We start from the raw sequence: 568,415 nt of genomic DNA on the forward strand, positions 1-568,415 counted from the left end.
CAGCAACAATTAGGCCCCCAGGATTGAAAGTAAAGGAGCATACTCCATGATATTTGAGGTACAAGGATCCTAAAGGAATACACTGTCGACTGAAGAAAAATTCACAACCTAAAGGACGTAAGTTAAGTTTTATTTGGGGACCTTACTGAGGACTATAGCCTGGGAGGCAGCCTCTCAGATAACTCCAAGGAACTGCTCCAAAGAGGTTAGGGAGGAACCAGGATATATAGGAGTTTTTGCTTGGAGAAAGAAACAAAAACAAAAACCGAAGACAACTCATAGAGTTGAACATCAAAGGATTACTGCTAATCACAAAAATAGACATCTCAAGTGAATGATTTCAGAGCTTGTCTGTGTATGGGAGGATGCAAGAGTCTGGGGTCCTTGAAGTCATTCCTTAGATATGCATCTTAACTCTCTAGGGCCAGTGTCCTGTTTTTCTCCACGGTGAATCCTCCTCAGTGCGCTCAGTTAGGGGCAGCAACAGTGGATGATGGCTTGACGGCGGGCAACATTCTTTGTTTACCGAAGCGGCAGCCGACATTCTTTTGTCCGCACTTGCTTTGGAGAGGGTGTTGTAAAGAGGCCAGAGCTGGACGCCTCCTCAGTTTAGTCATGGTTCTCACCCTGCGTGAATCTGCAGCCTGTTCGTTAGATGAAACTCACCCTGTCTCTTTGCACCTTTGGGTCTCAATAAAATAAAAAGGACAAAGAGCATGGTGATTTTAGCTTAATCCCACAAAGGCAAGGGAACCTGCCTTTCTCATTCACCACTGTCTCTAGGGCCTGGAACACTGCCTGCTGCGTACGTGATAAACATTTGAAAAAAATCAGTGAGGCTGGCTGTAGTTTGTTAACAAGATGAAAGATGGGGCAGGGTTTTCTCCCTTAGACAACCAGGCAGGAAAGAGCCAAAGGGTGACACTCCTTATGGAGTAACTTGGTCAGTCCAAAGAAATCGGGGTAAGTGTGAAAGTCCAAAGGAAGGAACAGGGATGAAAACTGGAGAGAGTCAGTGGTCAGGAGGTGGGCAGAACTAAACTTAAATGGGATCAAGGGGAGGAAATGAGGTAAGGATAGTCCTGGTATCCATCAACTGCCTGGTACATGAGTAGGTTAGGTTGGCTTAAAGTTACGTTAACTAATATTCGACAAGTATTAAGTCCCTACTATGTGCCAGGTACTAGTCTAAGAGGCACTTGTGATTTTGCAGTAAACAAACAAAAATCTCTGCAATCATGGAGCAGATAGCAACTGGCTCTGGAGGGAACATTAATAATAGCTACTTAATGATTTGATAATAGCAATTAATGATTGCTTACCATGTGTCAGGCATTGTCCCCTACTAGCTCACTTAGCCCTCGTAAATGGCTGATGAAGTAATTTCTATGCTTATTCTAAGTCTTACTTTTCCAAGGGTCATCCTTCTTTAGACCAGCACCTTGTGGGACACAGCCTTAGGAGTAAGTAAGGTCAGAACTTATGGCCTGGAATGCTGCATTTCAACTCGGTTACTAACACGGAGGCAAGCAAGCCACTTCACCTCATATTGCTGGTTATGAAAGACCAGATAACATGGTTGCATTTAATGGAATAATATGAGGCTTTGGTGGTATGTTTATATGAATAATAAGGAAATGTTTTAAAACAATGAGCATCAAATGTTTTTATCCCATGGCATGTTGTCAGAAGAACATTAATAATGAACTCTTCTATAAATTCTCTCAACAGTGATTTTATTAAAAAAAGAATACTGCCCAATTGATAGGAGTTAGGTTAAAAATTCCAGCCAGACAGTGATTACTTGATAAAAAAAAAATCCTGACAAGTTAAACATATGCACATTATGCTCTCGTGTAAAAATTTTCATTATGAAAAACTAGATAGAGATACCAGCCCAAAGTGCCTGTAGGACAATAGTACTCCTGGATATCAAATAAGTTTTTCAGAAATTTTCAGCTTTGTCAGGGAGTTCTCATTGTTTATCTCATACCTTCTACACATGGAGTTTGCTTATGTTAAACTAACTTCATTTATTTATTTAACTGACAAATGATTATGAAGCATCTACACTGTCCTCAGTGTAACAAGACAGACAAGGCAATTACCATCCAGTGGGAAGAAAGATCCTGGACAAGTAAAGCTCGGGTGTTGAGAGTTGTTACAAGAGGGAAACCCAGGATACTATTGTGGACTTTTGCTGGGTCTGGAGAGACAGGGATTGGCTTCACATGAGTCTTGTGGCTGTTCAGTGTCCACCAGGCAGAGAGGAAGAGACTGGCTGGGAGAAATGAAGGCATTGATAGGGTGTAATGGACTCCATATGGGGTCAAGGCTGGGTCCCGGGCTTCTGGCCGTGCAAACACCTTTTTATGGCGGCTTTTTCAGTTGCTTCTTTGTTTCCCTCATAAGACTGTGAGAACGTCTTGAGGGCAGGAACCAAATCTCGCTTGTTTATTTATCTCTGGCATCCATCACAACATCTGAAGTTCGTTATCTGCAAAGAAACTTCAGAGCGTGAGTGAGGCATATAGCCTGCATGTCCTAATCATACCAGAACATGAAACTCCTTTGACTCACAGATGTCCCACCCCCACCTTGCTTCCTAGCAGGGGATCTAGCCTTTTGCCATGTGTACTTCTCCACGTATTTCTGGGAATGCACCTGGTGAATGCTTTTGTGTGTGAGACAAGAAAGTATAGCGTTTAAGGGCCCAGCCTCAGTAGCCAAGACACTTAGGTTCAATTCCTGGCACTGCCACTTACTAGCTATCTGATCATTAGGCAAGTTATTTAACTTCTCCATGCCTCATTTTCTCCATCTGTAAGATGGGATGGTAATAGTACATCAGGGGGTGATTAGGAGGCTTGAGTGTGTTCATAAAGATAAAGTGTTTAGTGTGGAGGGCGTCTGTGGAACGCACTGATAGTATAATTCTCTTTTGCAAATCTGCCGGGCTGTGCTCGGACCATTCAGCAGACCCTAGACTGCCCTTCCCTTTGAAGGTCTCCGTCTTCCATCCAGATCCTCTTCCTTCACATTGCTGCTGCTGTCTCTTCCACCCAGTATCACCCGTAATTCCCCACAGCCCAGAAGAACTGAGCAATACCATTAGTATAGATAAAAAAGAGAGAGGGCACAGACGGAGTGTTCCCTCTCCAGCGGAGGCCCATAAGCATCTTAGTGTTGATTCCTGAGCTGGCTCAGGACTTAGTCCTGGCCTTTTCCATGTGACCAGAGACAGTCCTGCACAACGACCCACTCCAGGCTTCCCCACACCTCAGAATTTGCTCCCAGAAAATAGAACTATATTTTCCCCTCCCCCTAGTCTAAGGTTCACCACCAGAGCTCCTGCCCCTGGATCAATCCTCTCTAGGATGGCTGAGAGTTGGAGCATCCCTTCCCTTCAGGGCAAGCCCCACCCCACCCACAGGGATGTGAGACAGCCCTGAGGCCCCAAAAGACAATCCCATCAGGGTTTGATTTAAAGAGTCTCAAGAAGTGTGGCCATAATTGCATATGCCCCCCCCCCCCCCCCACTCCCGCCACACCTTGCTGTTCAGCTCCCATTCAGCCAGTTCTTCCAAATCAAGATTCCAGAAGTCTTAGGGTCTGGTCTCACCCAGGGTTGCCTTGACCTGGGAGAGCCTGGGGTTCTGAGAAGCCCACATGCCTAGGATTCAGAGTTCCCTGCTCTATCAAGGACTATTTTAGTTATATTATAGTTTAGGAAGAATTTGAGCATCCCTCTGGAGACTTAACTCTATTTTTAACATTGTTTCTATGGGAAAAGTGTTCCAAGTGACAATTTAAAACAGAATTCTTAGAATACAGCCTTTTCGTTGCTAGAGACTGCAAGTAATTGTTTTTTCACATGTAGCGATGATGTTGAAGCATTCTTTTAAAAAATGCATCTAGTGTAAACAAGTAGAACAAGGAGAATCAGGTGTTGCTTCTTGCGTTTTTTGGGAAGTTTTAAAAATTGAGTTTTTTTTTAAAAAAACAAAACTATTTTAATTTCAGAAAGTAACATTTATTGAGTATTTATTGTTTCCCGGACACTGAGTTAAAGGCTGTTTGTGTATAATTTCATTTAATTCTCACAACAACACTCTAAGGTGGTATAATAAAGAATCTGACCCCATTTTTGGTGCTTAGCTGCTGACAGCGGTCAAGCCCCGCCAGGCCCCTTGCCCTTCTCCCCCACATCTTGGCAAGTTTATTTAAAAAAAAAACCCTCAAGTGCTCCCTACTTTGGTGGTATTGGGAAATTTGAACCATTTAAACCACAGCTGCAAGGGGGAGCCTTCACTCCAGCCCCACCCCCTCATTACAGAACCTCAAATCCAGTGTCCTTTCCTTGTTTCCCTAAACCCTTATTGGACCTGCTTGGGGACCCACCTTACTCTCCCCAGAAAGCCTCCTTATGTGAGTTATAAACCTTTTCAGACCCTCTTGGCATCTGTGTGGCATAAATTTGGGGTAAGGGGTCCATTTCATTTCTGCAAGGCGACCACAACAGGTGACTACAGCATTCTCTATTTTACAGATGAGGGAAATGAGGCTCAGGGACACTGTTTGCCAAAGGTCATAGAGCCAGTTAATAGTATCATCTTTTTTTTTTTTTTTTTTTTTTTTTTTTTTTTTTTTTTTGCGGTATGCGGGCCTCTCACTGTTGTGGCCTCTCCCGTTGCGGAGCACAGGCTCCGGACGCACAGGCCCAGCGGCCATGGCTCACGGGCTTAGTTGCTCCGCGGCATGTGGGATCTTCCCGGACCAGGGCACGAACCCGTGTCCCCTGCATCGGCAGGCGGACTCCCAACCACTGCGCCACCAGGGAAGCCCCTAATAGTATCATCTTAACTACTCTACTCTTTCCCTACTTCAGGGCAGATGACCTTGGCCTAAAAATTAGTGAATACATTTGCAAATTAGTGAATACATTTGCATTGAGGGATTATACCTCTTGCTAATATTTAACATGTGTGGAACATCTACCTTCTTCCAAGCCCTTTTTTTGCATTAACTCATGGTATCCTCTTAACAACTCTTTGAGTTACATGCCATTATTATTCCTATTTTTATAGATGAGGAAACTGAGAAACAGCAAACTTAAATAATTTATGGAGGGTCAACCAACTAAGAAACAGCAGTGCTTGGATATGAACGCAGACAGTCTGGCTCAGAACCCCCAGACTTTGAGTCACAGGGCTGCAAGGCTTCATACATGGTGTACAAATAAAGAAGCTGCTGTTAACCCAGTTTACAAGGATTGTATTCTTGCCACTGCTTAAGTGGACAACACCTGTTTAAAGAAAACCTTATATTAATGACAAATTCATTGATTTCATTAGTGCTCTTATATTATCCATACATATGTCACTCAATATTGTATACTTCTAAAGGGAAAAACCAATAATGTGTTGTCTTTGACATTCTTCTCTCTTCCCCCAACAACTAGGAGATTGCTTTTGAGACAACAGGGACTCAACAAGTGCCCTTTGAATAGCTTAAAGTCCATGGGTGTTGCAGAACGAATCCCTGCGATTTTACCTTCACCGTAGATACCGCACAACACATCACTGCAAATAGGCCACGGCTCTTCTGCAATTGCCATGGAAACTCTCTAGAATTCTTGTTCTCTCTCTTGTGCCATCTGTCTGACTAAAGGTATAACAAGGAAAATAATGATCTGTAATTTCTTATAGGAAAACTCCCCAAATTCACCAGGAAAGATTTTTTTTTTTTTTTATAAAAAAACATCTGGGGCTTCCCTGGTGGCGCAGTGGTTGAGAGTCCGCCTGCCGATTCAGGGGACGCGGGTTCGTGCCCCGGTCTGGGAGGATCCCACGTGCTGTGGAGCGGCTGGGCCCGTGAGCCGTGGCCGCTGAGCCTGCTGGTCCGGAGCCTGTGCTCCGCGATGGGAGGGGCCGCGACAGTGAGAGGCCCGCCTAGCACCAAAAAAAAAACAAAAAAAACAAAAAAAACATCTGCTTTCCCTCTAGGCTTTCCAGAAACTTCTCTGCAGCCTAGTAGCCGGTTCACCATACATGGCTACTGGCTCTAGAAAGCCAGTTATTTGGAAGATTAGGATTAGACAAAAAAGTCTGAATCAAAGAAAAATCAGCATGAATTACGGCACTAATAGTTGGAACAATTGTTAAAGCTAGTCTCTTATCCAGTCTGGGTACCAGAGGCAAATCTTGCTGCTTTTAAATCTTGGCCCTGACCTTGTCTCCCTCAAAACCCTTGGGCAAATAAGATTTATAATTTGCCCATGAGCAAAGCTAGCTAAATAATGGCTTCCATGCAGAGCTGTTAGAAGATAAAGGAGGCTATGAAGGATTATGAGGAATAAAAATTTACAAAATTAAGTGTCAAATATAGTCATTCCTCTGAGGAAGTAGATCAAAGCTAGACAGTGAAGTGTTTGAGTTGGAAGGCACTTAGTTCAGTGGTTTTCAACCTGTGTTCCAAGGAACCCCTGGATTGTCTCTGATTTCCCTTTGGAGCTGCCAGAGTTAAGAAGTGAGTGTAGTCACCCCTCGACTCACCTACCAAGCTTCCCCAAAGCAACTCTACATTTACTTGATTTTCATTGAGGATTCTCATAAAATTGATCTTAACAAATAATTAGTTTGAGAAAGCCCTGATATAATCCAGCTCCCTCATTTTATAGATGAGGACGTAGAACTATAGCTAGGACTAGAGCAGTTCCCATGATTCCCCAATCCGCTCTTCTCTCCATGGTCTTTGGCTGGAAATATAACACTAGTGCACAGCTGCCACTCAGAGACAGTTCTGAACCATTCTTCCCCACCTCCGTCCTGAACTTCATTCCCTTGTCTACTAACTTCTTGTTTCTCTAATTTTATTTTCATCTAGCCAATGCAGTTGGCTGCCTGGCATAGCTTTTCCCAACAATAACCTATTTGCTCTTCAGGTAGATAACTAAGTCAATGTTTATTTCCTAAAAATTCTCAGTGCACTCTGTCTTGGGAAAAATCAACCCTGCAAAGGAGTATCAGCAAGGTGCTGGGTCTTGATATCTTTAAGAAATGGTACTACAAGTGACCCACTTCAAAGAAAACACTATATTTATTCACGGAGTGGGAAAATCATAAACTTCTTTGACATAAGTAAAATAACTAAAATTATGGCTTTTCATCAGGTGTCCCAGGTGAAAAAAAATAATAATAAAAAAGGAGAAAAGTCTATGTTTTCTTTGTTACATGGAACTGTCTCCAGATCACAGCATTGGTACTACAAGACAGGACCATGGAGATCACTTCTCCTTCTGGAGGATCCATGCTTTCCAATATTGATCATTATTATCATCTTTAATTCTGCTACCATTTTTTTGAGCACTTCCTATGGACCAGGCAACTGTGCTAAACCCTTCACATGTATTGTCATTTAATCTCCATAACTACTCTGGGTGTTACTATTCTCCCCATTCTTCAGATATGGAAACTGAGGCTCAGAATATTTGCATTGAGGCTAGAACCTTGCACTACTACAGAGAGCATCATCCACTTTTTTTCTGTGTAAGTGGCACCTCCTGGGGAACAATGCAGCAGCCCTGGTTAAAACGACTCCCAGCTTCACAGAGCTAGTAAATGGCAGATTTGGGAATCACACCAGGACTGTTGGGATCCAAAGTCCATCTTCTAACCACTTACGCAAGCTTTTTTTTTTTTTAACTTCAGAAATCCTTCTGTGTGCTCAGACTCTGTGAGTCTTGTTTTGGATAATTATTATTATTGGTAATGTATTGATAATAATGAATCAAGAAGGAAGTGAGTTGGCTCTTATACACTGAGCATGACTCAAACCCACAACAAGTGCCCAAGGAGACTTTATTCCTACTGGTTTTCTTTTTCCCAGATAGCAAATAGTTTTAGTTTCATGGTATAATTTTTAATGTTTTAATTTTTATTTTGAAAGAATTTCAGACTTAAGGGAAAAGTTGCATTAAGGATAAAGAATTCATGAATACTTGTTACCCAGATTCACCAATTAACCCTTTGCTACATTTGCTTTATCAGTTTCTCTCTCTATATATATATATATGTATAAATATGGTATCACATATGTATCATATAATGTATATGTATATATACATGTACATACACACATATACTTTTTAGTTCTTAAAGTGTGGTCCCTGGAAACAAGCATCACCTGGTTAGTTGGTAGAAATGCAACTTCCTGGGCCCAACCTCGGAATTACTAAATCAGAAGTTCTGGGGGTGGCACCCAGCTCTCCAGGGGATACTGAAGTTACCCGGATTTGAGAACCACTGTCCTATGGAAGAACACTTGGGGGGGAAATTGTTCTAAGCACTTGCTATTTTTCTCATAAAAGGAGAGAAGTTGGGAAGTGTATGTTAGTTTTTCTAGGGTTGACTGTGACATAAAAGAATCATTGTTGAATTTTTCTCCAGTCTGCTGAATTGATTCACATAAAGGGACTCCATAGGCTAAGGTAAGTTCTAGGGCTTAGTGATCTAATTAAGGTTCAAATATGACTTTCCAAATTACTGCCTGGAATGAATTCACTTCTGTGTACTTAATCTCTCTAAAATTGTTCTAACTTTATTACTCACACTCATACCAAAAAAATCTTAACAGAAAAACAATCTTAACAAAGAAGCTTAATGACTATATACATTAGTGTTCACCGAAGTGTTTTATTATAATTTTCAGAGGATGAGAGTTCAAATTGAATCTACCCTTTCTAGAAAGCAGTTTAATAAGATTGTCAAACATTGAGGTAATCAATGAAATCATCAGCTACATAAAATTTCATTCATCCTTACAATTACAAAGTCACATTTCTGCCTTTAAACAAATGACTTAGGGTTTTACAACCTGCAAAGTGAAGATTCCCAGCTTGAAAGCGTGTGTGTGTGTGTGTGTGTGTGTGTGTGTGTGTGTGTGTGTGTGTATTTGAAAATGGAGCCTGAGTCTTACAATAGGGTGACATTGTTACCAATAATTATTTCTGTAGCCTGGTTCAGTTACCAGCAATCATAAAATAGGCTGATCATGATTGTGTATATAGAATAAGGAATAAATTTCTAAAGAAGGAACACTGGAAAACATTTATTTTGGCTATTAAAGTCTGGGTACATCTCTGTGGCGTAGTCCTTTCAGGGAGGTTCCTTCATAATTAATATGACAGTTAGGTCAAATTATAATAAATAGCTTAAATTTCAAAGCCTAGATTGTGATACATTTATTTCAGAGAGAAGGCGGTAAAGAAGAGCAGGAGGGGGAGGAGAGGGAGGAGAAATCATCATCATCATCACCACCATCAGGGACTGTTTCTTAGAGTGTTCTAAAATGAAATCCTTCCTGTATTTAGGATTTTTGTGTCAAGAGGGAAAGTAGGTTTAACATTCGTTCCCTGGGGTTTATAAGCTCTAGGACTTTGATAGTATTTGTGTATGTTTATTCTAAAACTTCAGAGAGCCTCATCTCACAACATCTCAGATAAGGAAGACGGGAGAACAGATGAACAAAGGACACGACCTAATGTATTTTGGGATTTTTTTACTCCTTTCCTACAGGCAAATCAATCTTTTGGAAACTGACCATTTTCAGTAATATCCCTGTAATCTTGATGGTATATCTCCCAACAATCCTAGCCATCATTTATATTTAAAAGTCTTCCAACATCCTGCTCATACCACCCCTGGCACCATTTGGTTCTCTCTCCTTAGGATTCACTTTGACAACGGGCAACTCTTTTCCTCTGTCCTAACTTCAAACCCAAGATGCAACATGTGAAGTCCTGCCCCATATCAGATCACATTTCTGCTAAGTGATCCATGAAAAATTAACAATACAGGTTTTATGGCAGTGTAATCCTAAGAGCTCTGAATTTGGGATCCAGACACCTAAATTTGAGTCTGGGTCTGGCTGCTCATTAGTTTGTAACCTTGGACTCATGCTAAAGCTCATTGTCCTCGTCTGTAAAATGAGGTAGTTGGAGTAGGCGAACTAGAAAATACCCTTGACCGTTCAACTTCTGATACCTTTTCTCCCCCAGTTTTATTGAGATATAATTGACATATAGCACTGTATAAGTTTAAGGTAAACAACATGACTTATCTATATTGTGAAAAAATTACCATAAGTTTAGTTAACATCCATCATTTCACACAGATACCAAAAAAAAAAGGAAAAAAAAGTTTTTTTTCCTTGTGGTGAGAATTATTGGGATCTATCCTCTCAACAACTTTCCAATATACCATACAGCAGTGTTAACTATAGTCATCATGTTGTACAGTACATCCCTAGTACTTATTTATCTTACAACTGGAAGTTTGAAACTTTTAATCACCTTCATTCATTTCCTTCATCCCCTATCATCTGCCTCTGATAACTACAAATCTGATCTCCTTTTCGATGAGTTTGGTTTCCTCCTCCTTCTTCTTCTTCTTCCTCTTCCCCTTCTTCCTCCTCCACCCCCTCCTCCTCTTCCTTCTCTCCACATGTGAGATCATTCAGTGTTTGTCTTTCTCTGTCTGACTTATTCCACTTAACATAATACCCGTCCATGTTGTCACAAATGGCAGGATTTCCTTCTTTTCATGGCTGAGTAATATTCTAGTGTGTGTGTATATGTATGTGTGTTTGCATATATATGTGTATGTATATATATATATATATATATACACGTGCATACATTTATATACATATATATATATATATATATCACGAGTTCTTTATTCATCCATTGATGGACACTGAAGTTGTTTCCATGTCTTCAGTATTATAGATATCATGCTTCTATGAGCATGGGGGTGCAGATATCTCTTTGATATAGTGTTTTTGTTTCCTTTGTATATATTCCCAGAAGTGTAATTGCTGGATCATATGGTAATGCTATTTTTAATTTTTGAGGCATTTCCATACTGTTTTCCATAGTGGCTTTAGCAATTTACAATCCCACCAACACTGCACAGGGGTCCCCTTTTCTCTACATCCTTGTCAACACTTATCTTTTTGATAACAACTATTCTAATAGATGTGAGGTGATATCTTATTATGGTTTTGATTTGTATTTCCCTGATGATTAGTGATGTAGAGCACCTTTTCATTTGTGTATCACTTTTGGAAAAATGTTTATTCAGGTTGTTTGCCCATTTAAAAAATTGTGTTATTTGGTTTTTTCTATTGAGTTATATGAGTTCCTTATACACTTTGGATATTAACCCCTTGTCAGATATATAGTTTGCAAATATTTTTCCCATTCCATAGGCTGCCTTTCCATTTTGTTGATCATTCCTTTTGCTGTGCAGAAGCTTTTCAGTCTGATGTAGTCCCACTTGTTTATTTTTGAAGTTGTTGCTTGTACTACATGTGTCATATCAAAAAAAATCATTGCCTAGACCCATATTAAGGCGATTTTTCCCTATGTTTTCTTCTAGGAGTTTAATGGTTTCCAGGCTTACCTTTAAATCTCGAATCCATTTCACGTTATTTTTTTCAAGTGTTTGTAAGATAGGGGTCTAATTTCATTCTTTTGCATGTGAATATCCAATTTTCCCAGCACCATTTATTGAAGAGACTGCCTTTTCCCCACTGAGTAATGTTGGCAAGTGTTAGTTGACCATATATGCATAGATTTATTTCTGGACTCTTAATTCTGTTCCATTGGCCTATGTGTCTGTTTTCATGCCAGCACCATGCCATTTTGATTACTGTGGCTTTATAACATAGGTTGAAATCAGGAAGTGTGATGCCTCCCACTCTGTTGTTCTTTTTCAGGATTATTTTGGCTCTTCAGGGTTTTGGGGGTTCCATATAAAACCGGGGATTGTTTTTCTTCTTTTTTAAAAAAAAGCCACTGAAATCTTGATAGAAATTGCTTTGAATCTATAGATGGCTTTGAGTAGTATGGACAATTTAACTATTCATTCTTGCAATCCATGAGCACAGGATACCTTTCCATTTATTTGTGCCTTCTTTGATTCATTGATGTCATACAGTTTTCAGTGGAGAGAGCTTTTACCTCCTTGGTTAAATTTATTCCTAAGTATTTTATTGTTTTCAATGCTATTGTAAATGGGATCATTTTCTTTATTTCCTTTTCATATAATTCATTATTAGTGTATAGAAATGCTGTTGAATTTTTGTATGTCAATTTTATATCCTCCAAATTTACTGAATTTGTTCATCCTAACAGGTTTTTTTGCTGGTTTCTTTAGGATTATTTAGGATTTTGCTGGATTTTTAAGGATTATTTCTTTATAATCATGTCATCTGCAAATAGAGAATTTGACCTCTTTCTTTTTAATTCTGATACTTTTTATGTCTTATTCTTGCCTGATTGTTCTAGCTAGGACTTCCAGTACTATGCTGAATAGGAGTGGTGAGCATGGGCACTCTTGCCTTGCTCTTGATCTTAGAGGAAAAGCTTTCCACGTTTCACCTTTGAGTATGATGTTGGCTATGAGCTTGTCATATATGTTGTTTATTATGTTGAGGCATGTTTCTTCTATACCAAAATTTTTATGAGTTTTTATCATGAATGGATGTTGAATTTTGTCAAATGTTTTTTCTGCATCTATTGAGATGATTATATAATTTTTTTCTTTCATTCTATTAATGTGATGGTTCACATTGATTTGCATACTTTGAAACATTCTTACCTCCCAGGGATAAATCCCACTAGATCATGGTGAATAATTATTTCAATGTGCTGCTATATTTGGTTTGCTTGTATTTTGTTGAGGATTTTTGCAATCATATTCATCAGGAATATTGGTCTATAGTTTTCTTTTCTTGTGGTGTCCTTTATATGGCTTTGGAATCAGGGGTGAATTGGGGAGTATTCCTTCCTCTTCAATTTTTTTGAAGAACAAGCAAAGGATTGGCATTAATTCTTTTTTAAATGTTTGGTTAAATTCACCAGTGAAACCATCGGTCCTGAGCTTTTCTTTGTTGAGGGATTTTTTTTAAAACATCTTTATTGGAGCATAATTGCTTTACAATGGTGTGTTAGTTTCCGCTTTATAACAAAGTTAATCAGATATACATATACACATTTTCCCATATCTCTTCTGTTGGGAGATTTTTGATTACCTATTTCAGTCTCCTTACACGTAATTGGTCTGTTCAGATTTTCTATTCTTCCAGTCTTGGAACGTTATATGTTTCTATGATATCTTTTTCACATTATGTCCCAAGAGCTGCAAATATAAGTTTAAAAAAGCATAATAAATAGGAATTTAAAAGGCAATGAACATTTTAAAAGCACAATGTACTAGAAACTGTGTTGAGTATATTTCTATGAACCAATTAATGTCATCTTTACAACTGTACAAGATGTTTGCTTTTATCTCCATTTTATAGATAGAAAATTTAATTTCATAGAAGGCAAATAATTTCCAAAGATTACATGGTTTAAAAGTGCCTGGTTTAAAACCTGTCATTTGAACTACTTGGGTTTTAGAGCAAAGAGGTTTGAATCTGTATTTACATTTCTTTTAACAGAATAGAACTTCTACAAGTAACCATGTGTGTTTGTTTTTGAATATGTATTTCTGTGTACATATATTACTTAAGGACAATTTAAAAAGTAGGGTCAGACATCACAACCATTTTATTTTTAAAATTTTTTATTTATTTTGAATGAGGTAAAGATTTATAGTATTATAGTAGTTTTAGGTACACAGCATAGTGATTCAAAGTTTTTATAGATTATACTCCATTTAAAGTTAGTATAAAATATTGACTCTATTCCCTGGGCTGTGCAATATATCCTTGTAGCTTATTTATTTTATTTTTTAAATTTATTTTTAATTGAAATATAGTTGATTTACATGTTGTGTTAGTTTCAGGTGTATAGCAAAGTGATTCAGTTTTATATATTTATATATATATATCATTTTTCAGATTCTTTTCCCATATGGGTTATTATAAAATATTGAGTATAGTTCCCTGTGCTATACAGTAGGTCCTTGTTTATCTATTTTAGATATAGTACTGTGTATATGTTAATCCCAAATTCCTAATTTATGCTTCACCTCCCTTCTCCTTTGGTAACCATAAGTTTGTTTTCTGTGTCTCTGAGTCTGTTTCTGTTTTGTAAATAAGTTCATTTATATCCTATTTTTTAGATTCCACATGTAAGTGATATCATATAATATTTGTCTTTCTCTGTCTGACTTACTTACTTCACTCAGTATGGTAATCTCTAGGTTCATCCATGTTGCTGCAAATGACACGATTTCATTCTTTTTCATGGCCGAGTAATATTCCATTGTATATATATACACCACATCTTCTTTATCCATTCCTCTCTTGATGGACATTTAGGTTGCTTCCATATCTTGGCTATTGTAAATAGTGCTGCAATGAACACTGGGGTGCATGTATCTTTTTGAAACATGGTTTTCTCCAGATATATGCCTAGGAGTGGGATTGCAGGTTCACATGGTAGCTCTATATTTAGTTTTTTAAGGAACTTCCATTCTGTTCTACATAGTGGCTATACCAATTTACATTCCCACCAGCAGTGTAGGAAGGTTCCCTTTTCTCCACACCCTCTCCAGCATTTATTATTTGTAGACATTTTGATGATTGCTTTTCTGACTGGTGTGAGGTGATACCTCATTGTAGTTTTGATTTGCACTTCTCTAATAATTAGCAATGTTGAGGATATTTTCATGTGCCTTTTGGCCATCTGTGTGTCTTCTTTGGAGAAATGTTTATTAAGATCTTCTGCCCATTTTTTGACTGGATTGCTTGTTTTATTTTTATTTTTTTAATTGAGCTGCATGAGTTATTTTATTTTGTTGTATATTTTGGAGATTAACCCCTTGTCGGTTGCATCATTTACAAATATTTTCTCTCATTCTGTAGGTTGTTTGTTTTTTTGTTTTGTTTGTAGTTTCCTTTGCTGTGCAAAAGCATTTAAGTTTAATTAGGTCCCATTTGTTTATTTTTGTTTTTATTGTATTTTCATTACTCTAAGAGGTGGATCCAAAAAGATATTGCTGCAATTTATGTCAAGGAGTGTCCTGCCTATGTTTTCCTCTAGGAGTTTTATAGTATGCGGTCTTACATTTATGTCTTTAATCCATTTTGAGCTTATTTTTTGTGTATGGTGTTGGGAGTGTTCTAATTTCATTCTTTTACAGGTGGCTGTCCAGTTTTCCCAGAACCACTTATTGAAGAGACTGTCTATTCTCCATTGTATATTCTTGCCTTCTTTGTCAAAGATTAATTGACCATAGGTGTGTGGGTTTATTTCTGGGCTTTCTATTGATCTATATTTCTGTTTTTGTGCCAGTACCATACTGTTTTGATTATAAAATATTGACTATATTCCCTGTGCCGTATAATATATCCTTGTAGCTTATTTATTTTATAGATAGTAGTTTATACCTCTTAATCCCCTACCCCTATCTTGCCCCTCCCCCCTTTCCTCTCCCTACTGGTAACCACTAGTTTGTTCACTATATTGGTGAATCTGTTTCTGTTTTGTTATATTCATTCATTTGTTTTATTTTTTAGATTACACATATAAGTAATAAGATACAGTCTTTGTTTTTCTCTGTCTGACTTATTTCACTAAGTGTAGTACCCTCCAGGTCCATCCTTGTTGTTGCAAATGGCAAAATTTTATTCTTTTTCATGGCTGACTATATTCCAGTGTGTGTGTGTGTGTGTGTGTGTGTGTATTTATATAATATATATATATAATATATATATCACATATTCTTTATCCATTCATCTGTTGATGGACACTTAGGTTGTATCCATATCTTGGCTATTGTATTGATAAATAATGCTGCTGTGAACACTGGGGTGCATTTATCTTTTTGAATTAATGTTTTTGTTTTCTTCAGATATACACCCAGGAATTGCTAGATCATATGGTAGTTCTATTTTTAGTTTTCTGAGGAACCTCCATACTGTTTTCTATAGTGGATACACCAATTTATATTCCCACCAACAATGTACTAGAGTTCCCTTTTCTCCACAACCTTGCCAGCAGCTGTTATTTGTGGTCTTTTTGATGATAGTTGTGAGGTGATATCTCATTGTGGTTTTGATTTGCGTTTCTCTGATGATTAGTGATGTTGAGCATCTTTGCATGTCCCTGTCGGCCACCTGAATGTTTTCTTTGGAAAAATGTCTATTCAGGTCTTCTGCCTATTTTTAATTTTGGGTTTTTTGGATATTGAGTTGTATGAGCTGTTTATATGATTTGAACATTAATCCCCTGCTGGTCATATAATTTGCTAATATTTTCTCCCACTCAGTAGGTTGTCTTTTCATTTTATCAATGGTTTCCTTTGCTGTGCAAAAGCTTTTAGCTTTAAGTAGGTTCTATTTGTTTATTTTTGTTTTTGTTTTACTTTACCTTAGGGACAGATTAAAAAAAATATTGCTATGATTTATGTCAAAGAGTATTCTGCCTATGTTCTCTTCTAAGAGTTTTATGTTTTCCAGTCTTACATTTATGTCTTTAATCCATTTTGAGTTTATTTTTGTATATAATATGAGAAAATGTTCTAATTTCATTTTTTACATGTACCAGTTATTGAAGAGACTGTCTTTTCCCTACTTTATATTCTCTCCTCCTTTGTCACAGATGAGTTGACTCGAAGTGTGTGGGTTTATTTCTGGGCTCTCTATTCTGTTCCATTGATCTATGTATCTGTTTTTGTGCCAGTACCATACTGTTTTGATTACTGTAGCTTTGTAGTATTGTCTGATGTCCACGAGCATGATACCTTCAGCCTTGTCTTCTTTTGCAAGATTGCTTTGGCTATTTGGGATCATTTTTGTTTCCATACAAAGTTTGGAATTATTTGTTCTAGTTTTGTGAAAAATGCCATTGGTATTTTGATAGGGATTGCATTGAATCTGTAGATTGCCTTGAGTAATATGGTCATTTAAGCAATGTTAATTCTTCCAATCTATAAAAACAGTATATCTTTCCATCTGTTTATGTCATTTTCAATTGCTCTCATCAGTGTCTTATAGTTTTCTGAGTACAGGTCTTTTACCTTCTTAGTTAGATTTATTCCTAGATATTTTATTCTTTTTGAGGTGATGGTAAATGGGATTGTTTTTTAAATTTCTCTTCTGATTGTTTGTTGTTAATGTACAGAAGTGCAACAGATTTCAGTATATTAATTTTGTATCCTGCAACTTTACCAAATTCACTGAGCTCTAGTAGTTTTTTTGGTGGTATCTTTTTTTTTTTTTTTTTTTTTTTTTTTTTTTTTTTTTTTTTTCTGTATGCGGGCCTCTCACTGTTGTGGCCTCTCCTGCTGCGGAGCACAGGCTCCGGACGCTCAGGCCCAGCGGCCATGGCTCACGGGCTCAGTCGCTCCGCAGCATGTGGGATCCTCCCGGACCAGGGCACGAACCCGTGTCCCCTGCATCGGCAGGCGGACTCTCAACCACTGCGCCACCAGGGAAGCCCTTTGGTGGTATCTTTAGGATTTTCTATGAATAGTATCATGTCATCTGTAAACAGTGACAGTTTTACTTCTTCCTTTCCAATTTGGTTTCCTTCTGTTTCTTTTCCTTTTCTGATTATTATGGCATTATAACCATCATAGAGAATGAGAAACTTGACACAGTAGAAATACATAACTCACTTAAGAATTAATTTTCTGGTAGTAGAACTGGAAAGGAAGGGATTTTTCATGGGGTTCTTCTGTAGTTTTAGAACTCAGAGATTCCACAGTGGACATTATGAAAACTATGTAACCATAAGCAGTCTTCCAGGGATGATGACAAATTGTACCCTCTGAATTAAGGTTTTTAAAATTCAAGAAACTATTTAATAAGTTGCAAATGTTTGTTTGGTGTCATATGAGAGATACCCCTTGAGGGATGTACAGATGGCATCACCTGCCTGAGAACCCTAACAGCCATGCATAAGCCCTGGGCTGCATGGTGTGGATAATTTACTCAAATGGAAAGGCTGACTTGTTCCTTTAAGAAAACAGACCATTCATTTTAAGAAAGTGAAAATCTTTTTATTTTCCTAAGATGGGCAAAAAAAGTTTTGTAAATTCCATTCCACAGAAGGTGTCACACACACAAAAAATAGTGTCAAAGGAAATACTTCTCATGGAAGAATACTGGCCAGTAAAATGTACCTGCCCATTTTCCCCTGACATATGACTCCATGGAAGTCTCTTTTCAGTACCCTCGTTTGGTGCAGTGAGTTTAGTCTGGACAGGGCTCCAAACAGGTAAGTTACTGCAGGCTTCCACTAGCAGCATTTACTGGCAAGGGGAAATATTCCCCGAGGTCAGGGGCAGGGACATTGCCTACATGCAGATAATGAGAAGGCACAGGATGGACTCAAACATTTGTGGCTTTCTCACCCCCTTCAGTATTTCTCAATATGTAGAAAATCTCTTTCTAGAAACTACTAACACCTTTTATCTCAAACTGTCAACACTAAGAGTGGTACCAATCCATTTTTTCTACCACAGGTATTGACTCATTTTCTTGGGACCAGAGATTCCATCACACATTTTTCAATATGCTGCCCCTGCTCCCACACCACCCTTCCCAGCTGCAGAGCAAGGCATACCATGGGTGTCAATGAATGGTTAATGGGTTTAGTTCATTCCCAGTTCCATTTTTTTGATACTTACAGGTTGGGCCATAAAAGTCTCACAATTCCCTTGGCGATTGCACATTACTACTGGTAGTGAAAGCTCAGAAGTAATCATAATTACTCAGCCATAAAAAAGAATGAAATAATGCCATTTGCAGGAACATGGATGGACCTAGAGATTATCATACTAAGTGAAGTAAGTCAGACAAAGACAAATATTATATGATATCACTTATATGTGGAATCTAAAATATGACACAAATGAATCTATATACAAAACAGAAATAGACTTACAGACATAGAAGACAAACTTATGGTTACCAAAGGGGAGAGGGAAAGGGGAGTGATACATTAGGAGTACAGGACTAACAGATACAAACTACTATACATAAAATAGATAAGCAACAAGGATTTACTGTATAGCACAGGGTACTATATTCAATATCTTGTAATAACCTATAGTGGAAAATAGCCCAAATATATACCTCTATATATATTCAGTTACATATATAACAAAGTGATTCCATTATATATATATATATTTATAAACTATAGTTATAAACTATATATATATATAACTGAATCACTTTGCTGTACATTTGAAACTAACATAATACTATAAATCAACTATACTTCAATTTTTTAAAAAAGAAGTAATCATAGTGGGGATTAGCTGTACATTTCTGAACTGCAAAAGCCAGTGCAAGTTTGTGGTCAGGGCTTTTATTTCTGCTTCCTTGAAAAGTTGTTACAAGGGTCAGATCAGTTCTTGTCTGAATCCTTTAAATCAATGTGTACGTGTCCTCAGTGAAAAGGGTACATGAAGCAGACAGACCTTCTGGGTCCAAATATGGTGGAAAAGAAAGGGCCTGGGTTCCCTTCTACAGCATCAGGCACTGTCGCCCCTCACCCTTCCAGACTCACTATCCTGTACCTTCAACTGCTAGAAACATAGTTGAGAATCAGAATGTACTATTTTTTTTGTTCCCTTGTTTGTTTCTAAGACTCTGAAACACACAATATTTATGTAACAGTCTGTATACCAGGATCTTACTTTGGATATGATTTCTATGGCAATTTCTGCCCACTCTTCTAGACTGGACATCCCAGTGAGATATGCACAGATCCCTCAGATTCACTGCACATTCCTACTACAGTGCCACCCATGTTGGGGGTCCTTTAATGCAGATATAAGAAAGGAAAGTATCTTTATTTGAACATAACCACTTCACTATAGGCAAACACAATTTCTATTAAATAACTTGACACATTTCAACTAAAAAAAAAACCTCATGAATGGAGGTCTGGTTTTAATCTTTACTCCTTCTTCTGGAATAGTGGATAAGGCTGTTGTTCTCTGTCCATGAGTCGCTAGGACAGAGCCACCATCTTATTTATGAGGTTTTCACATGTCTGTATATGATCTTCATCATTATGCAAGGTATTTATGACCACAAAAAGCATCTCCTAGACCGTTTGTTGCTGCTTCTCACAGGGATATTTACATTGGTCTCTTCTTTCTCTGTCCTCATGTTATACTCATGATCACCTTCTTCTGCTGCCCTGGGGATGGACTTCCAGGGTCTTGTTTATTCTTAGGTCATCCACTTAGTGACAGGCCTGGGGTCATGTCAGACCCCATCCTGTCCATTTTAATTCCAGGTGTAAGACTCCACTGGTCACATCTTTCTCGAGGGCACTCTTGTTGTGCACTGGTGACTCCAGTTCTTTAGAAGGTCTGACTCTGGCAACTGACTCAATCCTGCACTCTCAGTCTTGGGCAGGTCTCTTCCCTAACCGCAGTGTCCTGGATAAGGAAAAATTAGCTCTCTGGATGAGCAATGTTTCTTTACCAAAATGTAATCCATAGAATACTAGGTAATGGGGATCTAAATACATGTAGCATAAAGCAAAAAAATGATACCCTGTGTGTCCATTTGGAGGGATTTGGGGGCCTTTACTCATTCATTGATTGACTCATTTACCACGTTCTTAGTGAAAGTTCTAGAGGACACCACTGATATCCTTCCCAGGTCCCCAGCTTTTCTGTGCCACACAGCTAGCTGCTGACAGCTTTTCCTTTCTTCTAACTTTTGACTGACTGCTGAAGTCACCTTGTCCACTTAGAGAGTCTTGGAGTTGATGACCCACCATGCCCTCGTGGCCTCTGCTGCTTAATGACTGACCTTACTGTGGAGGAAGCATTTGACATACCACCTTCCTTGCCTCCCAAAGGGACAAACTCTGAGGTGCAGTTGATGCTCAAGAGCTCCCCTGGGACCCGGAGACCGGGACTTTCTCCTGGCATCACACCATTGCTTGACTTCGTCCTCTTTTCTCTCTTGCCTCCACGATCTCTTAGCAACTTCTCCCAGGAACACGTCCTTAATAAATCACATGCGCTCATATGTTTTTTAATTTTAAAAATATTTTAAAATTTATTTTTAACTTTTTATTTTATATTGGAGTATAGTTGATTAACAATGCTGTGATAGTTTCAGGTGTACAACGAAGTGATTCCATTATACATACACATGTATCTATTCTTTTTCCAATTCTTTTCCCATTTAGGTTGTTACATAATATTGAGCAGAGTTCCCTGTGCTATAGAGTAGGTCCTTGTTGGTTATCCATTTAAAATATATCAATGTGTACATGTCAATCCCCAACTCCCTAACCATCCCTTTCTCCCACCCTTCCCACCTGGTAACCATAAGTTCAGTTCTCTAAGTCTGTGAGTTTGTTTCTGTTTTGCAAATAAGTTCATTTGTATCATTTTTTAAAGATTTCCCATATAAGTAATATCATATGATATTTTTCTTTCTCTGTCTGACTTACTTCACTCAGTATGACAATCTCTAGGTCCATCCATGTTGCTGCCAATGGCATTATTTCATTCTTTTTAATGGCTGAGTAACATTCTGTTGTATATATGTACCACATCTTCTTTATCCATTCCTCTGTCCATGGACATTTAAGTTGCTTCCATGTCTTGGCTATTGTAAACAGTGCTGCAATGAACATGGGGGTGCATGCATTCTTTTGGACCATGTTTTTTCTGGATATATGCCCAGGAGTGGGAGTGCTGGATCATATGGTAGTTCTGTTTTTAGTTTTTTAAAGAACCTCCATACTGTTCTCCATAGTGGCTGTACCAACTTACATTCCCAGCAGCAGTGTAGGAGGGTCCCCTTCTCTCCACACCCTCTCCAGCATTTATTATTTATGGATTTTTTGATGATAGCCATTTTGACTGTTGTGAGGTGATATTTCATTATAGTTCTGATTTGCATTTCTCTAATAATTAGCAATGTTGAACATCTTTTCATGTGCCTCTTGGCCATCTGTATGTCTTCTTTGGAGAAATGTCTATTTAGGTCTTCTGCCCATTTTTTTATTGGGTTATTTGTTTTGATGATATTAAGCTGCATGAGCTGTTTGTAAATTTTGGAGACTAGTCCCTTGTCGATCACATCATTTGCAAATATTTTCTCCCAATCTGTGAGTTGTCTTTTCATTATGTTTATGGTTTCCTTTGCTGTGCAAAAGCTTTTGAATTTAATTAGGTCCCATTTGTTTATTTTTGTTTTTATTTCCATTACTCTGGGAGACGGATCAAAAAATATCTTGCTGTGATTTATGTCAGAGAGTGTTCTGCCTATGTTTTCCTCTAAGAGTTTTACAGTGTCCCATCTCACATTTAGATCTTTAATCCATTTTGAGCTTATTTTTGTGTATGGTGTTAAAGAATGTTCTAATTTCATTTTTTTTTTACATGTAGCTGTCCAGCTTTCCCAGCATCATTTGTTGAAGAGACTGTCTATTCTCCCTTGTATAGTCTTGCCTCCTTTGTCTTAGATCAATTGACCATAGGTGTGTGGGTTTATTTCTGGTCTTTCTATCCTGTTCCATTGATCTATTTTTCTATTTTTGTGTCGGTACCATACTGTTTTGATGACTAGAGCTGTGTAGTATAGTCTGAAGTCAGGGAGCCTGATTGCTCCAGCTCCATTTTTCTTTCTCCAGATTGCTTTGGCTTGCACTCATATTTTTGGTTCAGGGTCTGCTTCTGAGAAAACACCATCTACGATAAGCACCTTCTACATGCCAGACAATGTGATTATGTTCTAGTGTAAGAGACCGTAGTGAGAAATTTAAAAATGAAATAAATGGGTTTTAAAATGTCATTAAGCATCGTGGATCTCTAATGAAATACATGGTCTATGAGTCAGGATCATGAAAGAAAAAAAGATGGTATACTCAACTTAGCTATGGGTGAAGGATCCATACTCAGAAAACTTTAAGACACAGGTGAAAGAAATTGAAGACGACACAAACAGATGGAAAGATATACCATGTTCTTGGATTGGAAGAATGAATATTGTTAAAACGACCATACTATCCAAGGAAATCTACAGATTCAATGCAGTCCCTCTCAAAATACCAATGACGTTTTTCACAGAAGAAGAACAAATAATTTAAAAATTTGTATGGAGACACAAAAGACCCTGAATAGCCAAAACAATCTTGAGAAAGAAGAACAGAGCTGGAAGAATCATGCTCCCTGACCTCAGACTATACTACAAAGCTACAGACACCACATCTCCACTTCTTACCTTGTTATTTGTACTCTCAATCATAGACCCACCTTGCCTCTCCTCACTGTGATCTTTGCTCCCGTCTTGACTCTGGTTCAGATTCTCCTCCATTTATGCTCCCCTGAGTAATATCTTCTTGCCCTCCTCTTATCACTTCCTGCAGGATCCTTTTCTGTGAGACAGCAGCCTCCGGCAGCACCCTGCCCTCCTAACCACTAGAGGGCAGTGCTTCCAGCCTAGAGAGCAGACCCCAGCTCTCCTCCTCACCCCTACCCCCCACAGGGAGACAAAATCAAAAGAGGGCTGCCTCAAGAGCTCTCAGCTCGCATGATCAGCTGCCCATCCTAAGAAAAGTCTTTTAACACTTCCTTTTTAAAATTTGTGCTCTTTCCTACTCCATGGGTATGGATTCCATAGGCACTAAAAGGCATACGTGTATTCAGATAGGAGATTATGTGTTTTGCAAAGAGGGGAAGAGTTCAGACGTTCCCACTAGAGTCTATTTAACCTATTGCATAAAACAGAATTCTAATCAGCTCTGTTACCTCGTTTCTGACTCCATAGTGGATTCAAAAGAAGGGTGGAGTCAGCAGTGGTGTTAGAAATGGGCAGTGAGGTAGTGAGGGAATAGGTGAAAATGGAAATAGAAACAAGAACTCAGAATGCAGTGCAGGCAGTTCACATGCAGAACACGAGCTTTGGAGTAGAAAAAAGTAGGAGAACTGTACTCAGACTTCAGCCACTTCTTAGCACTTTATTGCTCTTATTTATGGGCACAGAGTCATTTTTTGCAAGGAAAAATATGAGCCTCCTAGAAAATGGTTAATGTCAGTCATTGTCCTTTGTTTAAAAAGTCAGTGAAGAATGTAATGCACCTTTTAAAAAAATGTTCATCTTCTGGTTAAATAGTAATAATTAACATTTGCTAAGTATAATGAGCTAGGCACTGTGCTAATATATTTATTACATTCTTTAATTGTCATAACTCTGCAAGGTAGGAACTATCATCATCCTCATTTTATAGGTAAGGAAGGTGAGGTTTTGAAAAGTTAAGTCAGGTGCCTGCCTGCCTCCCAGTTAGCAGAACCAGTGCTGGAATTAGGTATGACAGCCCATGCCTTTAATCACTATCTTCTATCTGCAAAACCTGACAAACGTTATAGTGGTTCAGAGGCTACACCATCAGCTCTTTGGAGCATTCCCTTCATCCATAAACCATGTCTGATAAATGGGGCAAAATCGTACTATTGAAACTGGGTAATTCCAAGAGGATGCTCAAACTAATGGAATAAACAGAACAATAACAAAAGGTATTGGATAAAAAAGACATACAATTCAATCATCCTAAAGGAATGAGAATCGATTTGATTCAGCTTTTAATAAATCTCTGAGGCGGAAAAACATATACAAGCTCTGGCGGAGGTGACTCAGTATTTACCATTCCGTCAGGTCAAGTCTGTCTTTGTCAGTCCACCGGTTTCTCTGTAGCCTTGGTCTGGGCCATCTCAGAAATGTGGATGTCCTCTCCTGCCCTCCACAAGAGGGCTCTGAGTTTCCCAGCACGGGACCCACCTCATGCCAAGAGATGCGCTGAAACGGGATAAAACCACTAGGGGGAAGCAGTGAGGTCCTTATGCTTCTTCCCTGAGATTTCAAATTTGTACTCTTTGTTTTTGATGTCATCATTTTAAAGATGCTCTCATCTGAGAGACATATTTCATCGTGCGTGGATGGTGCCACAGAAAACCGGGCTCTGCAAATCACGGGGGCACACTTCAGCTCAGCGTTTCCATCTCATCAGGGCGAGTCTGATGTCAGCAGCTAACTTTGCAGGAGGCCCCAGGTAAACAGCTTACCTAGTAGAAAAGGCATTTTCTTCTGCTCAGTATACTCATAACATTTTGCAGGACATATTAAATCCATTAAACTTTTCCCCGTTTCAAGAATGCGTCATCAATCACAAACAACTGCAAAATATCTGATTCTTGTCATTTCTTTTTTGAGGGAGTTGGAGTGAATACAGAAATACGAAAACAATAGGAGGGGTCAAGTCCGGATAGAAGTAGCCCACGCACTCTTCAAATGAGTCGTTTGGGTTCTGAAGGAACTGTGCCACCTAACAGCACCACCTGAAGACTCTTCTGGAAGACTACAGAATGCTACATCAGGTGTGCACTGAATAGAGCTCTGAAGTGATTAACTTAATGACGATGATTACTCTGGGTTTGAGTTTTCAAGTGCCCTTTTCTGTACACGTGGCTAAGAACACATCGCTTGAATGGATACAGTTAAGATTTTAACACAAATAGAAGTGGGAGATTGGAGACGGTTCAGGATGTTCTTCAACACGGACTAATAAATGGCCATTTAAAATGATGCCAAGGAGTATACATATTGATACGGAAAGATAGTCACGAGATAGTGAGTTTTCTAAAGTAAGTTCTAAAGCAGTATGAGCCCATTTATGTAATATAGATTTATATCCACGCATTCAAAAAAGTCTGAAAGGCATATTTATTATCTCTGGATGGTAGAATTATAAGTGATATTTCTTTTTTCCCCTTCCTTTTGCTTAACTGTGGCTTCACAATTTTCTACCCAAACCATGTTTCGCATGTACGATTTTAAGTTCACCAGAATATGCACTTTGTGTCATTTGATCTGCAAGGGTTTGTTTAGGTAGAGCCTTTTGATCTTTTTACACAGGATGTTCTCAGAATCACACAATTCTCATCCCTCTGTGCTTACCCTGGATCCACAAGGTTGAATTAAGAATGAGCCAGGAACAATTGCTGCTCTTATGTGATGCCGTATTTGCCATCTTGCTTTCAGAGGGCAATGCCACGTCTCCCAACTGTCCCCGCTCAAGGCTCTGGTCCCCAACACCACCCCAACCATCTGACGTGTCCTGTCTTATTCTAGTTCCCAAGCTCTGTGATTACATAGACCTTTTCCTCTTCCTTGATCATCCCCTGCACTTGCAGGGCCCCAGGTCTTTGGTCAATTTCCCTACCACCTGGTAAACCTTTTCCTCTGGCCTCACCTGTCAAAATCTTCTCCATCCTTCAAGGCCCATCTCAAGTGTCTCTTCACTTGGAGCCTTTCCTGAATTCCCACAGGCTGTGAGCGATCCAGTGTTGCGAGGGTGGGAGTGGGTGTATGATGAAGCCAGACGGTGCTCCTGTGGTCTCTGCTTTTCATGGGTGCTTCTCAGGGACAGTAACCACATCCGCGAACAACCAGCAACCTTCACCCCCAAACCACCGGTACCACGGGCGTTTATAAAGTGAAGTGACACATCTTAACCAAAAATACATGCAACAAACAAGAATTGGACTCTTACTAAAATGTTCCATTGTAATTCACAGGTTGTTTAAGAGAATTTCAAGAGCATATCTGAACACACCTTTCCCTCTGGAGTCACAGCAAAGGTTTCGCAGAAATGATTTTGGTGGCCGCTGCTAGTATAAGACGGCGGGAATAGATGGTCTGGGTACACACAGGGCCGTGAGGAACAAGTCCACCCTACACGCCCCGGGAGAGTCGGTACAGCAGTCCCACCCTGGCCTCTGCTGTCCTGGCCGATGGTCATGGGCTCCGCGGGACAGTTGGAAGGCAGCTCCTGCTCGGTCCCTGCACCCTCCCCACCTGAGAATTCCAGGAGGCCCTGAACGCCCTCCCACCCTGTTTCCTGGTTCTGTCCTGGTCCCCCAGTGATATCGCCATTTTCCCCACTTTCCAAGCTCCTGCCAGCCCACCTCTCCCGGGCCTGCCCTCAGCCAGGTAGTGGGGGTGTCTCACTGGATGTAAGTGGCCACTAAGGACGATCCCAGCCCTCCCGGGTTGGAGGCAGGCAGGTCCTGACCCAGCTGAGCTCAGCTACTCCTGGGTCCTCAAACACCCCACGTGCTTCCCTCCTGTTTCCCACAGGGCATATGCCTTGGCCCCTGCCTGGAACGTTCTATCTTAATTCCATTCCAACTCCCATCCAACCTCCAAGGCCAGCTGAGGTCTCTCTCCCCTAGGGCTCTTCTTGACCGTCCCCACCCCCAGAGCATCTGTCCCCTCGTCCTCACAGCACTGGCCTTGCTGTCATTCATTTAGTCCTGGGCACATGCAGGCTTTGCAGTCAGGCTGCCGGCTCCCAGGCTGGGCCCGACCACTTGCTGGCTGTGTGACTGTGGGCAAGTTACTTACCTGGGGCTTCCTCAGTTTCCTTCCCTGTAAAATGGGAATAATCGTAATACCTACCTCATAGCGTTGTTGTAAGAATTAAATGAACTAAGCCAGCAATTCCTGCTACATAGTAAGAACTTTATAAGTGTTCATTTTCCTCTCGAGAGCACATCTTTCTCAATTTAGTACATTCTTATTTAACTTTCTATAATTTACCTCATGTCTTCCTAGCAAGGTTACAGCTCCTTTTAGTGCTACGACTGAGCCGTTTATCTACAGGGCTTTTTTGTAGTCTTCACAGCACCTACCCCATAACCTATACACAGTAGGTGCTTAATAATTACTTACTGCTCAACTTACAAAATGGCAATAGGAGTGTCTTGTCATCTGCAAAATAGACCAAACCAAACTGCCAGTCATAGGTCAGTGTACCTGACTCTGCAAAACAAACCACCCTGAAACATGGTCACCTAAAGACCCTGATGACTCCTTATTTCTCATGATTCTGTGGATTGACTGAGGAGTTCTGTTGGTTGACAACATTCAGCCAGAGGGTCAATGGGGCCGGAAAGTCTGAGATGGCCTGACTCACATCTAGCCGTTGGTCCTGGCTGTTGGCCAGGTTTCATGATTCTTCTTGAGTTAACTTCACATCCTCCAATAGGCTAGACTGGGCTCTCCAGCCTGGTGCGGGGGGGCGGATCTTGGGAATCTAGGGTGTTACAGTGAAAGACTCATTACCCTGGAGGTCTAGGCTCTGGAACTTGCCGTGTTACTTGCACCATATTCTACTGATCACAGCGGGTCCCAAGGCCAGCCGGGAGCCAAGGAGTGGAGAAATAGGCGCCACCATTTGATGGGAGGAGTGGCAGAGTCATATTGCAAAAGGAGTGTAGACAGAGGGAGGCCTGATCCACTGGGGGCCGTTACTGGAAACATTTTCCACACATCCTTGGTAAGAGGTTTGGTCAGCTTGTGAGATGACAACCTCAGTAACCTTTCTGTCCCATGCTTTGGGGTTTAACAAAGGGTTTCACAAGCATTTGCTGTTTTGACCTTCACAACAACGCCAGTTCCTCTGAGGCAGGGAGAAGAGGTATTAATCCTCTTTACAGTGCAGAATAGAAAGCTGAAGTTAGACACGTGCCCTGACTCACATGGCGATTATTAACAGAATTGTACTAGTGTGACAGTTTCCTTTTTTATGAGTTATGAAATATTTGTCTTACGGAAAGTGTGGAGAGTAATACAAACACCCACGCATGTGACACCACCTTGCTTAAAGGCTAGAGTGTGAGCAGCTCATTGGGAGCCCCCATGACCGGGTCTCCATTGCATGCCCTCCATTCCCACATCAGCATTCTCTCTATGGTGATGGCAGCCATCTTGAATATGGTGGTTATCATTTCCATGAATAGTTTTTACATTTTTATTCATAAATAATACCTACCATATTGCATCATCTCTAAGGCACACATCTTTTTTTTTTCTTTTCCATTAGAGTTTATTTCAAGATACTGCATTTATCTCCCTGTGCTATACAGTAGGTCCTTGTTATTTATCTATTTTATATATATAGTAGTGTGTATCTGCTAATCCCAAACTCCTAATTTGTCCCTCCCCCCCCCATTTCTTCTTTGGTGACCATAAGTTTGTTTTCTATGTCTGTGAGTCTGTTTCTGTTTTGTAAATAAGTTCATTTGTGTCATTTTAAAAGATTCCCCATATAAGTGATATCAAAATGTTGGTTTCATTACAAAGCTGGATTGGAAGATGTGGCATGGCTGTGAAGTCGAGTGGGTTTGCTAATACTCTCCTATTTTGAACTTACCCTCCAAAATGTAAAGCACACATCTTTTTTCACATTTGAATAGCTCAGCAATCAGGATGCTCTTATACCTGACGACACCTTACAATAGCTGCCAGCCAGGTGGCAGTCGTGCCATACTGCCTGCATATCCTCCAACATCAAAAGTAGCAGGACTAAACCTGCAGAAAATTGTGGAGACAATGGTGGGGCACTCTTTTTTCCCTTCAGGAACCAAGTGGTTGTGAGGAGATCGTGGGTATGGAGGTAAATCAGAAATGTCTAGCAATATTCTAGAAGGAGGACTCTAAAGAAGCGTAGCTATACCTAACTGTAAAAATAACTTAAGAACCCAGTGACAACAACCATGAGTTCTCTTATGGATTACTTTCAGGAATGCCTTTTCATCAACCCTCTAGTTTGATGGAGGATTTATTATGTGGGAAACACAGACATCAGTGACTTTAAGTCGAAAGAATTTAGAAGAGTCAGAATTTACATGTGGAAAAGTTGATTTATTTCACTTCTATTTTACTTTTTTATGCACACACAAGAATAATATATGGTAAAAAAAAAAGTGTCTAATCAAGTATAAAGTATCAAATAATAAGTGACAAGAAAGCATTTTGTCAGTTTAATTCTCAGCATTTTTTGTGTCTTAAGGGTGCATAAAGAAATGATAGACCTTACAAACTTTAAGTACAGGATGTCAAGTTGTACCTGTATTTCTGCAAACCATGGCTGTTTGTTCAACATTATGCTTTTGAGATTTTTTTTCAGTTTGATAAATCCAGCCCCAGTTCATTCATCTTAACTACTGCATAAAAATTCATTGTATAAACATAGCATGTTTTATGTATTGCATTTTATCCATTCTCCTCTTAATGGGCATTTAAATTGCTTCCAATTTTTTATTTCAAAGAATACAGTTATGAGCATCTTACTCATAACTTCTTGTGAACAGAATTTCTGGATCACAGGGCACACATATCTCTGACTTTACTAGACATTCCCAAACTGTTCTCCAAAGTGTTTGTCTGATTTACACACCCACTAGCAGTGGTACGAGAGGCCCCAGCACAAGAGCCCCTTGATGGGATTCCCAATCTCCTTTCTCATTCCCTCCAACTCACTCCCCTTACATAGTCCAAGTGATCACGAAAACACACAGCAGGTCAAATCACAGCTCAGCTTTACCCCTTCCCTGGCTTCTCACTGAGCTTCCCTGGCCCTAACTGAGCTCTGCAGCCTCTTTCTTCCCTTGCTAACCCTCTGTCACAGCAGACCCACCCCGGACATTACAATCCAGCAACTTCAGAATCCCGGTAGTTCCTAGCATGACACACCGCCCTTCTCTCTCCTCAACCTCTGCATCTTCCATTTCCTCTCTCAGGAAGGCTCTTCCCAGCTAAACTACCCTGCCGCACCTGACACCCAGGTTCTGCCAACTCATCCTTCATGAGTTACAACAAACTTATCCCTCTCTTTCCCCTCAGAGCCTCCTTTGACCTCCCCTACACACACACACCACTGCCACTGGCGTAAGAGCCTCTCCGTGTCCTCCACAGCGTATCTCAGACACGCCCCATCGACACCTCCTCACACGGGACCGAAATGGCCTCTTTGCTTGTATGGATCTCGCATTAGACTTTAAGCTCCCAAAGTGGGGGCGGAGGGGAACAGCGTCGGGGTTGCTCACTGCCGTCTTCTCACCCAGTAGCTAGTCCCCATGGTCTTCAATACGTTCTGTATTTGTGGGGTGAACAAGAGCCTGAGTCAAGTCAGCACTGGAACCTAGTCATTCGGGTCCCGGTTCCTTGAATTTCCTACGACGGGTTCCCACGCCACCCAAGACAGCTCTTCTTCCTCAACCTACAAATGATCAGCAGGGGGCCAGGTGGGCTACAGAAGCCACCATGAGGGGGAAATGCCAGGGAAGAAATGGGGAATTTGGGTGTCAAACTACGGAAATTCCTTTCGGCTCATTGCAACTGAAAGCCTTGAAGTGGGCCCTTGGGTGTTTGTTTTTAATTTATTTTATTTTATTTTTTGCGGTACGCGGGCCTCTCACTGCTGTGGCCTCTCCCGTTGCGGAGCACAGGCTCCGGACGCGCAGGCTCAGCGACCATGGCTCACGGGCCCAGCCGCTCCGCGGCATGTGGGATCCTCCCGGACCGGGGCACGAACCCGTGTCCCCTGCATCGGCAGGCGGACTCTCAACCACTGCGCCGCCGGGGAAGCCCCTTTAATTAATTTTTATCGAAGTATAGTTGCTTTACAACGTTGTGTTAGTTTCTGCTGTTCAGAAAAGTGAAACAGTTTTATGTATACATATATCCTCTCTTTTTTAGATCTCCTTCCCATTTAGGTCACCACAGATCATTGAGTAGAGTTCCCTGTGTAGGTTCTCATTAGTTATCTATTTTATGCACAGTAGTGTATATATGTCAATCCCAATCTTCCAGTTCGTCCCATCCCCTCTTCCCCCCTTGGCAATAAGTTTATTCTCTACATCTGTGACTCTATTTCTGCTTTTTGTTTGTTTAAAGTATGTTTTTTTTTAAAAAATTATTTTTGGCTGCGTTGGGTCTTCGTTGCGGTGTGCAGGCTTCTCATTGCGGTGGCTTCTCTTGTTGCGGATCATGGGCTCTAGGCGTGCGGGCTTCAGTAGTTGTGGCTTAGCGGGCTCTAGAGTGCAGGCTCAGTAGTTGTGGTGCACTGGCTTAGTTGCTCCGCGGCATGTGGGATCTTCCTGGACCCGTGTCCCCTGCACTGGCAGGCGGATTCTTAACCACTGCACCACCGGGGAAGTCCCTCAATTTCTGCTTTGCAAATAAGTTCATATATACAATTTTTTTCTAGATTCCACGTATAAGTGATATTATATGATATTTGTTTTTCTCTTTCTGACTTACTTCCCTCTGTGTGACAGTGTCTCGCTCCATCCACGTCATACAGAGTGGCTGGCCCTTGGGTGTTTAAAGGATGACTCTATATGGTGTAATGAGGGAGCCAAGGAAGGAGCCAGCTGGGCCGGTCCTGTTCGCAGCCACCTACGGTGTACAGCTTGGGTAACAGAAGGCACATCTGGAGGTGTTCGAGAAGAAACTAGCCATACTCTAAATAGGATGGAAAGAAAATGGAAAAGGTTGGGTTAATATTAAGAGATTAAAAATAGTCTGAGATTATTTTGAAAGAATGTGTGTAGATATTTGATTTGTTTTTTAAGACAAGGAATGAATTTGGCAGATCCTGACAGCCTTCTCCGACAGCTCAAGAAAAAGGCAAAACCATTTTTGCCTTTGAAATGTCTATACTGACTCGGGGTTTTGGGCAGAATAACGAAATCCTGTATTTAGGAACCTCACAACTTCCTTCTCTGTCAAAGAGCGTAGGCTGACATCTCCTAAATCAGGAGTTCTTAAACGCTAGGATGCCTTCAAGTAACCAAAAGGGCTTGTGAAAACACTCGTTGCTGGACCCCACCCTCAGAGTTTCTGGTACACTAGGTCTGGGTGAGGCAGGAAATTTGCATTTCCAAAAAGTTCTTAGAACCGAAGAAAGGAATGAAGTGCTAACACATGCTACAACCTGGATGAACCTCAAGAACGTTATGCTGAGTGAAAGAAGCCAGACACAAAACGTCATGTAGTGTATGACTCCATTTCTATGAAATGTCCAGAATAGGCAAATCTGTAGAAACAGAAAGTGATGAGCGGTTGCCAGGGGCTGGGGGAGGGGAAGTCAGGAGTGACTGCTTAATGGGGACAGGCTTTCCTTTTGGAATGATGAAAATGTTTTGGAACTAGGTAGAGGGGGATAGTCGCACAACACTGAGAACGTACTACATGAGGATGAACTGTACACTTTAAAATGGTTAATTTGATGTTATGTAAATTTGACCTCAATTGAACAAGAGATTCCTAAGTAGTGCTGATACTGCTGGTCCAGGGACCACACTTTGAGAGCCACTGGCCTGAGTTACAGCACAGAGATGGGAAGAGACTGAAGGGAGGTCGACTTCCAAAGTGAATGGAAGCTTCTCTGTAATCCACCAAGCTGTTCTATGACTGAGAATTCTGAAAGTCTGAAACAGGTTGTTACATTGAACCTTAGCTCTCAATTTGGGCTGAGACCCAACAGCTGGCAGCAACTTCCACGTTTCAGATCTAAGCCCTGGACTACCTAAACACAGGTGTTTGAGGTGGCTCAGAACCAGTTTTGCCCTTCTCAGCTGATCATTCACCTCTAGCAGCTTATTCTTTATAAGCTTTATTGGTTTTACAGGATGAGGGGAAGCTGCCAAATAGAGAGAGAATTTCTTTGGATGTGGTCATTGGTGTTCCATGAGTCTGACCACATGCGCTGGTGAAAGCATGAGAATTCTTCCCTTTCACCTCATCAACCCTGTCTCCAAACACTATTTGCTAACCTAGGACCATTCATCTTTGTAAAGAACTTGAGAAGGTGGGGGGACGATTTAATCCCCACTATAATATGTAAAGAGAGGGTTGAACCTGAAGCCAGAAGAACTAGGCACTTTTGAGCACCTTGACCAATTGTTTCCTTTCTCTGCTTGTTCCTCAACTGGAAAATGGAATAAGAATAGCCCCTTCATAGGGCTCTTGCAAGAACCAAACCAGATAACTTGTAATTATCACAGTTATTTCCCACAGTTACAATGTTGCTCTACTCTCGTCTTCATGGATCCAATCCCTGTGTCTCACATCCTCCAAGTGACACCTCTCCCCACGTGGAGGGGCAGTTCTTGATCTTTGTTTCTATGGAGACACATGAAAGATGGCATTCATGGGTGTCACAACATAATATGCATTTGTGTATTATTTCAGAAAAATCACTGCTGATTCAGAAGACAAGAAATACAAATGGGAAGTGTGGATAGGTAGGTTGGTGACTCAGGGGACATGATAGGGCATACAGAGCATGTAAATGCTGAACAGAGAGAGGAAAGAATGGAGGGACCAAGAGGCACTTAAAATTCGTGAGGTAGTCAGTATTCATAAGGCCTTAAATTGACCCCAATGATGATGGCCATTCTGGTCCCAAGAAACACAGTTGAAGACCATAGCTGCTCATCAGGCTAAACTACAGCTTTGGCCAAGTGTGCCTGCTCCTGGGATCCTTCATAGGAGCAAATGTGTGTTGTTGACACTAGACCTTTCATCCGCCAATCTCCCTTGTTCAGACATCCGCTCTGGTCTGTGTACTCATGTTACGGGGAGGGGTAGGATCAATGGTTGCCAAGAGCTAGTGGTTGGGATGGGAGGATTGACAACAAAGGGGCGTAGGAGAATTTGGAAGAGAGGGTAGAATTGTTCTATATCATGACTGTGGTGATAGTTTCATGAGTGTATACACACTGGCCAAAATTTACAAAACCGTACACTAAAAAGCATGAATTTTATTGCATGTAAATTATAGCTTAATGAAAAAATAAAAATAAATATGGTTTATTTAGCACCCCCCCCCCCAATTACACTTCATTTGTTCTGGGGTAGAACCAAGAGATTGCGTTACAAAAACTCCCCAGGTGGGGAATATCTGCTTCTGTCTAAGCTGTAGTAACAGGGAGAGGATTTTCCTTCCTATTCCTACCTGAGACAACTAAAAAAAACAGGCAAAATATGTGATACAGTCATTTCCAAGTAAGTAGATGCCAGGCAACACCAACGACAGTGAGCCTTGCAATTTGGAGGTGATAAATATGTTTATTATCTTGATTTTGGTGATGGTTTCATGGTTGTATATGTATGTTAAAACTTACCAAATTGCTCGCTATATGTACAGTATATTGTACTTCAGCTATATCTCCATAAAGACTTTGGTTTTATTTAAAGGTCCCCAGGTGATCCCAAGTGTATAGCCAGAGTTGAGCACCATCAGCCCAAATATATGACCTTACTTGGCCCTGGGATCTACCCTCATATGATTCTAATAATTTGAATTTAATGTAATGTTGAAGAATATAAAGTATTAATGTTTATTTGAAGACAAACTTTGCATAATTGGAACTCATTTTGGAAAATAAGTCTGCACTTGCAGGAATAATATTTATTGATAAGGATTCTTTTGATAGCTCACTGTAAAGAAAGATAAAATAGACCTTCCATGGAGAATTTTTAACTGTTAGTACAAAACTTGTCAATAGGGGCTCCTAGGCAATTTGGAATATGTATTAAAAGTCTCAAAATTGTTCATAACATTTAACCAAGAATTTAAACTAAGGAAGTAAGAAATGAATGCAAGGGTACCACTGCAACAATGCTGGATTTGTTTTTGAAGAGCAAAGGAACTTTTCCCAGAAGCTCCCTACAGATTTCCTTCCTGTCTCTTTGGCCAAAATAATGTCACATGTTTATTCCCAAGCCAGTCACTGGCAAGACAAGTAGAATTATCCAGAACGACCTAGACCAATTAAGTTGCATTACTTCAGGCTGGAGAAGGTCCCAGCCTTCCCTCGGGCACATGGCTATCCTCTATTTGGACAAAATCAGGGTTTACTGGCAAAGGAGAAAGCAGAGAAGTGGCTGTTAGGTAATGTGGTGAATGTGATATGATTCCATTTTTAGAAATAAAAGTGAACATAGATAGGCAACATGTCCAGTTGGTGGGATTACAGTGAATATTTATTTTTCTTATTTCTGCTTTGCTTTCTTTCTTTCCTAAATTTTCTGTAATGCACATATCATATTTGACCAAAAAAATTACCCAAGAAATGTTATTTTAAAATAAAACATGTTTAGCCGTCACCAGAGCTTTTTAAAAAGTAAGTTATAAGAGTAATTATGTAAGATCCAAGCCAGGGCATTCAATGGAGATTGGAATCTGTCTGATGTAGCCTCCAAGGCAGGGCCTCTGCATCTACATGAATCACGAGGACCCAGAGGCCCCACAGAGATTTCAGCAGCTCTGCTTTGAGGGGCTACCCCTGTTGCCTGGAAGACTGTGCCAGTTAGTTCTTTTCCCAACCCAGAGGGTTGAGCAGCCAATTCTAAGCCAGTCCTTAGAACATGGGGGCCGAGAAGGTAACGTAGATGAGACTAGGAAACAGAGTTACACAGAGACCCTTGCCCCTCCCCACCCCCTATAAGCAGGAAGACAGAGATGGAGGAATGGAAATGAAAGGCATGAAGAAGAAGATAATAAAGAGCAGCAAGGCCACTCTGTGCCCCCAGACCACATGTCTGATAACTTGTGCTTGACCCTTAAGCACATTGACGTTGTGGCCAAGTCAGAGTGGAATTCTGGTGTGTCCCAAGTGTCACCTATGGCCACTTCTCAGTCCATACCTGGGATTCAAAGGGATGAAGGAGACCCAGAATGGCCAAAGTTGACCAAAACTGAGGGAAGACATTCAACAGCCGAGACATTTCACGGCAATCTACATTGTCACTAAACCTCTGAGATGCTCTCAAACCCAGCCAAACCTGACCCCTGCATCCGGCCCAATCTCCACCTCCAGCCCGGTCTTGGGAGCACAGGGCAGGCAGTGCCATCAGGGAGACAGAGAGGCAGCCCAAGGGGAAAAGACACCGGCTTTAGGGTAACACAGACCTCAGTTCATATCTGCCTCCACCAACTCCTGGTTGTGCAAATTTGGGCGAGCTGCTTTCCCTCCTTCTGCCTCAGTTTCTTTACCTGTAAAATGGGGATAAATCCGTTTAAGGCACTCAGTGAGCTGGTGTATGCAGGGTGTGACAAGCCTCACCTCCACATAATCCAGTGGAGAAGCTGGGAGAGGAGCAGTTGCCTGTGAATGCACCTCTGACACTTGCCCAGGAAATCCTTCTCTCCGTCACCTTGGACTTGGAGCACAGAAATTAACCAAGTGCCCTGAGGCCAGGAGTCTGGGGCTGTCATTTTCACTTCTCTGAATCAAAGTTTTTAAAAATAAATTCATTTATTTAATTTATTTATTTTTGGCTGCGTTGGGTCTTCGTTGCTGCGTGCGGGCTTTCTCTAATTGTGGCGAGCGGGGGCTGCTCTTCGTTGCGATGCGTGGGCTTCTCATTGTGGTGGCTTCTCTTGTTGCGGAGCACGGGCTCTAGGCGCACGGACTTCAGTTGTTGTGGTGCGTGGGCTTCAGTAGTTGTGGCCTGTGGGCTCTAGAGCGCAGGCTCAGTAGTTGTGGCGCACGGGCTTAGTTGCTCCGCGGCATGTGGGATCTTTCCAGACTAGGGTTCGAACCTGTGTCCCCTGCACTGGTAGGCGGATTCTTAACCGCTGCACCATCAAGGAAGCCCTGAGTTTTGATGGAGGCAGATGACAGGTGCTTACTCTTGCCAAAAATAAACAAATAAATACATGGTTTTGGGGAAATGATACCCGGCTCACTTCACCTGTTCACAGCCGGACCACCCGGTGCTGGGACAGCGAGCTCTGACTCTGGAGAAGAACAAATCGTGCCTGAGAGACCAAGGGAGATCGCCAGGACCTCGCTCTCTGTGAAGGATGGTGTGGGCGGTAGAAAGGAGGAGCAGAAAGGGAAGAAAAAAAAGCAGCAGGAGGTGGACACTGGGGAGAATGCTCTGTCTGGGAGTAGCCGTGACTTTGATTTATCTTTCCTCTGGAAATGCTGAGCTCTTTGCTGGTTTAGCACAGTGAGGGAACTGGCTCATGGGAACTTGAGGAGAGGTGGAGAAGGAATTCTATCCAATGAAAATTTCTGAACTATCCGCTTCATTAGTTCTACACAGGGCATCTTATGACTGCAAGGAGCACACAGCGATCTCTCCAGGGGGAAGATTATTCTTGGTGGCTTATCTGGACACCAAATTCTGGTTCAAGAACTATTGAAACTGTCCTGAGGTGGGGCGGGGGGGAATGGGGAATGTGAAAATGAGAACACTCAAGGTCATGTTTATTTTTTTATCCACATTGCATAGACTGAAAATGGATCTCTTACAAAGCTTGCCAGGCTATTGAAAATGATACATGACAAAACATGGCCAGTATGTCAGAGCTTTTGTACTCCTTTCTTTCTTTTTTTTAACCTAGAGTGTTTTGGTGTGTTTTAGTATTTTATCTATGAAAAAGAACTGTGCTTGTGAAAATAAAGAGTTGTCTTTTTACAAGTGTTACAAGATATTTTACAAGTTTGCATTTTGGTAATAGCGCATTTGAGATTTCAGAGATCATAGATAATAAATTCAAACCTCCCACCTACAGATGGGGAAGCAGACTCAGAGGTGCAAGGACTTACCTGAGTCCTTGCTGGTGTGGTTGACTCAGGACTGGAACTCAGGGCTTCACGTAAATATTAAGAATATTTATTAGTATTTACACAGTAACTAATCCTTAAAATAGGGACACATATTGCTCTGAAATAAGAGTCAAACTGCACTACCCAATTTGTAACTGGAAACATAAACCGTAGAATCAACATAGAGATGTTACTGGTTCAAAGGATTCCCTCGTGTCAAGTTGAAAGCAAGACTAAAAACTGCTGATGTGCAGAATCAAAGGTTAAGGTTACGGTTGACTTTTCCAGGAACCGGGAAAAGGGCACCCCAGAGGCCAAAACCGTCTAATCAGGCAGCCTTGCTAGCAGCTGTTGCCGTAAGTGGTCTCCATCCCTGAATGCATCTCCTCAGAAGTAACCACGCCCAAATCTGCTGTGTGGCTCCTCTGGCACGTGCCTCTATGTTTTTAAATAATCTACTCATAGTGATTTCTTGATTTACCTACTTTATGCATCATCTATTGATTTCCTAATTTGCAAGATGAAGATTTAGTACGTCCGCAATTTCTCCTCCCGTCCCACCTATATTTGGCAGTTATTATAAAATTTCTGATTAGATCAATAATCAGCAAAAAATGAGTACTGCCATGTAAATATTCAACCACGTAAATATTCAAGTAATAATTATGATATCCTTTTTCAACATTTTCTTCTTCTTAGAGGTAACAATTGCCTTATATTTTTAGATGCCCTCAGTTATCCAGGTACTGTCATTAATTCTTCCCAATAAAATGTACTCTCCCTCTAGTACTATTTTCCACATACATCAAGTTTCCCACCAGTTTAATATTGTTCCTGTTTAGGGCTCCCCTGCAGACCCATCCTCCTGCTCCAAGCTGGCCAATGCTCTTGAGGCTCTGCCCAGACATCAAGCTGGGGATGCCCTTCAACGGATTCTCTCTCTCTTGGGTTGGATTCCTCTGTCTCCTAATCCTGTGTATTCTTCTTAGATGAATATCTTACTCATTACGGTGGAATACTTTCTGAGGAAGGGTGTATAGGCTATAAAATATTTTGTGAAAATGGCTGTATTTGACCCTCATCCTTACTTGATAGTTTGGCTGGGTAAAGACTTCCCTTTCATAGTTTTGAAGGCGTTGCTCCTTTGACATCTCTAGCTTCCAGTGTTGCATTTGGGAAGTCTGATGCCACTCTGACTTCTAATTTTTTTATATGATCATTTTCTAGGGTATTCTCTTTGTCCCTTTGCACAGGAAGCATGTACTGAGCATCTACCACATTTTAGACATTGTATTAGAGGCTTTCCATGTGCTTATCTTGTTTAGTCCTTACCAAAAACAAAAATAAAATCCTGAAATAGAAACTTCTCTTTTTAAATAAGGGAACTGAGACACAGCGAGGGTAAGTAATTTACCCAACATATGAGAGACCATCACTGTAGGTTTTGCTTATGCTGTAGTGACGACCCCAAAATCTCACCAAAGTTTCTCATGGATATCACAAGTTGTCAGTGGGCTCTGCTTATCACAGTCACTCAGGGACCCTGGTTCTGGAGGTTCTAATTCAACATGTGCTTCTATGATTAGTGCAGCAGAAGGAATGTGGCAAATCTCATCACAGTTGTCACAGTTTCCGCCTGGAAGTAGCATGTTCATTGGTCAAAGCCCACCACATGTTGCACGTCACTTGTGAAGGCCATGGTCCTATTTCCATGAGTAAATGCCTTCTTGGCATTTTTCTAGAAATGTGTGTGTTTTTCCAAATCCCAAGTCCCAATACAATTCATTCAAGAAACTGGGAAAACAGGAAAAAATTGTGATTCTCCTAAAAGAATTAAACCATAAAGAAGAAACATAGAGATGTTACTGGTTCAAGGGATTCACTCATGTCAAGTTGAAAGCAAGACCAAGAAGCACTGATGTGCAGAATCAAAGGTTAAGGTTGACTTTTCCAGGAACAGGGACAGAAACACCCTAAAAGCCAAGACCATCTAATCAGGCAGTCTTGCTAGCAGCTGTTGCCATGTTTTAAGTGTGTGTTCATGGCCATGTCTGCTGGGTGAGGCATTCTTTCAAATAAATAGCACTAAATTTGTATGCTTCACATATACCTCATCCAAATCCCTTGAGTGATGCTCTAAGAAATAAGCTTTGGAAACATTCAACACACGCTCCCATTTAGTGCTATTAACTTTGCTAGTAGATCTTAAAGTTATGTTATTTGAACACAACCCAGTAATGTTCACTGGTGTTTTCCAGTGTTTGAATATTCCCTCTAGGCTACAGTTCTTTGTAAATACTTTAGCTGAAAGAAATGCAAAGAGCTGAGGATGGGAAAATTGTTGTGGAACACTCTGACAGGAAATCAGAAACTGAACAAAAATCTGAATTAGCAAAAGCCATATCAATTTCAACAGCAAAATCAAAACCAGGGCAAGAAGAAAAGAAAAATATTTTTAATTTTCATCATTAGAAAAGGAAATGAACTTATATGAAGCAGTAGGTACTCTAACACTTGACTTGAAATTGCTTTTGGATGCACTGCTAACAACTGAACGAATGTCAAGGCACAAAAGAAAATTCGTTATAGGCAATTAATGTTTTTTGTGTTTTAAATTTTCATTTTAATAACAATACCTTATAGAAATATTTGTGTTACATTCCATTTTTATAATAATTTTCTTGAGTGTTTATCTTGTGTCTCTCCCCTTCTTTTAATATTTTTATTATCAAATGTCTCTATAAGGGAGAGATTATTTGTACATGTTATTGAAACATATAATCTTGTCACAAGAAATTGATTCATAACTATATAAACCATGAGTTTATTATTATATCAGTTTTACAGAAAACCTCTGGCAGTATAACCCTATCACAGAAAAATGATTCAATGTTCATTATTATGGTTACCCATTATTATTTAAATATAGGTAAATAAAATGTCATGAAAAATACAGAATAATTTATGATTTCAGAATTCCTGGGAATTCTGATCTCTTATTCCCAAATCCCAAAGACTGATGCCTTTTGGGAATTTGGAAACACTAAGCAATGCAAGATAGAATTACCAAGTGCCTGAAATGACTGTGGCCAGAAATATTTGGTGAATACTTCGTACTTAAGGACCACCCAAATGAAAGAGCCAGAATCCAAATCTTTTTTATTCTAAAACTCATATTCTGTCCTCTACCTGAAACTTCCTCTATTGTCACTAACTATGTTTTAGTGTTCATTCATCCATCCATTATCCAGCAAGCATTTACTGAGCCCCATGTGTGGGAACCATATTGGTATAGCACAGAGAAGTTCAACAGTATTTGTTGACTGCCTGACTACACGGCACAAAAAGTACTTAAGCATGAACCAGTAGTCCTGAAGGAATGAGACACAGGACAATCCACTTTTGATTGGGGATAGAAGATATGATCTAGGAAACAGTGGGGCAGCTTGGGTCTAGAGTATGGTAGACGTCTGCTGGAGTTACACCTAGTATTGTAAGTGTACTCATGGCAGGAAAAGAGGAAAGAAGGAAGGTCCTGAAATGGAGATGGTAGGCTTTTAGGAGAAAGATGAGAGGTCTCCAAGATGCAGAGCTCACTGAGTAGGAACATGGACTTTGACCTCTGGTAGCCTTGCATTCAAATCACAATTTTGTGATCTTAGACAAGTTACTGAAGGGCTCTGAGGCTCAGTTTTCTCGTTTGCAAAATAGGAATAATAATACTTACCTTTAAAGCTTATTCTGTGAGTTACATATATTTATATTTACTTATAATGCATATCAAACTCTTAGCATAGTATCTGGAACATAGTAAATACTCAATAAGAGGTAGCTATTAATCATATTTTTTTTTGTCATTTTGCCTGATCCTAAATACTGGAAATTAAGAAATTTCCAGTATTTATGAATAATGTGCCATGAAGAGTTTTAGACTTTTCTTTAATGAATCAAGAGTTCTTTCCTAAGGGAACCCTCTTGCACTGTTGTTGGGAATGTAAATTGATATAGCCACTATGGAGAACAGTATGGAGGTTCCTTAAAAAACTAAAAATCGAACTACCATATGACCCAGCAATCCCACTACTGGGCATATACCCTGAGAAAACCATAATTCAAAAAGAGTCATGTACCACAATGTTCATTGCAGCTCTATTTACAATAGCCAGGACATGGAAGCAACTTAGGTGTCCATCAACAGATGAATGGATAAAGAAGATGTAGCACATATATACAATGGGATATTACTCAGCCATAACAAGGAACGAAACTGAGTTATTTGTAGTGAGGTGGATGGACCTAGAGTCTGTCTTACAGAGTGAAGTAAGTCAGAAAGAGGAAAAACAAATACCGTATGCTAACACATATATATGGAATCTAAAAATAATGGTCATGAAGAACCTAGGGGCAGGACAGGAATAAAGACACAGACCTACTTGAGAATGGACTTGAGGACACGGGGAGGGGGAAGGGTAAGCTGGGACGAAGTGAGAGAGTGGCATGGACATATATACACTACCAAACATAAAATAGATAGCTAGTGGGAAGCAGCCACATAGCACAGGGAGATCAGCTCGGTGCTTTGTGACCACCTAGAGGGGTGGGATAGGGAGGGTGGGAGGGAGACGCAAGAGGGAGGGGATACGGGGATATATGTATATGTATAGCTGATTCACTTTGTTATAAACTAACACACCATTGTAAAGCAATTATACTCCAATAAAGATGTTTAAAAATAAATAAATAAATATTTTTTTTAAAAAAGAGCTCTTTCCTAAGGAGAGACTATTTAAAATGTAGTCTAACTTTTGGAGGAAGAAAATAGCCCAAGCTTTCATATTTCCTTTTCTATTCAGTGATGGGAAAGGTTTTTCTTAGCATGTTTGTCCTGAAACCATGGATACGGCACAAAAATAAAAGAACGTGGCTGCCCTGGGATTTGGGATGCATGTGTTAGTCAGAAAGCCTAAATAAATATATCTAATATGTTTCCAATATCTTTTCTTTCAAGATAAATGTGGAACCAATCCCTCCTCAAGCCTGTTGTGGTGTCACGGTGCGCCCTCTGGTGGCCCATTTTTCAATGGCTTCATCTACCCTGATGCGCAAACTTAAGGAACCCTCTCCTGGTGAGTGCTTCTCTCTTCCAACATGGAGGAGGATCCACAGGTGGGGCACAGGTTTCTAAAGTCAGAGTCTTGTAAATGGCCAGGTCAGAGCTGCTTCCATGATTTTCCGAGGAGAAATTGCTTTATGTGTGCACATTGAGGAGATGCATATGTTTTCTCAAGAACACATTTCATATACAGTATGTTACCTTGTTCCTGTCTTGGTCTGTCTGGCCAGAAGTGAGGCCAGTAAGTAAGAGGTGGTTCCATGATGAAACATATCACTGGTGAAGTGGGCTAACTCTAGGCTGTGGGCCTTGTATGCCATGTTAGGGAGTTGAGACTTATCACTTTAGCCAAATGATCCCTAAGGGAATGGGGAGCTACCAAAGGGTTTATTGTGGTGGTCGGGACATGATCAGATTTATACTGCAGAAAGGTCACTCTGAATGAAGTGAGAGGAATGGATTGTAGTTCACAAAATCTTGGAGGCAGGGGGACAGTCAGGAGGCCGTTGCAGAAGAGCAGGTGAGAGATGCTGGTAGCCTGGACCGGGTGGTGCCATAGGGCTGGAAATAAGAGGATGAATTTTTGGGGATGTTTGGAAGGTATCCTCACACAGGATGGTTGGTAATTAGATGTGGAGAGTCAGGAAGAGTTGGGACTAGAGAACGCTGCCCAGATTTTTGGCTTGTGCAACTGGGTAGATAGTGGTGATGTTCACTAAAATTAGAACTCTGAGGGAGGCACAGGTTTGAGGGCGTGTTCTCCTCAAAGGAGTTCAGTTTAGGATGTGTTCATTTAGAGGAACCCGTGGAATCTCCAAGTGGAGATGCCAGGTCATTGCTCGTCTGCCTCTCAGTCTCAGGCTCTTGCTGCTGCACCATGGCTGCCTCATCCTCCAGGCATAGCTCAAACTTTGGAATGGTGGGGAGAAGGTGCTGTCAGGGACCTTTAGTCATTTTGGCCCAAATGGTTTGCCTGGGGCATCCCTCTTCTTGTTAGAGGAGAAATAATGGGGAAAGGCTGCAGGGAAGAAACCTCAATATTACAATATTCCCTTTTCCAAAAGTATCTATGCACCATAGTAATATTGTAATTGATTCAGGCAAGGGTTGTCAATGGATGCTAAAGGCGGTGTCCTTGTAAACAAGCTATCTACACAGTCTAAAAATATCTCTCTATAGATTATTTATTACAACAAAGGGAAAAATTACCTTTAGAGTGAAGAAATCTGGGTGACAATTCCAATGTCTACTCATTGATTATTTACTGATTATGAAAACGGCAAGTATCCCATAAAGTGGAGAAATCATCTGGGTACCACTTTAACCACATGATCAAAGTCAATGTCACCAATAATGGGACAAATTGACAACAGGTGCCTCTTACTGCAATGTGCTGAGAAGGACACAGCATGTACATAATTTGAATCTTGTCCAAAGGAAACATTAAACAAACCCCAATCAAAAAACCTACTAGAGGGGCTTCCCTGGTGGCGCAGTGGTTGCGAGTCCGCCGCCTGCCGATGCAGGGGACGCGGGTTTGTGCCCTGGTCCGGGAAGATCCCACATGCTGCAGAGCGGCTGGGCCCGTGAGCCATGGCCGCTGAGCCTGCGCATCCGGAGCCTGTGCTCCGCAACGGGAGAGGCCACAGCAGTGAGAGGCCCGCGAAATGAAAAAAAAAAAAAAAAAAACCTGCCAGAAAACCACTGGCCTGTACTCTTCAAGAATATCAGTATTGTAAAAGACAAAGGCTCAGGCACCATTCTGAAACAAAAGAGACTAAAGAAACATGACACCTAAGTGTAAATATGCAATCCTAGATTGGGAGAACATGTTATAAGGGACAATATTAGAAATATGGCAAAATCTGAATATGATTGTGTTCAGTAATAGTATTACATCATTGTTAAGTGTCCTAAATTGGATTATACTGTGCCCTCATTCTTAGGAGACACTTACCCATATGTTTAGGTGGAAAGAATCACAATGTCTATAACTTACCTCAAATATTGATATTTCCTGCCTTAGTCCATATGGGTTGCTATCAAAAAATACAACAGACTGGGTGACTTATAAACAACAGAGTCATATTTCTCACAGTTCTAGAGCCTAGAAGTCCAAGGTCATTGTGCACATTTGAGTGAGGGCCCTCTTCTAGGTTGTTGACTTCTCCTTGTAATCCTCAAATTGGGGGAAGGGTCAAGGGAGCTCTGTGGGGTCTCTTTTATCTATATTTTTTTTGTGTGAATACTTAAAAAAATTTTTGTTTATATTGGAGTATAGTTGGTTAACAATATTGTGTTAGTTTCAGTTGTACAGCAAAGTGATTCAGTTATACATATACATGTATCTATTCTTTTTCAAGTTCTTTTCCCATTTAGGTTATTACAGAATATTGAGCAGAGTCCCCTGTGCTCTACAGTAGGTCCTTGTTGGTTACCTATTTTAAATATAGCAGTGTATATATGTCAATCTCAATCTCTTGATCTATCCCTCTCCCTCACACTTCCCCCTGGTAACCATAAATTCATTCTCTAAGTCTGTGACTCTGTTTCTGTTTTGTAAATAAGTTCGTTTATATCAGTTTTTTTAGATGCCACATATAATCGGTATCATATGCTATTTGTCTTTGTCTGACTTACTTCACTTAGTATGATAATCTCCAGGTCCATCCACGTTGCTGCAAATGGCACTATTTCATTCTTTTTTATGACTGAGTAGTATTCATTATATATGTATATACCACATCTTCTTTATCCATTCATCTGTTGTTGGACACTTAGGTTGCTTCCATGTCTTGGCTATTGTAAATAGTGCTATGAACATTGGGGTGCATGCATCTTTTCAAATTTGAGCTTTCTTCTTTGCCAATATATGCCCAGGAGTGGGATTGCTGGATCATACAGCAACTCTTTTTTTTAGTTTTTTAAGGAACCTCCACACTGTTCTCCATAGTGGTTGTACCAATTTACATTCCCACCAACAGTGCAAGAGGGTTCCCTTTTCTCCACACCCTCTCCAGCATTTATTTGTAGACTTTTTGATGATGACCATTATGACTGGTATGAGGTGATATCTCATTGCAGCTCTGATTTGCATTTCTCTAATAATTAACAATGTTGAGCATCTTTTCATGTGGCTCTTGGCCATCTGTATGTCTTCTTTGGAGAAATGTCTGTTTAGGTCTTCTTATAAGGGCACTACTCCTAATCATGAGGGCTCTGCCTTCATGACCTAATCACCTCCCAAAGGTCCCACCCAAATACCATCACATTGGGGGTTAGAATTTCAGCATATTTTGGGTTGACCAAAAAGTTCATTTGGATTTTGGGTAACATCTTATAGAAAACCTCATGAGCTCTTTGGCCAACCTAATATGAATTGGGGGAGAGGGAGGCATAAACACTCAGCCTACTAGCAGTTGCTGACAATAATATCAATATGTATATTTATATACAGAGAGATAAAGCAAATATGATAAAATGTTAACAATTGGTGAATGTAGGTAAGAGTGTATAGATGTTCAATGTCCTCTTTTTGCAGTGTTTCTGGGGGGTATTTTTTTTTCAAGGTAAAAAGAAGAGAAATACATCTATCCGACCCATATACAAATAGAGGGGATTCGGAACACTGAACATTCTAACCAGGGTCTCTTTTTTAAGGTCAACTATAATATTATCTTTCAAAGCCACTAAATTCCATCTTGATGAAATATCAAAATAGCAAACAGGTGAAGGAGCAATTTCCTGTCCTGCCAGGCTCTTAAGAATGTACAGTATTTGCTGTCGATTTAGAACCTGCAGTGTTTAGAGAGGAATTTGTTTTCTTTTAAATCAAGGTACCTAAGCTGAAAGTGCCCAAGGTCCAAAGAGCAGCTGGAACAATCATTGCTGCCCGCAGGCCTTCCTGTCCACCAGCCACATGTCAGTGGGCGGCCTCCGGAACCAGCCAGGCTGTGTATGCACCGGCTGTTCCTGCTGGGGGTGGAAGTAGGGGGCCGGGGCCACTTGGATGCTCCTGTTCACAGAGCTCCTCCTGAATCTTTCTCACTGCCTGCTGAGCATGTGCAGGAAGTCAGGGACTCAGAGCGCTGAAATGGATCTTGGAAGGCGCTCAGTCCAACTCTCCCCACCTTTCCATCTGTGGCTTTAACCTCCTCTACAATGTCTCCACCAAGTGGTCATCCATGCACTGCTTAAACAGAGCCTGTGGCCAAAACTCCTAGACAGCCCCTCCATTTTCAAACGTCTTGAATCATTGGAACATTTTTCCTCTTACAAACATGTATCAGAGCAAAATATCTACTATTTTTCAAGGCACCTAGTAAAACACTTTTAAGGAAACAAATGTCAGAAAAGGTTAACTAAAATTGTGGAGCACTTCAAATACTTACAGTCAATAGTTAAAGTCATATTTGACTGTTTCCAGTCCTTTAGCAAGGCATCTCTGTGTCACATCATTCAGAAATAATAGAAATTTACATTGGAAGGCCCTTCTTAATCACCTGCTGAGGTACGCCAATTTTATGGCTATATTTTTAAGAATAAAACAAAACTAGAGCAAATTTATTTGTAAACATAGAGAATGCATGTGTATGTGTGCAGATAGTGTGTTTGCGTGTGCTCAGATAGAGATGCAGGAGGATAAAGATCTAGGATACTCCTGGGGAGGGGGATTAGGTAGGGTAAGTGGGAACAGGAGGGAAGAGGAAGGCTTTTTTACTTCTTACCCTATATGTTTTGTTATTGTTTGAATTTTTTTCCTCAAAGAGCACATGCTATTTTTATCATTAAAGCATTTCTCTCAAAATTTAAACAACAACAACAACAAAAGTCACTTAAACTGAGCCAAATCTGATTGCCTGGAGTTTCCATTCTGTACCACACTCTGGGCAACTCAAAATAAGCCTATTCGTTGTTGCACATGGCGGCGAGTCAGCCATCTGATGCCACCTCTGGGGACCCCCATGTTTTCCTTATCCAAGCTATATGTCCCCATTTTCTTCAGCTGTCCTTCAGTTGACAGGGTTTCAAGTCTCCTTGACATCCTGTCACCCTCCACTGAACTAGAGCATGTCAAGTGAGCTCAGAAAAAATCTATTTGGATGTTCAGGTGGCAGTTGGTCATCTGTTGAAAATTAGCAAGTCCATGTGTTCGTCCACTAACTTGGCCTAACTTTGTGGGTTCTCAAGTGCTCTATTAAGTGATTGTATCAGTGATGGACAAAGCAGGTCTGCAGGGCCCCCATGCAGTTTTTATCTCACAGCGCTTATAAAACTTGGCTGATTTATCAATGCCAACCCAGGACAAGAACAGAAAGGGTGTCACATGATATCCTAGTTGGGCTTATCCAGAATAAAACCTTTGTCATAGCTTGAAGATGCTAATTCTGGATGGAAGGTTAAATTAGGAGAATGGGATTAACAGATACACACACACACACACACAAGATGCTAGTTCCAGTTTCATTTATCATTAGAGTGACAATACCTTCTGTGTGCCAAGTTGAGTCTTGGTTTAATGCCAATTTGTCCTTGCATAATTATTAATAATGCCATCTTTACTCTTAAAAGTCTTGCAATTTGGATGATTAGCTATATACATGGTCACCCCACTTATCACATACCAATAATAATATCTCCGTCACATAGAGACATTTTCTTAACACTGGAAAAGGAACTTATCCCTGGCTTCAGCTAAATCCAAAACATTTCTGAACATTTCAGATGTATAGATGCTGAAATTCAGGGGATGAGGCTGCTGCTAACATGATTTTTCCTCTCTGGAGTTACATAACCATTTGAAATGGGAGCCCCCAAACTTCATATTGGGAAGCCAAGAACCAGATTCCTTGAGACAACTGATTTCAACGAAGTCTAAGGTTAACAGAGTGGCCATGGTACATTTTTTCTTTCCCCTCTTCCTTAGCAATGTGCATTCCCTTGAAACTCCATCCCACCTCTCCCACCCAGGAAAATATATTCCCCCAGGAATCAAGAGAATCAGTCAATAGGTGCAAATTACGTCAGCACATATCAAAGATGAAAGCACAAAGCACGTAGTCCAGAGTATTGAGTCTGCCACTCACTTGGTCAGGTTTCTTAACCACTCCGTGCCTCAGTTTTCCCATCTGTAAAATGGGGTTGATAGTGGTCCCTACCTCATACAGTTAACAGAAGGCTTAAGTGAGTTATTATTTTTAAACAGTGCCTGGCACGTAACATGTACTACATGGGTATTTGGTAAACAAAAAATAAATGGGGTAACTTGACCTTGATTCCATGATTCCAAGACTGGAATGGTCAGAGGAAAGAATAGAAACAAGAGGTGTGTGAGTGGATCTGCTTGACAAATTTGAGAATTAAACTTGGGCTCTGTTAGGAAACATCACTGGAGAATAGAGTTCTATCAGCTGAAGCATCTCACCCGATGCAAACACAGAGGAAATTGTCCTTTCATAGGTTGGTGCTCTGGACACGTGCCTGCCTGCCATTTCCTCATTGTCAATAAAGTCTAAAATAGACCAACCTCATTAGTGCCAGGAGGACAGGAACAAATTAAATGATAGCTACACTGAATCTTGTTCAAAGGTACAATGACAGAGGAGGAAACAACTGCCATTCCTTTGTTTACATGAAGCCTCAATGAGTTTTTTTTTTGGGGGGGCACAAAATTGAAGCTCTATAATTTCTCCCATAATGTACCATCATTGTTTGTACACAAGGCAGATTGGATGTTCAAGGAACTAGCGTTCTCACTATGCTGAACATATCAACAAAATACAAGTTATCCTTGAACCAGGTCTTTCCTAATTCTGAGTTCTTCCCCTGTTGTCTTCAGCTTACCCTCACTTCAGCTGGTATCTCCCCACCAGGCATTGCCAAGAACTTCCTCTTCAAATCTGTCTCTCCCATGCTCAGAAGTTAATTACCCCCTTTCATATGATAACTTCCTTTCATGTATTTGCTAATGTCACAAGTTTACCTGCAGTCACATGGCTGTCCTGGGAAGTTTTGAGGAGATTGAGTCGATTTCATTAATTCAACTCTCAGAGTTGAAGTATAGATCTTGTTTCCCTCTTTTAGGTTCTGGGGAGACATCTCACTTGGCCTCCCATGCTGCTTTTGGTTGATTATAGATTTTGCTTGTTTTTAAAAAGAGTATGTCTGTCTCTGTGTGTGTGTGTGTGTGTGTGTGTGTGTGTGTGTGTGTGTGTGTGTGTGTACTATATATATAGAACTTTAGTGAAAGAAAAATAAAAATAAGAAAAGAATTACTTTTTCCCTGAATTTAGAACCAGACTCTAATTCCTGTTCCAGACTGTCATGACCACAGGAAATGAGGAATATCCTCCCATAAAATGTTTTCCCTCATGATTTCTTTCAGATGCTTCAAAACAGAAGTTTTAGGTCTTTGCCCCAAATCTGGTTTAGGTTGTGTATTTTTTCTGTGCCTGAGGGCGGCATGGTTTAGGAGGAGCAAATAACATTGGAAATCTCTTCTAACTAGGGTTACCAGATTTAGCAAATGATAATTGAATTTCAGATAAAAATGAATACATATTTAAGATAAATCTGTCCCATTCAAATTGACAGTATCTGTAATATATGGGACATACTTATACTAGCAAGTTATTTCTTGTGTATCTGAAACTCAAATTTAATTGAATGTCCTGAGGGTTTTGTTTGTTTTGGGGTTTTAAAAAATTTTTATTTATTTTATTTATTTTATTTTTGGCTGTGTTGGGTCTTTGTTGCTGCACATGGGCTTTTCTCTAGTTGTGGTGAGCGGAGGCTACTCTTTGTTTCAGTGCACGGACTACTCATTGCGGTGGCTTCACTTGTTGCAGAGCATGGGCTCTAGGCGTGTGGGCTACAGTAGTTGTGGCGTGTGGACTCAGTAGTTGTGGCTTGCAGGCTCCAAAGCTCAGGCTCAGCAGTTGTGGTGCATGGGCTTAGTTGCTCATGGCATGTGGGATCCTCCTAGACCAGGGCTTGAACCTGTGTCCCCTGCATTGGCAGGCAGATTCTTAACCACTGTGCCACCAGGGAAGCCCATTGTGTTTGTTTGTTTGTTTGTTTTGTTTTGTTCTTTGGCTACCCTAATTCCAACCCACAAAGTCAAAACCACTTGTAAGTGGCCCCTATAAGCATATACTAAGAGAGAATTCTTCCCCTCTCTCTCCCTCTCTTTCTCATTAATGTCTGGGTACTGTAGAGGGTGAGGAGGGATATTTTCTGCAGGGACTGATTTCTGATATGTAAAGCCTGAGTCTGAAGCCTTCCCCAGGGATGGAGTAGCACCTGTTAGATCTCTATGATTTTCCAGCTGACTATCATATTCACATCTGGTGATGGGGACCAAAGAGGGGTATGCTGAAGAAAACCTTTCTCTCTCATGTGCTTTTAGAACAGGTTTGAGTTTTTAGAGCTAAAATATAGTATACTGGGACAAAGAGAAAGTGTTCAAACAACATATAAAATAATGTAGCTGGTAAATTAGAATTATGTATGCATCCATTTTTCATTAGTGGAAATGACTTTGGAAACTATCTCTCCTTCTGTCATTTTATAGATGAGAAGACAGAGACCCAAAGCAGTTTCCTTTTGGAATGAGATGGAAGGGGTGTGTGTCTGTGTGTGTACACATGTGTGTAGGAGGAGGGGAGGAAGAGGGGGAGGAGGGGAGGAAGTGGGGGAGGAGGAGGAAGAGGAGACCTGAGGCAAAAATACCTGAAGTCCAAGTACCTTCCTACTATACCTGTCCTGCCACTGCCACAAGTTTGTGTTTCTATAACTTTTTTATAATGTAAAAAATTCCCTAACTAATACATGTTCCTTAGAGAAATTTAAGAAATACATGCAAACAAAAAGAAAAATCTCTTCCGTAAATCCAACAGGTGGGTATTACTCCTCTCACCATTTTGATGCATGATGAGAGCACGTTGGTATGGGTACCAGCATTCAGTCTTCCTTCTTCAGAAAGCCACACCCATATTTTTCTCTGAGGATAGCCACTCAATCAATGGAGCATCATTTCTAGTCCAACTGCCAATCCAGATGTCATGTCCTCCACTGCCAAATCAGGTGACCAAGGTGAGATTTCAGTCTCCAGCCAAGTCATCCTCAGGGATTGAAAATGGTAAAATTCCTTCATCCTGAGAGGAGAACCTTGAGGGGATCACCCGTTAGTTGCCATCACCCAGACACCTGAGCATTCCTGGGTCCTGGGCCTTCTGAGAACAAAGTCTTCAGCTTTTCCTTCAATTCTATTATGGTAAACTGATTGCACTGATGGTCCCAGCTAGTGGCCTCCATATCCATGTCCTTTGCAAGAGTTAGAGCCCTATGAGGAGGTGGAGTCTAGTTCCTCACCTCTTGGGTCTGGAATGCCTTGTGACTTGCTTTGGCCAACAGAATGCAGGGGAGGGGAGAGTGTACCAGCTCAGAGCCTAGGCTTCAAGATGCCCCGTGTGTTTCCACTCTCTTTCCTGGAACATTGACTCCACCATAAGAACTGACCTTGTGGGAGATTGGGATTGACATGTATACACTGATGTGTATATAATGGATGACTAATAAGAACCTGCTGTATAAAAAAAATAAATTAAATTAAATTCAAAAAAAACCCTTACAATGTTGCTTGATATGACATCTGAAGACTTTAATTCAAATGAATACTTATAAAAAAGAAATAAAATATATTTCCAGCAAAATAAAAAAAGAAAATTGAAAAACTGACCTCATCTTGGCCAGTCTGCTGGAGGATGAGAAACCATCTGGAGGAGAGCCCAGGGGCCTCATCCAATTCACAGAAGCAGAACCACCTAATGGACACCACACAGCTGCCTTCAGATAGATGGAAGACCAGCCTACATTCCTGATCTAAATAAACTGATTTTTCAAGCCACTAAGTTTAGGGTGGTTTGTTATGCAGCAATAGCTAACTGATACTTCTGTAAACTCCCACATCCTTCCAATAACTTCCTGTCCTGGAGAGCCAGAGTGAATTTCTATGGCTGCAAACCAAGAACTCTAATTGACACTTTCAATTCTTCTACCAGAATATGATCATATGATATATCCTCTTTTGTAATCTACCTCATTTCACTTAGCAATTAATTTTGAGCATCTCTCCCTAACAATAAACTGGGCACAGTAAAGAAGGAAAAACTGCCAAATAACACTTCAGAGCCTCTGCCCAAATCAGTTTCCATCATGACATAATGGCCTTTAGTCAAAAAGCCATTCTTAGATAGGCCTAGAATGATCCGTTCTGTTCAGCAGGAAGTGCCTTTAACCTGTTTGTCAGCGAGATTATTGAACAGCAGGATGATTTTTCACAGCTTGATGACCAAGAGAAGGACAGAGCCATGCCTCACAGGTGCTTGAGAACATTAACATTTCCAGTCATTGTTTACCTCTTTGGAAAAGGAAAACATTCAGAATGTTCTTTTCAAATGTGTAAGACATTTGGATGGAGAAGACAGAAAAAGAGATAGGTATTCCCTATAATGATCTTATTTTTGGACCTAAAACTGAGTGATGGAAGTTCTGCAGTCTTTTTCTTCCTGATCATCCTATTTCTTTTATCCTTTTTTTTCCCCACTAAATGGTAGCTTTAATTTGAGATACTATTTGTTTGGCAGAATGGGACAAGGGAAGGTGCAATGCAAAGTTTTAACTCTCCTCCTGAAGACGTGGCACACACACTTGGCCTTCATGCAGGGTGGGCTGAGAGAGAATCCTGAAGAGCCTGAGTTCTTGGAAGCAGCTCTCCACCAATGCCAGACATGGAGGAAGCCCATCAATACCCCAGTCTCCCACCTCTCAGTTGGCATGGCTGTGAGGTACTATCTAAACTGTCTCCCAGAGAGACCAGCTTGGTGCTTTGTGACTACCTAGAGGGGTGGGATAGGGAGGGTGGGAGGGAGATGCAAGAGGGACGGGATATGGGGATATATGTATACGTATAGCTGATTCACTTTGTTATACAGCAGAAACTAATGCACCATTGTAAAGCAATTATACTCCAATAAAGATGTTAAAAAAAAATAGATGAATGGCTAAAGCAAATGTGGTATATGTATATGTATGGAATATTACTCAGCCATAAAATAGAATGAAATTTTGCCATTTGCAACAATGTGGATGGACCTAGAGGGTATTCTGCTAAGTGAAATAAGAGAAAGACAAATACTGTATGTTACCACTTGTATGCTGAATCTAAAAAATAAAACAAACAAATGACTATTTAAAATATACATATAAAAGAATAATAAATTGTCTCCCAGAGTTCTCTGTGAGTTGAACTCCAGCTGTCCACAGCAGAGACTGGCAGAGGATGGAAACCCATTGGTTTGCATGGCTTCCCCATCTCACTCCCACCCTCGCCTACTCATGTTTCCTGGGATCACCTTCAAATAAACGACTTACACACCAATCCCTATCTTAGAACCTGATTCTGGAGGGACCTGAACAAAGATAGAGTTGTAACAAAGAAACTCAAAATCTCAGTGGTGAACTCAGCGAAGTTTTAATTTTCACTCCATCACAGCCAGTGCGGGTCATTGCGGACATCAGGGACCTGGGCTCCCTTCATCCTGTGGCTCTGCATCCTCTATGGTACCTTTCTTCTCTGCAGTCAGCTGCAGATGGAGAGAGAGAACCTGCAGCACTGGGAGAAGGATTTTTATTGGCAAGGCCTAGAAGAGGCGAGGGGCCCTTCTGCCCACTTTCTATTGGCAAAACAGTCACGTGGTCCCTCCTCCGTTCTGAGGAAGCTGGGAACTGCAGTTTTGCTGCGCATCTGTTACAGAAGGAAATTGCTGTTTCTGCCACTGCAGCTTACCTAGATTTTGTAACACACTGTCCAGACCAAAGAAACCATGTCTGGGAACCAGATTCAGCTTGTCCACCACCAGTTTGGAATTTCTTCCCCACACATCATTCCCTACAATTGAGAAAAAATGCTAGCAAGTCACCCAACAAGTTCTTAACTTACACAGAAACAAGTGCGACACATTTTACCCAATCGTGTAATAAACTAAGTGTATGAAAATTGAATCTATTCTTCCTTGACTGTAATTTTATAATTTCAGGGAGAAAATTATAATTTCATTTCTGATAGTTCTTACATGGACAGTGTCTCCCAACGGGGTCGCTTTCTTTACTTCCTGTGTTCTCTGTGAAGTGATTATCTATCCGTAAACAAAAGATTTAAAGGTAGTCCTACGCCCACCTCATCTCTGAGCATCCTCTCCTTGGCTCTCTACACGCCAGCCACGCCACCTTGGGGTCTTTGCAAATGCTGTTCCCTCTTCTAGGAATATGTACCCTCTCTTGTCTAGTCTCCTTTTCTCACCCTTTACCTAACTGCTCCTATTTATGATTCAAGTCTCAGTATAAATATTGTTTCCTCGGAGAAGCTTTCACTGACCGCTCCAAATCAAGTCAATTTCTTCTGCCCAAATTTATCCTCTCATTCCATCTATCACAATTCAGGACCATATTTGTATATTTTATATATGTCTCCTCTAGAGACTGCTCACTTCAGCATCATACACACAGCGCACAGTGTCGGGCGCACTGCTAGTGTTCAAAATAGATTTGTCCGATAGATTATACCGAGAAAAATCCACTGCTTTAAAGAATCTTCTGGGGATATCTTTTATAATTAAAATAACATTTCCCAATCTGTTTTGGAAGTTTAGTTAAACTTTATTGGGATTTAAGAACGAGGAGCATTTGTACATTGAATGCTACCTGAAGCAATGAAATAAAATAAAAATTCTTTCTTTATCCCAGAAGTCCTTGAACTTAGTCTCTTCTAAAACTAGCCTAGATAAAACTCCATGTGATCATTTATGGCAACAGGGGTGGAAACATGAAAGCTCTTTGAAAAAGTGGAAGAGGTATTACAATGTAAAGGGTTATTTCTTAAGAGCATAATTGGCCGAAATAATCTACCAAGTTGCCCGGGCAGGGGAGCGGGGTAGAGTAGGAGTTAACTTCCCCAATTCTTCCCTTTACTTTACCCTGCGCATTTCCAATGCATCTGCCATCATTCCCAATTGTACTCCCAGCTGGAGCCCCTTCCCCCTCCCCAAGTCCTTTGGCACCAGCAGGCAGAGTGGTCTTTCCTGTTTGTAACCTCACCTTGTAGGAATTGCTCTTGGTCTTAGAATGAAATCCAGATTCCTACAGGGTTCTGCATGACCTGCTTCTGGGCTACTTCTCCATCTCGTCTGGTGTTCCTCTCCCCTTCTGTCAATCTACTATAGGACTGTGAATCTTTTTGTTTCTCAGACTCGCAAGATATGCCCCCTTCTGGCTTCAGAGCCCTCTGCTTGGGATGCCATTCCCCATCTCTTTGCCTTAGCTGGTGAACTCTCAGCTGTCTCAAACATGATTTCTGCAAAGCGGCCCTTCCTGACTCCTCCTCTAATGTAGATCCCCCTCTTCACTGCCAAGTGCTATCCCATCACACTTCATTCTCCCCGCAGAACCTATCCCTGTGTGTGAGCATCTACTTTGTTATTATTTGCATCTCCTCACTAGGTGATGAGGATAAGGATCATGTCTGTTTCTATTTGCTACCATATCCTCAGCATTCAGGACAATGCCTAGCAAATAGTAGATGCTTAGTTAGGTGTTTGTTGAATGAATGAATGAATGTTTAGCTAGCATATTATAATAGAAGCTTTATATCCACAGATGTTATATATCAACATTGTTAATGAATGTGTCACTATTACTATTATTATATCTGACATACACAATATCTTTATGCATGTTGATTCTTTGTGAATGTTCAGCCCAATCAGAGGTCACTTATATATTCCAATATTTCAACAGACATTTCTTGAGCACCCACCAGATGCCAAGCTCTGTGTTACTCTAAGTACTAAGCTCTCACTCCTAGCTGCACATTAGAATCATACTGATGTAAATCATTTCACAATGTATACATGTATCAAAACATCACGTTGTACACCTTAAATATGTATAATTTTGTTTGTCAAAAATAAAGGTAGTCCGATAAACCACTGACGTAAAAAAATTAATTAATTAAATAAATTTAAAAAAATTTTAGAGTAACTATGGATACGGTCAGGGAAAATGACTCCTGCTAAAGGTTATGTTTTGTATAGAAAAAAAAAACAAGAAAAGGATCAAACTGATGTATACTGGGTCCCACCCAGACTAAGTAAACTACATTCTCTAAGGGTAGAACTTGGGCATCTGAATGTTTTATAAACTTTGTAGTGTGTACAGTGAGAGCTGAGAATCCCTTGCTCTGTGCTGCCCAATAGAGTAGCCATTAGGTACATGTGACCATTTAAATTTAAATTAATTAAAATTAAAGTTTCAGTGCCTTTAAAGTGTTCACTAACCACATGTGCAACGTGGCTACAGTATCAGTGCAGACGTAAGGCACTTCCATCACCAGGAAGTTCTAGTGGACAGTGCTGCTTGAGTTATTCAAAGAAGAATAAGACAGTTTCTGCTGTGGAAATGCTCACAGTCTAGGGGAAATTCTTCCTGAAGTCTCAACTTCTAGGAAATTTGAACCTACAGTATTGCTGTTAGATAATTTGTAGGCCAATGAAATGTCCACAGGAAAGGTAAAAACCAACCCAAGGTTTAAGAGGTAAACAGTGTCCTCATAGCTAACATAGAAATGATGTCAGAGGCTGGCTTGTGATATGCAGTGTCTGGAACAGAGAGGAGCTCAATAAACACCTATGAATGAATGAATGAATGAATGAATGAACGAGTGAGCAAATGAATGCAGAGCCGTAATGTATATGGACCAAAATGTGGTATGCTCAATTCCCTTTCCCGCCTTCAGAGTCAAAGCTGAAGAGACAGAATGGCCTGTATGGAAATAAGGTCAGAGTGTTACATAAAAGGATTGAGGAGATTCTTAACAAGACTGTTTTCTTCTTCATGCCTGAGCTACATTTTGTCTTCAATTGTTCTAATATGGCCCTGGGGGGTCTAAGATCAGGAGTGAGCTGATCTGAGATTAGGAGTGAGCTAGTCAGACCATTTGATTCCAGGGCCAGCACTTGCCAGCTGTGACGCTGGGCGAGTCACTTAGTCAGGTCTCAGCCCTGATTCCTCATGTGTAGAAGAGGAGTACTGGTACCTCCCTCATAAGGTGGTGATAGCCAGGGATGAGTATTGCAACATGTGGACACTTTGAAAAAGGAAGAAAAAGAAAAGGACAGTTTACCTTGAGTCCACTGTGAACTCGTTATATATTTAGGTCCCTTAAACTGTCTGGGATGCCCCGATTTCTTCTAAAAAAGCAAATGAAGGGGTGGTAGATACAGGACTTCTATTGTGTTTTACCGCTGACATTCTCCAGTTCCTGGTAAATGATAAGAGAGGTGAAGGTTCCGCTTCTGCCAGAGATTTTGTCACTCTAAGCTACCAAATGCAGAACAAAGCTTTAGTTTGGCTTTGACATGATTTTTGGCTCTGGGTTTTTGTTTTGGAGGGATTTGTTGCCAACTGGTGGGATTTGAACGTGTTTTCCCTGTAGGAGGCAGAGTCGGAAGTCTGGCCTGCTAAGACTCTTTTGGAAGCTGAAACTAATTAAAATGTTTATTTTAGCCCCTGTAGCTAAGACACGGCAGGGGAGAAAGTCCAGCATTCATTTTTATGCAGATGTAATTATACCCACCAAGCTACATGTGGCCTGTTCAGCATCTGCCCCAGGGCCACCCCACCTGTTCAAATACCTGCCCAGGACACGAGTATTTGGTAGAACAGTACTTAATGCCGAACCTAAGGCAACAGGGTTCCCCACCCACACCCAAGGACAGTAAAGCCTTGTTCCACCTTTCGTTACCTACAGACTCACCTCTGAGTGAAGTACAGTCTGCCTTCCTGTCGGCAGATGTGGAAACCAGGGATACGGAGGGCCAACCATACAGTGTCATTTTATCGAAGGGACTTGAGTATCCTGGATTTTGGTATCTGGGAGTTTGTGGTGCTTCCTCGAACAAATGCCCCACGGATACGGAGGAACGACTGTACTTTCCTAGTTTCCTCCTCAATGACATCGACAAAGTTACGCACAAGAGAAAAAGAGAAAGGGAAAGAGAAGAACTCAAAATAAAGTAATTGAGTGATAGTTTTTGGTGTGTGGTATCACAGAGATTGAGAAAGATACAGGAATAGGTGCGAGCCCTCCGTACTTCCTGAGTACTTACAAGATCCTTGAAGAAGTGTAAAGGTACAAGACAAAGCTAATGGAGACATTCATGCTTCTGAATGGAGAAAATGAATGAGGCCACCTCTGGATACCCACTTTGTCTGAGCACGGGGTGGCTGCTTCACTTACCTCACCAGGTTACTCCCCGATACTCCCCACTGTAGGTGCTGTTATGAATAGTCTGCAAATGAGGAAACTGGAGCTCCAAGAAGTTCAGTGACTTGGGAAGTATAACTAGAGGGCTAAGAACATAGGCTTGGTGGCCCCATGGATGTGGGAAGGAGTCCCAGCTTTGCTAATGACCAGCAGTGTGAATTGGGGCAAGCTATTCATCTCACTAAACCTCTGTTTTGTCATTTGTAAAATGGAGGTGCTAATAGTGAACTACCTTTCTTATGAAGAGTCAGTGAATTAGCACGTGCAAAATGCCTGGCATATCACCTGTCACAGGAAACATGTCCTCAAAGCAAGGTTTACCATCGTCCTCCTCCGAGACCACACACAGCTGCGGGGCGTGGCAGAGCCAGGATACCAACTTGGGTTGTTTTATTCCACTCATAAACCTTCCATATGTTCACTTTTCAAAAACTAAGTTCAGAGAAGATAGGAGGAAGTAGAAGGGGATAAACAGGGAGAACACCACAAGAACCGGAAAGAGACAGACCCGTCCTCTTGTCTCTGGAACACACCCTGCATGTAGGTCCTTTGACTCCCATCCCAGGCCCTAGAGAAAATCGGTTTGGTGGGCTATGAAGTATTTGTTTTCATCAAGAGCAGAGACAGTAAGGCCTCTAGAATTCCCAGCCTTGATGGTGAAGAGAAATTACAAGGTACGTATTATATTGTCACAGGCCAACTCCCTGTTTTCTTCCCCCCAAGACTTTTCTCACTCTCACACCCTTTCCCCCGTCTCTCCTTCTCCATCTCCTGACATTGGCCTCATTCTTCAAGGGCCAGTTCACATCCCACTACTTCCCCATGATCTGGTCTCCCCTTTCCCTAGATGCCAAAACATGTATTTTCAGTTTAACATTTAAATTGATTTCTCTGTTTCAGAAGGACTAATCTCCCTTAAATAGATTTATGTACTTCCTTTGTCTATGCCATAGGGTTTGCTACTAAGTTGAAAACCTAAGAGGCTGTAGTGACGTGCTTTGTATGAATTCTTGTTGAGAACCAGACTGATTATGGCATTTGTGAAATGCTAGTGAGGTAACGAGGACCGAACGGAGAACTTGGCACAGAATTTTAAGACTTGGGTCTCCACCTGCAAGACACTTTCATCCCTAAAGAGAACAAAGCTCACAGTATTTTGTAACTGGGAGACGCTGTAGCAGAGAGGTTAGCAACATGGGTTCTACAGTTACTTAATTTCCCTGGCTTTTCTTAACAGTAAAATGAAAATAATAGTAGTACCTACTTCATGGGATCTTTGTTGGGTTTAAACAAGATAACGCAAGTCAGCCTCAGTGCAGAGCCTGGCATCTCCTAAGAGCTCACAGTTAGCTATAGGTAGGTTCAAAATGAGAAAAACAATTGTTCAAATGCCAGGGTAGAACAACATACATACTCAGGGGGCTCACCTGGACATATTCCAGATACAGCCCAAGCTCTGTGAAATTATTGTGAAGGCATTTAGTGCTAAGCTCACAGTAGGAACAGACACTGTGCCTATGCCAGTTTCTATGCAGTGTGCCAGGGGAGAGGGAAAAAGAGCTGAAGAATGGAAAGGAGCTTGCTTCTGGGCTTGGGAAGACCCAGGTGGAAGTCAAGGCCACTTCTTGTACTCCCTGACCTGAATCACAGGGACGAGTCAATTGAAGACACATGAAGCGACAGAGCTCCAGGTAGTGAACGTGGAGTTTTGTTGCTGTGTACTCCATTATGAGGGGGGAGTGGAGGGCTGAGGACACTGGGCTGCAGTGGAACTGGGAGATTTTTTTTTTTTTTCAACAGAGGCCCCTTTTCAACACAGGCAATATTTCTTTTCTCTGAAACTGCTTTGAGGAGAACAAGCAGGCGGATTCGATATCACTAGGCTGGAATCATCCAGCCTCAGACGCATCTCTTGGAACAGCAGTCTGATCCCAGGGGCAGTTGTGTTTGACACTGGCACAGTGGAGGGGGGAAATCAGCTGTTTGGGAGATGACTTTGGTCCACATTAATGCGCTCTCCCGAGGAGGTTGCGGGGAGGAGTTCTTGGACTAGGTAGTGGCTTGGTTTCTGGTGGTTGCTGGTCCTGCTGGAAGCACCTACAGCACTAAAATGAAGCTCCCCCAGCCGCTGCACCTAGCATGAGGGTGCCACACATAGCTGAAAGTGGGTTCTGGTTCAAAGGCTCCTGTTCCACATTTAACTGTGTTTTGGATGAGCTTGGTTGGGGGGGTGGGGTGGACACCTGCCAAGGGGGGTCTCCGGTTGATCCTATTAATATGCATCCCCGCAGCTGGGCAAGTCACAGTGCTAAGGTGCACTTGGTTGAGCTATGGTTTTGAATGTGATCATCCTCCTCGCCTGAACGGAGATAAAAGAGAACCGCCTGCGATGACAGGTTCAGCCGGAGCGTGTGTTGAAAGGCACAGAGGAAACATTGCAGGCTCAGCAAGGATGAGCTCAGACTCTCTTAGGAAGGTGATAAGGTAGACTTCCTAACAACAGTATCAACTACAGAGACAGCACTTGCCCGCGCTTAGTCTGTGCGCTGCACTCAAGACCACACCTGCGTTAATTATCTCAGACTCCTCACCATCATCACTCCTCTGTGATCTTCCTTTCCTGTTGAGGTGCCCGAGGCACTGAGAGGTCAGGCACCCGCCTGGAGTCACACAACCAGAAGGGGCAGAGGCAGTGCTTGAATGCAGATTAGCCTGATTCCAAAGTCTCTTTTCTTCCTACCAAGCTGCCCCTGTTAGTCACTGATAACAGGTGGCGCTGACAGCAACGCATATCGAGCACCTGCTGGGTGTGAGGGGAGACAGAAACTGTGCCTACAAAACAGTTCTGAAAAGACAGTGAACTTTTCGTGTGTTACTAATTGGATGAGAATAAGAGCCATCTCCCAAAGAAAATAGTGACCCTTTTGAGAGGGAGGACTATGTCTGCTTCCTACCCAGAGTGCTTTGCTCAAAAGCCTATGCCTAGTAGGCACTGGGCAAACATCTCCTGATGCTGAAAGGAGAACAAACCAAGTCTTGGGCCTGAGGGTCCTTAATTATGGTCCCAGCTCTACCCCAAACTAGCTTAGTGCCGTGGGCAAGTTACCTCACCTCTTTGGGACTCAATTTCCTGGTTAACAGAATAGAAATAAAAAAGTGAAATTTTAATGTATGTCCTGGCTGACATCACAAGTTCCAGTGGAGATCAAACGAAGTAATTACATAAACATGCTGGAAAACACTAAGAAATGTTGTCATTGGGCTTTATTCCTTGGATTATTAGGGAGGGGATATCACTGAGGCTTGAGTGTTGGGGGATGGCCTCACAGATGCAGAGGATAAAGGGAGCTATGGAGTCTTCGGCATTCTAGAAGCCTTAAACTGGTCAGTTCTCCTTTTATGGTGGCTCATAATCATGTTTGAAAGTCAGGATGTGAAGGATGGGATCCAAAATTCTGTCCAGCTTTGGGATCAAGGGTCCCCTTGTTCAGTGCAAGTGGTCCTGCCACCCTTCCTCCCTGTGAGCTTTGCTGGCTTCCTCTTCCACACCCAAGGGGTGACATTTCCTGGGGCTAACCATCAAGACCCAGGGCCTGGACTGGAGTTGTTCTTATTATGACAGATTTCTTCACCACTCTAAACTGCTTCCTCAGCAGGAAAGAAGAAAAAAAAAAAAAGGAAAGAAAGATGATAATAGAACCAACCTAACAAAACTATTGTAAATGTTTAGATAAGGTAATCACTATAAGATGCTGAGCCCAGTAGCTGGGAAATAAATACAGGCTATTATTAATATTATTAATATACTTATAATTCTAAGTACTATGTAGTTCTGACCTTCGACCAGACTCATCCCCTGATATACTTGTTTTTAGCTAAAGTTCAGTATTCTAGAAAGAGATTTTAAAGAGTTGGGAAAGGTTAGTGAAATCAAGGAACCAAAGGTCGCTAAAACTTTATAAGGCAAGAAGCCGGAAGCATCGCTTTCCCAGGATCCAGATTTCTCCCCAATAATCCAAACTGAAAAACATAAATTAGGACAGAGATAACGTGCCTTGCAGGGTTATTTATAAATGACATCAAAAGAATTTTATATTCCGTAGCCCCTCAGTTGAGAGTTGTGGAGAGAGCAAATTTTTGTGTGCAGTAATCACTATCATTTGCCTTGAATTGCCTTAAATTTCCAGGCTCGCCATAATTCCAAAGCCAACCCCCCCTCGAATCTTCCAACAAAAGCACACTGACTAGATTACAAGTCTTCTAAAGTTTCTTGATTCAACCTCGAAAGACCAGGAATTCCTTCCAACAAAGAAGGTGAAGGGAAAGAAGAACTTCAACAAAAATGTCTATTTGTGTTATCTCATTAAATATCTTCAAGGTTTATAGGTTTGGGGAGCGATTTCCTCTTTGGGTGAAGTGGCAGGAGGAAAGAAAGAGGCTCAAAAGCATTGCTTGGATTTCCAGATGTAATGGTTGAAAATCCCTACCCCAGAGGCTTCCTTTCTCTCTAGACAAACAGTGCTGGAGTTTCCCAGGAGAGCCCAGCGTCTTGACCCAGGCAGGCAGATGTCAATTATTGATCTTCCATTTTGCTGGCGGAGTCACCAGAGCTTAAAGGTGAGGTAGTGAATTCATGCGCACATCCTGGTAACCCTGCAGCCACAGGTCAAATTTCACCACAGTTAATTAAAAATGATCGAAGACCCGTCCCTTGGGAAAAAAAAACCCTCAAATTCTGGCCAACCATTTTGTCTCAAGGAAGCTGCTCAGTCAGACCCAATGTAAAGTAGTTCTGGTTATGTCTTGGTTGTGTATGGCGTTGCCTTGAAATAAGCAAACAGCTCTGGAAAAGATCTCATGACAGAAGAAAGTGAAGTGCTCTGTGGGGAAGTAGAAAGAGGTAGCCTTTCAATCCCGGCAACTATTTGCCCTCAGGCTGCTCAGTAAAAGCCTGGAAATCCCAGGGCAGTGACTTGGCAGTCCCATCTGCTATATATTTGCCTGAGCATTTTTATGGTCATATCGACACTTGTCCTTCTGTTTGTGTAGTTTAACTTTAAACAAACTTGTTCCCTTTTTGGTGGCATTTTAAATTTCATTTCTTTTGATTCTTGACCCTCTCCTATTTCACGATCACTTCCATGCCCTTTGTGACACTTCAAGAAGAGAAAGCCTTTAACAAAGGGATGATGCCGTGATCGCCTTTAAGCCATAAACACAGGTGTTAATCTATTTTTTTTTTTTTTTTTTTTTTTTTTTTGCAGTATGCGGGCCTCTCACTGCCGTGGCCTCTCCGGCTTCGGACGCCCAGGCTCAGCGGCCATGGCTCACGGGCCCAGCCGCTCCGCGGCACGTGGGATCTTCCCGGACCGGGGCACGAACCCGTGTCCCCTGCATCGGCAGGCGGACTCTCAACCACTGCGCCACCAGGGAAGCCCCAGGTGTTAATCTTAAATGAGAAGACGGTCTGCTTCCCTGCCCAGACAGGTTATATCTAAACTGACTTGTCAATCAGCATCTTTTCTGGTGAGGCCTGTAGCCCAACATGGCAGTGAGAAGCCGGCAGCAGGCAGAGGACGTTTTGAATCCTGTAGTTACCACTGAATAGTGCATGATGTCAGGTCAGTTACTTAACCCCTCTGCCTTCAGCTTCCGGATCTCTTAAACTGAGAGTACAATAGCATCCTCCTCACAGAGACGTTATGAGGATTACATGATTTTATAAAGCTTCAGTAAACCCTAACTCCAACTACAGTATTTTATTGAGGTCTCACTGAACTAGATGCCTGACAGAAAGAAGATAAAGTGGAGATGCTTAACATTTTATGACAACTTTAATGTGAAATTCACTTTCCCTAAGGATTATAATGCTTGTGTGACTTCAGTTTTCCCAAGATGATAGGGACAAGATATCATTCATCCTGAACGGCCGTTTCCTACTTTCTGGCCCCAAATCTGTATCTATCCTCCGATTTTAATTATACCTTCTCTTCAGCCTCATTAGCGTCACCACATGACATGTGCTTTTCATCCAGTACTCTCCTACCTTCCCAGAAACCTTAGGTGTATCAATTATCCCTTCTTGCCTCTCAACTAGGTCCTTCCCATCAGTATCTAAGCCCATAAGTATTAGAAAATAACCTCCCTGGTCCATGTCCCCACTCTTGTTACTATTCCTTTTCTCTCTTTTCCTTCAGGGCCAGCCTTTTAACAAATGGTGTACTCATTGCTGCCATTTTTTCATAACTGATTCACTCCTTAGCCCATTATAATCTGGTTTCTAGCCCAAACATTCCTCCAAGAGTCCTCATTAATATCCCTACTCTCCATGTTGTTAAATCCAAAAGACTGTGTCAGTCTTCATCTCATCGACCCTTCATCAGTGTTGGACATGGTCCCTCCGCCTTGACCTTCCTTGGCTCTGGGACATCACATCTTGGATTTCCTTTCATCTCTTTGGCGGCTTCTTTTTTGTCTACATTTCTGGCTCATTCTCCTCCACCTCCTTTCATTAAATGTTGAATTTCCTCAAGGCTCAGTCCTAGACCCTCTTCTCACTTTATGTACTATGTCCAGGAAACAATTATCAATTATGATTTCAGTTATCATCTACAAGTCAGTGGGTACCAACTTATATCTCCAGCACAGACTGTTTCTCTGTGTTCCAGACCCAGAGGTCCAACTACATATTACACCTCCATTTGGAAACATTCCTTTTCAACATGTCCAAGACCAAGTTCATGATATTTCCCAGCAAATCTGCTCCTCTTCTTTGTTCCCTGTTTCAGTGAATGGCACCATTATCCAGCCAGTGTGTAGCATCCTTGCTGCCTTCCTTTCCCTCATTACCATATCTAAGTTATCACCAAGATCTGTCTCTTTCCCCTACAAAATGTCTTTCAAAACAATCCTGATTCTAGTATTTCCATAGCCATCACCCGAATCTATTGCTGCCATCGTGTTCTCTCTGTTTTATTGTACTTCTTCCCCCATTTACTCTGCTTTCCCAGGCCCATTCCTTTCACACTATAGACAATCAACCATATGACGTCTTTCCATAAAACTTTACAATTGATGACATTGGCACTTCCTATTGGACTTCCTTTTGATCACAGGAAAATAACTAAAATCCTTAATACGGTGTGGCAAAGACTGCCTTTCCATAATATCCATTTTCCCTTCTTCCTTACAAAAATATTATTAGGATGGTAATGTGTGTGTGTGTGTGTCTCTCTCTCTTTCTCACACACACACACACTTCCTAGCCTCCTTTACAGAGAGAGATAACCTGTAAGATGCAAGCAAAAGTTGTTAAGTAGAGTGGCCAGCGAAGCCCTCTAAACTTTTCCTTTTAGTTCTTCTTCATGCCTGGGTTGTGGATGTGATAACTGGAAACCCAGCAGCCATCTTGAGACCTTGAAGGTGGAAACTAGTACTAGAGGTGGTAAGGCAGAAAGACGAAAGAAGCCCGGGCCCTGATGACTTTGTGAAACCACTATACAAGACTTGACTGTCTACTTCTGGGTTTCTTTCCTGTGAGGAGAAAAAAATCCTTATTTGTTTAAATTCACTGTCATTGAGTTTCTGGCTTTAAGAGTTGAAGTCAATTTCTAATTGATTCATACAGGATTTATAAGGCCCTCCATGGTCTGGTGTCTCTCAATAGCTTCTTTTTGCCCCACCTCTCGCCCTGACATTCTTCAATTCATACTGACCTGAATTCAGTTGTTCAACTACACCATGTGTGCTTTCCTTCACAGGGTCTTTGTATGCTCTTCTTTTTGTCTGTAGGATTTTCCTTCCTGACCCTTCATCCTCCAGCCTGACCTAATTTACCTCTACTCATCCTTCAGATCTCAGCACAGCTTTCTTAGGGAAGCCCTCCCTGAATGTCCCTTTTACTCTTCTCATCCCCTCCCTCCACCAATCTAGACCCAGTCCCTTTGCTACGTGCTGTCATGGAACTATATGCTTTTGCTTCACATACTTTTCTTAAGTTCAGTAATTAGACATTCATTTATGTAATTTTTTGATAAATACCTGTCCCCTCTATTAGATTTAAACTTTATGAAAGCAAGGGCCTTGACTATTTTTGTTCAAAATTTTATTTCCAGCACCTGGCACAGTTCTTGTGTATGTGTGTATGTGTGTGTGTGTGTGTGTAAATATGTATATATTTATTAGGCACAATATATATAGACACAGACATACCTCGTTTTATTGCACCTTGATTATTGTGCTTTGCTTTATTGCACTTTGCATACACTGCGTTTTTTACAAATTGAAGGTTTGTGTCAACCCTGCATCGAGCAAGTCATTTTTGGGTCATTTTTCCAACAGCATTTGCTTATTTTGTGTCTCTGTGTCACACTTTGGTAATTGTAGTAATATTTCAAACTTTTTCAGTATTACTGTGTTTGTTATGGTGATCTGTGCTAGGTGATCTTTGATGTTACTACTATAACTCACTGAGGGCTCAGATGAGGGTTAGCATTTTTTAGCAATAGAGTATTTTTTTTATTAAGGTATATACATTGTTTTTTTTTTTAGACTTAATGCTATTGCACACTTAATAGAGTACAGTATAGTGTAAACATAACTTTTATATGCACTGGGATACCAAAAAATCATGTGACTCACTTCATTGCAGTGGTCTGGAACCAATCCCACACTATCTCCAATTTATGCCTGTATTTCATGCCTAATAGCTAAGAGTCGAGTGAATGAAGGAAGGAAGACCTCCAGTCTCTTTTTCATAATCGATCTCAGTTCCCCCTCATTCTCTCTTGCCTCAATCACTCTTTTGCCAAAACTCTCAACCACCTTGCAGTAACGTTTTCATAGTAGAGGTATCCTCTACTTTTTGAAAGTTTACTTTACACCACTTCACTTTTACACAAGACTTACATTAGTACTTGTTTTCACTGACCAAAAGAAATCCGAAAAATTTTGCTTTTACAAAAAAAAGGCAAAAAGTGAGAATATCGTTCAGTGCTTGTTATGCACACCCTGAGCAGCAAGAGTGGCACCACCAGGCTCCTCCCCCGGGAACTACTGTACACTCAGCATCTCAGCATCAAGCCTCCTTAGCTTTGAATTGTGTCTGTGAGCATCTGTGCTTTATCTTGGTTTATTTTGTGCATCCATTAGCAAGATGTGTCCTAGGATGATTGCTTCTTCATTTTACGTCATTTTGGCTCACAAAAGGTTTCATAGGAATGCTCTACTTTTGGATAGCAGGGGAAAACTGTATTTTATGGCTTCAAAACACCTTCATACAAATTATCTCATTTTCAGTCACTCCAACAATTCTATAAGGTACTGAAAGAGTGGCAAATCCTTTTTCAAACAAGGCATTCATAATAAAATCAATTTTTCTAATCCCTTTCAACGGTCACCCGAGTTTGTGACCTCATTTCCTCTCATTTAAATTTTGAGCTCAGTAGTAAATTGCAATTTTGAGAATTTTTCAACAGGTCTGTGGCCATCCAAAATATATATATTCAAACTAAGAAAGGGAAGGGAAGAAACTCTTAACATCACACATTTCAGATAATGCTTTCTGTAGCTAATTTGATTCTCCTGACCGTAAGATCCCAGGTGATACTGATGCTGCTGGTTCAGGCATGCTTTGAGAATCACTGTTTTAGTGGCTCCTCAAGGAAAGAGGATATGTTTCTTTAAAGGAACCCAGCAGTGGATAAATTTGCTGTTCTGCATGTTTAATAGCAGCCTGCAGAACATGTCAACTAGGGTATCATTTGTAGCTCACCCAGGACAAAAGCAGTAGAGTTGTGATGCTACTGAGACCCACTGAGCCATTGTGTATCACCCTGCGGGCAATGAGGAAGAGGCACCATGGAACCTCAGTGGGAAAGCCCTGGGTGCTCGGCGGCTTGCCCAGAGTCCTGAAACTACCCCCCTCCTACGAGTGTGGGTCTTAGGAGGCCACAGCAGCAGCCGTGTGTGCTAGCGGGTAGCCTTCATTCCAGTCTCCATTTCTGCATCCCCACCAGCCCAGGCCAACAGGTACTGGTCTTCAAAATACAAATAGCAAGAAGAAGTAGGATGGCATCTCTGACTCCACTTTAACTCTACTGATGGCTTATAAAGTGGAATTATTTCCTATGTGATCCTAGCCATCTACCCGAGTCTGATAATCTTGGCAATCTTAATAGCTGAGCATTTTACGGTTTTCTCCCACCAAGATACTTATGTTGTTTCACGTTTTCCTCTGAAAATGGTCTGGGGAATTCGGTTTGTTCCTACAGTGTGGTTGTGTCTACTTTCATAACTGGTGTTGAAGACCTGTTTGGGGTATAAGGCCCAGGACCAAAATAGAGACTAGTAAGATTTAACTATTCCTTTAATCCATTCAACAAACCTTTATGAAGTTCCAGACTGTGGGAGGCACTGGCAGAGACACACAAATAAAGAAAAATGTCTTCATTGCTCTTAAGGATCCTCTCTGAAGCCTCAGTTTCCTCACCTGAAAAATGAAGGTAACAGTAATAACCCCATCTTACACAGTTGTTGTAGGAATTAAGTGTGATAATATCAAGACATATTAAGTTTTTAGTAGCATGCCCAGTGAATCACTGGTTGTTATTAAATTAGGTAGAAAGATAACACCACCAGTGTTTCAACTGATAGGCAAAAATATATTATGACTTTATCACGGTTTGAGTAAACCAGTACTTAAAAGTGTAAAATTTTATTACAACTCCCATCACTAGCATTACTATCCTAATATTCACTTAGGTTATTACCCACGGCCTTTGTTTAAGGGGAATTGCATAATGCCTATAAACCAGTTTAAGTTGTGTCTTTACAGCCTAACTCTCTGGTGCATGTACAATGACTACTACTGTCAAATAATAATAACTCCTAACACTTTCTGAGAACTTACCATGTACCATGCACTGTTCCTAAATGCTTTGCAAGTATGATCTCATTTAACCCTCAAGAGCACACTAGAACACAGATACTATTTTTCATCACCCTTTTACATATGAGGAAACTGATACCCGGCGAGTTTAAGTAACACAGGAAACTTCCCATGGTTCTTACTATAAACATGTATAATACTTTTCAGATATGCTCATGCGTGTGTGTCAGAAGGAAAATGAACAAGTATGTAAGTGTCCAGCTCTTCCAGTGCTGAGGATTCTGGTTCTACCTGCTCCATTTCTTCTCCTCTCCTGCCTGAGGAAGGTCCAGCTTGCCAGAGGTCCATTATGTTGAACCTTTGTGCTGCAAAATGGGTAAAACAGATGGAGGGGGAGAAGAATAGGAGAAACATGAATTAGGGTTGTAGGAGGAGTTTGAGGAGTGTTGAGAAAAGAAGTGTGGGAGTTGCCACAGTGTGTGTCAAACATGGATGAGGGAGAAGAGGAATTTTGAGAGACGCTTACTCTATTGTGTTCTCAAAAGACAAGTAAATAATGAGTTATTTTTGACTAATTTTTTTTTGGATGCCAGATTGGGTTTCTTTGATTGAGAGGCTTTGAAACTAGAAGATGTGGATGAACAACTTTTAAACATCAAGGGTGTATATTTAAAACATTATAACTTTATCAAAACTGTCCTGATTTTCTGTGTTTGTTTGCAATATAGTACCATTGGTGACAACAGGTTTTGAAAAACTTTGTCCTGGGATGGTGTTTCTTACATTTCTCGTCGGTCAGAACGCTTAGAAATTACAGTGCCCTTTGCAGAATGCCATGAAATATTGCTATGTCTAATTCCCTCATAGAATAACTTTAAAAAATTATCAGTCAGGCTGAAAATAGATAAATGGAATTTGAGAGCTGGACAGGTATCCTAAAGAGATGAAAACACTCAGAATCGTAGAAAAGTTTACTTCCAGAAATGAAAACTTTATTACATAAACTCTGTGTAGATCTCTGCATCTTCACAGAGAACAGTATATATATATGATAACCTAACAAGTCAAGTTTATGAGTTTTTCTGTTATAACTTTCCTACTAATTCATCCATTTTTGAATAGTAGCCAGCAAGTAATTCTGGGTACACAAACATTAGGAAAGCATTGTGGGGAAATTTTTTAAACTGAGCAAATTGATATTTGTTAGCTAAGAGTTTTCTGCAAGTTGGGGATCTGTTATTTGATATTTGTGGTAGAACATTTTAGTTTAGATCACTGAAAACTAGTGTTCCATAGGAACAAAATATGAGAACCACTGTAACAGAAACAAAGGAAGTTACAAAGGGATCAGTATGGGAGCTGTGCCTGTTGAAATAGGGTACCGATGTGCCATTAATCATATAAATGTTTTGAGAGTGGACATCGGATTGTGAAATTCAGCTAAGAACCAACGTTTTTGCTCTCAAGAGTCCCTTTAATTGACGCTATCAACTGTCATTCAGAAAATGTAATCCACATGGTATACTAATATTTTTCAGACTTGATGTTTTGACTAGCTTGTGGATGTAGAGACTCAGACTTGTATAGATTTAAATGAGGTTTTTGGGAAAAGAATTAGACAATGGGCTTCTGTATCTGGCATTATGACAAACTACATAGCCAGAAAACCCAAGGAAATGATCAGTGACCAAAAATGAAGAGGACATTGACAACTACGGTGATAAGCAAATAGACTGATGCTAGGGAAGCTTGGGAAAGAAGGGTCTCAGTTACTTAGTATCTTGTGTTTTAATGGCTTTGGACCCGTGCAAGGTGGGGAGTTGAAAGTGAAATTCCTGCATAAAGCCAAGACCCCTAAAGGGCTATAACTTTGCCCACTGGCACAGGGCAACAACCAAGAAACTTCTAAGTTTCAATCTAGGTGTTGGTGGGGGAAAAATATCTCCCCTAAGAATTTGTAATCATAGGAATGTCCTCACATGGGTTAGCTATGGGTTTGGATTTCACATTTACATGATTCACATGACTCAGGAAGCCTCAAGCTAAGAAATAAAAATCAAAGTGGTTTTTGGTGGGTCATACCCTGTAGTGACTGGCAGATGCACGTGCAAAGCCTCTCTAGAGGGACACAGAGCAGCATGAGACTCCTAGAGTTTCAGATAATAGAATTTCAGAGACTATAAAATAAGTTTTTAAAGTGATTAAGGATTTAAAAAAAGAATTTAAAATATATGAAAAGAACAATTATGAAAAATGAACAAACTGAGTTGAAAATTGACAAAAAAGAATTTCAAGAAATGTCAATGTAGTCAATGAAATTAGAAACTCAAGGGAGCAATAATACAAGTAAAATGCAGCTGAGAAAAACATAAACAAACTGGAACACAGATCAGAAGAAATGTCTTAGATGGTAGCACAGAGAAATAAAAATATTAAAAATATTAAAGTGAGGATAAAAATAATGTTTATAGAATGAGAAGGTATAACATACATCTAATGGGAATTTCAGAAGGACAGAATAGAGGGTAGGGAGAAGCAATGTTCAAGGCAGGACACTTAGACATATCATAGTATAACTGGAGAATACCAAAGGCAAAAATAAAGAAATTGGAGAGACTATTGACTGAAAATGTCAGGAAATAATGATGAAATTCCATTACAATAAGCACACCAAACATCCATTTTTTAAAATGCAAAATACCAGTTTGTACTAAAATAAACCAGGCCCCCTTGGGGACATGGCTGATTCCAGATCTGTCCAGGAAATACCCCAAATGAACCTAGAGTATCTTGTCATAGCCAACAGTAAGGAAATATCAAAGACTATGAAAGCCATGTTTAAATGGCTTGAGAACCAGCCTGAATAAGCTCCCTTTGGCCAGAATGGGACAATTGAGCAAGAAAAAGGAAAATAACTGAAATGAGTTAAAGTAAATCAGATGTGTTTAAAATCCATGACTTCATACTAATACTGGGGGGAAGAAAAACCCCTCAGTGATCACCTGGGAGGATGCCAAGGTATAATAATAGACACATAGATCAACCACAGTATTTTGAAAACTGGTAAACAAAGAGAAAAAATTAGTCATTTGTCCTAATTTTCCTGTATATCTCAAACTCAGGATAACCAAAAGTATTTACAAAGGAATTTATAAAAGAGTTTAGCTAATAACTGAAAAAAGTAATTATAGAATTAGACTTTCATTTTACACACCTTAAGGAAATAATGGGTCGAGACAAGCCTCACCCCAAACTGCTAATATTACAAAAAACTAGCAGACATTATGTACCTCCTCATGTGAACATGCAACACCAACTATGGAGGAGTCTTGCAAAACACAAAATGAAATAAAAACATGAATCTGGTCAAGCCTCTAGATTAGCTATCAATTTACAGGAAATAGAAGGGAGTGGGGGAGTGTTCATACCTTGGGGATGCAACCATCAAAATCCAGATTGTGGGAAATTCTACAGAGCAAACTAAACAGGTTCTTCAATAAAATGTCTCAAGAATAAAAAAAAAAGGAGGAGGAACCTATAGACTAGAAGAAATTTAGGAGACCTACAAACAAATTACAATGATTGGATCTTATCTGGCTCCTGATTCAAAGTGTTGAAAACATATGTAATACAATCAGAAAAATGTGAACGTGAACAGAATATTTAATGACATCAAGGTGTTATTATTAACTTTAGGTATGTTAATTTATTTTGGTTATGTTAAAATGTACACACACACACATACACAAAATTCTTAAAGTATTCTGCCTAAGCACAATTTGTTGTCTTGTTAGTTAAAAAATCAAAAATATCTAGGAAATCCAGGAGAAGGCAGTGAGAGTCGATGTGCAACTATTCATTAGGTAGAACAACATATGACCAGTGAAAGTAGTTATTCTTATGTGCAGGAGCAGCAGTGAGGAGCTGGTTTATACACTGTTGGGAACACGACAAATTGGGAAAATCTCTATAACAGAGCTCTTAAACTTATTCAAAATGCCCATCAAGTGAGTTTTAATAAACTAGTGCTTTTTAAAAGTGGAAGCGCATGGTAAGGAAGTGAACCATTTGGCATTTAACATCCTTTCAACCATGATGAGGAAAGCCATGGAGGCATGATATTAAACCTCAGAGCTAAGTGAATCTTTTTCCGGGGGAAAAAGATAATACAAATCATGTTCTCACAGTTTGAATGAGATGTCTAGGTCTATTTTATTTCCAACATTGTTTAAAATGCTAACTTTAGGAAACTAGAAATGATTTAAAATATTACATTAGAGATATCATAATGGGAAAATATCATTTAAAAACTATTCAGGTAAAACTAACACAACACTGTAAATCAACCATATTCCAATAAAATTTAAAAAACAGAACCAAACAAAACTATTCAGGTAAGCACATGCAAATTGCAGGAATTATGGGACTTACAGGGGAGAATTCAGAGTTAGAAAAATATTGAGATTCCCCCATTAAATTATTTTGGGTTGATATGTTAACAGACAGATGTTAAGGTTGTTTTATTGATTTTTCTTTAAATGTTCATCTCTGGCAAAGAGTTTTTTTTCTTTTTGGGATTCAGGGTCTTTTTATAGTCATCAAAAAAAAAACCAAACAAGACACCACATCCTCATGATGTGTTATTGTTCAGAAATACATTTTTTAAAATTTTTAATAAAACTGATTTGAAATTATTCATGAGTCCGAGAATAAATTATAATGGAAATTAGAATTATTTCAAATTAAATGAGAGTCAGTGAAATTAAAAACTCAAGGTAGCAGTAGTAGAAGTAAATGCAGCTGAATGGAACATGAAATAATCCAAAGCAAGAAGGGACCACACAAAACAGAAAGAGAACAGATTAATGAAACTGGAAACAGAAATATTGTTGGCGTTTGAGAGGGCCAAATAGACAACTTTGCTATGTTCTTTCACATGGTGGACCCACTGAGAGATCAAAAGTCAAAGATATGAAGATTAAATTATCACTTTATTGATGATAAACTACTAAGAGGGTGTGACTTAGAGCAAGCATCAAATGGGTCTACTAATACTCCCCAACCACCATCCATTTGTAGAACTTGGAACCACACACTAGTGAGAACCAGATGCACTCACCCAGCATTGTTACCTTGCGCTGGTCTGGAGGGTCAAAAGAGAGCCAATTCCCGAGTGCTTAGGAAGTTTGATGATTTACACTCACCCAATCAAGAAATGGCTGTCACCCAACTACAGATACTCAAGTTCACCTTTATGCAGAGGGATAAAGAATGGAAAAAAAAAGTCAGATTACTTAAGGAAATCTGTTCACATATAAATCATAGGAGTGGGGAATTAGTATTTCCTCCTGTTAAACACATGCAGAGGATCAACCAAATCAAATATTTTAAGTTTTATCAAGTAGACACATTTTGGGAAAAATTGAAAAAAAATATAAAAAGGAGAGAGCACAAATAAACACATGGAGGTGAAACAGGGAATATAAATGAAGATAAGGCAGACATTAAAATAATAAAACAATAATGTGAACTTTATACAGATAAATTTGAAAATTTAGACAAAATGGATAATTTCCCAGGAAAATATAATGTTGCATAACTGAGTCAGAAAAAAAATGGGAAACCAAACGGGCTTATAACCATTACAGAAATTGAATCTATAATTGTATAAAAAATCTACCCCACCTCACCGGCTCCCCCCCCCCCAAAAAAAAGGAAAAGAAAGAGAAGGTGGAAAGAAGAAAAAGGAGAAGGCAAAGAACCATCACCAGGTTAAAATTATTTTAGTGCTAAGTTCCACCAAGTATTGGGACATGTAAGTCTAGTCTTATACAAGTTCCAGACAATTTGGACCACCCAAATATTTCCCAAGGGTGACTTAAATTTCCTCTCTGAGAAGGAACAATTCTGTTTTCCTTTAAGTTTTTGAATTTCTTTAGTTTTTTACTTTCTTTTCATAAACGATTCAAAGGGAGGCGAATAGGCTGTAAAAATATTGTTCTTTCATTTAATGGAATAATGTGAAATGAGAGATTAGAGATATTTATATATATATTATATATATGTGTGTGTGTGTATATATATATATATATATATATGGTATATGTATTAATTTTTAAAAGGTTGCAGAGGGGACCACTACACATCTATTAGAATGGCCAAAAATCAGAACAATGACCATACCTAATTCTGAGGAGGATGTGGAGCCACAGAAATTTTCATTCATTGCTGGTGGGAATGTAAACACAGCCACTTTGGAAGACAGTTTAACAGTTTCTTACAAAAGTAAACGTACTCTTACCATACAATCTAGCAATTGCACTCCTTGGTATTTACCCAAAGAAGCTGAAAACTTATTTCCACACAAAAACCTACATATAGATGTCTATAGCAGCTTTATTCATAATTACCAAAACTTGGATGCAACCAAGGTGTCCTTCAGTGGGTGAATGGATAAACTGTGGTACAATGAAATATTAATGAAATATTAATTAGATAATTTCATTAGACAATGAAATATTAATTAGTACTAAAAAGAAATGAGCTATCAAACCATGAAAACACTTGGAGGAAACTTAAATACTTATTACTAAATGAAAGAAGCCAATCTGAAAAGGCTGCATACTGTATGATTCCAACTATACTACATTCCAGAGAAGGCAACACTAAGGAGACGGTAAAAAGATTAGGGGTTGCTAAGGGCTGCGGGGAAGAGATGACTAGGTAGAGTACAGAGGATTTTTAGGGCAGTGAAAATACTCTGTTTGATACCATAATGATGGACACATGTCATTATACATTTGTCCAAACCCATAGAATGTACAACACCAAGAATGAACTATAGGGCTTCCCTGGTGGCGCAGTGGTTGAGGGTCCGCCTGCCGATGCAGGGGACACGGGTTCGTTCCCTGGTCCGGGAGGATCCCACATGCCGCGGAGCAGCTGGGCCCGTGAGCCATGGCCGCTGAGCCTGCGCATCCGGAGCCTGTGCTCCGCAACGGGAGAGGCCACAACAGTAAGAGGCCCGCGTACCACAAAAAAAAAAAATAATAATAACAAAAGAATGAACCATAATGTAAACTGTGGACTTTAGGTAATTATGGTCGTCAATGTAGCTTCATCAATTATAACAAAAGTACCACGCTGGTGGGGGATGTTGATACCAGAGGAGGCTGTGTATGTGTGAGGGCAGGGGATATATGGGAAATCTTTGTACCTTTTGCTCAATTTTGCCGTAAACCTAAAAGTGTTCTGCAAAAAAAAAAAAAAAAAAAAAAAAAGACTAGTACGTTTTTTTAAAAGAGGAGACAATGCATGCATAATTAAGGTCAATTCATTTGATTACCTGTTCATGGGAGGAAAATTTTGTGTTCCTCCTTCAACCAAGAAAAGCCAAGGCGTTCCAAGTTCACTGCCATACGTGATCACGTTTTTTTTTAAGAGGTGAAGATGATCCTTTACAGGTGTTATTTCTGAATTGCCAGCCTGCCCCCAGATTTCTTTCCAACCCCTACTGTTTTCCAGAGTTTTGCTGCTTGGGAAGCCCTAAAGATTCCTAAAACATTGTCCATGGGCATCCCTACCCAGATTCATTCTATTTGCTGTTGGCCTGCTTGTGGTATAGCTGTGAACTTTCATCAGCATCCTCTTTCTTTTAATTCCCCAAAGTTATGAATTATGAGATAAAACGTGGGTTGCAAGAAGTCACTGATTAAGGATAATGGTCATGATCTACTCTTGGCCACCTGATTACTTCCTTCCAGATGGCCTGTGAGCCATCACCTCTGTGAGGGTGCCCAGTTACCAAGGTTGGCCGTTCTGAGCACCATCAGAGATGGTGACCCTGAAGACTTCATGGCTGTTCAATGGGATTTTGTCCCCTGCTTTCTGTCTAGAACTCATCTTTGCAAAGCGTTCCATTTCTTTGATTTAAGGCCTCCTCCCCCATTATATGTCATCATTCCTGGGAGGAGTAACACCGTAAGCCATACAATTGAAGTGGATGGTAGATTAGGATAAGCTTAAGATGGCATTTTGCAAGGGGTGGGGGGTGGGAGCTGCATCTTATGTTGGACCAGTCACCCCTCCTTCCCCACAAGGTCTTCAGAGGAGGTAAATACAAACAGTAGGCAGAGCAAGAAAAAGTGATGCTTTCGATTAACTTCCTCAGTGAGGAGGTGCTGATCTGGTTATCAGGGTAGACTTCATCTGATACCCACCCAATGCATCTAACATTGAACCTCAGAACCTATCATCCCAATGAAAAGCCACACACCTTGAGTGCCAGAGGGAAGGGAATTCAGGAATGCTTAGAGCTGGCTCCCGACTTCCGGCTCCATTCTTCTCCCCAACCCTCCCAGGTCTGCCTGCTTGCTGCAAAAGAAGACAGACCATCTAAAGAGAGAAAAAGAGAAGGCTGATGCTAGCCCAAGCAACCCCATGTAATCTGACCATTACAAATGGAAGAATATTAGTAAAGAGAGACACACGCCATTCCATGTGCTATCCTAGAAGCCTTCCAGAGTCCCCTAGAATTTCACCAAGTCATTGTTGGGGACACTGATCAAAGCAGATTAGCACATCCTCTCCTTGGAGTAGGATAAAAGGCGGGGAGAGAAGAAGGGAATGAAGAAGACTTTCTAAAGGTCAGAATTTACCTCCTACAGCATTTACACATAAATATGAATTAATTAATCACAGGAAGTTGACAAAATAAACATACATTAGGAAAGGCTGAGAGGAAGGAGCCTATCCAGGGAGAGATGGGGAAAGTGTGGAGGTTCTGCTGTGCTAACACGTTCAAAGTCCCAAAGCTGGTGGTAGCAGAGGTAAGATTTCTAGCGAGTTTCTTTAGATTTCAAAGATCACGCTCTTCCTACCATCTTGCGTACCAAAAAAAAAAAAAAAAAAAAAAAGGGTGTCTAAAGAAGGCTTGACTGCATCTCAGCTACCTAAGATAGTATCACACCAAGAACTACTGGAAAATAAATTCCCGTGACTGGATCTGACTTAATTCTTTCATGGTATCCATTCTTGAGAAACACCAGAAGAGAATGAGTGCCTCATTTTATTTGATTAAAATAAACTTGTTAAAATAAACATGTCAGAAAAAGATTTGAGAGAGCTGTTTTCTAATCCTTCATGCATATTTTCTCTTCTTAAAGAACAGGAGTAAAAGAGATGGAATGCATCATCATACTTTGCAGTTCAGCACCGCATATTCCAAATGCCTGTTAACGATACAAGTTATTCTGTGATACCAGTTGACACCTCAAGGAGATCTCAAGTGGCTACACTAAGTTCTCAAGAAGCTGCCTGTTCTAGGTTTTTTGAATCTCTAAACAAGGCATGCCACCCATCCTATTAAAAAAAAAAAAGTTTCACTCCCTAGTATGTCATGCGATACCAGCAATGTGTATGGGAGACGGTAAAATGGCACCCTGTGTCATTTATTTTCAAGAGAATGAAGGATTGACGTGGACATTTATTGTGGGAAGGAGTCACTGTGCTGCCATACTGTCAACTGAGAAACATACTTCCCAGAATCCCCTCCCTTATAATGATTCTGAGAGTTGGCCCAAAGTGACAGTATCCAAGATCTGGAAGTGAAAGCAAAGAGACTGCCATTACTCTTTGAAGGTAGTTGTCAGTTAGAGGTAATGAGAGACTGCTTGAAAAGGCCATTGTTAGAGACTCAATCTTCTTTTGAGACAAGTTAGTACCATGCTATTCTGACAGGCACTCGGATTCCAAAACGCCACTTCAAAGATGGCATAGACTTAGAAATCAACTGGTTTAAGAGTCAGAAGCTTGTCCTAAGACAACTAATAGTAATAGCACACATTTATTGTTTGCGATCTATTATCCTGCTCTGTGATTCACAGTACATATCTCATTCAGTCTTCACAACAACCCTAAGAGGTAGACACTGTAATTATCCTCATTTTACAGATGAGTAAACTGCGGCACTGAGATATTAAGTAACTTGCTCATGGTTGTACATAGCTTATACGAGGAATATTACCAGGACCAGGATATTAAGCTTCACTGAAACTCTAAATTTCTAGTTGTGTATTGGTGGTCCAGTCACTTCAACTCAAGGAGTCTCATTTTTCTCATCTGTCAAAGGAGAAACTCATACTGCGTGGCCTCTGAGGCCCTTTCTGGGACAGTTGGTCTATTATTCTACTTCCCTCGTATTACAGAGTGACATTCTCCCCAGCAAGAATTTGATGCCACCTATTTAAAATTCCTTCATCAAAAATCACCTCTTAGGATAGATTGGGAGTTTTGGATCGACACGGTACACACCGCTATATTTAAAATAGATAACCAACAGGGACCTACTGTAAAATAAACAAATAAATAAATTTGTTGAAAAAAATAAATTAGTTTTTAAAAAAATCACCTTTTCGCTACCCTCTAAGAAACTCATCCCAGGTGGCTTAATCTTGCCTTCATCTTTTCATCCAGTAACAAAATGCAGTGGAAGTCAACGAGAAAGTGATTTTATATACAAGTTTTTGTTTGTTTATTTGTTTTTACACAGATCTTCCCAGCAAGTTACCCCGAGTGAATGTCTGAATTTTCTTATAACTTGGCATGCTTTCTCTCTTCTGCATTCTAGTATGTAACAAAATTCATAAAGTAACACCATTTCCTGTTACTAAGTACCTGTTGTCCAACTTGTTTTTAGAAGCCAAAAGACTCTGGTATTCCTGGTTTTCATTTTGCTGCAAAGAAGGCGTTCTGAAGCTAAGCTGAGAACAAGGAGAAGAAGATCAGCTGGGATTCCATGCTGCCCTTGGAAATACTCACAAGGCCTACAACTTGAGAAATATTTGGAGTCTTTCAAGTTCAGCAGGTTTCACAACCCATCCCTTAACTGGGCTCAAGGATAACAACGGCTCTAGTGAATTCTTTTCCACACACATTAGTAAAGACCGTCAGAAGCTGTTTGCTTTCATCTGGCAGGCTCGGCAATAAACCTTCACTGTCCTACCGCAGGGCTCTATGCACTTTCTGGTCCTCCGTCAACATCTAGTCTGCTTGGATTTCATTGCCTCTGTATTCCACAGGATATGACGCTGGTCCACGGCATTGATGATATCACACTGTTTTTACGTTGGGAGTAGGAAGTAGCCATTACCCCAGACAGCGTGATATGACACATCCATGCCAGAGATGCCAGAGTGTGGGAAACAAATCTGACAAAAATTCAGGTGTCTGCGATGTTTCTCCCATAGCCAGGATTTATGTGTCTTGGAATCAGGGGGTGCAATGAGAGTGGCTTCTTTCTCTTTTATCCCTGGTGATCCATTAGTAAAGTTTTTGCTTTTTGTTCCCACAATTTTGGGCTCTTAGTTTAGAGATCTCAAATCCCAGTGGACAAATCTTGCCATTGGCAGACACAATAGTGGGTTTTTAGCTGATATCTGACGTGCTCTTCTGATCATTTTAGGCAATTTGTGCCAAAGAACAAACTAACCAAAAAAAAAGATCTCAATACTTACTGGCCGGGGTGACTGATCCTGACCATCAAGGAAAAGTGGGGTCAGGGAAGAGTATGTCTGGAACATCAGAGATCCTCTTAGGCTGCCTCTTAGCCATCCTGTGTCCTATGATAAAAGTTAATGAAGGACTTCCCTGGTGGTGCAGTGGTTAAGAATCCGCCTGCCAATACAGGGGACACGGGTTCAAGCCCTGGTCCAGGAAGATCCCACATGCCGCGGAGCAGCTAAGCCTGTGCACCACAACTACTGAGCCTGCGCTCTAGAACCTGAGAGCCACAACTACCGAAGCTCATTCACCTAGAGCCTGTGCTCCACAACAAGAGAAGCCACCGCAACGAGAAGCCCGTGCACCGCAATGAAGAGTAGCCCCCACTCGCCGCCACTAGAGAAAGCCCACGCACAGGAATGAAGACCCAACGCAGCTAAAAAAAAAAAAAAAAAAAAAAAAAAAAGTTAATGGAAAACTACAACATCCAATATAAACTGGATTGGTAATGGCTGAGACCCTGCTGGAATGAAGGTTTGGTTTACTCCATCATGCAAGATTATGATCAGCTGTACTGCTTGCTGAGGGGAAAAAAAATATGAAATATAGTAGTGAAAGAGAAAAGTAATAAATACCAGCTATGACCACATGACCAGTTGTAGAAATGAGGACTGTAGTGTTTATGACTCTTCCTTGCTTTGATGTGAACATGTTTGTAAGGTATATTAACCAATACATTTTTATTTTCCCAATTCTCCAACTATCTAACATAGGATGTGTTAATAGCAGTTAACTTTATATCTCAGCGTTTAAGTTAAAGGTTATCAGAGTGTAACTCAGCTAGAAGAGTACTGAGCATCATTCAATAATGGACAAATGTTACACATGAGCTTCCGAGTAGACTTTTTTGGGAAAAGGGTTTGCGTTTTTCTGCTATATGAGGAATACCTGCATCATGTTCAATGGAAGCATGATTTCACTATTGTCTTTATTTGAAAGTTAAATGTAGTTTGTTTGGTTTTTTTAAGCATTTATATACATGCCAGGGTGACGGAGTGTGGACTGTGGTGCTTTTGCTGTGTCACCTTGGTTAAACCTGAAGCTACATTTTCCAAAGTTATATTTCATGTGTGGTTCCAAGTTATAGTTGGCCAAAGAGGAATTCTGTGAAATTTAGGAGGCAGAAGTGAGACAGCAGCCATTATTGTCTAATGCTCATTTTGTTGTCCAATGTAGTAACAGATGGATGCAGAGGTGTCCAACAGTTTCCAGCTGGAACTTACTCTCTTCTGTTGCATGTCCAACTCTTCTTCCCAACTCTTGTCCCTGCTGACACACCCCAGATGTTTGGCTGAGGATGCCCAGACATGGCAGCAGCTTCCCGTATATCTCCCTGGGAGCGCCCCCTTTCCAGCCCCTTCAGCAGCTCGACATGCTTGGCTTCTCAAAATAACCAGTTGGTGATGTCTTCTCTGATGCTCCAACTTTCTGCAGCTTGTCCCAGAATGTAGGGTCTATTTTTCCATAATAAATCCTTTATCTCATAACACTTATAATCACTGGAACTCTGATGGATACAGACAAAATCAAAAACATCATGTGCGACTTCTCAAAGTAACTCTAAAGGGAATAGGCATTCCATTCTTTATCCATTCCTTCTCTCTGCTGCCTGGAATGCAGAAGTGATGGCTGGGGCTCTAGTAGCAGTTCTTGGACCATGAGGGAGCAGTCACATTCCATGGATGGAGGAATAGCAAAAGAAGAAGCCTAAGTTGATGATTGGTACACCACAACCTGCTTACTTCTGGCTTTTGTTTACATGGAGAAAAGTACATTTCTGTTTGGGCAATTCTAATGTCAGGTTTTATATCAGTCACAACCACTCTAATTTCAAATTTTCTATCACTCATAGCCCAAACTAATCTTAACTGAAATAGTACCTGAAGATCTAATTTGTTCTTTTTTATTTGTTACATGTTATGTCATCATATTAAGATATCTTATTATATTTAACCATTTCTCTCTGTAGATGGGCACTAAGGTTTTCTCCAATTTTTTGATGTTATAAATGGTGATGCAGCAAATAAATATCTTTGGGAATACACCTTTGCCCTTCCTTATTTACCAGTCTCTCCCTCCGTCCATCTGTAAAGCCCCTCACGGAATTTTACTGTTCCCCATCTTTGTACCGCTAAGTGCCTGGAACACTATAGCACTCTAAGCATGTTTGAGCATGAATGGATAAATGAATGAATGCCACATGGCTCTAGCCACAGTGCTGCAAGCCCTTCCCAACTGCTGGTCCTACTGACCAAGTTCTTCCCTAAAAAGCCACATCCTACAACCACCCTGAGCCCAGGAAATACCTACACAGCCCCAAGATGCAAGCTAATTTTTGTCTTAATATCAAGTCCACGCTTTTTATGCCTTCATGCATCTATCCATCCATTAATCCACCTGTCCATACATTCATTTCTTCAACGAACAGTTATTGAGCCTCCCTATAATATACCAGGCATCAGTGTCTGATACTAGGGATGCAATAATGGAAAAGAATGAAAAAAATAATGGAAAAGTCCTTGCACTCAGAGAAGTCTCAGCCTAGTGGGGAAGCCAATGGGGGACAATTATAAGGCAGAGGGACAAACACTCTGATGGGATAAGGTCCATGTGTTGTGGGTAGAGAGGAGGCCTTTCAACACAGACAAGGCAAGGGGGAGAGAGAACACAGAATTCTTCAAGGACAGCTCCTCTGAGTGGTGGAGGAAAGTAGAGGATATCCCTAGGGAAAGAGAACAAAGTCCATTCATGGAGAGTGTGTCCTGCAATTGCCTTTACCTGGACTTAACCTTCTTGAATCTTCTCCTTGATCCCTGGTGACTCAGAGACACCCCGTGAGATGTTAGACTCATAACATCACTTCCTTCTCGGTTCTTTAATCGTATTATGTTCTTTTTTTCTTAAACATCTTTATTAGAGTATAATTGCTTTACAATGGTGTGTTAGTTTCTGCTTTATAACATAGTGAATCAACTATACATTTACATATATCCCGATATCTCCTCCCTCTTGCGCCTCCCTCCCACCCTCCCTATCCCACCCCTCTAGGTGGTCACAAAGCACCGAGCTGATCTCCCTGTGCTATGCAGCTGCTTCCTACTAGCTATCTATTTTACATTTGGTAGTATATATAAGTCCATGCCACTCTCTCACTTCGTTCCAGCTTACCCTTCCCCCTCCCCATGTCCTCAAGTCCATTCTCTATGTCTGTGTCTTTATTCCTGTCCTGCCCCTAGGTTCTTCATAACCTCTTTTTTTTTTTTTTAGATTCCTTATATATGTGTTAGCATACGGTATTTGTTTTTCTCTTTCTGACTTACTTCACTCTGTATGACAGTCTCTAGGTCCATCCACATCACTACAAATAACTCAATTTTGTTTCTTTTTATGGCTGAATAATATTCCATTTTATATATGTGCCACATCTTCTTTATCCATTCATCTGTTGATAGACACTTAGGTAGCTTCCATGTCTTGGCTATTGTAAATAGAGTTGCAATGAACATTGTGGTATGTGACTCTTTTTGAATTATGGTTTTCTCAGGTATATGCCCAGTAGTGGGATTGCTGGGTCATATGGTAGTTCTATTTTTAGTTTTTTAAGGCACCTCTGTACTGTTCTCCACAGTGGCTGTATCAATTTACATTCCACCAGTAGTGCAAGATGGTTCCTTTTTCTCCATACCCTCTCCAGCATTTATTTTTTATAGATTTTTTGATGATGGCCATTCTGACTGGTGTGAGGTGATATCTCATTGTAGTTTTGATTTGCATTTCTCTAATGATTAGTGATGTTGAGCATCCTTTCATGTGTTTGTTGGCAATCTGTATATCTTCTTTGGAGAAATGTCTATTTAGGTCTTCTGTCCATATTTTGGATTGGGTTGCTTTTTTTTGATATTGAGCTGCATGAAGCTGCTTGTATATTTTGGAGATTAATCCTTTGACAGTTGCTTCATTTGCAAATATTTTCTCCCCTTCTGAGGGTTGTCTTTTTGTCTTGTTTATGGTTTCCTTTGCTGTGCAAAAGCTTTTAAGTTTCATTAGGTCCCATTTGTTTATTTTTGTTTTTATTTCCATGTCTCTAGGAGGTGGGTCAAAAAGCATCTTGCTGTGATTTATGTCATAGAGTGTTCTGCCTATGTTTTCCTCTAAGAGTTTGATAGTGTCTGGCCTTACATTTAGGTCTTTAACCCATTTTGAGTTTATTTTTGTGTATGGTGTTAGGGAGTGTTCTAATTTCATACTTTTACAGGTAGCTGTCCAGTTTTCCCAGCACCACTTATTGAAGAGGCTGTCTTTTCTCCACTGTATATTTTTGCTTCCTTTATCAAAGATAAGATGACCATATGTGCGTGGGTTTATCTCTGGGCTTTCTATCCTGTTCCATTGATCTGTATTTCTGTTTTTGTGCCAGTACCATACTATCTTGATTACCGTAGCCTTGTAGTATATTCTGAAGTCAGGGAGCCTGATTCGTATTATCTTCTTTATCCCCTCTCACTGCCCCATCTTTCTCCCCAAGCTTGGACTTCAGTTTGTTTCCTTACTTCAAGCCTCTTTTAGTTTCCTAGGACTGTTTGTGGTACAAAGTACCACAATCTGGATGGCTTCAACAACAGAAACGTATTGTCTCCTAGTTCTGGAGGCTAGAAATCCAAGATCAAGGTGTCAGCACGATTGGTTCTTTTTGAGGGCTTTGAGGGAGAATCTATTCTCGGACTTTCTTTTTTTTTTTTTTTTTTTTTTTTTTTTTTTTTTTGCGGTACGCGGGCCTCTCACTGTTGTGGCCTCTCCCATTGCAGAGCACAGGCTCTGGACGCGCAGGCTCAGCGGCCATGGCTCACGGGCCCAGCCGCTCCGCGGCATGTGGGATCCTCCCGGACCGGGGCACGAACCTGTGTCCCCTGCATCGGCAGGCGGACTCGCAACCACTGCGCCACCAGGGAAGCCCAATTCTCGGACTTTCTTTGGCTTGTAGATGGCATTCTCCCTGTGTCTTCACATTGTCATCCTTCTGTGAGTCACTGTGTCTGAATTTCCCCTCTTTATAAGGACACTAGTCATATTGGATTCAGGCCCACCCTAATGACCTCATCTTAAATTAACCTGATCATCTGCAAAGACTCTGTTACCCGAAAACTGGGTTCGCTTCTTGGTGGGTGTCAAGCCAAAAGATAAACCAGGCTAAAGATCAGGAGAATGAAGGATTTATTACTTGCAGCAAGTAAGGAGAACACCGGAGATCCTTCCCAAAGCAGCGTCTCCTTGAACACCAAAATTGGGGAAGTTTTTAGCTAAGAGTACATGCATATTGATGAAGGGGCTAGGTGGTGTTTGCAGAGTCGTGAAGGGGCTTGAGTGGAGGTAAATTCAACCTAGAGTTGGGGCAAAGGTTGAGAGAGTCCACACTTTAGTTGATTGAATTCACGATGATCAGAAAATGTCAACTTCATCATTCCTTAGGTTCCAACCAGTCTGGGGTCTTAGCATGTTACCATCCTCCAGCTGGTTGGGGCCTTAGTTCCTGTAGAACAACTCAAAGGTGTGTATCAGGTTGTTATGTATATCCCTTGAGGAGGAACTAGGACTCTGTTTTATTGCTGAACTATTGTTTCTTGAGTGCTTTTCCTCTGTTCCTGCATTCCTTTGTTCTCTTAAGATCATTAATTTCTGAGACCTGTTCAAGGGCAAGCATTGTGGCCAGGCTTAGATCACAAAATGGGCTTAGGCAAAAAATGGCTTCCCTTATGTCAAGAAAGCTATACCTGGTTTTCTTTCTCCAGGGACCCCTACCCTATCTGCTTACAACTCTACTTCCAAATAAGGTCACATTCAGAGGTACGAGGGTTTAGGACTTCAACATCTTTTGGAGAGGGACACAATTCAACCCTAAACAGAACCTAAGATCTCAGCTCCCTTCCAATTGTTCCTGCTCTGCTCTCACCTCCTCCAATGTGACAATTAGGAAAGCCACCACCGAAAAGTCCTGATGCTTATGCTTGGGATTTTTAAAAAATTACATTTCATCAGTAAGGCCCCCATGTGTTGCTGGTTTATTTCTTAATAAAATTGACCACCTCCTCTGTGGGCTTTAATTATAAAGCAGAGGAAATGAATAACAGAGAATCCAATCTGAGATGGCAGTGAGGCCATTTCCATTTAACTTTTTTGCAGTTCCCCACTGTGTACATCATTCTCATAAGCCATGGAATTAAGCAAATGAGCCCACTGGGTCAGACCTTGCAGCTCACTACTGTCAGAGTGGATGTCTGGAATAAATAGTGATAGCTGGGTTACGTGCACAGATGGGGCTGCACTAAGCTGAGCGGGCTGGGTGCAGTCTCAGCATGCATGTCTACTACAGGCTGCTCGGGAGAGGGCTCGCTTGAATATCTGCTCCAAAAATTGTGCCTGAGAGGACAAGAAAGCTGTCCACTGCTTAAACAGGACAATAGGCTCTTGCAACTAGAAGAGATGTTAGCAAACCTCTTCCAAAGGCTCTTAACCCATGTGCATGGATGAGCTTCCCAGGATCCGTAGCAGTGTTAATGCCCCACCCATATCCCCCCTTGGCCCGCCCAGAACTTACCTTCAGCTTCAGTGAACAATTCCCATACATCCGGAAGCCTTCTCAAACACCTGAGGGCTTTCCTTTACCTGAGGGCTTTTTTGGCTGCAGGAACGTGCTTGCCCCAGGGCAGAGCAGTCTGGAATAGCTGGAAAGTTAACGCCACAATTCTAAGGTATGTTCTGCACATTGTCTCAGAGGACCTCCAGCAAAATGGAGCCTCTGTTATCCACAGTGGAACCTACTAGGTTTCTTCCCTTCTCTGCTTTACTTCCTCAGTGTATTCCTCTGAATCGCCTACCAAATAAACTACTTACATCTAAGTCCTTATCTCAGGGTTTGTTTCTGAGGGAACCCAAATTAAATCAAGGTTTATAAACCCTCTGAAACTACGTGCAAAAGTCTGCGTGCCTGTGCAGTTTTCTGGGAAAAGATACATAGCTTTCATCAGATCCTCAAAAGTTTTCACCCAAAGCCCCAATAAAGGTAAGAACCACTGCTCATCATTTCATGGATGACAACAGTTGTTTCTTTCAAGTCTAATCTAAACACTTTCAGCCTGGGAAACCAAAATGAAAAGAGTCAACATTTCAACTTGTTGACAGATCAGCACAATGGGAACGAGGATGGCAAAGAGAACAGCACCCATGTGTGAGAGTTCGGCACCGGAAAGATCTTTACATACAGTCCTCAGATGCTGTTTCCAAGGCCCGTGATTGTTTAAGCCTAATCTGATGTGTGTATGTGTTCTATGTTATTTTCAAATAGAAGGACCGGTCACAAAAAGACAAAAACTGTATGATTCCACTTATGTGAAGTACCTAGAGTAGTCATATTCATGAAGACAGAAAGTAGAATGGTGGTTCCCAGGGGCTGGGGAGAGGCGGGGAATGGGGAGTCATTGTTTAGTGGGTACAGAGTCTCAGATCTGCAAGATGGAAAGAATTCTGGACATTGGTTACATAACAGGGTGAGTGTACTTAACACTATTGAACTATACACTTAAAAATGGTTAAGCTGGTAAATTTTATGTTAAATGTGTTTATCACAGTTGTAAAGGAAAATGTGTAAAAGCCACTGATCTCAATAAACAACAACAACAAAGTAGAAAGAAATGTGACCCCCGTATTGGCACTATCTCTTTTCAGGGATGAGTGCGGCACTATCTCTTTTCAGGGATGAGTGCTCACAGTGTACAGTAATGACTTCAGAGGCAGATTCCTGGGATCCTCAATGCTCAGTAAGAATATTTTAATGTATTTTTTCTCCATCATGATAATCAAAAATCAATTTAAGTATATTCTGCATGATATGGCATTTGAGTATGTGGAATTGCTAAACAGTCTCCTCGCATTAGTGAATTTGACTTCTGTTGACTTGGAGTGTGTGGCCACGTTTAGATGGGTTCAATGTCCTAATGTCAGACTGTCAGTAACAGGGCTGTGTCTGCCACTGTCCTCATTTCAAAGTCCTGTACAGTGATAATTTTCCATTGGACAGTCTTTTTTTCTAGAATAAGATTTTAGTGTCTCTGTTATTTAATAAATTGAGACTTGAATTCGCCACCATGACAACGACAGGGATTTGCAGTAATGTACCACTGGAATCGCTGCAGGAGATGTAAACTGTAAGTGAGATGCTGGAGCCAAGTAGACACCAAAGGACATGTGACTCCTCAACATCAACGAAGGCTTCACAGGAGTTTAAACAACCTAGCTTGAAGTCAAAGAGACTATGATGTAAAGAAAACTTGGCTTAAGATCAAGTTGTTAAAATGTTCTATTTCTAATATTTACAGGATTCTGTCAACATTCTAATAGTTAACTCTATAAATCCAGACATTTGTTTTTGATATCTGCTAGGAAAAAAACTTCAGATGTTATTTTCCTACACTAATGCTACCAAAAATTAGATTAAAGAACACATTTGGTCCAGATTTTGGTAATTCAGGAGAATGAACAAATTTTAAGTGAATATGATAACTTTTCAGAGTTTATAAAACAATGCAACATTAAAATTGCCTTTTAATTTTGGGTTTTTTAAAGTTATAATAAAATATTCGCTATATTCTTTGTGCTGCATGATACATCCTTCTAGCTTATTTATTTTATACATAGTAGTTTGTACCCCTTAATCCCTACTCTTTTTAAATTTTTTTAACATCTTTATTGGATTATAATGGCTTTACAATGGTGTGTTAGTTTCTGCTTTATAACGAAGTGAATCAGCCATACATATACATATATCCCCATATCTCTTCGCTCTTGTTTCTCCCTCCCTCCCACCCTCCCTATCCCACCCCTCTAGGTGGTTCACAAAGCACCAAGCTGATCTCTCTGTGTTATGCAGCTGTTTCCCACTAGCTAGCTATTTTACATTTGGTAGTGTATATATGTCAATGCTACTCTCTCAGTTCATCCCAGCTTCCCCTGCCCCCCTCCCCGTGTCCTCAAGTCCATTCTCTATGTCTACATCTTTATTCCTGTCCTGCCCCTAGGTTCATCAGAGTCATTTTTTTAGATTCCATATATATGTGTTAGCATATGGTATTTGTTTTTCTCTTTCTGACTTACTGCACTGTATATGACAGTCTCTAGGTCCATCCACCTCACTAAAAATAACTCAATTTCGTTTCTTCTTTTGGCTGAGTAATATTCCATTGTATATATGTGCCACATCTTCTTTATCGATTTGTCTGTCAATGGACACTTAGGTTGCTGCCATGTTCTGGCTATGGCAAATAGAGCTGCAATGAACATTTTGGTACATGACTCTTTTTGAATTATGGTTTTCTCAGGGTATATGCCTAGTAGTGGGATTGTGGGGTCGTATGATAGTTCTATTTGTAGTCTTTTAAGGAACCTCCATACTGTTGTCCACAGTGGCTGTATCAATTTACATTCCCACCAGCAGTGCAAGAGGATTCTCTTTTCTCCACACCCTCTCCAGCATTTATTGTTTCTAGATTTTTTTGATGATGGCCAATCTGACCGGTGTGAGATGATATCTCATTGTAGTTTTGATTTGCATTTCTCTAATGATTAATGATGCTGAGCATTCTTTCATGTGTTTGTTGGCACTCTGTATATCTTCTTTGGAGAAATGTCTATTTAGGTCTTCTGCCCATTTTTGGATTGGGTTGTTTGTTTTTTTGTTATTGAGCTGCATGAGTTGCTTATAAATTTTGGAGATTAATCCTTTGTCGGTTGCTTCATTTGCAACTATTTTCTCCCATTCTGAGGGTTGTCTTTTGGTCTTGTTTATGGTATCCTTTGCTGTGCAAAAGCTTTTAAGTTTCATTAGATCCCATTTGTTTATTTTTGTTTTTATTTCCATTCCTCTAGGAGGTGGGTCAAAAAGGATCTTGCTGTGATTTATGTCATAGAATGTTCTGCCTATGTTTTCCTCTAAGAGTTTTATAGTATCTGGCCTTAAATTTAGGTCTTTAATCCATTTTGAGTTTATTTTTGTGTATGGTGTTAGGGAGTGTTCTAATTTCATTCTTTTACATGTAGCTGTCCAGTTTTCCCAGCACCACTTATTGAAGAGACTCTTTTCTCCGTTGTATATTCTTGCCTCCTTTGTCAAAGATAAGGTGACCATATGTGCGTGGGTTTATCTCTGGGTTTTCTGTCTTGTTCCATTGATCTATATTTCTGTTTTTGTGCCAGTACCATACTGCCTTGATTACTGTAGCTTTGTAGTATAGTCTGAAGTCAGGGAGCCTGATTCGTCCAGCTCCATTTTCCTTTCTCAAGACTGCTTTGGCTATTCGGGGTCTTTTGTGTTTCCATAAAATTGTAAAATTTTTTGTCCTAGTTCTGTGAAGAATGCCATTGGTAGTTTGATAGGGATTGCATTGAATCTGTAGATTGCTCTGGGTAATATAGTCATTTTCACAACGTTGATTCTTCCAATCCAAGAACATGGTATATCTCTCCATCTGTTTGCATCATCTTTTATTGTTTCATCAGTGTCTTATAGTTTTCTGCATACAGGTCTTTTGTCTCCTTAGGTAGGTTTATTCCTAGGTATTTTATTCTTTTTGTTGCAATGGTAAATGGGAGTGTTTCCTTAATTTCTCTTTCAGATTTTTCATTATTAGTGTGTAGGCATGCACATTTCTGTGCATTAATTTTGTATCCTGCTACTTTACCAAATTCATTGATTAGCTCTAGTAGTTTTCTGGTAGCATCTTTAGGATTCTCTATGTATAGTATCATGTCATCTGCAAACAGGGACAGTTTGACTTCTTCTTTTCCGATTTGTATTCCTTTTCTTTCTTTTTCTTCTCTGATTGCCGTGGATAAGATTACCCTGAATTAGCAAACAAAACCTTATTCTTATTAATACAATTTTGTGCAAAGTACTCTACAAATAGATTTATTGGTCACATTGATATTTATAGAAATAAAAAAAAAACAGAGCAGGATAAATGTAGATCTGGACTTGTTTTTTGTCTTTTTTTTTCTTTTCATATACCAGTTTATTATAAAGGATACAGAAGAACAGCCATATGAAGAGGTACACAGGGCAAGGTCCATAAGGGTCTGGAGCACAAGATCTTCTGTCCCCGTGGAACTGGGATGGACCCACCCTCCTGGCATGTATGTGCATTTAACAATCCAGAAGCTCTCTGAATCCCAAACTTTTGTGTTTTTACAGAGCCCTAATAACATAGGCATGATTGATTAAATCATTGGCCATTAGCAATTGATTCATCCCCTAGCCCAGAGGTCAGTGAGTGGAGCTGAAGGTTGTTTGTCTTTTTAGTATTAAACCTTACACCAACAATTCAGTTTTAGCCAAACAATAATTTCTCAACATTAGTTTAATATTATAAATATGAAATCAATTGCTTTTCTTGTTTTAGTTTGCATTTAATTTATACATTTTTTCCTTTTTGTCTAGTGTGTAAGAGTTATAGCATAATGAGACTATACCTAGCTTTACTTGCACTTAAATAGTGTTATACTAGAAGTTCTAAGTGAACCCCAGGGAGTCTATGAGACTTTGTTTTTTCAGAAGGGCTTTGTACATCACTCAAGCTAGAGAAATACTGTCTTAGAGATTCAGAGGAAGGTGCTATCAATGTAGCCTGGGTTGTCAGTGTTGGGAGATAATTCTCCATGGAACTCTCATGTTTCTAAACATCTTGTGAGCAGAGGTGCTCACTAACTTTGTTCTGGACTGTATCTTCAAGGATGTTTGCATCATGAACAACATGGCAGATAGAGACAATGTCTCTATGAAGCAAAGTGCAGATTTGGTTATAGCATTGGAAGATAGAGATAGCAAAAGGGGACCATGCTTACTGTCCATTATAAAAGGTTCCAGTTCCTTAAGCTCTGTGTTCCTCTCCTGTAATGCAGCCTACTGTGTATGCAGGTGTCACCTGATTCACTTTACAGTACCCTCTGGGCATCAGGATTTGGGAAACTGGCACAAAACATGCTAGTACTCTGGCTATTACTATTGCTGTTGGTAAAGAAAACAAAACAAACAAACAAACAACTATCCTATGCCTTTGTCATGAAACCCAGGAGTTTCACGGCTTCTGCCACATGCATGAAACTGTAACTGGTTAAATTGTCAACTTGCAAGTAGGGTGGAATTTCAGACCCTTCATAGTTTTAGACAATCAGGTTGGTCCTATGGAGGAAGTGGAGTTTGAGATATGACCTGAAGAATGGGTACAAATTGGCTGGGAAGATAAGAAGCTGGCATTCCACCTGGGTGAATGTCACAAGATTCGTGATGGGAATTGGCTGTGGTCTCTAGTGGGGTGGTGAGTAGATTAGCCTGATGAGAATAGAGGATTGGGACTAAGAAATAACAGAAATTAGATTAGAAAATGAATTTGGGGCTATTTGTCATGTGTTTAAAAGTTAGGTTAAAACAAATTCTGTATGTAATAGAAAATCTTTGAAAGTTTCTAGTCTCATTCCTTCACGTCATTGATTTATCTGTTTATTTACTTAAGTTTCTAAGCAGGGAGATGACATATTGAATCTCAGAGTATGATGTCATAAAAGAGTAAGGTGTGGTGTGATAAAAGAAGATCACCAGGTTTCTCATTCTGACTCTACCATTTACCAGTTCTGTGACCTTATGCAAGTTACTTCTCTGAATGTAGTGTTTCCATCTATAAAAGAAGGAATAATAGTCACCTTAGCTTAAGAAGGTGTTGCAAATCTCATAGATAATGTCTTTAAAATGCTTAATGTAGTGCCCAGTACATAGTGGGGTCAATAAATGGGGAAGATTTTTAACTAGCTAAGTGCAGAATGTAGAAGAAGTGAGGGCACCGCTTTCCTCTGTTTTGAAGTTATTACAGTTACATAAGGATAAGATCATTAGGACATGGGCTAATATAGTGATGGTGGTAACAGGAAGGACCCTGAATAAATGAAAAACTACTCGAACTTGGAGATAGATTAGAAATGAGAGCTAACATTTATTGAGTGCCTACTATGTGCCAACTGCTATTCTCAGCACTTCAGCATAATAACAGTTCTCCTAAATATGCTTTAAGGAGGGACTGTTATTGTTGCTATCTCACAGTTGAGTAAGCTGAAGTTCACTGAGATGGAATAACCAGTCTGAAATCAAATAACCAAGAAAAAGCCAACCGAGACTCAAACCCAGGCAGCACAGTACCAAGCCCGTGTGCTAAAGTACCATGCTGCACTCTCCCTGGCCATCAGAAGAAGTAAGGGAACAGTCAGTGAGGACTTGCTGGTCTGACCATCCCAACATCCTTGCCATGTGTGGTTCTGATGCTTCCTCTGTTTCTTCACATTGTGTGTTTTGCTTTTTAGTATGACTTGTAATTTTTTTTTTTTTCATAGATGGACATGGTGTACCAGGTAAAAGGAACCTCTGTAAATATGTGGTGGTGAGGTCTGGGGGAGGGGAAATGTGCTGTAGTCCTATGATTAGGTCTCAGTCTTTGGCCTGTGCCCCTGGACTGTGAACTTCACAAGTGTTTCTCAGTTTTTCCCTCCCACCTTAGATGGAACAGGCTGGCGAGAATGGGATGGAGTTGGGCATTTCCCTTCTCCCAGTTAGCTAGGCTCCAATAATACGCCAGCAGGTTAGGTTCTGGTTAACTAGTTTCTCCTGAGGGCAGGCCTTGTTAGGAAGAGCAGAGTGCTCTGGTATGTTTCAAAATGGTTCCTTTGTTCCCTACCTTGCTGGAAGCCCAACAGGAATTTTTTAAAATTTATTTACTGTGGGAACCTGGCTGAGCCTCTGGAGGTAAATCTCACAATATTGTGAGAGCCCCAGCCAGGTCCCCCTGGAGTTTTTAACTCTCGGAGTTGTCCCTACTGAGTCCACCACAATTTGTCAATTACAGTTCAGGTTTTCCCCCCCAGCAGTGGGGCACCAGTGTCTGTGGCAGTTTCTGTTCTGTGAGTCTCAGCTCTCTCTATGCACCTGTCTTTCCAGTCTTGAAGGCAGTGGTTTGCCCTGTGTCCTCCCTCTCTTACAGATCCAAGAAGAGTTGTTGATTTTTCAGTCTGTTCAACTTTTTACCTGTTGTTGGGAGGACTTCCAGTTCCTGTGGGATCGGGAACTGGAAGTCTTCCTTGCCGGGCTGGGAACTGAGGAGGGTGGGGGGAAGAGAAGCTTGCACTGAGAAAATGATGCTGTGTGTCCTGACATGTTGAATCTGTGGTTGGGGAACATTGGAATGGAGGTGGCCTGGAGGTGCTTGTGTGAGAGGCTATGTACCGAAGGCACAGGTGTGAGAGTCACCTACTACACAGGAAATGGTTGAGCTCTTTCATCAAAATCGCCCTCTTTGACTGTCAAAGGTGTGTGACCTTGGGCAGAGACAGCCTAGCATAGCTGACCAGGAATTGGAGAAGAGCTAGGACATCTGGCACCTCTTGGACTAGGCTTGCAGGAGGTGATGTTACACCTGAGCATACTGTCTTCTCAGAAGGACACTCAGGCCCCTCCTGCCACCAGTGACTCTTATTTCCCAAAAGCAAGAATGTAAGACCATGGTCTTTTCCTTTTAACCCCTTAGCCCGCCTTCATTGCACTGTCTGCCATGGTTGACTCTTCTTCCTTTTTCTCAATGATAGACATCATGGTATAATGGTACAAGCTCCAGAGTTGAAATTAGATGGGTCTGGGTTGAAATCCCAATTCTCTAACTCAATAGCTCAGCCACTTTGTGTAAGTTAATTGTAAGTCATTTAATTTTGGATGTGTGGATTTTTTTAAGCTGTAAAATGGAAATAATAATACCTTTCTCACAAGGTTTTGGTGAAATAACTATGAAAGCCTTTAGTAAATGTTGGTTGCCTGTCCCCAGTGATTCCCTCATCTTTCCACCCACCCCCAGCTGGTTGTAAGCCCTGATCACAAATTCTTTGACACTCCATTGAAAGGTGGGGAATCTGTGTCCCCTCTCCTTGAATCCAGGCAGGCTCATGGCTGCTTCAACCAACAGAGTAGGGTGGCATGTCATTATATGACTTCTGTGACTAGGTCAAAAAAGATGCTGCAGCTTTTGCCTTATTCGCTGGTACACCTGCTCTTGGTGCCCTGAGCTGCCATGTAAGAAGTCTGACTACACTGAAGCTACCAGGCTGGAAAGGCCATGTGTAGACATGGTGGACAACCACAGCAGAGCCCAGCCTTATAATTACTCCCACCAAGGCACCAGACAAGCAGTAAAGCTGAATTGGACCTTTCAGAGTAGCCCAAATGCCAGCTAAATACCACCCAGTGATCTCCACTGACGCCACATGGAACCGAAGGATCAGCCAGCCAAGCCCTGTCCACAAAATTATGAGATACAATAAATGGTTGTTTTAAGCCATTAAGTTTGGAGTAGCTTGTAACCCAGCAATAGTTAACTAGAACAACCCCTTTAACCCCATACACTCCAATCTCCCAGCCTCCTTACCTGAAATTGCCAGTCCTGAGTATATTCTGATTTTAGTCTCATTCTTCTAATACTTCTCATGTGAAATGTGATTTTGGGGAAATTCATTCTATCTCCCTATACCTCCTTCCATCCTTCTTTCCTTCAATAAGAGTTTCCTGAGTGTTTTCCCCATGTCAGATGCTAGATTGGGCATAATTGCTTTCCTCTAGGTCAGGGATCAACAACCTTGTTGAAACTACCAGAGAGTACATAATTTAAGCTTTGCAACTCTGCTGTTGAATCACAAAAGCAGTCATAGATGTAAACGTATAAGTACGGCTGTATTCCAATAACACTTTACTCACAAAAATAGGTGGTAGGTTTGATTTGGTCCGCAAGACTATAGTTTGCTGACAGTCTTCCCATTGAAAGGTGGGGTACATTGCATCGGCAGGGGCTACAGCAAAAGCATCTGGAAGAGGAAATTTAAGACATGTTTTGTGTTCTTATCATTTAGCAAATGCTGCTACCACCTTTGACACCGGTATTAAAAGTCTACAAACCCATCCTATAGAAATGGTACTTAACAACTGGCTGGGAACATGTTACCTGTGCAGATGTGCTTCTGGGCAATGTGTGGTACACGCCAGCACTAGTGGCTCAAGAAAGATTCTCCCTCCACCCCAACTCAGATAGGACTTCGGATGCAAGCTGAGTCTTGGCTGACAGAAGGATGGTTGTTCAGATGCAGAGATCATGGCACAAAAGCAGGTAGCCCCAAAGTACCAACAAGGATTTTAAAGAGGCTGATTGAGCTGGAGATGAGAATAGGCCTAGAAGAGGTGTACGAGATAAGGCAGAATGCTAGAGGATCTCATTCTGTGAAATTGAGAGAATGCCTCTTTGGCTCACTCATTTTTTCTGCGAGGAGTTGTAAGGACAAATCAGATAAGGTAAAACAGCTGTGAGCTCCGCGGATGCCTGCCACGTGTGACTGAGGCTATCATCTTTCCTGTTCAGAAAAATGCCTCCTTAAAGGAGATGTCTTTGGAACATGGTGTAAACCCTCCCCCTCCCTGCAACAGAGCTCGCATTCATGGGAGGGAACCAGAATAGCATGTCATGTTCTAACAGCTCTTCCAGCAGTGAGACTAAATACACGTAAACTATTCCAAATTTGTATCGACTGTGAACATGAACAATGACACAGTGTCATTCCGCTATGAGGTTCATCTGGACAAATTATATGCAAAGAAGGAATATGCACGCTCCATCACTTTTCCTGACTTTTCCAGCTTCAACCTTTGTGACCAAAAATAAATAAATAAAAAACTCTGGCTTCACTTTTATTATCCTTTATTTGGTAGCTCTGTCACAAAGATAGTGAATCCAGATTAAGATGGAAATCGGACATTTACAGGAGATACAATGCAGGTTTTTCTGGCTATCTCAGCTTTGTATCTTTAAATCAGCTCAGTTTATCTTAGTTAAAGGAGTTTATTGGAGGGTTACACAGGGAAGTAAATAGGGTGGGATATCTTTGCAGAGCTATAAAGCAAGGCAGTGTTAAGAAGAACTAACAAAGTGTGGGGTACAGCACTAGCTCTAATCCTCCATGCAAAGGTCTGAGAACCTAAGAGCAAATGAGCCTTGCTCCTGATGCAGCTTCTCTTTCTGCCTGCTGCCTATCCTGACTCTTCTCTGTGCCTCTTTTGTCTGATAGCTTTGTCATTGTTTTTCTGTCTGATTTCTTAGTGTCTTTTGACTTATACCTCCACTGTCAAGTGCTTACTCACTCTTTCTAAGCCTCTCATTAAAACTCCATTAGCGACAGGGTGTGATTAGGGTAGTCAGTTCCATTAAGAGTAGAACACACTCAGGGGGAAGAACAAGGCAGGACCACTGAACAGCCTGTGATAGCTTGGGATCAGTTACTCACCCTTGGTTCCAGCAGCTGGGGCAGGGGGTGGGGGTCGGGTGGGAGTCGCTTTCCTCATAGGCACCTCTCCTGACCCAAGTCAGTACACCTTAGCCCCAGTGTCCAGCCATGAGCACAAAGAGGCAATGCTCCATCAACTACCTATAGTGCTTCCACTCTTGTCCTGTGTCCACCAGTTTCCTAATTCTGAATTCTCAATCATGATTCCACACCTGGCCACTCATGTTTGTATGTGCCTCTCTGGCTTCTGACTCTTCAATACCCTTCAAGGGCTTTGGCTCAGCCTACTTTGGCCAACTCTCTCCATTGCACATTGCCTCTGAAATAAATCCTGACCCAGCAAGCCCACTGGCAGTGAAGGGTACAGGTTGAGCTGCTGTAACAAAAGACCCCAAAAGTATAGAGGCTCCAGTAAATATGAACTTATAGCTCTCAAGTAATAGTCCAGAATTATGTGGTCTACCATTCCCTGTTGTCATTAGCACTTAGCTTAGCTCTCTGGATCCAAGGTGGCTACTCCACTAATGCCTTTTTACCAGCCAGCCGAAAAGGGGGAAGGAGAAAAAGGGAAGGGCACATCCTTGACATTTCTCACATTACTTGTGCTCACACCCCACTGACAAAATCCTAGTCACGTGGCCCTCCTTGGCTTATAATAAGACTGGGAAATATTGTCTCTAGATGGGGAAGTCACACCCAGCTAAAACTTGGCAAGGGGATGTGTGATTGGATCATTGAAAGGAATGGGCGAGAATGAGTTCCGTAGAACAACTAGTGGGGTCAGCCATAGGGAACAACTTCTGGCCCAAGCCCAGGGGCAGTTCTGGATCTTATGAGGCCTGAAGCTTATGCAACTCTTGGGCTCCTCTTTAAGATAAAGAATGCAAACTGATAACCACAAAATAATGAACTCAGGACATTGGAACTGGCCCAAGCTAGTGAGGGGCTGGAAAGCCCAAGTTTCATCATCTTCATGGTAAACCTGCCTCTGCTCAGGTCCATTAATCAATGTCCCAATCAAGTTCTCCCAACCCCTGAAAAGGGTAGTTTAAACCATTCCTACAGGATGAATTTTGTAGACTTTCCATGCCAGTGCCAAAGGTGGTGGCAGCATTTTGCTAAATGATAAGAAAACAAAACATGTCTTAAATCTGCTCTTCCTGATGCTTTCACTGTAACCCCTGCCTGTGCAATGTAATTTGCTGGTGGGCTGCCCCAGGAAGGGTTGAAAAATGTTCTGCTGCTAATGGTGTAATGGGTTACAGTGATAAAACGTGCTGCTGTGATTTCTCCTTCGGTACAGTCTACTTCCCAGCCCCTGATTGGTGGAGAGACCTCCTTGTTTATGGGCATTTATTCTGTGCAGACAGGATACCATAAGAAACCTGTTTGGCAGCTGATCTTGGAAACTCTTACTGTGTCTTCATTTTCATATCAGTAAGCACACTGTAGGAGATGAAGAACAGACTGAGGACGATGGCATTATCCCACACGCAGTCAATCAAGACCAGGCTAATTAGATTTTCCAGGTGCTTGGATACTATGGGACTGCATACTACATAAATACATAGATAAACATTCCCAGCCATGAGAACCAAAGAATTACCGCAGAAGGCTGCAAAATAAGTCTTTAGAAAAGGCTTCGATGCTCTTGCTTGCATGCTCTCCCTCTCTTTTTTAGAAAACATAATGAAACTTCAACACAATTGAAATGCTATGACTTGTGTACTATTAATGTTTCATAGGGCACAGCAGTGTTCCTCAAAAAGTGAATATCTGAAAATATACATCCTGGAGGTTAGATGAAATCAAATATATAAATACTTCACAGGTTAGGGAAATATTCAAGAACAGTTTGCTGTGAGGGATAATGATTTCTTCCTTATCTGTGTTCAAACCATCCCTCAGCTACATTTAATCTCCCTGACTTTATATCAGAGATTTTTTAAAAATCATGTTCTTCATTCATTAAAGCTATAGCCTTAATTAAAGCTTGCTTCTGGCTGTTCAGAAGCCATGGGTTTACTGATGAGCAGATCGCTCATGTACAGCAAACCCGCTCTTCAATAGCCTTAGCATATCTTCCCCCACCCCCAAAACACCAGTATCTGTGTACCTAAGAGCATTGTGACTTTGTGACTTCTGTGAATATGGACATCTGGGCATTTGCCTGGTCATTTCACTAGCATTTCCTCTTATGCCTTGCATGGATATTCTTCAGGGGTTCATCCTTAGTCCTTCCCCTCTCCTTTATCTATTTATTTGTCTATCTATCTATCTATTTATTTATACTGAAATATAGTTGATTTGCAATATTGGTTTCAAGTGTACAACATAGAGGTTCAATATTTTATAGATCATACTCCATTTAAAGTTATTATAGAATAATAGCTATATTTCCCCATGCTGTACAATCTATCCTTGTTACTTATTTATTTTATGCATAGTAGTTTGTATCTCTTAATCTCCTACCCATATCTTGCCCCTGCCCCCTTCCCTCTCCCCACTGGTAACCACTAGTTTGTTCTCTCTATGCACACCCTTCTTTAATTCAACATTCATATGTTGATGGTGTCTCATGCTTTATCTCCAGCTCAAAACTCTTCTTCCTCCCTGAATTTGGGATATCTCCACTTGGATGTAACACTAGGACTGTAAAATTTCCAAACCTGAACTCGTTTTGCCCCCAGCCAATCTGGCCCTCTTCTCGTGTTCCATATCTCCATGAATGGCTGCCATCCCACCAGTGTGGGAGCCATACTTGACTTCACTTTCCATGTTCAGTCACCAGCCCATGCTGATTCTATGTCACTAATTTATTTCACGTCTGCCTACTGCTCATTCTTAACTGCAGAGATGTTCAGCCAGAATCTCATTCTCTCTTACCTAGATTACCGGACAACCTTTTTTCACCCTGCTTCCCACTGCTGGGGTGATTTTTCTAAATACACATATCAGTTATGTTACTGCCTTGTTTAAAACCCTTCACAACACCTCGCAACTTTCAGGATAAAGCCAAAGGTCCTTAGCATGACATACGAAGCCCTTCTTCTTCTGTCTCTTGCTTACCTATTTGGCAAAATCAAGTTACATCAGAGCTCAGAAAAGTCAGTGCTTTCTTTGTTCTCTGGAATTTTAGTGCCCTGCCCTTCTTTACTTGAAGATCTCGCCACCATTCAAGAAGCTTCCCCTCACCCCACTGCACTGGGTTTGGTGCCTCTTCTCTGTGCTCTCACAGCCCACTGTGTCTCCCTGTCCATGGCTCCTGTCACACTGCATGGATACTGCCTGTTATTTTTTGAGTTCCCCACATTTAGACTAAGCCCCTGAAAGTACTTGTTCTTATCATAAATAGGCACTGTGCCTTGTTTTTCTTTGTGTTGCCTTCATCTTAGCATGGTACTGACATATAATAGACACTCAAGAAATGTCTATTAAATGAGTGAATTTGGTAGCAAAGAATCAAGTATTAGATGGATAATTGGAAATTTCTAGGAATTATTCAGATAAAATTCCTTGCGCAGATTCTACTCTACTGTTTAAGCTATTGCTTTCCATACTCTCAGATCCAAGTTTCTTTCCACTTAAACCATAGCTAAGTGTTTGATGAACACCTGCTATGTGTCAGGAACTGTACAGTCACCAAGGATGTCTGGCACATAAAGTAGTGTGTAACATTGTCCCTCCCTCAAGAATCTCGCAGTCCAGGTTAGAGACGTGGCTACTAACAAATAACGATATTGCAACAAGACACTTGCTACTGATTAATACAGGTGATAAGGGAAGTCAAAGGAATGAACACTTTATTTTTCAGAAAAGGAAATAAGGATGGGGTGATATATGAATCTTGAAGGCTGGAGTGGTGTTTACCAGGACGATAAGGGGTTGGGAGTGGGCCTGGGGAGGACATTACAGAGGGAAAGATCAGCCCCTAGATTATGTGTATGACTGAATTCCAGGGATAGGTCTCAGAGAGTTCAGCTGGACAAAAATTGTGAAGGGCAATGCAGGTCATGCCAAGAAGTTTAGACTTCACCTTCCAGGAGGTGAGGAACCACTGAATGGGTGAAGCAAGTTTAATCCAATTTGCATTATTGAGGGATCCTTTGGGTGGCTAAGTGAAAGGTCTTAGAAGGAGAAAGAAGAGGCAGCAGGAACAGCTAGGAGACAATTGCAGGATTCCAGGCTAGACTACAGAGGCCACATATCCTGTGGTTACTCACACAAATTCCTGCATTCAAGTTCCAATTCTGTTGTTTACTAGCTTTGGTAAGTTACTCAACTTCTCTGTGCCTCATTCTCTTCAACTGAAAATGGAAACAAACAACCCAATCCAAAAATGGGCAGAAGACCTAAATAGACATTTCTCCAAAGAAGATATACAGATTGCCAACAAACACATGAAAGAATGCTCAGCATCATTAATCATTAGAGAAATGCAAATCAAAACTACAATGAGATATCATCTCACACCGGTCAGATTGGCCATCATCAAAAACTCTAGAAACAATAAATGCTGGAGAGGGTGTGGAGAAAAGGGAACCCTCTTGCACTGCTGGTGGGAATGTAAATTGATACAGCCACTATGGAGAACAGTATGGAGGTTCCTTTAAAAACTACAAATAGAACTACCATATGACCCTGCAATCCCACTACTGGGCATATACCCTGAGAAAACCATAATTCAAAAAGAGTCATATACCATGTCCTGGCTATCTATTTACGATAGCCAGGACATGGAAGCAACCTAAGTGTCCATCAACAGATGAATGGATAAAGAAGATGTGGCACATATATACAATGGAATATTACTCAGCCATAAAAAGAAATGAAATTGAGTTATTTGTAATGAAGTGGATAGACCTGGAGTCTGTCATACAGAGTGAAGTAAGTCAGAAGGAGAAAAACAAATACATATATATGGAATATAAGAAAAAAAAATGTCATGAAGAGATTAGTGCTAGGACGGGAATAAAACACAGACCTACTAAAGCATGGACTTGAGGGTATGGGGAGTGGGAAGGGTAAGCTGTGACGATGTGAGAGAGTGGCAGGGACATATACACACTACCAAATGTAAATTAGATAGCTAGTGGGAAGCTGCCGCACAGCACAGGGAGATCAGCTTGGTGCTTTGTGACCACCTAGAGGGGTGGGATAGGGAGGGTGGGAGGGAGGGTGATGCAAGAGGGAAGAGGTATGGGAACATATGTATATGTATAACTGATTCACTTTGTTGTAAAGGAGAAACTAACACACTGTTGTAAAACAGTTATACTCAAATAAAGATGTTCAAATAAATAAATAAATAAAATAATAAAAAAAGAATAACAACTGATGAGCTAGCTGTGCAGGATTAAATGGAAATGTATACAACTGTTTAGAACAGTGCTCATCTAAAAATATAAAAGTATTTACTTTTTTATTCCATGAGAGCCTGAACCCAAGATGAGAACATACAATACTGGAGGTAAGCCAAGAAATATCTAGCAAGTAAAATTGAAAGTATTTGGAGTATGATAAGATATGGGGGTAAAGAAGATGGATAAGTGGAGGGTGATCCCCAGGTTTCTGGCTTGAGCAGATGGTGAATGATGATATCTTTCACAGGAGGAGGAGCAGGAATTTCTTTGAAGGTAAGTGATTGTTAGTGAGTTTGATGTTTTTTATCTTTTTAATTTTTATTGGACTATAGTTGATTTAAAATGTTGTGTTAGTTTCTGCTGTACAGCAAAGCAAATCAGTTATACATATACATATATCCACTCTTTTTTAGATTCTTTTCCCATATAGGTCATTACAGAGTACTGAGAAGAGTTCCCTGTGCTATACAATAGGTCCTTATTAGTTACCTATTTTATATATAGTAGTGTGTTTATGTCAATCCCAATCTCCCAATTTATCCCTCTCTCCTTCTCCCCCCTGGTAACCATAAGTTTGTTTTCTACATCTATGACTCTCTTTCTGTTTTATAAATAAGTTCATTTGTACCATTTTTTCTTACGTTCCACATATAAGTGGTATCATATGATATTTGCCTTTGTCTGACCTACTTCACTCCATATGACAATGTCTAGGTCCATCCATGTTGCTGCAAATGACATTATTTCATTCTTTTTTATGGCTGAGTAATATTCCATTGTATATATGTACCACATCTTCTTTATCCATTCCTCTGTCAATGGACATTTAGGTTGCTTCCATGTCCTGGCTATTGTAAATAGTGTTGCAATGAACATTGGGGTGCATGTATCTTTTTGAGTTATAGTTTTCTCCAGGTATATGCCCAGTAGTGGGATTGCTGGGTCATATGGTAATTCTATTTTTAGTTTTTTAAGGAACCACCATACTGTTCTCCATAGTGGCTGTATCAATCTACATTCCCACCAACAGTGCAAGAGGGTTCCCTTTTCTCCACACCCTCTCCCGCACTTGTTGTTTGTAGATGTTCTGATGATGCCCATTCTAACCGGTGTGAGGTGATACCTCATTGTAGTTTTGATTTGCATTTCTCTAATAATTAGTGATGTTAAGCATCTTTTCATGTGCTTTTTGGCGACAATGGCAAATCTGAATTGCTTGAAGCAAATTCAGGGCAATTTATTCAGTAGGCTGGTGGGAATATAGATCTGGGGCTTAAGGGGAGATTCTCAGGCTGAAGATGGAGAATTGGGTCTTATTAGCATCCAAGTGGGGATTGAAGCCATGAAAGTGCGCGTGGCCAGATGGCTTAAGGAGAAAGTACAGAGGAAGAAGGGAGTTGAGGGCAGAGCTCTAGAAGACACTGACACCAAAGCAGTAGTGGGAAAAAAAAGGTCCCAGAGAAAGAGGCAAAGCAAGACAAAAATAGAGGAATATGAAGAGAATCACAGCAGAACAAACTGAAGAAATGACAAGGTCACCTGTTGCTTAGCAATGGCACAAAACAGTACGTGCCTGAAAATATACTGTACCAGACCAGTGGCTCCAAATTCTAAATTTTATGAGAATTTTTAGGAAATTCTGTTTTGTTGAGTCCAGCCTCAATTCGTTGAAGCTGCAGGTTTGTACTAATTTGCATGGATAGTTTGTATCCCAGAATCAAAGCAAAACTGTGATATTGTAGCTGAAATACTTTAATTTTCCATTTCAGGAAGCAGGCTGTAGGTAATTCAGTTTTCTAACAAACACTCACTGTTTGTTAAATCAAGAGTTAAAACACTTAACAAGGATTAACTCTTTGACAAGTGATGAGGAAAGAGCCACGTGACACTGTGGTCCACCTTTTTGGCAGTTTCGGAATTCAGAACAAATTCTCCAGTGTGGGTCGTTTGAAACAACACCTGATATATACATATCAGTAAGTGACACTTGCTCACAAGGAAATCAGTAAGCATTATCCCATAGAATTCTCATAATTAGAAGTTATCCTGCTGAGGGTCTACTAGAAGGCAGAAACAAAATTCCTCTGTATAGAAATGCATCTACCTAGAATTTTAAGACTTCAAGAAATTCCAATTCAATATTAGAATGTGCAGTATGATTGCGTGTGTGTAATTTGACTTTCATTTACTCGTCACATATGTCTTGAACTTCTACTTTTGTCAGGCACTATATGGAGGGCAGGGCACACAATGGCATCCAAGGCAGATACCCCCATGCCTTCACGGAGCTCACAGTAATGCAAGGACATCAGCTCAAAAGGTAACAGAAAAATAAACAAAAGTTGTTTTAATTTGTAATAAATATTGTGATGGAAAGAAGGGACTGAGCAGAAGGGTTACAGAAAGAGCTTGCTGTAGTTACTATGGCTGAACTAGAGGCTCACGTAGGAGGTGACATCCAAACTGAGCTTAGAGATAAGAAGGAGTAACCCTGGGGAGAAAATATTTGCAAATGACGTGACTGACAGGGCTTAATTTACAAAATATACAAACAGTTCACACAACTCTATATCAAAAGAAACATAACCTAATCAAAAAATGGGCAGAAGACCTAAACAGACATTTCTCCAGAGACGACATACAGATGGCCAACAGGCACTTGAAAAGATTCTTCACATGGCTAATTATTAGAGAAGTGCAAATCAAAACTACAGTGAGTTTTGATCATCTCACTCCGGTCAGATGGCCATCACCAAAAAATCTACAAACAATAAATTCTAGAGAGTGTGTGGAGAAAAGGGAACACTCTTGCTCTGTTGGTGGAAGTGTAAACTGATACAGCCACCATGGAGAACAGTATGGACGTTTATTTACAAACTAATCATAGAACTACCATAAATGATCCAGCAATCCCACTCCTGGGCATATATCGAGAAAAGATGAAAACTCTAATTCAAAAAGATACATGCACCCCAATGTCCACAGCAGCACTATTTACAATAGTCAAGACATGGAAGCAACCTAAGTGTCCACTGACACAGAATGGATAAATATATGGGGGGTGTACATATATATATATATATATATATATATATATATATATATACATACATACATACATACATACATACATACACACAATGGAATATTACTCAGCTATAAAAAAGGAACGAAGTGGTGCCATTTGCAGAGACATGGATTGACCTAGAGACTGTCATACAGAGTGAAGTAAGTCAGAAAGAGAAAAACAAATATATAATATCGCTTATATGTGGAATCTAGAAAAATGGTACAGATGAACTTTTTTGCAAAACAGAAATAGAGACACAGATGTAGAGAACAAACGTATGGATACCGAGGGGGGAGGGGGAGTGGGATAAACTGGGAGATTGGGATTGAAATATATACACAATTGACACTATGTATAAAATAGATAACCAATGAGAACCTACTGTATAGCACAGGGAACTCTACTCAATGCTGTGTGGTGACCTAAATGGGAAAGAAATCCAAAAAAGAGGGGATATATGTATATGTATAACTGATTCACTTTGCTGTACAGCAGAAACTAACACAACATTGTAAAGCAACTCTACTCCAATTTTAAAAAAAAAGAATGAAATAATGCCATTTGCAGCAACATGGATGGGCCTGGAGATTATCATACTGAATGAAGTAAGCCAGACAGAGAAAGACAAATATCATGTGATATCACCTATATGTGGAATCTAGAATATGATATAAATTAACTTATTTACAAAACAGAAACAGCCTCATAGACATAGAAAACAAATATATAGTTACCAAAGGGGAAAGGAGGTGGGGGAGGGATAAATTAGGAGTATGGGATTAACAGATACACACTACCATATATAAAATAAACAACAAGGATTTACTGTAGAGCACAGGGAACTATATTCAGTATCTTGTAATAACTTATAATGGAAAAGTATTGAAAAAAATATATAGTGGGTTGGCCAAAATTTTCATTTGGGTTTTTCTGTACGATCTTATATATGTATAATCGAATCACTGTGCTGTACACCTGAAACTAACACAATATTGTAAATTAACTATACTTGATTTTTTTAAAAAAGATTCTGAAGACAGCAATTTAAAAAAAAAAGGAACAACTCTGGAAAGCGTTGGAGGAGAGCATTCCAGGAAGTGTAACCTCACCTGCAAACCCTACTTGGGAATTCAAGGAAGAGACTGGTGTAGCTGGAGCTTAGCAAACAGGATTGGTAGGTGAGAGCTTCAAGAAGCGTCATGGTATCCTTTTCAAGTAAGTGGCCTGAGGTTACCTCAAAAAATGGTTTGCTATTCAATTGACCCAGAAAACCCCACAAAATCATGCAAGTCAAATCTTTGTGTTCACTTTAAGAATATTTGTGAAACTGTATCTGAAAAGCATGGAGCATCTGAAGGATGTCACTTTACAGAAGAAATGTGTGCCATTCCATTGTTACAATGGTGGAGTTGGTAGGTGTGCCCAGGCCAAATAGTAGGGCTGGATGCAGGGTCAGTGGCCCAAAAAGAGTTCTGAATTTTTATGGACATGCTCAAAAATGCAGAGAGTAATGCTGAAGTTAACGGCTTAGACATAGGACTCTCTGGTCACTGAGCACATACATGTTCACGTACAGGTGAACAAAGCCCCCAAGATGTGGCACAGGACTTACAGAACTCATGGTCAAATCAATCCATGCATGAGCTCTCCCTGCCACATTGAGATGATCCTTACTGAAAAAGAATAGATTGTTCCTAAGGCGGAACAGGAGGTTGCACAGGAGAAAACGATATCCCAGAAGAAACTGAAGAAACAAAAACTGATGGCCCAGAAATAAATGCTGTAAAAAAATAAATGCAAATAAAAGTTAAAAAAAAAGCATCATGGTAAAGATCTAAATGTTTCCCTACATTCATTGGGAAGGGTTTACATGGGAAGGGATGTGGCTAAGAGATTTAAATTCTTAATGTTTAAGAAGTTTCAACCAAGATGCTATCAGAAAACTACTAGAGCTAATCAATGAATTTGGTAAAGTAGCAGGATACAAAATTAATGTACAGAAATCTCTTGCATTCCTATACACTAATGATGAAAAAATCTGAAAGTGAAATTAAGAAAACACTCCCATTTACCATTGCAACAAAAACAATAAAATATCTAGGAATAAACCTACCTAAGGAGACAAAAGACCTGTATGCAGAAAATTATAAGACACTGAGGAAAGAAATTAAAGATGATACAAATAGATGGAGAGATATAACATGTTTTTGGATTGGAAGAATCAACGTGGTGAAAATGACTGTACTATCCAAAGCAATCTACAGAGTCAATGCAATCCCTATCAAACTACCACTGGCATTTTTCACAGAACTAGAACAAAAAATTTTTCAATTTGTATGGAAACACAAAAGACCCCGAATAGCCAAAACAATCTTGAGAAAGAAAAACGGAGCTGGAGGAATCAGACTCCCTGACTTCAGACTATATACTACAAAGCTACAGTAATCAAGACACTATAGTTCTGCCACAAAAACAGAAATATAGGTGAATGGAACAGGATAGAAAGCCCAGAGGTAAACCCACGCACATATGGTCACCTTATCTTTGATAAAGGAGGCAAGAATATACAATGGAGAAAAGACAGCCTCTTCAATAAGTGGTACTGGGAAAACTGGACAGCTACCTGTAAAAGTATGAAATTAGAACACTCCCTAACACTGTATACAAAAATAAACTCAAAATGGATTAAAGACCTAAATGTAAGGCCAGACACTATAAAACTCTTAGGGGAAAACATAGGCAGAACACTCTATGACATAAATCACAGTAAGATCCTTTTTGACCCACCTCCTAGAGAAATGGAAATAAAAACAAAAATAAACAAATGGGACCTAATGAAACTGAAAAGCTTTTGCACAGCAAAGGAAACCATAAACAAGACCAAAAGACAACCCTCAGAATGGAAGAAAATATTTGCAAATGAAGCAGCTGACAAAGGATTAATCTCCAAAATATACAAGTAGATCATTCAGCTCAATAGTAAAAAACAAACAACCCAATCCAGAAATGGGCAGAAGACCTAAATAGACATTTCTCCAAAGAAGATATACAGATTGCCAAAACACACATGAAAGGATTCTCCACATCACTAATCATTAGAGAAATGCAAATCAAACCTACAGTGAGGTATCACCTCACACCAGTCAGAATGGCCATCATCAAAAAACTACAAAAAATAAATGCTGGAGAGGGTGTGGAGAAAAGGGAACCCTCTTGCACTGCTGGTGGGAATGTAAATTCATACAGCCGCTATAGAGACAGTATGGAGGTTCCCTAAAAAACTAAAAATAGAACTACCATATGACCCAGCAATCCCACTACTGGGCATATACCCTGAGAAAACCATAATTCAAAAAGAGTCATGTACCACAGTGTTCACTGCAGCACTCTTTACGATAGCCAGGACATGGCAGCAACCTAAGTGTCCATCGACAGATGAATGGTTAAGGAAGATGTGGCACATATATACAATGGAATATTACTCAGCCATAAAAAGAAATGAAATTGAGTTACTTGTAGTGAGGTGGATGGACCTAGGGTCTGTCATACAGAGTGAAATAAGTCAGAAAGAGAGAAACAAATACTGTATGCTAACACATATATACGGAATCTAAAAAAAAATGGTCATGAAGAACCTAGGGACAAGTTGGGAATAAAGACACAGACCTACTAGAGCATGGACTTGAGGATACAGGCAGGGGGAAGGGTAAGCTGGGACGAAGTGAGAGAGTGGCATGGACATATATACACTACCAAATGTAAAATAGGTAGCTAGTGGGAAGCAGCCGCATTGCACAGGGAGATCAGCTTGGTGCTTTGTGACCACCTAGAGGGGTGGGATAGGGAGGGAGGGAGGGAGGGAGATGCAAGAGGGAAGAGATATGGGGATATATGTATATGTATAACTGATTCACTTTGTTATAAAGCAGAAACTAACACACCAGTTGTAAAGCAATTAGACTCCAATAAAGATGTTTAAAAAAAAAAGGAGTTTCACCCATGACCTGTCTGAAATGTTACCCCTGTCCGTATCCCTCAATGCATAGTAGGCTGTAATAGCATGGCTGCCATTATAAGGGGCAAGATTCTTTCTTGGCATTTCCCCCATTGGCAACAGGTGGTTATGAATCTAAATAGCAGCTAAGGGCACTAAGCACTGCTTTGGATCCCTGGAACACTTCTTACATTACACTAGGGAGATATTTACTCCTGCTCTTGACAGGTTTGGGTGGCAGATTCTATCCGTCTGAAGGAGAGCTTCCCTGACCTCACTTGTGAACTGATGTTTAAGTCAGTAAGGCTTAGCCTCTATTAACCCACGTAGGAAAGACTCACATTCAAAAGTAGCATCGAAGAACTTGAGTGGTGCTAGCAGTCCTATAAACAAGATTTAGAGAAAGTAAATGGATCTTAAAAGAATGTAGGGATCTCTACCACTTAGTGACAAATATTTTTTGCTGTTCTCAGCATACAGCTTAGCAGTTTGTAGGTAGTAGATGGCTGGCTGGCTGAACGAGTGAGCAGCATGGCATGAATTGAGAGGCAGCCTGGCATAACAGAAGGCAGCCACACTCTGGAGGGAGCCAGACTTTGTCACGCTGGGTTTCTGGGACCCTCTGCTTTTGTATGTGTATTGAGGGAATGATGATGCTTTGCTGGGAGTTTGGATGAACCTTGGAGATAGTAGTGATAATTTGGTTGCTGTTTTTATTCTCATCATCTCATTGTCCTTACTTGGTGCCTTTGGCTCTTCTCCACCTCCTAAGTCACCCCAGTTGGGGTTTCCTCCTGCCCCCTCTTATTGTCTCGGGTCATCTCCTGGGCTGGCTTGGTTCAGTCATCTCTTGCCAACCCCTGCTCACTTTCCACCGCAGCTCACAAATCCACCCTCATCCTCAGACCCTCCAATTTCTCTGACAATACCTTCCAGTCTGCAACCCTCTTTCCTTCTTTCTCCACCTTCTCATCTTTCAAGACTGGGTGACACTTGGAAGGCAGTAAGTTGAGGCCCAACATTTGAGTTTTGAATGAAAACAAGCAAACCCATTGTGGCCTCATTCCTCATCCTATATGCCAAAGGTGTTACTGGAGGCCTCTAGTTACGTAAGATATTTTTGTGGTTAGTGACTCTCTGCATAGAGTCATATTAGGTTTGGTTATTTTTCAGATTCTTCTTCATAACACTGTGTTTCAGAGCCCAGAATTAGTGGTGGGGAAATATTGCTTCTGGGAAATAGGAGGGATCCCTGGCTCATGCTGGGGAAATAAGATTCTGTGAGTCACACCCTTTATTAATCTGAGACACATCAATAGTAAATAGATTTGCTGCACCTCACCTGCTCACAATAAACAAGTGGGCGTGACACTTTAAGAGCATGAGACATGCACTGAACAGTTTATAAAAAAATGAAGCGCTTAGTCATATAAGAAACCTCTAGGATCGGATTTTTAAGGTTGCCAGTGAAGCTAAAGAGAGACAATTCAGGAAAGATGTCCACTAGACACAGTGTAAGCCTAGCCCTCCTTCCTCTATCTCAGCACCCTGAGCTCCACAAAAGTGATTTTTCTCAGGCTGTCTCTTCATGGAGAAAGATTTGTAACTCATCCAGTAAACAAATTCCTTTTATCTTTAAAGTAAGAATGGGAACCATGTCGATTAATAGAGAAATAAGTAACTGTAAGTGTACTCAGTGCTTAACAGGGACCTCGAGCCTCTCCCCACTGGTCCTCCAGAACATTGGTGACCAGACATTTACCTACAGGAGGAGGATTTTAAACCTCTTCTTGGAGGTGGAAGGGTAGGGGTACAGAGATCTGGTCAACCTAGGAGGAATGACTCTAGGATACTAGCACCAAAGTTCCCCCAGAAAGCCTACTTAGATCACTTTAGAGGGATGCTCGGTGTTAATAAGCTCTACCCATGCCCTAAGAGATACCAATCAGCATTTTAACTCCCCCCCTCCACCAGAAGACAACCAAGATTGCCAGACAGCTTAGGAAAGCCTCCAGTAATCACAATGAACAAATAAAAATGGAACTAGGAAGAAACAGGCTATTCAGGGAGAAAAAATCTTCATCGCCATAAACTAAAATAAATACCTGGAGAGAGATAGAAGATATTGCATCCATGAAGTTAGAATAGGATGCAATAGTGAAGGACAATTTAGAAAACAAATAGAACTTTTGGAAAAAGAGCTTTTGAGAGCCGAAATAATCATGCAAAAGAGAGGTTAGAAGATAAAGCTGAGGAAATCTCCCAGATAGTAGAGCAAAATGACAAAGAGGAGAAAAGAAAAGAAAATAGAAGAGTGGTCGAGAAAGTTCACGCTTACATGATGAGACTCTGTGAATGGGAAGATAGAAAAAACGGGAGATAAAATCAGTGATAAAATAACTCAATGAAAATTTCCAGAACTGAAGAAGAGGAATTGCCAGATTCAAAGGATATACAGCATAACGAATGAGAATAGACCCACACCAATGCACATCGTTATAAGTTTCCAAAAACACTGGAGACAAATATCAGATCTTAAAAGCATTGCTCCCCTACAGAGGAGCAATTAGAATAGGTGCAGACTTCTTAACAGCAAGACTGGAACCAAGAAGGTATGGAGCCATTCCTCCAAAATTCTGAAGAAAAATGATTCTGCCCTAGAATTCCATATCCAGCTAAACTCTTTGTGCAGGAGGGTAGAAGGATTTTTCTGGAATGTATTATACCAAGAAAGAAATCTCCCATACGCACCACCCAAAAAGAGGGAGTACACCTAGAAAAGGTGAGATACCAAAAAGCAGGAGATGCAACACAGCAAATGTTGAAAGCATTCCCCAGGGAAGTGGCAAAGGGAGAGCTCAGAGTGACAGCTCTGCAGCAGATGCAAAAGGCTACCTGTCCAGATGGAACAACGTGGCATGATAAGAGAGCTGTCACCGTCATGATGCTTGCTGCCACTGTCCTCACTTAAAAAGCAAAGTGTCTAGGTGAAACTGGCTGGGTCTGACTCCCCTCCATGCCCTCCTCCCTGGATCAGCAGGGACACCTATCACACCCTCACAAATGTGTCTGCTTTGCCCTATTGTTTTTTTTTCTAATTGTGGTAAAATATACATAACATTAAATTTACCATCTTAACTAGAAAAAAATGTAACTATTTTTAAGTGTACAGCTCAATAGTACTTAGTCCATTCTTATTGTTGTGCAACCAATCTCCAGAACCCTCTTCATCTTGCAAAACTGAAACTCTATACCCATTAAACAACTCCCCAGCCCCTGGAACCATCCTTCCCCTTTCTATAACTATGAATATGGTTACTCTAGGTACCTCTATTAGTAGAATTATACAATATTTTTCATTAAAATGCTGGCTTATTTCACTTAGCATAATGTCCTTAGGGTTCATCCATGTTATACCATGTATCAGAATTTCCTTCTCTTTTAAGGCTGAATAATATTCCACTCTACGTACATTCCACATTTTGTTTTTTCATTCATCCGTTGATGGATATTTAGGTTGCTTCCATATTTTGGCTATTGTGAACAATGCTGCTGTGAGCATGGGTGTACAAGTATCTCTCTGAGACCCTGCTTTCAATTCTTTGGAATATATACCCAGAAGTGGAATTGCTAGATTATATGGTACTTCTATTTTGTTCAGCTTTTTTGAGATATAATTGACATATAGCATTGTATAAGTTTAAGGTGTACATGGGTTGATTTGATACATTTATATTTTGCAAAATGATTGCCAACATAGCCTTAGTTAATACTCTATCACATCATATATTTACCATTTCTTTTTTGTGGTGAGAACATTTAAGAACCTCTACTCTCTTAGTCACTTTGAGGTATATAATATAGTATTATGAGCTACAATCACCACACTGTACTTTAGATTCCCAAGAACTTGCTCATCTTAAAACTGGAAGTTTGTCCCCTTTGACCAACGTCTCCCCTTTTCCCCCACCCCCCAGCCCCTGGTAACCATCATTCTAGTCTCCATTTCTATGAGTTCAGCTTTTTTATATTCCACATGTAAGTGATCTTATATGCTATTTTTCTTTCTCTGTCTGACATCTCATTTAGCATAATGCCCTCAAGGTCCATCTTTGTTGTCACAAAAGGCAGTATGTGCTTCTTTCTCATGGCTGAATAGCATTTCACTGTGTGTGTATACACTATTGATAAATCTTCGTTATCCATTCATCAGTTGATGGACACTTAGTTCTTTCCATACCTTGGCTGTTGTGAATAATGCTGCAACGAACATAGGAGTGCAGATATCTCTTCAAGATAGTGATTTCTTATCCTTTGGCTATATGCTGAGAACTGGAGTTGCTGGATCAAATAGTAGTCCTATTTTTAATTATTTGCGGATCCTCCATACTGTTTTCCACAGAATTGGCTGCACCAATTCACATTCCCACCAAGAGTGTACAAGGGTTCCAACTTCTCCAGATCCTTATCAACACTTGCTATTTTGCTATTTTCTGTTCTTGTATTTTATAGTAGCCATCCTAATGAGTGTGAAGTGGTATCTCATCGTAGTTTACCTTGTTTTTGAGAGCTGAGGGAATCCATGATGAATTCAGAAGACACAGGTTAGAGTACAAACCCCCTTGACCACATTTCTGGTAGACATCTAGTATCTGGGTGATTCTACAATATCGCCAAATGCCGCCACTATCGTGATCTGTATTGAATTCATACAAAACGTCAATTTGTCAAATGGGATGATGAGAATCCTAGGTTTTACTCAGCACCAAACTTTACTAATGATTAAAAAGATACAGGCAAGCAACAGGCACAAAACAGAACATTCTTTTCCTGGAGGGTCCTAAAACCACCAGTGTCCGAAAGTGTCCCTTTCACCTACATTAGCACATATTTTGGTGTCAGAGCTACATATGAGTTTTGAGCCATATATGCAACTGCTCTCAAAGGAAGCTATATCTGTTTGGGGGCCCCCCTCAGTGTTATACTTCATTTATATTTTATTTATTTATACAGGGAGGAAGTAATTACACAGTTAGGAAATGCCCTGCCCCTCCCATTCTCCAGCCAGCCATGCTCTTAATCCATAAATTCCACATTTATTTACAGTGATCCATCTAAACAGGGCAGGTAATTCATGTTGAAAACACTTTATAAGTAGACTCTTTCCAAATCTTTCTCCTCCTTAATACCATCGATGGAATTAAAGCAATGGTCTGACAGAGGCATCCCCTAGTGGGGAAGGAGTGAGTTACAGGCCGGTGTTAATCCTTTTTCTCCCCCTTCTTTCCCCGGGACTCAGATGTGATGTTGCCCAGTGACTTCCCTAGAAAAGGCTCCCATAAGCTCCCAGGGAACCTGAAGGCCTATTCTGGCTCTGGGGATCTTCAGCTTATTTTTCCTGGGAGTCTTCATCTAATAGAGGTAAGATCATCCTGTCCTTACACAGCTAGGTGTGTGCTTGCTACTCAGTATTTAAAACTAAAACATATTTTGTTTAGATACATACAGTAGTCACCACCTATCCATGGTTTCACTTTCTGCATTTTCAGTTACCCCTGGTCAACCACAGTCTGAAAACATTAAATGAAAAATTCCAGAAATAAACAATCCATAAGTTTTAAATTACACACCATCCTGAGTAGATGAGGAAATCTTGGGCCATCCCGCTAGGTGCAGCTCAGGTCGTGAACCATGCCTTTGTCCATCATATCCCACCAGTTGGTCATTCAGCAGCCTTCTCGTTCTTCAGATGACTGTTGATGGTATCGCAAGGCTTGTTTTCAAGTCACCCTTATTTTAGTTAATAATGGGTACAAAGCACAAGAGTAGTGATGCTGACAATTGGAATCCACGAAAGAGAAACAGTAAAGTGCTTCCTTTATGTGAAAAAGTGGAAGTTCCCGATTTAATGAGGAAAGAAAATTTTATGCTGAGGTGGCTAAGAACTATGGTAGGAACAAATCTTCTATTGGTGAAATTGTGAAGAAGGAAAAAGGTGCTGTTGCACCTCAGACTGCAAAATTATGGCCATGGTATTTGATAAGTGCTTAGTTAAGATAGAAAAGGCATTAAAGTCGTACAAGTAAGTGTTTTGACAGAGAGAAACCACATTCACATAACTTTTATTACAGTATATTGTTACAATTGTTCTATTTTATCATTACTTATTGTTAATCTCCTATGGCACTTAATTTACTAAACTTTATCATGCATTTGAATGTATAGGAAAAAAAATAGTATATATAGTGTTTTGTACTATCCGTGGTTTTAGGCATCCCCTGGGGGTTTTGGAATGTACTGCCTGCAGATAAGGGAGACTGTTATATGTGTAAGTAGGAAATCTGTAAAGAACAGCAACGGGGCTTCCCTGGTGGCGCAGTGGTTGAGAATCCGCTTGCAGATGCAGGGGACACGGGTTCGTGCCCCGGTCCGGGAAGATCCCACATGCCGCGGAGCGGCTGGGCCTGTGCGTCCGGAGCCTGTGCTCCTCAACGGGAGAGGCCACAACAGTGAGAGGCCCGCGCACCACCAAAAAAAAAAAAAGAACAGCAAGGGACTGGTTAACCCCAAAGTAAGCTAAATATGTACTTCAAGGAGGGGATGTGGCTAGGGAAGGATGCATAGGAGGCTTCTCAAGTGCTGGAAATGATCTACTTCGTAACCAGGATATACATACATGGATCTTTATTGTTTTTCAAACTGTAAAATTTTATACTTTTCTGGATGTATGACACATTTTACAATACAAATCATTGAATAAGTTATAATATTCTGGAGATTTCTCAGTGGTTAGAAGACATACCAGTGAATTCGTACAAAAGCAAGCCCATCATTTTGACCTCCATGTTCTTTGGCACATTCCCCAAAGTCAGCATAGGATAGGGAGGTAGTAAAGGGGAAAAAAAACCCTAACCTAGGAAAAGGCAGGTCACTGGGATCCCGACGTTCTGCCCTAACACCATAGCTGTGCTTCACTGGACAAGTTACTTACTCTCTCTGATCATCAGTTAGCTCATCTATAAAATGGGATATTCACACCTGTCCTGCCCATCTCTCAGGATTGTGATGAGAATCAAATGAAATAAAATATGAGTGTGCTTTAGTCTCAGAGCTTTGTTCTCTTTCACTGAGCATTCACTGAGCAGTTAGAATGCACTGGGCACTGTGGCAGACATTGGGGAAATAATGGGGAATAAAACTCAGCTGCTGTTTTCATGGAACGTGGAGGTTGGTGGGACAGAGAAGCAAGTAAATATAGGCTCTCCAGGTGCTCGAATGGGGAAAAGCAGAGAGCACATTGGGAGCACAGAGAAGGGATCTCTACCTAGTCATCACAATTTGAAAATAAGATAGTACCGTATATTATATATACATGATATATATGTGTGTATATTATTTTTAAGGGAATTTTTCTACTTTGGGGCTTAAATAGAAGGCTATAGAAGTTCTATCTTACAAAATATGAATAAAGGATCGTTCTTACCTCTCTCTTGCCTCCTACCTCTACTCCTCCTACACACCTACCTCAATTACAGTACTTTGCCCACTGTAGTGCATTCGTTCATGTGTTTGTCTCTTTCACTAGATCACGGCCTCCTGAGGGCTAGGCTCTGTCTCACTCACCTTTGTGTCAGAGATGCTTGGCCCAGGCATTGCTATTTTTTAAGGACTGAGAATCAAGTCTCCTTTATCATGGCCTCTCCCTACCTGCAGCCCCTCTTTGCCTCTTTAGGCTCTTTTGTACCACCATCCCCTGCTTAATGAAACTCCAGACACTCTGGCCCCCTTCCTGTGCCTCAGTCATACCAAACTCATTCTCACCCCAGGATCTTTGCACTTGCTGTTGTCTCTTCCTGGAGGGCTCTTGCCTCAATTCGTTCTTCTCACTCAGGTCTTGGCTTAAATGATGCCCCTCGGGAGAGGTCTTCCGCAACCACTGTATCTAATACCACCTTTTTCTCTGTCTTCTCACCTGTCCCCTCTGTCCTATTACCTTGACTTATTTTCTCCAAAGCATTTCACTACCTGAAATTAGCTTATTTATTTACTTGTTTATTTATTGTCTCTCTCCTCCATTAGAGCAGGGCTCTTCATTTTGTGTGTGTGTTTTTGTGCTATATCTCCAGTAGCTAAACTATTACCTGGCCTATAGTAGGTACTCAATAAAATTTTTGAATAAGTGATTTAATGGATGTGTAGGTACTGTATAAGTATTTATATAATTGAGATGAATAACTGCTTCTTGAAGTATTTAGCAATGAACAAAGTTGACTCAAGATTAGTGTGCTAATATAGTACCTGATACATAGGAGGCACTCAATGAGTATTTGGCCAATGAATAAATATACAGAATATATAAAGGACTCTTGCAAATCAATTTAAAAAACCCACAAACCAATATATAAGTTGGCAAAGGAAAAATTTTAGAAGTAATGGGCTTAGCAATGTTGCAGGATTCAAGGTCAATATACAAAAATCAATTATATTTCTATATACTAGCAACAGGAAAGCAACCTTTTAAATTTTTTTATTTTAATTTTTTCATAGTTGATTTACAATGTGTTAATTTCTGATGTACAGCAAAGTGACTCAGTTATACACATATATACATTCTTTCTTATATTCTTTTCCATTATGGTTTATCTCAGGATATTGAATATAGTTCCCAGTGCTATACAGTAGGACCTTGTTGTTTATCCATTCTATATGTCATAGTTGGAAAGCAACCTTTTTAAAAGTACCACTGACAAACTGCACCCCAAGAAAGAATACTTAGGTATAAATCTAACAAAATATGTGTAGGTTCCGTATGGTGAAAACTGGAAAACACTGATAAAAGAAACAGTGAACTAAATATATCAAAAGATACATAGCCCTGGGATAAACCATAATGGAAAAGAATATATATATATATATATATATATATATATATATATATACATTAGAAATCAACTATACTTCAATAAAAAAATAAATTAAAAAAAGACACATAGCATGTTCATTGTTACAATCTCAGTTCTCCCCCAAATTCATCTACAGATTCGACATAATCCTAATCAAAATCTCAGCAGAGTTTTTTGTAGATATCAACAAGCTGAATCTAAAACGGATATGAGAAGGCAAAGGAATTAGATTAGTCAAAACAACTTTGAAAAAGAGGAACCAACTTGAAGAGTCATGCCACCTGATTTCAAGAATTACTATAAATCTCCAGTAATCAAGACAGTGTGGTATTGGCAAAACGATAGACAAAATAGATCACTGAAACAGAACAGAGAGCCCATAAATTGACCCACACATGTATGGTCAATTGATTTTTGACAAAGATACAAAATAGTGTTTTCAACAAATAGTGCTAGAACAACTGGACATCCATAAGCAAAAAAATGAAATTCAACTCATATCCTGTATTATGTATAACAATTAACTAAAAATGCATCATAGACCTAACTGTAAAACCTAAAACTATAAAACTTGTAAAAGATAAAATAAGGGGAAAAATCCTTGTAACCTTGGGTTAAGCAAGAATTTCTTAGACATGTCACCAGCAACATGATCCATAAAAGAGCAAACTGATGAACTTTGCTTCATCAAAATTAAAAACTTCTGCTCTGCAAAAGATACTTCAGAGAGTGAGAAGGCAAGCCACAGACTGGGAGAAAATATTTGCAAATCATATATCCAACAAAGGACTTGTATCTATGATATAAAGAGTTTACAAAACTCAATAATAAGAGAACAAACCTCAGTTTTTCAAATGGGCAAAAGATTTGAACAAACACCCTACCAAAGAGGCTATACGGACAGAAAATAATCACATGATAAGATGCTTTTCACTATTATACATTAGGGAAATAGAAATTAAAACTGCAATGAAATAGTTTTACATTCACCAGATTATAAATATAAGTTTTACAACTCCAAGTGGTGTGGAAGATGTGGAAAAACTGGAAATCTCATGGCCTATTGATAGGAGTATAAATTTCAACTGACTGACTCTGGTCCATCCAAATTATCTAGGATGATCTCCTTTACTTAAAGTCAACTGATTATGGAGTTTAATCACACCTACAAAATACCTTCACAGAACACCCAGATCAGCGTTTCATTGAATGACTGGGCACTGTAGTCAAGTTGACACATAAAACTGACCATCTCATGTATCAATAAAGGTAAATCTTGTAAATATAATGCTGAACAACAAGGTGCAAAATGATATGAGGTATGGTAAACTTTATATGAAAGCTTAAAATAATCATAACAATTTAACAAAATTGATGTATACATGGATATATAAAATTATGTGGAACAATGATAAACAGCCACTTTATGATACTGTTTGACCCTGGGGAGGAAGGAAAGGAATGGAATTGAGGGTGGGTATACTGTATCTGTAATTTTTTTTTTTTTTTAAGGCAAGAGACTCCAAAGCAAGGGAGGCATGTAAGAATCTTAATAAGCTTCACCCTGGTATTGCAATTTTTAAACTGTATTATTAACACTATGTGTGTTTGTAATCCTTCACAATCATTATTTTTTAAAAAAATCATAAGGATTGCCCTCCTTTGGACAAGCTTGAAAAAGCACATTTGCCCTGTGCAGTCAACTTCAAATCAGCACCACACTGGATAGGATCAGAGAGTAAAAGCTTCTTTTTTTCCCCTAAATGTCAAACACCCTCTTTGGGGGCTACTTCAGTTTTTTTGCATGGATCAGTATTTCAGGGACTGAGCCTCACATCCTGGGAGCCGAGCATGGAAAATCACAGTGTTCAGCTTGCTCCAGCCTGTGCCCAGCGGAGAGCATGGAGCGGGGTGTGAGTCATTCTTACTGGAGCCCTGACCTTGGCTAACCTCCACAGTGTCAAGCTCTGTAGCCAACAGAACTCCTGACTTAAGGAGCTAGAGATAAAGAGGCAGGTGGCTAGTCACATGGCACGTGGCTGCTGATGGAATGAGACTTGTCAGACCTCCCAGGGGGCTCTCACCAGGGCCCGCACGTGTGTTCACACACTAAGGGACACAGCGCTGAGCATTCTTCCTGAAGAATGTCAGAAGATTTCTGATTTAAGAGGTGGTTAAGCACAGATCCAGAGATTGCAACGTCCAGTATGCCTGCAGAAATCGATCAACTGACGTTTCATACAGCAAGGCAACATAACTGCTTTTGCAAAAATTAACTCTTTTTTATGATCCAGAGAAGTACATGATCTTTGTAAAAAACTGGAATATCTGAAAAGCTAGAGAGAAGAAAACAAAAATCCCCCTATGCAGAGTTATTGGTGGTTATATACTATTCTTTGTTTTTCTTTGTCATATATTTATTTTCTATAGTTAATTCATTTTTTCAGCAATGATTATTGAGTACCTACTATGTGCCAGGTTTTATTCTAGGTGCTAGAGATATATAAATAAACAAAACCAAAAAAATCAAGGTCTCTACCGTTATGGAGCTAACAATGAGGAAGGTAAACCAACCATGGAAAAGTAAATACATAAATAAGCAAGAGAAATTTAGACTATATGTGGTATAATGGAAAAAATAATACCTAAAAATACTGGATTTAACAATGTGCTATTCTAAGCCCTTCACCCCATATGTGTTAATACATTGAGTAAAACCAGTGTGCATGTGTGTGTTTTAGATGGAAGATCGTTACCGTAAACCTTTCTGTACAATGGTCAGGAAAGTCCTCTTGCAGGAAATGACACGGGAGTCAAGGTTTACGTAAAGGGAAGACGACAACCAAGGAAGATCCAGGTTAAGGGCTTTCCTGGCAGAAGAAACAGCAAGTTTAAGTTCCCTGAGTACACAATAGTTTAGCATGTTCGTGAAACAGAAAGAAAAAGACAAGTGTGTCTGAAACTTTGGGGAGCAAGGGACAGAGTGGTCTGCAATGACACCAAAGATGTATATTTTGTGATCACACCATGTAGGGCCTTGAGGGCCACAGTAAAGAATTTAACTTTTATTCTAAGACATTAAAAAGACTTCAGGCTTCCCTGGTGGCGCAGTGGTTGAGAATCCGCCTGCCGATGCAGGGGACACGGGTTCGTGCCCCGGTCCGGGAAGATCCCACATGCCGCGGAGCGGCTGGGCCCGTGAGCCATGGCCGCTGAGCCTGCACGTCCGGATCCTGTGCTCCGCAGCGGGAGAGGCCGCAGCACTGAGAGGCCCGTGTACTACAAAAAAAAAGACTTCAGAATATTTTAAACAGCAGAGGGACAAAATCTGATTTCCACTGGTTTAAAGATCGCACTACACAGTGTTTGGCAAATGAATTTTAAGGAGGCAAAAGTGGAAGCAAGAAGACTTAGTTAAAAGTTTCCTGAGGTCACCCACGCAAGAGGTGATCGTGCATTGGGCCAAGGTAATGGCAGAATAGATGTACAAAAGTGGAGAGAGTTAGGATTTTGTTGAAGTGATACTGTTTTTGTAGTTTTATGTATGCCCTAATTATTTTGCTTAATTTTATAAAATAAAAAGGATTTAGAAAAGTTTTCTAAAACAGAATTTTTAAATATATCAGCCATACTTCAGGAGACCCAAGTTGGAGAACAAGCTGGGAAGCCTAAGAATGATAGATCCTGAGAAGATGAAAGGGTCACCCCAGACTGTCATTTTGGGGGCTCCAAGGAACTCTTAAGAAGAGAAGAACCAGGCAAGTTTTTCCAGCTGTTTCATTCTCTCTCCTTCCCAACCCCTATTTTCACACTCTCATTTCAGTATGAGTAAAGATCTGAACTTTTGTTACAGTTGCCACTCAAGGAAAAATTGAGACCCCTAACTGACACAGTGCTTGAGCCTGACTTACCAACATCTTACAGACAGAATTTGAAGCTTGGGGGCCCTCTTTGCTGAAACTCTGCCCATGCTTAGGTCCATGCAAAGTTCAAGTCAGTTGCAACTGGGGTTTTACCAAAGGCTGTAGAGCTCACATTATGGATTGCTACACAAAGTCACTCTCTAGTACTTCTTCCTCTCCTGAGAGCCTGCCCTTTACTATAAAGAGTGACAATACCAGATATTTTTCCTAGCCTCCCTTGCAGCAAGATTACCAATCTCAGAGTCTTGTCTTGGTTCTTAGATTTATTTCCTAATGATCACAGTATGGCTGCCTGTTTGCTAACAAGAGTTTCCTACAGTCTGGATTTTGAATCTTTATGATGTCATTTAATATGGTCTTCTGATCTCTATATTTCCTATAAAATGATAGTTGTAAACCTCAACACATATATAATCCTTACAATAACTCAAGGAGGCAGGGCTATTAATGTCCCCATTTTACAGAGGAATAATCAGCTAAGGCATAGAAAGTTTCCGTACTAGAGGTCACGTGGTCAGGGTTTGAGTCTAAGCAGATGCTTCTAACCTCTATGCCGCGCACAAGGAAATATATCAGAAAGACATTTATGCAACTCCCTTTGTTTGAACGTTCTCCAGCAGCAGATCATTGGTTGGCTTGTAAGCCTAGAAATCAATTAAGTCAATTAGCAGCAGTTAGTGAGCATCTCCAGAGTGTGCTGATCTAAGCTGTGGGATGCAGAGTGACGAGATGATGTTGAAGATTATGATAGCTGCCCTACTGAGAGCTTCCTGTGTACCAGACCCTGGGCTAGGTGCTATGAATACAGCAGTGATCATCACAGTCAAAATGAATTTCGCTATGTATCTCAGTCTTGTGAAAGATGAACCACAGTGTGTTAAGTGCTATAATGGGAATTGTTGAGAGCTGTGTGGTCCATCCAGTGGTCACTAGCCACATGGGGCTATTTCAATTTAAATTAATTACAATTAAATAACACTTAAAATTCAATCTGTCAGTCTTTGTAGCCACTTTTAAAATGCTCAATAACCATGTGTGGCTAGCGGCTACCTATTGGGTAGCACAGATTACAGAATGGAATCATTGCACTAAGTTCTATTGCACAGCGCTGGTTTAGAGAGTTGGGAAAGCACAGGGGAGAGACACTGCCCCATCAAGACTTGGAGGTGAGGAGGGGTGTGAGGAGGCGTATGAGGAAAGGGATCCCAAAGAAAATAATATTTAAGCTGAGACTTGAAGACTGAGAAGTTTTAATCCTTACTGTACTCCTGTAAGATGTCTTATATCCCTATTTAATGAACGAGGAAATGGACTTTGAAAAGTTACAAAATTTGCCCAAAGTCTCAAGAAAAATGTGAGCGGGAACATTTGATCCCAGATCCATCTGTCTACTCAAAACACTAATGATTGAAATGCTAATACTCTAACTAAAGGAACCCTGGGCAAAAGAGACCTCATTTAGAAGAAATGGGTGACAGCTTCACAAAATTTTTTTTAATTAATTTATTTATTTTTGGCTGCACTGGGTCTTTGCTGCTGCCTGTGGCCTTTCTCTAGTTGCAGCGAGCAGGGGCTACTCTTTGTTGCGGTGTGCAGGCTTCTCATTGCGGTGGCTTCTCTTGTTGCGGAGGACGGGCTTCAGTAGTTGTGGCACGCGGGCTCTAGAATGCAGGCTCAGTAGTTGTGGCTTGTGGGCTTAGTTGCTCCGCGGCGTGTGGGATCTTCCCGGACCAGGGATCGAACCCGTCTCCCCTGCACTGGCAGGCGGATTCTTAACCACTGCGCCGCCAGGGAAGTCCCAGCTTCACAAATATTCATTGAACACTTTGTGCCGTATTTCAAAGCATTTGGTAAGCACTGATGTAGTTTGGGGAGTTTACAAAAACTGGGGCCTCTCACCACAGAGAGTTTGCCATCTCGCTGTGAAATGGGTACAGAAAAGTGAGTGTACTACTTACTCTAAGTGCTATGGGAATCACAAGTGGTGGTGATGGCTTCCTGTGAAGACTCCTTCGAAAGAGGAAGAGTTAAGGGGGTCTTGAAAGACCCATGGGATGTGATATGATATTGCTTATATGTGGAATCTTTTAAAAAGGGTACAAATGAACTTATGTATAAAACAGAAGTAGAGTCATGGATGTAGGAAACAAACTTATGGTTACCAGGGGATAAGGGGAGCAAGGGATAAACTAGGAGATTGGGATTGACATTATATTGACAATATATATATAATATATATTATATAATATATATAATATATATTTTATATGTCAATATTATATATTGACTATATATATAGAGAGACTATTATATATAAAATAGATAACTAATAAGAACCTGCTGTATAGCACAGGGACCTCTGTTCAATTCTCTGTAATGGCCTGTATGGGACAAGAATCGGAAAAAAAAAAAAAAGAAAAAAAAGACCCATGGGATGTGAATAGCAGGAACATTCCAGGATGGAGGAAAGGCTTGTAGGAAGGCTTAGGGTGGGAGTATACAAGGCCAATGCCAAGACCACAGGTAATAATACCTCCATCAAGTTGGAGATTTATTTATTTATTTTGTGTGTGTGTGGTACGCAGGCCTCTCACTGTTGTGGCCTCTCCCGTTGTGGAGCACAGGCTCCGGACGCGCAGGCTCAGTGGCCATGGCTCACGGGCCACGCCGCTCTGCGGCATTTGGGATCTTCCCAGACCGGGGCATGAACCCGTGTCCCCTGCATAGGCAGGCGGATTCTCAACCACTGCGCCACCAGGGAAGCCTTGGAGATTTATTAAGACGAGATGACTCAGTCCTTTCTGCAGGGATGGAATTTCAATATAAATTCTTCCTGAACAACATTTATGGGTATTTTTATAAACAGATCAATTCAGAGGCAGGTCAAAGACATTGCTGATTTCCCCCTGATCTTAGAGAGCATCACTGATATCACAGCAGAGTCTGTCTCTTTCCAACAGGAAAGTCTTCAAGAACATAAACACGAGAGGTTTTGGGGGTGATGCATTTTTGATTTCAGAAGCATCATGGTGCTGCCCCTGTCTCCCACACCCCTCTTCAAACCCTCACATGGACCCCAGTTCCAGAGAGGGAAGGACATTTAATCATAGAGTGCAAAATTATTTTGGGGAATTTTAAATGAATGTACTGTTATGCACTTCACTTTATGGGAAAAATAATCCAGTTAACAAAAAAATCAGAATTGACTTGTGAACAGTGAAGATATGATACATCAATGTTGTACAAACGTTATTTATACTAGTGTTCACTCTTCACAAACTGTCTATTGTGTTCCATTTTTTTGTCTTAAATTAATTCATGTACATCTTTTTGCACATCAATATAGCCCAAATAATATTTCCTTCTAGTGATAGTCTGTAACATAATGTCTTTAGTTGTTGACTGTTGAGTTTATTTCTTGTCACTATTAATATCAATGCAATGAATAGTTTTGAACAATCATTATTTTTTAAGTTATGTAATTTTTTAGAATATATTCCCCAAAGTAGGATGTCTGGGACATAGGTATTAATAAGTGTATGCTTCTTGTTAGTTGCTCTCTAGAAAGACTATGCCAGTGTTCATTTGGTGTACCTGTTCCCCCAAAACCCCATCAACACTGGGTTTTGTATTATTCCTTTGCTTTCAGTAATTTAAGGTATTTGGAGCCATGGAAAATCTCAGCCGTGTTAGCTTAGTGAGTTAGCCTTTCTGCCTCAACTGCTTCATTTGAGAATGTAAATAAGAGTAATTTCCTGGGTTGGGGATTGCATGAGATAGTTCAGGAGAAGCAGCTGACACACAGGGCCTGATACACAGTATGTAGGCAGCCAGTGTCTACTCCATGTCCCTTAACAGGTATTCAGAGGTACCTTAGAGCTCTCACTTTGCATTTTCCCTTTATTGCTGCTGAGGTTACGCATTTTTTTTCAGGTAATTATCATTGGAATACCTATAGAATATGTAAGAACTACTGTCCCTTCCCACTCTTCTCCATCTCCTCTGTCCCACAGGATGCCCCAATCTTGAACTAGACTCTGTCATCCTCTCTTTGCCACCTGGTCCAAGATAATCACCACAGCATCCAGACTTGAGGTCCAGTACTAACAGGATATAGCTGAGCATCCTCCTTACAGACCCAAAGTTTCAGACTCACAGACTCTCTGAGTTTAAAGGAAGCCACAATGGTTATTATCCAACTTTCATTTGGATGCTTGACAGCTTCCCATCAGCATAAGTGGTCTCTTCTTAAAATTGATTAAATAATGCCTATTGGGTAAATACTATGATGAATTTAAGGTGAGGCTAATATTTGGTCTCTCTATTCTTGGCCTTCAAGCATCACAGCGTTCTTATACACTATGGTCAATTCTCAAATAAATTTTTTATCACTTAGCCAAATTTTGAGAAACATTTTAAGTTCTGAATGTCATAATTAAACAGGGTAGGAAGCAGTCTTCTGTTGATAAAACTCAGTATTTTATTTAATTGAATTTCTCCCATGTAGTTTATATAGTTATGGAACATCTAAGGTCTACCTCCTTCTAGTTAATAGATGGTGTCTAAGATTGATAAATCAAGAAATAGAGACTTGAGTATATTATTAAAATTATAAAAGTGGAAACTATTACAAAAATAAGAAACACAAAAATTGGGAGGCAGAAAGGAGACAATATGAGAGTTAGTAAAACCATGTTAATTTTCTCCTCTTTCAGAGCAGAAAGTCAGATACTTTTTAATTTGATAGCTCAATTAACAAAAGCATAACTATATTATTTAATGTTAAAATGAGAGTCACATGGGGCTTCCCTGGTGGCGCAGTGGTTGAGAGTCCGCCTGCCGATGCAGGGGACACGGGTTTGTGTCCCGGTCCGGGAGGATCCCACATGCCGCGGAGCGGCTGGTCCCGTGAGCCATGGCTGCTGAGCCTGCGCGTCCGGAGCCTGTGCTCCGCAACGGGAGAGGCCACGACAGTGAGAGGCCCGCATACAGAAAAAAAAAAAAAAAAAATGAGAGCCACATGAAGAACAAAAAACCAGAAACTTAAAAATGGTCTTCTCTAGAACTAGAGGTTGGATGGTGAGTAGGAAGGAAAATCTTACTCTTAATTTTAGATTCTTATATGGTTTTAATTTTTTTACATATGTATGTTATTTTTCTCCTTTTAAAAAAACTGCTTTATTGAGATTAATTTACATACCGTTCCATTCACCCACTTAAAGTGTACAATTCAATGTTTTTCAGTATATTCACAGTTTGTACATTCATCACTGCTATCAACTTCAGAGCATTTTCATCATCCCCCCCCAAAATCCAGTACCTATTAGCAGTCACTACCATTTCCCCAGGAAGCTCCCTTCTCCCCAGCCCTAGGAAACCACTAATCTATTTTCTGTCTTTATAGATTTGCCCATTTTGAACATTTCATATAAATAGAATTAAACAACCTGTAGATTTTTGTATCTGGCTTTCTTTGAATTAGCATAATGTTTCAAAGTTCATCCATGTAGTAACACGTATCAGTACTCCATACCTTTTTATTGCTGAATAATATTCCTTTATATGGATATACCACATTTTGTTTTATGGTTTTGGGGTTTTTTTGAATTTTATTTATTTTTTTATACAGCATGTTCTTTTTAGTTATCCATTTTATACATATTAGTGTATACATGTCAATCCCAATCTCCCAATTCATCCCACCATCACCCCCCCTTCCACTTTCCCCACCTTGGTGTCCATACATTTATTCTCTACATCTGTGTATCATTTTCTGCCCTGCAGACCAGTTCATCTGTACCATTTTTCTAGGTTCCACATATATGCATTAATATACGATATTTGTTTTTCTCTTTCTGACTTACTTCACTCTGTATGACAGTCTCTGGATTCATCCATGTCTCTACAAATGACCCAATTTCATTCCTTTTTATGGCTGAGTATTATTCCATTGTATAATATTCCTTTATATGGATATACCACATTTTGTTTATCCATTCATCAGTTAATGGAGATTTGGATTGTTTTTACTTTTTGGCTGTTGTAAATAATGCTACTATGAACATTTGTATACACATTTTCCCGTGGATGCAAGTTTTCGTTTCTCTTGGGCATATTACTCTAGAAGTGAAATTGCTGAATCATATGCTAACTCTATGTTTAACATTTTGAGGAACTGACAGACTGTTTTCCAAAGCAATTGCAGCTTTTTTATATACCCACCAGCAGTGTATGAGAGTTCGCTTCTCCACATCTTCACCAGCACTTGTTATGATGTCTTTCCGATCTAGCCATCCTAGTGGGTGTGAAGTGGCATTTTGTTGTGGTTTTGATTTACATTTTCCTAATAGCTAATAATGTTGAGTATCTTTTCATGTACTTATTGGCAATTTGTATACCGTCTTTGGAGAAATGTCTGTTCAGCTCCTTTGCCCTGTGCACATGTTATTTTCACCTTTAAAAAATAGTATAAAATATATTAAAGCAAAGTAAGCAAATACCAAATATTAGAGGTGATGGTCTCTGTGTGAAGAAAATTAAGTTATTTCTTTTTTGCTTTTCTAATTTTTTCTAAAATTTTAAAACATGCATAATTTTTATTCATCATCAAACATTAACATTTCCCTCATTTCTTTATCTTTCTCTGATTTGAAAAAGTAGTGCAAGGAGTTTTTTTTAAAAGGAGACATAATATTAACCTAAAGGCAATAATAGCTAATATTTTAGCAGATTTCCCTCCAAGATATTTTACTAGACTTTGTACTTTTTGAGGTTGTAACATATGTGAAATTTCAAATTATGCCTTTTATTCTTATCATAATACAGTAAATAAGCCCCTGCATATCAAACAAAGCTCTTTAGCCATTTCTTCTGAAAGTTTCTAGAGGACATGCCACTAAATGTTTTGGTGTGCAGAATGGTCATGAGAGAGGGCTTCTGTCTTATATTTGTTGCTTTAGAATTAAGGGAAAAAAATCAGGTCACACACCTAATACATATTGTCCCCAAGCTGTGGAAAACACAAACCCAGTAGAACTTGTTGAGGACATAGCCTGGTCTTTTGCTGTAGTGTGATGCTCTCTCCCCACTTCACACAGGAAAAGATAGAAAGGAGTCTCATGCAGTAGGAAGAAGCTGGGCAACTCTCCAACTTCTTCTAACTTATATCTTCATGGTGTGGCTTTGCCTTCTGGCTTGAAGTATCTGTAAATCCCCATGGTACCACCAACTCCTGTATTTTTCCTTACAGAGTATTTGTGCTAAAAAGAACAAGTATACTTCTCTTGCTTGTCCCATCCTTTTTCTCTTTCCCTCATTATAACTCTTTCTTCTGAAATCACTCATGCCATCAGGACAGGCTGACTGCAGATAGAGCTATGACTTATGTTTCTTTTCATCTTTTTTTTCCTCCCAAAGGCTCCAGAGTTTGCAGTTGCAGCCACTTCAAAAGCTGATTGCACAGATTCCATTTTCTCCCATGACGATGGAATCAATAGCCCTCTCCTTGTGGCAAGAGTTCCAGAAAGACACTTTTTAGTACACTTGCTTCAAGTGTTCAACTTTCTGTACCAATATAGGCTGTTGACTCTTTATGCTCCCATGTATGTCCACAAACACTTCCAAGGTAGCAATGCCATCCCAAACTACACACATAGAACAGGCTGCTTCTTATCTAAAAATGCAGGGAAAACACCAGGATACAAGCATAGGAGAATAAATCTGACTACCAAAGACTCCCTCCAGTCCTCCAATCACAGCTGTGCAAGAATAAACTTAAGATGAATGATTCATCTTTAATTCAGCACATTGGGGAGAAAATATAGCTCTAACACCCATGCTCTCCTCTTCTTCCTGAGCACAGCACTTAGACATATCTTTCCAGGCTTCATACTGGTAGGTGGGGCCCTGGACCAAGTTCTGCCCAGTGGAATGTGGGTGGATGTGATATTCACCACTTACATACCTGGCATCTTAAATCCTTTGCTCACTCTCCCAGTTCAGCAGGAATTTGGGAGGCCACTTGTTAAAGATAATGGCGCCACAAGATGGAAGGACGCAGGGTCCCTGAATGGCTGCAGGAAGCTAACCCCACCACCAAACCATGTTGAACAGTGTCATGAACAAGCAATGAACCTTTATTATATTAGTTCGCATTAATTGGGGATGGGGGGTTGTATCTTTCATCATTTGCATACCCTGATTGACACATTTGCTTCTTCTATCTCCTACCCCAGCAAAATATTCTAGGTTTCTGTGATAGCTTGTAGGCTATATCTTTTTAAAGTGGTCAGAATAAGGTCTCCATTTTGCTAGCAAAGCATTCAAATTCAAATTTTACCAAGAGGAGAAGCTTGCTAGTAAGGTTCTGCCTAAATGGTTCCAAGTCCAAGAAAGCTCCTAAATTTTTTGAGAAATAAAAGCAAAAATCAACACTGTCTTCCTGGTTCATTCACATGGTAAGGTGTCACAGAAGACTTGAGAAATCTTAGTGGGGGCTTCACTGGTTGACTGAAGTTAGCATTCGCTTCTCTTCACCAAGTATCTGTTGTGTCATCAGCATAATTCACACCATCTCCCTTCAGACAGCAAGGCTGAGAAACTCCACATCTTGGCCCTGGAAGCTGCCCCTCCACAAAGGGTGGGAGCTAATCTTGCTCATTGTAAGCACCTGAACCCTTTCTGAAATGGCTGCAGGAAAGCTTCAGTTAAACCAAGGACATCTTGGGTGGGCAGCCATTGCCTCTACTTAGGAAGCTCAAGTGTCTTTGTTGAATTCATTACCTTTTCTTCTGTTTCAGCCTTCCTTGTAGATTCCATTATTTCTTGGTATTGTTTCTAGACTTATCACTCTTTTTTTTTTTTTTTTTTTTTTTTTGCGGTATGCGGGCCTCTCACTGTTGTGGCCTTTCCCGTTGCGGAGCACAGGCTCCGGACGCGCAGGCCCAGCGGCCATGGCTCACGGGCTTAGTTGCTCTGCGGCATGTGGGATCCTCCCGGACCAGGGCACGAACCCGTGTCTCCTGCATCGGCAGGCGGACTCTCAACCACTGCGCCACCAGGGAAGCTCTTATCACTCTTTTATTGTGACCCATTTAATGTCAAATGTGCTCACTATTGATGAGAAACTGTTTTAGTATTTCAATGAGGTAGAACACAAACTGAGCGTTTCACATTTTAGGGCAAATGAGGCTTTGGCATGAAAAACCTATGCGAAGTCATGAAGAGTCCAGGGCCTATTCTGCTGACCACCTCCTGATCCAGGGATAAGATGGCAGCCCTAGGTTTTGTTCCTGGTTCTATGGCTGGGTTTCGTGACCTTAGATAGATTATTTTGACACACTGTTACTCAGGGTATAACAATTGCAATAGATTTTGCAAAGTTTTGAGGATCCCTGCTGATTCATTTCTGCCTCCTTTCTCTACTTTAAGCTTTTAAATCAGCCCCTCCAGCCAAAAAGGGGTTTCTCTTTCTCTTATGAAGACCTTGACTTTCAGCTTCTTTAAAACCCAAGTTCAGACTTGATATACAAAATGTGTGTATAAATTTTACATGCCTTTAGGATGCTTTCTTTTTTATTTTATTTTATTTTATTTATTTATTTTTTAACATCTTTATTGGAGTATAATTGCTTTACAATGGTGTCTTAGTTTCTGCTTAACAACAAAGTGAATCAGTTATACATATACATATGTTCCCATATCTCTTCCCTCTTGCGTCTCCCTCCCTCCCACCCTCCCTATCCCACCCCTCTAGGTGGTCACAAACCACCGAGCTGATCTCCCTGTGCCATGCGGCTGCTTCCCACTAGCTATCCACCCTATGTTTGGTAGTGTATATATGTCCATGCCACTCTCTCACTTCATCACAGCTTACCCTTCCCCTTCCCCATATCCTCAAGTCCATGCTCTAGTAGGGCTGTGTTTTATTCCCGTCCTACCCCTAGGCTCTTCATGACATTTTTTTTTTCTTAGATTCCATATATATGTGTTAGCATACGGTATTTGTTTTTCTCCTTCTGACTTACTTCACTCTGTATGACAGACTCCAGGTCCATCCACCTCACTACAAATAACTCAGTTTCGAAGTGATCACTGAAAAATCAAAGAGGAAATCAAAAAATACTTAGAAACAAATGACAATGGAGACAGGATGACCCAAAACCTATGGGATGCAGCAAAAGCAGCTCTAAAAGGGAAGTTTATAGCAATACAATGCTACCTTAAGAAACAGGAAACATCTTGAATAAACAACTTAACCTTGCACCTAAAGCAATTAGAGAAAGAAGAACAAAAAACCCCCAAATTTAGCAGAAGGAAAGAAATCATAAAGATCAGATCAGAAATAAATGAAAAAGAAATGAAGGAAACAATAGCAAAGATCAATAAAACTAAAAGCTGGTTCTTTGAGAAGATAAATAAAATTGATAAAGCATTAGCCAGACTCATCAAGAAAAAAAGGTAGAAGACTCAAATCAATAGAATTACAAATGAAAAAGGAGATGTAACAACTGACACTGCAGAAATACAAAAGATTATTAGAGATTACTACAAGCAACTCTATGCCAATAAAATGGACAACCTGGAAGAAATGGACAAATTCTTAGAAATGCACAAGCTGCTGAGACTGAACCAGGAAGAAATAGAAAATATGAACAGACCAATCACAAGCACTGAAATTGAAACTGTGATTAAAAATCTTCCAACAAATAAAAGCCCAGGACCAGATGGCTTCACAGGCGAATTCTATCAAACATTTAGAGAAGAGCTAACACCTATCCTTCTCAAACTCTTCCAAAAGATAGCAGAGGGAGGAACACTCCCAAACTCATTCTATGAGGCCACCATCACCCTGATACCAAAACCAGACAAAGACGTCACAAAGAAAGAAAACTACAAGCCAATATCACTGATGAACATAGATGCAAAAATCCTCAACAAAATACTAGCAAACAGAATCCAACAGCACATTAAAAGGATCATACACCATGATCAAGTGAGGTTTATTCCAGGAATGCAAGGATTCTTCAATATACACAAATCAATCAACGTGATACACCATATCAACAAACTGAAGGAGAAAAACCATATGATCATCTCAACAGATGCAGAGAAAGCTTTTGACAAAATTCAACACCCATTTATGATAAAAACCCTGCAGAAAGGAGGCATAGAGGGAACTTTCCTCAACATAATAAAGGCCATACATGACAAACCCACAGCCAGCATTGTTCTCAATGGTGAAAAACTGAAACCATTTCCACTAAGATCAGGAACAAGACAAGGTTGCCCATTCTCACCACTCTTATTCAACCTAGTTTTGGAAGTTCTAGCCACAGCAATCAGGGAAAAAAAAGAAATAAAAGGAATCCAAATAGGAAAAGAAGTAAAGCTGTCACTGTTTGCAGATGACATGATACTATACATAGAGAATCCTAAGGATGCTACCAGAAAACTACTAGAGCTAATCAATGAATTTGGTAAAGTAGCAGGATACAAAATTAATGCACAGGAATCTCTGGCATTCTTATACACTAATGATGAAAAATCTGAGAGTGAAATTAAGAAAACACTCCCATTTACCATTGCAACAAAAAGAATAAAATATCTAGGAATAAACCTACCTAAGGAGACAAAAGACCTGTATGCAGAAAACTATAAGACACTGGTGAAAGAAATTAAAGATGATACAAATAGGTGGAGAAATATACCATGTTCTTGGATTGGAAGAATCAACATTGTGAAAATGACTCTATTACCCAAAGCAATCTACAGATTCAATGCAATCGCTATCAAATTGCCACTGGCATTTTTTACAGAACTAGAACAAAAAATTTCACAATTTGTATGGAAACACAAAAGACCCCGAATAGCCAAAGCAATCTTGAGAATGAAAAATGGAGCTGGAGGAATCAGGCTCCCTGACTTCAGACTATAGTACAAGGCTACAGTAATCAAGATAGTATGGTACTGGCACAAAAACAGAAATATAGATCAATGGAACAGGATAGAAAGACCAGAGATAAACCCACACACATATGGTCACCTTATCTTTGATAAAGGAGGGAAGGATATACAGTGGAGAAAAGACAGCCTCTTCAATAAGTGGTGCTGGGAAAACTGGACAGCTACCTGTAAAAGTATGAAATTAGAACACTCCCTAACACCACACACAAAAATAAACTCAAAATGGGTTAAAGACCTAAATGTAAGGCCAGACACTATCAAACTCTTAGAGGAAAACATAGGCAGAACACTCTATGACATAAATCACAGCAAGATCCTTTTTGACCCATCTCCTAGAGAAATGGAAATAAAAACAAAAATACAAATGGGATCTAATGAAACTTAAAAGCTTTTGTACAGCAAAGGATACCATAAACAAGACCAAAAGACAACCCTCAGAATGGGAGAAAATAGTTGCAAATGAAGCAACTGACAAAGGATTAATATCCAAAATTTATAAGCAACTCATGCAGCTCAATAACAAAAAAACAAACAACCCAGTCCAAAAATGGGCAGAACTAAATAGACATTTCTCCAGAGAAGATATACAGATTGCCAACAAACACATGAAAGAATGCTCAACATCATTAATCATTAGAGAAATGCAAATCAAAACTACAATGAGATATCATCTCACACCGGTCAGATTGGCCATCATCAAAAACTCTAGAAACAATAAATGCTGGAGAGGGTGTGGAGAAAAGGGAACCCTCTTGCACTGCTGGTGGGAATGTAAATTGATACAGCCACTATGGAGAACAGTATGGAGGTTCCTTAAAAAACTACAAATAGAACTACCATATGACCCTGCAATCCCACTACTAGGCATATACCCTGAGAAAACCATAATTCAAAAAGAGTCATGTACCAAAATGTTTATTGCAGCTCTATTTATGATAGCCAGGACATGGAAGCAACCTAAGTGTCCATCAACAGATGAATGGATAAAGAAGATGTGGCACATATATACAATGGAATATTACTCAGCCATAAAAAGGAATGAAACTGAGTTATTTGTAGTGAGGTGGATGGACCTGGAGTCTGTCATACAGAGTGAAGTAAGTCAGAAGGAGAAAAACAAATACCGTATGCTAACACATATATATGGAATCTAAGGGGAAAAAATGCCATGAAGAGATTAGTGCTAGGACGGGAATAAAACACAGACCTACTAGAGCATGGACTTGAGGATATGGGGAGGGGGAAGGGTAAGCTGTGACGATGTGAGAGAGTGGCAGGGACATATACACAGTACCAAATGTAAATTAGATAGCTAGTGGGAAGCTGCCGCACAGCACAGGGAGTTCACCTCTGTGCTTTGTGACCACCTAGAGGGGTGGGATAGGGAGGGTGGGAGGGAGGGAGACGCAAGAGGGAAGAGATATGGGAACATATGTATAACTGATTCACTTTGTTGTAAGGAAGAAACTAACACACTATTGTAAAACAGTTATACTCAAAGAAAGATGTTAAAAAAAAAAAAAAGAAAAAAGGGGCAAGACTCAAATCAATAGAATTAGAAATGAAAAAGGAAAAGTAACAACGGACACTGTAGAAATACAAAAGATTATGAGAGATTACTACAAGCAACTCTATGCCAATAAAATGGACAACCTGGAGGAAAAGGATGCTTTCTTAAATGCCGCTTGGTTCTCTGTGCCATCCTACCAATTCTCTATTTTTTCTTCTTTCTTCCCTTCATTCTGATATTCTCTTTCTTGTTCAGTCTTCAAATCAAACACTTAAGTTTACGTTGTATTTGTAACTTCTGAGCAAGGTGAACATTCACCTAGAAAAGGTGTGCATGTGAGTCTGTTTTTAACAAGAAAAAACCATTGAAGAGAAAAGGAGTAACTGAACTCAACAGAAAACAGGTTGCACAGGCCAACAGAAATTAGAAGTTGTAATGGCATATGCATTTTTTAAATGTAAAAACAACATAACATCGAAACTTTTTTAATCTTAGAATTCCCCTACCCTAGCACAAGCACCTTAATTTTTTTTTTTTTTTTTTTTTTTTTTTTTTTTTTTGCGGTACGCGGGCCTCTCACTGCTGTGGCCTCTCTCGTTGCGGAGCACAGGCTCCAGACGCGCAGGCTCAGCGGCCATGGCTCACGGGCCCAGCCGCTCCGCGGCATGTGGGATCTTCCCGGACCGGGGCACGAACCCATGTCCCCTGCATCGACAGGCAGACTCGCAACCACTGCGCCACCAGGGAAGCCCCACCTTAATTTTTAATTGTTTTCTTTCAGGAGCTGTTCATGCGCATGTTTTTCCACATAATTGTAATCTCAATGCATATAATTTTGTATTTTGGTATAAATTTGTTACAGAAATCTTTCTTAGCTCTTTTTCATATTTCTTAGATGAGTTACCAGGTATTTGGGGAAACATTTTTAGGGTCAGACCTGAATGCCTGCTAACACTGGGCCTCCAGTTTTCATACTGTTTCTGGCTAACGGATATGAAACATCAGCTGGTCTTGAGAGCTAGGATGATACCAACCTCTGGGTAAAGAGTAATGAGTTAAATAGATAGGGCTTGTAGCTGGTAGAGTTGCATGTTTTCTAATTAAAAACAAACAAACAAACAGAAACCTTAGGGAAAAGTACTGAGGTGCTGGGAATTGCTTGAGAAGGGTTGAGACACATGTGTACCCCTTCTAAAGGGTTCTGAGTCCTTAATATTCAGCCCCCTCCAAGCCTTGCCACTGTATGTATTTCAGAAGCATCTAAGGATCATAGACTGTCAGGCTTGTGACCTTTCAGAGCATCTCATGATACAGACATGAATCTGAATCCAAGAAATATGAAGCCAAGAGAGAATGCAGACTTCACTGTTGCAGGGACAGTCCTAAGCAGACCTAGGACTCCTAGTTCAGTGCTATAGGGTTAAGGAAGAAAGGATGCAGCAGGAAAAGAAAGCATAGCTAGAGGAAGGGAAGATGGTACAGGGAGAAAGAAGAGATGGAAGGGAATTGAAGGTGAGGTCCTCAAGTCTTTGCTAATTTTAAGAGCAAACCTGAAATTAGAGAGCATAAGGTCCCCCGGGTAAACACACCCTCTGAAATGAGCATCTCAAGTTATATAGGGGAGTCAGCTAAGCATTTAACTTTTCTTATCTGCTTACAAATCAAATTTCTAGAAAGTGAAGACAAGGCAATGCTATGAAAGATGATCCTTGAGGAGTCAGGATGGATGCATCCTCTACTTTACTGTTTGATGTCCATGGAGGCAGTGCATGCCTTTCATGGGGCATCTTGAGAAATTTTTCTTGAAAAATAATTAACAGATGAACTGCTAAAAGTACCCAGGGTTGACCAATGTGCCCCAAATTCCCTCTGGCAACTCCTTTTTAGATATTTATTGGACTTCAGTTTGCCTTTGAGACATCACCAAAGAAAAGTTAAATAGGCGTTAGCAATATAGAGAAACTCAACCTCCTTCATTTCATAGAAAGGTCCAGAAAGGATTTGTAACTAATCCAAAGTTCCAGAGCTTAAAAGAACAAACCACTCCAAAACTTAGGAGGTGAGGTAGTCTCCCCAAAATGGCTGTGATAAGGCACTTTAATTCCTGTACATACATGCTGCCCCTCAAATCAAAAGTTAGAGTCTATTTCCTCTCCTCTTGAATTTGGTTGGTCCTGTGACTGCTTTGACCAATAGAATGAAGTGGAAGTAATGTTCTAGAACCTCCCAGCTTAGTTCTTAAGAGGACTGGCAGTTTCCAGTTCCTCCCTCTGAGAAGCTAGCTGCCATGCAAGAAGTCTGACAAGGCTTAAAGGACCACATGGCATGAGGAAGTCCAAGCTAACCACGTGGAAAGAGAAAGGTCGGAGAGAGGCAGATGGAGGTAACTGTGTGAGTGAAGCCTTCTCAGACCTTCCCCTTTGGTCCGGTTGCCAGCGGCCACCTAAATGCAACCAACTGAGTGACCCTAGCCAATGCCCAGCCGAGCCCAGTTGACTCACAGACTCATGAGAAATGGGAAATAGGAAATAGGTGGTTGTTTTTGGCTACGAGTTTTGGGGTGGTGTGTTATGCAGCAATAGATAATTAATTGAAGCCGTGACTGAAAACAGCAACCGTGTAGTATTTCTCACGAAACTGTGAGCTGGGTGGGAGGTTTGGCTGATACAGACCAAGCCTGGCAGATCTCATTTGAACTTGTTTGTACCTCTGCAGTCAGCTGAGGGCTGGCTGGTCAAGAATGACCTCAGCTGCAATGACTCAGCTCTGCTCCACAGGGTCTTTCATCCTCCAGGGGGCTTGTTCTCCTGGTGATGGCAGAATTCTAAGAACAGAAACAGAAATGCACACAATTTTAAAAAAATAGACTTTATTCTTTAGAGCACTTTTTGGTTCACAGCAAAATTGAGGGGAAGGTACAGATATTTCTCATACACCTCCTGGCCCAGCACATGCATAGCCTTCCCATTATGAACATGCCCCACCTGAGGGCACATTTGCTACACCTGATGAACCTACACTGACACCATCATTATCACCACAGACCACGGTTTACATCAGGGTTCACTCTTGATGTACATTTTAAGGTTTCGGACAAATGTATAATGACATGTCTTCATCATTATAGTATCGTACAGAGTAGTTTCACTGCCCTAAAAATACTATGTGCTCTCCCTATTCATCCCTCCGTCCCCCCAACTCTTAACAGCCACTGATCTTTGTACTGTCTCCATAGTTTTGCCTTTTCCAGAATATCATATAGTTGGAATCATACCATATTCAGACTTTTCAGATTGGCTTCTTTCACTTAGTAATATGCATTTAAGTTTCTTCCATGTGTTTTCATGGCTTGATAGCTCTTTTTTGTTTGTTTGCTTTTTTGTTTTTAGCACTGAATAGTATTCCGTTTTACCACAACTTAACCATTCACCTACTGAAGGACACCTTGGTTGCTTCCAAGTTTTGGCAATTATGAATAAAGATGCTATAAACATCCACATGCAGGTTTTTGTAGGGACATAAATTTTCAGCTACTTAGGGTATATACTAAGGAGGATGATTGCCAAATCACCTGGTAAGAGTATATTTTGTTTCGTGAGAAACTGAAAAACTTGTTCAAATTGGCCATTCCATTTTGCATTCCCTTCAGCAATGAATGAGAGTTCCTGTTACTCCACATCCTCGCCAGCATTTGGTGTTGTCAGTGTTCTGGATTTTGGAAAATTTAATAGATGTGTAGTGGTATTTCTTTGTTGCACAAACATTTTTCAAACCTTCAGTTACATCAAGTCTGCTATTGTTCCACTGACCCAAGTAAATCATGTGGGTGAGCACGGAGTGGGAGGAGACTACAAAGTTAGAAGGAAAGGACCTGGATAAAGGAAGGTCATTAATTGGAGCCATTAATGCTATCAAATCTACCATAAGAAATCTATGCATGTTTCTCATAGGGGAGTATTACATAGCATTATTAAGATTTTGGACTAAGATCTGAAATCAATTGGAGAAATTATACTCGAAATCAAGTAAAACAATTAGATAAGCATTACCTGATTTTTAAATATTTCCAGATTTTATGGCCAAGCCACTATTGCTAATGGTAATGATACTGTTTTATTTCCAATAGAAGGTGACTTTCCCAAATTCCTGTTGATAGATTTCGAGATAGAATCAAGGAGAAATATCAGGTCTCATGGTATGTGGTCCCTTGTTCCATTAATTAATTTACAGTAATGATGATCTTAAGGCTCTTGGCAGATTTCCTTAGAATCCTGTTTAATAAGAGTTAGCTCTCTAGCCAGGGGGGAGTCTGCTTTGTGACTTCTTTCTGGAAACTGAAGCCTGTTGGCATCTGTGCTTTACAGAAGGGAATCAAACTGGCTCTTAATGAAAAAGGGCGAGTGTGTATACACGTGTATGCATCCATTTGTATGTAGCATGTCTGACCACCCCTGATCCACTGTGTTTTAAGTTTGGTTTCACCTGTTTTCACCTCCTCTGCATTCCCAGGAAATATTGAGAACTGACTTTGCATTTTCACTTATCACTACCTCTCTGGGAAGCAGGTTTGTTTTCTACTCCTTGGATTTCAGAGCAAACGTCTGAGAAGCAGGGAAGAGACTGGGATTACCATCCGCAGATCCCAGGCAGTCTGCTACTTACGGCAGTGTGCTGCTGCCCTCTGCACAGTGATTCACACCAGGCAGATGAAGTGTTCTTTGATCTGTTTCTCTTTCCTCCACCTGTCTCTCATTAGACCCCCAATTGAACTTTGTTAGTCCAGTGTTTCTGGGAGTCATGGAACCTATGTTCTCACGCTTTGGTCACTTAATGTCTTTGGGTCTCAGTTTTTACTTCTGTAAAGTGAGCATGCTGGACTAGACTTGTGTTCTTGCTCTGAGCTTTGAAGAACCTCGGATGCTAAGATAAACCAGACACGAGTCACAGGGTCCTAAATAGGCGATGCCAAAAAACCCCCCAAAACAAAGAAAAAAAGTGATGCCCTAAAACTCCCAGTGATGGCTAGACACATCTGGAAGAAGTATGCTGGAAAAACAGTCTAACAGATATGTGTTACCAAGGAATTATTGCACTCCATTCTGAGCTGATGTGGGAGGTGGAGGTAAAAAAAGGATTTCAAAACTGTAAAAGAGGGTTTTCATTTGCTGAGAACCAACGGAGTATCCTTTCAAACAAATTCATTTTGGCTTGCCAAGCCGGTGGTATTTGAGGATAAGGACCATGAAATGTTGGCTTTGCTCGGACAGGATGTACCCCACATTTCTCATGAGAGTGTTCGTTTGTTTTTTAAATAAGGGTAAGGTGAGAGTTAGGGGTGAGGGTGAGAAATACCACTTGCTTTGATTCAGCTGGGAGAGATCCGCTCCCTTTTCGGTTCCAATTTAGGAATTTAGCTATAGCTTCCATGATAGCATTCCCCCCCCACACCCCCCGCAAGAGAGTCCTTTAGACCTGGCCCGTGCCCTCTCCGCAGCTAGGCTGGCGTCAGGTGAGATTACCAGGGCCCCACGCCCACTCAGTGCTATCAGTAAGATTTAGCCCGAACCCCCATCACCGCCTGCCTATCCGTGCTTAACGTCCCTCCAACCTTCTCTCTCCCAAGACCCCTCGCCTACCCACTTCTACCTGTTTGGTAGGTCTTACTTCCTGGGAACACCTGCTGTCCTCAGACTAGCCTGTCCCTTCCTGGTGAAGGGGACACCTGTGCTTAAGTGCGGGTTCGACACAAGCAGAGTTCCAGAGGGCAGGCGACCAGGTGTTGCTGAAGAAGCGGGGAGCCCTATCCTAACAGCCCTGTTTTCCGGGGCTACAAGACTTTGAGCACCGCCAGGAAGCCCTTGGCTAGCCCTGGAGCCCCGGAGGAACCGGCCAGATCGAGGGGCCCGCCCCAGCCCCGCTCTCCGTCTTAGGCACGCGGCGTAGGGACGGAGCGCCTTGTCCCCAAGCATCGACTCGGACGCCCAGTCCGACTGCAGCGGAGGCTCCCGCCGCCTCTGCTGCAAACCCTTCTGCCTTCCATGCAGGGCGTGCGGGGATGGAGCGAGGGGGTGGAGAGAAAAGGGGAAGAGCCTGGGCGGCCGACGGGCGGGGCCTGCAGCCTCCCGGAGCCGCGGCCGCCGCCGCCGCCGCCGCCGCGCAGCCCGCTGTGTCTCCGCGCTTCGCTCTCTGCACCGGGATCCGCGCCCGAGCCCGGGGGCGCCCTGCTCCCCGACCCCAGGCCCCCGGCCCCCAGCCCCCGACCCCGAACGCGCCGCGGCCAGAGCGCGCCCGGCTGTGGAGCCGCTCGCAGCGGCGGGGGCTTTGGCGGCCGCTCGCAGCTCAGTCTGGCCGGAGGACCGGCGGGGAAGGAAGGGGAAAGCGGGGACACACACCCGCTGCGGCGCGCACGCATTGCACACTCGCAGCCGCGCGCCCCCGCCGAGGCGCGTCGGGGGCGAGTTTGGCCCCGCGGCTCGGGCCCCGGCACCTGCCCGCTCCTCGAGCTGCGCCCGGGCCCCGCCCCGCCAACCCTCCGCCCCTCCCGCCCCTCGCCTGCACTGCTCTCCTTTCGCCCGGGGGAAGCGACAACGTCCCGATAACTTGCAGACTGTGGCGCAACTGGTCTCGACACCGGAGGCGCCCGAATGCTGTCCGGGTGAGGTAAGTTTCCTGCGCGTCCCCGGCCTCTCCTCCCGCGACCCTCTTTCTGGGCTCGAGCTTGGGGGCTCTGAGTCTCGGATGAATCCTGGAGGTCTCTCGACGCTCTCACTTTGTCCGCCTTGTGCTGGAGGTAGGGAGTAGGGGGTGCGTGTGGCCACCGAAGCGGGACCTTCATTCCCCCGGGCCACGGCTGCGCGCTCCCCGCGGGCACCCACCCGCTCACCACCCGGATCCCCGGAGCCGCAGTGACACTCGGGGATCACTCTGGGTTCACTTAAGCAGGAGCCCCCTTCCCTTTAATGAGAGCCAGCTGAGTTTGGCTGCAGAAAGATTGATCTCCCACCACCCTTCCCCGGTATTAAACAGCGGAAAACTTGTTAGGCGCCCCTGGGATCTCAAGAGGGGCTTGCGAGTCAGTGTTTGGTCATTTTTGGCGCCGGAGCCGGCTTGAACAGGTGCGGTATGGTTCCAGCCTAAATGCAGCAACCGACTTCTGCATTTCTCCTGCTTTTCTCCCCTAGCCCCGTCAACGTGACGCTTCAGCAGCTGGGGAGGGGGGTGGGAGTGTGGGGCACCGGAGAGGGAGAATGCCAGGGTTTGATTTGCCACACCGGTGCCAGGAGTCACCAAAACAGCAGACAACAAATGTCTGCTTATCGTTCATCTATGCAGATGAGCCTGTTGTCAGTTCTTACCAACCCCCACCCGCGGCTCACTTGTCTCTGGTGCCCAGCGTGGTTGGATAGAAACCTGTTCCAGAGAAGTTGTTTGGATAGGCTGATGAATTCTTTCTTCTGATCAACTGAAATCAGGGTTTTCAGCAAGGAAATGCTAGTTACTCTGATGCCTTGTTAAAGGCAGCGTATTGCAGACCCAAAATACCGGCCCCCGCCCTTACTATTTTTCTATGACATTCTCAGCCTGCCAGAGCCCCTAGCTCTAAGGTGAATGACCCTCGAGGGACCGGTTGGGCCTAAGAATGTGCTATTCTCCTGCAAAGAAGCAGCAGTCTCCCCATCAATACTACTGAGCGTGGGTTTGCATAACCCTTGTTGCCCCTCCCGTGAAAAGCATCCACCCGGACTTCTGTCTCATTTTATGTAAAGGCTGAAGTGTTCTGCAGTTGTTAGGAGTGGAGAAAAGCCAAAGGGTTGGATTCATTACCCCTCTAACGTGATGAAGTAGAATAGTGTTCATGGAAGCTTTTGTCAAGAGCGTTTCCAGTCGAAAGGAGGCCCTAGAAAAAAACCTTTCTTAGTCAAGTCCACGCCAGTGGGAAGTTGAGTAAGCAGCAAACATGATCTCTGAGCTTAGGGAAATGGTGCGTTCTTTGGAGGCTTAGGAAGACTGATGAGAAAGCTGGTAAGTCTACTGAATGCATGATGATGTCTTAGTTGAGGAGGAAAACTTAAAAAAATAAATAATAAAACCGTGTTACATTTTTGTCCAAATTAACACTAGAGGGATTTGGTAATACCTTACGTTTGCATCAATGCCTTGCTATTTGTAATTGATTTTTAGTACTCTCTGAAAAGCATTTAATTCTGTCCATTTCTGAGGGAGGCAGGGCAAAGATTATTAACCACATATTCACAGGAGGAATGTGAGGCTCACAAGTTCAATGACTTACCAAGGTAACAAGTGGCTGGAATTAGAGTTGAAGCTGGGTTTCACCACCATTTCAGGTGGTGATATCACCACCACCACCACTATCATCACCCAGTGTTAGTTCTGTACTTGTATAAGGTTTTTACAATGGCCAGACTTCTGCATTTACTGTGGTCTGTACTGTCTTACTGTGAATTACTGTTCACATTTCAACAGATGGGGAAACTGAGGTTTAGACAAGTGATTAGAGTTTTCTATAGTATGTCTAAGCTAGTAGCTTACAGGACTAGAGCTCAGCTCCTGATGTCTAGTCCTTTGCTTTGTGGATTATGCCATCGTACCACTTGTGATAGCAATGAGGACACATCATGGGATACAATACATGCAATACACCAGAGACTGTTAAGCATGCCTGCTGGTGACCTGGGTTCTAGTTCTGGCACTATATTTGGCTGTATAACCTGGACCAAATTCTACCACCTTTGAGCCTCACGTCTCCCACATATAAAACAAGAGGTTTGTATTATTTTTCTCTTTCTAGTTTTATTCTATAATGCTTATCAATATATTTGTAATCCAGTGGTATCATTTTTCTCTAGGGGAAAGAGAAATTTTTCACCCTGTATTAACTAAGGGATTTAGCGAATAACCTATTCCAGGTGTATTCTAGTTTACTCCCCCGTTCCTCTTCATCGCATACCACTTAATGAAGGGAAAGAAAATTCCAAGTGCACTTTAGCTTAGCATCTGTATTGTTTAGTATTATTTTTTGATTTGGAAATATTCTCAGGGGCTGAACTACTCTAAAATAAATGTCAAGATTCACCTGAATATTCCAGACAGTCAACTCATACCTTTGTTTATTTATTTATTTATTTATTTGGCTTTGGGGTTTGCATACAATAAGTAGTTAATGACGAGTTGCTGAGTGAAGGAGGGAATGAAATCACTCATAAGGAAAACACATGCTGTAAAACATAGAAAGCATCTTATCATGTAAATTCCCAGCATCTGCTGACCCACAAGGTAATTTACCTACAAGAGGTATGCCTCCTGAAGCTGGCAGGTGCAGGTACCCATTGTGTCTCTCCTTCCTGAATACATCATATAAAGAAGAGTTTTTATTTCTCTGTGTAGACAGTAGACTCACATCATCTATGTCATGCTCTTTTGCTTGCTCCCCCTGCTCCTTTAGTTGTTAGTAATGTGTAACTGGCTGAAATATACATTCCTAGAAATTGACTTGTGCCATTTTCTGAAAGAGTATGTCTTGAGATGAAACCAACCACTCTTTTATTTGGGTAGATTTCAGCAGGTGCTAATACTGGCTTGTGGTTTCAGAGGGGGAACCTAATTAACAAAACCAACCTAGTTTCTGTTCCCTTTAAGAATCCTCTTCTCTTTCCACCCCTCCATCCTATATGCACAAAAGTAGTGTTTTTACCTTTAGAAGTATGCTGACAAATAATTAAATGTTATTAACAGATTCAGCCATTGGGGATTGACATAGATTTCTTTCTGATAAAGAATTCAAATATTAACTAGTTCAGAAACTCGCACCTTTTATGAGTAAGACAGCTGAGGCTTGGAGAGGTGAATTGACTTGCTCATGGTCTAACAGATGTTTAGCAGGAGGACCAGGGCTAACGTGGAATTCTTAAGAAGGTTCTTACTCAAGGTTTTGCTAGGGGTTCTATGGTGAAAGTGCATTTTTGACTTCTAGAAATCATAGAGGTTAACAGAAAATTTCTGTTTACTAGTAATTAATAAATTGTCACATTTTAACATTGTTTAGTATTTTTTATTATTATTATTTTTGTCTTTTTTGCGGTACGCGGGCCTCTCACTGCTGTGGCCTCTCCCTTCGCAGAGCACAGGCTCCGGACGCACAGGCCCAGCGGCCATGGCTCACGGGCCCAGCCGCTCCGCGGCATGCGGGATCCCCCCTGACCGGGACATGAACCCGCATCCCCTGCACCGGCAGGCAGACTCGCAACCACTGCGCCACCAGGGAAGTCCTAGTATTTATATTTTTATATCTTCTTGTCCAAGCAGATAATTAGGGAGACGATGTCCATTTTCATCCATTCACTGTGATTCTCTTGGCTTATATATGTATGTCCCTGGACTCAGAATTAATACTTTGCTCCAACCAGTGCTTGGGCAGAGAGAACTATTTGAATAGAAATACAAATGTATGGTGGTTTTCCAGGCTTCTCTTCCTGGTTAATAAAGCCAGAAGCCAAAGGTGGCCTTGTCATACCTTGGTAAAGTCATAAATATGTATACATTTCATTTGCATTTTCATTTTACTTGTACTTCTGTTAAATGGTGAGTCAAAACATTTAATATGCTGGAAAATAATTTTTTTTCCTGTGGCTGGAGCCTTCATTAGTTACTCTGTAAAACATCAAGCCTGAAATGTATTTGTTGCAGAAACATTTTCTCTTTATATCAAGTACATTAACTGGGGTTGGAAGGAGTCCTTTTATTTTTTTTTTTTAGAAGCTGCCCAGTTAGAACTGTACATTATGTAGCTCAGCTGTTCATTTGTGGACTTATCTCTTCTAAATGCCAGGGAAATCGGGGAGGGAGGAAACCTAGCCTTTTGTTTTATTTTTCTTTTTTTAAACAAATGTTAAACTTAATCTCTTGATGACATTTTTGAAGTACTGTGTAGTCAAAATTGGCTGCCATTGATGAAGCATTTTATTCAGTCAGGTTTCTTTCAGTATAAAAGATTAGGGCAGGGAAACCAGGCTTGATTTTGTGTATTCCATTCTCAGTTGCATCTACTAACTTCATCAGAGGTGTATAAGGAGATGATATAGAAAAACACAGGAATCCTACCCAAATTAGGTTACTCTTGGGAAGATTTGAAACATAATTGGGATGTTGTTACATGTCTAGTCAACTGGCAGTTCCTTGGTATTATCATTTTAAGTTAAAACAAACCCCCGTTTAAAAGGACAACTCCATGAAGTGTGTATTCTTCTTGTAGAAAGTCTTCTGTGTTGTTTATGGGATGAATTAAAAATAGGTGTGCAGTATGTCTGTGGGAGTTGACATAATGGGTGAGCAAGTTCTTGAGACCTGTTTCTCTAAGAGTTTTAGAAAGTCAGTGATAAAATTGAGTATTGTTTTGAACTATACAGCATTGTGTGTGCAGTATTGCTCCCACTAAAAATGAGCTTGTGTGTCTTTCAGTAGAGGTTCTTCAGGCAAGGGTTGGGCTTGCAAGCACTGGAGGCCTAGAAAGTATAATTACCTGGAGTTGGAACTAAAATCCCGGGACTAAAGACACAGGACTGTAGAATATTCCTCTATTTTGTAGGAGAAAGGTGATATCTAAGACTTTGCCATCCAGTAATGCTGAGCAAGGGGTTTAGGAGGAAGTTATAGTTAGGCATAAAAATGTGTTTCTTTGCTTCATAGACTGGCACAAGAAATGCAATAGATTCTACTTATTGGGTAGTGGATTTTCTTTTTTTTGCTTAAGTATAGTTGATTTACAATGTTGTGTTAATTTCTGCTATACAGCAAAGTTATACAAATATATTCTTTTAAAAATTCTTTTCCATTATGGTTTATTAGAGGATAGTCAGTATAGTTCCCTGTGCTGTACAGTAGGACCTTACTGTTTATCCAGGATTTTGTCCACCATAATCATCTCTTGATTTGGTCATGACATTTGTTGATGAAGTAAGGAAACAAAACAGTAGCAATAAGAAGAAGCAAGACCATGACCAGCTTGAGGAAGCGGTAAGTGCATGATAGGTGTTTAGTTAATATTTGTCAGTGGGAGAGGTTAGGCATCATGTTTTATCTTTGTATTCTTGGAACTCAGCACTTTGCATGGGAAATGGTGGGGATTTAATAAATGTGTACTGAACAGTTTATGAATTTACATGGTATACTCTTCAAAACCTTGGAATGTTTTATAATTATTCTGATTTTATTATTTTCGAGACCATTTTAGAAATGTCAGGCAGGCTGATAAACATTAGTTTCAGTAGTTTATAGTGGTCCTTCTTTTTACATCATAAATGGTATTTATTCCCCAGACCTCCAACTTTTTTTAACCAATATGCCTAGGAATGATTTTTTTTCTCTTCCTTAACAGAAATAATAATCTAAGTGTGAAATGTATTATTCTTTTTACTTTTTGTAAGTATCAGATAAACATTTTTAAAGCTCCCAGCGTGGCTTAAGAGTGAATTTGGCTCAGGGTACACAGATAAGAATGGACTTTAAGCTTCTCTAAGTTAATCATTTTAAATGTCACCTCCCCTAGGGGATTTCTCTGATCATCTAACCTAAAGGGGACCTTCTTCATATGTTTTCTTCACCTATCACAGTGGATACTTATACATTTATGTATTTTTCTTGTTTATTTTTTATCACCTCTACTCAAATTCACACTCAATTTATAAGCTCCTTGAGGGCAGAGGTCATGGTTTGTTAACACTGTTTTTCAAGAAAGTGCTTGACATATAGTAGGTGCCCAGTAAACATGTAAATGAATGAATGACTATGTCCCATCCATCCTGTCAAGATGAATTGAGCCACCATTGAGGTCACTCAAGCCAAGCAGGTTGTGCTGTGAAGACAGTTCTTAAAGGCTGGCTATGGCAGGTCCATAGCCATAGCTGTCTTCTGGAGGACAGCTAGGTCCTCCAGAAGAAGGAAACAGTGCTTGTTTAGGTGAATAGGTTCTGGCATGAGTATGAAGTAGTATCTCTATTTAAAGAGTTCTCACATTTTATTTACTCAAAAATGAATAGCAGAAAACAGGTAAGTAGAAATTATGAAGCATAAGACAAAATGTTCCAAAACTATTAAAATAAGGTTTGAAAGTACCTAAATCCCAAACATATGTAATTCCTAATTAAGACACCTTAGTGATAGTATACAAGGCAACATCCTATGACACTCCAGGTAAAAACTTCCCAAGCTCAGCTGGTTTTTCTTTAAATGTTAGAAACATCGATAGCCCGGTCTCAGGGAAGAAGCCAGGACAGTGGTTCTCAGGTGTGGCCCCTCGACCATCAGCATCACCTGAGAACTTGTTAGAAATGCAAATTCTCATACTGTTCCCCAGGCCAGCTGAATCAGAAACTCTGGGGATGGGGTTTAGCAATCTGGCAACAGGTGATTCTGATGCACACTCAATATTGGCAGGAAATATTAAATCCATTGCTCAAAATCTATGCCTCCTGAAGTGCTTGGTATTCCCAAGTGAATTTCAGGATGTATGGAGAAGGTGCCATCTGCCTGCTCCACTAGAAATACCAGAGGAGAAATAAAGCCAGTCTTGGCTTTTCTCACATCCTTGTGGATCACAAGAAAACAATTTCATACAACTGGATTGGGTATCTAGGACTTTAGATAGTATAAAAAAGCTCTGGGTAGTCATTGGCCCTGCCAAGTGATGGTTACTCCCCAGGCTGAGAGATGTGGCTGAAGAGGGGTAAGACACGCTCCATGCATAGCTTATGTTTGGGTGTTGCTTCAGTAGGACCCCAGGTGGAGGAATGATTTCGGGAGCTAGTGGTTGTCTAGGAAACAGTGGCTTACTGACATTTCTGAATATTTCAAGTCAGTTCAACATACTAGATACTGATGGACCCCTTGGCCAGGACAGTACCAGGTGCCATGGGGTATACAAAAAAGTACAAACATGGCTGTGGCTCCACTGTGCTGAGAACTTGCTCTGTTCCAGGCACTTCTCAAATGCTGTTTCTTTCATAACCACCATGCTCCTGACAGTGGGCTGCAGCATCCTTGCTGATAGAGGAGGAAATGGAAACCTAATCAGGCAGGTACACGCTCATAGACCCAGAGCCAGTAAGGCAAGTTTCCATCTCTGGCTTTTCTGATTTTAAAGCCCACATTCTTTTCTCTGCTTCATGCAGAGAAATGTGCCTCGAAATGTAGTTTTGGTACAAGAGTTTTAAAAAGGAGGACACAAGTAAATCTAAAATGTGTATTTCTAACCTAGGCCTCTCTGTGAGCTCTAGATTACATAATTGTCATTGCACCTGGCTATCTCAGAGGCACCTCAAGTTTTTCATGTCCGAGACCAGAATCCTGATTTTTTTCTCTTCATACGTCATCCTCTTGCAAGGTTGCTTAGCCCTGTAATGGTCAAAACTAGCCACTACCTCGCACAAGGCAGAAACTTGGGATCCATCCTTGTCCCCGTCCTTTTCATCCACCACATCTAACCCATCACCCATTTCTATAGATTTTGCTTGCTTAAAAGCTCCCCCATCCGTCTGCTTCTCATTGTTTCTGCTGATTCTGTCCTAGTCCAGCTTCTCATCTCTCTGCTGGATTCTAGCCATTGCCCCCCTGGGCTCCTGAGTCCACCCTGGCTCTCCTCTAATCCATCATCCATACTGCAGCCAGAGCAATTGAAATGGCTGGAGAGGACCCTAGACTTGGCTGGCTGGATCCTTACCTCTCACACCCAGCCAGGCCCTCCAGGAAGCAGACACATTTTGGTCCCTGAACTCTTGCACAGGTCTGAGGACTTGCTCTTCCAAACAGCATCCTACTCTGATGCTTTTGCTCCCTGGAATGTGGTCAGGCCACGGTCATAACTATAGTCAGCTGCTCTTAAAGCCACAGGATGAAGACTCCAGTGTGATGCTAGGGACCTGCCCAACCCACGCCGAATACCAAGATTTTAGAATGGTCTGGAATCCCGAGGTGCACTCTTATTCTAACAGGAACCAGAGACTGCTATTTTAGATAAGAGAAAAACAGTTGTTGAGTAAGAAGTTAGTTGGAGGCCAAAAGCATTATCTTTGATGTTCTAGGTATTTTTAGGATGAATACGAAGCAGGATTGTAGGATCCTACAGAAAGTAGTTAAAAGAAATTAGCCTAAGCTAAGCGTGCATTTAATCTTTGCATGTGGCTTTTTCAGTTACTCGGTGTCCCTTGACTGTAAATAATTGAGAAGTACCAAACTGTCTTAGTCAGTTTGGGCTGCTGAAACAAAGTATCATAGACTGGGTGGCTTGCAAACAACAGAAATTTATTTCTCACAGTTCTGGAGGCTGGAAATCTGAGATCAGGGTGCCAACATGGTCAGGTTCTGGTGAGAACCCTCTTCCAGGTTGCAGACTGCTGACTTCTCTTTGTGTCGTCATACAGTGGAAAGAGGGCAAGAGAGCTCTCTGGGGTCCCTTTTATAAGGACACTAATCCCATTCATAAGGACCCCACCTTTATAGCTCTATTACCTCCCAAAGGCCCCATCTTCTAATACCATCACACTGAGGGGGTTAGGATTTCAAAATATGAATTTGAAACACATTCAGTCCATTACACAACCCTTTATGGCCAACTCAGTGCCCTTTAGGAAGCACATTCTATGTTGAAACCCAGTACAGACATAAAAATATAAATAATAAATATATTCAAAATAAAGCTTTCATGGAGGGATACTTAGCTATACTGCGTGAAATGTGCTCTAGTATTTTCTGATAAGTTCCATCCCACCTCCACACTCTACCAAACACTGATCATGATCCACCAAATTGACTTTACTCCCCACTGATGGGCTGAGACCTGCAATTTGGAAAACACATCTATCCTATTGTCCCTTCCAGTGCTGCCTGTGCAGAAGCTCAGACCAGAGGTGTGCATTCATTGAGGAGCTGAGTGTGACTCCTCATCCAGTGCTCTTTCCATCCCTGTGGGTTCAGGGAGGGTTGTGAGTTAACAACTCCATAAGGCTCCCTCTGCAAGTTTTTTTTTTTTTAACTTTTTTTTTTTTTTTTTGTTCTATGCGGGCCTCTCACTGTTGTGGCCTCTCCCGTTGCGGAGCACAGGCTCCGGACGCGCAGGCTCAGCAGCCATGGCTCACGGGCCCAGCCGCTCTGCGGCATGTGGGATCTTCCCGGACCGGGGCACGAACCCGTGTCCCCTGCATCGGCAGGCGGATTCTCAACCACTGCGCCACCAGGGAAGCCCCTTTTTTAACATCTTTATTGGAGTATAATTGCTTTACAATGGTGTGTTAGTTTTTGCTTTATAACAAAGTGAATCAGCTATACATATACACATATCCCCATATCCCCTCCCTCTTGCGTCTCTAATTTCTATCAAAAAGCATAGTGAAATTGGGAGAGTAGGCATCTGATAGAGCTTGGCGTTGGGGGAAAGTAACTCATAAAGCCACCTTGTCAGTTACATAAGATAAATAATCTACAATGATGAACTATGACCTTTAAACTGGGGCAGGGCTACATTTTTTCATATACTGTTCACCCTAAACTTCCTAATAATTTATTTTAGCAAGAATCTAAATAGTACCTTAAGAAAAAAAAGACCTGACTTAAAAAATATGTCAAGAACAGTTTGACAGTGTGGTTTTTTTCTGCCTGAAGTTCATTGAGACATCAAGCCTGCCAATTTTAACTGGCTGTTCAAGCACAAAATGAAAGGAGCTTAAAACAGGGAACTCTTAGGTACTCAGAACTTTGGGGCAGGCTGTTTTACTTCTAGAATAAATCTCCTGATTGCTGAGGGTTTGCTTATATAAGAATTAAAATTTATTATAGCCAATTTTTGTATAGAAAATTTCCCCAAAGTTGTTACAACCTTCCCTGATTCTTTAAAAGATTATACAGCATAGAGTGTGTCTCTAATGTTGTAATAAAGTGATAGCTCTCAGATTCATTCACGGATACAAGGCTCTTTGCACCTGTACCAAAAGGCCCCACTTTGCTGTTTTTGAAAATCTTACCTGCCTTTTCTTGATTTTTTGTTTTGTTTTTTGATGCTATTTCTATGGCTTTCAGCAGTGATAACCCTTCACTCACTCCTTTGCTACTGAGAATCTGTTGTGATCTTGGGAGCCAGATAACACGCATATTGTCTGAACTGTGTTTCCCAAATAGACTCATCTTATGCATTGACTTGAAATTTATTTTAAGAAAGAAAAAAGCGGTTTTCGAGGGAGGGTCTCAAGGAAGCAACCTTTAGTTCTTTCTCATTCACTTAGTTCATTGGCCAATAAAGAGCATGTTTCTCTTATGTCTTGTTTTTGGGCTGTTCAGGTAAATAAAGTGCTACCTTTTTAGGCTGAGATATTCATGGTTTCTTTTTTATTTTTATTTTTTTGTGGTATGCGGGCCTCTCACTGTTGTGGCCTCTCCCGCTGCGGAGCACAGGCTCCGGACGCGCAGGCTCAGTGGCCATGGCTCACGGGCCCAGCCGCCCCGCGGCACGTAGGATCCTCCCGGACCGGGGCACGAACCCGCGCCCCCTGAATCGGCAGGCGGACTCTCAACCACTGCGCCACCAGGGAAGCCCCATGGTTTCTTTTTTATTTGTATAAAATATTTGTGTTTACTACATTATGGTCTAAAGCACACTTTCACAGACTTTTTTCATTTAATTTAAACAGTGGTAATTGATGGGTGTTTTGGTGAGAGTTTCATTTTTAATATTTTATGCCCTTGGAGGTTATAAATTACCAAAGGTTATTTCATGTCCCACTGGAGAAATTGCATAGAAACTTCTATTGTATAGGACTTCTGATGTCCATCTTCTATTGGAAAACTAACTTTAATACCTACAATAAAGCAAATAAGGTGCATATGAAAATTTTAACTTGTTTTTAAGAAGTGATGTGAGCCAGAGTGTTCTTAGACTTATGAATTCATCATATGGAAACAAACAGTAGCGTCATTGCTTTGGCAAGCTCTATTTAAATGACGCCCTTTACTGTTTTTCCTAAGACATGTAGTTTAAGTCAGAGTGGTGAAGGTTTATGGAAAATGAGAAATCGGTCTCTCATGCTAAGGATTAAGAGAGAAACATGCCTTTGCTTATATTTGTTTATAAAAGATCGAATGGAAATGCAGCTTTTAAGATTTGTATGGAGTTGGGCTTCACTATTTAGTTTTGCAGTTTCTCAGAAAATTCCTCTCCTACGTGGCAATTTATAATGTAAACATGATGCATCATTTCATTTTGTGCAAACTATATGTAAGGAACAGTCACTTTCCACATATGTCAGAAGACTCCTGGCAGCATTTTAGAGCCTAAAGTATCCTCCACAAGCCCTAGCAGCTTTAGAGACAGTCGCCAGCACTCCCTGACAATCCATTTTTATTGTTTTCTTCATTGTCTGCCTCTTGTACTGGAAGGTGAACTTCCACAAGGGGTGGGACTGTGTTCCGTTGGCTCTTGTATGCCTAGCACCTAGAAAAGTGTCCAGCGCACCTGGCTCTCAATTAACGTTTATTGAATGAATGAATGATTTTCTTAAGCCACAACTGTCTTTTCTTCAGCTTCCTAGGTCCCTCTTCCTTTGTAAAATGTTAACACTCTAGCTTCTAGCCTTCCCGCTGCTTCATGTTCCTTTCCCAATAAGCGGCCTTGTTCGTGGCCAAATTTTAGTCTTTTTTCCATCTCTTGCTTTATGGTCTGTTACATTTAGAACCATTTAATAATTCATGCCTCACTCTCTCTTAGCTGCTTATCTGCTCTTGTGAGCCCAACTCTTGCCTCTGTCAAAAGTCCCTATATTATGAAATCTGAGCTTGTGCCTTTCAAAAACCTGAATCTGCCTCCTTCCCCAAATTCTAGATTTTCATCAAAGATACCCTCCTTTTTTTTCTTTTTTTTAACCTACTTTTGAAATTTCAGCAATCTTTATCTTGCTCGTCTTTGTTTCTGTGCAGCTACCAAGTCCTGAGGAGTTTTTTAAAAAGTTCTCTTCCATTTTCACGTGTACTTCCTATATTAAATGCTTCTTACCTGGACTATGGTAGCAGCTTCCCAAACGGCCCCTGTACCTCCCTCTCTCTCCCCCTTTAGTCAGTTATAATACTTGCTACCAGAGATTATAATTTCATCACCTCCATGCCCCCAAATCCTTAGATGCTTTGTTATGCCCCAAATCTAAGTGCCTTGGTTTGGTCCATAAGACCATCCACAGTTTGGCCCTAGTTCTCTAACGTCGTCATTGTCATCCTTGTAGTAGTGACAGCAACTACCATTTCTTAAACTCTTACTCTGTACCAAGCCCAACACATAGGAAGAAATGAAGTCATAAAGGTTTGTTGTGTGTTTGGGTGTGGAGGTGAGGAGAGAGGCCTGGGATGGAGACACCGTTATGATCTCTTGCCAGTGATTAAAGCCATGGGATTAGACGAGGCTTCTGGAAGGGTTTGTAGACCAAGAAGAGAACATGTCTGAGAACCAACATCATTCCCTCATCTTCCTTTGCAATTTCGTTTCTTTACACCTTGGCTCATTACATTTTTCTCTTACTGAATCTTCTTCCGTTTTCTTCTCCGTTGAGGGAAATGGCATCAGGCTTTCATGACACCACATACATCCCACTTCTCTGATCCCCACACGTGCCCAAGAGTGATTTCTCGGACACGCATTCCCTTTGGCATTCTTGCTCTTACCACTCTCTTGGAACTTTCCCTCAAGGCTGACTTTTCATTTGTTCTCCACTTAGCTCTCCACGCAGGCTCGAAACCTGACAGCAGGGACCACATCTTCTCCCGCTTCATGTTTCCCACCCAGCCTGACAGCTCCAGTGTCTCTTTCACGCTAGCTGCTCCTACACCTTTCTGTTTATTTTCATTCTTCTATAGAGAAATAAGGAAAAAGGTGAACAACTCCAAGTTCTCTAAGGATTTAGAGCAGTTGAGGTCCCTTGAACTAAATTGAAAGTGCCTGCTTACAATAAGTTTGTGGCTAGAAGTTTCTGTTTCTCACTAAGCAGACAAAAAAGAAACTTAATTAGCAAAAAAGTCCATAAAACCAGTGCAGAAGTCTTGTCATTTATCATTCTCACTGTTTGAAACTTCAGAGGAAGAGAATATATCTTTTGGCAGCTCCCCTACAACTACCATTGCTTATTGCAAGCAGAGTTTACCTCCAGGTTTCACTGGGTTGTACTTCCTGTGTTTTAAAATAACATTTCACATACATTTGCACAGGCTGAATCTGGGTACAGTGAGAGATCTGTCCCTTAGAAGCAGGGATTCTGGCTTATCCTGTCCCTCTCCTGATACTTTGGTGACCTATGATCAAGTGGCTTGACCTTTCTTGTACCTTTTTGTTCTCATCTGTGGAATGAGAATCTGTACACTGGCTCCTGGCCTAGTTCAAAGGTATGTTGTGAGGCCAAATGGAATGATGGCCTTAGAGGTTCTTAGAAAAAAGCATCATGCACATTACATTAGAGAATTTATTTCATAAGAATTACGAAAGGAGGTCAGGCTCCAGACAACCACCTTTATAGCCCATGGATAAGGAAATCTGAAGCAAAGGTGGTAGCATCTACTGTGATGGCGTTCCCATAAAAGTAGTCTCCTCCCCATCCCCAGAGGCCAAGGGTGAAAGTGGGACTCTTTGCTAAAGTCTGTCTGATCAGAGTTGCAGAATTTAAACACACCCTCAGCATGGATGAGAAGAGCAACATACTCTGATCTTTAAAAAGGGATGGATCTTGGATGTGGAGGTTTGTTGAAGACAGCAAAACTTATGTTTACTTGTTAAAGAAAAAGAATGCTGGTCGATTAATCTATGACAAAGGATGTAAGAATATACAATGGAGAAAAGACTTCAGTATGTGGTACTTGGAAAACTGGACAGCTACATGTTAAAGAATGAGATTAGAACATTTCCTCACACCATATACAAAAATAAACGGATTACCTAAATGTAAGACCTGAAACCATAAAAATCCTAGAAAAGAAAGTAGGCAGAACACTCTTTTGACATAAATTGTAGCAATATTTTTTTTGGATCGGTCTCATAAGGCAAAAGAAATAAAAGCCAAAATAAACAAATGGGACCTAATTAAACTTAAAAGTTTTTGCACAGCAAAGGACACCACCAACAACACGAAAAGACAATCTACTGAATGGGAGAAGATGTTTGCAGATGAAATGTATGAGAAGGGGTTATATCCAAAATATATCAAAAAAACCCAAACAACCTGATTAAAAATGGACAGAAGACCTGAATAGACATTTTTCCAAAGAAGACATACAGATGGCCAACGGGCACATGAAAAGATGCTCAGCATATCTAATCATCAGTGAAATGCAAATCAAAACTGTATGAAATATCGCTTCACATCTGTCAGACTAGCTGTTATCAAAAAGTAAATAGCAAATGTTGGTGAGGATGTGGAGAAAAGAGCACCCTCATACACTGTTGTTGGGAATGTAAATTGGGGCAGCCACTATGGAAAACAGTATGGAGGTTCCTCAAAAAGCTTAAAATTGAACTACCATATGGTCCAGCAATTCCACTCCTTGGCATACTTCTGGAAAAAACCAAAATTTTATTTTGAAAAGATACATGCACCTCAATGTTCATTGAGCAGCATTATTTACAATAGCCAAGACATGGAAGCAGCCCAAGTGTCCATCAACAGATGAATGGATAAAGAAGTGTGTGTGTGTGTGTGTGTGTGTGTGTGTGTGTGTGTGTGTGTGTGTGTATGGTGGAATATCGTTTAACCATAAAAAGAATGAACTTTTGCCATTAGCAACAAAGTGGATAAACCTAGAGAGTATTCTGCTTAATGAAGTCAGTCAGACAGAGAAAAACAAATACTATGTTATCTCTTATATGTAGAATCTAAAAAATAAAACAATTGTATATAATGAAATAGACTCACAGATATAGAAAACAAGCTGGTAATTACAAGCGGGGAGAGGGAGAGAGGGGCAAGATAGAGACATGGGATTAAGATATACATACTACTCTGTATTATATAGATGAGCAACAGGGATGTACTGTACAGCTCAGGGAAATATAGCCATTATCTTGTGATAACTTTAAATGGAGTATAATCTATAAAAATATTGAATTACTGCTGCACACCTGAAACCAATATAATGTAAATTAACCATATTTCAATTTTTTTAAAAAAGGAATGCTGGTGGGCAGCAAATAATTAATATGATAGAGTCTAAACTAGGACATGATGCTTAATGTATTAAACAAGTTCATTGCTTATTCAGTTTAGATTGAATGGTATGTGGTGGTCATTATCACCCCTAATGCTGTGCCTCACGTACAAAGATGGTCAGTGTTTCAATTAGTGCCTATTTAGATGGAGTAGGAGAAGCTCCTAGAGGTCATTCAGGAAGCATTTTTAATACCTGTGGAATCCTTAAGGCTGCTTGAGGTTAACTGGACATTCCTCAAATGCTAATAAAAACTTCAATTAATAATATAAATATTTATAGTTCAATGACCTGTATCACATGGCAGAGAGGTTTGACTGGAGTCACTGATATAGGTAATACCTGATCAAAAGTGAGGGGAACTCAAAGAGTTTAACATCATTGGCGTAGGGGTAACAACATTGGATCTGTAGTCATGACATGGGATCTGCAGTAAAAGACCGAAATCTTAATTCCTTCCTTAGCCTGGCTGTGAGCATACTGACATAATCATAATTATACAGGTGCTTTTTCTCAGTTTTCTGCCCTTAGAGTCGACTGTGGACTAAGTATGGTGGACTTGGTTATGTTGGTAGGCTAGATTGCAAATTGTAGCAACCTCAACAGAGTAAAAGTATAGCTGACAGAAGGTGGAATGTGGAAACAGAGGAAAGAGTTAAGTGCTAATATTCTCACCTCCTAAAATGGGGAGTAACATATAGTTGTTAAAAGTTGGTCGGGGGGACTTCTCTGGTCGTCCAGTGGTTAAGATTCTGGGCTCCCAGTTAAGGGGGCTTGGGTTCAATCCCTGGTCGGGGAACTAGATCCCACATGCATGCCACAGCTAAGAAGTCCTCATGCCACAACAGCCTAAATAAATAAATATTTCCCACACACCACAATGAAGAGTAGCCCCTGCTCACCGCAACTAGAGAAAGCCTGCGTGCAGCAACGAAGACCCAGCACAGCCAAGAATAAATAAAATTAAAAAAATAAAAGTTGGTGGAATTCTGGAGTTGTGCCATCTTGCATTCCCATTGGTGGCATATGAGAGTTCCAGTTGCTCCACATCTTCATCAACACTTGGTATGGTTAGTCTTTTTTATTTTAGATATTCAGATAGGTGTATAGGGGTAGCTCATTGTGGCTTTAAATTGTACTTCTCTAATGGCTAATGGTGTTGAGCATTTTCTCATGTGTTTATTTGCCATCCTTATATTTGGTGAGGTGTTAAACTCATGTATTCATTCTGGTAACTTCTTTTTTGTAGTATGCATAGAATTTTTTACAGAGACAATCATATTGTCTGTGAATAAAGACAGTTTTACTTTAAAAGAAGTTGGTGGAAACACACATGAAGACCTGAATACTTAAAATTGCAAAGGTAATGAACAGAGGAATTAAAACAATGATATATATTAAACTTTGGATGGAAACCAGGGCAGTATGAGGAAAGTCCCTGATATGAGTCAAGAACGAGATTTAAGCATGTTATCAAGAGTTATGGAGATAACCGAGACCAAAATAGAAAATTTTAAGAATGGTTGTCTTGGGAGAATGGAACTAATGGCGGGAGTAGGAAAATCAAGAAATGGTGACTCTCGTGAGGTCCTTTATGTTATTTGATATATTACCTCGTACATGCATTTCTTTGATAAAAATAAATCATTGGTATATTGGTCATTATATCATAAAGATAAAAAGCAACATGAAATAAAACAGGTAGAGGGTGAGAGCTGAATATTATAAAATAAGAAATGCTGGGGAAATAGTCTATGTTTAGAAAGCTGTATAAAGGAAGGAGGGGCCCTAAAATGGCAGTCATTGCTGATATGTACCTAACACTTATTTGGGCACTTACTACATTCTAGGTATTTTTAAAACAGTAGACATTCATTAACTTGTTTAATATTCACAGCAACCTGTGAGGTCGGTACTATTGTCATCATTTTATAAGTGAGGAAGCCATGGAGCAGAGCTATAAGTATGTTTTTCGAGGCCACACAGCCAGGTTTCAAAGCCAGGTGGTCCAGCTCCAGAACCATCTCTTTTAGCTATGATACTATGTGATGTCTCATGGTAGGATGAGGGGTGTAACACCCCACAGTACATACAGTGGATGCTCACTGATTCTAAGATGACTTGTTCTTTGAAGCTGTCTCCTAAAGAGGTACTTGACTTAAGTTCACTAATAATTTAACAGATATTTGAGTGTCTATTGACATGGTTTTAGGTACTAGGATTATTCCATTCTAGTGGGGGAGGCCAATGATGAAGATGTAGAATTTACATTTACAAAATTCATGTGTAGAATTTAATATAAGATGCTGTAGAGAAAAATAAAGCAGGATAAGGAGTAGACTGATGGTAGTGGTAGTGGAGGAATGTTATTTTAGAAAGCAAGGTCAAGGAAGACCTCTCTGAGGGGACTATACTTGAACATTGTCTTAGCTCAGCCTGCTTTAGCAAATACACCACAGGCTGGGTAGCTTAAATAGCAAACATTTGTGAAGGTCCCAACAGATGTGTCTGGTGAGTGCCTGCTTCCAGGTTTGCAAATGGCCTTCTTCTCATGGTATCCTCATACGGGGGAGAGCAGAGAGGGGGGTGGCAAGCTCTCTCATGTCTCTTCTGATAAGGGCACTAATCACATTTATGAGGACTCCACCCTCTTGACCCAATTACCTTGCAAAGGCCCTACATCCTAATAGAATATTGGGAGTTAGAATTCCAGCATGGGAATTTTGAGGGGGGATTCAAACATTCAGTCCAACACAAACATAAATCTAAATGAAGTAGAGAAGTGAACTATTCAATATCTGTTAATTATACTGGGAAAAGCATTCCAGGTTGAAGGAATAGTAAGTGCAAAGCTCTGAAGCAGAAGCTCCTTTGGCCTGTTTGAGGAACTGTACAAATGGCCAGAGCTGAGGTAGTGGAGGGGAGTACTTGGTGCCCAGGCAAGTAGAGCCTCTTAAACCTGATAGTGACTTTTATTTTTAGTGCCCAACTGAGGCACTTTCCTTGCAGTCGTAGTTGCAAGGTCCTCCTTTACTCACCCTTCAGTCATTAACAAGTAAATAGATATGACCGTCATAGTCATCACTCTTAAGGCTGTCAATCTTAAGCCTATGGATCCTTTTCTTTTTAAAATTTTTTATTTATTTATTTTTTGGCTGTGTTGGGTCTTGCTGTGTGCGGGCTTTCTCTAGTTGCGATGAGCGGGGGCTGCTCTTCGTTGCAGTGTGCGGGCTTCTCATTGCAGAGCACGGGCTCTAGGCGTGCAGGCTTCAGTAGTTGTGGCAATTGGGCTCAGTAGTTGTGGCTTGCAGGCTCTAGAGCTCAGGCTCAGTAGTTATGGCTCACGGACTTAGTTGCTCTACAGTATGTGGGATCTTCCCGGGCAAGGGCTCAAACCCGTGTCCCTTGCATTGGTAGGCAGACTCTTAACCACTGTGCCACCAGGGAAGCCCCCTATGGATCCTTTTTTTTTTTGTGATATGCGGGCCTCTCACTGTTGTGGCCTCTCCCGTTGCGGAGCACAGGCTCCGGACGCGCAGGCTCAGCGGCCATGGCTCACGGGCCCAGCTGCTCCGCGGCATGTGGGATCTTCCCAGACCAGGGCACGAACCCGCGTCCCCTGCATCGGCAGGCGGACTCTCAACCACTGTGCCACCAGGGAAGCCCCTGCATTCCTTTTTGTTATGTGGGTGAGAGGAGGCTGGGAAGGGAGTTCATTCTGTTCCTCTTCCTCTTCCAGGGGCTCCTGTCAACTAGTCCCAAGGTAGAATTCTTCCTGAAGCTCCTGAAACCTTTGTGACACTGGAGTAAATAGGGAGGTGGAGGAGATAAGCAGCATTTTATTTGTACTTCTCTGACGGGACTTACCGCCTTTCAGTATGTATTTTCAGTTATTTGCAGGCGTGTCTTGTCTTCCCTGCTGAATTGACAGTTCCCTGAAGGCAGAAAGAACTCTTGTTTATTTATTTATGTTTAATAAAACTTGTCCAAAGCAATTCCCTTTATCCCAAAGTCTTGCTGGCAGAATGAATTACATGGATCACTTTTGCCTCATAGGGCTGTTCAAGGAGTATCCGAAACTCTGTATTCATTTGGGTTTTGGCATATTTGGGATTCAAAGGAAATTCATTCCCTCACCATTTCTAACTTAATCCTCTGCTAGCATTTTCCCTTTCGTCTACTTAGGAATCAGCTACGGCATGTTTTAGTCTTCATTCAGATTTTTTTTTGAAACTCAGAACTATAGCTACATACTGTTTGCAAAGGGACATCATTAGAGGAGGCAGTGGTCCCAAATCCGATAGCTAAACCAGACATGTGGGTCTGGTAAACAGAAGCTGGTGGGGCCCAAAAGATGAGTAATTAACACGTCTAAGAGACGGAGGAAGGACAGTGTTTTTCCCTGGGCAAGGCTTTCTGCGAGTGCTCAGAGTTCAGTAGCCGCTGGCATGAGAGTGATGGCAGGAACTGGGCAGAGCAGAGAGGTCTGCCTGTCCCTTAGGCAAAGCCTGGTAATTCTTGATTGGGTGGACGATTGATTGCTGGCTCAGTGTACAGGCATCCTTTAAAAGCTCATCGTCTGGTGGCGCTGCTAGTGATGATGTTGATGATGATGATGATGATGATGAAGAAATTGGAGCCTTATACCAATTTTGATGCTTTGCACCTGCTGAGAAGTCCGGCACCGTCTTCCTCTCATAGAAAGGACAGTGGTTTAATTTAGCCATGGGCTACAAGGTGACTGTAAATACTCGTGTACTTGTGTAATTGAATTGGTGGTAACTTATTTTTAGAACTCTGCTAAGAAGCTGATCATCCAACCACAAAATTGCCAGGGGGAAATGAGAAGCAAATGGCTGAAGAGGGCCTCACTGTGTTGTCCGTGCCCATATGGGATGGTGCTGGGTTTTGGTTGCTCCTCTAGCAGGGTGCCTTGCCTCTGCCCCGTTTCCTCGAAGTGTATGAGCCAGCCTGGCACTACAGTCCAAACTGTCCAGACTTGCATATTTTGTTTTCCTCTGTTGGTTCATTCTGTGTCCATCAGCCCTCGGACTGGTTCATGTGTGAAGAATGATGGCTAACCACAGTGCTTCCTAAAGAATTGGTTTTTGATACAGCTTTATTGAGGTAGACTTTATATGCCAGAATTTCACCTATTTTAAGTATGTATTCGGAAGACTTTTAGTAAATTTATACAGTGGTGCAACCATCCAGTTTTAGAACATTTCTGTCACCCCAAAAGTTATCTGGTACCCCTTTTGCATCCAGTTCACCCTTTCCCATTCAGCCCCAGGCAGCCCCTGAAAATGATTTGTTTTTCAGTAAAAATGCAAATAAGGATTTTGGTAATACACAAAGTCAGCATATATACAGTGGAATTACTAAAATAAATCCATGGAGAGACATTTGCGCAAATAATTGCACATATAACACACTATTTCCTAAAGACTTTTTTTAAAGTACTGTCTCCCATGAGTCCTATTGTCTATGCTATAAACAAACTCTGTGATTTTTAGTTTTTTTTGGGGGGAGGGACAATTGAATAAAAATTTTCTCAGTCCATTTGAGGTCCACAGACCAAGGGTTTTTTTTTTTTTTTAATTCTTATTGGAGTATAGTTGATTTACAATGTTGTATAGTTTCAGGTGTACAGCAGAGTGAACCAGTTATACATATATCCACTTTTCTTTAAAGATTCTTTTCCCATATAGTCCATTTACAGAGTATTGAGTAGAATTCCCTGTGCTATACAGCAGGTTCTTATCAGTTATTTATATTTTTAAATTAATTTATTTTATTTTTGGCTGCATTTGGTCTTCGTTGCTGCGTGCAGGCTTTCTCTAGTTGCGGCAAGCGGAGGCTACTCTTCCTTGTGGTGCTCGGGCTTCTCATTGCGGTGGCTTCTCTTGTTGCGGAGCACGGGCTCTAGGCGTGCGGGCTTCAGTAGTTGTGGCACGGGGGCTCTAGAGCGGGCTCTAGAGCGCAAGCTCAGTTGTTGTGGCACAGGGACTTAGTTGCTCTGCGGCATGTGGGATCTTCCCGGACCAGGGCTTGAACCCATGTCCCCTGCATTGGCAGGCAGATTCTTAAACACTGCGCCACCATGGAAGCCCTAGTTATCTATTTTATATACGGTAATGGGTATATGTCAGTCCCAACCTCCTGATTTACCCTCCCTCTCCTTATCCCCAGGTAACCATAAGTTTGTTTTCTAAATCTGTGACTCTACTTCTGTTTTGTAAATAAGTTCATTTGTATCCTTTTGAAAAAAATTCCACATATAAATGATATCATATATTTGTCTTTCTGTGTCCAACTTACTTCACTAAGTATGACAATTTCTAGGTCCATCCATGTTGCTGCAGATGGCATTATTTTATTCTTTTTTATGGCTGAGTAATATTCCAGTGTATATATGTACCACATCTTCTTTATCCATTCGTCTATTGATGGACATTTAGGTTGCTTCCATCTCCTGGCTATTGTAAATAGTGCTGCAGTGAACATTGTGGTGCATGTGTCTTTTTGAATTATTGTTTTCTCTGGGTATGTGCCCAGTAGTGGGATTGCTGGGTTGTATGGTAGTTCTATTTTTAGTGTTTTAAGGCACCTCCATACTGTTCTCCATAGTGGCTGTGTCAATTTACATTCCCACCAGTAGTGCAAGAGGGCTCCCTTTTCTCCACACCCTCTCCAACATTTATTGTTTGTAGATTTTCTGATGATGGCCATCCTGACTGGTGTGAGGTGGTACCTCATTGTAGTTTTGATTTGTATTTCTCTAATAACTAGTGATGCTGAGCATCTTTTCATGTGCTTTTTGGCCATCAGACCAAGATTTTAAATTTTCCGTCTGAGATCACCACTTACTAAAATACCTAGACTTTGTAAAAGATCAGTTAACTAGTAAGTGTGTATTAGGAGGCAGTGGAATGTACTGAGGTGATTAAGAGCTTGAATTTGGGTTCAAATTCAGGCTGTGCAACTTCCATGTAGCCCTAGTAAAGTCACTCAGCTCCTTTATTCCTCAGCATCTGCAGCTCTAAAATGGAGGTAATTATGTGCCTACCTCATTGTTGGCAGATTAAACACTCAGTGGCAAGCTTTCAAATATTTGCTGTTGTTTACTGGGCAATTTGAATGATCAGTGCACAAAGTGTATACAGAAAAGTAGATAGAGTTCTCCCCAGTGAGGAGCTTGCAGTGTAGGGGAAGATCACTCCTGTGTGGGAAGCACCCAAGATTAATGAAGCTGGAAGAAACAAAAGAATAGGGAAATGGCCTAGATGGGAGGGAAGGACAACAAGAACAAAGGCTCAAAGCTGCACCCAGCATGTCTCTACTGCTTGGTTAAGGACTTTTAGCCAGTGAGGACTGGTGTTAGCAGGCAGGTGGTCCAGAATGTGCCAAGTGGACCGGATAGGGCAGGTCCTACTCCTTCCCGCATACTTCTTTTCTTTAACATGGGGGTTGATGTTTGCCCCCAGGGCTTCCTACCCAAGTGGTCCTGAGGCTCACAGGAGTGGGATTGTCTCTCCTATCCATGGAAGAGAAGAGGAGAAACAGAATTGATAAAGAGGGAGGAACACGCTTATCTATAAACCTGTAGTCTGATGGAGGAACCATTCTGCAGAGCCTTTGGTGAAGTTAAAAGAAAAAAAAGCCAAAACATCAGTTTGATTGTTGTGGGGACATTCTGCTAACCAGACAGATGGAGACTAAAGCTGAGGATACGCTGTTGACACAAACTGCAAAACTGGAAGAGGCAGTAGGAGATGGCTATCTCAGCTTCTGCCAGCTGGATAATTGGGCTAAAAAAAAATCCGAATACCTTGTGACCTTTTTTGGGTCATGTCTCAGAATAAAACAAAGGAAGTTGTTATATTAGACTTAACATTAACCACTAAGGCAGAATCACTTTATGAGGTGGAAGATGGAGGAGCCTTTGAAGACAGTGATTATGATCTCTTGAAATTATTTTTTAGCACATTTTTAGATTTAGAGAACTCGCCAGAAGATAGTATACAGGATTCTTGTATACTTCACACAGAGTTTTCCCTGTTATTGTCTTTCATGAGTATGGTACATTTGTCCCAATTCATGAACCAATACTGATACATAATTATTAACTAAAGTCCATACTTTATTCAGATTTACTGTTTTTCCCTGCTGTTTTTTTGTTCATCTTGTCTGGGACAGCACATTACATCTAGTTGTCATGTCTGTCTAGGCTCCTATTGGTTGTCACAGTTTCTCAGATTTTTCTTGTTTTTGATGATTTTGACAATTTTGAGAATTACTGTTTGGAAGGAAGTCACTATTTGCAGCCCACACTTAAAGAGTGGGGAGTTATATTTCTCTTCTTTTAAGGAGGTGTCCCTATAAAAATTATGAAGATATTTTCTGCGTGAGAGATTTGTCTGTTCTCCATTTGTTCATTTATTCAATCATTTATTTATGTCACTGTGGGCTCATATTTGTTATACTTCGAGTTACAATCCCATACTACTTTCTTTTCTCTTTTTTCTTTATTTTTTATTTATAGAGCAGGTTCTTATTAGTTATCTATTTTATACATATTAGTGTATATATGTCAATAATTGTTCCAGCTTTGACTCCTTTTTCATTTCCTCTTGCAAGTCAACTCCTGTATCCCTTGATGTACCCCCTTACTTTCTGAACACTATAAGATGTTCCTGGCTCACTTGGTATATTTCCTCTCTTAGATCTCTGGGAATTTGTAACCATAGAGAAAAAACCCTTGTTGGAAGACGTATTACCAGGGCTTTAGGAGAGCAGATTTTAAAACATTCAGTGGAAATACATTGGATCTCATGGCTTTTAAGGGATATGTGACCCAAAGGAGATGAGGGTTTCTGAAAAATGAAATTCTGATCACACAAATATGATAAAACTTCATGAGAGAGACAGGGAGACAGCAGCTAAAGGCACTAATATGGCTTCATAGGACACTTTGTGATGAATTTGATTTTTAAAAGACATGCATAGAAGACCTGGGATTGAACCGAGAGTTTCTAAAAATAGCATCATCAGAATTGACTTAGCAGCTGGTTTGTTAAAACAATGTTGTGACTACACTAAATGAAGTTATTTAGTGTGAGTTCCCCTTTAAACCAGCTCTATTAAAATGGGAGCTCTTTTCATTTCTCAAAGTCATCTGTAATCTTTATTCATTCCCTCAATAAATATGTAATGAACACCTACCACGTGAGCTTGTTTAGGCTCTGAGGATGCATCGATGAACAAAACTGAGGAAGTCTGTGCTCTTGTGGAGTTTACATTATAAGTCAGGGAGATGGGTAGCTAATAGGTATTTTTTAGTATGAGAGGTGGTAATAGATGCTGTAGAGAAAGGTAAAGCAGGAATAAGGGACTGAGGAGTTCTGGGGTGGGGCGATGGGATTGTTATTTAGTGTAAGGTGGCCAAGAAAAGCCCCTTCATAAGGTGGTGGCATTTAAGTAGAGAGTGGAAGGAAGCAAGGTAATGAATCATTGAAATTCAAATGACATACTACAGATGCTACATACTCAGACACACATGCACGCGCACTTACACGGAAGAGGTTCAACCTAGCCAGTGAAGAAGTGGACACAACAACAAAATGTCATAACAGACCCTGGACACACACCTTTTAAGAGATAAAAAGCAATGCTACCGAGGTTGTAGGGAAACAGACACACTTAGGTACTTATCAACGATGTAACTATGTGTTTGGAGAGCAAATATATAAGATGTTCATGCCTTTTGTTCCAGGAAACCTATACCTAGCCATTGAGTCCTTGGGGCAGCAGGAGCAGTGAGTGCAAAGAATATGAAGGAGTGAGCTTCATATGTTTCAGGAATAGCAAGTCGGCCCGTAAGGCTGGAGTGGTGTCAACAAGACAGAGTCGTAAGCTTGAAAGCAAGAGAGATGGGGTGAGCGTGGGCAATCCCACTCCTGGAGAGGGGGTGTCTTGCACACTTCTGGGGATGCCAGTCACATAAAGTACATGTGAGTAGCTCTCCCCAGAACTCCGCACTGCTGTGTACGTGGGCTTTGTAGGTCCTTCTCGGGGTTTGGGCATTTTCTTTGAGGAGACAGGAGCCAGTGGAGGGTTATGAGTGGAGGAATGAGGGAACCTGATTTCATATTTAAAAAGGACCGCTCTGACTGCTCTGGGTGCCAGGGGCTCAAGGGCAGAAGCAGGGAGGCCAGTTTAGAGGTCTTTTAATCTATTAGCAGATTTTAATCTTAATCTATGAATCTTGATCTATTTGTATATTTTATTTTACTTTATTTTTAAAAATTAATTAATTATTTATTTTTGGCTGTGTTGGATCTTCATTGCTGTGCGCGGGCTTTCTCTAGATGCAGTGAGCGGAGACTGCTCTTCGTTGCGGTGCATGGGCTTCTCATTGTGGTGGCCTCTCTTGTTGTGCAGCACGGGCTCTAGGCATGCAGCCTTCAGTAGTTGTGGCGCCCAGGCTTAGTTACTCTGCGACATGTGGGATCTTCCCGGACCAGGGCTCGAACCTGTGTCCCCTGCATTGGCAGGCGGATTCTTAACCACTGCGCTACCAGGGAAGCCCTGTATATTTTACATAGTAGATTATTTTACAGAATTATTTTACATAATTGTGTACATACAATTTTTCCATCTTCATATGTTAATATTTTTCATCCATTGCTATACAGTTCTCAGATTTATAATTTCTAGTGGCTGCTTATGAGTTGGTGTGTTAGTTCTCTATCATTGCCGTAAAAAAAATCACCTCAAATTTTGTGGCTTGAAAGGACACAAATGTATTATCTTAAAGTTCTGGAGGTCAGAGTTCCTGAAATTGAGGTGTCGGCAGCGCTGTGTTCCTTCTGGAGAATCTAGGGGAGAATATCTTGCCTTTTCCAGCTTCTAGAGGCACCTGTACACTTTGACTCATGGCCCCTTCCTCTATCTTTTATTTTTTTATTTTTAATTAAAAAAAAATTTTTGGCCGCGCCCTGTGGCATGCAGTATCTTAGTCCCCCGACTAGGGATCAAACCTGTGCGCCCTGCAGTGGACCCCCAGGGAATTCCCCCTTCCTCTATCTCTAAAGCCAGTAGCATAGCATCTCCACATCTCTATTCTCCCTCCCCACTTCAGTCTCTCTGTCTCTCACCTCTGCTTCTGTCATCACATCTCCTTTTCCGACTTTGACCCTCCTACCTCCCTCTAAAGTGGATACGTGATTACATTGGGCTCACCTGTATAATTCAGGATAATCTCCCCCTCTAGAAATTCTTAATTTATTCACATCTGGAGAGTTCCTTTTACTATGTAAGGTAGCATATTCGGAGGTTCTGGGATTGGGGGTAGCTGTCTTTGTTGTGGGGCAGGGGCATTATTTGGCCTACCACAGCTGGTATTTTGTGGTTCATAGCCATTGCTGTTGGACACTTAGACTGTATCCAGTTTGGGCTATTATGAGATTCCTAAAGACATATTTTTGTATACCTGTATCTTCTTTTCTTTTTGCAATGTGTCCCTTAAGATAAATGTACAAGTGTAGGGTTCCTGGAGCAAAGGGTATGAGCATCTTGTATTTGCTCTCCAAATACAATTACATTTCTGGTAAATATAAGTATGTCCATTCCCCTACAACCTCATCAGCATTACTTTGATCACTTAAAAGGTATGTTCCTATGGTTTGTTATAAAATGACATTTCATTGTTGTGTTCATTTAATTTCTTGACTGGCTAGGTTGAACATTTTTGGTGCACGCATGTGTATGTCCAAGTGTGTGGTGTGTCATTTGTATTTTGAGAATAGTATCTTAGTTTGCTTTGCTTTTTAGTTGTATATGGAGCTAGAAGAATAGAGGCAGAGGTGGACTCTTGCTTAAGTAAGTGTGTAAGGCTGGTATCAGTAGATGACATATACAGACCTATTTTGCTTTCACTTCTCCATCGAAGAGAATGATCTTCAAAATGGAAAAGAATTAAGAGGGATTTAGAAGACAGTGAAAGATCATCTAGGTAATTTGAATGAGTTCACATCTCTAGGGCCCACTAGATTGTGTCTCAGGGTGTTGAAAGAGTTAGCAGATAGCATCTCTGCGTCACTGCCAGTGATTGTTGAGTAAATCTTGGAGAGTGGGAGAGGTTCCAGAAGACCAGAGACATGCAAATGTTCTGTATAGCTTTTGAAAGAGTCAAATTCCTAAAGCTGTTAATGTGGAAAAGCTCCCTTGCAAAAATTCTGAATTATTATCGTACAAATGATTTATGAGCTTGTAGAAGACACTGCATTGATCCCTAGGAACCAGTATAATTTTACTAATGTATAGTGACTGATTTATCACATTTTTTTAAGATAAGGGTTTTAGATTGGTAGAGTAAGAAAATGTCATAGACATTGAAGCATCTGATAAAAATCTCCCACAGGTCACCTTATGCACTTAATAGAAAAAAGTTGGATGATGGAATAATTACATTCACAGCTGATTCTGCTCATATGCCATAGCCTAATTAATGACTGAGTGTGTCGGCCTGGAAAGAAGTTTCTAGTGTCAGAACTTCAAATTTTTCTTTGGCCCCAACTTAAGAAAGCTCCTTAGGATTTGGATAGAAATCTAAAAAGTCATATATTTTATGTGATTGATGATGCAGAGTTCAATGGGTTAGCTAAACCTATAGAATAAGGATTCACACTATGCAATACATACCCACCAACGATGAAAATACACCAAAACCAACTAGATAAGTTTAATAGAAATGATGAGAATTTTTAAAAACGGAGGTTTTTAGAATTGAAATTGCAGTTCATTTTCCTCCTTCTTTGGCTTTCTTGAATTTCCCTCAATCAAAAATGAAAGCAGTAGTACTTGTATGGTGAAAATTATTATTTTAATTCATGTATGATGGGAGAATGGTGGGTCCACCTATTTACGGTTGATATGAGAGCAAGGTATAATATAGAAATTGCTGGAATGAGAGGAAAAGATCTGGGTGCTAACCCTGGCAGTGCCATGAACTAGTTGGCATCTTGGGCAAGCAGTTGACATCACCTTTCTGGGTCTGAATTTTCTTATCTGAAAGTTGGGGATGGCAAAGGGTGGGGTGAAGCTAACTGCTTTGCTCCGTTCCCGCTCTCAGTTTCCATCAGGCTGTTACAAGTTCATCCTCATGTTCCTTGGTAAGTTTGGCCAAATTTCTAGACTAAATGGAACCTTCCAGACTTTTCTGGATTAAACAGACCCTTTCAGGCCCTCTCTGAAAGGGGCTCCATTTTCTTTTAATCTGCAGGTTCCTTCAGGTCTTCCTCCTTCAAGGTTCTGTTAGCCCATCCTTTTATCAGCCCTTTAATCCAAGGGTAATGAAGCACTGTACTTGGGCCCCCTTTGATCTTAGGAAGACCAACATCTTTTTTTGTTTAGGGCTCAGGCCCACCCTTTGGGATTTCTGGATGAGCTTGGAGCCTCTCCACCACCCCAAAAAGTTCTGCATGGCTTTACCCAAGGTCACTTGCCTTCAGCATCTCCATCCTCCATCAGTCTACCCTGGACCATCCTGGCGACCACTGGCTCCTGGTCCTTGACTCTTCTCCTAGCTATCTTCCCAGCACCATTATTTTGATTTAGTTGTAGCCATAATGAATGTTTATTTTGAATTTTTAAACTTCATATTGGTTCTCATTTGTATCTTCATTCATTTCTAAAGGCGTTGAGAATATTTCATGTGCCTTAATTTATTCTTGTCTAATTTTTCCCTACCATTAGTCACCAAGTAAGATCTAGTGTTTTTACTTTTGCTTTTATAGAGTACAATGTATTATGCACCTTCATACAACCTAGCCTTTTGCTCCTTTTGTCTTACTGACTTAGAGTAAATTCTCAGTTGATTCTTTTTATTTTATTTTTTTAATTGAAGTATAGTTGATTTACGATGTGTTACTTTTGCTGTACAGCAAAGTGATTCAGATATATATATACATTTAAAAATATTCTTTTCCATGGTGGTTTATCACAGGATACTGAATATAGTTCCCTGTGCTATACAGTAGGACCTTGTTGTTTATCCATTCTGTGTGTACATCTGCTGACCCCAACCTACCACTCCACCCCTCCCCCAGCCCCTTCCCTCTTGGCAACCACAAGTCTGTTCTCTATATCCATGAGTCTGTTTCCTAGATTGGTTCATTTAAATTCTGAATTCTCAGAGATGAGAGCCTGATTGAGAGGTACATTGGTAGAATCCTTATTCCATTTTAAGTGTTTTTGACTGACGAAATAAAGAAGAGAGATCACTTCAGCACATTACATTCTTTCCTTAAAACTTACAGATACTTAAGAATTTGGCATTTATAGTTAAACATATAAAATTCAGTCTCCTTCTAGGGCTTCCCTCAATACTGAAATAAGTTTGGTAGGAGGAATGTTTTGCAACCTGAAATATCTCAGGTTGCACTACTTTTCAGCCTGCTCTTACCTAAATTTCTCCTTGGAGTCTTATACCATAAATTCTTCCAGCGTCAGCAATTTCACATTTTCGCAGCCCGTTTTAGGTCCTTCCTGCTCTGCTATGCCTATGCATGCTCTAAGCTTTGCCTTATTTCGCATGACGTGCGCAGCTAACTTCAGATTCTAAGTTAATTACTGCTTAACCCAGGCAACTGATGTATTGTCCAGACTCCTGCACGCTCTCTGCCCACCATAAGTATATCTTGGGTTGCCTATTATGTTTCTGGTTAGCACACTGGGCAGGAAACAAGCTAGCTGCTGTGCCTGTGACCAGGGCTAGAGTCTTTGCTTACTTGAAAAGCAGTTCTTTGACTTGCCACCTGTGGCCTGTCCTCTGCTACTGTGTCCTGGGAGGCCACCCCCCTACCGCTTGCCGAAAAAGCTTTCCCAGCCCCACCAGCTCAAGATAAGCAGAGCAAAATAGGAAGACACTTTTGTGTGGCCCATGGCTGCTCTGTACTTGTGTTTGCATCAGATGTCTGAATTTTCTCCCTTAAGAAATGAAAGAGCTTGAAACTGATCTTTTTGTCAGATTTAGATGATGCTTTGTTCCTAACAAGGCTTCATGTTTATAAATAGGAAGTACTTAAAGCCTTTAGGATGTGAGAGCTTCTAAAGAAGGTTTTCAGTCTGTCTGATTTTTCTACGTGTTTTGGGGCTGGATAAATGTTAAGTAGTTCTAATACAGCATGATATGGTGGAATGGAAGTTAAGTGACTGTTGTGTGTGATGTTAGCAACAGTGGAAGATGGAAAATAAGCCATTTCTTCCCCCATCGTCACAGATTTGCCTAGCCTACGGACAGAGGTGCCTTCTGATGTATGTTCATCTTGAAAGTCTCTGAAGGTGGGTTTCTATGCAATGCAAGAGTAAAAATGTAACTGGGACTCTGGTTCTGTAGCTCTGATGAAGTCACCAGAGCTCCTTTAGCAACTGAGTTGTTTGCATGTCATAAAACTATGGTATGACTCTAGGCACATATTTATTTAGTGAGAAGTATAGGTGTGTACAGTAAGACTTGCTCCTTCCTTATGGAGTATTTCCTTCTGAAGTTCGTTAGTCCCTGACTCCAGGACACTGTGATGTCATGGGAGTGGCACAGGCCATACATATCACAAGATCTGAGTTCAAGCCACAGTTTGGCTAGTTCTCCATTAGTTGGAAGACCTCAGGCTCATAAGTCACCTGAGGGGCCAGAGGTGTTTTGCCTACAAAATTAAGAGGGGTTGGAGGAAGTGTTGGATTAGGTCATTTCTAAGAATCCTTTTTGCTTTAAAATCTCTTATTTGAGTTTCTAAATTCTATTTTACCCCTTTTAATATAGTTACTTATTCATTTAACCAAACTTGGGAAATACAGAAAATTATAAATCAACACACACACACACACACACACACACACACACACACACACACACACAAACACACCCTGTATTTCCATAACACAGACAAAATAATTGTTCATGTTTTGGAGTCTTTTTCCTTCTAGTCTTTTTTCTAAACAGATATGTAAGGATGTTTAAAACATAGCCTGTACATGTATTTCAAAATTGAAATCATACTGTATCTACATTTTCATGAAATGACTTCTGTTTCATTTAACATTGTATCATAAGTATTGTCCCATGTCATCCAAATAGTGCTCAGAGTTTTATGCAAAACCAGATTCCCTTGGTCATTTCTGCAGTTTCTTTTGACTTTTCCATATTAGAGACAACATTATAGGAACTGGCCAAGCTGCATACACTTAGCTCGTGAAGTGTAAGTCCAAACGGCCAGCCTCTGCCATTCCAAAGACAAGCAGGGTGGAATACCCCAGAACACTCTGTGCCTTTTTGCTGCCCAGTGCGTGAAGTCAGAGTGGGCATGGCCAGGGGTCAGACTGAGGCCGACAGATAACCCCTAAAAAATTGCGTATGCATGGTGACCCATCAGGGTCTCAAATGACCTCCACAGATAGCTTTAATCTGTGCACAACCAGGTGAAACAGGGCTGACACTGGGAAAAGTGAGAAAGGAGGTGTAGTTGGTAACCAAGGCCTTTCTTCCTGTGCCCTGCTCCACACCCACACCTCGTCCCCTTTGACACCCCTCCTCCCCTCCCCCAATTCTCTCTGTCTCCTCTGTGGGCCTGCTGCTTTTGTTCACGCTGCAGATAAAGTTCCTATCTCATGTTAACTGGAAGTTTTTTTGTGGCAGTTGTTGAATGTGGGGAGGGGCAGGGTTGGTTATAAGAAATAAATTGTCTCCCTACTTTCTACATCAATGAATTTCCAAGTGGAAAGATAATCTTAGCTAAGGTTAGAAGATCATGTAAAGATGAACTGGTCAACATTTAAAAATCATTTTCTACTATTTTTTGTTTGCTTGCGTGTAGTATTTCAACTACATTATAGGTCATTTTGGTTTTGAGTGACTTACCTGAAACTTAAACCCCAGGGAGCCTACATTAGGAAATACTCCATTTAGTGGGAAGTTTTATTACATCACTAGATGAGCTTTGAGGCACCTTTTAGTTCTGAAATTCTATGATTTATAGCATTGTTCCTATGGGAAAATGCATTCCAAGTTCCAAACAGCTGAGTCTTGGATATCAGCTCCTTTAAGAGTTGTGGACTACTTATGTATAATGTCATCTTTAGATGCAGGTAGGTGTATGTAATTCTCTTTATGTGTAGATAATGGTAATAAAACTGCTGTTTGAGCCCATATTATGTGTCAGATGCTATAATCAGAGCCTCCATACATTCCCTCGTTCTCTGCACAGTGGTTCTTTGAGGTAGGCATTATGATCTCCATTTTACAGATGAGGAAGCTGAGGCCCAGCAGAGCCAAGACATGACTGGCTGCAGACCTGTCCAACTCCAAATCTTGTGACCTTTCTTCTTTGGTGCCTGATGCCTCCCAACCATCTGCTAGTGAACCTTGCCTCTTTCTGCTTTGCCCCCAAAGGTCCTTCCACAAGAGAGGTGAAAGTCAATTCTTTTCAGTGTATCTATTTTAAAACAGTTTTATTCCCTTTGAGAGACCTGAAACATGGATTCCCTTAGACGGAGTCACATACCATGATGGATCTTTGCTGTTGCTTAGTGGGGGTGAATGGCCAGTTGACCTGGTCTCAGGGGCCTGTTGAAAGAGTAGCCTTAGAAAAATCTTTTATACAAAGTAACACTAAAGTATCCAGTTATAAGATTCAAATACACTAAAATTTTTGGTAGAGAGTAGAATGACGTAGTCAAAAATGATGGACAGCAGGTTTCTCCCTTTTTTAAAACATTCAATTACAGTATGCACATAAATCTAGCTTGAAATGTAAGCCAAGATATTCATTTGTTTGTTCATTCACTTATCAGCCATAGGACTTTATTGAACCCTCTTAGGTACCAGATTCCATGCTAGGCCCCAAAGGACGCAAAACAGATGAGACACAGTCTCTGCCTTCATGGAGCTCAAAACTTAGCAAGCGGCAGGCCCAGAAATACCTTTTAAAATTATCTTGATTTTAAATGAACTCTCATCAAAGTAGAGCATATATATCTTGTATAGCATGTATTTGATACCTACCAATATTTCCAATAACATAAAGACTAGGCCAGTATGTGTTGACTTGCTAAAACCAACTCACATATAATGATGCTGAAACTGTTGGTTTTGCACATTTGGTTCACCAAGTGTCAGTTTATTGACGATGAGTTCTGTTTCATGTTCTACTGCTCTGCATTCTAAGATATGCTTCTCATGACCCATAAGACAAAGTGAAACCGAATGGAGGGAGTTAGAGAGGCCGCCATTTTGGGATTGGTACCCTTGGATTTACCGCTGGGTGTGAGTTGAAGTTCTGGGCTGCTCAGCTGGGTCTCAGTGGAAGGAATCCTATTAGAGTGATGTCTAAGGAGAAGACTGGTGAGGCTCCAAGTTGGGAACTCAGTCAGAGACTATTTCACACAGATCAGAGCTGAGCATGGTGGTGGCTCCTGGTGGCAGGGATCCCTTCCTGGACCGTATGTGTATTTCTGGAAGAGCAGGAGGGTGTTGGGGACAAGAACTCTGCTGTGGGCAACAGGTTAGTAGCTTCAGCTGCTGCAGACTCTGCATGGCCCTCCCAAGGCTGGACGGTGTTACACGGGGAACCCCAAACCTGCAGGGATCTTCATATTCAAGTTGGGACACAGTGGACCTCATTTCTGGAAAGTACACTTTCCATGAGATGAGCTGCCACAAATTGTTCCGTGTATAATGGGCCTCCAAGTAGATTTTGTGGGAGAGAATGGGGAAGGGGGGAGGGAGAGAACCAACTTTATCTAGTTGTCAAAAACCAGCTTTATCTAGTTTCCCACTCTCCCATTAAAATTTATTCAGTGGAAAGCATTTCCCCTGTTTCTGGATGAAAACATATCCCATTTCTGTTCTGATTCGTCTTACATAATAAAAAGTCCCAGTTTAATGTGCCAAATACTGGAAATGTCTTGTGTCATCTCATAGTCAGAGCTCCCAACTTCCAACTTCATTCCTACTTACACCTGCTCCCCTTCCTCCAGGGAGGGCCTGTTGCAGGGAGAAGGGGCTGGGGTTGGATGCTTTCCCTCAGTAGGATGCTTACTCAGTAGCTATTGCTTTTGGCTTGGGCCAGGGGTGGAGAGGACAGGAAGGGGCACAGGAAAAGTTTGATTGGCAGGCAGAATCACAGGTGAGCCGCCTTTGTGTTGTAAGTGTCTAGAATCGGTTCTTTCTCTGGTTCTTCAGAGATATCCCCTTACCTTGTCTCTGGGGACCTCTTACCTCCAGTTTCTTTGGTGTGACTGCTGCACTCTGTCCTTTCATAGACTCTGGAAAGCCCCCTGGTCCATGTGGACTCCTGTCTACTGGGTTCCATTGTTGTGCAAGAGGTGGCCCTTGTTGGGCAGAGCCTGAGATAGCCCCATACATGTGCTCAGGGTGTGGTCCATGTCTGGTCTTTGGGAAAGACTCACACATCTTTGCTCCTGCAAACTTGGGGGGTGCAAGCCGATCCCAGTGCAACTGTTATTTCCTCTGGCTTGTCCATCAGCATCCAGCCAGCCTACTTCTAGTCCTTTAAATTTCTTAAGTAGAAGTCATCAACAACGTTACCGTGTCTCCCACTTTGCAGCAGTCTCCTGCTCTCCTGCTAATGGCTAGTGCTACTGAGGCCCCTCACTAGGCTAGCAGAGGAGGGCTGGTACTTCTGCCTCTTCCGAAATCTTTCACCCTATGACCAGAGCTGCAGCCAGCTTGCTTCAATCATTCCCTCCTTTTAGCTACCAATAGGCTGGCCCATTTGCACCCTCACTGTGGGTGAGGAGCTGAAGATCAGTGAAAATAGTTTGGGACCATCGTCCTTTGAAGAATTGCATCCAGGCCTGGCACTTCACTTTGGAATCTGATATCTAGTCTTAGTGGTTGCCATGTCCATTTTGACATCCTGTAATACTCTTCTGGGAGGCGGTGTTTACCATACCCCCGATTTTGCCCTAGTTTCTTCCTCTCTCTTTTTTTTCTCAGTACTTTTATTGAAGAGAAGTAACAGTACATGGACAAGTAGGTTATAGCATACAACATTCTTCAGGCACATAGTTCAGTGTTCTTCCCAGCTTGTGCCTTAACACTCTAGTTTATCAAAGTGTTTGTAATAGATTCTCAGTGCAGAGGAGATCAGCTCTGCCTGGTTTTCTCTCTCTTTCTCCCTCCCCGCCTCCCCATTCTCTCTCTCTTCTTTTCCCTCCCCCTCCCCTTTCTTGGTAGTTGTTTGGCACAACGAAAGGATTTTCTAAGACATTTATTTAAAGTTTTTTAAAATTTATTTATATTTGGCTGCGTTGGGTCTTTGTTGCTGCACACGGGCTTTCTCTAATTGCAGCAAGCGGGGGCTACTCTTCGTTGCGGTGCGCGGGCTTCTCATTGTGGTGGCTTCTCTTGTTGTGGAGCACGGGCTCTAGGAGCATGGGCTTCAGTAGCTGTGGCTCACGGGCTTAGTTGCTCTATAGCATGTGGGATCTTCCCTGACCAGGGCTTGAACCTGTGTCCCTTGCATTGGCAGGAGGATTCTTAACCACTGCACCACCAGGGAAGCCTAAGACATTTATTTATGTGGATTGCTCTTTAATTCAAAATAGGGCTCTCTTGGTGAGCTGAGGGAAAATAGGATATTTCAGTGAATGTATGCTAAATAAGTCAATAAACTTGAGAAAAGTTCTCTTCTTCTCCTGACTTTCCTCCTCCAGGGTCTGGGCTCACACTATATCTCCCCTCTGGGTGTCCCTTCACTGCTCTCTGTCCCTTCTTTGCCTTGTTGGCTCCTTCTGAGCCTTCAGGATTCTGAAATATTGCTGCCCCAGAAAAGACTTCCTCCCCCACCTCCCACCCAAGTAGATCTCCCCCTAATTTTCTGCCACTGCATTCTCTTTATTTCCTTCACAACACATATTTAGTATCTTTCTCTCCCATCAGATTGGAAGCCCCACAAAGGAAAAGTTCATACCTGTTTTATTCAGTAATATGTACCTAACAGGTGCTCACTAAATATTTGTTGAATAAATGAGGTCAACTAAAGCCATCATTTCCCAAATGCATCTCTTCTTTCATGTGAACTATTAACATCTGGGGGCTTGGTTGTGTGGGATGCACCTGTGGGGTTTAGGAAGTGCTGATGGCTTAACTTTTGGTGTACTTTTCATTATTGTCCCCTTCCCCCACTTTTTTTCCTCACTCTTTTTTTTTTTAATTTAATTTAATTTTTATTTATTTATTTTTGGCTGTGTTGGGTCTTTGTTGCTGTGCGCGGGCTTTCTCCAGTTGCCGCGAGCGGGGCTACTCTTTGTTGTGGCGCACGGGCTTCTCATTGCACTGACTTCTCTTGTTGCAGAGCACGGGCTCTAGGCATGAGGACTTCAGTAGTTGTGGCATGTGTGCTCAGGAGTTGTGGCTTGCGGGCTCTAGAGCACAGGCTCAGTAGTTGTGGCACACGGGCTTAGTTGCTCCGTGGCATGTGGGATCTTCCTGGACCAGGGATCGAACCCATGTCCCCTGCGTCGGCAGGCCAACTCTCAACCACCGTGCCACCAGGGAAGTCCCTTTTCTCACTGTTTTCTAACAGGAACTTTGTTTGAGGCTGGCAGGGCCAATGCCCCATTTTACAGATAACCACACCAAGGAGGAGGAGTTAGGGGTGCGATCATGGAAGGGGTTTCTGGCCAGTGTGGCCCAGAGATCAGCACTGCGAGCTCGCTCCTGGGCTTTTCCCTGTCGTCACAGCTGTTCTCTGGCCTTGCAGCAAGGCTGTGTGTGGCCTGGCTTACCACTTCCAAATCATACAAAGGTGGCAGCAGCCAAGCCACCGCCATTTGGAATGGAAAGACTAGTTCCCCGCCCAGAGTCTGTCGTGCATGGTGCAAAGCAAGAGAGTCTGTAAGAGTCACCCCTAGGAAAGTGGTGCATTTGCAGGTGGCATGTCCGCTCCCTGTCCTCAGCCCCCATAGTTGGAGGCTCCTGGGCCTGCTTCCTGAGGGAACAGTAGCAGCTGGTTTCTGAAGGAAGGTGTTGGGCTTGAACTAGGGCAGGCTGGGCAATTGCCTTAGCTTTCATTCTTTCCCAGATGCTCAACAGACCGCCCTGACCCAGCCACAGTCAGAGAACTTTACATTCTTGAATGTTTTACTCAGCACAGGGCCCCTGGGGCAGTCCAGACTCCCTGAGGCGACAGCCTTGAGGTGCTCACTTAGGAGGAGGGAAGCTTATCTCATAAGTGCACATTCTTCTAGTCTGTCCTATCTGGTTATTATCACATCGAAACTGTAGCTGTTGACATTTGCTTAATTACTGTCTGTTGATTGTGCAGTAATAGACCATCAATTTCTTTGGTTAGTTATTACTGCCTTGTCATTTTAAAGTGCTTACTGCAACATGGCAGTATTTTACTTGCTGCTGTCTTTTTGATGATTATCATTATGTATACTAACAATAAATGCCTTACATTTGAGAGGTGCTTCAGAGTTAGTAGAGCATTTTCATTTTGTTATCTCGTTTGGTTTTTTTATAGGAAAATCCAAGTGGGCAACTTATTTTAGGAGAGTGGGAGGTAAGGTTTTTATCCTAGGTATTACTTTACTATAAATTTGGCATAATTAGTTTTTACAGCAAGTATTTCTTACATTAGTGGTAAAAATTAAAAAGTGAATTTAAAATTTTTATGACCTCCAGTTCTTTAACACTTCTTGTCAAACTTCAAAAAGTAGAATAGTAGAGGACAGATTCTGTCCAGGGTCATATAAAATAAGTCATAGTTTTCTTGCCTAGGTGCCACTACTCTAGGAATTGAACCAGAATATGGTTTAACTCTATATCTGTCATACAGAAATGGGTTGTCTACCCCAGAGTTTGCTTAGCATAGAGGTCTCCATTTATCTGTCTTTGTTCATGTTGAGGTGAAATTCACATGACACAAAATTAACCATGTTAAAGTGAAAAACGGAGGCAACCACCACCTCTATCTAATTCTGAAACATTTTCATCACTTTAAAATAAAACCTCATACCACTAAGCAGTTACTTCCCATTCTCCATTCCCTGTAGCCCTAGGCAACCAGTAATCTGCTGTTTCTATGGCTTTAACTATTCTGGATGTTTCATATAAATGGAATCACACAATATGTGTCCTTTTGTGTCTGGCTTCTTTCATTTAGCATGTTTTTAAGGTTCATCCATGTTGTAGCATCTATGCATACTTCATTCCTTTGAATGGCTGCATAGTCAGTATTTTTAATATCAAAAAATTTGTGGGGTTACAAAAACTCCAATATCTATCCACACGTCGACCCACCATATCCTTCCCTCCATTGGCAATAACTCCCTCTCACCATAAGCTTGGGATTTTAGTCCATTGTAATGTACATATCCTGAAGGAACATGTGCAGTTAAAGCTGTAATTTTTAGCATATTATGTAAGACTCAGGAAGAAGGCTGTAGGCTGATCTGTGCAAGGCTTACAGGTAACTCTTTGTACAGTAAGATACCTCCAAGGGGGATAAGAAATGATCACTAAATTATGTAAAGAAAATAATTAATGCAAATATTCTCAAGACCCTCACATCATGGAAGTTTGTGCTTTCATGATTTTTACTGGTTATTCTCGGAGCACATGTCGATTTTTAGTCTCCTTGTATTAGTGTCCACTGGTGGTTGGGACCTGGCTAGTTTAAAATCTTTTCTTCAGCTTTCCTAAGTGTTGTGACATAAAGATAAGAGACTGAGCTTCAGAGATGGACAGAGCAATCCCACCTCCACTGCTTGTTAGCCATTTGTCCTTGGGCACGTGACTTAAAACTCCACCATGGGTAAAATGGGAGTATGCTATCTACTTGTAGTAGGCTGAAAACTGGCCCTCCAAAGATATCCATGTCCTAATCCTTGCAACCTATTAATATTAACTTTATCTGAAAAAGAAGAGGCTTTGCAGATGTGATTAAATTAAGGATCTTGAGATGAGGAAATTATCCTGGATTATCTAGGTGGGCCCTAAATGTCATCACAGTAGTCTAATAGGAGAGAGTCAGGGAGATTACACATAGAGGCACAGAGAGAAGATGGTGATGTGAGGATGGAAGCAGAGACTGAAATGATGGGACCATCAACCAAGGAGTGCCTGTGCTGGCAGCAGCCAGCAACTGGGAGAGGCAAGGGACAGAGTCTCCCCTAGCACCTCCAGAGGGAGTATGGCCCAGCCAACACCTTGATTTTAGCACAGGAATACTGGCTTTGGACGGCTGGGCTCCAGAACTGCGAAGGAATAAATTTCTGTCGTTTTAAGCCACCAAGTTTGTTGTCATCTGCTACAACCTTCTCAGGAAACAAATATCCTTCTTTTATATAATAACTTATAACTGCCTATTACTGGCATGTTATACTTAATTTTCCTCCTTTAGTCCTTGTATAAATGGTGGTGGTTCTCAGACTTTGAGAACAGTGGCCAAGAGTTTTAGCTCTAGAGCAAGGTTTCTCAGCCTTAGCACTGTTGATCATTCTTTGTTGTGGAGCTGTCCTCTACATTATAGGAAGTTTTGCAGCATTTCTACCCACTAGGTGCCAGCAGCACCTTCGCTCCAGTTGTGACAACAGAAAACATCTCCAGACATTGCCAAATAGCACCTGGAGAACAGAACCACTCCCTGTTGAGAACCACTCCCTGTTGAGAACCACTAACCTGGAGTGTGACCGCTGGGTTTGATCTCAGCTCCATCACTAAGTAGCTGTGTGGTCCCAAGCAGCTTAGGCAACCCCACTGAGCCTCAGTTTCATTATCTATAAAATAGTAATAGTACCTACATCACAGAGTGGTTGTGAGGTTATTCAGATGATGTGATATATGTGAAGGCCTCAAAACAATACCTGGGGGCTTCCCTGGTGGCGCAGTGATCAAGAGTCCGCCTGCCGATGCAGGGGACACGGGTTCGTGCCCCGGTCCGGGAAGATCCCACATGCCGCGGAGCGGCTGGGCCCGTGAGCCGTGGCCACTGAGCCTGCGCGTCCGGAGCCTGTGCTCCGCAACGGGAGACGCCACAACAGTGAGAGGCCCACGTAGCACAAATAAACAAACAAACAAAACACAATGCCTGGTACCTAGTAAAATGTTTAATAAGTGAAAACAATTATTAACTCATGCTCTGCCATACTAGATTATCATACGATTTTCTCTAGTCTCCTTTGCAGAAATAATGAGCATTTTAAAACATTTCCAAATATGTAGTGACTTCTGTTATAAAGATCAGTGTTTGAAGTTAAACATCCTTCTTTCGTTGCCCTGGCTTCCCACCCCACTACTCCTCAGCCCTGTGCCTGAGAGTTGAGGAATCATGGCTTGATTTGCATGCTCCGATCACCTGTCAGTCCTACTAACTTACTGAACTCTTCATATAATTCCCTGGGTAAGCTGTAGCAACAAGAAAACCCCCTTCCATCTGTCAGTGATATTTCTATTATTCCATAATTACAGCTTTCTCCTCAGTGACGTAGCTGTTGAATTCATGTATGGATGTGTCAGTGTCTCCACTCAAGTGTGCGAAACATTTAGCAGTTTTTGGTGAAATGTTACAAAGTGTTTTGAATAGATACCATCATCTACTTTTGTGAGGAAGAGGAAAGCACTCCAACTGTGGTTTAGGCCATTGTGTTTCTTAGCACGGGGGACACAGCAGTGAACAAAACAAAGATTCCGCCATTCTCAATGAGCTTGCATTCTAGCACAGAGGAGAAATATGCACAGTCCATAAGTCCACGGTGTAGTGTGTTAGATGGTGATGAGACCTGTGGGAAAACAGTCTAGCATAAGTGGGATTGGGAGTGCTGGAGGTGGCACCAGGGAAGAGATGCGGTCTTGAGCAGGGCAGGAGCATTTTTGAATATTTTCATAAGGATAAGTGAAAATGTCTTTGACGTGGATTGAAACCAATGTTTGCTAATGTATTTCTGCTGATAACGAGCAGTTGGAATAGCCGAGGAGCTGAACCTCTGTTCCTTCTCCACAGTACTGCCTGGGAGTGTCTTTCACAGTTAAGCCATGTGGCTTTGGTTTATCCCAGCCACCGTGGGAATTCTTGATAGAAATGGTTCCGGGATAATTACTGGCAGTGCAGTCTCAGGGAAGGACTATGCCTAGAAGATCAAAGCACTTTTTTTTTTTTTCTCTTACGTCAAATAGATCATCTTTTTCATTCTGGCTCTCCGCATATGAAGTGGATGATTTGGGGACAAGTCACTTAATCTCTCCAAGCTCCAGTCTCCTTATAACCTTTGTCAGGCCTAAATGAAATAATGTATTGAAAGCACTTTGACCTGTGTCAGGAGCATGATAAACCCTCAGAAGATGCTGGTACAGGCATACCTCGTTTCATTGCACTTCATTTTATTATACTTCCAAGATACTGCATTTTTTTACAGATGGAATGTTTGTGGCAACCCTGTATCAAGCGAGTCTGTGGGTCATTTTTCCAACAGCATTTGCTTATTTTGTTTCTCATGTCACATTTTGGTAATTCTTGCAATATTTCAAACCTCCACTAGCAAAAAGATTGTAACTCACTAAGGCTCAGATGATGGTTAGCATTTTTTAGCAATAAAATATTTTAAAATTGAAATGTACATTTTTTAAGACATAATGCTACTGCACACCTAATGGACTACAGTATAGTGTAAACATAACTCTTATATGCGCTGGGAAACCAAAAAGTTCGTGTGACTTTATTGCAATATTCATTTTATTGTGATGTTCTGGAACTGAACCTGCACTATCTCTGAGGTCTGCCTATAGTTGTAATTTTACAATTGGCACAATAAATATTTCTAAGGGAATATGTGAACATGGTCATTGTAAAGTGTACCTGTACTTGTTGGTTTCAGATGCATGCAGACATTTCTGTAATAAACTCTGCCTGCAAAAGGGGGGTCCTAGGTAGAGAGCCCGTGAACTGGCCTCTTGTGAGCTTGAGCCCCGGACACACTGTAAGGACTCTGTGCAGACTCTCACAAAGGGAGATTGAAATGAGAGCGTAGACACAGTGAATAATTCAGATAATAAATGTCTGGCTGTTGAAAAACGTGATTAATTAGTTCTCATGGATGGTTCTATTAATTGGCTTTTCTAAGTAATTGCGTGGCTCTTCTCTTTACTCATAGAGACCTAGATGGACATTTGTTAAATGGTTCTGGAGTAGAATAAGTTGGCCAGTTACGCTGAATGACTTCAAAAATTCCTCCAGGAATCAAAGGCTTCGCTGGGAAAAGGTCAGGATCAGGAGTGGGGTGCATCTGGGATGTATTGCCGCGTTGTAGGAGAAGTTTTGGAACTGGTGGAGGTGGTGGCTACACAGCATTGTGACTGTACCATGTGCCACTGAGTTGTTCACTTTAACATGGTTACTTCTGTGTTATGTGAATCTCACTTCAGGAAGTTTTTTAAAAATAAATTTCTGACACTGCCAAATTCCCCACCTCCTTGTCTAGTCTTTTAAGAGTTATTAAAGGATATGGTAGTCTGACATTTTTATATATATATATAAATATATATGTAAATTTACATATGTATAATATATGGAATAACTTCTTTAACTTTACAAATGTATTAGAAGTTTAATGTTTCAGTATATGCCAACACTTTGTGCTTGTTTGCTAATTTATACAATTCAGTCCTTCCCAGCTCTAAAATTTTTTGCTGCTATATTGGTTACATAGATAGAGGCCAAAGCGATATCCGCACAGTATCTGTCAGGGTATCTTGCCCATAGTAGGTGCCCAATAACTGTTCATTGAATTGAATGTATTTTGTTTTCTGTGTTGCTCATAGGTTATAATTTCATACTTTAATGGAAGTGGACTTAAACTGTACAGTATTAGAGATCTTCAAGTTCAGTTTGCTCTAAAATGAGTAACCTAGGCCCAGAGAAGGTTAGGTTACTCCTAGAGCTAGGGGAAGGCCAGGAAGTTGTGGTTCCCTGCCTTACCCAGTTTTATTGAGGTATCATTGACATACAGCAGTGTATAAATTGAAGATGTATAGCATAATGTTTTGACTTACATATATTGTAAAATGATTACCACAGTAAGTTTAGTTAACATTCATTATCCCATATAGATACAAAAAAAAAAAGAAAGAAAATGGTTTTTTCCTTATGACAAGAGCTCTTAAGATCTACTTTCTCAACAGCTTTCAAATATAACACACAACAGTGTTAACTACACTCATTATGCTATAGATTACATATCTCCAGTACTTATTTATCTTATAACTGGAAGTGTGTACCTTTTGACTACCTTCACACAATTCCCCCTTACCCCACGCCCTACCTCTGGTAAACACAAATCTCAACTTTTTTTCTTTGAGTTTGTTTTTTTCTTTTTCTTTTAGATTCCACATGTATGAGAGATCTATAGTACTTGTCTTTCTCTGACTTTTCACTTGGCATAAAGCCTTCAAGTTTCATTCATGTTGTCACAAGTGGCACGATTGCCTCCATTTTTATGGTTGAATAATATTCTGTTGTATGTATGTGTGATATAGATCACAAGTTCTTTAGCCATTCATCTGTCAGTGGACACTTAGGTTGATTTCATGTTTTGGCTACTGTGCATAATACTGTTGTGAATGTGGGGGTGCAGCTATCTCTTGTTTTTTCTAATTTAATTTTTATTTTATATTGGAGTAGTATTGATTTACAATACTGTGTTACTTTCAGGTGTACAGCAAAGTGATTCAGTTATACATATATCCATTCTTTTTCAGATTCTTTTCCCATATAGGTTATTACAGAATATTTAGTAGAGTTCCTTGTGCTATACAGTAGGTCCTTGTTGGTTACAGTAGTGTGTATATGTTAATCCCAAACTCCTAATTTAAGTTTTTTTGAAGTCTATGAGTCTGTTTCTGTTTTGTAAATAAGTTCATTTGTATCATTTGTTTAGGTTCCACATATAAGTGATATCATATGATATCTGACAGTTCACTGAATATGATCATCTCTAGGTCCAACCATGTTGCTGCACTTGGCATTCATTCTTTTTTTTAATGGCTGAGTAATATTCCATTGTATATATGTAGCACATCTTCTTTATTCATTCCTCTGTCGATGGACATTTAGGTTCCTTCCATGTCTTGGCTGTTGTAAATAGTGCTGCAGTGGATACTGGCATGCATGTATCTTTTCGAATTACGGTTTTCTTCAGATATATGCACAAGAGTGGGACTGCTAGTCAACATAGTGTTTTAATTTCCTTCAGGTATATTCCCAGATGTGGAATTGCTGGATCATATGGTAATTCTATTTTTAATTTTTTGAGGACCCTCCATAATGTTTTCCATGGTGCTTGCAGCAATTTACAATCCCATCAACAGTGCACGAGGACTTTCTTTTCTCCCAGGCTGTTGTTTTTTTAACTTAGCATTTGTGAAAACATGTGTAGGTAATTCATTCATCCATAGCCATTGGAATATGATTTGGTGTCCATTTTTTTCTTTGCCTTTTCTCTTTTTCCTCCCTCCCTCTTTCCCTCCTCTCCTCCCTCCCTCCCTCCCTTCCCCTCCCTCTTCCTGCCCCTCCTTTTTTAAAAGATTCATATGACCTGATGCTGTAGAAAACTTACGTTTCTAGGAACATAAGACCTGAGTTTCATAACTCCTTTTGCCACTAGTTAACCGTGTGTTAAAGTTTTAGCCAGTTCTTCCTCTCCGGGTTTCTCTTACCTCACCTGTCAAAAGGCGAGAGTAGTGCTTTCCCTGCCTTAAGGGTCAGGGACCAGACTAGATACTAGATGTGCTTTTGAGGCTTCTTTTGATTTTACATCCCAATTCAGTGATTAGTTGGTGGGTTTGCTTTGAGCTGACTTAAAGATGAGGGGCTATTGCAGGTTCTGTTTATAACTGTCTTTCATACTGTTCTTAACTATTTTTCATACTGTTTTCATGATAGTACTTGAGAAAGGATATAGGAGGAATGGATATTGCTGTGGAAGAGGTGAAAAGGGGTCATATCTGGAGTGCAGACAAGGATTCTATTGTATGTTAAGATCAACGTAATAGAGTGTGGTTGGGTGAGATTAGAAAATTTGAAGGGGGTTTGTAAGCAGCAGGATCATTAGCCCCTGGGACATAAAAATGAGGCTGGCAAACTGTGTCCAAAACAAACAAGGTAGTTCTTTTGTTTTGTTTTTTAGTGAAAATAAAGGAGGAAATGGACATTTTTTTAAAAAGGGAAATAATCCAGGAAGAGCAGGCAGGAGGAAAAAATATGGAGAAAGAAATGGGCAGTTAAGATTCAGTAAAAATAAAGTCCAGTACCTGAGCTTACTGGCTAATATAATGCCACATGAATCTTGAAATCTGCAAGTTCTATTTCATCTCTTCACAAGTCTTCCCCCAGCAAAATCTGCTGTAAATCTACTTTGCATAAAAGTTAAATATTTATTTGTATAAAAGGAATACATTGCTCATGTAGAAAATTTAGAAAATACAGGTGATAAAAGAAGATAAAACCTCTAGTAACCTCACAATTTAGAATAACCAATTTAAATAATTTTGGTATGTATCCTTCAATCTTTTCTACGTCCATTCATTGCACGTCTTCTAAAAACATAATCGTAGGGGATATGCTGCTTTAGAATCTGCTTTTTAAAAAGTTAAGATGGCTTGAATATATTTTCTGTCTCTAAATAGTCTTCAATAATATTTTTAATCGCATTTTTAGTGGACATAGCATAATGTATACAAATTACTAGTGTCAGAAATGTATTTTAATCATTAAATATTATAAATATGCTTTAAACATCTGCAGTCATTTCCATGGGATAAATTCCTGGAAATGCAATTACTGGATCGGTGTAGTTGCAGAATGTTAGGTTTTTAAATGTGCATTGCCGAATTTCTCTCTTGGAAAATGATACCTATATAGATTCAGACCAGCAGTGAGAGTGGCCAATTCCTGCTTGCTTGAAAGCACTGGATGTGATCACTTTTTTAAAGCCTTTGACACGTTAATGTTGAAAACAGTGTGTCACGTTTTAATTTGCACATATTTGCTTTCAGATATGTTTGAATTTCTTTGTATGATTTCTTTTGTAAATTGTCTTATGTCACTTGCCTATTTTTGAAAGCAAGATTTTTTATCAATTCACACAAACTCTCTTTGGTTAAGGTTATTAACTCCCTTTCTGCCACATGTTGCAGATATTTTGCTTAATTTACCTGCCTTTCAGTTTTGTGTTTGGTGGTTTTATTTTTCTCAAAGATTAACATTTTTATGCTATCAAATCTAATATTTTTCCCTGTGATTTTGGCCTGTTTTAGGCTGAGACATTTCTTTTCCACCCCATTATTATATAAATATTACCTTATTTTTCTTCCAGTACTTTTGTGGTTTCATTTTTCACATTTAATTTTATTGCATCCAAAATTTATTTTTATGTGAGGCAGGAGATGGGGATCCAACTCAATCTTTTCCAAATGAATAACTGGTTGATGAACCTGATTTAATAATCCATCCTTTTTGCATTAATTTGAAATGTCATTTTAATTGTATGCTGAATTTCAGACTGTATTTAGGCCTTCTTTTCTGGTAAGAACAAAACAGGTTTCAACTCCTACAGCTTATAACACATTTTGATATCTGATAGTGTGAGCTCTATCTAGTTAACTCATCCCTTTTCCTCCAAATTTTTGTGAATATTCTTGGCTATTTATTCTTCTAAAGGAACTCTGGAGTAATTTTGTCAAGTTCTCAAGACAATTTCTAAAGAAATATTATTGATAATTGTAACTGCATTACATTTCTGAATTTATTTGGAGAGAAATTCTAATCTTTACAATTAAGCTTTCACATTCAGCAGGATAGTCCCTCATTTCATTAATTCAAATCTTCTTTTGTGCCGCACAATAAAGTTACATGGCTTTCTTTATGTTGGCTCTGTATACCTCTCTTTAAATATATTTCTATTTGTTTACTGTCCTTTTCTTCCTTTATATATGTGACTTTTACCCTGTTATATTTTCCTACTGGTTATTTTGGGAAATTAGGGAAGCTGTGGATTTTGTATGTTGACTCCGAATTGTTTTCAAGCATTTCTACTGGGTCTTATCAGTGAATTATCATGTCATTTCCAAATAATGTTAATTACATTTTCCAGTTTCCATTATCTATAATTGTTTACCACTTTGGCTAACACTTGTACAAAAAATAAATATTAAAATAACAGAACTGATAGGAGGCATCCTTGTCTGACTTTAAGGGGAGTGTCACTAGTCTTTCACCATCATACATGATTTGTGGGTCTATTCTAACAGTACTTTGGCAATGCCAGTCTCTTTCCTCTCCAAATAAGATATTTTTAATAATACGCTATTTGTGTATGGCCTTCTTGATGTATAGCAGTTAAACTCTGTGAAAATGGTAGCTACATTTGCCTGGAGCTCTGTGACTAAAAGGTGACATATCAATCAAATAAATACCTTTTGTATTAGATTCCAAGTGATTTGTACCTCTCTGCCCTGCTGAACTTTTAAAAATCCATAAGAAATAATTTGAAATATATCATACTCAAGTTAGAAAAGTGCATCAAAATTCATGTAATGTAAAGTCTTAATTTTTCATGCAGTATTATCAAGACCTTAGACGTACAGTGTAATTGAATGGTCGAAATTTCCACTCATACTTCAGAGAAGAAATGTTTTAGGTTTATTGTATCTTACTTTGGAGACTACTTTCCTAAAGGATCCACTTTTTAGTAGTGATCCTGTTTTTTGGATTAGCAGGGTGGCACTTTGAAAGTACACTTATAAATATACTTCTGCTTAATGATGTTACAAGCAGTTTATAAAATGTATTAGGTGCTAATATCAAAGGAGCACACTAACTCAAGGTATTTTCAAGTACCTTAGGGATATGGACCCTTTGTTAACACTCCCCTGTACCAAAAATAAAAATAAAATAAAAAGGAAAATTGGCTTGTAGGAGTAATACAAGTTTCCCCCCCCCCAAATATGGAAAATATTGAAAAGTATAAGCAATATAATCCTTCCAGTAGAGATAACCACTGTTGGCATTTGCAGTTGTTTTTTCCTGTGTTCATGTAATCACAGTCACACTGCATATATGGATTGTATATTGTCCTTTTATCTAAATATTTTAATCATGTGTTTTTTGCCTAGCGGTGGAGTTTTTAAGTATGAAAGCTGGACTGTTTGGGCTGTGAGAATGGAGAAGGTGATCTGAGCAGGCTTACAGATGGCCAGAGTCCTGAGGGTGAATCCCAGGATGAGCTCAGCAAGGTCCACCACGGTCCTCAAACAATCACTGACCCACGTGTCCTCAGAGTGCCTGGAAAACAAAGCTGAGATTATCCTGCGTGACCCCTGGGAGGCTTAGGGTCAAACCAAAATACTCCTTTTCTCTGAGCAACTGGGTGTCCTCTGGAAGCTGGCCTTCTCTGAGCTGCAGTGTAGACTGCCGTGACTTCTTTGGTCAGTCGTCTGGCACACAGGGATATTTCCAGGGTAGACTCACTCCTGTTGTGCATAAAGAATCCTGTGAAGAAGGAAGTCAGATAAATTGGTTTACTCCTAAGGCCAAATTCCAGGGATTTCTGTAGGGTCTTTGGCCATGTGATATTTTTACATAAGCATTTTTTAAGACCCCTGTCTGAGAGATCAGCATTTCTCTCTCTGTGGTGTAATACTAGTTCCAAAAAACTTATAGCTAATCCATTACTAAGACTGAAAATAGGGAGAGCTTGGATTGGCAATTTATTGCAAAGTATTTGTGAATTGCTTGTATTCTCATTTTGTCAGCTTGACACATTTGTAGAAAAAATAGATTTCTAAAAATGTATAATGACTGCTATGAAGTCTGTGTGCTCATTCTTAGTTTACAATTTTGTTTTACAAGATTATCTGTAAATTAAGAGCCAACTAACAAACAAGGGATTTTTTAAAAAAATATAAATTTATTTATTTATTTTTGGCTGTGTTGGTTCTTCGTTGCTGCATGCGGGCTTTCTCTGGTTGCAGTAAGCGGAGGCTACTCTTTGTTGCAGTGTGTGGGCTTCTCATTGCGGTGGCTTCTCTTGTTGCGGAGCATGGGCTCTGGGTGTGTGAGCTTCAGTAGTTGTGGCACATGGGCTCAGTAGTGTGGCTCGCGGGTTCTAGAGCGCAGGCTCAGTAGTTGTGGCGCACGGGCTTAGTTGCTTCGCGGAATGTGGGATCCTTCCGGACCAGGGCTTGAACCCATGTCCCCTGCATTGGCAGGCGGACCCCCAACTACTGCGCCACCAGGGAAGCCCAAGGGATGTTTTAAGAAGGTAATTTTTGTTCGAATCGTTCTTGTATTCCAATTGATTAAAAATAAAATTAGAAAAAACTTTTATCTGTGACCTTGTTACAAAGTTTGAGGATTCTGGTCACATAGATGTGTATTCTTCTGTCATGTGTTCCCTCTATAATTTCTTCCTTGCATCAAACAAATACCTGGTATTTTTGCTGTTTCCATTTTGTACAGTATCAGATTAAAATACATGTGTATCTCAATCTATTCCTTTAGAACGTCACTGTTAGAAATACGAGAGCCACATGTGTAATTTTAAATTTTATAGTAGCCACATTTAACCTAATATATCAAAAATACTATCATTTCAACATTTAATCATATGAAAAATTAAAGATACATTTTATATTTTTTCTTCGTACTGGATCTTCTAAATCTAGTGTGTATTTTACACTTACAGCGCATTCAGACACTGGATTTTCATCAGAAATACTTGATCTATATTTAGATTTCAGAAGCTTTACAGTTGAAAAAGTAGACTCACATTCCCAGGTTGTTCCAAACATACCTAAAAGTTTCCCAGTAACATCAGGTTTTTTTAAAAATTAAAATAAAATAAAATTTAAAATTTACCTCTTATGTAACTAAGCAAGTAAAAGCTCAAGTGCCATTTTAGTTGTATGCCCAGCATTTAATTTTAGTTACTAGTAGCATAGGGCAGTGAAAGAGAATTGGAGAGAGAGGGAGAACGAGAGAGAACGTGTATGGCTTTGTGATTAACTAGCTGTGTAACCTGGAGAATAGTACTACCTGCAGCCTTCTGGCCTGGATGTCATCATTTATAAATTAATTATAGGGAATGGACCAGACGTTCTTCTCTGAGGTCCCTCTAGCACTCATAAAATGTTATGAATCTTTTATGCACAAAGCATCAAAACGCCACACCAACTTGAATATATGTCAGACCATTTCTGTAAAATAGATGGGTGTGAAGTGTTCTGTTTCATGATAAGGCTTAAGTTGAGGGCAGAGATGGGAAGGGCCACATCAGATCTGGTCATCTGCAGGAGCTCTTGGCTCTCCTTTGGGGGAATAAATGGTCACCTGCTATAGAAATTATAGAAATCATGTATCTCTTCTCTCATGTGAAATTCCCTGTATTCCTTTCCTGTTGCTACTGTTACAAATTCCTACAGATTTAGTGGCTTAAAACAACACAGATTTATTATTTTAGTTCTGAAGGTCAGAAGCCCAAAATTGGTCTCAATGGACTAAAGTTAAGGTGTCAGCAAGACTGCGTTCTTTCTGGAGGCTCCAGGGAAGAATCTGTTATCTTGGCGTCTTTCAGATTGTCGAGGCCAGCAGCAGTCCTTGGCTCATGACCTCCTTCTACCATCAAAGCCAACAATCCCCGGTTCAGTCTCTCTCTTCCCTTTAAAGGCCCCTTATTTTAAGATCAGACGATTAGCAACCTGAATTCCACCTGCAACTTGAATCCCCCATGCCACAGTCACAACATAGTTACAGGTTTGGAGGATCAGGACTTGGACTTCTTTGGGGGAGCATTTTTCTGCCTGCCACATTGTCAAGTCTCTGAGGTTTCATAGTTTATACGAATACTTTCAGAGCAAGTCGTGTTTGTCTCTCTGTTCCCTCTTTCCCACTCCGAGTTAGGCACAGTCAGCCAATAGAAGGCAGGAGTCAACTGTGGGAATTAGGGCTAAATAGTGACCTTGAATGACTAAAGAATTTCTCTTCAGCGAAGCCCGCCTCAATCTCCAGCTGTTTCTTAATGCTAATTGTGTGTAGAAGGTTCTTTGACCAAGGACCATGTTCCCACCCATGGAAAGCCAGAAACTGTGTCCTTCTAAAGAAAATAAGAATGTATTGCCTAAGCTTTTTTTTTTTTAACCTCTAATCAAAGATATCATAAATGTTTGCCAGAGTTCGGTGTGTAATTTTTTCTCTCTGCTGAGCAGGTGGTTGGAAGTTGTGGAATGTTGGTTTTCTGAATTTAGAATCATGCTGTCCTTGTGAACGTGCTCATTAAATAGAAAAATTGGACTATCTTAATTTGTATTTCAGTCCACTCTTTTGGGTAGGTTTTTATATCTGGCTCTCACTACGATTATTTGCGTCTCTGGTGAAAATGCCACATTTATTTGCAGGTTAATTATGCCATTATCAAAGGCTTAGAGGGAAATCTAAATTCACTGTTAGCATTTAGAGAAAATGTACAAGAAACTGATGTAGAAGAGACAAGGCAGGGGTTTTCTGAGTGTGCAGACTAGCACTTATCTTTCGGTTGACAGTGTTGTTCAGGCTTTACCCTATGAAGTGTTGGTTTGGAGGGTAACGAACTGGTTGGGAGACCTCAATGGTTAAGCAACATTTCATATTTATTGTGAGCTCTGTCTCAGCCATTCAGTCACTTAGCCATGTGCCAAATTCTTTGGAAGGCAATGGTGATCCTGTCCTTTAGAGCTGCCATATTGTACAACCCCAGGAGTCACCATTTACATCACTCTGTAGTCTATGAATGGCACCCCCTGGATTTGTGCGGTGAAAGACTATGAGGCCTTATTCAGGGACCCTGATATTGCCCATGAGAGAGCCTGTAGCCCAGTGGGGGACAGATTTGCATACAGACTCTTACAATCCCCATGTTAGGTGTGAGTGGATACATATTGGTAATAGGAGTGCAGAAGAGGGAGCATCTAACTTATTTTAGGGAAGTCAGGGTACCTAGACAGGTTTCTCAGAGGAGGCCCTGCCTAAACTGAGTCTTGAAGAATCAATGCACTGCTGGTGGGAATGTAAATTGATACAGCCACTATGGAGAACAGTATGGAGGTTCCTTAAAAAACTACAAATAGAACTACCATACGACCCAGCAATTCCACTACTGGGAATATACCCTGAGAAAACCATAATTCAAAAAGAGTCATGTACCAAAATGTTCATTGCAGCTTTATTTACAATAGCCAGGACATGGAAGCTACCTAAGTGTCCATCAACAGATGAATGGATAAAGAAGATGTGGCACATATATACAATGGAATATTACTCAGCCATAAAAAGAAACGAAATTGAGTTTTTTGTAGTGAGGTGGATGGACCTGGAGTCTGTCATGCAGAGTGAAGTAAGTCAGAAGGAGAAAAACATACCGTATGCTAACACATATATATGGAATCTAAGAAAAAAAAATGTCATGAAGAGATTAGGAGTAGGATGGGAATAAAACACAGCCCTACTAGAGCATGGACTTGAGGATATGGGGAGGGGGAAGGGTAAGTTGTGACAAAGTGAGAGAGTGGCATGGACGTATATACACTACCAAACGTAGGGTGGATAGCTAGTGGGAAGCAGCCGCATGGCACATGGAGATCAGCTAGGTGCTTTGTGACCACCTAGAGGGGTGGGATAGGGAGGGTGGGAGGAAGGGAGATGCAAGAGGGAAGAGATATGGGGACATATGTATATGTATAACTGATTCACTTTGTTGTAAAGCAGAAACTAACACACATTGTAAAACAATTATACTCCAATAAAGATGTTTAAAAAAAATCAATAGGAAATGGTCAGATAAGAAAAAGTGGAATGGTTTTTTGGGCAAAGCCGGTTGTGTGCAAAAGCATATGGCATTTGCAAGGTCTGCAAATATTTCAGTATGACTGAAGTGTGAGATTCATGTGGGAACGTGATGAAGCAAAGCATTTACCCCTCTGTGCCTTAGTTCCCCATTTAGTAAAACAAAGAAAACAACACTGGCTACCTTGTGGGTTTTTATTAGTTAGATCTCATAAGTAAAATGCTTAGCACAGGGCCTTAGATATAAAAGAAAAACACTTAACAAATGTCAGCTGTTGATGTTGATCACAATCATATTATATGAGGTTGAAAAAGTAGGAAAGGTCTGCATAGCCCATGGTGAGGAGTTTCAACATCAGAAATTGTTGGGGAAATTGTTGATTTAAAAAAAAAATATGATTTGAGCTTCGTGGATTTATCAACTCTGTCCTTATTTTGCAAGGCTGATTAGACCCTGGTGATTCGATTCTTACTACTCAAAATCATCACAGAGACTGAAGAAGAAAAATGACACTTTTATGAATTTATACTCAAAATGGAAACCTCTCAGCGTGCTGTGACAGTTATGGCAATGAGGTGGTGTATTTTCTTCCCATGAACTGGTAAACTTTCTTGAGCTCCTGTGTTAACATCAAATGGTCTCATAAGTAAGGATGAGGAGTTGGAGCAAATGCAGATGAATGCTTTGAAGGGCTGGTTTCAACAGATGATGCCGACCCAGTGGATCAGCCTTGCTCTCTTAACTCCATGTCTGCCAGACAAATGAGAATTCTCAGAACATTTGGTTCAGGGTACCATCTCTCTGGGAATACCAGAGACACTGATTTTCTCTTCTCTCTCCTTTTATAGATATCCCATTTTTTGGACACATTTCTCCCCTGATTTTTTTTTTTTTTAATCATCACCTTTGTTTCAGCATGCTTTCAGGAGATGTCACGATTTTTTGGTTTACCTTGACTCTCTTTAAACTTGGTTGCTTTTTGATGATACTAATCTCAACAATACACAGTCTCCATAGTGGTTATTTTTTCATTGCATTCAGGAGCTAAGTGGTGGGTTATTTCTGGGAATATTTACTCGGTTAAGTCCATCCATTGTGGGTGAATTCACACTACTATTAATTCCATAAAATGGCCTTTCCATTTCTTAGTGTCATCTTATTTTCCTAACCTGTTGCTTTCATCATCTCTTATACTAGATTTTAGAATCTGTTATATTTGGGGGCCTATAGCTCAGTGAATGAGTTGGGAGGATAAGATTTGTTTCCCAAAGTTGCCATATTTGTCTAGTAATTCATTTATCAAAGTACTATTGAAGGACCGTAGAATTTTAGTATCTTTCTACTGAATGCTTTAGGAATATAAACTTTTCTTTTCTTTTTTTTTTTTTTTTTTTAAACTGGATTTTCATTTAATGCTAGGGTGTTGCTTTATACATTATATCAAACGTTGCAAGGTCAGACAGATTAGGCAATACTTTATCAAAACAAAAAATAATAATGAGGGCTTCCCTGGTGGTGTAGTGGTTGAGAATCCGCCTGCCAATGCAGGGGACACGGGTTCAAGCCCTGGTCTGGGAAGATCCCACATGCTGTGGAGCAACTGGGCCCATGAGCCACAACTACTGAGCCTGCGCATCTGGAGCCTGTGCTCCTCAACAAGAGAGTCTGCGACAGTGAGAGGCCCGCGCACTGCAGTGAAGAGTGGCCCCTGCTCGCCACAGCTAGAGAAAGCCCTTGCACAGAAACGAAGACCCAACACAGCCAAAAATAAATAAATAAATAAAATTTTAAAAAAATAATAATAATGGTAAAAAGACAGAATATTTATTCTAGTTATACTTGATAAAGTAAACCTTTTCTTGTCCTCACCTTTATTATGTGATCTCTTGATATAAACATAAACATCAGTGTTTCCCCCAAAAATTGATTTTATGTTTCAAATTATAATTACCTTGATTTAATGATAGTTATTTAAAAACACTGAAGCATTTCACACGTTTGAAGTGCACATTTTAAAACAAAACTAGAGTTTAAGAAAAAGTGGAGAAGGCCCATCTAAATTTGCTGCCTTTTGGAATATGTATTCTGAATCTTGTTTTTAAGCATTTAAACAAAAATGCTTTGATGGAATGCTACAATCACTGCTCATTATCTTGAATTCACTTGCAGGTCATTTGTTCTTAACTGTTTAAAAAAAAAAAAAAGTGAATGTTCACTATGTTATTGCTCCAAAGGAAATCAGTCACAATTGTTCATAATGGGTGCTTATTTAAAAATGAAAGCCCTGAAAAAAATGAAAGCTCTGAGAAAGATTGCACTCCTTATTTTTAATGCTTCAGACATTACAGATGTTGACAATGTGGTGAAACTAGCCTTTCTCTAGTATTTTAGCGGTCTGTTCCATGGAGCAGTTAGAGATGAGACTGTATTATAATGAAATATCTATTAAAATGCTTATGCTTTACTGGAAAGTTGGGTGTGTACCCATGCTACACTGAATTCTGTGCTCCAACAAAACATTTTATAATGTTCTGGTACCTATTCATGTTAATGCAACATGGAGAAAATGGTTGCTCTCCCTTACTTGGAATAAACTTAGAGCAAAATTCCAACAAGAGCACCCAGAGCTATTTCTAAAAATGCAAGGCATGTTTTTCTTTTTTTTTTTTTAATTCTCCAACATAGGACTGAAGATTTTAAGAAATAAATATGATTTATTATGGCTATTCTGTTTATAGATAGATACTAGATCATATAAAGTGATTTGGTAACTTGTTGTGAAGAGCCAAAAAGTACATGAAAATAATATCCAATTTATTAATAATTTTTAAAATGCAAAAAACAGGGACTACCCTGGCGGTCCAGTGGTTAAGACTGCGCTTCCAATGCAGGGGGCGCGGCTTCGATCCCTGGTTGGGGAACTAAGATCCCACATGTCGCAGGGCGTGGCCAAAAAGTTTTAAAAAAAAAAGCGAAAAACAGCAAACCCAAGTGCCACTTTTTGTTATCTAAGCATAAGTTTAAGAACAAAAATACCGCGGTTGAGGTTGAGGTTGAGGTGGACGTGGAGAGCAAGCACTCAGACTCTGTTGGAAATGCTGATTGATGCAGACTTTCTCAAGGGTCTTGTGTTCATCAGAAGCCTTGAAGTAAAAATCCTTTGATCTAGCAGTTCCACCTCTGGGAATTTAGCCTAAGGAAATAATTGAACAATGGAGCCAAAACTAAAGACACTGATATTCATTGTAGCATTGTTTATAGTAGCAGAAGTTGGAAACTTCTCACATTTACATCAGTAGATAATCAAATTATGGTTCTTTTATTCATTGAATATCTTATAGCTGTACAGAATGATGCTGTGCAGGAAAAGATGGCATAATATGGAAAGTAAGTTACAAATTAGTATGTATAATATGGTCTCATTTATGGTTTAAAAAAAAGTATACACTAAGGCTTGGAGGCTATATCCCTAATAAAATGTGAACAGAAGTATCACTGGAGAATGGATTGCAGGAAATATTTACTTTGCTGATTTTTTTAAATATAAGAAATATAGACTTTTTATAAGCAAAAAATTGTTTTTAAATATATCTATCTTTGACTAGCACTTCTACTTTTAATAATCTGTCCTACCAGTATAACTTGATGAGCATGCGAAGATGTAAGTTAACGTTCAATGCAGCATTGTTAAAAATAGTTTTTAAAAAATAACCCATCTACCTGTCCCCTATTGTCAGGAATTTAAATAGGAAAGTCATGGTATAATCATGCTTCACAGCCGTTGAAATTGAAGATGTAAATATGTATTTATTGATACGGAAAATATGGTCACACCATATAACAAGGAAGAGACTGGTTAATAAACGCTGTGTGTAGGTAGGAAGGTAGGTCTGTAGGCAGCTAAAAGTCTGAAATGTTCCACATGACAGTGTCAACAGTAATTATTTTTGAGTAATGGGGTTATGGGTAATTTTTAACTTTTTCTTCATATGTGTTATTTTTAAAGTTTTGTATGTGTTTTTATTTTTAAAATTTTGTACGGTGAACAAGTATGTCTTTTGTTCTCTTATTACCAGAGAAAGTAAAAGTCAACAAAATTAAAGACCAAAAAGAAGAAATAACCAAAAAATATTGTAAGGTACTATGTGAAATTCCATGGAGATAGATGAAGTAGGTGGTATTTCTAGGAAATTTTACTGTTTCAAAGTGGCTCCCAGGAGAGAGAGCTTAAATCAATAACCATGGAAGAAATGAAAAAGTTATCAGAAGTTGCTTTCTAAATTCAAAGTGCAAGGTCCAGTTGGCCTCAGTAAATTCTTTCAACATTCAAGGATATTGATGATATTAAGTAGGGTGACCATATAATTTATTAAAGGGAGTTTTACTTGGGACAAGTGATGTAAACTGGAGCTTTCCCATGTAAACCTGGATGAATGTTCACATTACTATTACAGCTTTTTCTAAGCAAAGAGCAAAAGGCAAACTTCCAAGTTTTTTTTTATTCCAAAATGATCTTTTTATCAGAACTTCACAAAGATAGTGTGTGTGAACATGTACATGTATATGCTCACACACACCAAAGATCAATCTGGCTTATGAAGATCGATGCAAAACCCTTCAATAAAATACCATCAAATAGAATTTAGCAGTACATTAAATAAATACATGGTCAAGTGGGGTACTTCACAGGAATGTGAGCTTGGTTCAGTATTGGAGAAGCTGGGCTCCGTATTAGATCAAAAAAGAAAAAATCTATATTGTCATCTTAACAGGTGCCAAAAATGCTTTGCAAAAATTCAACATCCAGTGATATATTGATTGTGGCAATGGTTATGTGACTATATACATTCGTCACAACTCATTGAACCGTATTCTTTATAAAGGTGAATTTTATTGCATGTAAATTATATGTCAATAAACTTCATAAGAATAAATAAAATCAGTCTTTGGTAATAGAAAAAATATCCAACACACATTCTTGATTATAAAGAAAAAATTTAAACTTAGTAAAATTAGAATAAGTAATAAGGATTTGTTACTTTTGTTGCTTTATTTTAAATACCGCATAGTCTCATGACAAAACAGCATCATATTTTGTGAAACACAAGAAGCATTCCCATTTAAGTCAAATGCATGATAAGAATGCTCATTTTCATTGAAATTATAAACCTGACTCAGAAAGTACCAGCCAGGAGACAAGAGAAAGTAGTGATAGATATAAACATTGAAGTGGAACTTATTATTTGTAGATATTTGAAGTATGTACCTAGAAAGAAGAGGATCAACTGGAAAATTATTAAAAATAGTAAGAGAAGTCAGTAAGACACAGGGCTGGTTATAACCGGTGCTGGTAGGGATAGAAGTGGGAAGAAAAGGAAAAACTGGATGCATCCATCATCCATTACAAGAGGTTTCAAAGGTATCACCCACCATCATTCTCATGTTCCTGACATGCATCAGGCCCCAGGTCAAGCACTGCAGGGTATCCCTTTACTTCTAAGACATGGCTGCTGTCCTCTTAGCCTGTGGCCAGAGACTAGGTTGAGTATAAAGAAAAATGACAAAGGATATTGTGGAAGGAGGGGTCATCAGGCAGCAGAGCAGGAATGACAGTCCTGGGGAAAGAGGGCTGAGACTAGAGTGGCATGGACATATATACACTACCAAACATAAAATAGCTAGTGGGAAGCAGCCGCATAGCACAGGGAGATCAGCTCGGTGCTTTGTGACCACCTAGAGAGGTGGGATAGGGAGGGCGGGAGGGAGGGAGATGCAAGAGGGAGGGGATACGGGGATATATGTATATGTATAACTGATTCCCTTTTTATAAAGCAGAAACTAACACACCACTGTAAAGCAATTACACTCCAATAAAGATGTTAAAAAAAAATGAGAGAAAAGAATGGATTATCAGAGGTCATGAGCTGGTGCCTCAGAGCCTAAACCAGCGTTTATACCTTTTTGATCAGGCCCAGCCAGTGTGTTAGCTTTTTTATTTTTTTTAATTTAACATCTACAGATTGTGAGAATCCATGGTTTTGAAAATCTGAATGTTCAGCCTCTCTTGAAAAATTAGAAGCTTCAGCATTGAATGACACCCTTTTCTGCAAAGGGCAACAGTTGGCTGGAATTGCACAGTGGCTGTCTGTCTCCTTTAGATGCCCCCCAGCTCTCCAGTCTGCTGAGTGCAAATGCTCTTTCTTGCAGTGCTATCACTCCTCTGTCTGCCTGCCCTTGGAAGCTTTTCAGTTGTTGATAATAAACTGAAGCAAGATACTGGGCACACGTGTAGACAGTTGACTTAGTCACACTATTGGGAAAAGTGGTGGAAGCATTTGAAGAAATTAAATATTTGCTTCATTAAATGCACAACTTCTTTAAACCCAATAATACATCCCTAGTTCCCTCATCTTATTTTTAAAATTAAAACATTATATACATTATAAAAATTTATTTTATTTTATTTTTGGCTGCGTTGGGTCCTCGTTGCTGCGTACAGGTTTTCTTTCATTGCGGCGAGTGGGGGCCACTCTTCCTTGCGGTACACAGGCTTCTCATTGCGGTGTCTCATTGCAGTGGCTTCTCCTGTTGTGGAGCACGAGCTCTAGGCACACGGGCTTCAGTAGTTGTGGCACGCGGGCTCACTAGTTGGAGCTCACGGGCTCTAGAGCACAGGCTCAGCAGCTGTGGCGCCCAGGCCCAGTTGCTCCGCCGCATGTGGGATCTTCCTAGACCAGGGCTCGAACCCGTGTCCCCTGCGCTAGCAGATGGACTCCCAACCACTGCGCCACCAGGGAAGCCTAGGCTGTGGGTTTTTTCTAGCTTATAGTCTATATCCGGCTTCCAGAACTGCTAGGTATAGTAAAAGCACTAGCATTAATTGCATTTTCCCTTCATTTTTGCTGAAGAAAAGTGGAAGTTTTCATGTTGTCAGTGATGGAGTAGATCAAATATAAGCAGCCCTCTGAAACTGTAACTAGCTATTATTGATGAAGAAAAGAGCGATGTAATTCCCTCAGATTTGACTTCTCTAAAGCTACAGGTTATTTTTATAGACTTTAAATAAATATTTATAACCTGTTGCTTGTGCCCCCAATTCCATTTCCTCTATGCACTCCAGGACTTTCTGTCCCAATTATCTTTCCTTTCGTATCATTTAGTATTTCTCTTACCACTAGTCACTTCTCAGGAAAGAAAAAATGTTTAAGAAAATCCTGTCCTTAAGAACCCTTCCATGACCCGTCATGGTGATGTTTTATTGCTTGCTTTCCTCTGAGTCTATGCGGAAGCACCTGGCACCCGTCAGAACTTGAAAAATGTTTTCTCAGTTTGAATCAACCACATTTTTCAGAGTACAGTCTACTGGCTTCCTCCAGTTTCTTATCACCCACCTAAGGTGCAGCTCCTCCCAATTCCTGCACACTCCCACCTTCTGTTTCTATTTCCCTCCCCCACCTCTCCCTAAGATCCCCAGGTGTCTCCCAGACATCATCCTCCCTCCCTGCGAACAAAACCAAATCCACAGTCTTCATATTCTTCAGCATTTCTGCCACATTTGACAAGTGTCATTTTAAATCACGGTTTGCTGCGGGTATCTCCAATGTGATTGGCAGAGCCTCCAACTTCATTTCGGCTCTTCTCCCCTCCTTTGGTACGGCCTGCTGCAGGCAAAAAGCCTCTTTCTCGGCCTTCGGCCATCTGGCTGAGGTCCTGTTCTCTCCAGGTCAAAACAGGGATAGGAAGGAGTCCAGATAACAGAAAAACAAAAATTCTCACTTGAAGGTTTCACTTAGCTAGTGTTATTGGAAGATGGCTTCTCATGCTCCAAATTGGGCAGGTTAGAACAGACTCCCTTGGGATCCTTTTTGCAAGAATTCTTCATAGACTTTCTGTTATTCCCCTCAAGCAGCTGAAAGCAATCTCCTCATCTTCTAAAATGTTAATATTTTTATAAAGACTTGTGAGCAGTAGAGATGCTTTTCACTCCAGGAGTTTCCAACCTTCGGAGCACATCAGATTCACTTGAAGAATTTTTTTTTTTGAATAAAAATGGCAATACCAGGTCCCGGGCCTGTTGAGCGAGAATCTCTGTACTGGGGGCTCTGTTGTGTTTGTTTTAAAAATTCCGCAGATGATTCTGTTGCTCACTTAAGGCCGAGGATATGAGAACTAGCTTATTGTATGGTTAATAATGTGCTGCTTACCTCCTTCCTGGATTCTCAACTTCCCTGGGGTCTTTTTCATCTTTATAATACCCTCTACAGAGCCTTCATTGTAACAGATTTTGAGTGTTTTGTGGTTTGAAGGATTTTGAAATCTCAGAGTTCTAGCAGAGAAGCTTTGTCACCATTATTTGTTTAGTCTCCAAACTGAACTGCATGTAGATTTGGCACTCAATAAATATTGCAGGAAGAGCTGGCTAGGTGTTTGGTGCCTAGGAAAGAGAAGTGAGGCAACAGTCTGGTTAAATAAGATGTACTGGTTATGGTTCTAGGATCTGTTTTGAGAAATCTCATGTCTGGCTGTGTTCTAAGAGTTTCGTGTGTATTACCTCAATTAATGTTCACAACAATCATTTGATAGAGGGACTATTATCCTCATTTTTCGATGAGGAAACTGAGTCTCAAGGAGGGGAAGTAACTTGGCCCCCAAGCCACGCATGTGTAAGTTACACAGTCAAGATTTAGACCCAGGTTCTCTGACTTCAGAGCGCGATTTCTTAAATACTGTGTTGTAGTGCTTTCCATTCAAAGGGAGTAGAGCTTTAGAGCAATTTGGGCAGATACTAGGGTTACCCACTTCCTTCCTCCCTCCTACCCTCCTTCCTTCCTTTTCAGTCTGTCTCCCTCTCTGTAGCCTGTCTGTCTGCTCTTGTGATGAGATTATTTCAGAAAATTCATCCTGGCAGCACTTACGCAAATTGGGTAGGATTGGAGCCATCCTCACATGCCCAAGACTCATTGAAGCAATTGTAGTTGGGGGCAGACAGAATGCTTTAGTAAAAGAGGCAGAAAGAAAGGGGAGGCTCTCAGATGTTAAGCAAGTAAAATTGAAGAGATTTAGTGATGGTTTAGATGGAAGACATGAAGGGGTGGAGAGATCTAGAATCTGTGCAGTTTTGCTGTGGCTGTCTGGAGAGATTATTGTGTAATTCATTCTCAAGAGAAGAGTGGATTTGGGGTAGGGAGAAGTGAGCTTGTTCACAGACAAGTTTGAAGGACCTGTGGAAAGTAGGGTGGAATTGTTTAGTAGGTAGTTATATATTGCAGTCTAGAGATAGGTCAGCCCTACTTAGGGACATGAATCTGAGAGACGTCAGCACATTGGTCATAGTTGAAACCATGGAAGTGGATGCTGTTGTTTAGAGAAAGAGTTGAAAGTGAAAGGGGAACCCAGAGAGCAAACATGAGGAAGCAATTTCTGTGACTTAAATAAAGCGTCTTGCTTCTGTCCTGGATGCCTTTTTGACCTTGAAAAAATCACTGGCTCTCCCTGAACCTAATGCCTTGCTGATAAAGGTTAGTGTAGGTGATATCTAAAGCTCCTTTCAGAGCTGACATTCTGTGGTTCTAACACTTTGCATTAGTTTTCGGGACTGCTTTGGGGCAAGTAGGGAATTTATTAATTGCTGAATTTTGTAACCTCACTAGTATCTGTAAGCTCATGCAATTACATGGATCCCTCATCTGTCTTTCTGATAAGCAGCATGATTATCCTGTACATGTCAAGTCCACCATCATTCTTTCAAAGTAGCCTGGAGCACCATGAACATGGCAGGTTTGAGGAATCCACCTGTGTTTCATGAGCTGTGAGCCTCTGAAGCCAGACCCCTGGGCTTAAATTCCTCTACCCCTTAACTGGTTATGTCATCTCAGGCATCTGCACTAACCTCTCTGTTCCTCCTTTCCCTCATCTATAAAATGAGGATCATAATCCTAGAAATAGTGTAGAGATTAAATGAGTTCATATGCACACAGTACTTAGAAGGGTACCTGGCACATATGCCCTCAATAACTGTAAGCTACTATTGTATGATGATGATGATAATGATGACGACATTGTCTGGTAGAAGTGTCACAACCATAAGTGCTGAAGAAGTCTCCTCTTTTAGATTTTCAGTTTTCAAATGGAGAGTGAAAAAGAAAAATCTGTACCACTTCCTAATAAGTGGAACTTTCAGATGACAGAACTCCATGGGTGGTAAAAATTCATTTCCTACCAACAAATTGAGCTGCAGGTGAAAACGGCATACAGATGCTGAATTACGGTTGCATTTAGTTTATAAATTAGTAAGTATGAGATAGGAGGAAATAGAGCACCCCTCCATAATACATATTAGCTTAAAGTATAGCTGGGTGAAAGGAAAAGAACAAATTAGAAACTGCCCTCTTTCTCAGTCATAGAATTCACTTTCTTCAAGCGTTTTAGAGGTTAGGTGACTCTTGGCTATGCAGCTGTCATCCTCTAAAGCCAAAAACATTTCCCTAAAGCATGTAGTTTATGAATCTTTAGGTCTGGGGTAGCAGCTTCAAAGTTCTTCAGATCGTTTGACTTGATCTTCACAATATACCTACAAGGAGTCAGCTATCTGGCAGGAAGGGTGTGCATCTCGAGGAATGGTAACTCTTGAAACTTCTTGAATCTTTTTGTGGTCTCTTCCCCTTTCCTCTTCCAATTTTGTCTGAGAGGGGCTGGGTTCATCTTGTTTATCAGGCTCAGCCAAATGTGTGTCTGTGCAGTTCATTATATGCCAGGAAAGACAGTAGCACGACAGCAGGAATTCAAAACAGGGTTTAAAATGAATAAATGAGAATAAGCCTCTGGGATTAGTCCCAGTTGAAAAGTTCAGCGCGATCAGGGAGGGTAGCTAGCTGCTGCTGTTGGGGACAGACAAATGGCTTGCTGCAGGGAATAGGATTCACTGATGTAGCCACATTTTTAGTTCCTGATGGCCTCTTCACCCTGTGGGGTCTATCTCTTCTCAGGCAGACTCAGAGAGTGAAATTCTTAGAAATGTGGTTTTTCTTATTTCTCCTTCTTAGAAATTGTCCACCTAATTGCAGATGAACTTTTCAGTTGTTACTTCTTAGACCACAGAAACTGTGTGTCTCTAAAAATTACTAATGGTCTTATGGAAGAAGGCGGGGAGAGAATTTTATTTAACAGAATCAAACTAGAAGCAAGAAAACAGGAAGCTTTTTGGTGAGAGTAGGGGAAGAGTAGGCAGGGTCATTTTGCAATCATAGCAATAAGTATTTTCATTGAGAGAAGCCTGTTTGTATAGGGCCTTTACCATTTGCAAGGCCTGTTACAGACATAGATTGTTTGATCTTTACAACAAAGAGGTTGCGTCCCCACTTCAAAAATGAGAAAAGCAAGCCCAGAGAAGCTGACAGACTTGTTCAGGGTCACTGTGCTGGAAGTATGATTGTCTGACTCCAGGTTTGGTACCTTTTTTTTTTTTTTTTTTTTTGCTATAGTGCTACTGGCACTAATATGTTGAGCCCTTTTAGAAGTTTCCCAGACACCCAACTGGAAGGCCCAAGTATATAATCCAACTAGATTTGCAGCTTTTGCGTGTTTTAAAGTTAACTTTATACATTATCTGTAAAGACATCAGTTCTTTTTTCTTGCTTGCCAGATGGGTTAATCTTTTAAGGGAAAGATAGCAGACAAGTAGAGAGAAACATGAAAACAGTAAAGGTCAACAATCATAACCTTGGTTTATGGCCTAGGAGAAGTTTAATGCCGAAGAGAAGGCACTAAAAAATGGGTACTGCCTAAAATGTATAAAATTGGCGAGGATCAAAAAATGATACCAACTCATTATTCTACTTTATTCGAAGGACTTAAAGTAGAGAGTGGGGGCTGGATGGCTATTTTTAGTATCTTCCCTGATATTCTCCCTTGAAAAAAGTTGAACAAAATAACTATTCACATATATTTGTTTGCTTGAACTTGGGTGAGGACCTAGGCTGTTTAAGGCTCCTCTATCAGGCCTTTGAGGCCCCCTTTCTGCCTTTTTACTTCTTCCCTATAAAATTGTAGCTCCATGCAAGTGGCGTGATGGCTTTTAGCAGTTATCGAAAATGAAAGGTGAGGAGGTCAAAAGCCCCTTAGTAAACTTGTGCTTTGATCTTCTAATCCTTGCTGCTGCTTTAAAGTTTTAAGGATTAGATTAAGCAACCTCGAGGGTAGATGCTAGGAAGAGTCTCTATACTTACTGGCTCTCAGTAAGTGTACGGTAAATATTTGATAACAGTTTCTGAGATCATCTACATTTTTCTTTCATTATGATAACAAAATAAGTTCCTTGTGGCCAAAGTCGCGTCCTCAAACACAATTCTCATTCCTTCCATATGTAATAACAGCCCCCGCTGAGTTCCTCTGACGTTACTTTAACTCTGTTTCATTTCATGAATTATGCTTAGGAGGATACTGCAGAACCGACTGAACAGAATACACGGATTACAGTTGAGAAAGTCAAAGGTTATGAAATGGGCTTCATTTCCTCTTTCATGCCTTCTTAGAAATAAGTAACTTTGAGGGCTCTTTGGGAACAGGGCCAAGGAGGACGGATGGTTCTGTTGGTGATCTGTAACTGGCCTCAGACAAGTGTCCAGTGTTTGTGTGAGGCTCCTGGAGTCTGTTGGTGTTTAGGGCCCCAGTGAAAGGCAGCTTGAAGGGCGTATGTGTGTGTTTCTGTCTGCTTTCTTTGTCCTGTCAAGGCCAACTAGCTATTCTATCACTGATAATGTTGTGTGTCAGAGAGATTTGGAAGCTTAGCGTTCCAGTTGAGAGTTAGACTCGTGGTTAGCGTTGGAACAAAATATCTTCATCCCGACTAAAGTACATTCTTATTCTGTTTTGTCCTCCATTTACATTCCAAGTTCCCATTCTGTTTTTCTCTACATCGATAACATTTTGAGGACTAACTTGATATGCAATAAAGTGTATACATTTTAAGTACTTATTTAATAATTTTTTACGTATGTTGATGCCTGTGTCAACAGCACGCAGAACAGGATATGGAACATTTCCTTGTGTCCCTCCCAGTTAGTAGTCCCAAGGGTAACCACTATTTTGGCTGCTACCTCCATCGATTGCTTTTGGCTGTTCTTGAACCTCATAAAAAGATAGTCAAAGAGTATGCACTCTTATGTGTTTGATTTCTTTCATTCAACATTGTACTGTAACTCATCCATCTTGTTGAGTAAAGAATTCCATTATATAATGTGTTCACCCTTTTGACTGTTCATGGACATTTGGCTTGTTTCCAGTTTGGGGCTATTATGAATAATAATGCAAGGAACATTCTTGTACATGGCTTTCAGTAGACCTAAGTACTCATTTCTCTTGGATATATACCCCGAAGTGGAATTTCTTAATCATAGAACACGCATATATTTTCTTTTAGTAGGTAGTATGATGTACTGCCAAACATTTTCCCTAAGTTGTTGTACCAGTTAACACTCCTGAGCTCCTATGCTTTGAAAGTACACGTTTCCTCTGCAATATTTTTATTCTAGATAGGTGATATTAGTTAATGTGGGATATGGAGACATTTTCCAACTCATCTCAGATTATACATGTACACATATTTTTGTATTTCACATTCATTCAATATGGATTCAGAGGTGGATATTTGCCTTTTTATATGCTTGGGGGTTTAATAGTCAAAAATTGCTCCTAGATGTTTATAGAACTCCTATTTGCTTTAGCCCCAAACTGTAAACTGTGCAAACTTCCACTAGTGTTTGAATGGAGAAATAAATTGTGGTATTTTTAAAGGGTAGAATACTATACAGCAACATTATGTTGAATCTCAAAAATAAAATGTTGAGTTAAAAAAAATTGCTCCTAGGAATTAAAAGGAAACTACCTGCTAGTTTGAAAAAATAAAATATTAATCACAATAAAGTTTAATGAGTAGATGTTTGATTTTATGACTTACTTCTAAGTGTGGTGTTTAATTCATACCCAGAGTGAAACCAGAAGGGTGAATTGACTTAGGGAAGATCTAGAGCCTGCCTCTGGTATTATTTTTGCAACAGGCTGAATTGCATTTTATGGCTGCTCTTTTCTTTCATTTATCTTTTATTCCTTTGAGACGAAGCAGTAACTCAATATATTAAATACTGCTTAGAATCCTCAGCACTGAGCATTTTAACTCTGTCAAGTGTGTATAAGCAGATGGTTTAAAAAGAATGGAAACTTAGGACTTAAACGTCTTGGTTCACTTAATGGTTTGTTCAGGTAGCCTACCTGCATGGGCTGGAGGGCACTGTAACTAATGATATTCTCGATATGAGAAAAGGAATTGTCAAAGTAAGGAGCACTTAGAATCAGTCTAGAAAAGCCTATTAGGCTTTTCTGAACTTTCAAATACCAGAGTTCTCTTCCCTTTTGGACAGAGCTGCGTTAGTCCATTCATTCATTCATCATTCACTTGCACAATGACTCGACAACTGCTTACTGAGTGCTATGTGCCAGGCCCTGTTCTAGATACTAGGCTTATAGCAAGGAACAGAGCAAAGGCCTTGCCCTCATGGAGTTTGCCTTCTTGAGGATGAGGCAAGAAAACAATGTATACATACTGTCATGTGGTGCTCTGGAGGAAAATGAAAACAGAGTGAGGGGGATGGGAGTGTAGACTTGGTGTTGGGAACTGTTGTTGCTTTTTACAAGGAAAGGTCATTCGCGCAGAGAGCTGAAGGGATGGAACAATTTGATGTCCACTGGAAGAAGAGTAAGCTAGGTGGAGGGGGAAGCATGCCGAAGCATAGCAACGAGGCCTCTGCAGTTGGAAGAAGGCAGTGACTGGGGAGAGCTGTTGGAGGTGGGTAGGCAGAGGAATGGCAGGGACCCAGATAGAGCTCTATAGGTCATTGTAATGACCTCGGCTTTTTTCCCCCAAGTGAGTGCAAATCCACCAAAGGTTTTTGAATAGGGAAGTGACTCTTCAAGTCTTATTTTTAAGGATGACCTTGAACATAGGGTGGAGAATTGACTGTAGAGACAAGGGTAGAAACAGGGAAATGAGTGAAGATCTCTAATAGGTGTATGTTTCATTTTGTAGTTATCACCATCTCTGTGCTTTATTAGTAAAGATAGTTATTGTGTTTATCCAGACACGGATGAACAGTGTTGGCACATTTGAGGCATACTATTGATAGAAATAATTTAGTAATATGCAAATTAGCGACATGCTATGGATATTATAAAATAAGCTCTTATAGTTAATACTTTTTTCCTATTCATCTAATACTGATTTTCTTCCGGAAGCTCTTCCTCTCTCTTCTGTTTTTATTCACTACTGTTGTACCATTCTTTCAGCTGCTCATGCTTGAACTTCAGTTGTTTGTGACTCCTCTCTGTTCATCCTCCATACGGCTAGGCAGTCAGGTTCTGGGTTGTTACCTTCTGGTCTCCACATCCATCTCCTTTTTCTGCCATTCCCAACTTTAGTTTAGACCCTCTTTTCATCTCAGAGTTAGCCATCAAATTCTCCATCTTTATTTTTTTAATAGATCTTTATTGGAGTATAATTGCTTCCAATACTGTGTTAGTCGCTGTCGTACAACAAAGTGAATCAACCCCATGCACACATACATCCCCACATCCCCTCCCCCCTGAGCCTCCCTCCCACCCTCCTTATCCCACCTCTCTAGGTCACTGCAAAGCACCGAGCTCATCTCCCTGTGCTATGCTGCTGCTTCCCACTAACTAGCTATTTTATATTTGGTAGTGTGAATATATGTTGATGCTACTCTCTCACTTTGCCCCAGCTTCCTCCTTCCCAACCCCCACCCCCGTGTCCTCAAGTCCATCCTCTATGTCTACGTCTTTATTCCTGCCCTGCCACTAGGTTCATCAGTACCATTTTTTCTTTTTTTTTTTTAGATTCCATAGATATGTGTTAGCATATGGTATTTGTTTTTCTCCTTCTGACTTACTTCACTCTGTATGACAGACTCTAGGTCCATCCACCTCACTACAAATAACTCAATTTCATTTCTTTTTATGGCTGAGTAATATTCCATTGTATATATATGCCACATCTTCTTTATCCATTCAACTGTCAATGGACATTTAGGTTGGTTCCACGTCCTGGCAATTGTAAATAGTGCTGCAGTGAACATTGTGGTACATGACTCTTTTTGAATTATGGTTTTCTCAGGGTGTATGCCCAGTAGTGGAATTCCTGGGTCATATGGTAGTTCTATTTTTAGTTTTTTAAGGAACCTCCATACTGTTCTCCATAGTGGTTGTATCAATTTACATTCCCACCAACAGTGCAGGAGGGTTCCTTTTTCACCACACCCTTTCTAGCATTTATAGTCTCTAGGTTTTTTGATAATGGGCATTCTGACTGGTGTGAGGTGATACCTCATTGTAGTTTTGATTTGCATTTCTCTAATAATTAGTGATGTTGAGCATCTTTTCATGTGCCTCTTGGCCATCTGTATGTCTTCTTTGGTGAAATGTCCATTTAGGTCTTCCGCCCATTTTTTAATTGAATTGTTTGTTTTTTTGATATTGAGCTCCATGAGATGTTTGTATATTTTGGAGATTAATCCTTTGTCTGTTGTTTCATGGAGAAAGCAGCAAAAAGAATATAGGTTTTGAAGTGAGATCTTGATTCATATTGGTTCAGATCTTTGTTCTTCCATGTAGCTATAGGGCCTTTTGCATGAGCATAACAGTATCTGCTTTATAGGATTACAATGAGAATTAAGTGGAACTATAGAGTGTTTAAAGGGCCTGGCAGCATTGGGCACTTAAAACATGTTGGTTCTTTCCACCTTCCATTCTTCCACTTCCCTCTATCTAAGATCCATCCACCTGGCAGGCCCTAAAGCATAGCTCTCATTGTGTCATTCATCTTGTCAACGGCTTCCTATTGCCCCACACGTTAAATACAGGCACGTTTGTTTGGCATTCAGAGCTCCAATTCTCTGACTCCAAATTTAATTTCCAACTTTTTCCCATTACCTATTCTTCTCCATGTACTTTATGTATTAGCCAAATTTGCTATTTTATACTCATGCTTCCAATTCTGTATAAAATATCATCTATTAAAATCCTACCTGTCCTTCAAATTCTGTCTCAAATACCATTGCACTCAAAAAGGTGCAAACAATCTGGAAGTGGTTTCTCCTAGTGTGAGATGTTATTGCTTGCGGGGAAGGCACTATCGTGCCCACGCTCTGGAGCCAGAAAGGCGAGGTCCCACCGCTTCCTGTCATCCTGGGCACATCACTGAATCCCTGCATCTCAGTTTCCCCTGCAAAATACAACAGTGCTGCTTACTTCCTAGGGTTAGTGTGAGGATTATATGAGATTCTATGTATGATGCACCTTGAATAGTGTCTGGCACTTGGAAAATTTAAATCAGCTTCTATAATTATAGGTATGAATAATCAACATTATTTCATTATCAGGATCTGTATTCTATGGGGACTTCAGATTAAAAGCTGTTTGAGAGACAGTGGAAAGGGTATGGACTAGGATTCTCATACTTGATTCTAGTACTGGTTCCCACTACTAAACAAGCTATGTGATACTGACTGTGCCGGCCTCTCTGGATCTTACTTTTTTTAAAAATTATTTTTTATTTTTTTTTCTCTTCCTCACTTTTTTTTTAACATCTTTATTTGAGTATAACTGTTTTACAATAGTGTGTTAGTTTCTCCTTTACAACAAAGTGAATCAGTTATACATATACATATGTTCCCATAACTCTTCCCTCTTGTGTCACCCTCCCACCCTCCCTATCCCACCCCTCTAGGTGGTCACAAAGCACAGAGGTGAACTCCCTGTGCTATGCTGCAGCTTCCCACTAGCTATCTATTTTACATTTGGTAGTGTGTATATGTCCCTGCCACTCTCTCACATCGTCACAGCTTACCCTTCCCCCTCCCCATATCCTCAAGTCCATGCTCTAGTAGGTCTGTGTTTTATTCCCCATCCTACCACTAATCTCTTCATGACTTTTTTTTTTTTTAGATTCCATATATATGTGTTAGCATACGGTATTTGTTTTTATCCTTCTGACTTACTTCACTCTGTATGACAGATTCCAGGTCTATCCACCTCATTACAAATAACTCAGTTTCATTTCTTTTTATGGTTGAGTAATATTCCATTGTATATATGTGCCACATCTTCCTTATCCATTCATCTGTTGCTGGACACTTAGGTTGCTTTCATGTCCTGGCTATCGTAAATAGAGCTGCAATAAACATTTTGGTACATGACTCTTTTTGAATTATGGTTTTCTCAGGGTATATGCCCAGTAGTGGGTCTGGATCTTACTTTCTTCAACTGCAAAAAGGAGGCCAAACAAAAATCACTAAGCTCTCTTTCAGTTCACCTAGGCACATGGATATCTAATAGACACTTCCAACTCAAATCAACCAAAACAGAACTCTTAATTTCTACTCCTCTAAATGCACTCTTTCCCTATCTCAGTAAATGATACTGCCATCTACCCAGTTTAAGTAAAACACCTCTGAGTTGCCTTTGAATTATCTATTTCTTTCACCATCTAAATCTAATCCATCTGCACATCCTACAGGTTCTACTTCCAAAACATATCCTGAATCCATGTACTTCTCCCCCATCGCCATTGATACAACCCTAGTCCAATAATCTCTTGTCTGTACTGTTGCCATGGCTCCTAATCCATCTTTGTCTCCACTCCTGCCCTCTTTCAGCCTGTTTGCCACAGAGCCAAAGTGATATCTAAAACATAAACCAGATAATATCACTCTGCTGCTTAAAACTCCCCAGTGGCTTTTCATCATATTTAGAATAAGAGCCAAACTCTTTTACCCCCTCATACCACTCCCCAGCTTATGCTTTGGCGGCATGGCCCTTTTTTCTTTTCTTGCCAGCTCACCACACTTAACGTTTGCCTTGGGCCTTTGCACCTGCTAATCTCTATGGTTGGGATATTCATCCCCCAGATGTCCGCAGGACTTGCTTCTTGTCATTTAGATCCTAGCTCCATCTAATCGCCCCCTCCCTTCTACCAGTAGTGTTCTATCACACCACCCTATTTTATTTTTTCCTAAGGCTTACTACTATCTGAAAAATAGCCCATATATTTATCTCTTCCCCCCCAAATAGAAATTAAATGTCTCCATATTAGGGCCTAATTCCTACCACATTGCCTGGCACACAGTTGGTTATGTGCGAAAAAATCTGACTGAATACACTAAAGAATAAACAAACCGATTTTTAATGATATTCAAGTTTATGTTACTTACATGAGCCAAGTGTTTTGTTTTTATTTTTAAAGTTCGAGGACCTATTGGTTTTCCCCTCATTAAATTCCTCATCCTAAATGAACATGATTGAGCACATATGCCTGTGCTGGAAATATGATTTTAAATAAAACAATAGTAATACAGGTTGGTTTTTTCCCTCTTTGACCTAGTTCCCAGATTTTCCCATTCTCTCCAACTCCTCTCCTACAGTACCACTTTACTGCAAATTACCATCATCTCTGGCCCCGAGGATTGCCTCCTCTCTGGTCTTTTTCTGTAGGTTCTAATCTCCCAATAACGTTATTCCCCGGACTGCAGCCATGGAGCTTTTCAGTCGCCATTATACCCATGGCTGAAAAACCTTCCGAGTTTTCATTGTTCTCAGGATAAAGGTCCACCACAGCACGTCCCGCCAGTTTACTCTCCACTCCAGGCCACACTCACTCCCTCCCTTCCTGGTTCCCGCCAGCCACCCAGCTGGCAGCCCTCGCTTCCCGCTTCCCAGGCAGTTCTACACCGCATCCTTTTGGCCTGCTTCTTGGGATCTGAGGAGATGGTCCCTTCCTCAGGGAAGGCCTCTCTGGTTAGGACGAACTCCACTCCTAATCATACAGCCCCACATCGCCAAGGGACTCTCTTTCAGAGATCTAATTTTATAAATATATACTCCTGAATATGGTGGTAACCTTATTAATATGCGTTAAAGCAGGTTTGCGCTCACAGCTATCTGCGGAAGGAACGTACTGACTGGTGGCCCAACCACTCCTCCCCCCTCCCCCTAGGGCTGCGGCGCAGCTATTATGCGTTAAGCGGGCGCCGTGAAGAGAGACATTGCAGGGCGCCTGCGCCAAGGGGCTCGCATGCGCAGAGGGACGAGCCCGCTGACAGATTCGCGGTGGCGGTGGCGGCGGCAGCGGCCCTGGACTGCGGGGAATGGGAATCCTAGGTCTTTGAGCACCGCCCCCGCCTCCGTGCCCGCGACATGGCTCAGGAGAAGATGGAGCTGGACCTGGAGCTGCCTCCGGGCACGGTTGGGAGCCCGGCGGAGGGCGGCGGCAGCGGCGGTGGCGGCGGGGGCCTCAGGAGGTCTAACAGCGCCCCCCTGATCCACGGCCTCAGTGACACTTCGCCGGTGTTCCAGGCCGAGGCGCCGAGCGCCAGGCGAAACAGCACAACGTTCCCGAACCGCCACGGCCTGCTACTACCAGCCTCCCCCGTCCGCATGCACAGCAGCCGCTTGCACCAGATCAAGCAGGAGGAGGGCATGGACTTGATCAATCGAGAGACCGTCCACGAGCGCGAGGTGCAGAACGCAATGCAGATAAGCCACTCCTGGGAGGAAAGTTTCAGCCTGAGTGACAACGACGTGGAGAAATCCGCCTCCCCGAAACGCATCGATTTCATTCCGGTGTCGCCAGCACCGTCACCCACCCGGGGAATTGGGAAGCAGTGTTTTTCACCATCCTTGCAAAGTTTTGTGAGTAGCAATGGATTGCCTCCAAGTCCTATTCCCAGCCCAACGACCCGATTTACTACCCGGAGAAGCCAGAGTCCAATTAATTGCATTAGACCAAGTGTTCTTGGACCATTGAAAAGAAAATGTGAAATGGAAACTGAATATCAGCCAAAGAGATTTTTCCAGGGCATCACCAACATGCTTTCTTCTGACGTTGCACAGCTGTCAGATCCTGGTGTGTGTGTATCTTCCGATACCCTTGATGGAAACAGCAGCAGTGCCGGATCTTCTTGTAATTCACCAGCGAAAGTCAGCACTACCACCGACTCTCCTGTGTCACCTGCCCAAGCGGCCTCTCCATTTATTCCAGTAGATGAACTTTCATCTAAGTGATTCACCCACCCATCCTGAGACTCGGTTTTGTTTTTGTTTTTGCAATGGAGAGAAAAATGAAGTTGGAACAAGCACTGAACTTTGTCGATTAATTTGAGGCTATTTCCTATTTTACCCTTTTCCTTTTTTGGAATTTCCTGAAATGTTGTTATTCTAGAGAACTTTTATGTCAGATTCCTGCGGGTGCCCTTGAATTCAGTGTAGTAATATTTTCAGACGTTTTCCCAATAAGTGTGTTGAAGCATACATCTTTACGCTGCTAATATGTCTAAATACATATGTTATCCCTTGATTTTTTAAAATAACTGAGAGCTCTATTTATTTATGCGATTATTAAGTTCTGATGCAACTATAAATGTTGAATTAATCAGCATAGTAAACTGATGTTTTAAAATTCCATACTTCATGCCCACACTAATTTTTAATGTTATTTTCAGTGATTGCTAATTTCTATTTGATGAAGAACAATAACTTACCTATATACAGGTATTTTTAAAATGTTAGTTTTATCCATCCAGTGGTTGTCTGTTTTACCCAGGAATCCTTGAATATTTAATTTTCTGGGTACAGAAGTGGATGGGGGATGGTGATAAAAGAACAGAATATAAAAGTTTGCAACGAATCTTTTAAAATTAAATATATAAAAGTAAACATATTTAAAAAAACATTTTCTAATGAAATTTTAATAGTAATTCTAATAAGTTGTACAAATATAACTACTATACAGAATTTCTTTTCTTTTTTTTTTTTTTAAACCAGAAAGTGCATTCTTTTGGGCATAATCCTAAAGTGAAATGGGACAGTGCCTTGCAGTCTTAGCCCACTGTACATAGGCTGAGGCCAGGTTCTTTGTACCACTGCAAATTGAAAAGTTTTTCCATTGTAGAAGATGTGTGGGAAGCCCTGCTGAACTTCAGCAGAGCACCCAGGCAGATGAAACTCTCTCAATCATTAATATGCTTTAAAATACCCAATCGTGCCTCAGTGAAAATCCTTGCCAACAAGGAACCAGCGCAACTTTTGGCTGCTTTTATGCTCTGCCCATCTGTCACCTTCTTGGCTTTCCCTGGCTCAGGAAGGAAGCAGCTGTTTCCTTGCCAACAGGTCCTTCCTCTCCACCTCCCAAGAAACTAGGGCATCATCGGTTAGACAAAGGTACAGTGTGACTCAAACTTCTGACAGTAAGCAACAACAGGACCGTGGAATTGTTTCAGGAACTTCTGTGGTTAAAGCTACAGCTGGAGTTGACTGCCTGGGGGATGTCGTTTATTTAAGGGGCAGTGACTTGCCAGAGAAAATCAGGGGAGAGTCACCTAGGTAAATCATTATTTAACTTAGGTTTTGTTAAAGGTAGAATTGTGAAATGTTCTTTTCTTTGCCTTTTACAATTAAGACAAAGTATGAAAATATTTAATAACAAATTTTTTTATATTATACTTCCTTATATTTCCTGTATCTTCCTTAACTAGATAAGTAGGTAGATAGAAAGAATGGCAAACAAAAGGGGAAGGGGAAAAAAATAAAACACCAAGAAACCAAGACAAAATGTTCCGGCTCACTTTAAGTTATTGCCTACAGAGAATTTAACAATTACGTGGAATTTTTACAACTATGAGAATAAATGGAACTGGTCAACTTTTGGCAGTTGCCTCAAGAATTCAGTGCATTACATCGAGGGTAAGATCGTGTCCACAGGCTTAAAATTCTCTATTCTGGGTAATAGGGTTAATGTGCTCCAGTTCTGACCTTGTTCCTCAAATTCAAACGTATATGTCCAACTTCCTGCCGGGCACTTTGACCTGCTTCTGGAGGTACTTTAACCTCAGCATCTTCAAAACAAAATTTATTATCTCTTCATGTAACTTGTTCTTGGATTACCTAAATTGATGTCATCCTATCTATTTTCTTAAAACCATGGGAAGCATCTTTGACTTTCCCTTTTCTCTGTGTGTCACATCCAGCTCAATCACCAAGTCCTGTCTGCTTGTGAACTGAATCTTGTGTCTCCCCTTCTCTATCTCTGTTGCCCTGATTTAGCTTAAGTTCCGGCGTAAGTGATCTCCCAGCGTATTTTCTTACCTCCCTTTTGGCCCAGGCTTCACACTGCCTCTAAAGTGATCTTTCTAAAATATAAACTTGAGTTTGTTGTTCTCCTGCTTAAAAACTTTATATGCTTCTCCATTTTCTACAGTTTAGAGAATGCTTTCTTTAACTTGACATATGATAAGGTCCTTCATGAGCTGGCTATACTCTAACACAGGTTTAATCCTCTGCTCATCCTGTCCCAATTACACATCCTCCCTTCTTACTCTGTAAACACTAGACCAATTGATACTCTAAATATGCCATGTACTTTTATGCGTTTGTACCTTTGATTAAATTGTTCCTTTCCCTAAAATGCCATTCCTATCCTTTTTACCCAGGAAAATGCTGTTTCTTTTTATTGCATTTGAATTTAACTATGAAATAATGTATACCTTCTGCTTATAAAGATATTTAAACAATGCAGATATCTATATAGTAAAAAAAAAAAAAAAAATGAAAGTCTGCCTTTTACTATGTAAAATTCATCTTCCCTACCATAGGTAATTTCTGTTAATTCATTATATGTTATACAAGATGTTACTCTGCATGCCATGTATATGTGTATATAAATTCAGGAAGCCAACATCTCACTGACATCTCTCTTTTCTTTCCCTCATATCTATCTAATCATTCACCAAATCTTATTAATTTTATCTTCCAGAATCTATCTTCTTTCATTTGTACTGCCACCTGGATCCAGCCTACCATCATTTCCCTCTTAGGCCTCCTAATTCCCACTTGTCCCTTCACACTTATTCTGGCTGGCTACCCGTTCATCCTCCATACAGCAACTAGAGTAATCCTTGTAAAATTGCAGATCTGATCCTTCCATCTCCCAGCTTAAAGCTTTTCATTTGCTTCCTGTTGTTCTTATAGAATACCAAAATGTATTAAGTCGGCCCTAGGAGGCCCTGTGCAGTCTGGCCCTTGCCTCTCCCTCCCCTTGCTTTCTGTGCTCCACCCTCACTGGCTTGCTTTCTTCTTGTTCAGTACATCTTGTTCTCCTGTTTTATGGGTTTTACCAGATCCTTTTCCCTGAAGGTATAGAGAAACTTTAATTTCTATAAGTTTATTTTTCTATATAGGTGGTAAGTTTTAAATCAGATAAGGCTCTAAGAGTTTATACAGACAACTTAGATTATTATATTATTGCTCATGGCTTCAGTCATTACTCTATAGAATGTAAAGGCTTAGCTCATGTAAGAATTATCCTCAAAAAAAAACTTTTTAAGGTATTAGTATTGCTAATCTATAAACTTTGTGCTAGAAGCCCCAAAGCACATATCAACATTGAGTTAAAGTACAGTTTGTCATATATAACAAACCTCTGTTGTATATTTTCCTTTATTATGTTTCTCAAAAACAGTGTAAATGGAACATATAATTAATGGTCACCAAATCTGCAGCTGCTGGATGTCAGAACCTTTAAGCATACTTAAAAGATTGATTATAATCAAGAATAACCTGTATGAGATTGCCTTCCAGTGGTTCACATTTATCAGTTCAGCCAGCTACGTACCTATAGCAAGAGACCACTCTTAGATATTTGGCATATAAGGGGGAAAGGGTCAAGGCTTGTGAGGGAAACAGGACTGAGAATTGTTTTCTTACTGGCATGTTTTTAGATGAGTAGAAAAAGTCTGAACATCCAAGAGAGAAGTGGGAGATTGGGGGGAATAGTTGCCAAAACAACAGAAGAAGATGATGTAACTGATATTTCCTGAGTAGCATCAGAGAATAGAAGAAAGAGTTGGTCTTGGAAGGGTTGTCTAGAATAATTTTTTTTTTCTTTTGCAACAGGAAGGAGAGTGAAAAGGCTAAGCAAAGATAGCAGTAAATGTTGAACTGATTTGTGTTGCAGGAGTTTAGGGGTTTGGAGGAAGGTGTATATGAAACGTGAAAAGAATTTGTATCTGATTGCTTCTATTTTCCAATTTTTAAGGAGTGTAGGATGTTTGAGGGTGGGGCAGTAGATTTGGAAGCTTGAATGAAGTAAAGGTTTAACGCAGCCTCTGTGAGAATCTGTAAAGGAGGGACAAGGGTGAGTAGGAGCTTTATTAGGCCACGTTGGATGACAGGTTGCAATTGGATGTCAGGTGCAAAAGAAGTAGATTGGGTTGACCTAAGTTTGGGAATTGGTTAAGCGGGAACTAGGTAAAGTCAAGTGTGTGAAGCAAATAAGGATTCTGCTGAAAGTGGAGTTGAGTGATTGGCCAAGATCTTGGAGATGCTAAGAGAAGTCAGCAGTGGGTCATGGAATAGGCTGTTTTTTCCAAGGTCTTACGTTACAATCAACCATGACAAAGTATACAGAGAATCTGATCTCACTGCAGAACTCTCACTTTAGCAGTTTTGCCCATATTTTTCATGTCTCATTTTGTTCAGAGACTCAATCCTGAATCAGCAAGCCTTGAGTTCCACTTAGTTGATAAAAAAAAAAATTTTTTTTGAGTCAGATTGCTCACTGTAGCTAAGACAGTTCTTTATGCCTTCCCTACCTTGCCATCCAAGTAAAAAGGTTTTCTTACAAGTTGATATGACCTTTATATTAAAAAGTATATATAAAGTACTTGCTACATGTCAGGCACTGTTCTAGCTGCTAAACAAATGTATTGTTTCATTTAATCTTCATCAGTATCCTCTGAGATTAGTGCCATATTATCCTCATTTTATGTGTCCTCACTTATCATGGAGGCACAGAGAGATTAGGTAACTTGCTTAGGATTCCGAGCTGGGAGGTAGTGGTTAAAAACACAGGCTGTGGAGCTGGGTGGCTGAGGTAAGGGTCACTGTAGGTAAAGTCCCTACAGCAGTGCTGGGCAGTTAGTATCAACTATCGTTACTATCCTTGTGGTGCTGGCGTTGTCATTGTCACCTAGCGTGGACTGGCTAAGGAATCTTCTTTATTATCCATGGCTGATGAAACTCCTACTTTCACACTCAGTAACAGTGTACTCTACCCTTCTAGGCAGCCTATCCATTTTTAAGATGAGAGTTTTTGACGTTGGAGTCTTTCTTACGCTGAGCAGACATTTCCCTCTGGAACTTACACCATTTAATTCAAGTCCAGCTCTCTGGAAAATGCAGAACAAGCCTTATCTCTTTTTTAGCTGATAGCCTTCCCTTCACAAATCAGAAACACTGATCCCTCAGTAATGACCTCTTCTTACTTCTGGATTTGGGGAATCTTGAGCAATTTTTTTAGTGTACTTCCTCTGTGAAATCAGGCTGTCATTTCTCGGCAGCCAGGATTTTCACAAGATTGTGATCCCTTTAAGACTGTTTCCCTAGTAGAAAAGCAAGAGACAATCTAATAACATGAGCCATTGCCAATAGTAATAATAATAATTAGCACTAATATTTATTGAGTATTCAATAAGGGCCTAGACACTATTTTCCATGTTTGAATGTTAATGAGTTTATTTAATCCTCTTCACAACCCTGTGAGGTAAATGCGATGATTATTCCCATTTAACAGATGAGAACACCAAATGCATTTTCTCAAGTCTCTGTTACTTTCTATTATTTTTTTTCCATTTGGATTTAAGTCTTTTTTGTCTTTTCCTTATGAACAGACTTTTTTGGTTTTGTTTTTTGAGATAAAGCCTATTTTCCAGCTTGCTAGGGTTGCCACTTGTTTTGACTCAAACCATACATTTACTTAAAATGATGGCTTTAGGCATTATCATCATATTAGAGGAAGCAATCAGGAGGATTGTTTTCTTTACTAATAGGTTAAAAAAAATAAAGTTGTTTAGAAGGATATCATGGTTTACATATTTTAAAACAGATTTGCTATTCAAAATAAGAAATCCTCAAACTACAAATTTTAAATTATTGTTTTTTTTTAAATATATATATATATATGTTATATATGCTTTGTTATACTTGAGTTATACAGTATCCTTGGTTGTCCTTAGATTTTCACTCCTGGGGAAACAAAAGCAAGAACCATTTGAAACAAAAGCAAGAACCATTTGATGTGCCCCACCCCCAAACAAACTCTATAAGGTAAAAATGTTATCATTTTTAGAGGAAAAGTAACAGCAGGATTTAAAGAGTGATCCAAAATCTTTTACTACCCAATTAACAAATTTGCCTTCTTTCTCTATAAGAAGCTCTCCCCAGAGGTTAGAGATTTAAATTCAGAACACTTGAGCAATCCCTGAGAAACTATTCTTCTTCTTACCTTCATAGAAAATCACTGTTCAGCAAAAGGACCCAAAAAGGAAAACTTGCCTTTTAATGCATTTCAGAATTGGTGCTTAAACTTCAAGTTTCACAGTGTAACGTCCCTGCATTAGATATTTTGAAACAAACCATTGAAAGCCACAATTTGTTCCAAAAGGTTAGTATCATTTTTGGAAGTTCAATAAATATTTTAAAATCACCTCAAAAGTGACTTTTGATTCTACCTATAAGGGAAATGAATCTGAAAAATAATAGGTAGATAGTTAGATAGAAAGATAGAGATAACTGAATCACTGCTGTACACCTGAAACTAACACAACATTGTAAATCAACTGTACTTGAATTAAAAGATAAAAATAAGGAAGTTAACCTTAGGGAAGTTAAGTGATTTACCCAAGCTCACAGAAATAGTAAGTGGATGCAAATAAAATTTGTACATAGATCTGTCCCCCCCCACCAAAAAAAAGTGACTTTTGTTTCTATATGTAACTTGTTTGTGAAAACAGTATTATAACAGAGAGGTTAGGCAGATAACATCAAATACTCCAGTCCTGTGCCGGCACAACTAAATGTACATGCACATTTGCACATACACACACCTGACCTACTTTATGAGTTTTGTTCTGTGTGCTTGGAGCCTTATTTAGCTTTACTCCCATTTTAGATTTCCCCTCGTTTTCCTGTCCCCGGTTTTCTTAGGTGGGTTCGACTTTGTAAATTACACACACACATACTGTTGCCCAAAGTGTTTTGTGCCTTGATTTTGCATCAACTTTCCAAATTCCTAGTGTTGCCCTAAAAGAGAAATAGGTATTTGGTTCTCATACCTAGGATTTCTTTGTGCCTGATTTCTATTTCTCCTTTTTGAACTTTTGGAATAAACACTTGGGAGATGTGAAAATCACTCATTAACAAATTCTCAGGCAGTGTGACTGAAACTAGAAAGCAGAGAATGTGTAGCTTTTATTTACCTGTGAAAGTTCAGTTCTGTATCAGTGCCAGGGATAGTTCTGGTTCTTTTCCAATTGCCTACAGTGGTCTTCCAAAACAAACTGACCTCTAAGGCTTGGCTAGCAAGGCAGGTTGTGAAAGAAGACAATTGAAAAAGATCTTTTGTGCCCTCGCGAAATAAACTTGGTTGAGGTAACCATTCCTGTGATTCAGATGATCCCTCCCTCTTACTTTAAGGACAAAGAACGATTTCACTGTTACAATGCCCTGAGGGTTACTGGAACTCCAGAGTGACAAGTAGCTATTGAGTGTTGATGTCTTTTGGAAAGAATGCGAGGTGTTCAGAAAGGGATGGGAGTGAGGAGATGATGCATGGATTGGATATTCCTTTTGGCACATGAGGCCTGGGACTACCATTGTGAGCTCCCTGTTGACTAGAGAGTGACATTGATGGTGGTTTTCTTCATGAATGTTTTTTCTTTGTTCCACTTCATTTGGGATTCGGGGTTGAATCAGTATGTGTTTTAAGAATGTCTTCGCCCATCTGTCCCTTAATGGCCTCGTCTTTTAAGTCTTCTAAAAAATGGTAAATAATAATAATGATAATGATCTTTCATTATTATCAAAGGTTACTTTGAGTCAAGAATTAAAGTTCTTGGAGCTCTTTACCTTACCAATTTATACTAGGTTTCTAACTCAGTTAAAATTCTACAACTATCTATATGGTCTTTCTCAATGCCCCATTTTACCACACTACTTGGCTACCAGTATTTCTAAAATGCAAACCTGAAATTCAACTTTAATAGCTACCCCTTAACTTCAGGATGAAGTCCAATTACACAGTATTATAAGCTGCATATCTCCACATACCCCCTGAACCCCAGGACTCTAGCCACACTGAGCTGCCTGGGCTCCCCCAGCTTCAGGCTCCCATGTACTATCTGTGCTTTGACAAACTGTGTCCTCTGCTGAGAACAGCACTTTCTCCCTTCTTCCTCTGCACTCCCTACCAACCTTTTTTCCTTAACTAACTCCTTAAAAACTTAGCCCAAGGGAGCACAGCTTCTGGAAAGCCTTTCCTAATGGCCTCTGCCTCTCCAGCCCTGGGGAGTTAGATAGCTTTCTTGTGGGGTCTTGTTATACCCAGGACTTCCTTCTATAAAGGCAATTAACAGGCTGATGTGTGTTTGGATGATTTCTTGTTTCTTTAACCTATGTAAAAACAAAAGGCCCTGTCTTTTACTTCTGTTCCTAATGCCTGTGCATAGAATATTTTAGTTACTCGAATTTATACTGAGTGGATGATCAATGGATGGGTAAGTGGGTGAACAAATGGCACAGACTTTTGTTTTGTTTTTTTGCGGTATGCGGGCCTCACTGCTGCGGCCTCTCCCGCCGCGGAGCGCAGGCTCTGGACGCGCAGGCTCAGCGACCATGGCTCACCGGCCCAGCCGCTCCGCGGCATGTGGGATCTTCCCGGACCGGGGCACGAACCCTTGTCCCCTGCATCGGCAGGCAGACTCCCAACCACTGCGCCACCAGGGAAGCCCACACAGACTGTTTTTAAGAGAAAGGAATGTAGTAAGATTTTTAGTGGACCAAGTCCAGTCACATGGCTGGGCTCTTTATAGTTTGCTAAGAGACTAGAACTTCATTTGGTAAATAATTTTGATTTGAGCACCTGCCTCACATTGGCTAGTCTCTTAGGCTACGTCAGTGTACAAAACAGACTCCCACTCTTGTAGAGCACACATTCTACTTACATCCTAACAGGGTGGAGGTGGAGGGAGGGGTTGGCAATAAACATAATACATAAGTAAATTACATCATATATACAGTGAGAAATGGTAAGGAAATTAAGGTGGCTGGAGCAGAGTTATTGAAGGGAAGGATAGTTGGAGGGGCTTAGAGAGGTGGGCAGGGCTGGGAACTGCTGCCAATACAGGTGGCATAAGGTCTTGTGTGCCATTAAAGGACACTGACTTTGACTATGAGAGATGGAGAGCCAGTGCAGGGGTCTGAACGTAGAAGTGGCATGACCTATCAGGTTTTAAAGGAAACACCCTTGCCATCTTGACTATGAGGAAGCAGGGGGACCAATGAGGAGGCTTTCCAACAATCCAGGTAAGAGATAATGGTGGCTTGAACGAGGGTGGTAACGGTGGAGGCGTGGAGTAGTGATTAAATTCTAAATATATTTTGAAGGTAGAGCCAATAGATTTTGCTGACAGATTTAAGGTGGGCATAAGATGGGGTTGGGGCAGAGGGGAGAAGGAGAAAGAGAAACTGAAAGGATGGAGTTCCCATTAACTGATGTGGAAATCTATGAGTAAGGTAGGATTTTTTTGTTTTGGTTTTTTTGGTGTGTTTGTTTTGCTGCTGTTGTTTGGCTGTGGGGGGTGGGTTGAGGATGGGAGGCATTAGGAGCTCAGTTTGGATATGTTAAGTAAACGAACCTTATTAGATGTTCAGATGGAGATGTCAAGTAAGCAGTTAGATTTCTGAATCTAGAGTTCAGGAAAGAAGGCTGGGCTGGAAATACATAATTGGGAGCCATCTGCCTGTGATGATATGTAAAGTCAAGAGAATACGTGAGATCACCAAGGGTCATGTGAATGTGGGTAAAGAACAGAAGAATAAGAACTGAACTTTGGGGCACCCTGTAACATTAAGAGGTCAGGAAAAGGACACTGAGAAGGAACAACCAGGGAGGTAAGAAAACCAAGAGAGTGTGGTGTCCTAGAAACTATGCGAAGGAAACGTATCAGAGGATGGAGTGATCAAATGTTATCAATTGCAGCTGATCTGACAAGAGACAATTGATTGTTGAGCCCTGGATTTAGTAACATGTAAGTTACAGGTCACGTTGGTGAGTGTCATTTTATTGGAGTGGTGGGGTGGAAGCCTGATTAGAGGAGATTTAAGAGAAAATAGGATGAGCAGAATTGGAGACAGCTAGATGGCTGAAGAGTTTGAGTTCTTCTAGATCCTTAAGGATAAAGAGGAACTAAAGTGAAAAGGTCACCCCCCCCCCCCCCCGCCCCGCTCCTTCTTATGGGTAAATTGTTATAAAGCATTTCACAAGAAATACCACTTTACATATATATGATTATAATTTGGGAAAAACCAAGGTCAAAAGAAATTGTTTTCTTTCCTTTTTTTTTTTTCTTTTTGGCTTTTTTGTGAGGAGAAAAACCTAGAGGTAAATGCTTTTGCACCAAACATGAGGAGACTGTTCAAGCAGAAGACTTACTGATTCACTTCCTTCATGAATTCATCTGGTTCATTTTATTCCCTTATCATCTATTTCTCTTAATGGCTTTTTTTTCCACTTATAAATTGAAATTCAGTTCCACACCCATGACACAATTATTTCTGCAAGTTTGGCCCAGTTTCTTAACCCAGAGACATTTTCCTTTTCAGTGAGTACTGTGAATTTTTTTTAAAGTAGTTCATTGTCCTCTTAGGTTTTATTTAGGGACAGATTTTTTTTTTCCTTATCCCTTTTCAAAATTGTTGCTGAACGGTGGGAGAGGAGAGTACCAGTAATGATAAGAAAAAAAAGAATGCTTTCCTTACTTTAAATTGCTACGATTTCATTCTAATCATAAAATATTGTCAGGTTCCTTCTTGTGGGTTGGGCAGTCCATCCCAGTCTTTCATACAAGAGGACTCAGGGACATCCAAACCATATTTGTACTCAGGAGGGAAGAGTGCTTTCTCCTGGACTTCCTTCTCTCTCCTGATACTGCATTTCTGCCTTTCAAGACTCCGATCAAGTCGTGCTCACTTCATGGAGGCTTCTCTGCTTCTCCTGGCTCTAGGTAGTATTGGTTTCCTCTTAATCGCTATACTACTGCCTGTAGCCCTTACTTTGTCGGGGTTTTTTGGGGGGGAGGGGAGTAGAGGGGGTGTAATGTCATGTAATGGTCATAAAAGCACTGCAGCTGCAGACTTGTAGAACTGCATTCCTGACCTAGCCCTCCCACTTCCCTGCTTCGTGCAAATTAATCTTTGTGTGCCTCGGTCTTTTTACCTGTTGAATGGGAGGGGTTCCTACCTCAAAAGTCGTAAGAATTGGAGGGGAGAAGGCGTGTAAAATTATTTGGCAGAAAACTAATCATTTGAAAAAATGGAAACCTGAAGAATATATATAGTATATGAAATAATCCCCCATCTTTATGGCAGATTTCCTGAAAGAAAGAGACAATGGCTTATGTATCTTTCCTCATAGCAGTGCATCTCTCTAGAAAGAAATTGGGCTTTATCAGTGATGATAGGTGGAGCTTGGGAAACATGGAGTGTTTGCTCATAGAAACCTGTGATACCATGTCATGATGTATTTCATTGTTGCACATTAGAGAGTATTTCAGGCTTTAGGACCTCTTCCAGACTAAAACCCTTACAATGCACAGAATAGGGAGGGTGATGTTGCAACTTTGATTGTATGTGAAGTCAATAAATACGCTTTCCTTTTAGTTTTCCTAACACTCGTGAAAGTTGCTGGATTTTTGCCTCTCATTCACATTTTCACAGCCCAGAATTCAGAAATCTGCTTTAATTTTAACACAATCAATCAAATTCTGTATGATGAGGAGAGGAGTTTAGATCACATTTACTTTTAAGCAAACTTTCATAAGCCGTGTATTTTAATAATGTGAAAAAAGATTAAAAAGAAAGAACCAAATAGGCTAAAACAAGCATATTATACTTTCTAATGATAAAAGCAATGCAGATTCATTTGAAATTAAAAGAATTCTAATAAGCAAAAAGAAGTACACTTCACTGAGTTGCTGCTGTTTATCTTCCCATGTATATTCTAGGCTTTTTCTTTTCTTAAAAAATTATTTTTAAAATAAATTATTTATTTTTGGCTGCGTCAGGTCTTCATTGCTGCGCACAGGCTTTTCTCTAGTTCTGGTGAGTGGGGGCTACTCTTCATTGCGGTGCGCGGGCTTCTCATTGTGGTGGCTTTTCTTGTTGTGGAGCACGGGCTCTAGGCGTGTGGGCTTCAGTAGTTGTGGCATGTGGGCTCAGTAGTTGTGGCGCATGGGCTTAGCTACTCTGTGGCATGTGGGATCCTCCTGGACCAGGGCTTGAACCCATGTCCCCAGGTGGATTCTTAACCACTGTGCCACCAGGAAAGTCCTATTCCAGGCTTTTTCTATGCTTAAATATGCACATGTAATTTTTACACAAAAATGGCATCTATAGTCAGCTCTACAAACTACTTTTTTCCATATAATATACAGTGAATGTTTTAAGTCAACTTTTGCATCATTTTGCCTTCTGTGGCTGTACCATGTTATATAGGTAACCAACTGCTTTTGGTTCTCTAGGATGTTTCTAATTTCTTCTCAATTATAGTGTTCTGATGTACATCCCAACAGCTTTTAAAATGTAAAGACCACAGAACTTTCTTGGACTTGTCAACAGTGAAATAGCTGGCATGTTAATTTCAATTCCATTTTGTCCATTTCTAAAGCATTCTTTTCCAAGTCAGTTTTGAGTGATTTATTTGATGGTCATGTTTGGAGCTCCCGTGTGTGACTGAAAAAAAAAAAAAACAACAGAGCATAGTTCTCTGAAAATAATCTGTATTTCAATTTTTTTTCATGAATCTAAGACAGCCTTTTCTTTATTTAATCCAAACTAGAGAGTTTTGATAATGTCTCTAGGAGCATGTTGCTCTGAGGTCTTTATCTCCTATACTAGACCTATCTGTAATTCAGGATTAGCGAGGTCTCCAGGAGGTCAGTTATTACTGTTCTGTCATTTCAGTGGAAAAAAGGCTGGAGCATGTGGAGGTGAGAAGGGGTGCAGAGATTGCATGGGTGGGTGGGTGGTGATGGAGAAGGAGGCCAGGATTAGACAGATATCTGCCCTCACAGACTTAAGGTCCCCACCCGTTTTCATCTTTCACAGTTATGGCAACTTGAGATCTCACATTTTCTAGGGTAGTCAAGATAACAAATATTGCCTCCAGCTGCCCATTGAAATGTCTCAAAAATCTTGACATTAAAATTGGCATATTTCTGTTTGATCCATCTAGAAATGGTATGAAAATCCTTCATGATGTCATGTTTGTCAATATTAGGGTTATAAAATATGGTCACCAAACGTGTAGGTCTTAGGTGAAGGAATAATAGAGATGACTTACTCATTTTTGCAGTAAATGTTCAGTGAATACCTAGTATGCACCAGGCACTGTGCTAGGGACTGGGGATACAAAGAGGGGTAGGCAAGTCTTTAAGCTTCTCTTGGTGGGGTACACACATAGAAATTAAAAATGGACAGTGCTGGGCTTCCCTGGTGGCGCAGTGGTTGAGAATCCGCCTGCTGATGCAGGGGACAAGGCCCAGTCTGGGAAGATCCCACATGCCGCGGAGCGGCTGGGCCCGTGAGCCATGGCCGCTGAGCCTGCGCGTCCGGAGCCTGTGCTCCACAACGGGAGAGGCCACAGCAGTGAGAGGCCTGCGTAATGCAAAAAAAAAAAAAAGGACAGTGCTTTGCTGCAATATAGACATACTTCCAAGATTCTATAAGAATACAGAGGAAGGAAATACAAAGGTGTTTACAAAAGAAGCAAGTCTTTAGCAAGTTGATAAGTGAGGAGGTATCCTGCAAGGGGAACATGAAGACGGTCATGTAACATGTGCAAAGAACAGAGCATATTCCAGCAATTTCCAGCCAACAAGAATTGCAGTGTTCATTTAAAACAAATAATTAATTCTTAAGTTAAAAAAAATTTTTTTACTAATTTAATGTTTTCTTTATTTCTCTTTATTTCTGATTAAAAAAACAAATTATTTATTTGTTTATTCCTTTTTAGGAAGTTATGAAATCATTTGATCCTAAAATAGTAAATGAAATGAACTTGGCTTAATAAGGTGTTCTTGTAACTGCCTCCATCTCATTGATATTCTTTTTCTCCTGCCTTGGACTTAATGGCTTAGAAATTATGACTGTAGATTCATAAGGAGATCAAAAGATAGAATAGACAAAGACTATGTAGATCACATTATCTGAGAATTTTTTCATGCTCTTAGTGGTATTCCAAAATATGATCAAGATCACTGTACACATCTGTTGGTCTTAGCATTGGAAAAGCCTTGGGCTATACATTCTGAGATTTCAAATAAAGTGGATTTATAGTGGAAAGGAACCAGAGTGTTAGACTAAATAAATGCATTGTAACAGAGCCATAATGATCTTTAGATATTTTCCACATTAAATAAGGCATGTAGTATTGCTCTGTTATTGTCATGATTTTTTAAAATAAATGAATTTGCATCCATGGTAGTTTTTTTTTAATTCTCCATGGAGTACCACACATGAATAAAATAATCTGTTGGAGCCCAGATTTGAATTAAGCTTCCTCAAAGTATAATGATTCCTTCATTAATTTTAATCTTGTTTTATAAGCAAGAATTTTTTTAAGTTTAGAAAGCCCAATTAACAACATTCTGGAGAGTGATAATTGGGGTGAATTTCTAATATGGTTATACTATTGTTCACTTGGTAAATATTTCTTAAGCACCTACTCTAGGCCAGACACTGACCTTTCGTTGACAGTTTTATCTCAGTTTTCTAAAAGACATATTAATTCCCTTGCTTCATGGAGTTTATATTATAGTGAGAGGTAACAGACCAAAAAAAAAAAGAGGAGAGGGAGGGAGGGAAAGAGAGAGACAAACAATGGAATCCTTGCCAATTACAATAAAGATTAGGAAGGAAGTAAATGAGGGACTGAGAACTTGAATGATAGGGAAGCACCTGTTTTGTACAGGCTGGTCAGGGAGAAGCATTACAGACCTGGAGTAGCGTGTATAAAGCCCTTGAACTAGAAAGAGCTTGGTGTGTTTGAGGAATTGCAGTAAGGCTAGTGGGGCCGAAGCCTAGTGAGTAAGGGGGAAAAACAGCATGAGATGAGGTTGAAGAGCACGGTAATCAGCAGATCCTACCGGGTCTTACAGGCCAAAGCCAGAAGTCTGGATTTTATTCTAAATGCAATGGGAAAGCATTAAAGGGTTTTACACAAGGGACTCATCTGAACAGATTTCCTCTTCATGATCGTTCTTGCTTGCAGAGAATGGAAGCAGGGAAACCCATGGGGAAGATGTTGTATTCATCTAGGCAAGAGATGCCAGTAACAGGGACCCCAAGGGGTAGCAGTAGGATGGAGAGGGGAGGATGAAGAGGGGAAGGTGGTTGTGAGACATCAGCAGGACTTGGGGGTGGGGGGGCAGCAGGCATGATTCCTAGTTTACTGACTGGAGTAAAAAGGGGGGTGGAGTGACATTGAACGAGATGGGAGATTGGAAGGGGCAGGAGTAGGGGTGTTTGAGTTCTGTTTAGGATATATTACGTCGAATATACTTGTGAGAAGCACCAAGGAAGATGTCACTTGGACATGTAAGCCCAAAGCTAAGGAAAGTGACGCTCTAGCTAAAATTATATTTGAGATGACCACACTACCCATTAGAATGTTAGCTTGAATCGATTTTTTTAAAGTGTTGGGAGTGTGATTGATAATACTGAAACCCTCTCTCTGTAGTGCATATCCTTTGTTCATCAGTGACTCAGTTTAGGGCACACACCAGTTGTGAAAATCAACGAAGTGGTGACTCTTCTCTTATTCCAAACTCATGGCACACAAGACCTTCCCTGCAGAACCTTCCAGATTCATGCCAGTCCCCTCCCCAACATGTACCTCTGTATTTCCACCGTGACAAATAACTGGTAATTTCCAGAAGGCACCATGTTGTCCCACCTCTTTGTCTTTGCAAATGCTGCTCCTGTGTCCTGGAAATACCCATTCCAGCTTTTTCTACCTTGCTCTCCACGAGTCATTTAAGATACAACTCAGGTAGGAATCACTTCCTCAGAGGAGCCTTCCTGGAGTCCAGGTAATGTGCCCCTTCCATGTGCTCCCCTGGGCAACCTGTATCCACCCCATCTCAGTGCTGATTACACTGTTTTCTGACTACCAGCTGGTCCTCCTGTTTCTTAGGCAAAACTCTCTTAAACCCAGGCAAGAGGGGCCCTGTTCTTGAGGAGTTTAGGTGTAAGCATTCCAAGTGTCAGAATATTTTGAGCTGTCGTCTCCATACCTATATCTCCTTCTTCAACCTCCTCCCGATTCCCAGACAGGAACCTTGACCCGAGTCACTAGTGTCCGTGCCCATTCCCAGTGCTCCCAAGGCTCTCTCAGCACTTGCTGCTGCCACACAGGTAGGTGGTCCAGAGGTGTTTTAGGCTGTCACTGTGCCTCTGCCTGCCTGCCTGCTGATAAGGTGAATTGAAATCGTGTGTATGGGGGAGGGGGGCTTGCTGCCTTCCTTGAGGCAAGATACAGTCGTCCTGAGCTTCTGATGGAAACTCCCCATGTAGGGGCTATTCAAGGGGAAACGGCAAGCCTGGGCAGCAGAGAACTTGGAATTCCAGGGAGACTTAGTGGTATTAACACTAGGAAAAGGGCACATATTTTTCCATGGATTGCTAATAATCAAAACAATGCTCGATCCTTCCTGGGTTGCATTCCTGAATTTAAACATCAGAGATTTATCCTTTTCCTTGATGTTAAGAGAGTATGTTTAGTCTTGAGATACCAGCATGGTGGTGAGCTTTGAGGCAACCTGCCAGGTGTGTGGGATTTGAAATAAATCCTAAAGCTGAAGGTTGGGGATTTTCCCCCCTATTTTCAAAGCCATAGGAATTGAAATAGTTTAATAATAAGATTGAAAGTTATTCCTGTGAACTTAATACACCACTTGAAAAGAAATCTTTGCCAGAGTGGACTGAGTCTCATCCAACAGATAAGTGAAAATCCAGACGGTTTTCACTTAAAGGTAAGGTTACTTTGCAGCATAGGTTACTTATGCTTACTTAAAGGCAAGGTTACTTTCCAGTAGGGTTTGAAGATGAAGAACAGCTCTCTCCAAGAGAAGCCCAATCTCAGATGGAAGTTCACTCCTTAAAACGGCTGCTCCACAGGGTCTTCTTATTTTGTTCTGTGACTCATGCTGTGTTGAATTCTGCTGGAATGAATGACGTCGGCTTGCCCCAGGGTATCACAGCCCAGTTCAGCCCCTGTGCCATAGAAGCAGTGAGGGGATGGAGAGCAAGGCAGTGTGTGAGCATACCAGAAAGCAGATTAGAAGAGACTCCAGAGGAACACAGTGGACGTCTCTGGGCGGTGAGATTGCTGGCCAGTTTTATTTTCTTTGTGATTTTTCTGTATTTGCCCAGTATTTCTATAATAGGTATGAGTTGCATTTATAGCCATATTTTTTTATTGTTCAAAAAGAGATCCATTTGAAGAAAATGAGATGGGGGGAAGGATAATTTAGGAGTTAAGGATTAACAGATACACACTACTGTATATAAAATAGGTAAACAACAAGGACCTACTGTATAACACAGGGAACTATATTCAACTTATTGTAATAACCTATAATGGAAAAGAATCTGAAAAGTAATTCAGTGTATATATATATATATATATATATACACTGAATCAGTTTGCTGTACACCCAAAACTAACACAGCATTGTAAATCAACTATGCTTCAGTTGTGTGAAATAAACCTAAAACAGGGAAGGAAAGAAGGAAGGAAGGGAGAGAGGGAGGGAGGAAGGGAGAGAGGGAGGGAGGGAGGGAGGGAGAAAGAGAACCCTTGTAGAAGTATTTGAGATGCAAAATCACCGTCCTAGTGGTTGCTCACTCTGAAAACCAAACATTCATTTATTATCCAATGCTATAAAGAAGGAAGAAGAAAGCATTGACTTAACTGAAAATAAGTAAGGACTGAAAGTAAGACCTCCTTTCTGTACTCAAGATAGCTTATCTAAGAAGCATGGCAGACATTCTTATATGTACACTCATTACACTTTCAACTTTTAAGTCCGTGTGCCAAGCACTGTGCTAGCTTCTGTGATTTACAGAGAAATACACAGAGGTTATTGCCCTGAAAGGGCTGAGAGTGTAGTGGAAAGAAAAGAAATTGAAACTGATAATTGCAGTATAATCAGTAAGTGTCACAACAGGGGCAGGACCAGGGCACCATGGGAGCACAGAGAGGCACTGAGCCCTGACTGAGGAAGGGTGGATTCATAGAAGGAAGCGATGCCTTAGGTGCATCTTGAAGAATAAGAAACACCCAGCCGGGGAGGGGGTGGAGGAACAGTGGCATGTCAGGCTCTGGAGAGAGTGCAATGGAAGGAGGCAAGAGAGCACTATGGCTTCTGAGAACTGCAAATCATCCCATATGGCAGCAGCCGTGCCGGGGTGGGCATCAAGGAGAGATGAATTAAAGAGGCCAGGTCATGAGAGGGTCATGTGCTATGCTAAAGACTTTGAGTTCCACCCTGAAGCAGTGGGAGGCTACCACAGGATTTTGAAGAAGGAGAGTGGCATAGACAGATTTGCATTATAGAAAGATTCTTCTAGCAATAGTGTGCCCTAGCGAGGCAGACTACTTAGGAGGCCGAGGCAGCAATCTGTGCAAGAAATAAAGAAGTCTCAATTAAGATAGTAACAGGGGAAATGCCGAGAAAGAATCAAAGAACATTAAGGAGATTGACTTAAAAGAATTTGATTGATGGACTGTGGGATGAGGTTCAAAGAGGAGTCGGGGTGACCCCTTGGTTTCTGGCTTGGACAACTAGATGGGTGATGGCAGCCTTCTCTGAGCGGGGAGGAGAGTGATAAACTGTGTAGAATTTATAGTGCCCCTAAGATGCTATATAAGAGCCCTGAAAGCAACTGAAAATATAGATCTGGAGCTCAAGAAAGAGATGTAGGCTCAAGAGTTATTGGGGACTGTCCCAAGTAGGTGGCAGTTGAACCCCTGGGTAATGGAAGAGCTTATTCAGAGGGAGTGAGAAGAAGAGAATACAGAAGGCCATAAGGAACATGAATTTCAAGAGGCAGCCCAAGAAGAGGGAGCCTGCCAAAGAGACCAAGGTGTGTTCCGAGAGGCAGCGGGAAAGCCGGCTATATCAGGAAGGGAAAACCAGGTATACATGGAATCCTGGTTCAGGCTCACTCTCAAGCCTGCCATCCATGGAAGAAAGGGCAAAGAGCAAGTGACAAATGGCAGAAATGCCCACACCAACTGCGTCTGCCTCCAACAAGTCTCCCTGGACATAAACGTCTGCCAACGTTTCCTTTGTAAAACATCTGGGAATATAAGTTTTCTGTTTGTTTAACTGGGCATATTGCCTCCCCCAAACAAGCAGGCTACTCCAAGGTCAACGCTGCGAAGAAGTCCAGAAAGGTGACGAATGAAACTTCGTGGGTGAAGCACCCAGTAGCCCACTTGTGAAGTTGGGGTGGTTATGGGGGGTGGCTGGATTGCTGCTGCATCCAGAAGTGAAGGGGGAGGGGGAGGAAGTCAAGGCAGGGAGCGTACACTAGTCTTTGGAGGATTTGATCTTGAGCGTAAGGGAAGTGAGACAAGGTTGCAACAAGAAGAGGGCATCAGGGTGAAGAAGAGGTGTCAGGGAGGAAGGGTCTCAGGAAAGCTATCAACATGCTCATATTCCCAAGGTAAAGAGCCAGATGAGAGAAAGCGGTTGAAGAGCCAGGTCAAAGGATAACTGGTGGAGAGAGGGCTCCAGACTGGTGTGTGCAGGAGGGAACACAAAACATTCCTTAGCTGTGCATTAGAGAGGAGGAGAGAGCCCCAGACTAGAGAGGAGGTTGGGAATCTGTGTGTGAGAGTTCACAGGTGGGGAAGGCAGCAAATGAAGGGACCATTCATCCCTCTGTGAAGCAGGAGGCAAGGTGCAGAGATTGTCAGGCAGGGGACTTAAGGAAATAAGTGAAGTCTTAAAATAGGCGGTATTCATACAGTGGTTAGGAGCCCTTCTTTGGAACTGGACAGTCTGTATGCTCACATCCTGGTTCTGCCACTTAACTGTGTGAATTCGGATAAGCTGTTTAACCTCTCTGTGCCTTAGTTTTCTCATCTGTAAAATGAGGGTAATAACAGAAGCCTGCTACTTGGAGTCGTTGAGAGAATTAAATGGGTTGATTAATGTACTTTTAACTGTGCCTGGCACAGAAAAAGTGCTCCGTATGTATTAACTATACTAATTACTATGAGCAGGGCTGAGAGCAAATGCAGTCTGGGGTCACACAAACACCAAAATGTAAGTGTTTGATGGAGGTTCTGCGAGCACAGCCAAGGAAGCACTGTGTCCTTCTAGGATAGAAGGAATCAAGGAAGTCCTCAGAGACGAAAGACACTTGACTGATGCACAGGTCATGGAGAACAAACACTGGGCTTAGGCAAGAGGTTGTGGAAAAGCATATGCTCTCTTTTTTTTTTTTTTTTTTTTTTTTTTATAAAATCTTTATTGGAGTATAATTGCTTTAAAATGGTGTGTTAGTTTCTGCTTAACAAAGTGAATCAGTTATACATATACATATGTTCCCATATCTCTTCCCTCTTGCATTTCCTTCCCTCCCACCCTCCCTATCCCACCCCTCTGGGTGGTCACAAACCACTGAGCTGATCTCCCTGTGCTATGCGGCTGCTTCCCACTAGCTATCCACCCTACGTTTGGTAGTGTATATATGTCCCTGCCACTCTCTCACATCATCACAGCTTACCCTTCCCCCTCCCCATATCCTCAAGTCCATGCTCTAGTAGGTCTGTGTTTTATTCCCGTCCTACCCCTACCCCTAGGCTCTTCATGACTTTTTTTTTTTTAGATTCCATATATATGTGTTAGCATACGGTATTTGTTTTTAATCCTTCTGATTTACTTCACTCTGTATGACAGATTACAGGTCTATCCACCTCATTACAAATAACTCAGTTTCATTTCTTTTTATGGCTGAGTAATATTCCATTGTATATATGTGCCACATCTTCTTTATCCATTCATCTGTTGATGGACACTTAGGTTGCTTCCATGTCCTGGCTATCGTAAATAGAGCTGCAATAAACATTTTGGTACATGACCCTTTTTGAATTATGGTTTTCTCAGGGTATATGCCCAGTAGTGGGATTGCTGGGTCGTATGGTAGTTCTATTTGTAGTTTTTTAAGGCACCTCCATACTGTTCTCCATAGTGGCTGTATCAATTTACATTCCCACCAACAGTGCAAGAGGGTTCCCTTTTCTCCACACCCTCTCCAGCATTTATTGTTTCTAGATTTTTTGATGATGGCCTTTCTGCCTGGTGTGAGATGATACCTCATTGTAGTTTTGATTTGCATTTCTCTCTTGAGACTTGAGAGGGAGCAGGTGAGGCGCGGGGGAGCGGTGTGTGTATGTGTAAAGGCTCCTTCTGCCTCCAGTGAGGCAGGGTTGCACAGGCGGGGCAGAGCCCTGAGCCCCAGACTTTGCGGGGCCTTGAGTGCTGGGAGTCTGCCCTGTAGCCACGTGAAGTTTGGAAGCACAGCAGTGACAGGATCCGCTCTGGCTCACGGTGCCCCTGCTGGTGAGAGTAGCTGAGGAGGAGGAGGAGGAGGATAATAATAATGCTAAGTTTGTAGGGTGTGTACTGTATGCCCGGGGCACCGTGAATGCTTTACATATTGGTCACTCCTCACAGCTGCCCTGTGAGAGAGATACTGTCATTTTCCCCATTTCTCAGATGAGGAGACTATACAGCTGGTGAAGCCAGGCAGTCTGACTCCATCCCGTTTCCGTGACCACTTTGTTGTCACCACCTTGCCCATTAGGGCGTGACTCGGAGGAAAGGGTGGCCGGTGGAGGATGGGGTGAAGACCTCAGTTAAGCTGGTGGTAGCCTATTGATAGTGGATTTTCTGTCTTAGTCAAGGAGAGTTTGGCCATAAGGATTAGAACCTCCTGCAAAGAGCTCAGGGGAATGGTGGATGTGTTATGAAGATAGAGGGCTCTCCCAGAAGCCAGCTGCTAGCTAGGGAGTGTGACTAGATTCCAGGGCTGGGTGTTGGCAGGCAGTAGTAATATCTCTGTCTGTCTGGAAACAACAGAGCCTTGTCTGTGCATCATTCTATAGTCTGATTAAATTGCCAGGTTCTCAGTTTCACTCTCCTGTGACTTTGGCTGGCTTCTGGCTCTCCCTGACCTGAGAAGTCCAAGACCGACCCCACTTGACCACTTAGTCCCAGCGTTGTGGGAAGGTTCTCGATATGGATAACCCAGTGGATCAGGCTGGGCCTAGTGTGGCCCCTCGGTTCATCCTGAGCCTGGGATGGAGGTGGGGAGGATACCACAGGCGGGGAGACAGCTGCTCTTAGAGCTCCCATGGTGATCCACAATTAGCAAGGCTTGAGATATTAGTCACCCTGACTGGCCCCCAAATTCCCACAGGCCCTGGCAGTGCCTGGGTTCTGATCGTGTTTTCATTGTCAGCACCACTCAGGGCTCTGTCCTTTCAGTCTCGAGCTCAACCTGGTTTTCTAGGTTCTCACCACCGTGACCACTGCAGCAACTGCTGCATTCACTCTTTCGATCCAGTCTTCTCTTCCCATTTCGTCCTGTCTCCTTTTAAGCAATATTATTATTTTTAATATTATTGACCTCTCCTACTCAAAAGCCTTCAGCAGGTGTTCTCTAGTTTTTCATATCTGTGGTTGGCTCCCAAGGCCATCTAGCCCGGGACTAATCACTGTCTCCAACTTCATCCCCCACTGTTAGGTCAGGACGATCTTCCTCTCTCACCAGGAGTAGTTTTCCCAGATGCACCCACCGCTGTCATGTGACAGCTGCTCCATGCATTAGGGCTGCCTACTCCAGACCCTGTCACCTCCTCTTCTCTGAACAACTCCTTCCTTTAGTCTTGATTCTCCAGTTAAATTGTTGGTTTGTTGAAAACAGCTCTGTGTCAGGATGACTCAAACCTGAACACAGAACTTGGGATATTTAATATTCAGGGACTAATAACTGATCTATGATCTCATGGCCTTGGGTTTTTTGGGGGGGTTTTTTTTGGTTTTTAATTTTTAATTGCATTTTTTAGAACATTCCATGTAAGCCCTCTGACTGTGATAATTGAATACCTGTTAGAAGCAAAGCCAAGTAAAAAAGGTATTAGCTCCTAATCCTGTTAAAGACTTGCCCATTATTTCTGTGCTTTTGTTTTGGCTTCTCTTTTAAGCGCCTTGACAACAGGGACCATCTTAATCATTGTCATTTCCCCCCAAAGTACCTACCATAGATGTGCTGGAATCAATGTTTGGGTAAATGAACACTCTTCTGGGTCAAAGTGTGTCATAAGTGGTCATCTCACCTATCTAGACTTTTATATTCGTGCCTCGTTTGAAACTTCTTTTATTACTTGTTGACTATTAAGGTTATTAGCCTAGAACTCTAGAAAAATTTTCTCCTGCTAAGTCTTCTACTCTTCGGAGCGTTTGCCATTCCCTTGAGCAGTGCGTTTCTTTTAGGGTCCTATCTACCCCCATCTCTGCCCTTTCAGATTTCCCCTCAGACACACAGCCCACAAACACTGGCAAAAAGAAAGTGCTTTGGGGTCAACTACTATCTGTCCCTTGTTTGGGGGGCATATAGGAGATCTGTGTTGCTCTGGCTGTCTTTAAAGAAGATGAAATAAGCCCAGAAATACCCTGAACACTGCTGCAGGAGCAAAACCAAATCGATTTTGGTTATTTTGTTCGGACTACTTCTTTTGACCAGTCATGACTGCATTCATTCCCATATGGTTTGCACAATTATTATTATTAGAATAATTGAATAATTTCTGAGGCATATACTCTTGGGGGGAAAAAAGAGGAAAATAGCTTAGAAATAAAATGTGGACAGGAAGCATAATCTGGTAAATAAAAAATGAGAAAGTTTACAGTGTAGTAAGAATATAATGTTTTGAAGTCTACCCAATATCAGATGTCTAGTAAAACCGGGGAAAGAAAAAATGTAAGCATTATATAGAGGTAGAAAGTCCAGCTATGTGCAGTTCTTAGTGACTGTCCCAGATGTCTCTGGGAAGAGACAAAAAAGTGACAATGTTTGTGAAGTCTTCATAGAGGCTTTTCCTTGTGCCAAATGGAAATGTGCACAGGTGTCATGACCATGTATGAATTTGCTCTCCTGACTTTCAGCTCTTTCCCCAACCCTCTTACCCTACCCCCAAACACACACAAACACACAGTAGGTCTTTGTGTATGTAACATGAAAACCAGGACAGGAGAAGATTGTACAATAATGGTGTTTTCCTGAAAGGCTGTGAGTTGTGCTTCTCTGGAACCAACACACCCATCACAGTTGTTTCCATGGGCTGCTTTCTTCTGTCTGTTTGCAGTGAAAGCTTGCTTTGAAAAGACGTATGAATTCCTTTAGCACAACCTTTGTTGGGAAAATGAATTACGAGCGGTTCATTTTATGCTGAGCCTTTTGTCATCCCCATTTATAGCTATTCTGTTTATTCACTTGGTGAGAGCCATTCTGAGAGTTGATGAGTGTGTTTCGTGAGACACTATAAGAGCCCTGCAATTTGTTTTGATTGGTCTCCATTTGGATTCATAGTGAGCAGGTGCCATCGTTTGGAATTGGTTTTGGCAGCAGCTTGGTTATATAAATATTAGATACATGAAATGAAACCTCATTTAAATTATTTTCATCAGTAGGAATAGGGGAGCATTACACTGAATATAAGAGCACCACGGTTCTATTTTTACAGCTTCTGAGCTTACAAATGTGTAACATACCATATGTCTGAACATATGTGTGTATAAGTGGCCTCCTTTGTGCAGATACTCAACATGCAGATCTTCTGCATTTCTTTGAGAGTTTATGCAAATATTCTAAAGAAAGAAATAGGAGCCTATGATTTCTTAATATAACAGAAATTTTTTCCCATTTGAAAAATATAGGTATTTCTACTTTGGAAAATCTGTCAAGGATTGTTTTCAGTTTGGTGTATTTTTGTTGCTTATATTTAAGCCTTGGAAAATAACCTATCACATTTTTAAGCCTTTGGTTTTTCCTGTCTGTTCTGGACATTATTGTTGTTGTTTGTTGCCAAAACCACATTAAAAGAGTATCAAACCCCTTCCAAGTGCACGGGAAGGACTACAATACTTCTTAGCTCCCCAGTAAAACTATTTACAAGGCTGATATTTTCCTAAGAATGATTTTCTAGGTTTTCATGAAAACCATATACATTTTTTTTTTACAAATTTATTTTTATTTAGGCAAGGGACTGAACAGGGATTTGTGATCATAGGTGGAATGAGCAACCTGGATGTCTGTCTGTAACCCTTTAAGTAACATCCTAAGCCTGCTTCTGGATATATTCTTAAAATGCAAGATTCAAGATCTCAGAGAACATGCCGGAAAATGTGTTAAATATGCTTCATCCTGCTGGGGCTTTCCTTAAGCTGGCATGGCGCCTGGCATCTTCCTCACCCTCTACCTCTCAACCTTGTGTCCCCCGGAAACTGCGCAGTTTCAGTGTTCCTCATAAATGAAGCTTTCCATGGTCCCTACAGGCTAACTTGGGCAACTCTTTCTCCAAGAACCTAGTAAAGCACGTGGCATGTTGTATTGTACCTGTCCCCATATCTGTCTTCCTGCTGATGTGACTTCTTTGAGGACGAGAATCTGTTTCTGTCTTTATGGCTCCAGGGCCAAGCTCATAGCCTGACATGTACTGTTCAGTGATGTTGATGAATGCATGAAAAAGTGAATTAGTTTGCTGGCAGATAAAATGAACTCAGAAGAGCATAATTTAAACAGAAATGATTAACATTAACAGGCAGACATGACCAAGGCCCAAATTGTGTTTTAATTGCTTTCTCTTTTGAGAAATGATCTAGGAAGTGTTACCATAGATAGCCTGAATGGCGTGAAAACATTTGAATATGGCTAACTTGTGGAAGATCAGTTGCCATAGGGCAGGTTGTACTCATGATGATCAAATGATTAGTGAGTCTCCTCCTCATTCCAAAGAGGATCTGAGGGGAGGCTCTACCCAAGAAACTTGGCGATGGCACCAAACGAGAAGCGCCATGTAACAGAGTCAGCAGGATTCGTGGTAGAAAACAAGTGGATAGGACCCAAGGTCATAGAGAATCAGTAGCAGAGATGGACCGAAAATCAAAGCCTTCAGAGGCCCCTTGCACTCTTCTTCCCTTTAGGCCTTGTTGTGTTGCTTCATCGATGTTTAATGAAGAGGTTGTTTTTATGGGAAAATCAGTAAGGACTCATGGCTAGTGCCTCTTGCCTCTTGTACCTATAGGTTGGCCTACTTAGTTGGGTAATTTGGTAATGAGTCATTTCCCCCCTCATTTGGCCTTGCATGAGGAGCAAACTCATCTGTGGCAATTTAAAAGTACTGACTTCGGGGCTTCCCTGGTGGCGCAGTGGTTGAGAGTCCGCCTGCCGATGCAGGAGACGCGGGTTCGTGCCCTGGTCCGGGAAGATCCCACATGCCGCGGAGGGCTGGGCCCGTGAGCCATGGCCGCTGAGCCTGCGCGTCCGGAGCCTGTGCTCCGCAATGGGAGAGGCCACAACAGTGAGAGGCCCGCATACCGCAAAAAAAAAAAAAAAAAAAAATAAATAAATAAATAAATAAATAAAAGTACTGACTTCGATGGCCCTAGCTGGGAAATTAGAGGTTGAAAGGGTTGCATCTGACTAACTCGAATATGGCCCCCAGGTATAATATATCTAAAACCTTCGGTAACTGTAGAGTTTTTGTTTTTAACACCTTTATTGGAATATAATTGCTTTTACAGTGTTGTGTTAGTTTCTGCTTTATAACAAAGTGAAGCAGCTACACATATACATACATCCCCATATCTCCTCCCTCTTGTGTTTCCCTCCCACCCCTGTAGGTGGTCACAAAGCACCAAGCTGATCTCCCTGTGCTATGCGGCTGCTTCCCATTAACTATCTCTTTTACATTTGGTAGTGTATATATGTCCATGCCACTCTCTCACTTCATCCCAGTTTACCCTTCCCCCTCCCCGTGTCCTCAAGTCCATTCTTTAACTGTAGAGTTTTTAAAAGCTCCCCTACCACCTTGTAAACTCAGAAATGCCCTCCAGGTTGAGACTCACTGATGTCGAACAAGTTTTACAGGAAATAATTATGTAAATTAATATTGTCAGCTAACCTCCTGATTGCATTTACAAATTGAAAAATGCAATGCAATATTTAGTAGACAGTCTTCCATCATTTTGTCAAATAAGCAGGAGGGGAGAGTGTGGTATGGTGGAATGAGCAGTAGATTTGAAGTCAGACAGCTCTGGATTAAGTCTCAGCCCCACCACCTCTTGACTTGACCCCAGGCAAATTGTCCCAAGTCACAGCCTCACTCCTATGCTTCATGAAGAGGCTGCAGTAGACCCTGGCTACTTTGTAGTGATCTATTTAAGCTCTTTGCATATCATTAGCTCATATCTGCTTTCCCACATTCATATTTTTATCTCATTTTTGTATCTCATTCTGTAGCCCATCACTGGCCTGTTTGTCCTCAAAGCCATTCCTCACTCTTCTCCTGTTCTGTGTCAATGCCTGCCTGTAGGGCAGGCATTCCTAAAGGATACATTTCTCGGGCTCCCTGTGTCACATGGTTTTCAGTAGGCTGGCCCATGGGAGCCATAGACGGGGATTGCTGGGTAGAGGGGCTGAGGGAGAATCTAGAGTGTATCCCCCTCTCTCTGTCCTGGGTAGTATCCACAACAGTGACTGTCTTCACCATGCCTCCAAATATACCCCCTCCTTCTGTAGTTCCAGCCTCTTCCAGTTCACCCTCGCCATGATGTTCTGCAGATCCCTTCAACTTTTGAGATCTGGTAACACCCCTTCCCTTGGTGTGCCTCTAGCCCTTGGGGTGCCGATGTTAGTCTCTGCGTTTCATCACCATCTTTTGCTTAGCTTTTTAACTCACCTGTCACTTTTATAACTAATTCCATGTCTTAAATTCTCTTTCTTTAACATACCCAGAATAGGTTCTGTGTTCCCTCCTGGACCCTAACATCTCTCTTGAAATGATAAAACATATTTATTGTGCCTACTGCTTAGAGTAGCTTAGATGAACCCAAGCCCTTGATGCATACTGAAAAAACTGATTCCCCAGACCCACCATGCAGAGGCAGTGATTTAGTTGTTTTGGTGCATGGCCTGAGAACCTGAATTTTCCAGAAGCTCCCCAGTGGTTCTGATGCTCAGCATTGGTAAAGAGAACAGCAAACCAGGCTGAGATGGAGGGGTTTGGGAGTTGCTATATTTATTCACCACTAAGGGCTTCACTTCTACAAACCAGCCTCACAGCGAGAGCCTCAGCAAAATTAAAAATGACTGCATCCCATGGATGTTATAGGACAGTCAATTACAAGTGTCAGAATCACACAAGCTAAATTGAAGAATGCCAAAGGATTCGTTGCAGGATTAAATGAAATCTTCTTTGTGACAGCCTCTCACACATAGTTGTTACTCAATAAATGATAGTCTTTCCTTCCCTCAAATTGAATGAAAGCATAGAAATGTAGCAGGCTCTGAAATAGTATAAATTATTTATTCCTTATGCTAACAGAATCCAGATACCAAATACCAGAAAGGATAGATAAGCCATCATCAACAAGTCAAAAAAAATTTCATGGCTTGGCATGTATTATTGTTAGCTGAGCTGGTGTTTCAACAATCTAATCATATGACACTTTATAAATTGGCTCTGTTTAATGTCAGAAATAATTTAAGGAAATAAGTTCTAACTGGGAGTCTCGTGTCAGATTACATATTAACACATCTCCTAAGGAGACCTGAGTCTTATGATTATGCCCTTACTTGGCCATTAGAATTTCTGCATTCCAGGCTCTTGCCAGAGACTATAATTTTGAGTGCTCCCCTGTCCAGTTCTTATCAAAAGGTTGGTCACAAGAAATAATTTTCAGAGAGTGCTGCCTGAAGGATATGAAGTCCGTTCATTCCTCAGCTAGATAGCCTACATATTATTCATGGTGTAAGTCATCAGATCTCCGTGTAACAGCTTCTTGTCAGTTTCCCTTTGCTGGGCAGGATTGATCAAAAAAGACACATCTGTCCTTATGGAATTTTTGAACTATGTGTTAAAAGAGAAAACTCCCATAGGTTTCTAGACAGAGAAAACCAATAAATTACCAAGACAGAAGCATCAGACTGGCATGAACTACTCATCTGTTAGCCAGGAAGCAAGAAGACAGCAGTGACATATCAATAGGGAGATGAAAGAAAGGGCTAGGAGCCAAGAATCCAAGAGATCTAGTTATACGTGGGGACAAAGGAAAGGCACTTCTGGACATGGAATGACACAGAGCAGACCATCCATGTGCCACTTCTGAGGAACTACTTGAGAAGTTGTTCCAACTGAATGAAAATTGAATCAGAACAAAGGTGTTTGGATAGGAGGAGATGAAGAGCCAAAGAAACAATCATGAGCAATGAACCTTGTAAAACTTATGGTCAAGTCTAAATAAATGTTAATAATATGACTGTGAACTATAAATTGTTCATTAAGAAGAGCTGGGTCAACTAAGAGGAGCTATTTAGTGGTTCAAAATGGAGCAGTCATTGAGAGAGTAAAAATATTCCATATATCTCCTCTTGGGGAGGAGGAAGAGAAGAGATGTCATGGGTTGGGCTCTCTAGAAGCAGGCACTGGGATAGAGTTTTGGGTGCAAGATGTTTTTAGGGGTCAAAAAAACATATATTGAAGTCCTAACCCCCAGTACCTCTGAAACATGACTTCATTTGGAAATAGAGTTTTTGCAGATGTAATGAAGTTAAGATGAGGTCATCGGGTGGGTCCTAATCCAATAGGACCGGTGTCCGTATAAGAAGAGGAAAATGCCATGTGAAGGCAGACAGCAGAGGCAGAGACTGGAGTGATGCAGCTGCATGCAAAGGAACGCTCAGAATCAACGGCCACCACCATGCAGCTACGGAGAGGAAAGGAAGGATGCAGTCCAGAGCCTGGGGGGAGCAGGGCCCTGCTGACACCTTGAGTTTGGACTTTCAGCCTCCATAACTGTGAGAGGATGAATTTCCATCGTTTTAAGCCACACAGTTCGGAGACTGATACAACCTGTGAAAGGAGGAGGGGGGAAACACGGTCAGGCAAGCAGAGGAAGAAGTCAGACTTCCATGTAGGACCCACAAAGCCGGGGCCAACTCAGTGGGGAGCTGCCCCATCATTCAGTCACAGGCTGTGTGCAGCCCCAGCGAGGCCAGAGCCTGCGTGAGGAGGCTCCCTGCAGAGGCAGACCCTGAAAGGGCTGGCAGCCACAGGCGTCTGCTGACCTCACTCTTAGTGGTGAGCAACCTGCCCTCCTCGAGGGGAGATCTGGGTGGCACAGGTCTGTGTCTAGCACAGTAGACCAAAGTAAAAATGCCTGGGTAGTGGGATGGCATAAAGTCATTTTATTATTATAATTTTTTTTTTACTAGAAATATATAGACTCTTAATGGTTTAAAAATAGAAAGATAATTATGAGCAAAATATATGTGGAATAAAACATTTCAATTAATGGGAAAAAATAGAATTGTAAATTTTATTAACCCAGCAAGAAAGGAATGGATAAAAATAAATGCAGTTACCATAAATGTAATGAATAGTAAACAAATATGATGGAAGTAAACCAAAAAAAATCTAATCACAATAGATGTGAATTTTGTTAAGTTCCCTTTCAAATGACAAAGACTCTTAGATTGGTTAAAAAAAAAAATCCAATTTTAAGCTATTTGTCAGGAACACAGCTGAAACCAAATGACAATAACTAAAGAAGCTGAAGATTTTAAAATGGACAAGAAGGTGCCAAGCATGTGCAAATAAAAGGAAGGAAGTGAGGATATTAGCATCAACTAAGATGGAATCCAAGACCAAAATTATTAAATAAGAAAAAAAGATACTTTTGCAGATAAAGAGTACAATTCACAAGGACACTATTATACATCATATATCCTTTGTACACGGCCAGCATAGTTATGGAAATTCTAAGGCAAAAAATAAAAAGTAGCAATACAGGAAAATATGATTAGCCTATAACCATATCAGAGAATTTTACTGTATTTTTTCATAATTTGACAAAGTAGACAATGTTATAAGGTGGTAATAATATAGTGTTTTTCTACCCTATAAACAGGGCACAGGCACTTTTTCTCTTGTGTCTACGGAACATTTACAAAAAATTATTTCTATGGCCATAGGAAAAAACTTGAATTTGAGTGGGAGGGGAAATTTTACTTATCCCATATTTTGATCCCAGTGCAATAAGCAAGAATATTACAATGAATGAAAAGATTAATAATTAAAATATAAATGCTTAACATTAAGAAACTCTCTTATAGGTGATTCCTGGATCAAATTGAAAATCAAGTCCAAAATTACAAATTATTTGGAAATTAACTAAACAGAATACTTCATATCAAAATTTATGAGGAAATCATTAACATATTCAGGAATACTTTGTAGCCTAAGTAATTTTAATACTATCTTTTTGAAAGAGTGAAAATAAACTAAGTAGTGCATCTAAGAAACCCTTTCAAGCCCAAAGAAAGAAAATATTAAAAGCTAGAATTAATAGAAATGGCCACAAAAACAAATAATAGAAAAGGGAAGTCTGACTAACAAAAATACATATTTATAACATATATGCAACATATAATACATATACATTTTATGTCTATACACACACACACACACACACACACACACACACACACACCATCAGGAATAAGGAAAAAGACATTACCTGGGTCCCAAAAGAATCGAAAGAATTCAGTAACAAAATATTATGTGTTAACTTTATGACAATAAATTTTAAAATCTACAGGGAATCGATGGCTTTCTAACGGAATATAAATTATGAAAATTTGATTCAAAGAAAGGTTATAAATTCCAAGAAATGAATAACCAAAAAACTAAGTGCATATAAAGAGCCATCCAATTTTATGAAAAGTATTAATTTTTTAATACCAAAACCTGATAAAGATGGGAGAAAAATCATTCAATTTCAATTATGAAAATATCCTTTAAAAAATGGTAGCAAATCAAATCCATAGGGTTTTTCTAGAAATATATAATTTTTCATTGTGAAATTTCTCAATGTTATATTTGGCACAGTAGAATAAAGGAGAACAATTATATGATTATATCAACTGATGCTGAAAATGCATTTGATATAGTTCAGTAGACATTCCTAATAAAAAGTAAAGTAGAATATAGCAGAAAGAAGCTACTATGCTACCAAACAAACAAGAACATTATAGAGGATGGTGACTACTGCAGGATTATATTATAAATATCAAGCACTACTACTATTACTCAACTGCTACTATTCAACATTTATTTGGAAGTTCAGTGAATGTAATAGGAAAAGAAATAGAAGTAAGATGTATAAATATTACAGGTAATGTGATTGAGACTCTGCCTAAAATCTTTTAAAATTCTGTAAGAGGATTTGATTAAATGACTGGGTGAAAGATAATAGATGAAACCCAATCATTTTCTTTCTGTGAGTTAATAACCAGTTAGAAATGCAAATAGAAAAATCCCTATTTAAAAGCATGACAAACTGAAGTATCTGGGAATGAATTTAGTACGACATAAGACAAAAACAAAAAATATGATTGTAGTAAAAGATATAAAATAACATTTGAAGAAATAGAGAACTACACCATGATTTGAATAAGAAAACTTAAAATTCCAAAGATATTAATGCTTCCCAAAGTAGTATATAAATTTAATATAATTCTAGTCAGAATTCCAACTTGGCAGGGGGCTGGTGGGGTGGGCGTGTTTTCAGGTTAAGCAATGTGATTTTCAAGCCCATATAAAAATATAAGCTTGGAAGAAAAATAGTCTGGGGAACTTATAGCAGCAACATGTTACTGCATTTAAGACAACATATTAGCTTAGAAATCAACAAGTAAGTCTTTGGAACAGAGAGCCTAGAAATATATTGAGGTATATAGGAAAACGTAATATTTGCTAAAGGAGGCATGAAGGCATGTCCTTCCAGTAAGAATAAGATAGATTATAAAGTAAATAATGTTGGGGCAGTTAGCTACCCATCTGGGAGACAATGAGGTTAGATTCCATTTGAAGCAAAGATCTAATGTTAAAAATGAACTATAAAGGTATTTGAAGAAAATACAGGAGAATACATGTAGTGTAACATCAGCCTTGGGAGAACGCTCCCAAGTAAGACAGTAAATCCACAGTCCATCTAGGAAAAATTAGTAGATTTGACTATGTAAATATTTTAAATGTCTACCTGACAAGACACCATAGACAGAGCCAAAAGATGAACAATAGCTTGCAACTCATATGACAGAGTTAATGTTTAATATACCAGGAGATCTTACAGATTGATTATAAAAGAAAAAAAGATAAACAGCACAGTATAAAATTAAGCAAAAGGACATGAACTGAAATGTAAATCACCAGTAAACCTGTGAAGAGGATAGGCCCCGTTAGTGGTAAGAGACCGTGAATTAAAATGACTGAGGTGTCATTCTCTGCCCATTAGATTGGCAAACATTTTAAAGATGGCGAACATCCAGTACTGATTAGTATTCATTAAACAGGTACTCATTATGCACTGTGGGACTCATTGCTTCACCCTTTTTACAGAAAAGAATGTAACAAAGGTCCTTCAAATGCTTAATGCACTTATCAACTTTGGATCAATTTCCAGGATTCTTTCCCACAGAAATAAACGTACTAGAACATTAGAGATGTTTATGTAAGTCTGTTTATTCCTTCTCTGGCTACAGTAGCCAAACCTGGAAACAGTCTGCATGTTCGTTCGGGAGAAAGTTATTGCTTAAATGGTGGTGTATCCATTTTGTGGAATATGGTACAATTATTTTTTTAAAGATTACACCATAGGATTCCATTTGTAACATTTTTTTTTTTTTTTTTTTTTTTTGGTTGAGCAGGTCTTAGTTGCAGCAGGCCGGGCTCCTCTTAGTTGTGGCTCGTGGGCTTCTTAGTTGCAGCGCACTGACTCCTTAGCTGTGGCATGGGAACTCTTAGCTGCGGGATGCAAGCGGGATCTAGTTCCCTGATCAGGGATTGAACCCAGGCCCTCTGCATTGGGAGCGCGGAGTCTTAACCACCGCGCCACCAGGGAAGTCCTGATACAGTTTTGTTTTTGTTTTTGTTTTTTGCGGTACACGGGCCTCTCACTGCTGTGGCCTCTCCCATTGCGGAGCACAGACTCCAGACGCGCAGGCTCAGAGGCCATGGCTCATGGGCCTAGCTGCTCTGCGGCATGTGGGATCCTCCTGGAACGGGGCACGAACCCGTGTCCCCTGCATGGGCAGGTGGACTCTCAACCACTGCACCACCAGGGGAAGCCCCCTGATACAGTTATTTTTAAGTGAGAGAGATATATAATATAGATTTGAAAAATATCTTTAAAATGCTGATAGAAGTGGCTGAAATAAGTGTGTGCATGTGGGTGTGTAAACATAGGGAAGATTTTGGAAGGAGAGTCAATAAACTGTTACCATTGGTTATCTCATTGGGGAGATACTGATGGGACCTTATTCATTTTTACTTTAAACTGTATTTTTAAAATTGGTTACCATAAGCAAGTATCTCCTTTGTATAAAAACATAATTATAGGGCAGAAAGGTTTGTTGAACTGTCTTTGAAGTTGTGTTATTGAAACAACCTTCATGAAAATCACAGTTAATTTATCACAGGGATAATATTGCAAAGTTATCCACACATCACGTGGGGTCTCTTTTGTGAAGACCCACAGGAGAAATTTCCACTGCAGCCTCAAACCCCATTGTGGTTCGTTTGAGCAACTGACTTGTTTTTATCTTATGAACATTGGGCATTTATGTAACTGATTATTTCTTCCTCTGCTGTGACCACTAGGAATCTCAGAGTCAAACTGGAGACTGACCAGGGTATTCAACAACTATACAGGATTACATGGCTCACATTCTGTGCACAGCCCATACTGCTGGCACCATCTTGTTCCTCACCTTTATCTTCCCTTTATTTATACACACATTTCTTTATTTTAGTTTTAACTGATTGCATTGTGTGTATCCCTATAGCCACCTCTGATCTCTTCTGGGAGGTGAGGTAGAGATATGAATAAATAATGAATAGTGATTTCTATTTTAACAGGAACCTGGGAAGGAAAACAGTCTCAACAATGAATAGGCCACCCATCACGACCAATTACAGATGACTTGCCGTTTCATTTACAAAGGTAAGGAAGTACAGTCTATATTTTTAATGAATTCCAACAGACTCATTATAAGCCCTTACTCTTTTATATTTACGAATACTCTAAATCATGTATCTAGTTCATGTATCCAGTTCAATTTGACATTATCAAATTGAAAACAAACAACAAGCAAATAGAAACAGGAAATTTTGTGGATGTTGGCATGCCAAAAGGGGCAGAACCCAGGAGATGTGGTCTCTGCTATTAATTACTGTGTGTGTGGTTAAATATTCGACCAGCACTAGTGTTTTCCTTATTTTGAAATGTAGCAGTGCTCACTGCAGAATACTTGGAGAATATAGCAAAATATTAACATGATAACCCAAAGCATTCACAATCCCATCATCTGTAGATAATTACCAGTACTTCTGTGAATTTCTTTCCTCCTTCCTTTATGCATAGGTAGAAATATATATATGATTATAATGTTTTTTAAAGCAATGTTTTTAATGCATACTTACCTTGGCTTCCATAGTTATAAATGATGTCCCTTAATGAGTGCAGAGCATAGCAAGTCTAGAAAGAGACAGTAATTGTCACTGTGACCATTTTAATAGCTATTTGCAGTTGACCAGAGCATCCCCAAGCATCTCTTTTGCCTCTCCTACGTGGACGTCCTGGTGAATAAGTCCGCGTGACCTTTGTTAAACATCATCCTGCAGAAACAAACAAACAAAAACCTTTGAATCCAGGTGATATCTTATGGTCTGCTTTTAACATTATTATCTGTTTTGTGCTGCTTAAAGGGAATTGTTTTTTTTTTAATATATTAAGTTTACCCACTTCTTTTCTACTGTCTAGTCAGGAATGATTTACAAAGTAATAAAAAAAGACTCATCATCTGTCCTTCATTCATGCCAATTTGTCAACCCCCCATTAAGACTGTATTTTCAAGCCCTTTCAGCATTGCTCTTGAAGTTTTTCGGTTTTAAAAGCTGCAAAGGCTTAGAAGTGAAATTACTGAAGTGGCATTCTTTAGGGAAGTCTTCATTCTGTGGGCTCTATCAAACAGTTGAAGATTAGGGAAAATCCTACTCTTACTTAGTAGTAGTAGTACATACTAAATTGCACAAACATACTCTAATACAGAAATAGGGATCAAATATCAGATAACTCCTTATATATTCTTATAGTGATTATGTAATTTGAGCTTTCCAGGGGAATGATACAGGGTTGGGTTTGGTTTTTACCCTGAGCCTGATATTGTAAAACCTTTCAAATATTCCAATTCCACTAATATATTTTTCAAAACTCATATTATGAAGTAACTAGAAAAATCAATTATTCTTTAAATAAATTAAGCAGATACAGTGTGGGAAGCAGCAGTGTATGAAACATCTGTCCTTGAAAACTTCATATTCAAATACGGACAGGTTGAATAGAGACAAATGGAACTGAAAGTTTATTTAAGAGAATGCTTGGATTGGTGGGCAGTCATAGGTCTGGTGAGGTTGGCTTGCCATGGTCCATTCTTTCATTTTCTTGGGTGGTTTTTAGTCACATCCAGCTCATGGCAGTCATTTAGTTCCACTACAGAGAAATGGCTGGCAGATCCTTAGGTTTAGTGCATACTATGTTTATTAAAAGCCCAAGATTTAAAATGTGCTTCAAAGGCTTATGAGAAAGTCAGAAGTTTTCTCCTCCATGGTGTATAGAATGCTCTTCATTGCAATTTAAGATAAGACCCTTAAATATCATGGCACCCTGAGTTATGTAGTTATCCTTGTTTACCACATAGGTAACTGGTTTTAAGAAATCAGATGAATTAGAAAATGTAAAAACCTTATTATTAAAAGATGAGAGGAGCACATGTTTAAACATCTGATACCTCCCAGTGAAAAATAAAATTTTATCTAAAAGCATTGGAAGAAATCACAAAAATAGTCAATAGTTTTAAGTATGAAAAATGTAAAACTTCTCCATGTCATAATGATAAAACAAATTAAAAGACAGCAGCATGGATGATACTAATAAGGTGCTTGTGAACAGATTAATAACCTTAATACATAAAAATCAATAAGGAAACCACTAATATTACTAGCCGTAACAGGTAAAAAATCAATACCTAAGACCCCAATAGATCAGTGGTCAAAATAATAGAAAAGTTGAAAGAAGAAATACAAAGAGCCAAAAAAAGATATGCAAACAATGTTAACCTTTGCTAATAATTTTCAAGGATGCAAATTAAAATCAGGAGGTGCTTCCTTTCACCTGTCAAATTAGCAAAGATAGTTAAAATGATAATAGTCATTGCTAAGTGTGTAATGAAACCAGCTCCCACTCATTGCTGATAGTGTGAATGGGTGTATTCTTCTTGGAAAGAAATTTAGCAATATGTGGTAAGAGCTTTCGATGTTTTAGTGACCTAGTAATTCTAAGAAACTAGTCCAAGAAAACATTGAAGGTGGACAAAGATAGAAGCACACAGTCATTACTGTTGCATTATTTGTAGAAACAAAACTCCTGATCCACCTCAACTGTCCTTCAATGTTGGCATTGTTAACTAAAGTATTAATGTACAATTGTGTTCACCCAGTGGTGTCTCTTGCAACTAGAAAAAATTATTCTTACATTGAGATTTTTATAATCAAATGCAAAATGCTGATTACATAAGTGTTCAGCGAAAAATGCTGTGTTACGGTAGTATCATAATATTTTTAATTTGAAAGTGCATGGAACAAAAGGTGGAAACAAACATACCAAAATGTGAATAGTGGAGTTGCCCAAGGGCAGTAGAACTGGGTGATGTTTTTGTTCTGATTCATGTTTTTGGTACTTTCCAGATATTTTTACAGGAAGCATATATAACCAGAACAATGGGGGAAAGAAATTAATTTTTTAAGGCTTTGTAGAAAGAAACTTATACACATATGATCTGGGCTTGGACTTCCATGGCCTCTTTCTTAGAGCATACAGAGTAAAATATGCTGCGAAAATGATTTATATGTAAGGCTTTATTTTGGAAAGACTGGGGAACACAGAATTTTTTTTTTGAGTATTCTGAGAAATCTCTTCCTTTCTTGGAGACAACAGCATAACAACAAAAATGTAATTAACCAAAACAGGTAACAATATTATTAGCATATTGTATTTCAGAGTAGAATATCTAAATTCAAATAGGTACATTTTTCTCTTGTAGATGTCGTCTGCTGCTGAGAATGGAGATGCAGCACCTGGGAAACAAAACGAAGAAAAAACCTATAAAAAGGTGAGTGAGTGTGTTATCTTCTTTTTTCAGCTCAAAAAGAAGAACACTTTTATTGCTTAGAATGCTAATATTGCCATAAGCCTTTTCTTCCTCCAAAGCATTTGTATGTAAGTTACCGCCTTAGTTTCCTATTTCTTTAACAAATTACCACAAAGTTAGTGGCTTAAACTACATAAATGTATTTTCTTACAGTTCTGTAGGTCACAAGTCTGGCATGGGTCTCACTAGGTCAAGATCCAGGTGTCTACAGGGCTGCATTCTTTTCTGGAGGCTCCAGGGAAGAGTTCATTTCCTTGTCTTTTCCAGCTTCTTGAGGCTGCCTGCATTGTCTATATCATGATTTCTTTCCAACTTCAAAGCCAGCAAAGGCCAGCTGAGTCTTTATCAGGCTCTATCTGACACTTTAAAGGATGCTTGTGATTACATTGAGCCCTCCTGGATAATCCAGAATAATCCCTTTATTTTAAAGTCATCTGATTAGCAACCTTAATTTCTTCTCCACCCTTACTCCTCATTGTCACATAATGTAGCGTATTCACAGATTCCAAGGATTTGAACACGGACATCTTTGGGGGGCCATTTTTCTGCCCACCACAGTTACCGTGATATAGAACATTGACAGAAGGTCGTTACTTGAAAACCCTTTTTATTCCTAAGAAGAAGGCCCTTATGTGTGTGCAGTGTTCTTTGTTCACTATGTGAATCTTTTAATTGACTTGCTACTTGCCACCATAATTTTAAACATTTTCTACCTTTAAAGAAGATTTTTAGCCTGGAATTTCATCTCACCTCTTTCTAAGCCTCTCAGATTCCATGTCTTCAGCCCATTTCACAAAAATCTCTTTCTAGACTTCCCAGAGTATCTTGCCTGACCACTCGTTGACTTCGATAAATTCTTGGTTCCTAGCAACCAACCTAATGTTCAGAAGCATTACTGGGTAATATGTGTTCCCAAGCACTGCTGTTTCTGATTTTAAATGGACCATACATTTTAGCTTTTAAAAGACCTTGCCCTCCTCCTCTCTGGGGTGTAGAAGGTTTGTGTATTGAAGCTTTAATATACCTTAACATTTCCTTTTGCTTTTTACTCTGTCATGGATAGCTAGCAAGAAGTTTTGTCATAAAGTCACACGAGCCATGTGATCTGCCCACAGATTTAGGTCATGGAACTAACATGATGTATTTCCTGTTCCATTTTCATGTGGAATAACATGCCCTTTTTCCTAGTATATCTTTTCTTCTGACTTTTCTACTCAGCCAAACCTAGAAGTATAAACAGAGAGCTTGCCATCCAAAGTGGTGATGTGTTTGGGGAAGAGTAGGTTAAAGATTCACGAGCTCACAAGTGTCATGTTACAGCTTATAAAATTTGTTCATCTGAACAGAGGCAGCAATACATTATTATTTATTTTCAGACACAGGTGGAAAACGAAATCCTATCTCATTTACCGAAGACTCTTTGTAAATTCAATCATACATGGGACCGACACAGAGATGGTCAAACTGCCAGCCTGGCATTACTTCAGAGCAGTTTCAGGCAGTTTTCTCAGTCAGCATCGAGATGCATTGTGATTCTTGATTGTGTTCTGATTTACAGGAGCTCTTTAGTAATGCAAAAGTAATAGAAGGCATGTGACCATGCGATCTTGGAGTTTACTAACTGTGTCTTGCTCAAGAATTAGTAAAATAGGTTTTCACTTAATATTATAGGTATGATTCTATGATGAATGTCCCTAACAGGGTATCTGACTCAGCAATGTTGGGAAGGTTATAAAAACTAAAAATCATATTGTATGATAGCAAATAATTCTGAAAAATAAAGAGAAGATGCAGGAGGGTTAAGAGGACCAAAAAAATCAATGATTTTTTTTTTTTTTTAATGTGTGATGGCATAGGGACCTTTTGATGACCTCTGATTTTAAAAGGAAGGTTAGTTAGCAAGGGAGGAAGAGGAGGACCCTCTCTGTAAGAAAAGCACCAAGACACAGCATAGTGCCTAGAACTTTTAGCCCTCAGTTAATATGGTGTTATTATGCAAAGCAGGAAGAAGGGATCACTTAGAGAAAGTGTTGCTTCACCAACAGGTTAACAACTCAGCTGAACTATTCAACTGACTTCTTCTCCATCAAGCAAAAGGTCATTAAACTGGAGGTGTTAATGGTGGTGTTAGGAGTGGTGATAGTAAGTGTTACATTAGCTACTGCAAATGTGTTTGTCTCTAGGCCCAGCTGAACCATGTCCCAGATGAAAGAACTTGAAGCTAGAATAGGGAAACCACTGAGTGTGAGCTTTGAAAAATCAGGAGAATGGAAGACTTATCAAAAGGCAGGAGATGAGCAAATATCATACCTATTTTCAAAAATGAGGAAAAGGTACATTCTGGAAACCAGATGTGAGACTGTTCCTTGGCATAATTTGAGCATGGGTTAGTAAACATATAGCTATGTACATTTAGAGAAGAAACACATGTCTTTTACAAACCTGCAGAGGTTCATAAAGATAGAGTTTATGTCAAATTAACTGCATTTCCTATTATGAAAGAATCATTAAATTGGTCGCAGATACGGAGAATTCTCAAGTTTAGTGGATCTTGATTTACAGGTACCTGGAACATTCTTGTCTCTACTGACATGATGTGAGTTGACCTTGTGTAGCTTCATAATTTTTACCCATGACCTTCATGAAGACATCAAATTTATACTTTGCAAATGTGCAGATGACAGAAAACTGGGAATGATAACAGATTAGGTGGGTGTCATCAAGGCTTATCATTAACTATTTCATTTCATTAACTATGTATTAACTATTGTCCCTTGCATTTCATTAACTATTGTCCCTTTTACAAATACTTTAAAATTAACTTTCTTGCCCAGCCCTGAAGCCCTGACCATGGGGTGTGCTCCTTTTTAATGAGGAGTTTGATGACCAATTGGATTTTACCTGTGACTGAAGCCAATCCAGGTTAAGAACACTCTGATCTTGGGTGCTAGGCGTGAGAAGGATATCAAAGGAGTTTATAAGGAACTTACGGTTGAGTGGGAGAGCCAAGACATGAAAACAGTTTTAGAACACAGTAGTCTATAACAAAAGTTCCAAAGAGGAGAAATCAATATGAGTTAGAGTCACTGAGCGGGTTTAGGCTTTCTGTGTCAAGATTCATTGGGCAGCTGCCAGCAACACTCAGCATCATGAGTGCTGTGATGTCCACGTGTTTTTAGGGAACACTCAGAGTTCATGGAACACTGTTATGCTCTCTGACTTTCTGTTATTTGCATGTGATTATTTAGGCTGGCTGCTTTTTGTTCTTCCAGTTGACCATTTCTCTAATCCATGATCAGTTCCTGACAAGCCCAGGAAGAGTAGCTAAAATCAGTTGGGAAGGTTAATGTCTTCAGCTAAAGGCTGAGATAAGAATTCTGATTTTAGCTGCTTAGAACAAACATGATGCCAGTGAAAACAGGCATTAAGGGCTGCCTGGCTTCGTTACAGAGCGTAGTATTTCTGTTCTCAGTTCATTTATTGGGTGTCTTCCACAAGAATTGTAAATGCAGAGGCCTTAAGGGGCCAGGCAAGTAACAAGGGAGTAAAACAAGCAGGGGGAAGGTGGTAAACAGGAGAATACACTCCTTTTATAAAGGGGACAGGTGGCCTTAAACGCTAGCTAATAGAGCTTTGCATGAGTCCTCATCCAGGGTTGCCAGATAACTGATTTTTCAAGAAACCAAAAATGTAGATTCTGATGGAAAATCTCCTAATTGTTAAAGATTGGCAACTGATTCAAAACTGTTCAGAAATACACTCTGGAAGAAAGACTGTACATAGTGGAAGATAACAAAGACTCTGGCCCCTTGCCCCCAATGATTCTCCTTTTAGAAACTTTTCATGGTCTAGCAGAATGTTGCGGTTAGTTTTTGGACAGGAGTCCACCATGTCCCCAGGTGCTGGCCTCCTGAATAAAGCAACCTTTCCGTTCTTACCAAAAGAAAAAAAAAAAAAAAAACACTCTGGAAAAAGCAACAAACTGTATCAATCATATCTGGTCCTCACGTGGTGGCCAGTTTGCAATCTCTGCACCCTTTGGGTAGAGAAGTGAGATAGGAGAGTAAGATGCAAAAGATATGCGTGTAAGGCCTGGTCTCTGCTTCCTATATCCATACAATTTATTTAAGAGAAAACAATAGATAGGAGGCCCATGTGAAAAAAATCAAATAACAACCCAGAGTGGTATGAAGTGCCAAGACAAGTGGCATTTCACTTACTCCTCTAGCAAGTCCTCACAAGCCCAAAGTTCCTTACAGTCTTCTGGGGAAAAGTCCTTTTCTTGGACTTCTTTGTTAGCAGAACATTTTGCTGGGATAAAAAGTTCTTACATGCCTCATTGCTTTTTGTCATGGCAGAAAATGCCACTCTTTCGACTGCTGTGCATTGACTAACTGTGTCATTTGTCTCAATGACGGGGAATCCGATGGGTACAAGCACAGAATCGGGGGAACATGATTTGTTGGAGGGACAGTCGAGTCTGACTTAGACAAAGCTACGTGTCGTTGTTTGGGGAAAGCAGAGGCAATTTCAGCAGTATGGGCTGGCTCTAAGTGACAGCTAGCTTTGAGTGCTGCTTGGAGGAGTTTGGATTTCATGTTCTGAGCCAGCACTGTCCATTACAACTCTTGGCTATGATGGAAATGTTCTGTCATCTGTACTAATACAGTAGCTACAAGCTGTGTGTGGCTGTTGGGCACTTGAAATGTGACCCATGTGTCTGAGGAAGGAATTTTTAATTTTAATTTTAGTTAAATAAGCACATGTGGCTACCACCTACCATGTTGGACAGCGCAGCTCTTAGGCAGTGAGGTACCATGACACTGGTTCGGAGGTCAGTGACATGATGAAATGACAGTCTAAACCACAATGAAGGGTGACCTGAAAGTTTCCAGTCAGAGTAACTACTAGAAATTTTCTGCCATTGATGGAACTAGAGAAGTTTGAAGAAGAGATGTTTTTTAACAAGGTGATAAGGAAGGAAGGAAGCAGAAAGCAGGACATCAGTTCACTTTAAGAATGGTTTAGGGCTTCCCTGGTGGCGCAGTGGTTGAGAATCCGCCTGCCGATGCAGGGGACATGGGTTCGTGCCCCGGTCCGGGAAGATCCCACATGCCACAGAGTGGCTGGGCCCGTGAGCCATGGCCGCTGAGCCTGCGCGTCCGGAGCCTGTTCTCCGCAACGGGAGAGGCCACAACAGTGAGAGGCCCGCGTACCGCAAAAAAACAAAAATAAAAAATAAATATAAATTTTAAAAAGAGAATGGTTTAAACTCGAGTTAAAATACCAATGCCAGAGGTCTGAGTCTTTTCTCTTTTGTATGTGAGGAAATTGCCCACCCCACTTCTCTCACCCTTCCAAAACAAACATGTCAGCGTAGTTCAATGGCTTAGCCCAGGTCCCAGGAACATGATGAAACGCTCCAGCCATATGATGTCCTAATTGGTGACTGGTCCATCGGGATCGATCACTGTTTCCCAGTCGGCTGGCCGTGGATGGGCGTGGGAAATTTTTAGTGCTGCCATCTGCTTTCCTCCCCCTCTCACCTCTCCATCCCAAAGGTGTCATTCCAGGCTTGGCATCCTCCCTCCTCTACTCCTTCCATCCTGGGCCTCCTAGTGGGGGCCCCCAACAGGCCACCACTAGGAGATTCTGGTTTTGATGACTGCCACAGGCTACTTTAGGTCTGGAGGGCCCACCTTTGGCACCAACACCCTGACTTCAGCTGTGGTCTGAATCTTGTTAACCCATTTCCGCCAGGACGGGCACGCGTGATGAGAGCACTCAGAGTGACCTAGTAGGAAACTGACCACTCTGGATACAAAGAGGGTCCTTGACCCAAACTCCCCAGGTTTTTTTTTTTTCGTTTTGTTTTTTAAGACCTAGGTTATCATGTAAATCCACTGTCTCAGCCAGTGTTCCTCTCAGTGGAGGCAGGCAGGGACCAGGTGGGAGGCCAATGCCTGCCTCTTACCACATGGCAAGGGAGGAAGTCCCTTATGACTTTTTAAACATGAGTGAAGTCGTGACTCAGCAATACTTTGACCTAAGAGGAAGCATGTATTTAAATACAAGCTCTTTTATAAAACGTCTCTGACAGATACGCAGGCAGCTATCAACATTGACTGCCTCTGGGGAAAAATGGGTGGTGGGAATCTTGAGTCAAGGGAAGCTTTTCTGTATGTACATTTGATGGCTATTTAATTTTGAACCAAATGGATGTTTTGCCTATTCAAAAATTGATTAAATAACATGTTAAGATGGGAAGAAGGGGTGCGGGGAAGGGTTAGCATGTGTCCCAAGCCCTGATTGCTCTCCCTTGCCTTCAGACTCGAGAAAGCCACGACTTGCAGAAATAAGACCCTTGCTTTCCGCCTTGGTGGAGCTACACTCTGTAGCTTAACAGGGGCAGCTTTGTCTTTGCATTATGCGGCCCTTGTCATCAATAGCAACTACATTGGTCTGTAGGAAGAGTGATCCTTTGGCATTCCAAGTGTTATTCCTAATTCACCTTAATCCAAAACACTCTAACCCAGTGGGTTCTCAACCAGTGCCCAGGGAACATTTGGCAATGTCTGGATACATTTTGGTTGTCAAAACTGGGGGCGTGGTGCTATTGGCATCTAGGAAGTAGAGGCCAGCAGTGCTGCATCCTACAATGCCCAGGGCAGAACCCACAACAAAGAATTATCAGAATTTTAGCAGTGACAAGGTTTTTCAGCCAAACTCAACTACCCTTTTAAGTGGAGGGTAGATGTGAGTCCAGCTCTTTTATTTTTATTTATTTATTTATTTACTTTTGGCTGCATTGGGTCTTCGTTGCTGAATGCGGGCTTTTCTCTGGTTGCGGCGAGCGGGGGCTACTCTTTGTTGTGGTGCACGGGCTTCTCATTGTGGTGGCTTCTCTTGCTGCAGAGCATGGGCTCTAGGCACGCGGGCTTCAATAGTTATGGCGCGTGGGCTCAGTAGTTGCGGCACACGGGCTTAGTTGCCCTGCGGCATGTGGGATCTTCCCGGACCAGGGCTCGAACCCGTGTTTCCGGCATTGACAGGAGAATTCTTAACCACTGCGCCACCAGGGAAGCCCCAGCTCTTTTACATACTAGTTGTATCATCATAGGCATTTTCCTTAATTGATCTGAATCTTAATTTTTCTCATTGATGAAATGTAATTAATACCTGCTCACAGCTCTGTGAGGATCAAACAATTTAACAGATGTGAACACATCCTGGGAAAAGTGGAATGCCAAGGAGTGAAGTGACTGTTGTATTAGCAAAAGCAGAATCTCCCAGCCTCTGATTTCCAATCAGATTTTAGTTCTGTTAGAACTGAGCACGATAGCCAGTGTGACTTCCTCCCCCAGCACTGGGCTTACGGGGAGAAGTGCTGTCACTTAGCATCCTGAATCTGGCTCTGGTCTGGCCTGGGCATCAGAGAGTAGACGGAGCTGGAAGAAGACAGTCTTTCCTTCCCAGCAGCAGTGGCTTCGGAAATAAGAGAGAAGGATGTGCTTCTAATGGTGGGCTGCTTTTGTGCTTTGAAAATTAGGCAGCAAGGAGATGAGCTGCACCATTCAGAGAGGGGGAGTTTGTAAATAATCTCGTTCAGTTCGGAAGCATGTATAATCATTTACCATTGCCATCCACCCCTTTGTACAGATCTTCCCTCCAAAGCCCTCAGCTTCCATAGAAGATCACCTGTGCTTGTCTTCTTCCTTGAAAAGTCCTAAAGCAAATGATTTCAAATCTGCCTTGATGACTTTTAAGAAAGAAGTGGCAGGTAATTAAACAAAAACGATCAGCAGCTTCTAAATAGGAAGAGAAGCCAACCCACCCCTGCCCCCAGGGTGGTTCCCTGAGCTGTTCATTTCTCAGTGACCTCTTTTAGCATTCACTTTGGAGGGAGAATCTGTATGTTAAGCCACCCAGGTTTGCCACGCTTCTGCATCCTGGTTAACCATGGAAAGTCCCCCAAACACTGACTCCAGGGGATAATATGCTATACCCTAAACTTGCTGCACAGTTTCCTTTGGGGGCAATAAGAACCACTGCATTGTTGCATCTGGTGTTCATGACAGGCTGGGAAGCTGGGGTTTCCAGTGTTTCTGTAGCGTCTGAGCTGAAGCACCTGCTCGCAGGGCACAAGGGTGCTTTTGTTTTCAAGTTAAAAGGGTTAATATCCGCGGGTGATCTGCACGCCTCCCTGCACAGCTTGGCCAGCGGTTTCTGATCTGGTCAGCAGGCTCCTGTCCCAATGCTCAGGGCTTGACCATTTTTATCACTACCACCCCTCTTCTCTTGCCCGGATACTTAACAAGGATTTTTAAAGGTGGCTCTTAAGATGTTGCATAAGATCATAGATATTTAAAATTTTGGAATTCTTCATTCTGGATTCCAAAAAAGGTGACAGGTAATGTATGTTAGATTCTCAGCTTATATCTACTTAATAGACACTAATAGGACATATGCCATGTGCTTATTCAGGACTTTTGATGTTTTATGAAGTTAGAATCATTGGTTGCTGGAAGCATCTTATTTTTCAGACTCCAGTGGGTTGATTCTAGCCAGAAATCTATTAATTCAGTAAATTAAAGTATAATTATTACCAGTTGGAAGCATTTTTAAAGCTATGCTAGTAATAAGAACTAACATTTATTAAGTGCTTAGCATGTTCTAGCCACCATTCTAAGCACTTAGAATTATTAACTCATTTACTCTTATAAGTACCCTATGAAGTAGTACTATTATTCCCATTTTACAGATGAGAAAACTGAGGTACAGAGAGGTTAAGTTAACCTGCTCTGGGGCACACAACCAGTAAGTGGCAGAATAAAGCTGGGATTTTCACCCTGATTGTCTCTCTCTAGGGTCTGTCAGACCCTAACCACTACACTCTCCTCTGAACACTGTGGTGCCTATGATGTTAAAATGGAAAATTCTCAATTATCCAGTAGAATAATGGGGGCCAGTGGCACAGATAAACCCAGCCATCTTTGGAAAGGGAAAAATGAATGGAAATCAACAATTTTAGAGCATGATTTCCCTAATTTAGTGGTTCAGAAGCCAACTTGTCTCCTCCAAAGTGTCTCACCTCTGAATATAGAATCTGAACTATATCCTCAAGAATACTTTTTTCTAGAAAGTGCATAGCAATTTTGAAATGAAAAACAAATCGATCCCTTGGGCACTGAGCAGAACACTGGAAATAAAATGACGAATAAAGTCATAACTTCAAATATTATTCTTGACCACAGAACTCAAAATTGTCAGGAAGGGATGAGATCTACTTGGAGGGGGTGACATATTCTGAACTGTCAAATTAGGAGAACATGTTTTAAAAGCTAACTATTCGGTAGACTTTCACAGGGGGGTAATAACTCACTAATAATCTACTCAGTAGCTAAAAAGACCTGATAAAGGAAGCACTGGGTCAAAGGGTGACCCGAGTTAGAAGTTATTTTCCCCCTATGGGAATCAAGTTCCCCCAGATGGCACACCTGTCTTTTCCGGTGAGAGTTCAGTTCACTGCGTCTGAGACTTTTGTTATGAAAGGAAGATGAGGTGGCTTGCGCTCTGCATGAAAGCCATCACCCCTGAGACACATAGCACTCGGGATAGAAGAAAAAGAGGTTGGTGTGGTCTCTGGGGACCGTAATATTAAGGTCCTTTGTCCTCCTGGATTTATTTTGCTCAATTCCTGAGACATACATACATGTAGACACCCAGAGATATAAATTGGGTACAATTATAAGGGATTATAAGGAATTGGGTTCAATCATAGGGTCTAACTGTACTTATTTCCCAGTGGAGAGAAGATGGAATGACTGTTACTTTTATGCAAGTGCTTTCTCTTCATCCAAGATGTGCTGCCATCTGCTTTGCATTATGGATCAGGGTGCATTTGGTTATTGAGCACAGAGCTGAAATATAGGCTGTCTGGGTGACATTCTAGTTCACCTGAGCTAATTTTTCATATTGTGGCTTTGTCAATTTTAAGGGTGTGGTCAGTGCCTGGGCTATAAGACATACGTCTGATTGTACATCCGTGCGTTCACTCATTTATTTAGTTGGTGAATATTTGTTTAGCTTGGCACTGAGCTAGACCTTGGAGGTAGGACAGAGGCCAAGACAGACATAATCCCGGCCCTGCTTTCATTGTTGTGGTAGAGACAGACCTGAAAAAGTAAGCGTAAAATAAAATTATTACTACCTTTGAAAGTGTTATGAAGAAAATAAACACAGGCAGGACTGCTGCCTTTTAGACGAGGTATTCAAGGCAGCCTAATGAGGTGACACAGGTCTAGGATCACAAGCTTGAGAAGGGGCTGGCTGACAGAAGAGTGGAATTGAGAGCGTTCTTGGTAGAACAGCATCTGCTGAGCCTTGGAGGCAGGAAGGAACGGGTGGATTCAAGGACCTGAAGGAGAGCCCGGTGTGATGGAGCATCCCAAGCATGGAAGAGAGAGGCAGCCTGAGCTGAGAGCAGTGGCTTTCAACTGGGGCTGGTTTTGTCCCCCAGGGTCATTAGACAATGTTGTCACAACTGTGGGCAGGGGGTGCTCCTGGTGTCTAGCAGCTAGAGCCCAGGGATGCTGCTACACGTCCTACGATGCACAGGACAGTCCCACAAAACAAGTGTCTGGCCCCAAACGTCAGTAGTGCTAATTGGAGAAGCCCTGGGTTAGAGAAATAGGCGGTGGCCTAAGCTAAGGTTGTAGGCTAGGAAGAAGAAGAGGGGAAGGAAACAAGTTCAAGGTATATTTCAGAGTTAGGATGGACTGGGCTGGCTCATGGTTGCATGTGGGGGTGAGGTGACACGAATGACTGATGAGCCCAGCATTCTAACTTGAGCACTTGGGTGGATTTTGTGGCCATTTATCAAGACGGAAAGGAATGGTGTGGGGAAAGATTTGTGAGGGAAAATCAAGGTCTCCAATTTGACACGTCACTTTGTGGGTGTCAGTGAGCCATCGAAGGGGAGAATCCAGTAGGTAGTTGGAAGTGTGGATTTGGGACACTGGGGGGAAGTCCAGGGTTCTGCTTCAGTTTGTCAAGCTGTTGATTCACAGGAATTGGTGAGACAGATGGAAAAGAGAGACCCCCCAGACTAAGGATCACCCACATTTTGATATTACCTCCTAATACCCTCTCCAGAGTGTCAGATTCCTGAAATAAACAAAGCTGGCCAAGTCATTCCCTTATGATCTTCCACTGGCCTTCTGTTAACCTACAGAGAAAACCCATACTCCACAGCACAACATACAAATCATTTGCAGTCCTCGCCCCACTGGGTGTGTCTTAACCCATCTTCTGCCATTACCTTCAACACACACCTGACTCCAGGCACACTGAATGAGTCTATCCCTGTTCCTCTCTGCCCATGCTAATCACTGTAGAATGGCTTCATTCCAGAAACAGCTCTCTCATGGCCCTTGCCCAGGCTCCCAGGTAGTGACTGTTTGTCACTGCTTCCCAGGCCTCCTGCACTTATCTCTGTCATATCATGGATGACTTTGTTTTGTAATAATCGTTTGAAGTTATGTCCTGCCAACTGCTCTGGGAGCAGCTGGAGAGCAGGGGCCTTGCCCGATCATCTTGACATCCGTAAGGGCCCACACAGTGCCTGACACGTAGCGTTGAAGAAATGTATCACATTTTTCTTCTTAATTCTAAGATTGTTTTAGACTTTCCAGAGAGATACGTTCTTGAGCCTGCAGTTCCAGATCTGCAGTTAGAGGTGAGATATTTTGGGGGCAGGGAGGCGGGGAAGAAGTGGGTAGAATTTGGGCTTTGAATGTGCAGATCATGGGAAGAACACTTTGAAAGAACTCAGTTCACTTCTGGCTTTTTCTGTTCAGAGGTGATAGTGATTGTCCGTGTCATGGGTCACCATATGGATGTTTGAAAATTGGCTGTTCACGACATGGCATCCTCAAGTCCCCTTGTCTGTGGAGCTTCATCAATGAATTTTAAAAGGCATTCTTCTCCCATCCCTGTCATATAAAGGTTCTCTTCTTTCCGGATGTGGGCCCCACTAAAGGCTGCCCTAGATGGATGCCAGTAATTGTCAGGGGGATCAGGATTTACTTGGCAGTCTGTTTCTTTAGCACAGCAGCATAGTAAACACCCCCTTTTTTTTTTTTTTTTGTAACTTTATGTTACAAACATAAAGTTTGTAACATAAAGTTACAAAAGTTTGGAAAGAAACAGGATCCACGCTTTTTTCAGGTTTGCTATTTCAGAGGGAGGGAGAGGGAATAATAACTTAGCAGTTTTAAAAGCAGCTACATCCCTCACAAAATCGTGGAGGAGTGCAGACTTTAAAGCTGCACTCAGGACCCCAAAACAGGCAGTGAGGAGAGTGCCGGCCCTTGGGTCTTCCTGCTTGCTTTCCTCACCAGCCACGGATGAGAGGGGGTGTGGGGGGGCAGTCAGGCTGGCTCTGCCGTTTATGAACTCAGCCTCCTTCAAGACAGTGAATGTCTGGGCCCAGGAGTACCACAGCGTGGTTTGAGCATTAGATCTGAGGATGTATGAGAAGGCACTTGGAAGATGGTCGTTGGCTGTACAAATGTTAAATCTCTGCTCTTGTTGCTGGATCCCCACTCACCCACAATGGAACTTAAGCCACTTGAGAGCAAGGACCTGGCAGACCCGGGAGAACTCAACTCTTAGTGAAGCAACAGATATTAGTGACCCCTTCTCCATACTGGGACCCTGCTCAAATTTGGAATTCCAAGTAGCTTGAGACTCTGTCCTCTCTTGATGGCAGTTCCTACTATTCACAGGTTGTTTTCAAAAAGCAGTGGGATTCAGTGGCAAAAGGAAAATCTAACGTTTGTCCATTAAAGAAACCTGAAAAAAAAAAAAAGACTGTATCCAGAAAGGGGAAATGTTTTCTTTGCTTCCCATCATATTAAATAAAACTTTGAGGTCTTCTGTTGTAGCTTTACCATCACCCAGGGTCTGAAATAGTCTGAGGTAACTGTATAGTGTTTCAAGAGCCCTTTCTCCTCATCTGTCTCTGCCTTTAAGTGTTCTGGCTGCTCGTCCTGGGCCAGTGGATTTCTCCTGAGGAAATGAAAAGTCATTCTTTCCAAGGACACAGAGTGCAGTAGAATGGGGTGAGGGTGTGTCATGGAAGACAGCAGGAGGGGAGAAGTGGGGATGGGCAGGGAAGTCCAGCTTTGCGTTACATGCATTTTCGAGAAAATCATGGAAAAACTAAGCAGCACGATCAGTCCTCCCCCAAGATCATTTCCTTATTTTTAACTTAATTATTTGAAACTTGAAAACAAATCTATTCCACCATTCCCTCCCCTCCTCTGTTCTATGGAACATTTATTTTGGATATAACTGTAATATAAATTAGGGGTGTCTCAAAATTGTAAATACAAAAGAGATTTTGAAGCAGTGAAGTTGCATTTGTGAACAAAATCAAAGGATGAAGTCTTCTGAAATTTTGCTTGGTAAGATGAAATCCTGTTTTTCAAGGGAGTTTTACATATAAAAATGTCCTAAGTTTCCATTTTTTTTTTGAAATCTGGAATATGCCTACCTAAGCCACCTTGATGTTTATCACCACACTTCTTATTCATTCATTTAATTTTAAGCAGGCTTTTAAAAGCATATTGAATACTTCCATTGGCATATGTATTGCTATTTGTTTATTTATTTATTTATTTATTTATTTATTTGGATTACGGAGGCTCTGGAATGTTTCAGGCAAGTTTACCAATGAGTGGGAAGAAACTACACAGTATGATAAAGCTCCTGATTGCTCTAGCCAAGGAAAAGGTATCCTGCCAGAAGGCAAGTGGCTGCACAGAGAGGCAGCAAATGAAACATATGCAAGTGGAGCATCCCTTGGAGCTCAGAATCCTTTCCGGGACTCACGCAGTGGTTGGTGCCCAAGGCAGACTCTGGCCAAAGGTGAGGTACTAGGCCATAACCTTTTACCCTCAGGCTTCCAGCCCCATGAAGGAGGAATTTAGCAATCTACTCTTGAATAGCAAACATTACAGCCATCCACACTCTTCCTACTTATTGACCCAGACTCATCCTCAGCAAAATCACCTTGAGTAATTTTGATTTTGATTTCTAATACCCTGGATTAGAAACTCAAATGACCAGAGAGCATTCAGCACCTGATGGCCCAGGCAGGATAGCATCTTTGTTCTCAGCTTTCCAAGGCCTTAGGATACCTATTTCCTCATGTGTTCTTACTCAGTAGATAAATCTGGGCACCTACTGGTGTTAGGCAGCAGGAATACAGCAGCGAATACAAGGGACTTGGCCCTTGACCTCATGAACCAAGTTAAACTGTCTGGACATCTTAGCACTATTACTGAATTACCTTTCAAAAAGTTAACCCGGGGCTTCCCTGGTGGCAGTGGTTGAGAGTCCACCTGCTGATGCAGGGGACATGGGTTCGTGCCCCTGTCCGGGAGGATCCCACATGCCGCAGAGTGGCTGAGCCCGTGAGCCATGGCCACTGAGCCTGTGTGTGCAGAGCCTGTGCTCTGCAACGGGAGAGGCCACAACAGTGAGAGGCCTGCGTACCGCAAAAAAAAAAAAAAAAAAATGTTATCCCACTTTAGACTCCATCTAGCTGATCAGGGGAGCTCATATTTTCCCAGGTCCTCACCAACACTGAACACTATTCTTTTTAAAAATCTTTGCCAACATGATAGGTGAAAAATGCCCTAATTTTCATTTTAATTTGCATTTATTTTTATCACTAGTAAGTTTGACCATTTTTTTCAGATGATTTTTATTCGCTTGTATGTCTTCTTTTGAGGATTATCTGTTTTAAGAGCTACTTATATATGAAAGGCTTGCATTTTTGTTGCCAGTGTTTTTCTGGTTTTGATTAGGCTTTTAATTTGCTTTAACTCAACATTTATAAAGTCAGATTTCTTGATATTTCCCTTAAAGCTTTTGTCTTTACTTTCATTTCTTAATTTTGTGCTAGTAATGCCTTGTTTTAATTATAATATTCATAATGTAAGACCTCCCATGGTATTTTTAATTTTCAAAAATTTCCTGATGTTTTTATATTTATCCCTTTAATTGAACTTTTGACTTCTAAGGTCATTTCCTCTAAAAAGATTTTTATTGTGATATTTGTTAAAATTACACTTATTAATGAATTTAGGGAGAAGTAGCATCTTTATTCTTCCAAGAATGAAATGTCTGTATATTTATTGTTTTTTCTGCTCCTCAGTAAATTTTTATTCAAAGATTTTGTACCTCTTTTTGGTTAAATATACTTCTGAGTAATTTTTGTGGGATTTTTTGGTTACTGTTTTGGGATTTTTTTATTACTGTTGTGAATAGGATTCTTTTTTTTTTTCCTCATTGCATTTTCTAACTAGAAATGTAAAAGATCTTGATTCGTGTGTGCATATTTTATAAACTGCCAACTCGATCTTTTAAAACTATTCCACTAGGTCCACGATTGATTCTTGAATATTACAGGTAATAATCATATCATCTGTGAATTATAAGTTTTATCCTTGTAACCAGCATTTTGTATTTGCTTTTCTTATTTTACTAGCTTGATCTTCCAAAATAGTATCAAAGAATCTTCATGATAAAAGGACAGCCGTGTTTTGTTCATGATTTTAAAGGGCAAATGGCTCCTGCACTGTTTCTCAGAGTGCATTCTTTGACACACACACATTATTAATAGATACGTAAATGCAAATCCCTTGGTCAAATGCATTTGGGAAGTGTCACTCTAGTGCTTCCAATAGTATAATGTCACGTAGCTCAGTAATTGTTTTTCATATTAAGAAAGTTTCTTCCTGACTCTAGTTTTATTAAAAGTTTTTTGGTAAACCTTAATTGGATATTGACTTTTTTATAAAATTGATTTAAACAGACAATGAAAAGGCAGTCACTGGAAACACAGTTCTCTTTTTGAGATACTCTAAGTACTTGAAAATAATAAAACCATGTTTTTCATAAAATATTGTTTAATTTAGATTTGGTATCAGTTCAGATGGACAGGATAATTGTATTATTTCTTTATAGTTTGGGACAATTTTTCAAATTTCTTCCTATAGGCCTGCTGATCTTTCCCCCATACCAGAGTAATCTGTGTGGAAATTATCCTAAGGTTTAATGCCTTCCGCCAGCTATTCTGGGGTAGGCGAGTTGTTGAAATCATTCTCCTCAGAAATTGTGTTTTGGGGGAGAAAAGGAGGGGGAACATATTTTTTCCACCTGAAATTCTTTGTTTATTGATCTCAGTTTTACTTTTGAATGTAATTTTGTATTATATTTGGTCTTCTCTTTCTTCATTTGTAAAATTGAGGATGTGGATTACAACCAAATGCCCTTTAAGTTGCTCAGGTTTTTAATGTTGTTTTGTTTGTTGTTTGGTTTTGATTCTGTGATCATCCCCTGCAGCAACTGCTTTATTAAGTGCATGCAGGATGCTACAGAAAAGTGAAAGTGAAGAAGGTGAAAGGTGGGCAGGCGGGTACATTTTACTTCTCAACTGTTTTAAGAAAGTCTGTGCTAGTTTTCCTTTGGTGCAAAGGCAATAATATCTTGCATACTTTCCCACCCTTTCTTAAATACCCTGTGGATTAGAAACTCAAATGACTCTATGGGTTTAAAAAGATTAATCCTCTATGGGAAAAAGTGGAGATTTCCCCCTTTTTCTATAGTCCAGGGAAAATGAGTACACCAGAAAATGATCAAAAGCCTGTCATGAGACTTACAAGACAATCTTGTAAGAAAATAAAATAAACTGAAGTGTGTATAAGCTTAAAATAAGTGTATATAAAGCATGGCACTGTGACCCTACCCACTTGCTCTTCAAGCCTAGGGGAATCGTGACATAACCAGAGACTAAGATATAGAAGTGGTCTCATGGAAAGGAAAGGAGAAAGACCAGAGTGCTGTGTTCCTATTGGGTCCATCCCTGGTCATCTCTAGTCCACAGAGGTCCTGTAGAGACCATCTCCCATCCAGAAGGCCAGATGTATATTCTTCCATGTCAAACCCATCACCCATCTATTCATTCATTCAACAAATGGTCATTTAGAGCCTGTTTTCTGCCATTCACTGGTACTATAGAGGTATAAACCCATCTCCTTAATTTTAGCCCAGTGCAAATTAGCTGTGAAGAATGCCTTGGAAATCATTTTGTAAGTATTGAGTTTAAAGAAAGAGATAGTCAGCCAACAATCAGTCCCCTTGGTCTGACTTCAGTGTGTTTAAACTTACTTTGTGCTGCCAATTTTTGCCTTAAAAAAAAAAAGATATGCCATTCCAGACAGGTCTCAGTAGAACATTTTGTTTATAAATAGATCCATCCTTTTGGGGCTGGTGGATGAAAAGGTGGGGTGCCTCAGGTAGACAGGACCTAAAAGTATTGAGAGTGTTTTAAAATTAATATATGCATTCGTTTCCCTGCTGCAATAAATTTCCACAATCTTAGTGGCTTAAAACAGCACAAATTTATTATCTTACAGTTCTGTATGGTAGATATCCGGTACCATCTCACTGAGCTCAAATCAAGGTGTCCCAAAGGGCTGCATTCCTTTCTGGAAGCTTTAGAGGAGAATCCATTTCCTTGCCTTTTCCAGCTCCTAGAAGCCACTTATATTTTTTGATTTGTGGCCCCTTCCTCCATATTCAAAGCCAGCAATGGCAGCTGAGCCCTTTTTACATCTCACTCATCCTCTCTTTTGCCTCTTCTTTTTTCACTTTTGAGGATCCATGTTTACTACATTGAGCCCACCTGCGTAATTCACGACAATCTCCCCATCTCAAGTTCAACTGATTAGCATCCTTAATTGCATCTGCAACCTTGGAGGGTAAAATGTTGCCTTCTAAGGTAACATTCTCTTAGGTTTCATAGTTTCTAGGGGTTAGGACATGGACATATTTAGGGGTAGATCTTAATATAACTTAACAGCGTCTTCCTCTGTGTACCTAGAGCACTTTGCCATCCCTTTATCATGTCTGTCTGAGACTCTCAGTAGACCTTGGTGTAGGGGTCCTGAGGTGTAGACTATCTCCTGTCTGTATTTCTTTTTCCTCCTCTCTTTCCCCTCTTGCTTCTATTTAACTCCCTCCCTCCAATCAATAAGAGTAATAAACATATCTCCAGGGCCTAAATCCTTCTGTAATAAATTTACATAGATAAGAGATCATTTTACAAGGTGTGAGCATGAAACTGGGCTTCTGATATTATTCCATGTGATTAAAAAGCAAATATGGCTCATGTGTTCAAAGATTTACTGTTTCATGTTACAGTTAGTAACATGAGCCATATTGCTTTTCAATCTTTGAACACAGTTTTGAAAATCAAATGTTGATCTCACTGCTGGAGATACTACAGATGGTGTCCTTCATTTCCTGTATTATTATGCATCTCCCACAGTACCATTTGCCATGGGATTTCTTCGGTGTTTACAGAAGCAGGTCACGTTTATGAAGCATGTCTGGAAGAAGGAAATGATATATGGAAAATCTCTCCATGGGGTGTAGAGTCAAGTGATCCCTAGGTTGGAATCAAGGGCTATAAATACTCTGGTGACCTCGTATATACCATGGGACTGGTATTTTCCATCTTTCAGCACACAGTTTGGGTTAACTAGAATGGACCTTTTTAGTAGTTCTTTGAAAATGGAACACTGGCTATCCACAGAGATTTAATCTTGGGCAAAAAAAATAGGAACAAGGTCATCACCTCCGATGACAGGATTAGTCCTTTTTCTTGAAAGGAATTGGATATCTTGTGCATTTTTGCAGTTTCTGTTGAATTGAGAATACTCATCATCACTTGAGGTGGAAATAACAGGAATGATTAATTTAGAATGGCGAAGGATTGTGGGGTGGGTGGGAGTGACATTTGTCTGCATTATATTCTTAGAAACTTAAACTGTTAAGAGTTGGAAATGCCTCTGATAAAGCTGTTCATTAACATGTAAGGAAGTAAAAGCCCAAATACTTATCTCTAGCCAAGAATGTGCTGAGTCAAGAAGCAGAGCTGGAGCTTAAGTTGCAAGTTTCTGGGTCCTCAGCCTTTCTCAGCACGCTGCCCTTGTTGCCAGCGCCTTCGGTGGCCCGCACTGGGGTGAGCGCACCAAGCCATCTGCCCCAGAGACACCCTTCGTGTCGATTTCCACGTGGGCATTTCTCCTGAGCAGATGGCCAGAATACTTCCTGTGCCATTTACCCTGGAGAACTGGAGAGTCATCTGCTCTGGGCCACAGTAGCCTGTTTGTGTGCACGTGTACAAGCAGACACGGAAGGCAGGGATGGTGGGCAGGCTCGTCTGCACACACACACACACTACGCCAGCAGCATTTTGAAGGACCGGGATCATGACAAAGGTGAACAGAGTGCACTTTCCTGTCCTGCTCTGTCACTGGTTTTTTGTTGCTAAATCACTCCAGTAATTAGGTTTTGCACTTGGCTTGGTGCAACACAACATGAATTAAAACAACTGTGAAACTTCAAGACGCTGTTCTTGATAAACAACATGCAAGGCATTCTTTTGACATGGACACCATATACGCAGACAACAAATTAAGTATCCACACGGTACTTTCACCAGCAGATAGGAGGTGATTTATCTTGGTGTATATTATGAGAGTTTTGCACTTAGATGAAGTTGTGGTTTTCAACCAGGGCTAAGTTTGTCTCCCTCCCCTCAGGGAACTTTTGCCAATGTTTGGAGACATTTTTGATTGTCCCATTTGGAGGAAGTAGTGCTACTGGCATCTGGTGGGAAGAGGCCAGGGATGTTGCTAAACATCGTACGATGCACAGGACAGACCCCACGTACACAACAAAGAATTCTCCAGTCTAAAATGTCAGCGGTGCCGAGGTTGAGAAACCCTGGCCTCAGGGAATCTATGACTTCACTGATACTTGGCCTTAGAAGGCTATGTGAAGAGTTGATTAATTTAGAAACAGCTTAGCTTGTGGAATAAACATGCCAGTAAGATACATGGCTTGAGGAAGTTTCCCTAGTCCGGTTAGGTAAAGGAATCAGTTTGCCCTACAGTCCCAGAACTGCCCCTGTGCACTCTCTTTCAGGCCTCTGTTCTCAGCGACAAGAATTGCAAATCAGCTTCCCTTTTCTCTTCACGTCTGTGGATTCTGTGGTTGAGGATTTAGATGTCTTGTTTCTGTTTGTGGGTCATGATATAATTTAGACAACCAAACATAGTATTAAAGAAGATAATTAAGATTATAAAGACTAAAGAATGCCTTACCCTTATCCATTCTTTACAAAAACAGCCCAATCAGGGAACCCTATGGCAGGTGAGGAATCAGGCCTCAGTATGGTCAAGGCTTGGCAAAGTCTACAATGACAGCAGTGGTAGAAAAGGGAGAAGGGTCCAGGGAGGGAAGAAGTGGCGAGGAGGCTGCTGGAGCCCTGGCCGTATGCTGTGTTCTACTCAGGCACTGAATGTAATAAGAATGATTTGTATTTCCTTGCTCCTTTTTGAATCTTTGAAAAAAAAAAAAAAATTTCCGTATTGTTTGGGTTTTTCCCCATTACCAGGTGGTTAAATTCCAACCAAATTAAATCATGGGATAGAGACACAGGTATTTCCAACCAGACTCATTTTGCAGGGCTGATGGCAGGTGGTTCCACTCCCATGAAATTAACGTTCCTTGACGATGCAAACCCCTTCACCACCAGTGGCTGTGGTGCTTCGCATCAGGACCATCTGCACTTTTGTCTAGCAGCCCTGGTTGGTGGTGGTCGATGGAAGAGACTGGGGCTGCTTTCCTTCCCTTCAGTTCACAGTGAGACAGTGCTCCTCTTGGGAAAAGCTATTTTCTTACCCAGCCAGATTGCAGCAATTTCCCCCAAGCCACATACGATACCAGGTATGTCTATTTCACAAGCCAAGCCGTTTCTAAGCAGCCATCCGCAGAGCCGCCTAAAGCCGAGTGTCGGATACTGGTGCTGGAAGAAGGGTGCAAGGATTGTGCACAGGTCCAGGTCATATCAAAGTAGACCTGGAAGAGCAGAAGTTGGAGGTGTGGGTCAGAACACAGGTTGAGGCCATCGGAAGTCAAGACAAGGTCGGGAATCAGCCAGGCCTTTTCTACAGCAGATTGAAGGAACACGTAAGAGAACATAACACAGAAATTTCTAGACAGAAAACTGCTTCCTTATATGCCTTCCTGAGAGTTAGCTACTGCAGGGCCTAAAGAGGTGCTGTGGTAGATGGCAGACAGGTTAGCACAGCTGGGGAGAGAGTGAGTGTGGGGTCGGAGGTCTGGGCTGCAGAAACCCACCACAGTTTCTTCTAACTGTTACCAAGAAAGATGGAAGGAAGCGGCCCTCTATTGAGCAGTGATCTGTGGGTCAGGCACTTTCACTTTAATAGTAGGTCATCCACCAGCTGGGGCCATCAGTGATCCATCCTGAGCTGGGCCACTGGAAGGCTGGTTTGTTGGGATCAAGTCAAGAGGTTCTAAGAAACTTGCTAAGAACGGTCACATCAGCTGAAGGTCCAGAAAGTTAACCTGAATCTGGTGGCGAGCTCCCATAGGAAGAATCCCAAACTAGGTGTTTATCTGTTGGTAACTCTGACACCAACTTTTATGACCTTAGGTAATGTCAAAATCAATTTAATCATGCTCTGAGTTCAAGAGAAAAAGACCGAACACAGTAAGTAGCACCTTCAGCTTTACCCAGCTGGCACTTCTGGAAATTGCTCATGGGTGAAGCAAGGTTGCTTCCTCCTGCTTCTCTTGTGAGAAAGGATTACCCTGTTCTCCTTTCTCGGTATCAGTCTTACTTACTTTAAGGGTTGTAATCTAAAGTAGGCAAAATGCATTTACGTATGTTGTATTTTTTAAGGAGCAACTGTACTGGGGAAAAAAAAAAAGCAGAGAGAAAATGTTGGAATGCAATACGTTAAACCTTGCAAAACAAGTGACTTCATAGACTGAAAAATAAGTGAAATTAGAAAGTAGGCTTATAGAAGTTTAGACGGGGAAGAAATTTTGGCAATCATCTAGTCAAATGCCTTCATTTTACAGAGCAGGAAATTGAGGCCCAGTGATATCATTAACTTTCTCAGGCTCACAACCCGCCCTGTAGCAGAAGGGGTCCCAAACTCAGATTTTTCTGCCTCTTGCTGATCCCAAATGTCTGTTCGTGTTTTGTTCATTAATATGGTGGGCCTTATGAAATATGGGCAGTAGTCATTGTCTGTGAATGCTTTTTCTTCTCTTTTTCTACCTCTGGTGAAAAAGCTGGTTTGGCAGAGCTAGGAACCTCCAATCAAGTGTCTTTTCTCTTGTGTCTGGGCCTCATCCTGCACCCCCAGCATCCAGCTGTAGGTGAGAAGAGGGAGAGGGCCTGGGACAATAGATGGTGGCATGGTGCCATGGAAAGGATCTGGGAGAAGCTTCTCCAGCGACCCGGAGCTGTGGTGAATGCAGAAGCATCTTAGGCAGGCAGGACCCCACAGTAGAGCTTCTCAGGGATGCAGGGGGAGGTACTGGCCCCTGTCAGTCCATCACATTCGCCTCAGTGACCGACAGCCTGCTGGCCAGGGACTCTTCCCTTCCATCCTTATTGCAGCCCAGGTGTCCCGCTGCGTTTTGATAGTGCTTCTGCTACAGAGACCTAGGGAGCTTTTCTGGCAGAAGGGGCTGATCCTAGCTTTTGAGACCAGGAAAACCACAGTAATTTGAAAGGGCCATGATGGGAGGGATCCAGAGTCAAGGGAGAAAAAGCCATCAGACATGGATCGAAGGAGCTGCAAGCAGATGGGAAAGTCCTGGGCTCCTAAAATGGCTGGGGCTTTGTTGTTGTTCAAATGTACAGGGTTTTAAGACAGAAGATTTTGGAAATGGTTCCATGATTCTAAAAGAGAAAATGTGTAGGGAGAAAATCACATCTTGAATGCAATGTAATCCTAGATCTTGAAACATACAGGTTACATGGGCAGAGAATGCTTAATCCCTAATTGAAACTGCACAATGTTGCAGATTATCCCCTAACTTTAACCTGATTATTGAGATTCTTGAAAGATTCATTAAAAACCTCTGCTTCTGTCTCTACATTTTAATTGCATAGTCTTTTGTGCAAAATGACCTAGAATTTATCTTTCAGACAGGCAGTATTTCTGAATTTCAGTATTCATCCATAAGAGGAAGATCATAGGGTTATGGTGAGAAATCAATAATGCAGTTAACTTGACCTGGCCCATACATAATAAGCACTTAAAACAATTACAGCAGAATCTAAGGCAGTATTATAGAAGTATATGTGCGTATTTATCTCACAAAAGAAATTATTATATTAGGGCCTTTAAATCCTTAGAACCAATCTTTTTGTATTAAGGAAACACCTAAATTCCAAATTTTAAAGCCCCATCAGATAAATACTAGCATTAACATTTCAGATCTTTTTGTTAAAAATTCTCTTGGCATTGTTTTTCTGTGGTTTATCAGAAATACGGGCAGAACTACCAAGCAAGTAGTAATAACACTGTTAACAATTACTGTTACAATCATTTAAACTAACTTAATTGTGAAAGGAGGGATAGCTTCACTCCCCATTCTTTCAGAAAAGACAGCTTGATCCTAGGAATTTAAAGAGAAGCCATTTTTTTCCATCCTTTGTCAGCATCCATCATTCCTTGGTCTGACAGCTGCTGGTTCTGTTCTATAAGGAGAGTTAGGGCCTACCTATAGAAGAGGGGTCGAAGATTGACAGCACATCTCTAGCAAATGATGCTTTTCATTGTCAATCTATAGAAATCACTGTATTTTCAGTTTGTAAAATTATTTTTGTTTTGTGTGTGATTATGTCTCATTTAGCAATTATAAGCCTTTCCCTTTCTTCCCTCTAAATCTTGGATCCTTTTTTAAAAAAAAAAAAAAATTTATTTATTTATTTTTGGCTGCATTGGGTCTTCGTTGCTGTGCACAGGCTTTCTCTAGTTGCGGTGAATGGGGGCTACTCTTTGTTGCGGTGCATGGGCTTCTCGGTGGCTTCCCTTGTTGTGGAGCATGGGCTAGCAACAAGCCTGTGGAGCAGGCTTCAGTAGTTGAGGCATGCTGACTCAGTAGTTGTGGCTTGCGGGCTCTAGAGCACAGGCTCAGTAGCTGTGGCGCATGGGCTTTGTTGCTCCGCAGCATGTGGGATCTTCCCAGACCAGGACTCAAACCCGTGTCCCCTGCATTGGCAGGTGGATTCTTAACCAGTGCGCCACCAGGGAAGTCCCATAAATCTTGGATGCTTGAGCTTTGCCTTTCTATTCCATAAATATTATTTAGTCCTGTAAAAAAATATATATTACATATGTGTATATATTTTTGCATAAATGTTGTTTATTCCTATAACATTCATATGGATATGTATATATTATCGTATCATAGAGAAAAACAAATACCGTATGCTAAAGCATATATATGGAATCTAAAAAATTAAAAGTGGTACTGATGAACCTAGTGGCAGGGCAGGAATAAAGACATAGACATAGAGAATGGACTTGAGGACACGAGGTGAGAGGGGGAAGCTGGGGCAAAGTGAGAGTAATATGGACATATACACACTACTGAATGTAAAATAGATAGCTAGTGGGAAGCAGCCACAGAGCACAGGGAAATCAGCTTGGTGCTTTGTGACCACCTAGAGGGGTGGGATAGAGAGGGTGGGAGGGAGGCTCAAGAGGGAGGGGGGGTATGGGGGTATATGTATGCATATGGCTGATTCACTTTGTTGGACAACAGAAACTAACAGCATAGTGAAGCAATTATACTCCAATAAATTATAAAATATATACTTTATATATTTTATACTTTATTAATATCTTCATAAAATATATTTTAATATATTCATAAAATATATTTTAATATATATTAATATATTATACATAAAATATTTATTATATATAATATATATTAAAATATATATTCATAAAAGTCCCCTCTGGCCTACTTAATGAGTTTGTCATGAAAATTAAACTAAGAGGGGAAAATAATTAAACTGGGAGAGATTTGAAAGAAGAAGCAAAGCTATTTTATACTATGGTATATGTCTGCTTCTATACCATTTATTACTTTTCTCATTTTATCTATTTTTTATAGATCAAGAAACTTAGTTATTATAAACATTGTGACTAATACAAATCGAAGCATAAATGGAAAAAAAGAAATCCAGTGATCCCTTCTCCAGGAAGAAGTTTCATTTCTGTTTTTGTTCTCTTTATTTGAGTAAATGTATAGCAATTAAGCCCACCTGTTTTATGAAGTCAGAGACCTTACCTCCTGAAAAGTGACCAATGACCGTGCCAGCAGTATTGGAGCACTGAGAGGTGCTGGGTTATTTCTCCTCCTTAACTAAAGACATTCTTCTTTTAAAAACTGAAGAAGTCAGTGGAATGAAAAGGAAAGGTTTGCAGTCTCTTCAAGTAGGTGATAAAAGATAGAACAACAAGATCTTATATACCACTGGTAGTTCCAGAAGTATATTAAATGTCCCTGTAGGTCTTAGCCTCCCTTAAGGAGTTGTAATTATCCCCTCCCATTCCCTAGAAGAGCAACAACAGCAGTGCGTGTGTGTGTGTGTGTGTGTGTGTGTGTGTGTCTGTGTCTGTCTGTCTGTCTGTCTGTCTGTCTGTCTGTCTGTCTTCATATGCAGCAAGAGCATAAGAGGGTAGGGGTGTAGGTGGGCAGCGGTTAGTATCCTCTCAAAGTAAGCAGGGCTAATACAAGGCTGGGAAGGATGGATAAGAGAGTGGAGGTTCCTTGAGGGTTTCTTTTGGCGGAGAGGGGTTGGTTGTCTGTCCTATACCTGCCCTATGGAAATCTAGTAGACAAGCCTAGACTCTAATTCTTTTTCTAAAGATTCCAAAATGCCAATATTGTAGTGAAACCTTTCTACTTTGGCCCCATCTAGGAAGCCTTTCAGTCGAGTTCCCACATCTCCCTGTACCGAACTGGCAGGGTTCTGTGAAACCGTCTTGTGGGAACTCTAGAGGAGTGAGGCTTGGCTTGGCCCTGACCCACCTCCACACCTCTGGGCAAAGAGAGTTAACCATGAACTTGCTGGTCAATGGAGAGCACAGATAAAAAGAATAGAAGCTGGCTTGATATTGCTTGGAAATAGGCCCACACAGTCAAGAAATAAGTAGTTAGACTAACCATAGAATTTAGCTGGGTGTGTGCTAAGTTGAAATGCACAGTTGACAAAGCTGATATCTCTGTATCCCTGTGTCCAGTTATGATGTCAGATGTGATGATTATGAGCATGAACTCAGGGTTAACAGATCTGGGGTTAAGGGCCAGCTTTGTCACTTCCTCATTGCATGGCTCTGAATAAGCTTCTTTATCTTTCTGAACCAGTTTCATCTTAGGTAAATCAGGAGTAATAGTTTTACATTCCTTGTCAAATTGTGTTGACGATAAATGCACCTAAAGGAGAAAATACCTCTAACACACTTAGGACAATGACTAGATGACAGTAAACCCTCAGAAAATGCCAGCTGTATATATGTCCATGCGACTCTTTCACTTTGTCCCAGCTTACACTTCCCCCTCCCCGTATCCTCAAGTCCATTCTCTAGTAGGTCTGCAAACGTAAAATAAAAGATAGCTAGTGGGAAGCAGCCACATAGCACAGAGAGATCAGCTTGGTGCTTTGTGACCACCTAGAGGGATGGGATAGGGAGGGTGGGAGGGAGGGAGATGCAAGAGGGAAGAGATATGGGGACATAAATATATGTATAACTGATTCACTTTGCTATAAAGCAGAAACTAACACACCATTGTAAAGCAATTATACTCCAATAAAGATGTTAAAAAAATAAAAAAAATAAAGATGGCTTCACTCTCGTGGGAAAAAAGCAAAATGCCAGCTAGATAGGAGAATGGCGAAATGTTCTCAATGTGCTTCATTCATTCCCCCCTAAAAGGAATGAAGCAGAAGTATGGCAAGAAAGATACTACCATAATGTAAAACAATTCCAGCTAAAGAGACCTGATTGCTTCTCACCACAGGGAAGCTAATCCTAAAGGTCCTTTTCAACCCTATTGTGTAAGATTCTAAAGGGACAGGTAAACACACACTTTTACAGTTTCTCTGTATGTCTCTCTGCTCAGGTGTGTTTCTCAACCCTCCAAACACCCGGCAGGCTGTTGGTATATATCCCTCCAAAAGAATCCCCTGTCCCTATCAGCCGATTATGGAGTGCATCTCTCTCTCTTTTTTTTTTTTTTTTTTGCGGTACGCGGGCCTCTCACTGTTGTGGCCTCTCCCGTTGCGGAGCACAGGCTCTGGACACGCAGGCTCAACGGCCATGGTTCACGGGCCCAGCCGCTCCACGGCATGTGGGATCTTCCTGCCATGGCTCACGGGCCCAGCCGCTCCACGGCATGTGGGATCTTCCTGGACCGGGGCACGAACCCATGTCCCCTGCATCGGCAGGCGGACTCTCAACCACTGCGCCACCAGGGAAGCCCATGGAGTGCATCTCTTATTTGTTATTGGAAAAAAAAAAATGGCACATATGGGTATAAATTCTTCTAAACTACTTTTTCAAATTTCAAAAGCTATCTAGAGAAGTGCAAATTTTTATTACAGTAAAAAGGAATAAAGAAGAACTATTTGGTAGATAATGAAGGATACCTACAGATTCTGCCCTGTGAGAGCTTATAAGTTTGACAATAAAAACTCCTAAGAGCAGGCATGGAATCTTATTCATTTTAGAGTTTCCAGAATGATTATTTTGTAAATGCAGTTTAATTGGTATAAAATATTTGAGCATGTTTTTAGTGTGTAAACATAAAACAGGAAAAAATTATGAAGTTAAAGGCACATAATACAATGAACACACAAAGAGGGTCTGCTTTGCTAGTGGTCAGGAAAATGGGAACTGAAACAGCAAGATTTGCAAAAATTAACAATATTAATGGTACCAGTGCTGGTGAAGGGTTGATGACAAGTGCATTCTTCTGTTCTGTTGGTGGGTGTACAAACTGATGAAATCTCTTTTGGAGAGCATTTTGGCAGTACCGGCAAAAGTATAAATGTGCATATCCTTTAACTCAGCAGTTCTTTTTCTAGCAATCGATGCTGCAGAAATTTGCAAGAAAGAAGTGTGCAAAGTTATATGAGCAAGAACATTCATTACAGCATTTTTTGCTATTAAAAAGAAAGAATAAGAGGGCTTCCCTGGTGGCTCAGTGGTTAAGAATCCACCTGCCAATGAAGGGGTCACGGGTTTGATCCCTGGTCCGGGAAGATCCCACATGCCATGGAGCAACTGAGCCTGTGTGCCACAACTACTGAGCCTGTGCTCTGGAGGCCGCGAACCACAGCTACTGAAGCCCGCGTGCCACAACTACTGAAGCCTACGCACCTAGAACCCGTGCTCCGCAACAGGAGAAGCCACCTCAGTGAAAAGCCCGTGCACCACAACAAAGAGTAGCCCCCGCTCGATACAACTAGAGCGATGAAGACCCAACACAGCCTAAAATAAATAAATAAATAAATAAATAAATTTAAATTAAAAAAAGGGAATAAGAACCTCAATGTCTATCAATAGGAGAGTAGTTAAAACAGTTGTTTTTACATACAAACTGAAAATCTGTATAACTATTAAAAATAATGAGAATCTGTACATATAGACATGGAAGGATATTGTGTGAAAAAAAGTGCAGTTCTAGAGCATGAATAGCAGGATCCCATTTTTATATTTTTTAATGTATATACATGTGCATATATTTTCAGTGTGTAAAAAAAGATAACATGGAAGGATACACACTAAAGAAGTGACAGTAGTTAACTCTGAAGAGGAAGATTGAGAAAGGCACATTTGTGTTTTACTTTCTATAGCTGAGTTGTCTGACTTTTTCTCAGTGAGTGTGGGCTACAATTTAATTTTTTAAATTAAGCAATGCTATCTGTGTAGACATTTCTCTTTCAGTTTGAGATATTTTTGAGTCTGCATCACTTTTCAGGTAAAGAGCACTTGGTCATAAGATCATAGGTTTATAAGCAGTTGGAATATAGGTTCAGTTACATGTAAAAGCAAGAACCTGAATAACTGACGTAAGCAAAGTTGAAATTTGTCTCTCTCTCGCATAAGAGTCAGAGGTAATTTACTTCCTCTTCGAGTCATCAGGAGCCCAGGTTTCTATCTTGTTTTGCTGTCGTCCTCAATGTACAGCTTCTAAGTGAGGAGGACTGCTGCAGCTCCGGCCATCACAGCTGCAGAAGACATTCCCCTCCCTGTGAACTTTGTGACCTGGGAGTTGGACGCATTTTCTCTCAACATCTTGATGGTCAGAAATTAGACACGTGACTACACCTAGCTGCAAGAGAACCAAGCAAACTACCCAACTCGAGTTTCTCTTAGTGTCTAACAGGGGTTCTCAGCCTCGGCACTGTTGACATTTGGAGCTGGATAACTGTCTGCTGTGGGAGCCATCTTGTACATTGTAGGAGCAGCATCCCTGGCCTCTGTCCAATAGATGTCAGTAGCACTCCTCAGTTGTGACCACCAAAATGGTCTCCAGACACTGTTCCATGTCTCCTGGTGGACAAAATCAACCCTTATTGAGAACAACTACTAAACAAGAAGGGTGAATGGATATTGGGGATAACTAGCAACATCTGCCGTAAGCATTGTGTTGTTCCCCCCAAAACAGTGCTTAGCACCAATGTAATAGTTTACCTTTAAAACTGACACCCCCTTACCAGGAAATATAATACTCAAGACTGTGGGAAGTTAGGTTTCTTTGATTCTAGAAGGATGAAAATTCAATCCTTTTTTATTTTTATTTATTGAACCTACATTTGTATTTGTATCAAATAAATACTATTTTTATTTGAATATACAAACAAGTGAAACTTTCTTCCCTAGTGTGTAGGGTAGCATTAAGGATATTACACTGTGCCACATTTATGAAGAATGTCTCAGTCTACACTGTAATATTTATAAAAGACTAATATAGCAGCATTCATAATACAATTTTCTCCTAAATCAAAAATTTCATCTGTGGTTGACGGCATATCTCTTTCTTTTTATTTTTTCTTGTATGATCATTTTACAACTCTCATTTTGTTTTTTGTTCTTTTGTTTTTGTTTTTTTTTTTAACATCTTTATTGGAGTATAATTGCTTTACACTGGTGTGTTAGTTTCTGCTTTACAGCAAAGTGAATCAGTTATACATATACATATGTTCCCATATCTCTGCCCACTTGCATCTCCCTCCCTCCCACCCTCCCTATCCCACCCCTCTAGGTGGTCACAAACCACCTAGCTGATCTCCCTGTGCCATGCGGCTGCTTCCCACTAGCTATCCACCCCACTTTTGGTAGTGTATATGTGTCCATGCCACTCTCTCACTTTGTCACAACTTACCCTTCCCCCTTCACCTCCCCATATCCTCAAGTCCTTGCTCTAGTAGGTCTCTGTTTTATTCCCGTCCTACCCCATGGCTCTTCATGATATTTTTTTCCCTTAGATTCCATATATGTGTTAGCATACAGTATTCGCTTTTCTCTTTCTGACTTACTTCACTCTGTATGACAGACTCCAGGTCCATCCACCTCACTACAAATAACTCAATTTCGTTTCTTTTTATGGCTGCGTAATATTCCATTGTGTATATGTGCCACATCTTCTTTATGCATTCATCTGTTGATGGACACTTAGGTTGCTTCCATGGCCTGGCTATTGTAAATAGAGCTGCAATGAACATTTTGGTACATGACTCTTTTTGAATTATGGTTTTCTCAGGGTATATGCCCAGTAGTGGGATTGCTGGGTCGTATGGTAGTTCCATTTGTAGTTTTGTAAGGAACCTCCATACTGTTCTCCATAGTGGCTGTATCAATTTACATTCCCACCAACAGTGCAAGAGGGTTCACTTTTCTCCACACCCTCCCCAGCATTTACTGTTTGTAGATTTTTTGATGATGGCCATTCTGACTGGTGTGACATGATATCTCATTGTAGTTTTGATTTGCATTTCTCTAATGCTTAATGATGTTGAGCATTCTTTCATGTGTTTGTTGGCAATCTGTATATCTTCTTTGGAAAAATGTCTATTTAGGTCTTCTGCCCATTTTTGGATTGGGTTCTTTGTTTTTTTGATATAGAGCTGCATGAGCTGCTTGTAAATTTTGGAGATTAATTCTTTGTCATTTGCTTCATTGGCAAATATTTTCTCCCATTCTGAGGGTTGTCTTTTTGTCTTGTTTATGGTTTCCTTTGCTGTGCAAAAGCTTTTAAGTTTCATTAGGTCCCATTTGTTTATTTTTGTTTTTATTTCCATTTCTCTAGGAGGTGCGTCAAAAAGGATCTTGCTGTGATTTATGTCATAGAGTGTTCTGCCTATGTTTTCCTCTAAGAGTTTGATACTGTCTGGCTTTACACTTAGGTCTTTAATCCATTTTGAGTTGATTTTTGTGTATGGTGTTAGGGAGTGTTCTAATTTCATTCTTTTACATGTAGCTGTCCAGTTTTCCCAGCGCCACTTATTGAAGAGACTGTTGTTTCTCCATTTTATATCCTTGCCTCCTTTGTCATAGATTAGTTGACCATAGGTGTGTGAGTTTATCTCTGGGCTTTATATCCTGTTCCATTAATCTATATTTCTGTTTTTGTGCCAGTACCATACTGTCTTGATTACTGTAGCTTTGTAGTATAGTCTGAAGTCAGGGAGCCTGATTCCTCCAGCTCCGTTTTTCGTTCTCACGATTGCTTTGGCTATTTGGGATCTCTTGTTTTTCCATACAAGTTGTGAAATTTTTTGTTCTAGTTCTGTGAAAAATGCCAGTGGTAGTTTGATAGGGATTGCACTGAATCTGTAGATTGCTTTGGGTAGTAGAGTCATTTTCACAATGTTGATTCTTCCAATCCAAGAACATGGTATATCTCTCCATCTATTTGTACCACCTTTAATTTCTTTCATCAGTGTCTTATAATTTTCTGAATACAGGTCTTTTGTCTGCTTAGGTAGGTTTATTCCTAGATATTTTATTCGTTTTGTTGCAATGGTAATGGGAGTGTTTTCTTAATTTCACTTTCAGATTTTTCATCATTAGTGTATAGGAATACAAGAGATTTCTGTGCATTAATTATGTATCCTGCTTTACCAAATTCATTGATTATCTCTAGTAGTTTTCTGATAGCACCTTTAGGATTCTCTAAGTATAGTATCATGTCATCTGCAAACAGTGACAGCTTTACTTCTTCTTTTCTGATTTGGATTCCTTTTATTTCTTTTTCTTCTCTGACTGCTGTGGCTAAAACTTCCAAAACTATGTTGAATAATAGTGATGAGAGTGGGCAACCTTGTCTTCTTCCTGATCTTAGTGGAAATGGTTTCAGTTTTTCACCATTGAGGACGATGTTGACTGTGGGTTTGTCGTGTGTGGGCTTTATTATGTTGAAGTAAGTTCCCTCTATGCCTACTTTCTGCAGGGTTTTTATCATAAATGGGTGGTGAATTTTGTCTAAAGCTTTCTGTGCATCGATTGAGATGATCATATGGTTTTCATCCTTCAATTTGTTAATATGGTGTATCACATTGATTGATTTGCATATATTGATGAATCCTTGCATTCCTGGAATAAACCCGGCATATCTCTTTTAAGGGCAATTAAGTGGACATAGTTTACCACTGCTGAATACCTTAAGACTACAGTATTTTTATGTTAATGAGAAATGTTTGCTGAATATGCTTTTCCATTCCAATGAGAGTATGTGCTTCACTGCCCATCATATACATAAGGGGAAGATCATTTAAAAGAGAGCACGGAACACCTTTTCTTTGTTCTGCCTTTTCCAACACATTTAGAGAATCAAATCTTCCTTCCAACAAGTGGATACACTGGTATCTTGTTGTAAAGGCTGCTTAGTAGTAAGGGAAAATTAAATAGAAAGTGGATCCATCTTGGGCTTCCTCCAAACTGGTTGAGTGCCTAGTGTGTCAGAATGACCTTGTTATGAGGCAGTTTCACCACATAGAAGGTCTGTGCAGGTGCAGGGGAGGACATCGTTATAATGGTGCTCCAGTGTTTTTGTTTTCAAAAATGTCAGCTGCAGAAATTGTATCAGAAAAGTAGTTTCCAGCTGTGAAATTAACAATACCCCAAAAGTATGAAACCACTCATACTTGGAGAAGGGAGTAGTCATGTCTAGCTGCTGGGTGAGCAAACACTGTGTGCAGAGACTAATGGTAGAACTGGACCTGGAAGAGTCAGTGGGGAGCAAAGGAGAATGGAGACGACATTGAAGGCAGCGGGATCAGCTTGGGTGGAGACCAGGAATCACATGGCAAGTTTAAGCAGGAGAGTTTGGCGGAAGGTGTGGATTTGTGCGAAGGCAATAGGGTCTGTTGTGTGGCCTAGACAGCAAAGTGTCCACCAGAATTTGTGTTCCCTCTTCCATAGCAAAGCTGGAATTGGAAAGCAGCTGCAAAGCAAGCCCTCCTTGTGTCTTGGTGAGGCCATGCGGTTCATCCTTGCTAATGGACCGTGAGTGTTCCACTATCTTTAGCTACAGGATCTGGATGGCAAATGGATGGCAGACTCAAATTAGATCACTTGAAGAGAGTTTAAGAAAGGCACTGTTCTCAAAGATGCAGGAGTGGATAAGGAAACTACAATTGATAGTATAGTATCATGAGGCCCAACCCTACCCCGTTAGCTCTTTTAGACCTGAGAGAGAAGAGAATGGTACAGTTTCTAGGAGTTAGAATAGGAGTTATCTGGAGAGGCCCACAAGAAAGGAAAGGAGCTGTAACCCTCAGAAGGATACAGCAGTCTGAGTCAAATCCGAGGTAAGGGAAGGAGGGAAGTGGACACCCTGATGTCACTCTCCAGCCTTCTTCAGTCTTCTGTGGAGGCGTCCTATTGGCCAGATCCAACTGGAAGCCAGAAGGATAGGAAGTACTTTAATGTAGTTGTACAGGGAATGTTCCAGGACACAGAGTAGGATGGAGAATGGCTGAGTAGCAGACCTGGGGTAAATATCCTGCACGGTGACTTCTGGCAAAGGTAGTTAGAAGTGGAAAGTGGGTGTTCCTTCACCATTCCTGCTTCCTCTGTCAGCCAGCTGGATTTGGAGGACTTTGAGACCCTAGGGGATGTCAGAGCCGCAAGGATACAGGATGCCAACCAATAGAGGGAAGCAGAGCACCAACCAGGGACAACCACAGAAGACTATTCCTGATTGAGAAATCAACGTGTATAGAATTAAGACACCAGATTTCAGGGTTGTGCTTCTTACAGAAGTTAGAATTTGGAAATTTATGTATTACTGCAGTTAGGATTAGCAGGAAGTAGATTGTAGAGAAATTTTGAAGACCAAGCAAGGAATTGAGGTTCACTTCTACAGATAGTGAAAAAACAGTGAAGGTTTTTATGCTGGGAGGTGGTTTTAAAAACAACAACAACAAACCTGAGAATGATGGGTCTGGCAGTCATGTGACAGGTGGAAAGGAACACAGAAACCAATTGATGCCACTGACCACAGCCCTACATTTTAGCAGCAGGACCCGTGAATTAGTGAAGGACAGTGCAGGCTGAAAGGGTGCCAGTCCTCCACGCGGAACTTGGGAAAGGAGGTGGTCTCAGACCAGTGCAGTGATCATCCTGGTCTGTGAAAGAGCTTGGCTGGCCTATGTGAAATGTGGAGACTGGGAAAGGAATTTTGGAGAGAGTTGTTGATATCATGAGTTACCCCCATGGGGGGGGGGTGCGGGGATTGGGAGAGGGTTTGCCCATCATCTTAAGCCTAAGGAAACAGGGCTTCAGTGAGACCACTGTGAATGTGATATGACCCCTACAGTCTGGGGGATGCAGTGAACCGTAGTATTTTCTGGGAACCTGAAAGAACGAGAGAATTGTTGGTCAGCTGCTCTGATGGTGGCAAATCTAAAAGAGGGCTCTTAGGGAGGGTGGGGGATAAATGAAATGTGACCAGTTGAGGACACTAAGCTAGAGATAAAGCTGTTGTGTGGTCATCACTGAGCCTGTCCAGGTAAGGACCTGGAGGAACAACATGGACCTACCAGCCAGAAGGAGATGTGTTCTTACCCTAAAGGGGAGATGCAACCACCATGTGGAGGGGTAACTGCCGATCCTGTGAAAGCAGCATGCAAGAGAGAGAGGTGTACATATACACCTGGTGAGCCTTGAGTGCCTGGGGCATCTTACAACTGTACGCTCTCCTCAGTCAGACCTTTCCTGCTCCCTCCGGCAATCAGTCAGAAAAGAGAAAGAAGCCTCCCCAAACCTTCCCCTTCCCCTTCCCCTTCCCCTTCCCATAATAAAGTTCATTATGATTACACTTCATACGAGTATAATAGTTACATGGGTTTCTAGCATAGAGGCCTTGACTTAAAAGAAAATGAGATTTTTTAAAATGAGCAAATCCTAAACATGCCTTTGTCATCCTTCAAAATGTATTTATAAACATAGTAAAAGTGCTTTCATTGAAGGACGTTTCCATTCCTGCCTGGAACACAAAATTTAGAAAATCTGAGAAGTATAAGACTTGACAGTAAAAAATCACCCAATATCCCACAGCCCAGAGATAATCATACAGTTTGATGTATTTCCTTCCTGACTTGTTTTCCTCTGGGGATGTGTATGAAACATTTGGAGTTTTTCAAATTTTATTATATGTATTTTGTATCCTGCTTTTTAAATGTAATATTTTTAGTTATAGAACATTTAAAAAATATGGTTTAAATGAAGGCATAAGTTGACTGGAGTTTATCAAATAATTTTGTCAAATATTTTAGATCTGTACTTGGACTATGAATAAATGATATGAATGAGAAAAGAATAGAGAATTTAATGCATAGCTTTAGATATTACAAGTTGTGACATTCATACTATCAAATGAAAGAGCCACTTGTTGAGACTGTTGTCACTTCAAATTCTTCATTTGCGGGGCTTCCCTGGTGGCGCAGTGGTTGAGAGTCCGCCTGCCGATGCAGGGAATACAGGTTCGTGCCCCGGTCCGGGAAGATCCCACATGCCGCGGAGCGGCTGGGCCCGTGAGCCATGGCCGCTGAGCCTGTGCATCCGGAGCCTGTGCTCCGCAACGGGAGAGGCCACAACAGTGAGAGGCCCGCATACCGCAACAAACAAACAAACAAAAAATTCTTCATTTGGTTTTCTCAGTTTTTCTGAAGCCATGTTTTCCTGATTTTCTTCCCACTCCTGTAATCACTCCTAAATCTCCCCCAAAGGTTCTCCTTTCTGTGTCTCCACCCTAACTGTTGACTCTGCCCAAGGCCCTTCTAGAGCACTCCCCTTTCTCCCTAGGTTACTCATCCAGCCCTTTGGTTTTCAAAACCATTTATATGCTCAAAACACTCAAATTCAAAATTTCAGCCCAAACCTCTGTTCTAAGCTCCAGACTTGTATCTTGACACCTCCGTTTGGATGTCTCATTGGCATCTCAAATGGAACTCTTAATCTTCCCCCCAGAATATGTTCCTCCTTCAGTCTCCCCAACTCAGTAAAGCAACGCCAGTCCTCTCAACTGCTCAAGGAAAACACCAGGAGGTGTTTCAGTACTTTTCTCTCCCTCATTTCTAGTTCATAGCAAGTTCTGTTTATTTCCCTCCAAAATGTATTTCAGATTCAACTCTTCTGTCCATCATCTTGTTCATCACCCAACTCTAAGCCATCCACATCTCAATATGAACCATGACCATTGCCTCCTAATCACTTTTCCTCATATGTTCTCTCCAGTCTGTTCTCCACACGGCAGCCAGAGTAAACTTTTTCAAACTAGACAATAACCGTTCCCTTATTGAAACACATCAGACTCTTAACAGGTTCTATAAGGCTCAGACCTAGATTCATCCCATCTTTGCAGACTCCAATTCCAATGTTCTCCCTGATGCCCACCTTAATTTACCCACAGTGATTTGCTTTCAGGTCCCTAAACTGCTGAATCTCTATGCCTGGAAATTGATTCCCCTGACCTCCTAATGTGACTCTCAATTCCTTGAGGGCAAGGACTCTGGCCAGGTCACTTCTGTATCCCCAGTTTGTAGACGAGTGCCTAGCACGTGGTGGGCATACAGCCAGACTCTGTTGACATGACCTGCCAACTCACCTTTCATATCTCAGCCTGCATGTCATTCCTGCTAGACCTCTGCTAACTCCGCCATTCTAAACTGGATCCCCCACCCCCTGCTTTCGGCCTCAATCACATCACACTGTTGTTTGTATCACTGCCTATTATGAATGTGTATCTTTATTTTTTATTTTAATATTAGTTTTAACATCTTTATTGGAGTATAATTGCTTTACAATGGTGTGTTAGTTTCTGCTTTACAACAAAGTGAATCAGTTATACATATACATATGTTCCCATATCTCTTCCCTCTTGAGGCTCCCTCCCTCCCACACTCCCTATCCCACCCCACTAGGTGTTCACAAAGCACTGAGCTGATCTCCCTGTGCTATGAGGCTACTTCCCACTAGCTATCGGTTTTACATTTAGTAGCGTATATATGTCCACGCCACTCTCTCACTTTGTCCCAGCTTACCATTCCCCCTCCCCGTATCCTCAAGTCCATTCTCTAGTAAGTTTGCGTCTTTATTCCCGTCCTGCCCCTAGGTTCTTCATGACCTTGTTTTTTGTTGTTTTTTACATTCCATATATATGTGTTAACATATGGTATTTGTTTTTCTTTTTCTGACTTACTTCACTCTGTATGACAGACTCTAGGTCCCTCCACCTCTCACTACAGATAACTCAGTTTCGTTTCTTTTTATGGCTGCGTAATATTCCATTGTGTATATGTGCCACATCTTCTTTATCCATTCATCTGTCGATGGACACCTAGGTTGCTTCCATGTCCTGGCAATTGTAAATAGAGCTGCAGTGAACATTTTGGTACATGACTCTTTTTGAATTATGGTTTTCTCAGGGTATATGCCCAGTAGTGGGATTGCTGGGTCGTATGGTAGTTCTGTTTGTAGCTTTTTAAGGAACCTCCATACTGTTCTCCATAGTAGCTGTATCAATTTGCATTCCCACCAACAGTGCAAGAGGGTTCCCTTTTCTCCACACCCTCTCCAGCATTTATTGTTTCTAGATTTTTTGATGATGGCCATTCTGATTGGTGTGAGCTGATATGTCAATGTAGTTTTGATTTGCATTTCTCTACTGATTAATGATGTTGAGCATTCTTTCATGTGTTTGCTGGCAATCTGTATATCTTCTTTGGAGAAATGTCTATTTAGGTCTTCAGCCCATTTTTGGATTGGGTTCTTTGTTTTTTTGTTATGGAGCTTCATGAGCTGCTTGTATATTTTAGTTATTAATCCTTTGTCGGTTGCTTCATTTGCAAATATTTTCTCCCATTCTGAGGGTTGTCTTTTGCTCTTGTTTATGGTTTCCTTTGCTGTGCAAAAGCTTTTAAGTTTCATTAGGTCCCATTTGTTTATTTTTGTTTTTATTTCCATTTCTCTAGGAGGTGCGTCAAAAAGGATCTTGCTATGATTTATGTCATAGAGTGTTCTGCCTATGTTTTCCTCTAAGAGTTTGATAGTGTTTGGCCTTACATTTAGGTCTTGAATCCATGTTGAGTTGATTTTTGTGTATGGTGTTAGGGAGTGTTCTAATTTCATACTTTTACATGTAGCTGTCCAGTTTTCCCAGCACCACTTGTTGAAGAGGCTGCCTTTTCTCCACTGTATATTAATAAGCTTGAAGGGGCAAGGAACTGGATTCTCATCTACAGCCTATAGCACGCAGCCCTTCCAACACCTTGATTTTAGGACCTCTGACCTCCAGAACTGTAAGGTAATACGTTTGTCTTATTTGAAGACACAAAGTTTGTGGTCATTGGTTAACAGCAGCAGTAGAAAACCAGCACAACAAGGAGGGACTGAAGAAAAGGGTTTGGAAAGCTGCAGATGAGAGGCAGTCCCACCTCCTTTCAGAAGGCTTCAGGCTTGCCTGCTCGCAAAGCATCCCATGTCCATAGTCCTACAGCCAGTTTTGTGCAAGCTATCCCTTTCTTATTCCTTAATTCTCTCATTGGGATGAGCAAGAAATCTCTGCCCTGTTTTGCTGAGTTCAGGTTCAGAGACAGGAGGGAGAACCTAGAACTGGACTTGAGCTGTCAGATGAGAAAGAGGGGTTGGGGTCTCCCTGGCTGAACAAGGATTGTCTCCTCTTGCTCTTAAGAGGTGTTACTGAACCACTTTTTTTTAATGGCCTAGTTTAAGGTGCTTCTCAGTAAACATCTCTGACTTAGAATTAGCCTCTCTACATCTGTGGTTTTGAGAAAATGGATGTTCTGAGATAAAGAGAAAGCATTAGACGCCCTCCTTGGAAAAAAAATGCACATAGCAGAAAATTTCACACATAGTTGTTATGGGTTCATGGACCTGTAAGGTCCCCCGGCTCAAAGGATAGTGTGTGTGTGTTTAGGATCTTTTCTTACGTTGGCATGCAGGAGTCAGTGGGAGGTACGGAGGGACTAATATCATAGATGGTTTCCGTGTCAAGCTAAGGTATTTGGAGTTAATCCTGTGGCGAGGATACCACAGACCCATTAGAAGGCTTTGAGCAAGGTGGTGACAAGATTAGATCTGTGCTTTTTAAAAAATCACTCTGGTAATGTATATATTGGCTATAATCCTGTAATTAGGTTATCAGATCGATCGCCTTAGGGAGGAAAATGCTGTTGACTTGAAATGTTTTAATACTTCCTTTTAAAGCCGGTGATATCAGATTGCATATTAACTGATCTAATTTCATAGACAGTGTGCTGTAGAAAGCAGTTTCCTGTAACCAATGTAAGAGCATTAAAATCTAACTGTTGTCAGGATCATTGCTCCCCTAATAGTGGGTTTACATAGACACTTAGTCTCATCGATAGTATCATCATTATCATCTCATGGTTCAAGTATGTCTCGGCTTCAGTCAGCTCCATCTCCTGCAGAGAAAATTCAGGCAGGTGAAGCAGTGCACACTGATAGAGCACTGAACTGATACCTTCTAGACCAGAATATCACTCCTGGCTCTACCACATACTAGCCAGGGGACCTAGGTCAAGTTAATCATCCAGACCCACAGTTTCTTTATAAAGTGGGCATTAAAACCCTACCTACCCACATAACAATTGTGACAATCAAATGCAATCATTAAAAGGTAATATTGTGAAAACCATAACATATTATCCAAATGCAAGCTGACATTAATTTTCTTCTTCGTACTGCCATCATTGCTGAACAAATTTGGGTTAGTGAAGAGGAACTATGAAAGTAAGTGTGTGTGGTTGGCCTTTGTGGTGTGGTCTGGTTCTTTCTCCAAGTATCAAAGGCTTTAGAGGTGTTCCTAGTATCCACACAATATGTTGCCTCCACTTAGCCCTTGAAAAAAGCCCCGAAATAAAAATAGGCTCTGTTTGGCTGTGTTCTGAAATCTAAACCTATATATGTTTACACAGGGGGCAAAGGGGAAATGGTCACGTCTCAGCATATTTAGAGCATATGCAAAGCCACACAGAGAAAATTGGAGGGACTGAGTGTGTGTGTGTGAAGCTGCCAACTCATTACAGACTCACTGCTCTGTTGGTGGCATCCCCGAGGAAGGAGGAGAGGAGTTTTCCCTCAGAGTGTTCAGGGAAAGAACTGCTGGTTCTAGAAGAGCAGACACCGGCACTACACACAGCAGGTTCTTTGTCATCACGATTAACTAGTCTGCTAATCAGAGACTCTCCAGCTAGCATTTCAAAGTGTTTTCGTAATTTTAAAGCACATCTTGCTCAAGAGTGATTGTGTCAGAAAATACTATGGTTTCTTCCATCCTGGCCACTGCGCCTGATGTCCAATGGGAAAATGTCAGGTAATGGGGGCCTTTACTGCTGGTGGCTCCAAAAACCACATGCCACAGTGAATACAGTCAGACATTTCCATGAAATAGACAAGATGCTTTTTAATTATACCCAAATACATCAATGCTAAAGCACTTAATTTTACACAAAGATGGGGAGGAGGAAAGCTTGAGGTAACGATCCTCCCGTGGCAGCAAAATATCTCCTTTTGTTTTTACCTCCCAATGTTATTAGTAGTGACCTTAACAATGGAGTTCATACTGGTTTACCAAGTGGTTTACAAGTTTTTCTTACGCTTACCCATGGTTGGGTATGATTAGAAGCAAATAAAATATTTTATCCCTATTTTCATCAAAAGGAATGGCTCCCACAGAGCTGCTTCCTTTGCTGAGGTCAAACAGCCAGAATTAATAGAGAGCTTCCAACTCTGATTCCAGGCTCATTTTGAAAAAAAGAAAAATAAAAAAGCAACACTGAAGCAGCACGGGTTTTGCAGCCAGTCTCTACCACGTGCTAACAATGTGAGTGGGGCAAATCAGCTAACTTTGCTGAGCCTTAGATCCCCTCCGGTAAAATGGGTGTGATTGTCACTACTCTTCAGTGTCCTTGGAAGGCTTAAATGAGATCAGAGATTCTAACGTGTACTTTATAACTTGGACTCAGGAGCCATACTCCCCAGGTATGAGTCCCAGCTCCACCTCTTCACTAGCTGTGTGATCTAGTATAAGTTACTAAACCTTCCTGAGTCAGTAAGATGGAGATAATAGTACCTACCTCACACGGTCTTTGTGAAGATACAAGAGTTAATGTAACCAAAAGCACTTACTAGTGCCTGCCTTTTTGTAATCACTCTATAAGTGTGTGCTATGATTATGGTAGATTGTGATTATAATTGTTGTCTATATATTAAGTGCCTGGCACAAATTGTTGATCAAAAAAGATTAACTTTATTATGATTTCTCTTATATCTCTCTTCAAAGCACTTGAATTTTAAGGACCCTGAAAGGAAAGTAATAGTATTACAAGTCTGGTTTTTGGTTTAACTAAACAGATGTCAGTGGGGTCCTTTCCAAAAGCTTATTCCTTTGGGGATTCAAAATTTAATCTTATACCACAGGACAGAGATTTTTTTAATGCTCCTTAGAGCAAGAGCAAATGCTTGAGCCTCACCTCAGACCTTCAGAATCAGAAGTTCTGGAGATGCAACCCGTAAGTCGCTTTTCTTTTTTTCAGTGCCTAATGACTTTTTTTTAAGACTTGCTTCTTAGAGTAGTTGTAGGTTAACAGCAAAATTGAGAGGAAGGTACAGAGGTTTCCCATACACCCCCTGTACCCACACATGCACAGCGTCCCCATTATCAGCATCCCCTGCCAGAGGGGTGCACTGTTACAACCGATGAACCCACATGGACACATCATAATCACCCAAAGCCCATAGTTTACATTACGGTTCACTGTTGGTGCTGTACATTCTGTGGGTTTAGACAAATGCATAATTATGTGCATCCATCACAAAGGTATCATACAGATACCTGCCCTGAAAATCCTCTGTGCTCTACCTCCCCTCCCCCAGCCCCTGGCAACCACTGATCTTTTCACTGGCTCTGTAGTTTTGCTTTCAGTCTGTTTTAACGAGAGTCCCAGTGAATCCCCAACTTTCTAAGGTTTGAAAATACCAGATATATCCTCCTGCACCTTTGACCACCCTCTGTTCCTGGGGGTGTGGGAGGGGAGACATGGTGGGTGGTTGACAAAGAATTGGGTACTCCATGTTTGACAGACGTTCCAGTCCAAGAAGCCCTAAGTGACTGAATTAAGCAGAAATCCAGGTAGCTCTGGAAGCAGAGTTGGTGTAGGGTGTGGGGAAGGAAAAGCAGTTCGAGAGCATGTGAGTCTGTTGATAGGTCTGGAACAGAACGTTTCGGGATGTTGTGTCCTCTGGAAAATGCTGATGTCATGTCTTGTGCCGCCCTGCCCTGAGTGATGGATAGGAGAAGAGAAATCTCTTGAATAATTTATGTGAGATTAAAATGAGTAAAAATTCATTTCAGCCTTCAGAAGTCAGAGCTATTGGTACAAAAGGTCACTGATGCCAATTGGCATTGCTGAGCTCAGAGCGGGAGTATTAAAATAGCATCTTTTTGTTTTTTAAGCACTGGTTGCACTATTTGGGCTTGACTCTCAGTCTTTTGCCGTCTTCCTGCTCTGGGATCATAAGTAAAAAGGCATGTGTAAAAAAGAAAAACACCAAGACGTTTCTCTTACTTCCTGCAGGGACAGGGATAGGTAGTTGCCCTCACGCTAAGGGTGATATAATATTTGCAGTGAAGTAAGCAGAGCGATTAAATGACGACTCCATGGGAAAGTGATTGTTACCGCTTGTATAGTGGAGGTGACTGAGTGGTATGAATGATCGTGGCCATTTCAAGGGAAGTTAGCAGGTATTTATTGGGGACCTAGCCCTGTGCAAGATGTGGTTTGTTTGGGGTTTAACCTTGGTTGACAGGATTACTGAACCTTGGGAGAGGAAACCAGTCTCGGGGGTGGGGGTGGATTGGTTGTAAGATAAAATTTAGTTTGGTGCCGTATATACTGTGTTTGTGATGATAGAGTAGCTTCCAAGTAGGTTTAAAACGTCTGAGAGTCATATGCATAGAGCCAGTATTTGAAGCCATTAGGAATGGATTGATTGTCTGCATAATTAAGGAAATCTAAAGATCAAGGATCAAACTTTTAGGGACACTGCAATTATAACAAATAAAATATGAGAAGTTAGTGAAGACATGAGAGACTATCAGAAAAGGTGGAAGTGGGCCCAGGACCATGTTCTATCATAGAAATCAAGAGGATGCATTTTTTCAAGGAGATATGTTTTTTGACATTAAAAGCATGAAGAAGAAAAAAAAAAAAGCATGTGGGAAAGTGGAGATGGGTCTTGGATTTGCTAAGTGAAAATGATAACTTAAAAGGAATATTTTTTTTTTATAAAACAGATGATCTTTATTACATTCATTTAAGGCATGGTTTCTCAACCTCAGCACTAGTGATATTTGGGGCTCGATAATTCTTTGTTATGAGCTGCCCTGCCCACTGCAGGATGTTTAGCAGCATCCCTGGCCCCTACCCACTAGATGCCGGTAGTAACACTACCACCATCACCACTTATGACAACCGAAAAATGTCTCCAGACAATGTCAGATGTTCCTGGTTGAGAACCACTGATTTAAGTATTTATTTAGCTCCTGCTGTGTACATGGTACTACATTAAACACTGCAAGGCATAAAAATATGCCACACTTTCACCTGTAAGAAGAATGCATTCTGATTTTCCTAAATTACGTTATTCTGCTATTTCTCCTAGTATGTTGGTTAAAACTATGTACACATGTACACACACACACACACACACACACACACACACACGTTATTCCCCCAAGATAACATTGTCAATTTAATTATGGATTAATATTAGAAAAGTAGTAAATTGGAAATATTGGTGTTCCAATGCTATGTGTTTTATCATAGATCAGTGAAGGAAATTTTGATTATGGACCCATGGCAAAACGAGTAAGCAATTTTCAAATTAAACTTTATATATTCCATTTGCATTTCTCTAATGATTAATGATGTTGAGCATTCTTTCATGTGTTTGTTGACAATCTGTATATCTTCTTTGGAGAAATGTCTACTTAGGTCTTCTATATCACCTCACACCAGTCAGAATGGCCATCATCAAAAAAATCTACAAACAGTGCTGGAGAGGGTGTGGAGAAAAGGGAACCCTCTTGCCCTGTTGGTGGGAATGTAAATTGATACAGCCACTATGGAGAACAGTACAGAGGTGCCTTAAAAAACTAAAAATAGAAATACCATATGACCCAGCAATCCCACCACTGGGCATATACCCTGAGAAAACCATAATTCAAAAAGAGTCATGTACCACAATGTTCATTGCAGCTCTATTTACAATAGCCAGGACATGGAAGCAACCTAAGTGTCCTTTGACAGATGAATGGATAAAGAAGATGTGGCACATATATACAATGGAATATTACTCAGCCATAAAAAGAAACGAAATTGAGTTATTTGTAGTGAGGTGGATGGACCTAAAGTGTGTCATACAGAGTGAAATAAGTCAGAAAGAGAAAAACAAATACCGTATGCTAACACATATATATGGAATCTAAAAAAAAAAAAAAGGTCATGAAGAACCTAGGGGCAGGATGGGCATAAAGACACAGACCTACTAGAGCATGGACTTGAGGACACGGGGAGAGGGAAGGGTAAGCTGGGACGAAGTGAGAGAGTGGCATGTACATATACACACTACCAAACGTAAAATAGATAGCCAGTAGGAAGCAGCCTCATAGCACAGGGAGATCAGCTCAGTGCTTTGTGAACACCTAGAGGGGTGGGATAGGGAGGGTGGGAGGGAGGGAGATACAAGAGGGAAGAGATATGGGAACATATGTATATGTATAGCTGATTCATTTTGTTATAAAGCAGAAACTAACACACCATTGTAAAGCAATTATACTCCAATAAAGATGTTTTTAAAAATTTTTTATATATTCCAAAGGCTCAAATTATTTTCTGCTCTCTCATTTCTTATGAGGACAAATACTCTTCCTGATCCATATGTATGTTACAGAACTTCTGATTTTTTAAAAAATGCAATGTTGTCAATTATCCTTTGGTAGAAATTATAATTCTGTATATATTGCAAGTGTTCTACCAAGTTTCTAAGTTCTTAATAAAAGAAAGATGGAGATTTTGGACTGTAATTTGACCTTAGGAACATTTATAGGAATGATTACCACCAAAATAATTTCATGGCAAGAAGTGTCCTTGATGTTTGGAAAGTACTATCCATTAAAAGAAGCAGCCTGTCATCTTTCCAAACCTAACTTCCTCTTTGCTTAGGAACAAGAAAGGAAATCTAACCTCACTCTCCTGTTTTTGCTGCTTGTGACATTGAACAAGGCCCCAACTACTGAGGCTAACGCTGAAATCCTTGTCGTCCCTGCAGACTGCATCATCTGCCATCAAAGGTGCTATTCAGCTGGGAATAGGATACACAGTGGGTAATCTCACCTCCAAGCCAGATCGAGATGTTCTCATGCAAGACTTTTATGTGGTGGAAAGTGTGTTCCTACCCAGGTAAGAACGTTGTTACTTGTGATGATTTCCACGCTAAGGAACCTTCGTTGTGACATCCCCATACTGAAGACTTTTCTACCAGTACAAGACTTTTTTATCCATGCATGTGTACATCATGTACTGATGTTCATGTTAGACCTTTGGCTTGCCCCAAAACAATCCAAATGATTATTACTTTCGGTTGCATCAGGTGTCTTGCATTTCTATATGGCATGGTAAATAGGGTTCAGCCTTTGGGCCAGTTGTAATTAATTAGTTGTGATAATGCCTAGAAGACCCTATGGAGAAAGACTCTGAGATTCAGTGGGAAAGAGTACAGTAATCACAGAGTAATGTCTGCATAGGTTTAGAAAAAGAGGGCACCCAAGACGTAGCAGCTGGTGCCAAGGTTTTGCTAGCCCTAATTTAAAAGATGAGTTGGGGGATTCGCATTGGGGCCTCCTGAGTACACTCATGTATCTCCTCTTTTAACTTAACTTGCCCCCGGAAAACTTATGAGGATCCCGCTATTTTGTTGCCACATTTGCAAAAACACCCAAGTTACCCATACATATCACCTCTAACTTTATGATACTGGGCGGGGGGAAATCAAACTAATAAGTCTGAGATGGATGGTAGGGATGGTTGCACAACAGTACGAATGGACATAATGCCACATAACTATGCATTTTAAAATGGTTAAGATGGTAAGCTTTATATTATACATGCTTTACCAAAACAAATAAATAAATAAATAATTTAAAAGTCTAGTACTAGCTTAACACAGGAAGAGAACGACTCGTTATTAAATCGGAAATGTCGCTACGAGAGACAGGACTTTTCGAAAAAATAAAAATAAAGATATTTGATTTGGGGGTTTGGGGGCAATTATATTTTCTTGGGGGCTATGAGGATTGACTTGTCATTTATTTTAAAATAACTGTTTCTCTCCAAAATAAGTCAATTTTATTATCAATTATTATTTGGCTTGAGTGAGAATGGTTGGACTGACACTTTTCCTCTCAGTGTTCTCATTGCCTTATTTTTTAAAAAAACCTTCAGGGAAATGGTACTTACATTTATTTTTATGTCCAGGTGTCAACTGCCTAGAATTAAAACCTTTAGGTGAGGGTGTCCATGTAGTCACAACAGAGCCCATGGATAAAAGAAAGTCGGCTATGAACCCAGACAACTTCATTTTGCTTTAAATGCTCTGGGCTGGAGAGCAAAGTTGGTCTATGCAAGTTTTAAAGTTCTCTTCTCTAGGTTTCCCTAGCAGCCACAAGAACTAGTTTCCATGCAAAAAATGGACAACCCCAAGGCCTGAGATATAATCCTGTCTGCTCATGACAGTGCTCTTCTTTCTGTAGCTGGAAAATGTTCATTGTGTTTGTTTTTAACAATCTATCATTCCAAAAAAGTATGTATTAACCATTTTTTCTCTTTAAAGTCAGGAGGTGATGAGTTTATCTTAATCTTTTGGTATGTTCTGTTAGGCTCAAATTCCTGTAAATTAGGCTCAAATTCCTGTAAATGTGTTTCCAGAATATTCTTCTTCTTTTTTTTTTTTTTTTTTTTCCGCGGTACGCGGGCCTCTCACTGTTGTGGCCTCTCCCGTTGCGGAGCACAGGCTCCGGACGCGCAGGCTCAGCGGCCATGGCTCATGGGCCCAGCCGCTCCGCGGCATGTGGGATCTTCCCGGACCGGGGCACGAACCTGTGTCCCCTGCATCGGCAGGTGGACTCTCAACCACTGTGCCACCAGGGAAGCCCCCAGAATATTCTAATTCTCATGGTCTTCTAGTGCCTCTACCCAAATATTCCAACCTTATTTTTTTCTTCCACTGCAAAGAACAAGAAGAGCGGAGGCCTTTTGTAAGAGGCTGGCTGGCAGTGAGTTCAGGATGCTGGAGCAGTTACAGCTCAGGATGGGTGTACAAAGAAGGGCAGGGTGCTCCATCCTGGCTGATCTTTTCTGCTCATAGTGTCCAATCAACAGAGCCAACCATAGATGGGAACCGTGGGAAGGCATGGCCCAAGCCTCTGGTCCCCAGGCCGGCAGCATCAGCATCATCTGGAACTTGTTAGAAATGCAGATTCTTGGTCTCCCCTCAGATCAACAAAATCAGAAACTTTGGGTCTGGGACCCAGGAATCTGTTTTAACAATTGCTCCAGGTGATTCTAAGCGCATAAAAGTTTGAGAACCTCCGAGCTAGCACACTGCTTCCCATTTTAGAGTGACAGTTGTTCTAGCTGATACCAAGTTTTGTTCTCGGAGCTCATAAAACCCTAAATGATTTTTAAATTAATATCTTAAATATCAAAATTACATCTGTTTAGCAACTGAATGATACACGACACTGTATGAGATACGTACAACAAGGAGCACATAACTGAGATCTTCATAGGCACTTTTAGGCCCTTTGAGTGCCTTGGTTCCTTTTGTTCCCTGACAGCTTATCATAAGCATACTGCATCGTTATGATTAAGACAAGTATGAGATTTTTTTTTTCACCTTTTTATTCAGGAGTAAGAAACCAAAGTTGGACCTGGCTGGATTCTGTATCTTTGACCTTAACTCTATATTCCAGGATAGCAGCAGCAGCCGCTGAATGGCACACATGTCACTGGTGAGGGGAGCACCCAGCTAACTGACCCTATTTAGAGGAGGCCATTGTCACATTTAAAATATATCATTAAAAGCATATATAGCTTTTAAATGTCAATATGACATTAAACGTTTGATTCAGGCAAAAATTTCTTTCAGCAGATACTGTTTTGTTTGTTTAAAGAACATCTGTGCTCCAGATGCATTTATATGAAACAGAAGAAACTAACATGGGGTCTTGTCTCAGTTTCCTCATCTGGGCTGTTTCTTCATTGGTCTAGCAAAGGGATTGGACCCAGTATTTCTCAATGGAGGTGCTATTGGCTTTTTTTGGATGAGATAATTCTTTGTGCAAGACTGCACATTTGTCAACCCCAGGCCATGCCAGTAACTGTAGCAATCAAAATGCCTCCCAAAGTGATGGATAAATTCAGTATCTTGATCATGGTGGTGGTTTCGCTGGTATATGCATATGTGAAGATTAATAAACTTTATACTCTATTGTATGTCATTTATAACTCAGTAAATAGGCCAAATAATGCTCCTTCCCTACCTGCCCATATGCCTGTGGATGAGTAGGAAAGGTGGGCAGGACTGGCCCTTGTTGAAGGAGCTGAAACGTTCTGAAGTCTCTGGTGGCTCTAAAATTCAGTGCATTTATCTGGGTCATAGAACTAATTGATTAGGGTACCTTGAGATGTTTTCATTTACCACTGCTAGGAAGCTGCTGGTTCTGTTTCTCTTAGCAACAAAGTGCTTTGTGTTATTTTTTATTTCTTTATTTTAAAGTGGCTCAAAGTTATTTTCAGATATTATGTATTTGCACTACAGATTATTTCATTTTGTAGATGGAGAAAGCTCTGGACCTGTTTAAGATTTGAAGGATGGGGCTTCCCTGGTGGCGCAGTGGTTGAGAATCCGCCTGCCGATGCAGGGGTCATGGGTTCGTGCCCTGGTCCGGGAGGATCCCACATGCCACGGAGCGACTGAGCTCGTGAGCCATGGCCGCTGGGCCTGCGCGTCCGGAGCCTGTGCTCCGCAACGGGAGAGGCCACAGCAGTGAGAGGCCCGCATACCGTTAAAAAAAAAAAAAAAAAAAAAAAAAAAAAAAAAAAGATTTGAAGGATGATATAATACCCTTTTCAACTATCTGGTTCCATGATCTTCCAAGATCACAAAGTAGATGAGTAAGAGAACCATGATCAGATCTTAATCTTTTGACCCCAAATTCTGTGCCACGATCAGAAACTCAGGGTTGCAGATAAATGGTCCCATGTAAATGGAATTAGGAAGAAAGAGGATGTTTTATAATGTTTCTACCATGTAAACCTGAACCTGAACTGGCAACAGGAGGCAAAGTTTATGTGCCAGCTATGGACCAAGCATAGTTTTATTCATAATATTTATATAATATACATTATTCAATTATTGTTATTACTTTCATCTTAACCATAAAAAAGCCATTTTATATATGAAGTAACTAAGGCCCTGGGATGTTAAGTGGCTTAACCCAAAGTGATAAACCAATAAATGGTAAAGCCAGGATTTGAACTCTGGGGTGGCTGGCTCCACAGTTTTGTTTCTCCCCACACTACAGTGATAAAGCACAGGAACAGTATTTCTGCATTTTTTTTTTTTTTTTCTTTCCTGTAAGCAGGCCTCTCACTGTTGTGGCCTCTCCCGCTGCGGAGTGGAGCACAGGCTCCAGACGCACAGGCTCAGCAGCCATGGCTTACAGGCCCAGCTGCTCCGTGGCATGTGGGATCTTCCCGGACCGGGGCACGAACCCGTGTCCCCTGCATCGGCAGGCGGACTCTCAACCACTGTGCCACCAGGGAAGCCCTGCATTTTTTAATCAAAAAAAAAATCTAGAATTATGAAACTAAATCTACCTGTCTGGCCCCTTGACAACCAGCTTGAATCCATCCCAGTGCTCCCCTGCAGGAGACACCATCACTGCTTTCTCTGGAAATCTGGCAATAAAAGTTTATATATCTTTCCATATTCAAGAATAATTATCTAAGCAAAGAATTTGTAAAACTCTCCTGAATTTTCATCTCCTCACTTATGAAATGGAGTTTAGCTTGATGTGAGGACCATTGCAAAGCACAGACTGCCCTTAGATGGATGGACGCTCTTTGGGATTTATTTGAATCTCCAGGGAATACCCTCAAAGAGAGGAGAGAATTCCACAGAACTACTGTAAGGGTGAAACATTATTCTAAATGACAAGCAAACATATATGTCAAAGGTGCATATAAGTGTTGCCAGATATCAGTGCTAGACGTTATGGTTTTGACAGACTAGCCAACCACCTGCATTTCAAGTTTCACTGACATAAACTCATCCAAGAATCTCTCTGTACCAGGGATCAGCACACTACAGCTCAAGTGAAAAAGCTGGCCCCCTGCCTCTTTTCTTAAATAAAGTTTACTTGTAACACAGCCTCATCCAGTGGTAACAGAGCCTCGCCCATTCACTTACATATTGTCTACGGCTCCTTTTGCACTACGACAGCACAGTTGAGTCGTTGCAACAAGACTCTAAAAAGATTGCCAACCCCTGATCTATACAGACATTCCATACCAGGTTTTGTATAGATGTGGATAGAACACAAAGCTGCCAGCATATTTTTCTCTGGATTAAATGAGAGGTGTGACTGTCACTGGACAAGCCAATAACACAAGGTCCCTTCGAGTCAAAACTTTTAAAATATTTGTTCAACATTTATGTAGCAGGGATGGGGAAGAATGATTTTCTGTCAATAAAAATTATATACCTCTTCCTTTAACTCAGAAATGAAAGATTTATTGCATGCACTGAATATTACATAACATTTTAACTTATTTGAAATTGCCTTGAAAACATAATTTCCCAGTGTGGTAATAACTACTTGAGAAGTTTAACATTTAGATGATGAACAACGATATCACATGTTCCCAGTAAATGACACCCCAGAATACATTCTTTGGTTTGGGAATTCAAGCTGTCTTCAGCTACTGACTTTTAAAGACTGGCTGTCAGCTGATTCGCCTCAAAAGATGGTGCAGCCTCGTGTTTCACAAGGCAGCTCAGGGGTACCCGTCACAGACGTGCTCAGCAGAGGAGGTTGGCACCAGCAGTGGGGTATGTCTGTTATTTTCTTATGTTTGTTTTGTTTTTCCATTCAAGAGCACTGCCTAATTTGGCAAGAGAGAGGACCAATTTCTGTTTCACAGGTTAAATAGTCGTATGCGAAAACTGAGCGATCTCTACCTTGCCTGTGTTGGCAGAGGCAATTAATAATGCTTAAAGCTGCTTCTTCATACCCTGACTTACAAAGGTCTACTTTGAAGACTGGCTGCCACCACTAGTTTGTTACTGGACTGTAGTGTCACTTGTCCAATTGTAGTGCACTTAAGTGTTCTTTGTCTCAGTATCACCATCTGTACATTAGGACAAAGGACCCTTCACTTATCCTGCCTCATGGGAGGTGTGGTCATGTTTGCTGTGATGGTTAAATTTATGTGTCAACTTGACTGGCTAAGAGATGCCCAGATAGCTGATAAGACATTATTTCTGGGTGTGTCTGTGAGGATGTTTCTAGAAGAAATTAGCATTTGAATCAATAGACTGAGTAAAGAAAATCACCTCACCAATTTGGCCACCCATCATCCAATTCGTTGAGGGCCTGAATAGAACAGAGAGGTGGGAAAAGGGCTAATTCACTCCCTGCTTGAGCTGGGACATCCATCTTATCTTGCCCTGGGACGTCAGCATTCCTGGTTTTGGGGCCTTCAGGCTTAGACCAGGCCTTATACCATTGGCTTTCCTGGTTCTCGGACATTCGGGTTTGGACTGGAATTACAGCACCAGCTCTCCTGGGCCCCCAGCTTGCATATGGCAGATCGTGGGACTTTTCAGCCCCCATAATTGCATGAGCCAATCCCTCATGATAAATCTGTCACCTAGGAGTTGCTGACCCACTTATTTTGCCAGGAGGCCACAAACCCACTAACTGTCGGTTACAGCTTGAAATCAAGGAAGCTCACCATATATAAAATGCTGCCTCTAAAACCTCAAAGCTCTGGGCCTCAGCTCCAAAACTGGACCCCTTAAGGGTCCTGGAGATGCTTAATCAGTTTCGCCCCATTGCTTAGCACCAAATCTCTCCACCCAGTGCTGCCAAAAATAGCGCTTGGCTGTCAGGCTCTAAAATCACATACATGAAGCTGGGTGTTCACGGTACATACAGATGAGAACTCCAGCATGGCTTATCAAACTCAGCCTACCTGAGGCCTTCCTGGGGAAGTAATTGGGGTATTTGGGCAGGTTGTACCTGAAGCCTCTAACTGGATCCTGAAAAGGAAGACTAACCGAGGAACATTAAATTGAAGTTAAGGCAAAGCTGACTGCTTGTGACTTTTCCACTGCCCTGATGTGGATCTAATCTCCCCTCTTGTTTGTTCCTGACTAGCTTCGGGTCCGTACTTTCCCTCCCTGGACTTTGATTTCCTTATCTGCTAAATGGGAAATTCCAGATGGTGGCTAATGCTTCCTCAAGCTTCAACGTTGTATAATCCTAAACATTTATTGCCAGTAAGAAATAACATACTTTTGGACTTAAGACGAACACTAACTTTAAATTAAATTTAGTTAAATTAAAAACTGAACACTCTTCTGAAGAGTGAGTATCAGAATGCCAGAGCTGAGCCATAATCAAACTTTGCTTCTTGGTGAAATAAGGGAGAAAAGGACCAGATAGAGAAAAGTGCAGTTTTTTAGTTGAAGTTTCTTCCTCCTCTGGTGGAGTTAACAAACGCTTTCTTTAATAATTTGATAGGACAGTACTGTGTGTTGGCCTACTTGTTTACATTCTTACTCGGCGAAAGAAAGTTGGAAATCCCATGTCGGCCTCCAGATTTTTATTGTTGAAATTTTACCAGCTCTTGGGATCCAAACATGTCAAACCCCTGGTGAAAGCCTCACAGCTGAAATTTCCAAGAGCTCAATTTTATGCCAAGACAGGAAAGTGGAGATTTTTTCCCCAATCACTACATAAAGGGATTGAAGAAACATAAGTCTTAAATTGTGAAGAAGTCTGCTCTTCAGCAGAGTCTGATTTTGCTGAGGAAGTCTAGGTGCTGGACAGTCTCCTGATGGCTATACCACTCAGGCTCCGGCAAGGAAAGCCTGCAGGAGTCTTTGGTGGACCTCTTCCACTGGCCAGCAGACTAATGCTGATTGCGGTTATGTTACTGCCTTGGCTTAGCTTTTCGTGCACGTGCAGAGGAGCCTCTGTGCTGGGCATCAGTGGACCAGCACCCACACTGGTACCCAGTAGGTCTGCCAGTGCCCAACCTCAGAAAATCAGGTTAGTGTCTGCTGGCTGATTCTCACTGCACCTGCTGGAGCCAACAGCCCATTAATTTGCATTTCCTTCAGTAGAACTTCATTCATGCCGAGCTGGTATTTGTTACTCACTGGAGCAGCTTAATAAGCAGAAACAAACCCTTCTGCTGTGTGGTACCCAGTGTGCAGAGCTTTGTTTTGGGGTTATGGCTTTTACCCCTAACTTAAAAAAATTTTTTTCATGTTGTAAATGGTAATATGTGGAAGGGTTAATCCTCATGATGCTTTTAGAAGAAATACTGTGAAAAGTGTCCCTTTCATTCCTGTGCCTTTATTACCTGTCTAACTCTAGTGATCATTGTTAACTTGGGGTCTGTATATCCTTCAAGGATTTTTTGTGCAGATACATGCCAAAGACATATTTTTTTGCTTTTGTATGCAAATGGTGGCATGCCATACACAGTGTTCTGCATCAAGCTTCTTTCACTTAATCTGTCTCAGATCTCACCACGTCAGTACATAAGCCTCCTCGTTCTTTTTTAATAGCTTCATAGTATTCCAGTGTGTGGCTGAACCATAATTAAGTTGACTGGTTCCTGTCTGAGAGACATCTAAGTTGCTTCCAATCCTTTGTCCTTACAAGCAGTGCTATAATGAATAACCAGGTACAAACATGTCATTTTGTACAAACAGTAGTTTATCTGTACTGTAAATTATAGCCATGCATTTGCTGAATCAAGAGTTATGTACATCTGTCATTTTGACAGGAGTTGGGAAAATGTCCTCCAAAGGAAAAGTATCAATTTACTTTCCCACTAATAGTGTCTCAGGGCACCAGTCTCCCTTGAGCTATATCAAAATTTAAAATTTTTACCCATCTGAGAGAGAAAATGATATCTCGGTGACCGTTCATTTGCATTTATTCTATTATAAATGAGGTTGAACATCTTTTCATATGCGTAAGTCATTTATACTTCCATTTCTGTGAAGTGCCTGATTATACCGTTGGCTATTTTTTTTACATATATAACTTTTCAGTCTTTTTCTTTGATGTATTTTGGAGCTCTTTGTATTGGGAGATTAGCTCTTTGTGATACGAGTTGCAAATATTTTCTCATTTTGTCACTTTCTTTTTCCCTTTTTTTTTTTTAAGCCAGTTAGTCACTTCATTCTCCACGTGGCGTGTCCAGCCCTGGGCTGTCTCCCGTCACCACACAGCCTTAATCATCCAGACGCACTGAGGGCTCCCCACTTGCCAGGTGCTTGGCCTTTCACGTTTCCATCCACTTTGCCATGTTATTTCTAGAGGCTCAGTACCAGGCCTCAGAGAGCACAGCTTGTAAATGGCAGAGATGGAACTGGAACCCAGGTCTCCCTGGGCTACAGGGAGTTAGGAGCATCATAACTCCCATACAGGGTATCCAGTATGATTTAACAGAATGCAAAGTCTTAATGTTTGTCAAAGGAAAGCAGAATTCATCAGCTGAAATCTACTAAGAGAAAAAAAGTGGCGATGTCTCATGATCCACTATTAGGGAATGCTCCTCTCCATTCAGGCAAATGGAGAGGTTCAAGATTGTATAACCTCAGCAGTTAATTATTAATATATTGTTAAGTATGCTGTGAAGAAATTGCCACTTTCTATAATGCCTGTGTTAAGTATTATCCCTGCCCCCTTTTCATCATCTCCATTTATACAAATACAATTTATTGATGACCCCATACAGGCAACCCTGCCTCACAGGTGACCCATACCATTCTCTGTATCTTAATGTGGCCCAAAGCTAGTTAGATTCAGTGGGGTTTTTTTCTCATTTTTAGTGATGCAGTGGCTTTTAATACGAGCTGTGTCAGGGTGGATACCTAAAGAAACGAATGTTCCCTTTCTCTAACCAGAGATGTTCTCTCTGTGTCTGTGTCTGTGTCTGTGTGTGTGTGCGCACATGCGTGCATGTGTCTGCGTGTCTCATCGCCAAGGAAACCTAACACTATCCTTTTTACACCATTGCTGAATAAACCACAGTAGTCAGGGAGATGTGAATCCAAGGAAAACTATTGTAATTAATACTTGCTTCAGGGAGAGGTGAACAACTCAAGAAGCTCAGAGTAACCAAAAATGAAAATGATAATAAAAAATACTGTATCCTCTCTAATAAAATCTTGGCCCCCCCCAACTGCATGGAAATAAATCATTTAAAGAATAATTCCATGTAGGTGGAACGGGTGTTTTATTTTATTCTTGAATGTTGAAGGTGATCTGCTGTAATAGAATGAATTGCTTTGCATGAGATTGAAAGGAGAAAACAGAGTGGAACAAATTTTAAAAATTGGCAACACTCTTAACCCACTGAAAATAGCCTGCTTCGGAACCCAAGGCATTGTGATTATTTTTACTTGCTTGCAACAGTGAAGAAGGATGTCAGAAGTCATTTTGAAACTCTGCTTTTACCTCTTATGTCTACATAGCGCATGTTTTCAAGTTATATTCATATAAGTTCCAAAATCATTCCTTTTGGCAATCCATAAGAGCTGTAACTGAGTGCATGTCTCCTCATAAATCCCAAAATATGGAATGAGGAAATGTTTGAATACCATACCTGGGTGTCATACAAGCATTATGAATATTCAGCTGTACTTACTTAGGGCAACAATAGCCATTTAAGTGAGCAGGTGATATGGGGGCTCTTCCACACATGAGCTCTTCTCCCAGGCAGCCTCTGTTCCTGTGTCACTCCCCTCCTGTGTGTGCCTTGCTGCTGCCTGAGTGCAGTCCTGGCCTTTCCAGATAAGTTTTATTATAAGAGGATGGCCGCTAACAACACAAGCCAACTACTTCCTCTGGAACTCACCAAGAGGGAACAGTCATCTGTAACCATGCAGGGGAAAACGTGGCCGCACTGGATACATTGAACAGATCAAGGATGATATTTGACTATGGTGATTTTGACCTTATATGTTGACTTTTGAACCTAAGCTTCACCTATGAATCAACTTTACTGAATTAGCATTATCTTGAAAACTTATTTTTTCACTCAAAAAATACTTATCGTCCACCATGTGTTAGGTCCCGATACAAAATTCTGACTGACCTCAACAAACTTAAATTGTACTAGATTCAAAGTGCTTGTTGTGTGCTAAAAGCCTTTTTATTTGCACAGTTGATTTGTGTAACATCCATGAAAATCAGCCTTCAGTGTCCCACCTAGAATGTGGTAAAAAGAGATCCTGAATCTCTACATAAAAGTATATTATGCTACTGCATTGTTCTAATTTCTTACAATGAAGGATTAGGTGACTTTTCTGATGTCATGTGAAATATATGTAGTCAAAGAATAAAAGGAATGGTAAACATCATAAACATCAAAAATTCAGGGTAGTGGATGCCTCTGAGGAGAAGGAAGGGTATATGATCAGTAAAAAGTACAGAAGGCAATTCAACTATATGAATAATATTCTTAAGCAGCATTTTAGGTTCATGAGTATTCACTGATTTCTTTAAACCTTTTTTTTTCACTTTTATTTTTTTAACATCTTTATTGGAGTATAATTGCTTTACAATGGTGTGTTAGTTTCTGCTTTATAACAAAGTGAATCAGTTATACATATACACATGTTCCCATATCTCTTCCCTCCTGCATCTCCCTCCCTCCCACCCTCCCTATTCCACCCCTCTAGGTGGTCACAAACCACCTAGCTGATCTCCCTGTGCTACAGGGCCACTTCCCACTAGCTATCCACTTTATGCTTGGTAGTGTATATATCATAAATTTTGCACAAAAATTTTCAAAGGTGAACCCAGAAGAGGGAAAAAAAAGATAATGATATATATGGGAATGGAAATCAGGTTTTAAAATCCCTAAAATATCTAAGGTCTTTTTCCTGTAACTACGGATGTAAGAAAGAGTTCAGATTCAGGACCCATCTCTTTCCATTGTGATGGTTCTCTCTGCTGGTGAGATATTTTCTAAATTATTTTACTTATTCCTAGTTTAAAATGTTTATCCAACATTCAAAATTCATGGCCAAAAAAATGCACTTTTGACATTGCTCCAAACACTAAGCCCTGGATCTTATACCTAAAGCATTACAACAGTGGTTTCATTGGGGGAAATTGAGAGATTTTTCCCAGGAAGGAGGCAGAGGGGGATGATGAATTTTCAGACTAAAGACACACCGTGATTGGCAAGGGATGCCTGCTTGGAGTGGCCCTTGCTGCATTAGCATCTGTTTTTACCTGATGCCCATTGGCCTTTGTGACATGAACTTAGAGAGACCCAGTATCAAGGGATGTTTTCCTAGAGGGGAAATTGGCACAGGACTAATAGAGCTAGAATTTGAAGTCAAAATTGTCTTTGCTGATGTTCCTTCTCTCTCTCTCTTTCTTTTTTTTTCTTTTTAACATTTTAACTGCAGTGAAGGGAGCAATCTGACCCCAGCACATCACTACCCAGACTTCAGATTTAAGACATATGCTCCACTAGCATTCCGATATTTCAGAGAACTTTTTGGTATCAAGCCTGATGATTACTTGGTAAGAACCTATCATTTTCCTTCCTCCTCCAGAAATGTGTGATGTCAACATTTTTCTCACAGCAACAGTGACAAGTGGCTTGCGTCTCTTATTTTACAAAGCTCTGGAGCATAGTTAAAGTTTCAAGTTTCATAAGGCTTAGAAATTTAGCTTCAGGAAATGTAGTTTGACTCTGCAGCTTTTACCTGATAGCTACAAAATCTGCTATAGTAATTGATATTTAAATAAGTGGGGTATTGGTTGCTACTTCAGAGAATTATTCTAACATATATTATAATTAGTTATAAAGACTCCTGTGAATTTTGCTGATTGGATTCTGTATGAAAGCCTTCCTAAACCTGCCTTGGCCCACAGCCATTTTCACCTTGACCTACAATTTGAATATGAATTTAAAGCAGCTGGATAGTTTTGCTCTCAACAGCTCTTCATGCCGGCTCTTTCTAAAGGTGTTTTTGTTTGGTAGCAGAACATGTATTATCCTTAGGCCTGTCTCTTCTCCCTTTCTGCCTCCTTGCACCCAGTGGGTACAAACACAGCCGCCTTATTGTGAGAATGTCTGATGTGACCTCAGAGTTTTACCTTATTCCTGTTCAAGAAGCCAGGAGCTTTCTTTCTGTTTCAAGAGAAAAAATGGTTTATCTCATAATTTGATCACTGTTAACACCCTGGGGCTCTTGAAAATTGGTTTTCAAGAAGCTTTAGGAAGGATACCATCAAATAGTTATTGTTCATCCCATTCTGAACGATCTTAATAAGACTTGAGCCAGATCCTAGAAGAATCCTTTGCAGAGGAAGTACAGCAACATGTGTTACTTGTTAACAGAGAGTATTTAAACTGTATCTTATAATTTGGGTAAGGTATAAATGGTTAAATTCAGAGCTGATTCTCTTCTGGGCTGATGAAAACCCACGAATTTAGCTGAGCCCTAAGAAAATAACATGACTTCTGCCTGATGAACGAGAGAATACTGGTTCCTCAAGGCACATTAATGTCTTCACAGAGCATGAGAACTGAGTAGAAAGTCCTTGGGTACCCTGCTGCCCTTAAACGTGCACTCATACAACTCAACATCAGAAATAAATAAATAAACAACCCAATTAAAGAATGGGCAGAGGATCTGATTAGATACTTTTCCAAAAAAGACATACGGATGGCCAACAGGCACACGAAAATATGCTCAGTATCACTAATCATCAGAGAGATGTAAATCAAAACCACAATGAGCTATCACCTCACACCTGTCAGAATGGCTATGTCGCTCTCTGCCTCACCACACCCCTTTGATGGAGAGACTAGGTGCCTCTACCCAGCATTACCAGCCCTGCCCTCCCAGCCACTCAAGTACAACACAAACACACACATTTGCAGGATTGGGGGGTGGGGCGTACCTTAGAGAAGATCCTTTAGTTTCCGGCCATTCTGTAATCACTGAGGGTCACTGTCATTCACAAAACATGTTTGGAGAACCCAGTGGGGTCTTGATATTGTGTTATTGAAAACAAGATTGATACCTCATCTTCTTCCATATGTTACCAGTTAATGGATTGTCTCCTGACTTACCTTGAGCTTCTGCCAGCCAAGGAGATGCCACTAGACTTGCGTTTCATAACACAGATTCAATCAGTGTGATGAGATGGCTGTCTGCTCTGCGTAGGTCTTCCTTTAGTGTTCCTATGGCCACTGACCTGCAGGCTGGGAAGCCCGTTCTTTTACTCAGTCTTTCTCACAAGATTTCTTTCCTTGGGGAAGGCCTTTTTCTGAGCAACAACTCACACAGCTTATACAGTTTCCTAATGAGCCTTTAAGCCAGGAAAGTTACCTTCATAATGAGGTCAGAGTATTTACAAAGGAGCAGGAGACACCAAGCTGATGGCCTCTCAAAGCAAAAGTCCTCCTTCGTGTACCTGGCAAGAGGTAGTTAATTGATCACTGGGTACTTTGAATACCAACTGTAACTAATATACTTCGCTAATAATTATGGGGAGATTCAAAAAGTTATAAGTCATGACACTCAGAGAACTTAGAATCCAATTGGAATGATGATTTATGTGGGAAAACAACTAATTCTACCAGGCGGTAAATAAAAAGACGGAAGCAAAACAATAAATACTCCAGGATTTCAAAGGAGGGAGAGGTCTCTCTCTGTTGGATTGATGATTAGGGGGGCTTCTTATGGGCATGGCGTAGTTTAACTGTGACTTAAAAATTGCAAGGGATTTGAGTAGGTGGGAAAAAAGGGAAGATGTTGGGACAGGGTATAAGGGTGGGGAGTAGTGTTTTCACTGTCAGCCAGAGATGCAAGTGCATTAAGTATTTAGAAGGACTTTGAATGGTCCAGTATAGCAGGAGGAGAAGGTTTTGATCAGGAAGATTAGAAAGACAGGGCTAGATAATGCAAATAACCAGTTGTGTGTTTTGTGTGTTTTTTGTTTTTGTTTTTTTAATTATAGGAAATTGGTGAAATGTCAAGACTGACGAGATATTTGATTATGTTGAAGTTTTGGGGTTTTTTTGGTGGGATGATAGTATTGTGGTTGTGTTTTAAAAGAGGAATCCTTGTCTTTTAGAGACACATACTGAAATATCCGTGGAGAAATGATATGATGTCTGCAATTTACTTCAAAAGAATCTGAGGGAAGCAGCCAGGGCAATGGTTGAGGGTGTAAAGGAAACAAGGTTGGCCATGAGTTGATAGCTGTTGAAGCCAGAAGATAGACACGTGTGTCAATTCACACATAATGTTAATTAGTTCTCTTTAGTTTCGTGTATGTTTGAAATTTTCCATAATGAAAAGTTAGGGGGGAAAAAAAGATGGGATCGGACAGATAAGTGTGCTTTTCTTTGATTATATTTTCCACCTCCCTTATTAATTGTACACACAGTTCAATAATCGGACCCATCTCCGGACCTGCAAGAAACAGAACAAGGGCAGTGGGCCTCTAGCTAAACATGGCCACCCACAGCCCAGGACCAAGGCAGCTCACCTTACTGGTCTTGGAGCTTCTGGAAGCTCACTCTAAACTACTACATCTGAGGAGCCCACCCAGTCATCTGGAGTGTGGTAGATGAGGAAGAGGTCTTTTGCCGGACACAACATGCTTCAGAGAGTCAGGTGGAAACTCAGAGACTTTTTTTTTTTTAATAAATTTATTTTTGGCTGCGTTGGGTCTTCGCTGCTGCGCACGGGCCCTCTCCAGTTGCAGCGAGCACAGGCCACTCTTCGTTGCGGTGCGCGGGCTTCTCACTGCGGTGGCCTCTCCGCTGCAGAGCATGGGCTCCAGGTGCCTGGGCTTCAGTAGTTATGGCTTGTGGGCCCCAGAGCACAGGCTCAGTAGTAGTGGCGCAGGGGCCCAGCTGCTCTGTGGCATGTGGGATCCCCCCGGACCAGGACTCGAACCCGTGTCCCCTGCATTGGCAGGCAGATTCCCAACCACTGTGCCACCAGGGAAGCCCTCAGAGACTTTTTAACCCAACTCTTCATTGTAGATGAGGAATCTGAAGCTGGTGAAGGGAGGTGCCCAAGGTTACCCACGTTGGGGAGTGGAGGCAGAGCCCAGGCCAGAACAGTGGTCTCACCTCCTTCCCTGGTGCTCTTTGCCTCCACCAGTTGGCCTCATGCTTCCCACCCACTAAGTCTCAGACCTCTTATTAGATGTGGTCTCAAGGTGACCACTCCCTAGCCATCAAACTATGAACTGTGGTTATCCATTCTGAAGAATACAGCCAAAGAGGTAAAAGACCCCTAACAAAGCACATTTTCAAAGAGTTAAGCCCAAAAAAGCACAGAAAAATGAAAACAAACGTCCTCTGAAAAACTGTGTAAAGAAAAAAAAGATACGGTGCAGATCACAAATGCATGCTGGCATCTATCAAACTGGGGTTATCTAAACCCAGATTTGTGAAGATATACTGATCTAAATGGGAGAGGAAAGGAGAGGGTAACTTTATGTAGGGATTGGTGACTATTGGTAGATTTGATATTGGATCTCTGTGATATGTTTGTGTTTCTACTTAGTCTTATGCTGTTGCATCTGGATTTCAGCCTGAATTACTCTGATTACATTCTCAGTACCATTAAAACTCACCATGTGAGTGCTAATTACAAGTTCATGTTGAAAAGTGCATAATTTGGATATAAGACAGTGCGGTGAAGGTATGTCCACGTGCACTGCACAGTATTGCAAATGCTCCTTATTCCTTATTTGTTCCTAAATAAATGCCTCCCAGGGGAAGGCAAGGGGCCCCAGAGCATTTTTTTTGCCATTTCTGCTTGGGCAACAGGCCTTCGGTTCGTTTCCTTCTTTACCAGGTGCCTGGATATTCCCAAATCCAGGGTGATGTATATGATATTTTTCAGGCCCACCAACACCCATAAGAAAGAGAGCGGGGTGAACATTTGACACTGTCGAGGGTAAGAAATGGCAGGAAAAATGATCTCCACCTCACTGTGCAAGTTTACAACGTTAATTTGCCTTGGCAGGGCCCAGCTGGGTTGTACTTTGTATTCTTCCCAGTGGGTACATAGGGAGGCCCTGCAGGAAATAGAAGGCAGGGAAGGAACACGTTGGAACAGTTTGCGCAGATGAGAGGGCTGGGAAGGTGCATCCACCCAAGCGTGCACACAGGGACTTGTTGATCATGGCTAATTAAAATGTTCCCATAGCTCCTCTCTATTTGCTCTGAAAAGGCAACATTTCAGAGAAGATTGCTTAGCAGAGAACATGGTAACCAAGTTGCAGCGTGGAAAACCATAGAATTAGAGGTGATAATGGTAATAGTCCCAGGTGTTCAGCATCATAATGCTAGTTTATTGCAGACTGATGCTGTGCTAGGAGTGACCCCAAAATGGTTATTAAAATAGGTCAAAACAACCGATTTCTTCACTCATATTCATTTATAAATAACATAATAAAGGAGTATTTGGCAATTAAGTAGCCAATGAAATAGCCTCCAGATTGTGTTACTGCTTGTAGAAGAATTTGAGACTTTAATTGGAAGCAGATGTTCACGTCTGAATCCGGTTTTCCCTAGACAGCTCTCCCTGGATCACCCCCTAATTTCTCTATTTGCAGCCCCTAATTTCTGCATTCTTTGCTGTTTTTGTACTTTCACAACATTTACTCCTATCCATAAGAAGGTTCTGTGCCAGAAATTCAAACCCCATGGAACAAAAAATCAGAATCCTAAAGAGTTTGGGGTCTGCCTTCACTTTTTGTGAGAATGGGATCCACACCTTTATTTTCCAGGGTCTCAAATTCATGATTATATAGAAGACCCAGCTTTTTTCTTGCTTTTTTAAAAATTAATTTACCTTCTAATTGAATTATAGTTAATTCACAATGTCATGTTAGTTTCAAGTGTACAGCAAAGTGATTCAGTTATATGTGTGCGTGTGTGTGTTATACACACACACATTCTTTTTCAGATTCTTTTCCATTATAGGTATTACAAGATATTGAGTAGAGTTCCCTGTGCTATACAGTAGGTTCTTGTTGTTTATCTATTTTACATATAGTAGTATGTATATGTTAATCCCAAACCCCTAACTTATCTTGTCACCCCCGACCCATCGCTTTTCTTGCTTCACCAAGAATATCTTAGTGTACCTTTGGGTAGCCCTCTTGTCGTGGGACTTAGGCTGAAAACCTCAGTACATCCTAGGGCACTGCTGGCTCTCCAGCTGTGTGTATGATCATGTAATTAAAAATGGCAACAGCAATGACTAAGTGGTCACTTTGCCAGGGGTTTCAAAAGCATTCATTTTTAAAACTTTGAGCTGCTGTTAGGTAGATATTACCATCTTTATTTTAGAGATGAGGTTCCTAAGACTCCAGGATGCTAAGTTCCTCACTCAAGGTCACAGAACTGGCTACCGACAGAGTCAAGATTTTAGAAACATCAGTTGATTCCAAGTCCCAGGCCTTTCCTTCCACGTGGACTCTGCACACAGCACAGAAGGTGCCCTCTGCTTCTTCTTGGCTTTTATGGCATCCTGTGTGCAGTATGATGACTATTTTTGTTTTCCTCTCTTATCCTCAACTGATTCATAAGGGCTTAGGCTGCATTGCTGCTTAGCAGGAGAGCTTCAGGAAGCAAGGCTAGAGGAAAAAGAAGGAGGTAGCAGATGGAAATTGCCAGTGACGCTTAGGAAGGCAGCAAACAGTTGCTTCTTTCTTTTCCTGGTGAATTTTGTTTCCCTTGCGCACAGTGCGGCCAAAGCAGGTTAATTTAAAAGGTAACATCTAGAAACTTCCTTTTAATCATTCTTCTCCCAGTTTCTCTGTTTCTTCTCCTCCCTCCTTCCTTTTGTTCCTCACTTCCTCTCAGATTTTTCTGTGATGAGGACTTAAATATTCACAAGCCCAGATAAAACGCTTTGGAGGATGTTCAGCCCTAGTGTTTTCAGATGCCTCCATCCTCAAAGTACAGTTCCTTAAATCCCTGCTTTTGCCTCTCACCAGGACTCGTCTGATCTCACATCGTAGCTTCCTTACCTTTTTCTCTGCCCCTAATGTTTCCCTAGTCAATAATGGGGATTTATTAGCTAATAAACACTAAGCTCATTAACCCAAAATTGACTGTTCTGCTGGTTTTGGGCACTTCTTGGTGAGACAGCCCTTCAGTTGTAGGTAAATTTCAGTCATTTATTTGACAAAAATTTATTGAGTTCCTTCTGGGTACAAGGCACAGGTCCTGAACTGTATCAGAGTATAAGATAGTCGTAGTTTCTGCCCTCATAGAGTTTTACAATCTCATGGGAGCTTGGAATAACTAAATAGGCAGTTAAGGTATTTTGTGGTAACTTGTGTGATGAGAGCATTCAGTGCCAGGAAGCAGTTGATCTGGATTCACAGAACCAGGGAGAGTTTTCCAGGGCAAACACTGTCCAACAGACACTGAAGGCCAGAGTCACTGTAACAACCTCCTCACTGTGTCTTCCTTTTGTCCACCTACTGTGGGTTCTCAGCACGGCAGATGGAATGGTCCTCTGCTCCAGATGCTGCAATGGCTTTCAGCTCCCCTAGAGAAAGGGCCAAAGTCCATACCATGGCCTGTGGCTCCCTATGTGTCAGGCCCACCCAACCCTTCTGGCTTCTTCCCTTTCAGCTCTCCTCCCTACTCCCTCTTCTTCAGCCATGGCCTCCTTGCTGTGCCTTGAACTCTCCAGGTCTCAAGACCTTAGCATCTGCCCTTTCCCTCTGCCTGGAATACCCTTTCCCCAAATATCCCCAGGCCTCTCCTCAAATGCCACCTTCCCAATAATGCTTTTAGTGACCACCCAGTCCTCATCATTGCTGGTACTCCCTGCCCCCCTTTCCATGCTTCCTTTTTCTCAAAAGCACTTGGCACATTCTGACGTGTAAGTTATTTACTTGTTTGTTGACTGTTTCCTCCTACTAGAATATAAGCTTCCTGAGTGCCTGGGACAGTACAGACAGATGCTCAGTAGATACTTTTTAAATGTTGAATGAACACATGAATGATGCATTTCTGGCATACAACTAAAATCATATGTGAAATTAACCAAATCATCCTGAGGGTTTTCATGAAGAATCAGCAAGCCGAGTATATGTTAAAACTGGTATGTCAGGTATATAGGTGCATACTCATTCTACCAAAAATACTCTGTTATAATATAATGCTAGTCTAGTTTCTATTCTCAAGAAAATAAGGGGTTTTTTTTTTTTTAGAATAAGTTTTATTCAGTGGTAGTCAACCAGGTAAAGGTAGCATGGAGGTTGTTTCCGATATAGGAAAATGCAAAATCCAAGAGTGTGTGGCACACTTAAGAAAATGAGAAATAGTTCTCTGTGTTTATGGGTAGAGTTTGAGGAGGGAAGTGATGAGAGAGAAGGCTGGAGAGCAGGACTCCATCATTCGTGGACTCAAATGCTCTCTTAAGAAACTTGGGTAATCTCTTCTTTGTAAATAGTGGAACCCATTGAAAGGTGTGAAGGCGTGGAAGGCTATGCAATTTAGAAGGATCTCTGGTCTCCTGGTGGAGAATGCACAGGGGGGTCAAGAATGGATAGTTGAGAACAGGTGGAGCTTGCCATAGTAATCAAGGCATGAAACGATGAAACTGCTGAACTTCGGGTATTGGAAAAAGAGATGCCATGAAGGGGGCAGATATTATCAATAGTCTGGATATGGAAGGTGAAGAAATGTGAGGCATCAAAGAGAATGCCCAAGTTTCTGGTTTGGGGGAGCAAAATGAATGATGCTTCCATTATTTAAGATAGAGGAAAAGGGGAGAAGATGGAGGATGGGAGAGGCGGCAGATGCTCTAGAGTCATCATGTATAGTTGTACAGGGTGTGCACTGCCCAAGAACACCTGGCTAAGGTGAAGGAATGAAGACTGGAATCCATTCCTTCATCTATTCACCAACCTGTATCTGGTCCAGAGCTGCATCTGCCAGGAAAAAGAATTCCCTCTTTCTAATTACTACAAAGTCACCACAAGGGCTAACCACAGGCCTGAGATGAACTTGCTTTTGAACTTGTTACATGTGCAGTGTTTCTGGTATAACCAAATAGAAATGTCTGTTGAAAAGTTAGGCATACAGGTCTGGATCCCTAGAGAGAGATCTGAGCTGGAGATTCAGAGGTTAGAGTCATTTCCTTGTTGAAACCATAAGTGGATGACCTCCCTTGGGAGAGTAAATAGTGAGAAGAGAATAGGTGTTGGTGGCAAGTGACAAATACACAGTGTGGATCACACCTTCTGTTGTTATTCTGTGGGTACTTGTTGGAAACAAAGCACCTTGGCCAATACCACTGTTGGAGTTGTCTCATTGGACAAATATGGTGATTGTGATTCTGTCATACTGGGGACAGGGGAGGGCATGTTGTTTCCCATCGTAGAATTATTAAGGTAAATGGATCAAGTAAATGTTTAGAAATCTCAAAAGAGCCTTCTTAGCATACCTGGAGTCTCCTTTTAAAGCTCTTGGAGAGGGCTTCCTATTTTAACATGGCCAAGATATGGAACACTGTGATTTTTCTTCCTTGTATGCATCATACACATTAAATGTATTTCTACTATTTATTTGCTCTTGTAGTATTCCATATGCAGTGAACCTCTGATAGAGCTGTCTAACCCTGGAGCCAGTGGATCCTTGTTTTTTGTGACCAGTGATGATGAATTTATCATCAAAACAGTTCAGCATAAAGAAGCAGAGTTCCTTCAGAAGCTCCTGCCAGGCTATTACATGGTAAGTAACTATACATAATTAAAGCTTCTACTTAAGGTTTAATTACTTTACTCCACAGTTTTCTTTTATATGTTTTTTTCAGTGGCTCTTTGCCATGTTTCCTTCTCTTTGGTGAGCTTTATTTTGCATTTAGAGTATACTCTGACATTCGTTGAATAGATTTTTAAAAGTAAGTAGAACTGGGCTTCCCTGGTGGCGCGGTGGTTGGGGTTCCGCCTGCCAATGCGGGGGACGCGGGTTTGTGCCCTGGTCGGGGAGGATCTCACATGCCACGGAGCGGCTGGGCCCGTGAGCCATGGCCGCTGAGCCTGCGCGTCCGGAGCCTGTGCTCCGCAACGGGAGGGGCCGCAGCGGTGAGAGGCCCGCGTACCACACACAAAAAAAAGTAAGTAGAACTGAGTAGTGGAGCATAGCTGTTGACTGACTCAGTCCTGGGCTTACATCCCACTCAGCCATCAGCTAACTATGTGAATAAGGTAAGCTCTGAGCCTCAGTCTCCTCAACCTTTGAAGATTGGGAAACACCTATCTTCCATGGTTGTTGTAATAAAGAAAGGATCTAGGATTAAGATAAAGGAAGCAATGCACTGCAGAGCTCTTTGCCGCAGTACATAGTACTTATATGAGTAGTTAACATTCATTGAGGGCTAAGCTCTGTGTTAAAACACAGCTGTAAGTGCTTTGCATGCAGTAACTCATTTAATCCTCACAGCATCTTGGATACTTCAGTCATTGCCATTTTATAGATGAAGTAGTTGAGCCAAAGATAAATGGAATCACTTGCCAAGGGTTATTTAGCTAGTGGGCTGTAGAAGTGGGGCTTGAATACAAGCAGTAGGGTTCCAGAGGCTGCATCTTTAACCCCTGCACCATGTACTGGCATACATTCTGTATTAGATATTCTTAGCCATTACACTTCAGAATTTAGGATTTCACTGGTTAAATATAACGTGAAAATCGCCTTCCATGTAATGTTTTAGAGACAAAAACAATAACCTAGCCCAGGTGGATTTGCTAGACATTTACATCAGATTTTTAAGAAATAAACACTTTTCCTCAGTAGTTTTGTCATTTTCATACCTCTGGTTTCTTTGTACTTTCATAGCAGTTATTATTTTTTGTGATTGGAATGGCTACAGGAAGAAGTTTGGATTTCAGAAGCCCAAGTTCTGCCATTCATTTGCTATGAGAGGTGATAACTGTCATCTTTGTTTCAAAACAAAATTGATGAGATATGCCACTTAGTATGTAAAAATATTATTTAGTTCCAACATCAGATAAGACAACAGTAAATGCTATAAATTAGTCCCACATATAAATATAGGAATCTAAACAAAAATCTTAGTGGGCAGCATATACAGATTTTAAAAGGTTTTGATCCTGAACAAAACTGGGAAATATTTTTTAGCACAGATTGTCTACTTTATGTCAGAGAAAATAGAAAATACAGAAAAGAAAAAAAATACAACCAACTATATTTTCTCAGAAATACATATTTCTAATATTTGGTATATATATTTTCAAATGTATTCTAGTCATATACACATTTTTAAATAATTTAAAATTGCAATCAAACTGACAGCACTCTTTACTAATCTGCTAAGTGAGTAAATCTTAAACTTCTATACTTCTAAGCTTAGATAGACTAGTCTCTTATTATAAAACCACATTGTCCAATATCGTAGCTATTAGCCATATATGCCTATTAAATTTAAATTAATTAAAATTAAATAAAATGTTAAAATTTAGCTGAACAAGTAATTTTATCCCAATCATGTAAGCTAGTATAACAAACAATAGAATTCATTCCATTAATAAGAAGGAATGTGAACATTACCTGGTTGTCCATATAGATATTGAGGAGAAATTAAGGCACTTAAAGTTCAGTATCTTCTCTTAATTCTTAAAATTGGCATGGAAGTTTTTAACATGATAAGTAAATAAATGAACATATACATATTATACATTTATCAGTCTCCAAGAGTTCACACAATGTCCCATGGAGAAGAACAAAAGCTCTTTCACTGGAAATAATAGAAAAAATAAGGATGCCCTCCATCAATGGTCCTTTCTGACATATTTGCTAAAATTCTATCAATAACTTTGAGTACAAAAAAAAAAGAAAATTATAAATACTGTTCTCTGCAAATGATACAATTGAAAATGAGCAGAATTTCAAGAAAATAAACCAGTAGTTTCTAGAGGTAATGAGAAGCCAGTAGATTTTTGGGATATATGATAAATCTGAAAAATCTATCATATTCCATTATGTAGAGCATATAAAGTTGGAGGGTATAAGGGGGAAAAAAGAATCCCATTCATGATGACAATAACTTACTATTATTAGAGAAAAATAAATACATAAATCAATGAAGAACTACTGTAATTCTGATTGGGAAAGCAGATATAGTAAGTATAGCATATGAACAACAATCCAAAAAGAATTTTTGTAATAAGAACTCAACTACTTAAGTCTATAAAAACAAATGAACAAGACCAATATGAAGGAAACTACAAAATGTTATTGAAGGGCATAAACAAAGTTCTGAAATAATGAAGAAATGTGCATCATTCCTGAACTCAGAATTGTAAACATATTAATTCCCCCCATACCAACGTATAAATCCAGTCTAATTCCAATCAAAAATTCCAGTAGGGGGCTTCCCTGGTGGCGCAGTGGTTGAGAATCCGCCTGCTGATGCAAGGGACACGGGTTCATGCCCCAGTCCGGGAATATCCCACATACCACGGAGCAGCTGGGCCTGTGAGCCATGGCCGCTGAGCCTGCGCATCCGGAGCCTGTGCTCCGCAACGGGAGAGGCCACAACAGTGAGAGGCCCGTGTACCACACACACACACACACACACAAAAAAAATTCCAATAGGATTTTTTTCCCTGAGCTTGACAAAGCTGGTTCATTTGAAAGTGAAAACAAATATTCTTTTAAGAGCATTTTAAAAAACAAACAGTAGAAGGCAAGAGTTGACAAACTTTTGGACAAGGAATGACAAAACATTTTCAGGAACAAAGAAAAATGGTGGGCCTGCCATAACATACACCAAAAATATGTAAATCTATAGTAATATTAAAGATGTGGCATTAGTACAGTTCTAGACAGAAAGATTAATGGATTCAAATAAAGTGTCCAGAAATATTTGACATTTTATTGTATGATATAGGAGGGACTTAAACACAATTGAAAGAGGACAGACTGTTCAACAAATGGTTACCCATTTCGGAAAAAATTAAATCCTCTATTTCAGATCTTTCCCACACACAAAATTGCTTCCAGGCAAGGGAAACAAAAGCAGAAATAAACAAACAGGATTACATCAAACAAACACAATTTTTAAAAAAATTTAATTTTATTTTTTTTTGCGGTACGCGGGCCTCTCACTTTTGTGGCCTCTCCCGTTGCGGAGCACAGGCTCCAGACGTGCAGGCTCAGTGGCCATGGCCCACGGGCCCAGCCGCTCCGTGGCATTTGGGATCCTCCTGGACCGGGACACAAACCCGTGTCCCCTGCATTGGCAGGCGGACTCTCAACCACTGCGCCACCAGGGAAGCCCCCAAAACAGTTTCACACAATGAAAGAAACTATCAATAAAATGAAAAATGAATGAGAAAAGATATTCAGAAGTGGTATATATGATAAGGTGTTAATATCAAAAATATACAAAGAAGGGACGGTCCAGGATCGTGATGACCGGCGGCGGGGATAAGGAAGGAGTGGAGCGTTGGCTGCTTCTTCTAGATGCTAGGGAATGCAGCTGGACCTGGATCCAAAGGAGGCTCTCCATATAGACCAGGCCCGGGGGACATTGCCCAGCAGGAAGACCGAGCAGAGCGCAGAAAGCCAGCCACCCTGTGCCATTGGATTGGATAATTTAACCCATTTACATGTAAGGATCTTGGTGCTCAGGCGAGGTGTCAGGCATGAGGCTCTGAGGTGGGAGAGCTGAGTTCAGGACATTGGACCAGCAGAGACGCCCAGCCCCACGTAATCTCAATCGGCAAGACCTCTCCCAGAGATCTCTGTCTCAAAGCTAAGACCCAGCTCCACTCAACGACCAGCAATCTCCAGTGCTGGACACCCCATGCCAAACAACTAACAAGACAGGAACACAACCCCACCCATTAGCAGAGAGGCTGCCTGAAATCATAATAAGGTTACAGACTCCCCAAAACACACCACCAGATGCAGTCCTGCCCACCAGAAAGAGAAGATCCAGCCGCATCTGCCAGAACACAGGCATCAGTCCCCTCCACCAGGAAGCCTACACAATCCACTGAACCAACCTTAGCCACTGGGGGCAGACACCAAAAATAATAGGAGTTATGAACATGCAGCCTGCAAAAAGGAGACCCCAAACACAGGAAGTTAAGCAAAATGAGAAGACAGAGAAATAGCCAGCATATGAAGGAGCAAAGTAAAAACCCAGCAGACCAAACCAATGAAGAGGAAATAGGCACTCTACCTGAAAAAGATTTCAGAGTTATGATAGTAAAGATGATCCAAAATCTTGGAAATAGAATGGAGAAAATAGAAGAAATGTTTAACAAGGGCCTAGAAGAACTGAAGAGCAAACAAACAATGATGAGCAACACAATAAATGAAATTAAAAATTCTCTAAAAGGAATCAATAGCAGCATAACTGAGGCAGAAGAATGGATAAGTGACTTGGAAGATAAAACAGTGGAAATAACTACTGCAGAGCAGAGTAAAGAAAAAAGAATGAAAAGAATTGAGGATCGTCTCAGAGACCTCTGGGACAACAGTAAACACACCAACATTCCAATTATAGGGGTCCCAGAAGAAGAAGACATAAAGAAAGGGTCTGAGAAAATATTTGAAGAGATTATAGTTGAAAACTTCCTTAATATGGGAAAGGAAATAGTCAATCAGTCTCTCTCCGGAAGCACAGAGAATCCCATACAGGATAAATCCAAGGAGAAACATGCCAAGACACATATTAATCAAACTATTAAAAATTAAATACAAAGAAAAAATATTAAAAGCAGCAAGGGAAGAGCAACAAATAACATACAAGGGAATCCCCATAAGGTTAACAGCTGAAATTTCAGCAGAAATTCTGCAAGCCAGAAGGGAGTGGTAGGACATATTTAAAGTGATGAAAGGGAAAAACCTACAACAAGATTACCCAGCAAGGATCTCATTCAGATTCAACAGAAAAATTAAATCTTTACAGACAAGCAAAAGCTAAGAGAATTCAGCACCGCCAAATCAGCTTTACAACAAATGGTAAAGGAACTTCCCTAGGCAGGAAACACAAGAGAAGGAGAACACATACAATAACAAACCCAAAACAATTAAGAAAATGGTAATAGGAACATACATATCGATAATTACCTTAAATGTAAATGGATTAAATGCTCCAACCAAAAGACATAGACTGGCTGAATGGATACAAAAACAAGACCCTTTTATAGGCTGTCTACAAGAGACCTACTTCAGACCTAGGGACACATACAGACTGAAAGTGAGGGGATGGAAAAAGATATTCCATGCAAATGGAAATCAAAAGAAAGCTGGAGTAACAATTCTCATATCAGACAAAATAGACTTTAAAATAAAGACTATTACAGAAGACAAAGAAGGACACTACATAATGATCAAAGAATCAATCCAAGAAGAAGATATAACAATTGTAAATATGTACACACCCAGTGTAGGAGCACCTCAATACATAAGGCAAATGCTAACAGCCATAAAAGGGGAAATCGACAGTAACTCAGTCGTAGTAGGGGACTTTGACACCTCACTTTCACCAATGGACAGATCAACCAAAATGAAAATAAATAAGGAAGCACAAGCTTTAAATCACACATTAAACAAGATGGACTTAATTTATATCTATAGGACATTCCATTCAAAGGCAACAGAATACACTTTCTTCTCAAGTGCTCATGGAACATTCTCCAGGATAGATCATACCTTGGTTCCAAATCAAGCCTTGATACATTTAAGAAAATTGAAAGCATAGCAGGTAACTTTACTGACCACAATGCTATGAGACTAGATATCAGTTACAGGAAAAAAACTGTAAAAATTACAAACACATGGAGACTAAACAGTACACTACTCAGTAACCAAGAGATCACTGAAGAAATCAAAGAGGAAATCATAAAATACCTAGAAACAAATGACAATGAATACACGATGACCCAAAACCTATGGGATGCAGCAAAAGCAGTTATAAGAGGGAAGTTTATAGCAATACAATCCTACCTCAGGAAACAGGAATAATCTCAAACAACCTAACCTTACACCTAAAGCAATTAGAGAAAGAAGAACAACAACAACAACAAAAAAAACAAATTTAGCAGAAGGAAAGAAATCATAAAGATCAGATCAGAAATAAATGAAAAAGAAATGAAGGAAACGATAGCAAAGATCAATAAAACTAAAAGCTGGTTCTTTGAGAAGATAAACAAAATTGATAAACCACTAGCCAGACTCATCAAGAAAAAAAGGGAAAAGACTCAAATCAACAGAGTTAGAAATGAAGAAGAAGTAACAACTTACACTGCAGAAATACAAAGGATCATTAGAGATTACTACAAGCAACTATGCGCCAATAAAATGGACAAATTCTTAGAAAAGCACAACCTTCCGAGACTGAATCCGGAAGAAATAGAAAATATAAACAGACCAGTCACAAGTACTGAAATTGAAATTGTGATTTAAAATCTTCCAACAAACAAAAGCCCAGGAGCAGATGGCTTCACAGGTGAATTCTATCAAACATTTAGAGAAGAGCTAACACCTATCCTTCTCATACTCTTCCAAAATATAGCAGAGGGAGGAACACTCCCAAACTCCTTCTACGAGGCCACCATCAAAACCAGACAAAGATGGCCACCTGATACCAAAACCAGACAAAGATGTCACAAAAAAAGAAAACTACAGGCCAATATCACTGATGCACATAGATGCAAAAATCCTCAACAAAATACTAGCAAACAGAATCCAACAGCACATTAAAAGGGTCATACACCATGATGAAGTGGGATTTATCCCAGGGGTGCAAGGATTCTTCAATATATGCCAGTCAATCAACGTGATACACTATATTAACAAATTGAAGGAGAAAAACCATGATACTCTCAATAGATGCCGGAAAAGCTTTTGACAAAATTCAATACCCATTTATGATAAAAACCCTCCAGAAAGTAGGCATAGAGGGAACTTACCTCAACATAATAAAGGCCATATATGACAGACCCATAGCCAACATAGTTCTCAATGGTGAAAAACTGAAACTGTTTCCACTAATATCAGGAACATGACAAGGTTGCCCACTCTCACCACTGTTATTCAACATAGTTTTGGAAGTTTTAGCTACAGTAATCAGAGAAGAAAAAGAAATAAAAGGAATCCAAATCAGAACAGAAGTAAAACTGTTCACTGTTTGCTACAGATGACATGATACTATACATGGAGAATCCTAAAGATGCCACCAGAAAACTACTAGAGCTAATCAATGAATTTGGTAAAGAAGTAGCATACAAAATTAATGCACAAACATCTCTTGCATTCTTTTTTTTTTTTTTTTTGCTGCAAAAAGATGTATTGTTTCCATTTGGTCCATGACTTGGGAAAGGGCTCCAGTGTGATTAACAAGCTGCCTACTGGCTGCAGAGAGGAGCTTCAGGCAGAAGCCCTGACACCAAAGGGGCTCCTCAAAGGCCACTGGGCTCCGGAGGCTCCTAGTTATGCTTGAGGGTGAGCCTTTCGAAGAGATACTCGCCCAGCCCAGCCTGGGGACCAGCCAGCCTGCGGAGGTTGGTCAGGTGGTCACCCATCTTCTTGATGAGCTTCACCTCCTCATCTAGGAACTGGCTCTCCAGGAAGTCGCAGAGGTGGGGGTCTGCGCGGGCACAAGCTAGGGCATGCAGATCCAGAAGGGCCTGGTTCAGGTTCTTCTCCATGTTAATGGCGGCTTCCATAGCATCCTGAGTTTTACCCCACTCATCTTGAGATGGCTTCTGCACGTCCTGGAAGAGGGCACGGCCGCCACGTTGGTTTTGCATTTTCAAGAGACGCCTGGCACTCTCGTGCTTCTCTTCGGCCAATTCGTGGAAAAAGTGGCCCACGCCCTCCAGAGCCACATCGTCGCGGTCAAAATAGAAGCCCAGAGAGAGGTAGGTGTAATAGGCCCGCAGATGCTTGTTGACTAGGCGGTTGATGGCAGCCTCCACCTCAGTGGAATAATTCTGACGAATCTGGGAGTTCATGGTTGATCGGTAATAAGGAGTTCGGCTCAGAAAATGGTGTTGGCTGGTCCCGGTGACCGAGGATAGCTGAGTGGTTGACTCTGAAGGTTGGAGGGTGGTCAGATGCTGGAGGAAAGGGCGACCTTGGGTCTGTTCCATCCAAACACTGTTGAAATAAGACACAGATCTGGGGAACCGCTGAGCGCAATGCCACTCTTGCATTCTTATACACTAATGATGAAAATTATGAAAGAGAAATAAGGAAACACTCCCATTTACCATTGCAACAAAAAGAATAAAATACTGAGGAATAAACCTACCTAAGGAGACAAAAGACCTGTATACAGAAAACTATAAGACACTGAGGAAAGAAATTAAAGAGGATACAAACAGATGGAGAGATATACCATGTTCTTGGATTGGAAGAATTAACATTATGAAAATGACTGTACTACCAAAAGCAATACACAGATTCAATGTAATGCCTATCAAACTACCTATGGCATTTTTCACAGAACTAGAACAAGAAATTTCACAATTTGTATGGAAACACAAAAGACCCTGAAGAGCCAAAACAATCTTGAGAAAGAAAAAACAGAGCTGGAGAAATCATGCTCCTGGATTTCACACTATACTACAAAGATACAGTATGGTACTAGCACGAAAACAGAAATATCTATCAAAGGAACAAGATAGAAAGCCCAGAACTAAACCCATGCACATATGGTCACCTTATCTTTGATAAAGGGGGCAAGAATATACAGTGGAGAAAAGACCACCTCTTCAATAAGAGGTACTGGGAAAACTGGACAGCTACATGTAAAAGACTGAAATTAGAACACTCCCCAACACCATACACAAAAATAAACTCAAAATGGATTAAAGACCTAAATGTAAGGCCAGACACTATAAAACTCTTAGAAGAAAACATAGAACTCTCTATGACATAAATCACAGTAAGATCCTTTTTGACCCACGTCCTAGAGAAATGGAAATAAAAACAAAAATAAACAAATGGGACCTAATGAAACTTAAAAGCTTTTGCACAGCAAAGGAAACCTTAAACAAGACGAAAAGACAACCCTCAGAATGGGAGAAAATTTTGCAAACAAAGCAACCGACAAAGGATTAATCACTAAAATATACAAGCAGCTCATGCAGCTCAATAACAAAAAAACAAAGAACCCAATCCAAAGATGGGCAGAAGACCTAAATAGACATTTCTCCAAAGAAGGTATGCAGATTGCCAACAAACACATGAAAGGATGCTCAACATCACTAATCATTAGAGAGATGCAAATCAAAACTACAATGAAGTATCACCTCACACCGGTCAGAATGGCCATCATCAAAAGTTCTGCAAACAGTAAATGCTGGAGAGGTTGTGTAGAAAAGGGAACCCTCTTGCACTGTTGATGGGAATGTAAATTGATACAGCCACTATGGAGAACAGTATGGGCGTTCCTTAAAAAACTACAAATAGAACTACCATACGACCCAGCAATCCCACTACTGGGCATATACCCTGAGAAAACCATAATTCAAAAAGGGTCATGTACCAAAATGTTCATTGCAGCTCTATTTACAATAGCCAGGACATGGAAGCAACCTAGGTGTCCATCAACAGATGAATGGATAAAGAAGATGTGGCACATACACACAGTGGAATATTACTCAGCCGTAAAAAGAAACTAAATTGAGTTATTTGTAGTGAGGTGGGTGAACCTAGAGACTGTCATACAGAATGAAGTAAGTCAGAAAGAGAAAACAAGTACCATATGCTAACACGTATATATGGAATGTAAAAAAATAAGTTGGTTCTGATGAACCTAGGGGCAGGACAGGAATAAAGACACAGATGTAGTAAATGGGCTTGAGGATGCGGGGATGGGGAAGGGTAAGCTGGGACAAAGTGAGAGAGTGGCATGGACATAAATACACTACTAAATGTAAAATAGTTAGCTAGTGGGAATCAGCCTCATAGCACAGGGAGATCAGCTCTGTGCTTTGTGACCATCTCAGCAGGGGGGGATAGGGAGGGTGGGAGGGAGCTGCAAGAGGGAGGGGATATGGGGATATATGTATATGTATAGCTGATTCACTTTGATTATAAAGCAGAAACTAACACAACATTGTAAAGCAGTTATACTCCAATAAAGATGTTAAAAATATATATACAAAGAACTCATATAACTCAACATGAAAAATAAATAATAAACAACCCAATTAAAACATTGTAGAAAATGGTCAGAAACAGGCACATGAAACAGTGCTCTATATTGTTAATTATTAGAGAAATGCAAATCAAAACTATTACAATGAGGTATTACATCACACCAGTCAGATGGCCATCATTAAAAAGCCTATAAATAATAAATGCTGGAGAGGGTGTGCAGAAAAAGGAACCCTCCTGCATCATTGATGGGAATGTGAATTGGTGCAGCCACTACAGAGAACAGTATGGCGATTCCTTAAAAAATTAAAAATAGAACTACCATATGATTCTGCAATCCCACTCTTGGGCATATATTTGTAGAAAACTCTAATTTGAAAAGATGCACCCCATTGTTCATAGCAGCACTTTTTACAATAGCCAAAACATGGAGGCAACCTGTGTCTCTCGACAGATGAATGTATAAAGAAGATGTGGCACATACATACATAGTGGAATATTATTTAGCCATTAAAAAGTGAAAAATAATGCCATTTGCAGCAACACGGATGGACCTAGAGATTATCATAGTAAGTGAAGTAAGTCATAGAAAAAAATATCATATGGTATCACTTATATGTGGAATCTTAAAAAAGGATACAAGTGAACATTTTTACAAAACAGAAACACTCACATACATAGAAAACAAACTTACGGTTACCAAAGGGGAAAGGGGGTGGAGGGATAAATTAGGAGCTTGGGATTAACAGACACACACTATATAGAATAGATAAAGAACAAGGTCCTACTGTATAGCCCACGGAACTATACTCAATATCTTCTAAGAACCTACAATGAAAAAGAATCTGAAAAAGTACATATATATGTGTATATATATATCTATATATACACACATACACATGCATATAAAACTGAACCACTTTGCTGTACACCAGAAACTAACACAACATTGTAAATCAATTATACTTCAATAAAAAATAAAAATAAAAATCGGCAGAGGATCTGAATAGGCATTTTTCCAAAGAAGATATACAGATGGCACAGAAAAAGACAGTTAATATCACTGATCACCAGAGAGATGCAAATCAAAACCACAGTGAGCTATCACGTCACATCCATCAGGGTGGGTATTATCAAAAAGACAATAAATAATAAGCATTGGCAAGGATGTAGAGAAAAGGGAACCCTCATGCCCATTGGTGGGAATGTAAATTAGTACAGCCACTATGGAAAACAGTATGGAGATTCCTCAAAAAATTAAAACTAGAACTACTGTATGATCCAGCAATTCCACCCTTGGGGTTTATCCAAAGGAAACAAAAACACTAATCCGAAAAGATATATACACCCCTGTGTTCATTACACCATTGTTTTAGGATAGCCAAGATATGGAAGCAGCTCAAGTGCCCATCAATAAATGAATGGAAAAACAAGATGTGGTATGCATATGCAATGAAATATTACTTAACCTTACAAAAGGATGAAATCTTGCCATTTGTGACAACATGGATGGACCTAGAGGGTATTATTTTAAGTGAAATGTCATACAGAGAAAGACAAATACTGTTTGATTTCACTTATGTGTGGAATCTGAAAAACAAAACACATGACCAAACATAACAAAACAGAAACAGAGACATAGACACAGAGAACAAAGGTGTGGTTACCAGAGGGGAGAGGGTTGTGGGGGGAAAAGAAATAGGTGAGGGGGGTTAAGAGGTACAAACTTCAGTTGCAAAATAAATGAGTCATGAGTATGAAATGTACAGTGTGAGGAATATAGTCAAAAATTATGTTGTATCTTTGTATGGAGACAGATCTTAACTAGACTTGTTGTGGTGATCAATTTGAAATGTACAGAGGTAGCAAATCACTATGTTGTGTAACAGGAACTAGCATAGTGATGTAGGTCAATTATACTTCAAAAACAAACTCATAGAAAAGGAGATCAGATTTGTGGTTACCAGAGGTGGGAGGTGGGGGAAGTGGGCATTAGAGGAAGGTGGTCAAAAGGTACAAACTTCCAGTTACAAGATAAATAAGCATTAGGGATGTGATGTACACCATGGTGAATATAATGACCACTGCTGCATGTTATATAGGAAAGTTGTTAAGAGAGTAAATCCTAAGAGTTCCCATCACAAGAAAAAAATTTTTTTTCTATTTCTTTAATTTTGTATCTATATGAGATGATGGCTGTTCACTAAACTTATTGTGATACTCATTTCATGGTGTATGTAAGTCAAATCAATGCTCTATGCGAACTTTCTGGAAGAAAAAAATTCCATGTGGAGTAAAAATCCAAATGTAGTCACCAAAATTTTTAAAAATTTGTAAGACCGTAGAAGAAATTTATAAATTTCTTGGGGTATAAAAAGCTTTGCTAAATAAGAAGCCAAAAAAGCACAAGAAACAAGTACATAAATGTGACTACATGAAAAAGCAAAACATCTGTATAACCCCCCCCCAAAAAAAAAACAAACCAGGTATAAAATTAACATAAGCACATAGGATATTTCTAAAATGATAGAAAGTGGGAACAATAGTTTCCACAAAAGTTGGGAATTGGGGGAAGGATTAAAGATAGTAGACTTTTCATTATATAAATGCCTTTTAGTAAACTATTTTTTACTTTTTGCCTACTCTTAAAGTGAAACAAAAATAGGTGTGTATTCCCTTTTTTTTTTTTGCGGTACGTGGGCCTCTCGCTGTTGTGGCCTCTCCTGTTGCGGAGCACAGGCTCCGGACACGCAGGCTCAGCAGCCATGGCTCACGGGCCCAGCCGATCCACGGCATGTGGGATCTTCCCGGACCGGGGCACGAACCTGTGTCCCCTGCATCGGCAGGCGGGCTCTCAACCACTGCGCCGCCAGGGAAGCCCCCTATTCCCTATTTTTATAACAAAAAAGGCAACATAGTGGAAGCAAATGTTTACCCCGAATAGAATAGGAAAATAATAAATATCCAGAATATATCAAGAACTCCAACAATGACAAAAACGTAAAGAAAAATGAGCAAAGGATAGTAACACAAAATTATCTTTGAGGTGGCTTAAAATATGTAAAAATATTAAATTTCTCTAGTTATTAGTGGTATTCACATTTAAATTAAATTAAATTGAAAACAAGTTGTCATTTTTTACCAACCATGCTTACAAAGATTATAAAGTTGGGTAATATTCAGCACTGGTAAGAGTGGTGGGAAATATGTAATCTTACAAAGTGTGGTAAAGTGGTCTGGCCATTTTGGAAGACAGTTTCTCAGGAGCTTTTAAAATTTAAAATGTTCATCCCTTGTACCCCAGCAATTAATTTTCTCTTGAGCTCCCTTAGAGAATAATCACACATGGCACTAATCACGTTTTTGCCTGATTTTAGTTGGAGCTAATTTGGGACATTCTGTCCATTTTCAATTCAGCCACTTTTAATGCCCTGAGATCAGAATGATAAAGTTGCTGTTCCCATAAGCCGACTTAAAAACTAGGTTAGGAACAGCAACATTTTAACAATGGCCATTAATAAAAATAATCACATTCCATTTTTAATTATCATTTTAGATGAAAACATGTAATAGTGGAGGATTATTTTGTAAAAATAAAGTTTAAACATTTTTTTCCTTTTTCTTGTTTTAGAATTTAAACCAGAATCCAAGGACTCTTTTGCCCAAATTTTATGGACTGTATTGCATGCAATCAGGGGGCATTAACATCAGGATTGTGGTGATGAACAATGTCTTACCACGCTCCATGAGAATGCATTTTACATATGACTTGAAAGGCTCAACCTATAAGCGAAGAGCGTCCAGAAAAGAGAGAGAGAAATCCAACCCCACGTTTAAGGACTTAGATTTCCTGCAAGACATGCACGAAGGGTTGTATTTTGATACAGAAACATACAATGCGCTCATGAAGACGCTTCAGAGAGACTGCCGGGTAAGGAAATGTCATTGCTGTGAATGCCTTTGCAAAGTCATCTGTGGTAAGGTACCTTTGTAAGAATGTCCCAAAACTATCACATGGAATCCCATCATTACCAATACTGGTGCTAATCCATGCTTCCCTGTTGTTGAAGGAACTGGTGGATGATAAGGGAATTGTCTGGAGTCTGTTGGTTTTATTTAATAAGCTAAGTCAGCTTTCTTTGATCAAATGAAACAAGAATTTTTTTTTTCTTTTCATCCTCCCCTGTGGGAAGGGTGGTTAAAGTGGAGGGAAAAGAAGTTTAGGTTTAACACAGTGATTAGTGAGAAAAGCCATATACAAGACTTGGATGAAGTAAGATTCCAACAGGGGAGAGAAGCTTAGAGAGAATGCACTTGGTGGGATTGATAAGTGGATCCCTAGAAATCCACTGTATATGCAGAACCATGAGGTGGGCCCATTTGCTGAAATTGCTTTATGTGATCTGAATAAGAGGCGATCAGGAATGAGGCTTGACAGAGCAAAGACCATTCCATGCCACTCTCTCACTTCGTCACAGCTTACCCTTCCCCCTCCCCATATCCTCAAGTCCATGCTCTAGTAGGTCAGTGTTTTATTCCCGTCCTACCCCTAGGCTCTTCATGACATTTTTTTTTCTTAGATTCCATGTATATGTGTTAGCATACGGTATTTGTTTTTCTCCTTCTGACTTACTTCACTCTGTATGACAGACTCTAGGTCCATCCACCTCACTACAAATAACTCAATTTCATTTCTTTTTATGGCTGAGTAATATTCCATTGTATATATGTGCCACATCTTCTTTATCCATTCATCTGTTGGTAGACACTTAGGTTGCTTCCATGTCTTGGCTATTGTAAATAGAGCTGCAGTGAACATTGTGGTACATGACTCTTTTTGAATTATGGTTTTCTCACGGTATATGCCCAGTAGTGGGATTACTGGATCGTATGGTAGTTCTATCTGTAGTTTTTTAAGGCACCTCCATACTGTTCTCCATAGTGGCTGTATCAATTTACATTCCCACCAGCAGTGCAAGAGGGTTCCCTTTTCTCCACACCCTCTCCAGCATTTATTTTTTATAGATTTTTTGATGATGGCCATTCTGACTGGTGTGAGGTGATACCTCATTGTAGTTTTGATTTGCATTTCTCTAATGATTAGTGATGTTGAGCATCCTTTCATGTGTTTGTTGGCAATCTGTATATCTTCTTCAGAAAAATGTCTATTTAGGTCTTCTGCCCATTTTTGGATTGGGTTGTTTGTTTTTTTGTTATTGAGATGCGTGAATTGCTTGTAAATTTTGGAGATTAATCCTTTGTCAGTTGCTTCATTGGCAAATATTTTCTCCCATTCTGAGGGTTGTCTTTTGCTCTTGTTTATGGTATCTTTTGCTGTGCAAAAGCTTTTAAGTTTCATTAGGTCCCATTTGTTTATTTTTGTTTTTATTTCCATTTCACAAGAGGTGCGTCAAAAAGGATCTTGCTGTGATTTATGTCATAGAGTGTTCTACCTATGTTTTCCTCTTAGAGTTTGATAGTGTCTGGCCTTACATTTAGGTCTTTAACCCATTTTGAGTTTATTTTTGTATATGGTGTTAGGGAGTGTTCTAATTTCATTCTTTTACATGTAGCTGTCCACTTTTCCCAGCACCACTTATTGAAGAGGCTGTCTTTTCTCCACTGTATATTCTTGCCTCCTTTATCAAAGATAAGGTGACCATGTGTTTGTGGCTTTATCTCTGGGCTTTGTATCCTGTTCCATTGATCTATGTTTCTGTTTTTGTGCCAGTACCATACCAAACTTAGGGTGGATAGCTAGTGGGAAGCAGCCACGTGGCACAGGGAGATCAGCTCGGTGCTTTGTGACCACCTAGAGGAGTGGGATAGGGAGGGTGGGAGGGAGGGAGACGCAAGAGGGAAGAGATATGGGAACATTTATGTGTATAACTGATTCACTTTGTTGTAAAGCAGAAACTAACACACCATTGTAAAGCAAGTATATTCCAATAAAGATGTTAAAAAGAGCTTCCCTGGTGGCGCAGTGGTTGAGAATCCGCCTGCCTATGCAGGGGACACGGGTTCGTGCCCCAGTCTGGGAAGATCCCACATGCCGCGGAGCGGCTGGGCCCGTGAGCCATGGCTACTGAGCCTGTGCATCCGGAGCCTGTGCTCCACAACGGGAGAGGCCACAACAGTGAGAGGCCCGCATACCGAAAAAAAAAAAAAAAAAAAAAAAAAGATGTTAAAAAAAAAAAAAAAGTAGCCGGAGTGATTGTCAAAAGCAGGAGGAGTTCCCCCAGCCAGCAATGCATAAGAAAAAGAAAAGTAAAACCAAAGTCCAGTATAAATTTTTCTGACATGGTAAATTTATAGAAAGTAGGTAAAAGCCCTTTTGCAGAAATAGATGAAAACGCACCTCTGCTAGGTTCTGAAGGATGATGATCGTTTGATGAACAGATTCTCAGGAATGTTATTTCCTGGCCCAGATGAACTTAAGAGAACCAGGCAGGTTCTCAGCTGAGTTGGGCATGTTGGAGATGGTCTGAAGGCGTGCTGGTGCGGGGTTGGGTCCAGGCCTGACCATGGCTTTCTGGAGAAGAGAATAGAACTCATGGGGCCTGATCACTGGGAAATATGGCATGTGCCTTGGCTTCCTGGGCCTTCTGTGTGTGGACTTGGTCAGATGACGCACCTTGTTACAAGGGAGGGAGGGTCCCCTCTCTGCCAGACTCGAGCTCACCTGAAGGTGAAGAAGGCAGTCTAACCACCACGTGTAATGTATAAAATGGGGAATCCTCAATGAGAAACACAGCCCCACTGTTGCTGGGTTTTTTCTTTCTGTGTGTTGAAACATCTATGATAATGCATAAAGATGTGTCCTTGGAATTGTTTGCTTCATTGGTAGAGGATTTATTCCACAGCTCCTGTCCTTTATATGCCATTCATTGATGCTTCGAGTTTACCAAGCTAGCCTAAGATGTTTTCCTTTTTTTTTTTAAATTGAAGTATACTTAACTTACAGTGTTGTGTTAGTTTCAAATGTATGGCAAAGTGATTCAGTTATACATATATGTATGTATATATTCTTTTTCAGATTCTTTTCCATTATAGGTTATTAGAAGTTATTGAGTATAGTTCCCTGTTCTATATAGTAGGTCCTTGTTGTTTACCTGTTTTATATATAATAGTGTGCATATGTTAATCCCAAACTCCTAATTTATCCCTCCCCCACTTTCCCCTTTGGTGACCATAAGTTTATTTTCTGTCTGTCAGTCTATTTCTGTTTTGTAAATAAGTTCATTTATATCATTTTTTTAGATTCCACATATAAGTGATACCATATGGTATTTGTTTTTCTCTGTTTGACTGACTAAACTTAATAGCCTAAGATTTTTTAATGCATTATTTCTTTTAATTATCTCAACCACCATTTGACACCAGTACTATTCATACTCCCATTTTAATTGGTGAATAATTAGGTTCTTAAAAAGGTTAACAAACCTGTCCAGCATCACCTATCAAGTCAGTGGCAGAGCCCACACCTGTTTGGGGACAAAGCATGTGCTCTTAACAATTGAAATTTAAAGATTCAGTGTAAGGATTTTTTTTTAAACTATCCTTTCAGAAGTCATGGGAAGAACAGTGGGAACCAAACAAACAAAAAAATCAACTGATCTATTCAGATATCTGGGTGCATATGAGTGATTCTTGTTTTTCTTTCAAAAAGAAAAAATAAAACATATACACATTTTAGGAGAAACCTTTTCCTGTGCTTTTCAACCCTGACAGGATGTGGGTGAAAAGTGACTCTCAGTTCCCCAGAGTTTCAAACAGTTTTAGATTTGCTTTCTCTTTGTGTGTGTGTGTGTGCATTTCTTGCCTCTTGAATATGGAAAGCCTTTATTCTGCTGTTTTCTAAAGCCACAGGCTCCTACGCCAGAAAAAAAAGGAAAGGTCAAATGTAAAAAGCCATTGCACAGGATTTGTCTGTTTATTAGCATTTCCTAAGCCCAGTCCTGATAGAACAAGGTCAAACACGACTCTTTGTCAGGAATGATCCCCTGGGGATTTGCTTTTTTATTTTTTGAGGATTTGTTGTGCTAAGGCACATAAAGGTCAGTGTGGAGGTATCCTAAGCCTAACTTCCCTCTCTTTCATTGCATTTGAACTTGTCGAAGACACAGATCATGAAACTTCCTTAAATTCCGCACATCGGCCTTCAGCAAGGCTTTTCTTGGGGTGGAGTTGGAGCATGGGAATGGCATGCTGCGGGGGAACCCGAGTCCCTTCTGTGATCTGCCTTGACTATGACCAAGGCCTCTGTGATCTGGAGTCAGCAGCTCAGTACTTTTCTGGAATGGTATGTCTTAATATTTAATAGTCATGGGCCTCTTTGTAAAACTGACTAACGCTGTGAACTTGCTCCCCAGAAAAATGCCCACTCACACTACAGTTCATGAATCCCTTGCAGCCCGTCATCTCTCTACCCGCTCCCTACCCCGTGCTAACGACCCGCATCCTAGAGCCGAGCAGACTCATCTCTCTCTCTTCAGGTCATCCTCTGAAGGGCTGCAATAGGATGTGTGCTTGGCATTGCCCACAGCATCTCTTACCCTGACATTTCCCTCACTTTGCAGAACTGAGCTTTAGCACCAGATGAGGTGCTGTGGAGATCCAGGGAGGATGTAAGTTCACCCTGGGGCTGGCACCGGCCCCAAACGATCGGGAATCTCTGCTGTTAACCATCCTCTGAGTGAGGCAGTACTGCTAAGGCTCTAGAAACAAGTCAGGCAGGGGACTGGATTACTGTGTCAGCAGCCCAGCGAAAGAAAGGTGAGCTACACCCATATTAGGATGCATCCTTTTACTCATTTATCAGACATGTATCGCAGGCCTCCTGTGTGCCAACATGAGGTGAATGACCTCTATTTTTATTTTTTTGAATTTTTTTGTAGCATCGACAAATGTGATTTATTAATATGTGATAAATATATTCTCAGCAAGAAATTTCAATCAATTCTGATGTTAACTCATCATCTCAGCGGTAGCAAGATCTTTAAGACAGAAATAAGGTTAGGATGGAGAGAGGGAGGGAGAAATGAAGGAAGGTCAGGTGTCTGGATGCCTGGATATTAGATCTTCCATTGATAAGCTGTATGATATTTGACAAGTCATAACCTCTCTAAACCACAATTTTTCCTTAATATATAAGGTCAACTTATGTCCCAGAAGCATTGTGATGATTACATTAGATGGTGTAGGTGACATTATTTTATAAATGATAAAGCCAATATAATATAAATTTTTATATTTATAAATACTTATAATATTTATTATTATAAATTATAATTATTTATTATCTTATAATTATTATTTATCTTTATAAATAATATGAATTTTTGAATTTTATTTATTTTTTTTATACAGCAGGTTCTATTTTTAATCAATTGCCATTCAGAATATTAAGTGCAATGATAATATTCTAAAGCATTTTAGGGATCAGAGTAGGTAACATCATAGCTTGGTTCTGAAGAAGGAGAAGAGTTCTCCAGGTAGGCAAAGAAGTAGAAGCATATTTCTAGGAAGAGAAAATAATATAAGCTAAGCATGAAGTGGCATAACATGTTCCAAGAACTAGAGTTGTTTGGTGTTGCAACAGTTAATAATAAAGGAACATGTGAGGTAGGAGAGAAATGCAGTCAGGAACCAAATAATGTCAAAAGACCCTTTCTGCTGGTGCCAGGTCCTCTTAAGGGCTTAGAGGTGGTAAAGCCAGGAGTCCCAGATCTTTGGACCTCAGCTTTTCTGTTGTTCCCAGATAGAAACGATAAGCCTCCTCACCTCTTGTTGCTGACTTCTTGCTTCCTGCCCCCACCTCTTTCATATTTCGGCGTGACGTCTCAGACCCCAGGATTCCATTTCCCTTGCGTGACTGCTGGCCGGAAGATACCTGCCTGACTCATCAACCCAGCCTAGCCTGCATGCATTGTGCCCTGCTCCCCCCAGCCTACTTCCCTGACTCCCCATCAGAGCTGCTGCTTCTGGGCTCTGCATCCAAAACAGACTGGACTGCCTCAACCCTCAATGAGCCCTCTTGACAAATGCCATCTTGCCCTGCACCCTTTGAGCAGCCCCCGAATCCTTTTCCCCAGCTTCCCCAGCCTAGCCTCAGGCCCTTGCCTGTAAGCCTTCCGCCTGTGCTGGTCCATCCCTACCAACTCCTCCACGTGGCACTGTGGCCACTTGGAACTCTTCTAGGGAACGGCACGCACTTTATCCCTCAACCCTGCCGAGGCCACTTGCCCACAGGGTTCAGACAAAGGTCTCTTTCCAAAAGCAGGGATCCAGATCCTGAGTTCTCCCTGGCTTCCACATTGCTATTCCCTGTAGGCTATGGCTGGGGAAAATGGACATGTGAATAACTGGGTTCCCTTTCTGGAAGCATTTCCTCTTCTTTGGCCTCACCCTCTGCCTGCTGTGACAGCCATCTACACCCATGAGAGAACTGGGCCCAGGGTAAGAGTTATGTCAGCAGAAAGTACTGCCAGCACATCACAGCTCACTTGCCATCAAAAACAGGAAGTAGGATTTATTCAAACCATCCCCTATGGTCCCCGTGTGACAAGCTGAGAGACACATCCTCTGTGAAAACTGGTCTTCCCAGGTACTCCATTATCTTCCCACAGCCTGTTCCTCTGCCTGTCTTCCCTGGCCTGGAGAATATGATCAGCATGAAGCCAGTTGCCCACATCAGTACCCTGAAGCTACTCTTTCCATCCTTCTTTCTTGTTCTCTTTCCCCACACTCAGTAAATCACCATGTCCTATCCAGTCTGTCTCCTAAATAACTCTTGGATCTGCCCCCTCCTCTCCAGATGCACAGCCACGGCCCTTATTTGAGACCCTTCCTCACCTGGAGTTTTGCAGTAGCCTCTTTACTAGTTTTCGCTATCACTGCCTTTCAGCATATCCCTAATGCTGCTGCCAAAGTGATCCTCAGATCAGAACACCACCAGCTCCTGAAGATCCTCTGGTGGAGGTCCTCTACCACCTTTGGGCCAGAGCCATACTTACTTCCTAGCTTGGAACGTTCAGATCCTTCCCGATCTGTTCCTTGCCTCTTCTCTGGATGCTCCTTCAGCTTCCTTCTTCAGCCTTCTCTCTCCCCTCTCCCCAGAGCATATCTACTCTACAGCCATTCTGATCTACTGGACATGTTCTCTTAAGGTTTTGGTCTTTTAATACATGTCTCAGTCCGCTGGACCATTCTTCCCTTTTCTCCTTTACCTGTCCCCCTCCTACTCGTCTCTTCTGTGAAGACCACCATGCTGCATAACACACTATTTTATTTATTCACATGTAGATCCTTGAGCCTGAGGATCAAACCTTAAAGTCTTTGTTATCTTCATTGCCTGATGCTTAGTCAGTACTTAGTAACTGTTCATTGAAACACATATTCGAGGGACTTCTCTGGTGGCGCTGTGGTTAAGAATCCACCTGTCAATGCAGGGGACATAGGTTCAATCCCTGCTCCGGGAAGATCCCACATGCCGCAGAGCACCTAAGCCCATGCGCCACAACTACTGAGCCCTTGTGCCACAACTACTGAAGCCTGCATGCCTAGAGCCCGTGCTCCACAAGAGAAACCACTGTGATGAGAAGCCTGCGCACCACAATGAAGAGTAGCCCCCGCTTGCCACAACTAGAGAAAGCCTGCACACAGCAATGAAGACCAAACGCAGCCCAAAATAAATAAATTTTTAAAAGAAAAGAAAAAAAGAAATACATATTCGAGCAAGGGAATAAACTATCTGATGATAGAGGGAGACAGGTTTAGTCACACTTCCAAAAAAATCTATCTTTGGTGACTTTTGTACATCTAGCTGTTTTTTAAGTTCTGCGTATTTTGGAAGAAGTATCCAGTTTCACTGCAATGCCTGCCACAGATAGCATTGAGAATTTAATAAAGCAGATGATCTCCCTTGTGAATGACTTGGGTTTTTTTTTAAAAAAATGTACTGATTATCCCCATGTTAAAAGTCATTTGTGTAACAAAAGTATTTTTATCTTTCAATTATTTTCCCATAGAAACAGTATTGTAAATAGTCATTAGACTTTATTTTATTTAGTACTGATCCTTGTCTCCTTTAGGTGTATATCCAGTCTCCCTAGCTAGACTGTAAATGTCTCAAAGGCCAAAGCTCATTCCTTATACCTCTCTGCAGCTGCGTACCTGGCTTATTGTGTACACTCAGTACATATTACAAGATTATGAAATTAAAATTGACTTGAAATTTATGTATTAATTTTGGAAGAACAATTGGGAACTATTTGGCCTCTCCCGTTGCGGAGCACAGGCTCCGGACGCGCAGGCCCAGCAGCCATGGCTCACGGGCTTAGTTGCTCCGCGGCATGTGGGATCTTCCCGGACCAGGGCACGAACCCGTGACCCCTGCATCGGCAGGCGGATTCTCAACCACTGCGCCACCAGGGAAGCCCAATTTTGTGTGCATTTTAAATTTACTATAATTATTTCTTCTCTGACATAACTTATTTATGAAAAATCTAAAATGTCTCATCATTTAATTAATTTGATACATTATTATATCCTACAATATTGATAATTCTGGGGACGTGACATTGATAAAGTATATTAGTGAGAACTTGTGTTTGCAATTCAAATAGTTCTTATTCCTTCATGTGGGAGTCATATCAGACAGTCTTGATAATTAATGATCTAAATGACTTATTTTACATTTATTATTTTTTTTGTTGAGCAGCAAATTTATTAATTTTTATATGGTGTGGAACCAATTTTCCTTTTTCACACAAATGTCTGTCATCATAAATATTAATATTAATGAAATATTAATGAAACTGGTCTTAAGAATACTGAGACTTTTTGATGTGCAAACTGGGATTTCATCCTAACTATGTATGGCAAGCTCTAAGTTTGTAGATCAGATTCTTCTCAGCTATAGGCATGTTTGTATGGGTTACAATGTAGGTTATTTTCTATAATACTTAATTTATCATAATGTTAGTGCTTACCCCATAGCTATAAATTTCTTTAGCATTAATTTTTTTGCATTTAGTTTAGACAGGTTCTTTTCTTTTTTCATATATATTGGTTGCCTTCCAGTTATCTTTAAGGAGGAAAAAATGTTTCAGGCCTAATAGAAAAAAGATGTACATCTCTTACTGATGACAACACTTACATTTAAGCTATTTCCTTTATCAGTAAGGAATTGGAGTTTGTTTTTAGACTTCAGCTAAAACACGGGAAGGGGATAGGATATCATTGGCTCCACATCTCTGTTCCAGACATTGAAAGATTACTTCCCAAAAATGATATAGATAAATGCACTGTTTTGCAAATTATATCTTTAAAACACTATAATCCCATGATATATTTTATTTTCTCCATTGTTTTAAGTTATGAGTTTTGCTATCTCTTATTAGTTATTTTGATAACATTGTAATACCAACGTAAAGCAAAGATAAATTTGGTGAAAAAAAACAAGTAAATAAAACCAACTTACGGAGTCCAAGATTGTTTGAACTAGGATGAATCATAGGACTTCCCTGGTAGCACAGTTGTTAGGAATCTGCCTGCCAATGCAGGGGACACATGTTCGAGCACTGGTCGGGGAAGATCCCACATGCTGCAGAGCAACTAAGCCTGTGCCCCACAACTACTGAGCCTGTGCTCTAGAGCCCGTGAGCCACAGCTACTGAGCCCACGTGCCACAACTACTGAAGCCTGCGCACGTAGAGCCCGTGCTCCGCAACAAGGGAAGCCACCGCAATGAGAAGCCCACGCACCACAACGAAGAGAAGCCCCTGCTCGCCTCAACTAGAGAAAGCCCACGCGCAGCAACGAAGACACAACGCAGCCAAAAATAAAATATAAATTAATTAATTAAAAAAAATTTTTTAAGGGCAATGAGTTTAAAAAAAAAAAAAGAAAATCATGAAGTTTCTGAGAAACGGTGGAACAATGCCTTCTGTGCTCTGGTCTGAGAGGAAATGATCTTGGACATAGATATCTGTGTCTAGCCAAGCCAGATTTCCCTGTGAGACTGGAAATGAAGGTGTCACATATGCAAGGACTTTAAAAAACTTCCTACCTCTAAATCTTCTCTTATAAAAAAAAATTATTTTGAAATAATTGTAGATTCACATGCAGTTGGAAGAAAAAAAATACAAGAGATCTCATATATTCTTCACCTAGTTTTCCCAGCAGTAATATCTTATAGGACCTTAGTACAGTATTACAACTAGGAAATTGACATGGGTACAATGCAGGGATCTTTTTCAGATTTCACCAGTTTTACATGCACTCATTTGTATGTGTGCGTGGGTATGTATATATATCGTTTATGCACATGTGTATTTATGTAACCACCACAGTCAAATATAGCACAGTTCTTCCACAAAGATCCCTCCTGCTCCCCTTTTATATGTGGCCACAGACACCTCCCTCCCATCTCACCCCTCCCCAGTCCCTTGCAACCATCAATCTGTTTTCCGTCTCTATAATTTTGTCGTTTCAGGAATCATATGGTGTGTAACCTCTGAGATTGGCTTTTTTCACTCAGCATAATACCCTTGTGATCCATGCAAGTTATTCTGTGTATTGGTAGTTTACCCTTTTTATTGCTGAGTTATGTTTCATGGTATGGATATACCACAGTTTAAGCATTTACCCATTGAATAATGGGTAAATGGGTTTTCTGTACTTCTTGACTGTTGTAAATGAAGCTGCTATGAATATTTTCATAAGTGTTTCTGCATAAGCACAGTTTTTCATTTCTCTAGTATAAATGCCCAAGTGCAGCTTCTGTGTTGTATGGTAAGCACATGTTTAGTTTTGGAAGAAACTGATAAACTCTTTTCCAGAGTGGCTGTACCATTTTGCTTTCCCATCAGCAATGTATGAGTGATCTAGTTGCTTTTTTTTTTTTTTTTTTTTTTTTTTTGCGGTATGCAGGCCTCTCACTGTTGTGGCCTCTCCCGTTGCAGAGCACAGGCTCCGGACGCGCAGGCTCAGCGGCCATGGCTCACGGGCCCAGCTGCTTCGCGGCATGTGGGATCTTCCCAGACCGGGGCATGAACCCGCGTCCCCTGCATCGGCAGGCGGACTCTCAACCACTGCGCCACCAGGGAAGCCCGATCTAGTTGCTTTTCATCCCCACCAGTATTTTCTGTCATCACTATATATATATATATATATATATATATATATATATATATATACACACACATACACACACACACACACATATATATTTTGGGTGGGGGGGGCGCTGCATTGGGTCTTTGTTGCTGCATGCAGAATTTCTCTAGTTGTGGCAAGCCAGGGCTACTCTTCGTTGTGGTGCGCGGGCTCAGTAGTTGTGGCTTGCGAGCTCAAGAGTGCACGCTTCGTACTTGTGGCACATGGGCTTAGTTGCTCTGCGGCATGTGGGATCTTCCCAGACCAGGGATCGAACCTGTGTCCCCTGCATTGGCAGGCAGATTCTTAACCACTACACCACCAGGGAAGTTCCATATCATCACTGTACTTTTTATGTTAGCCATTCTGATAGGTGTATATTTAAGTCTGTTGTTAAAAAAATTGCCTAAGTATATACTTCACCAAAGTAAAAGATAAATCCAAAAAAGAAGTAGTTTGGGGATAAAGAGTGGTGAAAATGAAACAAAAGAGCTTACAATTAAGTCTAATGGCTGATCATGTGTCTGTGAGTCTTAATGCAATTGGTAGGGATTCCTGAGAAAGAGACACCTGAGGTACAGGACTTTAGCACTAATATTACTCATTTCTATGAGACTTTAAAAGCTCATAGCACTTGATCTAACTCTATTCTATAGCCATTGGTATTTCTATATTGTATTGTAATTACGTGGGTATGCGTTTTATGTTTGCCTACTAAAATCTCTCTAGGAGAACAGGAATTGTGTGATTTCATTTTCCTACCCTTCAAATCACTTAACAGAATGTGTTAGTCTTTTGATGAAGCCTGAGAGATAACAATAACATTTTTTTTCATGTTTATTTATTTGGCTACGTCGGGTCTTAGTTGCAGCATGAGGGATCTTTTGTTGCGGTGTGTGGGCTTCTCTCTAGTTGTGGCGCACGGGCTTGGTTGCCCCGGGGTATGTGGGATCTTAGTTCCCCGAACAGGGATCGAACCCACATCTCCTGCATTGGAAGGCGGATTCATAACCACTGGACCACCAGGGAAGTCCCAACGACAACATTTTGGAAATTATAAATCTTACCTAATCAATAAACGTAATAAGAGCAAGCTTTGTTAATAGCATACCCATGGTTTGATACGAAATAGAACCAGAGTTAATCATCATATCAGTGTTGTGAATTAGACGATAATTGTTTGAAGTACATTTGTATTGCTTACCTGGCCAGCATCTGTTAATGACCAGTAAATTAGTCAATCGCAACTGTGTTGACTGCTCAGTCCACTCAGTGATTTATTTAGGTGGTGACTGGTGTCCCCATTTAAGACTATCTGAATGACACAGCTGTTCATCAGTCCTGGAAAGGGGCTGATGTTTGTCCAGCTTTGGCACTTGCTGCTCTTCATCTCTCATGCAGGTGGGTGATGGGAAGGAGCTCCAGCCGCAGTAACAGAAGGGGCAAGATGGTCAATACCAGAGAATTTCAGGGTAGCTGCCAAAATCCAAATATTCTTCTATGTTGTTGTTCATGCCTGACTTTCTACTCAGCAAGAGATACCTCAATTTGAACCAGACAAGTAATTCTCAATATTTCGAAACAGCTATTCCAGTCTTGGGTAGAGGGAGCCTTCTATCTTCGATATAACCTGTAGATACCAAAGTAACTTAGCATTTAAAACACATCATACATGGTATATAGTCTTGAAATACATATGCACAATATAGTACCCAGTACATGATTTGGTGGATGTTAAGGACTCATTTCCAAGGCTCAGTTCATCCATAGGTTGTTTCCGTTAACATTTGCTCTGAGCCAGGCAGTGCTTGACATTTCAGATAGATTGTCTCATTAATCCTCACAACAGCCCTGCAGAGTGAGTGCCGTGATTCCATTTTGACAGATGAAGTGGGGACCCAGGAGAGGTTCATCTTCCCCAGGTCTACAGAGCTTATAGTGCTGGAGCCAGGATTTCCACCCAGGTCTCTTTGGTTCCAAAACCCAGGTTCTTTCATCTGTGCATTCTCCTTAAGGGGCTTGTAGGTGTAATGCAGGAAAGTCTGTGGAAATGAAAGTGTTAAGTAATAACTTGGATGGACGCAGAGAGGGTGGGCTGGAAGTGCCCGATGACTGGTTTTCTAGCTCTGACACAGAGCTAGGGAGAAGGTGCTGTAGGGGTTAAGAAAGGGCTCCATCAATGTAGAGAACTTGGTTTAGACAAGGCAAAGAATTAATGAAGTCTCACAACCTACTTCAAGGGAGGAGGGAGAGAGGAAAATCGTGCCAAGTGACTGAGGAACACAAAGTAAAATTAGTACAAACATTTAGTTTTGAAAGTTTAATGAAAAGCATAATCAAGCCCATTGACACTTGCCAACTGTCACCAACATGTGTGCACATGAAATCCTATTAACTTAAAAGCAAAACTTCTTTCTGAGAAATGTGATGGTTACAGTGGAGTTGATTGTTTTTCCAATCTGGTGGAGAGGGAGACTGGGGACGTGATGTGGGCTGTTGAATCCTGTGTGAGCAGCTTTTGAGAATTCTCATTAACTCCAGAAATTGAAGGATTATCGAGCCAGTAGTTGTGTTTTTAATGCTCACTTCAAGCCAAATGGAACAATATAAAAATTTCTACTGAAAAGAATGGAAATGGGGGACTGGAAATACCTTCCTCGACTCCTTTAAAACTCCTTTATCTTTTCTTCTTATAAGAAATATTACCTAAAGATTGGAGAACTCACTAAGGTGTGGTGGTGGTGATGTGTCTAGCTAACTTTCATTTTGAGTAATTTGTCACATATAAATATACAATAATTCCAGTCAAAGGAAGCTAAAGTCTTTGGGCTTTATGAAATAAAAATAGTATGTGAGGGTTTCCTGCTTTTGTGTGAATAGAACCTACCTGTCTTTGATTTTGTAGATGACCCTAGGTCTAGAGGTGAGGTCACTGTAGGCCCCAAATAGGAGGACTCACAGAGTATCTGAGGGCAGGGAGCAAAGGGAAGGAAATGTCCCCATGGCCATATCCTCCTCCCCTGCGGGAATCCTGGGAAATCAGAGCAAAGAGGTAGAGCAGGAAGGGGAAGTGGCCACGGGGGACATGACAGTAGCCACCCTGGCTTTGAAGATGTGTCTGGAAAGGCTGCGAGGTTGGCCGGGGTGGATCCGGTTGTGGATGCCAGTGTAAGTCTGTCACACGGATGACCATATGAATTAGAGCAGGGTTGTAAATACCCAAGCTCATGGGAGACAGAGCGGTGGCGGACCCCAGCAACTTACAAAGTGGAGTTGAAAGTCCATAGCTTAGGAGAAACTTCTGGAATCTAGTAAGAGACTGAGTTCCAGAGACTTAAGTATTTGAGAGTTTCCAGGGTCTGGGAAAATGTTACAAAGTTTAGAAAACGGTTCAGAAATATGCCCTGTGGAAACACTTTTAAAGGGGGAAATCTGTTTGATTTTTATAGGGCTTTATTTTATTCATTCAGCAGTGCCCATTTACTGAGTACCCACGTTATGGAGGACTAGGGCCGACATGACTGCCTTGTGAAAGGCAAGGTGCTTCTTGGGCCACACACTGGTTCTAGTTCTTTCCAAAAAACTCAGCACATCCTGGCTTCTGAGAGGCTTTGGCTCACATACACAGCTCTTCATCCCTGGCCCTATCAGTTAGCACTTTTATATGTCTCCTCTCTCCTGCAAGTGACTGTCCCTTTGATGTCACCATTGTTCTTCCTTCAAAGACATTCCTTAATTTAGTTATTTCAATCCAGCAAGGATAACTACTCTCTCCTCACTTCTGTTCCTCAAAATTCTGCACTTTTATACTGTGAGGTAGAAAATCTCCACAGGAGAATTTCTACCTTCCCTCAAAGGAGTGAAATGGCCAAGGACAATCTGTTATTAGTGAATTTATATATTAAATTTCAACTTTTTAAAATTTATTTATTTTTACTTTTATTTTTGGCTGCATTGGGTCTTCGTTGCTGTGTGCGGGCTTTCTCTAGTTGCAGCGAGCTGAGGCTTCTCTTTGTTGTGGTGCATGGGCTTCTCACAGCGGTGGCTTCTCTTGTTGTGGAGCACGGGCTCCAGGTGTGTGGGCTTCAGCAGTTGTGGCACACGGGCTTCAGTAGTTGTGGCTCGTGGGCTCTAGAGCACGGGTTCAGTAGTTATGGCGCACGGGCTTATTTGCTCCACAGCATGTGGGATCTTCCCAGACCAGGGCTTGAACCCGCGTCCCCTGCACTGGCAGGCAGATTCTTAACCACTGTGCCACCAGGGAAGCCCTAAATTTCAACTTTTTATAAACAAAAGGATACATCTGTGCACTTCTCTACATGTATACTTGAAAAAAGTATTTTAAAAGGGGTACAAAGTCCACTGGATATATTAGTTGTCCGTAGCTATTAGGGATGCAGGGAAGTTAAAACCTAATGTTTATTTAAAATATCCTCATCCAGCCTGAGAGTGAGCCTGGCTAGAGTCCGACATTGTTGACTTCCTCTCTTCATTCCTCCACATGAAGACCTCATTTGTAAACTTTGCCCGTGTTCAGTCAACTCCAGCTGTTCCAAAAACAAACCATTCTAGATGCCAACTCATTGTTTACTGTGTTTTCACAAGAACCTGGTAATCTGGCTTCAGATGATAATGGACATTTTCTGGAGATAGAGATCTGCCAGACTCTGATATTCCTCTTTATGAAAGAGCTGGACAACTTTTTCTAGATTATTAGCAATTTCAGAAAATATGTCAACAATGTGTAGGGAAAATTGAGTCTCTTAATTTTCCATGCCTACTCTTGCTCACTAAAATCCACAGTCTTGAACTTACCAATTAATAATATTTCAGTCTTTTCGGGTTTAAATGTCACATCTCAATTTTAATAGTCTTCTTATTCAAAATTGAACTCCCTCTGAGGACTGGGGTAGATTGACCCTCTTTTATCACTCCATCTTTTTAGATACACACCATTGAAAATGTAGGGTATTGACCACATCTTGACATACAGAAACTAGAACATTGCTACAGGGCCCTCCACTTACTATATTCTATTTCCATCTCAAACCATCACCCTCATGCTATGTGGGATGTGGCATTGAGCTACTCTCCTATGCTTTCTTTAATTTTGACCATGTACATATATAATTGTTTCTTAAATAAATCAAAATACCTCAAGACCCCAAAGAATTCATTTCTAGTGATGGTTCCCACAACCTGGGTTTTCTGTCACTTCTTAAAACTTACCCCATGTGTAGGTACTTGTTCTTCATAAATTGTAAGTTTTTCCATACAAATGATGACTTTCCCAGACTTAAGATTGTTCCTGCCCTGTGGAACCTTGTATGATCTCAGAGCATGGTTTGGCTTGATTTTTCTGGCTTCAAACCACCACAGGAATCTTGGTTGACAAATTGTACCTTCCCTTCCTACCAAATTAATTACATGTCATTCAACAAATAGTTTAAATTCTTGCTCTGCAAAAGGCTCTGTGCTAAGTCTGTGGGAGGGATAAAAATGAATAGGATATGGCCCTTGCCTCAAAGAAGCCTAGTGTTTAAACCTTAAGGCCAAACCACTGAGGTCTTATTTATTGTGGACAGATTACCCCATTTTTCTTTGCTCTCTTTGTTTATTAGAGGAAAGTGAAGAGGGGAGGGAAAGTGAAGAGGGGAGGGAAAGTGAAGAGGGAAGGGAAGAGGACTTTTTTCCTCTTTACCCAGAGAGGCAGTTCACCACAGCAGGTGGACTGTAGTAGACACTGAGGAAGATTCAGGAATTGCACCTCATACATTGAAGTGGATGTGGAAACTTGTGCCACGTGTGGCCTCTGAGTCTCACTGGACAGATGGACAGCCCCAGGCTCTCAGCTGTCCCACCAGTTAAGCCACAGTGAGGCAAATTACTTATGGCAAAGCAAACCAAAAGATAAAATGGGAAGTACTTGACAATTTTAATGTGTTACTTTTAAATGTGTTTACAAATAATTTATTAAGATATATTTATGTGTAAAAACAAAGTATCTATAAAGAAAAGATCCATAACCCATCTAATATAGAAGATGATGTATATATATTATTCATTCATATATCTTTTCATAGATAGATAGATAGAGGTTTTAAAATAATAAATGACTATTTGTAGTGCCTATTTCTAAGGTATACTTCTATTACTTTAAGCTTTTTAAGTGAGCAAAACAAGCCTCTGTACAAGGTAATCAAGCACAGCTCAGAATTCTAAATGACCATGTTAGACACAGTGAAAAACACATTATTGCCATCACTAGGCTAAGGATTGATTATTTATTTCAGTCTGCTTTACCAGCCAAAATTGTATGGCTCGTCACAGCTTGTTTTTTCTCTTTATTATATTAGCAAAGAACACTCTGAGCTGTGTTGAGGAAATTAAATTAAATTTTAAAAACAACATTTAGCTTTAACTGGGCTTGCACATGTGAGTAATTCTGGAGCTGTACTCCAAGGAGCCTACTTTGTGGGGAAATGGCAGACCCTTGGATTCATTTTACCGTAAACCAATGGGTCCAGGAATGTCTATTTGTATAAAATCTTCAGAATACTGTTTTGAATTCTGTTGTATCATTGAATTAACACAAATGTTTTTGCCAGTCATTTACTCTTTTTAAAAAGAATTTTTTTATTTTTGACTGCACCGGGTCTTCGTTGCGGTGCGCAGGCTACTCATTGCGGTGGCTTCTCTTGTTGCGGAACACAGGCTCTAGACGCATGGGCTTCAGTAGTTGTGGCTCGCGGGCTCTAGAGTTCAGGCTCAGTAGTTGTGGCGCATGGGCTTAGTTGCTCTGCGGCATGTAGGATCTTCCTGGGCCAGGGATCAAACCTGTGTCCCCTGCATTGGCAGGCAGATTCTTATCCACTGCGCCACCAGGGAAGCCCAATCATTTACTGTTTATTCAAGGACTAGACAAGGCCAGTTGGAAAATTACTCAGGGCCCTTGATACATCTTCCTGTCAGCTCCACATCTTGTTAATTTGGTTGTTCTTTAGATCTTTCATCAAAGAATGATCAGGTGAGATGAGTGTAGAACATAGCAACTTTTCTGCTTTAATTATTTTAGTTAAGATCCCAAATAATTTTTTATTTTTATCTGTGCCATCTCTTGCCTGTCATTAGCAGAGGTAGTGGTAAGTTAGCTCTAAACAGGTATATGAATGCATTTCATCTAAACATTTCAAAGCAGTATATTAAACTTTACGTTTTGAAAAATTCAAACATGTGCAAAAGTGGACAGAATATTATAATGAACACCCATGTACTCTGTACCCAGCTTCAACAGTTTTCAGCTTGTAGCCAATCTTGTTTCAGCCCACTTCCAACCCCCCATAGAATTTGAAGCACATTCCAAGCATCACATCATTTTGCTCAAATATATTTTAGTAAGAGTCCCTAAAAACTAAGGACTCGTTTTTTGTTTTTTTTTTTTTTTTGTGGTACGCGGGCCTCTCACTGTTGTGGCCTCTCCCATTGCGGGGCACAGGCTCCGGACGCGCAGGCTCAGCGGCCATGGCTCACGGGCCCAGCCGCTCCGCGGCATGTGGGATCTTCCTGGACCGCGGCACGAACCCGTATCCCCTGCATCGGCAGGCGGATTCTCAACCACTGCGCCACCAGGGAAGCCCTCGTTTTTTTTTTTTAAAGTAACTAGAACCTCTTTATCATACCTTTACAAAATTAACAGTTCTTACTAGTCAGTGTCCAAATTTCTAGTTGTGTCAGAAATAAAACCTTGTTTTATAGTTAGGATCAGGATTTAAATAGGATCCACCCCCCACCCCTCACCCTGGTCACTTATTTTTTCATTATGGATATTTGTTGAAGAAATTGGTTTGTTTATTCCATTGTCCAGATTTTGTTGATTACATCCCTATAATTTCTTTTAATATGTGCGTCTCTCCCCATTTTTTTTTTTCCTGTAGATTGGTTGTTGGATCTAGAGGTTTGGTCAGATTTAGGTTTGACTTTATTGTTAGTGATCTCTCGTCCCATCTGGAGGCACATAGTGTCAGAATGCCTTTCTTTCTGTGATGTTAGCGGCATTGCTGACCAATGACTAGATCCATTAATTCATTAGGGGTTGTAAAATGGCGATGTTCTTGTTTTATCACACATTAGCTAGAATGCTCAAAGTATTTCTAAACAAGAGAGTGCTGAACACATAACAGGTGCTCAGTAAAATATTTAATTAATGGATTAATTTTCATAAGAGCCCCCGTGACAAGGGAAGTCATTAGAAACCTTGCCTAAGATCTGATTAAAGAGCATCTTTTTCCTCCTAGAATCACCATCCTTCTTTCCCCACTTTGCATAAAGCATCGCTTACAGATGACTTGAATTATTTTTGCCACTCTTAATATCTTCTGGTGCTGTTCTTCAACAGTCTTTTTGACTTATCTGATGATTTTCCTTTTTCAGTCTTATGCCAACTTAACTTCATATTCCTTACAGATTGGAAAAACAGAGAAACGGAGGACAGGAATGCTAAGGAAACCCTAAGATGTGTTTCAGAACAGAGCCTCCATCTTAAACTCAGCACCAAGCACTCTTGGATAGTTAAAGGGTCTTTGAAGTCGACCCAGCCTGTGACATGCTCTTTTTGCAAAGCCTTCCTAAAAAGAAATGTGATGATCTTGCCAGCTTCCAAGCTCATACTACTTCATAGCCAACAAGCTTGCCTTTTATCTGCCATTTAGTTGCGTGCCTACTGAACAGTGAATTCAGAGTCTCTAAATAACAGCTTGATTTTTGTCCCTGACACAGTGCATATAAATACCTCTGGTGTGGGAACGTTTGAAAATACTGTAGGCTATTAGCTCTATTTTTTTCTGACAACAGACTACAGAATCACAGTAAATGCTTTCAGTGCTGAAGATTTTTCACAAGCATTGTAATTGTGAAGCGGAGAATCTAAGTTCTTATATTTGAGATATAAAATGTATTGCTATACATTTTTTGCTGCTGAATATTTTGTTTTTCACTTGCTTGCTCACAGGGAAAGCAGTATAACAAATGCACATTTCTGCTGTGATCAGAGTGTACAGCAGGGAGCACAAAGTAAAACAAGTCTTCGGTGAGCAGAGAAGCCTTATGTGCATGATAGGAAAAGTATAGATAAACTGAGGGTCAAATTTTATTCCGTAGAGGGGCACTGATAATGTGCTTGGGTTTTCAGAGAGGAGGCGTTTTCCTAATATTTTCTGCAGATCATGAGTATAGTCTTCATGGAGCTAAGAACTGAGATAAACTTTGAAAAACCAGTGTAACTTGAATAAGGACCTTCTAGAAGAAACCTCATGAGCTGTTCATCTTACCTCTTCAGGGCACATTTTGGGGTAATTAAGGGATTTCCGTTTGACTAGCCTGGGAGGTATCTCTAGACAGTTATGAAATAACAGAGATATGTTAGCTGGGGCCACGGTAGCAAGGACCTTCAGTGTCACTTGAACAATGGTGAGAGACTACAGGCTTTGAGGAGAGGTGTGATGTCACCTGGTCAAGTAAAGGTGTAAGGAATGAATCAGAAAGGGAAAAAAGGGAAGTTGAAATCAAAGCTTTAGCAAGGAGGATCATTTTGATTATAGAAGCTGCTGGATTGGGCAACTTAATGAAAGGAAAAGGAGTCTTGGAGTCTGAAATCCACATTAGAATGATTTCAGGTAAGAGAGAAAAAGTGAGAAAGAACTGCTTTGGGGGGAAAGTGTACAGAAGTTTGGAAATGTCCAGAAGGCTATGGGAAATGTATAGGACTGGAGTTTAGGAGTGAGTTTGGACTAAAGGTAACATTTTAGGAGTTGTCTGTAGAGCAATAATAGTTGGAATCTACCTCTAAAAGATTCTTAAATCTATCCACGTCTCCCTGGAGCTCCCCGGCTGCCACCTCATTCAAGTACCATCAACCCTCACCTACACTATTGATACCCTTCAGTCAAAAGTAGGTCCCCCTTTTGTGGGGTATCTCCATAGCACCCTGATTTTTCCTTCCAGGCCTTATTCCAATCTGTGGTTCAAGCTTGTATAATTTTGAGGATGGTGTCATTGTCTGTTTTACTTACTCCTGAAGCTCTGGCAGCTTCCAGGGTGCCTGGCACAGACTAGACACTCAACTTGTTTTTTCCAAACAAAAAGAGTAAATGAACATCACTACCAAAAAGGAGAAAAAGAGAAGAGTTGAAGAGAGAACTCGGGTGAATATTTTTAGGGCATAGAAGAAAAATGTGGGAAAAACAAATAGGAAGGCAAAGAACCAAGAGAAGGTGGGCCCCAGTAGCTGAAGATGAGTGCAGGTTCCAGTGGGGGGTGGTCAACAGTGATGGATTCTACAGGTGGAAGAGAACAAGGACGACAAGAAAAAGTAGTATTTATTGGATGCTTTCTGTATGCCATGACTGTCCTAAGACTTGATGTGGTTGAACTAATCTTCATACTAACTCTGTGAGGTAGGTGTCCCCGTTATTTCTGTTTTACAGATGAGGATGCCAGGCCCAGAAAGGTTACTCTGCTCAAGGACAAACCAATCGGGGAGCCATGAGTCCAACGAGGCCACCTGGCCCCAGAGCACAGAGTCTTTACTACCATGCAGCAATTCTGGCTCCTTCTAGCAGAGGGCTAAGGGCTAAGGCACAGAGATGAAAAAGGAAAAAGACTGGCCACTCTTTATGACCTTTGGCTGTGAAAAGAGGATAGCAGTGCCTGTCATTCTAAGTGAGGACATCTCCCACGTTAGGTCACCAAGTCTACAGAAATCATATGTGAATGAGAGCATACCTGATGCGTTGCCAGCCATGAGAGGCTAGAGGATATGCTTTATTTCAGAAAAAGATAGTTTTTTTAAAACTTTTTATTTTGTATTAGAGTATAGTTGATTAACAATGTTGTGTTAGTTTCAGATATACAGAAAAGTGATTTAGTTATACATATTCATGTATCTATTCTTTTTCAAATTCTTTTCCTATTTAGGTTGTTACATAATATTGAGCAGAGTTCCCTCTGCTACACAGTAGGTCCTTGTTGGTTATCCTTTTTAAATATAGCAGTGCGTACATGTCAATCCCAAACTCCCTAACTATCCCTCCCCGCTACCCTTCCACCCTGGTAACCATAAGCTTGTTCTCTAAGTCTGTGAGTCTGTTTCTGTCAGAAAAAGATAGTTTTGATCACATCTTCAGGATTTTATAGCAGCTGCTTTAACATTGACTTTTATACCACATTCCAATATTATTACTGACTTAAAAATAGTCCTTGAGAAAGAAGAGAAAAAATAATCTGGCTCTGACGATAAAAAGCATTGTGGTATTTCAGCTTGCTTTCAGTTTTACATACATCTGTGAATCTTTCCTGGAGTAAGGTCTTGCCCAAGCTAGATGGGAAAGCACCTGTATTTGCCTTGCAACTGTGTTTTGCATAGCAAATGCATAGGTATAGGATCCACCACCAGTGAGGTCAGGCCGACATTCTGGGAGAAAAACGTGCTCCTGAGTGACTGATTAGACTGGTGTCTGTTATGTTGCAGGATGTTGCACCCTCTCAGTGCTCACACGTTAAGATATGGCAGATGTATCCATTCCTTTCATTAAAGATCTGAGAGGATATGAATAACAGAACTATTTTGTTCATAATTGATGCAAATCTGCAGTGCACGTGACTAAAACCTGTTCCTGGAATTTTTCATTACACAAGTTTGGGAATTTGATTTAAAATATATGTCTATATATTTATCTTTTTCTTCCTTAACATTTTTTATGGATGGTGACTTTCCCTAACCCTAAATCCAAATATCATGCTCAACTTTCCATACAATAGGAATAAAATTTATCTTTTTTTTTTTTTTTTTAAGGTTTTCACTCAGAAAGTAGAAGCCTGGCCCCCTGAGGACAATGCAGACCCTTCAGGGTTGCTGGCAATCCAGTTTAAAAGTACAGAGGAAACTAATCTCTGTTTAAAACTTATTTGTAACTTTTTCTTAGTTCTATCTCTAAGTTTTGGTTTGTATGTTTTTTAAGTAAACCCAGAGTAATATTTGACCACTTAAAGCAATGAAATTATTTCTTGCCTTGTCTACTAGTTGAAGTTGGACCACAGCCTGACTTCGTATTCCTTATAAAATGCACATGTTCTTTTTGGATTATCTTTGGGCAAGAAGGGAGACTGTAAGTACAAATGAAACAGTTCACGTTGAATCATGCATTAAAGAAGTATTATAAGAAAAAGTATTGTATAAAGAAAGCTTATTAACAAGCAGGACTATTATATGGATGCTTTGCAGAGAAAAATGAAACAAATATGGTGTCCATGAGTGCCCTTCAGTTTTCACTACTCTAGATGCCTGTTAGGTACATTTACAATGTTGTCACAGTGATTGATTAGAATTTGCTTTTGAAACCAGTTCACTGCTTTGGTGGGGGGAACATTTACCAGTGGGCACTTGGGCTGTGCAGGGCACAAGGCTGTGACTTTCACCCATTGAACACAGGACTCTTCCCTCTGGCAGATCGTGAAGCCATTATTTTATAGCCCATTGACCAGAATTTCTGTGTCAGCCAACCTTTGCCTGCTGAACATCCAAGCTGTGCTCCTGGGTACCATCAACCCAGAACTTTTAAAGGAATCAGGACACACCAAAAGGGCACTAGTAAGCAGGCTAGAAGTACAGTGATATTTTTGTTGGCTTTTTATGATTTCTGTTTTCAGAAGTATAACCCTATCAAAAGCACTTGGGCTGAGGGAGAATGAGAAGTGTAAGATATTCTGGGTACGTATTCAATGCCTGGTTAAACAATTATCTATAGACTCTGATCTTCAAAGGCATTTCCTAGCTAGGGTACAGTGATAGATTATCTTGTTGGTTCAGAGATAGCTATTCTGCTATGCAAACTGGTCTTTCTGGGCTGTTTTGATTTCTTGAGCAACTTTGTGTGAAAAATGCCAAGGTGTTAAAAAAAAAAAAAGGAAAAAAAACCCTCTGTAGGGAGAGAATCATAAACAAACGATTAGGAAAAGAACTTTATCATAACCCCATCCTGTCTGAGTGAAGAACAGACGTCCTTCAGCGACCTACACGCAGAGGTGGGTCCAAATCCAAAGCTGAGCCCCGGGAGCTGTGCGAAAAAAGAGGAGAAAGGGAAATTTCTCCCAGCAGCCTCAGGAGCAGCGGATTAAATCTCCAAAATCAACGTGATATACCCTGCATCGGTGGAATACCTGAATAGACAATGAATCATCCCAAATTGAGGAGGTGGACTTTGAGAGAAAGATTTATTATTTTTTCCCCTTTTCCTCTTTTTGTGAGTGTCTATGTGTATGTTTCTGTGTGAGATTTTGTCTGTATACCTTTGCTTTCAACATTTGTCTTAGGGTTCTGTCCGTCCGTTGTTTGTTTTTTTACTTTTTTAAAAACTTTTTGTGATAATTATTTTTTATTTTAATAACTTTATCTTACTTTATTTTATCCTCTGTCTTTCTTTCTTTCTACTTTTTCTCCCTTTTATTCTGAGCCGTGTGGATGAAAGGCTGTTGGAGCTGCAGCCAAGAGTCAGTGCTGTGCCTCTGAGGTGGGAGAGCCAACTTCAGGACGCTGGTCCACAAGAGACCTCCCAGCTCCATGTAATATCAAACGGCAGAAATCTCCCAGAGATCACCATCTCAACACCAACACCCAGCTTCACTCAACGACCAGCAAGCTACAGTGCTGGACACCCTATGCCAAACAACTAGCAACACAGGAACACAACCCCACCCATTAGCAGAGAGGCTGCCTAAAATCATAATAAGGCCACAAACACCCCAAAACACACCACCAGACATGGACCTGCCCACCAGAAAGACAAGATCCAGCCTTATCCACCAGAACACAGGCACTAGTCCCCTCCACCAGAAAGCCTACACAACCCACTGAACCAACTTTAGCCACTGGGGACAGACACCAAAAACAACGGAAACTATGAACCTGCAGCCTGCAGAAAGGAGACCCCAAACACAGTAAGATAAGCAAAATAAGAAGACAGAAAAACAGCAGATGAAGAAGCAAGATAAAAACCCACCTGACCTAACAAATGAAGAGGAAATAGGCAGTCTACCTGAAAAAGAATTCAGAATAAGGATAGTAAAGATGATCCAAATCTTGGAAGTAGAACAGAGAAAATGCAAGAAACATTTAACAAGGACCTAGAAGAACTAAAGAGGAAACAAGCAGTGATGAAAAACACAATAAATGAAATTTAAAATACTCTAGATGGGATCAATAGCAGAATAACTGAGGCAGAAGGACAGATAAGTGACCTGGAAGATAAAATAGTGGAAATAACTACTGCAGAGCAGAAGAAAGAAAAAAGAATGAAAAGAACTGAGGACAGTCTCAGAGACCTCTGGGACAACATTAAATGCACCAACATTTGAATTATAGGGGTCCCAGGAAAAGAAGAGAAAAAGAAAGGAACTGAGAAAATATTTGAAGAGATTATAGTTGAAAACTTCCCTAATATAGGAAAGGAAATAGTCAATCAAGTCCAGGAAGCACAGAGAGTCCCATATGGGATAAACCCAAGGATAAACACGCCAAGACACATAATAATCAAACTGTCAAAAATTAAATACAAGAAAACATATTAAAAGCAGCAAGGGAAAAACAACAAATAACACACAAGGGAATCCCCATAAGGTTAACATCTGATCTTTCAGCAGAAACTCTACAAGCCAGAAGGGAGTGGCAGGACATATTTAAAGTGATGAAGGAAAAAACCTACAACCAAGATTACTCTACCCAGCAAGGATCTCATTCAGATTTGATGGAGAAATTAAAACCTTTACAGACAAGCAAAAGCTGAGAGAGTTCAGCACCACCAAACCAGCTTTACAACAAATGCTAAAGGAACTTCTCTAAGCAAGAAACATAAGAGAAGGAAAAGACCTACAAGAACAACCCGAAACAATTAAGTAAATGGTAATAGGAACACACAAATGTAAATGGATTAAATGCTCCCACCAAAAGACACAGACTGGCTGAATGGATACAAAAACAGGACCCATATATATGCTGTCTACAAGAGACCCACTTGAGACCTAGGGACACTTACAGACTGAAAGTGAGGGGATGGAAAAAGATATTCCATGCAAATGGAAATCAGAAGAAAGCTGGAGTAGCAATTCTCATATCAAACAAAATAGACTTTAAAATAAAAACTATCACAAGAGACAAAGAAGGACACTACATAATGATCAAGGGATCGATCCATGAAGAAGATATAACAATTGTAAATATTTATGCACCCAACATAGGAGCACCTCAATACATAAGGCAAATACTAACAGCCATAAAAGGGGAAATCGACAGTAACACATTCATAGTAGGGGATTTTAACACCCCACTTTCAACAATGGACAGATCATCCAAAATGAAAATAAGGAAACACAAGCTTTAAATGATACATTAAACAAGATGGACTTAATTGATATTTATAGGACATTCCATCCAAAAACAACAGAATACACATTTTTCTCAAGTGCTTATGGAACATTCTCCAGGATAGATCATATCGTGGGTCACAAATCAAGCCTTGGTAAATTTAAGAAAATTGAAATTGTATCATGTATCTTTTCCAACCACAACGCTATGAGACTAGATATCAACTACAGGAAAAGATCTGTAAAAAATACAAACACCTGGAGGCTAAACAATACACTACTTAATAACGAAGTGATCACTGAAGAAATCAAAGAGGAAATCAAAAAATACCTAGAAACAAATGACAATGGAGACACAACGACCCAAAGCCTATGGGATGCAGCAAAAGCAGTTCTAAGAGGGAAGTTTATAGCAATACAGTCCTACCTTAAGAAACAGGAAACAACTCGAATAAACAACCTAATCTTGCACTTAAAGCAATTAGAGAAAGAAGAAAAAAAAAAAACCCTGAAGTTATCAGAAGGAAAGAAATAAAGATCAGATCAGAAATAAATGAAAAAGAAATGAAGGAAACAATAGCAAAGATCAATAAAACTAAAAGCTGGTTCTTTGAGAAGGTAAACAAAATTGATAAACACCTTTAGCCAGACTCATCAAGAAAAATAGGGAGAAGACTCAAATCAATAGAATTAGAAATGAAAAAGGAGAAGTAACAACTGACACTGCAGAAATACAAAGGATCATGAGAGATTACTACAAGCAACTCTATGCCAATAAAATGGACAACCTAGAAGAAATGGACAAATTCTTAGAAAGGTACAACCTTCCAAGACTGAACCAGGAAGAAATAGAAAATATGAACAGACCAATCACAAGCACTGAAATTGAAACTGTGATGAAAAATCTTCCAACAAACAAAAGCCCAGGACCAGATGGCTTCATAGGTGAATTCTATCAAACATTTAGAGAAGAGCTAACACCTATCCTTCTGAAACTCTTCCAAAATATAGGAGAGGGAGGAACACTCCCCAGACTCATTCTACCAGGCCACCATCACCCTGATACCAAAACCAGACAAGGATGTCACAAAGAAAGAAAACTACAGGCCAATATCACTGATGAAAGTAGATGCGAAAATCTCCAACAAAATACTAGCAAACAGAATGAAACAGTGCATTAAAAGGATCATACACCATGATCAAGTGGGGTTTATTCCAGGAATGCAAATATTCTTCAATATATGCAAATCAATCAACGTGATACACCATATCAACAGACTGAAGGAGAAAAACCATATCATCTCAATATATGCAGGGAAAGCTTTTGATAAAATTCAACACCCATTTATGATAAAAACCCTGCAGAAAGTAGGCATAGAGGGAACTTTCCTCAACATAATAAAGCCCATATATGACAAACCCACAGCCAACATCGTCCTCAATGGTGAAAAACTGAAAGCATTTCCACTAAGATCAGGAACAAGACAAGGTTGCCCACTCTCACCACTCTTATGCAACATAGTTTTGCAAGTTTTAGCCACAGAAATCAGAGAAGAAAAGGAAATAAAAGGAATCCAAATTGGAAAAGAAGATGTAAAGCTGTCACTGTTTGCAGGTGACATGATACTATACATGGAGAATCCTAAAGATGCCACCAGAAAACTACTAGAGCTAATCAATGAATTTGGTAAAGTAGCCAGATACAAAATTAATGCACAGAAATCTCTTACATTCCTATACACTAATGATGAAAAATCTGAAAGTGAAATTAAGAAAACACTCCCATTTACCATTGTAACAAAAAGAACAAAATATCAAGAAATAAACACTTAAGGAGACAAAAGACCTGTATGCAGAAAATTATAAGACACTGATGAAAGAAATTAAAGGTGGTACAAATAGATGGAGAGATATACCATATTCTTGGATTGGAAGAATCAACATTGTGAAAATGGCTCTACTACCCAAAGCAATCTACAGATTCAGTGCAATCCCTATCAAACTACCACTGGCATTTTTCACAGAACTAGAACAAAAAATTTCACAACTTGTATGGAAACACAAAAGGCTCCGAATAGCCAAAGCAATCTTGAGAACGAAAATGGAGCTGGAGGAATCAGGCTCCGGGACTTCAGACTATACTACAAAGCTACAGTAATCAAGACAGTATGGAACTGGCACAAAAACAGAAATATAGATCAATGGAACAGGATAGAAAGCCCAGAGATAAACCCCCACACACGGTCACCTTATCTTTTATAAATGAGGCAGGAATATACAGTGGAGAAAGGACAGCCTCTTCAATAAGTGGTGCTGGGAAAACTGGACATCTCTATGTATAAGAATGAAATTAGAACACTCCCTAACACCATACACAAAAATAAGCTCAAAATGGATTAAAGTCCTAAATGTAAGGCCAGACACTATCAAACTCTTAGAAGAAAACATAGGCAGAACACTCTATGACATAAATCACAGCAAAATCCTTTTTGACCCACGTCCTAGAGAAATGGAAATAAAAACAAAAATAAACAAATGGGACCTAATGAAACTGAAAGCTTTTGCACAGCAAAGGATACCATAAACAAGACCAAAAGACAACCCTCAGAATGGGAGAAAATATTTGCAAATGAAGCATCTGATTAATTTCCAAAATTTAGAAGCAGCTCATGCAGCTCAATAACAAAAAAACAAAACCCAATCCAAAAATGGACAGAAGACATAAATAGACGTTTCTCCAAAGAGGATATACAGATTGCCAACAAATACATGAAAGAATGCTCAACATCATTAATCAGTAGAGAAATGCAAATCAAAACTACAATGAGATATCATCTCATACCGATCATAATGGCCATCATCAAAAAATCTAGTAACAATAAATGCTGGAGAGGGTGTGGAGAAAAGGGAACACTCTTGCACTGCTGGTGGGAATGTGAATTGGTACAGCCACTATGGAGAACAGTATGGAGGTTCCTTGAAAAACTAAAAATAGAACTACTATATGACCCAGCAATCCCACTACTGGGCATATACCGTGAGAAAACCATAATTCAAAAAGAGTCATATACCAAAATGTTTATTGCAGCTCTTTTTACAATGGCTAGGAGATGGAAGCAACCTAAGTGTCCATCAACAGATGAATGGATAAAGAAGATGTGGCACATATACAATGGAATATTACTCAGCCATAAAAAGAAACGAAATTGAGTTATTTGTAGTGAAGTGGATGGACCTAGAGTCTGCCATACAGAGTGAAGTAAGTCAGAAAGAGAAAGAGAAATACCGTATGCTAAGACATATATATGGAATCTAGGGGAAAAAAATGTCATGAAGAACCTAACGGTAAGATGGGAATAAAGACACAGACCTACTAGAGAATGGGCTTGAGGATATGGGGAGGGGGAAGGGTAAGCTGTGACAAAGTGAGAGAGTGGCTTGGACATATATACACTACCGAACGTAAAATAGAGAGCTAGTGGGGAGCAGCCGCATAGCACAGGGAGATAAGTTCGGTGCTTTGTGACCACCTAGAGGGGTGGATAGGGAGGGTGGGAGAGAGGGAGACACAAGAGGGAAGAGATATGGGAACATATGTATATGTATAACTGATTCACTTTGTTATAAAGCAGAAATTAACACACCATTGTAAAACAATTATACTCCAATAAAGATGTTAAGAAAAAAAAAAAAAAAGAACTTTATCATAGTGGAAGACACCCCATTTTCCTGAACTCCTCAACACTCTTCCTCACTTGAAGGGTCCTGAGTGTCAAAGGCTTACCCACACTTGGAAGCCATGTTGACTGCCTGTTTTGCATCTCGACCGTGTCTCCGTCGTTTTCCTGTCAGAGCATTGTTATCTCCTTTGTCTGGCTGCATCCAGCTACTTTTAATTCCTTCTCTTTCCCACTGTTTGCTGAGTGGATAATTAAACAGTGAGTCCTGTTCTTTGTTGAGACCATACATTTAAAAAAGACTCGCTGCAGGGAACTGAATGATAACTGAAAGACAAACTTTAAAAAGGAGACGACTAAACTGTAGGAAGATGAAACTTTATGAGAACAGATTTCAGACAAAAGCCCATTCCAGCTGAGTCTTCGTGCTGAGGATGGTATACAGGCTTGTAGAGACCATTGGTTGTTGGTGTCTCTTCTCTAGTACCTACGATGCTGGAGTTGACTGCCTGGGTTCAAATCCCAGCAGTGTGAGTTATGAGCTGTGTGATATTGAGCAAATTATATCTCTCTGTGTGTCTCTTTTTTTCCATCTGTAATACAGAGATAATAATAGCACCTACCTCAAAGAGTTGTGAGGATTGAATCCAAATGAGCCATTTAGCACCTGGCACATGGAAAGTGTTCAATAAATGCTATTGGTGAAACATTTATGGAATGCTGAGGAAAGATGTGCTTATTCTATATTTACATAAAAATATCATCTTGGAGCCATGGTGATAATCCTTACTGCACATGACCTAATCATAACCTCAAATGTTTTTATTTTGATTTTTCCTCTATCAGCCATCCACTGGGAGGGAAGCAAGAGCTGCATGTCTTCATATCTCTCTGATTCTGTGCAGATGAGATTTACAAGCCATTTGAGTGACGGGCCTCCTTGTTCTTTTTCTTACTCAGGTGCTGGAAAGCTTCAAGATCATGGACTATAGCCTTTTGCTGGGAATCCACATCTTGGACCATTCCCTCAAAGAGAAAGAAGAGGAAATTTCACAAAATGTGCCTGATGCTAAGCGGTCTGGGATGCAAAAGGTCCTCTACTCAACAGCAATGGAATCCATCCAGGGTCCAGGGAAGTCAGGAGATGGGATCATCACAGAGAACCCGGACACGTAAGTGCAGTGCCTGCCCGCACATTTCCTTGATCATGGCAGCCGACATCATTGGGTAATTAAATGCAAGCATGATCCCTTCATGGTGGCTCTTTAAGAATAGATTCCTACCTGGTGCTAAAGTGGATTAAGCCATCCACGGATAACTAGATGAGTGGCAGTTTTTTGAGTTATTATCATTCTTTCACCCACATGGTTTCTTTTTTCAAATGGCTCCATTTTTTTAACAATGGCTAAAAATGTTTTTATCCCTATTTACTACATATTCAAAACATTCACCACAAACAGGGTGAATATTCTTTGAATTTGAATAAATATGTATTTAAGCAAATACATGCTAGAAATTATGTCCGCAATTCAGAGCTTTTTATGTGCGTAAGAGGATTTTGTTTTCCTAGTCCTATACCCTGGCAGATGTGATCTCTTGCTTCAACAAGATGTGATAGTAACTGCAGGATTAGTTTGCATGTATAAAAAGTGCATATTGACTAACAGAAACAATTACAGTCAACCATTTCAGTAATTTTCTTTGGTTGTGTCATGTGTGTATACTTAGCTGAGCAAGGAGACTGAGAAAGAAATCATTTTCCTTGACTGTAAGTGCCTGCCTTGTAAGATTCTCCAACAATGACAAAATCACAGGCACATTTCACTTTTATGAAGGAAATTCATACATATTAAAAATTTTTTTAATCTTTCCTATAAATCCATCTAAATGTCCAATAACTGATTAAACAAATTATTCTGTGTCAGTATAGTGAAGTACTATACAGCCATTAAAAGCACATTAGCACTGAATATGAAGAAATGTTCATCATTTAGCAAGTGAAAAATTCAGGTTATGAAACAAATAATAGCTTTTGTATATTGATAAATATACATACACACAGGAAAGATGTACCAAATGTTGATAGTGTTTATCTTTGCATCCTAGGAATGGATTCTTTATATATTTTTTCTTTGTGCTGTTCTATATTTTATTTAAAAATCTCACGGTAAGTATATAAAAGTGTTGCATTTTTGATGAGCAGTTAAAACTCTTGCTCTTGGTTTTAAAATAGGAATGATTTTTTTTTTTTCGGTATGCGAGCCTCTCACTGTTGTGGCCTCTCCCATTGTGGAGCGCGGGCTCCAGACTTGCAGGCTCGGTGGCCATGGCTCACGGGCCCAGCTGCTCCGTGGCATGTGGGATCTTCCTGGACCGGGGCACGAACCCGTGTCCCCTGCATCGGCAGGCGAATTCTCAACCACTGCGCCACTAGGGAAGCCCAGGAATGATTTTTTAATTGAATTCTTCCCATACAGCTCTTCAGAATTGACAGCTATGGTGTTATTCTCCTTCAGGGGAGGTACATCATTCTGGATTCCCAGGAATACTTTAGCTGAAGAAAAAAAAGATGAAGGGAGAGAGAGTCCAGTATTCTTAGAGACTGCCCATTTTCATTTACAGTCTATATATTAGAAATGATTTTTAACTGCCTATTCATATAAATTTTTTCTCTTTTGCTCTATTCACAGAATGGGAGGCATTCCAGCTAAAAGCCATAAGGGAGAAAAGCTACTTTTATTTATGGGCATTATTGATATTCTGCAATCATATAGGTAAGAAATTTGGGGAAGTAGTCTTTTATTATTTCAAAGTAAATCAATGAAAGGTTCTGCAAATTCACCAAATGGGAGTGATTTTACATTCTTATTTTTGTTTTTCTGTCCATATATGTTTAGGTTAATGAAAAAGTTGGAACATTCCTGGAAAGCTCTTGTTTATGATGGGGTAAGTGATTTATCATGCTCCTTATTAAACTGTATATTTTTCTGATTTCTCAGAGACTTCAAAGTATGTCTAGGAAGCCGTGTCACTTGAAGAGGAAAGGAAACAAAGATCTTTATAAACTCAGAGTCTCAGGCTAGCAGATTGGTTCAAATCTAAGAACAAAGACAACATAAATGTGAATGGCTCTTCAAATAGAGGCCATCCAGCTGGTGATTAGGTAGAGGCCAGGAAAACAAAACGAGGTCTCGTTTTTATGTGCAATCTGCAGGGCCCAATTATGAGATGGTGAGAAAAGGAGGAGACTTTTCATAGACACTGGGAAGGGCTTCCCTGGTGGCGCAGTGGTTGAGAATTCGCCTGCGGATGCACGGGACACGGGTTCGTGCCCCGGTCCGGGAAGAGCCCGCATGCCATGGAGCGGCTGGGCCCGTGAGCCAGGGCCGCTGAGCCTGCGCGTCTGGAGCCTGTGCTCCGCAAAGGGAGAGGCCACAGCAGTGAGAGGCCCGCGTACCACCAAAAAAAAAAAAAAAAAAAAAACATAGACACTGGGAAGACCAGTAGGGCACTTGAACTCAAGTTGTCCCAAGACCAAGCTTCAGAGGGATTTGAACCCTACCTTGATGGTAAACAGCCCTGGACTTGAACTCTGCGTTCAAACCACTTTACTAGCCATGTGTCCCAGACACATTGTTTGCTTGTCATCTCTTAGCCTGGTTTCCCGTTTGTAGCAGAAGCCTAGTAACAGTACCTCGTACCTGCCTCGTAGGCTGATGTGAGGGTTAAATTAAATAATGCCCCCTTAGTGTTCAACATGATGCCTAACATAATAAGGACATAGGAAGGGAAAACATTTTCGTTTGTGTTGGATTTATACATGACAAAGGCTGACTGACATGAGGATGTCTTTTGGACCCAGAATTGGCATGACTGAAGAAAACCATCGGTTATCAAAGAGCAGCCTCTGTCTCTCTCTATATATATACACACGCACATGTGCGCACACGCACACACACACGAGACTTCCTATCTAGATGTTAAATTTGAACTTCCTGCTATTGACAGAACATTTATGGCCTCAGCCTCCCTCAGTTAATAACTCAAAGTGACACTTCCAGAGAATATATTGGTCAAAGATTTGCTCACACATTTTTTTAAGATGTTAGCAAATGCTTTCCTTTGAAGCAAAGATAAATTATAGATGCTATTCTTCTCCTTTTTTGGAAAAGAACACCCACTTCCCCAGTTTTGTGGAAGACTGGTAATAACCTTTCAGCAAGAAAGATCTGCAATTTGTCCACAGGCTAAGGAATGACCTTCGTCAGAATGCACTTTTAAACAACAGGTTCACAAGTTTGTTTCTGAGAATCAAACTTAGGCTTATTATTCAAATCAAAGATTCTTTTTATGAAAAGGCCAATATGGTAGGTTATTTTTTTTTCCTTCTAGCTGAGAAAAATAGCAACTACATGAATGCCTCGAACATGGAAGGGAAAGAGAGTAAACACCCTCTATCTCATTCCCCTTCTGTTTATTAACACAATTTCAATTCCCTGTTACCAAATGAGATTTGTGCTCAGAATGGCCTAGTCCTCTATTGGTCAGATGCTTCTAAGGAGCCCTTACTTTTGTCTAAATAAGATACATCTTCTTTTTTTTTTTTTGGTGTCTTTTTAAAATTACACAAATATATAATCAGCATCTCTGTGCTGATTATATATTTGTGTAATTATAAACAATAATTAAGACTTATTTTTGTCTTTTTACAAAAGTGCCTCTTCTTTAAACACTGCTTCTTCATACCAAGGAGAACCACAATCTAACTTCTCTTGGAAAGCAAGAATCTTAATCATCTTGCATCCTACATATTTTTAAATGATGGTACTTGTGAATTTGTGTCCACTTCCAACAGGAGCTGACTGAATACTGGGGAGAGTGCATGTCAAACCGGTGGGAAATTTTCCACCACATCTGCAGCATCACTGATAGTCTAGGGGACCATTTTAACTTGGCAAAGAGGGTTTCTCCTTACTGTGTCCTTCGTAACTCAATCATTACAGAATTACCTTATGCCTCATGTAACACCCAGTTTCACAGATGGAAAGACTGAGGCACTGAGATAGTGTCTTTACCCAGAACCACGCAGCTTTTTAAAATTAGAGGTAACACCAGAACCAGGTCTCTGGATTCTGGTCCAGTGTGTGTTTTTTCTTCCAAACCCATCACAGACACTTTATAGTATCTAAATGTAAATTTTTAGAAGTTTCCCTGTTGGACACCATGAACCTGAAATCAAAATGGAGCACTAAATAAGCAAATTTACTATTTTTAGGAGTGTGTATTTTGGATAGTAAATAAATGACTACTGAATAAACATATAGAATTAGCTTCTTCATCCATCTTCTTTCCTGGACTTGTCATAAAATGCCCCCTCAGTCCTAAAGACTCCTACCAAGCATGCTAGAACTAACAATTTAATTCAATTCAACTCTATCTAATTAGTAGATAATTGAACATAACAGGGGTCATCAGTCAGCCTTGTCTCCTAGGAGTCTTCCCGGTGTCTACATACCTTATTATTTGGCAGTGAAACCAGCAAACTGGTTTTTTTTGCCCTCTATCTCTTACATTAGGATTGTTTTGCTTCTTTATGTCCCCAGTTTTTGTTCCTGACTGAAAGTTATATGTCTTTATTCCAGATGACACTTGAGACACTGGCTGCCTGTATGTTAGAAAATGGAATTTAAAAGCCCCTCATGGCACACAGTGGAACAAGTATCAGCTGTTTGGGTTTATGAAGCAGAGTCTTTGCTATCTCACCCCTGCCCCTCTTAATGCTCTGTTTCACCATGAGTATCTGGAATCTTTGCTCAGATTGAGCCTTGTGCTTCCTGCCCCAACCCAGCTCCTGGGCACACAGCACGTGGGCATCACTCTTTTGTGGCTCCCAGCATCCACACCTTCTGGTTAAGGACATTGGCTAACAGAGCGCCAACTGCATAGAGCTTTCCTCTGGCTTGAAACAAACTCTCTGAGAAGTAAACCTCTGGTACCTGATTTGTCTTTTCAGGACACTGTTTCAGTTCATAGACCAAGCTTTTATGCAGACAGATTTCTAAAGTTTATGAATTCCAGAGTTTTCAAGAAAATTCAAGGTAAGATTTTTATGAATTTCTTTTTTTTTACTGTTAGCACTTAACTGGCTGATTTCACTTTGTAAGATTTTTATTCGAAGAGTTGGAACTATTTATCTCCCAAAAGTGGTAATCACTTAGTAATTATGGTTAAGTATCCTAACCAGGTATTTATTGATGCTGTAATCATTAAAGTCTAATTTTGTGCTGGAAAAAAATATAAACTGCCTAAATATCCAACCCTATAATATATTGGTGAAATATGTTATGATACAGTTAAATAATGGAATAATATGCAACAAATAAAAAATGATGTATTAAAGGTACATTTAGTCCTTATAGCTAGCTTCATTCACATATATATAGTTATTGGTCTGCATACCTAAATGCACAACAAAATTCTAATGGGATATATAAAAATGTTAACAGTAGTTATTCTCATGGTGTGTTCTCCAGAATAGACCATATGTTAGTCCTCAAAACACATTTCAATAGATTTTAAAAGATTGAACTCACGCGAAGTGTCTTTTCCGATCACAATGGAATGAATCAATAAAGAGTGAAAACTGGAAAATTCACAAATATGTGAAAATTAAACAACACACTCTCAAACTACGAATGGGTAAAAGAAGAAAACACAATGAAATTAGGAAAAACTTAGAGATGAATGGAAATGAAAATACACATTCCAAAAACTTAGAGGATGCTGCACAGTCAGTGCTCAGAGGGAAGTTTATAGCTGTAAATGCCTACATTAAAAAAGAAGAGGGCTTCCCTGGTGGCGCAGTGGTTGAGAATCCGCCTGCCGATGCAGGAGACACGGGTTCGTGCCCTGGTCCGGGAAGATCCCACATGCCGCGGAGCGACTGAGCCCGTGAGCCATGGCCGCTGGGCCTGTGCGTCCGGAGCCTGTGCTCCGCAACGGGAGAGGCCACAACAGTGAGAGGCCCGCATACCGAAAAAAAAAAAAAAAAAAAAAAAAGAAGAAAGATCTCAAATCAATACCCTAACTTTAAACCATAAGAACATAAAAAAAAAGAAGAGCAGACTAAACCCAAAGTTAACAATGGTTATTCCGAACCATGAGATTGTGTGATATTTTCTTTTTCTTTGCATCAATATTTATTAAATTTTCCACAACGGATGTGTATTACTTATGTAGAAAATTTTTTAACTATGTGAAAAGGAAAAAATAACCCTGTTGTTACTTATGTTATTTTATCATTTAGGTATTTTGTGGTCCAATTTCATAACAATTTAGCCACACACAAAAGACTGGAAGAGTAGAATGTTCATATTTTATATTTATATAAGACAGATTTTTTTTTCTTATAATATTTGTTGGAGTTTTTTGTTAATGAAAGTAAAACACTTTCTTTTTAAGGCTTTTTTCCCAGCTTTATTGAGGTATAATTGACATATAACATTATGTAAGTTTAACGTGTACAATGTGATGATTTGATGCACATATAGCAAAATGATCACAATTAGGTTACTTAACACATTCATCATCTCACATAATTACAAATTGTGTGTGTGTGTATGTGTTTGTGTGGTGAGAACATTTAAGATCTACCCTCTTAGCAACTTTCCAATGTGTAAGACAGAATTATTAACTATAGTCTCCATGCTGTATATTAGATTTCAAGAACTTACTCATCTTATAGCTGGAAGTTGGTACCCTTCGACCAATGTCTCCCCATTTCACCCACCCGTCACCCCAAGTAACAATTCTTCTACTCTCTATGTCTATGAGTTCAATTTTTTAGCACATGTAAGTGAGATCATACAGTATTTGTCTTTCTCTTTCTGGTTTATTTCACTTAGCATAATGCTGTCACGGTCCATCTATATTGTCACAAGTGATGGGATTTCCTTATTTTTTTCTATCCATTCATCTGTCACTGGACACTTAGGTTGTTTCCATGTCTTGGCTGTTGTGAATAATGCCTCAGTGAACATGGAAATGCAGATATCTCTTCAAGATAGTCACTTCATTTCCTTCAGATACATACCCAGAAGTGGGATTGCTAGTCATGTGGTAGTTCTATTTTTAATTTTTTGAGGAAACTCCATACTGTTTTCCATAGTGGCTGCACTAATTTACATTTCCACCAAGAGTGCACTAGGACTACCTTTTCTTCACATCCTCACCAACATTTGTTATTTTTTGTCTTTTTGATAATAGCCATTCTGACAGGTATGAGGTGATATCTCATCGTGGTTTTGATTTGCATTTCCCTAATGATTAGTTATGTTAAGCATCTTTTCATGTATCTGTTGGCCATCTGTATGTCTTCTTTGAAAAATGTCTATTCAGGTCCTTTGCCCAATTTTTAATCAGATTATTTGGTTTTGTTACCATTGAGCTTTATGAGTTCTGTATATATTGTGAATATTAACCCCTTATCTGATATATGGTTTGCAAAGATTTTCTCCCATTCTGTAGGCTGCCTCTTTATTTTATTGATTGTTTCTTTTGCTATGCAGATGTTTTTTAGTTTGATGTAGTCCCATTTGTTTATTTTGCTTTTGTTGCTTGTGCTTTTGGTGTAATATCCAAAAAGTCATTGCTAAGATCATTGTTGAGGAACTTTTCCCTATGTTTTCTTTCAGGAGTTTTACAGTTTCAGGTCTTATGTTTAAGTCTTTAATCCATGTTGAGTTAATTTTTGTGAGAGTAAAACCGTTTCGATGTAAAAATATTGGAAAATACAAAGAAAACCATAAAAATTATTTGATATCTCACAACCCAGAAATATCCACTATAAACATTTTTTCTTCCAGTTTTATTGAGATATAATTGCCATACAGCACTGTATAAGTTTAAGGTGTGCAGCATAATGGTTTGACTTACATACATCTTGAAATGATGAGCACAATAAGTTTAATGACAGCCATCATCTCACACAGATACAAAATTAAAGAAATAGAAAACAGTTTTTCCTTGTGATGAGAACTCTTAGGATTTACTCTCCCAACAACTTTCCTTTATAACATGCAGAAGTGTTCGTTATATTCACCATGTTGTACATCACATCCCTAGTGCTTATTTATCTTGTAGCTGGAAGTTTGTACCTTTTGACCACCTTCGTCCAATTTCCCCTCCACCGCCCACCCCCAGCCTCTGGTAGCCACAAATCTGATCTATTTTTCTATGAGTGTGTTTAGTTTTGAAGAAGAATTGATCTACAACAATGTGTTAGTTCCTGTTATGCAACAGAGTGATTTGATATTTTTATACATTTCAAACGGATCACCATGATAAGTCTACTTATGATGTGTCACCATACAAAGATATCACATAATTATTGGCTACTCCCCACACTGTACATTTCATACTCATGACTCATTTATTTTGCAACTGGAAGTGTGTACCTCTTAATCTCCCTCACCTATATCTCCCACCACCACCTGCCCAGCAACTACCTCTTCTCTGTATCTATAATTCTGTTTCTGTTTTCTTAAGTTTGTTCTTTTGTTTTGTTTTTTAGATTTCACATATAAGTGAAATCATACAGTATTTATCTTTCTTTGTCTGACTTATTTCATTTAGCATAATACCCTCTAGGTCCATCCATGAGGTCACAAATGGCAAGATTCCATTCTTTTTTATGGCTGAGTAATATTCCAGTGTGTGTGTGTGTGTGTGTGTGTGTGTGTGTGTGTGTGTGTGATCTTCTTTATCTATTCATCTATTGATGGGTGAGCACATAGGTTGCTCACATATCTTGGCTGTTGTAAATAATGCTACAGTGAACATAGGGGTGCATGTATATTTTCTAATTAATGTTTTGTTTCCTTTGGATAAGTATCCAGCAGTGGAATTGCTGGATCATATGGTAGTTCTATTTTTAGCTTTTTGAGGAATCTCCATACTGTTTTCCATAGTGGCTGATCAATTTACCTTCCCACCAACAGTGCCTACGGGTTCCCTTTGCTCAACATCTTCACCAACAGTTATTATTTGTCATCTTTCTGATAACAGCCATTTCTCTTGGCACCTCTATATCATCACTGGAAAAATGTCTATTCAGATCCTCCACTACTAATATTTTCACATACTTCCTACCATCTTTATTTCTGTGCTTTGTGTATTTATATAAAAATGGTAGCATAGTGGTGTACAATTTTATGTATATGTCCTCTATTTTTCACATATTATAATATGAATAGTTTCCCATATCACTGGATATTGTACAAAGAAACCATTTAAAATTACAATACAACATTAAAGTTATATGGGTATGCCATAATCTATTTAAGATTCTCTCATTTGGACATTTACATTATTTCTCCTTTTTCTAACTAGTATTTTTATGAACATGATTTTAGATAAATATGGCATCCAAACTTATGATTATTTCTTTAGGATAGATTCCAAGAAGAAGTACTAGGGTTTAAAAGGCAGATAACTGCACAGAATCATTATGTCACTCTAGACTTCCACAAGAGTCTGTATTCTTCTAGCCTTTATTAATTTATTCTTCTAGCCTAATATTCTTTTTAAATTATGCTACTTGGATAAGTAAAAGATGTTATCTGGTTGTTTTATTTTGTATTTCTTAAGTACTGGTGAAGTTCAACCATTATTCATGTTTATTGCCCATTTGTAGTTCCTTTGAGAATTGAGCTTTGTAATATTTGCTCGTTTACATTAGTATTTATTATTTTTCCAAATGATTTATATGAACTCTACATGTTAAAGATATCAATCTCTTTTTTTAACCTTATTTCATTCTAAGAAAAACTTTTGTTTCACATTTGACTATCTCAGTGGTATCTTAAAATTGGTCTCAAATTGAGACCACTACCAATTAAATTTTCTGTGTAAGGTCTTTTTTGCGTAAGATGGACCATAACATAGTATTTATTCAGCCTGCAATCCTGTGTGAATACCAACTTGGTTCAAATTTTGAAGGAAGCTTTTCTGCCTCTCTTTACCCTTTGCTGTGGTTGAAAATCATGAGTTTCCTTGTGGCCCCTGGTAGGTTTATGAAGGATGTAACCCATGGGATTCCAGGTTCAGTGAGGCTCCTCCATGAGATTCCCCATGTTGGGAGTTTTTGCTTTCTTAGTAGTGTATAAATTAATGGTGCAGTCAATGGCATCCTCATTTCCATGAAATATGGTGTGAGTTGTGAACCTTTCCAGTTTGTATAGTTTATCATGTTTTTAATGTAACAAGTCTTTTACTTCTCAAGTAGTCAAATCTATTTTTTTCCCATTTTGATTTCTTAGTCTACTTTTTCTAGCATCTTTATTCAGGTATAATTCACACACCAGGAAATCCACTCTTCTAAAATGTGCAATTTGGTGATTCTTAGTATATTCACAAAGCTGTACAAACATTACCACTATCTAATTTTAAAACATATTTATTACCCTGAAAAGAAACCCCATATCCATTAGCAGTTACTCTTCATTCCTTCCTCTTCCCAGCCCCTGGCAACTACTCATTTATTTTCTGTCTCTATGGATTTGTCTATTCTGAATATGTCATATAAATGGAATTATATAGTATGTGGCCTTCTGTGTTTGGCTTTTTTCGCCTAACATGATGTTTTCAAGGTTTAGCCATCTTGTAGTACTTTATTCTTTTTATTGCTGAATAATATTCCATTGTATGGATTTAACACATTTTGTTTATCCTCTCACTAACTGATGGATATTTGGGTTGTTTACATTTCTAACTGTTACGAATAACGCTGCTATGAAAATTCATGCACAAGGTTTCTGTGGACATAAGTTTTCATTTCTCTTGGTTACATACCCAGGTGTGGAAACACTAGGTCAGGTGGTAACTCTATTTAACATTTTGAGGAACTGCCAGACTCTTTTCCAAAGCAGCTACCCAATTTTGCAATCCCACCAGCAATGTATGAGGGATCCAATTTCTCCACATCCTCACCAATGTATGTTACTATGTGTCTTTTTCATTTTAGACATCTAGTGAGTATAAAGTAGTATCTCAATGTGGTTTTGACTTGTGTTTTTCTAATGACTAATGATGTTGAACATCTTTTTATGTGCTTATTGACCATTTATATCTTCCTTGGATAACTGTCTATTCAAATACTTTGCCCATTTTTAATTAGATTGTCTTTTGATTGTTGAGGTGTAAGAGTTCTGTATGTGTTCTCAACACATGTTTCTGTTATCAGGTGTATGATTTACAAATATTGATTTAATTTATAGTATATGGTGTGAGGTAGGGTCCAAATTCATTCTTTTGCATCTGGATATCCAGTTGTCCCAGCACCATTTCTTGAATGGTTTCTTCTTTCCCCCATTGAATTATCTGGGTTCCTTGTTGAAAATCAGTTGTCCACAAATATAGGACTAATTTCTGGATTCCTCCAGGTTGGTCAAGAACCTGCCTCACATCCTGAGTCCATGCCTCCCTGAAGGTCATCACAATTTACTCAGGTACCCAAACCAGACATGCAGGCATCAAGCTTTGTCAAAGCTTAACCACCCACATGCAGTCACTCACCAATACCTAGTCTCACCTGGAAATATCAAGAGTTCGTCCCCTTCTTTCACAGCATCTCTCCTAATTCAGCCATTGTGATTTTTTTTTTTTTTTTTTTTTGTGGTACGCGGGCCTCTCACTGCTGTGGCCTCTCCCACTGCGGGGCACAGGCTCCGGACGCGCAGGCCCAGCGGCCACGGCTCACGGGCCCAGCCGCTCCGCGGCATGTGGGATCTTCCCGGACCGGGGCACGAACCCGTATCCCCTGCATCGGCAGGCGGACTCCCAACCACTGCGCCACCAGGGAAGCCCCAGCCATTGTGATTTTTATGGTTTTGGTTTGGGCTTTTTTTTTTTTTTTTTACATAAAGTTGTGGCCCTCATGTTCCTCTCTTACCTCCAGTCATATCCCCTTCCAATCCAATCTCCCCCAACCCCAGCCAGAGGCATCAGTTTAAATCTCCTCTTGCTAATTTCCTATTAAAAACCCTTCCATGCTTAAAAAAAAACTTTTTTTCTTAATAAAAACTTCAGTGTATTTCCTAGTATGCAAAATCCTAACTTCTCTTCTGAGTCCCTGTGTGATGTGGCCTCTCTTTCCCTTGCCATGACTTTCCTCACACCCATTCCATGCTCTACCCTACCCTCAAGCCTCCAGCAGCTCTGAGCACCCTGCAGTTACCCCTAACATTCCAGGCTGCCTCCACATCTGTACATGTTCTTGTCCCTTTGCCTGTAATGATCTCCATCCTTCCCCTGGTCTTCCTTCACATCTCAGCTCAGATGATGCTTCCTTCACAGCAGTTACCATACTCTGCTATAGTAAGCTGTTGTTCTATCTCCCCCACTTGACTTTGAGTTCCTGAAAAGTAGGGGCTGTGTTTGGTTCTCATATATATTCCCAGAAGCTAGCACATTTCCTGTCACATTGTAGGCCCTCGATCATTATTTGATGAATAATTGAATGAATGAATGGACTTTTCATCTACTACCAGCTTTTCAAAGGGTAGCCATTTAATTAGTAAAGTTGACACTTTAAAATACAACTTCCAGATCCTTTATCAACTATGATTAAGTTAAAGCCCTTAATTCCTACAGTCATACTTTCCTTTTTTTTTTTTTCTGATTGTGAAAGTAATACATGTTTATATGTAAGAAACATGTAATACATGTTTCCCCTTAAAGTTCAGGGGAAAAAATACAGATTGAATTACAATAATGAAAATGCATTACCCAGAGAAAATCACAATTTAAACTTGGGAATATAAATTTCCAAATGTTTCACTAAGCACATAACACACACATTCACACACCCCTTCTGTTGTGATTTTATTTAAAAAAAATAGTTTATTACTCATGTTAGCTAAGTTTTACTGCAGCAATAAATTAACTCTGGATTCTCAGTGGCTTAATAAAACAAAGATTATTCCTTGTTCAGACTTTCTCAGCACAGGTTGGCAAGGGGCTCTGTTCTACTCAGCCATTCAATGACAGGCATACTTTCTTTGTATGTGAAAACTTCCCCTCCCCACCCCTACCCGCCAGAAAACAGTACTTGGTCTTCAAGTTTCTTTTCTTAAATCAATTTTTTTAGCCTTCTTAAATCTGTTATCCCACCCCAGAATTGAGTCATGCTGTCAATGTAATAATGTTTGCAAAATCTTATAATTCTTTCTGCAAATATTAGTCACGGTAATGTTGGAACCTCACTGAAATTCTCTACCCAGATAATCTGTCTAGAGTACTAAAACTTAGTTTCCTTAAAGGAATAGAATAGTACTGATACATTAATTAGTTAAAAATCAACTGTCCTAAAATTTCAGAACAATAGTTAATTTTTTCAGCCAACATTTGAGCACCTATTATGTACCTAACACTATGCTAAGCATTAATAATATAGAAAGCTTTTTTCAAAAAAAAAAATTAAATTCCCTCGGTAATTTCATGGTCCGTTTTGGGTCAGGGATTGGAACATGTAAAAGATTTATAATGTAATAAAGCAGCTGTTAATAGAGTTTTTGCATAGACTACTGTAGGTACACAAAGAGAAATAAAACCAATCTTCCCAAAGAGAGCTTCACAGAGAAAAGAATATTTAAATTAAGTCCTGAAACTATAAACCAGCATTTATTAGGAAGAGACGCAAGAAGGGCATCTCAAGTAGAAGGAGCAGCATGTGCAAAGGCCCAGGGTTAGGAATGAACATGGAGGTTCAGGGGATTGCAGATAGGTGAGCTGAAAAGCAGTCAAGGGTAGGAGCAGTTGAGTAGCAGGACGTAGAGCTGGAAATGGACACATGATACCTGTCACCATTATTTAGCCAAAGATAAATCCAAGAGTTTCTGTGGACAAAAGAAAGTAACCAGCAACCCAAACCATCCTTTGAGATTTTCCAGTCAAAACAATTCCCTGATTAGGTGCTCACCTCCTGGTGGCAGTAACTTTCCAAAGTCTCCACAGCCCAGCCAAGTCCAAACACAACAGCTCTAGGCTCTGGAGAAGAATGAGCTTGGCTCTTTGCTTGATGTTTTATATATTCTCCGAAGACCACACCCATTTCCTCCAAGTGATAGAGTTATCAAACCTTAGGAAAGGTATAGGTGCACATGATTAGATTTTTACAGAGTTGAAAACACACCCTGATGCCAATGATTGATGTCAAACTTTTTGAAACCTACTTAATCCAATCGCCACAACCCAATCTCTGGTATTAAAAAAAAAAAAAAGTCACAACTTGAGTTCACATTTGTAATCCATGAAATTGTTGTTTGGAAAATCAATGATCTCCCCAAATATGAAAACAAACAAAAAAACAAGTCCCTGAGGTATTCAATTTCTGCAAGATTCAAGTCCGTATCCACTGAATGAGGCTCAGATAATTCCTTTAAGGAAGGTTGACCATTTAAGACAGAAGTAAAGGCTTTCTTTAGGTGCCATCGGGTCCTGGCAGGGGTTTGTTTTGGGATCTTCTCTGCTCCTCATTGTATGTGATGCCGATAATGAGCGAAGAACTATTTCTTTGGGGGGCTTTTGGCCTTTGGTCCATGATAAGCCACAACAAGTACAAACAGTTCTCTGAGCATCTTCCCCTCTCATTCTCTGTTCCATGATGCTGCCAGCGTTCTTCTGATCCTAGTTGTTTCTCAGTTTAGAGAATTAGCACTGACCTAAGAACTATGCAATTCTCAAACCTTTTGGTCTCAACACCACTTTACACTCTTAAAAATGACTGAGGACCCCAAAGAACTTTTATTTATGTGGATTATAGCTGTCTGTGTTTAACCTATTAGAATTTTAAACTGAGGAAAATTTTAAATATTTATTCTTACAAGGTAACAATTTAAAAATTACATGTTAACATACGTCAATATTAACAAAAGAGTAAAAAATTCCTAACAATTATGAAAAATAATTATGTTTTCTAAAACAAATAATTGTGTGGGAAAAGTGGCATTATTTTATATTTTTTTCAAATCCCTAATTCTGGCTTAAGAGGAGACATCCAGACTCTCATGTATGCTTCTGAATTCAGTCTGTGGTGATACCACAGGTCATGTAGCATCTAGAAAACTCAGGAAAGAATGGGAGTGAGGAAGATAAATAACTTCTTAATATTGTTAAGAAAATAGTTTTAACATCACAGACCTTCGAGGAGAATTTCAGGGATTCCTAGCAGTCCCTGAACCACCTTTGAGATCCTCTGACTTAGAAATTTTGAAACACAGTTGACCCTTGAACATCACAGGGGCATTAGGAGTGCCAAAGTCCGACACAGTGGAAAATTAACACGTAACTTACAGTCGGCGCTCCACATGTGTGCTTCCTCAGCATCCGAGGATTCAACCAACCCCAGTTCATGTGGGACTATAGCATTTGGTATTGAAAAAAATCCATATATGAGTGGGCCCACACAGTTCAAACCTGTGTTGTTCAAGTCAACTGTACTAGATTGAAAGGTGAGAGTTGCGAGTTGATGAAAGCTAGCAGAATATTAAAGCCAAAGCCAGCGTATGGATAATTACTTCACACCTGTAAAGCAAGTGTGACCACTGTTTTGATGGGATGAGGAGTTTAAAAAATGACACATTTGGTCCACTTATTTGCCACTAAAATCCATTTGATCAGTTTTTAAACATTCGAAGTCTCCTCCCCTCAAAGAAAGACAAACGCTAGTTATATCTTATTCCTCCCTCACTTTAACCAGAAAATAGAATGCCAAAGAGCTAGGAAATGAACCACCAGTTAGACAACTTCAAACAAAGACACCTGGGATTTCATGGTTTCTAGCTCTGTGACCTTGAGCAGGTCACAATTTTTCTGCTCTCAGTTTCTGGACCTATAAAAGGGCCTACCTCCCTCACATGACCATCTGGATAGTTTGAGATAAGGAATGTGGATGCTGGCTTCCAAATTCTCAAGGCTTCTAAAATGTTATTGATTACGATTATGTTATTATGGTTATAAGACTGCTCATGGGACACATAAATCTTCCCTTCTCTTTAAGTGGAGAGATTGCCCTCTATTCTTCCCTCGTTTGTGTGTCCCAAAGTCCTTCTCCAATTACATTTTTGCAAGCTGCTGATGGAATGCCCCTGATGAGCAGTGTAATCTAAGCTCTGAGATTCCCAAGGCTGAACACAATCACTGTGATGCATCTGCTGTCAGGTTATCCCTATATGCAAACCTCCAAAGGAAGAGAGACACTGCTAACACCAAGTTCAGGGGAAAGCGTAAAGAGGTCTCAACCTCCCTCTCCCTCTACCCTCCAAGAAAATTCTCTAACAGTGTTAAGCAAGAAGAATGATTCCAGCATGGAGAAAATATACATGGGGATGGTCTGGCTGCAGCTGAAGCAGCTCCCACTGGCATATCAGAAGTAAAGTCCCAGCCTTCAGTGAGCATGATTGATGGTGAAGTACACTTGCCTTGGTTCAGGTTCCCAACACACTTCAGAAGTTATACAATGCTGTCTGGACAAAAATCAGGAGTGAATTATACGTCTGAAGTAACCATGACCTAGAAAAGACCCAAAGGCAGGAAATTTCAGTGGAAAGTCACTGAAAGAAAAAAGCAACCAGAAGTAACTTGGCTAAATTGGGTAACATGAGTATAAGATTAAACATTGGCATGTTTAGAAATTCCCAGTCCCAAGTTAATAAAACTGGGGTCGTGAGAATTCTCCTTACTTTACCATCTGCGCTTATTGACCCACTCAACCTCTTCCCAGCCCTAGAAAAACATTGCTTGGAGGAGGAAATATAATTCTTCAGCAGTATTTGAATTTCACCTCAAATAAGACTATATTTCAACATCTGGAGAGATATCTCAATCCAAATTTATTCTAAGCTATTCTGATTTAAGTCAGATCGTTTTGGACAAATAAAATTGCCAAAACATAATGTCATCTCCCTTTCCTCATGTATATAAAACAAAGCATCTTGCATCCTACTGAAATAATGACTAAAATCTTAATAAATCATGAGTAAAATTTTGATTTAATAAATAATATATTCATGTGGTTTTACAATAACTATAATTGTCTCTTCTTTTCCTTTTTCTAGCTTTGAAGGCCTCACCTTCTAAAAAACGGTGCAACTCCATTGCCGCCCTGAAGGCAACCTCACAGGAGATTGTGTCCTCAATTAGCCAGGAATGGAAGGATGAGAAGCGTGATTTGCTGACCGAAGGGCAAAGTTTTAGCAGCCTTGACGAAGAAGGTAAAGACATGGAACTTAAAAAAAGAAGAAAAGAAAAAAGTTCTTGTGATTTTACTTGTATAAGTAATGTAAACTCACAGTAGAAAAATGAGAAAGTACTTTTTCTAGGAAACAAAGTCTCAACTAATTTTTAAAATGATGTTTACAGTATGACACAGTTAATGTAAAATTTTTATAACACGTAAACAATACTGTATATGGTTTATGGTTAAAAAAAATTAAAACAGACTAAAATATTCAGAAACAAAGATCTATAATCCCACTACCTGAAGGTAACACATCTGAAGGTTTTGGTGTTTTTACTAGTAGACCTTGGTCTGGGCTTGTATATATATATTTTTCAAACATACACACGCATACATATATATACATACATACACAATGTAACAGTGAATTACCAATTTATTTAGGTCCTCTTTAATGAGTTTAATAAAAGTTTTATAATTTTCTCTTGGCATGTCATGTATTCCTACCTTTTGTTAGATTTATTTCTCAAATGGTTATAGAGATAAAGACATAGATACGTATTTTCGATACGTATTTTCTGTCTTTTCAGGTAATGTATATATATATAATTTTTTTAAATGATAAAAATGATTTAATGGAGCAGCTGGGGTTTCTGACAAATACCAACCTAAAAGGCCAAACAAAGAGTCATCCCCAAGAGCATCAACTTGGCAGGTTACCCTCGATTAATTTCATCAACCACCCATAAGAAATCTGTTGCAAAGGCTCCGATGGCAGATCACCATTTGGGCAGACCTTTGGAAAGAAAGCCTCCTGTTTCCTCTGGCTCAATTTCTGCCTGCGTCAGGGGAGTACAGAAGTTAAATCTGCTCTCAGTAAGAAAGGGCATGTCTGAATCTCAATGATACTTGAATGTCTGAGAGAAACTCTGTTCTATATTTCTATTTCACAAAGGACCCATAATGCATGAAGCTGACAAAGCAATGATTAAGGCTGAGCTTCCTATAGCCTCAAACAGTGTTGCTGAAATTGGGGATTTGGGGAGGCCACCAAAATCTCGCCCAAGTGTTGACCTTTGGCAGAGTTTCTCTTCAGCACCACCCTCTTCTCTTTTTCTTTGGTACTGGGGAAGGAGTCTTGGGCTTAGAATGATCTGACATATGTTTATTGAGTGCCTACTATGTGCCAGACACAGTTCTAAGATCTTGAAATTTGGCTTCAAATCCAAGATCCACCAGTCTTAGCAATGGACCTAGCTGTGGACCGTTAATATCTGAGCCTCACTTTCCTCATCCTGGGGCTAATTGTGCTACCTTCTTCATGGGGATGTTTTGATAATTCATGTGGATAATATACAGCATAGAACCTGGCACAAAGTAGGTGGTCAATAAATGTTGCATTTAATAGGATCTGTTTCCAGTACCCCTGGAAAACTCCTCCTACGTTGGCACCTTTCCAGACTATTCAAAGCTGCCCCATCCAGGTGCTCCATATTCTGAGATAATCCAACCACTATCAAACTTTTGCATTAAAGAACATTCTGGAAAACGAATACAATACAGCATTAGTATTATTTAAAGAATGGCTTAATAGGGCACCTTCCCAGAAATGTTTAGGTTTAAACTCCACTCATCCTTTTTTTTTTTAACACCTTTATTGGAGTATAATTGCTTTACAATGGTGTGTTAGTTTATAACAAAGTGAATCAGCTATACATATACATATATCACCATATCTCCTCCCTCTTGCGTATCCCTCCAACTCTCCCTATTCCACCCCTCAAGGTGGTCACAAAGTGCCAAGTTGATCTCCCTGTGCTATGCTGCTGCTTCCCACTGGCTATCTATTTTACGTTTGGTAGTGTATATATGTCCATTGCCACTCTCTCACTTTGTCCCAGCTTACCCTTCCCCCTCCCCATGTCCTCAAGTCCATTCTCTATGTCTGTGTCTTTATTCCTGTCCTGCCCCTAGGTTCTTCAGAACCTTTTTTTTTTTTTAGATTCCATACATATGTACTAGTATATGATGTTTGTTTTTCTCTTTCTGACTTACTTCACTCTGTATGACAGACTCTAGGTCCATCCACCTCACTACAAATAACTCAATTTTCTTTCTTTTTATGGGTGAGTAATATTCCATTGTATATATGTGCCACATCTTCCTTATCCATTCATCTGTTGATGGACACTTAGGTTGCTTCCATGTTCTGGCTATTCTAAATAGTGCTGCAGTAAACATTGTGGTACATGACTCTTTTTGAATTATGGTTTTCTCAGGGTACATGGCCAGTAGTGGGATTGCTGGGTTGTATGGTAGTCCTATTTTTAGTTTTAAGGTACCTCCATACTGTTCTCCATAGTGGCTGTATCAGTTTACATTCCCACCAACAGTGCAACAGGGTTCCCCTTTCTCCACATCCTCTTCAGCATTTATTGTTTGCAGACTTTTTGATGATGGCCATTCTGACCGGTGTGAGGTGATACCTAATTGTAGTTTTGATTTGCATTTCTCTAATGATTAGTGATGTTGACCATTCTTTCATGTGTTTGTTGGCAATCAGTATATCTTCTTTGGAGAAATTTCTATTTAGGTCTTCTGCCCATTTTTGGATTGGGTTGTTTGTTTTTTTGATATGGAGCTGAATGAGCTGCTTGTAACTTCTGGAGATTAATCCTTTGTCAGTTGCTTCATTGGCAAATATTTTCTCCCATTCTGAGGGTTGTCTTTTCGTCTTGTTTATGGTTTTCTTTGCTGTGCAAAAGCTTTTCAGTTTCATTAGGTCCCACTTGTTTATTTTTGTTTTTATTTCCATTTCTCTAGGAGGTGGGTAAAAAGGATGTTGCTGTGATATATGTCATAGAGTGTTCTGCCTATGTTTTCCTCTAAGAGTTATATTTAGGTCTTTAAACCATTTTGAGTTTATTTTTGTGTATGGTGTTAGGGAGTGTTCTACTTTCATTCTTTTACATGTAGCTGTCTAGTTTTCCCAGCATCACTTATTAAAGAAGCTGTCTTTTCTCCATTGTATATTCTTGCCTCCTTTATCAAAAATAGCATGACCATATGTGTGTGGGTTTATCTCTGGGATTTCTATACTGTTCCATTGATCTGTATTTCTGTTTTTGTGCCAGTACCATACTGTCTTGATTACTGTAGCTTTGTAGTACAGTCGGAAGTCCAGGAGCCTGATTACTCCAGCTCCATTTTTCTTTTTTTTTTTTAACATCTTTATTGGAGTGTAACTGTCTTACAATGGTGTGTTAGTTTCTGCTTTACAACAAAGTGAATCAGTTATACATATACATATGTTCCCATATCTCTTCCCTCTTGTGTCTCCCTCCCTCCCACCCCTCTAGGTGGTCACAAAACACCGAGCTGATCTCCCTGTGTTATGCGGCTGCTTCCCACTAGCTATCTATTTTACATTTGGTAGTGTATATATGTCTGTGACACTCTCTCATTTTGTCCCAGCTTACCCTTCCCTCTCCCCATATCCTCAAGTCCATTCTTTAGTAGGTCTGTGTTTTATTCCCATCCTACCCCTAGTCTCTTCATGACACTTTTTTTTCTTCTTAGATTCCATATATATGTGTTACATACGGTATTTGTTTTTCTCCTTCTGACTTACTTCACTCTGTATGACAGACTCCAGGTCCATCCACCTCACTACAAATAACTCAGTTTCATTTCTTTTTATGGCTGAGTAATATTCCATTGTATATATGTGCCACATCTTCTTTATCCATTCATCTGATGATGGACACTTAGGTTGCTTCCATGTCCTGGCTATCGTAAATAGAGCTGCAGTGAGCATTTTGGTACATGACTCTTTTTGAATTATGGTTTTCTCAGGGTATATGCCCAGTAGTGGGATTGTGGGGTCATATGGTAGTTCTATTTGTAGCTTTTTAAGGAACCTCCATGCTGTTCTCCATAGTGGCTGTATCAATTTACGTTCCCACCAGCAGTGCAAGAGTGTTCCCTTTTCTTCACACCCTCTCCAGCATTTATTGTTTCTAGATTTTTTGATGATGGCCATTCTGACTGGTGTGAGATGATATCTCATTGTAGTTTTGATTTGCATTTCTCTAATGATTAATGATGTTGAGCATTCTTTCATGTGTTTGTTGGCAATCTGTATATCTTCTTTGGAGAAATGTCTATTTAGGTCTTCTGCCCATTTTTGGATTCGGTTGTTTTTTTCTTATTGAGCTGCATGAGTTGCTTATAAACTTAGGAGATTAATCCTTTGTCAGTTGCTTCATTTGCAACTATTTTCTCCCATTCTGAGTGTTGTCTTTTGGTCTTGTTTATGGTATCCTTTGCTGTGCAAAAGCTTTTAAGTTTCATTAGGTCCCATTTGTTTATTTTTGTTTTTATTTCCATTTCTCTAGGAGGTGGGTCAAAAAGGATCTTGCTGTAATTTATGTCATAGAGTGTTCTGCCTATGTTTTCCTCTAAGAGTTTGATAGTGTCTGGCCTTACATTTAGGTCTTGAATCCATGTTGAGTTTATTTTTGTGTTTGGTGTTAGGGAGTGTTCTCATTTCATACTTTACATGTACCTGCCCAGTTTTCCCAGCACCACTTATTGAAGAGGCTGTCTTTTCTCCACTGTATATTCTTGCGTCCTTTATCAAAGATAAGGTGACCATATGTGTGTGCGTTTATCTCTGGGCTTTGTATCCTGTTCCATTGATCTATATTTCTGGTTTTGTGCCAGTACCATACTGTCTTAATTACTGTAGCTTTGTAGTATAGTCTGAAGTCAGGGAGCCTGATTCCTCCAGCTCCATTTTTCGTTCTCAAGATTGCTTTGGCTATTCGGGGTCTTTTGTGTTTCCATACAAATTGTGAAATTTTTTGTTCTATGAAAAATGCCATTGATAATTTGATAAGGATCACAATGAATCTGTAGATTGCTTTGTGTAGTATAGTCATTTTCACAATGTTGATTCTTCCAATCCAAGAACATGGTATAGCTCTCCATCTGTTTGTATCATCTTTAATTTCTTTCACCAGTGTCCTAGTTTTTTGCATACAGGTCTTTTGTCTCCTTAGGTAGGTTTATTCCTAGGTATTTTATTCTTTTGGTAGCTGTGGTAAATGTGAGTGTTTCCTTAATTTCTCTTCCAGATTTTTCATCATTAGTGTATAAGAATGCCAGAGATTTCTGTGCATTAATTTTGTATCCTGCTACTTTACCGAATCCATTGATTAGCTCTAGTAGTTTTCCGGTGGCATCTTTAGGAATCTCTATGTATAGTATCATGTCATCTGCGAACAGTGACAACTTTACTTCCTCTTTTCTGATTTGGATTGATTTTATTTCTTTCTCGTCTCTGATTGCTGTGGCTAAAACTTCCAAAACTATGTTGAATAGTAGTGGTGAGAGTGGACAACCTTGTCTTGTTCCTGATCTTAGTGGAAATGCTTTCAGTTTTTCACCATTGAGTTTTTCACCATTGAGAACAATGTTAGCTGTGCATTTGTCATATATGTACTTTATTATGTTCAGGTACGTTCCCTCTATGCCTACCTTCTGGAGTGTTTTTATCATAAATGGGTGTTGAATTTTGTTGAAAGCTTTCTCTGCATCTGTTGAGTTGATCATATGGTTTTTCTCCTTCAATTTGTTAATATGGTGTATCACATTGATTGATTTGCATATATTGTGGGATCCTTGCATTCCTGGGATAAACCCCACTTGATCATGGTGTATGATCCTTTTAATCTGCTGTTAGATTCTGTTTGCTAGTATTTTGTTGAGGATTTTTGCATCTATGTTCATCAGGGTTATTGACCTGTGGTTTTCTTTCTTTGTGACATCTTTGCCTGATTTTGGTATCAGGGCGATGGTGGCCTTGTAGAATGAGTTTGGGAGTGTTCCTCCCTCTGCTATATTTTGGAAGAGTTTGAGAAGGATAGGTGTTAGCTCTTCTCTAAATGTGTGATAGAATTCACCTATGAAGCCATCTGGTCCTGGGCTTTTGTTTGTTGGAAGATCTTTAATCACAGTCTCAATTTCAGTACTTGTGCTTGGTCTGTTTATATTTTCTAATTTTTTCCTGGTTCAGTGTTGGAAGGTTGTGCCTTTCTAAAACTTTGTCCATTTCTTCCAGGTTGTCCATTTTATTGGGATATAGTTGCTTATAGTAATCTCATGATCCTTTGTATTTCTGCAGTGTCAGTTGTTACTTCTCCTTTTTCATTTCTAATTCTATTGATTTGAGTCTTCTCCCTATTTTTCTTGATGAGTCTGGCTAAAAGTTTATCAATTTTGTTTATCTTCTCAAAGAACCAGCTTTTAGTTTTATTGATCTTTGCTATTGTTTCCTTCTTTTCTTTTCATTTATTTCTGATCTGATCATTATGATTTCTTTCCTTCTGCTAACTTTGGGGTTTTTTAATTCTTCTTTTTCTAATTGCTTTAGATGTAAGGTTAGATTATTTATTTGAGATGTTTCTTGTTTCCTGAGGTAGGATTGTATTGCTATAAGCTTCCCTCTTAGAACTGCTTTTGCTGCATCCCATAGGTTTTGGGTCGTCGTGTTTTCATTGTCATTTGTTTCTAGGTATATTTTGATTTCCTCTTTGATTTCTTCAGTGATCTCTTGGTTAGTTAGTATTATACTGTTTAGCCACCATGTGTTCGTATTTTATACAGATTTTTTTTTCCTGTAATTGCTATCTAGTCTTATAGTGTTGGGGTCAGAAAAGATTCTTGATATGATTTCAATTTTCTTAAATTTACCAAGGCTTGAATTGTTACCCAAGATATGATCTATCCTGGAGAATGCTCTGTGAGCACTTGAGAAGAAAGTGTATTCTGTGTAGAGAATGGGCTTGAGGACATGGGGAGGAGGAAGGGTAAGCTGGGACAAAGTGAGAGAGTGGCATGGAGTTATATATACTAACAAATGTAAAATAGATAGCTAGTGGGTATCAGCTGCATAGCACAGGGAGATCAGCTTGGTGCTTTGTGACCACAGGGGTGGGATAGGGAGGGTGGGAGGGAGACTCAAGAGGGAGGAGATGTGAGGATATATGTATATGTATAGCTGATTCACTTTGTTATAAAGCAGAAATTAACACACAATTGTAAAGCAATTATACTCCAATAAAGATGTTAAAAAAATGGGCTTCCCTGGTGGCGCAGTGGTTGAGAGTCCGCCTGCCGCTGCAGGGGACATGGGTTCGTGCCCCGGTCCGGGAAGATCCCACATGCCACTGAGCGTCTGGGCTCGTGAGCCATGGCCGCTGAGCCTGCCCGTCCGGAGCCTGTGCTCTGCTACAGGAGAGGCCACAACAATGAGAGGCCCGCGTATCGGAAAAAAAAAAAAAAAAAAAAGAGATGTTAAAAAAATAAAGTAAAAGAAAATGAAATCTGTTGTTTTTCGATGGAATGTCCTATTAATATCAATTAAGTCCATCTTGTTTAATGTGTCATTTAAAGCTTGGGTTTCCTTATTTATTTTCATTTGGGATGATCTGTCCATTGTTGTAAGTGGGGTGTTAAAAGTCCCCTACTATGATTGTGTTATTATCGATTTCTGCTTTTATGACTGTTAGCATTTGCCTTATGTATTGAGGTGCTCCTATGTTGGCTGCATAAATATTTATAATTGTTATATCTTCTTCTTGGATTGATCCCTTTATCATTATGTAGTGTCCTTCTTTGTCTCTTGTGTTAGTCTTTATTTTAAAGTCTCTTTTGTCTGATATGAGAATTGCTAGTCCAGCTTCTTTTGATTTCCATTTGCATGGAATAGCTTTTTCCATCCCCTCACTTTCAGTCTGAATGAGTCCCTAGGTCTGAAGTGGGTCTTTTGTAGACAGCATATATACAGGTCTTGTTTTTGTGTCCATTCAGCCAGTCTGTGTCTTGGTTGGAGCATTTTATTCATTTACATTTAAGGTAATTATTGGTATGTATGTTCCTATTACCATTTTCTGAATTGTTTGGGCTTCATTATTGTAGGTCTTTTCGTTCTCTTGGTTACCTGCCTAGAGAAGTTCCTTTTGTATTTGTGGTAAAGCTGGTTTGGTAGTGCTGAATTCTGTTAGCTTTTGCTTGTCTGTAAACATTTTAATTTCTCCGTCGAATCTGAATGAGATGCATGCTGGGTAGAGTAATCTGGTTGTTGGTTTTTCCCTTCATCACTTTAAGTATGTCCTTTCACTCCCTTCTGGCTTGCAGAGTTTCTCCTGAAAGATCAGCTGTTACCTTATGGGGATTCCCTTGTATGTTATTTTTCCCTTCCTGCTTTTAATATATTTTTTTTTTGTATTTAATTTTTGAAAGTTTGATTAATATGTGTTTTGGTATGTTTCTCCTTGGATTTATTCTGTATGGGACTCTCTGTGCTTCCTGGACTTGATTGACTATTCCCTTTCCCATATTAGGGAAGTTTTCAACTATAATCTCTTCAAACATTTTCTCAGTCCCTTTCTTTTTCTCTTCTTCTTCTGGGACCCCTATAATTCAATGTTGGTGTGTTTAATGTCCCAGAGGTCTCTGAGACTATCCTCAATTCTTTTCATTCTTTTTTCTGTTCTTCAGTAGTTATTTCCACTATTTTATCTTCCAGGTCACTTATCCGTTCTTCTGCCTCAGTTATTCTGCTAGTGATCCCTCCTAGATAATTTTTAATTTCATTTATTGTGTTGTTCATCATTGTTTACTTGCTCTTTAGTTCTTCTAGGCCCTTGTTATATGTTTCTTGTATTTTCTCTATTCTATTTCCAAGATTTTGGATCATCTTTACTATCATTATTTTGAATTCTTTTTCAGGTAGCCTGCCTATTTCCTCTTCATTTGTTTGGTCTGGTGGGTTTTTACCTTGCTCTTTCATCTGCTGTGTGTTTCTCTGTCTTCTCATTTTGCTTCACTTACTTCATTTGGGGTCTCCTTTTCACAGGCTGCAGGTTCATAGTTCCCATTGTTTTTGGTGTCTGTTCCCAGTGGCTAAGGTTGGTTCAGTGGGTTGTGTAGACTTCCTGGTGGAGGGGGCTAGTCCCTGTGTTCTGGTGGATGAAGCTGGATCTTATCTTTCTGGTGGGCAGGACCACGTCCAGTGGTGGTTTTGGGGGGTGTCTGTGGCCTTATTATGATTTTAGGCAGCCTCTCTGCTAATGGGTGGGTTTGTGTTCTTGTCTTGCTAGGTTGGCATAGGGTGTCCTGCACTGTAGCTTGTTGGTCAGTGAATGGAGCTGGGTCTTAACATTGAGATGGAGCTCTCTGGGTGAGCTTTCACTGCTTGATATTATGTAGAGCAGGGAGGTCTCTGGTGGACCAGTGTCCTGAACTCGGCTCTCCCACCTCAGAGGCACAGGCCTGATACCCGGACAGAGCACCAAGACCCTGTCAGCCACATGGCTCAGAAGAAAAGGGAGAAGAAAAGAAAGAAATTTTTTAAAAATAATAAAGTTATTAAAATAAAAAATTATTAAAAATTTAAAAATTAAACAGTAATAAAAAAAGAAAATAAAGAAGGAGCAACCAAAACGAAAAACAAATCCACCAATAATAACAAGCACTAAAAAGTATACTAAAACAACAAAAAAAAGACAGAACCGTAGGATAAATGGTAAAAGCAAAGCTATACAGACAAAATCACAGAAAGAAGCATACGCATACATACTCAGAAAAAGAGAAAAAGGAAAAAAATATATTTTTTTAAAAAAAAAAAGAGCAACCAAATCAATAAAAAAACTACCAGTGATAATAAACTCTAAATACTAAACTAAGATAAACATAAAACCAGAAATAAATTGGTTGCAGAAAGCAAACACCAAGTCTACAGTTGCTCCCAAAGTCCACTGCCTTGATTTTGGGATGATTCATTGTCTATTCAGATATTCCAGTGATACAGGGTACATCAAGTTGATTTTGGAGATTTAATCCACAGCTCCTGAAGCTGCTGGGGAAATTTCTCTTTCTCTTCCTTCTTCACACAGCTCCTGGGGTTCAGCTTTGGATTTGGGCCTGCCTCTGCGTGTAGGTTGCCTGAGGGCATCTGTTTTTCACTCAGACAGGACGGGGTTAAAGGAGCAGCTGCTTCGGGGGCTCTGGCTCACTCAGGCTGGGGGAGGGAGCGGTACAGATGCAGGGCGAGCCTGCGGCAGCGGATGCCAGCATGAGGCACACCGTATGTTCTCCCGGGGAAGTTGTCCCTGGATCATGGGACCCTGGCAGTGGTGGGCTGCACAGGCTCCCAGGAGGGGTGGTGTGGATAGTGACCTGTGCTCACACACAGGCTTCTTGGTGGCTCCAGCACCAGCCTTAGCGTGTCATGCTCGTCTCTGGTGTCCATGCTGATAGCTGTGGCTCATGCCTGTCTCTGGAGCTCGTTTAGATGGTGCTCTCAATCCCCTCTCCTCGCACACCCCGAAACAATGGTCTCTTGCTTCTTAGGCAGGTCCAGACTGTTTCCTGGACTCCCTCCCAGCTAGCCGTGGTGCACTAGCCCCCTTCAGGCTGTGTTCACACAGCCAACCCCAGTCCTCTCCCTGGGATCTGACCTCTGAAGCCCGAGCCTCAGCTCCCAGCCCCCGCCCGCCCTGTTGCATGAGCAGACAAGCCTCTCAGGCTCGTGAGTGCTGGTCGGCACCTGTCTTCTGTGCGGGAATCTCTCCACTTTGCCCTCCGCACCCCTGTTGCTTCGCTCTCCTCTGTGGTTCTGAAGCTTCCCCCTCCGCCACCCGCAGTCTCCGCCCGCAAAGGGGCTTCCTAATGTGTGGGAACCTTTCCTCCTTCACAGCTCCCTCCCACTGGTGCAGGTCCCGTCCCTATTCTTTTGTCTCTGTTTTTTCTTTTTTCTTTAGCCCTACCCAGGTACGTGGGGAGTTTCTTGCCTTTGGGGAAGTCTGAGGTCTTCTGCCAGCGTTCAGTAGGTGTTGTGTAGGAGTTGTTCTACATGTAGATGTATTTCTGATGTATTTGTGGGGAGGAAGGTGATCTCCATGTTTTACTCCTCCACCATCTGGAAGGTCTCTCCCCAGGTAGTATATTTTTAAGGTTTGGTTTTTCTGGCTGTTTGTTGCTACTGCATAGACCTCACATCTTTTCTTCTTTCTTTCTTACTTGCTAACTAGGACTTCTGGTACAATGATGAATAGAAGTAGTGATTGTGGGCAGCCTTGTGGGCAGCCTTGCCTCATCCTGATTTTAAAGGGAATGCTTCTAATGTTTCATTACTGAGAAAGAATTTTGCTGTATTTGATGCCCATAATCAAGTCAAGGAAGTTTCTTTTTATTCCTAGTTTCTAAAGTTTTGGTTTTGTTTTGTTTTGTTTTGTTTTGTTTTTTGCGGTATGCAGGCCTCTCACTGTTGTGGCGTCTCCCATTGCGGAGCACAGGCTCCGGACGTGCAGGCTCAGCAGCCGTGGCTCACGGGCCCAGCCGCTCCGCAGCACGTGGGATCTTCCCGGACCGGGGCATGAACCCATGTCCCCTGCATAGGCAGGCGGACTCTCAACCACTGTGCCACCAGGGAAGCCCTAAAGTTTTTATCAGGAATGAGTGTTGCATTTTATCAAATATTTTTCTCTATCGAGTTGGTCATTTGGATTTTCTCTTCTAATCCTATAAGAGGAAGTGACATTTTAGATTTTACTATCAGTATATTCTTTTGGGAATGCCAACATTTCCCAAAAATTTCTTTTACTTCCTGTAGAAGATTAGATCTCTTCTGGGATTTTCTTTTCCTCAGTCTTTAGAATAGTGTGTTCATCCTTTTCCCTTCTTCAGCACTTATCCATATCTGCCATGTTGGGTTTCTTTCTCATCTTATAAACCAACTATTATGCAGATTTAGTGATTTCAGCTAGAGTTTCTGAATTGCCCTTGCTCCTCTCTCTGAGTTGATGGCTCCAGTTTCTGACAGGCATCCACCTCTTTCCCTAAACTTCCCTGCATTGGCATCTCCCTACCACACTGCCTAATTTTCTAGGATAAACTTATTTTTAAACTGTAATAGTTAAACTTTTAAATAGTGTGCTCAATGTGACTTCTATCAGCTATACCTCAATAAAAATGTATGTATTGCTTCTGAAGTTTAAGCCATGAGTCCAGTTGTTAATCTTAAGGGGTAAGTATAATAAATACACAGCATCTAGAAAGTGGAAACGTAGGAAGCGGTGAGCAAATTATGCTTTTTTCAACTGAACTATTGGACCCATTGCTTTAGATCTAAAGATACTTCACCAGAAAAGGTCTCTTAAGGTTGAAGAAAAGGCTATTGAGCATATTCTTTGAAAATGTTAACGTACTATTTTTTAATGAGTTTATCTTGACAATTCTCTGCATCTACAAAGTTTGCTGCAAGGTTCGGCCGTTCTATAATGCTCTATACTTGGGGATTTCCCCTTTCGTAGTACACCAAGTCATTACCAAATTTCCCTCCAGTTTTTAATCATTTGTTTTCTATCATTCTCAGTATGTGTGGGTTGTATTAGTTTTCTTTTGCCATGTGACAAATTATCAGAAAGTTAGCAGCTTATTATAACCTCCATTTATTAGCTCACAGTTCTATAAGTCAGAAGACTAGCAAGGCTTACCTGGGTTCTCTGACACAGCTTTTCAGGGTCTCAGAAACTGGGATCAAGGTGTCAGCTGGCTGAGTTCTCATCTGGAGTTTCTGGAGAAGAATCCTCCTCTAATCTCATCCTGTTGTTGGCAGAATTCACTTCCTTGCAGTTGTACAGCTGAAGTCCCATGTCATTGCTGTCTAACAGCTGTGGGCCAGGCTCAGCCCCTAGAGAGCATCCTCATTCCTTGCCATGCAGCCCCCCTCCATCTTCAGATGGAGAATTTCTTGCAGGTCAGTCCGCCTTACACTTGGAATCTCTGCCATCACCATCTCTGACCTCTAGACACGAATTTAAAGGGCTCACATGACTAGGCCAGGCTCACATGAATAATCTTCCCTTTGACTAACTCAGAGTTAACTGATTAGTAGCCTTAATTACATCTGCAAGATTCCTTTTGCCACATAAGATAAAATTATCACAGGAGTAATATCTCATCGTTCTCACAGCTTCCACCCACACTCAAAGGGAGATTATACAAGGGTGCAGGTCATTGAGAGTCATCCTAGTATTCTGCCCACCACACTAGATATTTTAAAAAACTGAAAGGTATGGGCACATAAGGAAACAGTTCTCTACTTCAAAGAACTGCTCCTAAGGGTCAGCTGCCCAGTGTTTGTGTGCTGTCTGACCTGGGCCCGAGTCACTGGACAGGTAGTGTTTTTCTGTATTCTGTTACTCAGCGAGCCTCTGGTTTATGAAATCAGGCTGACTATGCCCAAGACCTGAGCCTGCATTAGTTGTTCTCAGTCTAGCTCTGTCCGCCTTATATTTAGTAGTGATTCATTGGAATCTGATGTGAGGTTATTTTTCAGATTCAGTTTTCTATGTTACTGAGAGTTTTCATATTTTTCTCTGTATTTAATGAGAAGGTGGGATCAAGTATATTGAAGATTGCTAGCCAACTGTCGTATTGAAGCCTTTCTGATTTTTGCATATTGAGCATGTTGTCACTTGTGTTTTTATATGATTATCATCTGTTATTCATCATGGCAGTCATTTATTTTGATCTGAATCGGATGCAGAGCTGCACCATCTCATACATTTTATTGTGTGTCTGGCTTCCTAGTCTAGAGTCCAGGCCTTCTGTGCTTGCTCCCTTCTCCCTCCATGCCTCGCCCCACCTCTCCATCTATATCCCTCCAAGTCCAAAATCCAAACCTCACACTCACATGATAGTGCCTATTAGGATCAATTTCCATTCGTTCACTTCCTGACAGTACATAATTTTGAGCCTATTGTGCCTATAAAGGAATACCAGAAACACCATAAGGTTATATTGTATTTATTATCATCTGTTTTAGTTTAGTTTGGGGAAGTGACTAAAAAGAATCCACAGTACAGCATGGTGACACGAGCTAATAATACTGTATTGCATATTTGAAAGTTGCTAAGAGAGGAGATCTTAAAAATGCTCATCACCAGAAAAAAATGCTGTAACTGTGGTGATAGGACATTAACTCAACTTACTGTGATGATCAGTTCACAATATATACATAAATCTCATCACTATGTTGTATACCTTTAAACTAATACCTTGTTATAGGTCAGCTATAGTTCCATAAAATTAAAAAATAAATAAAGTATCTCCACTGGTGAAAAATAAATCAGCTTGAGGCCAACCATAGAACTTTAAAGACAGGATTCATCCACAGTGTTCTGTCTCTGGGAACGTGCATGTCTCTTTTTAAAGGAGCTCTGTTCTGTGTGGCTGGACTTTAAACAAAATACTATCTCTGACAAGCTGGCCAATAATGAACGTGAATTTGTCCAAAGTTTAGGATAGGATGATTAAAAATGATGCAGAAAAAAAAAAATCCAGATTCAACTCTCAAAAAAAAAAACATCCACATAGAGTAGACTGGGTCACTGTTCAGCCTTGACTGTTCCACTTTCCTGATAAGGGAGGGCTCTTGCATAAGTATTTTCATAGGTACCTACATTTTAAAGAAAAATGAGAGTTTTCTCATTTTTAAAAAGGCAGCCTTGCTTTTAGAATATAATGTCAAGAAGAGCTGTGGATAATATTCAAAGATGTATGTGGGCTCAAACAGGGTTAAGGTATAGCTGGCTGTTAGTCTGTGAAGCATGTGTTTCTTGGCTCTTAACGAGTGTGAGTCCTTAGATCTGCACTGAGAATCACAGATATGGGCATAGCCTCGGGAGAGGAAAGCAAGTTCCCTGTCTGTTTATACATTTGCCAATCATCCTTTTAATCTCTGTCGAATTATCTCCTTAAGCTCCTTAGGAGCTTTTTATGTCATCTTTTGAGACAGTAAATCACTTTATTAGGTTTTTAAAAGAACATTCATAATGGCATTTCCATAAGCCATTTTGTAAATTAATGCAATTTCCTTTCTGTTTAACCTGTTTGCAAGAAGCTATTTTACATTTCTGCTGCAGTTCAGAAGAGCACAGTTATTTCGTAATTTAATTTGCAGCCTGGTATGTAGAATGAATGCGTTTGACTCATTTACATTATTATATACACTAAAGCAGCATTTCTTACCGAGATTCATGAGTGTTTGTTTTGCTTTTTGTCACCCAGCATTGGGATCCCGACACAGGCCAGACCTGGTGCCTAGCACTCCATCGCTGTTTGAAGCTGCTTCCTTGGCGACCACAATTTCATCTTCTTCCCTGTACGTCAATGAACATTATTCACACGACAGGACTACGCTTTATTCAAGCAGGTAATACTTAGTGCACTCAAACTACCAGTCGGCTATTACCACACTAACATCACAGCTAGCCAGTATCTCTGAATGAGAACAAGTCATCCCTAACAACCAGGATGGGACCGTCGCCTGCCCTGTAAGTAAGAGAAAGAGGGAAAATGCTGTATATTTACTGTGACAGGAGGGAAAACCCTCCTGATTTTTCTGTACAGTTAATCATTATGTCCTGTAGAAACTATGTACTTCACTCTGTGGAAGAAGATGAATCTTTCATCATTTTTATTTTAATAATTGTATGAGTGGATTTTTTAAGCAAGCACTCCTGGTTAATATTTACACAAATAGCTACAAAGTATCTGAATATTTTCTTTCCGTATGAGTGACCTTAGTAACTACTGATAGATAGAATAACAGCCCCCACAAATTGTCCACATCCTAATCCCTGGTATCTGTGACACTGTTACCTTATATAGCAAAAGGGGCTTTTTTTTTTTTAACATCTTTATTGGACTATAATTGCTTTACAATGGTGTGTTAGTTTCTGCTTTACAACAAAGTGAATCAGTTATACATATGTTCCCACATCTCTTCCCTCTTGCATCTCCCTCCCTCCCACCCTCCCTATCCCACCCCTCTAGGTGGTCACAAACCACCTAGCTGATCTCCCTGTGCCATGTGGCTGCTTCCCACTAGCTATCCACCCTACGTTTGATAGTGTATATATGTCCATGCCACTCTCTCACTTTGTCACAGCTTCCCCTTCCCCCTCCCCATATCCTCAAGTCCATGCTCTAGTAGGTCTCTGTTTTATTCCCATCCTACCCCTAGTCTCTTCATGACATTTTTTTTCTTCTTAGATTCCATATATATGTGTTACATACGGTATTTGTTTTTCTCCTGTCTTACTTCACTCTGTATGACAGACTGCAGGTCCATCCACCTCACTACAAATAACTCAGTTTCATTTCTTTTTATGGCTGAGTAATATTCCATTGTATATATGTGCCATCTTCTTTATCCATTCCTCTGATGATGGATACTTACATTGCTTCCATGTCCTGGATATTGTAAATAGAGCTGCAGTGAGCATTCTGGTACATGACTCTTTGTAGATTTTTAAGGAACCTCCGTACTGTTCTCCATAGTGGCTGTATCAATTTACATTCCCACCAACAGTGTAAGAGGGTTCCCTTTTCTCCACACACTCTCCAGCATTTACTGTTTGTAGATTTTCTGATGATGGACATTCTGACTGGTGTGAGGTGATACCTCATTGTAGTTTTGATTTGCATTTCTCTCATGATTAGTGATATTGAGCATCCTTTCATGTGTTTGTTAGCAATCTGTGTATCTTCTTTGGAGAAATGTCTATTTAGGTCCTTTGCCCATTTTTGGATTGGGTTGTTTGTTTTTTTGTTATGGAGCTGCATGAGTTGCTTGTAAATTTTGGAGATTAATCCTTTGTCAGTTGCTTCATTGGCAAATATTTTCTCCCATTCTGAGTGTTGTCTTTTGGTCTTGTTTATGGTTTCCTTTGCTGTGCAAAAGCTTTTAAGTTTCATTAGGTCCCATTTGTTTATTTTTGTTTTTATTTCCATTTCTCTAGGAGGTGGGTCAAAAAGGATCTTGCTGTGATTTATGTCATAGAGTGTTCTGCCTATGTTTTCCTCTAAGAGTTTGATAGTGTCTGGCCTTACATTTAGGTCTTTAACCCATTTTGAGTTTATTTCAGTGTATGGTGTTAGGGAGTGTTCTAATTTCATATTTCTACATGTACCTGCCCAGTTTTCCCAGCACCACTTATTGAAGAGACTGTCGCAAAATGGGCTTTACCAATATGACTGAGTTAAAGGTCTGGAGATGGGAGGAGTATCCTGATTTATGCAGATAGGCCCAATGTAATCACAGGGTCCTTGTCAGAGGAAGTCAGGAAGATTAGAGTTCGAGAAGGAGATGTGATGGCAGAAGCAGAGGTCAGAGAGAGAGAAAGATTTGAAGATGCTGCACTGTTGGCTTTGAAGGTGGAGGATGGGGCATGAGTCAGGGAATGCAGGCAGAGTCTAAATGCCAAAACAGGCAAGGAAACAGATTCTCCCTTAGAGCATCCACAAAGGAACACAGTTCTTCCAACCCCTTGAATTTTAGGACTTCTAACTCCCAGAACTATAAAATAATAAATTGGTCTTATTTTAAGACATTAAGTTTATGACAATTTGTCACAGCAGCAATAGGAAACTAATACAGGGACTCTCAAACATTTAAAGTGAATTTGAATATTGGGGAGGGGTACTGAAGTTTCTTAGGTAGAAAGTTAATTTGTTATTATTTTTTTTTAACAAAATATTCTCAAACATTGGTTCTAGTAATAAAAAGTATCTGTACAAAGAGGTCACAACATTGTAGGATTAGCTATTTTTTCTATGTTTATATATGCACTTTTGTAACTAGCTTCAATTACAGGTCAGGGTTAAATATGTATACGTTTTCAAAAATTATCTGTTAAATGTTGAACTGGTTCTTGTCATAATTCAGCTCTCAGGAATCAAGATCAAATTTGTGCAAGTGAAATGTTTTTTATACTGTAAGTCATTTCCCCCTCCACCCTAGCAACTTGGTTCACTTCCAGAAAGAGGACTCAATATGGTAGATTCATTTTTAATGTGTGCATGTTTATAAATTCTAGCTTGGTCTTTGGCAAGTTAAGTTTTGGTAGTTGGAGGTTCTAGAAGTTCTTTTTATTGCTGTTCCCTTCTCTCTTGGCTAGATACAGGTTAGGTGGTAGCAGGTGAGACAGCCCATCTAGGTCTAGAGAAGAGGAGCAAATGACAAGGTGAATCACAAATCTTGGCTGGGCTTCCATTTGGATAGCTCTGCTGTAGGACCAACAAATAAGGCTCCATTGTAAATTATTCAACTCACCTGAACTGTAAAAGTAATTTGGTTAGCTTCCTCAAATTAGAAGAATTTAAAGTGACTTATACCTAAAACGAATGTGTACCTTGAATGTTCAAATTTGTTATGTAAATTTGTCGAGCAACATTTTTTCCTATCTGTACGGTACAGCTGAAGGCTGTTGTTTTGCTCTCAAGTATGCATAGCAGCTCGAAAGATGGCTGGAAAGTTGCAGGAAATGCTTTGCAAGGTCAAAAACAATTCTCATGTGAAGCTGCGGTGGTTTCTTACCATTTGCTACTGTTCTCATTATCAGGGCAGATAGTTGGATATGTATTGAATTATTTACTAGAATTTTCAGCACAAAAATAAAAGGGTTTTGTTTGTTTGTTTTTGGTGGCAGTTGTTTTGATTAAGTATTCAGTCTCTTGGCCAGAGGTATTCAACTCTTGGGTATTCATAAGGTTCCTTCAGGATCTGAATCAGAGTTCCCTCTGACTCCCAATCCTTTCTGGCCAGCTTGGGAGCAAGCTACCTCTGCATGCTCCAGGGCTATGGTGTAACTCTTGGTACTTTTATTTACGCTGACAGTGGTTAACATGTATATTTAGATGGGAAAAGCATCAGTGTTATCTATGATATTTCTGCCCTCCCTTTCGTTCTTTTTTAAGAGAATTGTTTGAAATAAATCTTCTGTGGCATTGTATCTCCAAATTGCGATTTGCTATCTTATATTTAGCTATCCATCCGGGTTCAGTTGCAAAAACAAGAAACCACTCTATCTTAAGCAGAAAGGGATTTGATACAGGGAATTCACAAAGTCTTTAAAAAGGCTTGGGGAGTGGGCTCTGGGCTGAACATCAGAAAACTACGCCAGCTACACACCACTGAGGTGGCCCACCAGCAGCCTTTGTCACAGTCAAGTGGGTGTCCTGCCAAAGGAATGCAAGCCAGAGAAAAGCATGTTGTGAACCTAGAATTTTTTTTTTTTTGGTAGAGTGCTATACTATTTATTTATTTACTTACTAACTTATTATTAGTTATCTAGTTTATACATATTAGTGTATATATATGTGAATCCCAATCTCCCAGTTCATCCCACCACCACCACCCACCCTCTTTTCCCCCTTGCTGTCCATACATTTGTTCTCTAAATCTGTCTCTATTTCTGCCTTGCAAACCGGTTCATCTGTACCATTTTTCTAGATTCCACATATATGTGTTAATATACGATATTTGTTTTTCTCTTTCTGACTTACTTCACTCTGTATGACAGTCTCTGGGTCCATCTACGCCTCTACAAATGACCCAATTTCGTTCCTTTTTATGGCTGAGTAATATTCCATTGTATGCATGTACCACCTCTTTATCCATTCGTCTGTCGATGGGCATTTAGGTTGCTTCTATGACCTGGCTATTGTAAATAGCGCTGCAGTGAACATTGGGGTGCATGTGTCTTTTTGAATTATGGTTTTCTCTGGGTATATGCCCAGTAGTGGGATTGCTGGGTCATATGATAATTCTATTTTTAGTTTTTTAAGGAACCTCCATACTGTTCTCCATAGTGGAGAACTGTTCTCCATAGTATCGATCTACATTCCTACCAACAGTGCAAGAGGGTTCCCTTTTCTCCACACTCTCTCCAGCATTTATTGTTTGTATATTTTCTGATGATGCCCTGTTTTACCAGTGTGAGGAGATACCTCATTGTAGTTTTGATTTGCATTTCTCTAGTAGTGATGTTGAGCATCTTTTCATGTGCTTCTTGGCCATCTGTATTTCTTCTTTGGAGAAATGTCTATTTAGGTCTTCTGCCCATTTTTTAATTGGGCTGTTTGTTTTTTTAATATTGAGCTGCATGAGCTATTTATGTATTTTGGAGAGTAATTCTTTGTCCATTGATTCACTTGCAAATGTTTTCTCCCATTCTGAGGGTTGTCTTTTCGTCTTCTTTATAGTTTCCTTGGCTGTGCAAAAGCTTTTAAGTTTCATTAGGTCTCATTTTTTAATTTTTATTTTTATTTCCATTACTCTAGGAGGTGGGTAGAAAAGATCTTGCTGTAATTTTTGTCACAGAGTGTTCTTCCTATGTTTTCCTCTAAGAGTTTTATAGTGCCCGGTCTTACATTTAGATCTTTAATCCATATTGAGTTTATTTTTGTGTATGGTGTTAGGGAATGTTCTAATTTCATTCTTTTACATGTAGCTATCCAGTTTTCCCAGCACTACTTATTGAAGAGACTGTCGTTTCTCCATTTTATATCCTTGCCTCCTTTGTCATAGATTAGTTGACCATAGGTATGTAAGTTTATCTCTGGGCTTTCTATCCTGTTCCATTGATCTATATTTCTGTTTTTGTGCCAATACCATATTGTCTTGATTACTGTAGCTTTGTAGTATAGTCGGAAGTCAGGGAGTCTGATTCCTCCAGCTCCATTTTTTTCCCTCAAGATTGCTTTGGTTATTCGGGGTCTTTTTTGTCTCCATACAAATTTTAAGGTTTTTTTGTTCTAGTTCTGTAAAAAATGCCACTGGTAATTTGATAGGGATTGCATTGAATCTGTAGATTGCTTTGGGTAGTATAGTCATTTTCACAATATTGATTCTTCCAACCCCAAAACATGGTATATTTCTCCATCTGATTGTGTCATCTTTGATTTCTTTCATCCGTGTCTTATAGTTTTCTGAGTACAGGTCTTTTACCTCCGTAGGTAGCTTTATTCCTAGGTATTATATTCTTTTTGCTGCAATGGTGAATGGGATTGTTTCCTTATTTTCTCTTTCTGATCTTCTGTTGTTAGTGTATAGGAACACAGGAGAGTTCTGTGCATTAATTTTGTATCCTGCAACTTTACCTAATTCATTAATTAGCTCTAGTAGTTTTCTGTTGGCATCTTTAGGATTTTCTATGTATAGTAGCATGTCATCTGCAAACAGTGACTGTTTTACTTCTTCTTTTCCAATTTGGATTCCTTTTATTTCTTTTTCTTCTCTGATTGCCTTGGCTAGGACTTCCAAAACTATGTTGACTAATAGTGGCGAGAGTGGACAACCTTGTCTTGTTCCTGATCTTAGTGGAAATGGTTTCAGTTTTTCACCATTGAGGATGATGTTGGCTGTGGGTTTGTCATATATGGCCTTTATTATGTTGAGGAAATTTCCCTCTATGCCTCCTTTCTGCAGGGTTTTTATCATAAATGGGTGTTGAATTTTGTCAAAAGCTTTCTCTGCATCTGTTGAGATGATCATATGGTTTTTCTCCTTCAGTTTGTTGATATGGTGTATCACGTTGATTGATTTGCGTATGTTGAAGAATCCTTGCATCCCTGGGATAAATCCCACTTGATCATGGTGTATGATCCTTTTCATGTGTTGTTGGATTCTGTTTGCTAGTATTTTGTTGAGGATTTTTGCATCTATATTCATCAGTGATATTGGTCTGTAATTTTCTCTTTTTTGTAGTATCTTTATCTGGTTTTGGTGTCAGGGTGATGGTGGCCTTGTAGAATGAGGTTGGGGGTGTTCCTTCCTCTGCAATTTTTTGTAAGAGTTTGAGAAGGATGGGTGTTAGCTCTTCTCTAAATGTTTGATAGACTTCACCTGTGAAGCCATCTGATCTTGGACTTCTGTGTGTTGGAAGATTTTTTATCACAGTTTCAGTTTCATTACTTGTGATTGGTCTGTTCATATTTTCTATTTCTTCCCGCTTCAGTCTTGGAAGGTTATACCTTTCTACGAATTTGTCCATTTCTTCCAGGTTGTCCATTTTATTGGTATAGAGTTTCTTGTAGTAGTCTCTTAGGATGTTTTGTATTTCTGCATTGTCCATTGTAACTTGTCACTTTTCATTTCTAATTTTATTGATTTGTCTTCTCCCTCTTTATCTTGATGAGTCTGGCTAAAGGTTTATCAATTTTGTCTAACCAGCTTTTAGTTTTATTGATCTTTGCTATTGTTTTGTTTCTATTTCATTTATTTTTGCTCTGATCTTTATGATTTCTTTCCTTCTACTAACTTTGGGCTTTGTTTGTTCTTCTTTCTCTAGTTTCTTTAGGTGTAAGGTTAGATTGTTTATTTGAGATTTTTCTTGTTTCTTGAGGTAGGCTTGTATAGCTATAAACTTCCCTCTTAGAAGTGCTTTTGCTGCATCCTGTATGTTTTGGATCATTGTATTTTCATTGTCATTTGTCTCTAGGTATTTTTTTATTTCCCCTTTGATTTCTTCAATGATCTCTTGGTTATTTAGTAACGTATTGTTTAGCCTCCATGTGTTTGTGTAATTTACGTTTTTTTCCCTGTAATTGATTTCTAATCTCATAGTGTTGTGGTCAGAAAAGATGCTTGATATAATTTCAACTTTCTTAAATTTACTGAGGTTTGATTTGTGACCCAAGATGTGATCTATCCTAGAGAATGTTCCATGTGCATTTGAGAAGAAAGTGTAATCTGCTGTTTTTGGATGGAATGTCCTATAAATATCAATTAAATCTATCTGGTTTATTGTGTCATTTAAAGCTTGTGTTTCCATATTAATTTTCTGTTTGGATGATCTGTCCATTGGTGTAAGTGAGGTGTTAAAGTCCCCCACTATTATTGTGTTACTGTTGATTTCCTCTTTTAGAGCTGTTAGCAGTTGCCTTATGTATTGAGATGCTCCTATGTTGGGTGCATATATAGTTGTAATTGTTATATCTTCTTTTTGGATTGATCCCTTGATCATTATGTAGTGTCCTCCCTTGTCTCTTGTAACGTTCTTTATTTTAAAGTCTATTTTATCTGGTATGAGTATTGCTACTCCAGCTTTGTTTTGATTTCCATTTGCATGGACTGTCTTTTTCCGTCCCATCACTTTCAGTCTGTATGTGTCCCTAGGTCTGAAGTGGGTCTCTTGTAGACAGCATATATATGGGCCTTGTTTTTGTATCCATTCAGCAAGCCTGTGTCTTTTGGTTGGAGCGTTTGATCCATTTACATTTAAGGTAATTATTGATATGTATGTTCATATTACCATTTTCTTAATTGTTTTGGGTTTGTTTTTGTAGGTCGTTTTCTTCTCTTATGTTTCCCGATTAGAGAAGTTCCTTTAGCCTTTGTTGTAGAGCTGGTTTGGTGGTGCTGAATTCTCTTAGCTTTTGCTTGTCTGTAAGGCTTTTGATTTCTCTGTTGAATCTGAATGAGATCCTTGCAGGTAGAGTAATCTTGGTTGTAGGTTCTTCCCTTTTATCACTTTAAATATATCATTCCACTCCCTTCTGGCTTGTAGAGTTTCTGCTGAGAAATCAGCTGTTAACCTTATGGGAGTTCCCTTGTATGTTATTTGTCATTTTTCCCTTGTTGCTTTTAATAATTTTTCTTTGTCTTTAATTTTTGTCAGTTTGATTACTATGTGTCTCCGTGTATTTCTCCTTTGGTTTATCCTGCCTGGGACTGTCTTCACTTCCTGGACTTGGGTGGCTACTTCCTTTCCCTTGTTAGGGAGGTTTTCAACTATAATCTCTTCCTATATTTTCTCAGTTCCTTTCTCTCTCTCTTCTACTTCTCAGACCCCTATAATTTGACTGTTGGTGCATTTAATGTTCCAGGGGGCGCTTAGGCTGTCTTCATTTCTTTTCATTCTTTTTTCTTTACTCTGTTCTGAGGCAGTGATTTCCACCGATCTGTCTTCCAGGTCACTTATCCGTTCTTCTGCCTCAGTTATTCTGCTATTGATTCCTTCTAGTGTATTTTTCATTTCAGTTATTGTATTGTTCATCTCTGTTTGTTTGCTCTTTAATTCTTCTAGGTCTTTGTTAATCATTTCTTGCATCTTCTCGATCTTTGCCTCCGTTCTTTTTCCGAGGTTCTGGATCATCTTCACTATCATTATTCTGAATTGTTTTTCTGGAAGGTTGCCTATCTCCACTTCATTTAGCTGTTTTTCTGGTGTTTTATCTTGTTCCTTCATCTGGTATGTATTCTTCCGCCTTTTCATTTTGTCTGTCTTTCAGTGAATGTGGTTTTCATTCCACAAGCTGCAGGATTGTAGTTCTTTTTGCTTCTGCTTTCTGCCCTCTGGAGTGAGCCTAGAATGTTTTAAAAGAAACTAACATTTTAAAATCATGTCGTTTCACTAAAATGCCCAGATCCTTTTGAAAAATCACTAGCTTTGGCACCACCTGGCTCCATTGCTTCTTGGCATTTATCTGCTGGAGGGGAGAAGCATGGACCCTCCAGGTCAGCAACCTCTGCTTTGTTCACCTCTGCTCTTGCCTGCCTGCTCCTGTGGGCATTTCTGCTTTTAGCCTTGATGTATAAGAGAAGCCAAAGACATGCCTTGGATCTTAATGACTGCCTTATGGAAATCATAAGGAAAAGGTGCGAAAAAGGCACAGACATGCTAAAGAACCCTGAAGAGAAGTCATGGCATGCGAACCCGTGGGAATCCATATCCCTACTTCCCTCCCCACCATACCCACCCCTAATTATTCAACAGGGAAACCTTACCAGCAAACTGAAAAGAAGTTGTCATATTTTGTTCCTATCATTTTTTCCTTTAGAGCCCTCCTAGTCTTACTTGGTATCTCTCGAGGTAATACATAGACAATATTCTAAGTCTCATGTGGCCCACTAAGGTTTAAGACCTAATCCAGATAGCCTGGAAAGAAAACTGATGTTATAATTCACGTGTTAGGCTTTTCTCTTTCTTTATCTATGAATCATTTTTCTGTTAAGGCAGAGTGGTTTTCCCACTTCGCATTATACTAAACATATCTTCGCTTAAATACGCTGTAAATACTTCAGCTAGTGGTTGTCATTCTGTCAGTCTTTTCAGAATCCTTAAGTTTGAAAAGTGTCAGTTAGTGCCTGGATGTCTCCACACCTAAATTATATACTGCAATGGGAAGCTGCTGTCTTTAGAATTATTCCTTTTTTTAAAGGATTATTCTTTGTGACTTCAAAAACCCCAATCTCAGTTTATTCTTTATTTTTTTTTAACGTACTCCAAAAATTGACTAGGAAGCAAAGAAAAAATAGTATCATTTTTTAAAGTATATATTTGGCCTGCTAACTGGGGGTACATATTTTCAAGTTCTGCTCAACAGTCCTATGTTAGAGCATGCAATTCATAGGAATAAAAAGAAACTATTGTGGATTCTTACTTCCCAGTCAAATAGTGGGATTTATATTCTGAAGTTTTTATTCTTACATTTTTCTTTCCTAATAATAATTCTGTCCTTTAAAAGGAGGTATAAATTGAGCACTAAGAAATGCAGAGGCAAATGTGTTTTATCTCAAAGTTAAGAACAATTTAGTTTAATGTTGTGGAAATTGGTTACACACATGAATATTAATTCTTTTTAGTGATTTCCTGCAGTTTGTAGCAAAGCTGAAGCTTTGATTATGCATAAGGATAGAAAACCCTGCTGCATTCCAGTGTATTTATCCTTTCCCCATTAAAGATGCCTTTTCCAACATCACCACTCTGTCTAGTCTCATGTTTTGCTAGTGGCTGTTTCTAATAGTTGACTCATCCTGAAGACATTTGGTGTATTGTGAGAAGGGCAGATAGTTCAGAGGGAAACCACTGGTCATTTGCCCATAGAGGGACAGCTGACAAAGGCTCCCTAAATGATGGGTCCAACATTCTAGACCTCAGAGGCTGACTCAGTGGTTCCAAGCACAGTTCTGTGCTGCTTTCTTCCTGCCAGTAGAGTATGGCAAACCTAGGAGAGGGTGGAACCATTGCCTCCAGCTAAAAGTACCTCCCCACTAATTGCTTACCACTCAAATTTAAAGACATACAAGTAGAGCCATCCCAAAGAATATTAGAGACCCATTATCTTACAGATGTGTCTAAAAGATAAGGAAAGAGAAATGCAGAGACATGCATTATGTGACATATCCAAGGTCACATAGCCTAATAGGATTTAAACTGTCACACAGGTCTCTGGGGTCCAAGCCGCATGTTCTTTCCACTGTACCACCCCTTTCATCATGGTCTCCAAAGACTTCTGGTCTTATCTTTGATGTGTGTGTTATGCACATGGTCAATTGGTTGATTTTTTTTTTCCTAACGTGAATTCTGGCCCTGTGTTTGAGCCATTATTTGCTGCTTAATAACTATAGTATTTCCAGTAGGCAAAGTGCTGTGCTTCTGTTAATATCTACCTATGATGTTTATTCTAGAAGTCATTGGGCTAAGTTTGCTTACTAAAAACGTGATAGCTATGGGAACTTATCTATCATAGTACTAGTCATACTTCAAATCGCCAATAATAATCCAATAATAACTACAAAAACAGCTAATTATTGGACCTGATTAAGGGTCTGTGTTAAGTTCTTAACACGGGATCAAGTCACTTAATTCTCACAGCAACCCTATAAGGTCATTATCTTTGTTATCTCCAGTTTACAGATGGGAGTTGCTTAGCAACATTAGCTAACTTTCCTGAGGTCAAATGGCTAAAAAGTAGAGCCATGATTTCTATGCACAGCATTGACAGAGAATATAAGGCACGAGCCTCAGCCATTCAACATCTGCCCTCGTCCATATCGTCACATCTTAGACAAGATGGCTTTTAGATGATGCTTTTAATGGAAATCAGTAACATCCATACAAGGTCTCTTCTTTCTTTCCCGTTTTGCCTTTTCTTTTTCCATGTGATTTTGAGTAAAGGTTTTCATTTCAAAGATGTTAGTTAGATTCTTAGTGTTCAAACGCTAAAAATATGACATATTAAGTTAAATTCATGAGAAACCTAAAATAACTATTTCCTTACGTTTTTATTTTCCAACTCTACAGGTTGACTCCAAATTGTTACATGATCATTGAGAAGAGACTTTATTTTAATTGAAATACAGTTGATTTGTAATTCTATATTAGTTTCAGGTGTACTACATAGTGATTCAGTATTTTTATAGATCATACTCCATTCAAAGTTATTATAAAATATTAGCCAGATTGCCTGTGCTGTACAATATAACCTTGTTTCTTATTTATTTTCTACATGGTAGTTTGTATCTCTTAATCTCCTACCCCTATCTTGCCCCTCCCCCATTCCCTCTCCCCACTGGTAATCACTAGTTTGTTCTCTGTATCTGTGAATCTGTTTCTGTTTTTGTTATATTCATTCGTTTGTTTTATTTTTTAGATTTCACATGTAAGTGATAACATACAGTATTTGTCTTTCTCTGACTTATTTTGCTAGGCGTAATACCCATTACATTGTTGTAAATGGCAGAACTTCATCGACATGAGACTTTTGTTAACTATGTTTCTGCTTGATTTAGGAAATCCCATATCCTCTGTTGACATAGTAAGGTTAAAAGGAAGCTTCATTACTTACAAAATGAAGGGAGAAGAAAGTTGGGTGCAAGAACTTGCTAGTAATTCCAGTTCTCTAACCTCCAGGGAGGGCCAGCACGTGCCTGCAGTATCTGCTGTGGCCACGGCAGCTCCCTGCCATACCCAGCTGCCAGCTGGGGGCTCTGCCAGCCCCTCGGAAGGTCTCTGCAACCCTCCTGTTGATGCTGAATTTTGAATCTGACCCTTCCAGACTCTGTGCTTCTTATGCTGCTTCTTCTGAATACTCCTACCTGCAGACAGACCTCCTTGCCCCCTCCAGCCCGGCCAGGTTTTTCTCTTTCACTTTCATTATTATAAATCATCAGTTAGGGCATTAGTCCTCAAACTGCCACTTCTAGCTATCGAACATTGGGCAAGTCACTTTACCTTTGTGTGCCTCGGTTCTTCATTTATAGAACATGGATTATGATGCTACTGCCCCAGAGTGTTGTTACAAAGATTAAATGAAATAATAATTGGAAAGCACTTATCGTGCCTCTTGGCACATAGTAAGCAGCCTTAAAATACTTGTTAAAATAATCAAGTGATTCCAGACCCTAACACCTTGCAGCTTCCCCGTTAAGTCCCACTGTAAGGGGCAAGATATAGTTGTTTTTGTCAAAAAGCCCTCATGGAGTACTTTATTAGTCAGAGTTCTGTCAAGGAAACAGAAAACACATTTGGAACTTCAAAGAGAATTTAGGCCAGGGAATTGGTTACAGAGCCTGGGAGGCTGGAAGAGTGAAAGGAGGGAGTTGCAGAAACCCAGGTAAATAACTAACTTCAGGAAGCAGCTCCTAGCAGGAGTCCTACCATGTCACCAGAACCTAGACTCATGAAGGAGGGCCCCACTTGGGGACCAGATGCCCCCTTAGGAGCAGGGACAATGGAGGAGGAAGTCACCTAAAGAGCTGGGATAGTGGCAGGGACACAACCGGTTCCAAAGACATCGTCCAAAGAAGGAAGGAAAAAAAAATAAGAGAAGAGACCCTTCTCCCTTCCGCCCACCCCGCTTCCTGCCAGTGTCCTCAACTGGCAGAACCTGTCCAAGGAGCCTGAGGAATGTGCTTTGCCCAGCATTGCAAAGGAGACTTGAGACAGCATATAAATAACAGCCAGAGCACCCAGAGCAAAAACTTAGATAGAAGAAGGTCTTCCACAGAAAAGAATTACAAAGATCAAAGCTTCACAAAGATGGTGTGTGCGTGCAAGAGCAAGAATCGATCTAGACTCTTATAAAAGGAATCATAGAGCCAATTTAGTACTATGCCAAGGTAATAATGGAATGTAAGGTAGCCGTAATTTTTTTCCATACTGTGTGCAATTAGAGACTCCGATATTTACCAGCAAGTCTGTCTGACAGCCAATAACACTTTCCCCGGTACTGTGCTAGAGTAGATGCTGGTTATAAATACTCATAGAAATGTCTTAGCTAATTCCAGGCACATGGGATAGATAAAAAGGTTCTTCAGCTCAAGAATTCCACAAAGAGGTTTGTAAGCCTGGGGAATCCAGGTGATAGAGCAGCTGATATAATTTGGAGGCAAGATAGCCATCACCCATGCCCTAACAAAGCACTTTATTGCCAAGACCCCATCTCATCAACTGAATAAAACTCAGTTTAGAGCAAACACACTTTTGGCTGGTGGAGAGGTGTGGTGTCACTTCCAATTCTCCTTAGAGTGAAGAGAAGGATTTAGTCAACTTTTCTCTTGTGTCAGGAAACTAGGTCACCAAGAAAATGATGATACCTCTTTGGGGAAGAATAACACTCCTCAGAATCCTGAAGCAGAAGCCTGCTTTGTTACCCAGCCTCCCAAGAGAAGAATATCTCATTTTAGAAATTAGGACCTTTTTAGGCATGCTGGGATTACAGGCGAACCTAAGAGGCATGTCATATCTTTCTCCAGTTGTGACTGGGGCACCTGCAGAGAAAATTGGAGCCTGATAGCAGCTTCATTATATGCCTGTTAGTTTAGCTTCCCCTCCTCAAACCCAAGCCTTTTTTTTGGCAAAAAAAAAAACCCAGATTTACATCATATAGTCTACACCTGGATCCTGAGTTTGATTTTGATTCTCCGATACACCTAATATACACAAAGTAACAAACCTCATTTTTTCCAAGGCTAGCAGCAAGTTGATGCCCAGCATCCTGTGTTAAATCCTTCTGTTATCTGTGGAATTACCTCCACAGTAGCCAGCTTTATCTCCCTATAACTTAGAGGACTTGTGCTTTGGGGTAAAGATTTCACCGTGGAAGTCCACAAATGTAAACCTGCTGCTGAGGACTCATTAATTTTGGAGAAACTAACACCTCCCCGCCCCGCCACTGGCTGACTAAACACGTCTACACAACCACCTTTTGCTTGAAGCTCATGATAGTCTGGGTGACAGGAGAATTAGGTAAGTGTAATGAGGGAATTAGGAGACAATGATAAAATCTCAAATCAGAATAATATTAATCCAAAATGTAATTATTTAATAACCTGCTTTCAAGGATAAAGTAATAAAGATGAAACATATAATGATGTAAAGGAGCTCATTACTTTTCTGGCCAGCCATATTAAAAATTAGTGTTTGGAAGGTCACAGAAGACCTTAAAAACAACCAGACTTGTTTACTCAACAAAGCATTTGGCTAAAATGAAAATTCATCCTGATGGCTACTGGAGAAAATATGTGTTAGTTTCTCTGTCTTTTCTTTTGTTTGTTTCTCATCACATTGGAAGAATACTTTTGAGTATTTAAGCACTAATGTCTGGGAAAAGGTGTTGTATCCTTTATTTATATGTAAGTGCATCTGAGTTCATGTCCTAATAATTCTATCTGCTATTACTGGCTGTTTTCTTTGTCCTCACTGAGTTGTGATAGAAGAGAAGGCAGGCAAGCCAAGGCCAAGTTAATTAGCAAATTTCCCTGCCCATCCTCCTGATACTTTTCCAATCCCAGTAGCAAAACTTGCCCTAAGAGAATCATGGAGCTTTGGCAATGGAAGGGTCCTTTTGACATATGTCATCCAGCCCTTTCATTTTTTTATATCAAAATTCTGTGTACTGAATTTAACAGTCAAATAGTTGTATAAAGTTTATTAGGAAATAGAGAAGGTCCTTGTTCACCTCCCCCTACACTTTACTGTCCCCAGATGTGACCACCTTCAATTCTTTTAGCTGATTTGTTTGGCAGTTAATTCTGTATCTCTAAATAGCATGCTTATATTGCTGTTTCTCAATCTTTCAGGTTTAGACATTAGCTAATAACTTCCCACTATACAGGATGAAGATTTAGCTGTCTTTTCCCCATTCCACACCCACCACATACATGCGTCCTTTCCACCCACTCTTCTAGTCTTCCAGTATAGTTACATCATGATTGTGCTTAGATCTATATCGAGTGTTTTATTATAATCATGTGAATATTATGTTTGGGTTTCCTTTTCTGTATGACTTTTTATTTTCTCTGTAATAATCATCTTGTTCTTTTGTTTGCTTAGCTTTCTGTGTATTTGTATTTAATGGAAGCCTAAACTCTCCGCCAATTGTCTTAATTGCTTCCCAAACTATTTAGATGCATCATGTTCTGTTAATTTCATTGTCTTACAGAAGTTTCCCCCAAAGCATTCTGACTTGCTCCCATCTGGATTGGATTGCCCTCTAGGGCCTGAAGTTCATATGCTATCTTGGAGTCTCCCTTTTCCACCATCCTGGGATCCTAATCAACTCTTGTCTGTGTTGGTTCCCCTGTTTAGCATATCCTGTATCTGCCTCTTTTTTGATTTACTCCCTCATTTTGGTGGAGCACATCCTCCAGTATCTTCCTAAGGATTCATGGGAGGCAAAATATTCAAGGCCTTGCACGTCCAAACGAGTCTTTATTCTTACCCTAACACCTGATTGATAGATTAGCTGATATAAAACTCTACACTATAAATCTTTTTTGTTGTTGTTTTTCGGTTTGGGGGTTTTTTTGCGGTACGCGGGCCTCTCACTGTTGTGGCCTTTCCCTTTGTGGAGCATAGGCTCAGTGGCCATGGCTCACTGGCCCAGCCGCTCCACGGCATGTGGATCTTCCTGGACCAGGGCACGAACCCATGTCCCCTGCATCGGCAGGCAGACTCTCAACCACTGCGCCACCAGGGAAGCCCCTGTTGTTGTTTTTAACTGTGAAGGCTTTGCTCTGTTATCTTCTAGTTTCCAGTTACCACTGAGAAATGCAGTGCTGTTCTGATTCCTGATCTTCTGTATATGGCCTGTGTTTTTTTCTAGAAGCTTATTATCTCTTCAGTTTCCCCCTAGTGTCTCAGTGGTTCATGATAATAGGCTTTGCTGCAGGTCTATTTTCTACCAATCTCAGAAGGCCTTTTTGATCTGCAAATGCATGCTTTGGAGTTTGGGAAAATTTTTGTAACTGTTTTCTTATTTCCTCCCTCTACTTTCTTTCTTCTTCCTACAACTCCTTTTAAGCATATAGAATCTCCTGGATTTGTCCTCCAGTTTACTTTTCTCTCTTTATTTCCATCTGTTCGTCTTCCTATTTTACTCTCTCAAGAGAGTTCCTCCACTTTATCTCCTAATCCTTCCACTGAGGTTTTCATTTTTGTTGCCATATTTTATGAGAATTCTTTTTTGTTTACTGAAAAAAGATTCAGTAAAAAAAAAAAAATTCTTTTTTGTTTACTGGTCTCCTTTCTAGCAATCTTTACTTATTTCACAGTTGAAATTTCTTCTCTTTTCTCTCTGAAGAGATCAGGATTTTGTTTTTTGTTTTGCTCAGATTTTTATCTCTTATCTTTTGGTCTCAATTTTCATGTGGGTTGCCTTTTTCTGTTCATTTTGGTCTGCCTCTTTCATATTCAAAGTTTTCCACAAATTCCTGGAAATCCTTGCTTGTTGCTCAACCACATGTCTGAATGGGAAATTAAAAGTCTGACTGGAAGCTTAAGCATTTGAGTTGACCAAGCTTCACTAAAGGGCATCCAGTTGGACTCTTTGATGTGGAACCAGCGTTGATATCCACCAGTCTTTGCTGTGACCTGATCTGATTCCCAATAGAAGATGCTTCCAGTTTCTTGCTTGGAGGGGAAAGGCCTGGCTGTCAGCCTTCTGAGACCTTTGGCAGGGAGGAGGGCTGGGTGTCTCAGCATCTAATAGGTACATGTTCAACCTCATCACTCTCTTTTCCCTTAGCTGCCTCTGGTGTCCCTGGGTCCAGATGTCCTCTGTTCTGTGTCCTCATCAGAGGGGGAAAAAAGCCTTCCAGTGTGCTGCTGGAATGGGCCCAAGTATTTGCCTGGCTATGTGTCTTTCTGCTTTCCCCACTGGTGGCTTAGGATTCAGCTCTCTTGGGTTTGCAATCAGTTACTACCTGTCTACGTGGCTTCTAGGCTCCAGAATGTTGTGTCTGTTACCCTCTCCCCATCTTCTGCCCTTTTTTTTTTTAAATTTATGTCTTTTTTTTTAACCCTTTATTGTCACTTTAGAGGGGTTGGAGGTGACAGAACAATTAGATGTGTTGTATTCCATCTGCTTCTACTTCTTTGTCTATAAATTAAGAGAGGCCCAGAGAGTTGCCGACTGAGTATTCTGAAGTTGCAGCATAACTTAATAGCAGAAATGGCACTAGAACCTATACTTGCTGTCCTTGTTCAGGGCACCCTCTTTCAAAATAGACATCATCAATAATGGTTTCCTCTATAACGAGTATGTGCCTGGTTCAGTGTGATTGAGTTTAAAAGTCTATTTTGCCATGAGTCCTTTGTATTTTTGCTTTGACTGGTAGCTCATCATGAGGCTGTTAAGTCAGGAAGCATCCCCCACTCTGTGACTTTCTCTGTGTCTCTAGCCCTAGGAATAAAGCATGAGTCCTTGGGGTTAGCCTACCACTGAACTAAACATATCGTCTGATAATTAAGATGTGATTCAGTTCATCTGCTTTCTTAGACCTCCCTCAACCCTCAGCAAATAGACTTGCACTGGACCTGCCCCACCAGCCTATCAGACAGATCTAAATCCTAAAAATGGACATTGCCTCATCTCAGTGTCCCAGGCTGTGATCCTTACCACATCTGTTACCATAGATAATACACATTCTCACATACTTTAATTCAGTATCCACAAACATTTGGGGAGAACCTTCTAGTCACAGGACATTATATAAGATGCTAGAGAGGATGGAAAAGATGGAAAATCTTTGCTCTTAAAAAACGATCATATTTGAATAAATAGAATGGAAGGTGAGTGGTATTCAGTTCAATGAAAGATCTGTGCAAAGTGAGTTAGGAGAACAGAGTTAGTTAGGAAAGATGACTTGCCTGGAGCTGTCTGTGATGCCCGCAGCATCGGAAGGCGCTAAAGAGCAAAAACTCCATGTCCCTAATGGTAGTGTCCCTTTCTCTGGCTCAGAAAATGTTTCTTCATTATCCAAATGCAACATTTGAGGTGTATATTCTTAGTTGAACTAAGAAGGGATCCCCAAAAGGAAAATGCTGTTTTATTAAAAACTTAATTCCAGGAAGATGTATACTGATCATTTGCTTCTAGCCATATTCGTAACAATAATTAAAACATCTACCTTTTCAAGTGCAGACAGATATCTTGAGCTTATCACTGCAGACACTGTGAGAGAGCAGAGTTCCCCAGTTTGCCCTTGATTGTCATTCAGTCCCATGTGTCATTCTGTGGCTGAGGCAGATTTAAAATTCATTTCTGTGCCTTAGTGACATAAAAACAGTTATTAACAAACAAGGGGCTCCCACATAAAGTCCTCTCAGTATGTTCTCTGGAGAACTAGGGAATTGGATATTTTTGTTGAAGAACACACAGTTCTCAGACATAACCGGAGCATGGCACCTCTTTGCTAAGACAGGAAGGCAGGTCACCCAGGAGCTGGCCTGAGATTGAAATAATTACATGAATTCTAGGGGATGGTGAGCACTTCATATTTTTATAGCACTTATCTAATAATATTTATAAAGTCTTTTGCTAAATATGGAAGATTTTTGAAAATTGATGAGTTATATGGCTACCATTAATTAATGCATAATTTTTACATTTCTTGTTATGATAATAAGAACACGTATTGGATGCCTACTCTATACCATGTAGTCTGCCAGGCACTCTACAGGTGACTCTACACCTGTCAACACTGTAGGGTAAGCACTAGTGGAGTTGGTTAAAGGGACTTACTTAGAAACATACATGACAAGAATGTAGAAAAGTCAGTTATTATCAAGGCCACTGTGTACCCAAACCTAAGAATGTATTTTTAAAAATGTAATAACTTGACCCATAAAATGAATTTCTAGATACTAATGAATTTTTTTCCTCAAAAATCTATAGTTCTTCAAGTACAATGACTATATTCTCAATTGCATTGTTTGAAAGCTTTCCTATTTTAAGATCTCATGAAATGTGACCTTAGTCAATTAGGAAGTGGCCCCATAACTGACAAAAAAGAACACAAGTTAAATAACAAATAGTCCGGTCAGTGGAATCATGTGATGTGATTTAGGCTTAGATCAGTGTTTCTTATATATTTATATGTTGTTAGAGAATGTATAAGATATCTTATGAAATCTTGTCACTTTGCATTAAGAAGTAGAAGTGAGCCCAGTAATAGTTAGAAATGCTTTCAGCCCAAGTAACAGAATACTGATTGGTAAGCACAGCTTAAACTAGAACTTTCCAACCTGTATGGTGAGACCCACTGGTGAGCCACAGAAAGATGAGCAGAGATATTTATTCCCCCCCCTCAGTCTTCAGCGTGGTGAGGGAGACCTAGGACAGCCAAAGTCCCAAGGGCTATTCATCTCAGGAGCCAGCAGTCTCCTCCATGTTCCCTGTAGGATAGTACAAATATTATCCTGTCCTGTGAATGTCATGACACTAAAAAAACATTGGGCAGTACTGGCTTAAAATATAATAAAGAAGATTTGTCATTTATTTGACATAAAGGCTGGAAGTGTGCTGTCCAGGATGGGTGCAGCTGCCCAGTGACATTCTCATGGATCCAGGATCTTTCCATATTGTTGCCCCATGGTCACAAAGTAGCTGCCACAGCCTTAGACATCATGTCCTCACTCCAGGAAATGCATTCAAGAAGGAAACAGAAAGAGCAAAGCCAAAAAAAAGAGAGGGCCTTTCATATGGTAATGGTCTGTTCTTTTATCCAATGGGTAGGGGAGCTGGGGGGAGCTTTCCCAGTCATGGCCCCAAAAGACCTCCTTAATAACTCATGGTCAGAAGTAGATTTCATGACCACTTCTTGTTGCATAGGAGTCTGGAAAGAGGCCTACGTACTCTGAGACTACTGATCTCCACCCACTACCTAAACTCAAAATTTGGGGGTTCTGTTAACAAAGACAGGGAGCTATGGCAGTTGTATAGGCACCAGTGGTAGTACCAAACATAGCCTGTAAGGAAAAAGTCAGGATTTCTTTTTTATGAGACAGATTTTCTGCCTCTTGTTCGGACTGTTTCAACTAAAATACCACCCACAGAATCATTTACTCCTGAAACTAAAAGCCTCCTCTGTGAAAGTGGGTTTCAAACAGAGCATCCTACAGATAAGAGAAAAGTTTGTGCAAATATTAGTCAAAGAAATTTAAGTTTTCTCAGTTCATTTTCATTCAGAGACATCCAAGCAGCGTGTATGATTTTGTAGCTTTGAGTTGTAGAACTAGGTATGGTTTTTTACCTTTTTTTCTCCTGTTTGATAGTTTACTAAATTTTATCATGTATCACATTCACAATGAAAAGGCATTAATATTTTTAATTTTTAAATCTGATGGAATCTTTGGAATGCTGTGTGAGATGTCTCCAGAGTTGGACCACAGAGCTGGTTTTATTTCATTTCTTGAACATTAAAATTAAAAGTCATTGTAATGCATATGTCTCACACCACAAATTTTTAAAGATTAACTTTTCTTTATTTGAGCAGTATTAACTTTGGATATTTGGAGATATTTTTCCTGATTTCCTCAAAATTGACAGAGCAATTATTTTTATCGCATTGCAAAGACTATATCTGAGACTCATGGTACTGAGTGGAGAAACTAAACATAAACACTACCTTTGATTAATTGATCATTTTTAGAAGGTTGGTTCATAATATTCCCAATACTGACTTGGAAGTAAAAAAGAATAAGAAAAAGAGAAAACACCAGCCACCCAGAGTCCTTCCTTGATAACTTGATCTTAGATTTGGAAAATAGAACTAATTCTCAACCAATTTTCGGTCCATGATAAGGAATACACTTTTTCAGCTTTGTGAATTCATTTTCTGATTATAACAGTTATATAAGAACTTTATAGTGTAGGGAATTTGGAAAAGAAAGCAGTTATTCTTAATCCTACCACCATTACAATTTTTAATGCCTTTGTAAACCCCAATCAAGCTCTTTTCAGATTTGTTATATGATTATAATCATAGCATAAATGCTACTTCATATCATGCTTATTTTTATGGCACTGTTCTCCTCATGCTTTTTTTCATATTTTTTTAGGTTTTATTTTTATCAAAGATATACTTTAGGGTCAAATAGTTCTTCAGTTACTATTAATGAAAACCACCGGGCTTCCCTGGTGGCGCAGTGGTTGAGAATCCGCCTGCCGATGCAGGAGACACGGGTTCGTGCCCTGGTCCGGGAAGATCCCACATGCCGCGGAGCAACTAAGCCCGTGAGCCATGGCCGCTAGGCCTGCGCGTCCGGAGCCTGTGCTCCGCAACAGGAGAGGCCACACAGTGAGAGGCCCGCATACCGCAAAAAAAAAAAAAAACCACCAACCCATCCACTCCTCACCCCCATATCCTCCTTCCCAAAGGCAATCACTTTCACCTTTTTATCTGATTTTTTGGCTGTTTCTCTCCATCTCTCTAAACAGAATGCTTGTGTTTCTACTTCTTGTTCTCATTTTGGAAGAGGATAATATAGCTCCCTTTTATTACCCCTACCTCTACACTAACCCTTCTCTACTCCTCTATCCCCCTAGTAGAGTTGCATCATAATTTTGGTTAGATTGTTATTTACCTTATTATGTCATAATCACTATTTACAACTGTGCCTTATTATAAAATCTCATTACTTTTCCTTGTATTTTTCCCAAAAATAAATGATGTTCTGTTCTTTTTTGTTTACTTAGTTGTCTAATACTTGTTACTAATTGAATCTCAAGCTATTCACCATGCATAATTGGTTCAGATGCATCAGACATTGCATCACTGTCATCACCTGAAGCATCACTCCCTGGAACCTTCTGACCTGATTCAGTCTGCCCTCTGTGCCTGACTCACAACTGTCATCCTGAGAACTTCCTTTACCTTTGTCTCCGGTATTGGCTCCCCTACTTCACAGTTCTCAAATCTTCCTCTTTTGGGGATTGTTCCCTTGTTTTTGTGGAGCACATCCTCCAGTATCTTTCTGAGAAAAGGACTCGTGGGGAGCAAATTTTTTGAGTTCATGCATGTCTGAAAATGTTCTTTATGCTTAGCTCACTCACATAACAGTTTGGCAGGATGTAGGATTTCATTTTGGAAATAGTTTTCCTTTAGGTTTTTAAAGGCATTATTCCATTGCTTCAGGTTCCCCAGGTTTTTACTGAGAAGTTCAAAGTCATTCTGCTTCCTGATCCTTTATATGTGACCTATTGTTTTCCCTATATGAAAGTTTAAAGATCTTCACTTTGTCCTAATAAAGTATGTTGGAGTGGGTCTTATTTTTACTCATTGTAAAGTATATCCAATGGACCTTTTCACTCTGCACACTCATATCTTTCAGGTCTAGGAAATTTTTTTTTTTCTTTTACTTTTTTTGTTTTGGTTTGGTTTTTTCCTTTTTTGTTTTGTTTTGTTTTGTTTTTAGATCTAGGATATTTTCTTTTTTTTAATTGAAGTATAGTTGATTTACAACATTGAGTTTCAGGTGTACAGAGCAGCGATTCAGCCATACACACACACACACACACACACACACACACACACACACACACACACACATATACATGCACACTTTCAGATTCTTTTTCAGATACTTTTCTCAGATTCTTATATTCAATATCTTATAATAATAGGTTATAAGATATTGAATATAGTTCCCTGTGCTATACAGTAAATCCTTGAGGTATTTTATATATAGTGGTGTGAATCTATTAATCCCATATTCCTAATTTATCCCTCCTGACCCCTTTCCACTTTGGTAACCATAAGTTTGTTTTCTATGTCTGTGAGTCTGTTTCTATTTTGCAAATAAGTTCGTTTGTATTTTTTTTTATATTTCATGTATAACTGATATCATATGGTATTTGTCTTTCTCTGTCTGACTTACTTCGCTTAGTATGATAATCTCTAGGTCCAAACATGTTGCCGCAAATGGCATTATTTCTTTTTTTATGGCTAAGTAATATTCCATTGTATATATGTTCTACATCTTCTTTATCCATTCATCTGTCAATGGACACTTAGGTTACTTCCATGTCTTGACTATTGTAAATAGTGCTGCTGTGAACACTGGGGTGCACATATCTTTTGAATTAAAGTTTTCATCTTTTCCAGATAATATGCCCAGGAGTGGGATTGCTGGATCATGTGGTAACTCTAGTTTTAGTTTTTTAAGGAACCTCCATACTCTTTGCCATCGCAGCTGCACCAGTTTACATTCCCACCAACAGTGTAGGAGGATTTCGTTTCTAGGACTTTTTCTTGATGATTTCCTTGCCTCTGTTTTCTCTCTTCTCTCTGTATTTCCTCATTTGAAAATCAGAACTGCTGGACTGGCCGTCTATGTTTCTGTTGTTTTTCTCTGTCTCCCATCTCTTTGTTTCTTTGCTCTGTTTTTGTGTGTGTGAGATTTCCTCAGATTTTCATCCAGCCCTATTACTGAGTCACTTCTACTATTGTATTTTTATTCCCCAAGACCTCTGTCTTGTCTTTATTATTTTTTAAGTATCATATTCTTTTGTTTCATAGTTACAGTTACTTATCTGAGGATATGAAAGATAGTTGGGATGTGGATATTTTGGCGTTTTCTTCTCCATGCATAATTTCAGTTCCCTCCAATTAGGTTTTTTTTCTGTATTTTCCATCTCTATCTTTTAAAATAGTGACTTTTCTCAGATTTATGGTAATCTTCGGTTGTCTGTTCATACTTAAAAGGGCACCACTACGAATCTATAGAAACAGAAAGTGGATTAGTTGTCACCTAGTGCTGAGGGAATTGAGGAAAATGGAGAGTTCTGCTCAGAAGTACAATTTTCTTTTGGAGGTGATGAAAATCTTCTAATATTGGTTGTGGTGATAGTTGCACAACTCTGAATATACTAAAAACATTGGATTATATACTTTAAATGGATCAATTGTATGGTGTGTGTATAATATCACAGTAAAACCATTTCAAACAAAAAGTGGGACACTAACAAGATAATTAAAAGCTCCACGTGTGTGGCTGGGGCTTGTCATCTGTGGTTTTCACTGTACAGTGATCTGGCTGAGTTGTTTAGTTGGGGGAACCTCTGATAATCGGTATCTCTGTCTTCTTGGGTTGATGAGATTCCTCAGGAACGACTCTACCAATCTCTCCAGCCTGGAGGATAAAGGCTGGCTGCCAGCATTCTGGGACCTGAGTGAGGGAAGAAGGCTGCCTCTGAATCGAGTGAGCTAACACCCACCTAATCTCCTCATTTCCAGAATGATCTCTAGCCCTCCATGGTGCCTGATGGCCCCTGGTCCGGAGACCCTCTATTCTACCCACTGTAGAGAATCAATCTCCATTTGTGTGTGTTTGCATGTGTGCCAGGATTGAGAAAGGGCAGTTGCCCCATGGGAGGAAGTGGGAGAGATGATCTGCCTGCTTCTTATTTTTTTTTTTTTGGCTGCATTGGGTCTTTGTTGCTGCGTGCCCTTGGTTGCGGTGCACGGGCCTCTCACTGTGGCATGCTGGGTTCAGTAATTGTGGCGAGTGGGCTTAGTTGCCCCGTGGCATGTGGGATCTTCCCAGACAAGGGAACGAACCAGTGTCCCCTGCATTGGCAGGCGGATTCTTAATCACTGAGCCACCAGGGAAATCCCGATCTGCCTGCTTCTTAAACGTACTTATCTTAGTTGCCCCACCCACCACATACACACACATATACACACTTTCAGAGACCCCTGGTGCCTCTGATTCCTAAGGTTTGGGGGATTCTGTGAATCAGGTTGGTTCTAGGCTTTTTTTCCTCAATTTTATGAGTTCTTATGGAGGAAGCAAAGGTGGAAACGTGTTTACGCCATTTTTACCTGAACACAGATACACATTTTGCCTTCTCCAATTTTTCAGGAATGTAACAATATGTAGTATTGAGATTACTTTTTTATTTAAAATTCTGATTTGGAAAAAAAATAGAATAAACTTGATTCTGGATGAAATACTCTTGTTTTATGCAGAATCTAAAGATTTGATGATATTTCTCTGCTATCAAAGGAGGATATATTATTTTTCATACGTAAATAGAAAAACCAATCCTCTCTGAATTCAGAGAACCAGTTAAGTGCATTCAAAATTATTAGGCTTGGGCTTCCCTGGTGGCACAGTGGTTGAGAGTCTGCCTGCCGATGCAGGGAACACGGGTTCGTGTCCGGGAAGATCTTCCCGTCCGGGAGGATCCCAGATGCCGCAGAGCGGCTGGGCCTCCGAGCCATGACCGCTGAGCCTGCGCGTCCGGAGCCTGTGCTCCGCAACGGGAGAGGCCACAACAGTGAGAGGCCCGCGTGCCGCAAAGAAAAAAAAAAAAATTATTAGGCTCGTGTTAAACTGATTTAAGATAAATAGATGAAGTAAGCTTCTCCTCAAATCATGAAGCATCTCTTTACCTTAGCAAGTGAGCAAGGTTCTCAAATTCTGACTGCCTCATAAAGATTAGATGGATTTTATTGTTAATTTTCCATAGATAAAATTAGATGTTTAATACTTGCCTTAAATACTCTCACGTTGTTCTTTTATTTGAAGAGGATCATTCAGCCCATCTAGACTGAATCTGGAGCCCAGGGTATTAAAATGATGGAAAAGACACTGGCCCAGCTTACCATCCTCTATGATACTTGACCTTGAGGCCAGGGGCTGACTTAATTCCTTTTGCATTTCTGGTACCTAGAATTGTACTTGGTATCTAGTTAACATTTCTTAAAGCTTATCACGTGAATAAGAGAGGGAAACGTTCATAGTCAAAAGCACAACTGTGTCATATATATTGACAACTTCAAGACAATTCTAAATTGTACCTCCAACTAAACATTTCAGTATAATACAACCTTGGGCCAAGTTCTGCTTGATAATAACCATGATCTCTACTATTACCGCAGTCTCTACAACCTTACGATTCTGTTTCTCAACCTAAACTACCATCCTTTTACTTTTAAAAAGAACCTTTATCTTGCTGTATTGAAACTTATATTTGATTTAGATTATTATGCAAAACCACTTGACCTTTCCAAAGCATCACAGCCATTCAGGACTGACTACATAATTTGTGGGATCTCCTGCAAAATAAAAATGTGGGCCCCTTGTTCAAAAATTATTAATAGTTTCAGGATAGCAACTGCAGGGCATTAAGCCAAACAAGCGGTCCCTCTAAGGATGACATGCTGACCATTTCTGGAAGGAGGGTACTTCTGATGTTTCTTCCAATAAAAGTTTACTTTGGTTCAGTTGTTACAGGGCTGACACTCCCCTGCTCAGTGACCTTTCCTATGAGAGCAGTTGGGGCATTCATTATACAGTCTTTGCCTGAAGCTCTGCATTTCAGATATATGCTGGCGTTCAATCACATAGCTATTACACTTCAGACTTCAGTTCCTTAGACTGCACACTTCCCACCGTGGGGCATTCAGTAATTGGTGGTGATAATTTTCAGGTGCTTTCTTTGTGCTCTGACAGTAGCTTTCAATGGGTGAAATTCTTCCAGCCAAATTAAAGTAAAACGCAAGATCTGATCCCCAAGGGGAAGAGACCTTGAATAAAGATATATCTTCTATTTCTCAGCTCCTGGCAGTTGATAGAGCTACTTATGTTCCCCCATCACACTTGTTTGTCAGCTCAGTGTGTCTGAGCACCTGCTATTCATATCAGAAGGAAATGAAACCAATAGCATTTTTCTTTCCCAGTGGCAGTCTTGAAACTTCCTTTTCTTTTGCCAGTAAGCCATCATTCTTCTTAGAGACTGCTTTTATACTCAGGCATGTCCAAGATTTCCTTGACTTGTTTGTTTGAACCTTGAATCTGATAGACACTTAGAAATGTATGCGGTTCCATCTTCACCCATAGGGGCACTTTACATGAACCCAGTGGACTAAATGTCTCTTAAGGGTTTACCAAAGGATGATTGTGATCCCATTAAGAGAAGTAAAGGTCCTAAGGGAAGTAAAGAGCTAATATTTATTGATCACGAGTAAACATTCGATCTTTGCTATCTCAGAAGAGGGGCATGCATTAATACGCTGACTTTGGATAAATTGGCATCACAGTTCTGTGGTTGCCTTGCTGTGAAGGATGCTCCCTTGGATCCGCCACAAAATAAGCAGTACCTGACGCAGGACTAACCTGACTCCCTGCGCAGTCCAGGAAGCTGATGGGGCTGGCATGTGGAAGCAGGCTGAGAGCTCCTCTTTCCGCGGCGGAGAGTCAAGACCCATGCCTAGAAGTTACAAAGAGACAATTGTTCTATAGAAGGAAGAGTTTATAGTGTGGTTAGAGAAGAAATAGGCTACCTCTGAAAATGCTAAGCCTCTCACTGGAGCTGAATGACCAGCTGGGAGAGCTGCTGGGGAGGGGAGAGAAACATCATGTGGCTTTCTTAGCTAGAATGCCTTTTCGTTTCCTTGTAACCTTACAGTTCTGGGTTTCTCTTTTTTTTTTTTTTTTTTAAACATCTTTACTGGAGTATAATTGCTTTACGATGGTGTGTTAGTTTCTGCTTTACAACAAAGTGAATCAGTTATACATATACATATGTTCCCATATCTCTTCCCTCTTGCATCTCCCTCCCTCCCACCCTCCTTATCCCGCCCCTCTAGGTGGTCACAAACCACCTAGCTGATCTCTCTGTGCCATGCGGCTGCTTCCCACTAGCTATCCACCCTATGTTTGGTAGTGTATATATGTCCATGCCACTCTCTCACTTTGTCACAGCTTACCCTTCCCCCTCCCCATATCCTCAAGGCCATGCTCTAGTAGGTCTGTGTTTTATTCCCGTCCTACCCCTAGGCTCCTCATGACATTTTTTTTTTCTTAGATTCCATGTATATGTGTTAGCATATGGTATTTGTTTTTCTCCTTCTGAGTTACTTCATTCTGTATGACAGACTCCAGGTCCATCCACCTCACTACAAATAACTCAATTTCGTTTCTTTTTATGGCTGAGTAATAGTCCATTGTATATATGTACCACATCTTCTTTATCCATTCATCCGATGATGGACACTTAGGTTGCTTCCATGTCTTGGCTATTGTAAATAGTGCTGCAGTGAACATTGTGGTACATGACTCTTTTTGAATTATGGTTTTCTCAGGGTATATGCCCGGTAGTGGGATTGCTGGGTCGTATGGTAGTTCTATTTGTAGTTTTTTAAGGCACCTCCGTACTGTTCTCCATAGTGGCTGTATCAATTTACATTCCCACCAGCAGTGCAAGAGGGTTCCCTTTTCTCCACACCCTCTCCAGCATTTATTGTTTGTAGATTTTTTGATGATGGCCATTCTGACTGGTGTGAGATGATATCTCATTGTAGTTTTGATTTGCATTTCTCTAATGATTAATGATGTTGAGCATTCTTTCATGTGTTTGTTGGCAATCTGTATATCTTCTTTGGAGAAATGTCTACTTAGGTCTTCTGCCCATTTTTGGATTGGGTTGTTTGTTTTTTTGTTATTGAGCTGCATGAGTGGGTTTCTCTTAAGGTAACTCCCAAGAGAAGAATGCTTGATTATAACCAATACAGAGCCTCATGGGAGGAAAGTCTAACCCATCTTTGCCCTTTCTTATGAATAGAGCGAAACCAAGCCAGCAAGCTTGTGGCCTTAAATAGGCCTAAGGCTTACACTGCACACACTTGGCACAGCATGCTTCCTTTGAGGAAACTGTAATGTTATATTGCCATAATTTCCAGTCTGGAGGGGTAAGCCAGCATAGAGACTTTTGAATTAGAATGCCAATCTGCTGTTCAGCAGCTACGTGACTTAACCTCCCAGGCCTCAATCTCCTCACCTGTAATAAGAGAATAATGATATCTTCCTATAAGATTATTGTGAGGATAAGATGAGAAAATATGTATGACTATCTAGTGCCTAGAATGTAACATGTACTCAAATATCCAGTTTTTTAGTAAGATAGCCCTTCAGACATTCTTGTAGACATACTGCATGCTCAGTACTATGATGCCCCACTAGCACAATTAGAGGACACCTGAACTCTCCTGCGTCCCCAAGGATGAATGATTCCATATTCTGTCTACATTACCCCAGGACCTCCAACCAGGAATCTGGTTCCACCAGTGATAACCAGTGGATTGCTTCTAACTGGTGATAACCAGTGGACTGGTTCCAACCAGTGACTGTGAAGATGTGACTTGAAAGTACAAGGTGAAGTACAAAGGAGCAGAGAGTATCCCTGGAAAGGCTAATGTTCTAGCAGAGTTTACTTCACCGTTGCCACCTCTGATAGTCAGCCTAGTTCTGAAAGACCTAGCCTTTCAATGTGAATTAATACCATTCATGGTCTAGGAATGGTTTAAGGAAAGTAACCCAGTTCTGAACCCCTCTACAAAGTTTGTCCAGTAAATGAATGACGAAGTGAATGAGGTCAGTCTTAAACCTTTGAATTAACTGTAAAATGATGCCAGAGCTCAATATTTACTGAGGATTGGAAGATTCAACCTAGTCCCTCAGTGGTTCCATAGATAAGCCATCCAAAGAGACAGATATCTATCCTTCTGTATTAAAAAAGAAAAAGTAATTGGTGTTCAAACAGCAAAACAGTGGGGATGTGTCAGAGGGCATGGGAGGCAACTGAAAGAATTCTCAACGGGTGAAACGGGAAGAATTTGAGCAATAAAATAACATAGTATTGAATTATAAACCAAAGAATAAATAAATATACAAGTCCATACTGATATTGCTATGTGATTGACTAAATAAATAAATGGGGGAGAAGAAACAAATCTCCCATCAGAAGAATTCCAAATAATTATGTAGGTACTCTGCCCTCAAAGACTTGGAGCATAACTCCCCATCCCTTAAGTGTGAGCTCTACCTAGCAGCTTGCTTCCAAAGAACACGGTGTGGAAAGGGAGGTAGGGGTAACTTTACAGTGAAGCAACCTGATAAACACCACCTTGGCCAGGCAATCAAGGTTAACATCATCAGGGACCAGTCATGTTAATACTTTATACCCTTGATATGATGTGATGAGAATGGTACTTTACCTCTGTGATCTTCCTCCCAAAAACCTATCATCACTGTCTAACCATGAGAAAGACATCCACCAAACCCAAATCTTGGGACCTTCTGCAAAATACCTCATAAGTACTCCTCAAAACTGTCAAGATCTTCAAAAACAGGGAAAGTTTAAGAAACCTTCACAGTCTATAAGATTATAGCCCAAGGAGATATGATGACTAAACGTAATGTGATATCCTGATGGGGTCCTGGAACAGAAAAAGAGCATTAAGGAAAACTTACAAAATCTAAATATAGTATGGACTTTAGTTTTTGGTGGTTTTTTTTTTTATAAGTGGTTGGTGTTTCTTCCCTCAAAGTGACATCACCAAAACCTACACAACAATCATGCATTATAATAGCATTTCTTATAATGTGAGTGTTGGGGATCATGTTTTAAAACTACCTGTGAGGCTTTACTTGAAATGCGGTGTACTCGGTATATGTGTTGTACACACAAGGACACAGGTAATGTGTTGAATGGTATAGGTCTTTTTGCAGCCACACTGAACTGTGATTAACGTATTATGCAGATTATATTTTAACCTGCCTTGGAACCTCGACCCATGTAAGGCTGGTATGGATACCTTTGGCTTTTATAGCTCAAATTTCCCTGTTTCCAGAATTTGGGGTTGGGTCAAAAAAATTTTCCATGCGTATGTGTCCGGGGTAAGGAAAAGTTTCTTGCTTATATTTAACTGCCCATAGTTGACATACAGAGAGCCGTAATTTCTTTATGTCCCAAATATAGGAAACCAGGCTGTGTCTCCCCTGAGGGAAAGGTACATGTAGTCAGACCATGTTCCATTCACTGCAGGCTTAGGAAACTTTACTCAGAGATTGTTGCCTTGGCAACACGTGTCATCGTCATCACACTCTAAGGCACTCTTTTTACAGCAACTCCAGCCTTTTCCGCTGTCAAGGAGACGAAAGTCAAAGCAAGAAAGGCGTGTGATTTCTTTGATACTGGTTCTGTGCACGCTATTGGTTTTTATATCTTGATACCGTTCCTCAGAAACAATCAGCCCATCTCTTCCTGAGAAAATGTTAATATTTCCTGTGAACTCATATGCTGTTTGCATTGATTTTGTTTTTCATGACTGTCCCTGGATAAGTGTGTGGAAGTTGGTCCAAGTTTAGGATGAATCAAATGCAGTGTAGAAATAAACTACTTCCTCACGTATTGTAGCTGGTCTTTTTCACAGGGACCTGGATGCCACTAAATAAATTACCTCTCTCCTATGAGATTATATAGTTCCTTGATGCCCCAACTGAAGAATTTTCTGTCAGCATCCTTATTTAGGGTGACAGTAGTGGGTAAAATACACTGCTATAGGAGAATAGAACGCCACAGGGCTGTGTTCTCAAATATCATGGCACATGTAATAATTCCGGAAATAATCATCAGAATAGAGTTCTTTGCTTGCAAGCAAGAGACGCTGGCATTGCAAAAGGAATAAAAGCTGGCATTACACTGGGAAAATAGTTAGTTCACATAATGTAAAAAAAAGGCTAACCTGTCAAGTCAAGGGAAGAATATGAAATGTGACAGCTCAGGGGATTCATTCATTCATTGAGCAATATTTACTGAGCGTCTACAATGTCCCAGGCACTGTGTCCACGGTGAGGATATAGCAGGGAATCTGTCATGCTCTTGCTTCCACTGAGCTTGCTTTCTGAGGATGTCAAACCCAGAGACAGCTTCACATGTGCCTGCTGCTGCTGTTATTACTGAGCTCCTATAGTTTTCACCCATCATTCATCCAAGATTCAGATCCCTTAGAGTGTCCAATGAGCATAGGTCAGTCAAAGACCCACCCTCACGGGGTGAGGTGCTGTCATGTACATTCCCCACAGGACCACATGGAATGAGGGAAGGCTAGTTCTCCAAAGGCTGAGTGGGCTGCCCTTACCAGCAGAGGAAAGGAGTGCTGGGTGAGCAAAAAGAGAAATCCACTATAATTTAATACTACTACTGTGAAGAAAGGAATGAGAAGGCTCAGATGTGGCTTAGAATTCTGGCTAGGGCCACTTATAACTAAAGTATAACCTTGTGTATGTTTTTATAACCTTTCTAAAGGTCCCTTTTTTTATCTGTAGAAAAATAATCCCTACCTCATAGAATTGTGGGGTTTTGTTGCTATTTTTCTCAGATGCCCTCTCAAGGCCCTTTACAATCGCTACTCACTTCCTCCTTCCCAAACCTCACCACCCTCCTGACTTCTAATACTTTATGTTAGTTTTGCCTGATTTTGGACATTATATAAATAGAAACATACCATGTACTCTTTTGTATCCAGCTTCTTTGCTACATATTATGTTTGTGGGTTTCATCCATGTTGTTTGGTGTGGCTATATTTATTATTAATTTTCATTGCTGAATAGTATCCATTGTATACCAATATTTGTTTATTCTATTGATAATGGACATTTGTGTTGATTCTGGTTTAGGGCTACTATATAAAGCTCCTAAGGATATTCTCATACGTGACTTTTGGTATCATATGCATGCATTTTCAGGGGGTGTATACCTAGGATTGGAATTGCTGGGTCAATAAGTATGCTTTTCTTCAAATAGTTTTCACCGTACACTGCCCCCAGCAACGTAAAGCAGTTTAGTTGCATCACAACCTTGCCAGTGCTTGGCATTATCATAGAATCATTTTGATGTTTAAATCTGGATCACATTTAATAGCCAGTTGAGAGCTTGTTGTGATAGTTGCTTAATAAAGTTGTATTTTCACGCAGTTGTGAAATATACATAGCGTCTATAGATATCTTCCATGCTTTTCTAACAAATAATATTTCAGTACATTCGGCAGGTATGGTTTTCATCTTAGCATGGAAGTCCTTACTGGGTTGGATAATGTGTTGGACAGTCCTTACTGGGTTGGACCCTATTTTGCATGTGTTGATGGTAAAGCTTTGCTTGGTAAAGTGTCACATTCACTTCAAAATGGGTATTCTTTTTTTGCGGTACGCGGGCTTCTCACTGTTGTGGCCTCTCCAGTTGCGGAGCACAGGCTCCGGACGTGCAGGCTCAGCGGCCATGGCTCACGGGCCCAGCCACTCCGCGGCATGTGGGATCTTCCCGGACCGGGGCACGAACCCGTGTCCCCTGCATCGGCAGGTGGACTCTCAACCACTGCGCCACCAGGGAAGCCCCAAAATGGGTACTCTATCCCAGCTCCCAACTGTGTCTCATGAACGATGTTAATGGTGAAACTGCCAAGCACTGAATCTCGCTAAGCTGTTCCACTGCTCTTTTCCCTGTTCAAAACCAAGACAGCCGTCAGTCTTGCCTGGGTCATGCTGGGGTTTTAATTTGAGTGGCAGGTAGGGTAAGGGAGATCATACACTTACTAGCCTGCCAGACCTGGGTCTTCGGGCACAGTACTTAGCTTCTCAGGACCTCCTTTGCTTCAGGTATGAAACTGTGTTGATAATACCCACTTTGATAGGTTGGTAACATTGTAAATGAGATAATATATATAAAGTGCCAGGTTCAGTGCCTCAATAAGGGGCAACTATTATTATTCTTAGGGATGGTGGTTTTTGTTGTTCAATCTCAGGCACGATATGCTTACAATTGCAAAGTTTTTTAATTGGACAGTCTTGAAAAAGACCACAGACTCAGAATTTTAAAGTAAGACTTAGCCATTTGAAGAACTACACTGCCAGAGGTAGAAGAAGAATACTCAGCAGCCAAGGGGCTGAGACCACCACACCCTGTCTTCCTAACATATCAACATTATAAGATATCTTTTGCACCTGGGCGTATCCTACACCTCCCACAACAGCCCCTTCTGGGAATTGCTTTATGATCTACTAGAAAAGAGAGCCTTGTTCTCACAAGTAAACAAGCTTCAATAGGGAAAGCTGAGAATACACATTTGAAAGAAGGTCAAGTGTACATTTGGAAACTAGAGGAATCACAGTGTGTGTTCGCAAGAACAAAGAGGAATGTGACATTGAAAATCTGTAAGAGGGTCCTAACGGTTGTTCAAGGGAGTTACATGGAGGATATATTTGTTGCGTTTTAATTTTTAATTCTATCATGGGACATGAAGTGCTTTTGATTATGGAGGTTGATTTCCTCATTTTAAAAAACTGGCCAGTATTTAGCCCAACACTTTTACTTTAAAAATTAGGAAACTAGGGACTTCCCTGGTGGAGCAGTGGTTAAGAATCCGCCTGCCAATGCGGATTCAAGCCCTGGTCCAGGAAGATCCCACATGCCACGGACCAACTAAGCCCATGCACCACAACTACTGAGCCTGTACTCTAGAGCCCATGTGCCACAACTACTGAAGCCCGTGCACCTAGAGCCCGTGCTCTGCAACAAGAGAAGCCACCGCAATGAGAAGCCTGTGCACCAGAGAGAAGAATAGCCCCCGCTCGCCGCAACTAGAGAAAGCCTGCATGCAGCAACGAAGACTCAATGCAGCCAAAAATAAATAAATAAATTTTTTTTAAAAATAAATAAAAATTAGGAAACTAAGGTAAATAGAGGTGACACTACTTATTCAGCATCACTCAGCGCACAATATAGGTAGTAGCAGAATCAAGAGCAGAATCTAGGTCCTTCAACTCTGAATCTAGTGACCTTTCCATTGATCTTTTCTTAAATATTATGAAGGATGAGGCTGACTTTCTGAAATCATTGCCCGGTGAAGTCTAAATTTATTTAAAGGAGCATTTGTTTTCCCTGAAATTGTTTTTCACTGAAACTCTGTGCCATCTAGAATTATAGCCAGGGTTAATTGTAGGTTGTCAAGACCAGATACTATGTCAAGTCTTTCAGATGCTTATTCATCATGTACTTGGAACAGGACTGGCCTACGCTTTGACGATTACCGCTGGTGTTTGGTTGTTCCTGGCAATTAGTAGAAAACTGTCCTACACAAGCAGTATTGCATCAAAGGGATCATCTGAGATCATCTTTCCTGCAATGTGAAGAAAAGTGTTGGTTAAACAAAGTAGGTCATTAATACCAAGATAGATTAACTTTTGTTCATCCAAATGTTGTAGATTTTATTCCCTAAATATACATTATCTTCCCTACAAGAAGGTATACACTCTTTTCTAGCTCTCAGTTTGTAGAACTAAAAGAAGTGGGCTCTCACTCTTCAAAGTTGAAATGTTCATGCAATTGTATTTTTAATGTCTGCTGATTAAGAAATTACATATGGGGCTTCCCTGGTGGCGCAGTGGTTGAGAGTCCGCCTACGGATGCAGGGGACGCGGGTTCGTGCCCCGGTCCGGGAAGATCTCACATGCCGCGGAGCGGCTGGGCCCGTGAGCCATGGCCGCTGGGCCTGCACATCCGGAGCCTGTGCTCCGCAACGGGAGAGGCCACAACAGTGAGAGGCCCGCGTACCACCAAAAAAAAAAAAAAAAAAAAAAAAGTAAGAAAGAAATTACATATGGATGTATAGATTTGATTATTCTGGAATCTCACCAGGCTCTATTGTTCACTGACTGGTAACATTTTTTTTAACATCTTTATTGGAATATAATTGCTTTACAATGTTGTGTTAGTTTCTGCTGTATAACAAAGTGAATCAGCTATACGTATACATATATCCCCATATCCCCTCCCTCTTGCGTCTCCCTCCCACCCTCCCTATCCCATCCATCTAGGTGGTCACAAAGCATGACTGGTAACATTTTGCCAGCAGCCATAGTGATTCCAATGGAAGCAGCAACTCCAATAGATTGTGTCCAAAATGTCTCCTAAGGTTTTCCTTTAGCGTTTGTCCAGCAGTGTTCTGGAGCCCGCTCCTTCTGGCTCTTGAGAGTCAACTGTGAAATTTTGCAAGCCAATTGTTAAGCACAGCCATTATTAGAAATTAAATTACATAAACTAACAACTAAATGAGTTATATTTTTTAAAAGGTAATACTCAAAAGTCATCCCTTCCTAATTACTTCACTATATACCTACTGTTATTTGCCCTTGAGGTTGTTTATGTACACTGGATCTGTATCATGGGAATGCTAGGTAGTCTTCTATGGTGCATTCCATTCCAGCTCCTCATTCAGCGACATCACGTTGGTAAACTGAAGCAGAAGTATTTATTCCACAGCAATTGTCAAGCACTATAAGTCAGGGCTAGATTTATTGTTTTGTTAATCGTCTCTTTTTAAACCTTCGAAGTGTGTCATATCTATAGCCATTGCATTGTCAATAGCATAAAAAAAATGAGGAAGTAATTTTCCATTATTTGAAAACTGTTTTTCCACCCATCAGAAAAGTAGCTCATATCATTGACAAATGAGTAAAGTTCTGAAAAGTGTCTTTATTTTATTTTTGTCTTATTAATGTAAAGGAAAATACCAAGCAACATCATGTTAGAACTACACAGTCATCTATTGCAATCATAAGTTGGCTGTGGATGCAGAAGTTCTACCAAAATCAACAAAAGCGTTCTATGATAATCAATTGGTTATATGGAATTGACAGTAAAGACTATTGCATGTTTTATTATTTTTTGTATATTGTGTGCTACACATTCTTTGCCAGTAAAAATTATAATAAACATATATACACACAGACATTTTCCCAAAATTCTAGTTGTTAAACACTTCCCAGTACACCACTCCTTATATGCCACTGAAGTCCATAAAATGTCTATTATAATTATCTTCAGTGATAATATTAATAACAACTAAAATGTATTCAACACAAGCGACCGACTTTATAAGTTATCTCACTGAATCCTCACAAATGCTGTTATATTGCTAGAGACAAGGGGACAACGAGGATGTAAATTCAGGCACCTCCAGCTTTAGTGAAGAGGACATTCCAAGGGCAAGAAGCATGGGAGACACTTGCGTATAAATTACTCACATCAGCCTTGTGATAAACAAGGAAGGTTATCATATGGATAAAGAACAGTCTCAGAGAGATGGAGTAACTGCCAAAGTGGCAGCTAAGTAACACTGGTTAGAAGGGGAAACCACGAGGGGAGAACCAAATCTTTCAGGTGCCTCTTCCCAAATCAAATCTCTTGTCATATAACTACATCATCTAAGGAAATGCTGTGGAGACGTCTGAATAGCCATTGAGAAATTTCACATTAATAGGATGTAGACATGCATATGAAAGATAGGCATTATCCAAAATTAATAGCTTAAATCAAGCTCCACAAATGGATAATTTAGACTTCTCCAGAGTAGGTAGAATAAATGCGAAAGGGTATAATTTCAGTGACAACTTTTAAACATTAATATTTGTATTTACAGATTGCTAAGCACGTTTACACATATCAAAGAGTCAGGTATGTGAACAGTGTAAAATAATGGGTAGCCTTTTTTATGTTTTACAGAGTGTTTTACAAAGTGCCTAATCATTTATTAGATGCCTTGTGTGTTTTTTCTGGAAGGTAGGATTTCTTGAGTGTGACACCTTGTAAATGGCTATATATCTGACCCCAGTAAAGTCAATGGTATTCAGAGCTCCTGAATACCAGCCAGGTCCAGCCTACAGAGCTGGACGCCAACCCCTCCAGGCACTCTCAGCACCAGCTGCAGAGCAGAGCCAGCACTGAACCTCGAAGGCATGGGCGAGGCCCTTCAGCAGTGACCAACATCTTCCTTGTGCTTTGCCAGGCTCCCCAGGATGGGCCGTTCTGGTCCTTAGTCATTCGTAGACGCATACCACACCATGTCTGAACTGCATGTCCCACTGCCTTACTATTCTGTTAAGCCAGTATTTCTTTTTTCTTTTTAGATTTTAGTGTTTATTTATGACAACCTGATATATATTAATTTGAATGCCTATGACCATTTCTCTAAAATACTAGTTTCCCCAAAATTACATAGGAAGTAATACATACGCAATTCATCAATGTTTTATCATGCTGAAAATATTTGGAACTTATTATATTTCCTGTTCTTATTTTGCATAGGTTATTACAAACTGTTCTCCCCAAGAACTCTTATTTTTACAGTATATACTTTTAATAAAAATGGCATGATGAGTTGCTATACATAGTGAAATGGTTACTATAGTCAAGCTGATTAATATATCCATCTCCTCACATAGTTACTTTTTTTTTTTTTGAGACTAGGAATTGGTTTTATTTACTCAAAGTTAGCTTGTTTCTTCACTAGATTATGGACTCTTAAAGGTAGGGACTATGTTTTGCGTCTGTTTTAGTTTGTTTGGTTTGATTATGTTTGTTTTTAAGATCTACTGTCTCTGCAACTTCCAGACATAGTCACCATTGCTGTCCATTCCATCCCCAGGACTTATTTTATCTTGTAACTGGAAGTGTGTGTGTGTGTGTGTGTGTGTGTGTGTGTGTGTGTGTGTGTGTGTGTGTGTGTGTGTGTGTGGTGAGAGCACCTGAAATCTCCTCATGTAAATGAGATCATGCCGTATTTTTCTTCCTGTGTCTATAAGGCAGTATTTCTTAAACTACGGGTTCTAGAACCACCTGCTTCAGAAACAGCAAGTTGGTAAAAATTCAGCTTCCTGAGCCTGTGAATTCTAGTGCATGGTTGTATGAGAACCACTATTGAAGCTAAAGGCGTGTCCTGACTTTTGATTCTAAAGCACCTAGTTTTATTCCTTAACTTAAAAGAAGGGTTTTGGTGTATAAAAGGACCACCATGAGAGATAATTAAAGCTGAGCCATGATTTGGAAGCCAGAACAAGTCCCATTTCTTCTCAGAGATGCCAATACTCTATTCCCCACCCATCTCAGCCAGCCACCTCCCATCCTTGGCAAACTAGGGTTCTGTTCGATTTCTCTCTCCTTAAACTGCTTATGTTCCTAATGACTCCAGACAGGGTGTTGACCTGTCCAGCAGAGACCAGTAGTTTCTGTGACATTTCCCGATTATTCCAGTCAGAGCTTATAATTAGTTTGGCATTGGCCCCGCCACGTGTGAGAAACCTTCATGTCATTATGCACCTCTTTGAAGCTAGCAGGCCCACTAAAAATCAATTCTGCTAATGGTTTTCTGATAGCCCTGAACAGTGATAATTACAGTGTACCTCTGTGAGAGCAAAGCCGCCTTGTAATCTGTTCTGGTATTATTTTTTTCCAGCAGCTTCTGCAGACTTGATAGTAATTTGGATTTTGAGTAAATGATGCCACTATGTGCTGAGGTGGTCATTTCCACCCTGTGCATGTTTAGCGCCCTGACATGAGGAGGACCTGAGTGGAGTCCGAAAGCTAAGGCACAAACACTATGTAAAGATTCCTGGTAGGCTCAACAAATGTTTGGGAGATTTTACTGGAGTGCCTTACTTTTTAAAAACAGGAAATGTAGTGTTTAGCAAAGAAAAGGAATAGTACTTTTTTCAGGTACCCAAATTATAAATTTCCTGAAGGTTAAGTTTACTGGTGTTATGGGCTAAGGAAAGGAAGGGAAAGTTAGTGAGCCAAATCACTGGCCAAGGCAGGGTTTTCCTTTAAGCATTTATACCACCTGTACTCGTTTGCTGGGGTGGCCATAACATAGTACCACACACCGGGTGGCTTGTCTCTCTGTTCAGGAGGCCAGGAGTCTGAGATGTTGGCAGTGCTGCTTCCTTCTGAGGACTGTGGGATGAATCTGTTTCATGCTTGTCACCTGGCTTCTGGTGACTTCCTGGCAATCTTTGGCATTCCTTGGCTTACAGAGGCATCACCTGGTCTCTGCCTTTATCGTGACACGGCATTCTCCCTATGTGCATGTCTGTGTTCAAATGTCCCCTTTTCCTAACAACACCAGTCATACTGCAGTAGGGCCCACCCTACTCCAGTGTGGCCTCATCTTAACTAATTACATCTGCAATGACCCTATTCCCAAATAAGGTCACATTCTGAGGTACTGAGGGCTAAGTTGTCAACATACAACTTTTAGGGGGATACAATTTAACCTATAGCACCATCTCTCTGAATAAGGATTTCTTTTTCTGGAATCTTTTTCCCCAATCCTGCTAGGAAGCAAGTGTAAAGAGATTGCAGAGTATCTGACTACAAACCACCATCTGTGGGAGTCATGTCATTGAGGTACAGTATAGGGGGTAAGGGTGCTGTGGTTCGGAATTATTTGTTCACTTTATCTTAAACCCTGATTGGTTCCATTGGCTTACACAGCACGAGCATTTCCATTTCAGCATACTGTATTTCCTGATAGGCTGCTCTGACCTCAGACTTGGTTTTCTGGGGAAGTTGAAAGAGGGCCAACTAGGCTAAGGATCAAAGCTTTTGAAAGCTGGAAGGACCTCTCCAAGTTCAAAGCCCTGGTTTTTACAAAGGAGGAAACCGGGTCTCAGGGCAGTTAAACGGCTTACCCAAATACAGCACACACCACACTTAGTGCCAAGTTAGTACCAGAAGTCAGCTACCCTGCCTCTTGTTCTAGATTATTCTTCCACATACCATGGAGGTGGGTCCCCTGTGATTTAAAAGGTCCCAATTCCTGTTGCCTTTGTGGTGCTTTTCTCTAGCTAGAGTACTGTTTTCAGTGCATGCCACTTATCTGAGGCTATTTGCATTTTTATATTTGATAATAATGATATATATATATATATATATATAGTCATTTTCCTCTTTTTAACATTTATCATCTCACCAACTTTTTTGAAAGCTCCTTAAGTCAGTGGACTCAGCCATGTGAGAACTGTTTACCAACTTATTTTTCACTTTTAGCACAGTATCTGGATGAAGTAGGCACTCAGTATACATTTGAGTGGATGACTTATAGTTTTGTGAGTAGAAAAGCAGATACCGTTTTTGTTTTGTTTTGTTTTGTTTGCAGTACGCGGGCCTCTCACTGCTGTGGCCTCTCCCGTTGCGGAGCACGGGCTCCGGACGTGCAGGCTTAACGGCCACGGCTCACGGGCCCAGCCGCTCCGCGGCATGTGGGATCTTCCCGGACCGGGGCACGAACCCGTGTCCCCTGCATCGGCAGGCGGACTCCCAACCACTGCGCCACCAGGGAAGCCCCCAGATACTGTTTTTTGATGCAGACAGTTCATTGTTTAAATATAATTTGTGTATAGTAAAATGCACAAATTTTAAGTGTATAGTTTCATAAATTTTGACAGAAACGTGTACACTCCAGTAACCATCACCCAGCTCAAGATAAAGAATATTCCCATCACACCAGAAGTTCCCTTCTGTCCCTTCCTAGTCATGAACCCCCAAGGTCAATGAGACATTCCCCTTTGTTTTCTCCTGGAAGCTTAATAGTTTTAGCTTTCACATGTTGTCTATGATCCATCTCAAATTAATTTTTGTGTATGGGGGTATCAGAGTTCATCTTGCTGTTCTTTAATATCTATTCCTGCCTGTCTTAAGTCAGATAATCAAGACTTATTTATAGTAATAGATTTGTCATTTGGAAACAGATTTATATATGTCCTTTTTTCTTTTATATAATTAAACCATTTTTGCTGGGGATATCTTAGGAACATAGCGAAGGGTGAATTTTTTGCAGTGGTTGGACACTTGGGGGAATATGTGTGGCATTGCTCCAGAGTCAGGCCTGGGTTCAAATCCAGTGCCACCATTTATTAACTGTGGTTAGACACGTTAGCCTTAAAACTCACATGTACAAAATAAATAGGAAGAGACCCAACCTAACAGGACGATCTTTATTTTTAAAATTTTTATTGGAGTATAGTTGATTTACAGTGTCATGTTAGTTTCAGGTGTACAGCAAAGTGAATCAATTATACATACACATATATCCACTCTATTTTTTTTCAGATTCTTTTCCCATATAGACTATTACAGAGTGTTGAGTAGAGTTCCCTGTGCTGTACAGTAGGTTCTTGTTAGTTATCTATTTTATATATAGTCATGTGTATATGTCAATCCCAGTCTCCCAATTTATCCCTGCCCCAACCTTATCACCCTGGTAACCATAAGTTTGTTTTCTACATCCAAGACTCTACTTCTGTTTTGTAAATAAGTTTATTTGTATCTTTTTTTTTTTAGATTCCACATATAAGTGATATCATGTGACATTTGTCTTTCTCTGTCTGCCTTACCTCACTCAGTATTACAATCCATCCATGTTGCTGCAGATGGCATTATTTTGTTCTTTTTTATGGCTAATATTCCATTGTATATATGTACCACATCTTCTTTATCCATTCCTCTGTTGATGGACATTTAGGTTGCTTCCATGTCGTGGCTATTGTAAATAGTGATGCAATGAAAACTGGGGTGCATGTATCTTTTCAAAGTACGGTTTTCTCCAGGTATACGCTCAGGACTGGGATTGCTGGGTCATATGGTAGTAGTTCTAGTTTTCGTTTTTAAAGGAACCTCCATACTGTTCTCCATAGTGGCTGTACCAATTTACATTCCCACCAACAGTGTAGAAGGGTTCCCTTTTCTCCACACCCTCTCCAGTATTTATTGTTTGTAGATTTTTTGATGATGGCCATAGTGACCGGTGTAAGGTGATACCTCTTTGTAGTTTTGATTTGCATTTCTCTAATGATTAGTGATGTTGAGCATTTTTTTTTTTTTTTTGTGGTACGCGGCCCTCTCATTGTTGTGGCCTCTCCCGTTGCGGAGCACAGGCTCCGGATGTGCAGGGTCAGCGGCCATGGCTCACGGGCCCAGCCGCTCTGCGGCATGTGGGATCCTCCTGGACCGGGGCACGAACCCGCATCCCCTGCATCAGCAGGCGGACTCTCAACCACTGCACCACCAGGGAAGCCCCCTATTGAGCAACTTTTCATGTGCTTTTTTGGTCATCCTATCAGGGGGATCTTTGATGATTAAATGAAATAATGTCTGTAATGCAATCATCACAATATAAACATCACCGTCAATGAGGACTGCTAGCTTTATTTTTTAAAAATATCTTTATCAGAGTATAATTGCTTTACAATGGTGTGTTAGTTTCTGCTTTATCACAAGTCATACATACAGCTATACATACACATATATCCCCATATCTCTTCCCTCCCTCCCACCCTCCCTATCCCACCCCTCTAGGTGGTCACAAAGCACCAAGCTGATCTCCCTGTGCTATGCGGCTGCTTCCCACTAGCTATCTATTTTATATTTGGTAGTGTATATGTCCATGCCACTCTCTCACTTCGTCCCAAATGTGTGTGGGAGGATGTTGAAAAATAAATCTCCTAGAGATACATGGTGGAAAAGTTCCCTGAACTTGGATGGGGGTTCCTTTTTGAAAGCATTCTCCGTCCAGCCACCACCCACACACGTACACACATTTTCCTCAAACGGAGGGCCCTGACCTCCTTCCTCTGCTTGCTTCTGAAGCTGCTGGTGGCAGGAGCTCAGTTGCTGCCAGCTCTCTCAGCAGCTGTGGCTTCCGGTCCCCAGAACTAATAGACCTGGCAGCACACTGTTTGCTTCTCTCTTTGCCTGCCCGTTCAAAGTGCTACTCTTTGTGCTCTGTCTACAGCAGTCTTCGTGCCTCAGGTGTCACTTACGCAGGGAGACACGAGGGTTAAACCCAAGTGTTAGACCCATAAGGCAGCCATTGCTCAATTCTAAAGAGAGAGCCTGCCGCTCTGCTTGCCTTTATTAGAAACAGGCAGCTTCCTTGTCTAAAAACAGCCAAAGTGGGAAAGCATGGAAGTGGCTGAAAAGGAGAGAAGACAGAAAGAAAGCATCAGATCCTTCTGAAAGCCTCCTGTCTGGCAGGGTAGGTTAGGAAGATGGGCGGGAAAGCATTCTGGATGCAGTGACCGTGGCCAAGGGCTTCCCAGTTCTCTGGGTCCATACTTGGCGGGAGGGGCAGGGGGTGGTGGTGGGGGGGAGGTCTTGCAGATGTGTCTGTACACTCAACCAAGGAGCATGGCATGAAGGAGATGCTCATCCTGGCACAGGCATGAGACTTGCTGCAGGCTGACACTAGCCCAGCTGCAAATAGGCACCCCAGTGCCAGGGCTTCAGAGCTCCAGACCCTAGAGCAGCCTCCACCCGCAAGCCACCCCAGCCAGAGGTGAGCTTTTCCAAGAGGGGCATGTGGCCTTGCCTTGATCATCACATCAGAAGTGCCTGAGTCATGCTGGGGTGGGCCTGCCCACATGCAGAGTGTGTCTCTAGGACTGAACAAGTATTTGCAGCCTTTAAGCGAGACTAGGCTATACTTGTCGGTTTTCTCTGCAAGCAGAGCTTTTCCGTCCACATATGTGATCATCAGTCAATGTTCCGGCAGCTAAACTTAGACTAGCAGAAAAAGAATTCTTTCCAAAGTGTTATGATAAATCTGTCTATGCCAGTAGACCTCCTCAAACAAACACCCCCTCCCCCGACCCCCAGGAAACAAGCAGAGTCCCGGAGGTAGAAGTCATAGTGATACTCCCGGTAGCTTATACAGAAGAGCGTTACCCTCTGTCTGCCTTTCTTTCACTTGCATGTTCTGACTTGGTCCTCTTGATGGCCCTGGGACGTGGGCTGCACGGGGACTGCCATTCTCACTTTCAGAGGAGGAACCAGGACCTCAGGGTCATGACTTGCCCAGTGTTGTAACTAATAATCGGAGAAGCAGGGCTTGTATTCAGGCCTCCACGCTTAGTCCAGATGCTCCCTAGGTTTTACCCCCATGGCATTCAGTCCATTTCTAAAGGGCAGAAACCTCCAACCATGAAGCAGACTAAATCGTGGTAGGAATTTGAGCAAAAGTTTAAAAAAAAAACAAAAAAAACCCAGAGATTCCAGTTAACCTTGATGATGGGAACATTTTTCTTTGCATGGCCCAACAATCAGGATTTTGAATCCAGAGACGGAAATGCAACCCTGAAACACTGTTGGCCAGGCATTAACAACATTTACATAGTCATAATAATATAAACTCTATGTATTGATTTTCTAATTTTAGAATCAATCCATGGACAAAGCAGGAAAAATTGGTTATAGCTACAAGATAAGAATAAAGGAATATAAGTATGAATAGCCAAGACAAAGTAAAGACTTTTAAAGATCTTTTTAAAGTGTATCTAATACAAAATGAGAGAGGAAAGCAAGGACAAAGATTAAATAATATGGGAAGTTAAAGATATATGGGGGCTTCCCTGGTGGCGCAGTGGTTGAGAGTCCGCCTGCTGATGCAGGGGACACGGGTTCGTGCCCCGGTCCGGGAAGATCCCACATGCCGCGGAGCGGCTGGGCCCGTGAGCCATGGCCTCTGAGCCTGCGTGTCTGGAGCCTGTGCTCCGCAACGGGAGAGACCGCAACAGTGAGAGGCCCGCATACCGAAAAAAAAAAAAAAAAAAAAGATATATGGTTTGTGGTTGATGGACTAGAAAAAGTTATTAAGTATATGATTTATAGTTACACAATAAATAACATATAAATAGCAAATGTTGGGAGGAAGTACGAAGTAGGGGTAGGCAAACATCCTTTATATTGAATCAATAGATGCTGCCTTGGGTTGAGAATATATTTTATTCCCTGACTCATCAAGATATGAAGGGAACCACCAGAAGGGCTAAAAAGAGAAATGGTGAAAGGTGCCGCCTTTGGGGAGGTGACTGGGGTGCAGGTTGGAGCAGGAGGTTGTTTATTTCGTCATAAGTCATCTGTATTGTATGATACATTATGATATTACTTTGACAAAAAAGAAATTAAGGCAGTGAGAGGATGACTTTCAAAAGACAGAAACTGTGCTTTTAAAAGATAAAAACCATATGTTCTCTGAGCAAATGCCCTCACGAGAATTAGCTATAAAACACTCATTAGGTCTGCAAACAGAAATCAGAGTGTTCCAGGCTATAAAATTACTGATGTCTGTTTTCAGCAGTCCAACCAGGCTAATGCTCTCCAATGAACCCAAACTAATGTTGCTGGTAACAAAAAGGAGCATTTTTGTAAATGACAGAGAAGCCTGCGTGGCATCAGAGAACCATTAATGTCAGCTTCCAGAGGGAGCTAGGAGGACATAAAATTCCCCCTCCTTGTACTGCTCTTACCTGTAACAAGTTTGTGATGTGTGCAGAAGCCAGAGCACAGAGCAGCTGAAGAATATTGGCAGCTCCTCTGCTTTTACAAGGGAGGAACAGAACTAGATAGATTAACGGTTTCCTGAGAGCCTTGTTGCAAATTGGTGCAGTTATAGCCCTCAGACAGTCTGAATTGAGGGAACTGTGGCAAAACTTGATGGTGCAGAACCCAGGCAGCCAGCCAGACTTTTAAACCCATTCACGTAAAATTGCTTCTAGACATGGATCTTCCCAAGCTGCAAGGCTGAGGAATGGCAGGCCCTCTGACTGGATCGCTGGGTTTGAAGACATTCTACCCAAGAGAGATGCTCTCACTTATAAGTGACCCCTAAAACGGAATCTGAATCATGCCTGAAAACTCTCAGCCAGAGAAATTAGAAATTGATTCCAAATAGGCTTGTGCCCAGGAAATCAACAGTGAGTAAGAAAACAGGGCAATAGAATATTTACCAATGTCAGAACTGAAGAGAAATTAACGTGAAATTGATCAGTGACATAAACGTTTAAGTGAAAATCCCTTTTTAAAAAAAATTTATTTATTTTTGGCTGCATTGGGTCTTCCTTGCTGTGCGTGGGCTTTATCTAGTTGCGGTGAGCGGGGGCTACTCTTCGTTGTGGTGTGCGGGCTTCTCATTGTGGTGGCTTCTCTTGTTGTGGAGCACGGTCTCTAGGCATGCGGGCTTCAGTAGTTGTGGCACGTGGGCTCAGTAGTTGTGGCTCGCGGGCTGTAGAGCACAGGCTCAGTAGTTCTGGCACACGGGCTTAGTTGCTCCATGGCATGTGGGATCTTCCCGGACCAGAGATCGAACCCGTGTCCCCTGCATTGTCAGGTGGATTCTTAACCACTGTGCCACCAGGGAAGTCCTGAAAATCCCTTTTAGAACATATCTTACCTTTCTACTTGGGGCATCTTCAAAGAAGGAGGAATTTGCTGTCAGCTAGGGATGCATTTATTTAGGTTGGATGGTTTATTCTTACACTACCTCCCTATTCTTTTAATAATTGCTCTTTATTAATTTTTTTAAGTAGCAATGACATACACATTCAAAGTATAGTATAAAGGTTCTTAAAGCCCAGATAATACTTTATGTCCTATGTGAAGCATTTTCAGGTATAACCTTTATTAACCTCTTTGCTAAAAATAACATAACGGAATGTTAAAATGAAATATTTTTACTATCAGTTTGACCAGAGACCCAAAACAAAAGCAAGGTATCAGACTGAAGGACATGCAAAGGAAGTGGTCAAAAACCGTTAGCTGACCACCACCTCCAGTCCCTAAAAGAAGTTAGAGAAGCCAAGAAGAGTTGGCAGTTTGAGTGTGATCTTTGGAGAGAGCTGTCAGGGAGTGTGGGTGCCTTTACCAGCCCAGGGAAAGGGACTTCAGTGGGGCTTCGGAGGGCTTGCTAGTGTGTCCCATAGAGTATAGGAGACCTGGGTGTGTCCCCTAGTGTCTGACTCATGCCTGAGACCCCAAAAACTCCAATGGCAGAGCCCGGAAAGTGTGCTGCTTGGAAATGGTCTATGCCACTCACTCACTTCTCTCCCTTCTGTGCTTTATTTTTCTCCCTGGTGCTTTTGACCAACATAATATGTATTTTAAGTATTTTTCTCATTATCTGTTCTCCTCAATGCTATGTAAGTTCCATGAGGCAGAGATCTCTGTTTATTTTAATCTCTGCTGCATCCTGGCACTTAGAATACAATGTGCAACAATGGCTGTTTGTGTTGTACGTTCGTTATCACTCATCACTCCAACAACCCTGCGTGTTTGGTATTATTATTCTCATTTTACATGTGGGAAACTGGAGTTCAGAGGGGTTAAGAAACTCATCCAGTATCACACACACAGCTAAGAGGAAGAGCCAGAATTCAAAGCCAGTCATCTGATTCCAAAGTTCATGCTCTGCCTGTAATGCCTTATCCGCTAAGGTATCTGTTTCCCTAGAATGTATTCTCATTCTTTCTTGGGCAGTAGGTAGGACCTAATCTAAGAGTTTTAGGGAAGTAAAATGCCAGTTCTGTACTCTGATCTCACTCAGTACATACTGAATAATGAAGATAACAAATATTTTTTAAAAATTAATCAATTGGTTATATAGCTTTTGCTATTTTTTTAACATCTTTATTGGAGTATACCTGTTTTACAGTGGTGTGTTAGTTTCTGCTTTACAACAAAGTGAATCAGTTATACGTATACATATATCCCCATATCCCCTCCCTCTTGCGTCTCCCTCCCTCCCACCCTCCCTATCCCACCCCTCTAGGTGGACGCAAACCACCTAGCTGATCTCCCTGTGCCATGTGGCTGCTTCCCACTAGCTATTCACCCTACATTTGGTAGTGTATATATGTCCATGCCACTCTCTCACTTCATCACAGCTTACCCTTCCCCCTCCCCATATCCTCAGGTCCGTGCTCTAGTAGGTCTGTGTCTTTATTCCCATCCTTCCCCTAGGCTCTTCATGACATTTTTTTTCTTAGATTCCATATATATGTGTTAGCATATGGTATTTGTTTTTCTCCTTCTGACTTACTTCACTCTGTGTGACAGACTCCAGGTCCATCCACCTCACTACAAATAACTCAATTTCGTTTCTTTTTATGGCTGAGTAATATTCCATTGTATATAATGTCAGATTATTCTGAGTGCATTTAATGGGACTTTATAAATGCCTGATTATTTATATAGAGCTATATATTTATATGTCATTTTGTTGTAAGTATTAAAACATTGGAAGCTTAAATAGCTTTGTTGTTCTTGTGAACTATTAGATATTCATTATTTTTAATAATGAATATTAATTGCTTTTTTAAACTGTGGTAAAGTACACGTAACTTAAAATTTACCATCTTAACCATTTTTAAGTGTACAGTTCAACAGTGTTAAGTACATTCACATTGTTGTGCAACCAATCTCCAGACCCTTTTCATGTTGCAAAACTGAAACTCTGTACCCATTAAACAACTCCCCATGTCCCCCCTCCCCTCAGCCCCTGGCAACCACCCTTCTGCTTTCTTATCTCTATGAATTTGACTACTTACATGAGGAAGTAGGTGGAATGATACCACCTATAGGCTACTGTGAAAAATGCTGCTGTGAACATGGGTATATTCGTTTTAGGGTTACCATAACAAAGTACCACAGACTAAGTTGCTTGAACAACAGAAATGTATTTTCTCACAGTTCTGGAGGCTAGAGGTCTGAGATCACTGTGTCAGCAAGGTTGGTTTACTCTGAGGCCTCTCTCCTTGACTTGTAGACGGCTGTCTTCTCCTGCTATCTTCACATGGTCTTTTCTCTGTGTGTCTGTGTCCTGATCTCCTCCCCTTCTTATAAGAACACCAGTCATACTGGATTAGAGCCTCTCCAATGATCTCACTTAACCTTAATCACCTCTTTAAAGAGCCTGTGTCCAAATACAGACACATTCTGAAGTACTGGGGGTTAAGAGTTCAAGATATAAATGGAGGGTTGGGGGAGGCACACATGCCAGCCCATAACACTGGGGGAACAAATATCTGAGACCCTGTTTTCTGTTCTTTGGGATATATACCCAGAAATGAGATTGCTGGCTCACATGGTAACTCTTTTAACTTTCTGAGAAAGATAGATATGTGGCTTATTTTGGCATATTGTGGCATATTTTACCTACTTACTTTTCCTCAAACCTTTCTGGCCATCATAACTCTTCTCCAACAAAAGATCTCCGCAGCTCACATCAAGCATCAAATCCTGCATCTGTTTTTGCTGGTTTATATGATGATTTTCAAGCTCCTAGGTACATTGGTCTCAGCTCCCTCAATTTCTGCAGTGGCAAATTTCTAAAATTTCATCACAGATGACCATAGAAAAAGTGTTTAATTAGAAAACAAAGTTTATATCCTAGCTCTGTTCAACTGCAGTGTGACCTTGGACAAGTTACTGTGCCTGCCCGGGCCTTAGTCCCCTCATCAGCTAAGTAGGGATGTTGGGTTGACATATACACAGAGGAGCCCGGCAGAGGTGATAAAAATGGGTAGAACAGGCCAGGTGTGACGCCGAAGAAAGCAGTGAGGACCCTGGGGAACCAGAAAGGACATGCCGCAACCTCATCACTACTCAGAAATGTGGGCTCAGAGTTGCCTGCTCTTCTCGTTTTTCATAAGAAGCTGTGGAAAACTGGATTTGGTAGGAATTTCCTGTTTCTTAATTTAGCAATCATTCAAATTAAAAACAATCTCCTGGGCTTCCCCGGTGGCGCAGTGGTTGAGAGTCCGCCTGCCGATGCAGGGGACGCGGGTTTGTGCCCCGGTCCGGGAGCATCCCACATGCCACGGAGTGGCTGGGCCCGTGAGCCGTGGCCGCTGAGCCTGCGCGTCCGGAGCCTGTGCTCCGCAACGGGAGAGGCCACAGCAGTGAGAGGCCCACATACAGCAAAAAAAAAAAACCAAACAAACACTCCTTGGGCTCAAAACACACTTCTCCCAGCCAGACTGGGTCTGTGGGCCAGCAATTTGCATCTTCTAGGCAAAGCATCCTCCAGGATAAAGGTCCCCTTACCTCTGCTCATACTTCAGCAGCACTGGCCCTGTGACACTGCAGATGGTCCCCAGGCTTCCCCAACCTGCACTCAGCATCTCTCCACCTCAGGCCTTGAAATTCCAGAGCCCAACTCTCTCCTGTCAGGTCAACTAGAATTTTTTTCTCTATTAGGAAAAAGATGTTTTCTGAATGACCGGCAAATAAACCGGGGGTGTATTCAAAACAGATAATTCTAAAATGTATGTAACCTAAAAATATCTATTCCGTCAAATTTCTGATATTTCTAATACTATGTACTGAGAGATCAAGTTTAGAATCATGACCCTTGGTGGGAATATACATTGGTGCAGCCACTATGGAGAGCAATATGGAGGTTCTTTAAAAAGCTAAAAATAGAGTTATGTGGTACATATGATTCAGCAGTCCCTCTCCTGGGCATACATCCAGAAAAGACAAAAACTCAATTCGAAAACATGCATGCATGCAACACAGTGTTCATAGCAGCACTATTACAATAGCCAGGACATGGAAGCAACCTAAATATCCACTGAAAGATGAATGGATAAAAAAGATGTGGTGTGTGTATATATGTGTATTATGTATGTATGTATACACACAATGCAATATTACTCAGCCATAAAAAGAATGAAATAATGCTATTTGCAGCAATATGGATGGACCTAGAGATTATCATACTAAACGAAGTAAGTCAAAGACAAATATCATATGATATCACTTATATGTGGAATCTAAAATATGACACAGATGAACTTGTCTACCAAACAGAAACAGACTCATAGACATAGAGAACAGACTTGCGGTTGCCAAAGGGGGGGGGGGGAGGGATGGACTGGGAGTTTGGGGTTGGTAGATGCAAACTATTACATCTAGAATGGATAAACAACAAGGTCCTAATATATAGCACAGGGAACTATATTCAGTATCCTGTGATAAAACATAATGGAAAAGAATATAAACAAGAATGTGTATATGTGTATAACTGAGTCACTTTGCTGTACAGCAGAGATTGGTACAATATTGTAAAACAACTATTCTTCAAAATAAAAAAAAGAATCATGACCCTTAGGTACCTCATGAAACTTTTTAAAAACTTTATTAAGATATATTTCACATACTACAACATTCACCCATTTAAAGTATACGGTTGGGGCTTCCCTGGGGGCACAGTGGTTGAGAGTCTGCCTGCCAACTCAGGGGACACGGGTTCATGCCCCGGTCCGGGAGGATCCCACATGCCGCGGAGTGGCTGGGCCCGTGAGCCATGGCCGCTGAGCCTGCGCGTCCGGAGCCTGTGCTCCGCAACGGGAGAGGCCACAGCAGTGAGAGGCCCGGGTACCGCAAAAAAATAAAAAATAAAAAAGTATACGGTTTTGTGGGTTTAGTATATTCACAAAGTTGTGTAACTGTTACCAGAATCTAAATTTAGAATGTTTTCAATGCTTTAAAAAGAAACCCCACACCCAATAGTAGTCACTCCCTATTGCCCCCTCACCCCTGCCCCTGGCAACCACTAACCTCCTTCTGTCTCATAGATTTGCCTCTTCTGTACCTTTCACCTAAATGGAATCATACAACATGTGGTCCTTTATGACTAGCTTTTTTCACTTACCGTGTTTTCACGATTCACACATGTTGTTGCATACATCAGTACTTTGTTATTTTTTATTGCAAAATAATATTCCATTGTATGAATTATTTATCCAGTCATCAGTTGGTGGACATTTGGATTATTTCCACATGTTGGCTATTATGAGTAACGCTGCTGTGAACATTCATGTTCAAGTTTTTGTGTAGGCATATATTTTCATTTTCCTTACGTATATACCAAGGAGTGGAGTTGTTGGATCATATGGTTTTGAAGATACACCAAACTGTTTTCCAAAGTAGCTGCATCATTTTACGTGCCCATCAGCAACGTAAGAGGGCTGGCACTTCTCCACGTCCACTGCAACACTTTATCATCTCTTTTTTTTTTTTTTTTTTTTTTTTTTTTTTGCGGTACGCGGGCCTCTCACTGCTGCGGCCTCTCCGGTCGCAGAGCGCAAGCTCAGCGGCCACGGCTCACGGGCCCAGCCGCTCCGCGGCACGCGGGATCCTCCCGGACCGGGGCACGAACCCGCATCCCCTGCATCGGCAGGCGGACTCTCAACCACTGTGCCACCAGGGAAGCCCTATCATCTCTTTTTTATTAGAGCCGGCCTAGTGGGTATGAAGTGGTATTTCATTGTGGTTTTGATTTGCATCTCCCTAATGACTAATGATGTTGAGCATCTTCCCATGGCTTTATTGGCCATTTGTATATCTTTTTTGGAGAAATGTCTATTCAGATCCTTTGCCCATTTTTAATTGGGTTATTGCCTTTTTGTTTTTTTACTGCAAGTGTTCTTTATATAATCTGGATATAAGTTCCTATAAGCCTCATTTTTGTCCCCCCAATTTAAGGATGCTCAGGATATTCTGCTTACCAAGATAGGAATTATTCTCATAAATGTGAGAAACAGTGTAAATAACAGAAGGTTTGCTATTTTTTTTTAATATGCTTGTTTGATTTTATTAAATTTGGCCATATGCTACTGAGGAAATCTGGTATTTTTTTCTGTAATCATATTATATCTTAGCTAAAAGAATCGATAAATGTACCTGTTAATAACCCAAAGAACAGGGTACCAAAGACTCTAATTTTTTTTTCTATTTTAATTTAGTCTTAACCATGCTAGTGGCTCACTCATCGTATCCAAAAATAAAACAAATATTAGATTGAAAAGTACTTGCAAAATGGATTTACTCCTAGGGAGGTGAACTCTGGATCACAAAAGGAGGAGAAAAAGAGAAGGATTAGTTTTTGCTGTATTTTATACTACACGTGGTGCTATTAAAAAATTAAATTTAAAAAGAAAAAGAACTTCTATAATATTCTTGGTTATACCCTTAATCTTAGGATGGAAATAATTAAAAATCATAAGGAAAAACTCAGACAGAAAGAGGTAAACTTAGATTTGAATCTCATCAAATATATGTTTACAAAATAATCCAAAAGACATTAGAGATTTTTTTAATTGTATCGAATGTGAACCATACATATTGTCCGACCACTTTGTTTCTTGCTTTGATGTTTAAGTAGGTAAAGCATTCATCTCTCTCATAAGGCTTAATCAGGCAGAACTGTTCTCTACACACGGGGGGATTAGTGAGTGGCATCTTAGCAGTTAAAAGGCAAAAGCCAATTAAAGCCCATCACTGCATCCTTGCTCTTGATCCAGAAAATAACCTGAGCCATGTTCATTACCATACAGTGCCTCTCCAAACAGCATCCCTTGAAACCTGATGGTTTATTTAACCCAAGAAATCTGTGAAGGTTTACAATATAAAGGCATCAGCTCAATGGAAAAAGGCCACATTCACCCTGCTCTTTAAAACCAATCAAAACAGAATCTGTTTCCCACATTGTATAACCCATCTTGGGTTTTTGAAAAGCAAGAGGACTTTTTAATCTGTGTCCAGAACTTAAAGAGAAAAATGTATCAAGCCAAGGTGGAGTGGCTTTCATCTCTGAATTTCCATATTCTCAAATATCACCAAATGGAAGACCTATGGGAGATCCCGCCTTGTCATTCCTCTTACTACTAGTCTGGATTCTTACAATTGTGCATTATATGTTATATAAATGAACCTGATTTAATAAGATCCACAATTCTTTTGACGATTTTTTTTAATATTGAAAACCTCAGAATTTCTGTTTCATGTCTCTTCAGTTAACAGGTAAATATGTACACAAGTAGAATTATGTGTAGTCCCCAGACTAGGGGAGGACAATAGTCCTCAATAGTCGCCTGTCCAGCTGGGAAGCTCAGACAAGAAGCCCAGAGGATGACTTAGATGGAGAGTTTTCAACAGAGTGAGCTCAGAGCTCAGCTCCAAGGGGTGGCAGCCCTGGTGATGGGGAGTGAGCAAGGAGGCCAGTCTTCTGCACTCGGGCTCTCAGCCCTAGTGCCTGCTGCCAGGTTTGTCCCATGTGGCCGACAGCCAGCCCCCTAGCCCACCTCTTCTAATATCAACGTCACACTCTTCCACCATTGCTTGTAGATATTTTGTTCCTGCAAAACCATCACATGGAAATGTCCACAGGTTAAAAACATAACTAATTTGTATTTCAGTGGGGGAGAGATTGTACATTCCTTCAGTCCTTCCTTCAATCCTACAAGCCCAGGAGGTTGGGCTTTCACCAGCCCCCCGTGCTCCTTTGAGAACCGTGGATGTAACTGAACGTTTCATGCCAAAAAGAAAAAGAAAAAAACAATAGAAAGAAATCATCACTGCTAATGAGGCACAAGGTTATCTTCTGTAAGCTAGCAAAGCATCAGTACTGTTGAGAGAAGAATTTAAACAGTGAGAACTAACTGTTCAGAGTCAGAGATGACTGGTGGGTCTCTAAATTCCCAGCAGTCCACCCTCACAAGGCGTGGAGCCCACAGATCACCTCTCAGAAGTGTGAAGTGTCTCACGCACCGAAGTAGACAGAGAAAAGGCACTGTCAGTAAAGCCAAATCCTTTAAACTCAAGTGAGCATCTCTCTAGGTATAACCATATTTCCTTCAAATGCCCTAAATTTGTTCTTGCCCCAAAGCTTTCCCACCTCAGCCACCACTTTGGAGAAGTCCTTGGATTTTGTCCTGAAGGCCACATGCTCATCATTCTTCTTTATTTTTCCAGTAAAGGGTTACCTTCCAGTTCAACCTTTACCTTGGAAGAGGGGACCATCTACTTGGCTTCTGAGCCAAATGCTCTGGAAATGCAGGATGATAATGCCTCCGTGCTTGATGTCTATTTAGTAAGTAATTTCTGGTTTCTTCCCCTTCCCCTCCTGGTTTACAAATGGGCCTGGGCCATGGTTCACACAAGAACAAGTTCTGTAAGATCAGACATGCTTGGGTTTTAAAAGAAATAATTGCACCCTGTCACTTCTACAAATGGTGTGTCTTTTCACAAGCCATGTCGTCCCACAGTTCCTGTAGAACAGTGCACAGAAGAGTATCTAGCATAAAATCCTAAATCACTGTATGTGATGAGAACAAATCCCTACTGTTGAAGCCAAGTGGGGCGCCTCAGTGTCACTGCCCACAGAGTTACGTCTTCTCTGACTCAGCTGTATCCACTTGTGTGTGAATCTTCTTCGCCTTGGGCTTACTCCCTTGATAAATTGGTAGCCTAAGAGGCACAGAACCAGGTTATGAGAAGAACCTGAATTCAGTGCCAAACGATCTTGACTCACTCCCTCCCTCAGTTGCCACCAGCTGTGTGATCTGGGCAGGAACTTCTCGTTACCGAATTAAGTCCTATGGACTGTGCCCAGGCCCTAGCTTGGCTAAGGCCCTCTGCCTCAGCTGGGAAACGTTCTCCTTCCATTCGGGTTCGTGTAGCCAAATAATGAAGCTGAAGCTGAGATCAATGCATCACAAGCTTTACTCAATGGCCAAAAAATGGAGAAGCGAGAACTTAGTTCACAGATCAACTTCTCACCCACGTGGTGAAAAGGATTTTATTTTAAAGAGTAAAGACAAAGGGAGGAGGAGTGAGGCTAATGATGGGGAGGCACGTGCATTAGTCCACCTGGGAAGGGGCGGGGCTTTTCGAGGGAGTGGGGTGCCACTCTCTTTTTATCCTTTTTTGATCCTTAATTTCCGGTCATGGCCACCAGTAGGTGTATCATTTAATTCGCTAATGTAGTAAAATCAGTGTATAATGAGACTCGGGGTCTGTCGGAGGTCAGATTTGTCGCCATCTTGGTCCCTGCTGGTTCCATCTGATTTTTTCGTCTGTCTCTCCCTATAACTTCCTTTCTTATCTCCAGACCCTGTGACTTAAAGATTTATGTTAACTCCTGCTAAAGGTGGGGGTTGGCGGTTTTTGAGCGAGGACCTGGCGCAGCTCTGGCAACACTCTATGTGTCCTTATTGGCCAAAGGAGGGAACTAACACCTGCCCTCCCTGCCTCACTAGGCTGCGTGAAGCATCATGAGTGATCACGTTATGGGAACCCCCTTCAGTGCTCCTCAAGTTGTCTGTGGAGGCTTAACTGAATTAATAGGTGAGGCCTAGAAAGATACCCCGAAGGTCTGGACTGCAGAAGAGGAGACTGAGTATTTTCCTTACAAAGTACATCTCACGCTCATTCTCCACGCCCTTCCCACCTGCACAAAGTCTCGTGGAACGGGGAAGTGCTGATTCAGCGTTTTCTACTTTTGAACGCTTTGCCGAGCCTGAGCCAACACTCTCCATCACTCTCCATATGCAAGCTCGACCTTGGGCGTCAGCACCACTCGGCGTGTGTCTACAGCAGCACATCTCCACACCCCCATCCTCTGCTTCCCCGTATCCCCTAGCCTTGCACTGTATCTCCTCAAGTGTACTCTGCAGGACATCAGTCCCAAACTGCTACTCCTCAGCCCAAAGCCTTCCAGCGTCTTCCCACCTCTCCCAGAGCAACGTCCAAAGTCCTTAAGGCCCTATGCCTGTCTGGTCTCCCCCGCCTCTCTAACCTCCTGCCTTACTCTGTCCTTGCAAACGCTGCTCCGCTCACACTGGCCTCCTGGGCATTCCTCCCACAGACCAAGCACATTTCTGTCTCAGGACCTTACTGTTTCCACCTGGACACTTTTTCTCAGCTGTCCCATGCTTGCTTCCTCCCTCCCTTCAGATCTCAGCCCAAACATCTCTTTTTCAGATGAGCTTTCCTTGACCCCCTGTATAAAACAGCAACCTCCTCCCCACCAACCATTGTGAGAGGATTTTTTTTTTTTTTACACCCTAAATATCCCAGTTGTGGCACAGTCTTTTTGCACTAAACAATACTCCTCCCCACACTGCCTTCACTTTTTTAAAAAAGTAAGTTTCAGGGCTTCCCTGGTGGCGTAGTGGTTGAGAGTCCGCCCCCGTACTGCGGGGCGGCTGGGCCTGTGGGCCATGGCCGCTGGGCCTGTGCGTACGGAGCCTGCGCATCCGCTCTGCAACGGGAGAGGCCACAACAGTGAGAGGCCTGCGTACCGCAAAAAAAAAAAAAAAAAGTAAGTTACACTTCAAAATCCTTGCAGAATAGTTGGCTCCCCTCCACAACCAAGAAGATAGGGACTTAACTAGGAAAAAATATACAGTATTTAAAAATTTTTCATCTGGAAGTAGAAATCAGGAAAGCTGAAAGACCAGGTGAAATCTCACCTTCCTGAGCTGAGCGTTCATGCCACTTGCGTGGCGTGTATCTTTACAAAAACCAGATTTGCACCAGCCGGGGGGGGGCCTGTGATACTCCTGAGTGGAATGTAAAATCACAAGGTAAATGGCATTGCTGGCGCCAGTTCCTTATCTGTTATCCCTTATTGCTTTGGTAGAAAAGTTATCTTATTCATTGCTTTGATTGTTCCTCCTTGGTACTATCAGTTTTATTTCTAAGAATGTTGCTATTTATTTGGTTTTATTAGTGTCTAACTTTATTGGGTTTTTTAAAATGTCTTTATTTGAAATTGAAAAGCAAAGCACTTCAGAAAAGAATAATGCTTCCTCAGAAGCCATAGGGGAAAGCCACAGCATTTAATTGTTGCTTGTATTGAGAGCATTTGAGGACCAATTAGAAATATCATGGGCCTTTAGAACTGAAAGAGATGGTGGTGGTGGTTAGCTGGCTAGTGTGGTCAGCTGACCAGTCTTCCTAGCACAGCGTTTGTTGTGATTCAGAAGCATTGGAGGACAGGAAAGAAGAGGGAAGTCGGGCTGTAGGAGGGTAACAAGACAGTAGAACTTTTCTCACCAAGCTTGGAGAAAAACTGATCTAGTTTCATCTTATTTTATAGCTAATAACAATAAGCTGTGAAATATTTTGGAGCATTTTCTTTATTTTACTGACGTATAGTTGATTTACAATATTGTGCTAATTTCTGCTGTACAGCAAAGTGATTCAGTTACACATATATACATTCTTTTTTATATTCTTTACCATTATGGTTTATCATAGGATATTGAATATAGTTCTCTGTGCTATACAGTAGGGCCTTGTTAGTTATACATTCTCTATGTAATAGTTTGCATCTGCTAATCCCAAGCTCCCAACCCATGCCTACACCACCTCCCTTCCTCCTTGGCAACCACAAGTCTGTTTTCTATGTCTGAGTCTGTTTCTGTTTGGTAGATAAATTCATTTGTGTCATATTTTAGGTTCCACATATGAGTGATATCACATGGTATTTGTCTTTGTCTGACTTACTTTGCTTAGTATGATAATCTCTAGGTCCATCCATGTTGCTGCAAATGGCATCATTTCATTCTTTTTATGGCTAAGTGATATTCCATTGTGTATATATACTACATCTTCTTTATCCATTCCTCTGTCAATGGATGCTTAGGTTGTTTCTGTGTCTTGCTATTGTGAATAGTGTTGCTATGGACACAGAGGTGCGTGTATCTTTTTGAATTAGTTTTGTCCAGATATATGCCCAGGAGTGGGATTGCTGGATCATATGGCAACTCTATTTTTAGTTTTTTAAAGAACCTCCATACTGTTCTCCATAGTGGCTGTATCAATTTACATTCCCACCAAATTACATGCCCCCTCATTGTAGTTTTGATTTGCATGTCTCTAATAATTAGTGATGTTGAGCAGCTTTGCATGTGCCTCCTGGCCATCTGTATGTCTTCTTTGGAGAAATGTCTATTTAGGTCTTCTGCCCAATTTTTAATTGGGTTGTTTGTTTTTTTAATATTGAGCTGCACGAGCTGTTTACATATTTTGGAGATGAATCCTTTGTCCACTGATTAGTTTGCAAATATTTTCTCCCATTCTGAGGGTTGTCTTTCCGTCTTGTTAATAGTTTCCTTTGCTGTGCAAAAGCTTTTAAGTTTCATTAGGTCCCATTTGTTTATTTTTGTTTTTATTTCCATTACTGTAGGAGGTGGGTCCAAAAAGATCTAAGGCAGCATAATTCCTAATCCAGGTAGCATAGCTCAGCAATTAAGAGTGTGGCTCGGGGCCTCCCTGGTGGCGCAGTGGTTGAGAGTCCGCCTGCCGATGCAGGGGACACGGGTTCACGCCCCGGTCTGGGAAGATCCCACATGCCATGGAGCGGCTGGGCCCGTGAGCCATGGCCACTGAGCCTGCGCGTCCGGAGCCTGTGCTCCACAATGGGAGAAGCCACAACAGTGAGAGGCCTGCATACTGCAAAAAAAAAAAAAAAAAAAAAAAAAAAAAAAACTACAATGAGGTGTCACCTCACACCAGTCAGAATGGGCATCATAAGAAAATCTACAAACAATAGATGCTGGAGAGGATGTGGAGAAAAGGCAACCCTCTTGCCCTGTTGGTGGGAATGTAAATTGATACAGCCACTACGGAGAACAGTACGGAGGTTCCTTAAAAAACTAAAAATAGAATTACCATACGACCCAGCAATCCCACTACTGGGCATATACCCAGAGAAAACCATAATTCAAAAAGACACATGCACCCCAATATTCATTGCAGCACTATTTATAATAGCCAGGTCATAGAAACAACCTAAATGCCCATCTACAGACGAATGGATAAAGAAGATGTGGTACATATATACAATGGAATATTACTCAGCCATAAAAAGGAATGAAATTGGGTCACTTGTAGAGACTTAGATGGACCTAGAGACTGTCATACAGAGTGAAGTCAGTCAGAAAGAGAAAAACAAATATCGTTTATTAACGCATATTCGTGGAATCTAGAAAAATGGTACAGATGAACCAGCTTGCAAGGCACAAATAGAGACACAGGTGTAGAGGACAAACGTATGGACACCAAGGGGGGAAAGTGGCAGGGGCGTGGGGGTGTGGGATGAACTGGGAGATTGGGATTGACATATATACACTAATATGTATAAAATAGATATGTATAAGAACCTGCTCTATAAAAAATATATTTTAAAAAGAGATGTAAAAAATAGTTCATGCATCAAAAAAAAAAAGGAATTATGCTGCCTTTGCATATGTATATTAGACCCAGAGACGATAATCTGCCCAAGATCAGACATCAAGGTGATATGGCAAGAAAACAGAGAGGAAAAAGGACACAGAGACAAATTTGGGTGAATAAACATTGATTTTTTTAAAATTTCAATACAGAGTGTGAGAGGTTAAGAAGAATGGAATAAGGGAACAGTTGGGTGTTGTTGGAAGAGCACAGGATTTTGGTTTTTTATTGAAGTATAGTTCACTTACAATATATTATTTTAGCTTCAGGTAATTTGATACTTTTATAGCTTATATTCCATATATATTAGTAGTTATAAATATTGGCTATATTCTCTGTATTGTACATTACATACATCTTTGTAACTTGTTTATTTTATACCTAGTAGTGTGTGCCTCTAAATTCCCTTCACCTATCTTGCCCCTCTCGCCACCTGTCTCCTCTCTGGAACCAGCAATTTGTTCTCTGTATTTATGAGTCTGTTTTAGTTTTGTTTTATTCCTTCCTTTATTGTTTTAGATTCCACATACAAGTGAAAACATATAGTACTTGTCTTTCTCTGTCTGATTTATGTCACTAAGCATAATACCCTCCAGGTCAGTCCATGTTGTTGAAAATTGCAAAATTCTCGTTCTTTTTTATGGCTGAGTAATATTCCATTTTGTATGGTGTGTGTGTGTTTGTGTGTGTGTCACATCTTCTTTATCCATTCATCTTTTGATGGGCATTTAGGTTGCTTCCATAACTTGGCTATTGAAAATGATGCTGTAATGAACATAGGGGTGTGTATATCATTTTGAATTAGTGTTTTCATTTTTTTCTGCATATATACCCAGGAGTGGAATTGCTGAATCATATGGCAATTCTATTTTTAATTTTTTGAGGAATCTCCATACTGTTTTCCGTAGTGGCTGTACCAATTTACATTTCCACCAACAGTGTACTAGGGTTCCCTTTTCTCCACATCCTCGTAACACTCATTATTTGTTGTCTTTTTGATAATAGCCATTCTGACAGGTGTGAGGTGATATCTCATTGTGGTTTTGATTTGCATTTTAGTGATGTTGAGCATGGCCATCTGTATGTCTTCTTTGGAAAAATGTTTATTCAGGTCCTCTGCCTGTTTTTTAATCAGGTTGTTTATATATATAAAATGTTGAGTTCTTATATATATTATATATATATATAATATGAGAACTCATATATAATATGAGTTCTTTATACATTTTGGATATTGACCCATTATCAGACATATCATTTGCAAATATCTTCTCCCATTCAGTAGGTTGCCTTTTTGTAGCATAGGATTTTGAACAATAATTGTAATGGCCAATATGAGTACTTACCATATGCAGGCACTATCCCAGTGCTTTTCTTACACTAGCTCTTTCATAAAGGTATGTGTTATATTTGTCTCCATTCATCCACACAAGGAACCTGAGGCTTAACTGATCAGCTCTCAGAGCTAGTAAATGGCACAGCCAAAATTCAAATCCAGCTCCTGCCTACACCCCCATCACTGTAGTGTTAACCATGAAGCACCGTATCACTGTAGTTGTTACTGATTGATGCGTCCATCTCATTGGAATCATGCTCCTCATGAAGGTGAGAGATGGAGCCAAAGAAGAAGTGGGAGTAGTTTTTATAAAATTCCACTTTCATCTTGGTTTCCTTTCTATTTTTTCAAGTTTTAGTGCCACAGTTCTTAAACCTTTTAATCTCTGAATCCCTTTACCTTCTAAAAATTGAGGATTCCAAATAGCTTTTGTGTATGTGGGTTATATCTATCAATATTTTATATTTTTAAAATGAGAAAATTTTAAAACATTCATTTAAAATAACTATTAAAAAGTTAAATAAATTTTTATGAAAATAACTTTTCCAGGACAAAAATAAGCTTAGTGAGAAGAGTGGCATTATTTTACTTTTTTGCAGTCCTTATTGTCTGAAGAAGCTGGATTCTCATATCTGCTTCTACCTACATTGGTCTGGCATGATCTGGCACACGACTGTATTCAACTGGGCACCCATGAGAGGGAATGAGAATGAAAGGGCAAATAACATCTTAGTATTAACAGGAAAATAGTTTGACCTCAGAGACCCCCAGAAATGGTCCCCCACACCATTGTTCTAGTACTTTAACTTAGTCCCTTCAACTCTTGCAGAATCAAATAAGACAAGAATTAATTAGAAATAGGCACCAGGATACTATGCTTATCTCTGCCTCTCATTAATCACTGACCTTGAATTAATCAACCTTTTTGGTCCTCAGTTTTCTCATCTATGAAATGGATCATTAAGTCACCTCTTAAGACCCCTTCTAGGTCTGACTGGCCATGACTTATTCTAAATTACAAAGAGTTGTGGAAATAAGGTTTTTCCCAGAAGAGCTATAGCTGTTTCTTCAAATTTCACTGTTTCATCACATATTCTACCATCAACCGTCACAGTATTTAAACTTAATTTTTGTGGCAATGCATCTAGAAAGTTCTGCACCATTAACTTGTAATTCCAGGGTGTGTTTTCATGCTGGAGATTTTTATTTAGCATGCTCTTCCAATCTTAAAGGATACAGCTCATTGCCTTCCCTTCAATATTTTCATTTGCCTCCACACTGTGAAAGAGTGGATGGCAAAGAAAAGCATCAGAAGGGAAAACCAATCTTGCCTCACCTTTGTCTCTCCTTCCTCTTGACCTGATTAGAATCCTCTTAATCGTAGCCATCCTTACTGAAAGGGCAGTTGAAGGCTTCTGTGGTGACATTATATTGGGTGTTATAACCAAACATAGATTTCTCTTGTAATGTTTCTTCTCCTTCAAGAATTGGTAGTTAGGGACTTCCCTGGTGGCACAGTGGTTGAGAATCCGCCTGCCGATGCAGGGGACACGGGTTCATGCCCCGGTCTGGGAAGATCCCAAATGCCGCAGAGCGGCTGGGCCCATGAGCCATGGGCGCTGAGCCTCTGCGTCCGGAGCCTGTGCTCTGCAACGGGAGAGGCCACAGCAGTGAGGCCCGCGTACCACAAAAAAAAAAAAAAAAAAAGAATTGGTAGTTGTAACTAATCTCCTAGTGCTACTGTTTGCATACTAATGGACAATACTGTTTATATCACTTTAAAATATGATTTAAACTCAAATGATTTATGCACATCAGATAACATGAAATTTCCTTAAAGATCCACCCACATTATGTGCATTATGTGCATGTAAATTAGGCCAGCTATCCTGCTTTTTCTGATAATTTGACATGAAATTAAAAGGATAGGTTACCTTAAAAGGCTGCTAATTGTTCCAGCACCCTTATTGAAGCATTTGGTTCAGGTTCCATGTTCCTAGTTATTGCTTGGAAAAGGGCATTCACCTTCACGCTGTAGTTCCAGGCTATCTGATTCATTTATCAAATATTCAAATCATCGTGTTTTTGAAGATGATTTTATCCAATGACCAAAGAGGTGTTTCCATTGAGTTTTGAGTTGATGACACAGATTAGGGCACCTAAAAGAATACAACAGAGATAAGCAGGCTCTTGATTTTAAATGGGCAATCATGCCATCTTCATAATAGGGCTAGATTCCACTTTTTGAAGAGTCTGATATTCTAAGGCACTGACCACGACAGCTTATTATTTCAGTTCCTCAGGCGACTCCTTTACCTGATGTAGAATGCAATTTGGTGCTAATGGAAAGAGGAACAACCTACAAAGGCAATGCAGCTGAAAAATGTCATGGGTGAGCGTGTCCTTTTTTTATGACTAGCTGAGAATGGATGGGTAAGTGGGAGATAATGGAATTGCTTTTTTAAATAATATAGAAGTTTGAAAGAGCACTGCCACAAAACGACAATTTTCTCACTTCTGTTATTTAGTCTTGAGGTTAGGCCCTTTTCTTTTTATACTTTCCATATTAACAGCCTCTCGATAATATGTCCTTTCATCCAGAGATGTGTTTCTGCACGGTGGCCGAAGTACAAAAATAGCTGTGGTCAAGGAAACAGTTAAGCCATTTTTTTAGCCGTGCCAGTACTGGAGATCAGTGCTCTGATGTGCAGCTGTTGGACAGCTTTGTTATTTAATGTGTCTTGAGCGTAGTTAATAATACTCTTTCATCATGGGACGAAGGGTGGCAGAGAAGTGAAAATGATTGTGAATTAACAGCTTATCAGACTGTTAAGTATGATAAAAGCCTGAGAAAAAGAAGAAAAACACTTTAAATTAGGTCACGGGGGTCCTAGGAAATTCAGTGGAACTTTTTGGCAAGAGAAACGGCCTTTCTGTACTTGACTCTGCTGGCATTGATGTTAATGACTTGTATGTGAAGTATCGGGTCTCTTGAATCCCTCCTTGCATGAGCCAGCATTGGCTGCTGCAAAAGATGTTTATTTGAAACAGTGGCAATTCTATCGCTTCTCAGCAGAGAGCTACAGTCCCCACCAACCAAAGATGCTGCTCGAGTTTTTGGAAGATTTTAGTGAGACCAAAACAGGAAGAGAAGAAGCAAAGGCTGCCTTGGGCTTGTAAGGCATTTCACCAGAATGCCATTTTCTTTCACCATATGACCACATCATTGAGAAATGAAGAGATTTCAGAAAGAACAAAATAGGGCCCTTTTTTATCTCTAGGAAGGCTTGACCCTCTTAAGTCACTGACCAAATAATATTTCTAAGACATGTGGAAAAGCTGAAAAAATGGATCCAACTGCCTTGCACCCCATGGCACCTAGAGGGACTCCTGTCCTGAAACAAGAGCGATGCCAGCTTCAAATTAATGAGACAACCCGCTGGGCCGGATTAGGAGGTTGCTTTAGGATTTCTTTTTTTTTTTTCTTTAACAAACAGTATTGAACTACTGCTTAAGGATTAGCTTAGGGAATTGGAGTTACAAATGCATACTGGCTTTTCAGTTATATTAGGCCCACAGTTAACAATTAAATGACAGCATACAGGGCTATGGTAGATTTTTTTCTGTTTTGTCCTAGCTTTACAGTGAATCGTGGCCTCACAGGCCAGGTGATTTCCACCTTTCTCAAGGCCGGTTCTGCTCTTGCGCTTGCCTGAGTCTATGCATCCAGGCCCTCCTTGGGTGGCACCATTATTCTTCTTTCTTTACCTCCTAACACCAGCCTCTCTCTCCTCCCCCACTCCCTCCACACTCTCCCTGCTGCTTTTGTTTCTGATTTTGATTTCCATCTTCTCCATCGTCATAGGAAGCCAGTGTTTGCTAGGCTCCTGAGCCTTCAGAAAACAAAAAACAAAAAAATTCAAAAGGAACCAGATTAGGAACAAATGAGAATTTTAGGGAAAGCAAGTTTAAATCACACCTGTGGACCTTGTGAGCCGGGCTGTCCTCCTTCATGCCATTCGCTCTCCTGGGACCTGAGGAAGAATGGTAAAATTGGGTAGAAGGGAGGATACATAAGTACTGTCCACTTAGTAAAGAATAAGGCCTCCCCCGTGTGACGGATGGTATGAGGAGGACTAGGGAGTGGAGATGAGGGCCTGGCTTCCCTTTGGTTCGTCTTTGCCTGTGCTCCCAGGGCTGCCGTGACAAAGTACCCCAGGCTGGGAGGCTTAAACAACAGAAATTTGTCTCCCAGTCCGGAGGCCAGAAATCTGAGGTCAAGGTGTTGACAGGGCCCTGGTACCTCTGAAGGCTCTAGGAGAGGATCCTTCCTCACTTCTTCCAATCTCTGGTGGTCCACGTGGTCCTCGGCGTTGTTTGACTTGCAACACTCTAAACCCTGCCCCAGTTCACGCTACCTCCCTGTGACTCTGTGCCTCTGTGTGTCCTCTCTTCTTGTGAGAACACCAGTCACTGGATTTAGGGCCCACCGTAATCCAGGATGAACTCACCTTAACTAATTACATCTGCAAAGACCGTATTTCTGAATAAGATCACATTTCAAAGGTTCCAGGTGTACGTGAATTTTCAGGGGACACTATTCAACTACACCGCCTTGCCGAGGACATGTGAAAGGGCACACACGCTCTTTACCTTGCTTGGCCCCGTTTTTTCATTCACTTCTGGTCTCCCTGGCTTATAGTCACTGTGAGGTTGGGTAGATGTTTCCAAATTATTGTGGATTCCTCGCAAGAAGGTGTCAGGTAAACGAATGTATTAACTGATACAGTCACCTGTTGGGGACATATTGTGTATTAGAAATAAAATCCCTGAGGGTGGACCAGGGCAATGGTATCTTTAAAAGCTCCCCACACATACAGGGCTGAGACCCAGTCAGCCTGTTGACAGGGCCCTTCAGCTCTGAGCATCCTATAATTCTTCTGTGCTAGATGTAAGGGAAATCTGTATCACTTCCCTAAGAGCCCTCCTAACATGGCTGGCCAGTTAGCTTTGCTTTACATCAGAGGAAAAATGAACTTGATTCTAAGGCGAACCTTAATCCCATTCAAGTTTATGAACTGGGCTTGGGACTGCGTTCCTGCAGCGGACCCTACTGCCACCTAGTGGTAGGAAGGCGCCTCTGACCGACCAGGATAAGGAGCTATTGAGGTCCTTGACTTGAAAGCTATTAAGGGCGAGTGTGAGGCTCAGAGGGCCGTCTCCACTCCGTGTACTTTACGGTAGCCTCCCACTGCTGTGCACGCACATCCTTCAAACGGCAAAGGCAGCTCTCTCAACCTTGCAAGTTGAACTGAAGGCTGCAATTACAATCAGGCACAGAAATGAAGGTGCTAATCTTCCCTAGGATCCCATCGTGCCCTTCTCATCCATTAAGGCCAGTTCCACTTGAGCCTCTTTGAAAAGGCCCTATGGCAGTTTGGGGACGCAACACAGAAAATGCTTCTTTCTACTGCTTAGGCAGCAACTTTAATGAAGTATCAAAAAATATGGAGTGAAAAAAACCTTTTCTTCACTTTCAATCTTTGACAGGTTGTCCCTTACAGCCACTCCACCCCCAGGTAACTGTAGCTTTGGCGGTAGCCCCCAGTGGAGGATAGGATTAAGTACAAAAAAAATTCAAATATGGATCCTTATTTTTTAAAAAAAACTTTCTAAATCCCAGTAATGGCTACTGTATTTGTTTCCTAGGGCTGCCATTACAAAATATCACTAACTGTGTGGCATAAACAACAGAAGTGTATTGTCTCACATTTCTGGAAGCTAGAAGTCCAAGATCAAGGTGTTGGCAGGATTGATTCCTTCTGAGGGCTGTAGGGGAAGGATCTGTTTCTGGCTTCCCTTCTTGGCTTGTTGATGGCCATCTTCTCCCTGTCTTCCTTCTGTGTATCTGTCTCTGTGTCCAAATTTCCCCTTTTTATAAGCATACCAGTCATACTGAATCAGAGCCGACCCTAAGGACCTTATTTTAACTTCCTTACTTCTGTAAAGACTGTATCTCCGAATAAGATCACATTCTGAAGTACTAGGGGATAGAGCTTCAACATATGAATGCAGGGTGTCAGGGGCGGGGTGGGGGTGTGAAGAGGCACCATTCAATCCATGCCGGCTACTGTGTGTTTTTGTAAAGAAAAATGGTACCAAGAAAAGTGCTGAGAGGGGTGTCTTGATAGGGGTGCAGCTTCTGGTTCCTACACCCTAGGCTGTGGCTGGGGGCCTCTGGCATCTCACCCTTTCCTTCTACACAGGGAGAGAGAAGCCAGTGGCCTCATCCCAAGGCAATGCTTCTTTTCGAAAGAAACCAGTACCATATTCTTCTCCCTACGCTATCCAGAGTGAATTCAGTTGCAGCCCCAGGGCTGCATGATATATTAGATAACAAGGAAACCATTTGGATTTACAATTAGCAGAAGTCACTCTCATGCAGGAAAGTCCACTGTAGAAATTGTCAGCCCACATAAATCACTGATTTCCTCCAGCTTCTCTTAGGTCTTTGGAAAACAAATTAATCAGGCAGGGAACTGTATTAAAATACTGCTGCTGCACTAACAAACAGTTTTGAAATGAAAGGCCATAATCTTAAATACATCCCACAAGGCATCTGAAATCAGTGCCAGTTTTTCTTGGGTCTGTTCTCTTATCAGTAATCTATCTGCTGGTTGGTGTGGAACGCTTTGATAGGGCATTTGAAGGTTGGCAGGAGGCCTGGTACTCCATGTGCTGCCAACACCTCAGAATTCAACAAACATTCTACGAGATAGGCACGACATGGTAGTTTTCATCCAAATTGTACATACTCTTCAAGGTTGTTCCAAGTCCCACCTTCTGCCTCAAGGCTTCTTAATTAAGGCCCTGTAGCCTCTGGTTCTTGGGAAAGAATAATTTCACCACTGATTCTGAATCTAAATATTTTTTTAAGTGCAAAGGTAGGAAATTTAGACCTAAGCTTCCTTCCAGCTATAAAACCCCATAGCGGTGTGATTGGACTCCATATATATAGACTGTGTCCTGATTTCTGTAGCACTAGCGTATGTACTTGTTCACCTCCTTAAAAGAAATGGTGAGCTTTTGGACACCAGCAAGTGTTGTTCAAAGAGAAATCCCCTATTCCAGTCTATTTCCAAGTGATTGTGCCTTGTGAAGTACCCCCAATATGAGGTAGACATGAATGTGATAAAAAGTAAATATAGAGCCTTATGTTAAAAAAAAAAAATTTCCAGAGAACATGGTGGCTGCTTGGTGTTTGAAGCATCTCTGGTGAGCCCAGAGATGGAGGGGACTCCAGACCCAAGGGGATGATTGGGGGGGGGGGCGTTGTGACGCCTTTACATGTGTCTGAGGTGATGCTGTGAGTTTAGATGAAAATGCGGGGGGTGACGCAGGATGAGCTGGTGTGCTCTCATGGCAACAGACAGAACGTTGGCCAAAAGAACAACATGAACTAGAAAGGAAAACAGTGGGGCTGGGGAAAACGGGCTCAGTATAGGAAAAGGAAATAAGGGACTTGCCACCTACGATAGCCTGGAGAGAAATCAATATTTTCCTCAAGGGTATTCTGGCAAAGAATTTCAACTTGAAATCAAAATGAGACTGCCCTTGGACTCCAGACAGGAAAAGATCCTGCTTCTGTGGGACCCTGGAGCTGAACTCTGAGGCAGTTGTAGTTTAAAAAGAACATTGCCCCTGAGGGTCAGGAGCTCATGGAACAAGGATACCCCAGGGACTCTTTAGTGTGGTCATCTTAGCCAGTCTGACTGTCCTGAAGTTCTGCTTTGTTTCAGCTCTGCCCTTAAATCCCCTCACAGCACATTCCAGATCTTATGAAATTCTATTGGCTAAATATGTCTTTTAAACAGTAGGTTGAGAGTACATATGTGTGTGTATCTTTCAGGGAAAAGGTTGAAAAAAAGGGAGGGTTGGAAATGAGCCTAGAAATGAGACCTTGGAAGAGAAACTTCTCGTCTTTGATACCCTTTGCACATAGCTCTAAAAAGTCAACTTAGACCCTCCAACTTAGCCCATCGTAAAGTGATCTATACTTTGGGGGCCCCCGGGGCAATCTGGCTCCCAAAAAGTGCAGTCCACCCTCCCAAAGGGCTTTGTGGTTAGCAAACAAACTGCTTTTGCTTTGCTATGTTCCCTTATTTCTCTGTGTCTGTGTTTTAAATAATTTTATTGAAAAGGCTTTGCAGTCTTTGACCACATGTGTGCATTACTGTGTAGTTTCAATCACAGAATTAAGTACTTGAGTTTAAGTGGAAATAAAAATACGTCTCTCTCTCTCTCTCTCTCACACACACACACACACACACACATATGTGGATAAACAATGCTAAGGATTAAGGCCACAGAAATACCTAAAACCTCTACTCTTTTCATGCCAACTGTTATCACACCTTTACCTTCAGGTCTCAGAATTTAAAATACATCATGCATTCTCAAAGCATCACATGCTTAGGAAGAAACACAGGCATCTGTGTGGATGTATGATTGCGTGCAGTCAGATTGGCTAAAAAGACCACGCTAAAGAGTCCCTGGGGTATCCTTGTTCCATGAGCTCCTAACACTCAAGGGCAATGTTCTTTTAAAACACAGCAGTTATTAGGCATAGAGGGAACTTACCACAACATAATAACAGCCATATATGAAAAACCCACAGCCAGCATTGTTCTCAGTGATGAAAAACTGAAAGCATTTCCTCTAAGATCAGGAATGAGACAAGGTTGTTCATTCTCACCACTATTATTCAACATAGTTTTGGAAGTTTTAGCCACAGCAATCAGAGAAGAAAAAGAAATAAAAGGAATCCAAATCAAAAAAAAAGAAGTAAAGCTGTCTCTGTTTGCAGATGTCATGATACTATACATAGAAAACCCTAAAGATGCTACCAGAAAACTATTAGAGCTAATCAATGAATTTGGTAAAGTAGCAGGATACAAAATTAATGCACAGAAATCTCTTGCATTCCCATACACTAATGGTGAAAAATCTGAAAGAGAAATTAAGGAAACACGCCCACTTACCATTGCAACAAAAAGAAGAAAATATCGAGGAATAAACCTACCTAGGGAGACAAAAGACCTGTATGCAGAAAACTATAAGACACTGATGAAAGACATTAAAGATGATACAAACAGATGGAGAGATATATCATGTTCTTGGATTGGAAGAATCAACATTGTGAAAATGACTCTACTACGCAAAGCAATCTACAGATTCAATGCAATCCCTAACAAACTACCACTGGCATTTTTCACAGAACTAGAACAAAAAATTTCACAATTTGTATGGAAACACAAAAGACCCCGAATAGCCAAAGCAATCTTGAGAAAGAAATATGGAGCTGGAGGAATCAGGCTCCCAGACTTCAGACTCTACTACAAAGCTACAGTAATCAAGACAGTATGGTACTGGCACAAAAACAGAAATATAGATCAATGGAACAGGATAGAAAGCCCAGAGATAAACCCATGCAGTTATGGTAACCTTATTTTTGATAAAGGAGGCAAGAATATACAATGGAGAAAAGACAGCCTTTTCAATAGGTGCTGGGAAAACTGGACACCTACATGTAAAAGAATGAAATTAGACCACTCCCCAACACCATACACAAAAATAAACTCAGAATGGATTAAAGACCTAAATGTAAGGCCAGACACTATCAAACTCTTAGAGGAAAACATAGGCAGAACACTCTATGACATAAATCACAGCAAGATGCTTTTTGACCCACCTCCTAGAGACATGGAAATAAAAACAAAAATAAACAAATGGGACCTAATGAAACTTAAAAGCTTTTGCACAGCAAAAGATACCATAAACAAGAGCAAAAGACAACCCTCAGAATGGGAGAACATATTTGCCAATGAAGCAACTGACAAAGGATTAATCTCCAAAATTTACAAGCAATTCACACATCTCAATAACAAAAAAACAAACAACCTAATCCAAAACTGGGCAGAAGAACTAAATAGACATTTCTCCAAAGAAGATATACAGATTGCCAACAAACACATGAAAGAATGCTCCACATCATTAATCATTAGGGAAATGCAAATCAAAACTACAATGAGATATCATGTCACACCAGTCAGAATGGCCATCATCAAAAAATCTAGAAACAATAAATGCTGGAGAGGGTGTGGAGAAAAGGGAACCCTCTTGCACTATTGGTGGGAATGTGAATTGGTACAGCCACTATGGAGAACAGTATGGAGGTTCCTTACAAAACTACAAATATAACTACCATATGACCCAGCAATCCCACTACTGGGCATATACCCTGAGAAAACCATAATTCAAAAAGAGTCATGTACCAAAATGTTCATTGCAGCTCTATTTACAATAGCCAGGACATGGAAGCAACCTAAGTGTCCATCATCGGGTGAACGGATAAAGAAGATGTGGCACACATATACAATGGAATATTACTCAGCCATAAAAAGAAACGAAATTGAGTTATTTGTAGTGAGGTGGATGGACCTAGGGTCTGTCATACAGAGTGAAGTAAGTCGGAAAGAGAAAAACAAATTCTGTATGCTAACACATATATATGGAAGCTAAAAAAAAAAAAAAATAGTTCTGAAGAACCTAGGGGCAGGACAGAAATAAAGACACAAACATTGAAAATGGACTTGAGGATATGGGGAGGGGGAAGGGTAAGCTGGGATGAAATGAGAGAGTGGCATGGACTTATATATACTACCAAATGTAAAATACATAGCCAGTGGGAAGCAGCCACATAGCACAGGGAGATCAGCTCAGTGCTTTGTGACCACCTAGAGGGGTGGGATAGGTGGTTGGGAGGGAGACACAAGAGGGAGGAGATATAGGGATATATGTATATGTATAGCTGATTCAATTTGTTATAAAAGCAGAAACTAACACACCATTGTAAAGCAGTTATACGCCAATAAAAATGTATGTATGTATGTATAAATTAATAAATTATATATATATATATATATATATATATATATATATATATATAAACACAGCAGTTCAGTTGGTGATAGAGCTGAAATGTTCTGTCATCCCTTACCTGAGATATGGCTAGGTTCTCTCACCAAAGCACCAGTTCCCATTTCTTTTTCTAAATCCATCAGGTCAGGAGAGGGTTGAGTCTCAGCACCTCATAAGAAGTTGCTGGTGTTCACAGCACTAATACCTGAAGAACCCATCTTCTTGTTGGGGAGCTAGAGGGGATTCTACATGCACTATATTTTGAAGAATAAACTCAAGCTATGAGTTTCTTCCCAGGGTAGACAGACAGCTGACACTTTGTCTCTTCACTGATGGCTAATATAGGAGTTGTGGATTATACTTTATCTCTTCACTGATGGATAATATAGGACTTGTGGATTATACTTTGTCTCTTCACTGATGACTAATGTAGGACTTGTGGATTATAATTTGAAGAAAGGAAAAATATTGCACACTTAATACTAAATAATGGATAATAAAATTGCCTCCCGGAGCCAGCTCACTGTGGCCAAGTTTACAAGCAGAGAGACGCTGTGCTTTCAAGTTCCACAGAAGACTTAAAGACCTGTCAGGCCACCTCATTTTATTAGGGTTATAAATGGACACTTACGGGTAACCAAATATGTCATCCCAGGATTACATTACAACATGGATACAGAATTGGCAGTTCTCACCCAACTTTGACATTCTTGTACCCTGGGGGTGAGAGTGAGTGCTTAACGAAGTTTATAGAAACTTCTACAAGATCCTCAGTTTAAAAAAACTTGATTCCAACGGGACAAGAGATAAGATGGTGGAGTAGAGGACTTGAGCTCACCTTCTCTCACAAAAACACCAGTATCACAACCAACTGCTGAACAACCATCAACAAAAAAAAGAGTTGAATATACCAAAAAAGATATTCTACACCCAGAGACAAAGAAGAAGCTACAACGAGATGGTGGGAGGGGCACATTCACAATAAAATCAAATCCCATACCGGTGGGTGACCCAAAACTGGAAAATAATTATATCACAAAGGTTCTCCCACAGGAGTGAGAGTTCTGAGCCTCATGGCAGGCTTCCCAGACTGGGGTTCTGGCATTGGGAGGAGGAGCCCCCAGAGTGTTTGGCTTTGAAGGCCAGCAGGGCTTGAGTGCAGGAGCTCCACAGGACTGGGAGAAACAGACTCCACTCTTGGAAGGCACACAGAGGTTTCACATGAACTGGGAGCCAGGGCAAAGCAGTGACTCCATAAGAGCCTGGGCCAGACCTACCTGTGGGTCTTGGAGGGTCTCCTAGGGATGTGAGGGTCGGCTGTGCTCACTGCAGGGGCAGGGACAATGGTGGTGCACGCCCCAGGGAATACTCATTGGCTTGAGTTCTCCTGGAGGTCGCCATTTTGGCACTGAGACCTGGCCCCACCCAATAGCCTGCAGGCTCCAATGCTGGAATGCCTCAGAACAAAAAATAAACAGGGTGGGAACACAGCCCCATCCATCAGCAGACAGGCTGCCTAAAGTCATCCTGAGCCAACAGCCACCTGTAAACACACCCCTTGATGTGACCCTGCCCATCAGAGGGACAAGACCCAGCTCCACCCACCAGTGGGCAGGCACCAGTCCCTCCCACCAGAAGCCTGCACAAGCTCCTGGATCAAATTTACACACCAGGTTGTAGACACCAGAACCAAGAAGAATTACAGTCCTGCAGCCTGAGGAACAGAGACCACAAACACAGAAAGGTAGACAAAATGAAACCGCAGAGAAATATGTGCCAGATGAAGGAACAAGATAAAACCCCAGAAGAACAACTAAGTGAAGTAAAGATAGGCAATCTACCTGGAAAAGAATTCAGAGTAATGATAGTAAAAAACTGATTCAAGATCTCAGAAAAAGATTGGAGACACAGACTGAGAGGATACAAGAAATGTTTAATAAAGAGCTAGAAGTTTAAAGAACACAACAGATGAAAAATACGATAACTGAAATGAAAAATACACTAGAAGGAATCAATAGCAGAATAAATGAGGCAGAAGAATGAATAAGTGAGCTGGAAGATAGAATGGTGGAAATCACTGCTTCAGAACAGAACAAAGAAAAAGGAATGAAAAGAAATGAGGACAGTCTCAGAGGCCTCTGGGACAACATTAAATGCACCAACATTTCTCCTTCTGGGACTCCTGTAATGCAAGAGAGAGAAAGAGGGCCTGACTGAGAAAATATTTGAAGAGGTAACAGCCAACAACTTCCCTAACATGGGAAAGGAAACAGCCACCCAAGTCCAGGAAACACAAAGAGTCCCATATAGGATAAACCCAAGGAGGAACATGCCAAGACACATATTAATCAAACTGACAAAAAGACAATAAGAAAGTATTAAAAGCAACAAGGTAAAAGCAGCAAATAATATACAAGGAATCCCCATAAGGTTATCAGCTGGTTTTTCAGCAGAAACTCTGCAGGCCAGAAGGGAATGGCATGATATATTTAGAGTGATGAAAGGGAAAAACCTTCAACCAAGAATACTCTACCCACCAAGGCTCTTGTTCAGATTTGACAGAGAAATCAAAAGCTTTACAAGCAAAAGCTAAGAGAATTCGGCACCACCAAACCAGATTTACAACAAATGCTAAAGGAACTTCTCTAGATGGAAAAGAAAAGGCCATGACTAGAAACAAGAAAATTACAAATGAGAATGCTCGCCAGTAAAGGCAATCATATGGTAAAGGTAGGAAATCATCCACACACAAATATTATATAAAAATCCACAGTCATGAGAAGAGAAGGGTACAAGTGTAGGATATTGGAAATGCATTTGAAAATAAGAGACCAGCAACTGGAAACAGTAGTGTGTGTGTGTGTGTGTGTGTGTGTGTGTATAGACTGCGATATCAAAACCTCATGGTAACCACAAACCGAAAATCAACAATAGATACACAAAAAAGAAAAAGGAATCCAAACACAGCACTAAAGTTAGACATCAAATTACAAGAAAGGAGAACAAAAGAGGAAGGGAAGAAAAAGACCTACAAAAACAAATCCAAAACAATTAACAAGATGGCAGTAAGAACATACATATTGATAATTACCTTAAAAGTAAATGGATTAAATGCTCCAACCAAAAGACACAGACTGGCTGAATGGATACAAAAATAAGATCCATATATAGGCTGTCTACAAGAGACCCACCTCAGATCTAGGGACACATATAGACTGCAAGTGAGGGGATGGAAAAAGGTATTCCATGCACATGGAAATCAAAAGAAACCTAGAGTAGCAATACTCATATCAGACAAAAGAGACTTTAAAATAAAGACTATTACAAGAGACAAAGAAGGACACTACATAATGATCAAGGATCAATCCAAGAAGATATAACAATTGTAAATATATATGCACCCAACATAGAAGCACCTCAGTATATAAGGCAAATACTAACAGCCATAAAAGGAGAAATCAACAGTAACAATAATAGTGGGGGACTTTAACACCCCACTTTCATCAATGGACAGATCACCCAGACAGAAAATCAATGAGAAAACACAGGCCTTAAATGACACATTAGATCAAGGGACTTAACTGATATTTATAGAACACTCCATCCAAAAGCAGCAGAATACACATTCTTCTCAAGTGCACATGGAACATTCTCCAGGATAAATCATATGCTGGGCCACAAAGCAAGTATCAGTAAATTTAAGAAAACTGAAGTTGTATTAAGTATCTTTTCTGACCACAACACTATGAGATTAGAAATCAACTACAAGAAAAAAACTAAAAAACAAACACATGGAGCCTAAACAATATGCTACTAAACAACCAATGGATCACTGAGGAAATCAAAAAATACCTAGAGACAAATGAAAATGAAAGCGTGCCAATCCAAAACCTCAGGGACGCAGCAAAAGCAGTTCTAAGAGGGAAGTTTATAGCAATACAATCTTACCTCAGGAAACAAGAAAAATCACAAACAACCTATTCTTACACATAAAGCAACTAGAGAAAGAGGAACAAACAAAACCAAAAGGCAGTAGAAGGAAAGACATCATAAAGATCAGAGCAGAAATAAAAGAAATAGAGACGAAGAAAACAATAGCAAAAATCAATGAAACTAAAAGCTGCTTCCGGGCTTCCCTGGTGGCACAGTGGTTGAGAGTCTGCCTGCCAATGCAGGGGACACGGGTTTGTGCCCCGGTCCGGGAAGATCCCACGTGCCGCGGAGCGGCTGGGCCCGTGAGCCATGGCCGCTGAGCCTGCGCGTCCGGAGCCTGCGCTCCGCAACGGGAGAGGCCACAACGGTGAGAGGCCCGTGTACTGCAAAAAAAAAAAAAAAAAAAAAAAAAAAAAAAAAAAAAAAAAAAAAAGCTGCTTCCTTGAAAAGATAAACAAAGTTGATAAACCTTTAGCCAGACTCATCAAGAATAAAAGGGGCAGACTCAAATCAATAAAATTAGAAATGAAAAAAGTTACAACTGACATCACAGAAACACAAAGGATAACAGACTACTGCAAGCAACCATATGCTAATAAAATAGACAACCTAGAAGAAATGGACAAATTGTTAGAAAGGTACAATCTTCCAAGACTGAACCAGGAAGAAATAGAAAATATGAACAGACCAATCACAAGTAATGAGATTAAAACTGTGATTTTAAAACTTCCAACGAACAAAAGTCCAGAACCAGCTGGCTTCATAGGTGAATTCTATCAAACATTTAGAGAAGACTTAACACCTATCCGTCTGAAACTATTCCAAAAAATTGCAGAGGAAGGAACAGACCTAAACTCAGCCCAACATCACCCTGATACCAAAACCAGTCAAAGATACAACAACAAAAGAAAATTACAGGCCAATATCACTGATGAACATAGACGCAAAAATCCTCAACAAAATACTAGCAAACCGAATCCAACAATACATTAAAAGGATCATACACCATAATCAAGTGGGATTTATCCCAGGGATGCAAGGATTCTTCAATATATACAAATCAATCAGTGTGATACACCACATTAACAAGTTGAAGAATAAAAATCATATGATCATCTAAATAGATGCAGAAAAAGCTTTTGACAAAATTCAGTACCCGTTTCTGATTAAAAACTCTCCAGAAAGTGGGCATAAAGGGAACGTACCTCAACATAAGAAAAGCCATACATGACAAACCCACAGCTAACATCATACTCAGTGGTGAAAAGCTGAAAGCATTTGCTCTAAGATCAAGAACAAGACAAGGATGTCCACTCTTGCCCCTTTTATTCAACATAGTTTTGGAAGTGCTAGCCACAGCAATCAGAAGAAAAAGAAATAAAAGGAATACAAATTGGAAAAGAAGTAAAACTGTCACTGTTTGCAGATGACAGGATAGTATACATAGATAATCCTAAAGACGCTACCAGAAAACTACTAGAGCTCATCAGTGAATTTGGTAAAGTGGCAGGATACAAAATTAATACACAGAAATCTGTTGCATTTCTATACACTAGCAATGAAAGATCAGAAAGGGAAATTAAGGAAACAATCCCATTTACCTTAGCATCAAAAAGAATAAAATACCTAGGAATAAACCTACATAAGGAGGCAGAAGACCTGTACTCTGAAAACTGTAAGATGCTGATGAAAGAAATTGAAGATGACACAAACAGCTGGAAAGATATACCATGTTTTTGGATTGGAAAAATCAATATTGTCAAAATGACTGTAATACCAAGGCAATCTACAGATTCAGTGCAATCCCTGTCAAATTACCAATGGCATTTTTCACAGAACTAGAACAAAAAAATCTTAAAATTTGTATGGAGATACAAGAGACCTCGAATAGCCAAAGCAATCTTGAGAAAGAAAAATGGAGCTGGAGGAATCAGGCTCCCTGACTTCAGACTATACTACAAAGCTGTAGTCATCACAACAATATGGTACTGGCACAAAAACAGAAATATAGAGCAATAGAACAGGATAGAAAGTAACAGTGTGAACATGTTTTAGATTAATGAGAGGGAGCAGTCTCAACTATAAAACAATAAAAGTTACAACTCACAATAGGCTCAAATTACAAGATGTAATACTTTTAAACAGAATTCTCTTTGATATAGTTTCTTTCCTAATAATTTTCAGTCATTTCAAACTTTTTACTCAAGTTTTTTCAGCCTCCAAATGAATGTGTTGGGCCACACAATCTCTGATCCCAACTGCAACCTTCTTCACTATTTTGGAGACACTAATATTGCCAGGCACTAAATGATATGTATAGAATTTGTATATATCATGTATGTGTGTCTATTTGTACAGATACTATTTCCTCAGAAAAGTTTATCACTTATAAAGTAGGGTTTATTACTCCCATTTAACAGATAAATAAGGTGCAAAGATGGTTAAATAACTTGCATAATGTCCTGTAGCTGTAATAATTAGAGAGAATCAATAGATTTAAGCCATTGTGTCTGACTGACCATGGTACCACTTCCCCATATATATCTTGGTACAGCTGTCATGGGTTGAATTAGCTGCCTCTGACCTTAATTGGCTACCATTTTAGGTCCAATATTTGCTGGACATATTTTTTGCTCCCCAGCCACAGGGATAGTGTGTAAAAATGCACACAGCATTCATGAGTTCCAGACCATGTTCAAGTTGCTCTGATTGGCTTCAGGCCTGATATACCACAGCACATCCCCAAAGCCCTGTGCACTTGGAGGGCAGGAGTGTGTCTTAGCCAGTGCTGTTTCCTTCAGAGTCCCTAGCACTAAGCTGTGATGTGGTAAGCGCTTGATAAATCTTGGTGTAACTTACACGTTGTAGGTCCAGGGAAGCAGATGTTCATCACTGCAAAAGAATCAATTCCAGGCCTAATGCCCTCCCATTTCTACCTGCATGTTTTCTGGGCACAAGTCATTGGAAGAAAGAATGAACTTGTTTGCAATCATGAGGCGCCATTATAAATTGATGCCAAAACTTAGTCTTACATCTGCTTTCTTTTTTTCTCCCCCAGTAAGTGAAAATGGTGACCACCTAAGCAGATGGATGAGGCAGGAACACGGTTGTGGGAGAGAAATTTCTCCACTCCACAATTTCCCAAAGGAAACTTGGCTGAGCCCCACTACACACAGAGTCATAATCAACTGGACTTGGAGTTTGCGAGATGTCAGGGGAGCCTTGGCCGAGAGGCTGATCAGCAGATGTGATGTGAAAAATACCACACTCTTCTGTCATTTGCTGTTGCTTGCTGAACTGTGAAGAACTGCATGAACTCTATTTAAGCTGCTTTCTATACCACTGCCAATCACCTTTTTGGACTTGGAAGTGCTATTTTACTATTGACACTTGCATTATTTCATTTTGCATGCATCCAGTGATTATCCATAAGCAACATATGTAATCTGCTTATATTTTTTAAAAATCTATCCATGCAAAATGGTAAAGTCTGAATTATGCTCTTTTTCAAAGTTATAATCATAGCCCATGTCATTAAAAGTTTAAATTGGTTTCATATAAAGATCAGTGTAATAGGTCTGCATATACTTTATAGAAAATTAGCTTCTATAAAGATTTTTTCACTGTTTACTAGTGAAATGAGAAAAGCAAAGCTATTTATAAAAGGCCTTATGTCGTGTATATACATTGTCTTTGAAATATTTGTGATTTAGTTTATTGCTTGTAAAAGAGATTATATAATTTATTTAGTAAATACTATTGTAAACTATAGTTTTATTGAGAGAAATAAAATATTTTGTTCTCAGTTGTGGTATTATATTAATTCCAATGGTTTATGGTCTTTACATTTCTTTCTTTTGTTAATGAAAAAGAAGTAACTTAGATACCCCTCATTTTTACATATTCTGGAATCCTAAATAAAGTGACTCTCGTGATTGCTAGATGAAAATGGAGAGAAAATTCCCCGGGCCCTGAGAAAAGACTCAATAGCAGATTCTGCTCAACTTGTTCAAGAGACTTTCCCAAATGTCCTGGTGTGTTAGTCAGCTTTCACTATGTTATGTTGTGATAACAAACAATCCCCAAATCTCTAGATTGGGATCCAGAGCAACCCCTGTCTAGGACATGCCACTTTTATGGCAGAAGAAAAAAAGTGATAGTGGAACCATGGGAGCTCATAAAGCTTCTGCTTAAACATGGTTTACAGAACTTCTCACATTCCACTGGCCAAAGCAAATGACATTGACAAGTCTGTCGTCAAAGTGTTGGGAAGTGTACTTTTCACATAGGAATAGACTCAGCAGAGAGGGGCAATGAATATTTAAGCAGTTAATACATCTATAGTATCACATGAGTGTCCCAAGCAGCAGAAGGTTAAGAGCCTGCATAATCATACACTGCAGAAAAAATCATTAGAAAGCAAAAAGACATTCCTGATGAGTAAGATGCTCAGTGTAAAATACTTCAAGTTAAAGCAAGCTGATTCTCATAAGCAAACATAATATTAGCTTTTGTAAATACAGCTTGGAGCCATGGTTACTCGGTATAAGTATTAATTTCATCTGCATAGTTGGTGCTGGGAATTTATCCTGGGTTGGGCTGTCAATGGGAAATTTTACTGAAGTGGATTGTGGAGGATTCTTTGCCTCTCTCTGCCTGGTATCCATATGTGCTAGCAGATGCCTGATCTTACTATAGGGGTTTACTTAGCTGCAATCCTACTCTTCCCCCCTCCCATTTGTATCCATTTATCTAAGCAGGGGTCCTTAAGCCCAAGACCCATTGATTCTTAGGGCGGTCACAGATGGATATGAATAGGGCCATGAAATAATATACACAAGTTGGGTATGCCTTTGTGTATATGGGGGCTTTTTCCATGAACAGAAAGACAATAATTTCCATGAAAATTCACAGTGACTTTGACCCAAGAACTGTTGAGAACCACTATTTTAAGGCTTAACTCAAATGCTATTTCAATCTCATGAAGCTGTCCATGATGCCCAATCCTCTCTCCTCCCCACCACCATCACCCTTGGCCAGTCTGTGCTCAACTCACCTGTCTCAGAAAACCTCAACACTTTGTACCTTCTTTTAAAAATTGAGGTATAACTTACATATAATAGAGTGCACAACTATTAATTGTATGATGCAATGATTTTTTACATATATACACACACACCCTTGTAAACAGCACCCAGAACAAGAGATAGAATATATCCAGCTAACCTACAGGCTCTTTCATGCCCCCTCCCCATCAATACCATTGGTAGGATTGATGCCTCCCCATCAATGCCCTAAAGGTAACCATTATTATTACTTTTATCATCATGGATTAGTTTTGCCAGTTCTTGAGCTTCATATAGAGTAATAGAGTATGTCCTCTTTATCTGGATTTTTGGTGTTATTGTTGTTCAATACTGTATGAGAACCATTAATTTCATTGTATACAGTGAAAGCTCATTCTTTTTCATTGCTGAGTAGTATTCCACTGTATGATTATCCCACAATTTTCTACTCTATTGCTGATTGACATTTGGGTAGCTTCCAATTTGGGGCCATAAGCATGCGCACTGAAAGGTAAATAATGAGTCCCCAGACCTCTTCCTCCACACAGTTCCTAGATGCAAACAGCTTGACTTCTAGCACTCATACTGGGTGTGGAAGAATTTTCTCTGAAAAAAATATCACTACCAGGAAGTAGATGACCATACGCTAATTTGCCTAAGATACTCTGAGTTTATGCCAGACACTCAGGCATAATAACAGTATGTACTTTCACTCTCAAAAATATTCCATTTTTACCACAAATTATATAGTTACCTTACCAAGGGGGAAAGCTTAAAGGTAATAACACTGGAGATTTCCCCAACAACTGACTCAGCCAAGGCACCCTACAGTGAAGTTCCACTATGCCCTCCATACCCAGTGCTCACTCACATTTTAGTCCCCACTCAATGCACAGCCAACCAAATAGCACAAGACATCTAAGGAAATTCTCTAAAATGAGACTGAAATATACAAACAGAAAATTGCTGCTGGGGTAAACAAGGACTGCAAGAAGTAAACTTCAAAACAAAAATTACCATAGGGCTTCCCTGGTGGCGCAGTGGTTGAGAATCCGCCTGCCGATGCAGGGGACATGAGTTTGTGCCCCGGTCTGGGAAGATCCCACATACCACGGAGCGGCTGGGCCCGTGAGCCATGGCCGCTGAGTCTGTGCATCCGGAGCCTGCGCTCCGCAAAGGGAGAGGCCACAACAGTGAGAGGCCCGCGTAATGGAAAAAAAAAAAAATTCATACATCTTCAAAGACAATAAATTATACAGCATCCATGAAGCATGATCAGGATGCTGTGACAAAAATAAACATTGTTACAGATGGCCAAAAAGCACATCAAAAGATGCTCAACATCACTAATCATTAGAGAAATGCAAATCAAAACTACAGTGAGGTATCACCTCACACCAGTCAGAATGGCCATCGCAAAAAAATCTACAGGGCTTCCCTGGTGGTACAGTGGTTAAGAATCCTGCCAATGCAGGGGACACGGGATCAAGCCCTGGTCTGGGAAGATCCCACATGCCATGGAACAACTAAGCCCGTGCACCACAACTACTGAGCCTGCGCTCTAGAGCCTGCGAGCCCCAACTACTGAAGCCCATGTGCCTAGAGACTGTGCTCTGTAACAAGAGAAGCCACCACAATGAGAAGCCTGTGCACCGCAACGAAGAGTAGCCCATGCTCACCGCAACTAGAGGAAGCCCACGCGCAGCAATGAAGACCCAATGCAGCCAAAACTAATTAAATAAAATTTTTAAAAAATACTTAAAAAAAATTTTTTTTTAATCTACAAACAAGAAATGCTGGAGAGGGTGTGGAGAAAAGGGAGCCCTCCTACACTTTTGGTGGGAATGTAAATTGGTACAGCCACTATGGAGAACAGTATGGAGGTTCCTTTAAAAACTAAAAATAGAACTACCATATGTTCCTGCAGTCCCACTCCTCAGCATATACCCAAAGAAAACCATAATTCGAAAAGACATATGCACCCCAATGTTCACTGTAGCACTATTTACAATAGCCAGGACATGGAAGCAACCTAAATGTCCATCAACGGAGGAATGGATAAAGATGTGGGGTATATATATATATATATATATATATATATATATATATATATATATATATACACACAATAGAATATTACTTATCCATAAAAAAGAACAAAATAATGCCTTTCAGCAACATGAATGGACCTAGAGATTGTCAGACTGAGTGAAGTCAGTCAGACAGAGAAAGACAAATATCATCTGATATCGCTTATATATGGAATCTAAAAAAAATGGTACAAATGAACTTATTTACAAAACAGAAATAGAGTCACAGATGTAGCAAACAAACTTATGGTTACCAGTGGGTAAGTGGGTGGAGGGATCAATTGGGAAATTGGGATTGACACATACACACTACTATACATAAGATAGATAAATAATAAGGACCTACTTTATAGCACAGGAAACTCTATTCAATACTCTGTAATGGCTTATATGGGAAAAGAATGTAAAAGAGAGTGCCTATCCTTTACATCATGTTGGAGTTAGTATTTTTGAAAACTTTGGGGACAAAAATGTGGAGGTGACACACATCAAGTTAGAAAATGAAGAAAAGGAATGCAGATGACCAATTCTTCCTCTTCCCATTTCTAACCTTATAAGAACCCATACTAATTTTTTATGTTCTAGCTTCTTTACATACAGTATATAATTTAATAGGCAGTGGTCTTGAGCAAACATAATTTAATAACCTATATTATATATAAATAATAGAATGTATAAAGCACCCCAATTTTTAACTAAAAAAATTAAAAATTGGATATGTGTATATGTATGGCTGAGTCACTTTGCTGTACACCTGAAACTAACAAACACAACATTGTAAATCAACTATACTCCAATAAAAATTTTAATAAATAAATAAATGCAGGGAGTCTAGCCAACTTTAAGAGCCCACACTTCTAACTACTATATTATATAACCTTGTATATGTAGCAACCTACATATGTATATAACCTATATATGTTATATAACCTCATATATGAAGGTTCTATGCAGACAAAAAAAAAGCACTGTGACAAAGGGAGAGATTTATGCAGGGAAAACATAGGAAACAAAAAAAGATACTTGCAGTTTATATAAGAACTTAGAGCTTCATGTGTTAAATGAGAAGAAGAAAGTATGAAAACAGTAGGTGTTAAAATTACAAGACTACATATTGAACTGATACATCTTGGCATGTTAATAAACCCATGGAAAAAGATCTAGGATTAACTAGGATTAGTGTAGCAGTTAAGAAAAATGAGATAGCATACCCAAATGTTTGCATAAGTAGATGGAATTAAATAAAAAAATAATCAGTAAGAACAGCATCTATGCATTGAAAACACATTCAAGGACATATGTTATGATTCACCAAACAAAACAAGGCATTTCCATAATGTAAGCATCACAGAAACATTTATTTAGTCTGTTAGTAAATACTTACTAATTAGGGATATCAATACTTATAGAATTTTCTTTTAATTTGTTTTATTTAAGTTAATTTTCTTATACATGAAACAAAAATTAAATTGTAACATTCAAAATTTTTGTGCAGTGCATTTGCATTGCTAAATTTTATGGACCAAAATATTCCAGAAATCATACAAATTTAACTTTCTGTTTTCAGTTTTGTAACAAAGAAAATGATAATTTATAATATTCATTGTTTGGGGCAGACAGATAATGATTTCAATATATATTTTAGTTTTTAAGTGATTAAATAAATATATGGAAAAAGAATGAACATTCTGAAAACATAAAAGAGCTCTTGGAAATTAAAAGCATGATGGCAGAAATTAGGATCTAATTGAGAGACTGATTAGGAGATAAGGTTCAAGATACATCCCAGAAAGATTTAAAATAGGTGAAACGAAATAAGAAAACTTGAAGACCATTCCACTAGATCCAATATCCAATAATAGGACTTCCAGAAAGAGAAAATAGAGACAATGGATGTAAGAAAAGCCTCAAACAAATGTCAGGAAAATTTCCCAGAGCTAAAGGATGTGAGTTTCCAGACTGAAAGGGACTTTGAGCACGAGAACAATGGATGAAAATGAACCTTACCATGCAATTTCAGACCACCAAGGATGATGACAAGATTCTACAAGCTTTCAGAGTAAAATTAATTTTATACAAAGGCTCAAGGCTCAAAATTGTGTCAAATTTCTCAACAGCATACTAGTAGCTAGAAACCAATGGAACTATGCCTTCCAAATTCTGAGAGAAATGTATTGCTAACCTATAATTCTATACCCTGTGTATTAGTCAGTGTTCTCTAGAGAAATAGAATAGTACAGACATAGACATGGATAACAGATTTATTTTAAGAAATTGGCTCACACAACTGTGGGGAAAGACAATTCTGAAATTCACAGGGAAGGTTGTCAGGCTGCAAACTCAGGCATGGGTTAATAGAGCAATCCTGAGGCAGAATTTCTTCTTTTCGAGGACACTTCAGTTTTTGCTATAAGGCCTTCACTTGATTGGATCAGGCCCACACATATTATTGAGGGTAATCTCCTTTACTTAAAGTCAACTGATTAAAGATCTCAATTACATCTATAAAATATTTTCACAGCAATACCTATATTCGTTTTTGATTAAATAACTGGGTGCTCTACCCTAGCCAAGTTGATACATAAAATTAATCATCACACCCTGGAAAACCAATTAAAAGTGAGAGTAGAATAAAATTATCTATGAAAAAAATCATTTCCATCTTCCCTTTATCTAGAAACTACCAAAAGATGTGTTTAACCAAAATGAGATAGTAAACCAAGAAAAAGAAAGCCATGAAAGAGAAAGCCATTGGATCCAGAAATCAAGAGATCCAACGCAAGAGGAAGGTGAAAGGAATCCCCAGGATGAACATAAAGGGAAATCCCAACATGGCAACAATGGAGGAAATCTATAAATAAATCACTCCAGATTGGAGTAGGTCAGATGGCTCTAGGCACAACTTCTCCAAGAAGGTAAAGATACCCAAAAGACTTATAAAATAAGGGCAGAAAATTAACTCTAGGTATACTGGATCTGAGCCTGGAGCAGGGGGCAAAGGGGTAGGGGTGGGGAAGTTTATTAACAGAAAAAAAAAAAAACTGGTGAAATCTGAATAAAGTCTGAAATTTAGTTAATAGTATTGTACAAAAGACAACACTGAGTTTGGAAAAATAATATTAGCATCTTATGTAAGTATGACTCAAGAGAATCTGGGTAAATAGTATATAGAAACTCTGTTCTAGGGAATGCCCTGGAAGTCCAGTGGTTAGGACTCAGTGTTTTCACTGCCACGGCCTGGGTTTGATCCCTGGTTGGAGAACTAAGATCCCACAAGCCTTATGTGGTGCTGGGAAAACTGGACAGCTACGTGTAAAAAAAATGAAATTAGAACACTCCCTAACACTATATACAAAAGTAAACACAAAATGGATTAAAGACCTAAATGTAAGACCAGACAGTATAAAACTCTTAGAGGAAAACATAAGAAGAACACTCTTTGACATAAACTACAGCAAGATCCTTTTTTATCCACCTCCTAGAGAAATGGAAATAAAAGCAAAAATAAACAAATGGGATCTAATGAAACTTAAAAGCTTTTGCACAGCAAAGGAGACCATAAATAAGACGAAAAGACAACCCTCAGCATGGGAGAAAATATTGGCAAATGAATCAACGGACAAAGGATTAATCTCCAAAATATACAAACAGCTCATGCAGCTCAATATCAAAAAAACAAACAACCCAATCCAAAAATGGGCAGAAGACCTAAATAGACATTTCTCCAAAGAAGACATACAGATGGCCAAGAAGCACATGAAAAGATGCTCAACATCACTACTAGAGAAATGCAAATCAAAACTACAATGAGGTATCTCCTCACACTGGTAAAACAGGGCATCATCAGAAAATATACAAACAATAAATGCTGGAGAGAGTGTGGAGAAAAGGGAACCCTCTTGCACTGTTGGTAGGAATGTAGATCGATACTATGGAGAACAGTTCTCCACTATGGAGAACAGTATGGAGGTTCCTTAAAAAACTAAAAATAGAATTATCATATGACCCAGCAATCCCACTACTGGGCATATACCCAGAGAAAACCATAATTCAAAAAGACACATTCACCCCAATATTCATTGCAGCACTATTTATAATAGCCAGGTCATGGAAACAACCTAAATGTCCATTGACAGACGAAAGGATAAAGATGTGGAATACACATACAATGGAATATTACTCAGCCATAAAAAGGAACAAAATTAGGTCATTTGTAGAGACATGGATGGACCTAGAGACTGTCATACAGAGTGAAGCAAGTCAGAAAGAGAAAAACAAATATCGTTTATTAACACATATATGTGGAATCTAGAAAAATGGTACAGATGAACCAGTTTGCAAGGAAGAAATAGGCACACAGATGTAGAGAACAAATGTATGGAAGGGGAAGGGGGAGTAGGATGAATTGGGAGATTGGGATTGACATATATACACTAATATGTATAAAATAAATAACTAATGAGAACCTGCTGTATAGCACAGAGAACTCTATTCATTTTGCTGCACAGTAGAAACTAACACAACATTGTAAAACAACTATACCCCGATTAAGGAAAAGAAGAAGAAAAAGAAAAACTCTGTTCTGTCTTTGCATATTTTCTGTAAATCTGATATTATTTTCAAAGAAGTTTATTAAAACTGAAAAAGAAATGAGCCAAAGATTTAAACAGACACTTCAAAGAAAATATATGTTTGGCAAATAAGAACAAGATGCACAACATCATCAGTCATTAGGGAAATGAAAATTAAAACTATAATGACATGCTACTACACATATATTAAGATGGTTAAATTTTTGTAATTGACAATACCAAGTGCTGATGAGAAAGCAAAGCAATTCTAACTACCATATACTTTGCTGTTGGGAATGCAAAATGGAACAGCCACTAGGGAAAAATGTGTCAGTTGCTAATAAAGTTAAACATACCCTTATTAAATGACTCAGCAATTCAACTGGTATTTACCTTAGAAAATTGAAAACTTACATTTGCATAAACACTCGTACATGGATGCTTATAACAGCTTTATTAACAATCACCAAAAACTGCAAACAACCCAAATGTCCCACAATGGGTGAATAGATAAACACATTGTGGCTCATTCACACAATGAAATGATACACAGCAATAAAAAGAAAAGAACTATTGACACAATCAAAAATATGGATGAATCTAAAAGGCATTATGCTGAGTGAAAGAAGCTAGACACTACAGGTCACTTACTGTATGAATTCATTTATATGACATTCTAGAAAAGGCAAAATGATGGGGTTGGAGAACAGGTCAGTGATTGCCAACTAAAATAGGGGCAGCATGAGGCAATTTGGGGGGGAAAAGAACTGTTCTCTATCTTGATTATGGTTGTGGTTACACAAAATTACATATGTGTTAAAACTCATAGAATTGTTCACCAAAAGAAAAAATTGAATTTTACTGTAATTTTTTAAAAATTTTAACCAGTTAATTTTAAAACATATGTAAAATAGACTTAAAACTCTTAGATGTTTTATGTAATTCTCATGGTAACCACAAAGCAAAAACCTACAGTAGATACACAAATAATAAAGAGAAAGGAATCTAAGTATACCATTATAGAAAATCATTAAATCACAAAAGAAGAGATCAAAAGAAAGAAACAAAGGAAATTTAAAACAGCCAGAAAACAATTTTTAAATGGCAATAAGTCTGTATCTATCAACAGTTACTTTAAATGTAAATGACCTAATTTCTCCAGTCAAAAGAGGTAGTATGGTTGGATTAAAAAATGATAATAAGGCCCAACTATATGCTGCCTTTAAGAGACTCACTTCAACTCTAAGGATACACAGACTTAAGTGAAAGATGAAAAGAAAAATATCCCATGCAAATGGAAACTGAAAGAAATCTAGGGTAGCTATACTCATATCAGAAAAAAACATAGACTTTAAGATAAAGATTGTAATAAGAGACAAAGAAGGTTATCATGTGATGATAAAGGGGTCAATCCAACAAGAGGATACAATATTTGTAATTATTTATGCACCCAACATAGGACTACCTAAATATATAAAGTAAATATTAACACATTATTGACTGGGGGATTTTTGCAGAAACAAACACCTGTGGCCATAATACATCTCCAGCAAAAACGTGTTAACAGACCTAAAGGGAGAAATAGACAGCAATACAATAAAAGAAGAGCACATCAACACCTCACTTTTATCGATGGGTAGATCATAAAGACAGAAAATCTGTAAAGAAACATTGGACTTAAACTACATATAAGACCAGACAGACTTGACATTTTCAGATCATTCTATCCAAAAGCAGCAGAATACACATTTTTCTCGAGTGTACAGGGAACATTCTCCAAGATATGTCATATGTTAGGCCACAAAACAAGTCAATAATTTAAAGAAGATTGAAAAAAGTAATGCATCTTTTCTGACCACAATGGTATGAAAATAGAAATCAATGACAAGAAGAAAACTGGAAAATTCTCAAATACATGGAGATTAAACAACATGCTCCTGAACAACCAATGGGTCAAAGAAGAAATGAAGAGTAACCAAAAAAATATCTAGAGACAAATGAAAATGGAAATACAACATATCAAATCTTATGGCATGCAGCAAAAGAGGTTCTAAGAGAGAAATTCATAGTGATAAATGCCTACATTAAGAAACAAGAAAGGGCTTCCCTGGTGGTGCAGTGGTTGAGAATCTGCCTGCCAATGCAGGGGACATGGGTTCGAGCCCTGGTCTGGAAAGATCCCACATGCCACAGAGCAACTAGGCCCGTGAGCCACAACTACTGAGCCTGCGCATCTGGAGCCTGTGCTCTGCAACAAGAGAGGCCTCAATAGTGAGAGGTCCACACACCGTGATGAAGAGTGGCCCCTGCTTGCCGCAACTAGAGAAAGCCCTCGCACAGAAACGAAGACCCAACACAGCCAAAAATAATTAATTAATTAATTATTTTTAAAAAAACAAGAAACAAGAAAGAGGGACTTCCCTGGTTGCACAGTGGTTAAGAATCCGCCTGCCAATGCAGGGGACATGGGTTCAAGCCCTGGTCCAGGAAGATCCCACAGGCTGCAGAGCAACTAAGCCCATGCGCCACAACTACTGAGCCTACATGCCACAACTACTGACGCCTGTGCACCTAGAGCCAATGTTCTGCAACAAGAGAAGCCACTGCAATGAGAAGCCTGCACACTGCAAGGAAGAGTAGCCCCCACTAACTGCAACTAGAGAAAGCCCGTGTACAGCAATGAAGACCCAGCACAGCCAAAAATAAATAGAAAAATAAATTTATTTTTAAAAAAGAAACAAGAAAGACCTTAAACAACCTAACTTTACATCTTAAGGAACTAGAAAATTAGAAACTAAGCCCAAAGTTAGTAGTAGGAAGGCAATAACAAAGATCAGGAAAAAAAAACTGAATGAAATAGAGACAAGGAAGACAATAGAAAAGATCAATGAAACCAAAAGCTGGTTTTCTGAAACAATAAACAAAGTAGACAAACCTTTCGTTCAACTTTCCAAGAAAAAAGAAGAGTCAAAAAAATAGATAAAATAGGAAATGAAAGGTATTACAACTAATACCACAGAAACACAAAGGATCATAAGAGACTAGTATGAACAATTGTATGCCAACAAATTCGACAACCTAGAAGACATGGATAAATTGCTAGAAACCTACAACCTACCAAGACCAAATCATTAAGAAATAGAAAATATGAACAGACCAATTACTAAGGAGATTCAATCAGTATCCAAAAACTGCCCAACAGAAGTCCAGGCTTTCATTCGCTGGCTTCACTGGTGAATTTGACCAAACACTTAAAGAACTGATACCAATCCTTCCCAAACTTCCCAAATGTTAGCAAGGATGTGAAGAAAAGGGAACCCTTGAACACTGTTGGTGGGAATGTAAATTGGTGCAGCCACTATGGAAAACAGTATGGTGGTTCCTCAGAAAACTAAAAATAGAATTACCATATGACCCAGCAATTCCAATCCTGGTTATATATTCAGAAAAATCAAAAACACTAATTCAAAAATATACATGTACCCCAATGCTCATAGAAGTATTATTTACAATAGCTAAGACATGGAAGCAACCCAAGTGCACATCAACATATGATTAGATTAAAAAGATGTGAGACATATAGATAGATAGATATAGATATACAGATATAGATATATATCATGAAAAAGAATGAAATTTGTAGTAACATGGATGGACCCAAAGATTATGCTTAGTCAAGTAAATCATACAGAAAAAGACAAATACCATATGATATCATTTATATGTGGAATCTAAAAAATAATACAAATGAATGTATATACAAAACAGAAACAGAGTCACAGACATAGAAAACAAACTTGTGGTTACCAAAGGGGAGAAGGAAGTGGAGAGGGACAAATTACGCATACGGGATAAACAGATACAAACTACTATATATAAAATAGATAAGCAAGAGGATTTACTGTATAGCACAGGAAACTATACCCATTATCTGTAATTACCTATAATGGAATATAATCTGATAAATATTGAATCACTATGCTGTACACCTGAAACACTGTATTTTAAAGCAACTATACTTCAATTTTAAAAAATAAAAAAAAAAATCAAAGACAATGAAAGAATTCTGTAGAGAAGTTACATACAAGGGAAGTCCCATAAGATTATTGGCAAATTTCTCCACAAAAGCTTTTCAGACCAGGAGATAATGGGATGATACATTCAAAATACTGAAGAAAAAAACTGTGATCAAAATAATCTATGCCTAGTAAAACTGTCCTTCAGAAATAAAGGAGAGATACAGACTTTCTTTCCCAAAAAAACAAAAGCTGAGGGAGTTTATCCTCATTATACCTGTCTTATAAGAAATGCTAAAAGGGAGTCCTTTGAGTGGAAATAAAAGGACTTTAATTAACATCATAAAAGTTAAAAAGGCAACATAAAACTCACTGGTATGGCAAATATATAGTCAATGTTAGATTCTATAATATTGTATGGTGGTGTGTAATTCACTTACTACTCAAATTTAAAAGTTAAAAAAAATGTAAAAACCAACAAGGACCTATTGTATAGCACGGGGAACTCTGCTCAATATTATGTAGCAAACTACATGGAAAAAGAATTTGAGGGCTTCCCTGGTGGCACAGTGGTTGAGAGTCCGCCTGCTGATGCAGGGGACACGGGTTCGTGCCCCGGTCTGGGAAGATCCCACATGCTGCGGAGCAGCTGGGCCCGTGAGCCATGGCTGCTGAGCCTGCACATCCAGAGTCTGTGCTCTGCAATGGGAGAGGCCACAACAGTGAAAGACGTGCATACCACAAAAAAAAAAAAAAAAAAAAAAAGAATTTGAAAAATAGATACATGTATATGTATAACTGAATCACTTTGCTGTACACCTGAAACTATCACAAGATTATTAATCAACTATACTCCAATATAAAATAAAAAGTTTAAAAAAAAACAAATGTAAAAATAACCATAGCTACAACAGTCTGTAGTTAGTTATATAATACAAAAAAATATGTAAAATTAATTATCTAAAATGTGATGGGGAGGAGAAGTAAAATTGGAAAGTTAAGAAACTCTATTGAAGTTAAGTTTTTATCAGTTTAAAATAGGATGTTAGGGCTTCCCTGGTGGTACAGTGGTTAATAATCTGCCTGCCAATGCAGGGGACACAGGTTCGATCCCTGGTCTGGTGCATGGGCTTCTCATTGCAGTGGCTTTTCTTGTTGAGGAGCATGGGTTCTAGGTGTATGGGCTTCAGTAGTTGTGGCATGCAGGCTCAGTAGTTGTGTCTCACGGGCTCTAGAGCACAGGCTCAGTAGTTGTGGCACACAAGCTTAGATGCTCCGCGGCATGTGGGACCTTCCCCGACCAGGTCCAGATGGCTTCACTGATATATTTTACCAACATTTAAGGAACTGGTGCCAATACTTTTCAAACTCTTCCCCCAAAATCAAAGAGGTGGAAATACTCCCAAACTCATTTTATGAGGTCAGCATCACCCTGATACCAAAGCCAGGAAAGGATACTACCAGAAAAGAAAACTACAGGCCAATATCCCTGGTGAATATAGATGCAAATATTCTCAGCAAACTACTAGCAAACTGAATTCAGCAGCGTATTAAACGGATAATACACAATGATCAAGAGGGATTTACCCCTGGGATTGAAAGATGGTTCAACATACACAAAATCAGTGAGATACATCACCATAATAGAATGAAAGAAACAAATCATATGATCATCTGAATAGACACAGAAAATGCATTTTACAAAATTCTAAACCCTTTCATGATAAAAATTCTTGACAAATCAAGTATAGAAGAAATAGCCCTCAACATAATAAAGACCATATATGACAAGGCCACAGCTAACATCATACTTGATAGAGAAAGTTTAAAAGCTTGTCCTCTACAGCAGGAATAGGACAAGGGTGCCCACTCTCCCCACTCCTATTCAACATGGTACTGAAAGTCCTGTCCAGAGCAATCAGGCAAGAAATAGAAATAAAAGGCATCAGAATTCAAAAGGAAGAAGTAAAACTGTCTCTATTTGCAGATGACATGATTTTATATATAGAAAATCCTAACTATTACACCAAAAAAAAAAAAAAAAACTGTTAGATCTAACCTAGAAATTCAGTGAAGTCACAGGATACAAAACTGACGTACAAAAATTAGTAGCATTTCTATGCACTAATCACAAATTATCTTAAAAGGAAATTTTTTAATGATCCCATTTACAATAGCATCAAAAAGAATAAAATAGAGACCCATCCATCTGGTGACAGAATTCAGGTCACAGTGATTAGTTACCATAACAGGAGGAAAACCAAAGTTTGGGCAGTTCATTTCTGAAGAGACCAGAGCCCACATCTAACCCCAGATGTTGAGCATGAGGCAGGGGTGGAGACAGCCCTTCTGACCAGCTGCAAAATAATCTCTGAAAAAGCCAGGTTCAAGATGGTGGAGTACAAGGACATGCTCTCACTCATGCTTTTGAGAACACCGGAATCACAACTAACTGCTGAACAATCATCAACAGGAAGACACTGGAACTTATCAAAAAAGATACCCCACATGCAAAGACAAAGGAGAAGCTGCAATGAGATGGTAGGAGGGGGCGCTATCAAAATAAAATCAAATCCCATGGCTGCTGGGTGGGTGACTCACAAACAGGAGAACACTTATACAACAGAAGTCCACCCACTGGAGTGAAGGTTCTGAGCCACACGTCATGCTTCCCAACCTGGGGGTCTGGCAATGGGAGGAGGAATTCCTAGAGAATCAAACTTGGAAGGCGAGTGGGATTTGATTACAGGACTTCAGCAGGACTGGGGAAAACAGAGATTCTGCTCTTGGAGGGCACACACAAAGTAGTGTGCACATCGGGACCCAGGGGAAGGAGCACTGACCCCACAGGAGACTGAACCAGGCCTACCTGCTAGTGTTGGAGGGTCTCCTGCAGAAGTGGGGGGCACGTGTGGCTCACCAAGGGACAAGGACACTGGCAGCAGAAGTTCTGGGAAGTTCTCCTTGGCGTGAACCCTCCCAGAGTCCGCCATTAGCCCCACCAAAGAGCCCGGGTAGGCTCCAGTGTTGGGACACCTCAGGCCAAACAACCAACAGGGAGGGAACCCAGCCCCACCCATCAGCAGAAAAGTGGATTATAGTTTTACTGAGCTCTGCCCACAAGAGCAACAGCCAGTTCTACCCACAACCAGTCCCTCCCATCAGGAAACTTCCACAAGCCTCTTAGATAGCCTCATTCACCAGAGGGCAGACAGCAGAAACAAGAAGAACTACAATCCTGCAGCCTGTGGAACAAACACCACATTCACAGAAAGACAGACAACATGAAAAGGCAGAGGGCTATGTACCAGATGAAGGAACAAGATAAAACACCAGAAAAACAACTAAATGAAATGGAGATAGGCAATCTTCCAGAAAAAGAATTCATAATAATGATAGTGAAGATGATCCAGGACCTCAGAAAAAGAATGGAGGCAAAGATCGAGAAGATGCAAGAAATGTTTAACAAAGACCTAGAAGAATTAAAGAACAAACAAACAGAGATGAACAATACAATAGCTGAAATGAAAACTACACTAGAAGGAATCAATAGCAGAATAACTGAGGCAGAAGAACGGATAAGTGACCTGGAAGACAGAATGGTGGAATTCACTGCTGCAGAACAGAATAAAGAAAAAAGAATGAAAAGAAATGAAGACAGCCTAAGAGACCTCTGGGACAACATTAAATGCAACAATATTCGCATTATAGATGTCCCAGAAGGAGAAGAGAAAGAGAAAGGACCTGAGAAAATATTTGAAGAGATTATAGTCGAAAACTTCCCGAACATCAGAAAGGAAATAGCCACCTAAGTCCAGGAAGCTCAGAGAGTCCCATACAGGATAAACTCAAAGGGAAACATGGCGAGACACATAGTAATCAAACTGGCAAAAATTAAAGACAAAGAAAAAGTATTGAAAGCAGCAAGGGAAAAATGACAAATAACATACAAGGGAACTCCCATAAAGTTAACAGCTGATTTCTCAGCAAAAACTCTACAAGCCAGAAGGGAGTGGCATGATCTACTTAAAGTGATGAAAGGGAAGAACCTACAACCAAGATTAGTCTACCCAGTAAGGATCTCATTCAGATTTGATGCAGAAATCAAAAGCTTTACACACAAGCAAAAGCTAAGAGAATTCAGCACCACCAAACCAGCTCTACAACAAAGGCTAAAGGAACTTCTCTAAGTGGGAAACACAAGAGAAGAAAAAGACTTACAAAAACAAACCCAAAACAATTAAGCAAATGGTCATAGGAACATACATATTGATAATTACCTTAAATGAAAATGGATTAAATGCTCCAACCAAAAGACACAGGCTTGCTGAATGGATACAAAAACAAGGCCCATATATATGCTGTCTACAAAAGACCCACCTCAGACCTAGGGACACGTACGGACTAAAAGTGAGGGAATGGAAAAAGATAGTCCATGCAAATGGAAATCAAAAGAAAGCTGGACTAACAATACTCATATCAGATAAATTAGATTTTAAAATAAAGAATGTTACAAGAGACAAGGAAGGACACTACGTAATGATCAAGGGATCAATCCAAGAAGAAGATATAACAATTATAAATATATATGCACCCAACACAGGAGCAGCTCAATACATAAGGCAACTGCTAACAGCTATGAAAGACGAAATCAACAGTAACACAGTAATAGTGGGGTACTTTAACACCTAACTTACACCAAAGGACAGATCATCCAAACAGAAAATTAATAAGGATACACAAGCTTTAAATGACACCATAGACCAGATAGATTTAATTGATATTTATAGGACATTCCATCCAAAAACAGCAGATTACACTTTCTTCTCAAGTGGGCACAGAACATTCTCCAGGATAGATCACATCTTGGGTCACAAATCAAGCCTCAGTAAATTTAAGAAAATTGAACTCATATCAAGCATCTTTTCTGACCATAATGCTATGAGATTAGAAATCAATTACAAGGCTTCCCTGGTGGCGCAGTGGTTGAGAGTCCACCTGCCGATGCAGGGGACATGGGTTTGTGCCCCGGTCTAGGAGGATCCCATGTGCCACGGAGCAGCTGGGCCCGTGAGCCATGGTCACTGGGCCTGCGTGTCCGGAGCCTGTGCTCCGCAGCAGGAGAGGCCGCAGCAGTGAGAGGTCTGAGTACCTCAAAAAAAAAAAATCAATTACAGGGAAAAAAACGTAAAGAACACAAACACATGGAGGCTAAACAATATGTTACTAAATAACCAAAAGATCACTGAAGAAATCAAAGAGGAAATTTTTAAAAACCTAGAAACAAATGACAATGAAAACATGATGACCCAAAACCTATGGGATGCAGCAAAAGCAGTTTTAAGAGGGAAGTTTATAGCTATACAAGCCTACCTCAAGAAACAGGAAAAATCTCAAATAAACAATCTAATCTTATACCTAAAGGAACTAGAGAAAGAACAAACAAAACCCAAAGTTAGCAGAAAGAAAGAAATCATAAACATCAGAGCAGAAATAAATGAAATAGAAACAAATAATAGCAAAGATCAATAACACTAAAAGCTGGTTCTTTGAGAAGATAAACAAAATTGATAAGCCATTAGCCAGACTCATCAAGAAAAAGAGAGAGAGGACTCAAATCAATAAAGTTTGGAATGAAAAAGGAGAAATTACAACAGACACCACAGAAATACAAAGCATCCTAAGAGACTACTACAAGCAACTCTATGCCAATAAAATGGACAACCTGGAAGAAACAGACAAATTCTTAGAAAAGCACAACCTTCTGAGACTGAACCCAAAAGAAATAGAAAATATGAACAGACCAATCACAAGTAATGAAATTGAAACTGTTACTAAAAATCTTCCAACAGGGCTTCCCTGGTGGTGCAGTGGTTGAGAGTCCGCCTGCCAATGCAGGGGAGACGGGTTTGTGCCCCGGTCTGGGAAGATCCCACATGCCACAGAGCGGCTGGGCCCGTGAGCCATGGCCGCTAAGCCTGCATGTCCGGACCCTGTGCTCTGCAATGGGAGAGGCCACAACAGTGAGAGGCCTGCATACCACACACACACACACACACACACACAAAAAAAAAAAAAAAAAAAAAAAAAAAAAAAAAAACCAACAAACAACAACAACAAAAATTTCCAACAAACTGAAGCCCAGGATCAGATGGCTTCACAGGCGAATTCTATCAAACGTTTAGAGAAGAGCTAACACCCATCTTTCTCAAACTCTTCCAAAATACTGCAGAGGAAGGAAAACTCCCAAACTCATTCTATGAGGCCACCATCACCCTGATACCAAAACCAGACAAAGATATTACAAAAAAAGAAAATTACATACCAATATCACTGATGAATATAGATGCAAAAATCCTCAATAAAGTACTAGCAAACAGAATCCAACAACACATGAAAAGGATCATACACCATGATCAAGTGGGATTTATCCCAGAGATGCAAGGATTCTTCAATATATGCAAAATCAATGTGATACACCATATTAACAAATTGAAGAATAAAAATATATGATCATCTCAACAGATGCAGAAAAAGCTTTTGACAAAATTCAACACCCATTTATGATAAAAACTTTCCATAAAGTGGCCATAGAGGGAACCTAATTCAACATAATAAAGTCCCTATATGACAAACCCACAGCAAACATCATTCTCAATGGTGAAAAACTGAAAGCATTTTCTCTAAGATCAGGAAAAAGACAAGGATGCCCACTCTCACCACTATCATTCAACATAGTTTTAGAAGTCCTAGCCATGGCAATCAGAGAAGAAAAAGAAATAAAAGGAATACAAATTGGAAAAGAAGAAGTAAAACTGTCACTGTTTGCAGATGACATGATATTATATATACAGAATCCTAAAGATGCCACCAGAAAACTACTAGAGCTAATCAATGAATTTGGTAAAGTTGCAGGATACAAAATTAATGCACAGAAATCCCTTGCATTCCTATAAACTAATGATGAAAAATCTGAAAGAGAAATTAAGGAAACACTCCCATTTACCATTGCAAAAAGAATTAAATACCGAGGAATAAACCTACCTAGGGAGACAAAAGACCTGTATGCAGAAAACTATAAGACACTGATGAAAGAAATTAATGATACCAACAGATGGAGAGATATATCACGTTCTTGGATTGGAAGAATCAATACTGTGAAAATGATTATACTACCCAAAGCAATCTACAGATTCAATGCAATCTCTATCAAATTACCAATGGCATTTTTTACAGAAAACAAAAAATCTTAAAATTTGTTTAGAGACACAAAAGACCCCGAATAGCCAAAGCAGTCTTGAAGGAAAAAAGTGGAGCTGGAGGAATCAGACTCCCTGACTTCAGACTATACTACAAAGCTACAGTAATCAAGACAATATGGTGCTGGCACAAAAATATAGATCAATGGAACAGGATAGAAAGCCCAGAGATAAACCCATGCACCTATGGTCAACTAATCTATGACAAAGGAGGCAAGGATATACAATGGAGAAAAGACAGTCTCTTCAATAAGTGGTGCTGGGAAAACTAGACAGCTACATGTCAAAGAATGAAATTAGAACACTTCGTAACACCATACACAAAAATCAACTCAAAATGGGTTAGACACCTAAATGTATGACTGGCCACTATAAAACTCTTAGAGGAAGACATAGGAAGAACACTCTTTGACATAAATCACAGCAAGATCTTTTTTGATCCACCTCCTAGAGAAATGGAAATAAAAACAAAAATAAACAAATGGGACCTAATGAAACTGAAAAGCTTTTGCACAGCAAAGGAAACCATAAACAAGACAAAAAGACAACCCTCAGAATGGGAGAAAATATTTGCAAATGAATCATCAAAGGATTAATCTCCAAAATATATAAACAGCTCAGGCAGCTCAATATTAAAAAAACAAACAACCCAATCCAAAAATGGGAAGAAGACCTAAACAGACATTTCTCCAAAGAAGACATACAGATGACCAAGAGGCACAGGCAAAGCTGCTCAACATCACTAATTATTAGAGACATGCAAATCAAAACTACAATGAGGTATCACCTCACACCAGTTAGAATGGGCATCATCAGAAAATCTACAAACAACAAATGCTGGAAAGGGTGTGGAGAAAAGGGAACCCTCTTGCACTGTTGGTGGGAATGTAAACTGATATAGCCACTATGGAGAACAGTATGGAGGGAGGTTCCTTAAAGAACTAAAAATAGAATTACCATACGACCCAGCAATCCTACTACTGGGCATATACCCAGAGAAAACCATAACTCAAAAAGACACAAGTACCCCAATGTTCATTGCAGCATTATTTACAATAGCCAGATCATGGAAGCAACCTAAATGCCCATTGACAGACGAATGGATAAAGAAGAAGTGGTACATATATATATATATATACAATGGAATATTACTCAGCTAAAAAGGAACAAATTGGGTCATTTGTAGAGACGTGGATGCATCTAGAGACTGTCACACAGTGAAGTAAGTCAAAAAGAGAAAGACAAATATCGTATATTAACGCATATATGTGGAACGTAGAAAATGGTAGCGAACCAGTTTGCAGAGCAGAAATTGAGACACAGAAGTAGAGAAAAAACGTATGTACATCAAGGGGGGAAAGAGGTGGGGGTGGGGGTTGTGGTGTAATGAATTGCGAGGTTGGGATTGACATGTATATACTGATGTGTATTAAATGGATGACTAATAAGAAAATATAAATAAATAAAAAATAAACATTAAAAAAAAAGAACCTAAGGGCAGGACAGGAATAAAGATGCAGACGTAGAGAATGGACTTGAGGACATAGAGAGGGGGAAGGGTAAGCTGGGACGAAGTGAGAGAGTGGCATGGACTTACATATACTACCAAATGTAAAATAGATAGGTAGTGGGAAGCAGCTGCTTAGCACAGAGAGATCAGCTCAGTGCTTTGTGACCACCTAGAGGGGTCGGATGCGGGGGGAGAGGGAGATGCAAGAGGGACGAGATATGGGGATATATTTAAAAAATAAAAATTAAAAGAGAATAAAATACCCAGGAATAAATTGAACCAAGGATATAAAAGGTCTCTACTCTGAAAACTACAAGACATTGATGAAAGAAATCAAAGGTGACACAAATAAATGGAAAGGTATCCCATGTTCATGGACGGGAAGGATTAATATAGTTAAAGTGTCCATATTACCCAAATCCAAATGTAATCCCTATCAAGATTTCAATGGCATTTTTTATAAGTGGAAAACACAATCCTAAAATTTATATGGAACCACAAAACCTTGAATAGCCAAAGCAATCCTGAGAAAGAAGAATAAAGCTGAAGGCATTATGCTTCCTGATTTCAAGCTATATTATAAAGCTATGGTAATTTAAACAGTATGGTACTGGCATAAAAACAGACACATAGACCAGTGGAACAGAATTGAGAGCCCAGAAATAAACCCATGCATATATGTTCAACTTGGACAAAGGAGCCAAGAGTACTCATTGGAGAAAGACAGTCTCTTCAATAATTGGTGCTGAGAAAACTGGATATTCATGTGTAAAAGAATGAAACTAGATCCCTGTCTTACACCACTCAATAAAAGCAACTCAAAATGGATCAAAGACTTAAGTATAATACCATAAAACTCCAAGAAGAAAAAATAGGGAAGAGGCTCATCGACATTGGTCTTGGCAATCATTTTCTTGATATGACACCAAAAGGACAAATAATAAAAGCAAAAAATCAACAAATGGGACTATATCAAACTTAAAAGCTTCTGCACAGCAAAAGAGATACACAAAACGAAAAGATAGTCTACAGAATGGGAAAAAATATTTGCTAATCATATATCAAATAAGGGGTTATTATCCAAAATCTATCAACAATTTATAAAACTCAATAACAAAAAACAATCTACTTTTAAAATGGGCAGAGGAACTAAATTTCTTCCAAAGAAGACATCCAAATGCCCAACATGATTCTCAACATAACTAATTTTCAGGGAAATACAAATCCAAACCACTATGAGGTATCACCTCAACTGTTAGAATGGCTATTATCAAGAAGACAAGAGATAAGGAGTGTTAGTAAGGATGTGGAGAAAAGGGAACACTTTACACTGTTGTAGGAATGTAAATTGGTGCAGCCACTATGGGAAGACAGTATGGAGGTTCCTTTAAAAACTTTTTAAAAAATACCATATGATTCAATGATCCCACTTCTGGGCATATATCCCAGGAAATGAATACAGGATATCAAGGAGATATATGAACTCCCATGTTTACTGCCACATTATTCACAATAGCCAAGGTAAGGAAACAACCTAAGTGTCCATCGATGGATGAACAGATTAAGAAGATGTGGTACATATATAAAATGGAATATTGTTCAGCCACGAGAAAGAAAGAAATCCTGCTATTAGTGACAATATGAATTTGCCTTGAGGACATTATGCTAACTGAAATAAGTCAGAGAAAGATAAACACTGTATGATATCAGTAGCATGCGGAATCTAAAAAAGTCATACTTGTAAAAACAGAGCATAGAATGATGGCTACCAGAGGCTGGGGGTTGGGGGGATTGGGGAACAGCAGAGATGTTGTTTAGGTGTATGAACTTGCAACTAGTAGATAAATAAATCCTGGAGATCTAATGTGCAATATAGTGATTAAACATAAAGATATTGTATTGTAGATAAACTTGATAAGAGACTAGATCTTAAGTATACCCACCACAAAAAAAAGATAATTATGTGACATGATAAAGGTATTAGCTAATGTTACTTATATATTGAGATATGATTATCATTGTATCAAGTCAACATGTTGTATACCTGAAATTTACATAATCTCAATTATACCTCAATTAAAACAGTAAAAATTAAAAGCTTCTGTACAACAAAGGAAACCATTAATAAAATGCAAAGGCAACCCACAGAATGGGAGAACATATTTATAAATCATGTATCTGTTAAGAGATTAATATCCATAATACATAAGGAACTCATACAACTGAATAACCAAAAAAATCTGATTTTAAAAATGGACAGAGGAACTGAATAGATATCTTCCAAAGATATACAAAAGGCCACCAGGTACATGAAAAGTTGCTCAACATCATTAATCATCAGGAAAATGAAAATCAAAACTACAATGAGATACCACCTCATATGTGTTAGAATAGCTATTCTAAAAGTACAAGTGATAACAAATGCTGGTGAGTATGTATTGAAAAGGGAACCCATGTTCACAATTAATACTGTTTAAATAGCCATACTACCCAAAGCCATCTACAGATCCAACACAATCCCCATCAAAATTACAAAGGCATTCTTCACAGACATAGAAGAAACCATCCTAAATTTTGTGTGGAACAACAAAAGACCTTGAATAGCCAAAGCTATGTTGAGAAAAAAGAACAAAACCAGATGTATCACACTCTAACTACATTGCAAAGCCATAGTAATAAAGCAATATAATATACACTGGCACAAAAACTGACATATAGACCCGTGGAAAAGAATAGAGAGCTCAGAATTCAATCCTGGCATATATGGTCAACTAATATTCAACAAAGGAGCCAAGAATACCCTATGGGGGAAAGGACAGTCTCTTCAACAAATGGTGCTAGAAAAACTGGAGAAATACATGAAGAACAATGAAATTGAACCCCTATCTCACATCAGTCACAAAAATTAACTCAAAATGGATCAAAGATTTAAACATAAGACTAGATACCATAAAACTCCTGAAGAAAACATAGGGAAGAAGCTCATCGATGTTGGTCTTGACAAGGATTTTTTGAACATGACACCAAAAGCACAAACATCAAAAGCATGGACATATATACACTACCAAACATAGAATAGCTAGCTAGTGGGAAGCAGCCACATAGCACACGGAAATCAGCTCGGTGCTTTGTAACCACCTAGAGGGGTGGGATAGGGAGGGTGGGGCGGAGGGAGATGCAAGAGGGAAGAGATAATAGGAACATGTGTATATGTATAACTGATTCACTTTGTTATAAAGCAGAAACTAACACACCATTGTAAAGCAATTATACTCCAATAAAGATGTTAAAAAAAAAATTAACAAATGGGACCACACCAAACGCAAACCTTCTGCATAGCCAAGGCACTAAGAACAAAATGAAAAGGCAGCCTTCAGAATGGAAGAAAATTTTTGCAAATCATATATTGGGTAAGAGTTAATATCCAAAATATATAAAAAACTAACACAACTTAATAACAACAAGAAAAAAAAGGTTTTATTTTAAAATGGGCAGAAGAACTAAATAGTCATTTCTCCAAGGAGGATGTCAAAATGGCCAACAGGCACATGAGAAGGTGCTCAACATCACTAATCATCAAAAAATGCAATTCAAAACAACTATAAGAGGAACTTCCCTAGCAGTGCAGTGGTAAGACTCTGCACTTCCGATGCAGGAGGTGTGGGTTCGATCCCTGGTGGGGGAACTAAGATCCCACATGCTGCATGGTGTGGCCAAAAAAAAAAAAGGATCAGTTAACAAAACAACTCACCTCACACCTGTTAGAATGGCTATCATGAAGAAGACAAGTGACTACAGGTGCTGGAGAGGATGTGGTGAAAAGGAAACTCCTATACACTGTTGATGGGAATGTAAATTGGTCCAACCACTGTGGAAAACAATATGGAAGTTCCTCAAAAAATTAAAAATAGACCTACCACACAATCTAGCAATTCCAATTCTTCTGCGAATATACCCAAAGGAAATGAAAACCCAAAGATGTGATATATACACAATGTAGTATTATTTAGCCATGAGAAAGGAGGATATCCTGCTTTCTTGTGACAACATGGATGGACCTTAAGCACATTTTGCTAAGTGAGATAAGATAAGCCAGACAGAGAAAGACAAGTACATGTTACATAATATCACTTACATGTGGAATGTAAAAAAAAAAAAAAAAAAAAATCAAACACAGTAAAAAAAAAAAAAAAACAACGAAACAAAAGTAAAACAGTGGTTAACAGGGGATGAGAGGATACGGGGATAAGATTTAGGATGTTTAAGAGCACAAACTTGTAACAAGTACTAAAATAGCCATAGAGATTTAATGTAAAGTTTATTAAACATAGACAGTAATATTGTACTATAAGTATGTTCTGTGAAATGGGTGGAGGGGATCAAAAGGTATAAACTTCCAGTTGTAAGATAAATACAATCTGGGGATGTAATGTACAGCATGATGACAAATATACAATATACTACAGTCAAATATACAATACTATATTGTATATTTGAAAGTAGCAAGGAAATAGGTTTTAAAAGTTCTGTCAAAAGGGAAAAAAATGGTAACTATGAGGTGATCGACAGTAACTTACAGTGGTAATTATTTCAAAATATTTATCAAACTATGTTGCAAACCTAACACTAAAATGTTACATGTCAGTTACATCTCAATAAAAAATAAAAATTTTTAAATATATATTATTTCCTTTCTTCTGCTTGCTTTGGGTTTAATGTGCTCTTCTTTTGGCTTCTTAAGATAGAAACTAAGGTCACTGATCTGAAATCTTTTCTAATAGAGACTTTTAGTGCTGTAAATTTTTTTCTAGATATTGTTTTAGTAGCAGCTCATAAATTTTGATATGGGGTGATTTCTTTTTAATTCAGTTCGAAATATTTCCTGTTCCCTTTTGATTTCTTCTCTGACCCATAGGCTACTTTTAAATGTATTATTTAGTTTGCAAATATTTGGGGACTTTAAGAATTTTCCTGTTGTTGAGTTCTAATTTAATTCCATTGTGATCAGAGAATATACTTTGTATGACATAATTCTTTCAAATTTATTGGGACTTATTTCATGGCCCAGAATATGGTCCATCTTGGTAGATGTTCCTTGAACACTTGAGAAGAATGTTTATTCTGCTGTTATTGGGTAGAATGTTCTATAAATGTCAATTAGGTCTGGTTGTTTGATAGTATTGTTCAGGTCTTCTATATTCTTATTGATTTTCTGTCTATTCTATGAATTATTAAAAACATAACATAGAAATTTATGAGAAGACAGAGCATATAAGTGATGGGCCCTGCATCACTCCCTCAGGCCACCATGTCAGAACACCTACCAGAAGAGACCCTTGACTGCCCTCCCCTGTCAATTCTATATTAGAGATTGTATCCCCCATTGCAAACACCTAGCTAACAGACATATCCATTTATCATCTCATTTTCTCTTCATCCTGCCCTTTAAGTTTGACAGTCAGTTCTGCGTACCTACAGTTCTGATTACACACCTGGGCTACATCACTTTTAGCTATGATTTCACCTGGCCCTGCAGGCTGGAATGAAACAAAATAAAGAGGAACTCCCAATTGTTTGACTCCAATTAGAAGGTTTCTACTGTAACTGAATTCTTTCCAGTTAACTCAGCAAGTGTTGGTTAAGCAAGTGTACATACTGCGTGCAATACGCGGTTCTGAGCTTAGGTTTTAATCTTGGACCAATAAACAGGGATTGACTACATATTCAGAGAGGGTCTGATTGGAGGGGAGGTGAAGGAGGAAAGAACTAGTGTTGATAGCAAGAGGAGCCCAACTTCCACAAAAGGGAAACCCACATTCCCTCAAGAAGAACATAGCAGCAGGGGTACATTGCCCCTCCGCATTTTGGATCAAGGCATTGCTTTGGCATATGGGACTTCTAAGTCTTCCCCACAGAATAATCTTAGAGACCCCACTCTTTGCTTTCAGCACAGGCAAATGAATAAAATTCTGCCCATTTCTGATAATAATTACCTCCAGATTATTCAATAGAATTGATTCACAAATAATAATTACTACTAAGTTGCCTTCTTAGCAGTAGTCCCATGCTTTGGAGGTGGGACAGCTGGTTGAGAAGCAGCCATGTGCCATTCAATGACAAGTTTATATGGCATTAGTCTCTGAAGCTCAATTAGAATTAGAATTAGAAGTTCAATTAGAGTCCAGAATGAGCACAGGCTGCATACAAGATACAGTTCCATACTTTGTTTACAGGTCAGAACATCAAGTATTTAGCTGTCCCAGAGCCAGCACAGAATAATTACACTCTACATCTTTCCACTTTCTCTTCTGCTTTTCTCATGGTCTTGGGGAGCAGGGGAGTCCTTAGCATGCGCAGGGGAATGGGGATCCCTCTGCATTCATATAAATTCTTTCATCTGATGGGAAAAGATCAGAGAAGCAGGCCACAGTGCGTCCAGAATGTCCTGCTTGGACCGCAATGAAGAGGGGAGAGCCAGCCCTGCTCTGTGTGCCCATCTGAAGACAATCAAGATAACCTTTAGGGCTTCCCTGGTGGCGCAGTGGTTGAGAATCTGCCTGCTAATGCAGGGGACACGGGTTCGAGCCCTGGTTTGGGAGAATCCCACATGCCGCGGAGCAACTAGGCCCGTGAGCCACTACTGAGCCTGCGCGTTTGGAGCCTGTGCTCCGAAACAAAAGAGGCCACGATAGTGAGAGGCCTACACACCGCAATGAAGAGTGGCCCCCGCTTGCCACAACTAGAGATAGCTCTTGAAACGAAGCCCAGAAACGAAGACCCAACACAGCAAAAATAAATAAATTAATTAATAAACTCCTACCCCCAACATCTTTAAAAAAAAAAAAAGATAACCTTTAGCCCCCAAAATTGCTTAGTGGGAACACACCTGCTGACGCCCCTCTTTACTGCTTACGTAGCTGTTTCCAAATGGCCAGTAGCATAAGAAGGCTTGTATCAATCAATTCTAACTTCCTCTCTATCTGTAAAATATTTTATGAGAAAAGTATTCCCCCAGACTTCAAACAAGAAAAAAAACTGCAAATATCTATCTCCCCAAGAATTACTTATGTAATACTGCATTTTCTGGTCCAGAGAGAGATACTTAACTGGATTTTGACAAACCAGCTTCTAGTTTGTTTCCTTCCTATTAGCAGAATAATGTAGAAGGTCTTTGAACGCCAGTTTCTATATCAGATTTATAAGCAGCAAGGATATCTATAAAATGTTGATTTTAAAATTGGCATGGCCTCTGTTATACGAAAAAAATATATTTGGGGAGTCAGGAACTTTAGAAGATGGAGAAAGTTTACTGACAGTAACTTAACAAGTACTACATTTCTTAAGAAAAATCTTGGCAATCATCCATCTATCCATTGATACTATTGATTTTGCTCTATTTATGGAAATGGGCTGAAAAACATGATAATCAGCATTGTAATATTGTTGGGATAAAGAAAGGGAGCAGTCCTAGAAATAGGCCCTACTTACTTATTTACCTTAAAGTATTTCTTCTGATACAAAACAAACTTAACAGTGGTTACCTCTGGGAAACAGCACTAGGAATTTAGGAAAATGTGGATTAGAAGGAGGGAAATTTTTACTTTCCATTTTATAAACTTCTGATCTGCTTAAATTAATGTTGACCATGAATTACTTTACTTGTAAAAATAGAAATGAGGTAGAGCTGTAAGTTCTGAAATGGTAAAGATCTGTAAACTAAGTGAAGGCAGTACATCATATTCATTTAAAAAGTTATATTAACGTGTATATACAAGTAAGTTTACATATATATTTACAATATCTAAATGTACAAAAAAATCTATAAAAAACACCATAACTTGGTAGTACTTACCTCTGGGGATGAGAGTAAGATGAGGAGTAAGGTATTAGTCTACATTCCTCATAATTTGGCTTTTCACAAATGCATTTCCTAACGTGCTGCTTGCATAATGTTAATCTTTTTATTATTATTATTTTTTTTTAATTTTTGGCTGCGTTGGGTCTTCGTTGCTGCACGCAGGTTTTCTCTATTTGTGGTGAGCAGGGGCTACTCTTTGTTGCGGTGCACGGGTTTCTCATTGCAGTGGCTTCTCTTGTTGCAAAGCATGAGTTCTAGGCACGCAGGCTTCAGCAGTTGTGGCTCGTGGGCTCTAGAATGCAGGCTCAGTAGTTGTGGCACATGGGCTTAGTTGCTCCGCGGCATGTGGGATCTTCCCGGACCGGGGCTTGAACCCGTGTCCCCTGAATCAGCAGGTGGAGTCTCTTTTTTTTTTTTTTTGCAGTACGCGGGCCTCTCACTGTTGTGACCTCTCCCGTTGCGTAGCACAGGCTCCGTTGCGTAGCACAGGCTCCGGGCGCGCAGGCTCAGCGGCCATGGCTCACAGGCCCAGCCGCTCCGCGGCATCTGGGATCTTCCCGGACCGGGGCACGAACCCGTGTTCCCTGCATCGGCAGGCGGACTCTCAACCACTGCGCCACCAGGGAAGCCCAACAGGTGGATTCTTAACCACTGCTCTACCAGAGAAGTCCCCGTGATGTTTAAATTAATAAGATGAGGACAGTTTTTATAAAATCTTTTTCCCCTCCTTGGAAGTTCTTCCCCTTCTCCTAGTAACAGCACCCTGCTGGACCTGCACCTATCCCATTTCGTCTGTTTCTGGTGGGTTTCCAACCACAGGCTCCACCCACCTGAGTTAAAGTCAGGGGTGAGCACATGACCCAAGATAGGCCAACCAGATCATCTCGCTCAGGAATTTGAACCTTGAGCAGAAACACATGGGGACTGGAGGTATTTGTAAATGAGACAACCAAAGACAGCATCTTAAAAGGCTACACATGTGTATCTGCGGCTGTGAATCAACAAGTTTCCTGGGCTCCTATCCTCCTTACTTCTGGTTTATCAATTCTTCATTTGTGTGTCCTTTCAGTAAATTCCTTTTTTAAAAAAAGCAAAAACCAAAGCAAATGGAGAGAGAATAACAAATTTATTGAAAATAATAAATTCAGGATTTATTATTTAACCATTGAGTCCATGGTTCCTATAAGACGTTCGGGTGGAAATGTCTAATAGCCTGTTGGAAATATGGGCTTGGAACTCAGCAGAGAATAAGAATTCTTGGCAGAGATTTAAGAGGTATGAACGTACAAGCCAAAGTAAGTGATCCAAGAGAGACAAGATAGCAGAGTCAAGGATGGGATTGTGGGAAATACCACCACCTGAGGAGTGGGGGAAGGAATATCAGAACTGCCATTTGCCGACCATGGTTAATACCACCATAATACCATGGTATCTGGTGAGGCCCGCCATACTCAGTCCTGAGACCTTGAAGATGACTTTTTGTGCATACCTACCCACTGGGCATTGTCACATGGTTGCAATGTGACTGCACGTGCATGACATCTAGTCATTATCATATAACATATAGACGGTATACACAGGTGACTGAATAAGAAATTGTACCCAGGACAAGATGTTAAACAGATAGTGTGGACCATGAAAAGAGGCTCTGCACCCATTTAAGGTAAAACAACATACGAGTTTCTCAGGGACCTCTTCTGCCATCACCATAAAAACCCACATTTCATGACAAAGAGTTGGGGCCCTCAAGAGAAATAGAACAGGAGAGCATTTAATGTTTTCCTTTGAAGGTCCCATCCAGGGCACCGGACATCTGGTGATCTAGCGTCCCTGCCAATGAACACTAGAAAAGGCCCAGGTGGAGCAGAGCACTCGTAACAGCCTCCTGCCAACACATGCCCTTAGAAATGAGAGGTCACAAACTGATGGTCATCAAGCCCAGTAGTTCTGAACCTTAACTGCACTTTGGAATCACCTGGGACATTTTGAAACATACTGATGACTCATCCTGCCTCCCAAGATTCTGACTTAATTGGCTGGGGGTGTGATTTGGTATCAGCACTTTTAAAAGCTCCCCAGGTGACCCTAACCTGCAGCCAAGGTTTAGAACCCCGAATGAGCCCATAAATGTTTTGTCTGACTTGCATTATACTGACCTACACAGTATTTTTTAATTATTTTTCAAAAATTAAAAATTAGTCAATTTTCATAGAAAACAAACTTATGGTTACCAAAGGGGAAAGAGTGGGGGGATAAATTAGGAGTATGGGATTAACATACACACTACTGTATATAAACAACAAGGATTTACTGTATAACACAGGGAATTATATTCAATATCTTATAATAACCTATAATGGAAAATAATCTGAAAAAATATATATATATATAATTGAATCACTTTGCTGTACACCTGAAACTAACACAATATTCTAAATCAACTATACTTCAATTTTAAAAAGGAAAAAAAACATTAGTCCATTTTATATACCCAAATCACCCAAGATGGCAGTCTTCTGTTGGAATATCTGTACACAGTAGGCCTGCATTCCCATGGGATGCTATTCAGCCGTTCTGAGTTGCAGCCACACCTTATATAAACATTTTCTCTGCATTCCGCAGTCCTCCCCAGCCCAGCCCACTATCACCACAGCACAGAGCCCATGACGGTTGCCGCTTATCATCCTGCTTGTGCTGTGGGTTTTCACACCAGTGTTAAGAGAACTGAAATAGTGCTTATCCCTGTGTCTCCAGCAAAACAGGAAATAGAAAGGCACTCCAAGACGGCCATGTGTTCCATAGGGCCTGCTTCTCATTTCCAGTAACTGCCTGGCCCCTACAGCATTTGGGTGTGTGCCCTAGATTGAAATCTCTCTGCTTTCCCAGCAGAAGCACCAGCATGCCTCATGGCCTATGGAGGAAAAACCTGAGAAGTGAGACAGCCCACCTCTCATTATCTTAATAATTAGATATCTCGCTAATACAAAAGGAAGCTACATAAAAACAGAAAGAAAGGAGGAGCATGCAATGGCACCAGAAAGCAAGTCCCAGAATTAGGGAAATGCAGGAAGTTTATATCCTTTATAGGGGACAAAGGGGGCTGGAGCTAAACCTGACCTGTAAGGGGAGAATGGGGAGCTGCTATTTAACAGGTATAAGTGTCCTCTACGCAAGATAAGTTCTAGAGACCTGCTGTGCCTATAGTTAATACTGCATCGTGGGACTTCCCTGGCAGTCCAGTGGTTAAAACTGCGCTCCCAATGCAGGGGGCATGGGAGCGATCCCTGGTCAGGGAACTAAGATCCCGCATGCCACACAGCATGGCCAAAAATTAAAAATACATATATAAAATATATATATATACTGTATCGTGCACTTAAACTTTGTCAAGAGGGTAGATCTCCTGTTAAATGTTCTTACAAGATTCCAGGAACTATGAACCTGGAGTGGGATAGACCATCATCCTCGTGAATACTGCAGCCACCCTTTCACACTCCAGAGGTGAAACAGAGGAAAGACTGTGGCCCGGGGGCCAGAGGGCTCAATAAATGGCAATATTTAGGAATGATTTGGAGGGCAAAAGATAAAACAAGGAAGGGAATGGGGTTAGTGTTACATCACAAGCCTGGTCTGAAAAGAGCAAAGGAGAGGTGGAATATCATGAGAGCTTAAAGACCCAAGTGTGAGTCCCAGCTCAGACACTTCCTAGCTGGAGGATTTGGGCATATGAATTAGCCTCTGAGCCTTGGTCTGTAAAATGGAGATAATAATAGTACACTCAGTATGGCTGTTAGGAGAATTAGGTGAGACAGTAGACATAAACTACTCAGCACAGGGCCTAGTGATGGTAGCCATGCAGAAAGTACATTCAGTCTACATTCTCAACTCTAGAGCACTGAGGAAAAGTCCTCCTCCGAGCTCTGGTCCAGGGTCTCACGTGAAGTTGTCGTCTGTTGGCAAACCCCTTTCCTCACTGGCTTTTGACTGGGTACCTCAGCTCCTGGCCATGTAGGCCTCTTCATATGCTGCCTGACTGTCCTCACAGTATGACCACCAGTTTCCCCTAGAACGAGTGATCAGAGAGGGAGCCCAAGAAGCAAGTCACAGTCTTCTAAGACCTAATCTCAGACATGACATTCCATCCCTTCTCCCACATTCTACTGCTCACACAGACTAACCCTGGTACACTGTGGTACAATGTGGAAGGAACCACACAAGAGAGTGAATACCAGGGGGGATCCTTGGAGGGCCATTTGGGGATTGGCCACTACACTTCCTCTCCCTCTTCCTTGCTTTATTTTTCTCCATACCACCTATCACCAACTGACACATTTAACTTATTTGGTTAATCGTCAGTCTCTCCACAATAGAATACAAGACGGAAGAGATTTTTACCTGTTTTGCTCACTGTTGTATCACCAGCCCCTAGAACGGTGCCGGCACACAGTGGAGCTTCCTTAAACATTAATTAAATGGTGAATAGTGGGCCACCCAGCTGCACCATTTCTACAAGAAATGCGCCTGAGTTCCCACCCAGAACATCACTGCTCACAGGTCCTACCCCCACTTCTTAAAAATATTCTAGGGCTTCCCTGGTGGTGCAGTGGTTGAGAGTCCGCCTGTAGATGCGGGGGACACGGGTTCGTGCCCTGGTCCGGGAAGATCCCACGTGCCGCGGAGCGGCTGGGCCCATGAGCCATGGCCGCTGAGCCTGCGCATCCGGAGCCTGTGCTCCGCAACGGGAGAGGCCACAACAGAGAGAGGCCCGCATAACACACACACACACACACACACACACACACACACACACACACACAAAAAATCTAGGATGTGATTCTCACAATTCTATTCGTGAGGCAATTGAAATCCAGGGAGATTAAGGGTCTTCTTGCCCAGGGCCAGCAAATGGTGCCGTGGATCTAGGACCAGTTGCCTTGCCCTTGACCTGAGCACTCCCCGTCTCCCAAGGCCTACCTACAGCCCGGTGCAGCATATGACCTTCCTGACAACTCATTATTCACACAGGTTGCTTCACTAATATGATAATTCAAAGTGCTTCCTATAATTAATAGCTTGCTTATATTATTTCGTATGGCTTCCACTCAGGTAGCAAGGCACTGCGGGAATGAGAAGCGGAGCTGAAGAGCTTGCAGGGAAGGCGCTCCCCAAATGCTCTGGCTCAGTTCTCCTTTTCCCTGGAGGTAGTGTCATTTCACTCCAGAGAGAGCCTTAAGCCCAGGCTGCACCCATCGGTGTTCTATACTCAGGGAATGGGGAGCAGTTGTCCCCACAGATGGGAGAGGGTTCTATCACCTCAGGAGGAACCAGTCCTGAACCACTACCCCCTGCAAAAAAAAAAAAAAAGTACCACATATTTAGCAGCTTAAAAAAAAGAAAAGAAGGGCTTCCCTGGTGGCGCAGTGGTTGAGAGTCCGCCTGCCGATGCAGGGGACGCGGGTTCGTGCCCCGGTCCAGGAAGATCCCACATGCCGCGGAGCTGCTGGGCCCGTGAGCCATGGCCGCTGAGCCTGCGCGTCCGGAGCCTGTGCTCGGCAACGGGAGAGGCCACAACAGTGAGAGGCCCGTGTACCGCGAAAAAAAAAAAAAGAAGAAGAAGACAGAAACCCCAACATAACCCCTTCCCCAGTCCCAGGGCCCCATGTGCATGGGCCCCTTTGCTGGACAATGGAGTCCCGGGGTGTCCCATGAAGGGAGCTGGGCTAGTCTGAGAGTGGCTTCCTAGGTAAATCCCTTGTCTCCTCCTTCAGGGAGGGGGGCCTGGGACCACAAAAGCCCCTTTCCCCTCAAATCCTACCAAAGTATTAAAATATGTTAACAATACACACATGTGGTGGGGAGGGCTAAATTGGAAGATTGGGATTGACGTATACACACTAGTATATATAAAATAGAAAACTAATAAGGACCTACTCTATAGTACAGGGAATTCTTTTCAATACTCCGTAATGGTCTAAATGGGAAAAGAATCTAAAAAAGAGTGGATATATGTATATGTATAACTGATTCACTTTGCTGTACACCTGAAACTAACACAACATATAGTAAATCATAGTAAATAGTAAATCAACTATAAATAAATAAATAAATAAACTATAAATAAATATAATATAATAAATATAATATAAATAATATAAATATAATAAATATAAATAAATCAACTATACTCCAAACACACACACATAAATTCAATTCAGTTGATCAACAAGCTCACCTCTGAAAACCAGAAGTGCAAGGATAGCAACAAAGACGCCAGTTACACTCCCATATGGAATTCCTGCCCCATCCTGTGGTACCCTTGATTGCCTAAGCGAGAGGAGAGGGAGGAACAGGCAGGGCCAGAGTCCTCGCAGAAAGCAGTGGAGGGGCTGACAACAGCATCAGGTTAGGGTGAGGAGAGAGGGCAACACCATGATGGCCAAGGGTAAAGAAGGGTGGGTAGCCAGCCGCTCCCGTTCCTCACCTAAGTCTTGTTAAGATGACCCACTCCTCTGCCCCGCCTGCAGCGGTGAGGAGAGGTGCCCAGATGAGATGCCGGGCCCTGGCTTCTCAGGGCCTGCCATCTACTGAAGTGGGGACTGGATGTCTGTGCTCCACCAGCCAAAGTGGTCCCAGGGGAGCTCTCGGCTCTCTGGGGCCACAGGTGTGTGGACATGGCCAACCATGGGCCTAGTGCATGACAAGGTTAGATGATGTCTTTGTTTTGCACATACAGTTTCACTGAATCACACAGAACTCTGGGGTAAGGGTGTGTTTGCTTGGTTTTACAGCTAAAGAAACAGAAACTCAGGGAGGTTAAAAAACAGACCAAAGTCATACCAATCGGGAGGGGCAGAAATATGAATACTGTTAATGACATTTATCTAAAACTTGGAAGTCAGGCAAAAAGATGGCTTTGGGCCTTTGATTCAAAGTTATACTAGGACAGTGGTTCTCAACTAGGGACAACTTTGCCCACCTACCACCAAGGAACATTTGACAAGAATCATTTTGTCTAGAAGCATTTTGATTGTCACAAGTGGATGGGGGAGCAGATACTACTACCATCTACCGGGTAGAGGTCAAGGATGCTGCTAAACATCTCATAAGGCACAGGATGGCCCACACAACATAGAATCGTCCAGTCCAAAATGGCGATAGTTCCACTGATGACAAACTCTGCTCTAGGACAATGTGACAAGTCTGACTTGTTATTTGGTATTTATTAGGTCTCAAGAATGTCAACTTGTAGAAGACTGATAAGATGCAAACAGTTCTTGGGACCTCCCTGGTGGTCCAGTGGCTAAGACTCCGTGCTCCCAATGCAGTGGGCCTGGGTTTGATCCCTGGTCAGGGAACGAGATCCCACATGCCACAACTAAGAGTTCGCATGCCGCAAGTAAAAAAAAAAAAAAAAAAAGATCCTGGATGCCACAACAAAGGTCCTGCATACTGCCACTAAACTAAGACCCTGCACAGCCAAATAAATAAATATTTTTTTTAAAAAAAAGATGCAAACGATTCTTGTCTAGGAAGTTACCCCGAAGGTTCAAGTTTTACAGACCTGAAGGACACTCACCAGTCGTGGATCTAACTTAGCAATCTCACTCCAGCACTCTCATTATCACTGTCCATATAGCTCAGTCTCTTCCATCCTCTTTGAAACCACCTTTGCCTTCCTGCTGGTTCTCTCTTGTACTTCTTTAGGGCTGCCATAACAGAATACCACAGACTGGGTGGCTTGAATGACAGAAGTTTATTTTCTCACAGTTCTAGAGCCTAGAAGTCCAAGATCAAGGTGCCAGAGGGGTGGTTTCCTCTGAGGCCCCCCCTCCCTGGCTGGTAGATGGCTGCTCTCTTGCTGCCTCACATGGTCTTTGCTCTGTTGCATGTGCAACCCAGGTGTTCCTTCCTCTTGTTACAAAGACAACAGTTATATTGGATTAGGGCCCCACCTTTGTGACCCCATTTAACCTTAATTATCTCTTTAAAAGTTCTATCTCCAAATATAGTTACATTCTAAAGGACTGGAGGTTAGGATTTCATCATATGAATTTGGAGGGAATGCAATTTAGTCCATAACACCTCTCTACTTAATCTTTGATACATGCTCACTATATATTTGTATGAGAATCATGTTTTTAACTTTTTAAAAAATTATTCTTTGCAAATATATCTAAGTCCACAAAGTCTACATGTTTCTGCTATACCAGTTTGAGGGCTATTGTTACATTAACATAAATTCAACAAGACTGACTCTCCCAAAGTGATATTTCACATACATCATATGCTTCTCTCTTCTTGTCCTCTCAACAAGACTCCATTAAGAGTTTTTTGTACAGTGAGAGTCCTCTGCCTGAAGCTTTCCTAATCTGTCAGATCAAGGATCAAACACTATGACACATGTCCCCAAGGGATCCTGCAGGGACTCTTTCTCAGCAAATAAATCCAAACCTCCTTTTTTCTGTCCACTGAAAGTTTCCATATTTAGCATATCATTTAAATAATTCACAAGTTTCTGTTTATTGTCAAAAACATTTTAGAATTATTGATCGATTAATTTGTTGAATAGCTTATGAACTCAATCCACATTAAATTCAAGGTCATGTATCAAATTGCATTCCAGAGCTGGGATTCAGATTCTGGCCCCATAATCAGTCTCCTGGGACATACTGCTAGTTCTCATTCTTCCTTATAGAAAAATTTGCCCCTGGCAAATGTCAGAAAAGAACACCCTTGGTAATTTCTCTTATCAATCCATCCAAGCAAACACAATGGGCTTGCTTCTCCCCAGAGCTGAAGTCACCTCCTGGCAGGAAGTTAAGTGTTAGGTTCTGAGTCAGGGCACTGAGCTGAAGCTGAAAGCCTAGCAAGAATGAGTGAAAATTTGGAGATGAAAGTATTTATCATCTGTGGTGGACTGGGAGAGCACTCATTTTTGGCACCGTGGAAAGCTTTCCCATCCGCCTTCATCTGGCAATATGCCCACACCCCCTGGCCTGACCAATCGTGTCACCCCATCCCCTTAGCAACAGTGATTGCTCCAAGGGGTAGGTACATGACCCCGGCAGAACCAATCAGAGCCCGTCCCTGGGACTGATACAGGCAAACCTTGGGATATTACAGGTTCAGTTCCAGACCACCTCAATAAAGTGAATACCCTAATAAAGAGAGTCACACAATTGTTTTGGTTTCCCAGTGCATATAAAAGTTGTGTTTGCACTATACTATAGTCTATTAAGTGTGTAATTGCATTACGTGTTAAAAAAAATGTACATACCTTAATTAAAAATATTTTATTGCTAAAAAATGCTAACTATCATCTGAGCCCTCATCGAGTTGTAATCTTCTTGTAGTAACGCAAAAGATCACTGATCACAGTCAACATAACAAATATAATAAATAATAATAATACAAGTTTGAAATATTTCAAGAATTACCAAAATGTGACACCGGGACACGAAGTGAGCAAATGCTGTTGGGAAAATGGCTCCAGGAAAATTGCTCGACACACAGGGCTGCCACAAACCTTCTCTTTGTAAAAAATGCAATATTTGTGAAGTATTATACAATAAAGCGAAGTGCAGTAAAATGAGGTCTGCCTGTATATGGAAACTAGTGAAACTATTGTTGTCTAAGATTGTAGGGTCAGAGCACTGAGCCAGAAATCCAGAGGCCTGGGTTCTAGTCCCATTTCAATTATGGGCACATCACTTAAATTCTCTGGGCCTCCATTTCTTCATCTGAAAATTAGGGGCAAGTCGGAGAGGACCATATTAGCACCTACCACACACACACCTATGAACACAGCACTTTCCTTTGGCCCAAGAAGAGTGCATTTTTATAAGAAATCTGGTTTTCTTTTCCAGCAAGAAGGATACAGAAAGGTTTGCTGTGGGAAATCAGAAGAAATGTTATCCCTGGGGCCCCTTGGATGTTTTCACCACCCGGGCTGCTCTCTTCCCCACAACCCATCTCAAGACCCTCTGGGTAGAAGGTTTTGCTGGCAGTCAGCCAACTCCTCTAATTCTGATGTGCTCTCAGATCATCAGACATTGTGCCATATCAAGCAAACTCAGTTTCAAACATGCAGTCAGAGGAGACCTGCCAAATCGACAGACAAGGCCAGTCCTCATCCCCTCCTCCCATCAAAACTCAGTCAGCCGATTCCAATTCCTAAGTGATGCAGAATATCAGAGAAAGTATCTAGGCCATCAGACATCTTGGAATATAAGTTCCATGAGAGCAAGAATTTTTGTTTGTTTATCACCGTATCTCCAGCACTAGAACAGTGTGTAGGCACTCAATAAGTACCTGACTGAATAAATTCTGACAGCCCAAGAGGTTCTGTGATTAGCTCAGGTTTGCCCAAGCAGGGTCAGAGTTGAGCCTAGAATTCAGGGACAGAGAAATAAAAGAGAATAATAACTATCAATGTCTAACTATATGCAGATAATCTTTTTTTTTTAATGTATTCCTTATTTCATTTAAATTCTTACTACACTATGTGGTGGATACCACTATCATCCTCATTCTACAGATAAAGCTTAGCCAGCAGGTCACAGAGCAGCACTGTTCATCCATTCATTCATTTGGCAAATAGTTACTGAGCACCTGCTGTTTACCTGGCACCACATCCAGCAGGAGGATACAACAGTGAACAGGACACACATGGAGCTGATATTCTAGTGTGGGAGACATCCAGTGAGCAAGCAAGACACAGACAATATACTTGCCAGTTAGGATACACGCTACAAAGGAAATCAATGGAGGGAGGTGACGGAGAGAGACAGGAGTAGAGGGAAAGGTCTCCGTTAGGCACACTGTTCAGAGCAGGGCTCCTTAAGGAGGGAACATGCAGACTGAGGCCTGAAAGATGAGAAGTGTCCCCCTAGGATGAGCTGGAGAAAGAGCGTCCAGCAAGAAGAGCAAGTACAAAGGCCTGAGGGACAGAAGGGCATGGCAAGTGGAAGCACTAGAAAGGGGAGCATATGGAATGGTGAGGAGGGGGTCCAGGATGAGTTCCAGGGGTAAGCAGAGGTCAGATGTCTTTCCCCAGGAAAACGTAGAGATGCTGTCCTTCTCCATACACTGTCTTAGAATGTTTCTGGTGCTTGCTCTCCATCCGAACAAGGAAGTAACCCCAGAAAAGGGAAGGCATGGAATTCAGATGGGGAGTTCCAGGATGGAATTGTGCTCTGAGCCTAAAGAATATCATTCCAGGTTGGAGCAGGAGGGAGGATCCTCCCAAGAGAGGGGTTTCTGCAGGACAGGACATTCCAGGGATTTCACACAATCCTGGGGAAGCTGAGGAATGTAAGAATACGGTCAAGGCAGACAAGTGGGGGGAAGGCAATTAAAACTCCATGAAAGGGCTTCCCTGGTGGCGCAGTGGTTGAGAATCCGCCTGCCGATGCAGGAGACACGGGTTCGTGCCCTGGTCCGGGAGGATCCCACGTGCCGCGGAGCAACTAAGCCCGTGAGCCATGGCCGCTGAGCCTGTGCGTCCGGAGCCTGTGCTCCGCAACGGGAGAGGCCACAACAGTGAGAGGCCCGCATACCGCAAAAAAAAAAAAAAAAAAAAAAAAAAAAATAGCCTCAGCTAAAAAAAAAAAAAAAAAACTCCATGAAAAACACTTAACTGTCCATGAAAGGAAATGTATCAAATATAAATATTGGTTGTGCCATGGATAATATTTGCATAGTAATAATTTATTTATTCAACAAATATTGAATATTTATTGAGAGCCTTCTATATACCAGGCCCTTATCTGGCTCTGGGGACACATCAGGGAACAAAAACGGAGAAGCTGCTTCCTCTCATGTAACTTGTATTCTCATTGGATAGACTCATGTATTTAAAAAAGAATGAGGGACTTCCCTGGTGGTACAGTGGTTAAGAATCTGCCTGCTAATGCAGGAGACATGGGTTCGATCCCTGGTCTGGGAAGATCCCACATGCCATGCAGCATCTAAGCCCGTGCACCACAACGACTGAGCCTGTGCTCTAGAGCCCGCATGCCACAACTACTGAGCCCATGCGCTGCAACTACTGAGCCCATGCACTGAAACTACTGAAACCTATGCGCTCTAGGGCCCGCATGCTGCAACTACTGAGCCTGCATGCTGCAACTACTGAAGCCTGTGCACCCAGAGCCTGTGCTCAACAAGAGAAGCCAATGCAATGAGAAGCCTGCACACCACAATGAAGAGTAACCCCCCCCCTCACTGCAACTAGAGAAAGCCTGTGCACAGCAACGAAGACCCAATGCAGCCAATAAATAAGTAAAAAATATTTAAAAATTAAAAAGAATGAGATTGGTTTTGCCTTGCATCCTTGTTCAACAGACCAAATATATACACCTACTGCATTGTGTGGAAGAACGTTCACTACACGTTTACTGAATTACTGTAAACGGTATTACTGTAAACAGTAATACTGTATTACTGTATTTAGTGTATTCCAAGGGGTGATTTCTTGCTCTCTTTGAGTATGTTTTTCCAAATCTCCTAATTTTTTATAAAACATAGATCATTTGTGCAAAACACTAAATCATTGCTTTGGGAAAAAGAGAATGCCTTAAGAAAGGCATTGTTACACTGCCTTCCGTGTGAAGAAACAGCTGGCTCTGGTGGGAGGTGAAAGACCAGGTATGAGGCCATTGCAGTTATCCAAGCACAAGAATGCTTTTAAACAGGGACCCAAAAAACACAAACAAAAACTGGGCAGATTTGGTATACATTTTGGAGGTAGAATTGACAGAACTCATTGAGGGGTTGAGTGTGGGGAGTGAGGGAAAGGAAGGTGGAGGTGGGAGGGTGACAACCCAGGTTACGGCCAAGAACCATTCAATGTCTGAAGATAATATTTATTGAGACGGTATAGACTGGAGAACTTTCAGATTCGGGGTAAGACTATTTATTTATTTATTTATTTATTTATTTATTTTCAGAGGTAAGATTTTAAAAATCCATTCACTGGGTCTTAAAAGTTTTGAGACTCCAAGTAAAATACAAATAAACATCTCGAGGATGACATTACTCTGTAAATCTCTACTGGCCAGTGTCAGTTAATTCCATACTATTCTTTGGCAGTGAGACCCAAGACAAGAAAGGCATTCCTAGAGGAATAAAAGGCCAACAAAGAATAACATCATTCACTTTTTCTTTCATTCATTCACTCACCAATAGAGTGTCTTATTTAGCTAAATAAGGAAACACTAGCTAAATAAGGAAAGTCACAATGACATCGCAGCCTGTGGAAACACACAGGAGGGTGCCTAAGACACACTTGTGAGAGCAGAGAGGTTGGTTTCAGAAAAGACTGTAGAAAGGGTCACATCTGACATCTAAGTTGAATACTAGAGAAAGAGAAGGAGATAGCCACATGTTCTAGTTAATCATGACTGTTGAACAAATTATCCCCAAACATACTGGCTTAAACCCATGCCCATATCTTTTATGTTCACAGATGCTGTGGGTCTGGAATTCAGACAAGGCACAATGGGGATACCTTGTTTCTGTTCCATGGTGTCTGGGGCCTCGGCTGGAAGGCTCTAAGGCTGGGGCTGGCATCATCTGAAGGCTGGTTCACTCACTTGTCTAGTGGTTGATGCTGGCTGTTGACTGGGGGCCTCAGTTCCTCCCTATGTGGTCTCTACTTGGGCTAGTTTGGATTTCCTCAGAATATGATGACTGGTCCCCTGAGCAGGAATTCCAAAACGAGGGAGTTAGGAGAAACCTATATCCTTTTTATGACCTAATCTTGGAAGTCACACAGCATCACTTCTGAGGAGTGTCAAAGACTCTGGAGTCCATGTGAGATAAAATAAATATCTGTGTGGCCCTCTTTGAGAAATCCAATCTTCCACACCAGGCAAAGAGATGGAAAACTAAGGAACAACATGAGGGATGACCCAGAAGGGAAAGAAAGCATCGCTGGTTCTGGGAATTGTGAGTAGTGTGCAAAGGCAAAGATGTCTAGCTGCCTCCTAATATCCATTTACCCCACCCCCGAATTTTTTTTGGTAGTTCCCTGACCAGGAATCAAGCCCACGCTCCCTTCATTGGAAGCACAGAGTCTTAACCACTGGACCATCAGGGAAGTCCCACCCCCTTTTTTTAAAATTTATTTTTAATTGAAGTATAGATGATTTACAATCCTGTGTTAATTTCTGCTGTACAGCAAAGTGACTAAGTTATACACATATACACATTCTTTTTTACATTCTTTTCCATTATGGTTTATCCCAGGATATTGAATATAGTTCCCTGTGCTACACAGTAGGACCTTGTCCACCCGTTCTATATGTAATAGTTTGCATCTGATAACCCCAAACTCCCAATCCATCCCTCCCCCATTCTCCCCTTTTTTTTAATAACAGGATTTCCAAATTTTAGTTGGACACATTGGCTGCTCAGCTAAATGACTCCATTTCCTGGCCTCCCTTGCAGCTAAGTAAGGTCACATGATTAATTTCTAGCCTATGAGATGCAAATGAAAGTATTAGGTGAAAATTCCAGAATGTGTCTTTTGAAGGGAGAGGATGCCTTTCCCTCCACCCTGCTGCCTAGAATACACGTGTGACGGTGGATATACTGGCAACTATTCTGGACTGTGAGGACAAGGGCCACACCACAGATAATAGATTGGAGAGCTGGAAGGATTCCTAATAACTTTGTTGAGCTGCCCAAGAAACCTGGATGCCAGTTTCTCAACATCTTTGGATGTGAAAGAGAAATAAACTTCTAAATGGTTTAAAACATTATTTTCTTGTTCTCTGATATACTCAGCAAAATCTAATCCTAATTGGTATACTCAGATTACCCGGAGAGTAGGGTACACAAAAGGGAGTAGAAAGAGCACTTATCTTGATGGTGGTGAAAGGGAACTAACAGAGGAGTGCTATGGTTAGATCAACATTTTAGATTTAGACTTTTAGATTTAGAAAGATAACCTCGTGACACCAGCTTAATTCGCAAAGTTGCCCAACATGTACCCTACAGCAGTGGTTCTCAAACCTCAAGGTGCTTCAGATTTCCCTGGAGGGCTTATTAAATCACAGATTGCTGGGCCCTACTCGTATAGTTTCTGATTGGTAGGTCTGAATAGGACTTGAGAATTTGCCTTTCTAACAAGTTCTCAGGTGCTGCCGAAGCTGCCAGTCCACACATTTTGAAAATCACTGTCCAAGAATACATCTCATCAAAGTACCCTAAAGGCCGACAATGGGAGTTCCAAGGAAATTCTCCCCTGCCCTCAACCAGACAGGCATTGGGGTTGCCACACACCACCTCCTAGCACCTGCCTTTAGTGGGAGGCAACCTAGAGAGCAGGGGAAAGGCACTGGTACCTTCAGGGTCCCTCCACATCTTTGCACATCCACGGGGGGGCAGGGGGGGGGGTGTCCCAGCCTCTCACCAGGTGTGCCCGATTGCCTTTGATCACCTCCCAAATCTGGAAAAGGACAGATTCTTGGGAGACCTTAATATTCTCTGCTCTGCTACGCCAAGCCTGTTTCCTTGGCTGAAAAGACAGGGCAGTGATACCAACTTTGCAGGCAGTTGGAGCAGGTACTGGGGCCCTTTCTATGTCAAAACATGCTAAGTATGCTGGTTAATAATAATTCAACTCTCTAAGTATATAATGATGTTCTGAGTGTGTGAGGAAGGGCCTCACTGTTAGTGCCGTGGGTCTGGGGCCAAGGCCAACAACCAACATACTTCTTTTTGCCTCCAGTGGATTCTACCAGTGTGGCTTTACTGAGTGTTTCTCAGACTTGGCACCATTGACGTTTTGGACTAGATAGTTCTGTGTTGTGGGTGTCCTTCCTGTTCATGGCAGGATGTCTAACAGCATCCCTGGGCTCTTACCTACTAGATACTAGTAGTGCACACACACCCTACCCCGGCCTAATTGTGACAATCAAAAGTATCTCCAGGGCTTCCCTGGTGGCTCAGTGGTTAAGAATCCGCCTGCCAATGCAGGGGACACGGGTTCGAGCCCTGGTCCGGGAAGATTCCACATACCGCAGAGCAACTAAGCCCATGTGCCACAACTACTGAGCCTGCCGTATGGATCCCGCGAGCCACAACTGCTGAGGCCCGCATGCCTAGAGCCCGTGCTCTGCAGCAAGAGAAGCCACTGCAATGAGAAGCCCGTGCACCGCAAGGAAGAATAGCCCCCGCTCACCGCAACTAGAGAAAGCCCATGCCCAGCAACGAAGACTCAACACAGTTAAAAATAAATAAAATTTACATTTAAAAAAAAAGTATCTCCAGACACTTTACAAGAAGGAAATGGTTTCTCCATGCCTAACATCTGCATAACAGGTGCTCAATAAATGGCTGCTTAGAATTACCTGAATGCAGGAAAATGTCTCCCAAGAAAAAGAATGCCCTGTCAGACAGCCAGTCAGATCCCACCTCCTTTACTCTATTTTTCAACGCCCTGTACAAATACCCCTTCCTCCATGAAGACTTCCCTGACTGCCCCCACCCCTAGTTGTATATACTCTCCCATGCAACACTGACACCCATTTAACACTTGTCATTGTCCTAAGTATTTATACGTATGTCTTATCTACTCTATTCACAAAGTACCAAGGTGGCTTTGGTAGAATTTTAACACTTTCTATCTCCTCTTCTCACTATCTTACCCATAAAGGTGATATTCTGTAGTACATATATTTGACATTTTCTAAAGCATATATAAAATACGAAAGAACTTTCACAGTTCGTATTCCTTTGCACTACACTAGCTAAGTAAAATTTTATTTTAAAATGTATTAACAACTTAGTATTTATTGTGGACTTAACAGGATCCAGGGTCTGTCCAAGAAAACTTCACATAGATTAACTCATTTTATCCTTATAACAACCCTGTGAAGTAGAAACTTGTATACCCCATTTTACAGATGAGGCACAGAGAGGTTAATTAACTTACCCACTGGCCACACAGGTAGGAAGTGGGCAGAGGACATATTTAAATCAGGCAGTCTCCTGTCCGCAATCTCCTAACTGCTGTAACCTATACTGGCGGCCAAGCAGCTTCAGGACCCCACCACAGTTCACAGCAAAACTGCAGCTCCCAAAGCCTTTTGTATAGAATTCGTCAGCAACGTGTCACTAAGCTGAAGTCTCCGAGGTCAGGGACATTGGTTACGCATTACTATGCTGCCCAAGGGGTAAGCCCCCTGCTTTGCACGAAACAGGTTCTGTATCTATTTTTGTTAAATGCAGAAATAAAGCAACGCAGGGAAGCTCTTCCTAAAGTCTAACTTCTGCTCGTTTCCCAAGCCTGCAGAAAAGGGAAGCTTGCGACTGCAGCTGCAAGCCGTGACCACCAGGTGGCGCCCGGCGTCCCCCGGAGCAGGAGGCGGAGCGGCCGCAGATCGCGAGGAGCATGTGGACGGTTGGGCGCCGAGCGGCTGCCAGCCTCTTGCCCCGCTCGGCGCCCCCGGGCTCTGCCCAGGCCCGCGCCGGGGCCCAGGGGCCAACGAAGGACCCCCGGCTCTACGGCTGCCGGGGCCTGCGCACCCGGACCGCCGCGGCCGGCACACCCAGCCAACCCGTGAGTATCCGCACGGGAAGTCGCCCGGGCCGTACGCCGGCGTGGCGAGGCCGCGCACGCCGGGGACGCGCCGGGCACGCGCACCCGCTCCAGCTCCCGCGGGGCCGCGCTCAGGCGGGGAAAGGGCGGCGCTGGCCGCCTTGCATTCCCTAGTCTCCGTTTCTCCCGCTTACAGTTGCACTGGCTTCCGGTTTCTGGTGAGAAGACAGATTGTATCCTGCAGTGCAACTGCGGGAACCGCGCGGGCAAAGGCAGGGAAGGCAGGCGGGCGGGCGGGCATCGGCTCTTAGGGACCTGTGGTGGCTCTAAGCTTGTCACTTCTTTTTGCGAGAACTTTAATAATATATGCTAGGTACTATAATATACATGTATGTGTATTATCTATAATATTAGCATGCTGTAAATATAGAACTACTTCAGTAAATATATAGTGTATATATATATAGTATATATATATATCGTATATATATATTATATATATATCAATGTAATATTGACAGTATATAAATATGAGTAGCAATACTGTCAGAGCGATGTTTTCAAGCATGGGCTTTTATGAACGAAACGCTTTCAGCGAGCGAGGTAAAGATGTCGAAGTTGTGGAGCACAGTAGCTAGAGCAGCAGGGCTTTTAGTTCGGACCTGGGTTCCAAAGTCTGGCCCCTGGACTCAGCAGAGCTCGGGGACGTCGGGGGATCCCAGAACCTCTCTGATCCCTGCCTTCTTTTTCTGTGAAGGGGTGAGTACCCATTTTGCCGAGCTGGCATGCAGTTTAATTAACATATGAAAGTCTTCAGCACTTAATTGCACTTATCTTCCCTCGCGGGGATACAAAGAAATACCTGACCCGGTTACTCCACGACTTGAAAGGAGGAAGCCCAAAGAAAGGCTGTGGGGTTGCGAAGGTTACAAAGGAGGATGGAGGTGATGTTTAATCAGGGTCTGAAGACGGCAGGGGGCGGTGAAGGGCTCTCAGAGGAGAGAATGGCGTGGATAAAGGCCAGGAAAGAGGGCGACAATCAGCTCTGAGTGTCTGGTCCGCTGGATGGATTGTGGATGGTGAAGGAGGCAGGTGAAATCCAACCCAAATTGTTCACGGAGCTCCTGAATTTGGACTAAATTTAGGCCTACATCTCCCGCTGATGTGTGTTATTTGACCCTGTTTGAAGAAACACTGGGATTGGTTGTCAACACTCAAAGCTGGAATCACGGATTTCCCCCTCTTCTCAGGAAAACTGGGTAGTTACGGCCATGCTGGTCCTATGATCCCCTTCTGCAGAACGCCCACGTTTATTACTCTGCGCCTTCTGTGCTGCGCTCACCTGGAGCTGCCCTGACACTCCTGCCTGTGTCCTCAGCAGTTTTTAATTTAGGAGAGCGACAAGATATGGCGTGGTCTTTTGGACGGTACCTAGTGGCTGTTAAGGGCTGTTGATTCAGAGGCGCACCCGGGAGGTGGGCACTTGGCACATACTGGGATTTGGGCCACTGGGAGGTTGCCAGGTGTTAACAACCTAGGCTACCCATTGAGCCCCCTTTTCCATAGTTAATCAGGTTTGTTTAACCTGTCTATTCCGCCGTTCCCTTGCACATCTTCAGTACTTGTGGAGTTGGGTGGATGACAATGGCACCTGGGATCACGATACTGTTTAATTCTTTTAAGGCCTTAACTGCCCTCAGGTTAATCCCTAAAGTCCCCTGGACTCCATGTGGGTCCTGATGACTTCTGACCCAAGATCGTTTGGGAAGTTCATTGGGGGACCCTTTTCTCCGGCTTTATTTTCTCTACCCTCTGCTTCTATTTCCACAGCAGAAATAGAATGGGAGCCACCTGTGCAATACATTTCCTAGTAGTTACATTGGGAACGTAAAAAGAAACAGGTGAAATTAATTTCAACAATACATTTACGTAACCTGGTATAGCCAAAATGTTACCATGTCAACAGGTCATCAATACTGAAAGATCATTACTGAGATATTTCACATTCCCTCTTTGTACTCATTCTTCCAAATCCAGTATGGATTTCACACTTCCATCCCTTGTCCATCAGATGTTAAACTGAGTTTACTGTGGAAATACTTGATGTATATTTAGATTTTATAAAATTCACAACTGAAAAAGTAAATTCACACACCTGAGTTGTCCCAAACATATTTTAAATTTTCCAGTAACCTTATTGAGTATCATTTTTAAACTAAAATTAAGTGAAGTTTAAAAGCCAGTTCCTCAGTCACACCAGCCATGTTTCAAGTGCTCAGTGGCCACGTGTGTCTTGGCGGCTACTGTGTGCACAGCTTTGGAGGTGAGCAGATTTAGCTTCTGATTGTCCGTTCTCAGTTCCAGCTGCTCCAGCAGAACCCAGAATCCACAGAAATGCCTTGTAAGCCTGCAGCTCACAGCCCTCCACTGCCTGCCTTATTCACCCCGAGGCTTGGAGAAGATCCTGCTTCCAGCAGGCAGCCTCCGACCCTACTAATAAGAGAGTGTGACAGTGACAGGGTCTCTAACCTTTCCCCTTTAATGCTGGAGGCAGCTCCAAGGAGGAGATACCTAGGTGCCACTGCTCTTAAACAACTTCAGAAGCTCCTGCTGCAGCCGCTTCCGCATACCTCAGAAGGCATTTAGGCATCTATTAATTTTTCTAGAGGGACACGATCGTCACTTATGACCCCATGGGCTTTGCCTGGGTGGGTTATGCCCTACTTCACTCTAAATTCATTGTTATTGTCTTCCACAGTCAGTATACATGACTGTATATGTAGAGTCTATACACAAAAGTGTATTTAAAATATCCATGGGCTTCCCTGGTGGCGCAGTAGTTAAGAATCCGCCTGCCAGTGCAGGGGGCACAGGTTTGAGCCCTGGTCTGGGAAGATCCCACATGCCGCAGAGCAAGCAAGCCCATGTGCCACAACTACTGAGCCTGAGCTCTAGAGCCCGTGAGCCACAACTACTAAGCCCTCATGCCACAACTACTGAAGCCTGTACACCTAAAGCCCGTGCTCCACAGCAAGAGAAGCCACTGCAATGAGAAGCCCACGCACCACAACAAAGAGTAGCCCCTGCTCGTCACAACTAGAGAAAGCCTGCACGCAGCAACAAAGACCCAATGCAGCCAAAAATAAATAATAATAAATAAAATAAATATTTTTTTAAATATCCGTATTGTTTAAAGATTAATAACAAACTCCCATGTTCCCACCACTAGGTTAAGAAATTGAATATGGAGCATTCCAGGGACTTCCCTGGTGGTCCAGTGGTTAAGAATCCACCTTCCAATGCAGGGGATGTGGGTTCGATCCCTGGTCGGGGAACTAAGATCCCACATGCCTCGGGGCAACTAAGCCCGCGTGCCGCAACTACTGAGCCGGCGTGCCACAACTACTGAGTCTGCATGCTCTGGAGCCCGCACACAACTAGAGAGAAGCCTCTGTGCTGCAACGAAGAGCCCAAGTGCTGCAATGAAAGATCCCACATGCCGCAGCGAAGATCCCGCGAGCCACAACTAAGACCCGACGCAGCCAAATAAATAAATAAATATTTTTTTAAAATATACAATATTGAGTGTTTCATGAAGGCCTGCCTGGTGCTCTTTCCGTTACAGCCCGGTCCTCCCTGAGAGGAATCTGCTATCCTGAATTCTGTCAGGCATCCCCCTCTCAGAGTTTCACCTCCTGTGTATGTCTCCCTAAAGCATGTACCATTCATTTAGAAAAACCATTTTGCTGTATTGATTCTGCTGTGCCTTACTCCCTGTGATCAATGTTGTTGTGATCAGTGTTTGAGACTCAGCGACACTGATGCACACAGTGGTCATTTATTTGCTTTGTCTGCCGGATAGTAGCCGTTGGGTGAGTATGTCACGCCTTGTCCAGGCTCCTCCCGTGACATACGGTTGAGTCCAGTGAGCTGCTCTTACAATGGTGCTGCACTGGGCGTGCCCGTGCGTGGACAGAACCTCCTCTTGGGTGAAGTCCTCAGACTGGCATTGCTGAGCGAGGGGCCAGCAGATATCCCACTCACTAGATGCCAGGAGTGATCGTGTCAGTTTGTCCTCCCCAGCAGCGGATGAGAGCTGATTCTCTCTTCAGGCTTGTGGTTTGACAGGGCCCAGGAGATCGAGGGGACCCTGGGGTGAAGGCTGGCCTCCCTGCCGACCGCCAGGCCAGGCCTTAGTTGAGTCATGTGGTTCCAGGGCCTGAACTTGAGCCTGTGGGCCCAAGAACTATCTAGTATTTACTCCGATGTCTCCCATGAGCCAGCCCTGTGCTGCGCTCACGGAGTCACTGAACCCTGGAGACTCGAGTAAGCAGACCCGCACGAGACACACAGTCCGATAGCTCCAGGTGATGTGGCCGCAGGAGGGGTGGCCCTGGGTTGCTCCCCGCCATGAAATCCCTCTGTCTCCCTTGGGCAAAGGCCGGATTTTGCCTCTCTGACCCCCTACCTCTTCACACTTGCGTTGACATGCTTCAAAATGGAAATTGACAGAACCCTCAGGCCCTGGGTTTGGGATATTGATGTCCTCTTGTTGGATCCTCATAACCAGTCTGCAAGGCTGGTACCATGATCCCTACCTTCAGAGGAGGAAGCAGAGCTTGGGAGGGTTAAGCAGTTACCCAGGGAAAGCAGGTGAGAGCCAAGGCAGGGAGTCTTGGGCAGCTGTTCCTCTTGTGATTCAACACAGCTGAATGAAGTCTTCTCCTCTGGCTGTGAATGACTACCTTGCTTTTAGACCAGCCCTCCCACCAGACCATCAAACATATAAAATTAAAAGACAAAAACAAAACAAAAACAGCTGTGTGAAGGTAGCAGAGAGACTGAGACGGCTAGGATCTGAGGGGCCAGGATCCCGGAGAGAAGGGAAATTGACTGAGGTGAGCCCTGCATTCTCAAACACCTCCCCTCCGTGTCTGGAGTCCTGTATCATTCCCAGGATGTGATTCTTTCCTTTGGGGCCCAGACCTTGGGTCCAGACAGCATGGGTTCCAATCCCAGCTCCCCCATTTTGTTTGTGTGACTCTGGGCAAGTTACCCTTCCATGCCTCAGTTTCCTCATCTGTAAAATACAGATAACAGTCGATCCTCCTCATTCCTGCATCCTCTACTTGTGAATTCACCTACTCACTAAAATGTATTTCTGTCCCCAAAATCGATACTCAAGGCACTTTTGTGGTCATTCTCGGACATGCACAGAGCAGCGAAAAAATGTGAATCACCTCCACTCACATGTCCCTGGCTGAGGTCAGACAAAGTGCCACTCTGTCCATATCTCAGCTCCCACACTGGAAACAAGGGTCCTGTTCACAGTCTATTTGGGGGTGCGTTTGTCACATTTTCGTGACTTTCGTTTATAATTTCACTGTTTAAAGTGGCCCGCAAGCACCGTGCTGAAGTGCTGTCTAGTGTTCCTCTGTGCAGAAGGCTGTGATGGGCCTTAGGGCAAAAATACGTGGGTTGGATAAGCTCCGTCCAAAGCACGAGTCCTAGCGCTGTTGGCTGTGAGTTCAGTGTCAAGGAATCAACAATATATATTAAACAAGGCACCGTTGAACAGAAACACATGTAAAACAAGGTTATGCATTGATCGTTTGGTGAACATGTGACCAGAGGCTCACAGGAACCTCTCCATATTTCCCTTAGTAACTTGCTAATCCAGTGTTTGTGGCAACTTTATAGGACATCACTGTCGTGAATAATGACTCTGAATAGTACTTCCCTCATTGGAATGTAATGAGGACTAACTAGTGAGTCCCTCTGTCTAAAGTCTGAGGACGCTACCCCGCTGATGGTGAACACTCTAGAATGTGCTGTGGCGATACTGTGCTTATCACGGCCGCTCTCTCACTTCTCCCTTCTGAGCCAACGTTTTTAAACGGCCGTCTGCGTTCTGCACCCCCATTTCCTCCACTCACTTCTCAGCCTTCTCCTTTCTCAGCTTGCCCAGGGTCCTGATGGCTCAAGAGAGTAACCACAGCCTCTGCCTGCTTCTCTTAGTGGCAACCACAGTGCTCTTTGGAGAAGGTGAACCTTGCCACCTACCTCAGGAAGCCCCTTGGTGCCTTCCTGGAATGAAGTCCAGCAGCCTGCCTCTCCATCACTCCCCTGCCGTCTCCGCTCGGCTGTACCACTCCTCTCTCCGTCCAGACCTCCGTCCCCTCCAGCATCTCTCTGGCTGGTCCACCTGCCTGGCAGTCATCAGCTCAGACCCCAGTCCTCAGAGCTGGGCTCCAGGACGCTCAGCAGTTACGTATTGAAAGAAATCAGTGGGTCACGGTGTCCCCTGCAGATCGTGTTAGTAAGATCTGTCACAGAGCACTGGAGGCACAGCCTGTCTTCTGGACACCTGCTATGTGTTGTTGCTCACTTTAGTCACATTCTAAGAACTCTGCTGACACTTCCCACCGCACCCTCCCAACCCCCCTCCGCCCCCCACCATGCTAACTGCCCCATCCCAGTCCGGGTCAGTGCTGCCAGGAGCGCCTCCCGTGCCGGTGGGTGTGTCCTGTCTGTGCCACGGGCCACATGATGCCACAAGACACCTGAAACATGGCCGATGGGACCGAGGAACTGACTTTTAAATTTTTATATTATTCAATAAATTTACATTTAAATAGCCGCCTGTGGCTTGTGGCTACTGAGTTGGACAGCACAGGCTTAGAGGGAGCTCAGGAGAGGGCAGTTTGATGCACTAAAAGAAGGCGAAAAAATTTCCTGAGAAAGATATACTCTGAAAAACTTTAACCTCGTTACTCCCGAATGTAGAAGTAGTGATATTCAAACTGTGCATTAATGGACTGTATGTTGAAAAATGATAATGTTCTTCTTCACTTTGGCTTTTAGAGTCTGAGCCTCTGCTGCCTCAGCCAGATCCTGAATGTCAAAAAGCAGTGGGTCTGTTGGATGAATTTGAGGACAACGGGAACTTTGGGTGACGCCAGGTGAGATAAAACACCTTCCACATCAGAGATCTCTTCCTCCCTCTCCCTCAATATACAACGTATGCACACATACACATACTTCTTTTTTTTCCTTTTCTCTTACAGTTTTTAACAACGACAACAACAACAAAAAAAAAATCAAAGAAAATCAAAACCCATCCCATAGAAACCCATCCCATCTGTTTTCTCCCTAAGCAGCAGCATTCATAAGCGTCTTTCCACATCACTACTTACCCACCGCTTTATTTTTAATGAAATAGTATTAAGTTTTATGGATATACCATAATTCATTTAACCCATCCCCTATTGCTGGACATTTAGGTCGTTTCCAGAGTTTTGTTATTATTCTCTTTGACATCTTAGTAGTTAGGGCAGGCCAAGCTTCTGTAACAAGTAGACCCAAAACTGCAATGGCTCCAACCAGGAGTGGTTCGTGTCCCCGCTCTCTGTCGGTGGGGGGTGGCCAGGCCTCTGTGAAATGATTCAGGGAGCTGGGCTCCTTCCATCTTCCTATCGCCTATCAGCAACTTACTGTCCTCTGCAGGTCGAGGCCAGGTCACCCTGTCCAGCTTCCACTCCACAGAAAGGGACAAGAGCATGGAAGGTCTGGAGGTGACATCTGTCCCTCACTCACATTTTAGCAGGAAGGACTTAGTCCGGGGGCCCCAGCTAACAGCTGGGGAGGCCAGGAAATTTAGGCTAGTGGGTGCCTGGAGGGAGGATGCAATGGGTTCTGGGGAAAAGCTGCCAGGCACTGCTGCAGCCCACTGCCCTGCACCTGTATCTGCAGAGACTCTTCTTCCACACACACCCCCAGGCTGCAACCACAGGACCATGCAGTCAGTCATCCACCTCAAAGACCGAGGTGTCCGGCAGCACTGGGACATCCTCTGCCCTGGCTCTGGGGGACTTCCCTCTATGAAACCCTGGTTGGAGGCTCTTCCTTGTCCGTCACTCCGCATGGCCGCAGGTGAGGCAGGCGGTGGGACCTGTGACCTCCTTGGGCAGACTCTCTGCTACTGTCTCCCAGTCCCTCCAGGCAGTCCTCTGAGGTTGGGTGGGACCTTTGTAGGAAGCCCCAAGTCCAGCTTCCTTCTTCAGGGTCTACTTCTGGCCTCTGGGAAGCACACCTTTGTCCTGCCGTGCTAAAAAGGACAGCCCACTTCTGCCATGGCCCCCCGTCATTGACAGGTAGCACCTGTCAAGCTCTTGACTTTGGACTTTATGCCTGAGTCAGGGGTGCCTTTATGTTCCCCGAGCTCCTCCAGGCACATGTCAACCTCTCCTGGTTCTCTCCAGATCCCCCTCCATCAGCTGTAGCTGACGAGAGGGAGACGGAGACGTCCAGCACCGCCCCACCTCAGGCCCCCCACTCGCCATGTCCTGATCAGCCTGTAGCCTTCCCCACATTGTGCCCTTGAGGTGGGTGATGGGCTGGGTGGGGGAGGGACCATACTGCAAACCTCTGTCTTGCACTGACAGACAGGCAGCCACTAATGTCTTCCTGGGGCCACTTAGAAACTCTCAGATGATGGAGCTGTCCAAGACGCCTCCTGTAACCTACAGACATGTCCTCACCGGGGTGCAGAAGCTCATACAGGGAGGTTTATAGCAATTTTCTTTGTCATAATTTACATACCATAAATTTCACCATTTTAAATGTACCATTCAGTGGTTTTTAGTGTCCTCAGAAGGTTGTGCAACTTTCACCACTGTCTAATTCCAGAACATTTTCATCACGCTAAAAAGAGACCCCATAACCATTAGTAATCACTCCCCATTCCTCCCTCCCCCAGCCCCTGGCAACCACTAATCTACTTTCTGTCTCTATGGATTTATAGCAATTTTTAAAAATTAAAAAATCGTATCTATACAGGAATGTCTCCAAGTTATAAGTATACAGCTTGATAAATTTTCAAAAACTGAAGATACCATGTAACTCAAGAAATGCTTCGAGAAACAGAATGTTACCAGCCCCTTGAAAGCAAGCCTCTGCTCACTTCTGGTTATTAACCCCTCCCTGCCCCAGAGTAGCACCATTCTGATTTCCAATAGCATGGATTAGTTTTGCCTGTTTTTTAACTTTATATAAATGATATCATCTAATATAAATATGTCTATGTGGCTTCTTTCAGTCACCATCAAAAGAAGTGTTTCGTCCATATTGTTATATTTATAGGCAATTCTGTTTTGCACTGTAGTATTCCATTTTATGAATATATCACAATTTATTTATCTATGGTATTTCCTATGGATACTTGGGCAGTCTCCAGTTTGGGCTGTTGGATAGTTCTGCTATGAACATTCTAGCATGGTGCATGTCTCTTGGTGAACTTGGGTGTGCATTTCTTTTTTTTTTCTTTTTTTTTCGAGCAATTACAATATTTATTAAGTATCAAATTGTATTATACAATTCTATATTTCTGTCATCTGAATTATTTTTTTCAAATCGAAATTGGTTTTGGTCTTTTCACTGCTAAGGAAATTTATATTTGGGTATGCATTTCTGTTGCGTAAATGCCTAAGGGTGGAATTGATGGGTCGTAGGATATGAATATATTCAATTTTAGTAGAAGTATCAACAGTTTTCCAAAGTGATTGTCCAATTTACTTGCCCATCAGCAGTATCTGAAAGCTCTGGTTACTGCACTTCCTGGCCAACTCTTCATATTATCTGTCTCTTTCATTTTAACCATTCTGGTGGTATCTCAATGTGATTTTTTAATTTGCATTTTCCTGAAGATTAACAAAGTTGAGCCCCTTTTCATATGTTCACTGGCCATTTGGATATCTTTTTTTTAATGAAATCTGTTCAAGTATTTTGCCCATTTTTCTATTGGATTTTCTTTTCTTATTGATTTCTAAGAGTTCTTTACATGTTCTAGATATGTCCTTTTTCAGATATATAAAGATATTTTCTCCCACTTTGTGGTTTGCCCAACAAATTTTAACAACAAAAGCAATGGAAGCAACCTCAGTGTCCTGCTGAAGGAGACAAACTGAATGAATATAAGATAAAATACTATGAAAACTGTATGTGCTAATATGGAACAATTTCCAAGACATATGAAAGGAAAACTGCAACGTGCTTCATTTATATATTTAAAAGAGATTGCTCATCATAGCTGACTCTGGGATGGGGGCTGCCTATTTGGGAAGAAAGGCTTCTCTGTAAACGCTTTGATGCTGTTTCAATTTTTACTCGGTATATGTTAGATATTTTCCATCAATTTAAAAAATTTAAGTAAAAAATAAATGTGTCCATTGATGTTAATAAAACAGAGCGGTTTGGTGATTGCACGATCGGGGTTGTTTCTGTTCCCCTCACAGCCCTCTGGACGATACCACCTATGAAAGACTGGCCGAAGAGACACTGGACTCCTTAGCAGAGTTTTTTGAAGACCTTGCCGACACACCTTACACATTTGAAGACTATGATGTCTCCTTTGGGGTACCTATTTGCTTCTTTGCATTCTTCTGTATCCTCCCTAAGAATTTTAGCTCACTAAGATAAAGAATTCCTCTCCAGCAGTATGTGGTTATGGATGGAACCAAAAGACTGGGGTTCTGGTGTCAGCCCTGCATCACCAGGCTTGTGACCTTGGGCAAGTCACTCAGCCTCTCTGAGCCTCATGTTTGCCTAAAAATACAGATTCTCAAGCTTCACTCAATACCTGTGAAGATAAATTAGGGAGGGACCCAGGCATGTGTTTGTGTAGCAAGACGCCTCTCATCATGCAGGCAGGCTACGTCCTAAGTCCGGTGAGAGATTGCCCAAGATGTATTCAGACTAAACATGGGCCCCACTCCTGGAAATTCTCAAACAGTGGTCAGGGTACAGTCCTAGGAAGCATGTTTTTGAAAAGCTCACCTGAGATTCTAATGAGCATCCCTGGGTCCCATCCCTAGGGATTTTTATTAATCAAATAAAAATCGGTCTAGCGTGTGGCCCAGGCCAGGCTTTGGGTTTTTTTAAGTTTTTAGAGTAACTCCTCAGAGGATTCTAATGCAGCTGGGCGAGAACCCCAGGGCTGGATGAAACTTAAGCCCCAAATCCTAGAAGCCAGGGTAGTGCTGGTGTGTATCGACTGGCCACCAGGTGGCAGACTTGAGCAAGGGTCTGCCTTTGGGTTTAGAGTTCTTGCTTAGGCCTTAGGGAGCAGCTCTGTTTTGCCAGTGGGAGCGCGTCCCCTGCAGAGGTTAACCTTCTTGACAGCAATTAATTAACACCAGAAAATGTCATGAAGAGTACATTTGCGATTAAATCATGGAATTATTTAGGACAACCAGCTGTCAGGCTAAAGTGATAGATAATGGTATTGGATATTGCTGTTGGGGGCACTGGATAGAAAAGGACTCCATCAGACGGGCAGGTGTCAAGCCTAGTTGTAAGGACAGTAAGGGACTTGGTGGTAACGAGGCAAGAAACGATTGAATGCCTTCCAGGTGGATTTGTTGGTCGCTGTCAGCAGCAGAAATGTGCCGGCAGGGCTGTAGATGTGCTTATGCAGGCAGCCTCAGAAGGCAGAGCTACTTGGGAACCATTACAAATTGGCCTCCGGAACTTGACCATCTGTGGGATGATTAGAGCTGGGGAAGTTACAGGTCTCCTCTACCCCAGCCTCCTTACCAGGCTCTGTAACTATGGGGAAACCAAGGCTCAGGCTAAACTCTGCCACACATGCAAACCTTTAGGAACATGCCACAGAAATAGTCACACCACCTGTTCTTATAGGATTAATGAAGCCCCTGCTTGACTCAGACACTTTGGGTGAATGTTTCATTAGAAGCAAGGGTGCCAGTATTCTAGTGGCTGGATTCTGCTTACCTCACTAAGGCAGACAACAAAAGCTTCAGCTCAGTGGTGAGTCGGGGTCTTACCTACTTTCAGAGTGTCTCTCTGAAGAGTGATTCAGCTGCTGCACATTCCAGAGTCTAAAAACCATTCTTGCAAGGGAAGAGGCACCTGAGTTTTTCTAGCCAATCCATACACTGTACATTGAGTACCCTTCTACTCACTAGGGAAGAAGTATTTCTAGCAAATCATGTGCCAAGTAGGAAAATCTCTAGTGTAGGTGTAGAAGGCTAATGGCATATAGTAGCTGCCTCTGTAGTTTGGACTTCTAAGTACTTTGAAATGCTGTCTACCCTCGGGTGTGAATTCCTGATTAGAGTCCTTCAGGTGCTAGCAAGCTTATGTATTTCACATATAAGATAAATCAGCTGAAATTACATTATAGACAGTAGAACACCTGTAACACTGTTACTTGAGCTTGGTTGGAGTGCAGTCTTTCTGTGCCCTCAGGGTCCAGTTGGATGTCACCTCCTCTCTGCAGCCCTCCTAGATGCTCCAGGCAGACACCACCCTACCCTCCTTGCCCAGCACTCTGAGGATGACTGCACAGAGCACTGATCACCCTGTGTTGTAACTGTCTCTTTACACATCAGTTCCCACGGCTACACTGAGCTTGACAGCTGGAACACTGCCCATTCCTGGTCTCCCAATGCCTGGAACATTGCTAAGTACTTAGTGGGGACTTAACGAATGTCGATTCACTGTGTAAATGAAATGAGGCCCACCTGCTTTTCCAGAATGTGCTTTCATTGATGCCACTCAGCACTTAGTGCTGTTTTATCCACTTGCTACTGGCCAAATAGGCAGATGAAAGGAATACTCTAGATACACCCAGGACACGTTTCTTCAGTTTCCTCCTGTGGACTGGGAGACGTGAGCAGCTCCTTGGCTACTGTGTTGTCCGTCAAGTGGGGTGGGTCATGGTAGATGTCAGTGTCTGGGTCCAGGCCTCACTCCTCTCTGGTAATGGTTATCAGAGGGAACTGCCTGCCAGAGCCAAAGCCCCTCTCGTCACTAGGCAACCACGGAGTCAACTACACTTGACGCTGGAGACCATGAGAAGCACCACACTATTTAGACAGTTAACTTCAAACTGCCTTCGTTTTTTTTCCAGGTGGAGCCCTGGCCTCTTAGACACTTTAATGAGAATTTGCTTGCTGCCGTGTCCTTCGTTCACTGAGTTGTCTGCATATTATTGCCATAGAGCAGAGGTTTCTTAACCATTTGGCGATCAGGACACCCTGTGAGAATCTGACTGCTCTCCCAAGAAAAACATCCCTGCATACCTATGAGTACATATCAGCTTCCAGAGCTATATGCAGACCCCTGAAGACCACCTCTGGGTCCTAGGTCACACACCCCTGCTCAGAGTTAGCACTTTATTGGGTATGGTGACAGAGGGCCTGGCCTAGCATCCTGCATTTGTGTTTTCTTTCCGAGAGCGTTTCAGTGAATCATCTGTGAGGGCAGGTCCTTCGGCTGTAAAGGAGAGGCGACAGTAACCTCTACTTCCCCGGGTGTATCTTAGGATTCAGTGAAACAATGCAGGTAAAACTGCTTTACATTCATTATTCTTATTCCTTAAGGGGAAGTCAGCATCTGTTCTAGGAGTGTGGGAAGCCACATGCACATATGTGAAATCCCCTGACTCAACATGCCATTCCCATATGTGTCCGTTTCTGCAAATGAGCTGGTGACAACAGAGCCTGAGCCTTGCTATTTTTGCTTCCACTGATTTTGCCTGTCGGGAATCAAGCCTCACCAGCTGTGGCCAGGGTCTATGCCAACTGGTCAGTGCCTGGGTCTCAGCAGCTGCTAAGTATTGCCTCTCTCTCCCGCACTGCCCTGCATTAAAGTCTACCCATTCTCTCAAAGTAGACACTCAGATTGCCCCTTAAGGAATAACACTAATGGACAAAAAACTCTCTTTATTTGGTCTACTTGAAGACAGTTGCAAAAGCTTTAAGAACTCCTGGGGAACCAGTAAGACAGCTAGTTTCCCTTCTGTTGCCACTTTCCTTTGGAAACAGCTTCTGGCTCTGTGGGGAAATACGTCTAATTAATTACACACCACGAACAAGAGGGGGCGTGGTTGAGCGTTGCCTTGCATAACCTTGCCCTTCATGTGGTATGTGTGTGTTATCACAGTGCCTGGTTATCAGCCACTCTGTTCACTCATCCACACTTTTTTTAAATTCAGTGATATTTTGTACAAATACCGAAAATGCTAGGATGAAAAGACAGATCTGCTGTCAAGGTGCTTACAGTAATGGAGCGAAGGGGCAGGTGACCAGCAAACAAGCTAGCAGCTCAGACGCAGTGAGGAAAGCACAGAAGCTGTGGGGACATGCACGGGTCTTGGTCCCAGCTGAGGGGCGTCAGGGTAACCTTCCCAGAAGCACCTCAGCTCACCCATCAGCCCCTCGCCCTCACACTGTCTCTGAAGGAAGCAGAGCAGATATTGTCCCAAGGAGACGACACAGCTGATGGGGCTTAACGCACATCCCTAGACCTGGCCCCCTGCCTTTTCCGCTGCATCACGCATCCCCCAGGTGTAGGGTCAATGCACATTGGAGCATTTAAGGGCCACAAATAGGTCAGATTAGAAGAAATTATGTCTTGATTCTCTGGGCCTCATATCGTATGGAAAAATAAGCCATAAACTATATATGGAGGGGGGAAGGAGTGACTGCTGATAGGTACAGGGTTTCTTTTGGGCGTGATGGAAATAGTCCGGAATTAAGACAGTGGGGATGTTTGCACACTTTATGAAAATACTTTGTGGAATGCTAAAAACTACTAAATTATACAGTTGTAAGAAATTTTTAAATAAATGAAAGGTAGTCCTAACAAAATAGTACACGTGGGTTTCAAGAAAAAATGTTTTAAAAAGCAAACTTATGTATACTGTGATCCTAGCCCTGCATTTAAAAACTGGCAGCCGATACCTGAGAGTGAACAGCTCATGTCGCTGATTAATGGGATTGAGAGAGAGAGCGCTTCGTGTTATGGAAAGAACAGCATCTTATGGACCCGAGCAGACCTGAATTTAAGATCAGCCCTGCCCGTTACTAAGTTTTCTTTATTACCCTGTCCTTCTGTTGGCTTCATCTATAAATTGGGATAATGATTCCTACCTCCGATGGTTATGGTCACGGAGGAAGCAGTTTTACACAAAGTGCCAACACAGTGCCTGGCACAGAGTAGGTACTGAAAAATAGTAGATGCTATTTTTATTGATGTTTGCATTTTATTTATACCACCTGTATTCCCAATGCCCCTATAATTTTGCTACGTTTCTTTTTTAATCAGAAAAAGAAGTATTAAAAAAAATAACCCAATAGTGTCCTCCCCATCCCATGCCTATCAGTTATATTATTATTGGCACTTTCTCCACCATGTTTTGTTGTTTGTTGTTTATTTTTTTCCATACCGCTTGTGGGATCCTAGTTCCCCAACCGGCAAGCGATCGAATCCGGGCGACCTGCAGTGGAAGCACGGAGTCCTAACCACTGGACCACCAGGGAATTCCCTCCACCTTTTCAACAGCTCTTTGTGTTTGCAAACCAAACACAAAACTTTTTCTAAGAACCACTGGGGGGCCCCCTTGGTGGACAGGGGCTCTGAAAGGCACAGGGAAAGGCTGCCTGTCTGCGGGCCGTGCAGGGGATGGGCCCGTCCACCAGCTCAGCCGTGTAGCTGTTTCTTTAATATCCTGCGCATTCTAGAGAGACCTCAGGCCTTGGGAGTAAAGGGCTCCTTTGTTGAAAGAGGGTTTTCAAATTTAAATGAGCATTTATAGGGCAGAGGTGGACCAGCCGGTCTTTTGACGAATTCAAGGTTCCTGTAGAGGAAAATAAAGCTGGAGAGGGGTATCTGAGAAGCTTGTGAGCTTGGGAAGGGTCTGGGAATAAAAACCCTAGTCTGGAGTGTCAGCCTTCTGCTGGCAGAGCTCAGGCTGCTGCTCTTCTGAGACGAGCAAAGCAGGTGGTTTGATTATTTCCTTCTCTCTTGCCTTTTTTCCTTTCTTCCGTCATGAGCTTGGCCTGCCCGGTGTTTGTGCTGACAGGGACGTCGGTAGAGTTGGTGTCTCCATTTTTTAATGTCTCTAGTATGTTCTGGCCGGTCTTTGAGGAACCAAGGCAGCAATAAGGATGTGGATCCTTTCGTTTGCCAGCTGCAATACCTCTGACTAGTCACTTAACTAAGGACATTCTCACCTTGCCCACCTCATAGGAAATGAGGAAAAGCACACTGTGAAATTTTTAAGTGTCATTGTGATTAATCACAGTCTGATTCTGAGAGCAGTGCTCTTTCTGCATTACCTCCTAATTCCAAACACTAAATTAAAGACAGTTCCTTATGGTGTATGTTGTGTACCTGTATAAATGCAAGTGTTGAGATACAACAAAATAGGAGGCAATTATGACACAGTGATAACTTTGTCTTGTTTTACTTTCTTCATGCTTTTTCCATCTGATGCACCAGAGTGGTGTTTTAACAATTAAACTGGGTGGAGATCTAGGAACGTACGTGATCAACAAGCAGACGCCAAACAAGCAAATCTGGTTGTCTTCACCATCCAGGTATGTTCAGAAGTCAAAATCTCTCATTGTTTAGCTTGTTCGAAACAAGACTTTGTGGACCATTTAAGAAGTGTCACCCTCATGTGTTAGCAGCTGTGTAAGTGAACCTTTTCTGATGTTTTACAGCATGTCTCTTGCTCGGTAGGAAAGCTTACTGTGGTTCTATCACTTCTGTCTGGTGATTATGTGGCTCTAAAAGCAGATATTGGGACGTTAACAAGATGCAAAATGAAAAATTTTCGGTGCCCACCTTGACAGTTTTTCTCTACTAAGTCATTGCCGTGCCTTTGAAAAAGCCACTTTTGCTTTTACAGCACCTGAACAAGTTGCACCTTGTCTTCAAAGTTTGGCCTCTGGTTCATTTTGAGCATCTCAGTTAAAGGTCAGTTTAATTCCATTTGCAGAATAGGGCTGTGTACTCTGTGGAGGTGGGAAGGTGTTTTAAACAGCCCTTCTAGGGCTTTTCATCCCTCCTGCCTTTTCCATTGATGTGCTTTCAATCTAGCGGAATAAAAGATTGTATTGGAGACAGTCTGTACTGCGTCTCAAGGCCTGAGAACATGCAGGGAGAGAAGGGTCCCTCATCCCTCTGGCTGCTGTTGAAGTGGTTGTAAGACAGTAAAAGAGACGCCCACAAAAAGCTCTCAGACCAGCCTTCCGGGTCACTCATTAGCACTTCCAAAGAGAACGCGCTGTGAATTGGGAAAGGCCCAGATATAACCAAAGGCCCAGATATAACCAGCGTGGAAGTCTTTGAAAGCCTCACGGTTTTTGCATTTTTTAAAAAAGTATTTAAGTCTTCTCCTGTCCCAGTGTTGACATCACTTTTAGGCAGTTAATGTTATACTGTTTATGGTGCTATAATGTGTGATGCTTCGTTCAAAATAAATAAAGCATTAGGCCTCCTTCATCCCAGCCTCGTCTAGGAAGTATGTTATAATTCAAGAAAAACAACTCCAAGGAATCACTGTCATTTCTGGCAAGGCCCTTATTCACAGATGGTCTTGCTTTTAGATCCAGGTAGTTTACTTGAAGTTTGGCAGGGGTTACCCTGGGAGGGCCACTTAGCCTGTTCTCTTTGGCCTCAGTTGCCCTGACCCTAACTGTGGCCGTGCACAAGGGCTGCAGTCTTGTCCTTCCATCTTCAGAGGAACCAGTATGAGAGAAACTGGCTGGATCAGCTCAAATCCAGCCATCAGCTTTGGGACTCAGTGGCTTTGTAAATAGCAGGCAGGGCACCAGAACCAGCTGTGACGGCTCCACTAACAGAATTCCCTCGTGTTGTATCTTGAGACAGAAAAAGTCCATATAGCATTTGGACACACCTACCAGCAATAGGATCCTACCACAGGCATGTTTAGAAAAGTCTACTTCTGGATAATAAGAAATTCCGAGAAATTCCAAGTTTTGTTGTTTTTTTAAAATCTGTAATTCATGATGGGAATCTGGAAAGAAAATCTGCTGAGCAGCCATTTACTGTCATGGATACTATGTTCCTCAAAAAAAAAAAAAAATTTATTTTCCTCTCAATTTTTCATGTTGGTCCAAAATAATCCTTCCTAGGGCTGCATTTCTGATATTTGGGGGGCCTTTTAATTGAAAGTGTTTCAGGTCAGAGGAAACAGTGGCCTTACCCCATCACCTTGCTTGAGGAGATTGTAGGGTGGAATCACGGAGACGTCTGGGTGGACAGCTGGACATGCGAGGCAGCATGGAGGGGCCTGGAGGTTCTCACACTTGCCTGGCATCCTGGCAGCAAATTGGAGTCCAGAGCCAAGGGAACGTTCTCTGGATTTGGTCCAGGTTATTATGCCTTCAGCTATTTGTGCATATTAAACAAAAGTCCAGTGCTTTTGGTTTGTCCCTATTATCATTATCCCCATTGTTAAGTAAGTGTTCAAACCCCAGCCTTTGGTTGATAATACAGAAATCCTTGATGTTTTCCTAACCCCGTAAAGATGCTTCCCTTCTAAGCTTTCCTTGTCCCTGGCAAACCCGTCCCAGTCTTGGACTTCGGAAAAGCTCTCCTCAGTGTGCAGGTGGGCTCAGGGGCCCCTTCCTTCCCGTGGGCTCTCAGCATCCTCTGCTCCTTTGTCCATCAAGGCGTCATCATGTAGCACCATTAGCTGCTGGCACTGATCTCGGGTGGCCTCAGCCTGCAGCAGCATGAAGGAGGATTTTGGTTCCCGGCCAGAGATTGAGGTCAAGCAGTGGCAGTGAAAGCGCTGAATCCTAGCCACTAGACCACCAGGGACCAGTGGCTAATGACAAGGCCCTGGCCCATCAGCTGTGTAGAAATGAATTTCCACATAGAGAAGGCAAGTAGTGAAGCAACTAAAGTGTTTATTAGGAGGAAAAAGAGTACAGTACGTGTGGATAGACACACTTGCGGGCTCAGAGAGAGTCGCGCCCTTATGGTAGTTTGAATCACTTTTATGGAGCATTTCTTCCAGGTTTCCTTTAACCGATCATCTTGCTTTGCCTGGTTCTGAGTCCACATTTGGTATATCTCAGGGTCCTCCCCTGTGTACGTGTGCATCTCTTAGCCAAGATGGATCCTAGCGAAGAGGCCTATGGGTGGTTGACATCACTTACTATGGGGTGGCGCCCCCTCCCTTTTGACTTGCAAGGAGCCTTTCTGTGCATGTGTAGTTGGGAAGGTCTCCTTGACTTTGAGAATGAGGGATATGCGGCCTTTTGTCTCTTATCTGGGCAGGGCTCAGCTCTTCTCCCAACTGTCCCGCTATTGATATTTTGGAGTTTCTGTCCACAGGGAACGAACTCCAGGTGCTTACCCTAAGGCCTATCTATCTCCTGCCTCAGCACGTTCCCCGCACCCCACCCCACTCGACCCAGAGGAGGTGGAATTAATGGGCACGCTCTGTGTCCGTCTGGAATAATAAGACACAGCAAAACCTAGCCACACCTGGGTCCACACAAACACAGCGTTCCCAGCATGAAGTGTACGTATGGCTTGTGTTCACTAGATGAGCTTGAGATGGATGAACTAGCCCATCAAACTCTCACCTTCATGGACTTAAAACTGAATTAAGAAAACTATTTTTAAAAATAATAATACAGATGGTTGCCAGGGGCTGGGGAGAGGAGTGAATAGGGAGTAACTGCTTAATGGATATGGAATTTCCTTTGGGTGATGAAAACGTTTTGAAACTAGATAGAGACAGTGGTTGCCCAGTGATATGAATGTACTAAAATGATAATAATAATGTAGGTAAGGGACAAGTCATGTCAGTGGTACATGAATGGCCATCATCTAAAAGACACTGTTGTGATATTTCAGGTATCATATGTGTTAGGAAAAGCAAAAGATCAGAATGTGATACACGGAGACTCATCAATAGGGTTGAAATATTTTCAGGTCTTGAGAGGTGTTCTGTGAATTGTACCAGAGGATAATTGTGTAGCTGCTCTTTTTTAAATTGGAGTATAGTTGATTTACAATGTTTTGTTAGTTTCAGGTGTACAGCAAAGTGATTCAGTTATATTAAATAGACCCTAAGACGAGAAGTCATATACATGGCTCGTTAAGTATTACTTTCTAGATCTGCACTGCAGTCAGTCAATTTCTTGGTGAGAGTTCCTTCTGAAGGGCTGTTCGCCTGGACTTACTCTGACTGTGTTTTGTCCTGCAGTGGCCCCAAGCGTTACGACTGGACTGGGAGAAACTGGGTGTACTCCCATGATGGTGTGTCCCTCCACGAGCTGCTGGCCACAGAGCTGACTCAAGCCTTAAAAACCAAACTGGACTTATCTTCTCTGGCCTACTCTGGAAAAGGCACTTGCTGCCCAGCCTAATGCTAAAGACATTGAAAGCTCTAAAGCCAAGACCCCAGCTTCATTCCGCAGGTGAATGGCTAGTCTTTTCCATTCCTGCTTTTGAGGACAGTTGCATTATGTGTAACGGCTCTGTGAAAAGACCACGTTGCCTCCTGCCCTGCCCCTGAGTTCAGATTTTTAATTTCCGTAGGTTTCTTTGGATTTACTGTCTGATTTCCTCCCTCACGTGACAGCCCTTATCTTTCATAATGTCTGTATGCCCATACCTTTAATATATAACCTCACAACAAAGAAAAAGAAGAAAGACAAATTCCAGGAGGAGAAATGAATTGGCTTCACCATTCATTCTCTGAAAGACTTACTACAAAAACTGCATGAAGAGTGGCTGCCCAACCTTGCCATCCGATCTCAAAATGAGACTCATTAAAGGGAAGCCTAAAACATTCCTACTCCTCTTGAAAGTGTAAACACTTCTAAGCCCTTTAGTATTGAAGCATCAGTGGCAACTCCGGAATTCTGAAACCGAAGACCATTTTCTGTTTGTGCTTTGTGACTGTCAGGGTGTGGCCCGCATGGGGTTAACACAGGGAGATGTGCATATATAGGTACACACACATTTACATGTGTGTACGTACATATTTTTTAAATTTAAGGGTAAGTATAGAATAAGCTATTGCAACACTGGTCTGAGGATGCAAAAAATCTCCCAAAAGCCACCTCTGTATGTTCATGGATATAGTATAATAAATGAGGTCATGGAGCTGACGAGGTGCTTGGTAAATTGTGAAAGCCCACGTAAATGAAAAGATGTTGGTGTTAATGAAAGGAACCCCGGTCTTACACTTGGCCCAGCCCAAAAGTAGCTGTCTGTCTCTGGGTAAGTTTCTCAAACTCCCTGGACCTCTGTTTCCCCATGTTAACAGAAAGGGTTAAACTGGATAGAATACAGTCGATTCCCAATTTAGACATTTAGTGGTCCTGTCGGGCAACTTAACAGACCAGCTTTAATTCCCTCTAGTAGAGGAGATGACAGTGAACAGTTTTTTTTAAGTTATAGAGTAAGTATATGGTTTTGAGTTTTGTTCTACTTGAATTTCAGTTGAATTCAAGTTCAAATAATCATCTTTTATTGTGCCATTTACTGTGCTAAGCCTGGGCTGTAGGCTGAATGTTAAGGTGTTGATCCTAACCCCCAATCACAGCCCTCATAAATGAGATTAGTGCCCTTATAAGAGAGACCCCAGAGAGCTCCCTCATCCCTTTCACCATGTGAGGACACAGCGAGAAGACAGCTGTCTATGAACCAGGAAGCAGGCCTTCACCAGAAGCCCAGTCTGCTGGGGCCTTGATCTTGGACTTCCCAGCCTCCAGAGCTATGAGCAATAAATTTCTGTTTATAAGCCATCCAGTCTCTGGTATTCTGTTAGAGCAGCCCTGATGGACTAAGGCAGCCTGCTATACCATATGACCTCGTTTGAATTGTTACTGACCTGCCTTTTACACATGAAGAAACCAGGGCTCAGGAACATTAAAACTCGCCCAAAGTTAGGCTCCTGTTCTGCTACTTCCTTATTAAAGCAAGATTTATTAGTGAGTAGTGTATGCAAATCTATAACAAAAGCTTTTGCAGGAGGAAAACCAAAAACACATTCCACTGTGGAAAGAAACTCTTAACAATAGAACAATATGAACAAATGCTAAATGAGTATTTTAAATATAGTCTTTTTTCAAAAATAAATTATTCTTTAGTCCAGTGGAAATTTTTAAGTGGGGTAGGTCAGTACCAGTGAAAAAAATAAATCGTGTGTGTGTATATGTATCTCTTGCTTCTAATGAAAGTTTCATTGTCCCTCATTTACCTAGAACTCAGTTAAGTGGTGTGCTCTCCTATCTGGGACACAACATAAAATTTAAAGAAGTATTTAATTGGGCTGTGGTAACATGAAAATGGAAATTAGGGACTATGCTCTTAATCTTTTCCTTGTGCAGCCTTTCAGGCCTGTTTACTTCTATTTATGTACAATTCTAACTGGTTTAATTATTTAGATTCTAAGACCCTGGGAGATTCCCATTTAAGGCAGAGAAAAGACTGCAAACACAACAGCAGCTGGGGGAGGGATAAAAATCATGCTCTGACAAACTGGAAAAGCACCACGGTGAGCGGCCAGTGCCCCCCATACCTCGGACCCTGGGAGCATCATCTCATCTCTGGTATCACCCGTATTAAGGATGAATTCTCAGGAAAACACTGTAAATGTTCAGTATTATTTAGCATAATAATGTTAAGGGGGCAAGAAAATATATTACATAATTTTAGAAAGCTTTCTATTATGTTTTGCCTCCTGAGTGGATAGACCCTTCGCCACTAGAAAATAAAACTATCCAGAATGATTTATTTACCTCTTTGTGAAGATACAGAAAAGCACTGGGGTATGTAAAAGGGAGCCTGAGTTTTTTGGGGTTTTTTTTAATCAGAGTTTTAAAAATTTGATCCAAACTCTGCCACTTAACTTGTTTGTTGACACTAGCCTCAGTTTTCTTGTCTGTAAAATGGAGAACCTAACCTGTGGCACCTGCGCCATGTGCAAAGCAAACACATGACAAATACTATCACATGTGCAGCGTAATTTCGTATTCAGATTTAGGATTTTCCCCCAAAGTATGATTTATGACATCCTCTACTCAACCTCAAACTTAGTCAAAAGACTTATTTTGGTTATCTTGGTGATGGATTCTGATTCCCTGGAACAATTTTTCTTGCCCCTTACAGTACTTGTATTTTACTCCATCTTCTGCATAGCTTCTAAAACTAATAAGCCAACCTTATGTTTGACAGTGTGTATTAAATAATAGGTTTAAAATAGGTTTCTCAAGCTATTCCTGACTCGATATTCTAATAAACCTCATTGCTACTTCTGAAGAAAGACCCCTGTTCATACATGTGAAGTCTGTGTGGATTGGCTATACACGGTTGCCAAGGAAAGCAGACTTCATACCTCCAAGGTACATGCTAAGACTAAAGTAATTTTAGGTCATGTCCAGTTGAATTCTTGGCATGGATTTATCTTTTGCAAATGAAAACAGCTACATACCAGAAAAAGAAGGAGGGGCACAGGTATGAAATTTCATATAAATTTAACCTGCCGTTCAAAACTGACTTCATGACTGTCTTTCTGTGTATACAACTATTAGAGTAAGAAATGGCTTCAGATCCTTGGCTTGACTTAATTAACCATGACATTTTAAAGATCCCAATTAGTGGCCCCTGGGAATTTATAAAACTGAGCTCACTTATATCCTCATGTTTGCTACAGAAACAATCTGAGCTCACCTGGTCCATTTTCTCTGGATGTACTATTTAAGATAAAATGTTTCAGCTCTCAACAAACTGGGTATAGAGGGTATATACCTCAATATAACAAAGGCCATATATGACAAGCCCATAGCTAACATATTCAAGAGTGAAACGCTAAGAGCTTTTCCTCTAAGATCAGGAGCAAGACAAGGATGCCCACTCTCTCCACTTTTATTCAACATAATATTAGAAGTCCTAGCCAGAGCAATTAGGCAAGAAAAAAAGAAAAGCCATCGGAATCAGAAAGGAAGAAGTAAAGCTGTCACTATTTGCAGATGGCATGATATTATAGATACAAAACCCTAAGGACTCCTCCAAAAAACTGTTAGAACTAATAAACCATTTCAGTAAAGCTGCAGGATACAAAATCAATATGAAAAAATCAGTTGTTTCTAAACACCAACAATGAACTATCAGAAAGAGAAATTAAGAAAGCAATCCCATTTACAATTGCATCCAAAAGAAATAAAATGCTTAGGAATAAACTGAATCAAGAAGGTGAATGATCTGTATACTGAAAACTTTTAGACATTGATGAAAGAAATTGAAGAAAATACACATACATGAAAAGGTATTTTATGTTCATGGATTGGATGAATTAATATTGTTAAAATGTCTACAGTACTCAAAGTGACCTACAGGTTCAATGCAATTCCTATAAAAAGTCCAATGGCGTTTTTCACAGAAATAGAATAAACAATCCCAAAATTTGTGTGGAACTACAAAAGACACTGAATAGCCAAAGCAATCTTGAGAAAGAAGAACAAAGCAAGAGGCGTAACACTTCCTAGTTTCAAACTGTACTACAAAGCAATCAAAACAGTATGGTATTGACATAACAGAGACACATAGATCAATGGAACAGAATCGAGAGCCCAGAAATAAACCACCACATATTTGGCCAATTAATTTACAACAAAGGAGCCAAGAATATACAATAGGAAAAGGGTAGTCTCTTAAATAAATGGTATTGCAAAACCTGGACAGCCACATGCAGAAGAATGAAAGTGTACACCATACACCAAAAAAAAAGAATGAAAGTCTTACACCACACAAAACCAACTCAAAATGGATTAAATAACTGAACCTAAGACCTCAAACTATAAGACTCCTAGAAGAAAACATAGGCAGTAAGCTCCTTGACATTAGTCTTGGTAATTTTTTTGGATTTGACACTAAAAGGTAACAAAAGTAAAAAACAAATGGAACCACATCAAACTAAAAAGCTTCTACACAGCAAAGGAGAAGAAAATATTTGCAAAACACTTACCTGATAAGGGGTTCATATCCAAAATATATAAGGAACTCATACAACTCAATAGCAAAAAGTAAATAATGCAATTAAAAATTGGCAAAGGACTTAAGTAGACATTTTTCCAAAGAAGGTATGAAAATGACCACAAGATCCATGAAAAGGTGCTCAACATACTAATCATCATAAAAATGAATATTAAAACCACAATGAGATATCACATCACACCTGTTAGAAGGACTCTCATCAGAAAGACAAGAGATAGCAAATGCTGGTGAGTATGTCAAGAAAAGGAATTCCTTGTACACTACTGGTGAGATTGTAAATTGGTACAGTCACCATGGAAAACAGTATGGAGGTGCCTCAAGAAAATAAAAATAGAATTACCAAATGATCTAGCAATCCTACTTTTGGGGATATATCCAAAGGAAACAAAACTATTATCTCAAAGAAATATATGCCCTTTATACTCATTGCAGCATTATTTACAATAGCCAAGATACAGAAACAACCTCAGGGTCTGTTGATGGATGAATGGATAAAGAAAATGTGAGACTTATCTATAGCTATATCTTTACTTAGATATAGATATAATGAAATATTTATCAGCCTTAAGAAAAGAAGAAAATCTTGTCATTTTCAACAATATGGATAAACCTGGAGGGCATTACACTAAGTAAAATAAGCCATACAGAAATAGACAAATACTGCATGGTATCACTTATATGTGAAATCTAAAAATAAATAAATGAATACATAAGTGGTTTTTTTGTTTTGTTTTGTTTTGTTTTTGTGGTACGCGGGCCTCTCACTGCTGTGGCCCCTCCCATTGCGGAGCACAGGCTCCGGACGCGCAGGCTCAGCGGCCATGGCTCACGGGCCCAGCCGCTCCGCGGCATGTGGGATCTTCCCAGACGGGGGCACGAACTCGTGTCCCCTGCATCGGCAGGCGGACTCTCAACCACTGCGCCGCCAGGGAAGCCCCGTAAGTTTTTTTTTTTTAAGTCCAACTCATAGAAACAGTAGAAAAGTGGTTGCCAGGGACTGTGGGGTAGAAGAAATGGCGTGATATTGGTAAAAGGGTACAAACTTTCAGCAATTAAAAAAAAAATAGAATGTTTCTATTCTTATATAAGAGAGATAATAATCCAGAACCAGAGAGTTTAAGCCAATAAACCAGAACAGATTTTTTGAGCTGTCTACTGAAGACTTATTTAAACTGTTGAGGAAAACACCTGTACCCAACAGGAAAATTGGCTCACAAAGAATTTCTGCTGCTCTAAAAAGATAAGTCAAGCCCATTGAGGCTCTATCCAGTTAGAAATATTAGTGCAAGACAAGCCTCTCTTTCCACTTGTGTTTCTGTGATATGTGGAAGCATTGGTAATGCCATATCTTGACCCCAAAGTTTTTAGCTCCAATTTCTGCCATGTTAAGTGGAAAAGTAGTTAAATCATATAGAAAGATAAAAGAGTGCCACTGCCCAATTACATTAACTTCCTATCCCTTCCTTCAATGCTGAGATTTTTCCAAAAGAAAGTGAATGAAATAAAACCAGAAGAGAAATAAAAGTTTAAAATCTCCAGGGTTCAAAAGTAATAGAAGTAAGTGAATTTAGGGTCAGGGTTGCTGTGTAAGGCTGCCCAGGCTGTGCACTGCACAACTCTCAGCATTACTATTTATGAATATAACAACCACAATGTGATGCAAATGGCGCCATCTAGAGCTATGCAAATTGTTCACAGCATGTCCACCTGAACCTGCTGGAATTCATTTTGCCAGTTTATCAGCAATTCTCCTCAAATGCTTCACCAAACATTCCTAAAATCTGTCCTCCTACCCACCCCCAATTCAGGTCTACATCATTTCTTACCTGTATTATTGCAGAAGCTTTCTTTTTTTTTTTTTTTTTTTTTTTTTTTTTTTTTTTTTTTTTTTTTGTGGTATGCGGGCCTCACTGTTGTGGCCTCTCCCTTGCGGAGCACAGGCTCCGGACGCGCAGGCTCAGCGGCCATGGCTCACGGGCCCAGCCGCTCCGCGGCACGTGGGATCCTCCCAGATCGGGGCACGAACCCGCGTCCCCTGCATCGGCAGGCGGACTCTCAACCACTGCGCCACCAGGGAAGCCCTGCAGAAGCTTTCTTGCTTCCACCTCCCTCCCTTTCTTTTAGCTCATCACCCATGCTGCCTCCTGAGTGAGCTTCCAAAAGTATAAATATGATCTTTACCTCTATAAAACCTTAGCAGGACCAGGTCAGACAAGATCAAGTATCATAGCATACAAAGTGAACTTCTCTGACCTAACCCTGCACTGACACCACAGTATAGTTAAGCTTTTCTCACCCTTTGCTCTCAACATTTGGCTACAAGTCCAAATCCCCAGCTCCCTAAAGACACTACGCTGTTTCACATGGTTCTGAGACTTGGCCAGCATTGAATCCATTTTTGTCCTTATTACCCACTTTTCTGCCTGGGGCATTCATTTAACCTGAAAAATGTTCTTGGCACAACCTTGCTGACCCCTCCTGCACTCAGCCTCTTGACCTGGACACCCTTGATTGTTTCATAATCTCACAGCACCTCATGTTTCTCCTTCCCAGGACTGACGGCAATGGGAATTCGCTGCTCTAGAATTTTTCACTTCTCCTGGACTATATACTCCAAGAGGACAGAACTTCATCTCCCCCATTTACTGCTGTAGCTCCAGCATCTAGCACAGTTCCTTGCATACAATAAGAGCTCCATAAATGTCAAATAAATGTGTTGTAATTATGTGTTTACCAGTACAGCCCAAGTAAAGTTCAAGTAAACACAGCTCCTGAAGTGTTAACAAGAAATATAAATTTTACAGAAAAATGGTTGGGGGGTGTCAATTGAGTGTGTGGAGGAGGGGGAAAATCCTTTTCCTCTACCCATTTTATTTTATTTTATTTTTTTAATTTATTTATTTTGGCTGCATTGGGTCTTCATTGCAGTGCACGGACTTTCCCTAGTTGCAGCGAGAGGGGGCTACTCTTCGTTGCAGTGCGCAGGCTTCTCATTGCGGTGGCCTCTCTTTGTTGTGGAGCATGGGCTCCAGGCATGTGGGCTCAGAAGTTGTGGCGCACAGACTTAGTTGCTCCGCGGCACGTGGGATCCTCCCGGACCAGGGCTTGAACCCGTGTCCCCTGAATTGGCAGGCGGATTCTTAACCACTGCGCCACCAGAGAAGTCCCTACCCATTTTAGATTGTTCAGCTGGGGGGCTATAAATTAGACTGGCAAGAGACAAATTAAGCGGAGAAAAACAAACAGAAGTTGATTAACATGTGCATTGCACATGGATTCACAGGTATTGAGTACTCAGTATTGAGTAGCTCAAATAGGTGGTTGGAATTTGGGCTTAACATACCAACTTAGGTTAAACAAAGGCAAAAGGGTTTTGGGTGGCTTTTGAGCATGTTAGGGAAGTAATGGGAAAGTGACCAAGAGACTTATGATAAACAAGGGTTGTTTAGTAATGTTTGTTATGCAGATTTAAGTTGCTGTCCTCTCCATTGGTAAGAACTGTTAAGAGTCCTCTTCCTGGCAAAGAGGAGGGAGATAGCTCTACAAATGGAAATTTCCTTTATAAATGTAAATTTCCGAGGAGGGGAGTTAGGAGGACATGGAGCTCACCTCCTACACATCAAAAATACATCTACATATAGAGCATTCTCACTGAAAACAAACTGAAGATGGTCAGAAAGACTCTTGTACAACAGAAAGACTCTTGTACAACCAGAGCTATAAGAAAGATTCACACAGAATTGGGTAGGAAGGGAAGAGAAGTGATAAGGTCAGTACATGCACCCCTGGAAGGGGACATAGAGGAGGAGGGTGATTACACCGTCTCGGAGATCCTCCCTAGGAAACAAGTAGCCGAGCCACATATTGAGTGCCCCAGGCCTGGGGTCCAATACAGGGAAGACAAATCCCCATAGCTGGTTTAAATACCAATGGGAATAACAGGAGGGCTGTAAGAAACCTGGACTCTGCTCGTGAAGAGCACACACACATTTGCTCACTCTCAACACAAGGCAGAGGAAGCAGATTGAAACTACCAGGGACTCTGGCCATTTTCCCATGACCACCCCAGCATGTGCACCAGCCTGAGCTGAGCACCCACTCCAGCCCCTATTGCTCCATAGCACAGCTCAACACTAGCCTGAGGGCAGCAGCCAAGGGGAGACATTGCTGGCATTAAAGAGGCAGCAAATCAGGAGAGGTCCAGGGCACTGACTGGGGCTAGGACCACCACAGCCTGCTCCCCTACCCATGCCAAGTGCCTGCTCAAGCCCCACTTGCTCCAGCACTGCTCCCTTCTGGAGTGAGGGTGCCAGTACTGGGTAGTGCACATTAAGAGGGAGTGGAACCAGCTCAGACCCAGCCCTCAGAGCTTTTGCTCCAGTAACTTGTGACACACCCCTGCCCCCAATAGGGTGGTGCTGGCCACTGAGCAGAGTAGAAGCCCCACACATCTGGCTCCGGCTCTAGCCCCTCCATCTCCAGCCTCACTTCCTACCAATATGAGAGTTGCCAGCACACTCTGTGGGGAAGACATGTCTCATTCTCACATCAGATCAAGCTCTACCACCAAAGCCACTGGGCACTCACAGACTGTACAGGGACACTACCACACAAGAACATCCCTTCAAGACCTAAACAGGTAACTATTTCACCTGATTTCATAGAGAAATTAGGCAAAATGAGAAGACAGAGGAATTTTTTTCAAATGAAAGAACAAGAGAAAATCTCTGAAAGAACAACTAATGAAACAGAAATAAATAATTTACCAGATAAGAGTTCAAAGCATTAGTAATAAGAATACTAACTGTATTAGGGAAAAGAATAGATGAACACAGTGAGAACGTTAACAAGGAACTAGAAAATGAAAAAAAAAAAAAAAAAAAAAAGAACCAGTCAAAACTGAAGAATACAATAACTGAAATGAAAAACACACTAGAAGAAATTGATAGGCTAGGTGATACAGAAGAATGTATAAGTGATCTGAAAGACAGAATAATGGAAATAATCCAATCAGAACAAAAAAACCCCCACAAATTTTAAAAAATGAGAATAGTTTAAGGGACCTCTGGGACAACATGAAGAATACCAACATTCACATTATAGGAATCACAGAAGGAGAAGACCCAGAGAAAAGGATTGAAAATGTATTTGATGAAATTATGGCTGAAAACTTCCTGAACCTGAAGAAGATATCCATGTACAGGAAGCACAGAGGGTCCCAAACAAGGTGAACCCAAAGAGATCCACACAAAACATATAATTAAAATGGTAAAAGTTGAGGATAAAGAGAAAAATTCTAAAGGCAACAAGAGAAAAACTAAAGACTCATATACAAGGAAACTCCCACAAGGCTATTAACTGATTTGTCTGCAGAAACTTTGCAGGCCAGAAGGGAGTGGCATGATTTATTTAAAGTGCTGTATGGCAGCAAGATAATTATTTAGAATTAAAGGAGAAATAACGAACTTCTCAGACAAGCAAAAATGAAAAGGTTTCATCAATACTAAACCTATCCTAAAAGAAATGTTAAAGGATCTTCTGTAAGTGGAAAAGAAAAGGCTATAACAAGAGTGAGAGTCAATAGGAAAGGAAAAATCTCACTAGTAAAGGCACATATACAGTAAAGTCTGTAGATCAACCAATTAAATAAGCTATTACAAAGACTAAAAGACAAAAAAAATTGTAAAATCAACTATAACTACAATAAACAGTGAAAGGATAATATGAAGAAATAAAATATGACAGCAAAAACACAAAATATGGCAGAGGGGAGTAAAAAAAGGTAGATATTTTGGGATGTGTTTGAACTTAAATGACTACCAGTTTAAAACAAGTAGACAAAGTTATAGGTCAACATATACAAAGCATATGGTAACAAATAATCAAAAACCTACAATAGATATACAAAAACTAGAGAGCATACCACTGCAGCAAATAATCAAGCCACAAGGGAAAAAACTAAAGGACAGAGAAGAACTATAAAAAGAATCAGAAAACAAGTAACAAAATGGCAATAAGTAAATACCTATCAATAATCTCTTTAAATGTTAATGGACTAAATGCTCCAATCAAAAGACATAGAGTGGCTGATTGGATTAAAAAACATGACTCATCTATTTGCTGCTTACAAGAGATTCACTTCAGAGCTAAAGACACCAAGAGACTGAAAGTAAGAGGATGGAAAAAGATATTTCATGCAAATGAAAATAACAAGAAAGTATGGGTAGCAATACTCATATCAGACAAAATAGACTTTAAAATAAAGTCTATAACAAGTAACAAAGAAAGGCATTATATAATGATAAAGGGATCCATACAAGAAGAGGATATAATGCTTGTTAACATATGTGTACCTAATATAGGAGCACCTAAATATATAAAACAAGTCTTAACAAACATAATAGAAGAGATTGACAATAATACAATAATAGTAGGGGATTTTAATACCCCTTTTACATCAATGGACAAATAACCCAGACAGAAAACCAATAAAGAAACAGTAATCTTAAAAGCCTCATTAGACCAGCTGAACTTAATAGATATCTTCCAAAAAACATCAGAATATATTCTTTCCAAATGCACAAGGAACATTCTCCAGGATAGATCATATGCTACGTCACAAAACAAGTCTGAACAAATTTAAGAGGATAGAAATTATATCAAGAAATTTTTCTGACCGCAATAGTATGAAACTAGAAACCAATTACAGGAAGAAAAGTGGGAAAAACACAAACACATGGAGACTAAACAACATGATCCTAAAAAAAATCAATGAGTCAATGAAGAAATTAAAGAGGAAATCTGAAAATACCTTGAGACAAATGAAAATAAAAACACAGCTTTCCAAAATCTGTGGGATGCAGCAAAAGCAGTTCTAAGAGGGACATTTATAGCTATATAGGCCTACATCAAGAAACAAGAAAAATCAAAAATCAGCCTAACCTACTATCTAAAGGAATTAGAAAGAGAAGAACAAATAAATCTGAAAGTCAGCAGAAAGAAGTCAATAATAAAGATCAGAGAGAAAATAAATAAAATAGAGATCAAAAAACATTAGAAAAGATCAATGGGGCCTCCCTGGTGGTGCAGTGGTTAAGAATCCACCTGCGAATGCAGGGCACACGGGTTCAAGCCCTGGTCCAGAAAGATCCCACGTGACGTGGAGCAACTAAGCTCATGCCCCACAACTACTGAGCCTGCACTCCAGAGCCCACGAGCCACAACTACTGAGCCCACGTGCCACACCTACTAAAGCCCGCGCACCTAGAGCCCATGATCTGCAATGAGAAGCCACCACAATAAGAAGCCCGGGCACCACAACAAAGAGCAGGCCCTGCTCACCACAACTAGAGAAAGCCCGTGTGCAGCAATGAAGACCCAACACAACCAAAAATAAATGAATAAATAATATTTTTTTAAAAATCAATGAAACCAAGAGCTGGGTTTTTGAAAAGATAAACAAAATTGATAAGCCTTTAGCTATGCTTATCAAGAAAAAACGACAGAAGACCCAAATAAACAAAATAAGAAATTAAAGAGGAGAAATTTTTAAAAAGACAAGATATCACAGAGATATAAAAAATCATAAGAGAATACTACAAATAGTTGTATGCCAATAAATTGGACAATCTAGAAGAAATGTACAAATATTTAGAAAAATACAGCCTTTGGGACTTCGCTGGTGGTCCAGTGGTAAAGAATCTGCCTTACAATGCAGGGGATGTGGGTTCCATCCCTGGTCAGGGAACTAAGATCCCACATGTCGTGGGGCAATTAAGCCCACATGCCACAACTACTGAGCTCACGTGCCTCAACTAGAGCCCACGTGTTGCAAACTACAGAGTCCACACGCCCTGGAGCCTGTGTGCCACAACTAGAGAGAGAAAATCCGCACACCACAGCTAGAGAAAAGCCCATGCACCACAACAGAGCCCACACACTGCAACGAAAGATCCCTCATGCCGCAACTAACACCCGACACAGCCAAAGATAAGAAAAAATAAATTTTAAAAAATACAGCCTTTAAGACTAAATCATGAAGTAATAGACAATCTGAACAAAATGATCACTAGTAGTGAAACTGAATTTGTAAAAAAAAAAAAAAAAAAAAAAAAAAATTCCCAGCATACAAAAGTTCAGGACTTGATGGCTTCACAAGGAATTTACCAAACATATAAAGAAGAGCTAATGCCTATCCTTCTCAAACCATTCCAAAAATTGAAGAGGAGGGGACACTCCCAAATTCATCCTACAAGGTCACCATTACCCTGATACCAAAACCAGAAAAAGACACTAAAAAAAAAAAAAAAAAGTAGGGATTCCCTGGTAGCTCAGTGGTTGAGAGTCCGCCTGCCGATGCAGGGGACATGGGTTCGTGCCCCGGTCCGGGAAGATCCCACATGTCAGAGTGGCTAGGCCCGTGAGCCATAGCCGCTGAGCCTGCGCATCCGGAGCCTGTGCTCCGCAACGGGATAGGCCACGTCAGTGAGAGGCCCGCGTACTGCAAAAAAAAAAAAAAAAAAAAAAAGTACAAGCCAATATCTCTGATGAATATAGATGCAAAAATACTCAACACAATATTAGCAAACAATACATAAAAAGGATCATATACCATGATCAAGTGAGATTTCCAGGGATGCAGGGTGGTTCAATAACCACAAATCAATCAATGTGATATACCACTTTAACAAAAGGAAGGATAAAAATCACATTATCATCTCAATAAAGGCAGAAAAAGCATTTGACAAAATTCAACATCCATTCATGATAAAAACTCCCAACAAAGTTGGTATTGGGAACCTATATCTCAACATGATAAAGGCCATTAATGACAAACCCACAGCTAACATCCTACGCAGTGAAAAGCTGAAAGCATTTCCTCTAAAATCAGGAATAAGACAAGGATGTCCACTCTCACCACTTCTATTTAACATAGTATTGGAAGTCCTAGCTACAGTAATCATATACGAAAAAGTAAAAGCCATCCAAATTGCAAGAGAAGAAGTAAAACTGTCACTATGCAAATGACATGATACTATATATAAAAAACCCTAAAGTTGCCACCAAAAAACTATTAGAACTAATAAACAACTTCAGTAAAGCCATAGGATACAAGATTAATGTACAGAAATCTGTAGCTTTTCTATACACTAATAATGAACTGTCAGAAGGAGAATTCAAGAAAACAATCCCATTTACAATTGTTTTGAAAGGAATAAAATACCTAGGAATACACTTAACCAAGGAGGTTAAAGATCTGTACTCTGAAAACTGTAAAACACTGATGAGGGAAATTGAAGATGATACAAAGAAATGGCAAGATGTTCCATGTTCATAAATTGGAAGAATATTTTTTTAATGTACATACTACCCAAAGCAATCTACAGATTTAATGCACTCCCTATCAAACTACCCATGACATTTTTCACAGAACTAGAACAAAAAAATCTTAGAATTTATATGCAACCACAAAAGACCCCAAATAGCTAAAGCAATCTTGAGAAAAAAGAACAAAGCTGGAGGTATCACACTCCCTGACTTCAGACTATACTATAAAACTATAGTAATCAAAATAGTATGGTACTGGCACAAAAACAGACCCATAGATAAATGAAACAGAATAGAGAGTCCAGAAGTAAGCCCATGCTCCTATGGTCAATTAATCTATGACAATGGAGGCAAGAATATACAACGGAGAAAAAACAGTCAATCCCTGGTGGGGGAACCAAGATCCTGCAAGCTGCATGCTGCCAAAAAAAAAAAAAAAAAAAAGTGGGTGGGAGTGTTTGCATAAAACCTAAGCACATTCTTCTATGTACTATAAATCATCTCTACATTACTTATAATACCTAATACAACGTAAATGCTATGTAAATAGCTGCCAGCTCCCAGTAAATTCAAGTTTTGTTTCTTAGAAATTTCTGGAATTTGGGGGGGAGGGATTTTTTTTTTTCTTGCCAAGTCATGCGGTATGAGGCATCTTAGTTCTCCCACCAGGGATTGAACCCATGCCCCCTGCAGTGGAAGCACAGAATCCTAACCACTAGACTGCCAGGGAATTCCCCAGAGAAGAATATTTTCTTTTCACAGTTGGCTGAACACACAGATGCTGGACCCATGGATGCAAACAGCTAAATATACAGTTATATCATAAACTGTGTCATTAACATTAATAGGTCATGAGCTTATTGTTATTTCTAAATTAATGAATAAATATTTTGAATATTAAATTAATAAGTACATAAAAATTTATCCGTTTTAATTTTAAATATAGGGCTTCCCTGGTGGCACAGTAGTTAAGAATCTGCCTGCCAATGCAGGGAACACAGGTTCGTGCCCTGGTCCAGGAAGATCCCACATGCCGCAGAGCAACTGAGGCCGTGTGCTACAACTGCTGATCCTGCGCTCTAGAGCCCGAGAGCCACAGCTACTCAAGCCTGTGCACCTGGAGCCGGTGCTTCGCAACGGGAGAGGCCACCGCAATGAGAAGCCCGCGCACCGCAACGAAGAGCAGCCCCCGCTCGCGGCAACTAAAGAAAGCCCGCGGCACAGCAACGAAGACCCAACGCAGCCAAAAATAAATAAATATATATATAAATTTTTTTAAAAAAATTTAAATATGGTAAAAATGGATAGATACAGTACACACAAACAAAAGCTCTTTGGAATCCTCGATAACTTTTTTTGTTAATAGACTAAACCGGGCCCCCTGCATTGGGAGCACAGAGTCTTATCACTGTGCCACCAGGGAAGTCCCTAGAGCAGTTTTAGTTTTACGGCCAAATTGACCAGAAAGTAGAGATTTCCCATAGGCCTCCTGACCTCACACATGCACAGCCTCCCCTATTATCAATATCCCCTGGTATATTTGCTATAATTGATGAACCTACATTGACACATCATAATCACCCAAAGTGCATAGTTTACATTAGTTCACTGTCTTGATGGTTTACATTCTAGTTTTTTGGACAAAATGTATAATGACGTATCAATTATTGTATACTGAAGAAATTGAAGACATGACAACCTAAAATATGCTGCTTTGGCATACTGACTATTTTGAGCTGAAGGCACTTTGAAAAACAACAAATGCAGAGAGAGGCTTTTTCTGAACTCCTCTTATCTGTCACCTCCTTTGGAGGCAAAAGGAATTCACTTGTCATAAATCCCCTCCCAGGTAGTTTCAGAGCCAGGGAAGATTGGATTTTATCACACTCAGACAAATTTTGTCACAAACTATTGCTAGGAAGGAAATTTTTTCCTTCTAGTTTCTTCTGGCTGCTCTAAGAATTAAATTGACAGGAGACGGGCTCACAGGGGAAAAATCAAACAAAAGTTTAATAACCTCTGCACATGGGAGACACCCAGGAAAACTGTGTAACTTGCCAAAATGGCCAAAATCCTCCCCTTAAAATACTGTCTTCAGCTAAAGACACAAAGGATGTTGGTGGTAGTGTTTTGGGACTTCAAAGGGGAGGAAGACAATTCACATGGAGATGGAAAAGCCAGTGTTTGGTAAACAAGTGTTTGCTCGGGGCCAAGCACAGACAATGAGACAGAGGGGATTTTCAGCACCAACTGCTAAGTTCCTCTTTGTCTACCACGCCTGATTCATATAATACTATAGTTATCTGCAGTGATAGTTCCTTTCCTGGAACAGGCTCTCTCTGTATAAATTATTTTAGGCAGTTAGGGGGAAATGTCAAAGGTTCTTCCTGAGGTTTTGGGGCCATGTTTGTTTTCACTTTGAAATAATTCCCATGCCAAAGAGACATATTTGGGGTGGCAAATTTTGCTCCCCTACATTTTCATATCTCCCATCTATTCTTCTAAGGGCCCATTCATCTTTTCTAAAAATTATTTACTTTTCTCTAAACAGCCTACATCCCCCCAATAAAGATGTTATAAAAACTCTCAAATATCACTGCTTTTTGAGGTATTCTCTTTTCTTCCTGTTATGTCCCCATGCATATGATATTAAAAATTAATATATTTGTATACCTTTTCTCCTGTTAATCTGCCTGT

At 40.6% G+C, this 568,415-nt stretch overlaps 3 protein-coding genes across 9 annotated transcripts; all 3 read left to right on the forward strand.

Moving 5' to 3' along the window:
* The first annotated feature begins 144,607 nt into the window (after positions 1-144,607).
* Positions 144,608-485,445, forward strand: PIP5K1B (phosphatidylinositol-4-phosphate 5-kinase type 1 beta). 4 transcript variants are annotated; one of them, XM_059072732.2, is made up of 15 exons: positions 144,608-145,142; positions 255,058-255,142; positions 258,300-258,368; positions 304,280-304,410; positions 316,742-316,859; positions 325,924-326,076; positions 340,118-340,417; positions 371,694-371,905; positions 373,424-373,507; positions 373,631-373,679; positions 376,747-376,831; positions 388,847-389,002; positions 404,110-404,254; positions 460,102-460,219; positions 484,677-485,445. In XM_059072732.2, the coding sequence occupies exons 3-15, from the start codon at positions 258,300-258,302 to the stop codon at positions 484,677-484,679; spliced, it is 1,623 nt and encodes a 540-aa protein (XP_058928715.1). In that variant the 5' UTR covers positions 144,608-145,142; positions 255,058-255,142; the 3' UTR covers positions 484,680-485,445. The 4 variants fall into 4 exon arrangements, with proteins under 4 accessions (XP_058928715.1, XP_066895664.1, XP_066895665.1 ...); XM_067039562.1 differs by lacking the exon at positions 144,608-145,142 and adding an exon at positions 237,039-237,159 and having other exon boundaries at positions 484,677-485,438; XM_067039563.1 differs by lacking the exon at positions 460,102-460,219 and having other exon boundaries at positions 144,637-145,142; positions 484,677-485,439.
* PABIR1 (PP2A Aalpha (PPP2R1A) and B55A (PPP2R2A) interacting phosphatase regulator 1) lies at positions 218,713-220,039 on the forward strand. The gene has a single exon (XM_059072742.2). The coding sequence runs from the start codon at positions 218,868-218,870 to the stop codon at positions 219,732-219,734; it is 867 nt and encodes a 288-aa protein (XP_058928725.1). The 5' UTR covers positions 218,713-218,867; the 3' UTR covers positions 219,735-220,039.
* A 45,843-nt stretch (positions 485,446-531,288) lies between the features above and the next one.
* Positions 531,289-566,952, forward strand: FXN (frataxin). Of its 4 annotated transcripts, XR_010841597.1 has the most exons (6): positions 532,067-532,295; positions 538,401-538,498; positions 541,829-541,949; positions 547,842-547,939; positions 550,713-550,902; positions 551,593-551,672. XR_010841597.1 is itself a non-coding variant. In XM_059072747.2 (5 exons), exons 1-5 carry the CDS (start codon positions 531,390-531,392, stop codon positions 551,753-551,755), a joined length of 648 nt encoding a protein of 215 aa, XP_058928730.1. In that variant the 5' UTR covers positions 531,289-531,389; the 3' UTR covers positions 551,756-553,141. The 4 variants fall into 4 exon arrangements, 3 of the variants coding, with proteins under 3 accessions (XP_058928730.1, XP_066895666.1, XP_058928729.1); XM_059072747.2 differs by lacking the exons at positions 532,067-532,295; positions 550,713-550,902 and adding an exon at positions 531,289-531,557 and having other exon boundaries at positions 551,593-553,141; XM_067039565.1 differs by lacking the exons at positions 550,713-550,902; positions 551,593-551,672 and adding an exon at positions 566,665-566,952 and having other exon boundaries at positions 532,069-532,295.
* The last annotated feature ends 1,463 nt before the right edge of the window (positions 566,953-568,415 follow it).

The sequence above is a fragment of the Kogia breviceps genome, chromosome 8 (assembly GCF_026419965.1).
Source record: "Kogia breviceps isolate mKogBre1 chromosome 8, mKogBre1 haplotype 1, whole genome shotgun sequence".
NCBI classification, from domain to species: Eukaryota; Metazoa; Chordata; class Mammalia; order Artiodactyla; family Physeteridae; genus Kogia; species Kogia breviceps.

Excerpts from the sequence above, each read along its gene's own strand:
- FXN (XM_059072746.2), top strand. The coding sequence starts at position 532,113 with ATGAACGAAACGCTTTCAGCGAGCGAGGTAAAGATGTCGAAGTTGTGG. Across the intron at positions 532,296-538,400 it reads CCTTCTTTTTCTGTGAAGGG|AGTCTGAGCCTCTGCTGCCT; the intron begins GTGAGTACCCAT and ends TTTGGCTTTTAG. Across the intron at positions 541,950-547,841 it reads ACTATGATGTCTCCTTTGGG|AGTGGTGTTTTAACAATTAA; the intron begins GTACCTATTTGC and ends CTGATGCACCAG.
- PIP5K1B (XM_059072732.2), top strand. The coding sequence starts at position 258,300 with ATGTCGTCTGCTGCTGAGAATGGAGATGCAGCACCTGGGAAACAAAAC. Across the intron at positions 316,860-325,923 it reads TCAAGCCTGATGATTACTTG|TATTCCATATGCAGTGAACC; the intron begins GTAAGAACCTAT and ends TTGCTCTTGTAG. Across the intron at positions 404,255-460,101 it reads ACTACGCTTTATTCAAGCAG|TAAAGGGTTACCTTCCAGTT; the intron begins GTAATACTTAGT and ends TTATTTTTCCAG.
- PABIR1 (XM_059072742.2), top strand. The coding sequence starts at position 218,868 with ATGGCTCAGGAGAAGATGGAGCTGGACCTGGAGCTGCCTCCGGGCACG.